Genomic DNA, 576,716 nt, shown 5'->3' on the forward strand with positions numbered 1-576,716 from the left:
TTATTACAGTGCTCTGCACACAGTAAGCACTCAATAAATACTATTGAATGAATGCTTGGCACATAATAAGCGCTCAATAAATATCAAACTGAATGAATGAATGAATGCCTTGCACATAGTAAGCACTCAATAAATGCTATTGAATGAATGAATCAATACCTTGCACATAGCACTCAATAAATCTGGGGAAGCAGCGTGGCTCAGTGGAAAGAGCCTGGGCTTCGGAGTCAGAGGTCATGAGTTCGACTCCCGGCTCTGCCACTTGTCAGCTGTGGGACTCTGGGCAAGTCACTTAACTTCTCTGTGCCTCAGTTACCTCATCTGTAAAATGGGGATTTACTGTGAGCCTCACATGGGACAACCTGATTACCCTGTATCTACCCCAACGCTTAGAACAGTGCTCTGCACATAATAAGTGCTTAACAAATACCAACATTATTATGAATGAATGAATGTGTTGCACACAGTCAGCGCTCAATAAATCCTATTGAATGAATGAATGCCTTGTACACAGTCAGTGCTCAATAAATACCATTGACTGAATGAATGTGTTGCACACAGTCAGCGCTGAGTAAATAGCATTGACTGAATGAATGCATTGCACATAGTCAGCGCTCAATAAATCCTATTGAATGAATGAATGTGTTGCACACAGTCAGCGCTCAATAGATACCAATGAATGAATGAATGCGTTGCACATAGTCAGCGCTCAAGAAATACTATTATGAATGAATGAATGTGTTGCACACAGTCAGTGCTCAGTAAATCCTACTGAATGAATGAATGCATTGCACATAGTTAGCGCTCAATAAATACCATTGAATGAATGAATGCATTGCACATAGCGCTCAAGAAATACTATTGAATGGATGAATGCTTTGCACACAGTCAGCACTCAATCAATCCTATTAAATGAATGAATGCTTCGCACACAGTCAGCGCTCAGTAAATCCTATTGAGTGAATGAATGACTTGCACATAGTCAGCGCTCAATAAATACCATTGAATGAATGCCTTGCACAGAGCACTCAATAAATACCATTGAATGAATGAATGCCTCTCACACAGTCAGCGCTCAGTAAATCCTATTGAGTGAATGAATGCCTTGCACATAGCCAGCACTCAATAAATACCATTGAATGAATGTGCTGCACAGAGCGCTCAATAAATACCACTGAATGCATGAATGCGTTGCACAGAGTGCTCAATAAATATCATTGAATGAATGAATGCGTTGCACATAGCCAGCGCTCAAGAAATCCTATTGAGTGAATGAATGCGTTGCACAGAGCGCTCAAGAAATCCTACTGAGTGAATGAATGCCTTGCACAGAGCACTCAATAAACACCACTGAATGAATGTGTTGCACAGAGCGCTCAATAAATACCATTGAATGAATGAATGTGTTGCACAGAGCCAGCGCTCAAGAAATCCTATTGAGTGAATGAATACGTTGCACAGAGCGCTCAATAAATACCACTGAATGAATGAATGCGTTGCACATAGCCAGCGCTCAAGAAATCCTATTGAGTGAATGAATGCGTTGCACAGAGTGCTCTATAAATCCTACTGAGTGAATGAATGCCTTGCACAGAGCACTCAATAAATACCACTGAATGCATGAATGCGTTGCACAGAGTGCTCAATAAATACCATTGAATGAATGAATGCGTTGCACAGAGCACTCAATAAATACCACTGAATGAATGAATGCGTTGCACAGAGCCAGCACTCAAGAAATCCTATTGAGTGAATGAATGCGTTGCACAGAGTGCTCAATAAATACCATTGAGTGAATGAATGCCTTGAACAGAGTGCTCAATAAATACCACTGAATGCATGAATGCGTTGCACAGAGTGCTCAATAAATACCATTGAATGAATGAATGCGTTGCACAGAGCACTCAATAAATACCACTGAATGAATGAATGCGTTGCACAGAGCCAGCGCTCAAGAAATCCTATTGAGTGAATGAATGCGTTGCACAGAGTGCTCAATAAATACCATAGAGTGAATGAATGCGTTGCACAGAACGCTCAATAAATACCACTGAGTGAATGAATGCGTTGCACGGAGCGCTCAATAAATACCATTGAATGAGTGTGTTGCACAGAGCCGACGCTCAAGAAACCCTATTGAGTGAATGAATGCGTTGCACAGAGCCGACGCTCAAGAAATACCCCTGAATGCCTGAATGCGTTGCACAGAGTCAGCAGGCAAGAAACCCTCCTGAGTGAATGCATGAATGAAGGCGTCGCACGCAAAAGCGAGAAGCAGCGTGGCTCACTGGAAAGAGCCCGGGCTTTGGAGTCGGAGGTCATGGGTTCGAACCCCGGCTCTACCACTTGTCGGCTGGGTGACTTTGGGCGAGTCACTTCACTTCTCGGTGCCTCGGTTCCCTCATCTGTCAAATGGGGATGAAGACGGGGAGCCCCACGGGGGACCACCTGACTCCCCTGGGTCTACCCCAGCGCTTAGAACAGTGCTCGGCGCACAGAGTAAGCGCTTAACAAATACCAACATTATTATTATTATTAAATACCAACATTATTATTACGCAAAAGCCCCGCCCGAGCTGCCGAACGCCCGCGGGAGGGGGCGGCGGAGTCCCGCGCATGCGCCTGAGCGGCGGCCGGGAAGGCGGGGGGGAGGAGGGAGGGAGAGAGAGAGAGAGAGAGAGAGAGAGAGAGAGAGAGAGAGAGAGAGAGAGAGAGAGAGAGAGAGAGAGAGAGAGAGAGAGAGAGAGAGAGAGAGAGAGAGAGAGAGAGAGAGAGAGAGGCGGGGCGGCGCGTGCGCAGTGCGGGCCCGGCGTGCGGCGCCTGCGCGGAGGGAGGGGGCGCGCGCCCGCGGCGCGTGCCCGTGCGGGGTGTGAGCGGGGGCGCGCGAGGCGCGTCGGGGATGGTGAGCCGGGCCCCGCTGCCGCGCCTCCTCACCGCCCTCAACCGCCGCAGGATGAAGCTGCTCCTCGCCATCGCCCTCGTCGCCTACGTGGCCTGTGAGTCCTCCCCGGGGGACCCGACCCCCCCCCTCCCCCCCCCCCCGGCCCTCTCCTCCCCCGAGCGCTCAGCGCAGGGCTCCGCACCCGGGGCGGAAGGGCCAACCCGGACGGTCGAGGCCACGCTGGGGAGGGCCGGGGGGGAGGGAGCTCGCCCCGGCGCTTAGGGCAGTGCCTTGCACCCGGTGAGCGCTCAGTCCATCGACTGAAAGCCATCGGTGGGATCGATTAGGTGCATGCATCCACCCTGGTGGAGGGCGCTCCTCCGAGCGATTGGGATGGTGCCTTGCACCCAGTAAGTGCACAATCAGTCGATTGAAAGCCATCGATGGGATCGATTAGGTGCATGCATCCACTCTGGTGGAGGGCGCCCCTCCGAGCGATTGGGACGGTGCCTTGCACCCTGTAAGTGCTCAGTCCATCGATTGAAAGCCATCGATGGGATCGATTAGGTGCATGCATCCACTCTGGTGGAGGGCACAATCAGTCGATTGAAAGCCATCGATAGGATCGATCAGGTGCATGCATCCACCCTGGTGGAGGGCGCTCCTCCCAGCGTTTGGGACAGTGCCTTGCACCCTGTAAGTGCTCAGTCCATCGACTGAAAGCCATCGATGGGATCGATTAGGTGCATGCATCCACCCTGGTGGAGGGCGCTCCTCCGAGCGATTGGGACGGTGCCTTGCACCCTGTAAGCGCTCAGTCCATCGATTGAAAGCCATCGGTGGGATCGATTAGGTGCATGCATCCACCCTGGTGGAGGGCGCCCCTCCGAGCGATTGGGACGGTGCCTTGCACCCGGTGAGCGCTCAGTCCATCGACTGAAAGCCATCGGTGGGATCGATTAGGTGCATGCATCCACCCTGGTGGAGGGCGCTCCTCCCAGCGTTTGGGGGCACAATCAGTCGATTGAAAGCCATCGATAGGATCGATCAGGTGCATGCATCCACCCTGGTGGAGGGCGCTCCTCCGAGCGATTGGGACGGTGCCTTGTACCCTGTAAGTGCTCAGTCCATCGATTGAAAGCCATCGATGGGATCGATTAGGTGCATGCATCCACTCTGGTGGAGGGCGCTCCTCCGAGCGCTTAGGACAGTGCCTTGCACCCAGTAAGTGCACAGTCAGTCGATTGAAAGCCATCGATAGGATCGATTAGGTGCATGCATCCACTCTGGTGGAGGGCGCTCGCCTGAGCTCTTAAGAACAGTGCCTTGCACACAGGGAGCACTCGATAGATGTGATTTGAATGCAACCGATACGACTGAGGGGACGAATTAACCCACTCTGGTGGAGGGCGCTCGCCTGAGCGCTTAGAACAGTGCCTTGCACACAGTAAGCGCTCAATAAGTGCGATTTGAATGCAACCGATACGATCGAGGGGACGAATTAAACCATTCTGGTGGAGGGCGCAAGCCCGAGCGTTTAGGACAGTGCCTTGCACACAGTGAGCGCTCGGTCAGTCGATTGAAGGCCATCAATTCATTCAGTAGTATTTGTTGAGCGCTTACTATGTGCAGAGCACTGTACTAAGCGCTTGGAATGGACAAATTGTCAACAGATAGAGACAGTCCCTGCCCATTCACGGGCTTACAGTCTAATCGATGTGATCGATTAGGTGCATGAATCCACTCTGGTGGAGGGCGCTCCTCCAAGCGCTTAGAACAGTGCCTTGCACGCAGTGAGCGCTCAGTAAATGTAATTTGAGTGCAACCGATACGATCAAACGGGACGAATTAATCCCCTCTGGTGGAGGGCGCTCACCTGAGCGCTTAGAACAGTGCCTTGCACCCAGTGAGCGCTCAATGAATCGTTTGAAGGCCATCAATAGGATCGAGTAGATGAGCGAATCAATTCTGGTGGAGGGCGCTCGCCCAAGTGCTTAGGACAGTGCCTGGCACACAGGAAGTGCTCAATAAATGCGATTTGAATGCAACCAATACGATCGAATGGATGAACGAATCAGCTCTGGCGGAGGGCGCTCACCCAAGCGTTTAGGACACAGTAAGCGCTCAGTAAATACGATCGAATGCAGTCAGTGAGATGGAGTGGATGAATTAATCCGCTCTGGTGGAGGGCACTCGCCCAAGCGTTTAGGACAGTGCCTTGCACACAGTAAGCACTCAGTAAATGCAATTTGAATGAAACCGATACGATCAAATGGACGAATGAGTCAGTGCTGGTGGAGGGCGCTCGCCCGAGCGCTTTGGACAGTGCCTTGCACACAGTAAGCGCTCAATACATCGCACGGGGCTGATTAGTTCCAGCCTGACACACCTGTCCCGTTCCCGAGGGGCTCAAGACACGGGAGGGCCGATCGAACCCCAGCCTCGCCCTCGACCAGTCTCACTTTCAGTCAGTGGCATTTACTGAGCGCTTACTACGTGCAGAACAGTGTACTGAGCCCTTCGGAGGGTACAGTTCAACAGAATTAGCAGGCGCGTTGCCTCCCCACAGCGAGCTCACAGTCTAATTCCGCTGTATCGTCCGCTCTTCTCCCAAGCACTTAGTACAGCGCTCTGCACAGAGTAAAAGCTCGGTAATTACGATTGAATGCAATGACTGAACTCCTTGGAGAGCGCTCTCCCAAGCACTTAGTACAGTGCCCTGTGTACGGTAAGCGTTCAGCACATAGCACAGGTTGAATGATTCCAGCCCAACGTTCCCGAGGGGCTCAGGGCAACCTCCCCAGGAGGGCCGACGGCAGCCCTTCCTCCGCCTTCAAAGGAGACAGGGAGGCCAGTCTCAATGAGTGCTATTTATTGAGCACTTACTACCTGCAGAGTAATAGTAATGTTGGTATCTGTTAAGCGATTACTACGTGCAGAGCACTGTTCTCAGTGCTGGGGGAGGTACAGGGTCATCAGGCTGTCCCACCTGAGGCTCATAGTCTTCATCCCCATTTTCCAGATGAGAGAACTGAGGCACAGAGAAGTGAAGTGACTTGCCCACAGTCAAACGGGTGGCAAGAGGCAGAGTCGGGATTCGAACCCATGACCTCTGACTCTCAAGCCCGTGCTCTTAAGCGCTTGGGAGGACAGTTCAACAGAATTAGACTGTAAGCTCGCTGCAGGCAGGGAACGTATCAGCTAATTCTGCCGCACCGTCCCTTCTCGAGCACTTCGTACAGTAGCACCGTGGCTCAGTGGAAAGACCTTTTTTTAGAACAATTCTTTGCACATAGCATTAAAAAATGCCATCGTTATTATAGTAAGGGCTCGATGAATACCATTCATTGATTGATAGGAGGACAAGCTGATTCAATAGTATTCATTGAGCGCTTACTATGTGCAGAGCACTGTACTAAGCGCTTGGAATGGACAAATCGGCAACAGATAGAGACGGTCCGTTGATTTGGGGGCTGGGGGAGGGTGCAGACCGTGGGGGTCGGTTAGGGCAGATCAGCTGGATCCGACCCATCCGGGGCTCCCGGACCCAGGTCCCCGCACCGTCCAGGCCCCCAAGTCGCACCACCGGCCGCCGTGTTTATTCAAGCCCGTGAAAAAAAAATACGGGACGGCTGGCGGAGGGAAATGAGTTGAATGTTTAGTTGTCAGGAAAATTACTCAGCATTTAACTATTTGGTGGGGAAGGAGAGGTTGCCGGCTGCTAGCACCTCAAAAAATCGATGGATATTGAACGAGCTGAATCAGGGACCGTCAGAGTCGAACCTGAGACCGCGGGGCCGCCCCCCGGAAACGCCCAATAAAGTCCCCGGCATATTCTGTCCTCTTAAATAGATCGAGGGAAATTTCAGACGAGGGTGAACCGGAGAGGTGAGCGAGCAGGAAAAAGGGAGGGAGTTCTGGCCGTTGGTCCAGAGAAGTGGGGGAATAATAATAATAATGTTGGTATTTGTTAAGCGCTTACTATGTGCCGAGCACTGTTCTAAGCGCTGGGGTAGACAGAGGGGAATCAGGTTGTCCCACGTGGGGCTCACAGTCTTCATCCCCATTTTACAGATGAGGTCACTGAGGCACCGAGAAGTTAAGTGACTTGCCCAAAGTCACACAAGGGGAGGGAGGGTCAGTCTCCCCCTCTAGACTGTGAGTCCGTATTTTTTTTAATGGTATTTAAGTACTTACTATGTGCCAGGCACTGTGCTGAGCGCTGGGATAGAGGGAAACTAAGCAGGTTGTAGTAAGCAGTGTGGCTCAGTGGAAAGAGCACGGGCTTGGTAGTCAGAGGACGTGGTTTCTAATCCCTGCTCCGCCACTTGCGTGCGGTGCGTGATCTAGGGCAAGCCGCTTAACTTCTCTGTGCCTCAGTTACCTCATCTGTAAAATGGGGATTAAGACTGCGAGCCCCACGTGGGACAACCTGATTACCCTGTATCTACCCCAATGCTTAGAACAGTGTGTGTGGCACATAGTAAGCGCTTAGCAAATACCATAATTATTACTATGATCGTTATTATTAGGCAGTCCCTGTCCCGCGTGAGGCTCATATCCCCATTTTACAGTTGAGGGAACAGAGGCACAGAGAAGTGAAGTGACTTGACCAAGATCATACAACAGTCAAGTGGCTGATGGGGATTAGAACTCAGATCCTTGTGACATCTAGACCCGCACTCTGTCCACAACGTCGTGCTGCTTCAGGGAACGTGTCTACCAACTCTGTTATATTGTACTCTCCCAAGGACCTAGTACAGTGCTCTGCACACAGTAAGCACTCAGTAAATGCAATTGATGGATTGCTTGATCAGAGGGTGTGGGATGAAAATTCCCAGCCCTGGGCCCACTTTATTCCATGGGGTTGTCGCTCAGTCAGCACAGCCAGGTAGGAAGCAGCACGGACCTGGGGAGTCAGAAGGTCATGCGTTCTAATCCTGCCTCTGCCACTGGTCTACTGTGTGACTTCGGGAAAGTCACTTCACATCTCTGTGCCTCAGTTATCTCATCTGTAAAATGGGGATTGAGACTGTGAGCCCCACGTGGGATAGGGACTGTGTCTGACTTGATTTGCTTGTCTCCACCCCAGCGCTTAGTACGGTGCCTGGCACATAACAAGCGCAAAACAGACACCATCATTATTAGTAAGCTCTGAGGTGAGCCTCTTTGAGAGGAGACGGTTTCAAAAGGAAGGAAGCAAAGGCCGGGAACATCCACTGAATCCCGAGTGTAATGGTGGGGTCCGTGTCTGCCCCTCGTCTAAAGGGGGGGAAAGGGGAGTGACATGAGACAGTATGCTGCCTGTCACAGGGAACCCGGCCTTAAAAACTTTTTTTTTTTTTTGCGAGCCAGAGAGATCATTCCTTTGCTGTCACTAGCAGAAATGGAATGTGAGTGAAATAATTACCAATGTCAGGAACCAGACAGATGCACACACATACCCAAACCAGGAGTTAAATCATTTGATGAGCATATCCAATTTGACTGCATCCCTTTCCAGAAAAAATAAATCTCCGGCGGCTTCTAGCGCGTCTCACCCAGTGCATTAGCTTCAGAGTTCTCCATAAGCCATCTCTCCTTTTCTTATCTGCTCTCTCCTCCCGCAACACCTCAGCTTACTGTTCTTCACTCACCCAAGTCAATCGCCTTACTATCTCGCCTGACTTTCTTCTGTTCCCGACCTCTGCTTCCCACCAACCTCCACCTCAGCTTTTAAAAAGAGCCCCCCAAGAGATAGTCCCCGATTAATCCCCTTCTAGCTTTCTAGGCCTCCCACCTCTCAGCGTTCTTATATACTTACTGATTTATTCCCCTGATTTTATCATTTCTGTCTATTACGTTTTAATTGATCGTATATTACGTTGGCTTGTTTTCCTCCCTCTAGGCTGGATGGTACTTGTGGGCATGGAATGTGTCTACCAACCGTACTCTCCCAAGTGCTTAATAAGTGCTCGATACATACCAACGATCGATTCCTTATGGGGAGCCACCGTGGCTTAGTGGAAAGCTTGGCGCTGGGAGTCAGAGGATGTGATTTCTCGTGTGTGACCTTGAACAAGGCACTTAAGTTCTCTGTACCTTAGTTACCTTATCCATCAAATGGGGATTAAAACTGTGAACCCCATGTGGGAGTTGGATTGTGCCCAGTCTGAATACCGTGCCTGGTGTGTCAAAAAGCACTGCACAAATACCATAAAAAAAGGGGGGACACTAATTTAAATTTGACTGGAGGAAGAAATAAAGTATATATGCACATAAGTGCCACGGGGCTGTGAGTTCTTAAGTGCTTAGTTGGCAAGGAAGTGCCAAGGTGCCAGTAGCTAAAGGGACTATTAGTAATTAAATTGGGAAAGTTTTCTGGGGCAGGTGTGATTTGAGAAGGGCTCTGAGGGTGCTAGAACGGTCGGAAATGAATAAGCATTCAGTGGATATGATCGATTGATGTGCAGAATGACATTTTAGAAGAGTGATCCGGGGAGCAGGGGAGGGAAGAAGCTGAAGGGAGGAAGGTCAGCAAGGAGGCTGATGGCAGTAGTCAGGCCGGATTGTGACATTTGCTTGGAAAGGTGTGGTGGCCATCTGGATGGAGAGGAAGAGAGGATCTCTTTTATTGAGTAATCTTCATCAGTGGTATTTATTTTACCATATATCAATGGTATTTCCATCCTTCTGAGACCGTCTGTGTGCATAGTTCTGTATTAAGTAAGAACTTGGGAAAGTCCAATGCAACAGAGTTGGCAGAAACTTTTCCTGCCCGTAAGATACTTACAGTCAGTCTAGAGTCCACAGTTAGTCACACTCAATCTTTGCTCTCCAGGAGTTCATAATTGTAAGTTGATCTGATTGCAGAGGAAAGCAGTGGACTTACCTGGTTTCTGTTCTTTATTTGTTCTTATTCCCAGGAATAAGACTGATAAAGGGCAGCTTCCTTTCCTTGGAGTACAATGCTTTGGAATTGATTTTTTGACCACTTTCTGGATCCTGGAGGAATTAGAACCATTTCTTGAAACATTGCAAAGTGTCATGGTTTTGCTAGTTTTTGGAGTGGGGCCGCTAAACGCTCTGGGCATGTCGCTCCCCTCCTCAAAAACCTCCAGTGTTTGCCTATCGACCTTCACATGAAGCAAAATCTCCTCACTTTTGGCTTCAAAGCTCTCCATCACCTTGCCCCCTCCTAACTCACCTCCTTTCTCTTCTTCTACTGCCCACCCCGCACACTCCTCTCCTCTGCCGCTCACCTCCTCACGGTCCCCCGTTCTCGCCTATCCCGCCGTCGACGGCTGGCCCACGTCCTCCCGCTGTCCTGGAATGCCCTCCCTCCTCACCTCCGCCAAACTAATTCTCTTCCCCTCTTCAAAGCCCTACTGAGAGCTCACCTCCTCCAGGAGGCCTTCCCAGACTGAGCCCCCCCTTCCCTCTGCTCCTCCTCCCCTCCCCTCTCCCCTTACTCCCTCCCTCTGCTCCACCCCCTTCCCCTCCCCACAGCACTTGTGTATATTTGTATATATTATTTATTATTCTATTTTAGTACTGATGTGTCTATATCTATGATTCTATTTATCTATTTTGATGATCCTGATGCCTGACTACTTGTTTTGTTTTGCTGTCCGTCTCCCCCTTTAAGACTGTGAGCCCGCTGTTGGGCAGGGATCGTCTCTGTTGCCGAATTGAACATTCCAAGCGCTCAGTACAGTGCTCTGCGCTCAGTAAATACAATTGAATGAAAGAATAGGAGCTGAAGACATCAAACTCGGGTATACTTGCTCTCCTTTCCAAAGGAGTTTCCCTCACCTCCCTCCATCTAGAAGGAGAGCTCTCTTATAGGCCATACGGTGGCCAGAGGCAGCCGAGAACAGTCAGATAGCCTTGTGTCAGGCTTCTGCCCGACAGTGAATGTGTTATTAAGAATTTTTGAGCGCGCTGAAAGAGGAACTCACCAGAGGTCCACACAAGCCAAAAGCCCAGTGTGTATTCTGAGCTGAAACAGAACCCATTATGCCTGGGCTGTGAACCCAGAAGGACCTGGGTTCTAATGCCGGCTCTGCCCCCTGTCTGCTGTGTGACCTTGGGCAAGACACTTCCCTTGTCTAAGCTTCAGGTACCTCATCTGTAAAATGGGGATTAGGATTGAGGCCCCATGTGGGACATCGACTGTGTCCAACCTGATTTCCCTGTATGAACCCCAACACCAAAATTAGTTACCTATTTTGTAGGGGTTTTTTAAATCACCTTTTTTTTTCCCCTCCCTATTGCAATCGTTTACACATTTCACTGCTCCTTATTACTTTTTTTTTTTTACCAGAAAATGGGCAAAAAGAGGAAAGAAGAGAGTGAGGCCAGTTTGCCCTGGTGGGAGGGTAAATAAGAGGGGAGAAAAAAGGTCATTTTAAAATCACCTACAACCATCTACAAACCTAGAGAAAGTTGGTAGGGGGAGGGCATGGAACTACAGTCTTGAGATTTGGGGATGAATTGTGAATCTGTTAGCTCTTCTGTCCCCGATCCTATGGATTTGTCTAGAACTGACATTTCTTTTGGTGGATCTGGTGGAAATGCTTGTTCCCCCTTCAAATCTATTATTCATTAATTCATTCAATAGCATTTATTGAGCGCTTACTATGTGCAGAGCACTGTACTAAGCGTTTGGAATGTACAAATCGGTAACAGAGACAGTCCCTGCCCATTGATGGGCTTACAGTCTAATCGATGCATAAGAGCCCTTAATAGTACTTGATTTGGGGAAGCATCAAAATCAGAGACTTGGCTATATAGTATTCCTAGGAAAAGACACCTAATGGAAGCTTGTAGTCACCCCTGTACAATTTCATATTTTACTATGAAGCCTTTGTGCGGAAGTCTTTTGAGCGCTTAGTACAGTGTGCTGTACACAGTACAGAGAAGCACTCAAGAAATACCATTGATTGATTGAGCCTTTTGTTTACTTGATTTACAATTTGGTATCTTACATCTGTTTTGGAATCCTTTTCTTTGTATCATTGTTTACCTTTTTGCCTTTTGCCTGAAATACCCCGCTGATGTACTGAAAGGTTTTTGGTCTCTTTTCAACCATGGCAAAGTGCCTAAACCTATTAGAATCTAATATTTTAAAGAACCCCAGAGGTGCCATGGGTTAGGGTTACTCACTGGGTCACAGGAGTTTCAAGAGCTTAGTACAATGCTCTGCACAACCTAGGTGCTCAATAAATACCACGAATTGATTGACTTAGGAGTCATCCTAAACTTCAGGAGGGGGATGGGGGAAAGGAATAGATGGATTTTGTGTCCAAGCCCCACGAGAAACAGCGTGGCCTAGTGCATTGAGCCACAGGCCTGAGAATCAGAAGGACCTGGGTTCTAATCCCGGATCTACCGCTTGTCTCCTTTATGACCTTGGGCAAGTCACTTCACTTCTTTGGGCCTCAGTCCCCACTTCTGTGAAATGGGGATCAAGACTGCTAGCCCTGAATCAGTGTGGCTCGGTGGAAAGAGCCCGGGCTTGGGAGTCAGAGGTCATGGGTTTGAATTCCGGCTCTGCCACTTGTCAGCTGTGTGACTGTGGGCAAGTCACTTCACTTCTTTGTGCCTCAGTTACCTCATCTGTAAAATGGGGATTAACTGTAAGCCGCATGTGGGGCAACCTGATGACCCCGTATCTACCCCCGCGCTTACAACAGTGCTCTGCACATAGTAAGCGCTTAACAAATACCAACATTATTATTATTACATGGGACAGGGATTGTGCCCAACCTGATTATCTTATATATCTACCCCAGCTCTTAGGACAGTGCCTGGCGCATAGAAAGCACTTAACAAATGCCATAAGTATTATCATTTTTATTATTGTATGGTCATGCTATTTTCCACTTCTGGTCTTACCTCCACTTCATTTTCTGCCTCAATTTTCATTTCCAGATTGGAAAGAATAATATCAAAATAATAAGCAGCCCGGGGCCTTTCAGAGTCCGAGTAAGGATTAGTGAAAGAGGAGATGGGACGATAGACCCCTCTAGACTGTAAGCCCCTTGTGGGCAGCGATCATGTCCACTAACTCCATTGTATTGTACTTTCTCAAGCGCTTAGTACAGTGTTCTGCACCCGGTAAATACGGTTGATTGACAAGCTCGGTCTAGGTCCCAGTGCATTCTGAAACTTGTACAGCAGGTGGTTTGGAATGCTGTAGGGGGACGTGGCGGGGTCAGCCATAGGATGGGGGTCTGCTTACCCACGTATGTGCTCACCCCCCTAAGCCAGACCACGGGGGTCTAGGACCTGCCCGTTTGTGGCACGAAAGTGATGCCAAGCAACAATATCCAGGAAAGTCCAGTTATTATCTCCCCTGATTAGACTGCAAGCCCGTCAGTAGGCAGGGACTGTCTCTATCTGTTGCCGATTTGTACATTCCAATCACTTAGTACAGCGCTCTGCACAAAGTAAGGGCTCAATAAATACTATTGAATGAATGGTTCCCCCTCTCCCACAGTTTTTGAGGCTGTGCTAGTCTGAAGATACAAGTTCCTCCTTTCTTACCGCCACCCCCCTAAGAAACCCTCAGTTTCTTAGGGGTTCCAAGCTTTAAGGCATTATATGCGGGCTGCAACTGCACTGTTTTTGGATCCTTCCTTTTTTTTTTTTCCTCCAGAGCCCTTGGCTCCAGTATCTATCTGCTTTACCACTGACTGCCCTGCTGTCATTTTTCTAGCTTCCTCCATTTCAGGTTTCAAAGTGTTGGCAAAAGAGTGCCTCATTTTTTAAAACATTTACATTTTAGGTTTGGGCACTTGCATTTAAAATGAGCATTTTGAAGCCTAGCCTGACACATTTCCAAGCGCTTAGTTCAGTGCTCTGCACACAGTAAGCACTCAATAAATACGATTGAATGAATTTCATTCAGGGTCAGGGATTGGGGAGTTTTTGCATCTGCCTCTGTTTCCCCCCAAAGTGGAAGGTCTCGGGGAAGAGGAATGTACCCAGATAGCAAACTGTGAGCAATTACATTTTGTAAAGGGAAGGAAAAATGAAGTCTGTCTCTCTTCGATTTGGTAGGCTATGAGCCCCTTGTGGGACAGGAATCAATCAATTGTGTGTATTGAGCGCTTCTTCTGTGCGGAGCACTCTACTAAGCGCTTGGGATAGTATAATACAACGGCATTAGAAACTGCCTGATCAGTTTCTCTCTTTTTATACAAAATGGTATTTTCTTACTACCTGCCAGGCACTGTACTGATCGCTGGGATAGATGTGCACTAAGCGCGTTGAACACAGTCCATGTCCCACATGGGATTTACAGTCATAATCCCCATTTTAAAGATAAGGAAACTGAGGCAACAGAGAAGTTAAGTGACTTGACCAAGGTCATACAGCAAACAAGAGGCAGAGCCGGGTTAGAACCCCAGGCCCCTGCTCTGTCCATTAGGCTACACCGCTTCTCTTCTGTCTACTCCAGGGCTTAATATGGTGCTTGGATCTTAGTAAGAACTTAACAGATACCGCAGATATTATTGTTATTATTGGTACCCTGAATTCCCAAGCTCTGTAGCAGTCCATGCCTGAATCGGTATAGTAGATTGCAAAGATTACCTAATGTAAAGTAATAATGATTACACCGTAATTACACTGATTACACCTCTTATTGCTGTATAAATGAAAGAAAAAATCCTCCCAAATTTGTTAGTTTTAGGGGAAGTGTTGTTTTGGGTACCATTTAATAGGAAATGTTTATGCATCTAAAAATTTTTTCTGCTACGTTAAACTTGAGATGCTTCATATCTAAGAATCTCCTTGCCTCTCTGCTTCATGGTACTTGCCTTCTATTTTGGTTTGCTTTGTATTCAGGAGAGACTATTTCTGGGAAATTAGTACTGGCAAAATAAAATGCCAGAATGCATGTTTTTAAATTTATTTTTAGCCACTTTTTTTTCCTCCTCCATGGGATAAATTTTATCCTGTGAGATTTTGTGTTTTGACTAAGGTTTTTTTAATAGGTTTGTTTTATGGTTGAAAATGAATGTTGTTGACTCCTTGGAGTGATAGATATGAAACTGGAATGTGTTGACCAAATTTTTTGTCCTGCTGTGACTGCATAAACTGTGTGGTGTTCCTATGTGGTTTGCTCTCACAAGATGTCGCGTGTCCGGCCACTTGAGAGAGACAGTGGGTGGATTTTGTTTATTTTGGGGTAGATCTCTTGCCGAGATCCTGACACAGGTAGGGGACCTGTGATTTTTGGAATAGCTCTCTGAATAGTTTAGCACAATGCTGGGCTCATTCTAAGTGCCTAATAAGTACTGTCATTATTAAATCATCATTACCATTCAAAGAGTCAGTTGATTTTGAAAGATATATAATCCTTTTTGGAGATTCATTTTTCACCCATAGAAGGTCCAGTTTCTTTGGCTTTGTGGAAATCGTTACTTTTCAATTGGTAATAATCCTTTTCCGAACAACTTGTCAATTGCCTTATTATATTAAGAAAAAATAATAATATAGAAAATGATATCGCTTTCCCTCCCCCAAAGTTCTGTCACATCAGTTATTTTCTCTTCATAATATTCCTGTGAATTAGTGAGAGGTAGATATTATTATCCCCCATTATATAGGAGAGGGAGTGGCGGCTGCAAAAAGTTAAGTGATTTAGCTAAGGTCCCACAGCAGGCCAGAGACAAATCTGGGATCAGAACACGAGTTTCCTGGATTTTGAGAAACAGCAAGCCCTAGTGGAAAGATCCCGGGCCTCGGAGTCCAAGAACCTCAGTTCTAATCCCATCTCTTTCACTTGCCTCCTGTGTGACCCTGGGCAGTTCAGTAGACTTCTCTGTGCCTCAGTTTCTTCATCTTTAAAAAAAAATGGGGATTGAGTCCTATTCCCACCCATTTAAACTGTGAGCCTCATGTGGGACAGGGACTGTCTGATCTGCATATTCTATATCTACCTTAGCGTTTAGTACAATGCTCAGAACTTAGTAAGCATTTAATAATGATAATTATTATTATTAGTTCCTGACTCTCAGACCCCTGATCTTTCCAGTAGGCCATGCTGCCTGGAGAATTTATGTTCCTCCTGCTAGCTCTGAACCTTGGCTCACCGCTGGATGAGTCTGGAGTGATAGCCCTTGAGCTACTGAGGCAGTTAGGCCCCAGGAAAAGGAAGGAGGGACTGCTTTTTGGAATTATCGTGGCTGTCTGTCAGCAGGCCTGGAGCCTGAAAGGCAGCATGGCTTGGTTGGAAGGAGCATATTCATTCATTCAATCATATTTATTGAACGCTTACTGTATGCAGAGCACTGTATTAAGCGCTTGGAAAGTACAATTCAGCAACAGAGACAATCCCTGCCCACTCCAGGCTTACAGTCTGGAGTTAGAGGCTGTGCCTTGTGTCTACTGTGTGACCGTGGGCAAGTTACTTAATTTCAATGCCTCAGTTTCTTCATCTGTTAAAAAAAAAAAATGGGGATTAAATCCTACTCCCTCCTACTTAGACTGTGAGCCCCATGTGAGACAGGGACTGTGTCCAAACCTGGTTATCTCATATCTACCTCAGCACTTAGTACAGTGCTTGGCACATAATAAACGATTAATAAATGCCATTTAAAAAATTTATGGTGTTTATTGAGCATTTACTAGGCTTAGAGTTGTATTAGCCAATTAGGAGAATACAGTATAATAGTTGGTAGACACCGTCTCTGTCCACAAGGAGCTTGCCATCGTAAGCCTTCTCTACCTAGCAATACCCTGAGTTTTCATAACTGAGAACCACTTAGATATTTTACACTCATTCTCATCACTAATATGTGGATGTATCTTCCACGGCACATTTTTTTCCGTTATTCTTCCTCCTGCCCTCACTCCATTGTAAAACATTGTGGTCTTCCTGTCTCCCCCAGTTAAATCGTAAGTTCCTGGAGTTCACTTCTGTTGCATTTTCCCAGTACGGTACCTTGCACTCAGTAGGTGCTCAAAAAATTCCATCCAGAATTGAGCGGCTTCTCATCCGGGTTTGAAGATTGGTCGTAAATGGAGTGGGAAGCAGCATGATCTAGTGGGTAGAGCACGGGTCTGGGAGTCAGATTCCGCCTCTGCCACTTGTCTGCTGTTTGGTCTTGGGCAAGTCACTGCACTTCCCTGTGCCTCAGTTATCTCATCTGTAAAATGGGGAATAAGTCTGTGAGCCCCATTTGTTTGTATCCACTCCTGCGCTTAGTACAGGGCCTGGCGCATAGTAAGCACTTAGCAAATTACCATAATAATAATAATTACTATTATTATTATTATTATTCAAAGCCCCAGCAAAGGCAGCTCAGAGTTCCCTCTCCCTGCCCCCCGTCTGCTTTCAGGGGAACCGGTTTCTGGGAAACAAACACCGTTTTTTGCCTCTCCACGGTGGGAGGTGCAAAAATTCAGTCAAGCAATTCATTCATTCATTCACTTGTATTTATTGAGCGCTTACTGTGTGCAGAGCACTGTACTAAGTGCATGGAATGTACACTTAAGCAACAGAGACAGTCCCTGCCCACCAACGGGCGCACAGTCTAAATGGGGGAGACAGACAACAAAACAAAACAGTCAGGCATCAATGCCATCAAGATGAACAGAATCATAGATATAAACGCATCGTTAATAAAATAGAGTAATAAAGTATACAAATATGCACAAGTGCTGTGGGGAGGGCAAGGGGAAAGAGCAGAGGGAGAGAGTAGGGGGAATGGGGAGGGGAGGAGGGGCAGAGGGAAGGGGAGGAGGGGCAGAGGGAAAGGGAGGGCTCAGTCTGGGAAAGCCTCCTGGAGGAGTTGAGCTGAGTGCCTACAGTGTGTACTAAACATTTGGGGGAGTACACGACAACATAAATAGACATATTCCCTGCCCACAACGAGCTTACAGTCTAGAGAAGCAGCATGGCTTGGTGGAAAGAGCCACTGAGTCAGAGGTCATGGGTTCGAATCCCATCTCTGCCACTTGTCAGCAGTGTGATTGTGGGTAAGTCACTTCACTTCTCGGTGCCTCAGTGACTTCAACTGTAAAATGGGGATGAAGGCTGTGAGCCCCAAGTGGGACAACCTGATTACTCTGTATCTGCCCCAGCACTTAGAACAGTGCTCAGCACAGAGTAAAGTGCTTAACAAATACCAACATTATTATTATTTTAGAGGATGAGTTTTCAGCAGCAAGAGTGTATGTGCCTAGGAAGAAGGCCCCTCCAAAGACTGCCTTAATAATAAGTCTTGCAAGTTGGGGGAAAGGTAGCAAGCAGCTGCTTAGCAGAGAGAAGGAACTGTAGCGACATTTAGCCAGCTTGATATCTAAATAAGGGAGATGTTTTCCTTTCTGTGTAGAAACTGTCCAGCACAGCAAATTTAGTTCTCCTATGTGTATTATGTTTAGGGGAGGTGTTTTAACTTTTCCCCTGTAGGATGGCCCGGGAACCTCCTCCTAATAGGGGAGGCTAAACAAACAAACAAAAAAATCTCTGTGATTGTCCAATAAATGTCATCAGAGCAGATCCCTAGGGTAGGGAAAAGATAAGTGGAGAAGAGGAGGATTTTTAAAGAGCTACACTGCTCCTGGCGCCTTGAATCAGCTATTCAGAGCCCCTCAGCTCTCATCTCCAGCCTTTGAGCAGTTTAGCCCAACTTCAGGCCAAAATCCCTGTCTCATACTGCCAGCTTCTGTGCACACAAGCAATTCTGTGAAGGCTTTGTGTGGATGTAGACATAGCAGTGGTATTTATGAAGCACGTACTGTTTGCAGAGCATTGTATTAAGTGCTGGGAAAGACTATCTGGAGGAGAAATTAGGCTTGGTTCTCGGCCCTCAAGGTGGCTCACAGTCTAAAAATTAGGGAGCGGAGGGGATGAGTGTCAGACACATTAGAAAGAGGGAAATACAAAAACAACATAAAAGACAAGGAGAGCGATCTATAGAAGAAGGACAGGCATTGTGGCTGGAAGGGCCGAGTTTCGGGCTCCTCTCAGCTTAGAGTCTAACGGGCCCAGCTGCCACTTCCCCCCCACAGCGGTCTCAGAGTTGAGGCGGCCTCAGGATGCCTCTGCCTCCCCAGCCTCCAGGCGGGAGGAGAAGGAGATGATGGGAGTCCCGGGAAAGTGAAGGAGGAGGCTCTCTCTGATGCAGCAGACCCCTGGGGACCAGGGCCAGAGGACTGCTGAGTGCCCCAGGATCCCGGCCGGAGGAGGAGGAAGAAGAGGAGAAGAGGACTTTGGGAGTCTCTATGTTGCGGCAGGTTAGGAACCCTCTCTTCCACAGCCTACGGGAAGAACGCTGGCTGAGGGTTATGAAGAGTCCAAGCAGGGTTTTTTTTTAAGATTGTATATTTTTTCCGTAAAGTAAATACCCTGGTAAGGAGAAACAAGGGTTAGACAGGAGCTCCAAAACTTATATCTATTTAGTGGGCCGTCATCCTCTAGAAAATATGTTATTTAAGCCCTTACTCTTGCCAGGCATTTTACTAAGTGCTGAAGTAGATACACGATCATCAGGTTGAACATCATCCATGTCCCACATGGGGCTCACGGTCTTAATCTCTATTTTACAGACGAGGTAACTGAGACATGAAGGAGATAAATGACTTGCCCAATGTCATGGTTAGATGGCAAATTAATAGGAAGCAGGTCGGTTGGGAAGGACAGTTTTGTTGATGCTTGGTCTGGCTTTTGGCAGTTATAAGTTATTTTTGTTAAATTGCATCTCCCCCTCTTGACTACAAGGTCATTATAAGCAAGGAAAGTGTCCACTAATTCTGTTGTATTTCCCCAAGTGCTTAGTACAGTGCTCTGCATTTATAAGTGCTCAATAAATACCATTGATTCACTAATTGATTAGTTGCATGGGCCCTACTGTGATTGCATCTAGGAGCAGGAAATGTTGTCCTTTAGTTGTATCCCCACCACATTCAGTTGCATTGCTTGGTGATTGGAAGGGAGTATTTTAGGGCTACATAAGTCCCCAGTTGATATGATGTGAGAAGCAGCATGGCGTAGTGGATAAAGCACGGGCTTGGAAGCCACAAGGACCTGGATTCTAATCCCGGCCCCGCCATTTGCCTGCTGTGTGACCTTGAGCAAGTCACTTCACTTCTCTGGGCCTCAGTTACCTTATCTGTAAAATGGGGATTAAGACTGTGAGCTTCATTGGGACAGGGACTGCATCCAACCTGATTACCTTGTACCTACCTAGCACTTAGAACAGTATTTGGCACATAGTAATTGCTTAACAAATGCCATCATTATTATTATTATTATTATTATTATCAAATGCCATCATCATATAAAGCCCATTAAAGCCTGTTATAACAAAACCTTTCTGTTGATCCCAGCAACCCACTGCATAATTTAACACTACACTCTATGAGGCCTCCGGTCAAAGAACTTCCCTAGAATGCAGTTCCCTCTCCCCAGTTGGTCTCTTCAGTTTCTTTACAAAGAGTTTTATTAGCATGTGACTAAAAACATAGCAAGTGACTAAAACACCACTGATTCATTCATTCATTCAATAGTATTTATCAAGCACCACTGTACTAGGCTCTTGGAATGTACAAAGCGGCAACAGATAGAGACAATCCCTGCCCATTGACGGGCTTACAGTCTAATCGGGAGAGACGGACAAAAACAAGACAACTTGATGTTGATCCATATAGAAGATCTCCTTCACAACCTCCTGCGCCCTCTCAGAGCCTAGGTTGGCTTCTGAGCCTTTGCTGGGCATTTAGAAAATATTTCCAAAAAGTGGCAGCATACAGCCTAAAGCAATGTCAGGCTGAGTGCCAAACCCAGGTTAGATCAGTGGTCCGAGTGGTCCAACCAAGGGCTGTCCCTCCAGACTCTAAACTCAGTGTGGGCAGAATACATGTCTACCGACCCTGATGTAGTGCATTCTCCCAAGTACTTAATGCAGTGGATTGATTGGTCCAGCCCTGAATTCTGTCTCCTAGGGACATTTGTTTGCTATATGACCTCGGGTAAGTCACTTTACTTTTCTGGGCCTCAGTTACCTCATCTGTAGAATGGAGATTGAGATTGTGAGCCCCGCATGGGACAGGGACTTTGTCCAACCTGATTTTCTTGTATACACCCCAGCGCTTAGTACAGTGCCTGGCACATAGTAAGAGCTTAACAAATACCATCAGTATTAGTAGTAGTAAAAGTATAATGGGTCTTATGTCATCCTTCCACTCCTAACTTTCCCCTCCTAGTAACATACTGTGGATCGCATGCCCATGAACTTAACCAGAATTTACTGATATTTTCTGCCTGTATAACTTGCTAGAAAAGTGATTTCCATAGGCTTACCACCTGCAGGCTGAAGTGTTTTGTTTTTGTGGTTATCAGCTTGCCACCCTCACGCCTCAACAGGTGCCACTCTGTCCTGGTAGTGGAAGGTTTGGAAAACAGCAGTTGAGGTTTACCCTGTCTGCACTTTTTATGATTTTATGAGATGGTTCACAACATGATAATTAATAACTTTATAATAATAATTGTGGTACTTTTTAAGCACCTACCAATGCGCCAAGCACTGTGCTAGATCCATTATATGCAGTCAGGATACAGTCCGTCCTTACGTGGAATTCATAGGCTAAGCTGGAGGGAAATGGGTAGTAAATCTCCACTTTACAGATGAAACAAAGATTAAGCGACTTGTCCAAGGTCAGACAGCAGGCAGGTGGTGGAGCTGGGTTTAGAACCCAGGTCCTCTGACTCCCAGGTCTTTGCTCTTTCCCCTAAGCCAAGCTGCTCTCCTATTCTTGGCTCACTAAATCTCATTGCTTAAAGTACTAGTACATTGATCCAGTGTGAACTAGCCTCAGTGGCAGAAGCTTCTAAAGAGCAGCTTGGCTCAGTGGAAAGAGTCAGAGGTCATGGGTTCTAATCCCAGCTCTGCCGCTTGTCAGCTATGTGACTTTGAGCAAGTCCCTTCACTTCTCTGTGCCTCAGTTCCCTCAACTGTAAAATGGGGATGAAGACTGTGAGCCCCAGGTGGGACAGCCTGATCACCTTATATCCTCCCCAGCACTTAGAACAGTGCTTAAAACATAGTAAGTGCTTAACGAATGCCAAGATTATTATTATTATTATTATTAAAGAGAAGGGTATGAGGCAGTAGAATGGGCAGGTGTGAAACTGGTTAGCTTGCAAGGAAGGAGTTTAATAAATATTTGAAGTGCAACTCATCATAATTGAATCCAGGTCACAGTTCTCCAGACTATCGGTGTTCACGGCCAACAGGGGCATTACTGTATTGCCGATAAAGTAAAGCCCGAGGGAGCGTTTTGCCAGCCGGAGTGTGATTCTACAGGCTCTTGGTTTAATCTGTTCCCGAACCTCTGTCTTATTCCTCTACTCTATAAATGCCAAGTGTCTATAAACATTTCTCCTGAATAACAAGAAAGGTGACGCACTTACAAGCTTCTGTTCTTCCCCAACATTCCAGGACAGAGGGTATGGGCAGCTCTTGAAAGAGCCACATCCTTATAAACTCTGCCCTGGGTTTAGATGGTTTAGATTAGGCTGGTTAACAGGCCCTGTCATCTCTCCGCTCTGGCTTATCTCTTTTCACCCAAGGGTTTCGGAATCCCAGAAGCAGGTTAATAATGCGAGTGGGTGGGGACTGATTAGCGTTTGTAAAAGCACCTCTGCCAGCGAACGAAACACGTTAAACCGGAGTTATGTGATCATATCAGAACTTTGGGGATGGGCAAATTGGTGGTGCTTTTTTTAAGATAATGGGATCAAATAAAAGATTTGGTAACTGCGGACAAGTACTGACATATTTTGACTGGTTTATTTATGTACTGTATTAAGCACTAAGGTAATACGAGGTAATCAGGTTGGAAAGAATCCATGCCCCATGTCGGGCTCACAGTCTTCATCCCCATTTTACAGATGAGATAACTGGGGCACAGCGAAGTGAAGTGACTTGCTCAAGGTCACACAGCAGACAAGTGGATTAAAATCCAGGACCTTCTGATTCTCAGGCCCATGCTCTATCCACTAGGCCATGCTGCTTCTCTGACTATCTCAATTAGTGGAGTTGAGAACCACAGTTTGGCTTGTTGAATCATGAATTCTGGGGTAGAAAGTCAGTTTGGCACGTTCTCTTCCAGGTCAATTAATGAGAATGTGATCCGGGACACCTGAGTGTGCCAAGTAGGAAAAAAACAACAGTGATAAAACTAAGCTCGTACTGTATTGGAAGAAGTCCTGTCTAACAGATGGTACTCTTCAGTCAGTCAGTCATCAATATGATTGAGTGCCCGCTGTGTGCTGTGCACTCTACTATGCTTTTAGTACTCTTCCTGGCAGTGCTCAGTTACTTGGAGGGGTGGGGGTTGTGTAAAATCTATGCCAAAGCTAGCGATTTATTCATTCAGTCGTATTTATTGAGTGCTTCTTGTGTACAGGGTACGGTACTAAGTGCTTGGGAAGTACAATCCTGAAGTGGTTTAGACCAAGGCCTGAGGTTATAACTTGCTTGGGAAGCAAATTACCTTTTGAAGTGGTGGAAGCAAGTGTCATGTGCATGTTTTTTCTCCCCTGAAAATTGTAGTTGAGGCTGTCCGCAGGGCCCTCCTGTCTCTCTCCTCTCCCAAACTCCCCCCTGCTGTGAAGGAGACTCTGCTCTCTTGATTCTTCACATGTTTGGGCCCTTTCTGCTGTTGAAAAGAGTAGACTTCTTTGTCTGAGGACAGTCTTGGGGAGAGTTTTGTCTTCCAGACTCAGTTTGTCTTAATCCAGAAGCGACTCCTTGCTCAGCCTCACTGGGTACCAGGATCGGTTCCTCATGAGGCATATTTGAGTTTCATTAAGGTAGGATGATTGATAATTATTGAGGAACCACAGTTTGGTCTCCGATCAGGGTGAGCAATTATTTTGCCTCGGAGTGTGAGGAAGTTCCTCGTTTTTGGCAGGCAACGTGAGCTCTCTGGGATGCCGGGGAAAGGAGATGGGGAGAGAGAGAAAAGCAGAAGTTGGGGTATGTGTGTAAGTATGCATGCACATGTATGTTAAAAGGCAGAGGTTTAGTCTCCTACATCCAGACTGTAAGTTCGGTATGGGCAAGGAACGTGACTGTTAACTCTGTTGTACTCTCCCAAGCACTTAGTACAATGCTTAACATATAGTGAGCGCTCAGTGACTACTATTGATTGAATGATACATGACTCCAAACCTGCTGCAGGGCAAGAGGAACCAACAATCTGACAGGTTGAGTCATTACTGGAAGAAGAGCAGTCGTTTTCACCCATTGGTGATTGCCCAGATCAGGCCCAGGCAACCCTATTTTTGGTTCTCTCATCAATCTTCCTGCTTAGTCGTCACGATGAAATAGAAAACTGATTTAGGAGAGACAGAAGAAGCAGGAGGGGCCATGAATAGAAAACACTCAGCACAGGGTTGAGCAGTCTGGGTTTTGTCGTGCCCTCCCCGTCCCCGGCAGACCTGAGGGTTAAATGGTTTGGGAGTTGGTGAAAGAGAAGCAAGAAAGGGAGAGGAAGAAGAAGAGCAGGAAAGAGTGAGACAGCATTTTTTTTTCCCCTCACAAAATAGTATTATGGCCTATCCATCTCTTACCAAGTGACTCTTCCAAGAGTAAAGGGTTCAGTCAATCCCCTTAGCTCCTCCGTTAGGCTCAAGTTCTTCAAGTAAAACAGGAATTTTGCATTTTACTTCTGGGTGCTCTCCAAATCCCCAGCACAATGCCCAGGCTCCATTCAGGAGGGATTATTGGCGGCCTCAGGGCAAGGGTTCATTCCTGGAAGGGAGAATATTCAAGAAGTATCTAAAGGAGAGCCAAACAGGCGACTGGCAGGTTTGATGATAGGTCCAGGAAAAAAAAATTGAGAAGGAAATGGGAATTTTTTAATTATTAATAATAATAATAGTAATGGTATTAAGTGCTTACTGTGTGCCAGGCACTGTACTAAGCACTGGGTTGATTACAAATTGGGTAGGGCACAGTCCCTGTCCCACGTGGGGCTCACAGTCTCAATCTCCATTTTACAGATGAGATAACTGAATCACAGAGAAGTGAAATGAGTTGCTCAAGGTCACATAGCAGACAAGTGGTGGAGCCAGGATTAGAAGCCATGACTTTCTGAGTCACAGCCCGTGCTCTATCCACTACGCCATGCTGCTACATGAGCAAAGGTTGGTGGGTGTATTCAATAGTATTTATTTATTGAGCGCTTACTATGTGCAGAGCACTGTACTAAGCGCTTGGAATGAACAAGTCGGCAACAGATAGAGACAGTCCCTGCCGTTTGACGGGTTTACAGTCTAATCGGGGGAGACGGACAGACGAGAACGATGGCAATAAATAGAGTCGAGGGGAAGAACATCTCGTAAAAACAATGGCAACTAAACAGAATCAAGGCGATGTACATTTCATTAACAAAATAAATAGGGTGATGAAAATATATACGGTTGAGCGGACGAGTACAGTGCTGAGGGGATGGGAAGGGAGAGGGGGAGGAGCAGAGGGAGATGGGGGGAAAAGAGGGTTTAGCTGCGGAGAGGTGAAGGGGGGTTGGTAGAGGGAGTAGAGGGAGAAGAGGAGCTCAGTCTGGGAAGGCCTCTTGGAGGAGGTGAGTTTTAAGTAAGGTTTTGAAGAGGGGAAGAGAATCAGTTTGGCGGAGGTGAGGAGGGAGGGAGTTCCAGGACCGCGGGAGGACTTGGCCCAGGGGTCGATGGCGGGATAGACGAGACTGAGGGACGGTGAGGAGGTGGGCGGCAGAGGAGCGGAGCGTGTGGGGTGGGCGGTAGAAAGAGAGAAGGGAGGAGAGGTAGGAAGGGGCAAGGTGATATTAGAGCCTTGATCTGAATGCTGAGATGGCTCACTGAGTCTGGACCTAGGAGAGTGGACTTGAACACCAGCAGGAAGAATTAAGTTTGAACCCCATAGGGCATTAAGCATCAAAATGGGTTGCTGATGGGTAATGTGGATTCCTTCTCTTGGTCAAGTATTTGGAATCCTGGAAGAAACCCATCCTGCTCGGATAGTTTAGATGTGGTCCCGGGACTGCACGGCCATTCAGAAATCCTTTTCCAACATGACTTTTGGCGTTTCTGCACACCACACTCCGTAATAGCTTATGAAATGGTCATGGGCACAGCACTGCTGTTGAAGGCTCGGAGCTGTTATGTTCCGGGACTGGAGGCTGCACCTGTTCTGTCACGCTGTGAGAGCACGCGCTGTTCTCACAGCGCGTGCCACTGAACCGAGGGGCACCGGCTGGCAGGACAGTGGATCAGCAAAACCCAACTCCAACGCATGACCTCCGCCCCACCCTCCGTGGGAAGGAAAACCTTTCCCCATAACCATTGGTGTCTGAACAGTGCTCACCTGAATGGCCAGGTGGCGAAAGAAGGGGCTCTGCTGTGTTTTTGGTGGACAGAGTGTGCCTCTCAGTCTCAGTGAGATTGCCTCTCAATGACCCTGTCTCACCCTTGGCAACGTCGTCGTCACTGAAGTGAAGGACAAATGGCTGCTGGGAAGCAGCGTGGCCTAATGGGAAGAACACAGGCTTGGGAGTCAGAAGCACCTGGATTCTAATCCTGGCTTCACCACTTGTCTGCTGCTCTGTGACCTTGGGCAAGTCACTTCACTTCTCTGTGCCTCAGTTACCTCATCTGTAAAATGGGCATTAAGATTGTGAGCCCCATGTGGGACAGGGACCGTGTCCAACCCAATTTGCTTGTATCCACCCCAGCACTTAGTACAGTCCCTGGCACAAAGTAAGCACTTAAATACCATAACTGTTATTAGGAATTATTGCCAACCCTGATATACAACACTCTCCCAAGCGCTTAGTACTGTGCTCTGCATACAGTGAGTGTTCAAATACAATCGATTAACTGATTAGCTTGTATCTACTCCAGTACTTAAATACAGTGCCTGACACATAGTAAGCACTTAATAAATGACATTTTTAAAAAAAGAAAAAAACAGTGGCACTAATATAGTATTTACTGAGTACGCTGAGCAGAAATGCTGACAGTAGGGTTGAAAAGAGATTTTGAATGGTCCTGCATTCAGTCCCTCCCCTTGTCTTGTGGCCAGACCACATGTAAGCTCCTAGTAGGACTGGTTTCTTCCAGCTACTGGATACCAAAGAATTTACTGAAGAATTATGTGCTTATTGTGTCTCAGAGCAGTATGCCAAGTGCTGGAAATGGATAGACAGGTTTGAGTGAGACATGGTCCCTGTCAATCAATCAGTGGTATTGAGCACTTAATGTGTGCAAAGCACTATGCTAAGCATTTGGGAGAATACAGCAGAGTTGGTAGATATGTTCCCTGCCCAAAAGGAGCTTGATGGTTTTCTGGAGGATAAAGTAAGGATCTAGAGGAGAAAAGTTGAGGATGTTACATGGCCCCCCTCCACCCCTGAGGATATGAATACCCTCGATGATGAAGATGGATGACCAGAAAAGCAACCATCAGAATTGATAGCCCTTCTTCTGGTGCCACTGGATGAAGCATTGTCTGAACCTGAATGGCAGTGCTTAATCCTTTGCTAATATGTTCCCATTGTTTTGGGTGGTTGGAAACACTGTGTTTTTCAAACAATGCATAGAAGCTAAGAGCCTAAATATGTATATATGTATATATATATATATATGTAGAGAGAGAGAGAGAGAGAGAGAGAGAGAGAGAGAGATCTATATATAGCTTTGACCCTGGAAAATCCCATTTTACATTTGTCTCTTCTGTTGTGTAAGTGTAGTGAAGAGCACCATTGATAGCTATAGACTTGGTAAGAATTTTATTCTTATTTTTCTTATTAAGTGCCATGTAGTCGTTTCCAATTCATAGTGACTCTATGGATAGATTTTCTCTACTGTCTTCTGCCATAATCCATAATATTTCTAATGGTTCTTCCTTATCGTTGTTAGGTCCCTATCCATCTAGCTCCTGGTCTACCTCTTTTACATTTTCCCTGGACTTTTCGTAACATTAGTGTCTTCTCCAGAGAATTAGTCTTCCTGATTTTGTGTCCAAAATATGCTAATCTAAGTCGTCATTTGGCTTTCCTAAGACCACTTTGGCTTAATTTGCTCCAAAATCCATTTGTTTGATTTTCAGGCAGTCCATGGTATTCGCAAAAGCCTTCTCCAACATCACATTTCAAAAGAATCGATGTTCTTACTGTCATGTTTTTTCACTGTCAAACCCCAAAACAGAGAGGTGGCTTAGAAGCGACATTTAAATAATAATAATAATAATAACTGTAATACTGGGTTTTAATTAGGTCACCCCTGCAACTTCCTGTTCCCTCACAAAGCCTAGATTGGCCTGAAAGCCTTTACTGGGCATTTAGGTCAGTCCTGGATTTTTGCAGACTTCACTGGGCAATGTTTGAAAGAATCTACAAGTGTCCCAGAATTGCCACAGTGACTTCCACAGCTGTATGGTAGCTTTCCACAGCTGCTCATGTTCTTCCTGTCGTGGCAGTGGTGCAAAGCATCAGAGGATCAGGGCCCCGGGTTGACAGGAAGGGACCCTGTCCCTGGCCCTGAAAGGCCTCAAACAAGCTTCAGGAGTGGGCTCCCTCCTCTGCTCCCCTTCCATCCGACCTCTGGGGCCAACTGTGTGGGAGAGAAGCCGCCCAACTCCCGTGGCCCCAGAACACCCACCGGTCAGCGTGGCTCAGTGGAAAGAGCACGGGCTTAGGAGTCAGAGGTCATGGGTTCTAATCCCACCTCCGCCACTTGTCAGCTGTGTGATTGTGAGCAAGTCACAACTTCTCGTTGCCTCAGTGACCTCATCTGTAAAATGAGGATTAAGACTGTGAGCCTTACGCGGGACGTCCTGATTACCCTGTATCTCTCCAGCACTTAGAACAGTGCTCTGCACATAGTAAGTGCTTAACAAATACCAACATTATTCTTGTTATTGTCTCTTTTCTGATCCCTGAAAGATTCCCCCAGGGGCAGCAGGTGGCCCTATCAACTCTGAGAACCTTGGCAGCAAGCTGAGACTCTGGGGCCTCTCAGTCAGAGCTGTGAGGAGCCTGAAACCCAGCTGCTCCTGTTGTAGTTTTGTTTCCTCTTTGCTTCAGTGTCCATCACCAACTTCCTGCCCCACCTCACTGTCAGTTGTTGAGGCCTCTGGGGGGGGTCAGGGATTGGGCCTATCTCATCCCAAACACTTCGTACAGTGTTTTTCACACAGTAAGCACCCAATAAATACAATCGAATGAATCAATGAATCAATGCAATTTTATTTTTCAGGACTTAATAAAATGCTTGGCACACAATACGCCCTGAATAAATACTGTTATTGCTCACCTCTTCGCTTCCTTCCCTATGTCTTTCCTCTCCTCTCCTTCCCTCTGCCCTCAGTTTACAGGAGGGAAGAGATAAGGGGACAAACTCGACAAAGTAATTTGCTGTTTTGTTTTTCAATCAAAATACTTTGGCCATTCAGTTGTAATGGAACTACGGCTTCTGAGATGCATATGGCATATACAGAGGACGGATGTGTAAATAGTGATCCATCCTCTGTATATAGTAATGTATGGACAGTACAGTGGGACATGTGCTATTTGCATTTAGGGAGGAAGAGACCTGTTCAAATAGGATGACCTCATTTGAGGAGAATCTCTTTGATTCAGGAGGGACCTGTGTCATGCAGTATCCTCTGTTAGAATGCCACTTGTTAAGTTTTCTCAAGAGCAGCATGTAATTTCAGGAAGTGGTCAGTACAGGCCATTTTTAGCAGAAGAAATGAAGACACTCCCATGTAATACAACGGTGGTTTCCTCTCCCAAGCCTCTTGTTTAAAAACTGGTTTTTGGATCAGTAAATGTTTTGGTTTTGACCCCTAGGAATCGACCATATCTGACTGCAAATAACATATATCAGATTCCCATTTCAGATTCATTCATTCATTCAGTCGTATTTATTGACTGCTTACTGTGTGCAGAGCAGCAGAAAAGCACAGAAGAACAGAAAAGCACAGCAAGGAACAGAGAAGTCGCGTGGCTCAGCGGAAAGAGCCCGGGCTTGGGAGTCAGAGGTCATGGGTTCTAATCCCAGCTCCACCACTTGTCAGCTGTGTGACTTTGGGCAAGTCACTTGACTTCTCTGGGCCTGTTACCTCATCTGAAAACGGGGATGATGACTGTGAGCCCCATGAGGGACAACGTGATCACCTTGTATCCCCTCAGCGCTTAGAACAGTGCTTTGCACATAGTAAGCATTTAACCAATACCGACATTATTATTATTAAGCACTTGGGAGAATACAACAGAGCTGATAAATACGTTGGTATATACGTTCCTGCCCACAAGGAACTTACAGTCTAGAGGGGTAGGCAGGCATTAATATAAGTAATCATGCCACAGAGACAAAACAGGTTATGAAAACTTGCCAGTAGTATTACAGGATGCCGTACCTGAAATAATATTAATTTAACTCTGAAGCCCTGCCTCAGAGTAAGTGTAAGCTCCTTATGGGTGAGGAATGTATTACTTTGTTCTTGGTATAGTACCTGGGGCCAAGTGTGCGCTCGGTAAATGCTACCGCCCACTCTCCATTAGTCTGATCAGAGCCAAGCCTGCCAATTCTCCCACAGTAGCAACTCCCAGGTCTGCCTAGTCCCCCCCATTTCCCCACCCCCACCTCCTCACGGCTGGCTTTTGACAACAGCCTCCTTGCTGGCCTCCTCCAGACCAGCCTCATTCTGGAGGGTGAATAGTCTCCTATAAGGCCTGACCTAATCAATCCATTAGTGGTATTTATTGAGAGCTTACTATGTGCAAAGTATCCGTTCATTCAATAGTATTTATTGAACACTAACTTTGTGCAGAGCACTGTACTAAGCGCTTGAAATGGACAAATCGGCAACAGATAAAGACAGTCCCTGCCCTTTGACGGGCTTACAGTCTAATCGGGGGAGACAGGTAGACAAGAACAATGGCAATAAATAGAGTCAAGGGGAAGAACATCTCATTAAAACAGTGGCAAATAGAATCAGGGTGATGTACATCTAATTAAACAAAATAAATAGGGTGATGAAGATATAGACAGTTGAGCGGACGAGTACAGTGCTGATGGGATGGGAGAGGGGGAGGAGCAGAGGGAAAGGGGGGAGAAGAGGGTTTAGCTGCAGAGAGGTGAAGGGGGTGGGTAGAGAGAGCAGAGGGAAAAGGGGGGAGCCCAGTCTGGGAAGGCCTCTTGGAGTACTGTCCTGAGCGCTTGGGAGAGTACAGTGCGAGAGAAATTAGCGGACAAGTTCCTTGCCCATGGTGAGCTTGCAGTCTAGAGGGACTTAATGGTGCTGGAGGGGTTCGCATAGGCCTCTTGAATCAGCTATCGGGCTGCCTTTCTCAGGGCCTCATGGCTCTACCGGTTCCCATCCATCCTCTTCACCTATCTGTGCTCATTTCCCCCTGCACACCCGTTCACTGGCTCTCGCTCTCTCCGGGCCCTCCGGCTCACCACCCACGCTCCAGCCTCGTGCCGGAGGCGTTGCCCGTATCCCGTCCTGGCTCTGGAATGCTCTCACCCCTGACCTGCGTCAGTCAGATCGACCCTCCCCTCCTTCAGACCTCTGTTTAAGGCCCTTGTCCTCCAAGACCTGCCCAGACTCCCTCCCTCAGATGAAGCATTCCAGTCATTCTGGCTGCCGCCCAGCTCGTGTCTGCTCCTGTGAACGAGAAATGCGGGCTCCTGGCCACAGGCTCCAGTGTCCTTTATGTTCTGGCCCGCTGTTTTACCATCAGCCTACTGCGCATTCCAGATCCGTGCTGATCCCATCCTCTGTTAGATTGTAAACACCTTGCGAACCGGTGCTATTTGTGTGCGATTCAGACCAGTGGTTTTAAATCAAGGCTTTGTTTTGATGCTAAGAATTGGAGAGGGGAAAAAAATGATTTCAGAACAATCCAGAACTATGCACGCGGTCTGTTTTAGTTTGTGAGGAACAGTTTATTCTTATGGCCATAGTTGTTCATTTCACTTGTGCTTCTTAACTAAGACTTTTTAAAACCCTCCTCAGCGTGGCTCAGTGGAAAGAGCCCGGGCTTGGGAGTCGGAGGTCATGGGTTCGAATCCCAGCTCTGCCACTTGTCAGCTGTGTGACTGTGGGCAAGTCACTTCACTTCTCTGGGCCCCAGTCCCCTCATCTGGAAAATGGGGATGAAGACTGTGAGCCTCACATGGGACAACCTGATTACCTTGTTTCCAACCCAGCGCTTAGAACAGTGCTCTGCACATAGTAAGCGCTACAAATACGAACATTATTATTATTATTAGTTCTCCTTTCCAGCATTTGCTGGGCCTTCATGGTGGGTAGGCACTTGTAGTAGGCATTTCTGACAGCTCGGGAGGGGACAGGGAATGTGTCTACTTACTGTTCTGTCATCCTCTCCCAAGCACTTAGTACAGAACAGTGCTTGGCACATAGTGAGCGCTTAACAAATACTATCATTATTAATATGTGTTAAACACTTACTGTATACAGAGCACTGTAGTAAGGCTGGGAGAACATACACCGTGGGAAAACATCATCCCTCGAGGGGCTCACAATCCGATAGAGGAGTTTACAGTTCTCCTAGTCAGACATTTCAGTTTTCAGCTTCACCATCATCTGCTAAAGTACTTAGCCATACTAATCCACGAATGGAAAGAGCACAGGCTTGGGAGTCAGAGGACGTGACTTCTAATCCCGACTCACCACTTGTCTGCTCTGTGACCTTAGGCAAGCCCCTCAACATCTCTGTGCCTCAGTTACCTCATCTGTAAAATGGAGATTAAGACTGAGAGTCCCACGTTGGACAACCTAATTAACTTGTAACTACTCTAGTGCTTAGAACAGTGCTTGACACATAGTGAGCACTTAACAAATACCATAATTTTTATTAGGATCTCATTGTCATTTGTGTCATCAGTAAATACAAAAGCCAGCTGTATATGTGCACATATCCAATGGCTACTTCCTTCCAACTGCACATTTTTGTTTGGTTTTATAGAGGGGAAAAAAGAATTGGAATTTGGGGCAGTATGTTCCAGGTTTCTTGCCACATGCCAGAGTATTTCGCACCCTGGTGGGGTTCAGAAAATTCTCTCAATCGGTATTCTTTTTACTTAGCACTTAATAGAGTGTTCAGCACAAAGTAGGCCTTCATTACTGTTGAATGAATCAATGAATGAATGAATGCCGGCCAGCCGGCAGAATGGGAGAGGCTTGGCCATGAAGGGATCACAGTAATGGGGGCCGAAGATGGGAAAAATGATTCTGCCACTTGGACCACATACTACATTGGATGAAATCCCCCTGCTCCCCCTCCCCTCCCTACCCACCCTCTGCTTCTCCTCCTCCCCCTTCCTAAGCACTGTCCTCATTTGTATAATTTGTTACCCTATTTGTTCTGTTAATGAGATGTACACCCCCTTGATTCTTTTTATTGTGTTATTGTTGTCTTGTTTTTATTTTGTTCTGTTTTGCTTTGCTGTCTGTCTCCCCCAATTAGTCTGTGAGCCCATCATTGGGCAGGGATCTGTTGCCGAATTGTACATTCCAAGCACTTAGTACAGTGCTCTGCACATAGTAAGTGCTCAATAAATACTATTGAATGAGTGAATGAGATGAACCTAATCTCAAGCAGTTCTTTTTTTTAGCGACCCTTAACATCTCCTTGTAAGGAACCAGCCTGGTGGGAGACAGAGTGGGAATCCAAATAATACTTGGATTATTTATTTTTTGAATTAAATTCCTTGCCCCTTTCCTTTGGCTTTTATGCTGCTGCTCTCATTGTCATTATTGTTGTATCTTTGAACTTGTATACATTTTATTTTCCCAAAGTACTTTTGCATCGATTCCCTCATTTTATCCTTGCCAGAGTCCTTGAGATAGGGGAGGGCAGGTGGTAATCTTCCCATTATATAGAGGAGGAAACTGAGGGCTGCAAGAGTTAGTAGTGGAGCTGAAGTAGAGCAGAGAGGTGGGTGGCCAAGCTGAGACCAGGATGGAGGTCTCCTGAATCCCAGGTCCATGTTCTTTCACTGAGGCTTCGTGTTCCCTCCCCCCAGGATGCATTCCTTGGTTGTTTCCCTTTTAACAAACTCTGAGTTTTTCTTCCTCCCCTTCATTATGCCTTGGCAAAAACTTCCATTCCTTCCTGGGAGGAAATGCCGTTAAGGTAACAACTGAAATTTCTTCACACCTTCATTTAGCAATAGAAAGGCCATATTCATGTTTAAGATGAGGAGAGGAAGGTGGTGATTGGGTTGGGGTGGGAAAGGAGCGGGTGGCCATGCTAGAGGAAATAGTCCTTAAACCTCTCCGAAGTGCTTAGTACAATGTTCTTTACACCGTAAGTGTTCAATAAATACCACTGATGAATTGAACCTCACCTCTCTCTTGTTGAAAGGTTGGGCACTTTACTATCAATCCAATATCTAAGCTGAGGAGGCTGTTAAAAAAAAAATGTATAGCTTATTCTCTTTCTGTTTTTAAAAGACATTTAAATCAATGAGAATTGCAGTGCTTTGGAGAGATAATTATGGTCCAAGATGGCTAATCAATAAATACTTGCTAGATGAAGCTTTTCTACAGTTTCCCATAAGCAGTTAGCATTTCTATCACATTTTTCTATCACATTTTAGGAAACGGTAGCCTTTTTAATTAGCCAAAGGGGACTCTTGCATTTGTTAATCTGAAAATCTGTTTTGCAGAAACTAGTTTTTTTGGGTTTTGCAGGTTTTTTTAATGCTTGTTAAGCATTTACTACGTGCCAAGCACCGTTCTAAGCTCTGGGGCAGGTACAAGTTAATGAGGTTGGACACAGTCCCTGTCCCACATGGGGCTCACAGACTCAAGTGGAGGGAGGATTTAATCCCCATTTTACAGATGAGGTAACTGAAGCACAGAGAAGTTAAGTGACTTGCCCAAGGTCACACACAGCAGACAAGTGGTGGTGCCGGAATTAGAACCTTAGCCTTCCGACATCGTCCTCGATTCACTAAGCCACACTGCTTTTCCTTCTCTTGGGTAAATTTGGACAAATGCTTCAGCACCCCTGGGCCTCAGTTTCCTTACCTGTTAAATGGGGATAGTATCTGTCTCTTACCTTTCAGGGATGTTATGATGCTCAGTTGAGATTTTGGATGTGAAAATGCATTGAAAAAATGAAAGCCCTGAAGAATTTCCAGGCCCATCTAGTTCTCCTAAAATCCGGGGCTATGTTCTTGCAAAACTCCACCTGAGGGGAAACTCACATTATATTGCTCACCGTCTCCCCAGTACATTCACGGACGCACGTTCACAGATGCTCCTTCAGATGCCATGTTGCACTATGCGTCCAAGGAGCGTTTTCTCGTCTTGCCATTGCATTCTAGCCAGAACATGCAGTGAAAACATCCATTGTAGCAGAACCGAATGGGGTGTTGTTATTGTCTGCCCTCCCCCCGAAGCCACTCTGTTTTCCTGGGATACCGATTTTTCCATCAACCTCCAGGAAATCCCCCCAAGCATCTCCCCCCGGGCCCCCACGAGAGGCCTATGGAGCCATTCGTGGCATTAGGAAAGTAGGAGTGAACTTTCAGGCTTGTGGACTTGTTGGTGTGGGAGCTCTAGTGAGATTATTATTATTATTATTATTACTATGGTACTTCTTAAAGCACTTAAATGTGTCAAGCATTGTTCTAAGCACTGAGGTAGATAAGAGTTAATCAGGTTGGATGCAGTCCATGTCTCTCATAGGGTGCACAGTCGTAATGCTCATTTTGCAGATGAGGTAACTGAGGCACAGATGTGAAATGACTTGCCCGTGGTCACACAGCAGACAAGTGGCAGAGCCCGTATTAGATCCTAAGTCCTTCTGATTCCCAGTCCTGTGCTCTTTCTAGTAGGCATTACTGCTTTTCATGGGAGAGGGAAGAAAAGGGCGGGTAGGAAAGAAGGCTTGTGCTGGCTTTCCCTCAGTCAGTCAATCGTATTTATTGAGTGTTTTTTGTGTGCAGAGAACTGTGCTAAATGCTTTGGAGAGTAAAATATAATAGATGCATTCCCTGCCCATAATGAACATATAGTCTGGAGGTGTATTTAGGTTCATTTAGGTGCCAGGACTTCTGGCTTCCGTCATACAAGTTTATACTCAGCGAACTTGCATGCATGCTTGCTATTGAGGCTGAGTGTTCAGACTGGGAAAACATTGGTGGACTCTTGATTTCTCAGTGAATTAGTAAATTACACTTAAAATGATAAAATTTAGACTGTAAGCCCATCATACGGCAGGGACTGTCTCTATCTGTTACCGTTTTGTTCATTCCAAGCTCTCAGTACAGTGCTCTGCACATAGTAAGTGCTCAATAAATACTATTGAATGAATGAATGAATAAAATCTACAAGTTGCACTTTCATTTTTGCAGGGTCAAATTAGGCTACTTGTGACTATGCAAGCATTAAACTAGGTTTTATACTTACTAATATGTTTCTCTGTCCTTTTCTTTCCCCCTTTCAGCTGTCTGGGGCAATTTTGTGAACATGAGGTAAGTCATTCCCTTTTAAAGTTCCCCTTATCTAGAAAGTTTTATTTCTGTCACCTTTGCAGAGTCAAAACACAGCTATGGGTTAAGATTCTGTCAGGGAAGAAAGTTCAGTAGAATGTTGGCTGTTGAAACCATCTCATAAATTAAAACGCCTTTCTTCGCAGGAGTTTGGAGCGAGTGGAGAGTTAATCCCCAGATCCATTTAAACAAACTTGTAGATGCGGTGTAGAGACACCGTTTATAGCCCAGAGCGGAGGATGATTCCTGGTGAATATGTTTGGAAGGCAGCAGAGATTTCTTCTCTAATAATAATAATGATAATAATTATGGTATTTGTTAAGCACTTACTATGTACTAGGCACTGTATTAAGCGCTGAAGTGGTTACAAGCAAATCGGGTTGAACACAGTCCCTGTCCCTCATGGAGCTTGCAGTCTCATTCCCCACTTTATAGATGAGGTAACTGAGGCACATAGAAGTGAAGTCACTTGACCAAGGTGCCACAACAGACAAGTGGTGGAGGCAGGATTAGAACCCTTGACCTTCTGATGCCCAGGCCTGTTCTCTATCAACTACACCATGCTACTTTAAAGCCCTCTCCATTCAAGAACAGAGGGAGTGGTTGCATTTCTATGTGTTTATGTTGAAGAACATTCGTTTGATAAAAGTTTTACACTAAGCAAGAGTTTTTTGTTAGCCCATTGACCTCCCTGGGGGCAGGGAATATGTCTACTGACTCTATGTTGAATTTTCCCAAGGGCTTAGGAATGTGTGGCTCTGCACACATTAAGCGCTCTGTAAATACCATCTATTGACCAGTCCAGGGGTGGTCAGCACAGGGTTAGTATTGTGGTAGTGCCGTTCACAGTCATTGCTGGAAGCTCAGAAACAGACTTCCTCCAGACCCAGCGCCCCCTTCACCACACCTTTCTGCTCATAGAATCCAAGAGCTTTGCTGGGTGAGTGGGGGAAGTGTTGATGTGATCGCTACCACTGTGGTATATGTATACGACTCATCAACAAAGAACCTTCTGTATCACTTGGTGTGGTGTGTGTGTACAGGGGCCGTGTAGCAGGAGCCTTTATAGCAATTTTCATTTGAAAGAGCTCCATGTGTGTTAGGTGGCCAAGAAACCCTAAAAGGCAAGAGTGTGCTTCTGGAAAATTCAATGACTGGGCTTCCACGACAGACCGTCTTTGCCAAGTTCAACTGTCCCCGGGTACCTTGATCTCGTCCATGTTGACTCCGACCCCTCACCCACGTCCTGCCTCTGGCCTGGGACTCCCTCCCCCTTCCTGTCTGACAGACCTTCTCTCTCCCTACCTTCAAAACTTTACTAAAATCACATCTCCAAGAGGCTTTCCCTGACTAAACCCTCATTTCCCCTACCCTCTCTCCCTTCTGCGTCACCTTTGCGCTTGATTTGTGCCCTATATTCACCCCAAACTCACTCCCATGGCATATATGTAAGTATTCGTAATTGATTTTGATGTCTGTCTCCCCCTCTAGACTCCTTAAATCAATCATTCATATGTACTGAGCGCTTACCATGTGTGGAGCACTGTACTAAGTGCTTGGGAGAGTGCAGTATAACGGAGTTGGTAGGCACGTTCCCTGCCCACAAGCTCACAGTTTAGAGGGAGAGACAGACGTTAATATAGATTAATAAATTACAGACATGTACGTAAGTGCTGAGGGGCTGAAGGAGGAGTGAAAAAAGGGCGTAAATCCAAGGACAAGGGTGATGCAGAAGGGAATGGGAGAGGAGGAAATGAGGGCTTAGGGAAGGCTCCCTGGAGGAGATGTGCCTTTGAAGGTGAGAAGAGTAGTTGTCCGCTAGATGTGAAGGGAGCAGGCATTCCAGGCCAGTGGCAGGATGTGGGCCAGAGGTTGGTGGCGAGATAGATGAGATGGAGGTTTAGAGAGTATGTTGGTATCAGAGGAGTGAAATGTGCAGACTGGGTTCTAGTGGGAGAGTAGCAAGGCAAGGTGAGTGACTTCTTGTTAAGGGCAGGAAACATATCTACCAACTCTGTTGTATTGTACTCTCGTGAGTGTTTAGCACAGTGTGCTGCCCAAGGTAAGCACTCAATAAATAGGATTGATCCCAAAAGATTTCTGGGACTGGGGAGAGAGTGGAGGGTGAATTGAGTCAGGTAAAAGGCAGCACTGTAGATTAGCAGCCGGTTTATGGACAAATAGGTTTAACTACATTTTTCTCAGGTTGGGTCATCTTCTCCCTTTGTGTATGCTACTACTCCCTTTACATGGATAGTTTATATGTTTGAGGCACATGGGGGTATTGCATATGAGTTATTTTGAGATTGTCCCAAAGTTCTTTCATGAGCTTTATGTCCGATCTTATTAAATTACGGAACGGAAATCGTGAAGCTTTTTTGCTGATCTCAAATTTTGTAGTTTTCTACTCAACAGGTCTATCCAGGAAAATGGAGAGCAGAAAATGGAAAATAAGATTGAAGAGGTTGGTTCACTTTTCCCATTTTCTCCTGTTGTTTCGATTTCACAACTCCCGGGTTAGTCGTCTTGGATTTGAATGTGTATGTGTGCCAGCAGTACAGTTTTCACTGTGGTGGAGGCTAGAGGCTCGTGCTGGCCAGGACTTATTTTCTGAGTCGTGTGCGTATCGCGTGCCATTAATACTGCCGTCGCTTTCTTATCGGGTCAGTGACCTGGGGTGACCCAGCAGAAGACCAGCCTTGTAGCTCATCCAACAGTGATTTGATTATTTTTCCCCCTTCCCCATTCATCCATATATGTTTCAGAAGGTTAAATTGTCATAGATCTAATCCTTTTCACCAGAGTAGACTTTCTGGTTTTACAAGTTATTCTAGGAATGAAGTCTTTCTGCCCATTTTTTTTTGTGTGTGTGTGTGGGTTCTGAGAAGGCATTTTGATCTTCATCTCAAATAGGGTCATCAGTTGCTGACTGGTTTTAACTCATCCTCTCTTGCCATTGAGGTGAATATTTTGCCGTTTTGCCGATTGGTAACGGGAGACAGGGGTAGAATGGATAAAGGCCTTCCACAGATAATCCCCAACTCCCATTTTTCAGTGATCATTTTGAATTTCCTCTCCTGCCAAGACATTTTACCAGAGCAAAAATGAACCCCTGCTTTTCTTGGCTAACCGTATAGTAGAAGAGTTGTGGAGCAGGGAAGGAGCCTAAAGGGAGAGAGCGCGGAAGAAGGGGGATGGAGCGGAGAGGGAAAGCCTAGCCACTGGATAATCCCCAGATTTGTCATTAGCCGCCAAAGTGTGGGGCTTGATCGTATCAGCCGTTTGCTTTGCTCGTTTTCCTATCTGTACTTTCTATTACCTTCTGGCTTAACGTGTTAGAAATTTTTTTTTCCTTGACCAAACTGAATCAAAGTCCTCTGCCCGAGGTAGTGAGAGATGAGCACAGATAGACCGTGGTGCTCATGGCTCTCCAGTTTGGGTTTTCTTGCTTCACCACCTCAGTAAATAGCTCCCAGGACATCGCAGGGTTTGTCTCCAGTTACCATCTCTCGGGCCTCTGCTGACTGGGGCCAAGTCCTGGGGCCACATGTCCTTGGGCAAGTCATTTAACTTGTTTGAACCATAGTTTCCTCATCTGTATAGTGGGGTTAATACTGTAAGCTCCATATGGGACCTGGAGTGCATCCAACCTGATTATCTTATATCTCTACCCCAGACCTTAGTTAAATGCTTAACACAGTCCATTTAAAAGGGGAAAAAAATGGGATGGGATTTTTTTCCTTGTTCCCGGAAGGTTCTTCCTCATCCGTGACTGGAGCTTCTCCAGCCAGCCGACCCCTCTTCTCTCTGATCACTGTTGAAGACCTGGCTCCAACTCTCTGCTTTTACCTTCTCTCTAAACCTCTTTGGAGCCCTCTGCCTGGGAGAGAAAGGGAAGCCTGATTGATCTTCCCCACTCCTCTCCTGCCTGGCACAGAGCTAAAAGAGGGAAAGAAGCTGGTAGGAGAGAGGAGAGAATTTATCCTCTGGGCAAGAACTCTCTTCTACCCATCCCCAACCCTCTCCTCACTCTCAGGACCCTCAGGCAATATAGAGCAGGAGGTGTCTTTGCTTTCTTATTCTATGGCTCATGGTAATGGTGAGTCAGTCAATCAATCAGTTGAACTTACTGAACACTTACTTTGTGTTTAAAATTTATAGTAAATTTAAGTTCCTTAGCTCAGTCTCCTCACTGTTACTGGAAATCAATCAGTGGTATTTAATGAGCGGTTACTATAATAATGTTGGTATTTGTTAAGCGCTTACTATGTGCTAAGCGCTGGGGTAGACACAGGGGAATCAGGATGTCCCACGTGGGGCTCACAGTCTTAATCCCCATTTTACAGATGAGGTAACTGAGGCACAGAGAAGTTAAGTGACTTGCCCACAGTCACACAGGTGGCAGAGCTGGGATTCGAACTCATGACCTCTGACTCCCAAGCCTGTGCTCTTTCCACTGTGCCAAGATATGCAGAGCACTGTACTAACCAGGTAGGAGATTCCTATACAGAGAAGCAGCATGGCCTAGTGGATAGAGCATGGACCTGGGAGTTAGAAGGACCTGGATTCTAATCCCGGTGCCGCCGCTTGTCCGCTGCTTGACCTTTGGTGAGTCATTTCACTTCTCTCTTCTCAGTTCCTTCATCTGTAAAATGGGGATTAAGACCGTGAGCCCCATGTGGGACAGGAATCCTGTCCACCCTGATTTCCTTTTATCTACCCCAGTGCTTAGTAGAGTGCCTGGCGTGTAGAAAGCGTTTAATACCACAATTATTAATATAGCAGACATCGCCTGCCCATAACAGGCTTTTAGTCTAGAGGGCACAGTGTCTTGTAGTTATTGCTGTGGTCTTTATCTCACCCCAGCTCCCTTCCTGGGACAGGAAGACAGTTCCCAGCATCTGCTGCCTACAAGATACCTATTCAGCAAACGTGGGGAACTCACTGGTGTTAAAGTAGGGTCAAGTGACTCATTATTCATGTTTTGTGAAAGCAAGCATTATCCCACCAAAGGCAAGAGTGTGCCTGTGTAGACCTCACAGTGGCCCAGGGCAGGGAGGGGTTTAAAGATTTGATGGGAATTGTGAGGATTCACTGTAGCATCCAAGAACAAGGATGCATGGCTTCTGTTCAAACACCTTATCAGTGCCCTTTGGGGAAGGCGTCAAAGTATTCTGGCCTCCTCAGTCTGTACGCTCAGAACTTGGGTGGTTTTCCTGGAGAAGCCAGATTTGCCCATAATAGTGATAATTCCTTGTATTTGTTGGAGCACTTTTGTTTTTTGCCAAAGCGCCTTCCAACCGAAGATATCGTTTTATGCTTTCAACATCCTTGGAAAGTCGGGAAAGGCAGGATGATTCTCCTTGTTGTTCAAATGAAAAAAACTGAGGTCCAGAGAGGTTAAATGACTTGCCTACCATCACACAGGCCAGTGGCAGAGCTGGGACTAGAACCCAGATCTCTTGGCTCCCAGACCCTTCCCGTTTCTTGTACAACTCGCTGTGAGCGAGCTGCAGTCCCAGACCGTTAAAGTTAAGGAGAAGGTAACCACTGATTCCTGTTTGCATTCCCTTGCCCCATCCCAAACTCCATAATAGTGGGTGAGGAGAAACATGCCATAACCTGGAAAACCAGCACGGGCAACCCGTCTTCCCTCATCATCTCTAAAATGCAGGCCTGGCTTATTTGGATTTCAAAATGTCAATGTGCCGTTGATGGAATGTGTATGCCCAGTACTACAAAGCTCTTTCTGTCATTCCTGTTGTAGGTTATTGCACCACTAAGAGAGAAAATCAGAGACTTGGAAAAAAGGTAGGTCTGCTTTTCCGGTGGTTTGGGTGGAGGAGGAGAGAGTTGATTCTGCCCCCGCCCTCAGGTCCGTGGCGGGCCTCCAGAGTTAGCTCATGGATTCGGCCGTTCTCTGGGGCTGAGAATCACCGAGCAGACACGGAAAGCCTTTCACTGCGCTTATGTTTATTTAACTGCTGCAGAGCTCAGGAGCGAGTCCCCACCTATCTGGCAACTAACTAATTAGAAGAGCCCTTTCACGAAGAGATGGAAAGGATTATTTTATAGGGGATGCTGTCAAACTGTGAGGAGATTTATTTCCCTTTATAGAGTTAGCGTAGCATAGGGACGAGTTAAAATCGCCCAAATTCCAGAGTCCAGGGCCCGTGTTTCCATTCTGTGTTTGGGACAGCAACCGGAGCCCGAGGCTCCACCGAGGCATCTGGTCTTGACTTCTCCACCTGGTGAGGCCCTGGCAACTGGCTGGGCTGAGCCGGTGTGAGGTTGGCAGTTTTCCCCTTCTCCCACACCCACCCCCAGTTCTGTGAAGGGCAGCTGGTACCAGTATGACCTTGTGGTTGTGGACTTGACCCAGGGCAGCTGTGTATCACCCCATCAGGTATGTGTCCCCGGTTTGGGTCCAGGCTGTCGTGTGGGGTTGGGTCTGCCAGGCCCTGTTTGTCCTGAGCCACTTGGGGGTGGGTGGTCCCATATATTAACGGGGGCTTCAGATCACCGTGCCGTCCCGCCCTCCATCCCGCACCCCGTTCTGCTTGGTACCGCCCAGACACCTGCCAGTTTGAGAATCTCACTTCCAGAAGCAAACTGGTGAAGGGAGGTGGGGTGGAGTGCTTCCACAGAGGTAGAAGCACCTGGGTGCTTCCTGGTGATGATTTAAGGTTGCCCCTGACTTTTTAAAATGGGGTAGCCAAAAAAAAATGTGACACCCCTTTCACTGACTCAATCTTCCAACCTCTCCCCGTCCCCCTCCCCAACCCCTTTAGAAGGGGATTGGGAGGTCCGGATGGAAGGGAACCAACAGACCACCATCAACTCAGCTTCCCATGGAGTCATGACCCAAAGACCTGGCAATGTGGAAGAAATGAGTTCGGCCCGTGTCCCCTTCTAGACTGTAAGCTCGATGTGGGCAAGGACCCTATCTACTAACTCTCTTGTGTTGTACTCCCTCAAGCATTTAGCACAAGTGCTCTTCCCAGAGTAAGTGCTCAATAAATACCATCGATGATGGTGATTTACCTGTTTGATTTTCTGCTGGTTTAGCAGACTTTCTAATTGTGAAATACCCTCTGTCAGAACCTGGGACAGAAGAGAACAAACCGCCACTCTTCACTGTCTGTGCAGCTCGTGACCAAAAGCTACATATTGTGTGCATTCTTGTTTCACCACTGCAACCCTCAGTGACTATGTCTAGTATTGTATCCACCCCAGCACTTAGTTCCGTGCTTGACACATAGTAAAAGCTTAACCTGTGCTATTATGATTATTATTCCTATTATCTTGAGTCCCTTTCCTCTTGTCCTCAATTATGTCTGACTTTTAGCCAAAGCCAAACATTCTCCCTGGAACTCATCTATCGGGGCTTATTTTTGAGATCAGGAGCCTGAACATAACAGCACGTCACCCGCTTGGTGGGATAGAACAGGGAAGAATGATTGATCCTGCACTCATTTAGTCTGAAACAAAGATCGTAGCCCAAAATTGGACTTGGCAGATTGCGACTTGCCATTGAGAGATTTCCAGAGTGACTGTATGTTGTTTCCTTGCTGCTAGCAAGAAACCAGACTAGTAAACATTTCTACCCGACAGGTGAGAGCCTAGCCTCAAAAATAAATATTTAGCTAGGGAAAATAAGCAAAAATTCAGTTGAATGGATAATAATAATTATGGTGTTTGTTAAGCTCTTACTGTGTGCCAAGCACCATTCTAAGCAGTGAAGTAGATACAGGGTAATCAGGTTGGACATAGTCCCCGACCCATATGGCGCTCACAGCTCAATCCCCATTTTACAGATGAGATAACCGAGGCACAGAGAGGTTAAGTGACTACCTCTAGGAAGCACACAGCAAAGTGGTGGAGCTGGGGTTAGAACCCCCTACTCTCTGACACCCAGGCCTGTGCTCTTGCCACCAGGCCATGCTGCTTCAACTTTTGGAAAGCAGTCCCTTTAATTGGAGAGAAAAATACTAAGTGCCCCCAAATATTAGAGGAATCTGCTTTAGCTGTGTCAATGTGTCTGCTAGTTCTGATATATTGTACTTTCTGTTATATTGTACTCTCCCAAGCACTTGGAACAGTGCTCTGCACATAGTAAGCATGCAATAAATACCACTGATTGATTTACTGATAGCCATGCTTTGAAATCTGGGGGATTTAAAGTTTTATTAGGTAGTCAGTCTTGTCTAGAAATGAGTTCAGTTCTAAAATCAGGGAGCCACTTGAATCGGTAGCATGCTGTGGGAGCTGTGTGGAGCTGCTGTGGCCATCAAAAGGCAAAATTAAACAGTGACTTTTGGGAGCAACTGTGACCTGTTCCATTTTTATTGCCTCTGCCTGTGGTGTTTCTTCAGTGAGCTGAGAAAACTCACCATTGTTGTGTGGACTCTTAGAGGGAATCGGTCTGCCCCAGGAAAGTCCTACAAATGAAGAGCCAGGTTTATCTGGAAAGGATAAACTAGAAACTGCCTATCTACCTGTCTGCCCTCTCCCTTTATGCCCTCCCTCGGCCCCCATCCTTTCTCCCCAGGCCCACCTTGCTTTCTGAAGGATATTTGTTTCATCTCTTAATCTCTGGAGAGATGGCAGATAGTAAAAAGAAAAAAAAAAGAAGCAGTTAATTACTTTAATCATGAAATTGCTCTCCTTCCTAGTTCTGCCAGCCTATGGTTTCAGAGATGAGGCGGGAAAATAGGAGGAGGAAAGAAGAAGGATTTTAGCAGGCGGGAGAGAACAGGGGAAATTGCAGAATGAGAAAATGTGTCCAGTTGCTAGGACTGCCTCCTCTGGGGGTGGGAGGGAGGGAGGGCAAAGAGGTGATCATGCAGGTGAGGGGAATTGTAGGGCTTTACTCTACCCCACCTGATTTCTAATTCCCAACTGTTTTCATGGTAGCAGTGCCCCCACCTACCGAAATTGAATTTTTTTAAAATTTGGTTGGGTTTTTTTATAACATTTTCACCGCCAGTGTCAACATATTGATTCTAGGAATCCATCATATTTCTCTCTCAGCTGACAAGTCACTTTAGAGTGTTATGTGGTGAATTTTTCAGAAGGTGAAAAGCTTGATCACGTCGAAGTGGCATTTTTCCCCCACCCCAGTGATTTCCATTCTCTCCTCTGTACAAGCATCTGGAATTTCCTTGGGTAAATGACACCTGGCCAGGTATTGCTTATCTCTTATATATGTTAAAGTTTATCCATAGCCCGGAGTCTTTACTTCCTGGCCACATTGTTACCAGGTGCAGTACCAAGGTCCAGATGTGAAGTAGCGTGGTATGGTGGATAGAGCATGGGCCTGAGAGTCAGAAGGTCGGCGGTTCTAATTCCGGCCCTACCACTTGTCTGCTGGGTGACCTTGGGCAAGTCGCTTCACTTCTCTGAGCCTCAGTTATCTCATCTGTAAAATGGGGATTGAGATTGTGAGCCCCACATGGGACGGGGACTGTGTCCAACCCAATTTGTTTGTATCCACCCCAGCGCTCAGTGCCGGGCACATAGTAAGCGCTTAACAAGTGCTGTAATTATTATTACTATTATATTGTTAAATTTGGGGTTGATTTGGGAGTTTGGTGTCCTAAATGAAGCAAGGTTACCTTCAAACTGCTCTATATGGCAACAGGAGCAATGACTTCAAGTGTTTGTTGATCCATTGGCAGGCAAAAGAAAAGAGAAATAAGACCCAAGAAATAGTGTGGCCTAATGGAAAGAGCACCAGCCTGGGAGTCAAAGGACCTGGGTTCTGATCCTGGCTCTGCCACTTGTATGCTGGGTGACCTTGGGCAAGTTACTTCACTTCTCTGTGCCTCAGTGACCTCATCTGTAAAATGGGGATTAAGACTGTGAGCCTTATGTGGGACAGGAACTGCATTCAACCTCATTAATTTATATTTGCCCCACGGCTTTAGTACAGTGTCTGGCACCTAGTAGGCACTTAAAAATACCATTTAAAAAATTCCACAATAGGTTTTGCACAGAGGAAGCCACTGAGCATTCCCTTGCTTGGTAACCCATACTGGCCATTCATTCATTCACTTGTATTTATTGAGCGCTTACTGGGAGCAAAGCACCGTAATAAGCACTTGGGTGAATACAGTAGAACATATAGCCCATGTAGGATTTGATCGAGACAGGTGGAAGAAATTACTGCTTGGGCTTTTTGGGTGGACTGGCTTTGGCTGTCTCATTATCTGATAACCAAACCCTCAAAGGGTCGTGGCTGTATTTTAGGCTTGAGTTTTTAAAAAATTATTATGATTACCCAAAGCAGACTACATTTAATTATTTAGCAGCTAAGAATTTTGCTTGGTTTAGAGGATAGAGCCTGGGAGGCAGAAAGATCTGGGTTCTAATTCCAGCTCTGTCACATGTCTGCTGTGTGACCTTGGGCAAGGCACTTAACATCTCTGGGCCTCAGTTACCTCATGTGTAAAATGGGGATTAAGAGTGTGAGCCCCATGTGGGACAGGGATTGTGTCGAACCTGATTACCTTGTATCTACTGAAGTGCTTAGAAAAGTGCTTGGCACATAGTAAGCACTTAGCAAGTGTCGTAATTATTACTATTATTATTATTAGCTTCTGGATTGAGATCTGGGGATTTGGAGGCGGGGAGGGCAGTTGCCTTTTGTGTGTGTTTGTATGTCACAGTACTCCAAGTTTTTGATGCGAGTCCAAGCTCTCCTTTTGCCCAGCGATTGGAGTAATTGTAGGTGTGTGCGGGAGACAGTCCTGTTTTGCAATTAAGTCTAACTATGGTGGAATAGGACAATATGCTGATTTTTCTAATTATACCTCTTGTCATAGAAGTTTTAAGTAGAGGTGATTGAGGAACATAAGTTTTTAGTGGTTAATTTTTTTACAGGCTAGAATACGTTCTCAAAGTCCTCATTAAGCTTTAAAGCCGATACAAATTAGATGTTTGTGTTTGAATTATAAGAGCTTTTTAAAATATCAGCTCTTTACAAAAATAAGTACTGCGTAGGGCAAAATTAGCTGGAGGCAGGTGTGAGGCCAAGAACATGCTGATGGTCATGTTACTGGAATACCTCGAATATATAGAGAAGCAGCGTGGCTCAGTGGAAAGAGCACGGGCTTGGGGGAGTCAGAGGTCATGGGTTCCAATCCCAGCTCTGCCACTTATCAACTCTGTGACTTTGGGCTAGTCACTGAACTTCTCTGTGCCTCAGTTACCTCTTCTGTAAAATGGGGATCAAGACTGTGAGCCCCACGTGGGACAACCTCATCACCTTGTATCCCTCCCTAGTTCTTAGAACAATGCTTTGCACATAGTAAGCGCTTAACAAATACCATCATTATTATTATTATTGTGTGGCACTTTGAAGTTTTTCCACAGAGCTTTCCATCAGATACACAGCAGGAGAGGTGAAGGTTAGATCTAGGAACTTCCAGTAATACTATTAGTAGTATTTGCTAAGTACTTTGTGCCAAGCACTATTCCTCTTGCTTTGGGTTAGAGATAATCAGTTCACACACAGTCCCTGTCTCACGTGCAGCTCACAGTCTGAGTAGGAGGGAAAAACAGGTATTGAATTCCCTGTATTCCAGATGAGAAAACCAAGGCATGGAAAAGTGAAGTGACTTGCCTCAGGTCACACAGCAGGCAAGTGGCAGGGCCGGGATTAGAACCCTGGTTCTCTGACTCTGAGTGAGACCTGTTCTCTTTCCACTAGACCACACCACTTATTGTAGGTTCTGGGAGAATTGGGTTCATCGACTTCTGATTTGGTCTGGACACATCCCGAGTGGATGGAGCTGAAAAAGAAGGAGAATTATTATTGTGATGTGGTGTTGAGGGAGGAATAATATAATGAGACTTCTGATTCTGTTTTCCCCTCTGAATATATTCTTTAGTTTCACTCAGAAGTATCCACCTGTGAAATTTTTATCGGAGAAGGACCGTAAAAGAATTTTGGTAAGTTGTGACTGATGATGCTTTTACTTTTTTAAAAAAGCATTTTTGTCTGTGAACTTCGTTGTCTTCTGAATGCAAACGTTTCCCTCAAGTAATCCCCAGGGTTGATGTTCAGCTCGAAGCGGTGTCTTCTTTTTGGGGGTCTCAAGAAGCGGCCGGTGTCAAAAATCAAAACCCTTGTTTTTGCATCAACTTATATTAGCTGGCTAACCAGTTTATGGGAACCACTAAAATAAAAGCATTTTTTTCAAGAGTCATAATCCTTCAAACCGTAATAATCAGTAACCATACCAGAGCTGAAATAAATCTTTTGCCTTTTCAGCTAGAGCTTTACTGTCCTGTAAAGTCTCAATTCAACTTTCTTGGCTCAGACTTCTGTCCAGAAATGTCCTTAGAGGGCCAGTGAAAGGGCAGAGTGCACAGAAGGTTTTTTGCAACATTTTCCACCAATGAGACAAATTGCCTGATTCTCTGAGCATCACTAAAGAATTCTGCATAAGGGACTAACCATTAGTGCCAAGATGTATTGGAGTGAGCAGGTTGTGAGTGTTAAGCACAATAGGCAGCCTTTCATTTTTACCAATAACAGTGAAAGTAGATTTATTGCATCTGGCTCCACTCTCTTATGGAGGATAATCTTCCCCAAAGATTGATAGGTTGCTTGATTTTTGTATGTTGGTTGGTGGGTAGCTGTTGGTTTTGGGGGGCCAAGTGCTGAGTTGGAAGGTTATGAATCTGTAATGGGCTTGCTTGTGTTCAAGATCCGTTAACACAAGTAGATCTTGAGGCCTTTGCAGTAATTTACTAAGGTACTAATGCAAATGAAAGCTCTGCTAACCTAAAAAAATCTAAGTGATTTTGGCCAAACGGGTGAGCAGGCACAAATCAAATGCTGAAGCATCCAAGGGTAAATTTTGCCAAATTAAGACGTATGCATCACCAGTGAGAGCTTAGAAACCAGAGCACATTACTCTGCAAAACCCTGTCCACATCCCTCAGGGAACTTCTTGTAATCAAATTTTCAGGGTTCGATGTAGCATCCGTTTTTTCCTACCTCCTTTGTGGTAAATTTACTGAGGAAATCAGCACCCAAGCCTTCTACATAGATTGTATTGGGTGTGTGAGGGGGCTGGGGGTGTTTTTGCAGAAGCCTGAGTGATTAGCCTCAGTTGGTAGTACTTCTTCTAGGAATGTTTGTTTAATGAGCCAAATCTGAAAAGGGGAAAAAAAAAATCAACTTAATTGCCTGGATAAGCCCCATAAAGCTCTGACTACTACAGAGACAGGGGAATTCTACAAAAACAACTTGTGTGTCAGAAAAGACTTAGGCAGCCCTAATCAGTTTAATGCCACTGCTTGAATGAAATGCAGAAGGTGGCTATGGGTACTTTTACATCTGTTGGGTTTCTTCAAGTTGTAGCTTGTCAGTTATGGGCGGTTGGATGTGAAGATGAATTTCTAGTGCTCACAGATTAATGATGCCTTTTTGCAATGCCAGTTTGCCTTTTTGAACTTATATAATGGAACATAAGCGTGGCTATTTGTGGGTCGGGCCAATTATCCCTCTTGTCCAGAATTGTGTCGCCACAGTGGCAAGAGATCCTTGGAGGAAGTGTGTATTGGCTCCCGGTTTTGACATCCAACCTCTTAGATGGCCCTTCCCCCCCCCCCCCCAACACCCCTAAGTTTTCCCCTCCAATAACTTCTTGGAGTTCTGTCACCCATGAGTTTATCCAGAGTGTCTGTGCATGCCAAGATCGAACTGTTCTTTCTTCTTAATGAGGGTGAAGAATAAAAGTGACAGTTCAGAAGTTTTATACTTCTCTTTTTTTGCCAATGGAGTTTAAAGTGCTTCCTATGTGCCGGACACTACTAAGTGATGATGATGATGGCATTTAAGTGCTTACTTTGCGCAACGCACTATTCTAAAGCGCTGGGGAGGATACAAGGTGATCAGGTTGTCCCACGTGGGGCTCACAGTCTTAATGCCCATTTTACAGTTGAGGTAACAGGCACAGAGAAGTTACGTGACTTGCCCAAAATCACACAGATAAGTGGTGGAGCTGGAATTTGAACCCATGATCTCTGCCTCTCCTGCCCGTGCTCTTTCCACTGAGCTACGCTGCTTTTCTGTAGATACAAGATCATTGGGGTGGACACAGTCCCTGCTCTACATGGGGCTCATAGTTGAAATTGGAGGGAAGAATTAATCCCCATTTCACCCATGAAGGAATTAAGGCACAAGAAGTTAATAGATTTGCCCAAAGTCACACTGCAGACAAGTGACAGAGCCAGGATTTAAAACACAGGTCCTCTGACTCCTAGTTCCATGCTCTTTCCACCAGTCCAGGCTTCTTCTATGAGACCATTTTGCTCCAATTCATTTTTCTAATTAATTAATTAATGTTGGTATTTGTTAAGCGCTTACTATGTGCAGAGCACTGTTCAACGCACTGGGGTAGATACAGGGTGATCAGGTTGTCCCATGTGGGGCTCACAGTTTTATTCCCCATTTTACAGATGAGGTAACTGAGGCACAGAGAAGTTAAGTAAGTGACTTGCCCACAGTCACACAGCTGACAAGTGACAGAGCCGGGAGTCGAACCCATGACCTCTGACTTCCAAGCCCGTGCTCTTTCCATTGAGCCACGCTGCTTCTGTAATGTTTTCTAGTGTTGACAGAAGCCAGAGGATGTTATCATGCTTGTTTATAAATAAAAAATAAATCCAGCAGGCCATATGTTCTTTGTGGGCAGAGAATGTCACTGTTTATTGTTTTTTTGTCCTTTCCCAGGCTCTTCCTACAGTGCTTTACACACAGTAAACACTCAGTGAATACAATTGAATGAGTGAATATGTTTTTCCCATGAACTTGGGAAGTTTATTATGAGTACTAGCCTCCAAAACTTGAGTAAACTTTAGAAAAGGAATAATTTAGGGAATTAAGCCCTTTCTCCATTCAGGAGACAGTGGAGAGGTATTTCTGATGTCTTGTTCTTTTGTTTTTAGAAAGGAGAGATCTGTAAGTTCCATGTGGGCAGGGACCACATCTCTTGTATTGTGCTCTCTCAAGTGCTTAGTACAGTGTCTGCCTACAGTGAGCACTGAATAAATACCACTGATTGATTGCTGGAGCCAGGAAAGAAGAAATTTGATTGTGGAAAGGGTGTCTTAAAAAAAACTTTTGTCTCAGTAAATTGGAAAATTAAATTCTGTATGCTGAAACTGCTTTTTCTTATGTTCCCACCAACTGGTTTTTAGATACTGGAATACATTTCTTGTCCTCAGATTATGATTTTAATAATACCTTTTAATGAGGGCATTTAGAATAGACTCTATGTTTCCCTTAATATTTCTGGCAGCTTTAAATTTTATATGAGACCAGTTAACTGAGAAAAGTAGTGTCATAGCAGAATAACTACATAATTGTATCACTGGGTTAACAGCGAATTGTAGCTAACAGTCTACATAAGAATTACCTTACTGCTAATCAGGCAGTAGCCTTTAATTCTGTAGAGCTTCAGGCAGCGAATGAACGCTACTTCTTGCTTTTAATAACTTGTTCCTAAAAATGACTTCCTTTTGAAGTCTGGATAATGAATCTCAAAATCACCAACGTAAACACCCAACATCTACCTGCCAACTTGCTGATTTTGATACCTTTTGAAAAACTTATTTCATAATTAGTATCATCAGAGTCTTTCCCAATCCCAGATGAGCACCTTCTGAGCGGTATTTGACGTGAAGCCTATAAATGGCAAATGATGTTAGAGAAAACAATTTTAAATCTTCAGCCAATGTTCTCTAATCAATATTTGTAATGCGCCTTTAGCTAGAAAATGTTTATGCTTTGTTTATGCTTGTAAGATCCTACTTCAGAAAGCCCTTCCGGAGAGTAGGAGAAGACCATCGCCTTCTCCTCCTCTCTTTTTTCCCTTCTCCCCCGATCCCTTGCCCTCTCGCCCTAACCCCCGACCCCAGCAGTTAGCTCATTTGTGAACGCTGTTGTCATCTTGTTTTTTTGGTGTTTTCTGTAAATATTTCATACACACTGTCCTAATGCAGATAACTGGAGGAGCAGGGTTTGTGGGTTCTCATCTTACTGACAAACTAATGATGGATGGCCATGAGGTTACAGTTGTGGACAACTTCTTTACGGGCAGGAAACGAAACGTGGAGCACTGGATTGGCCACGAGAACTTTGAGCTGATCAATCACGATGTTGTAGAACCCCTGTATATTGAAGGTGAGTGCGGCAGCAACGCAGCCGGGCATCTGGTTGGTTGCGCCTTGTAGCCGTCGGTGTCGGCGTCGACAGGGTTGACCGCCTGCCTCCTTAGGCAGGGAAGAGCACTGTACTAGCCACTTGGCTGGCAGAATGGCTTAGAGGAGAGCACGGGTCTTAGAGTCAGTAGACCTGAAGGCTAGTCCTGGCTCGGAGACTATACTGCTAGGTCAAAGACCACATGATGTCTAGGTGCCATCGATCAATCAATCACTATACCAAGCACTTGGGAAAATTCCATAAAAGGCAATCATCAAATCACTCTGTGAAAAGTGGGGAGGTTATCATCTGCTTCAATCACTTCTCAGAGAAACTCGGGGGCGAAAATGGGATAATTGACTTGGAAGCCCTTTGGAATAATAAAAATGCTGTAGAAATTCAAGATATTATTATTGTTATAATCATCATTATTATTGTATTCCTGTGGGGAGCCTAGCAATCAGATTAAACAGGATGGCCAATTTCAGAGCAACAGATATGCCTAAACATGACTAACATGGCTGTTACAGGAACATTTTTCACTTTGGAAACAATTCAGGATTATTTTGTTGTTCAACTGATTAGGTTAGTAAGGGGTAATTTTGTCACCTCGGGGCAGAACTCATCTTATTTTCCACCGATCTTCCTCAGCTAAGCACCAGTTCAAGGCTATCGTATAGAAACAAAGACTCCTCCTAGACCGATTCTTCTTCCCTCTGAGTTTTCTCATGTAGAACTGGGGCTTATGTTTCCATTTTTCTCTGGACTGTGTGAGCCCCATGTGGGACGTGGACTGTGTCCAACCTGATTAGCTTGTATCTACCCCAGTGCTTAGAACAGTGCCTGGCACATAGTAAACACTTGACAAGTACCATTAAAAAAAAAAAACCAAAAAACTAGGCCAAGTTGCTTCTCTAATTTTAATCCTCCCTCTCCTGTTTCTCTCCATCCCCTTTACAGTACAGAAATGAAAACTGACCTTGGCCCTCTCATCAAGTGTTTACATTGAGCAAACAGATTGTTCTAACAAATCCCATTTCCTGGTTAACTCTTAAAATACAGCACCTCCTAGCTGACTCCTAGTTTCTTCTTAGATTTTGAGCCCCCCCCCCCCCCCCCCGACAAGGGACAGGAACCATGTCTAGTTCCCATCTGTCAATTCTCTCCAAGTGCTTAACATAGTGCTTTGTGCACACAGTAAGCTCTTAATAAATCATGTTACTGCTACTATTTTGTGGCCAGTGGTGCTGTACTTTTTTCTTTCTGCTTAGCTGTACTTTTTTTTTATTTCACGTCCAAGAACCTTGTCATTTCCGTTTAACTTGGTAGGTTGGAGATGGATGAAACGCTGGAGTCATCCGTAGATTGGGGAAAATTGGGAAAGGATTGCGGTGTGGCAGGGAAGATCCATCAGCTGTATCTTTGCTGTGTTGAACCTGGGAAAGTGATAGGTTAAAATCCAAAGTGGGACGTGTGATTAGAGCAAAGGCAGCAGAGTGGCCAAGGAAGATAAGAATGAGAAACTGTTCCTTTCCTCTCATCCTGCCCCGGTGCTTCTGAAAAAGCTTTGGCGAGGGTGTTTGGGAAGAAGGGGTAGACAAGGAGCTGAAGAAGCTTAACATAAGAAGGTGAAGGAGAACTTGAAAGGTGGACTAGAGAGAGAAGGAGAGCCTAAGTTGGAGTGGCAATTCTTGGCATTAAATACTTGACACCGCCAGAGGCGTGTCAATCAATCAACGATATTGATTGTGTGCCTTCTGAGAGCAAATCACTATAAGAGAGGATGATAGAAGGGAGAATTAGTTCCCTTCTCTTAAGGAGCTTGCAATCTAATGGGGAGCGGAAGATAAAACATTTTTACATTTCTCGCTTTGCCCTGAGGGTAATAATGGGTGATTTGCAATCTGGCAGTCAATCACAACAACTTGAAGTGCTTCTGTTTCAACTTGGGAAGCTTCAGCAAAGCAGAGATGTTATCAGCTCTCTACAAACTCTGAGGAAGGAGCATGGTGTAATGCACTGAGCTCGGCCCTGGGAATCAGAGGACCTGGGTTCTAATTCCTACTCCACCAGGTACCTGCTTGGGTGTAGATGGGGCAAGTCATTTAACTTCTCTGTGCTTCAGTTTCCTCATCTTACCTGTTCGCCCTCCTACTTAGTCCATGAGCCCAATGAGGGACGGAGACTGTATCCATGCTGATTAGCACAGGGCTTAGCATAGTGCCTGACAAATTACAAATACCATTATTATTATTATTATTGTCATCGTCATTGTAATTATTATCCAGTAGTTTAAGCATCTGTCCCCAATTGCTCCTGTACAGATCCAGGGAGCAGAACTCATATGAAGGGAAATCATCTCCACTGGTTAGGTCATGTTATTCTCAGGAATTAATTCCAGTGGCCAGCAGCGGGGGGTGGGGGGTTGACTTTATCCACCCTTGTGGCGTTCAGGAACATGGCTGCAGGGGAGGAATTTTACTAGAGGCCTCGAGCACTTGGCTGGGGCTGGCAAGTTCCCCCAAAGGAATCAGAGCCGGGGGTGTCAATTAAGAGACGTGGGAGTCCATTTTGAGGCATCCTCTCTTCAGTTGAAGCAGCATTTGTGTTCCCTCCTGGGTGTTCCAAATGGTAGTTCCATTGGAATGCCCTGAGAACTTCCTTATTTGTATAGTTTTCCTTTTGGACCCTTCATACGTGTGTGCGTGTTTGTATTGGCGGGGCTGCGGCAAGGTAGAGGGCATCCTTGAAGAAACAGCATATAAACATCATCCCATACAAGGTTAGGCGTTCTTCTCTTTGGGTTCATCTGTAGCGATGCCGAGCGGCTAGCCTCCCCACAGCTGCGGAAAACCAGAGCAGTCTCTAATAATAATAATAATAACTATGATACTTTTTAAATGCTTACTATGTGCCAAGCCATCTTCTAAGTGCTGGAGTGGATACAAGTTAGCCAGGTTGGACACAGTCCCTGTCTCACATGGGGCTCACACTCTCAATCCCCATTTTACTTTACAGATGAGGTCGCTGAGGTCCAGAGAAGTGAAGTGCCTTGCACAGAGTCACGCAGCAGACATGTGGCAGAGCCAGGATTGGGTCCCATGACCTTCTGAGTCCCAGGCCCATGCCCTATTCAGAAAGCCACGCTGCTTCTCTGTAAAAAGATGCTTCCTTGACCAGGAATCGAACCCAGGGTGCGGCGGTGAGAGCACCAAATCCTAACCACTAGACCACCAGGATACCTGGACTCTAGACTGTAAGCTCTTTGTGAGCAGGGAATTTGTCTGTTATTACTCTCCCCAGCACTTAATAAAGTGCTGTGCATATAGTAAGCTCTCAAATACAATCGACTGATTGACTACTTGCCTACCGGCCTTGCCTGTCTAAAAATACCCACTCATGCGCATGTTCTTGTAGACACCCTGAGATCTTCTGAGCTATTTTGGGCAGACATATGGTGATGAAAGGTAGTGTGGATTAAATGTGTTCTCCCTGTTGGAAAGCTCATTTAAAGTCCTTCAGGCTCATTTCTTGCAGATTGCTTTTTATTTTATTTATTTATTTTGCCACTCAAGAAGTTTGATGGTTGGCTGGTGGAAAGTTCATGTGATGGTTAAGGAAATGCTGGGGTAGATACAAGAGAATCAGGTGAGACATAGTCCATGTCTTATATGGGGCTTACAGTTTAGACTCTAGGAAAGTGTTGAATCGAACCCCCATTTTACAGATGAGGAGAGAGTGGCACAGAGAAGTTAAGCAACTTGCCTAAGGTCACACAAGCAAGGTGGTGGAACTGGGATAAGAACTCAGGTCCTCTGAGTCCCAGTCCCATGCCCCTTCCACTAGGTCACCTATTTCCCTAAGGTTAAGGGAAGGCATCCTGCAAGTGAGTGGTACATGACTTGTCCTTTCTCCACTCAGCCACTTAATATATTCTGAAGCATTAGCACCTGCCATTGTATTGAACCACTCCTGATTCCACCACAGGGGATCAGGTTCAATGCAGCCCTGGATACATTCCATTTTTTGTGGCTGTTCAGAACACTCTACATTTCCATAGCACACCCCTCCTGCCATCCTGGAGCCTGTCATTGCATTTCCCGCTCTGGGGAACATCATCCATTTGAGCGGTTTTGACCCTCTCTGTTGACACCCCACTTGATCTCCAACCACTGCTGCTGCTCCCCAGTTGTGGACGAGAAGCAGCATGGCCTAGTGGCTAGAGCATGGCCCTACATGTCAGAAGGGCCTGGGTTCTAATCCCAGCTCCACCACTTGTTAGCTGTGTGATCTTGGGCAAGTCAGTTCATATCTCTGTGCCTCAGTGCCCTCATCTGTAAAATGGGGTTTAAGTCAGTGAGCCCTCTGTGGAACAGAGACTGTGTGCAACCTGATTGTCTTGTTTCTAGAACAGTCCATGGCATAGAGTGAGAACTCAACAAATACCACAATTATTATTACTATTACTGTTGTTATTATAATCATTTCTTCCTCCCTTCAGAACATCACCACCTCATACTTAGAATTTTAAAAAGTATTCATCGTCCTTCTTATGTCCTCTTCTTCCATTTCCCTCCAATTTACCCATTGCTCTCCCCACCTGCTAATCCATCTGGCCCCTCATGCAGTGATTCAATCATCTCCTCATCCCATTTTGGCACCAAGTCCAGTTCATTCTTCTGTATGGTTTCAGATTTCAGGAGGAACACTTCTTTTCCCCTCCCTCCTCTCCCGCCCCCCAACACCCACAACCCACTGTTTTCATTCTAAATTTAGGAAACCCATCATTGTTTTCCATATAATTCATGTGGGCCCTTCCATCTATTCTTCAGCATTTAGCCATAGTTTATTAGCATGCCATTAAGAGATAATGGTCCCATTATTTTAGTGAGCTTTTCCTTCTGTGATATTGACTTCCATCTGCCTGTGGGATTTTGTATAACCCACAAGAGTGCCCCTAGCAGGCACCTTAGACTTTATGGATATTAGAAATGGAGGGAACAGATCATGAAAGTGTCCTTCATCTCTCACCTTGATGGTCTCCCTGTCATATCTTACTCTCTCTCACCCTTTCTCTCCCTCCTTTTCTCCCATTCTCCCCTTCTCCCCTTCCCTTTCTCAAAGGAAAAAAATTGTGTTGGAACCTCATCCCAACAGGGACATGCAGTACCGAAGGGCCTTTTAGAATCTTTTTGGCCCCCTTTCCTTTTTTTAGACTGAGCTTCCAGCTTAAGAAACTCTGGGCACTGAAATCCCCTTTAAATATTATAATCAATAAGGTAAATTGAGAAGAAGCCCTGGAATCATGGACAACAATTATGGACCATTGCATCTGTCCAGATGTTGCATTTTCACTTAGGCAGATGGTGTGTGATTAGCACAGCTGGCTGGGTAGCATGTTGGAGATAAATGTCACAAGAAACAATGGGTTAGAAAATTGATTTCAGATGGGGAGACCTTTTCTGGGCAATAACACAGCAGCACCATTAGTATTTTCAAATGTTTATCACTGCTGCCATATCAGTCCGTCACTTTTGAGTGTTTACTGTGTGCAGAGCACTATAATAATAATGATATTTATTAAACGTTTACTACATGCCAAGCACTGTTCTAAGCACTGAGGTGTGTATAAGATAATCAGGTTGTCCCATGCGGGTCTCACAGGCTTAATGCCCATTTTACAGATGAGGTAACTGAGGCACAGAAAAGTTAAACGGCTTGCCCACAGTCACACAGCAGACAAGTGACAGAACTGGCATTAGAACCCAAGTCCTCTGATTCCCAAGCCCCGGTGCTTTCCACTAAGCCATGCTAATCTAAAAGGGAGGGTGAAAGGTATTTTCCCTGTTCTACAAATAACATACTGAAACAGAGAGAAGTTATATGATTCACTGATTATATGCCTTGTCCAAAGTCCCATAGCAGGGAAATAGAGGCGCTGATGCAAGAACTTGGGTTCTGGGCACTATTAAGCACTTGGAAAAATACAGTTGGAATAGAGAGTTTTCTCCACAGAGATGTGTTTCTTGCTCTTGGAGGGTAGGTATCTGTGCAGTGGGTGAGGTGATGAGACACAGTGCATCCGCAAAGGCAAAATAGGTCAGGTGAAGAGTGGTTTAGGCCTCCATAGCTTCCATCACCCTTTGTGGTTTATCCCTACCATTTGAGTGTTTGCTCCCTGTGAGCAGAGAATGAGTCACTTTGTTATCCTGTAAGGGGAGAAGCACTAAAGGAGTAAAGACCTGGAAAAGATAGGCAACAGGCCACGACCTGTAGGAGGAGTGGAGACTCTAAGCTCATTGTGAGCAGGGCATGTCTGTTAAATTGAACTCTCCCAAGTACTTAGTACAGTGCTCTGCACACAGCACCCAATAGATACCGTTGATTGACGGACTGTAGACAGTAAGCTGGTTGTGTGCAGGAATTGTGTCTACCAACTCTATTGTCCTTGTTGTATTGTTGGTTTTTTTATGGTATTTAAGTGTTTACTATATGCCAGCCACCATTCCAAGCATTGGGGTAGGTACAGGCTAATCAATTTGGACACAGTCCATGTTCCACATGGGGCTCACAGTCTTCATCCCCGTTTTAAAGATGAGTTAACTGAGGTCTAGCGAAGTGAAGTTACTTGCCCAGGGTCACACAGCAAAGTGGTGGAGCCGGGATTAGAACCCAGATCTTTCTAGACTCCCAGGCCTGTGCTCTCTATCCAGTAGGCCACACTGCTTCCCCATAGAGTCTTCCTTGATGGGTGCAGAAGGCAAACTGCCAACCTTTCCATCCCTGCCTACATGTCAGATTGCTATCACACCTGAAAACATGTTATCTGGAACTCCAAGATCATCTTACCCTCAGTCCCCTCCATAACTAAATGTCCAATTTTAGAAGAAAAAAAGTCCTACTTCTTTGGTTCAGTGAATGTCTTCTTTTGTTCTAAATAATCAATGCTTTTATTTTAAAATGTCTCAGATTGTATACAGGGTTACTTCTGCAGGAAAAGGCCCTTGTTCGCAAAGTCGGATACTCCTTGTCGACGTTTGTAAAATTTCACCTAAGTGACTTTCTTCTTTTGCTCTCTCTTAGTGGACCAGATATACCATCTAGCATCTCCAGCTTCTCCTCCAAACTACATGTATAATCCTATCAAGACATTAAAGACCAACACGATAGGGACATTAAATATGCTGGGTAAGTTATAATTTCAGATTTTATTTTTTAATTCTCTTTACAGTTCTTCTGACCATTAAAGTGAGAACTGGAGTAGCCTAGTGAATAGAGCATGGTCCTGGGAGTCACAGGACCTGGGTTCTAATAGTGGCTCTACCACTTATCTGCTTTGTGACCTTGGGCAAGTCACTTAACTTCTCTGGGCCTCAGTTCCTTCCACTGTAAAATGGGAATTCAGTATCCGTTCTCGCTTCTATTTAGACTGAGCTCCAAGTGAGATCTGGTTATCTTGTACCTACAGTCCTTAGCATGCAGTAAGTGCTTAAACACCACAATTATTATTATTATTATTAATATTAAATTGAAGGCTATGATCTTTTTCCTGTACCAGAGTATAACAGGAGGGAAGGGTTCTGTAGAGCAAAATGCACATCTAATATATGGTGCCCTGGCATAATAAGTGGCTTGTAATGTTTGGAATCAGATTATTTAGAACGAGAGTTAACCAATTAGTTGTACATATGCTACATGTGAATGTTTAAGGATAATTCAGCATGAGGTTCTTACCCGGTAGCAAGCTTCAGAAACAAAGATTTCCCAATGAAATAGCTTCGAAGAGGGAGACTCGAACCACACCCCTGTTTTTCTCCTAGGGGTAAGACCTTATGAGTCTATTGAAAGTTGAAATGCAAATTGAGTTCAGAAGGCACTAAAATTAGATTTAAGGGAAGGCAGGAGGGGTGGGAGGAAAAATAACCAGGAATATTAGTTGGCGGGGGACTTAGTTGAAATTCAGGGGTGTGTTTCCCACATAACTTTCTGGTAACTAGTCAGAGCTTTCTGTAGTCAGAACTGATTGCATCTGACAAGCCGTCCAGGGAAAGAATACCTATACCCTGGTTATCTTGCAAATTTTATTTGCTAGAATGTAGTCTTGAAAGTTGTCTCTTTTCAACCCCATCTTTACTCTTAAATAGGGGAACCAGAGCTTGCAGAGCAAGACTGTAAAGGATTTAAATCAGGTTGCAATTAGTCAACTCTCTGACCTGAAGTAGAAAGGAAGCAGAACAGCACATTGAGCACTTAACTGATGGATCAGTGGTATGATTGAGCACTTACTGCGTGCAGAGCATTCATTCAATCATATTTATTGAGCGCTTACTGTGTGCAGAGCACTATACTAAGTGCTTGGGAGAATACAATACAACATAGTTGATGGACATGTTCCCTGCCCACAAGAGGGTTCTAATCCCAGCTCTCCCGCTTGTCTGCTGTGTGACCATGGGCAAGTCACTTGTCTGCCTCAGTTACCGCATCTGAAAAATGGGGATTAAGACCGAGCTCTGTGTGGGACAGGAACCGTGTCCAACCCGATTATCTTGTATCTACCCCTGTGCTTAGTGCAGAACCTGAAGCACAGTAAGCGCTCAACAAATACCAATTTTTAAAAAAAGAGCAACCGATGTATGATCAGCCCATCTTATTTGTGGTTAAGGAATTTGAATGTGTATTGATCTTTCGAATCTCAAATGTGATATGCAGAAGGTGGTGGCGTCTGATGGGGAAGTCTGGGCCCCTGTTCCACCTCTGCCTTTGGCCCATGTGACCCCAAACAAGTCACTTCACCTTCTCCGCCTCAGTCTACTCAGCTGTAATATGAGAGGTGATAACACCAGCCACTAAGTCGCAGAGCTATTGTGAGGATAAAAATGAGATAACTGATATGAAAGCCCTTGGGAAAAGTCAAAGTGGCATTCAAATCCAAGATAGTAGTGTTATTTTTCAAGGTTTACATGTGAGCCAAAATCTGAAGAAAAGAACGTTTCTTTCATGCACCCTCGTGGGATAAGATAGACAACTGGCAGAAAGTTGTTTCCATTGTAATGCTAATGGATGGTAACCTGAGTGACATTTTTCTGTGATTATTTCATTATGAAATTTTAAGATCAGAAGGGAGACAGACCTATCCTCTTGGCTGTAGTGGGATTCACTTTGCGCTACACTGGCAAATAGAAACTTCAAACAGAATGTCAGCTTTGAAGGTTCAGCCCTGCATTTTCCTTTGTGGGAGAAAAAGCATTTGTAAGGAAGGGGAGGCAGTGAACCATCCAGAATCTGTTACCTGGAAGCAGCATGGCCTAGTGGGAAGAGCTCGGGCTTGGAAGGCAGAGGACCTGGGTTCTAATTCCGGCTCCTACACGTGTATACTGTATGACCTTGAGCAAGTCATTTTATATATTTGTAGCTCAGTTACCTCATCCATAAAATGGGGATTAAAACTCAGGACAGGGACTGTGTCCAATCCTATTATCTCGTATCTACCCCAGCCCTTAGTACAGTGCCTGAAACCTAGTAAATACTTAACAAATACCACAATTATTATTATTATTTTATGGTTGTTGTTAGCCTGAAGAGCAGGCAGGAAATCCAGCCTGATTAACTTGTACCCAACCCAGCACTTTAAAACAGTGCTTATAGAACAATGCTTGACACATAGTAAGCACTTAAGAAGAACCATTAAAAAAAAAATCCCATCTCACATTTTTGGGGTCAGGGCTTCCATCTTGACACCCACATTGTTCTTTCTTGTGTTTACCCTTTCAGGGTTGGCAAAACGGGTTGGAGCGCGCCTTCTGCTGGCTTCCACCTCCGAAGTGTATGGAGGTAAGTGATAAGCCGAGTGTGGAAATGGGAAGACAGAGGCCAGAACCAAGAGCCTGCTAGCTAGTGGACCCTGGGCTTGCAACTCAAAAAATGGGATCCAAACCCAGTGTGGGAACCAGAGCCCCAGCCACCCCAGACACTCGCACGTTGTCATGGGGGTGCTGTTGTGTTGTCCGTTGGTGAGGCCTGGCCCGGTTTCTGCTGTGGTCTCACCATCTCCCTGAAGCTTTGGCTCAAGAAGAGCGACTCTGTTGTGGACTGCAGCGCAACAGGCTGGCCTGCCTGCTTCAGGGACTTCGTTTTCGGCCGAGGGGCAAATTTTTTGGAGACTTTGGCTTTGCTGTGTCCGTATAAGTTGTGCCATCACCCTTCCATGTTCTTTCTTTCTCTTTCTCTCTCACATACATACATATCACTTCAACCTGACTTGCCCAGTACAAATTCCTGTAGCCACAGCACTCACCTCTCCCCCTCATCTTTGCCCAAGCACTGCATGTGCCACTAGGGAGATGGGGGAAAAGTTCACGTGACCACCCTTTAAATCCCGGAAAGCAGTCAGTCTGTTAATGATATTTACTGAGCGCTTACTGTATGCAGAGCACCATACTAGGTGCTTGAGAGAGCCCAGTGTAACACTTAGACACATTCCCTGCCAACAGTGAGTAGTTTCACCTGAAAACCAATTTGGCTGATTGTTTTACCGCATTTCCCCGGCTGCCAAGCAGCTCTTTCCAAGATATCTCAAATATAAAGGCACCTGAGCTGGTCGAACAGTGACAAAGATATCCCCCATCCACCCTGTCTGTACCATCAGCCCCATAATCAGAAATGCATTTGCCAGCTTGGGTTTCAGCTTTGCTGTTGAAGAAATCAGAAACTAACTATATGATACAAATCGTGTGATTCAACACCCATGAGAAGCAATGTGACCTAGTGGAAAGAGCATAGGCCTGGGAGTCAGAGGACCTGGGTTCTAACTCTGGTTCTGCCACTTTTCTGCTGTGTGATGTTGGGCAGGTCACTTTACTTCTCTCTGCCTCAGTTATCTCATCTGCAAAAGGGGAATTAGGACTGTGAACCCCATATTGAAGTCCTCCTGAGAGCTCACCTCCTGTAGGCGGCCTTTCCAGACTGAGCCTTCCCTTTCCCTCTGTCCCTCCTCCCCTCCCCATTCCCCCTCCTCCCTCCCTCTGCTCTACTTCCTTCCCCTCCCCACAGCACTTGTTTATATTTGTATAGATTATTATTCTATTTATTTTATTAATGATGTATATATATATCTCTGATTTTATATATCTATTTTGATGGTGTTGATGCATGACTTCTTGTTTTGTTTTGCTGTCTTATCTCCCCCTTTTAGACTGTGTGCCCATTGTTGGGCAGGGATTGTCTCTATCTGTTGCTGAATTGTACATTCCAAGAGCTTAGTACAGTGCCCTTCACACAGTAAGCGCTCAATAAATACAATTGAATGAATGAATGAATATGGTACAGGGATTGTGTCCAACTAGATTAGCTCATATCTTCCCCCGTTTAGACTGTGTGCACGTTGTTGGACAGAGATTGTCTCTATCTGTTACCAAATTGAACACTCCAAGCTCTTAGTCCAGTTCTCTGCACATAGTAAGTGCTCAATAAATAAATATTGAATGAATACCCCAGTGCTTAATATAGTGCCTGGCACATAGCGTGTAAATGCCATTTTAAAAAAATCATATTTATTGAGTACTTACTGTGTGCAGAGCACTGTACTAGCCACTTGGGAGAGTACAATATAACAATATGAGACACATTTTCTGCCCACAGTGAACTTACAGTGTAGAGGAAGGTGGGGGGTTCTGACTGTGGGCCCTTAAGAGAAATATCTTGATATCTGGGTATATCTTATGGTGTACTTTTTCTTGGGTCTCTGCTGCTGGAAGGAGAAAACATCCTGAGTGATTTAGTGTGTGGGGAAAAGCTATTGGATGTCATCCATCAGCCTCCAGATTCTACCTTACATGGGACCAGTGGAAGTAATAACTCATCTAAATTAACCTGTAGAACCGGGAGCTAGGAATCATGTGAATCCAGGTGACTTTCTTCTGAATGGTTCCATTTCCCGACACAGCTGAGATGGGATTAGATAGCTTCTCTAACTCCATCTAGCTAGGTGTCCTCTGGAAGTGATGAGTTCCTGAATCACCACTTGGCCTTTCTTCCTTTGGTCTAGAGGAAAGAGCACAGGTTTGTGAGTCAGGAAACCTGGGTTCAAGTCCTGGCTTTGCCACTCGCCTTGCTGTGTGACCTTGGGCAAGTCACTTAACTTCTCGCTCCCTCAGTTCCTGCACTTATAAAATGGAGGTTCAAGACCTGTTCTCTTTCCTCAGACTGCGAGTTTTATAGGGAAGGGGGACTGTATCTACTCCAGGACTTAATACAGCGCTTGGCAGAACTTTGAGTCCTATGTGGAACAGGGTCTGTGCCTGACCTGATTGTCTCAAATCTACCCCAGAGCCTAGTACAGAGTTTGGCACATAGTAAGTGCTTAACAAATGCCATATTCATCATTTATTAGCCCTTGATTCTGTGGGTTCCATGAGTAGTCTCCTTCCCTCAGTTTTTCACCCGAGGAGATTTCTATTAGCTGGGGAGAGGAGCTCATCTGTAACCAAAGTTTGAGAACTTTCCATCTTCAGTCACAAGTCTGGGAAGAAAAGACAAAAACCCACCCCGCTCTTTCTTTTTTTTCTCCCAGACCCTGAAGTCCACCCTCAGAACGAAGATTACTGGGGCCACGTGAATCCCATAGGGCCCAGGGCCTGTTATGATGAAGGCAAGCGAGTGGCAGAGACGATGTGTTATGCCTACATGAAACAGGTAAGAAATCAGGATTGGGAATTCCCTGGATGGGGATTATGCTTTCTCTCTTTGGACAGAGAACAGGAGGTTTGGGAAGGGGCAGGAAAGGTGCTTTCTCATATTGCCTGCTCTTAAGACTCTGACTAATTTTGAGCAGTTGATTTTTCTCCTTAAAGCTAGTAGTCTGGTGGGTTGGGTTCAATGCTGTTGATGCCTGTCTACTTGGTTTGTTTTATTTTGTTGTCCGCCTCCCCCCTTCTAGACCTTGAGCCCGTTTATTGGGTAGGGAATGTCTCTATGTGTTGCCGAAGTGTACTTTCCAAGTGCTTAGTACAGTTCTCTGCACACAGTAAGCGCTCAATAAATATGATTGAATGAATGATTGAATTTAATGTCCTGACTTGGCAAAAAGTTGAAGAAAGTGAGATGTAAATCTGTTCTGGATCATGGGATCGTTTTAACAAAGGCGACCAACATTAAGAGGTGAATAAAGGGCAGGGAATAGGTCTTTTTACTGTTGTATTTTACTCTCCCAAGAGTTTGGTACAGTGCTCTGCACACAGTAAGTACTCAGTAAATACAATTGAATGAAATCAGTCTAGTCATGGAATTCCAGAATGAGAGCCAGATTCGGATAAAAAATGTTGATTTCTCTCTGCTTTTCCTCACCAAAGCATGACCGGTACCACTGGCACAGTCAGCAAAGGACTATCACAATGTCAAGCTAATGCTCTGTTGTGTCTAACAATATAGTTATATAAAATGGTTTGAATTCCACTGTACTGATTTTGTAAGTGAAAACTTTGAATTGACATGCAAAGGTCAGTAGTTACCGTGGGAGTCACCCGTATCGTCAAGGATGGGCACGTGGTAGACGTATGGAAGAAAATCTATTCAGCCCGCCTTTGACAAACTGATAATCTGAAAGAGATCTTCTATTAGCAACGCAGGAGAAGTAAAAGAAAAAAAAATCTTAGATTGATGTATCATCTGTAAGTGGAGATCAGGAAAGTTGAAAAGAATTGATAGTTTTGCTATTGTATTTTCATCATTTCATGGGAAGCATCATGGCCTACTGACAGGCCTGGGAGTCAGAAGAAGCTGGGACAGAGACTATGTCCCATTATTAACTTGTTTCTACCCCAGGGCTTAGAACAGTGGTTGACACATAGTAAGCACTTATTATTATTCTTATCTGCAAGGCTAGCCTAACTCTACAAACCCGTTTAGCTGGAGCCCAGCCTCATATCCATCATATTCTTAATGATGGCTCGTTGTTATCTCAGACATGTTCGTGGCATCTCACCAGCCCTGTTAGGGCTGCCCTGCCTTTCTTTCTCCTGTTGTTGTTGGGCTAGAAGTGGTGTTCCCCCAGCTTCCCTTCCCTGCAGCGTCTGTCTGTGGCTGTTTGGCAGGGTCACTGCATGTCAGCAAGCGGCAGGCCAGAACCCGGCACTTGTTTCCCCAAGCGGGAGCGTGCCAGGCCTCTATCCGGGTGGCCCGGACAGGTTCAGGGAAGGAAGGGCCAGCGCAGCGGGGTGCTCCAAAGAAAACCCGTCGGAAAGAATTAGCGTGATCGTAGTTCAGCATGGCAGAGAGCATAATTTTCAAGCCAGTCTTCGGAAAGTGCTATTATATTCCTGGAAGCTGGCTGCCTATCAAGATGTTTTTTTCCAAAACATTTCCCTCACAATCTCAGCTTCGCCAGGGTTAGAGGGATCGAGTAGCAGTGACTCCAGAGAGCACCCAGGCAGCATGAAGTCAGGTGCTGGAGCTGTGTCCCCGGGTGGTACGTTGGCACCCTTGATTCTCTGCTGGACCCAGTGGCGCCGTTGAAAATGAGCGAGCCCTGCCCAGCAGACTATCCTCCCAACTTTGAAAACATTTCCAGAGTTTATGGGCTAGCCAGCACTCCTCAGACTTCTTTTAAGCGCCCTCCTAGTCCCCCGTAAAACCTTCTCGGGACAAGTGACTCATCCCCAACACCATGTGGGTTGAAACCGCAGGACACAAAAGCGAAAGCCGATCATTTAATATTAGAGAATGACTCAGCCATTCACTTAGTTGGCTGAATTGCCACCTTGTATTTCGAGGCCCAGCGTTTCAATTTAAGTCAATGAAGGGTACTTGAATTCCCCAGCCTTGTCTTCATCTGTGACTTCTTTTCTCCGAGACAGTCCCAGGTCATGGGGTTAAAACTTTTAAATTAGCTGGAAATGTTTAAAATGTACTTACCTTGGTTTGCTATTGCTTGAGAGGTACACTGCTTTCGTCATTAAAAATGTGCTGAGAAATATTTACTTTTTGAGCATAAAATAGGTATGAGTCCATTTCTAGGCCCTTCCCCATTAGTAAAATCAATGCATTTATGGGTACAGCTCAGAGAGAAAAGTCCATGAATAAAATTGGAATATTCTAAGCCCAGAGTAGAGCTTTATCTCGTCAAGGATTTTGTCTCAGACAGGGGCAACGGGGGATGTTTGGGTTCACGGTGTGATGGTGGGTGTATCCTGGACATCTTTGAGTTCTCTTCTGGGAAAAAATTAGTTGTATCACTCAATCATCGTTGGTATTTATTGGGTGCTTACTGTCTGCAGAGCACTGTAAAAACCCTTGGAAGAGTACAGTAAGCAGGCACATTCCCCGCCCAGTGGGTCACAGTAAATACCAGTCATTCAGATGGCAGTGTTCGCTCTTGGCAGAGCAGTGAATTGGGTCCTCTAGACTGTAAGCTCATTGTGGGCAGGGAATGTGTCTATCAAACTGTTATGTTTTGCTCTCCCAAGCTCTTAGTACAGTATTCTGCACTGAGCGCTCAATAAATGTGATTGATTTCCATGGGGACCGTCACAGGAAGTAAAAGCCAAGTCCTGCTCTCGAGAAGTTCATAATCTTGTGTGGGAAATGGTATGAACGCAAACACACATAAACCCAGGTGGTTGTATGTGCCAACAGATAACTGGTGTGTTCCCATGCAGATATGTTTAATAATAAATGTCATGGTTGCAATAAGACATTTTTATTCTTTGGAAACTTGGACAAGTACTGGAATTGTGCTCTATTCCACAGGACACTTTTCAGGTCCTCTCCTTGGTATGGAACTGTTGTTTAGTGTGTTTCCGCATTACTTCTTACTCTTTTCCCCTCTGCCGCTGTTGAGGTATAGAAGTCCTCCTTTGATTTGACCTATTTTTCCAGGTCAGTAAAGAGGGGTTTTGCACGCCCACCTGCCTTTTTGAACCTGAGGGTTACTGGAGTGTCTACAGTACCTGATTTGATCTCTCAACTTGGTCACTCAGAGGTTTGAAAGGATCATGTTAATTCCACTCCGCAAACTTCTTTCTGTGAAATTAGACCAAGCCCCCATGAGTAGGCTCTCTCCTCATCAAGGTAAAATAAGCATTTTCCACAAGACACTCTGGAGAGCTAAATATAGACATCTGCTAGGTCAGATGCTGAAGATGAAGATCAGAATTTTGGAGAAGCAGGGAATGTTGCTTAAATTTGGCGTGAATTCAGATACTCCATTTGAAAGATCAGTTAAGATATTGGGGTGCCTTAAGCATCAAGCAGATAATTATAATAATTTCTCCAATAAAGCAGTGCAGTAGTTTGATTTTTCCCCACATTCGATTGATTAATAATAATTATTATGGTACTTGTTAAGTGCTTACTATGTGCCAAACACTGTTCTAAGCACTAGAGTAGATAAAAATTAATTAAGTTGGACACAGTCCGTATCCCACATTGGGCTCACAGTCTCAATCCCCATTTTTTACAGATGATGAGGTGGCTAAGGCCCAGAGAAGTTAAGTGACTTGCCCAAGGTCACATAGCAGACAAGCCGTGGAGCCAGAATTAAAACCCATGACCTTCTGACACCCAGGCCCATGCTCTATCCACCACATCATGCTGAGTCTCCCTTGGCAGGGATAGCTTGAATTTCAAACCGGTTACAACCATTAAGTTCACTGTTAAAACGAATTGTTGCCCCACAGTCACGACCTAGATTTTGAAGTGACAGGCTATCCAAGTATCAGCTTTCAATCAATTAATCAGTGGTTTTTACTGAGCACTTAACTTTGTGCAGAGCACTGTACGAAGCGCTTGGGAGAATGAAGTACAGTAGAGATGAGAGGCACGATCCCTGCCCACAAAGAGTTTACAGTCTAGAAGGGGACAGACATTCAATAGATTACAGATAGGGGCAGTGGCAGTCTCAGGAGACGTCTCAATGGAAAGAGCACGGGCTTGGGAGTCAGAGGTCGTGGGTTCTAATCCTGGCTCCACTGCTTGTTAGCTGTGTGACTTTGGGCAAGTCACTTCACTGTCCCTCAGTTACCTCATCTGTAAAATGGGGATTTAGACTGTGAACCCCACATGGGACAAGCTGATCACCCTGTATCCCCCCCAGCGCTTAGAACAATGCTTTGCACATAGCGCTTAACAAATACCATCATTATTATTATTAAGGGAGTGGGAGAAGAGGAAAGTAGGGCTTAGTCTGGGAAGGCCTCTTGGAGGAGATGTGCCTTCAATAAGCCTTCGAAGGGAAGGAGAGTAATTGTTGGATTTGAGAAAGGAGGGCCTTCCAGTCCAGAGACAGGAAATGGGTGAGCGCAGAGCACTTTTTTAAGCACTCGGGAGAGTATAATACCACAGAGTTGGTAGATACGTTCCCTCCCCACAAGAAGTTTAGTACAGTGAAACCTGAGTGACGTGGAAGCTGTGTGATTCTGGATATAAGGTGCTAAGTCATCTAGGTTTCTAAACAACCCAGGCATTCAGCTCTTCCATAGCCTGTGTTTTCACTACCCACCTTGGGTAAGACACCATTAGGGACTTGGGAAGTGTTCCTCTCCTGACACACAAACCTCTGTATACAATGCGAGTGCAGTATCGGGAGGAATGATTGTGTACTCATGGGTACCTATAGTGGCCCACACATTATAGCAACAAGTTTTCCTTAACAGGGTTGTGTCGGGAATGTAGCCCACGCATCCTAGGAGAGCTGATTCTACTTTTTGATTGTGTAACTGTTGGCACTAAAGTATTGCGTTCTTCAGGGAGAAAAAAATTCTGTAATCCCAAAGAGCATCAAAGTGAATCTGTCCTAAATGCTGTGCTTGTCCCCCCTCTGTGTATTTCAGGAAGGGGTTGAAGTCCGAGTCGCTAGGATCTTTAATACTTTTGGACCTCGGATGCACATGAATGACGGCAGAGTTGTGAGCAACTTCATTCTGCAGGCCCTCCAGGGCGAACCTCTAACAGTAAGTACCTGTTGCGGCATTTTTAACTTTGCCCTGGACTTGGGATGGAATTTCAATGATGGGATATCAGCAAGACATATTCATGACTTTTGACTTTTCCCCCACGGAGTTTTTAATTTATGAGGTTCACACCCTGAAAGTATAAAGTGCTAGGACGTATACATATGTACGTTGATTGGCATCCATTTTTGGCTTGGGCCACAGAGGGCATCGCTTTCTGAGCGCCCCTTCGGTTGACTCTTCTGCCTGCCTTCACAGGCCTCTCTAAGGCAGTTCTCGGGGATTGAACTGAAGCATTCACTGACTAAAAAGTATGTATAGTGTGTTTGTGGGTGTTTATATATTTTTACACTTTCAACCAGTCATATTGAGTGCTTATTGTGTGCGGAACACTATTCTGAGCATGTGGAATCAATCAACAGTATCTATTGAGCGCTATGTGTGGAGCACTCTAGTAAGTGCTGGGGAGTCTACAGTATAACAGAGTTGGTAGGCATGTCTCCTGCCCTCTAGACTGAAAGCTTAGTGTGGGCAGGGAATGTGTCTGTTATTATATTGTATTCTCTCAAGCACTTAGTACATGCTCTGCACACAGTATGCTCTCAATAAATATGATTAACTGTCAGACTGTCCACAAGAAGCTTACAGTCTAACATTCTTACTTATTTCCCTTAGAATGCTTTTATTTTCTCCAAAGCACTTTAACAGCAGGGATCTCTTTATATCCTCGCAAGATTAATATGAGGAAAAGAGAGGCCGGGACAAGTATTAATCTCCTCAGTTTCCAGTGAGCAAACTGGAGCCTACAGAGGTTACTCACCTTACTCAAGGGCCAAGAGAAGGCCATTGGCTGACTCACAAAAGACCGGTTCTTTCCACTGCACCACCCAACTCAATTCCTGACTCTGGGTTGTAAAGGTGGGAAGAGAAATGGCTGAAGTGTTTCAGCGTTGGTAGACATGGTTTCTGCTCACAAGGAGGTTACAGTCTGGAGGGGGAGGTAGAAATGAACATAAATAAGCACACTGGAGAGAGCAAAATGTTTTTAAAGATTCCTTCGATGGGAAACATGCTGTCTCCACATTGAAAGTTTTTCGACACACACAGTTTTTCAGTGTTAATGGTGGTATTTGTTAAGCGCTTACGGTGTTCCAGGGCACTATATTAAGACCTGGGGTGGATACAAGCAAATTGAGTTGGACACAGTCCCTGTCGCTCGTGGGGCTCACAGTCTCAATCCCCATTTTACAGATGAGGTAACTGAGGAGTATTACCAGGCATCAAGAAGCATGTACCGTAAACTCCCTGACAATTGGTCTGAACCCATACTATTTCTCATCTTGTTGGTTTTGTCAAGAAGCAGGCCACTCTGGGCAGTTCAGCTGTTGGTTTTCTCTGAGCTCAGGAGAGCTCCATGGTTTTCTATTGTAAGAAACTCAGTTCTAAATCTCGACATCTTGCCCTTCCCTCAACCCCTATGAACCTGCAAAGTAGGGTTTCCAGTATTTCAGGAACTAGGGTCCTGTGAAGGAAATCCCAGGAGAGGAGCAATCAGAACACCTAAAGGATCAAACCTAAATTCCCTACCCTTTTCTTCCCCACTGACACTCCCCCATATTTGGTTGCCGCCCTACGGTTGCTGTTCTGCCCTTTCAGGCGTTGGCTCTTCCCTTTAGGCTGTGAGATCAGAGCCATTCTTCACCCCTGGCACAAACGTTGAGAAATCTCTCCACAGATTTGTCCTTGGCTACTGGCAGGGAGTGCAGCAAATCCATAAGCCCTTGGGGGAGGTCGGGGGGAGCGAGTGGAGGCTGGCAAGATGGTCTTCTTGTGGGGCCCCAGGGGGCAGACGTCTTGTGGTGGTAATAACTCAAGTGGTGCCTCTGTGCCGGCAGCTTCCACAGCCGGTGTGGGCGGAAGGAAGGGGAGGCAGTTGGGCACTAAGTGCTTTCGCTCAATAATTTAGTCTGGAAGCGTGAAAGAAAGTGTCAGTGTGAAGTTAGTCAGATGGCCCCCTCTAGGGAACGGCCTTGGGTTGGTTTGCTTTTCTTCTTTTGGGGTGTTTTGGTTTTTTTCAATTACTTTATCCACATTTATTTCAGGGGCCGGTGGATTAGATTCAGTTTTTCCCTCAATCCTCCCCCCACCCCATTTTGTTTTCTTTTTTTCAAATGTGAGAAGCAGCCTGGCATAGTGGATAGAGCACCGGCCTGGGAGTCACAAGGTCATGGATCCTAATCCCAGCTCTGCCACTTGTCTGCTGTGTGACTTCGGGCAAGTCACTTCACTTCTCTGTGCCTCAGTTACTTCATCTGTAAAATGGGGATTGAGACTGTGAGCCCTACATGGGACAGGGAATGTCCAATTTGCTCGTATCCACCCCAGCGCTTAGTATAGTGCGTGGCATGTAGTAAGCGCTTAACAAATTCCAATAATTAATACTCTGATTATCAGTGGAGTCTGAGGATCTTTCCTTTTTTGTGGGTCGGAGACGCACTCCCTCTTCCCTCCCCCTCCCAACTAGTTAAAATGAAAGCACAAAAACCCACAGAGTGTTCAGTCAGTTTCAGGTTTGGCGGTCTGACCCTGGAACCCCCATCCGATGTATCGGGGGGACTGGTTCCTAGAGAAGAAAGAAGGGCCCTTAACATCCCCTCTCTTACAGGGAGTATGTGAAGGATACAAAGTCACTGTCAAACCTGGGGAACGCTGGAGGGAGATTTCTTTGCCTAATTTGGAATAGGATCTGGAAAGAGAGCCCATTTACTAAAGAAAAGAAATTGTTTCCCATATTAGGCTATCCTCTTCTCCCACATATTCTAGCATACGAAACCCGCAGCTAGGAAAACTTCACTTTATCGTTTGGACCTCCCGAGCCTGTCTTTCAGGTTGTCTGAAACTGGATGTAGCACATTGCATGGAGGATGTCCCTTTTTTTTTTTCTTTTATCTCACTGAGCAGGTGTGAGCTTGCTTTCCAGTTTATTGGCTTGGCAGGATTCTGATTCTTGACAGAGACCCCCTCCTTAACTCCCCGCTCCCTGTAAAAAACATTAATGATATCTGGTCGGCATCTAAGCAAGCAACTGCACGTTCTGATCTAAATGCACATGCCACCCTTTACAACTCCACTCAGCAGGCTGAACTGTCTCTTGGGAAGATTCAGCCTTTCAAGCCGTCAACGTCAAAACGGGTCTGTTGCCCCTCCTCTGCTTCTCCTCCCGCTAAGATGCCCAGCCCGAGGTGATAGCAGCAAGCTCTGTGGGAGGCTGCACCCCTGCAGCCCCACAGCCCTTGTCCAGGTACCCACATGGGATCTTTGACCCCCTTCGCCACCCGTGGTATGCTCATCTTCATCAGCAGCAGCTGCATCGATGGGGCACCTCTGGGTAAAGAGCACTGTGTAATGGGCACCAGCTCGGGGCAGTCCTGTGAACTGAACTTTTATTGTCTGAAGAGCAGAGTTTATCTGCAGAACACTGTATCGGCGCCTGGTTTGTGCAAAGGCACAGAACTAGGCATTTGGGAATGCCCCTTGCCTACAGTCCAGTCGGGGAACGAGGGAGATATAAATTGCCAAAAAACATAATGGGTTAAAAAAAAAAGAATCCAGACAAAAGTAGACCATTAAATAGATGAATATGCAGGCATACCCATATACCTACAGATTTTTTCTAAGCCACCAAGGGCTGCCATGGGTTGCGACAGTGCTACCATCCTCTAGACTGTAAGGTCGTTATGACCAGGAAACATGTCTGCTAATTCAGTTGTACTGCACTCTCCCAAGTGTTTAGTAGAGTGCTCTGCACACAGTATGTGCTCAAGAAATGCCATCGATGAATTGCTCTGCCTATAGTAAGCACTCAATAAATGCCATCGATTGATCCTTAACATAAGAGAAGAACATGGCAAAGTTGTTTACTGGAAATATCCCAATTCATTTTGTCATTCTTATTGTTAGTAAGACCCCTAGCAGAGTCTTTCTGGATTTGAAGAATGGGAATTAAGACCGTGAGCCCCATGTGGGACAAGAGCTGAGTCCAACCTGGTTGCCTTGTATCTGCCCCGGCGTGTAGAACAGTGCCTGGCTCATAGAAAGCACTTAACAAATACCAACATTATTGGGAAGCAGCTTGGCTCAGTGGAAAGAGCCCAGGCTTGGGAGTCAGAGATCATGGGTTCGAATCCCAGCTCCGCCACTTGTCAGCTGTGTGACTGTGGGCAGGTGACTTAACTTCTCTGGGCCTAAATTCCCTCATCTGTAAAATGGGGATTAACTGTGAGCCTCATGTGGGACAACTTGACTACCCTGTATCTACCTCAGTGCTTAGAATAGTGCTCTGCACATAGTAAGCGCTTAACAAATATTATTATTTTAGAAAGTGCTTAAAAGACACCCAAAAAAAACCAACCTCCTTGTATCACAATGTAGTCCCAGGAGCATAATCTTTACTGTGTGTCATATACAGAAAGCATGCCTGGAAGGATATATGTCCTGTCCACTAGTTAGAGAACTCATAAAAGCATTTGACACCGTTCCTATTCTTGATTCTGGCAGCTACTAAATGAGATTGGCAACCCTCAGAAATTGATCAAGATTACTGGGCGATTCCATGATAATATCACCTGGCACGTCACTTGCCCTATCACCAATGGAGTGGCACAAGGTTGGGAGCGGGCCATGTCTTGTTAAGCTTTTTCTCCCCAGCTGTGCTTCAAATTCACAATATGGGATCTGGAAGATGGAGTTAAAGAGTTTTCCAGAGTGGAGCTATCTTCTAACTCGGCAAGGCTATAAGCCTAATTGAAAGTCTGGAAATCAGTCAGAGAAGGAGTTGCTTTATGCTGTGACTAAGCTCTGGAGCCTCTTCAGTAGTAGTAGTTGTTGTTAAGGTAACAACGTTCATTGTTTACCCACTCAGTAAAGAATACTCTACTAAGTGCTCGGGAAGAAGTGCAAAACAACCCATTCCCTGCCTGCCCACAGAGGGCTTATACTCTTTGCGACACTAAGCTCTTGTAGAAACAGCATGTGTTATGCACTGTAGAGGGATGTCCACTTGGGAAGAAGATCATCTTTGGACTGCTCTAGGAGAGTGGCCCTTCTGAAATCATATCTCCTCCAGGAGGGCTTCCCTGATTAATTTCTCATTTCTCCACCATATATCACTAATTGGTGCTTTTGTACTTCTGCCTTAACTAAGTACTTAGGCATGCACACACACACACACACACACGTCATTTACCTACATATCTATATACTCTGTTGATTTTCCCTGCCTATGTTTATTTTAGTATCTGTCTCCCCCATCGAATTGTAAGCTCCTTGAGTTCTCTACTGAGTACTACTCTCCCAAGCACTTGGTAGAGTGCTTTGCATAGAGTAAGTGCTCAATAAAATACTGTTGATGGAAAAGTGAAAACCCTCCCCTGTTTTTCTAAGTAAACAGACTTAGCCTTTAGCGCTGTTAACAGGAGCCAGTTTCTTGGCTCACATTACTTTCCTCTGACCCTTATTATACAGGGTCTCCACAACTCTTTTGTACAGAGACCCCACACACACACACCACCACCACCAAGCAGAAAACTCCTAAAGAGAGTTTGGAAATCAGCATGACTAATGGAAAGAGCACAGGCCTGGGAGATGGAAGGACCTGGGTTCTAATCCTGACTCCGCCACATGTCTGCTGTGTGACCTTGGGCCAGTCACTTAACTTCTTTGGACCTCAGTTACCTCATCTGTAAAATGGGGATTCAGACTGTGAGCCCCATGGGGGTTAGGGACTGTGTCCAACCTGATTAACTCATTTCTACCCCAGCACGCTGACACCTAGTAAGTGCATAACAAATACCATAAAAAATAGACGGGGTCCAGGTTTGTTTCCTTTTAATGGTATATAAGTGCTTACTATGTGCCAGCAACTGTACTAAGTGCTGGAGTAGATACAAGGCTATCCGGTTGGACACGGTCTCTGTTCCACACGGGGCTCCCAATCTAGAATGAGGTTTGTCTTGCCTTATGCTGTTTAGTTGTCTCCAACCCATAGAGACACCGAGGACACATCTCTTTCAGAACGCCCGTCTCCATCTGCAATCGTTCTGGTAGTGTCTCCATAGAGTTTTCTTGGTAAAAATACGGAAGTGGTTTACCATTGCCTCCTTCCTCACAGTAAACTTGAGTCTCCGCCCTCGACTCTCTCCCATGCCGCTGCTGCCCGGCACAGGAGAGTTTTGCCTTGTAGCAGATTACCTTTCACTCACTAACCACTGCCCAAGATAGGAATGGAATGGGTAGGCCTCTGCTCAACTCTTCTACCCACAGATGAGATTGGATGAGTACTGGAAACTCCCCAGGTGGGATCCTGAGATGGGTGCTCATGTTTACTAGGTGCTTTTCTCCCAGAACCGTACTTGCATTTTTAGCTGCAACAGTATATTGATGATTCATATTAAATCTAACCCACAGTCAACATGAGAGCCCAGAAATTGGAAATGGGATACCTCGTCTGTACTCTAGGTTTACAGGTTTAAGCTGTAAGCTCTTAAAAATAAAGTGCTAAATGCCACTGCTAGGTTAGGACATTAAAATAAGAAATGTGGTGAGCCCAAGGTGCAAAGATTGAAAGCTGAGAATTGGGCAGGAGGGTTATCGAGGGTTCAGTGTCTGCTGAGTGACCCAGAGTACCTCCTTTGCGCGGATCTTGGAGTCAAATGCTTAGTACAGTGTTTTGCAAATAGTAGTCGCTCAAGTAAATGTGATGGAATGAATGAAGCAGAGAATCATCCACTGTGGAAATCTACCATGAATCAGAAAGTGCATGCTGTGAAATTTGTCATCCAAGCCCATGGGAGCCAAGCTTAATGAAGACCTTCATCAACCATGTGGCTCATACAGTAACTTGAAGTGACTATGGCCTAGTGGAAAGAGCACAGGCCTGGGAATCAGAAGATGTGGGTTCTAATCCTGGCCCTGCAACATGTCTGCTGTGTCACCTTGGGCAACTCACTTCACTTCTCTGGGCCTAAATTACTTCATCTGTAAAATAGGGATTATGGTAGTGATCCCCATATGGGACAGGCATTGTGTCCAACCTCATTAGCTTGAATCTCCCTCAGCTCTCAGAACAGTGCTTGACACATAGCGTTTAACAAATACCACAGTTATCATTATTATTATTATTATTATCAGAGGAATTTGGATTAATTTAAGTAGCTCGGGAAGATTTTTAGGGTGCCTTTTGGTATAAAGACCAGCCGAGTTTACCTGAGAAGACAGTAATCTCTGGTCCAGGCAAAAGATTGAGCAATGGGGACTCCAGGCCTTTGCACTCTTTCCCCTGTCTGTAATTTATTTCTAATGCCTGTCTCCTAGACTACCAGCTGCTTGTGCCCACCAATTGGATCCTTCATTCAATAGTATTTATTGAGCACTTACTATGTGCAGAGCACTGTACTAAGCGCTTGGAATGTACAAATCGGCAACGGATAGAGATAATCCCTGCCCATTGATGGGTTTACAGTCCCAAACGCTTAGTACAGTGCTCTCCACTCAATAAATACCATACAGCCATGCACACACCCCTTCCCACTTGGAGATAGTCTGCAGAGCACATGACTGACAGGAATTGTGGGTCATCGCACTGTTGGGGTTGAGACATTTGTAGCTAGCCCAGCTGCACCGTCGGAACCAGACAGCACACCAGATGGAGTTCCTTAGGTAACAAGAGAGGGCTATGGTCCATCCCGTCCCAGCACCACCTCCTTCTCCCAAAATGCGTTTCCATCACCAGGGGCAACTTGCAGAGCTTAGAAGAGGGACCTGTACAATGGGCACAAATACATTTCTGTACCTCTCCTCAAGGTTTTTCTGTTTGCAGTGGGAGAGAGGGCCAGATAGATGTTTGATTATGGAAACGAGGCTTAAGCAGTTCTTTGTCTTGTGGGCTATCTCAATTGCAAAGGAAGAGGAAGAATCAAACACTTACCCCTTCTGTGGGGCACTTTCCTTAATGTGCAGCATTGATTTAGAACTGTGTGTTGGTTGCACTCCTGGATACCTGTTCTCATGGTTAGGTAGCTCCAAGCTATAATAATAATAAAAATTGTGGTATTTCTTAAGCGCTTACTATATCCCAGGAAGTGTACTAAGATCTGGTGTAGATACAAATTAATCAGATTGGACACAGTCCCTGTCCCATTTAGGGATCAGATTATCCCACATGGTGCTTACAGTCTTAATCCCCATTTTACAGATGAGGGAACTGATGCACAAAGAAGTGAAGTGACCTGCCCAGAGTCACACAGCAGACAAGTGCTGGAGTCAGGATTAGAACCCAGGTCCTTCTGACTCTCAGGCCCGTGCTCTATCCACTATACCACGTTTCTTCCCTGTGTCCTCCCCTCCTTCCCCTTCAGACAGCTCTCTCTCTCTCTCTCTCTCCTCTGCCTTACCTTGTTGATTTCCTGCCACAACCCAGTCAGCAAACCAATTTACCCTCTCAACCTCGAGCTCCTCTTTTTCGCTGCTGACCCCTTGCTCACGTCCTCACTCTGGCCTGGAACTCTCTCCCTCTTCATATTCATCAGACCACTGTGCTCTCCTGCTAAAATCACATCCCCTCTAGACTGTGAGCTTGTTGCGAGCAGGGATTGTCTCACTTTATTGTTGTATTGTACTATCCTGAGCCCTTAGTACAGTGCTCTGCACATAGTTAGTGCTCAGTAAATACAAATGAATGAATGAATCACCTCCAAGAGGCCTTCCCTGACGAAGTCCTCATTTCCCTTACCCACCACCCACTCTGAGTCACCGTGTGTTTGGTTTTGTAGCCCTTGAACCCTTTGCTCTTCACCCCAGCCCCTCATCACTTACATACGTATCCTTATACTCTACCCTATCTGTAATTCATTTTAATGCCCGTCTCCCCACATAGACTGTAAAATGTCTTATGGGCAAGAATCATGTTGGCTAATTTATTGTAGTGTACTTTCCCAAATGCTTTGCACAGTGTTTTGCCTACAGTAAGCACTCGATTAAAAACCATTGATTGGTTGACAGACCATACAGCTCTCCCCATCTTCAAAGCTCTTCTGAGAGCACATCTCCTCCAGGTTGCCTTCCCTGAGAAATATCTAATATTCTCACTTTGTATCTCCCAGCTGTCGCATCAACCTTTCCCCTCCTTCTAAGCACTTTTATTATTTTAGGGTATTTTTTAAGTGCTTACTATGTGCAGGCACTGTTCTAAGCACTGTGGTAGATACAAAGTAATCAGGTTGAATGCAGTTCATGTCCCACAAGGGTGGCTCAGTGGAAAGAGCACGGGCTTTGGAGTCAGAGGTCGTGGGTTCGAATCTCGGCTCTGCCACTTGTCAGCTGTGTGACTGTGGGCAAGTCACTTCACTTCTCTGTGCCTCAGTTACCTCATCTGTAAAATGGGGATTAAGACTGTGAGCCCCACATGGGACAACCTGATTCCCCTGTGTCTACCCCAGCGCTTAGAACAGTGCTCTGCACATAGTAAGCGCTTAACAAATACCAGCTCTAACAAGGGGCTCACAGTCTTAATCCTCGTTTTACAGATGAGGTAACTGAGACCCAGAGAAGTGAAGTGACCTGCCTAAGGTCACACAGCAGACAAGTGTCAGAGTCGGGATCAGAGCCAAGATCCTTCTGATTCCCAAGGCCGTGTTCTAACCATTAGACCATATTGCTTCTTCACTTGTTACCACAAACCCCATAGCCCTTCTGTGATTTAATGTCTGTCTCCCTTACTAGAAGGTAAATCTGAGGGCAGGAATCATGTATTCTAACTCTTTTGCACTCTTCTAATGGCCTTTTTTTTTTTTTAAAGGCATTTGTTAAGTGCTTACAATTGTGCCCAGACACTGTACTAAGTTGTGGGGTAGAATCAAGCTAATCAGGCTGAGCACGGTCCAGGTCCCACATGGGGTTCACAGTCCTAATCCTTATTTTAGGAAACTGAGGTAACTGAGGTGCAGAGAAGTTGTGACTTACGTAAGTTCACACAGCATTCAAGTGGCAAAATGGAATTAGAACCCATGTCCTTCTGAGCCGAAGGCCCTTGCTCTCTCCATTAGGTCATGTTGCATCTCATCACTGTTCTTGCTTAGTACGGTGCTTTGCATAGAGGCCCTCAATCTCTGCTACTGCCTATTATGGACTCATGTATGAGTTTGTCTAAATTTTCTTTAACTTACTGATATGTTTAGCCACACTGATCCCTGTGAGCATGAGTTCCAATTTCTGAAAGTTTTGGTTTGTCTTTGCAATGTGGGCAGAGAGGCAAGGCAGCTGTACCTAGTCACCTCCACATTAACTTCTTTATTTGGGAGTTGACATTTTATTAGGTCTATAGTACTCTGGATTTACCCAACTTTATCTTGCTTTGTGTTCCTAGGTGTATGGTTCGGGCTCCCAGACCAGGGCGTTCCAGTATGTCAGGTAAGCACCGCACCCCCCTTTCCACACTCAAACTTTGCTTATCGACATGTGGCTGGGACTCAGCTGGAAAGGGCAGGGACTGTCTCTATCTTTTGCCGACTTGTACATTCCAAGCGCTTAGTACAGTGCTCTGCACATAGTAAGCGCTCACTAAATACTGTTGAATGAATGAAGGAATGAATCTGGTAGCCATTGCTGGGGCCTGGGGTCTCCCCAGTAAGTCGTCTTATCCACAGGATAAGATGAGCTAGGGTAAGATAGGATATTCTCTTTTTAGTTGGAAAATTAGTTGGTTTCCTTCCGTTTCAAATCTCTGCCGTTTAGTCTCGCTCTCAGCTGGATGAAACCAATCCTGAAAATCTTTTGAGCAAGTCTGCTCAGAATAAGTGGCTTCCAAAGACCGTAGTTTTATCCACTGCTGCCACCTTGTGCTTCGTAGATATTATGGCAAAGCTCTGGTAGGGTTCCCTAGACAAATTCATTCATTCCTTCAGTCGTATTTATAATAATGTTGGTATTTGTTAAGCGCTTACTATGTGCCGAGCACTGTTCTAAGTGCTGGGGTAGACCCGGGAATCAGGTTGTCCCACGTGGGGCTCACAGTCTTAATCCCCATTTTCCAGATGAGGTAACTGAGGCACCGAGAAGTTAAGTGACTTGCCCAAAGTCACACAGCTGACAAGTGGCCAAGCTGGGATTCGAACCCATGACCTCTGACTCCAAATCCCATGCTCTTTCCACTGAGCCTTGCTGATTGAGCGCTTACTGTGTGCAGAGCGCTGTACTAAGTCCTTGGAATGTACATTTGGTAACAGAGACAATCGCTGCCCAGCAACGGTTTCACAGTCTAAAAGGGGGAGACAGACAACAAAACAAGTAGAAAGGCATCATTACCATCAAAATAGATAAATAGAATCATAGATATATACACATCATTAATAAAGTAATAACATATACAAATATACACAAGTACTGTGGGGAGGGGAAGGGAGTAGAACAGAGGGAGAGAGTAGGGGCGATGGGGAGGGGAAGAGGGGCAGAAGGAAAGGGAGGGCTCAGTCTGGGAAGAGCTCCCAATTCCAATAATCAATCAGTGGTATTTATTGAGTGCTTACTGTGGTGCAGAGCCAGTGATGGATTGGCAGCTTGGATTGTCCAAAATTGGGTCCTCTTTCCCTGAGAATAAGCATCTGTAGTCAGCCGGATGTACCAAGGGGTCCGTGGGGACATGCCTAATAAGAAGACTGATTGTGGTATTTAAGAATTTACTATGTGCCAGGCACTGTACTAAACGCTGGGATAGATACAAGGTAAGTAGTGTGGCTTAGTGGAAAGAGCAGAGGTTTGGGAGTTGGAGGACTCTAATCCCAGCTCCACCATTTGTCTACTATGTGACCTTGGGTAAGCCGCTTAACTTCTCTGTGCCTCACTGACCTCATCTGTAAAATGGGGATTAAAATTGTGAACCCCATGTGGGACAACCTGATTATCTTGTATCTATCCCAGCACTTAGAACAATGCTTGGCACGTAGTAAGAGTTTAACAAATACCCTAAAAATAATAATAATAAAGTAATCAGGTCGGTTACAGTCCCTGTCTCACCTGGGGCTCAAGGTCTTAATCCCCATTTTACAGATGAGGAAACTGAGGCCCAGAGAAGTCAAGTGATTTGCCCAAGATCACACAGCAGACAAGTGGCAGAGCCAGGATTAGAACCCAGGTCCTTCTGCTTCCTAAGCCCTGCTCTATCCACTAGGCCATGCTGCTGAGATGCCACTCTTACTGCCCTAGGAACAAGTAAGCTTTTCTCCTCCATGATGGAGAGAGCAGCCAGGGCCAGTAGTTGTCGGTTTTGAAGAGACGCTTTCTGACCTGATATGAGAATGAAAGCACATTAATGCAAAAACACCCATTTCTCAAAGAAGCGAGTTTCAGAGAAGCCAGATTGCTTTCTATCCAAAGAGAGATTCTTTTTCTTTAAAAAAAAAAATCAAAATTGTCACTAAGTAACTGCTCCAACTTTAAATGTAAGCCCCAGCAGTAAACACTATGGAAATTTTAATGTGACTTTTTAATAGCTTCTTTCTTGGTGGAAGTGATCTATGAAGCCAGAGGGAAGCACTTTTAATCTATGAATCAGCGGGCTAGGAAGTGCGGAAAGCAGCAAAAAAAAAAAAACCTCTTGCCTCATTCCCTGACTAAATCTAGGCCCTGGGAAAATGCCACAGTGTCATTTTCCCAAGGCTTTGGAAAATGACCATCTAATTGTTGGAGAAGAAGCATTCAAATGTTGGAGAAGCAGCATGGCCTAGTAGAGCACAGGCCTGGGAATCAGAAGAACCTGAGTTCTAATCCAAGCTCCATCACTTGTCTGCTGTGTGACCTAGGTCAAGTCACTTCACTTCTCTGTGCCTCAGTTATCTTAGCTGTAAAATGGGCATTAAGACTGGTAGCCCCATGTGGGACAGGGACTGTATCCAACCTTTCATTCATTCATTCAATAGTATTTATTGAGCGCTTACTATGTGCAGAGCACTGTACTAAGCGCTTGGGATGAACAAGTCGGCAACAGATAGAGACAGTCCCTGCCGTTTGACGGGCTTACAGTCTAATCAGGGGAGACGGACAGACGAGAACAATGGCAATAAACAGAGTCAAGGGGAAGAACATCTCCACTTAGAACGGTGCTTGACACTCAGCAAGCGCTTAAATACTGTAATATAAAAGTTTGCTTTCTCTTGCTTAACTTCTTAGCCCAGCTAGACAACATTCATCCTTGGGACCTCAGTAGGGTGCGTGGTTCAGGGAAGCCCCAAACTAGGGGACTCCACGCCCCCCAGTAACAGGGTCTGAATCCAGCTTTGCCCATGTTTCCAGTTTGGCCCATCCTCTGTGCTGGGGGCGGTGCAGGAGTTGCCCTCGGTCTTGGAGTTACGAGAGTCCCCAAATGATCTGGCTTCAAGGTGGGCCACTCTCAAACTGGTCTTTCCCTTTTCGGCAGTGACTTGGTGAATGGACTGGTGGCCTTGATGAACAGCAACGTCAGCAGCCCCGTCAATCTGGTGAGTCTGTTGTCATCATCATCCTCCCCTTCCTTTCCGTCCAACCCACACACCCCCATACCCCCAAGGAACAGGGATCATGTCTACTTCCCAACTGGCTATTCTCTCCTAGCGCTTTACACAGAGCTTGGCTCACAGCAAGTGCTCAATAAATACAATTACTGCTACAGCTCTCTCCTAACCCAGGGCCTCCACTCACCTAAGGAGTATAATTAGCTGAGAGCGCAACAAGCCAGAAGTAGTTTCGTGAAGGGATTCATACTGACCTTGGAGTCTAAACCACTGTAACCTCCCTCTGCCTTGCCCATGTCCTGTTTGCCTCCCCGCTTTTATGAGGTCCTGACTGCCCATGATGCCATGCTGTGCCCAGGTGGCTGAGGTTTGGTGTTAGTTTAGAATCAACTCTGGCCTCGAGAAACCACACAGCTGAATATGGCAAATGTGGAATCAGCAATAGAGAAATAATAATAGTAATTGTGATATTTGTTAAGCGCTTACTAGGTGTCAGGCACTGTACTAAGCCCTGGGGTGTTACAAGCAAATTGGGTTGGGTACAGACCCTGTCCCACGTGGGGCTCACAGTCTCAATCCCCATTTTAAAGATAAGGTACCTGAGGCACAGAGAAGTTAAGTGACTTGCCCAGGGTCACACAGCAGACAATTGATGGAGCCAGGATTAGAACCCATGATGTTCTGACTCCCAGGGCCATGCTCTATCCACTAGGCCATGCTGCTTCTCTACAGGGTATGTCCCTGAGGGGATGAGAAGTGGGGAGGACCAAAAGGAAGTCATGGGACCTATATGCTTAGACAGGTGAGTGTGGAATCAGTCAATCGGTAGTATTTACTGATCATTTAATGTGTGCCAAGCACTGTAGTAAGCACTTGGGAGAGTTGGTGGATAATACTGCCTGACCACAACGAGCTAACAGTGTAGAGGAAACCACCCCACCCTGTTTCCAGAAGCCAGGTCTCTGGGGGATGGCAGCCACAAGCCTCGAGATCCAATATGTATGGCCAGGGCAGGTTGACCAGCCAGCACCCCTGCCATCTTGTGAGGAGCAGACGTGGCCAGGGAGGCAGGGAAGCATCAGGAAAAAATTCCCCAAACCGAAGCAGATGGCACCTGGCAGCCATCATTGAATCTGATGGTGAAATAAAGCAACATTAATAATAATAATGATAGTACTTGTTAAGCGCTTACTATGTGCCAAGTACTGTTCTGAGCACTGGGGTAGATGCAAGGTAATCAGGTTGTCCCATGAGGGGCTCACAGTCTTATTCCTCATTTTACAGATGAGGTAACTGAGGCACAGAGAAGTTGTGACTTGCCCAAAGTAACACAGCTGACAAGTGGCAGAGCCAGGATTAGAACCCATAACCTGACTCCCACACCCAGGCTCTTTCCAATAAGCCACGCTGCCTGTGTGACAGAAGTTTCTGCAGCCTAACGAGGGTACAGAGTGCTGTCAACCCCATCAGCATAGCTCAAAAAGATCCAGATGTCAGCACTCTAACAACTGCTCCACCACTTACCTGCTTTGTGATCTTGGACAAGTCGCCTCACTTCAGTGCCTCAGTTCATCTATAAAATGGGGATTAAGACTGTGTGACAGGGATAGGGACTGTGTCCAACCCAGCTATCCTTTATCTGCCTCAGCGCTTAGTACGGTGCCTGGCACATAGTAAGTGCTAACATTTAAAAAAACACTGCTATTCTTATTCAGTTTATGTGAGAGGGATGCTATGGAGAGTGAAGTGAGATTTTTACCCAGTTTCTAATAGAAGCACTAATAATAATAGCTTGGATTTCTAGTGCTTGTGTCTTCTTCCCAAGCTTTTTTGCCTGCAGGAATAATTTCATTTCAGCCTCATGACTTCCCAGTGAGACATGGAGAGGCAGATATAATAATAATTATGGTACTTGTTAAGCATTTACTAAATGCCAGGCACTGAGCAGGTTGTCCACAGTCTCTGTCCCAGATTGGGCTCACCCTCTTAATCCCCACTCTTTACAGAGGAAGTAACTGAGGCACAGAGAAGTAAAGTGACTTGCCTAAGGTCACACAGCAGACAAGTGGTGGAGCCAGGATTCGTACCCATGACCTTCTGACTCCCAGGCCCATGCTTTATCCCGGCTCTGCCTCTTGTCAGCTGTGTGACTGTGGGCAAGTCACTTAACTTCTCTGTGCCTCAGGTACCTCATCTGCAAAATGGGGATGAAGACTGTGAGCCCCATGTGGGACAACCTGCTTACCCTGTATCTACTCCAGCGCTTAGAACAGTGCTCTGCACATAGCAAGCACTTAACAAATACCAACATTATTAATGTTTATCCACTACACCATGCTGATTCTGTAGTCAAGCCCATTTTACAGCTGAGGAGACTGAGGTCCCATGACAGTCTGAGTCAGAACTGGGTCTCATATGCTCTTCGCAGGTCTCGTTGCCTCTACCAAGGGAGCAAAGTTGCATTTGAGCTGTCTTTAAAGTGTCAGGTCTTTCCACAGATGGAGTCCAGGAGATTCTCTGTCTCGCCCACAGACCCTCTTGTCCAGTACAGAGTAGCAGTTATTCTTTGGCCTACTTGCTTAGCCCCGATTTCCCAGAGATAGCCTGTTCAGTCACTAGGGGGACAATCAGAAGGAGCACACTTCCCCGGATTCTTGCGCAGCTGCAAGTCTCCCTGTACTTTTTGCCTCAAGTTCTCTCGCAGTCAATTTTCAGACCACCATATTTTTTTTGTTGGGATCAGCAAAGGAGCGAGGTGGATGGGCTGACATCTTAGCTGCCGTTGGTGAAAAGGGGGCTGGAGATATTCAGTGACTTGCCCAAGCACACCTCGGTGCCTGGAACCCTGTCCGTGCTAATCATTAGCTTATTCTGAGGAGTTTACCTTCTCATTTCCCTAAGTGAACTAGTGTGGTCTGGTGGATAGAACACAGGCCTGCGTGTCAGAAGGACCTGGGTTTAAATCTCCACTTAAGCAAGTCACTTAACTTCTTCCTGCTTTAGCTACCTCATCTGTAAAATGGAAAATAAGACTGTTAGCCCCGTGTGGGACATGAACTTTGTCCAACCTTATTAGCTTGGTACCTTCCTTCCTCAGCCCTTGGTACAGTTCCTGACACACACACTGTGTGCTTACCAAATACCATTAGAAAAAAATGGAAGCCATACATGCAGGGCTTCCAAAGAGAAGATGTGTCAATGGGTTATGAAGAAACAGTAGTTCAGTAGGTATGGAGAATTAGAAATTCATTTTGGGGGGTAATGGGTAAATATGCCTAGAGGACTCTGAGCTGTGGGGCTAGTATATTTTAAGATTCAGGGTTTAGCTGCCAGTGAAGAGGAGCTCTTTTGAACCCCCACTAAAGAGCTACAAACCAATTTTGTAGCTCTCCTTTTGGGTTTGCAGTGTGTAGTGCCTCTTGCAAGTGGATTTCTTAGGTCAGGGCTAATCTCGACATCCCACATGAGAAAGGACCCACTGGTTAATTAATCAATCATATTTATTGAGCATTTACTGTGTGAAGAGCACCATACTGAATGCTTGGGAGAGAATAACATGAAAGACTTGGTAGACATGTTCCCTTACCACATCAAGCTTACAGTCTAGAGGGGGACACAGACATTAATATAAATGAATAAATTATGGATGCATACATAAGTGCTGTGGGGCTGAGGGAAGGGTGAATATAAGGCGCAAATCCAAGTTCGAGGGACGACCTGGGAGTGGGAGAAGAGGGAATGAGGGCTTAATCAGGGAAGGCCTCTTGGAGGAGATGGAAGGCTTTAAAGGTGGGGAGAGTAATTGTCTCTTCTGCAGTCCTTCCTCTCTTTTACCCCTTCTCCTCCCCTGTAACTTCTCTTCCTCCTCAACCCCAAACCTAGACTGAAATTTCCCTGTCACCTGTGTTTATTGGAAATAGGTCGGGAGAGTGAGATTGAATGTGTTTGTGTGTGTGTGACAGGGAGAGAGAATGGACTGAAAGATTATGAATGCCTACTCACACACAGTAACCTGAAACCTTTTCCACTGTTACTTTCTGAATGTTACAAAATGAGCCTGAAAATATCTTTGAAACAGTGAGCATGCTTTTTTTAAAAATTGTGATGCCACCTCCTTTCCTTTCCCTAACTAGAATCCTTTTTCTGCCCTAGGGAAACCCAGAGGAACATACCATTCTCGAATTTGCTCAAATGATTAAAAATCTGGTTGGTAAGTAGGATAAATCATTTCCCTGGTGAAATTTATGGTGCATGTGCGCTAACAGCTGATGGTTCCTTGATTAGAAACTGTTATTAATAGGCTAATTGAGTTGGATTTTTTGTGTTCCTCAACGGATGCTTTTGTCAGGAACCTTTACTTGTCCTCTGATTAACGGCTGCCAGGATAAAAGACTTGTTTTGTTTGAAATCATAACTGGGAGGCCGATAGAGAATATATAGATTATCTGGTTTGAGATTAAATTTTTTGTATGTTCCCAAGCAGTGCAACCTACTGGAAAGAACATGGGTTTGGGGGTCAGAGGACCTGGGTTCTAATCTAATCTAAGCCCTGCCACTTGCCTGTTGTGTGATGTTGGGCAAGTTACTTCACTTTTCTGGGCCTCGCTTTCCTCATCTGTAAAATGGGAATTAAACACCTGTTCTTCCTGCTTCCACTGTGAGCCAAATAAGGGGCAAGGTCTGACTGACCTGATTATCACATATCTACCCCAGTGCTAAGTTAATAATAATAATAATAATAATAATATAATAATAATTGTCCTGTTTGTTAAGTGTTACTGTTTACCAAGCAATGTTATACAGGCTGAGGTAGAAACAAGTTAATCAGGTTGGACATAGTCCCTGTCCCAAATGGCGTTTTCAGCCTTAATCCCCATTTTGCAGATGAGGGAACTGAGGCACAGACAAGTTAAGTGACTTGCCCAAGGACAAACAACAGACATGTGGCATAGCCGGTTTTGATTGATTCATTGTCGTATTTGTGGAGTGCTTACTGTATGCAAAGCAATGTACAAAGCACTGGGGAGAGTACAATATAACAACCAACAGACACATTCCTGCCCACAATGAGATCACAGTCTGGAGGGTTTAGAACCCACATCCTCTGACTTCCAGGCCCTTGCCCTTTCCATGCTACTTTCTAAGACCTTGATCCAAAGTGATTGCTTAACAAATACCATCTACTACCATGCTCTCACACAGAAGTCCAGTATAGTGCTCTGCATTTAACAGGTTCTCGGTATAGAACTCTGTCTGCACCAAGTAGGCTCCTAGTAGAGGGCTCTGCACACAGGAAGTTCTCAGTAACTGGGGCTGCTGATGGTGATTTTGCTGGAAATCATCATCCTGCGTCATTGTTGATGGGCAGAGGATTCATTTGATCCCTTTGTATTTGTTTCCCACACTGTGTCACAATTGCAATGCTGAGTTTTCAAAGAATGTGGGGAGAGGGTAAAAGGGCCTGGCACTAGCTGTCGGTCTCGCTTGCAGAATGTCAACAGTCCATCCTGAGTGCATTGTCCGTTCTTGTTACCGTTGCTATACAATTCAATAGTATTTATTGAGCGCTTACTGTGTGCAGAGCACTGTACTAAGCACTTGGAATGTACAATTCGGCAACAGATGGAGACAATCACTGCCCAATACCAGGCTCACAGTCTAAATGATGCCGGGGACCTGCAGAAATCAGGGACTTGTGTGTCAGTGGTATAGCGGTCGTGGGGAGGAGGAGGGAGTAAGCTGAGGAAATGAAATATGCACGTGAAATATAAACAGTGACTCTCAATTCATTTGTGAATTATGTGCGCTGTGCTGAGTCAGCTGAGATTCAGGCCCCTTGCCCGGGCTAGCCAGCCCAGGAATTGTTAGGCCTAAGAGCAGCCTTGTAGGATCACGCATCAGATGCTACGGCCCCACCGTTCTGCCCCCGTCTGCCACTGGATCTTCTTCAGGGGAAGGGTCGATGGGCCCGCTGGAGGGAAAAGTAGGAGAGTGTGCTTATTTATGTGCAGCAAGAGACTGAGTGACATGATAATAATAATAACTAATAGCATCTAGCTTATTGCTGTGGCACTTGTTTGTTGCGGGCACAGGTAGCGGAAGCGAAATCCAGTTTCTCTCAGAGGCCCAGGATGACCCGCAGAAAAGGAAACCGGACATCCAGAAAGCCAAGCTGCTCTTGGGCTGGGAGCCTGTGGTAAGTGCAGTGGTAGAGAGGTCTAGGGGTCCACACAGTGGGCAGTCCTCACCGAGGAGAGTCGCTCTTTGAGGAGCCAGGGTGAAGGGAGTTGGGGAGAGGCCCAAAAGACTCAGGCACCAAACCCTGGCCCCAGAGGAGATAGAAACGTTCCCATGTGTTCCCCTAGCTTTTTCTGACAGAATTTCTCCCTTTCTGTGTGGAGGGGGGTGGGTTTGTGTGTGTGTGTGGACGTGCCACCCCAAGTTTTCACCCTACCAGATGCAGAGGAAAAATATGAATTTCCTTTTTCCCATTACTGCTCTTCCTGGGCACCATTTGAGTCCCCTTCTGTTGCCACAGCAATGACCTCAGGGTTTTGGGCCTTCATTGCAATGACATGCTGTACCCCAGATTTCCCCTTTCACTTACCCTTGTGGGATTAGAAGCAGGGACCCTTAGATGGGGAGAATTACTGACTTGGAAACTAGAAACCAAATCTTCAACAGCGCAAGTTCAGCTCTTGGCTATAAATCACAAAGGCCGCAAAAACAAAACATTTAGTACTAAAATCTCAAAAGAACACCGCACCTTTGAAGGTTAGAGCTGGGTTAGGCACAAGCCAACCGTGATAGGGGAGAGCACCGAATAAAAGAAAATGAGCTTGCCCGGCCTGTTAGATACCACTCTTTACATAGAAAATGCAGGCCTCACATCCAGATTCATTCATCCGTTCACATCCTCACATGCTGAGACATCACCTAGTTACTGGGGAGAAAAATTTCATGCCACAACAACCTGTTGGGGAAGTTATTTGGTGGGGGGAGTTTCTTTGGGAAGAAGCCCTTCAAATGAGAATAATCAATCGTATTGATTGAGCGCTTACCGTGTGCGGACCAATGTACCAAGCGCATGGGAGAATACATTATAACAGTATAACAGTCACATTCCTTGCCCAAAGCGAGCTTACAGTTTAGAGACGGAGACAGGCATTGATGTAAATAAATTACGGATATGTACATAAGTGCGGTGGGGCTAGGAGGAAGGATGAATAAAAGGAGCAAGTCAGGGTGACACAGAAGGAAGTGGAAAAAAAGGAAAAGAGGACTTAGGGAAGACCTAACTAAGAATAAACCAAGAACATTAGGGAACTGATGGGGCCAATATTATTGAACAATAATAATAATGGTGGTATTTGCATTATGTGCCAAGCACTGTACTAAACTCTGGGGTAGGTATGAGATAATCAGGTCAGACATAGTCCCGATCCCACATAGGGCTAATAGTCTAAGCGAAACAGAGAATAGGTATTGAATCCCCCATTTTATGGATCAGAAAAATGAAGTTCAGAGACATGCTCAAGGTCACACAGCAGACAAGTGGCAGAGCAGCCGGGATTAGAGCTCCTGTCCTCGGATTCCCAAGTCTTTCCAATGGCCTTCGCTGCTTCAGAATTATGAAGGGTAGGCAGGGAGAAAACCTGATCAGTTTGTATCTGCCCCAGTGCTTAGTACAGTACCTGGCACATAGTGCTTAACAAATACCATTAAAAAAATTAATAAACAGAATTGTCTTCCCCACATCCCACAAAGACTAGGGCCGGGGCAGTTGCTCATTGGCGCTTGAGGATGAATGGTGGAAGGTAAATGGAAGGAAATGCTTCTTCCTCCAGCGGTTGATCAGGCTGTGGAGTTCCTGAAGCAGTGTTACCTGAAAATACCAGTAGGGTCAAGAAGGATTTGGACAAATTCATGGACAGATGATCCATTGTGGGTTACCAGAGGATAAAGTCAGGGAGGATAGTTTGGAATTTGGGATGGTCCAAACCAAACTATGAGGATGGGCGCCTCACGGTTCCTCCCAGCAGATAGGGGTCAGTCTTGGAATAACCTTGCATGTGGGCTCCCATTCTTATGCCCTGCCCTGGTGGAATGTGTCTGTTTATTGTTGCGTCGTCCTCTCCTAAGCACTCAGTGCAGTGGCCTGCACACAGTAAGCGCTCGGCAAATACTGTCCCATTCAGGTCAATGGGAATACGGAAGCCAGACAAGCTTCCTTATCTCTCTGAACCCTCTCAGGACTCTAAGGTCCACTGCCGGCTTGCCTCGTGACAGAGGAAGAGATTTGATCAGAAACAACGCTAGCTTCCTTTTCAGTTGCCTGCTACTGTCCTTCCTCTGCTAACTTCCTCAATCAAACAGTGGTATTCATTGAGCGCTTATAGTCTCCAGAGCACTGTATTGAGCTTGGGAGAATGCAGTACGGCAGAGTTGGTGGACACATTCCTCGCCCACGACGAGAGTACAATCTAGTCGGGGAGTCAGACGTTAAAATAAAATAAAGGTAGGGCTAGGAGCAGACTGGGCACATTATCCTAAAGAGCCAAGAAATGTTTGGGCATTTTTTTTTAAAAAGACGAAGGAGTATACAAGCAGGAGGGTTGATGAGGCCGTTACTGGGATCAAAATTATAGGTCCCCGGTGCAGATCCCTGAAGGGTTTTCAGAAGATCCACTTCTTTGACCCCAAATATCGGGGAGCCAACTGGGGAAAAGAGGCTGGAACCGCCCAGTATTTAGTGGTTTTTGAGATATTTCACATTGTTGTAATCCTGTGACCAGTGTGTGGTGCTGTGAGCACTCAGCAGGAGAGGCGTTATTTGAAAGCAACACATTTGCCCAGGGCCGGCGGTTAAGGCAGACCCTGAGACTGCAGTCAATTAAAAACTGGCATCATTGTGCCCTTCCCCTCCTCACCCCATTTCTCCTTCTCTTGTTAACAGGTCCCTTTGGAAGAAGGCTTAAACAAAGCGATTCATTACTTCCGCAAAGAACTCGAATATCAAGCAAATAACCAATACATCCCCAAACCCAAACCCGCCAGAATAAAAAAAGGCAGAACAAGACACAACTGAAGACCCATGCTTCTGCCCAGGAGGGCCCTTATTTTCCGTTTGACAGGATGTATTTTTTTCATTTTCTTCTTTTTTTAAAAAAGAAAGACTTAAAACAGGTGTCATGAAGAACAAACTGGAATTTCATTCTGAAGCTTGCTTTAAAGAAATGATGTGCCTATAAGATTCTCCCTTTCCCTCCCCCCCCAAAAAAAAACAAAAACTGCAATTCTTGCCTTGCACTTTTTAAATCTGTCTTTTTATGTAAAGTAGAGTAGAAACATCTTCAGATATCTTCAAGTTTTTTTTTATCTTGCCGTGAGATCATTTGTTGTGACTGTCTCTGACAGTTTTATTTACTGGTTTCTTTGTGAAGCTGAAGAGGAACATAAACGGGAGGGGAAATGCCAAGTTTATTTATGAAATATGGGTACTATAAATGAGACGTTATACTATGCATAAAGGAAAAAAAAGCTAGCCGGATTGTCAGGGAAGTGGAACACTGGCATTTAGTCAATAGGAGTGGAATATAAAAGGATTCTGGTTGGGCGTTTATACCTTTCCTTCGATTTGGAATTTTTCCAACGTTTAGATTTAGTTGCACACTTGAATTTGAAATATTTTCATTGATTATCATGGATAAGATTTTAAATCACTACTGTGTTGTGTTGCATTCTCTGGGAAAAAAGTTAATGTATTATTGGTTAACAGTGGTTGAATATGCTATTTTAATAAAATATTGAAACAACTGGGCAGGGCTTCTTCCATTTCTAATGAATGGTTTGGGACTTGGTCCTGCATCGAGAGCCAAAGAAGTGAGAGAATCTCTAGGGTATAGTGATAATTGTTTGGAGATGAGAAGGTCAGTCACCGGCCTCTTGCTATATGTCCAGTTATACAAGTCCCAGAGAAGAGAAAGAGTAACGGTTGTGTGTTCCAATCTAATTTACAGGATTTGCCCAAAGACATGGATCTTGATCCACTGACTTTGGATAAAATCATCTAAAAGTGGGTTTTTTGCCTCATTAGGGGCCTGGGGCAGTTGAGATCATCTGATGTTTGGGGAACCGAACCCTAAAGGAGGGAGGGCCCCTGATTGTGTGAGAGGGAGGTTTGATCCTTTTAGTGGCTCACCTCATTTGATTATCTGAGGTTTGGATAATCTTTGTTCTGTGAGATATGTAAGATTGTACTATTACAAACAAACAACACGAGAAGACAAGATAAGCAAGAAATCGATGGCATTTATTGGCACTAACTGTGTGCAGAGCATTGTACAAAGCACTTGCCAATGAGTGCTGCAGACCATTGTAAAGCAGCCTGGCCTAGTGGAAAGAACACAGGACTGGGAGTCAAGTGACCTGGGTTGTCATTCTGACTCCTTCACTTGCCTGCTGTGTGACCTTGGGTGACACATTTCCCATGGCCTCAGTTTCCTCCTCTGTAAAATATCTGTTCTCCCTCCTTTTTAGACTGGGAGCCCCATTTTGGGCAGGGACCGTGTCTTATCTGGCTGTATCATAGTTACCCCAGTGCTTGGCATATAAGTGCTTAAAACACTTATTGTTGTTATTGCCAAAGGAAGAGAGTTTCATTCAGCCTCTTCATATTAATGTCTGTCTTCCTCTCTAGACCATAAGCAGCACAGCTTAGTGGATGAAGCGTGGGCCTGGGAGTCAGAAGGTCATGGGTTCTAATTTTGGCTCCGCCACTTGTCTGCTGTGTGACCTTGGGCAAGTCACTTCACTTCTCAGGGCCTCCGTTACCTCATCTGTAAATTGGGAATAAAGACTGTGGGCCCCATGCGAGACAGGGAGTGTGTCCAACCCGATTTGCTTGTATCCACCCCAGTTATTATTATTATTAAGCTCATTCTATTGTACTGTCCCAAGCACTTAGTACAGTGCTCTGCCCATAGTAAGTGCTCAGTAAGTATGATTGATTGGTTGAGTCACTGCTCAGGCAGGGCTGCTAGAATCCAACAGTCCCAACACCCATAGCCTTAGCCTTCCCAGTGTTCAAAATGATGGGGGCTCACACTTGTCAATGTTTCCATTTCTTCCCGCCCTGTGCCAGTGAGGCAGGACAAGAGCCGCAGATGACACTGGGGGGGCTCTCCGCTGGCCAATGTACCCCACCCTAACAGTGATGGAGGTGCAGCTAAAACCATGCAGCTGGATGTCCCTGTGGGTTCTGTTTTCTTGGTGCGTTTGTGGAATCAGAACCCTTTACCGGGCTGGTGTTGGCAACCTCTGAGGCTGTCCAGTTTGCAAGCTAGAAAAAATCAATCAGCCTCTTCATCAGGAGCATGTATTCCACTGTAAAAAAAAAAAAGTGCTGAACAATTCCTGGTGTGATTTCTGCCAGGAAAGTGGTTGGAAGAAAGAGCCTGTTTTCCTTACTGCCTCCACCCTCCGGACTATCGATCAGTTGTAGGTTGGGCATTGTAGAAGGCAATTCTGCGTTTTTGGTGTAGTGGGCAGTTGAAGATGTCCTCAAGGTCAGATGGTCAAATTTGAAAAGCTCACTAGTTCCTGGGCACCTAGTGACCTGTTCCATCTTCTCCCTCTCCCTATCCTTCACTCAACCTGCGGGACGCAACTTTGTGCAGCTCCCTTTCCCCACTGTTGTACCTAAAGAGGTCAAGCTAGTTGCAGTCCGTGGCCAGAAAGCGCCTTCTGAATACCAGGTCTTCCTTTGGCTCAAGGTCTTGAGAATTGGCAGCAGAATGTGTCCGTTCAGCTAAATTTGTTTCCAGCAGAAAGAGGACACCAGCTAGCGAGAAGGAGAGAGAGTCTTCTCTCTCAGCACTCAGAGTCAACCATTTCCAATGGCATTAGGGATCCTCAGTAAGCTTCCCCTCGTGATAACAGCCTTGAGTCTTGGGAGTAGTAGTAGCCTTTGAATCAAAGGAATTTATTAAATGCTTGGAGAGCACAAACGTATTCTCAGCCTTCAAGGAGTTTGCACTCTGAAGAGAAGGTAGCTATAAAAGTATTGAACCGAATAGACATATATAAGTGCAGAGGATGGATATAAGCACATGAGTTCTAGAGCTGGATGATGGGTAATGACGACTTAAGGCATGTTGGAGGAAGCGGGCTTCCACGAGGGCTATCGAATTTGGGAAGGGAGGGAGTTCCAAACTGATGGAGCAGTATCAATCTAATGAGTGGTATCTATTGAAATCTGAATATGTGCCGATCACTGTACTAAGCATTTTGGGGGATACAGTAAACAGAATAGATAGATAAGATCCCTGCTCACAAGGAGCTTACAGACTAGAGGGGTAGAGAGACATTAAAGGAAGATACAGATGAATATGTAAATGTTGTAGGGGTGGGTTGAAAATCAAAGTGTTTAAGGGGCATAAGGGATGCAGAAAGGAAGACAAACGGGAAATGAGGGCCTAGTCAGGGAAGGCCTTTTGGAGGAGTTGTGATTTTAGTAGGGCTTTGAAGATGGGGTGAGAAGTGGTCAGGTATGAATAGGGAGGGCGTTGCAGGCCCAAGGGAAGATGTGGGCAAGGGGTTGGTGGCAAGACATGAGATCAAGGGACAGTGAGTCATTTGGCATTAGAGGAGCAAAGCATGCCATCTTCTACCAGAGAGGCAGCTGACTGGATGGAAAGAAAAGGGTGGATCTTGATGATGTATGGAAAGAATTGGCAGGTTGGGGCAGTAGAATGAATGGGAGAATTGGATGAAAACAAGAAGTTGAGTTCAAACCAAGACTGCAGGCTTCTGGGATGGAGAGGATAGTAGTGTCACTAAGGTAGGAGTCTTAGGAGGAGGAGTAGATTTAGAAGGGAAGATGAGTACTTCCATTTTAGATGTTAAATTTGAGGTGCTGATGAGCCCTCAAAGTGGAGATGTCCTGAAGGCACGAGGAAATGTGAGATTCCAGGTTAGGTTAGAAGTCAAGTCTAGAGGGAGATTGTTAGTCTGGAGATGGTAGCTGAAGCATGTGAACAAGTGGGCAGAGTGAGAAGAGTGGAGTATCTTGCTGGACACCCAGAGTTAAGGGGTGAGAGGCAGAAGAGGAGCCAGGGAATTAGAGCGGTCAGAGGGATAGGAGAACCAGGTTAGTATCGAGGCCTGAAAGAGTTTCGGAAAGGAGGGGAGGGTCCACGGTCCTGCTCGGTAAACCACTCCCCATGGACCACTCTGGGGGCACAGGCTCCTGCCAGGGGAGACTCCCCACACTCATGTTTAGCCAGGGCCCTCGGGGTGGCGTGAGGAGTCGGGTCCTTCCTCTGGGGCTGACCCCAGCAGAGAAGACCGGAGGCAGAGGTCACCTGGGGAACCCACCCAAGCTGGCTTTGTGTGGCAGACCCTCCACCTCACCTAAGATCAGTTCCCAGAAGCAAGGACATTCCTCCTTCAGGCAGGAGGGATGTGAATAGTGAATAGAAACAGTAAATAGTCAATAGAAAGGAGAAAGTTGCTTTATAAAACACACCCATACCTCCTTGCAGGACCAGAAGAGAGAGCATGTGTAAGGGAGGGAGAGAAATTTGTCTTGGTTTTGGGTTTTGGTGTTTTTGGTGTTTTTTTGCTTTTTGGTTTTGTTTTGGTTTGTGTCATCAGCATGGTGATGAAAGTGTAAGTATCGCTAGCCAATTTCAAGCTCATATCCTGTTCTCTGCCTTCTCTGCCCAAATTTCCAAGAGCAGCAGGATGGTTTTTCAGTTTAATGGGGACAGAGGGAGAGGCTTCAAAGGAGCAGAAAGGAGATTGAGGAGCTCATAACACACCAAAGGAAGACATCAGGATGGGAGAAGCTCATAACATGTCAAGGGAAGACCTCAAGATGGGAGAAGCTCAAATCAGGTGGAGAGAAGACTGCAAGATGGGAGACAGCATCAGGCACGGAATGCGTGAGTCAAAAAGGGGAAGAGAAGAAGAATGGCCTTAGAAACCAAATGAATATGAAATTTAGATTTTCCACATACTTTCCTCGTTATCAAAATGCCTATGTTTGATTGTGACTCAGGAAGTCTGGATTTGAGAGTGATGGTAGAGAAGAGCAGTGTGCCCTAACGGAAATAGCGTGGGCTTGGAGTCAGAGGACCTGGATTCTAATCCCGGCTCAGCGTCTTGTCTGCTCTGTGACCTTGGGTAAGTTACTTAACTTCTTTGTGCCTCAGTCACCTCATCTGTAAAATAAGGATTAAGAGAGTAAGCCCTATGTGGGACAGGAACTGTGTCCAACCCAATTATCCCTGTGCTTAGTACAGTGCCTGATGCATAGAAAGCACTTAACAAATGCCATTTTTTAAAAAGAGAATTACCACTGCTTTAAAAAGGTGAATAGAGGGTCTCCCATATCATGATGTGGATTGTTTAAATCCAGGAGCCTTGGGCACATTTCTTCTGGGATTTGGGCACATCCTAGGTAGAGCGCAGGAACTAAGTGCATGGGTATAGAATAAATGCAGCTTGCCATTCTATATGGGCATTTCTTCATCATCAATGGTATTTATTAAATGCTGAGTACAAAGCACTGTACTGTTGGTGTTGGCATTTCTTATGCTACGCAGTCACAGTGATTTTAGTTATTCCTAGTGTACACCAAGCCTCTATCTGGTTCCCAGGGTGCCTTACTGGATAAGGACTAGAAAACCTGTTCCTCCCTATCTTTCAGTCGTGGTCTGAGGCAACCGAAGCTCCTTAAATAACTTTCATCCATCTATTCTGAAGTTAATGGTTTCTAACGATCAAATTGAACAATCTTAAATCAAAGACTTTATTTCTAATCTCAAATGTATTATATTCAATATGTACCTGTTCCGAGACATACCCAAAGATAATGAGAATCCTCTGCCACTTATTTATATAAAATACATGGTTGTAAAAGAAAAAAACATTTTATAAATGATAAAAAGGTCCTTCTTCGTTTAAGGCAATCCAGACCTGTGATTATGCAAGGTATAAAACATCAATCAAGAGATATGGCTGGCCTGTTTCCCCTGCTAATAGAAATGAGGTTCAATAGTCATCGTAGTTGACGCTTGCCCCGTGCCGGAAGGTGTGTGGATTCTGAGGCCCTATAGCCGCGTCTTCGTCGTAATGGCGTTGGTAGAAACCACCGTAGTAGTCATGGCTGTCTCTTCCGCGGTTTGTCCAGTAGGTGACATCATCTTCAAATTTCTAAAACCAAAGAGATGGTTTTTGGATATGGAGCTGGTTTAATAGCTAAACAAACCCACAGTTCAACAGCGAATTAAAAGGATTCACCTTTTCACAAATTCAATTTCTTCTTGTGAGTGTATTTTAATGAAAAGGATAGATGAAATTACAGTATGTGGTAGACTGCGGAATTTGTGATGAACTCTCTGGCTATAAACTCAGAGGAGTGAAATTCAGGGAATTGAAATTAAGTACTAAAATGTTAGAACATATTTTTGGGCTACTAAAGTTGAAACAAGAGCTGTTTTTGCCCCTTCTTTTTCCCTCCCAAAGGCCTCCGACTGTTCATTACTACTCCCCTTGCCCAAATGACTGTGTAACCGGAGCAGAGCTGGAGGTGGCGGCCCCAGGAGCACGAGCCTGGATCCTCATCTTGTGTTGTCTGGTCTCACCACCTGTTCGTTAGTCTTGTAGGAGGCTTTACACCCTGGGTTGTACCACCTTCACAAATGATGATGACTATGGCATTTGTTAAGCACTTACTCTGTGCCAAGCACTGTTTTAAGCACTGGGGTAGGTACAAGGTTATCAGGTTGTCCCACGTGGGGCTCACAGTCTTAATCACCATTTTCCAGATGAGGTGAGGGCACAGAGAAGTTGAGTGACTTGCCCAAAGTCACACAGCTGACAAGGGGAAGAGCTGGGATTAGAACTCACGACCTCTGACTCCCAAGCCCGTGCTCTTTCCATTAAGCCATGCTGCTTCTTGGCAGAGAGGGCTTCGAACATATGTACCACTCTAATCAACTGTCCTGGTTCTCAAGAACAAGGGGCTGTGGAGTAGGGCCGCCCCAGCTCTTCAGAGAAGTAGCCTTGTTTAGGGGGAAAAACCCAGGTCTGGGAGCCAGAGGACCTGGGTTCTAATTCCCACTCTGCCACTGTCGGCTCTGTGACCCAGGGCAAATCACAACCTCTCTGTGCCCTAGCTTTCTCACTGATAAAATGGGGATAAAATCTCTTTTCCTCTCCTCTTTAGACTGTAGGCTCATTATGGGCAGGGAATGTGTCTGCTAATTCTGTTGTATTGTACTCTCCCAAGTGATTAGTATAGTGCTCTGCACTCTGTAAGCACTCAATAAATATGATTGATTGATTCCTCTTAGACCATGACCCATATGTGGGACAGGAAATTGTGTCCCATCTTATATGTTTTCTACCCCAGCGCTGGGTACAGTGCTTTGAATGTACTAAGTGCTCAACAAATTCCATCACCATTAATGATGATAGAAATAATAATAACAATAAACTGGGCTATAAAGAAGGAGAGTTTCTGTGCCCACATGAGGGTATTACAGGAAGCTGAAAAGTGTCCAGCAGGCCAGCTTTGTGACAAGTGGTCAGCTCTCCTGCATCAGCCTGCCCTTTCCTGTTTGCATTCTCAGCACTGCCCTGACTTTTCCTGGGTGGGGGATGAAGGAATGGGAGAAGCAACTTGAAATGACACCTGGGTAAAAGCAAGTTAATTTTTTATGGTATTTGTTAAGCGCTTACTATGTTCCAAGCACCGTTCTAAGCACTGAGGTAGATACAAGGTAATTAGGTTGGACACCACCAATGTCCCATATAGGGCTCAGAGTCTCAATCTCCATTTTACAGATGAGGTAATCGAGTCACAGTAAAGGGAAGTGACTTGCCCAAGGTCACACAGCAGACATGCGTGAAGCAGTGTGGGCTAGTGGAAAGAGCATGGATCTGGGAGCCAGAGGACATGGGTTCTAATCCCAGCTCTGACACCTGTCTGCTCTGTGCCCTTGGGCAAGTCGCTTCACTTCTCTGTGCCTCAGTTACCTCATCTGTAAAATGGGGATCAAGAATGTGAGCCCCGTGTGGGACACGGATTGTGTCCAACCTGATGACCTTGTATCTATCCCAGTGCTTAGAAAAGTGCTTAGCACATAGTAAGCACTTAACAAATACCACGATTATTATTAGAGAAGCAGCATGGCTCAGTGGAGAGTACGGGCTTGGGAGTCAGAGGTCATGAGTTCGAATACCGGCTCTGCCATGTGTCAGCTGTGTGACCGTGGGCAAATCACTTCACTTCTCAGTGCCTCAGTTACCTCATCTGTAAAATGAGGATTAAGACTGTGAGCCTCATGTGGGACAACCTGATTACCCCATATCTACCCCAGCACTTGGAACAGTGCTCTGCACATAGTAAACGCTTAACAAATACCAACATTATTATGTGGCAGAGTTGGGATTAGAACCCAGGTCCTTCTGACTCCCAGAAGGACTATTCACTAGGCCACACTGCTGAGGTAGGAATAGGGAGTGGGGAGCAGCTTTTTTGCAGAACCCTTCCCACCTCAGCCATCTCCCCTAAACCGAGGCCTGCCCCATTCCCCCAACCTGATCTTGGCTCTTCCTCCTCTCCCCCGCAACTCGCATGTGATTATAACTGTGGTATTTGTTAAGCGCTTACTATGTGTCGGACACTGTACTAAATGCCGCAGTAGATATAAACTAATCAGGTTGGAAACAGTCCCTATTGCACATAGGGCTCCCACTCTCACGTCCCATTTCACAGATGAAGTAACTCGGGCACAGAGAAGTGAAGTAACTTGGCCAAGGACACACAGCCGTCAAGTGGAGAAGCAGCGTGGCTCAGTGGAAAGAGCACGGGCTTTGGAGTCAGGGCTCATGAGTTCGAATCCCAGCTCCGCCACTTGTCGGCTGTGTGACTGTGGGCAAGTCACTTAACTTCTCTGTGCCTCAGTTCCCTCATCTGTAAAATGGGGATTAAGACTGTGAGCCCCACGTGGGACAACCTGATTCCCCTGTGTCTACCCCAGCGCTTAGAACAGTGCTCGGCACATAGTAAGCGCTTAACAAATACCAACATTATTATTATTATTATTAAGTGGTAGACCGGAGATTAGAACCCAGAGCCTTCTGACTCCCAGGCCCATACTCTATCCATTAGGCCACGCTGCTTTTCCCTCCCCCTGCCCTTAGGGGCCCTCTGTCCCTGGAATTGTTTATCAAAGCTTCCAGGTCTTGTCAGAGGCCTGGGGTGAGCATGGCAAGGAGTTCGATCCAAACAGCCGGTAAGGAATTATTGCCTTTGCCCCCACAACAGACCAGCTGTGGGGGTCTTGTTCCCATGGCAGTGGCGCCTGTGCTGCCTTCCCCATCTCAGTGCCTGACCTGAGGGCCTCAACTCCGACTCCCACCCCAGTCAGAGGTCTTCTGCCAACCCCTTCTCTCACTCCCTGCTTCACAGCTGACTGACTGACTGACAGGCAGACAGAAATAGAGGACATAATGTCTCTTGCTTCCTTCCCTTGGCATAATGTCCTTACCACCAGCCCCAACAGTGAGATTCACCAAGTGCCCACCAAATGCCTCGCGTGGCTAAGCTCAAAGTGGCCGGGATCCTGCCTTGGGCCCTCGGCTTGCTGGAGAGGGTTTTCTCTCTAGCGAGTGGCACACACAGCTTTGTGTTTTTGTTTTGTTTTTAATAGTATACGTTAAATTCTTATTATATTCAGGTCACTGTTCCAAATATTGGGGTAGGTACAAGATAATCGGGTTGGACACATTCCCTATCCCACCTGGGGCTCACAGTTTTAATCCCCATTTTGCAGGCGGTGGAACTGAGGCACAGAGAAGTGAATTAACTTGCCCGAGGTTCCGAAGGAGACAAGTGACAGATTGGGGATTAGAACCCAGATCCTTCTGACTCCCAGGCCCGTGCTCTGTCCACTAGGCAGCACTGCTTTTCCAGTGACTGTAGGATTTCTCTATGCCAATTGGTTTTCCACCAAAATACTCCTGAAGACAGCAGAAGCCACGAGTTTTTCCGTGACTGCCCATCTACCTTTCCCTTGAAGAAATAGGCCAAAGCCAGGGAGATTTCAAACTTCAATTTTTTTTTTTTAACTTCAGGAAGCTTTTTTATGGCTCTTGGGAGGGTGCCTACCACTGGAAGTCCTGCTTTTTCACTAGAGTTGCTGCTAAATGACTATTCATGCTGGAAACACTTATAAAGAGAGATCTGTCTTTTAAAAAAACACCTCTTCAGTGATTTCACCCACCCACCTCCACCCTCTCCCCCATCTCTCACTTTATTGTCTGTGGACATTCTTGGAATGAAATGGGAACATTTTGTGCCCAAGAAATCCAAGGCTTCATGCAGATGGAGACAAAATAGGGGCAGGGGAGTTGAAACTTATCCCCAGTGAACTATACCCTTTATGGGTCTCCCTTCCACCTGCTTCCACCCCCAAACTGTGTGGCTTCTAGTCCTTCTCTTCCAAGCTGGCCAATTTGATGGAAGAAGATTAATCTCTAGACTAAGCTTCGTTGCTGAGTGACTCACACCCCCAGCTGATATTCCTATTAAAGGCAAGACCCTTAAACCTGTCTTGGGTCTCAGGTTCATTCATTCATTTATTCAATTGTATTTATTGAGGATTTAGAGTGTGCAGAACACCAGAACACTGTAATAAGTGCTCAGGAGAGTACAGTATAAAAAGAAATAGACACTCCCTACCCACAATGAGTTTACAGTCTAGAGGTACTTCACGTCCTTCCCTCCCTTTCCCTTGGCCACCTGGTGCCCCAGCCTGGTTGGCTAGTACTCTAGCATTTAGTACAGGGCCTGGCCCAGACTGTAAGCTTGTTGTGGGCAGGGAATGTGTCTGTTTATTGTTGTACTCTCCCAAGTGCTTAGGACAGTGCTTTGCACACAGTAAGCACTCAATAAATATTGTTGAATAAATGAAAGGCACAGTGAGTAGGCTGGCTTGAGAGGAGGGAAGAGTCCAAACTGGGATGCAGTGGAAGAAGAGAGTGGATAAGTAGGAGAAAGCCCTCCTTGTGCCCCTCAAGCCTGTGCCCTGTGCTCTCCTGCCACACCAATCTGCCAGTGCTGAGCAGGGTCAAGGCAGTGGCAGGGTTGGAGGAAGCTCCCCGACAACTGCCCCTGCCAAAAAACCTTCATTTTATGGTGAGCCCCCATCTATAAAATTGAAGAACCAGCACCCACCGCCTCATCAAAGCCCAGGTAGAGGAATTGCTGATACCACTGTTGCACATCTGGCTGAGTCCGGTCCCACAACTGGCGTTTCTGGCGCTTCAGGCTGCTGAGGAATTCCTTCGCTTGGCTCTCTCCCACCGACACCTCCGTCTTCGCTGGAGCAGAAGCTGAAACGATCATGGCCCCCGGACCTTAAAGTGTGGAGACTGTTTGATATCATTTTTTCCTACTGGAAGGAATCAACCCCCACAAAAAACAGTCTCTCTCTTCATTTATTTTTGGTTGTTTTTTATGGTATTGTTTAAGGGCTTACTAGGTACCAGACAGTGTACTAAGCTCTGGAGTAGACCCGCATTCATCAGGTCGGGCACAGTCCCTGTCTCTCATGGGGCTTACAGCCTTAATCCCCATTTTACAGATGAGATAACTGAGGCACAGAGAAGTTAGGTGACTTGCCCAAGGTCACATGCAGATAAATGGCAGAGCTGAGTTTAGAACCACGGTCCTACTGACTCCCAGGATCATCCTCTTTCCACTAGGACATGCTGCTTCTCCCATTGACTCAAGGATCAATCAATCATAGTATTTATTGAGCATTTAATGTGTGATGAGCACTATACTGAGTACTTGATATCAAACAATAGAGTTGGTAGACATGACCTCTACCTGCCAGGAGCTTGCGGTCTGGTGATGGGGGGAGACGCAAGCCACAAAATGTTTCAGGGCTACAGACCCAAGTGCAGAGGTGAAATGGAGGGCAAATATGGCAGGGAAATAGGTTAGTCAAGGAAAGCCACCTGGAGGAGATATCAAGCAAACAATTGTACTTACTGAGCACTTAGTGTCTGCAGAGCACTGTGCTAAGCGCTTATACTAAGGATCTCGAGTTGGGATGGAGGGTCCCTGGAAATGGGGATTTAAGGGGTATAGCAGAAGTCCCCCTGGTTACTGGAGGCCATTCCCAAGGACATTTGGGGATGAAGCCTCAAGCCCTATAATCCTTCAGAGGTACGCCATCCATTCAGCTCTCTCCTTCCTACTTATCCACTCTCTCCTTCCACTACACCCCAGTTTGGACTCTTAATAATGTTGGTATTTGTTAAGCGCTTATTATGTGCAGAGCACTGTTCTAAGCGCTGGGGTAGACACAGGGGAATCAGGTTGTCCCACATGGGGCTCACAGTCTTCATCCCCATTTTACAGATGTACTCTTCCCCCCACTCAAGCCAACCTACTCACTGTGCCTTTCATTCATTCATTCAATCATATGTATTGAATACTTACTGTGTGCAAAGCACTATGCTAAGCACTTGGGCGAGTACAACAAGCTTACAGTTGGCGAGTACAACAAGCTTACAGTCTGTGCCAGGCACCGTACTAAGCTCTAGGATAAATATAAGCTAATCCGGTTGGACATAGTCCATGTGCCACATGGGGATCCCAGTAGAGAAGCAGCGTGGCTCAGTGGAAAGAGCCCGGGCTTGGAAGTCAGAGGTCATGGGTTCGAATCCCAACTCCGCTACTTGTCAGCTGTGTGACTGTGGGCAAGTCACAACTTTTCTGTGCCTCAGTTACCTCATCTGTAAAATGGGGATTAAGACTGTGAGCCTCACGTGGGACAAGCTGATTACCCTGTATCTACCCCAGCGCTTAGAACAGTGCTCTGCACATAGTAAGCGCTTTAACAAATACCAACATTATCACTATTATTATTATAAGTCCCCACTTTACAGATAAAGTAACTGAGGTATACAGAAGTTAAGAGACTTGCCCGAGGTCACACAACAGACAAGTGGTTGAGCTGGTGTTTGAACACAGGTCCTTCTAACTCCCAGACCTATGTTCTATCCGCTAGGCCATGCAGTGTTTACAGAGCACTTTATTAAGCAGGTAGACATGTTCCCTGCCCACAGTGAGCTTACAGTCCAGAGTGTAAGACTGACTTTAATATAAATAAATGAATTATAGATCTGTACAAAAGTGCTCTGCACACAATAGGCATTTAATAAATACTTTTCACTGAATGATTTAGACAAATGTTCATCTCCCATTGGATTGTAAACTCATTGACCACTATGCACATCTCCAATATCATGAATCGGTCAATTGATTAACTGTTTATGGCAAGACTTCTAAATTAGCAAGACTTCTAAATTAACATCATCTCCAACTCTCTGAAAGGAAAGCTTTCTCACAGACCAAACTTTTGAAGCAAAACACTTGGGATTTTCAAAAATTCCAGGGAAACCACTCCTGACCTAGCTTTGATCTCCTGCCCTTTTGGTTCCAGCCAGCCAAGACCATAAACCCTGCAAAGTCTCTTAGTTTACCTTCACGCTTTTGAAGCAGCAGCTTGAGTGTATTTCCTTCTGAACCACCTAAAGCCAAATGAGACAAGAAGATTAGTGTCAGTATTGAAGGTGACACTCGAAAGCATTCAGCCATCAAACGATCAGAATTTGGAGCAGGTGGGAGGCCGTTGGGGGAAGGGAAAGGGTCATTACGCCCCCCTGGTTCCATCCTTTGGTTTAGGCAGATTTCGATCCAATTCGGTGGGCATCTAAGATTATGGTTTAGTAGAGGAAATGGGTTCGGGGGGCAGGAATGGGGATACCAACTACATGGCCATGGGGAGAAGGCAGTGGTGCCACCCCAGGTGCCCAGCATGGACTCATCCCAGCTCTGCCACTTGTCAGCTGTGTGACTGTGGGCAAGTCACTTAACTTCTCTGTGCCTCATCTGTAAAATGGGGATGAGACTTTGAGCCTCACGTGGGACAACCTGATTACCCTGTATCTACCCCAACGCTTAGAACAGTGCTCGGCACAGAGTAAGCGCTTAACAAATACCAACGTTATTATCCCAGGTCTCCATCCCAAGCCTATCGCTTTCCAGGAGGGTTGTTCATTCATTCAATCTTATTTATTGGGTGCTTACTGTGTGCAGAGCACTGTGCTAAGCGCTTGGAAGAGTACACTATTGTAAACGGCTGCTGTGAAGAGAGGGCCTGCAAGACCCCGCCAGGACCATCCAAGAGGTTATCGCCCCCCATCCAGCCCCCGGACCCCGCTCGGACCGTCCAAAAGGGTGTACCGTCCACCAACTAGTCCCCGGACCCTGCCCATCCCGTCCTGTCCAGCGGGGTGTAACGCCCCCCATCCAGCCCCCGGACCCCTCCAGGACCGTCCAAAAGGGTGTACGGTCCACCACCCAGTCCCCGGACCCTGCCCATCCTGTCCAGCGGGGAATAACGCCCCCCCCCACGCAGCCCCCGGACCTCTCCAGGACTGTCCAAGGGGGAGTAACGCCCCCCACCCAGCCCCCGGAGCCCACCCGGACCGTCCAGCGGGGTGCAAAGCCCCTTCCCCAAGCCCCCGGACCCTGCCCATCCCGTCCCGCCCAGGAGAGTCTAACGCCCCCCACCCAGTCCCCAGACCACAACCTCCCGACCGTCTAGTGGGGTGTAGCGTCCCCTCCCTCAGCCCCCAGAGCCCCCGACCCCCGCCCGGACCGTGGGGTCGGGTGGGTTCAGGTCCAGCTGGGTTTAGGTCCCGGCTTGGTCTGATCCCGTCCCGTCCCGGTCCTGCACTCACTGGGTCCCAGGCAGAGCAGCAGCAGGACCAGCAGCAGTGGAGATGGAGATGATGGAGATGGAGAAGGGGCCGGGGACCGTCCCGGGGCCACCCAGGGGCCCAACGTCAGAGGGACCATGGCTGGAGCGAGCCGGGGCAGGCCACCGCTGGACACGGCCTCTAGGAGTACACACACACACACACACACACACACACTCTGACACACAATGCTCACACCCAGGCCGAGGTCCGGGCCGGACTGCAGAAGTGCCCCGAGGAGGAGGGAGGAGGAAGGGCTCGGCCAAGGCTCCCAGTGACACCGACAGAGGGGCTCCTGTCCAGCTCAGTCTTTGGCTCCTCTCCCAGCTGGCCCTGCCTTGTGGCCAGCCCCCCTCCCCACTGCAGCCAGCAGAAACCAAAACCTGGGCCAAAGGCACGCTCATCTGGTTTTCTCTATCCTCTCTTCTCCCCTCCCTCCCTGCATATCCCAGCCTTTCTTTCTCCTAATGATTCCCCCTTTCCATCTCTTCTTCTAAGGTTTCTCCACAGACCCTGCTTCGTTCCCTCCTTTTTCCAGTAACGTTGCCTTGGAATTTCCCCCTCTGCAGAGTCCTTTCAAGCCTGGAGACTCTGTTCAGATATCTCTGGAACACCTCAGTCAATCCACCAGTGGTATTTACTGAGCACCTACTATGTGCAGAGCACTGTACTAAGTGCTTGGGAGAATGTAGTATAACAGAGTTGATAGACACATTGAATGCCCACGATGACTCTACAATCTAGAGAGAGAGCAAGCCTCTTCCTTCAAAGAGATTTGACTGACCTCCAAAATAAAATCCCATGAGACGCTTTCAGATTTATTTATTTCATCTTTCTCTCTCCCTCCCTCTCTCGAAATACTTTTTGCCCAGGTGCATCTGGCCAGGGCTCTCCCTGATTCTGGATTCTCTTGCCAGCCCTCCGCCCAGAAGGTTCTTGGGATGGACTTTTCAGATCCCTCCTGCAGTCGGCTGATGCCCCTTATTCAATTTTCCTCTCCCAAGCATTCGTCGCAGCTCTCTGCACACAGTAGGTGTTCAGTATCCAGTGACTACTGATTGATTTTGATTGAATGATATTGGAAAGAAATTCCTCACTTGGGCACAGGAGTTCTTAATAAGCAAAACACATGCTACTGCATTGACATAGTAGATTAATGTCTCTCTGATTCATTGTCATAAACAAAACACATTGATTTTGGCACATTTATCTGTTCTCTTCTCCCATGACACCCCAGCTCACACTCTTCACTTCTCCTAAATTAAATTCTCAACTGATCCTTGCTCTCTCCAATCCCACTTGCAGCCTATGGCTCCCACCCTTCTGTGTATGGAAATCCCTCCTTCAGCAGCTTTACCATACCAGATCCCTTACCCTACCCCTGATCTGGAAACCCTTCTCCACTCAAATCTACCAATCTCTCTCCTCTCTTTTAAAGCCCTCCATTTTTAAAAAACCACCTCTTCCAGGAGGCCTTCCCTGGTTATTCCCTCCCCTGCATAGGAGGCACTACGTTGATGGTAATGATGATTGCTTCTATGGTCAATTCAGTAGAATTAGATCAACACTGAGGATCAGCAACAGAAATGCCCAACTACTGGGTAGTTGGAGGACACACAGATAAAATATAAGATTTGATTATCAGGCATTTACATTTAATGGATTAGACAAAATAACCTTAATGGACAAAACATATAATACCTTAGTGGGGACAACCGCCTCCACTTCCTCTCTTCCAACTTCCTCCATGATCTTCTACAATCTGATTTTCTCGCTGCTCACTCCACTGACTTCTCCAAAGTCATCACTGACCTCCTTGTCAAATCTAATGGCCTCTGCCTTAATCCTTCACAACCTTCACTTCTCTCTGCCTCAGTTAACTCATCTGCAAAATGGGGATTAAGATCGTGAGCCTCCTGTGGGACATGGACTAGGTCCAATCTGTGTAACTTGTGTCTACCTTAGTATTTAGTACAGTGCCTGTCACATAGTAAGTTCTTAATACTATTACAAAAAACAAACAAAAATAAACCTCTTGGCAGCCTTCCCTACTCTTAGAAACACTATCTAACCTCGGTTTTCCTGACACAGTTTTCTCCTGGTTCTCCTCTTACCACTTTCCAAACCTCCTCAGTCTCTTTCACCAACTCTCCCTCTGTCTCTCACTCGCTAACTGTGGATGAACATCAGGGCTCTGCTCTGGATCCCCTTCCCTGCTCATAGTTTACATTTAGGAGCTCATCCAATCTTTTCTCCACGTGAATGATCCACAAATCTACCTCATTAGTCTTGACCTTTCCCATTTTCTGCAATCCCACATTTCCTCCTGCCTCCAGGATGTCTCTATATGGGTATCCTGCCACCACGTCAAGTACCACAAGTCCAAAGCAAAGTTCCTAAATCCTCTCCTCCAGCTAACTTGTTCATCACAGTTTTTAACATGAACATCCTCCTAGTCTCTCAAACTCATATCCTTTTGATTTCTCCTTCACTTTCAGTTGTCTAATCCTTATCCACAACATTTCCAGAATCTGTCCCTTTCTCCCTTTCCAAACAGCCACTACATGATTCAGGTACTTGTCTTAATGGTATTTGCTGAGCAATTATTATGTGTTAAGCACTGAACCAAGTGCTGGGGTAGGCACAAGACAACATGGTTGGACACACCAGAATCTAAGTGGGAAGGAGAAGAGCTATGGAATCCCGATTTTACAGATGAAAAAACTGAGGCAAGGAGAAGCTAAGTTCATTCATTCATTCATTCATTCATATTTATTAAGCACCTACTGTGTGCAGAGCACTGTACTAAGCACTTGGAAAGTACAGTTCAGCAATAAATAGAGACAATCCCTACACTGCCCATGGTCATCCAACAGACAACTTGCAGAGCCATAATTAGAACACAGGTCCTGTGACTCCCAACGCTGTGCTCTTTTCACTAAGCCTCCCTGCTTCTCACAACTAAGCTTACTATACTGGCCTCTTCACTGATCTCTTCCCTCTCCAGTCCTCAATTCATTCTTTGGCCTGGATCATTTTTCTAAAGGATTCTCTACATATCTTCCCACTCCTCAGAGACCTCCAATCAATGTCCAGTCCTCTCTGTGTCAAGAAGTACCTCCTGACCATTGACTTGAAAGCACTTGATTAGTTCTCTCCTTCCTAATTATCTATTTTCTTCTCCCCATTCTCATCTTCTCTGCTGCTGACTTCTTGCTCACATCCTGAACTCCCTCCTCCTTCACAATCTGCAGATCATTGCTCTCCCCAGTTTCAGAGCCAGTCAGTCAGTCGTATTTATTGAGCACTCATTATGCAAAAAGTATTGTATAAGAGTTTGGGAGAGTACAGTATAATAATAAACAGATACATTCCCTGCCCAGAGTCTTATTAGTTCTTCTGATAATACTACAAGCAGCCTTCCCCAGTTGATTTCTAATATTCCCCCCTTATCTTACCAACTGCCATTTTAGTACTTCTGTGCCACTTAAGCATGTACTTAAGTTCATTCTCTATTATTTAGCCTATCTTATTTCAGTGTCAATCTCTCCAAATAGATTGTATGCTCCCTAAGGACAGGGACTATGCCTACTAATCCTGTTGTACTCTCTCAAGTGCTCTCTACATTGCTTGGCATACAGTAGGCACTCAATAAATAATATTTGTTAAGCCTTTACAATGTGCCAAGCACTGTTCTAAGCCCTGGGGTAGATACAAGCCTTTCAGGTTGGACACAGTTTCTGTCCCTCATGGGGCTCACATGTAGAAGAGGATTGAATTCTCATTTTACAAATGAAGAAACTGAGGCAGAGAAAAGTTGTCATTTGTTCAAGGTCACACAGCAGACAAGTGGTAGAACCAGGATTAGAACCCAGGTTCTCTGGACTCCCAGACCTGTGCTCTTTCCACTAGGCTACATTTCTTCTCTAAAATGGGAAATTACCAATATTATCGATTGGTTGATTGATAGCAACCATACCTGTTCTACTCTCCCACAACCCATCATCATCATCATCGGTGTTACTTATTGAATGCTTACTATGAGCAGACCACTGTACTAAGTGCTTGGGAGAGTACCATCCTGGTTTTCACAGTAGATTTAAAAGGCTAGCTCAGCCTCTCTAAAACTTTTCACTTCTTAGCTTATTCTTTCTCTAGTTACATGAAATACTATCTGTTGTTTGATTTGAAAGATAAGGAAGAGAGGGAAAAGGAAAAAAATGCATTTACAAGCCCACTCACTACCCCCTTTCTACCTCCTCCTTATTTTCCTACTGTCTTGCAGGAAGTATCTCCTGCTCTTTGAGCTTGTTTCTTCCTTATTTTGAAGGGAGAGCAATCTATCAATCAGTCTTATTTATAGAGTGCTTACTGCGTGCAGAGCACTGCACTAAATGCTGGCAGGTACAGTAGAACAGAGTTGGTAGATGTGATCCCTGCCCACAAGACTTACAATTTACAGGGGGAATAAACAAGAATACATTGAGGGGAATGTGGCAAAACGTTTATTACATCGGAAGTCAGCAGTGATGTATGCATGTTTATACTTCTTTCCTTCATGAAATCCCACAAATGGAAATTATGGCACCTTTAAACACAAAGGAGACTAAAGTAATTATCTAGGTAACCAATCAAGCAATGATATTTGAGTGCCTACTTTGTGTAAAGCCCTGAACCAAATGCCAGGGAGAGAACACCAGAAGAAAAAGTCAGGGGCCCTGATCTCAAGGGGCTCACACTCTAATGATAATGTTAAGAGAAGTAGTTAGAAACATCATCAAAACTATATTCACGTGAAATCTCCTATTACAAATCTGGCCTATAATGAGGGCAGAAAAAATAAAACAGATGGGACCTGGTAAAAAGATCTGGAAGTACAGAATGAGGCAGAGGATTGGGTAATGAACTACAAGACAGGAATCTGGTATAGCCGAGCTCTGTAGCTGTGAACCTTGGGAATCCAAGTCTGGGTTCCCTCAGAAAACTTAGAGAGAATAATTCTCTCCCCCACATGTCTATAAAGTGTCTGACTATCTCCGGAAATGACATCACTATTATTAAAGTCACTGTGGTGTATGTTTCTGTTTGTTCACCACATTCACTATTGGAAGAAAACAGGAAGCTTATGTGTTCTGTTTACCTCAGGTTTCATTTGGAAATAAACATCCCAGTTGCCATTTTCATTTCTCTCCCTGCACCCAGCCACAGCTGCCTTGAATTAAACAGCATTCCAGTGACACTTTCTCATGAAACTGGAGTTCAAGGTGCTGGTCTGATCTTACTTATTTTTTCCAGTAAGGCCATGATAGGATTTGCTGGGCCATTTTCCATTTCCCCCTTCATGTATGCTTATTTTTGGTAGCCCCAGATGTAAAATTCTCCCTCTCTTTGGACTCTAAACCCCTTTATTTTATAGCTTAAAACATATGGTAGCCCTTTTAAAAACATTTTCACATGTGAAGAGGGAAAAAAGCACACTATCAGCTTTCAACATTTCATGTAGGATTACGTTTGAGTTATACTGGAGCTAAAAAAAAAAAAGAACTCTGGTTGGCAGGTGTGTTGCATTTTTCTATATTTAAAGAATTCCCAGGATTTAGTGATACTGTTTAGTATTCTAGGCCAACCCAAATTTGATGTAGCTGGTGTTTTGCACATTTGGTGGAGTGTCTCATCTGTGCTCTCAACCCTAAATTTTTAGATTTCTGAAGTTGGTCTGTTGGGAAGTTTGTGTTGTTTTTCAATATCTCCTGATCCAGGTGTTCTAGTCCTCAGGAGAGAGATGGTTAGCTTGGCCCACTGGAGTTTTATTTAAAATGCTGCTGTGCTCCAATGGAAACCAGATGGAATGCTGTGGGATTAGAGCATAGATAACAGTGGAAAATGACTCCAGTGTATGGAACACTGCTCTAGTGGCCTAGGGAGAGTAGTCTATAGGCAGCACGGAAGCAGCATGGCCTAGTGGATAGAGCACAGGCCTGGGAGTTAGAAGATCTGGGTTCAGCTCCCAGCTCTGCCATTTGTCTGTGGTATGACTTTGGGCAAGTCACTTCACTTCTTTGTGCCTCAGTTCCCTCATCTGTAAAATGGGGGTTAAGACTGAGAGCCCTAATGGGACAGAGACTGTGTTCAACCTGATTAATTTGCATCTAGAACAATGCTTGACACATAGTAAGGGCAGGGACTGTCTCTATCTGTTGCTGATTTGTATATTCCAAGCACTTAGTACAGTGCTCTGCACATAGTAAGTGCTCAATAAATACTATTGAATGAATGAATAGTAAGAGTTTAACAGTTATTATTATTACAAATGACCATGGCAGAGGAGGCTGGGTGTTAGAAGCTGATTCATCTTGTCAAGAAGCAACTTGGCCTAGTGGAAAGAGCCCAGGTCTGGGAGTCAGAGGACCTGGGTGCTAAATTCAGCTCCTCCACTCGTCTGCTGTGTGATCTTGGGTAAATCACTTAACTTCTCTGTACCTTTGTTTCCTTATCTGTAAAATGGAGAGGCCATCCCTGTTCTCCCCCTACTTAGATTGTGAGCCACATGTGTGGCCTGATTATCTTGTACCTACTCCAGCGCTTAGTACAGTGCTTGGCATATAGTAAGTGCTTAACGAATATCACAATTATTGTACATCTGGGCCAAGAGCTAGTAAGAGAGACAGAACTACTGAGAGAGCTAGACTAAATATGGGTGGATAATAATAATAATAATGGTATTTGTTAAGCACTTACTATGTGCCAGGCACTGTTCTAAGCACTGGAGTAGATACAAGGTTATCAGATTGTTCCATGTGGGGCTCATAGTCTTCATCCCCATTTTACAGATGAGATAATTTAGGCACAGAGAAGTTAAATGACTTGCCTAAAGTCACACAGCTAACAAGTGGCGGGAGCTCGGATTAGAATTTATGACCTCTGACTCCCAAGTTCGGGCTCTTTCCACAAAGCCATGCTGAGCTGGTGCTGGTTTATGACCCTACAGGAATGGGGAGTTGAGTTTTATCTCCTAATCCATCTTTAGTTCACTTCTGGGTCACAGTAAAATGACAACTTTTCCTGGCCTTATTTTACCCTGTTTCCACTATTTTAGAATCAGTGAGGGATTCTTCTTAGGAGTTTTCCTTTTTAAGAGAAAGCCAATGAATAAACATATCACCAGTTTCAAGATGTAAACTTATAGCACATTTCGCTCCTTTAATGCTAATCATCTCAATGTCCCTTGATCTCGTCTATCTCACGACCCCTCACTCATGCCTCTGGCCTGGAATGCCCTCCTTCCTCAAATCTGACAATTATTCTCCCCCTCTTCAAAGGCTTATTGAAGGCAGAGATTCTCCAAGAGGCCTTCCCTGATGAAACCCAGCTTTCTCTTCTACCACCCCCCCATGTCAACCTGACTTGCTCCCTTTGTTCTTCCTCCCTCCCAACCCCACAGCACTTATGCACATATCTGTATTCTATTTATTTATATTAATGTCTGTCTCCCCCGCACTCTAGAATGTAAGCTTGTTGTGGGCAGGGAATGTGTCTGTTCATTGTTGTACCCTCCCAAACTCTTAGTACAGTGCTCTGCAAATAGTAAGTGTTCAATAAACACGACTGAATGAATATAGATGTATATACATACCTAAATATATATATATATATATATATATTCATTCAATAGTATTTATTGAGCGCTTACTATGTGCAGAGCACTGTACTAAGCGCTTGGGATGAACAAGTCGGCAACAGATAGAGACAGTCCCTGCCGTTTGACGGGCTTACAGTCTAATCGGGGGAGACGGACAGACAAGAACAATGGCACTAAACAGCGTCAAGGGGAAGAACATCTCGTAAAAACAATGGCGACTAAATAGAATCAAGGCGATGTACAAGTCATTAACAAAATAAATAGGGTAACGAAAATATATACAGTTGAGCGGACGGGTACAGTGCTGTGGGGATGGGAAGGGAGAGGTGGAGGAGCAGAGGGAAAAGGGGAAAATGAGGCTTTAGCTGCGGAGAGGTAAAGGGGGGATGGCAGAGGGAGTAGAGGGGGAAGAGGAGCTCAGTCTGGGAACGCCTCTTGGAGGAGGTGATTTTTAAGTAAGGTTTTGAAGAGGGAAAGAGAATCAGTTTGGCGGAGGTGAGGAGGGAGGGCGTTCCAGGACCGCGGGAGGACGTGACCCAGGGGTCGACGGCGGGATAGGCGAGACCGAGGGACGGCGAGGAGGTGGGCGGCAGAGGAGCGGAGCGTGCGGGGTGGGCGGTAGAAAGAGAGAAGGGAGGAGAGGTAGGAAGGGGCAAGGTGATGGAGAGCCTTGAAGCCTAGAGTGAGGAGTTTTTGTTTGGAGCGGAGGTCGATAGGCAACCACTGGAGTTGTTTAAGAAGGGGAGTGACATGCCCAGATCATTTCTGCAGGAAGATGAGCCGGGCAGCGGAGTGAAGAATAGACCGGAGCGGGGCGAGAGAGGAGGAAGGGAGGTCAGAGAGAAGGCTGACACAGTAGTCTAGCCGGGATATAACGAGAGCCCGTAATAGTAAGGTAGCCGTTTGGGTGGGGAGGAAAGGGCGGATCTTGGCGATATTGTAGAGGTGAAACCGGCAGGTCTTGGTAACGGATAGGATGTGTGGGGTGAACGAGAGGGACGAGTCAAGGATGACACCGAGATTGCAGGCCTGCGGGACGGGAAGGATGGTCGTGCCATCCACGGTGATGGAGAAGTCTGGGAGCGGACCGGGCTTGGGAGGGAAGATGAGGAGCTCAGTCTTGCTCATGTTGAGTTTTAGGTGGCGGGCCGACATCCAGGTGGAGACGTCCCGGAGGCAGGAGGAGATGCGAGCCTGAAGGGAGGGGGAGAGGACAGGGGCGGAGATGTAGATCTGCGTGTCATCTGCGTAGAGATGGTAGTCAAAGCCGTGAGAGCGGATGAGTTCACCGAGGGAGTGAGTGTAAATGGAGAACAGAAGAGGGCCAAGAACTGACCCTTGAGGAACTCCAACAGTTAAAGGATGGGAGGGGGAGGAGGCTCCAGCGTAGGAGACCGAGAATGATCGGCCAGAGAGGTAAGAGGAGAACCAGGAGAGGACAGAGTCCGTGAAGCCAAGGTGAGATAAGGTATGGAGGAGGAGGGGATGGTCGACAGTGTCAAAGGCAGCAGAGAGGTCAAGGAGGATCAGAATGGAGTAGGAGCCATTGGATTTGGCAAGAAGGAGGTCACGGGTGACCTTAGAGAGAGCAGTCTCGGTAGAGTGGAGGGGACGGAAGCCAGATTGGAGGGGGTCTAGGAGAGAATGGGAGTTAAGGAATTCTAGGCATCGATTGTAGACGACTCGTTCTAAGATTTTGGAAAGGAAGGGTAGTAGGGAGATAGGACGATAACTGGAGGGGGAAGTGGGGTCAAGAGCGGGTTTTTTTTAGGATGGGGGAGACGTGGGCGTGTTTGAAGGCAGAGGGGAAGGAGCCCTTGGAGATTGAGTGGTTAAAAATAGAAGTTAAGGAAGGGAGGAGGGCAGGGGCGATGGTTTTAAGAAGGTGAGAGGGAATGGGGTCCGAGGCGCAGGTGGAGGGGGTGGCACTTGCTAGGAGGGAGGAGATCTCCTCTGAGGATACTGCAGGGAAGGATGGGAAAGTAGGGGAGGGGGTTGTTGGGGGGGAGGGGAGAGGCAGAGGGGTGACTTTGGGGAGCTCAGACCTGATCGTGTTGATTTTCGTGAGGAAATAGGTGGCCAGATCATTAGGGGTGAGAGATGGGGGAGGGGGAGGAACAGGGGGCCTAAGGAGAGAGTTAAAGGTCCGGAACAATTGGCGGGGGTGACGGGCATGGGTGTCGATGAGGGAGAAGAAGAAGCTTTGCCTGGCGGAGGAGAGGGCAGAGTTAAGGCAGGAAAGGATAAATTTGAAGTGTGTGAGGTCGGCTTGGTGCTTGGACTTTCGCCAGCAGCGCTCAGCAGCTCGAGCATAGGAGCGTAGGAGGCGGACGGAGGAGGTGATCCAGGGCTGTGGGTTAGTGGAGCGAGAGCGGCGGAGGGAAAGGGGGGCGAGAGAGTCGAGATGAGTAGAGAGGGTGGAGTTGAGAGCGGAGACCTGATCGTCGAGAGTGGGAAGAGAGGACAGGGCGGCAAGGTGAGGCGAGATGCTATTGGAAAGACGGATGGGATCGAGAGAGCGGAGGTCTCTGTGGGGCAGTAGCGAAGATTTGCAGGGGGAGGGAGTGTGAGAGATGAGGCAGGTGAGAAGGTTATGGTCAGAGAGAGGGATTTCAGAGTTGGTGAGTGAGGAGATAGTGCAGCGGTAGGAGATGACGAGATCGAGGGTGTGACCGAGTCGGTGAGTGGGCGCGGTATGGTGGAGGAGGAGGTCGGCAGAGTCGAGGAGGGATAGCAGGCGGGCGGCAGAGGAGTCGTCGGGTACATCCGTATGGATGTTGAAGTCTCCAAGGATCAGAGTGGGCAGAGAGAAGGAGAGGAGGAAGGTGAGAAAGGGGTCAAGGTGGTTGAAGAAGTCGGAGGTGGGACCGGGAGGGCGGTAGATGACGGCGACAAGTAACTGGAGTGGGTGGTAGAGGCGAATGATATGGGCTTCGAAGGAGGGGAAGGAGAGGGAGGGGGGAGGAGGGATAGTGCGGAAGCGGCATCGGGGCGAGAGGAGGAAGCCGACGCCTCCTCCCTTACCGGTGAGTCTGAGGGAGTGGGAGAAGGAGAGGCCTCCGCCGGAGAGAGCGGCGGCGGAGACCGTGTCTTCGGGAGAGAGCCACGTTTCCGAAAGGGCGAGGAGGAGGAGAGAGCGGGAGAGGAAAAGGTCATGGATGAAAGGTAGCTTGCCTGTAATAGAGCGGGGGTTCCAGAGGCCACACTTGAAAGTAGCTGTGGGTGCAAGGGGAGGAGGGGGGGAAGGGCGGGGGGAGGGGAGGGTTTGGATGGGAAGGAGGTGGCGGGGCCCTGGACGAGGAGAGGGGGATGAGGGGTGGCGGTGGGACAAGAGGACTGGGATGGGGCATGGGTGGGGAAGAGAGAAGGGGGGAGGGGGTGAAGAGGGGGTTTGGTGGGGGGAAGAGTAGGGGGAGGGGGAAGAGGAGTAGCGCTGGTAAAGTGGGGTTCTAGAGCGGGAGAGAGGAGGGGGGGAGGAGACAGAGGAGAGAGCGGGAAAGAGCTGAGCGAGACAGGGGAAGGGGAAGGGGAAGGGGAGGATAGGAAGGGGCGGGAGGGGGGACGGGGGGAGGAGGGACATGGCGAGGCCAGAGAGGTGGGTGGCAGCACTGACAACAATAAACAGTAATAAACGAAATCGGTAATATAGCAACATGATACAGTATGATACAATACAGTGGTGCTAATATAGCAACATGATACAGTATGATACAATATAGTCGTGTTAATAAAAGGGGTGATGACCAGGGTTGGGGGTAGACTCGATTAAGGGGCGACCTGACCAAATTCAAAATCTGACGACAATAAACAATAAAAGCGAGATCGCAAATATAGCAACATGCTACAGTAAGGCACACTACAATAGTGTTAATAAGCAGGCGATGACCAGGGTCGGGGGACGAGCCGACCCTACCCGATCAGACTCAAAGTCAAGCGGCCAGCGGCCGAGAGAGTCCCAGAGCTCATGACCAAATAACCCTGTGGCGGCGGGGGGGGGCCTGAGGTTGTCCGGGGTGGGTGGCGGCCGTAGGCGGCGGCTAAGGCAAGGTAACATGGTGAGAACAAGGACGTCGTCGCCCGGGGCGGGGGCGGGAGGGATGAATCACCTCAAGAGGGAAGAGGGAGTGAGGCCTTCCCAAAATGGCCGCCTCAGGCAGAGTGGGGGCTTCCTAAAATGGCCGCCTCGGGCGGAGTGGGGGAGCGGTTGGGGAGCACAATGTCCCCGGGCCCGAGCAGGGGGACACAATGTCCCCCGAGAACACAATGTCCTTGGGGCCGAGAAGGGGAGCACAATGTCCCCAGGATATATACACACAAACATGTATTTATGGATCTGTTAAGCACTTTGTTCCAGGCACTGTACTAAGCCACAGAGTAATCCAGAACAGACTTTCCAGTTTGAAATGTATCCAGGCCACTTGTTTCTTTATTTTTTCTCCCCAGTGGGCTGCTTTAGGGCCAGTTCGCTGCCCCTGAACATCCTTTCCCAAAAGCTGAGCTGGGAAATAAGGGAGAGATGAGGCCACAATAGACACTGATTACAGGGACCTGGAACTGACTAATGCTTTTGGGCCATTTTAAGCAGATGCACTCTCTCTCAGGCTCTACCCACTCCCTGGGAGAACTCACTCACATGGCTTCAACTACGACCTCTACTCAATCAGATGATTACCAAATCTACATCTCCAGCTCTGATCTCTCTCTCTGGAACACTCTCCTTCCTCAAATCCTACAATTACTCTCCCCCTCTTCAAAGCCTTATTGAAGGCGTGTCTCCTCCAAGAGGCCTTCCCTGACTGAACTCACCTTTCTGTTCTCTCACTCCCTTCTTCACTCTGACTTGTTCCCTTTGTTCTTCCTCCCTCCCAACCCCACAGCACTTATATACATATCTGTGATTTATTTATTTATATTAATGTCTGCCTCCTTCCCCCCCACTAGACTGTAAGCTTGTTGTGGACAGGGAATGTGTCTGTTCATTGTTGTATTGCACTCTCATTCAATCGTATTTATTGAGCACTTACTGTGTGCAGAACACTGTAAGCTCTCCCAAACTCTTAGTACAGTGCCCTGCACACAGTATGTGCTCAATAAATGTGATTGAATGAATATATGTATATACTTACCTAAATACACACACACACACACACACACACACAAATGTCCCACATTTCCTCCTGCCTTCAAGACATTTCTACTTGGATATCCTTCCACTACCTCAAACTTAATATGTCTAAAACAGAACATCTTATCTTCCCACCCAAACCCTGACCTCCCCTTGACTTTCCCATCGCTGTAGATGGCACCATCATCCTTCTGGTCTTACAAGCCTGTAACCTTGATGTTATTCTTGACTCCTATCTCTCATTCAACCCATATATTCAATCCATCACTAAATCCTGTTGGTTCCACCTTCACAGCTTCACTAAAATCCACCCTTTCCTCTCCAACCAAACTGCTACCACATTAATAATAATAATGATGGTATTTGTTAAGCCCTTACTATGTGTCAAGCACTGTTCTAAGAGCTGGGGGAGATACAAGGTCATCAGGTTGTCCCACGTGGGGCTCACAGTCTTAATCCCCATTTTACAGATGAGATAACTGAGGCACAGAGAAGTTGACTGACTTGCTCAAAGTCACACAGCTGACAAGTAGCGGAGCTAGGATTCAAAGCCACAATCTCTGACTCCCCTATTCTGCCCTGATTACTATAGCAACTTCCTTACTGATCTCTCTGCCTCCTGTCTCTCCCCACTCCAGTCCATACTTTGCTCTGCTTCTTGGATCATTTTTCTACAAAATCATTCAGGCCTTGTTTCCCCACTTCTCAAGAAACTCCAGTGGTTGCCTGCCCATCCACCTCCGCATCAAACAAAAACTCATCATTGGCTTTAAAGCACTCCACCCCTTTGCTCCCTCCCTCATCTCGCTACTGTCCTACTACATCCTAGCTCAGATAGTTCACTCCTTTAATGCGAACCTTCTCATTGTATCTCAATCTCATCTATTTGCTGCCTACGTCTCACCTAAATCCTGTCTCTATTCTAGAACTTTCTCTTTCCTTATATCCCACAGACAATTACTCTCCCCCCCTTCAAATCCTTACTGAAGGCTCATCGCCTCAAGACTTTGCCTGATTAAGCCTGCTTTTCCTTTTCTTCAGCTCCCTTCTGTCACCTAACTTGCTCCCTTTACTCATCCCCTTCCCTGCCCGAGCCCCAGCTCCACAGCACTTCTGTACATATCTGTAATTCATTTATTTATATTAATATCTGTCTTCCCCTCTAGACTGTAAGCTCACTGTGGGCAGGGAATGTGTCTGTCATATTGTACTGCCCCAAGCTCTTAGTATAGTGCTCTACACACAGTGAGTGCTCAGTAAATGCAACTGATTGACTGTCTCTGTCTTGGTCTTTCTCTGCCTCTCTCCCTTTCCCTCCCTGCCTCTCCAATACACCAATACTCCACCATTTTCTCAGCAACCAGTCATGCGCAGAGTCTCAAAGCTGGATTTGATTTTCAAATAATCTGAAAGCCTTCTCCCTGGCTGTCAGGGCACAGTGGCACAGTTCTTTTGAAAAGGAGAATGGCACTGATCCAGTAGATGAGGCTGCCACTTTAGAATTATGCCTAATAAGCATTCAGAAAATCTCCAGAATTAAGCCAGGAGGAATTGTTCTATTCAACCTAGGAGGAATTGTTCTATTCAACCACATTGAAGTCCTTATTGTGCTTATTAAAGCAAGAATCAGGGGTCAAATCCATCCATTTTACTATGTTACTCTGGCAAACAGAGGTGTGGGAAGGAGTTTGAAGCTTTTGACTCTTGAGGTTTTTGCCTATTCTGTGAAATTCCAGCTAGGGCTAAATCTAGCTCACCATACCTGTCCACACTCTTTGAATGGGATTCATAGACCCACTGCCTTCACTTTTTTTTTTCCATCAGCCCTCTGATTTTCACCCCTTTCACTCTACAGAAATTGTCCTCACCCAGGTCACCTGTGACCTCCTCTTAGCCAACACCTCCTGCCCTCTTGGGCTCTGGCTATTCTGTTCTTCTTGAAAGGCTACCCAACCCAGTTCTCACTAAGATGAAACCCACAGGTTCTCCTATTTCTTTGGCTACTCCTTCCTAGTCTCCTTTGCTGGCTCTGCTCAGCTTCTTTTACTGTAACTGTGAACATCTTGCAGAGCTCCCTTGTTGATCTCTTACTCTATCTACACTTTATTCTCTCATCCATTCACATGACTTCAGCTTCTACTCTCTGCACTGTCTCCAAATCTTCTTCACTAGCCCCAACATTTTGCTGCCTTGCAATCTCACATTTCCTCCTGCCTCCAGGCTTGTCCCCAACTGGCTAGTAATAATAATAATGGTACTTGTTAAGCACTTACTATGTGCCAAACACTGTTCTAAACACTTGGGTAGATACAGGTTAATCAGGCTGGACACAGTCCCTGTCATTCATTCATTCATTCAATAGTATTTATTGAGCGCTTACTATGTACAGAGCACAGTACTAAGTGCTTGGAATGTACAAATTGGTAACAGATAGAGACAGTCCCTGCCCTTTGACGGGCTTGGGGCTTACAGTCTTAATCCCCATTTTACAGATGAGGGAACCGAGGCCCAGAGAAGTAAAGCGACTTGCCCAAGGTCACACAGCAGACGTGGCCGAGCCGGGATTAAAACCCAGGTCTTTCTGGCTCCCAGACCCATGCTGTACCCAGCAGCATCTTAAACTCAATATGGCAAATACTGAACTTCCCATCTTCTCTTTCAAACCCACTTCTCCTAAATTTCCTATGATGGTCAATAACATCACCATTCCCCCATCCCAGAAGCTTGGCTCCATGATGTCATCTTTGAACCTCCTCTGTTGTTGATCACCCCATTCAGTCCTTCTCTATATCTGGCTATGTTTTCCTCCACAATATTTTTCAGATCTGTTCCTTCCTCTCCAACCCGACGGGTACCCACTAATCCAAGCTCTCATTCCCTAGATGACTGTATCCGCCTCCTCGCTGGTCTCCCTGCCTCCAACCTTTCCCTTCTTTAGACCTTACTCTCCATTCTCCCAAAACAGTCAATGGAATTTATTGTGCACTTATTGTGTGCAGAGCACTGTACTAAGCGCTGGAGAGGGTACAATATGCCAGACTTGGAGCAGCATGGCTCGGGGGAAGCAGCATGGCTCAGTGGAAAGAGCCTGGGCTCCGGAGTCAGAGGTCATGGGTTTGACTCCCGGCTCTGCCACTTGTCAGCTATGTGACTGTGGGCAAGTCACTTAACTTCTCTGTGCCTCAGTTACCTCATCTATAAAATGGGGATTAACTGTGAGCCTCACGTGGGACAACCTGATTACCCTGTATCTACCCCAGCGCTTAGAACAGTGCTCTGCACATAGTAAACACTTAAATACCAACATATTCCCTGCCCTCAGTGAGCTTACAGTCTAGAGGGGCTTACACTTTAGAGGGGCTACACGAAGTTTACATTCGTGCAAAACTTCACTTTGAGGAACACTTGCACTGCAGGATTTATGGTGAACAGTGCTGAGTCTATGCGCACAAGTTCGGACCCCATAGTGTCTTGTTTTCAAACTGGTTCACTTAGTTTAGTATACCTGTGAACCACTGAAACACTATGATACTCAACCTTGACCCCCAGCACTTATGTCTGTATGCTTACACTCTACTATCTGTTAAGTTATATTGTACTCTCTCAAATGCTTAGTACAGTGCTCAGCACACAGTAAGCACTCAATAAATCAATTGACTGAAAGACTGACTATTGGTAATTATTTTCAGTGTCTGTCTCCCCCTGTAAACTAAGTTCCTTGTGGGCAGGGATTGCATCTACCAATTCTATTATATTGTGCTATCCCCAAGCACTTAGTACAGTGCTCTACACACAGTAAGCTCTCAATAAATACCATTGATTGATTACATCCAGTTCTAGTCAAAATAAGGAGTGAAAACTCACTTTCTGGAAGAAATGAGTGCTCTACATTCTGCTGCCCAGATTACCTTTCCAACTCATCATTCAGAGTACATTATTCAGCTCCAATAGTTCTCCATTTCTGTTGGCATCAAGTAGAAACTCCTGACTAATGGTCTCAAGGAACTCCTCACACATCTGTCCAAAAAAGCCCAGCTGCACCCTTTACTCCTCCCAACCTAACCTAATTACTGTACCTCAATCTCTTTATGATTGTTTCTTGATCTCAACTTTACTCTGTACAAACCACTCTTTACATCCTTCTCCCTTCCTGAAAGGTTTTCCCTGCTCAAATTCAAACACTCCTCTGGACGTAAATTCACTGTGGGTAGAGAACGTGTCTACCAACTCTGTTGTACTGTGCTCTCCAAGCAAGGGCTCTGTATAAAATAAGTGCTCAATAAACACAATCAATTGTTTGAAATAATGTTGGCATTTGTTAAGCGCTTACTATGTGCAGAGCACTGTTCTAAGCACTGGGGTAGATACAAGGTAATCAGATATTTCCAAGTGAGGCTCCAGTCTTAATCCCCATTTTACAGATGAGTGACTGAGGCACAGAGAAGTGAAGTGACTTGCCCACAGTCACACAGCTGACAAGTGGCAGAGGTGGGATTCAAACCCATGACCTTTGATTCCCAAGCCCGGGCTCTTTCCACTGAGCCACGCTGCTTCCCATACACCAAGTCACCAAAAATACATGAAGGTGGAAATACACCAAGTCACAGTCCCCTCTTCATTTTCAATATCCTTCCTGAAATTCCACCTCCTCTAGAAGGCATTCTTTAATTTCCACCACTCCTGATCATGACTCAGTAACCACCCTGAGTACTCGGGCAAGTCTACGTACACACTCCATTGTGTTATTCATTCAATTGGTCACATTCCTTCTGGCCTAAACTGTCAGGTCCTATTTTTTTTTAATGGAACTCGTTAAGTGCTTACTACCTGTTAAACACTAAGTGCTGGGGGAGATACAAGTGAATTAGGTTGGACAGAGTCCCTGTCCTATATGGGGCTCACAGTTTAAGTAGGAGAAAGAACTGAGACACAGAGAAGTGAAATGTCTTGGCCAAGGTCACAAAGCAACCATATGGCAGAGCTGGGATTAGAACCCAAGTCCTCCGACTAGGATTAGAAGCCAGGTCCTCTGACTCTCAGGCCCATGATCTTTCCTCTAGGCTATGCTGCTTCTCCTTGTGGGCAAGGAACATGTCTACCAACTCTGTTACATTATACTCTCCCAAGTGCTTAGTACAGTGTTCTGCACACAGTAAACACTCAATAAATACCATGGATTCATTCATTCATTCATTTTCCATGCTATCGCTGTTACCAGCTGCATCATTGCTTTTCCTTCTGCTCCTGCTATTGGTATACTACTTAGGTCTGCCTGCCTCTCCTATTAGATTGTAAGTACCTCTGGGATAGGAACTGTTTTTGACATTTATTGTACTCTCCTAAGTGATGATGATGATGATAATTGTATTTGTTAAGCACTTACTCTGAGCCAAGCACTGTACCAGGTGCTGGGGTAGATACAAGATAATCAAGTCAGACACAGCCCCTGTCCCACATGTGGCTCACAGTCTAAGTGGGAGGGAGAACAGCAGTGGAAACCCCATTTCATAGATGAAGAAACTGAGGCACAGAGAAGTAGAGTGATTTGCCCAAGGTCATACAGCAGGCAAGTGGCAGACTGGAATTAGAACCAAGGTCATCTGACTCCCAGGCCTGTATTCTTTCCACTAGGTCACCCTGCTGGTGCCTAATACAATGTTCTGCACATAGTAGATGTCTAAGAAAATTCAAGAAAATTCTTTCCTCATACCATGGTACTACAGTTAACACTTTCTGAACCCATTAAGTTGAACCTGGAAACCCTAGACTGTAAGCTCATTGTGGGCAGCGAATGTGACTATTTATATTGTACTCTCTAAGTGCTTAGTACAGTGCTCTGCAGACAGTAAGTGCTTGATAAATACAACTGAATGAATGAATGAACCCAGTGTCATCAGAAGGTGGCCACCTCTCTTTCCTTGACTCCTAAGTTCCATATGAATTCTAGTTTTGCTGCCCTTCTAGACAGAAGTAGCACTTTTCCAAACTTCAAGGGGACCCAAGGAGACCCTAGGGCCTCAGACTCAAAGAGCAGTCACTGGATACTCTTTAGACCTATGGGGCAGCCACCTCAGGGTTAACGTTCCCAGCCAAGTGGCAGACGCCCTCCGGATTCTCTTCCTGTTTACTAAAGCAAGTTTCCATGTCGGAGTTTCAACAGCTTGTGCCATGTGTAATAAGTGCTGAAATGAGAAATTTTAAAAAAAAATGCTTCAAGCTTTCCTCTCCGCTGAAAGCATAAATGAGACTCACAAAGTCCTCATTCACCTCAGCGGGTAGGGCATACTGATATCTTCTGTGCTCACAGCTCCCAAGGGGCACCTGAGAAATCACCCACACAGATTCTGTACACTTGACAATCATCCAATAGACTGTCCAATCTTCTGCTGGGCAAAAGAAAGGCTCACTGCAGCGGCTTCTCATTAAAAATTAATCTAAAGCACCTCTGGAATATCCTCAAAATCCTCAAAGTTCCAATACAATTGGTCTCAAAACTATCACCTGGTGCCTGCTCTGTGCTTCTAACCCTCAAATAAAAAAATAGTAATGAGTGACACAGATAGGATAAAACACATTTGCAATTTAGAATGAGGAAAAGTATCATTTTTTTATAAAAATGTTCAGACCATGTTTTCCCACTCCTCAAGAAACTCCAGTAGTTGCCCATCCACCTCGATATCAAACAAAAACTCCTCAATATTGACTTCAAAGCACTCATTCTCCTCCTACAACTCACTCCATACATTTCATTCCTCTAATGCTAACCTTCTCACTGTGCCTTGAGATCCCTGGCCCACGTCCTGCCTCCAGGCTGGAATGCCTTCCCTCCTCATATCCGAGAAACAATTACTCTTCCCCTCTTCAAAGCCTTATTGAAGGCATATCTCCTTCTTCATCCCCCTGGCCCAGCCCCACAGCACTTTTGTGCATAACTCTAATTTATTTATATTAATGTCTGTCTCCCCATCTAGATTGTAAGCTCATTATAGGCATAGAATGTGTCTTATTGTTATAGTGTACTCTCCCAACTGCTTAATACAGTGCTCTGCATACACTATAAGTGCTCAATAAATACGAATGAATGAATGAATGAATGAATGGTAGAGAGAGGAGGAGAAGGATGAAAACATGTAGGTTTTCTTTCTTTTTTTAATGGTCTTTGTAAAGAGCTTACTAACTACAAAGCATTGTACTAAGCGTTAGGGTAGATAAAAGATAATCAGGTGGAACAGGTCCCTGTCACACATGGAGCTCACAGACTAAGTAGGAGGGAGGAGGATTCAATCCCCAAATTGCAGAAGAGGTAGCTGAAGCACAGAGACTAAAGTGACTTACCCAAGGTCACACAACAGACAAACGGCAGGGAGGGATTTGAATCCAAGGCTCTCCTCTGACTCCCAGGCCTCTACTAGGCCATACTTTGTCTATGTCTCTCTCTCCTCTCTCTTTTACCCTCTCCCTCTCTTCCTCCTGCTTCTCTTTTTCTCTTTTCTCTCTTCTGTAAGTCACATTAGGAACTGACAATATAAGAGTATTATCCTTAAATGATTCTTAATATTATTTTTATAATTGTTGTTATTAATATGACAAATTAAGTTTGAATTGTACAATTCACTCTGCACAGCACACTGTTCAAAGATTTCATTTTGGGGCCTCTGCACACAAAGTTTGTTGAATCCTATTCTAGTAGAAAAACCATTCTCGTGGAAAAAGTGGGCAAATCATTTCAGTTTGTAAATTCTGAGGAAAAGCTACTATAGTACAGTACCTAGTGTCCTCTTGGAGATATAATTTTGAAAAAATCCTTTTGGCACTGCTCAATGTTTACGATATTTCCTTGAGAGCCTTAGCGCTTTGAAAATATTCATTCAATCATATTTATTGAGTGCTTACTGTGTGCAGAGCACCTGTACTAAGCACTTGAGAAAGCACAATACAAGAATAAACAGACACAATCCCTGCCCCTAACAAGCTTACAATCTAGAGGAGGAGAGACAGACATCAGTACAGATAAAGAAATTACAGATATGTACATAAGTGCTGTGGGTCTAGGAGAGGGGAAGAGCAAAGGGAGCAAGTCAGGGAGATGCAGAAGAGAGTGGGAGATGAGGAAAAGTGGGGCTTAGTCTGGGAAGGTCTCTTGGAGCAGATGTGCCTTCAATAAGGCTTTGAAGGAGGGGAAAGTAATTGTCTGTCGGAATTGAAGAGGGGCGGTCCAGGCCAGAGGCAAGACGTGGTCTAGGGGTCAGGAGTGAGACAGGTGAGATCAAGGCAGAGTGAGAAGGCTAGCACAAGAAGAGCAAAGTGTGTGGATTAGTTTGAAGAAGGAGAAAAGTGAAGTGAGGTAGGAGGGGTCAAGGTGCTTTAAAGCCAATGGTGAGGAGTTTTTGTTTGATGCTGAGGTGAATGGGCAGCCACTGAAGGTTTTTGAGGAGCAGAGTGATATGTCCTGAACGTTTTTGTAGAAAAATGGATCCAGGCAGCAGAATGAAGTATGGATGGGAGTGACAAGAGACAAGGGGCTGGGAGATCAGCAAGGAGGCTGATGCAGTAATCCAGACAGGATAAGATGAGTGATTGTATTAATGTGATAGAAGTGTGGATGTAGGGGAAAGGGTGGATTCTAGCAATGTTGTGAAGGTGAAACTGACAGGATTTGGTGAGGGACTGAATATGTGGGTTGAATGACAGAGAGGAGTCAAGGATAACACCTAGGTTACAAGCTTGGGATACAGAAAGGATGTTGTTGCCATCTAAAGTGATGGGAAAGTGGTGGGGAGGTCAGGGTTTGGGTGGGAAGATAAGGGGCTTTGTTTTCGACATGTTAAGTTTGAGGTGATGGGAGGACATCAAAGTAGAGATGTCTTGAAAGCAGGAAACTAGAAATGCAGGAAAGCAGGAAATGCGAGACTGGAGAGAGGGAGAGAGATCAGAGCTGGAGATGTAGATTTAGGTATCACCCACATAGAGGTGGTAGTTTAAGCCATGGGTGTGAATGAGTTCTCCAAGGGAGTGGGTGTAGATGGAGAATAGAAGGGAACCGAGAACTGAAACTTGAGGGACCCCCATAGATGGGGGTGGGAAGAAAAGGAGAAGCCCACAAAGGAGACGAATGGCCAGAGAGATTAGAGGGGAACCAGGAGAGGACAGAGTCAGTGAAGCCAACGTTGGATAACGTTTCCGGGAGAAGAAGGTGGCTCGAAGGCAGCTGAGAGGTTGAGGAGGATTAGGATGGAGTAGAGGCCACTGGATTTGGCAAGAAAGAGATCACTGGTGACCTTTGAGAGGGCGGTTTCTGTGATGGGGACAGAATCCAGATTGGAGAGGGTCAAGGAGAGAATTGGAGGAGAAGAATTTGAGACAGCAGGTGTAGACAGCATGTTGAAGGAGTTTGGAGAGGAACGGTAGGAAGGAGATGGGGCTTAACTGGAGGGAACCATGGGACCAAGGAAGGAATTTTTTAGGATAAAGGAGACATGGGCATGTCTGAAAGCAGTGGGGAAGAAGCCACTGGGGAGTGAATGGTTGAAGATGGCTGTTAGGGAGAGAAGAAGAGGGGAGTGAGAGTTTTGACAAGTTGAGAAGAAATGGGGCCAGAAGCGCAGGTGGAGGGTGCGGCTTTTGAGAGGAGGCACAAGATATCCTCTAGAGATACTGCTAGGAAGGATGAGAGAATTGAAGAGGGGAACGGAAGAGGGAGGGACTGAGAAGGGGAGGGGGGTGATTTTAGGGAGCTCAACACCTGTTGGTGTCAATTTTCTTAATAAGTAGTTGGCCAGGTCACTGGGGGCAAGGGATGCAAGAGGCAGGGGTACGGGGGCCTGAAGAGGGAGTTAAATGTCTGGAACAACAGGTGAGGGTGATGGGTACGGGTGTCATTAAGGATGGAGAAATAGTTTTGCCAGTCAGAGAAGAGGGCAGAGTTAAAGCATGCAAGGATAAACCTGAAGTGGACAAAGTCAGCCCGATATTTAGATTTCCATCAACAGTAATCTGCGGCTCATGCACAAGAGCGAAGAAGGTGAACTGTGCAGGTGATCCAGAACTGTGGGTTAGTGGTATGAGATAGACAAAGGGATGAGATAGAGAGGGTGGTGAGGGTGACAGAGTCTATATGGTCATCAAAGGAGGGTAGTTTGGGTATGGAGGTTAAGTGGGGCATGATGAGTAGAGAAAATTGGATGGGGTCCAAAGATCAGAGGTCTCTGTGGGAGGAAAAATACAGATATACAGGGAGGAGGTCTGTGGGAGAGGAGACGAGTGAGGAGCTTGTGGTCAGATAGTGGGATTTCAGAGTTGGTGAAGGTAGAGATTGTGCAGTGGCTAGAGATGGTGAGACCTAATGTGTGTCCAAGTTGGTGAGTGGGGAAGGTCGAGTGGAGGTCAGCAGATTTGAGGAATGATAGGAGACAGGCAGCAGAAGGGTCATCAGGAATATCTATGTAGATAATGAAATCTCCAAGGATGAAAGTAGGCATGGAGAAAGAGAGAAGGAATGTGAGAAAAGGATTAACATGATTTAAGAAGTTGGAGGTGGGACCTGGAGGGTGGGAAATGACAACTACTAGAATCTGGAGTGGGTGGTAGAAGCAGATGATACGGGCATCAAAGGAAGGGAAAAAAAGGGAGGGGGAATAGGAGTGGTGTAATAGCAGTGCAAGAAGGAAGTCAACACCTCCTACTTTCCCAGTGAGTCTGGGGGAGTGGGAGAAGATGAGGTCCCCTCTGAAGAGAGCAACATTCATTCATTCATTCATTCAATAGTATTTATTGAGCGCTTACTATGTGCAGAGCACTGTACTAAGCGCTTGGGATGAACAAGTCGGCAACAGATAGAGACAGTCCCTGCCGTTTGACGGGCTTACAGTCTAATCGGGGGAGACGGACAGACAAGAACGATGGCACTAAACAGCGTCAAGGGGAAGAACATCTCGTAAAAACCGATGGCAACTAAATAGAATCAAGGCGATGTACAATTCATTAACAAAATAAATAGGGTAACGAAAATATATACAGTTGAGCGGACGAGTACAGTGCTGTGGGGATGGGAAGGGAGAGGTGGAGGAGCAGAGGGAAAAGGGAAAAATGAGGCTTTAGCTGCGGAGAGGTAAAGGGGGGATGGCAGAGGGAGTAGAGGGGGAAGAGGAGCTCAGTCTGGGAACGCCTCTTGGAGGAGGTGATTTTTAAGTAAGGTTTTGAAGAGGGAAAGAGAATCAGTTTGGCGGAGGTGAGGAGGGAGGGCATTCCAGGACCGCGGGAGGACGTGACCCAGGGGTCGACGGCGGGATAGGCGAGACCGAGGGACGGCGAGGAGGTGGGCGGCAGAGGAGCGGAGCGCGCGGGGAGACTATGTCATCTGGGGAGATCCAAGTTTCAGTGATGGTGAGGAGGAGGAGGGATTGTCTCCCCCGATTAGACTGTAAGCCTGTCAAATGGCAGGGACTGTCTCTGTTGCCCACTTGTTCATTCCAAGCGCTCAGTACAGTGCTCTGCACATAGTAAGCGCTCCATAAATACTATTGAATGAATGAATGAATGAATGAATGAGGAGGAGGGACTGAGACAGGAACAGGTCAAGAATGAAGGGAAGCTTCCCCAAGATGGAGCAGGGGTTCCATGGGCCAACCTTGGCTGAAACTGTGGAGAGGGTGGTGGAGGAAGCGACAGCCCAAGAGCTGGGGAGGATTTGGATGGGAGTGAGTTGATGAGGGTTGGAGTGGGGGGAGGGAAAGGGGGATGGTGCAAGGGGAGATGGGGAGTTGGGTGGTGGAGGGGTGGGGGAGGTAAGGTGGGAGGAGATGACTGAAATGGGTTTACAAGAGGTGGGGGGAGTGAAGGATCATGAAGGGGGGCTAAGTGAGGTAAAGGACAACAATAACAACTTAATCTGGAGATACGCAGAGGAGAGGATTGAATTCTCCTTGGACCATTCATCTCCTTGGGCCATTCAATGTGAAAAGGCCAGTGACCAGGGGAGCCCTGGGGTGCCAGTCAAATTGTCCTTGGGGTGTGGAGAGTGAAGAGTCCAGTGTTCAAAGGAATCCTTAGGAGATGGTAGAATTATCCTACGGGGCTTGGGAGTGAAGAGGCCAGAGAATAGGAGTAAATAGTCTAGGTTGGGCAGACATATGAGTCTTTATGTTTCACTAAAGTAAATACTCCTGCTGCTCCCCTTCCTCAATCCTGGAACTTTTAAAGCTCTTTAGAGCAGCAGTCATGTTTTTTTAAACTAGTGTTAAATATTTCCTTCTTGCCAGAACAGTTCTCTGCCTATAGCAGGCCCTCAATAAAGGCCGGTGTTGGTGAGGGAGAAGATTCTTTTTCCCGCCCACTTCTTTTTGGCTTCCCTTCACCATCTACATTCAGGTTTCATTTTTTTTCTTTGAGAGGTGCCAGTATAAATATCTTTTGTCCTTTATGGCAGCTGGGTGCAGACATAGCAATAACAATAATAGGTGTATTGATTTTCTTAGGAGGTGCATTCAATAGCCTTACTTTCTCTGGTCTAAGGCAATCTAAGAATTCCCTGTAGCCTCCTACATGCTCTATGAACTCAGCATGTCTTTCCAAAGCTTCCAGCACTATATTCTTTTCTTAAGTGATGTCAAAGCCATGTCTTGGAAATATTGTTTAAAATAGTATGGCATAGACAGAAGTAGAAAGGCCTGTGCCTACTTGGGGCAGTTGGGATTAATTAAAAAAAAGACCCTCGCTTTAAGAAATGGAAGCAGAAATACCTTACCAATGGGTTCAAGCTTTTCCCCAGTTTTTCCCATCTTGCATTTGAGCTGTCATCACCACCTACACCCCAGCCTGCACCCAAATTCGTTGCTCCCAAATTCACCTTCTAATTACACCCTGCTCCTGACTCTCCTGATTCTGGTGACTTGCTCTCATTGTTCCCCTGCCTAGGATCCTCCCTTCAAACCCACCAGATCATCACCCTCTCCACCTACAGAGCCCGCGTAGAAAACCACTTGCCCCCAGGAAGCCTTCCCTGATAAACTCCCACCAGCCCCAGTTGCAACATGCAAGGGCAGTGTGGATTTGTACTGATACTCAGCACTTAGGTGAATTCTGGGTCACCTTTTGTAATCGTGTATCTATACCATGACCCAATATTTAGGTGCATAGCAGTACTTAAATCATTGTCATCATTTATGAATATCATACTCTGTTGTTACATTAAAAGCTCACTGAGGGCAGGGACTACATCTTTTAATTCTATGGTACCCTCCAGAGGTCTTGGTAAAATAACAATAATAATAATGGTATTTTTTAAACACTATGTTCCAAGTGCTGAACTGAACACTGCGGTAAATTCAAGACAATCAGGTCACACACAGTTTCTATACTACATGGGGCTTACAGTCTAAGAGGGAAGGGAGATCAGGTATATACCTCCCCATTTTACAGTTGAGGTAACAGAGGCATAGAGAAATGAAGTGATTTTCCCAAGGTCACATAGCAGACAAGGGCAGAGATGGGATTGGAACCCAGGTCCCCTGACTCCCAGGCCTGCACCAGAAGAAAAGGTAGTGCATAGGTGGACAACATCTGATAACAAGTTTCCTTAATGCAGAATTTCAGTAGGAATGTAACCCCTGCTTTATAAGAGGCCTGACTAACTACGTTCGTATATGTGTATTCATTTGCTTGTTGAGATATATTAGAATAAGATGGTTTTATTGTCCAATTGGAAAGTCTACTGCTTGTGATTGCTTGATGGTGAATCCTATGGACAAAGGGAAATTCAGTAGCATGTCATGGCCACAAAATACTGAATTTAGCATGATGGGTCCTTAACATGTCAGTGTCCTTTGGCCTTTATGCCAAGAACCTCAACAACTCACCAGGGCTGTCTTTTGCCCCTAGCAATTGCACTTGGTGACTGGAAACAGAACTACAGCTTGGCTTAGTGGATGGAGTCTGAGCATAGGAGTCAGAAGGGCATGGGTTCTAATTCCAGCTCCACCACTTGTCTGTGGTGTGACCTTGGGCAAATCACTTCACTTCTCTGTGCCTCAGACATCTCATCTGTAAGATGAGGATTAAGATTGTGAGCATCATGTGGGACAGGGACTGTGTCCACCCCAATTTGCTTGTAAGCACTCCAGTGCTTAGTAGAGGTCCGGCACCTAGTAAACACTTACATTTTTATTATTATTATTACTCAAAATAGTGACCAATTCTATTCTAGGGATATTTTTGTCCTGCTCCTTGCAAACAAAATTGCAAACAAAATTGCAGGTCTGTTGTAGTTTTCAACATGCTGAAGAGCTCAATAAAAACCTATCAATCAATAGTATTCATTAAGCAATGTAGGAAGCAGCAAGGCTTATTTGAAAGAGAACAAGACTGGGATCAGAGGATCTGCGTTCTAAATCCAGCTCTGCCACTTAGCCTGCTTTGTGACCTTGGGCAAGTCATTTACTTCTCTGTGCCTCAGTTCCCACATCTGCAAAATGGGGATTCAATACGCTTTCTCCTTCCTACTTAGATTGTGAGCCCCATATGGGACCTGATTATGTATCTAACCACAATGCTTAGTACAGGGCTTGGCATATAGTCAGCATTTAACAAATAGTAAAATTATTATTGAGCACTTACTGTGTGCAGAATGTATTGCACTTTCCCAAGTGCTTAGTGACAGCACTGGGCATGCAATAAGCATTCAAATACCACTGATGGATTGATTATTGATGGAAAAAATGCCACTGACTGATTGACATATCCTCTCAGGGTCACACCTGGAGAGTTTCCAGTACTCTACCAGTCTTGACTACAGGAGGAAGAGTCAAGCAGAGGCCTACAGATTCCATTCCTAGCTTGGGCAGTAGCTAGTGAGTGGAAGGCCATCTGCTACAAGTCAAAACTCACCCATGTTGGGCAGCAGCGGCATCGGAGAGAGGCGAGGGCGGAGACTAGAGTTAACTGCGTGGAAGCCGTCAATGGTAAATCAGTTTCGTACTTTTACCAAGAAAATTCTACGGATACACTGCTGGAACGATTGCAGATGGAGGTGGGGCATTCTGGGAGAGATGTGTCTATCGTGTAGCTATGGGTCGGAGACGACTCAACAGAATAAGACATGACAAGGTTGATATATGAGGTCTAGGTACTTACAGTCTCTAGGCTGTAAGCTCATTGTGGGTAGGAAACATACGTATATACTGTATAGAGTTGTACAGTTGTCCCAAGTACTTCGTACAGTGCTTGCACTCAGCAATAAATATGATCGACTCAATAAATATGATTGAGTGACTGATTGAGCATTCTGAGCCCTCTTAGATACAGTTGAAATGTACCTACGGTTCAAAGATGGAACTACACAGGATTTATGTACATGTGAGTGATTTATTTATATTGTCTGACTCCCCCTCTAGACTATTAGGCAGGGAACGTGTCTCCCAACTATATTATAAGGTACTCACCCAAATGCTTAGAACAGGAACTCTCTAGACTCGACTTTCCTACCTCCTTCAGGGTCCCATACTGTGTCTGACCTGATTTTCTTGTATCTACCCCAGTATTTGCAGCACATATAGTACATGCTCAACAAATATAATAATAATAATAATATCATTATTATTGTCATAGTATCTTGCACTGATACCTACTACGTCTGCCATGGCCTCAAATGCTACGTGGGCCTCTTTCTAATTGTCCTCACAGTTGATAATGCAATCACTCCTGTGTGAATCATCTTTGACCCTTGGGACTCACCCTCTCTCCACACTCAGTCTATCACCAAAATTGCAGTGATGTGGCCTCTACTCCTGTCCCCGCCTGCCTTTTTCTAATGGTATTTATTCAGTTTTTGCTATATGCCAGGTACTGTACTAAACACTGGAGTAGATGAAAGATAATCAGGTTGGATACAGACCACGTGTCTCATGTGGGACTCAGAGTCTTAAACCCCATTTTTCAGATGAAGTGACGGAGGCACAGAGAAGTTAAGTGATTTGCCCAAGGTCACAAGCAGACTTTTATAGTATTTGTTAAGCACTTACTATGTGTCGAACACTTTTCTAAGCACCAGGGTAGGTTCAAATTGATTAGGTCAGATACAGTCCCTGTCCTGCATGGGGCTCACAGGCTAAGTAGGTGGAAATAAAGGCATTCCACCCCCACACAGTTCCTGTCCCAAATGGGGCTCACATTCTTAATCCCTACCTTAAAGATGAGATAAATGAGGCCTAGAGAAGTTAAGTGACTTGTCCAAGGTCTCACAATACCATGTGGCAGAGCTGGAATTAGAACCCAGGTCCTCTGACTCCCAGGCCTGTGCTCTATCCACTAAGCAACACAGCTTCTCATTTGGACAGAAACTATGTGCAACCTAATTATCTCGCATTTACCCCAGCGCTTAGTACAGTGCTTGGCACACAGTAAGTGCTTATCAAAATACCACCATTATCATGATTACTAACTGATGAATTCCAAGACTTCAGACTCTTAAGACAAATTGAACTCATCCTGTTAATGCTAAATTGGCCTCTAAAGGGAGAGTTGTCCTAGGCAGATTATCCAAAACAGATGGTTGATTCCCCACTGGATTTAACCTTAATTCCTGGCAGCCCCAAACCCAGGGGGATCAGTAGATGTTACTGATGCTGACAAGAAGAGCAGTGTGGCCTAATGGAAAAAGCATAGGTCTGGGAGTCAGAGGACCTAGGTTCTAATCCCAGCTCAGTTTCTTGCTGTATGAGCTAGAGCAAGTCACTTAGCTTCTCTGTGCCTCTGTTTCCTCTTCTGTAAAATGGAGATTGAGACTGTGAGCCCCATATGGGACGGACTGTGTCCAACTTGATTTGCTTGTATATTCCCCAGGGTTAAGTACAGTGCCTGGCACATAGTAAGTGCTTACCAAAAACCTTATTATTAGAATCCTGAAGTTCCAAGGGCCCCTTCTGAATAGAACCAAAGGTCTAATTGTAGCACAGCCCTATTTTAGAAGCTCTAGGGGCTTTCCCATCACTCATAGCTTTCCTATTTCCCCTGATAACATGTCCACACAAGCATGACCAAGCTACAAGCCTTGATGTGTGTTTCTAGATTACAGGCTCATCTAAGCCCACACATGCTATCAGCTCAGATATTTTTGTTTCTTGCATTACACCTTTTAGATCTGTAAGCAAGTCCTATCTAGCACAGGGTGAAAAAAGGCTCAGTGCACTCAGCTCCTCAGTAAGAAATCAGTCTAGCAGTAAAAATTTCCCCCCCCTTCTTGGGCTGAAAGAAAGTTAAAATAAATACTACCTGATGGAATTTTAAAAGCATGTTTGCTCAAATCTGCTTTTGAGAGGAACCAACTCCAGCTGCGTAGAAGTCTAATACCTAAATCAACAGTATGTGAAATGAGGGGTGAATTGCTAAATATTTTGATGGAAAAGGGTGTTTGATTAAACAATGCTTCTGAGTAAATTTTGTGAGAAAAGGATAACTTTCTAAAAGTCTTCCTACAAACATTTTTTTCCTGGTTAGGCTTTTTGTTTATAGCTGACTCTTAGGCAAGGGCAAAAAGCAAGGCTACCTCAGTCTTACACATCATGGTAATTCCCATCCAATTATGACAGACTGCAAGGCAAAGCTCTTCAATTTCCTCCAGTACTGTATGTTAGAAGTTCAAATCGCTGAGAGATTATTTGAACATCAATTACTAAAGCTGGAAATGTAAAGGAACGCAAAGGCCTGCCTCTTTCCTTTTGGGAAAGAAATAATTTGGAGCTTGTTTAATTGATGTAATCTACTGTAGTCAAAAGAGTTTGGCAATATGCTCAGAATTTGAAAATCAGAGCTTCCATGGTGCTACTGTTAAATTCAGAAATTTCGTTGAAGTTTCTCATCAACCATTTGTTAGGTTGTCTTTGCCTTGGTAGAAATCATGTGCTTCATTATGGGGTGGAATGAGCTGCAGGAGAGATAGAGGTCGTGAAGCTGGGATGAGGCAAGGGAAATTGGGAGATTGGTGAATACAGGAGTGGCAATTATTTGATAGTTGTGGTATTTGCTAAATGCTTACTACATGTCAAGCACTGTACTAAGCACTCATGGCTTTCCTATTTCCCCTGATAACATGTCCACACAAGCATGACCAAGCTACAAGCTACTTTCAGATCTGAAAGTGAGGCCGTGGGGAATTGAAGCAGTACAGAACCTAAGCACTATAAGACCCTCCTCTAGACTATAAACTCACTGTGGGTGGGAAATGTGTCTGTTTATTATTGTACTGTACTCTCCCAAGCACTTAATACCGTACTCTGTATAGAGTAAGTGCTCAAAAAATACAATTGATTGATTGATAAAAATGCCAAAATTGAGTAGGGAGACATGGAGAGTGGCAAAGAAATTCAGAAAAGGAGTGAAAAGTCTCAGGGTTGTAGACTTGCTCAGTGGATCTCAGAGAGGGACCACATAAAATGTTGATAGTCCATTTTCCATCCCTACCGTAATTCCTAATGAAATCCTAGGAGAATTCCTCTAAAAAGTTTATCAACACTACAAGGGTAACCCTCAGTGGTAGTGCCAATCAAGTCAGGCCTGAAGGTGCCCTGCTGGCTCCCTTTCTCCATCATCTTCTCACTGAACCCGGGCTGACTGACAGGTCCATCCCTGTTCACTCCATTCTCTGCTTCTATATTCGGGGAGGCAACAGGGAACCTGGGAAACTCCTCCAACTCAACAGGCCATAGAATGTCATCGAAAATCTCAGACAGTCTTCAATCAATTAATCAGTGGTATTTATTTGTCTCCCCCCACCGCCCCAAATCAGGTTGTAAGCTCCTCATGGGCAGGGAATATCCATTTATTATTATATTGTACTCTCCCAAGCTCTCAGTACAGTGCTCTGCACATAGTAAGTGCTCAGAACTCCTTATCTTCCCACCCAAACTCTGTCTTCCCCTTGACTTTCCCATCACTGTAGATGAGACCAACATCTTTCTTGTCTCACAAGCCCGTAACCTTGGTGTTATTCTTGACTCTTCTCTCTCATTCAACTCACGTTTTCTAGCCATTACTAAATCCTGTCGGTCCCACCTTCACAACAGCACTAAAATCTGCCCTTTCTTCTCCATCCAAACTGCTACCACGTTAAAGCAATCACTCATCCTATCCCTCTTGGATTATTGCATCAGCCTCCTTGCTGACCTCCTTGCTTCCTCTCTCTGCCCACTCCTGTTCACACTTCACTCTGCTGCCTAGATCATTTTTCACAAAAACATTCAGGACATGTCACTCTGCTCCTCAAAAAAACTCCTTTGATTGCCCATCCATCTCTGCATTAAACAGAAACTCCTCAACACTGGCTTTAAAGCACTCAACCTTGCCCCTCCTACCTCTCCTTGTTACTCTCCTACTACAACCCAGCCTGCACACTTTGCTCCTCTATTGCTAACCTTCTCACTATACCTCTATCTCATCGCTGCCAACCCCTAGCTCACATCCTGCCTCTGGCCTGGAACGCCCTCCCTTTTCAAATCTGACAATTACTTTCCCCCTCTTCAAAGGCTTATTGAAGGCACATCTCCTCCAAGAGGTCTTCCCAGACTAAGCCCCCTCTTTCCTCTTCTCCCACTCCCTTCTGCATTGCCCTGACCTGCTCCCTTTGTTCTTCCTCCCGCCCAGCCCCATAGCGCTTATGTCCATAGTTGTAATTTATTTATTTGTATTAATGTCTGTCTCCCCCGCTCTAAACTATAAGCTCATTGCATCCAGGGAATGTGTCTGTTTATTGTTGTATTGCATTCTCCCGAGCACTTAATACAGTGCCCTGCAAGCAGTAAATGCTCAATAAATACGATTGAATGATGAATGAAACAATATGACTGACTGATTTATGGGGCACTTATTATGTGCAGAACACTCTAAGTACTTGGGAGAGTACAATACAATGGTAGTACCCACAGTGAATTTACAGTCAATCGTTTGCATTCACTGAACACTTACTGTGTGTGGAATACTGTACTAAGCTCTTCTTGAGTTGGCACACACATTCTCTGCCTACAATGAGCTTACAATCAGTTAATCATTCGTATTTATTGAACACTTACTGTGTGTGGAATACTGTACTAAGCTCTTCTTGAGTTGGCAGACACATTCTCTGCCTACAGTGAGCTTACAATCACTTAATCATTCGTGTTTATTGAACACTTACTGTGTGGAGAACACTGTAGCAAACTCCTAGGACAGTACAATAGAACAGAGTTGGCAGACATGTTCCCTGCCCACAATGAGCTTACAGTCAATCACTCAATCATTGGTATTTATTGAGGACTTACTGTGTGCAGAGCACTGTACTAAGTGCTTGGGAGAGTACAATAGAACCGAGTTTGCAATAGAACCGAGTTTGCAGACACATTCCCTGCCCATAACGAGCTTTAAGAAACTGTTGTAAACCTATGACTGTGCTCTTGGGACACTAGCATATGAAACTATGAAGGTGATTTTGAATTGTTTAGCAGACCTGTTGCAGCATACCGGAGGGCCATAAAACTGAAACAAAACGAGGTTTTAGGTCAGTCTACCCTTGCAAAGCCCTAAAGGCAACCAAAGGTTTTTAAAGGACGTGGGCACATTGAAGTAACATAGGCCTGAGAGTCAGAGGACCTGGGTTCTAATCTTGGCTCTGCCAAATGTTTGCTGTGTGACCTTGGACAAATCACTTCACTTTTCCCTGCTCAAGTTACCTCATCTATGAAATGAGGATTAAATCCTTCTCTCAACAATTTAGTCTGTGAGGCTTATGTGGGACAGGGACTATGACCATCCTGACAGACTTGTATCTACCACAGTGCTTATAAGAGTGCTTGATACTTGGTAAGTGCTTAATGAATTACATTAAAATAAAAAGAGAGAGAACAGATATTAGCAGGATATACAACCAGCTACTCTATGGGGTGCTTTAAGGTGAAGTGGAATGAGGCACACAAAGTGAAGAGGACCCCCTAAATATTTTTAAAAGTACAGGGAAGCTTGGCCTCAATGTGCTATGAAGAAAAGGAGGAGGAGAAGGGGAAGGAAGAGGAAGAGAAAAAGGACAAGAAGGAGGAGGAGGGGGAGGAGAAGGAGAAGAAGGAAGAAAGAAGAAAGAAGGATTTCTTAAGTGCTGACCTTGTGCCAAGCACTTTCCTAAGCTCTGGTAGATATAAGATAATTAGGTCCCACAGTCTAAATAGGAGGAAGTACAGGTATTGAATTTCCATTTTGCAGATGAGGAAACTGAGCCACAGACTTGTATGAGGTCACCCAGCAGACAAGTGGCAAAGACTGGATTCGAACCCAGGTCCTACGACTCACAGGCCCAGGTTTTTTTCCACTAGGCCATGCTGTTCCTCTATAGTCATGGACTGTTGGAAGACTACAGTCCAGAGAAGTCAACTGGGTAACTCTAACCATCACTGGGTGATTTGTCTGGAAACAATGATCGGAGTTGCAAATGGCCAATTAGCCACAAAATAAAATAATAAATAACGATGGTATTTAAGTGCTTACTATGTGCACAGCACTGTTCTAAGCACTGGGGAAATACAAGGTGATCAGGTTGTCCCACGTGGGGCTCACAGTCTTAATCCCCATTTTACAGATGAGGGAACTGAGGCACAGAGGCAAATCAAGTTTAGTGATGTGCCCAAAGTCACACAGCTGACAAGGGGTGGAGCCGGAATTCGAACCCATGATCTCTGACTCCCAAGCCCGTGCTCTTTCCACTGAGCCACGCTGCTTCACAACCAGAATAATGCTGTGTGCTCTTTCTGTGTGGTGTAATGTCGGTCACATATTCATCTTTTTGGTTGCAGTCTCACACACGGAGGGGAGCTCACCTGCAGTACTATCCATGGGGGAAAGTAAAAAAAAAAATCTAAAGAGCACATTGTTGCGGAAAGTGAGAGGGCCTGGTTTGGGGAGATAGTTCGGGGAGCATGCTGGATAAACCAGGCCCAGAGCCCAGGGTCTGAGGACGGTGGGAGGTGGGAGGTGCAGAACAGAGGCCATGGTGACCTAAACACGGCAGGGTCGGGGTGCAATCAGGCACCACAGCCTGTCCCCAAGGGCCAGGATGGGCATGTGCTCCACCCCTTCCACCATATAACACAATGATTTTCATACTGGAACAGCCATTCTGGGACTTCTTTTACCCCCACAGCTGTCTGGGCCACACTCTCTTCCTCACTCATTCCCGGTATCCATCAGAACCTGAGGGCTTCCAAAGCAGAGTTGTAAAGACCCCACTTTGAGTCTTTTAGCTGTTTGAAGTCTATTTGCTTCTCAAACAATCAATCAGCCAAGCTATGGTATCCTAATAATTGTGGTATTTGGTAAGTGCATACTGTGTTCCAGGCACTGTACTAACTGCTGGAGTGGATACGGGCAAATCGGGTTGGACATAGTCCCTATCCCACATCGGGCTCACGGTCTCAATAATAATGGTACTTGTTAAGAGTTTACTACGTGCCAAGCATTGTATATTGAGCACTTATTGTGTCCAGATCACTGTTCTAAGCACTTGGGAGGGTACACTATAACAGAGTTGGTAGACATGGCAGACTTCCTCCTCCTCTTCTTCATTCTCTTCCTTCTCATCCTTCAGTAAGTGCTCAACAAATATGATTGAATTCCTCCTCCTCCTTCTCCTTTCTTTCTCTTCCTCCTCTTCCTTGTCTTTCTCCTCCTCATCCTCCTCTTCCTCACCCTCATTCTTCTCTTCCTCCTCCTTTTTATGCATCTTGTTGATTATGAATATTCATGTTTTTCAAATGCTAGATTCTCTCTCTCGATCTATCCCAGAGATCTACTATTTTTAGCCTATGTTGGATAGTGCTTCAGTGGCTTGAGTCTAACAAAGACCCTTTCCAGGTTGCTGTACCTTGGGAATCATTGAAGTTTAAAAAGACAAAAGAAATGCATATCTTATCTAACTCCAGCCACAAACTTTTCCTTTCAGTTCACTGTTCAGTGATTTAGAGGAAGTAAGTGCCACTTCTTGGAAGCTGCCCTTGTTATATCTCCAATAACCTTTCCTCTCATTGTATCCTCTTTCAGAGAAATCCAAAACATACACTCTCTATTCTGCAGAGCCTGACCTGCCTGTCAGTCAGAAGAGGACACATTGAGCTTGAGGTGCCTGGTAAAGAGAGAACATTCATTCATTAAATTGTATCTATTGAGTGCTTACTGTGTGCAGAGCACTGTACTAAACACTTGGAAAGTACACTACTGCAATAAAGGAGATGATCCCTACCCACATCCTTGCCTCCCAAGGGCCTCCTTCTAGGTGAGAGACAGGTCATTCAGACATACAGTCAACTCACACAGGCATAAACAATGCAGCAGTTGGCAAAAATGAGTGAATAAGAAGTCCTGAGCCACAACCAGTAAACTGGAGAAAGAGGGAGTTAATCAGAAAAAGCTTCTCAGAGGAGTGTTAAAGAGGGGAAGGAGGAGGCATAATAATAATGTTGGTATTTGTTAAGCGCTTACTATGTGCAGAGCACTGTTCTAAGCGCTGGGGTAAACACAGGGGAATCAGGTTGTCCCACGTGGGGCTCACAGTCTTAATCCCCATTTTACAGATGAGGGAACTGAGGCACAGAGAAGTTAAGTGACTTGCCCACAGTCACACAGCTGACAAGTGGCAGAGCTGGGATTCGAACTCATGAGCTCTGACTCCAAAGCCCGTGCTCTATGTCAAGTAGAATCAGAGAAAGTGCTTCAGTTCTTAAATTGCTCTTTGAAGGGTCTTATTAATGGACAATGCATTTTTCCCTAAAGCCACTCACGCCTCAGTGGCTTGAAATTTTGAGGCAAACTCTGTTTTTTTATCAAACAAAACAGTTCACTTTCCAATGACTTCTTCACTGCTTTCAAACATGCTCATGTGTCCCCCATCATAAATAAACCATCCCTTGACCATATAGTTCACTCCATTTATCAGCCCAACTCCATCCTACCATTCTTCTCCAACTCTTTAAGTTGCCTACACTCACTGCTTCCACTTCCTCTCCTCCCATTCTCTCCTTGACCCCTTCTAATTTGGCTTCCACCCCCTTTACTCCACAGAAACACCCCTTTCTAAGGTCAGTGATGATCTCCTTTTAGGCACATCTAATGGCCTCTACTCCATCTTAATCTTCCTTGACCCATCAGTTGCCTTTGTCACTGTGGGCCACTCCCTTCCCATGGGAACATGATCTAACCATGGCTTTTCTGACACTGTCCTCTTCTGGTTCTCCTGTCTTCCTGATCACTCCTTCTCAGGCTCTTTGGCAGGCTCTTCCTCTGCCTCCCACCCTCTAACTGTGGGAGCCCTCAAGGCTCAATTCTGGGTCCCCTTTTATTAACACCCACTTCCTTGGGGAACTCAGTCACTTCCATGGCTTTAACTATAATCACCAGCACTGACCTCTCTCCCTCTCCGCAGTCCCACATTTTCACCTCGCTTCAGGACATTTCTATTTGAATGTCCCACTGAACCCTCTAACATAACATGTCCAATACAAAACTCCTCATCTTCCTACACAAAACCTGTCCTCTCTTGTTTTTCCCATCACTATAGATAACACCATCATCCTCCCTGTCTCACAAGCCTGTAACCATGGCATTATCCCCCACTAATGTCTCTTATTCAACCCTCAGATTGAATCTGTCACCAAATCCTGTCAGTGCTATCTAGACAACATTGATAAAATCCAAGCCTTCCTCTTCACCCGAACTGCTCCAACGTTGATGCAAGCACTTGTCATTTCCTGCCTCGACTACTTTTTCGGCCTCCTCACTGACGTCCTTGTCTTCCATAGAAAGTCTCTCAAAAAAAAAAAAAAGCCTCCACATCTCTCCACTCTTCAAGAACCTCCCGTGATTGCCCAACCACTTTTACATCAAACAGAAACTCTTTACCATTGGCTTTAACACACACAGTCAGCTTGCCCCATCCTATCTTATCTCACCGATTTCCTACTACAACCTAGCCCACACACTTCGCTCCTCTACTGCCAACCTATTCACTGTACCTTGAACTGGCCTATCTCACCTCTGAACCCTTGCCTCTGGCCCGGCACTCTCTCCTCCCCTATGTACAACAGTCTACATCTCTTCTCACTTTCAAAGCCCTACTAAAATCATATCTCCTCCAAGAGGCCTTCCCCAACTAATCCCTCACTTCCTTTACTCCCTCTCCTTTCTAACTCACCTATGCCCATGGATCAATCATTTAGTCGATCAATAATATTTATTGAGCTCATACTGTGTGCAGTACACTCTACTAAGCACTTGTGAGAGTACAATATAACAGAGTTGGTAGACATGTTCCCTGCCCACAGTGAGCTTACAGTCTAGAGGGGGAGACAGATATTAAGTATCCCAGCTCTGCCACTTGTCAGCTGTGTGACTGTGGGCAAGTCACTTAACTTCTCTGTGCCTCAATTACCTCATCTGTAAAATGGGGATTAACTGTGAGCTTCACGTGGCACAACCTGATTACCCTGTATCTACCCCAACGCTTAGAACAGTGCTCTGCACATAGTAAGCACTTAACAAATACCAACATAATTATTATATTAGTATAAGTACACAAATTATGGATATATAAATCAGCCCTGAATCTCTCCAGTGAATCGATGCCTTATCACGGCAGGAGAGTTTGCGTATGCTGATGAAGCTTAGAGCTATACAGGGCTGCCCATAATGGACAGACCTAAACTGAAGCATCAAAGTTGATTCACCTGTGCTGGGCAGCAGCAGCATGGGAAAGAGTCAAAGGAGGATGATCAGTGATCAAAATGTTGATCAAAGACAATGGCAGAGGCTCAAGATTTTACTGTGTGCAAGACGACAGTGTTAAACCACTTCCATATCTTTACCAAGAAAAGTCTATGGATACACATACCAGAACAATTTTGCAGCCAAAGATGGCACGTTCTGAAGAGGTTGTGTCCATGGAGTCGCTATGGGTCAGAAACAACTCGAAGGCATTTGAAGAAGAAATCTGCCGTGAAGCTGAGGGTCGGGCAAATAAAGGGTGCAAATCCAAGTACAAGGGTGGTGCAGAAGAAAAAAGGAGCTGGGGAAATGGGGCCTTATTCAGGCAGTGAAAAAGGGATAAAGGTCTCGTGGGGGGCGGGGGGAAAGGAGCGAAGTGGGACGGAATTGGGAGCTAGCAGAGAAGCTTTAAAAGGCTTCCGGTCCAGAAAGGCCCAATTTGTGTCTTTATAAGCTGGGGTCTCAACTGAGGACAGAAGCTGTCAGATGTTGTTGGAGTCCAGGGTGAGCAAAGGTGGGAACCCAGCAGCCCAGAGAAGGCTAAGGTCAAGAAAACAAATGACTTCACCCCCAAAGCCAGGAAGCTGTGGGGGCAACAGCCCCATGGAGTTGGTGACTTTGTACTGGCTTCACTGAAGTCCAGTAGAGACTAATTAAAAACATGAGCACTAGTTTTCCTTCGATTTTAAAAGGCACAGACGAGGGGCAAAGTGGAATTCAGGAACAGAACTAGGGACAAGCACAAGACCAGGAGAGTAACTCACTGCAGGTTTTCATTCATTAATTCATTAATTCATTTGTATTTATTGAGCTTTACTCAGTTGGTCATTCAAAAAATATTTGAAGGGTCTGCGGGAATGTCTCACTTTATATTCATATATGATGGGTCACTCTGGCAAAATTGAAAGAAGTAAAAATAGCTCCTTAATTCTGCAAGGTAAGGAATTGATTTAACATATGTTGAGGGGAGTTTAAGTCCTAGCCACCAAAAGGTTAAGTGCAAGTTGGTTTCTTTGTTGTTTCTCCAAGACGACTGAGGAAGGGTATGTGTGATTTCTATGGTCTTCGTCAGATTGTTCCTAGAAAATAATTTTCCTTCCTCTCCGCCAATGTGTGAGAAATACAGCGGCTAGTGCAAGCTTTGAAATGGCTTCATCCAGGGGTCTGTAGCAAATCAACACTAATGCTGCTATCATTCTTGAGGTAGGTGGGCTGACAAATGTTTTACACTTATTTACAAGGATAGGCTAACATTTTACCCAAGTTTTCCTTCTACACAGTAAGCTTTTAGAGGACAGGGGTCTTGTCTACCAACTCCATTGACAATCCCAAACTCATAGCTCAGTAAGTATCATTGATTAGTAATGAGGTCAATCAATCAATCAGTGGTATTTATTGAGTGCTTACTATGTGTAGACCGCCGTACTAACTTCTTGGAAGAATATAGTATGACAGAGTTAGCAGATACGCTCCCTGCCCACACTGAACTGACAGTCTAGGGGAGGAGACAGACATTGCTATAAACAAATAATTAATAATCTATAATTTAAAGGTATGTTCAAGTGCTGTGGTGTGGTCAAAAACTTTCAGGGAAAATAAGGAATATTTATCCCCTCCTTTTGGAGTATTCCGTGTTCTAATCACCTCTGTGATCTCAGTCACACCTGCAAGTCAGGACCGATCACAATCATTCCACTCTCAATCTTCCTCCCCAAGGTATGTCGTGGCATCATTTAAGGTCCATTCCTGAGAATCCTATTTTGTTATATGAGCATCATTTTACACTTTTAGCTCTATGCTGTAAGTACCATATGTTATTTAGCTCCTAATCCCTCCATGATCAAACTTTCAACTGTAGGAAGCTCTCAGTTTCCATCTTCACACAGGCTTTGAATTGTTTCCCTGCCCCGGGGATTCGAGGAAGGAGGAGAAATGTGACCCGTGATTGGTTTTGCAGCTTTTGCCCTTTTGCAGTGCAATGCGGCCCATCGACTGTGCCTTGGAGGAAGAAGCTATTTTAAATTTTTCCTAGCAGGCAAGGTATTTTTAAAGAATCTCAGTGGCCTGGTGTAAAGAGTATGGGTCAGGGATTCTGAGGTCCTGAGTCCTAACCCTGGCTCTGCAACTTGTTTGCTGGACGACCTTGGACAAGTCACTAAAGTTCTCTGTGCCTCAGCTTTCTCATTTGCAAAAGGGGAATTCAATACCTCTTCTCTTTCCTACTTAAATGGTGAGCGTCATGAGGGACAGGAACTCTGTCTGACCTGATTATCATGTATGTACTCCTGTGCTTAGAACAGTATTTGGCCTATAGGAAGCATTAATGCCATAATTATTATTACTATTATCATTCCTAGGTTCTGGTCTGGTGGATAGAGGCAAGGCCGGGGAGTCGGAAGGACCTGGGTTCTGATCCCAGTTCCGCCACTTGTCTTCTTTGTGATCTTGGGCAAGTCACTTAATTTCTCTGTACCTCAGTTTATCTTATCTGTAAAATGGGATGAAGATTGTGAGCCCCATGTGGGACATGGAAACTGTCCAATCTGATTAGCTTGTATCTACCCCAGCGCTTACTACAGTGCCTGGCACCTGGTATATATTTAACAAATATCATTAAAAAATAGTCAGTGAGCAAGCAGACCAGTTTCCTCTAAGCAGAGAAAATTCTTGTTTGCCTATTATGAGCTCCAGAATAACTGAAGATGAGACTGCTCAGCTCCCCATCCCCCACTGTGACTTTCAGAACCTCAGACATTTTCCTAATAACAATAAAAATAATAGTATTTTATGGCACTGGTTATTTGCTAAGTGCTTACTATGTGCCAGGCACTGTACTAAGTGCTGGAGTAGTTACAAGATCATCAGGTTAGATACAGACTGCGTCCCACATGGGGCTCACAGTCTTAATCCTCATTTAGCAGAAGAGGTAACTGAGGTCCAGAGAAGTGAAGTGCTTGCCCAGAGTCACATAGCAGACAAGTGACATAGGATTAGAACTCAGGTCTTTCTGATTCCCAGATCTGTGCTCTAACCACTAGGCAACATTTGCTTACTCTAATAATTTACTCTATATGCAAGCACTGTACTGAACATTGGGGTGGAGAAATACAATCAGGTCAGACACAGATTCTGTTCCACAGGAAGAGGGAAGGAGAGCCAGTATTTTATCCCCATTTTTAATGATGAGGAACTGAGATGCAGGGAATCACTCAATCAGTCTTATTTATTGAGCACTGACCATGTGCAGTGAGCATTGTACTAAGCACTTGAGAGCATACAATATAACAGAGTTGATAGGCTTTTTCCCCACCCACAAGAAATTTACCATGCAGAGGAGGATCTTACAGTCTAGAGGGAAGTGAAATGACTTGACCAAGGTCACACAGCAGTCAAGTGGGGCGGAGCTGGAATGAGAATTCAGGTCCTCTGACTCGCAGGCCCCGGATCATTTGTTCTCACTAGGCCACGCTCCTTCTCTTTGCTTCTGGTGAATCTAAAACAACTGAATGTGTGCCACATCTACGGCCTGGTTCCTTCATTAAGCAAATCTCCAACCAGTTTACCTTTGAAAATAACTGGCCAGAGCCAGACTGGCAGAAATGGCGTTCTCTGCTCCAGAACAAATCGCTCTTTATTCAACAACTCCTTGACCAAAGTAGGAAAACCAAAGACTAACCCACAGAGGAAAAGAATTCCAAGCCCCAACCCTCCCCGGGGTCTGACGCTGGAGTCATATGAAAGGCACTTTTAACTAAGCTTCGCCATCCTGAACAGAGTTTTCGCAGAAAACGTCTGGCAAAGCCTCCTGCGGCCCAGAGCGAGGAGTGTCAGATTTCTGCTCCTCATAGAGGAGAGGGTGATTGCAAGCAGCTGTCCATGGCATTCCCGTGAGAGGGGTTTCGTTTTTGACGCAGGAGGAATGATGAACAACAGATTAGTGGAGTGGGGGCATGCAAAGAGTCAAAAAGAAAGTAAATGTTCTCAGTAAACTAAGCCCTCCTGTGGCCCCGTGTTGGTGTGTGCGCTCGGGTCTTGGAATCATTATAGCAGAGGGTCGGTTTATAATTTTTCCATTGAAACTTTCACTCCCTCGCCCAATTTCTCCCTTGCTACGGGACACTTGTTTCTGCATTTGGGCAACACATGTGGCTTATGGTCTGAGTTATTCCAGGGAGCACTCTGGTTTCTTTGAGTCAAGGTGGGTAAACAAAACTTCTAAACTCAGAGGCTCAGGAAGCTTGCAAGGGATTAATGATTGTACTTCGAGGTGCGGGCTCTAGGATGGGAGATATTTATCTGGACATTTTTCAGCTGGTCCACCACCACCCAGTGAAGAAGGGATGCCCAGTATTAGTGAATGTTTTCTAGTCTTTGTGGGCAGGACAAGTGTCTACCGACTCTGTTATGCTGTACTCTCCCAAGTGTTTAGTGCTCTCGACGCAATAAGCGCTCAATAAATACGACTGAATGACTGCAGCAGAGCAGGAGACCAAGGAAAGAAACATTCCTTTATGTGATTATGAACGGGAAACTGGACTCCTGCCTTGGGGGAAGGTTGCTGCCACCTCGTGGCTAATATCAGCCCTCAGCAGATCACTTTAAGGGTCCTCTGATTTGCACTTCCTGCCCCACTCCAAAATCAATCGTTCAATTAGAACTTACTGTGTGCAGAGCACTGTACTAAGCACTTAGGAGAATACAATATAACAGAATAGGTAGACATGTTCCCTAGCATGGGCCTGGAAGTCAGAAGGAGCTGGGTTCTAATCCCTGCTCTGCCGCTCGTCTGCTGTGGGACCGCGAGAAGTCACTTCATTTCTCTGTGCCTCAGTTCCCGCATCTGCAAAATGGGGATTAAGACTCTGAGCCCCTTGTGGGACATGGATGGTGTCCAACCTGATTAACTTGTATCTGCCCCAGTGCTGATTACAGTGCCTGTCACATAGTAAGTGCTTAACAAATGCCATTTAAAAAAAGACCTTAGAGTCTAGAGAAAGAGACAAGACATTAAAATCTAAGACATGAAATATTCCTCATTTCTAATTTTCAGGCAACTACCAGGTAATGCAAATACTACATCCATTTCAGCACAATGGGTGAAGCAAGGGTTTGAAAGGGAAATATACTCTTTCTATTTCCTGCAATTTTTTTTGTGTGGTATTTAAGTGCTTACTATGTACCATGTACTGTACTAAGTGCTGGGGTAGATACAAGATCATCAGGTTGAACACAGTCCTTATTCATTCATTCTATTATATTTAGTGAGTGCTTACTATGTGCAGAATACTGCACTAAGCATTTGGGAGAGTACAATACAACAATAAACAGAAACAGTCCCTGCCCACAATGAGCTTACAGTCTAAGGGGTGAGGGGGAACAGACATTAATATAAATAAATAAATTACAGATATGTATATAAGTGCTGTGGGGTTGGGGGAGGGCAAGAACAAACATGGCAAGTCAGGGTGTCACAGAAGCGAGTGGGAGAAGAGGAAAAGGGGCTTAGTCAGGAAAGGTCTTTCGGAGGCGATGTGCCTTTACTAAGGCTTTGAGGAGGGAGGGCGTTCCAGACGAGAGGCAGGATGTGGGCGAGGGGTTGGTGGTGAGATCGAGGCACGGTGAGAAGGTTAGCATTACAGGAGCGAAGTGTGTGGGCTGGGTTGTAGTAGAAGAGTAGCGAGGTGAGGTAAGAGGGAGCAAGGGGATTGAGTGCTTTAACTCCAAAGGTGAGGAGTTTTTGTTTGATGTGGTGGTGGATGGGCAACTACCAGAGGTTTTTTTGAGGAGTGGGAAAATATGTCCTACACATTTTTGTAGAAAAATAGTATGGGCAGCGGTACGGAGTGAAGTAGGAAGAGATTGAATATGATTGAATATGTGGGTTGAATAAGAGAGATGAGTCAAGGATAACACCAAGTTTACAGACTTGTGAGACAGGAAGGATGGTGGTGCTGTCTACTGTGACAGGAAAATCAGGGGGAGGACAGGGTTTGGGTTGGAAGATAAGGAGTTCTGTTTTTGACATGCTAAGTTTTACGTGATGGGAGGACATCCAAATAGAGATGTCTTGAAGGCAGGAGGAGATGTGAGACTGCAGAGAGAGAGAGAGATTAAGACTGGAGAAGTAGAATTGAGAATCATCTATATAGTGATGGTAGTTGAAGCCATGGGAGAGAATTAGTTCTCAGAGGGAGTGGGTGTAAATGAAGAATAGAACTGAGCCTTGAGAGACTTCCACAGTTAGTGCATAGGAGCCAGAGAAGAAGCCCACAAAAAAGACTAAAAGCGAACATCCAGAGAGATAGGAGGAGAATCAGCATGGCCTACTGGATATAACATGGGTCTGGAATTCGGAAGGACCTGGATTCTAATCCCAGCTCCACTACTTGTCTGCTCTGTGACCTTGGGCAAGTCTCTTCTCTTTGCCTCACTAACCTCATCTGTAAAATGGAGATTAAAACTGAGAGTCCCACAGGGACTGCGTTCAACCTGACAACCTTATATCTACCTCAATGCTTTGTACAGTGCCTGGCAAGTAGTAAGCGATTAAAAAACACAATTTAAAAAAAGCAGGAGAGAATAGTGTCAGTGAAACCAACTGCCATTGTTCTTGTCTGTCTCCCCCGATTAGACTGAAGCCCGTCAAATGGCAGGGACTGTCTCTATCTGTTGCCAAATTGTTCATTCCAAGCGCTTAGTACAGTGCTCTGCACATAGTAAGCACTCAATAAATACTATTGAATGAATGAATAATATTTCTAGGAGAAGGGGGTGGTTGACAGTGTCGAAGTTTGACTCAGCAGTCCAGGAAGATTAGGATGGGGTATAGGCCATTGGATTTGGCAAGAAGGAGATCATTTATGACGGTAAATGACTTGCCCAAGGTCACACAGCAGACAACTGGCAGGGCTGGAATTAGAACCCACATTCTCTGACTCCCAGACCCACTTCTCTGGGAGTCTACTGTAGAAAGAAAAGCCTGTTCAACCACTCTCCCCTCTCCCACTTTCCATTCATTAACTGCAAGCCTCTTGTGGCTTGGTGGGGAGTGGGGAGTCTTTGATCACAGCTGGAAATGTCCTCGGGCTACAGCGACTTGATTGATGAATCCTGACAGGCAGTTAACCACAGGTCACAGAACCACTGTCAGGGGGCACTCAGAGCCCAATAAAATGTCCAGAGAGAGTCCATGACAAGGGGCAGACCCAAAATGGCTTGTGGTCATTTGGGACTAAAAAGAGAGTCCATAGGAGGGAGGGGGGTTGGGGAATCCCAACTGGAAGCTGCTAACATTTTCATAGAGAAGCAGTGTAACCTAGTGTTTAGAGCACAGGCCTGGGAGTCAGAAGGACCTGGGTTCTAACCCCAGCTCTGCCACTTGTCTGCTTGTGTGGCCTTAGGCAAGTCACTTCACTTCTCTGTTACCTCATCCATAAAATGGGGATTGAGACTGTGAGCCCCATGTGGGACTGGGACTGGGTCCAAAGTGATTTGCTTAGTAGAGTGCCTGGCACAGAGAACTTAAATGCCACAATTATCATAATAATCATCATTTTCTGCCCCCTTCCTGTTGGAAGAGGTGATGGTAGCACATGGTGGGAGTGGGAGCCTTGCAAGTTCCTGGTTTAAAAGCAAAACAAAAATACCGGGCAGGTGAGTAATATAGGTATCCTTGTTTGGGGTAGATGGGAATCAAGCAAATCTCGAAATAGTGGAGGAGAAGGGATGAGGGGAGGAAGGGTGGTCTCATGGATACAGCATAGGTTTGAGAGTCAGAACCTGGGTTCTAATCCCTGCTTTGCCAGTTGTCTTCTGTGGGACTTCAGGAAATCACTTCATTTCTCTGTGCCTCATTTACTTCATCTGCAAAATGGGGAATAAGATCATGAGCCCCATATGGGACAGGGACTCTGTCCAACCTGTTTAATTTGTATCTTCCCCAGTGCTTAGAACAGTGCCTGGCACATAGTAAGTGTTTAAAAAATACTGTTGAAAAGAAAAAATGAGCTACCTATAATATACTTTTCAATCATGGGAAAAGATCTGGCCACAAGTCAGGATTGGCTCTGGAACAGGATACCAGCAAATTAAATTCTATGAGAAAACATTTTACAATATGATGATGGTTCACATCCATGTTTTTGAGAAACATTATTGCATACATATCCTGGGATAAGACTAAATTACATCAGTGCTGAGAATTGATATAAATGCAATAAATACTAAGACTGGCTATTGGGTGGACACAGCTTGGGGTTTGGGGAATTGGGGAAGACTTCCTCAAGGTGGTGGGATTCCAGGAGAGCTGGGAAGGTGAGAGGGACTCTGATCTGGCAGATTTGAAAGGACAGGGAATTCCAGGGTACGGGGACCATGTGGGTAAAGAGTTGGTTGAGGGGCAGTCAGGAGTAGCATATAGCAAGAAGGTAAGCTGGGGAAGAGAGAAAAATGAGTTTCGGGGAGAAGCCAGTGAAGACAGATGATAATCAAGATGTGGAAAGGCTGGTGAAGAGTCAGAGACAACGCTCAAGAGTTTTTGCTTGATGTGGCAGGAAATGAGGAGTCACTGGAGATTTTTGAGAGTTCAATCAGTCAATCAATCCTATTTATTGAGCCCTTACCATGTGCAGAGCACTGTATTAAATGCTGGGGAGAGTACACTGTAACCGAGTTGGTAGACATGCTCCCTGCCCATAATGAGCTTACAGTCGAGAGAGAGAGGCATTAATATAAAAGGTGCAAATCCAACTAGCAGGGTGACGCAGAAGGGAGTGGAAGAAGAGGAAATGAGGGCTTAGTTGGGGAAGGCTTCTTGGAGGAGCTGTGCCTTCAGTAAGGGAAAGTGATCAACTGGCAGGTATGAAGAGGGAGGGCATTCCAAGCCAGTGACACGTCATGGGTGAGGGAGATCCATGGCAAAATAGACAAGAATGAGGTACCGTGAGTAGGTTGGAATTGGAGGAGCAAATTGCATGGGCTGGGTTGTAGTAGGAAGTATGATAGGAGGAAGCAAAGTGATTGAGTGTTTTAAAGTCTATGATAAGGAGTTTCTGTTTGATTTGGAGGTGGAAGGGAAACCCCTGGTGGTTCTTGAGGAATGGGGAAACAAGAACTGAACCATTTTGTAGAAAAATGATATGAACAGCAGAGTGAAGTATTGATTAAAGTTGGGGAGAAACAGGAGTCAAGGAGGTCAGCAGAGAGGCTGATACCGTAATCAAGGAGGGATAGAATAATTGTTTGGATTTATGTGGTAGCAATTTGGATGGAGAGAAAAGGTTGATTTAAATGACGATGTGAAGGTTGAACAGACAGGATTTGGTGAGAGATTGAATAAATGAGTTGAATGAGAGATGAATAGAGGATATTGTCATGGTTACAGGCTTGTGAGACAGGGAGGATGGTGGTGGTGTCTATAGTGATGGAAAAGTCATGAGGAGGCTAGGATTTGGGTGGGAAGATGAGGAGTTCTGTTTTGGACATGTTAAATTTGAGGTGTCAGTGGGACATTAAAGTCAGTGGGTTGCAGAGGCTGGATCACAGGGAAGCTGCCTGACCTTGTAGAAACAGCCCTAACCTGGAAGTCATGAGAACTGGATTCTAAACCTAGCTCCTCCATTTATCTATTGTCTGCCCTAGGACAAGTCACTTAACTTCTCTGTGGCTCAATTTCCTCATTTGTAAAATGGGGACTAAATGTCTGTTATATTGTATTTGCTTATATTGCATTTTCCCTAGAGATTGACACCTAGTAGGTGCTTAACAAATACCACTGTTATAATTATTATTACTGAAGGCTAGGAGATATGGCACCTACCCCAGCACTTAGTACAGAGTTTGGTACATAGCAAGTGCTTACACAAATCCACAGTTATTATTACTATGGAGGTTGGAGGCTAGGAGATATTGTATCTATTCCACTACTTAGTCCAGAGCGTAGCACATAGTGCTAGCAAATATCACAACTATTAATATTTTTTGCCTATGGTGTGCCAGGCACTAAATTAAGTGCTGGGGTAGGTGCAAGATAATCAGGTTGGACACACTCCCTATCCCACATGGGACTCACTGTCTTAATCCCCATTCTACAGATGAGGTAATTGAAGCACAGAAGAGTTAAATGACTTACCCAAGGTCACACAGCAGGCAAGTGGCAGAGCTGTCATTAAAACCCAGGTCCTTTCACTCCTAAGCCCAATCTTCATCCACTAGGCCATGCTGTTCCTCAATCATGCTGTTCCTGAATGCTTTCTATGTGCACATCTTCTCCAGGAGGACTTTCCTGACTAAGCCCCCCAACCCTTTCCGCTTCTCCCACGCCCTTCTCCGTCTCCCTGACTTGCTCCCTCTGTTCTTCTCCCCTCCCAGGCTCACAGCACTAATGTACAGATCTGTAACATTTATTTTAACTTTTGCCTCCCCCCACTCTAGACTGTTAGCTCACTGTGGGCAGGGAATATGTCTATTTGTTGTATTGTACTCTCTCAAGTTCAGTGCACACAGTAAGAGCAATAACTATAATTGAATGAATGGAGGACATTGAACTAAGACCTTGGGAGAGTACAATACAACAGAATTAGCGGGCATGTTCCTTGCCCATTCCCATTATTGTTATGGAGGCTGGAGGCTGGGAAACACATGAGGAGGCTAATTCGGTAGTCTAATCATGATACGAAGAAAGCCTGAATGAGAGCACTGACTGTTCAGGAGGAGAGGCAGGGGTGCGCACAGGAAATGTTGTGGAGGAAGAATTAGCAGAATTTAGCAATTGATCGGATGTTATTGCTGTAGGGCAGCAAGTAGTTGATGATGACACCAAGGTTTCAGGTTTCTGGGACAGGGAGGATGGCGATGTTGCCAACAGAGATGGGCAAGTTGGAAGGTAAAATGAGAAGTTGAGATTTAGACGTGTTGAGTTTGAAGGGCAGGTGGGGCAATCAATCAGTTATTATAACTGTACTATTTGATTAGTACTAATGACTACCAAGCACTGAGGTAGATACAAGATAAGCAGGCTGGACATGCATGGCCTAGGGGCAAGTGCCTGGACTTGGAAGTCAGAGGACATGGGTTCTAATCCCAGATCTTCCACTTGTTTAATTTGCATGAACTTGGGCAACTCAGTTAACTTCTCTGTGCTTCAAGTACCTCATCTGTAAAATGGGGATTAAGACTGTGAGCCCCATGTAGGGCAGGGACTGAGTCCTACCTAATTATATCTACCCCAGCGCTTAGAACTGTGCTTGACATATAGTAAGCACTTAAATACCATAATTATTATTATTATTATCCCTCATGGAGCTCACAGTATAAATAAGTAGGAGAAAAGATATTTTATCCTCATTTGACAGATCAACAAATGGAAGCATGGAGAAATAAAGTGTCTTACCCAAGGTCACACAGCAGGAAAATGGCAGAGTCGGGATTAAAACTCAGGTTCTTCTCTCACTCCCTTCTGAGTCACCTTGACTTGCTTCCTTTATTCATCCTCCCTCCCAGCCCCATAGCACTATGTACATATCTGTAATTCATTTATATTAATGTCTGTCTCCCCTCTAGACTATAGGCTCATTGTGGGCAGGGAATGTGTTTGTTTATTGTTATATTGTACTCTCCCAAGTGCTTAGTACAGTTCTCTGCACATCAAAAATGCTCAGTAAATTCAATTGACTGACAGGTTCTCTGACTCCTAGATCATCTTTGCATGTGAAGGGGGAGTGAGTTCCAGGCAAAAGGCAGGAAATGAGCAAAGGGTCAAAGGCAAGATAGATGAGATGAAGGTACAGTGACTAGGCTGGTTTTAGAGGAACCAAGTGAGCATGCTGGTTGTAGGAGGAAACCAGTGAGGTCTCATAGAAAGGAGTAAGGTGATTATGTGTTTAAATTAACCATGGCAGAGGAGTCCCCTAGACTGTAAACTTCTTGAGGGTAGGGATCGTTTCTATACCTTTATTGTACTCTCCTAAGCCTTACTACAGTACTCGGCACATAATAAGTGCTCATAAAATACCATTATCGTGACTGAGTCAGAAGAAGTAGGTGTTCCCTGGCTATGCCAAGAGATTCTGTGTCATGATGGGGCAGATCACTTAACCCATTTGGTCACTCAGTTTCCCCAGGCAATTAATGGTATTTATGGAGCACTCACTGTGTGCAGAGTCAGTCAGTCAATCATATTTATTGAGCACTACTGTGTGCAGAGCACTGTACTAGACCTTGGGAGAGTACATTGCAGTTGTAAACATGATAATAATAATAATAATGTTGGTATTTGTTAAGCGCTTACTATGTGCCGAGCACTGTTCTAAGCGCTGGGGTAGACATAGGGGAATCAGGTTGTCCCACGTGGGGCTCACAGTCTTGATCCCCATTTTACAGATGAGGGAACTGAGGCACAGAGAATTTAAGTGACTTGCCCACAGTCACACAGCCGACAAGTGGCAGAGCTGGGATTCGAACTCGTGAGCCCTGACTCCAAAGCCCATGCTCTTTCCACTGAGCCACGCTGCTTCTCCAATCCCTGCCCTCAAGGAGCTTACATTCTAGTTGGGGAGACAGACACTAAATCAAACTATAGCTAAGGGAAGCAACAGAGAGTGAACTCGTGATGGGCAGGGACTGTGACTACCAATATAGTAAGTGCTCAATAAATACCACTGATTTGTTAACATCCACAAATCAATATACACTCTGACACTGAGGAAAGATTTAAATTCTGTCTCTTTTCTGCATTTCCAAAAAGTATCCTTTATTAAATATACAGGCAACACATCTTCCTATTTGAGGAGAGTACTTCCTGTGACCCAGCAGCCTCTATCTCTTTTGGCTCCCGCAGCTTCTGCTTTGTAATCCTGGCCTGGGTTTGTTTACACAGCTGAATTTCAAAGTGCTTAATTTGTAATGAAAGTGGTGCTGGCCTCCTACAAGTCCATGATTTTAAAATTCTAATTAGTAGTTAAATTTAATTCAAATGTTTAGTTCACTGTTCTGCATACAATAGGCCCTTAGTAAATATCATTGATTGACTAATAGTAGTAACTTTGCAAAAGAATTATTGTCATTAAAAGAATGATAATGCCATCCCATTTTCAGACCCAGCAAGTTCACTTGAAAGAACAGCCTTTTAGTAGAGAACTGTCACGGTGTTGAAGTGTTTATAGACTGGCAAAAAATAGAATTCAGAGGAACCAGGGCTCTGAATTGCTAATTTCAGGGAGGCTAGGCCTGGCATAAAGCAAGCCCGGAATTTCCATAGGCAGAAAGGCAAACCCGGCTGACGGCGGAGGTGAAAGGAAGCCAGGGGACTCCGCAACACTGCACCAGTAAAATAGATCCATCATGGGGTGGTATTTATTGAGTGCTTAATCTGTTCTGGCATGAATTGTTTTTTGGTTTTTTCCTTTGGGAGCAAATCTAGTACTGCTCTGGGCAGGGCATGGTGGGGCAGGGGGGTAAGAATGGGGAGGGCGGGTTTCATGCCAAGTCAGCCCTCAGTGTAGGGGTCAGGGGAAAGCTGATACATGCCTCTGCTGCTTCAGGTCTTTCAGCAGACAGGATGCGGGCTCCAGCCTGTCTCGGCTGCCTGTGTGACTACCATCTGTCTCAGTGGTAGCGAGGCTCTTAAAAAAAAATAAAAATACGTTAAGCACTTACTATGTGCCAGGCACTTTACTAGGCACTGGGGTAGATATGGGTTGATTAGGTTGGACGCAGTCTCTTTCCCACATAGGGCTCACAGTCTTGTTCTCCATTTTACAGATGAGGTAACTGAGGCCCAGAGATGTTAAGTGATTGTCCCAAGGTCACCCAGCCAACAAGTGGCAGAGATGAGATTAGAACCCAGGTCCTTTTGACTCCCAGGCCTGTGCTCTATCTACTGGCCATGCTGCTTCTCTGGGCTCTTACCTCTCTGCCACCTTCACGTCCATCCAGTGTCACCCCATGGCCTCAGCCCTGGCAGTAAGCATTGACTCGCCCATCTCTACTATTAGGAGGCACTTTTAAGAGCCTGGCAATTCAGAAAAGCCACCGTAGGTAAACTAAGAAAAAAATTCCAACAACTCTCTCCCAACTTATTTTGGTCAATGCTTCCCTGGGTGGAGGCCCTTGATCAGGGAAATATCGATCACTATCCTTTGGTCTTATAACTGTGGTGTGTTGCTCTTGCTTCTTATAGCTGCTCATACATCCACCCCAAAATATTTTGTTTGTTTTTATGGTGTTTGTTATATGCTTACTACACATCAAGCACTGTTCTAAGTGCTGGGGTCTTGTTTCATGCTGTCGAGTCGTCTCTGACCCATAGCGACTCCTTGGACACCTCACTCTCCATCTGCAATCGTTCTGGTAGTGTCTCCATAGAGTTTTCTTGGTAAAAATGCAGAAGTGGTTTACCATGGCCTCCTTCCACACAGTAAACTTGAGTCTCTGCCCTCGACTCTCTCCCGTCCCACTGCTGCCTAGCATTGGGGAGTTTTGATTTGTATCAGATTGTCTTCCACTCTCTAGCCACGGCCCAAGTTAGGAATGGAAGGGGTATGCCTCCGCTTCACTCTCCCTCTCATAGACAAGACTGGTAAAGTACTGGAAACGCTCCACGTGCATTCCTAAGAGGGGAGTGCTAGGGTAGATACAACTTAATCAGGTTAGACACAGTCTCTATCCCATATGGGACTCACAATCTAAGCACATTGTTTCCAGAAACCACTCAATCAATGGTACTTGAGTGCTCACTGTATGCACAGCACTGGAACTGAGGTCTTGGGAGAGTGCAGTACAGTAGAGTTGGTAGATACAAGCCCTGCCCACAAGGAGCTTACAGCCTAGTTGGAGAAACAAAGTAAAATAAATTAGAGAGGAAGCATCAGACTATACTGATATGTGCCTATCTACTAGTGGGCTAGGATGAGCACCTAAGTGCTTAACTTGGCCTAGTGGAGAGAGCACAAGCCTGGGAGTTAGAGGACCTAGGTTTTAATCCCAGCTCCACCACTTATCTGCTGTGTGTTATACTGAACAAGTCACTTAACTTCTCTGTGCCTCAGTTCCCTCATCTTCAAATTGCTCTCCCTCCTTAGACAGTGAGCCCCATGTGGGACCTGATTCATTTTGTATCTACCCCAGCACTTAGTACAGTGCTTGGTATATAGTAAGTGCTTAACAAATATCACAGTTATTAGACCTAAATGCATAGCTGCAGACACAAGAGAAGAAACAACCCAAGTGTTCACCAAAAGCCACTTAGCTCAGCACCCTTCTCTCTGCCCCGGGGGCTACCTTGCTCAAAGCTCATGGCCCCGGCATTTGCCCTTTGGCATTTCTCTGGCTCACAGCTTCTTCAGGGTGTTTGACTACTTTGAATAACGTTTTCTCAGTACATCTAAACCATACAGCCTGTGAGACTTGCCTGTGGAGGTAATGGATAACAGGCCATAAACCCCTACTCGGTAAATGATTCAACGGAAGGGAGAGGCTTTTTTGAATTCCCTTTCTCAACCCGGAATCTACAGGATCTGATGAGAGATCAGACCCTTTCAAAAATCTGTGGCTTGAAGAAAATGGTGTCCAGACAGTTAATAAGCTATAACAACTTGAGGGGAAGATGGGGTCCAGTCTTACAAATTTCCAAAGGCCAAATGAGAAGTGTCGGCCAAGACACAGGCAGATGTAAGGACCAGGTGCTCTGTTTACTGTAGATTCAAATTTGTCACCATTTCTCTGATTTCAGAGAAATCACAGGTTTCTACCCCACAACACTTATAATTGTGGTATTTGTTCAGCGCTTAATTTGAGCCAGTCACTTTTCTGAGGAATGAAGTAGATACAAGATAATCAGGCCCCACATGGGGCTCACAGTCTAAGTAGGAGGGAGAACCACTTACAGATGAGGAAACTGAATCACAACTTAACTGGGAGATTTTGCAGATGAAGGACTGAGGAACAGTGAAGTTATGTCGTGAGCCCACGATTACACAGCAGGCAAGTGGCGAAGCTGGGATTAGAACCCAGGTTCTCTGACTCCCAGGCTCATCTTCTTTCCACTAGGCTAGACTGCTTTTGTAAAAATGTTTATACTCTACTATTTCTCTTATCACCAATCTAATTAAATGTCCATCTCCCCCTGTAGACTGAAAGCTCCTTGTGGGCAGGGAATATGTATTGTACTTTTCTGGTTGCTTAATATAGTACTCACACAATAAAAACTCAATAAATACCACTGATTGATTGAGAACATTTAAAAGTACTGAGGAACAAGTCTGAGTAACCTTTCCCCTCTGATGGTAAAATGGAATCTTATTCACATTAATTTCTGTCTACCCCGCTAAACTGAAGCTCGTTGTGGGCAGGGAAGATGTCTACCAACTCTCTCTCTCATAGTACATTGCTCTATACACAATAAGCCCTCAATAAATACTTTTGATTGATTAAATAGAGGCCATGCTCAAAATGAACAGCAGTTGAGAGGAGGTAGTCGGGGGCAGGGAGGGAGAGGAAGAAGCAGCATAGCCTACTGAGAAGCAGAGTGGTCTGGTGGATTGATTTTGGACCAGGAGCCAGGGGACCTAGGTTCTAATTCTGAGTCCACCATTTGCCTGGACCTTGGGCAAATCACTTAACTTCTCTATAATGCAGTTTCCTCATCTGTAAAATGGGCTTTAAACACTGTTCCCCCTCCCCTTAGACTGTGAAGCCCCAGGTGGGACAGGGACCTGATTATCTTGTAGCTATCCCAGTGCTTAGCACATAATAAGCATTTAACAAATACCACCAGAGAAAGAGGATGAGAAGAGAGAAAGAAAGGAATTTTAAAAACAGGCAAGATTTGTAGGGAATATGGACCAAAATATAAATGGAGAAAATAAAGTAAAAAATATTTATCATGCTGGGCAGAAGTTGCAAAACATTTTCCTGAGAAACTTAAGAAATGAAAAGTAGAAGAGGAAAGAGTTAAATAAAATGGACACTCTAAGGTAGGCCACAAAGTGGCTAAGGAATAAAACACAGAGGAAAGAGAACCAAATTTTGTCCTGTCTACTTTAACTCTTTCAGGTCCCAACAAATTCAAAGCCACTCAGGTTTCAATCTGGGAAAAATTCTGCTCATTCTTATGTTCCCAATCTCATTCCTCAACTGAGAAATAGCTAGCCTCCACTTATATTTCTGTCTCAGCTGAATAAATTTCCTTTTCAGTTTGCAAAAATGACCTACTGCTTCACTGGGTTCCCATCTAGGCGAGGATAGAATAAGTGAGCGCTCCAGGCCACAGACATCCGGCTCAAATGAACAGGCAGAGAATTAATTAGGAGGCCATTTTTCCCTATCTTATCTTGTGCTCCGGGCAGGGAACTGCAGCTCAGTTTTCCAGAAGACCAGTGACTTCCCCACCCTACTGGCAGTTTTGTGGGGTAGGAGGTGGAGGAGAATCGTGAGAGAGAAGGCCTGGGCTCCAAGCAGTGACCAGACCCTACCTTCTGTGGGGTAGCTGTCAGAAAACGGGGCAAGCAGCCGGGATGGACAGTCACGAAGCTCTCTCTCTGCCCAAGTGATTCTCTCTTAGGAGACTTTTGGGTTCTAAGACTTTCAGGTCCTAGGAATGCTCACTGGCAATGATTGTAAGCTCCCTCTAAGACTGTAAGCACGTTGTGGACAGGGAATGTGGCAGCTCAGTCTGTTGTACTGTATTCTCCCGAGCACTCAGTATGGTGCTCTGCACATGGTAAGAGTTCAATAAATGCCACTGATTGATCGATTGATTGGAAAGAGGTGGTGAGATGGCAAAAAAGCAGCGTTGTGTAGGAAAAGGGAGTTAGTACCTCACCTCCTGAGAGAATGGAAGATCAGGTGATCCCTTTGGGAAAGACTCAGGGTGTCAGGGTCAGGAATGAAGAGGCAGCGAATCAAGAATGGGTCGAGGATGACGAAGGGAACTTAGTCCTCTGTGGAGAGGGTGTTCCCCAGGCTGTTTTGATAGGGAGTTGGTGGAGGGAGGTAAGGAGGGGATAGAGCACTGGGGACAGGAAGGGTAGGAAGGCGTTGACAGTGTTGAGGGGTGGAGGAATTGAGACATTTCAGAGAACAGAGATGTGAGGAGCAGAGAGTGAGAACAAAGTAAAATCCCACATTCCCAGAGAAGCAGCATGGCTTCGTAGATAAAGCCGGGGCCTAGGAGTCAGAGGACCTGGGTCTTAATCTCATCTCTGCCATTTGCCTGCTGTGTGACCTTGGGCAAGTCACTTCACTTCTCTGTGCCTCAATTCCCTCATCTGTAAAATGGGGGTTTAAGACTGTGAGCCCCATGGAATACATGGAGCTTAACCAACCTGATTAGCTTGTACCTACACCAGTACTTAGTACAGTGCCTGGTACATAGTAAGAGCTTAATAAATACCATTAAAAGAAAAAAAAAAAAGGAGGATAAGAGCTTCCAGTCCCAAGTGACCAGGCCCCAGTCCTGGGCGAATGCAATTTCCTAATTTGCTAAAGGTTGTCTGTTTCCTGCTGATGTGGTGGTTTCTGAGCCAAAGTCAGTATCTACATGAGCAGCAGGCTGGGAGATGCCTCAGAACACCTCTGGAAAGATGACTTTTTCTCCCAGAGTGGATTTCCTAGGATGCTGTGGTTGTTTCTAGGCTGGGCATAATGTCTTCTTCCACCAGCACCATTAATGTTAGCCATATTGCTTCCTTCCCAAACAACACTGTGACTATCGCCACCTCCATCATACCCACTCCGTGATAGTACTAGAACAAAGATAATTGTTATATTTGTTAAGTGCTATCTGCCCAGAACTGTACTGCAGTACTAAACACTGCAGTAGAGACAAGATCATCAGGTTGGACGCAATCCTTGTCCCACACGGGGCTCACCAAGTAGGAGGGAGAATGGTTTTTGAATCCCCATTTTACAGATTAGAAAACTGAGACACAGAGAAGAGAAGTGACTTGCCCAAAGTCACACAGTATGTATGATAGAGCCAAGATTAAAATCCAGGACCCCTGACGCCCAAGTTCCTGTTCCACGAGGTCATGCTGCCTCTCACATTTATTGTGGTCCCTATCATCAACAACATCATTCCCCTCCTGCCATCATCGTCGCTAATACACCTGCCACTCTCACCACGAAGTATTCGCTAAGCACTATTCATTATTAGATCTGTAATTAATTATATCCATAATTTTCAATACCCATAAATAATTTATTTCTATTAATGTCTGTCTCCCCCTCTAGACTATCAGCTTGTTCTGAACAAGGAACGTGCCTCCCAGCTCTGTTGTACTCTTCCAAGTGCTTAGTAGAGTGCTCTGCACACAGTAAGAGCTCAATAAGTATGATTGATTGAGTAAAGTACCTCTGTACCACTGGCTCTGTACTGGATGACTGGTTCCTGAAGACTCACATTTCTAGGTTTCTCTATCCTAATAATAATAATAATGGTATTTGTTAAGCACTTACTATGCGCCAAACACTGTTCTAAGTGCTGGGGTAAAATAAAAGGTATTCAGGTTGTCCTGTGTTGGGCTCACAGTCTTAATCCCCATTTTACAGATGAGGTAACAGGCATAGAGAAGTTAAGTGACTTGCCCAAAGTCACACAGCTGATAGTAGCAGAGCCATGATTAGAACCCACAACCTCTGACTCCCAAACCCTTACTCCTTCCACTAAGCCATGCTGCTTCTCTGTGAGAGACACATCCAGTCCCTTCGACTGAACCGGATTCCCTTCCCTAGGTGGATGGCTGAAATAGTAGAATGAAAGTAAGAAAGAGATACATAAGAACCTTGTTCCATTTGAGAGCAAATGGGAAAAGAGCTTTGTCATACATTATAGGGAATAGGATGACCCAGGATTAATCAGGCAATCAACCAAATTCATTGAGTAGTTACTGTGTGCAGGGCACTGTACAAATCCCTTAGGAGAATTCAGTGTAAGAGTTGGTAGACACATTCCTAGCCCACAAAGAGCTTACAGTCTAGAGGGGGAGACAGACATTAATAGAAATAAATTAGGGATATGTACCTAAGTGGTCTGAGACTGTGGGTGAGTTGGTTATCCCCAGCTAATAAAATCCTCCATGGCTTCAACTACCATTTATATGCAGATGATTCCCAAATCTACATCTCCAGCCCTGATCTCTCTCCTCTGCAGTCTCGTATTTTCTCTTCAGGACAGCACTATTTGAATATCAAACCAACACCTCAAACTTAACATGTCCAAAACAAAACTTCTAATCTTCCCACCCATACCCTGTCCTCCTGTGACTTTCCTATTACTCTAGACAACACCACTATCCCCACTATCTCACGAGCTTTTAGCCTTGGTGTTGTCCACGACTCATCTCTCTCATTCAATCCACATATTCAATCTGTCACCAAATCTTGTCAAATCTTCACAACATTGCTAAAATCCTCCCTCTCTCTGCACAGACTGCTATCATGCTGATCCACACACTTATCCTATCCTGATTTGACTACTGCATCTGCCTCCCGTCGACTTCCCTGCCTCCTTTCTCTTTCCCCACTCCAATCTATACTTCCTTAAGCTGCTCAGATGAATTTTTTTTTTTAAAGTTCAATCCATGTCTCCCCATTCCTCAGGAATCTCCAGTGGCTGTCATCCATCTCCACATCAAATGGAAACTCCTCACTATTGGCTTCAAAGGACTCAATCAGCTTGCCTACTCCTACCTTACCACTGATCTCCTACTACAGCCCAGCCTACACACTTTGCTCCTCTAGTGCCATTTTACTGTCTGTGCCCTGATCTCATCTGTCTCACTGCTGACCCCTTTTCCAAGTCCTCCCCTTAGCCTGGAACCCCCTCCCCATCCACATAAGATAGACCACAACTCTCCCTACCTTCAAAGCATTAAAGCCACAACTCCTCCAAAAGACTTTCCCCGATTAAGCCCTTCTACCCTCTCTCCCTTCTATGCTGTCTATGCACTTGATTCTATGACCTTTGGACACTTGATATTTGCCCCATCCTCAACCCCACAACACTTCTGAACATATCTTTAAATTTTATATAATATAAAACATTTATATTAATATCTATACTGTAAGACTCTAGACTGTAAGCTTGTTTTACGTGGGGAACATGACTGTCAACTCAGTTTATTTTACTCTTCCAAGTGCTTAGTTCAGGGCTCTCATTCATTCAATTGCATCTATTGAGCACTTACTGTGTGCAGAGCACTGTACTAAGTGCTTGGAAAGTACAATTCAGCAACAGAGAATCTCTGCCCACAACAGGCTCAGATTCTTGAAGGGGGAGATGGACATCAAAACAAGTAAACAGGCATCAATAGCATCAATATAAATAGAATTATAGATATACACATCATTAAATAGAATTATAAATATGTACGCATATACATAAGTGCTCTGGGGGCACAGAGGGGGTTAGAGCAGAGGGAGGGAATGGGGGTGATGGGGAGGGGTGGGGGAGCAGAGGAAAAGGGGGGCTTAATCAGGGAATGCCTCTTGGAAGAGGTGAGCTTTTGGTAGGGCTTTGAAGGGGAAAAGTGTGCTAGTTTGGTGGATTTGAGGAGGGAGGGCATTCCAGGCCAGAGGTAAGGTGTGGGCCAGGGGTCAACGGCTGGACAGGGGAGAATGAGGCACAGTGAGAAGGTTAGGACAAGGAGCAGCAGAATGTGCAGGCTAGGCTGTAGAAGTTAGAAGGTAATGTGTGGTAGGAGGGGGCAAGGTGATGAAGAGCTTTGAAGCCAATAGTGAGGAGTTTCTGCTCTGCACATAAGCCCTCAATAAGTACCATTGGGGATGATGATGAAATTAAATAGCATTTTGGATCCCACCTCTCAGATATTACTATGCATGAAGTACACTTCAGCCAAAAGCATTTTACTCCACAGATCTTCCTCTCAAGCACATAGAACTTCTCCTTAGCACAATCAAGTCTTCAAGAGACACATTTCCTGTGTGTGGTTCATCAAAATGGGTTATCATCACCACACCATTAATTTCCACTCACAGCTGCTGGAAGATTTCTCCTTGCCAGTGCTACACATTCATCTTCATCTAATTCACATTTTATTGCCTTTGTCTCACACTAGTGCCATTCCCAAATCTGTAAAGGTGGTTAAGTCCAGAAGCTTTGCTGGCTCTCTCTCTTCCCTGTCCCCCGTGCCCTCCCCCCACCCACTCCCCTGCCGTGGCTGGGGGATGAGCTTCCAACATTCATTTCCAATCTATTGTATCATGCATAATCAGCCCATTTGGGGGTCAGGGTCAGATTAAAGCCGGGGCTCATGGTGTTTATGTTCCGGCTAGGAATCCAGAAGCCCCCTCCCGACAATAGACATTAATAATAATAATGGTATTTGTTAAGTGCTTACTGAGCACCAAGCACTGTTCTAAGCAATGGGGTAGATACAAGCTTATCAGTTTGTCCCACGTGGGGCTCACAGTCCTAATCTCCATTTAACAGATGAAGTAACTGAGGCACAGAGAAGTTAAGTGACTTGCTCAAAGTCACACAGCTGACAAGTGGCAGAGGCAGGATTAGAACCCATATCCTGACTCCCAAGCCCATGCTCTTTCCACTAAGCCACACTGTTTCTCAGTACTTCATTCAATCATATTTACTGAGTGCTTACTGTGTGCAGAGGACTGTACTGTTTGGGACAGTTCAATATAACAATCAACCAACACAATAAGTTTACATACAGTAAGTTAGTACGATAAAGACTGCCACATGAGTAGCCACAACCACCCATGCTTTAATCACTCAATCGATCGATGGTAGTTACTGAGCGCTTTCCGTGCACAGAACACTGTACTAAGTGTTCGATGGTAGTTACTGAGCGCTTTCCGTGCACAGAACACCATACTAAGTGTTTGGGACAGTCCAGTACCGAAGCTGACAGTCACGATCCCTGCCCTCATAAGGTTCCACCGCCACCTACCTACCTGCTCTCACCTTTGCTTTCCACTCCAAACCATGGCCTGGTAGGCGCTTGCTGCTGCAAATGTCGCCATCTTCCACCCACCCTCCCGAGCCATGGTGGCTCGGAGTCAGTGGTTTCCAGCCGCACACTGGAAGGCATTTCCTCAGACACAAACACATACCCAATACTACCACTGCTAAAATACCTGGAGCCATGGAGCAGTGTGGACTAGAGTCTGGGTCCGCGAATCAGAAGGACCTGGGTTCTATTCCCAGCTCCGCCACCTATCTGCTGTGTGATCTTGGGCAAGTCACTTCAAGCAGCGTGGCTTAGTGGAAACAGCACGGGCTTGGGAGTCCAAGGTCATGGGTTCGAATTTCACCTCTGCCACTTGTCAGCTGTGTGACTGTGGGCAAGTCACTTAACTTCTCTGTGCCTCAGTTACCTCATATGTAAAATGGGGATTAAGACTGTGAGCCTCAAGTGGGACAACCTGATTACCCTGTATCTCCCCCAGCACTTAGAACAGTGCTCTGCACACAGTAAGCGCTTAACAAATACCAACATTATCATCATTCTTTAGGCCACAGTTACCTCATCTGTAAAATGGAGATTAAGACTTTGAGTCCCACTTAGTACAACCTTATTACCTTGTATCTCCCCCAGTGCTTAGAAGAGTGGCACATAGTAAGCGCTTCACAAATATCATCATTATTATAGTAAGTGTTTAACAAATACCATAAAAAAGGAGGGGGGGGTGTGTGTATGTTTTCATTCATTCGACTGTATTTATGTGTATGTATGTTTTTCAGAGGGCTTTGAAGCTGTGGAGTGCTGTAGTCTAGGGGATTAGAAGAGAGAAGGGGTTTCAGTCTGAGTGGAGAGGCACTGAATGGTGTGGATGATGCACTTAGGTCACACACTGTGTGAAGTCTTAGACCAAGCGGTGCACGCAGTATCATCTGTGTTTCACTTCTAATGAGGGTCTCACAAAACAAAAAGCCCTGGGTCTGAACTTCTGTAAACACAGCCCTGGTTGAGAAAAAGCATGTCGCCCCCCCACACCCCACCCGGGTAGCTTCTGACTGACCCAGAAGGAAGCACATAGTGAAACTGGCTCTCATGAGAAACCACTAAGGCCTCTGGAATTTTCTGTGCTCATTTTAGACACTGGGACATTAAACTATCAAAACTACATGTACTGATGACTAACTGAATCCCTTCCCACAGACAGAATGGTCAGCAAACCTAGAAAATCTACTTACTTTGGGGCAGTGCTCAGTCTATTGACTGAGACTTCACCAAGAACCCTATGTTAATTCCCAAGAATTCTATCAGTCACCCAGGAGGATGGCCTGAGTGCCTATTGTGCCCAGACCTCTGTACTGAGCACTTATTGCATGCCAAACATTGCACTGGCCACTTGGGGAGCATTAAGGGGAAACAAAACATGAAATCCCTGCTCCCAAGGAATTTACACTCTAATAGAACAGCCAAGCAGACATAAATGGGCATCATAATAGTTAAATGAGTGAGAGCTGAGTCCCTATTTTGAGTTCCTATTTTGCAGATAAGGAAACTGAGGCACAGAAAATAATAATTATGGTACTTGTTAAGTGCTTACTATGTGCCAAGTACTGTACTAAGCTCTGGGGTAGATACAAGATCATCAGGTCCCACATGGGCCTCAAAGCCTAAGTAGGAGGGAGAATGGGTATTGAATCCCTATTTTTCAGATGAGGGACCTGAGGCAGACAGGTAAGTGACTTGCCCTAGGTCACATGGCAGGCAGGGGATGGACCAGGACTAGAACTCAGGTCCTCTGAGTCCCGGATCCTGCTTTTTCCGCTAATTCACATGGGGAGATTTGAAATTAATCGAGGAAGGCCTCCTGAAGGAGATGTGATTTCAGAAGGTTCTAAAGATGAGGGGGGATCTTTGGTCTGCCAAATATTGAGGACAGCTAGGTATGCGGAAGCCAGCTAATGGATATCTTAAAATCACTCGTCAGTAGTTATTGCATAAGGTAAGAGACAATGAGAGTTTCTGGTGGGGAAGGCATTTGTAGAACAATCAGGAGTGCAAACCTTCTCTTTCTGTGTGTAACTCCTAGAGCAACACAGTAATAATAATGGTATTTGTTAAGTGCTCTGCATTATATTAAGTACTGGGGTAGATATAAGATAATCAGGTCCCACATGGGGCTCACAGTCTAACAGATAGTGAATCCCCATTTTGAAAATGAGGGAACTGAGGCACAGAGAAGTAAAAGAGACTTGCCCACACTCTCACAGCAGACAAGTGGCTAGGTTCTCTGACTCCCAGGACTGTGGTCTTTCCATTAGGCAACGCTGCTTCTCTAGTAGCAAGAAAATCAGTGGGATGGGATTGGGGATGGGAAATGGAGCAAAAGGGTGTTTGTTTAGCTCAGGTATTGCCCTGAAGAGACTAGCAGGGAACTCAACAGCTCCTATTGATAAAGCCAAGATATATGTAATACATGGAATCTGTCACCTTCTAAATACTGTAGTTTGTGATATCATGAAGAAAACCCATCCAAAATGAACAACAAGAAGGATCAGAACTAAATAACAAATATTCTTAGAATAAGTCTTCCCTTACAAAATTATCCAGTTTGTCTCAGACTTGAGGGCACTTCTTCCTTAACTCTCTGTATTTGAACAGTTTAGTGTACAAGAAAGATGATATACTTTGAACGACTTTCCCTTCTTCCTGGTTTATTTCATTCTGATGAGATCGCAATCTTCTCTTCCACACTGGAGCCTTTAACTTTCACTAGTGAGAAGACAAAGGATGATGTTCTTATAGGTTTGACTTTGTTCTTTCTGGAGGTCAATTTCTATACCCTTTCATTTTCCATAAATACCTCTGCTAAAGACAATTTCACAGAAGCATACTCTGGCAGGTTATCAGTCAGTGGCCTCTGTTTGCCCATTCTCTCTTACCTGAAACAATCCTTGGGTCTTTGTGGCATCATAACTGCTCCCAGAAGAATCAATCCTCAGACCACCAACAGAGGTTCAAATCTCCAGTTAAGGAGTAAGCAGCTGGGGTAGATGAAGACCTATAAACGGGGACCTCATTTTCACACACCTGTCCTAGTCTGGGAGAGACTTCCCCGATCTGCCTCTAGAAATTTCCTCCAGCTGTAAACTGGCCTTTCATTCCCTCCAGCTGAAGAACTTTGTGTTTTTCCATTCCTGTTGTCCAGCATGCAATGGACCAGGGGTTTCCGTAGGAATGAGGTGAAGGAGAGACTCATACAAAACTACTTCGAGCTAAATTTTAAACTTCCACTTCCAGGCCAAGGCTAGCATTTTTCCTCAAGGTAAAGGAGTTTTCTGGTGGTTGTTGTTTTTTCATTCCTACTAAAAGCAATTTTACTGATTCTGTTTATTCTTTTTCCACTAGGTGGAATCTGTCACCCTGTTCTTTCCTCAGCTTTTGGGTGCAGCAAAAGTGATTACATAATGCTAACCTGATGGAAATTCAGTCCAATTTTTCTCTCTCTCTCTCCCTCTCCCCCCCACGCACCAAATCACAAATGCACCCACTCCCAAATACTTATTCCCAATCACTTGTGCACATACAAACCCAACACACACATTTTATCTTTGGGAGCTTTGACCCAATTCACACAAAAACACATGTGCTCAGACAAATATGAAATCACACATGTACATGCACCAGCACCCACATATATGCCCTCACACCCACCCACATACACAACATTCACACATGTATATGCAACACATGCATATATACACACAAGGTCACTTTCTCTTGTGACTGTCCATTCTTTGGTAACAATATTTCTCCTCTTGACATCTCATTTTATTTTCAAATATTCTATGTATGCTGGGCCTAATGGAAAGAGCACAGGCCTAGGAGTCAAAAGATCTGGATTCTGATTCTGGCTCTGCCACTAATCTGTTGTGTGACCTTAGGCAAGTCCCTTTACTTCTCTGGGTCTCAGATCCTTTATCTGCAAAATGGGGATTAAAACTGTGAATGCCATGTGGGACATGAACTGTGTCCAACCTGATTATCTCATATCTACTCCAGCATTTAGTAGTAAATCAGTTAATCATATTTATTGAGAACTTACTATGTGCACTAAGGACTTGGAAGAGTACAATGTAACAATGTGACTCCCTGGTTGGAGAAGCAGTGTGGCTTCGTGGAAAGAGCATGGGCTCAGGAGTCAGGGGATGTGGGTTCTAATTCTGCTCTGCCACTTGTCAGGTATGTGACCTTGGGCAAGCCATTTAACTTCTTTGTGCCTCAGTTGCCTCATCTGTAAAATGGAGATTAAGACTGTGAGCCCCACATGGGAAAACCTGATTACCTAAGCAGTATGGTCTAGTAGATAGAGAATGGGCCTGGAGTCAGAAGGTCATGGGTTCTAATTCTGACTGCCACTTGTCTGCTGTGTGATCTTGGGCAAGTCACTTGACTTCTCTGGGCCTCTATTACCTCATCTTTAAAATGGGGGTTAAGACTGTGAGCCCCACATGGGACAAACTGTTTACTTTGTATCTACCCCAGTGCTTAGAACAGTGCCTGGCACATACTATTTAACAAATGCCATAATAATAATTTATTATTATTGTATCTACCCAGTGCTTAGAAAAGTGTTTGGCTCATAGTAAGCACTTAAGGAATATTATTATTATTATTACTACAACAGGTACATTCCCTGCCCAAAACAAGCTTATAGTTCAAAGGGGGAGACATAAGACAAATGATGCAGAACCACAGGAAGTTCCTCAGTTGTCCCTTCCACTCCAGAGTCCCTCCTGGGCCTCCCCTTTTCCCATCTGCCAAGCCTCACCCAGCCTCCTCCTGCTCCCCTTGGTTTCCTCCCAGATCCTTCCCCAAACCCCTCAGCTGGCCCTAGGCCCACAGTGTCTTGCACATAATAAGCACTTTAACAAATTCTATTTTCAAAAAGTAATAACTAAATAGAATTATACCCAATTCTCAATATCATCCTGAACAGTCATCTAGGACAGGGAATGTAAGAACATGTGATGTCAACCTGGGTCAAAACAGTGGTCCATCCAGTCCAGGATTCTTTTTCCCAGAGTCTCACTTGGACAGTTGGAGGAATCATGTTCCTGCTAGACTCTAAGCTCCGTGAGGGCAAGGTTCACTTCTGTTAACTCTTTTGTACTCTCCCAGGTGCTTAGTACAGTGAACTGCACACAGTAAGTGCTCAATAAATCCCACAGATTGATGGATTGACGGTTACTCTTCTGGACATGGTGTGAAATGGGGATTTGGACCAAGTGCCTGGCCTTCACACACCAATGATTCCCAAACCTCCAGCTGTTTAGACTGTTCATCCAAATTCAAACAACTGTATCAAGAATTCTTTGCAGATCTATATTATTGGCTTAAGTTTGAAAACCCCATCTGATCCTAGAAAGAAAGGAAAAGAATAATAAGTCTGAGAAGCAGTGTGGCTTAGTGGATAGAGCACAGGCATGGAAGTCAGACGGACTTGGGTTCTAATCCCTGCTGTGCTACTTGCCTGATCTGTGACCTTGGGCAATTCACTTAAATTATCTGGGCCTCAGTTACCTCATCTGTAAAATGCATATGAAGATGTGACCCTCACAAGGACCGGGCCTCTGTCCAACCTGATTAGCTTGCATCTACCCCAGGGCTTAGTACAGTGCCTGGAACAATAGTAAAGCTCTTAACAAATACCATAAAAATACCCTCAAGATGAAAGCTCTTCCTCTAGACTGTGAGCTCACTGTGGGCAGGGTTTGTGTCTACTAACTTCATTGTATTGTACTTTCCCAAACATGTAATATTCATTCATTCAATAGTATTTATTGAGCACTTACTATGTGCAGAGCACTGTACTAAGCACTTGGAATGAATAAGTCGGCAACAGATAGAGACAGTCCCTGCCGTTTGATGGGCTTACAGTCTAATCGGGGGAGACAGACAGACGAGAACAATGGCAATAAATAGAGTCAAGGGGAAGAACATCTCGTAACAACAATGGCAACTAAATAGAATCAAGGCGATGTACATTTCATTAACAAAATAAATAGGGTAATGAAAATATATACAGTTGAGTGGGCGAGTACAGTGCTGAGGGGATGGGAAGGGAGAGGGGGAGGAGCAGAGGGAAATGGGGGGAAAAGAGGGTTAAGCTGCGGAGAGGTGAAGGGGGGGCGGTAGAGGGAGTAGAGGGAGAAGGGGAGCTCAGTCTGGGAAGGCCTCTTGGAGGAGGTGAGTTTTAAGTAGGGTTTTGAAGAGGGGAAGAGAATCAGTTTGGCGGAGGTGAGGAGGGAGGGCATTCCAAGACCGCGGGAGGACGTGGCCCAGGGGTCAACGGCGGGATAGGCGAGACCAAGGGACGGTGAGGAGGTGGGCGGCAGAGGAGCGGAGCGTGCGGGGTGGGCAGTAGAAAGAGAGAAGGGAGGAGAGGTAGGAAGGGGCAAGGTGATGGAGAGCCTTGAAGCCTAGAGTGAGGAGTTTTTGTTTGGAGCGGAGGTTGATAGGCAACCACTGGAGTTGTTTAAGAAGGGGAGTGACATGCCCAGGTCGTTTCTGCAGGCAGATGAGCTGGGCAGCGGAGTGAAGAATAGACTGGAGCGGGGCGAGAGAGGAGGAAGGGAGGTCAGAGAGAAGGCTGACACAGTAGTCTAGCCGGGACATAATAATAATAATGTTGGTATTTGTTAAGTGCTTACTATGTGCCGAGCACTGTTCTAAGCGCTGGGGTAGACACAAGGGAATCAGGTTGTCCCACGTGGGGCTCACGGTCTTCAACCCCATTTTATAGATGAGGTAACTGAGGCACCGAGAAGTTAAGTGACTTGCCCAAAGTCACACAGCTGACAAGTGGCCGAGCCGGGATTCGAACCCATGACCTCTGACTCCAAAGCCCATGCTCTTTCCACTGAGCCACGCTGCTTCTCTAATATTGGGATATGACGAGAGCCCGTAGCAGTAAGGTAGCCGTTTGGATGGAGAGGAAAGGGCGGATCTTGGCGATATTGTAAAGGTGAAACCAGCAGGTCTCGGTAACGGATAGGATGCGTGGGGTGAACGAGAGAGACGAGTCAAGGATGACACCGAGATTGCGGACCTGAGAGACGGGAAGGATGGTCGTGCCATCCACGGCGATAGGGAAGTCTGGGAGAGGACTGGGTTTGGGAGGGAAGATGAGGAGCTCAGTCTTGCTCATGTTGAGTTTTAGGTGACGGCCGACATCCAGGTGGAGACATCCCGGAGGCAGGAGGAGATGCGAGCCTGAAGGGAGGGGGAGAGGATGGGGCAGAGATGTAAATCTGCGTGTCATCTGCATAGAGATGGTAGTCAAAGCCGTGAGAGCGAATGAGTTCACCGAGGGATTTAATACAGTGCTCTACACACAGTAAGTTCTCAGTAAATACCACTGATTGATTAAAACCCCTGAACTGCTATAACACATTTAAATTTTTCCAAAGCACTTTCACATCAGTGATCTCATGATCCTGAATGCTAATTTCCCAGGAGGGTGCCGGCTATTCAAATTACAAGCTGGGCTCCACTCTGATGCATTCATCCTGTCTCTGAAGCCTTTTTCTCCACTTACCACTTCTTACCCCATTCTGAGTTCTTCCCATCTGTTCAGGCTTTCCTCTACTATAAAGAGTAGATATTTTCTAGAGCTCAAAGAGAGTCAGAAGACAAGACTTCTGGAGGAGAGTCTTAGGGACCAAACATAGAGGGAGAAAGAGAGAAACCAGAAAGGGAGATGGAACTGAGATGAACATAGAAAGACAAACTGACAGAATCAAAGATTGTAGGGGAAAGAAAGGGAGAGAGGGAGATGGTGGGGAGAGAGAGGGAAACAGAGAGAGGAGGGGGAAATGGAAAGGGAGAGAGTGGGAGAGGGAGAGAGAGGAAGAGGAAGAGGAAAAGAGAGCAGCATGAAAAGTAGTCTGGCCTAGTGGGTAGAGTATGAGCCTGGAAGTCAGAGAAACTGAGTTCTAATTCCTCTGACTTTCAGGCTAATGCTCTACCCACTTGTCTGCTGTGTGACTTTGGGCAAATCACTCAACTTCTCTGGGCCTCAATGACCTAATCGGTAAAATGGGGATAAAAACTGTGAGCCCTATGTAGGACAGGGACTGTGTCCAACTTGATCGCCTTGTATCTGCCCCAGAGCTCAGTACTGTGCCTGGCACATAGTAAGTGCTGAACAAACTCTGTAAAAAAAAAAAAGAGAGAGATAAAAAGATAAAGGGTAAAGAAATGGAGAAAGGGGGAAATGAAATATATATCACACATACTAAGCACTTGGGAGAGTATAATACAGCAGAGTTGGGAGACATGTTCTCTGCCCACAAAGAACTTTGAAGTCTCAAGACGTTTAAAGGCACCCAAGAAATAGAGCGTTTTAACCTATGTAATCATGGGGAGTTTATGTTCTTTGCAAAAGTATTTTAGGTTCAATTTGTATTGCTGATGGAGTTTTTGATGATTGTCAAGGCTTAAAATGTGTGGCAAATATATATATATATATATATATATATATAATAGAGAGACAGAGAAAGAGAGAAGTACATTGATAAAGGCCACGTGACCACACCCTTTCACAAACACATACATTGGAGGAGCAGCGTGGCTTAGGGAATAGAACATAGGCCTGGAAGTCACAAGCCCCTGGATTCTAATTCCAGCTCCGCCACATCTCTCTATGTCACCTTGGGCAAGTCACTTCACTTCTCTGGGCCTCAGTTACCTCATCTGTAGAAGGGGGATTAAAAGTGTGAGCCCTCTGTGGGACAAGAACTGTGCCCAAACAGATTGCCTCGTGTCTACCCCAGTACTTAGAACAGTGTTTGCCACACAGTAAGCGTTTAACAAGTACCATAATTATTATTTTTCCAGTGTTTGTAGAAATCCCTTCCTTGGGCAGATGGAAGCAGTTAGGACTAAGAGTCCCCAGGTGGCCATGAGCACCCGCCCTGCCCATGGTTCCTGTGGCCATCCCACTACCGGTAGTCTGTAGGGGCTCTCAGAGACAGAACCTAAGTGGTCCCAGGACAGAGACGATGGTGGTGGCGGTGGCAGAAGCTGTGTGTGGGCTCCGGTCTCTTTGCTCCCAGTGAGCAGATTGCGGCTGGCAGAGAGCAGTGGGAGGAATGGAACCGTGAACACGACTGTCTGTCCTAATGCAGACGGGGCCTCTGTGAGGTAACGTAATCTAGTGGGGAAGGCAGTGTGACATAGTGGAAATATCAGGGTCTGGAGCTCCTCGTTCAAGTCCTGCTTGCTCACTGTGTCTCCTAACTCTATTATACTGTTAATAATAATTAATAATAACTATAGTACTTATTAAGTGCTTGCTATGTGCCAAGCATTGTTCTAAGTGCTGGGGTAGATACAAGTTGATCATGTTGAACTCAGGGCCTGTCCCATTTAAGGCTCACACTTTTAATCCCCATTTTACAGAAGAGGTGACTGAGACACAGAGAAGTGAAGTGACTTGCCCAAGGTCAAACAGCAGACAAGTGGGGCAGCCGGAGTGAGAACCCAGGTCCTTCTGACTTTCCAGGCCGGTGCTCTAGCCACTATGCTATGCTGCTCAGTGGAAATATCAGGGTCTGGAGCCACAGTTCCTCAGTTCAAATCCTGCTTGCTCATTGTGGGCAGTGAATGTATCTCCCAACCCTATGATATTGTTATATTGTACTTTCTGAAACACTTAGTACAGTACTCTGCACACATTAAGCACTCAATAAATACCACTGAATGGTGGGGCCTCTTGCCCGATGCAGGATTGCAGGCAATAGTAGTGTACATTGAGTACCTACTGTGTGCAGGCACTATATTAAGCACTTGAGAGAATACAATTGAGATGATAATAGCAACAGTGATAATAATGACAACAATAATAATATAACATAATATTTGTTAAACACTTATTATGGGCCAGGAACTGTACTAAGTGCTAGAGTCTGGTTAGGCACAGTTCCTATCCCCCACAGTGCTTGCAGTCTTAGGGGAAGGAGATGAGACATTGAATCCCCATTTTACAGATGAGGAAACTGAGGTACAACAAAGTTAAGTATCTTGCCCAAGGTCGCAGAGCAGGCAGGTGGCTGAGCCGGGACTGGAGCCAGGCCTCCTGACTCCCGGGCCTGTATTCTTTCTGCTAGGCCACTTTGCTTCTGGGACCCAAAAGGTAAAAGACACAATCCCTTCTTTGAAAAGATTACAATCTGAATGGGGAGCTTCTCTTAAAATTATTTGCAATTACAAGGGAAAAAAATGGATAGTTGGATAAGTGAATAAGTGCTTAAATTGCACAGAAGATAAATCAATAATGCACATAAGTGCTCCTTTGGGCTATGATAACATAAGTGCTGAGGAGGGAGTTGGGAAGAAAACTTGACCTCTTGGGGCTGCAGTTTCCCATCTGTAAAATTGGGATGATAATGCCTGCCTCTCACTACCTTCACAAGAGGTTGTGGGGAGAAGAAAAGGGGAGCAGTGTGGCCAAGTGGAAAGACTCTGGCTTGGTAGCCATAGGACCTGGGTTCTCATCCTGGCTACTCCATTTGCCTGCTGGGTGATATTGGCTAAATCACTTTAACTTCTCTGTACCTCTACACTGTAAACTGGGAGTGGACATGGAACATGTCTACCTTCCCTATTATACTGTATTCTCCCAAGTGCTTACTAACATGCTATGCACACAGTAAGCACTCAATAAATATGATGATGATAATAATAATAGTGGCATTTAAGTGCTTATTATATATCAAACACTGGTCTAAGCACTGGAGAACAGCATGGCTTAGTGAAAAGAGCATAGATTTAGGAGTCAGAGGTCATGGGTTCTAATCCCAGCTCCACCACTTGTCAGCTGTGTGACTTTGGGCAAGTCACTTAACTTCTCTGTGCCTCAGTTACCTCATCTGTAAAATGGGGATGAAGACTGCGAGCTCCTCATGGGACCACCTGATTACCTTGTATCTACCCCAGTGCTTAGAACGGTGCTTGGGCACACAGTAAGCATTTAACAAATACCATCATTATTATTATTATTATTATTATTATTACAAGATTACCAGGTTGAACAGTCTCTGTCCTAAACAGGGCTCATAGTCCAATTCATTCAATCATATTTATTGACCGCTTACTGTGTGCAGAGCACTGGACTAAGCTCTTGGAATGTACAGTTTGGCAACAGATAGAGACAATCCCTGACCAACAACAGACTCACAGTCTAAAAGGGAGAGACAAACAAAAAAACAAGTAGTCAGGCATCAATATCATCAAGATAAATAGAATCGTAGACATATATACACATCATTAATAAAATAGAGTAATAAATAATATATATAAATATGCACAGTGTGGGGCGGGGAAGGGGGAAGAGCAGAAGGAGGGAGTGGGGGAATGGAGAGAGGAGGAGGGGCAGAGGGAAAGGGAGGGCTCAGTCTGGGAAGGCCTCCTGGAGGAGGTGAGCTCTCAGTAGGGCTTTGAAAAGGGGAAGAGAGTTAGTTGGGCAGATGTGAGGAGGGAGGGCATTTCAGGACAGTGGTAGGACCTGGGCCAGGGGTCTACAGTGGAACAAGCGAGAACAAGGAACCATGAGGAGGTGAGCGGTGGAGGAGCGGAGTTTACGGGGTGGGCTGTAGAAGGAGAGAAGGTGAGGTGGGGTAGGAGGGGACAAGGTGATGGAGAGCTTTGAAGCCAAGAGTGAGGAGTTTTTGTTTCATGCGAAGGCTGATAGGCAACCACTGGAGGTTTTTGCAGAGGAGAGTGACTTGCCCAGAGCATTTCTGTAGAAAGATAATCTGGGCAGCAGAATGAAGTATAGACTGGAGTGGGGAGAAACAGAAGGATAGGACATCAGAGAGGAAGGAGTAAGTAGGAAGGAGAACAAATATTTAATCCTTATTTTACAGATGAGGAAACTGAGGTGCTGAGAAGTGTAGTGACTTGCCAAAGGTCACACAGCAGGCACGTGGCAGAACGAGGATTGGAACATAGGTCCTCTGCGTCCCAGGCTTGTGGTGCTTCTAATAAGCCATGCTGCTCCTCAGCAACTGTACAATATGGATTTAATAACTGTTCTCTCTCCCATTTAGTGTGTGCCCCCATACTGGGTAGGGACTGTGTCTGATCTTCATATTGGGAAGCAGCGTGGCTCAGTGGAAAGAGCCTGGGCTTCGGAGTCAGAGGTCATGGGTTCGACTCCTGGCTCTGCCACTTGTCAGCTGTGTGACTGTGGGCAAGTCACTTCCCTTCTCTGTGCCTCAGTTACCTCATCTGTAAAACGGGGATTAAGACTGTGAGCCCCACGTGGGACAACCTGATTACCCTCTATCTACCACAGTGCTTAGAACAGTGCTCTGCACATAGTAAGCACTTAACAAATACCAACATTATATCAACCCCAGTATTTGCAGAGTGCTTGCCACCTGGTAAGCACTTTACAGACATCACTATCATTATTATTATTATTATTGTTAAAGGGAGGAATGATCCCTCACTCTTTTTTAAAAAAAAATGCCATTTGTTAAGCACTTACCATGTGCCAGGTGCTGTACTAGGTGTTCTACTAAGCCACATGGGGCTTACATTCTTCATCCTATTTTATTGATGAGGTAATTGAGGCTCAGAAAAATTGTGACTAGCCCAAGATCACAGAACGGGACAAGTGGCCGAGCTGGGATTTAAACCCAGGTCCTTCTGACTTCCAGGCTGTGCTCTATCCACTAAGCCAAAGGACAGTGAGGATAGCAGGGCTTTCTTTCTCCCCCTATTTCACTGTCAAGAGGACCAAGGGATTCAGAAAAGCTTCTTCACCTGATTTTCTCTTCTAGGTCCTGCCTTGGACAGAACAAAGAGAAGTGACAAGATGAACCCGGCACGTTAAAAATAAAATGAAGGGATGCAGTGCATATGGTAAGGGGATTGCTTAATTTTTGTGTTGAAATATCCTTTTGCTATGTAACACTTCCAGCTCCCTTAATATATTAGTCATAGAGGAAACAGGGCCAATTAAAACAGATCGACTTCCAGGCCATTTACCAAGACAGTTTGCTTCTGAGCTGTCTGCCTGCCTCATGCCATTTGAGCAAAAGATTTGTAGGCAGTAAGCAGAGACAGCAATGTAGATTTTTATAGGAAGGGAAGAAATGATTCCTTGCTCTCAGTGTTTCATTTCCAGTGTCTCTTTCTTGGAGTTGGGGTTGGGGGGCTACTCCCTCTTGTTGAACTTGTAGGAAGCCTATTTATCAATGTTATTTATTGAGCTCCAACTGTGTGCAGAGCACTCTACTAAGTGCCTGGGAAAGTACAATACAATAGAATTGGTAGACATGATTGTAAGCCCGTCAATGGGCAGGGACTGTCTCTATCTGTTGCTGATTTGTACATTCCAAGCGCTTAATACAGTGCTCTGCACACAGTAAGTGCTCAATAAATACTATTGAATGAATGAATGATCCCTGCCCACATGGAACTTACAGTCTAGAAAGACAAAGAGATATTAAAATAAATTACTGATGGGAGAAAGTAGGGATATGTGCCTTCTTGGGGTTGCACCTGGAGAGTTTCCAGTACTCTACCAGTCTCTACTACAGGCGGGAGAGTCAAGCAGAGGCCTACCCATCCCATTCCTGGCTTGGCCAGTGGCTAGTTAGTGGAAGGCAATCTGCTCCAAGTCAAAACTCACCTGTGTTGGGCAGCAGCAGCATGGGAGAGAGTCAAAGGCAGAGATTAATTTGCTGCATGGAAGGAGGCAATGGTAAACCACTTCCATATTTTTACCAAGAAAACTCTATGGATATGCTACCAGAAAGATTGCAGGTGGAAGTGGGGCATTCTGTGAGAGATGTGTCTGTGGCATCGCTATGGGATGGACGTGACTCGACGTCATAAGATGACAACAGCAACTTGGATGTGTGCATCTTAACATCTCTCCTAAATCACTGAGTTCTCTGAACAGGGATTTTTCTACTCCCTGAATTCTGATGCTCCATAAACACTTCCCCTTTCTTATTTATTGGTGAGGATTGAGAAGCAGCGTGGCTCAGTGGAGAGAGCATGGCTTAGGAGTCAGAGGTCATGGGTTCTAATCCCCTCTCAGCTGCCTGTCAGCTGTGTGACTTTGGGCAAGTTACTTAACTTCTCTGTGCCTCAGTTACCTCATATGTAAAATGGGGATTAAGACTGTGAGCCCCACGTGGGACACCTGATCACCTTGTATCCCTGCCCCCCCAGTGCTTAAAACAGTGCTTTGCACATAGTCAGTGCTTAACAAATACGATCATTATTATTATTATTATTATTATTATTATTATTACTGAGGCTCTGATCCTCCCATCCCCAGAACACCCCCTACAAGAACCAGCTTTTGGGATCAAAGTCATTATAAGCCCCTTGAAGGGGATTCTTAATTCATCACTCGATCAATTGGGGGATAATTAATTAGCCTTATTTGGTGCCTGAGAACTGTTGCCTAGACATACATTCACACATGATCTATCACAATCAATCAGTGATATTTATTGAGCACTTACTGAGTGCAGAGCACTGTACTAAGCACTTGGGAGAGTATAATAAATATAACAGTATAACAGAATTGGTAGACCTGTTCCCTGCCCACAGCAAACTTACAATCTAGAGATCTTACATACACCTATGTGCATATACACTCTCCCACACTCCTCCATGAACACTTACTTCTGGTGGACAAAACCCCAGAGCATGAGCATTCTGCCCGATCAGGATATCCGGTTACCTCATTTAGTTATGGTGTTTATTAAGCTCTTACTGTGTGCCAAACTCTCAGCTAAGCCACTGGGTAACAGCAAAAATATCAAAATAGAGAGTGTGGCTTAGTGGAAAGAGCCCAGGCTTGGAAGTCAGAGGACGCAGGTCCTAATCCCGGCTCCACTACTTGTCTGCTGTGTGACCTTGAGCAAGCCACTTGATTCTCTATGCCTCAGTTTCCTCATCTGAAAAATAGGGATTAAGACGGTGAGCCCCACGTGGACAACCTGATTACTTTGTATCTACCCCAGTGCTTAGAACAGTGCTTGGCACATAGTAAGCACTTAACAAATACCATAATTATTATAATTACCATTGTCCCATGACTCTCCAGATTCCAGGGCATCATTCCTCTTAGGAAAATCCAGAAGGATTGATTGACCTCTGAAGTACCAATGGGCAACTGCATGTTGTGTTTGTGGCCGGGGGGAGGTCAGTGTTTCTAATATTTTAAATGTATTTGTTAAGTTCTTATTATATGCCAGGCACTTTATTATGTGCTGGGGTGGAAACAAGAAAATCGATTTGGACACAGTCCCTGTCCCACATAGGGCTAACAGTCTTAATCCCCATTTTACAGATGAGGAAACTGAAGCATAGAGAAGTGAAGTGACTTTTCCAAGGTCACCCAGCAGTCAAGTGGCAGAACCGGAATTAGAACCCAGGTCCTCTGACTACCAGGTCTGACATCTTTCCACTGGGCCACACTGCTTCTCTGGTAGCTAATGGCTAAAATGAGCACTGATGTTTCCTTCTCAGGCAGCAGCAAGGAGAGTATTCTGCTGATTTTGCATGTGGGAAATTTTAGGGGTCACTTTCTACACTGGTGTATTTCAAAGGTGGCATAAACTGAGCAATAGATTGTGCTGTAGCAACATTCTTCATCTATCCCACCACTAATCCCTTGCCCAGGGAATTCCCTCCCCCTTCATATCTAACAGTCCACCACTCTCCCCACCTTTCAAAATCTTCCCAAAATCACATCTTCTCCAAGAGATCTTCCTTGTCTAAGCCCTCATTTCCCTATCCACCCTCCCCTCAACATCACCTATGTTCTTGGCTGATCTTTTAAGCACTCTGATGCTCACATCAGTCCCAAAGAACTTATGTACATAACCTTACACTATACTATTTCCCCTAGCTGTAATTTATATTACTCTGTCTACCCCTGTAGACTATAAGCTCCTCCTACGCAGGGATAACATCTGCCACCTCTGTTATATTGTATTTTCCCAAACACTTAGCACAGTGCTCTGCACACAGTAAGTGCTCAATAAATACCATTGATTGTTTGATTAATTGACTAAGGCTTGGGGCCTTTCCCACCCATCCAGATTCTCCTTTGCCAAGACAACAGCATGGGGCATGATTTTGCAGCCTAACTCCGTTGAGGCTTTTTGACTTTCTACTTCCCACCTTCATTTGTGGCGATCTAGAAAATGCCCTCAATAGCACCATTTCCACTGACATCTTCCAAATCAAAGAATTCAGTTTACCATTGTAGAAGGATACCAGTGATCAAGTGCAAGACTGAAAGGATGTGTGAAATCAGTCACAGCCCTGGTGCCACATCCACAAAACCTTGGGAAAAACTGGGGCAACTGCTGCTGCTGGAGTAGTCACCGTGGCCGTGGCCATGGTCGTGACTGTGGACTCTAAACCACGAGGAGCCTGACATTCTGCTTCTCTAACATGGCACCTTACTGAGTTGTGTTTTTTGTCTTTTTGTTGTCTCAGCATTTTGTTTTTACCACTCCTTGTGTATCAGTTGCCAGTCCCCTCTCCCTCCTTTTATGACTATGAGCCTCCTGAAAGATAGGGAAAGTGACCAGTTCTTATCAGTGTATTCTTTCCCTGCACCTAGTACAGTGCTCTGCACAGAGTAAGTGTTTAACAAATACTATTATTACTGCTATTCATAACAATAATTATATTTTTAAATGCTTACTATGTACTAAGAGCTGGTGTAGATACAAGATAAAGAGGTCCCACAAGGAGCTCGCAGTCTAAGTAGGAGGAAGAAAGAATATTAAATCCTCACAATTCAGATGAGGGGACTAAAGCATAGAGAAGTGAAGTGACTTGCCCATGTTCCCACCCAGCAGGTAAGTGGCAGAGCCTGAATTAGAACCCAGGTCCTCTGACTGTACTGCTACAGTTTTCCCAACCTCTCCTCCTTAAAGACTCATCCATACAGAACATCAGGTAGGGTCTTTGCCTTGTGTCCTGTGAGATTTTGGGACTGTACAGAAGGCCAACAGATGACTTACTCTTCTCCAAGAAAAAGCATTTCTTCCCGTTCCTCAAAAGAGCCAGAGGCCGGCCACCAAATGATACTCTCTCCCTCTCTCCCCTGCAGATTTTTGAAGGTTTGAGGCCATTTCCCAAGTTCTTAGACCATGATCTACCCGATCTCCATCATAGATTTTTTACTAATGTCTGTCTTCTAAAGAGCTCAAAGTATTCTCCCATGTATGATGTCATTTGTTGACAAATCTGGGAGAAACAAAGTGGGTGTGAGTGTGGGGGCAAAGTGATTGAGTGCTTCAGACCCAGTGGTGAAGACTTTTTGTTTGATGCAGACATGGATGGGCAACCACTGGATATTTTTGAGGAGTGGGGTGATATGTCCTGAACATTTCTGGAGAAAAATGAACTGCGGGCTGCGGAGTGAAGTATGGACTGGGATGGGGAGAGGAGGCCGGGATGTCAGCAAGGAGGCTGATGCAGTAATCTAGGTGGAATAGGATGAGTGATAATATTAATGTAGTAACAGTTTGGATGGAGAAGAAAGGGCAGATTTTACCAGTGTGGTGAAGGTGCGTCAGACAGGATTTAGGGATAGACTGAATATGTGGAGTGAATGAGAGAGAGGAATCAAGGATAGTGCCAAGGTTATGGGCTTGTGAGATAGGAAGTATGGTGCTGTCTACAGTGATGGGAAAGTCAGGGGGAGGAGAGGGTTTGGGTGGGATGATAAGGAGCTCTGTTTTGGACATGTTAAGTTTGACGCGACAGGAAGACATTCAAGTATGAGGTCTCGAAGGCAGGAGGAAATGCGAGACTGGAGAAAGAGAGAGAGAGTTCGGGACTGGAGATGTAGATTGGTGTCATCTGCATAGAGGTGGTAGTTGAAGTCATGGGAGTGAATGAATTCTCCAAGGGAGTGGGTGTAGATGGAGAATAGAAGGGGACCCACAACTGAACCCCCTACTTCCCCCACACCTTACCTCTAATGACCTGGCCACCTATTTTATTGAGAAAATTGACACTATCAGGCATGATCTCCCTAAAATCTCCCCTGCCCTTCCTCAGCCCCTCCCACTTCCTGCCCCTTCTTCAACTATACCATCTTTCCCAGCAGTATTTCTATAGGAATGATCCTACCTTTTCTCAAAAATCCACTCCCTCTATCTGTGCATCTGACCAAATTTCTTTTCATTTTGTCAAAACACTTGCCCCCTCCCTTGTTCCCTCTCTAACTGCTCTCTTCAACTGTTTGCTATCCAATGGCTCTTTCCCCTGCTTTCAAACCTGCTCATGTCTCCCCTATCCTTAAAATAACCCTCGCTTGACCCCATGGCTCTCTCCAGTTATCTCCCCATCTTCCTCCTACCATCTCTCTACAAACTTCTTGAGCGAGTTGTCTACACCCACTGTTTCAAATTCCTCTCCTACTATTCTCTCCTTGATCCCCTCCAACCTGGCATCCATCTCCTTCACTCCACTGAAGACATCTCTATTTGAATGACTTTGCGTCACCTCAAACTCAACATGTCCAAAACATGTCATCTTCCTGCTCAAACCCTGTCCACCCCATGACTTTCCCATCACTGTAGATGGCTCCACCTTCTTACCTGTTTCATAAACCCATAATCTTGGTGTTATCCTTGACACTCTTCTCTCATTCAATCCACATATTCAATGCATCACTAAATCCCGTCAATTCCACCTTCATAACACCGTTAAAATCCACCCTCTAAACTCCATCCAAACTGCTACTACCTTAATCTAATCACTTGTCCTATCCAGTCTGAATTACTGTATCAGCCTCCTTGCTGATCTCCTTGCCTCCCATCTCTCCCTATTCTAGCCCATACTTCACTCTGTTGCCCAGATCATTTTTCTACATAAACATTCAGGACATGTTTCCCCACTTCTCAAGAGACTCCAGTGTTTCTGCATCATCCTCACCACTAGCTTTAAAGCACTCATTCACCTTGCCCCCTCCTACCTCACCTTGCTACTTTCCTACTACAGCGCAGCCTGCACACTTTGCTCCTCTAATACTAACCTTCTCACTGTAGCTTGATCTCATCTGTCTCACCACTGGCCTCTCGCTCAAGTCCTGCCTCTGGCCTGGGTCACCCTCCCCGCTCATATCCAGCAGACAATTACTTTCCCCTGGCTTCAAATCACATCTCCTCCAAGAGGACATCCCTGACTAAGCCCCCTTTTCCTTTTCTTCAATTCCCTTCTGCATCACCCAACTTGCCACCTTTATTCAGCCCCCTCCCATCCCCACAGCATTTATATACATACCTGTGTTTTGTTTATTTCTATTAATGTCTGTCTCCCCCTCTAGACTATAAGCTTACTGATTGTTATAATGTACTCTCCCAAGCACTTAATATGGTGCAATGCACACAGTAAGCACTCAGTAAATGCAATTGACTGACTGATTAGGCCATGCTGCTTCTCTTAGTTGGTAGACATGGTACCTGCCCTCAAGGAGGTTACATTCTAGTTAGCAGTTTATAATCTAGGAGCATATATCTCTAAGGAGATATAGACATGATCTTATCCATTCTCACACTACACTTTTAAGGTGGAGAAAGGGAGAGACATAGGTTTCAAGTGACATGCTCAATAATTGCAACAAGCCCCTGTTGAGGCTGGGACTAGCCCAAACCTTTAGAATCCTAGCATAGACAATTCTATGCCTGGATTCTTCAAATGTAACAACCCGCCAGCATAAAGTTACTATTCATTACTGCAATTCTAATTGATCGTGGCACTGATATAGATTGCCAAAGACCATTAGTTAATTCATGTATTGATCCCACCCAAAGCTGTTATATTTAGATAAGCTTTTCACTGAAGTGAATTTCACCTTCCCCCAGAAGAAAGGACTTACATTAGATGATACGAGGTGATTTGATTTCCTTCTGCTAGGAAGACTAAGGCCTCCCTGTGTCCCAAAACAGTTAAGCAGAGTGAGTTGGGTAGCAAAGTACTGCTTCTTCTCAAGCTGACAGAGAGACTCATTATGCCCAAACTGCTTCAAGCAATGCCAAATTTAGAAGTTTCTCTAAGCCTGGGTTGAGTCAGACGTTGTTACTGGTGATGACCACGCTGACCCCCTCGCTTTAGGAATCCATGGGGTCGAAGGGTGAATAACCCATTGGACCCTGGTTTGACTGACCTACTTATACCCTGGTCCTGGGGGACTCCGCTTCTTCTCCCCCCTCCCCTCCCATAGTGTTTCAGTCATTGGGACATTGGGACTAGTCATTGGGATGGGATTAGTAAGCAGCACTGTAATGGACACTAAAGCAGATCACTCAGGCCTTTAGCGGGAACAGTGAATCTATGAAACCCCATTGAGCAGGGTGCCTTTTGGGGTGAGGAGCCCCTGTGGAGACCCTACAGAGAAGCTTAACATGGAAAGAGAAATGATCAGAGATCAGAGATCTGGATTCAGGGAAGGAGGATGGTCAGTGACTGAACTGGACTGGATTGAACAGGACTAATAATAATAATAATGTTGGTATTTGTTAGGCAATTACTATGTGCCAAGCACTGTTCTAAGTGCTGGGATATATACAGGGTAATCAGGTTGTCCCATGTAGGGTTCACAGTTTTCACCCCCATTTTACAGATGAGGTAACTGAGGCACACAGAAGTTAAGTGACTTGCCCCAGGTCAGACAGCTAACAAGTGGCTGATCAGGATTAGAACCCATGACATCTGACTCCCAAGCCCTTGTTCTTTCCAGTAAGCCATGCTGCTTCTACTAAACTCACAAGCCCATCTTGTGCTTAAGGAGAAGTCCCTTAATAATGATAATAATAATAACTGTGGTATTTGTTAAGTATTTACTATGTGCCAACCAGTGTACTAAGCTCCAGGGTAGATACAAGATAATCATGTCAGCCAGTCAATTGTATTTATTGAGCACTTAGTGTGCAGGGCACTGAACTAAGCTTTTGGGAGTGTACAATATAACAAAAAACAGACACATTCCCTGGTCGAAATGAGCTTACAGCTTGTAAGGTTTTGGTGGGCAGAGAACATGTTTACCAACTCTGATGTATTGTACTCTCCCAAATGCTTAGTACAGTGCTCTGCTCACAGCAAGTGTTCAACATATGCTCATTGATTAACTCACCATCGGGGTCTGAAAATTGCTCACCTGAATGGCAGAAAAGTTACCAGTCAATTCAGAATGACGTCTCACTGCCAGCAAGGACAATTGTTCAAACCAAAGGACAACTCTTCTGTAGCAGAAAGAAGGACTCGGTATGATATTTAGCTGAGATCATGAAAGGAAAAAATGTTTCTGCCCAGCTTCTGGATTAAGCATTACATAAAAATGCACTTGTGCCTCAATCACTGAAGACTTATCCAGTTAGGGCTTCCATGTCTGTATCCCCTTGTGACCTCGATCATGGATGCTTCACTTCAAAATACAATCAAATAGACACATAAAGATGGAAACCGTATTGAACAATAAGGATAGAGCCCAGGCCTGGGAGTTAGAAAGACTTGGGTTCTAATCCCCGCTACACCCTTTGTCTGCTTTGTGACTTTGGGCAAGTCACATAACTTCTCCATTCCTCAGTACCTCATCTGTAAAATGGAGATTGACTTTGAGCCCCATATGGGACTGTGTCCAACCTGATTATCTTGTATCTATCCCAGTACTTAGTACCTGGCAAATAATAATCACATAATAACAATAACAATAATAATAATAATAACTGTGGTACACTTACTATGTGCCAGGCACTGTACTAAGTACTGGGTGGGCAGGGGAGGGATACAAGCAAATCAGATGGGACACAGTCCCTATCCCACATCAGGCTCATAATATTAATCCCCATTTTGCAGATGAGGTAACTGAACCACAGAGTAATAAAGTGACTTGACCAAGGTCACACAGCAGACAAGAGGTGGAGACAAATACCATTAAAAAAATAAACAGTTGATTGCAAAAGACAGCTTCCCAGGTTGTTATTGGGCTACTGATAGCGGGCTGTTTGTTGTTGCTGAATTGTACTTTCCAAGTACTTAGTAGAGTGGTCTGCACACAGTGAGCACTCAATAAATACGATTGAATGAATGAATGAATGACAAAGTGGGTTTGGTTTCTCCGTAGAAGGGGGTGGTGCTTTGGGACACTTCCTTCTAGCTCAGGCACACTGCCAGCTTCTGAATCCCCACACAATGACCCTATTTCCTCCGCTCACCACTCTTATAGCATAATGGCCTAGGGCAGGATTCAGCCGACCATCAGGCCTTTATCATCAAGCTGCTTATTGGGAAACTGAAGTGCTGTTTCCACCCCCAAACTTGTCGTCTTTCCAAAGTGAACAATTTCCTCATCGAAAGAGTTCCAGACCCCATGCAGAAGCGGATCTCCTCCAGGCAACACTGGCTCAGCTCCAGCCTGCTTCCAAGCGCAAACTTTCACGTGTTCTTTCTTGACAGGCATGAAAGTGAGGTTGTGCTTCAAGACCTCATAACCCCAGGGTTACACTTCACCATGTATTTTCTATAAAAAAAAAATCTTAATCCTCTGTGAGCAGTTGCTGTTGGGAAAGCAGAGTACTAATTAGTGTGGCTGTAATGCTACCCTCTTTTGCCAGAAATCATCTTTTAATGATGGAAGGGGAAGTGAGTTACAGAGGCTAAGGAAAAATAATTGGAGGAAGGTTAAACGGTGATCCCAAAGGGATGTCGATGGAAAATCTATGTCCTGACAGTAATAATGATAGTGGTATTTGTTTGATAATAATAGTGATGGTATTTGTTAAGTGCTTTTTATGTGCTAGGTACTGTACTAAGCATAGGGATGGATATGTGCAAATAGAGTTGCACACATTCGCTGTCTTATGGGGGATCACGGTCTTAATCCTCATTTTACAGATGAGGTAACTGAGGCACAGAGAAGTGAAGTGATTCGCCCAAGATCACACAGCAGACAAGTGGCAGAGCCAAGATTAGAATCCATGACCTTCTGACTCCCAGGCCCATACTCATCCCACTACACCATGATGCTTCAATAACATAAAGACTTACATACATATTTTACTATGTATATACAAGCACACACATACACACACAATCATATATTTACATATGTATATACAAAAACACACACACACACAGACCCTATCCCACATCGGGCTCACACTGTTTTAGGTCACTCCATTGGTTCCCTAAAGTACTGATATAATAGAGTCTTGTCTTATGAAGTCGAGTCATCTCCGACCCATAGCAACGTCATGGACACATCTCTCCCAGAACACCCCACCTCTATCTGCAATTGTTCTGGTAGTGTATCCATAGAGATTTCTTGGTAAAAATACCAAAGTGGTTTACATGAGACTCCACCATCAATTCTCTCCCGAGCCTCTGCTGCCCAGGAGGGGTGCATTTTGACTTGTAGCAGATTGTCTTCCACTCTCTAGCCACTGTCCAAGCTAGGAATGGAATGGGTAGGCCTCTACTTGACTCTCCCTCCCATAGTTGAGACTGATAGAGTACTGGAAACTCTCCAGGTAGAACCCTGAGAGGGATAGAATGGAGTAGAGAGAAGGAAATCCCAGTTTCATGTCACTTGAAAGGTTAGCAAAAACAAGTATGAAATTAGATGATCTCCCAATTTAAACTGCACCTGCTCATTTATTTCACTTAGCCTAGGTACATTTAAATTCCTTTTATGAAAAAAATTCTAATCAGAAGTAAGGAACTGCTGTTAAAAAGCCAAATACTTGCTACAAAGTGACAGGGATTTGTGGGACGGGGTCTGTATTGAAGCTATATCGCAGCACAAAGAACAGTACTTTTTTAAAGTATCTGTTAAGTACTTTCTATGTGCCAGGCACTGTACTAAAGTCTGAGGTCAATACAAGCTAATCCCTTTGGATACAGTCCTTGTCCCACATAGGGCTCACAGTCTTAGCCCCCGTTTTAGAGATGAGGAAACGGAGGCACAGAGAAGTGAAGTGATTTGCCCAAAGTCACACAATACACTAGTAAAGGAGCAGCGAATTAGAATTAAATCCTCTGGCTCCAAGGCCCATGCTCTTTCCACTAGGCCACACTGCCTAGCACATAGTAAGAGCCTAGTAAATATAATAATAATAATAACAATAATTTAAGTACTTACTAGTGCTAAGCACTGTACAGAGCACTGGGGTAGATACAATACAATCAGTGCCAATATACTGCTATACTATGTGTATTTGAGATACATAGAGGAAGGAGCCTCTCTGAAGAAAAAAAGATACGATTTATTGGTTCTCATTGCCTGTACCTTTAAACCCAGTTTACAAGATTTCTGAAAAGAGCAATTTTGATCTTTAATCTAATACATAAGGTCAGTGACTTTTAGACAAGAGGTCTTCTAGCAGGTTAACACGCTTGCAAAATGTGCATGCGATTAGAGAGCCATTTTCTGTCATAGCCCCATTGAATTTCATGGGGTCAAGACCAATTTTTATGGAATCCTATGTGATTTATAAATAGCTAAGGAGCTGTCCCTTGAAAATCAATAGAGTTGCTCATAGCAGTGTGCCATTTTTTATAGTATTGGAGGCATTTTTTTTGCTTTTTTATGGTATTTAGTACTTTCTATGTGTCAATCACTGTTTTAATTACTGGGGTAGGTACAAGTTAATTAGATCAGACCTTGTTCTTGTACTGCATAGGGCTCACAGTCTGAATAGGAGGGAGAAGAGGTATCTCCATTTTACAGTTGAGGAAATAGGCATAGAGAAGTGACATGACTTGCTCAAGGTCACACAGTAAGGCTTTGGCAGACCTGGGATTAGAACCCAAGTCCTTCTGATTCCTTGGCCTGTGCGCTTGCCACTAGGTCACGCTGCTTTTCCCAAGCTATGCATCAGGAACCGTTCTAAGCACTAAGATTGATACATATCAATTAGGTGTCCCACATTGGGCTTAAAGTGTAAGTAGGAGGGAGAATTGGTATTTGAGTCCTCATTTTACATGTGAAACTGAAACACAGAGAAGTAGAGCAGCAGCATGGCTAGAGAAGCAGCGTGGCTCAGTAGAGAAGCAGTGTGACTCAGTGGAAAGACCCCAGACTTGGGAATCAGAGGTCATGGGTTGGAGTCCCGGCTCTGCCACTTGTCAGCTGTGTGACTGTAGGCAAGTCACTTAACTTCTCTGTGCCTCAGTTACCTCATCTGTAAAATGGGGATTAACTGTGAGCCTCACATGGGACAACCTGATTACCCTATATCTACCCCAGAGCTTAGAACAGTGCTCTGCACATAGTAAGCGCTTTCATTCATTCATTCATTCAATAGTATTTATTGAGTGCTTACTATGTGCAGAGCACTGTACTAAGCGCTTGGGATGAACAAGTCGGCAACAGATAGAGACAGTCCCTGCCGTTTGACGGGCTTACAGTCTAATCGGGGGAGACGGACAGACAAGAACAATGGCGATAAACAGAGTCAAGGGGAAGAACATCTCGTAAGAACAATGGCAACTAAATAGAATCGAGGCGATGTACAATTCATTAACAAAATAAATAGGGTAACGAAAATATATACAGTTGAGCGGACGAGTACAGTGCTGTGGGGATGGGAAGGGAGAGGTGGAGGAGCAGAGGGAAAAGGGGAAAATGAGGCTTTAGCTGCGGAGAGGTAAAGGGGGGATGGCAGAGGGAGTAGAGGGGGAAGAGGAGCTCAGTCTGGGAACGCCTCTTGGAGGAGGTGATTTTTAAGTAGGGTTTTGAAGAGGGAAAGAGAATCAGTTTGGCGGAGGTGAGGAGGGAGGGCGTTCCAGGACCGCGGGAGGACGTGACCCGGGGGTCGACGGCGGGATAGGCGAGACCGAGGGACGGCGAGGAGGTGGGCGGCAGAGGAGCGGAGCGTGCGGGGTGGGCGGTAGAAAGAGAGAAGGGAGGAGAGGTAGGAAGGGGCAAGGTGATGGAGAGCCTTGAAGCCTAGAGTGAGGAGTTTTTGTTTGGAGCGGAGGTCAATAGGCAACCACTGGAGTTGTTTAAGAAGGGGAGTGACATGCCCAGATCGTTTCTGCAGGAAGATGAGCCGGGCAGCAGAGTGAAGAATAGACCGGAGCAGGGCGAGAGAGGAGGAAGGGAGGTCAGAGAGAAGGCTGACACAGTAGTCTAGCCGGGATATAACGAGAGCCCATACCAACATTATTATTATTAAGCTCACTGGGGGCAGGAAATGTGTCTGTTTATTATTATATTATACTCTCTCAAGAATTTAGTATAGTGCTTTGCACAAAGTAAGACCTCAATAAATACAACTGAATGAATGAATGAAAGTTAAGTGACTTGCCCAAGGTCACCGAGCAGGTATGTGGCAGAGCGCAGATTGGAACTCAGGTCCTCACACGTGCAGGCTCATGCTTTTTTCACTAAGCCATGCTGTTTTTCAACTGAATAGGATAGTTTGGAAAAAACATTGTACCAGAAAATCAATTTTGATTTTTTGAACAACCACGCTGTAGGCTGTTCTCGTTAAGAAACCCTCTAAAGGACTCTTCAAGCAACCGTCACGTCTTTATGAACTTTCATCAACATCAGCTCTCCCTTTTTGAAATAGGTGGAGTTCTCTCGTTTCCCTCCCTCCAATCTTTTTGCATTTCTCTACAGAGTTCAATGTTTGAGAGGTTGAGTTGCAAAACCCACTAGAAGACATAAGACTTAAAAAGTCTGGAAAAGTCAAGTTCATGCCAAAAGATCAGAATAATCTTTCAAAAAATAGATTTTGTCCTAGTGGAAAAGCATAAGTCTGGGAGACCCACCTTCTAATCCTAGCCCTGACAGTGACCCACGGTGTGTCCTTGAGCAAATTGCTTAACCTTTCTGTTCCCCAGCTTTCTTATCTGTAAAATATGGTTGTAATAGTTGTTCTCTATTTCTTAATTTATGAACCTGGTGTGAGACAGGGATTGTGTCTGCTCTGCTTATCTTACATCCAACTATCTATCACAAGGTTCAGCAGAGTGCTTGGCATATAAGCCCTTAATGAATGCCATTAAAACAAAAGACAGGGTCAGAAACTTTGCAATATTAAAAAAAAGCCCTGCTTCTCCTTATTAAAAAAGGACAGAATAATTTTGAGACCATATTCACTGAGGAAAATTCATGCCAAATGCATTTATTGTGGTCCTATTTTATGGGTTTTTTTAAAACTTGTCCTTGTTCTTTTATTGCTTTGCCTTTCATTAGGTGTCTGTTGCCAGTTGCATCTTATTCTTAGATTGCAAGGCTCCTTGAGTTTACTCTATGAGTTTGCCCATTTACTCTATGTAGAGCACTGTCCTAAGCACTTGGTAAAGTACAGTATAACAGAGTAGACATGTACCCTGCCCACACTGGGTTTATAGTCTAGAGGAGGTATAGAGAAGTCTATAGATATCTAAATAGATATCTACATATGCCTATAGATAGCTATCCATCTATTTATCTATAAATCTGTATAGATACACATCTATCCTTCAGTTCAAATATGAGCTATTGCTGAGATCCTAACAGTGTGTAATTGTCCAGCGTTTCATGTCTTGCACAAATAATACATTTTCCCTGCTACATTACTGAATTTGCTAACTTCAGTGTCTAGAGCCAAGTTTGGAGAAGATGCCATGTGAAGCGGGCCACTCTGATGCTAGAGAACCATCACATTCTAGGGGGCTCATTGCTGGTGATTCTGCCTAGCCTTTTGCTTACTATGGCACGTAGGGTGCATTGGTGGAATTGATTTGAACGTGAGATGAGCTCAGAGTCAAACAGCAAGCTTTGTAACTGTTGCAAAGAAGCTATGAGTCAGTTATGGGGCAAGGTAATTTACTGCACCATGTCTTTGAGCTCATTTAACCATAGCCAGCTGGTTTCCATCAATAATTTATCCTGTGGAACAATGGACCCTGTGTTGCTGGCTCCAGCCATCTGATCGAATCCTCAAGAATCAATCAATCAATCAGTGGTATTTACTGAGGATTTATTCCATGCAGAGTACTGTACTAAGGTCCTAGGAGAGTACAGAGAAGCAGCATGGCATAATAGATAGAGCACAGGCCTAGGAGTCTGAAAAAGTCATGGGTTCTAGTTCCGGCTCCGCCACTTGTCTGAATGTGACCATGGGCAAGTCACTTCACTTTTCTATGCCTTATTTTCCTCCTCTGTAAAAATGGGGAATGAGACTGTGAGCCTCTTGTGGGACAGAGACTGTGTTCAACCCAGTTTGCTTATATCCAGAGAAGCACTGTGGCTCAATGGAAAGAGCCCGGGCTTGGGAGTCAGAGATCATGTGTTCAAATCCTGGCTCTGCCACTTGTCAGCTATGTGACTGTGGGCAAGTCACTTAACTTCTCTGTGCCTCAGTTACCTCATCTGTAAAATGGGGATTAACTGTGAGCCTCACGTGGGACACCCTGATTACCCTGTACCTACCCCAGCACTTAGAACGGTGCTCTGCACATAGTAAGCGCTTAACAAATGCCAACATTATTATATCCAATCCAGCGCTTAGTACAGAGCCCGGCACGCAGTAAGCGTTTAACAAATATCATTATTGTTATTTACTGTTATAGTTACAACACAACAGAGGTGGCAGACATGTTTCCTGTCTATAAGGAGCTCACAGTACTAGAAGCCTGTAAACTCTGCCCCTGTCTAGAAGAATCTCAGACAAGTCTTTAAGTGGGGTGCTTAGCTGGGTGCAAATCCCTAAATCGGGTTCCCTGATTCTGCCCATCATCTGGACAGATGGCTAGTCAGGAGTAGCCTAGAGGTTGAAGGACGTGGGTTCTAATCCCGCCTCTGCTATTTGTCTGTTGTGTGACCTTGGACAAGTTACTTAACTTCTCTGGATCTCCATTCCCTCATCTGCAAAATGGGGATTAAGACTATGAGCCCTACATGGGACTATATCCACCCTGATTATCTTGTATCTACCCCAGATCTTAGATCCAAGCCTGGCACAAAGTAAGCCCTTAACAAATACCACCATTATAGTTATTACTATAATAGAGATTGGAGAATGGGCGACTAAGCTGAGATTGGAAACTAGAGCCCAGACTGTTGAGAGTTGGTTGGTGTGACTTGGACATATCATCGTGAGGCACTTTTCCAATGACAAGATCCTTTCTCCTTCTCTCAAGGTTATCTCTCAAGGTTACCCAAGCACCTACATTCTGAAGACTCTAACAGAAGGGAAATTTTTCCTGATGGGATTCAGACATTTTCTGGCACCATTTCTGACAATGCCATTTACCTGGGATGTGCCCAAGCCTCCAGCTGAAAAACCTCACAGAGAGGCATTTTGGAGACACAGAATAATCACAGGATGAGTGGAAACTAAGCACAGGTGAGAACAGTGGACCAGTATCAACAATATTCCAAAAAAGATAAAATTTAGATTAGTAGCCTGACTGCCAAAGAATGTGAATCATTCCTGACTGAAGCAAAGCACTTTATGGACTTCAGGCAATTTCATATAAAAAAAAGCTTTATATTATTATTATCATTATTATGAATACTAATGATAATAATAATTGTGGTAGTTGTTAAGCATTTACTATGTATCAAGCACTGTACTTAGCCCTGAGTAGACGTAAGATGTTCAAGTACCACTTGGAGCTCACAGTCTAATTAGGAGGGAGAACAGGTATTGAATACCCATTTTTCAGAAGAGGGAACAAAAGCACAGAGAAGTTAAGTGTCTTGCCCAAGGTCACACAACAGACAAGTGAAGGATAGGAAATTAGAACCCAGGTCCTCTGACTCCCAAGCCTGGGCTCTTTCTCTTTCCACCACATCACGCTGCTTATGGGGATAAAAGCCTCTAACCCTTCCCCATTTCTTTCCTCTCCCTCTCCCTTTGAATTAACAAGGGTTTTTTTTTTTCTGCTTCTTCTCTAGTCCCACTAAAGATTGAGATCCTTTAAAGCAAACTCAATGTAAGTGTGGTGACTTCTGCTCTCCAGGCTTCATGTGGGAGTCATTGAAACAAAAAGAAGGAAGTTTCCTGCTCTGCTGCTCTGAGAACAATGGTGAGATAATAAGAAGACATCCCCTTAGTCACCAAGTCGTTATTATTATTTGCATGTGTAGAGCACCATTCTTCCCAAGGGCTCAAGACTCTTAATTTATTAGTCTGGTAATCCAATGTGAATTCTAGGGGGCAGGAACCTGGTCTCTTGAGTCACTCTGAATAGCAACTATGTTGAGTGCATAGACGCAGATGAGTGTCTGATGCAGATTATTTGGAAATTTACCTCTCTAAAACACACACACACATCCAAGCTGAGGATGGAGCAGTGTAGGACAGGTTTCCCACCTGCTTTACGGTGTGAGGCTAACGTCAGGTACTGCCAGCTCCTTCTACCTCACTGTGCCAGTGAAGGACAGGAGAAATCCAAGGTAGTGGATCAATCTATTTTTAAGCACTTACTGTGCAGAGCTTAGTGGTAACCCCAAGCGAAATACCACTGAAGGACACCGGTGTCAGGTGGAAAGTCGGCATGAGGCATCATCCAATCGGATGGGTCTCTGTTTTGAGGGGGTCGATCCAGCTACCAGTAGGCAGGGAGTCAGTGGGCAGGGAGTCAATTTGGGGGCTTCAATCGAAAGGATGTCAGTGGATGTGGCATCAGCGGATGGGGTTCCAGTGGGTGGGGTGGCAAGCGGGTGGGGAGTCAGTGGGGTGGACCAACCACGGATGGGGTCAGCAGAGGCGGCATCAGCAGTTAGGGTGTCAGTGGGCGAGACGAAGTGAGTGGAGTGTCAGTAGATGGGGCATCAGTAGGTGGGGTGTCAGTGGGCAGGAATCCTGCTCTTTGTTTTGAGTGCAAGGGCAAATTTGGGGTGGGGCTCTAAGGGGGCTGGAGTTAAGAAAAAAAATGTATGTAAATCCATAGGTCCAGTGAATGACCACAATGACACACACTGGCAGATATAGCTAAGAACACACACACACACCAGGCAGGGAATATTCACAAAGAAACAGAGTAATGATACAAAGACAGACACACAAGCACACACACATGAACACGCACAAACACAAAGTAGGCAGGACTTTTGGGGGTTTAGTCCCTCTTGAGGCAGTGGTTCTACATCACTTTCTCCATTATGGGTGTGGCCGGGAGTCCTGTAGTAGCTCCAGTTTCTGTCCTGCCCATTAAATTCATACCCTAAGGGATGGGGTAGTCGATCCCAAAAGCCCCCTCCTCTTCACCCCCACAAACTCACTTCCACTAGTGTGACAGCCCCACTGCCCTCCTGTAGGAGGTGTCCCATGCTCCATGCCCTACCTTATGAGCATGCTGGGAGGGTGGAACTCTCTTAACATTTCTGCTCCTGCTCTCCTCCAATTCATGTTTGTTTTCTGGTATTTGTTAAGCTCTTATTATGGGTCAAACACTGTTCGAAGCGCTGAGGGGTAGATGCAAGTCAATTAGGTTGGAAACAGTCCCTGTCCTGCATGGGGATCACAGTCTAAGTAGGAGGGAGAGCAGAAGAACCGAGGCACAGAGACATCAAGTGACTCACCCAAGGTCACACAGCAAGCATTTGTCAGAGCTGGGATTAGAACCCAAGTCCCCTGACTCCCAGGCTGGTGCTGTTTCCACTAAACCATGCTGCTTTTCTGGCAGTTGGAAGGATCCTTCATCCAGGGCAAAGTCGCATCTGTGAAAAAGATTCCTTCCCAGATCATCCCCAAATTCCTTTTTCCTTTTGAAACCTCTCTCACCCCTGATTACCTGGAAAAAATTCTACTCTGCTATAAAAAAATTGAACTGGGGAGAACTGGGGTAGGTTAAATGAGAAATGGGCTGGTGCAAGTCAGGGGATGCTGGGGAACATTGTGGGAAGAGACAGGGCAGGAGAAACAAGGACTGCGAGGGAGGGGAGTCGAGAGAGAGGGCCTCGGGATTTGCAGCAGCTCCAGTGCCAGGGGCTTCAAAGCCATCTTAACTTATTCCCTACTGAGGAGCCATCTGTGGTGTAACTGCTGTTCAGGAAAATAGTCACAGCTGCGGCTTCTTCCTACTCCGCCCACCAGTCACCCCTGCTTTGAGGGGTTTCTCCCAGAACCCCAGTCCATCCAGGGGGCAGGGCTCCTGCGTCAGTCCCTGCTCTCTTCCTCAGGAGGAAGACGATGACAATCTCTTCCCTGCAGCGTGGCGTATGGATAGAGCACAAGTCTGGGAGTCATAAGGTCACGGGTCCTAATCCCAGCTCCATCGCTTGTCTGCTGTGTGACCTTGGGCAAGTCATTTCATTTTTATTGTGTCTCAGTTACCTCATCTATAAAGTGGGGATTGAGACTGCTGACACATTCCAGATTTGCTTGTATCCACCCCAGTGCTCAGTACAGTGCCCGGCCCATAGTAAGCATTTAATAAATATCCTAATTATTATTATCATACAGCCACACACCCCAGTGGAGTCCGATGACAACCTGCCCCACTCACTCATCTAGGAGAAAATGCACGGGCTGTTCTGACCATCGCTGGTGTGTGTCTGCCCCCATTTCCTCATCTCTAAGAAAAGGATTGAGGATCCTGGTCTCAATCAGCTACCAGAGGACACACACTAGGCAGCTTGCCCTTCAGATGCAAAGGTGATCCTCTGCAATTTTATCCACTCGATTGGAGATGTCATCATTTATGCTGGATGAGGAATACAAGTGCTGATTTTGTTTTCTTTACTATTAGTAATTTTCCAGGGAGCAGGATAGGATGGGAACTGACATTAGTGATTTGGGGAAAGTTGTAAATGGACCTGGAGAAGAAATGTGGCCTAGTGGAAAAAGCATAGACCTGAGAGTCAGAGGACCAGAGTTCTAATCCTGACCCTGTCAATTTGCCTGCTGTGTGACCTTGGACATGTCACTTCATTTCTAAGTGCTCAGTTACCTCCTCTGGGGCTCATTTCTCAGTGCTTCAGTTACCTCCTCTGTGCCTTCTTCCCTACTGCTTTCAAACATACGATGTCTCCGCGTCCTATAAAAACCCTCCATTGACCCCATGGCTCCCTCCAGTTATTGCCCCATCTCCCTTCTACCATTCCTCTCCAAACTCCTTGAGCGAGTTGTCTACACCCATTGTCTCAAATTTCTCTTCTCCAGTTCTCTCCAATCCCCCCCAATATGGCTTCCATCCCCTTCACTCCACAAAAACCAACCTCTCAAAGATCAGCAATCATCTCCTTCTTGCCAAATCCAATGGCCTCTACTCCATCCTAATCCTCCTCGACCTCTCAGCTGCCTTTGACACTGTGACCACCCCCCTTCTCCTGGAAACGTTATTCAACCCTGACTTCACTGACTCTGTCTTCTCCTCTTAGCTCTGGCATGTTCATTCTCAGTTTCCTCTGTGGACTCCTCCTCTGCCTCCAACCTTCTACTTGTGGGGGTCCCTCAGGGTTCACTTCTGGCTCCCTTCCATTCTCCGTCTACACATTACAACAATAAACCGACACATTCCCTGCCCACAGTGAGCTACAGTCTAAAGGTGATTCATGTGTCCCCTTGAGTTGTGTAGGAACAGCATTCCTCTTCTGGTGGTCCACACATCTGGAAGGTTTGAAAACCCCACCCCGCAGCACTGACCACTCAGAGCCCCAATTCATTTGTTTGTCTTGTTTCAGACTTTTATGTCTAGAGGAGTGACAATGCCTTGTGGCTTGTGACCTTTTCACAAAGGCAACTTGTTGACCTACATGGCTGAGGATCTCAGAGAAGCAAGACTGGGAAGTTAAACATGTTGGCAGGCAGGGGATTTTTAAGCATTGTCCTAAGCCCTGAGGTAAATGTAAGATAATCAGGTCAGACACATGGGGCTAGGGGTTCAAGTGGGAAGGAGAGCATATAGTGATTTCCCATTTTTTTTTCTTTTTATGGTATTTGTTAAGCCCTTACCATGTGCCAGGCACTGTACTAAGTGCTGGTATAAGCCACTTCATCAGTGGTATTTACTGAATGCTTACTATTTCGGCAGAGAATATATCTACCAGTCTGTTATATTTTACTCTCCCAAGAGCTTAGTACAGTATTCTGTACACAGTAAGCATTAAATAAATACAAATGATTTCAATCATTTGTGTTGGATACAAAATAATCAGGTTGGACACAGTCCCTGTCCCACAATGTTTTAATCCCTGTTTTACAGATGAGGTAACTGGGGCACGGAGAAGTAAAGACTTAAATACTATTATTATAATTCTGCAACCAAGCTTAATGGACAGAGATCGAGCCTGGGAGTCTGAAGGACTTGGGTTTTATTCCTGGCTCTACCACCTGTTGGCTGTGTGACCAGGGGAAGTCACTTTGCTTCTCTGGGCCTCAGTTATCTCAACTGGAAAATAGGGTTGAAGACTGTGAGCCCCATATGGGACAGGGACTGTGTCCAACCTGATTGACTTATATCTACCCCAGCACATAAAACAGTGCTTGACACATAGTAAGTGCCTAACAAGTACATTAACATTATTATTAATATTATTATTACTGTTGTCCCTCCAGACCTTGCCTAAGGTTGATGGAGTAAGCTCGTTGTGGTCAGGGAACGAATCTGTTTATTGTTGTATGTCCTCTTCCAAGAGCTTAGAATAGTGCTCTGCACACAGAAAGTGCTCAATGAATATAACTGAATGAATGGATGAATGACTGATCCAAGGTCACACAGCAGACAAGGAGCAGAGTGGGATTAGAACTCCGGTCCTCTGACTCCCAGGCCCATGCTCACTCTACTAGATCATGCTGCTTCTCATTTTTCAGATGAGTAAACTGAGCCTCAGAGAAGTAAAGTGACTTGCCCAAGGTTGCACAACAGGCAAATTGGCAGAGCCACAGAGATGGTGAATCTGTGAGTCAGTGAGGCAAACAACCCCACATAGCAGAAAAGCTTTACCATTTTGCAGTGCGGCTGCAGCTGTGATTTTCAAGGCTGGGTTAAATCAATCAGTGCTCAATTAGAAAAGGGAGTTTTATAGATGAAGTGTGCTTATTTGATGCTTAATTCTTTGGATAATGTCTCTGACCAATGTAAAGTTCCTGATTTAAACAGATAGCTGGATCTAGTTGCCTATGGAGATAAATGATTAAAAACAAAGATCCAAGTTGGATGATTTCCAGTTTTATGTTGTCAGACCTCATCATTCTGCCTCTCCCTGGCCTTCTGAGGAAGATATCACTGGCCTGAGCTGGTGAAGACCTAGAGCCGAGACCAGATGTTATCAGGCTTTGTAATGGACGAACAGTCAGAGCTGCATTTATCGATGCTGGGAAAGAAGACTTGTTTTTGCCACATTTTGAGAGATGACTATAAGGCCAGCCCAAAGGTGTTTTCAAATTTTTCCTTTGGACAAACTGGCTTGTTCTATTTCCACTAGATTCCTTGAGATCAGGAATCGTGTCAATCAATCAATCATCAATTCAATCAAACATCAATCAGTGGTATTTTTTGAGCATTTACCATACTGAGCACTTGGGTGTCTGTTTATTGTTGTAGTCACTCATTCATTCATTCAATTTTATTTATTGAGTGCTTACTGTGTGCAGAGCACTCTACTAAGGGCTTAGAAAGTACAATACAGCAATAAAGAGAAAGAATCCCTGCCCACAACAACCTCAGAGTCTTGGGGGCAGGCGGGGGAAGCAGATATCAGTACAAGTAAACAGGCATCAATATAAATAAATAGAATTATAGATATATACAAATATATGAGTGCTGAGATGCAGGGTTGGCGGGAAGAGCAAAGGGAATGAGTCAGGGTGATGTGGAAGGGAGGAGGAGCAGAAGAAAAGTGGGGCTTAGTCTTGGAAGGCCTCTTGGAGAAAGTGTGCCTTCAGTAGGGTTTCTGCATACAGTAAGCGATCAGTAAATACACTTGATTGATTTTCAATCTGGATGTTGTTTATTTTAATTCAAAATTTTCTGGTTCTCCTTTAAATTTATCCTGGGAAAGTAAACTTTAGTGGATATCTTGTATTAATAATAATAGTAATAGTAACCATAGTATTGGTAGTAATAGAGTATTCATTAAGGGCTCACAATGTGTGGAACACTATAGTAGATTCTGGGAGAGAATATATAGGCGGGAATAAGAAACAGTATGACCTAGTGGAAAGAGCATTGGCTGGGAATCAGAGGACCTGGGTTTGAATTCAGTCTCCAACACTTGTCTTCTGCCTGACCTCTGGGAAATCACTTCACTTCTCTGTGCCTCAGTTACCTCAACTGTAAAATGGTGATTAAGACTGTGAGCTCTGTGTGGGACATGGACTGTCCAATCTGATTAGCTTGTACCAACCCTAGCACTTAGTACAGTGTTTGGCACTTAGACTACGCTTAACCTATGCCATAAAAAAGAATTAGCCTTTGGGGGCTGATAATCTAAGAGTGTATAGTCTGCAGAGTATCCCAGGTTCTGAATACTCACAGAACTAAGAAGGGTCTCATTTGGCATGCTTTGGAAATAGTCACAAGGTTGGCTGTGAGCCATTCTGGTATTCCCACAGAACTTGAGATGCCGGAAGTTTTCTCAAGCACACTCCCTTATGGTGATACCAGCACGTCTCTTAGTATGTGAGAACATTCTTGGAAGGCACAGCCTGATCTAAAATTGCAGGAATGAGAGCGAGAGACGATGTCATTTGCAAAAACCACATATATTTGAGTCATTTTCCATGGAGGACAGGATTCTCACCCAATCTCACTAAACCCTGAGACCATGTCCCATCCGACCATCTTTTATCTACCCGGGCACTAAGTGGAGTGTTTGGCACATAGTAAGTGCTTAATACTATTATTCTTCTTATTATTAATAATGTTGTTAATAATAATAATAACTTAGTGGATAGAGCACGGGCCTGGGAGTCAGAAGGTCATGAGTTCTGATCCCAGCTCTGCCACTTGTCTGCTGTGTGACCTTGGGCAAGTTATTTCACTTCTCTGGACCTCAATTACCTCATCTGTAAAATAAGGATTGAGACAGTGAGCCCCATATGGGACAGAGACTGAGTCCGACTCAATTTGCTTGTATCCACCTCAGTGCTTAATACATTGCCTGGCACTGAGTAAGTGCTTAATAAGCACCATCATTATGATTAATATTATTATTAATGATAAGCCTCAAGATTTGGTTGAATACTCTTCAAAAACCTTAATCAATCAATGGTATCTAACAAATGCCATCATTATGATTAATATTATTATTAATAATAAGCCTCAAGATTTGGTTGAATACTCCCCAAAAACCTTAATCAATCGATGGTATCTGTAAAGTGCGTACTATGTGCACAACACTGTTCTAAGCACTAAGAGGGAATCCAGGATTTTTTAGCCTGAAGTCTAAGGGTTTAGTCAGATGAAAGGCTCTCACAGCTAGCTCTCTGTCCAGGCCCCCTGGGGAAAGGCCACAAGCAGCAGCGGAACTGATGAGGAGGGAAATATGGCCTGCTGTCTCTTGCCATGACCACCCTCCATCCCCCCAACCCCTTTTAGATTCTGTGACTCTGGGGGCCTGAGGCCATTTCCTCTTGTGCTCCCGGGGCACGGACTCCCTGAAGCTGGTGATGGTGGTAATGATAGTGATAGCAATGTTAATAATTATGGTATTTGTTAAGGGCTTACTATGTAGCAAGTACTGTACTAAGTTCTGGGAGAGATACAAGTTAAGCAGGTTGGACACAGTTCCTGTCCCACATGGGGTTCAGTCTAAGTTGGAGGTAGAACAGGGATTGCATCCCCATTTTCAGTTGAGGAAACTGAGGCAGAGAGAAGTAAAGTAACTTACCCAAGGTCACACAGCAAAGTCAAGAGCTGAGATTAGAATCCCGGTCCTCTGAACTCCAGGCCCGTGCTCTTTCCAGTAGGCCACGCTGGCAGCAGCAAGAAGCAGCATCTCTCCTTCTTCCTGTGCTTTCTGAGGGAGGGCCATGAGAGTGAGCCCTGCTGATGCTATAAGTACCCCTAGAGAAACCTGAAAACCTCTGACAAGCTATCGCTGGTGAGACAGTAAACGAGCATGTCTCTGCTACGAAGACAGGACAGGATGTGAAGGTCTTTTTTGAGCAGGCTTTTAATCAGGAAAAGGCCCTGAGTCCCTTTAAATAGCATGAGGATACTGAAGTGCTGACACTTTCACTCACCAGAGACTCATCAACACACCAAGTGCTGCTTAAGGTTCTGCCTCACTGGTTCATGTCCTTCCAATCTCTTTAGCTGAAAGAACCTCCCCGCCCTGCCTGCTTCTTGCTGTAGCTGTCAGGGCCAATAAAAGGCAAAGAGAATTGGAGAGACAGGCCCAGGACTTGCTTTAAGGGGGCAATTTCCCCCCTGTACAACCTCTCCCTATGGCTCTCCTGCTCACATTGCTACTTACTGCTCTTCTCCGGATCCTCTTCCCCAAATCCCCAGCCCCAGGGGATTCAGATGCGGTCTTCCTCCTCTACTCTACCTTTCCTTCACATCCCCTTTTCTCCACAGACCGATGAAGTGGTGTGGTTTAGTGGATAGAGCACGGGCCTGGGAGACAGAAGGACCTGGGTTCTAATCCCGCTGCAACACATGTCTACCGTGTGACCTTGGGCAAATCAATCACCTTCTCTGGTACTCAGTTACCTCATCTATAACTCAGTTTTACAGGTTGTGGGGAGGAACTTGGACACCTTGATGCAAGAAGAAGCGAGCTGTAGGTCTGAGAGAAGAGGACAGGGGAAAAGCTTGTTCTATGGACGCTGATGGACACAGGACACAGAGAGGGATCGGAGAGGATCCCTAAGGGTTTGGAGTTTGGAAGCCAAGACTTTGGAGGAGTTCTGGGAGTCAGAAAGACCTAGGTTCTAATCCTGGTTCCACCACGTTTCTGCTATTTGACCTTAGGCAAGTCACTTAACTTCTCTGGGCCTAGTGACCTCATCTGTAAAATGGGGATTAAGAGTGTGAGCCCCATGGGAGACAGAGACTATGTCCAACCTGATTAACTTGTATCTACCCCACCACTTAAAACAGGGTTTGGCATAAAGTAAGTGCTTTTCGACTACTTTTATGTTTCATTCAATCATATTCATTGAGTGCCTACTGACAAAGCACTGTACTAAGCGCTTGGGCTCTGTACTAATTATTATTATTATTATTCTCCCCTCCTCGCCACCCTCAGTGTTTATGATGTAGTGAGGAGAAGCAGAGGCGATAATGTGAGTTTCTCACCTTTTGTTACATGATACAAGGTCATTGTGTTATTGTCACTGAGGAATCAGATTGGCCCTAGCTTGCCGAGTAGCTTGCCGAGAAGTCAGATTGGTGTCTCACAATATTCTGTGTTGGATGAAATGAGCTCCATGCTTGGGTAGAGAAGGTCAGGTCTAAGGCCAACTTTGGCTGAGAAAAGTCTTTGAAATTACCACTGCACCCCATCTGATTGAACACGGGTGGTTAGGAGTCGGAAGGGGAGTTTATTGTGGTGTGACAGCTTCAATTTTGGTCATTGTTGATTAATTATTGTTCATGATGCTTATGATGTTCCCAGGGGGTTTCAGTCCTAAATCCTGGCCAAAAGAGCCCCCAGAGTCTCTTTAGGAGAGCTCAGATCCTGGTCAGTGTCCACTGAATCCTAAAGCCCTCCAGTTCTCCTATTCCTCTTGCACAGGTTTGGGGGCATCCTACTCACTGCTCCCCAAATCTCTGTCCCCCTTCTGATGCCACCACTCTATGGCTAAAGCCCAAGTGTCTCCCCAAAGACATAGAGATCACTGGAGATTAGCCTCCCTGGGGTTGGTTGCAGGTAGCATGTGGACAAAAGACGGTCACATGTCTTCCTGGCACCAAAGATTCACCCCAGCTCCTCCCTCAGTCAGATACCCAGATCTGAGATCTTTACTATATTTTATATGTTCTCAATAAGGTAGCAACCAAAACAAATCAAGTTTAAACTCCCTCCAGAATCCTCCATACTTCTCTGTAATAATAATGATGGCGTTTGTTAAGCTATTACTATGTGTCAAGCACTGATCTAAGAGCTGGAGTAGATACAAGATAATCAGATTTGATGCAGTTAATGTCCTAGATGGGGCTCGCAGTCTTAATTCCCACTTTACAGATGAGGTAACTGAGGCACAGAGAAGTTAAGTGACCTGTCACACAGCAGCACCCTGAAGGGGTTCTGGGGCTCATATTCTTCTTCCCTACAGGGATGGGAGCCTTGCTCCTCCAGAGTCCTGCCTGCCAAACTCCAGACTCCCACGGATCCTCTCCAATCTTTCCCTTTGTCCCATGTCCATCTAAGGACCACAGCCCAAGCTTTTTCCCTGACCTGCTGTCTTGGGCCTACAGCTCGTTTCTTCTTGCATCAAAGATGTCCAAGTTCCTCCCCACAACCTACACTTCCTCCCTAATCCTTCTCTCTGATTGGTTTGGCTTACTCTTCAGGAAGGGGCACTCCCGGCTTCCTCTTTCTTCTCCTCAGTGTGGGGGCGAGTGGGATAGCGCATCATAATGGCTCATTTATTTGACGGATCATTTATCTTTTTGATCTTCATCAACTTAATAATAATGGTATTTGTTAAGCGCTTACTATGTGCCAAGCACTGTTCTAAGCACTAGGATAGATACAAGGTAATCAGGTTGTCCCCATGGGGCTCACAGTCTTAATCCCCATTTTACAAATGAGGGAACTGAGGCACGGAGAAGTTAAGTGACTTGCCCAAAGTCACACAGCTGACAAGTGGTGGAACCCATGACCTCTGACTTCCAAGCCTGTGTACTTTCCACTAAGCCAGGACACTTGTTCCTCTCTTCTGAATAGCCAAAGACTAGATACTTGACCCTAGGGCTCTCCTGCCTGTCCAACTCCACCCAGTTGTCAGTACTTAAAGAGATGAGCTCATACATTCCTAGCTCCTGGCAAGCCTGAGTGCCTATCCGAAAGTTTGGTCTCCAAGTTAAAGGTATTGTCTCTCAAAGCCTGGTACTTATTCAGCACATTTTAGTGGTTTCTGAGGTAACGGCCTGCATTCCCAAGACTCATGTTTACTGAACAGATGAGGTCATGTTCTGCTGGGTGCTGCATCTTGAAAAATGCAGCAGTCGCACCAGAGAAATGATCACTTCTGTTTGGGATTTTTAAATGCACCCTGTGCTCAGAATGAACATAGGAAAAAAGATTTGCATTTGGATGGTTTTGTTTAAATATTTGCTTAGAACATAAATTACCTACTCTTCGTTTTTAATTTGACAGAGGTACTATCAATTCTCTATGGAAATGGAGGACAGGGATAACATGGAAAAGAAAAGTCTATGGAGACACAAAAACAACTCAGTCATTATTTTTAATGGAGGAACGACAAATTGCTTAAACCAAATGCACAGAATCCAAGTGTTAGTATTTACAAAATGGAAATTAACCCATCAGTCACTGTGAGTTGGGGTTAAGGTAAGGTCCTGGGTTAGAATTAGGTCTAGGCTTAGTGTAGGGGCTAGGGCTTAGAGTAGGGATTGAGAATCTATGGCTGGCAAGCTACGTATGACTCTTCTTAGACTCTAATGTGGCTCTCAAGTAAAGCCTTCCATCCGTGGATTCAGCTCCATGAAAGCGATACCGTTATCTTTGCCTCATCAGCAAAAGTCTATGCAGGGAAGCTAGGCAGAAAGCAGGTAGGTCACTCAGACCTTTTGAGCTGGAAAGGGATAGGAGGGTGAGCTGAAGCTATTCTGGTCCCCCCCAACCTCCCCTCAGGAAGTGACAAAAGCACCAAGGCAGGCTGGATATAAAAGGGTCCACAGCTCTTGGTCCCTGTGTACCAGGAGGCTGGGTGCTGGGTACCACACACATTTATAGCATCCAGGATTGGTTAAGTCCAGGACAGGAAAGCATTAAGAGAAAGGCTCAAGTTCAGTTTCTGTGCTGGACACCACACGCAACTTATCATGGGCTGCTGCCACGTACACCAGGTCTGGCAGCAGCCAAGTTCAGCAGCTGTGGAGCCAGAAGATAGTGGAGAATTGACGATAGCATTAAGGGCAGGAGCAAGTCTTCGTAGAAGGTGAGAGGAGATGGCAGGTGAAGGGGCTAGATTTTAAGAGGCAGTGGGCAACCCCTTCTTGAGAGGCAACTGAGGATGAAGACATTGTGGGGAGATTATGGGTATGGCGGAGAAGAGGAAGACCCTTGGAGAAGTTCATTTTTGTTTATCCCTATCTTGTCAAGAACTAGCAGGCAAGGTCACTGGGCAATAATTTATTATAGATGTAATTTATTTATTTATATTAATGTCCATCTCTCTCTAGACTCTAAGCTCATTGTAAACAGGGAATGTACCTACCAACTCTGTTACATTGTTATATTGTTCTCTTCCAAGTGCTTAGTACAGTGTTCTGCACATAGCAAGTGCTCAATAAATACGACTGATTGATAGAGAAGGGAGTGGAGATACTGGGAGTCTTAGGAAAGAGTTGGAGGTCTAGAGTACTGTGGATATGAGACAGTGAGAGAGGTATAATAGCTTTGTTGAGAGATGAAAGGGCATCATACATGTATACATGTGCAGTGGCAGAGGTCAGTATTGTTTCTGGACTTCTGCCAGCAAATCTCAGCTACAAGAGTTTGGGAGTAGAGATGGCAAATTGTGGTGGGTAGCCAGGACTGGGGGTTGGTAGCACAAAAGCAGCAGAGGGACAATGAGCAATGGAGCAGCAGAGTTAAATTTAGAAGAGAAGGTAATGTTGAGGGTACTTTGCATCTAAGAATGGGAGTGTTGTTAGGGAGTCCAAGAGAAGCCTCACTGTCCTGGATAATGATGGTAATAATAATGTGGTATTTGTTAAGCACTTACTATAATTGGTTTGGACACAGTTCCTGACAACAAAGAGCTCACAGTCTTAATCCTACTTTACAGGTGAGAGAACTGAAAGACAGAGAAGTTAACTGACTTTCCCAAGGTCACACAGCAGATGAGTGGTGGGGCTAGAATTAGAAATCCGGTCCTTCCGACTCCCAGGCCCATGCTCTATCCACTAGGCCCCTCTGCTTCTCCAGGAGGTCTAGAGAACAGAGATGGGGAATAGAGGTGGAGTTTTATGGGGTGAGGTGGTGGGGGCTGTCATGTAAGACAGCCCTGTTCACGCCTGTCCCGCTATCAACCCCGGCCCCTGTCCTACCGCTGTCCTGGAATGCCCTCCCTCCTCACATCTGCCAAAGTAACTGTCTTCTCCTCTTTAAAGCCCTACTGAGAGCTCACCTCCTCCAGGAGGCCTTCCCAGACTGAGCCCCCTCTCCCTCTGCTCCTACCCTCCTCCCCTTCCCCCTCTTTCCCACCCTCTTCTCTTCCCCCTTCCCCTCCCCTCAGCCCTGTGCATATTTGTATTTATCATGTATTACCCTATTTCGTTTGCTAGAGGTATATATCTACATGATGCTATTTATCTTGATGTTGTCTTGCTTTGTTTTGTTCTGTTTTGCTTTGCTGTCTGTCTCCCCCGTTTAGACTGCGAGCCTGTTATTGGGCAGGGATTGTCTCTGTTGCCGAATTGTAACAATAATAATAATAATGTTGGAATTTGTTAATGCTTACTGTGTGCAGAGCACTCTTCTAAGCGCTGGGATAGATACAGGGTAATCAGGTTGTCCCATGTAGGGGTCACAGGCTTAATCCCCATTTTACAGATGAGGTAACTGAGGCACAGAGAAGTTAAGTGACTTACCTATAGTCACATAGCTAAGTGGCAGAACTGGGATTCGAACCCATGACCTTTGACTCCCAAGCCCGGCCTCTTTCCACTGACCTATGCTGCTACCCAAGCACTTAGTACAGTGCTCTGCACATAGTAAGCGCTCAATAAATACTATTGAATAAATGAATCTAGGAGTGGTAATTCAGATTTGGCAAACAAAGGAAGTTCAGTATCTGGTGGTCATAAGGCCCAGGGTGTGTCCAGGAGGGTATGTAGTAGTTGTAGGGTGGAATTAGGGATGGCAGAGTAGAGTGGAGTGTAGGAAACAGGCAGGAAATGGTCAAACAGGATCACCGATGTAGGATCAGGGTAGCTGGAAGTGATGGGACTGAGAGAAAGAAGGGGAGAGAAGCATTGAATGCTTTTAGAAAAATGCAGATGTAATAATAGTTGTGGGGTCCCCTTATAATAATTGTGGTATTTGTTAAGTGCTTTCTTGTGCCAGGCACTTTGCCAAAACTGGATTAGATACAAGATAATCGGGTTGGACACAGTTCCTTTTCCACATAGGGATCACAATCTTAACCTCCATTTTACAGATGAGAGAAACGAAGCACAGAGAAGTGAAGTGATTTGCCCAAGGTCACACAGCCGACAAGTGGCAGAGCTGAGATTAGAACATATGTGTATATGTCTATAATTCTATTTATTTATATTGATGCTATTGATGCCTGCTTACTTGTTTTGATGTCTGTCTCCCCGCTTCTAGACTATAAGCCCGTTGTGGACAGGGATTGTTTCTATTGCTGAATTGTACTTTACAAACACAATACAGTTCTAGGCACACAGTAAGCACTCAATAAATACAATTGAATGAATGAATGAATGGTAGAGACCCATGAGGTGAAACGTGAATTACATGAAGGTAAGCTTTCGGGGAGGCGAGAAAGTGGATTTGAGACACGGGGGTTAAAGAGTTTTGCCAACTCCTCCACCTTCACCCATGAGCTGGGAGGTGGAGGGGTGATGGGGTCACCTGGGAAAAGAGTGCTGGGCACCTGGTCCTGTAAGAAGAGAGTCAAGCCCTGGTCTTGGCTGGGGACAGGAAGGGTTAAATGCTAGTTGCTGTTGCCCTCCCACGGTCTTCTCTGTCCACGGCAAGAAGCTTCTGCTGATGACCCTACACTTAGTACAGTGCCCACGCTTAGTATAGTGCCAACCACATAGTACGCGCTTAATGAATATCGTAATTATTATTATTAACCTGGTCAACAGTCATTTACATGAATGTCCTTCTTTCTGTTTTAAGAAAAGACTTTCAATTATTTATACTTGCATCCACACCCTTTGGGCAACTGGTATTCACCCCACCCTCAGCCCCACAGCAGTTGTGTCCCTATCTGTAATGTATTCATTTAGATTAATGTCCGTCTACCCCTCCAAACAGTAAGCTCATTGTGGGCAGGGAATGTGCCTACCGTCTCTGTTGTACTGTACTCTCCCAAGCAGTTAGTTCAGCGCTTTGCACACAGTAGGCACTTACTAAATACCATTGATTAATTGATTGGTTGATTTGTTCCTCCTCTACTTTAGCAATTCCTTTTTTTGGTTTGCCTTTCCAGTAACTTGGCCGATTCCCACTTTTCCCATGCCTCACAGGCTAGTGCTTTTCTTGTTGTCTCATGGCTTCCTTGGGAAGAACCTCCTTCTGGTTCTTTCCTGCACCCTCTAAACACTCTCCAGTTGGGTCCTGAGGAGCAGCCAGCAGGTCTCCAAGAATGACCCCCCCCCCCCATAGTCCTCTGAATTGGGCCGTAACCCCTACAAGCCCCAGTTTCAGCTCATTTACTATTTCCTGAAGATAATAACCCAAGTCTGAAAACAAAAGGGCAATTCAGGTCTTCGGAGAACCTGCCAGATTTTCACTCAGCAGTTTTTTCCCTTTTGGAATTGTGTGTATGTGTGTGTGTGTGTGTGTGTGTGTGTAATTCACAGTGCATTTGCAGAGTGATGTACTCAAAAGGAAATGAGTAATCACTGCTTACCCAGAGCTATTAATCCCTGTAAGAACACTCCTGCGAGAATCTATTAATTCTCATTTCCTAACTTTTCAGATTTAAAATAAATGTTTGATGCAATGTGCAGTACTATTTTAATTGAACAACCTTCACAGCTTAGTCTGGTGGAGTGTGTCATCCATCAATAGCATATTCAATCCTTCCAGGAAAAAGTTTTCAGGTTTGCAGACTTTATAGGGAACAACAGAAGCATCATGGCCTAGTGGAAAGAGCCCGGGCCTGGGAATCAGAGGGCCTGAGTTGTAAGCCCGGCTCTTCCAGTTGTCTGCTGTGTGATCTTGGGCCAGTCACTTTGCTTCCCTGTGCTTCAGTTAACTCATCTTTAAATGGGGATCACTGTACTTTCAGACAGACATCGGTGCCAAGTCAAAGGAGGGTACTCAGGGAAGTGGATAGTTGTAGGGGCCATAACCGTAGGCACCTGTCACCCTGTGGCCCTCCATGAGCGCTCTGCTGTAGGAGTAGGAGCAGAGGGAGATACATGTTTATCATGGCGAGAGAATCTTCAGAGTGTTAGTGACCCAGGTCTGGAAGGAAGTGGAAAAGCAGCAGGGAGATCAAATGCTACCCCACTGAACCCCAAGCTGATGAAACAGGATACGTGTCTTTAGGCAGATTGGCCCAGTATACCACCCTCTGCCCTGCATGCCACGAGTTGCTGACATTGATGTGGAAGCTCGTGGCTCAACTTACATGCATCTTATGATTCGAAGGAGGAAAAACAGCCAACCCTCCCCCAAGAGAGCATGATTTCTGAAAAGTTGTACTCTTCTCCTCCCTTATCTTGCTTACCAATTTTTGCTTTGATGGTTGATCATGGAGGAGGAGAAAGGAAAGATCAGCAAAGAGGGTGATGGGAGAGGGAGAGAGATGTGTTTGTGTGTGTGTGTGTGTGTGTGTGTGTGAGAGAGAGAGAGAGAGAAAGATGAGAGAGAAGAAGAGGAGAGAGAGGGTAGAGGACAAGAGACTGCAGCCAGGAGAAATGAGTGGGAACAGCAAAGGAGGGAATGAGATGGGGGAGGAGGAAAAAGGGGAAAAGGCTCAAGTGGGATATTCTTCCACCATGTCAAATGTGTTCAAATCTTTGAGCAAGTTGTTTGCTCTTGAAAGAATTGTTTACTTCCTCTCCTCAAATTCCCTTCTTGACCCCTGCTATCTGGCTTCCTCCCACTCCACTCCACTGAAACTGCTTACTCCAAAGTCATCAGTGCCCTTCTCCTTGCCAAATCCAACAAACTATGCCATGTTAATGCTCCTTGACCTCTCAGCTGCCTGTGACCCGAGGACTATCCTCTTCTCTTGATTCTATTTAGTTGCCATTGTTTTTACGAGATGTTCTTCCCCTTGACTCTATTTATTGCCATTGTTCTTGTCTGTCCGTCTCCCCCGATTAGACTGTAAGCCCGTCAAACGGCAGGGACTGTCTCTATCTGTTGCCGACTTGTTCATCCCAAGCGCTTAGTACAGTGCTCTGCACATAGTAAGTGCTCAATAAATACTATTGAATGAATGAATTCTCTTGGAAATACTATTGAACCTTGATTTCACTGACTCTGTCCTCTCCTGATTCTCCTCTTCTTTGGTGATTCATTCTCAGTCTCTTTCCCTGGCTCCTCCTCTGCTTCCTACCCCCTTGAGGATCAGTGGGGTACCCTTCTATTCTCTATCCACACCCACTTCCATGGCTACAACTACCACCTTTACTCAGATGACTCCCAAATCTACCTCTCCAGCCCTGACCACTCTTCTCTCCAATCTTGTATTTCCTCCTGCCTTCAGGATCAATCAATTGTATTTATTCAGAACTCACTTTGTTCTAAGTGCTCGGATGAATATAGTATAACAGAGTTGGTAGGTACACTCATTTCCCACAACACGATTACAGTTTAGAAAGGGAGACAGACATTAATATAAATAAATGAATTACAGATATAAATAAATAAATGACAGATAGGTACATAGGTACTGTGGGGCTGAGAGGGGGGTGAATGAAGGGTGCAGGTCTAAGGACAACACAGAAGAGAGTGGGAGAATATATCTCTATCTGGACATTATTGCCTCAAATATAGTATGTCTAAAACTGAATTCTTCTTCATGTTGACTAAACTCTCTCCTCAACACAACTTTTCTATCACCATTGACAAAATCTCTACCCTTTCTTTTTCATGAGCCTCCAACCTTAGCATTTTTCTGGACTGATTTCTCTCCTTCAACCCACATATTCAATCAGTCACTGAATCATGTCATTTTTCTACCTCCATAACATCTCTCTTCCCCTTCCCCTCCATACCGGTACAAACACTAGTCATATCCTGTCTTGACTACAGCACAGCCTCTTCACTGACCTCCCTGCCTCTGGCCTCTGCCTTTCCAATCCATACGTCACTCAATGCCCAGATGATTTTTCTAAAAAATAGTTCAGTGCTCATCTCCACTCAAACAGAAACTCTACACCATCATCTTTAAGACACTCAATCCTCTGTCTCTCCCCTACTTATCCTTACTCCTCTTCAGCTGCAATCCAGTTTACACACTTCATTTCTCTAACACCAACCTATTCATTGTGCTTCGGTCTCATCTTTCTTGCCACTTATGCCATGCTCATGTTCACTCTCTTGCCTGGAACTCCCTCCCCTTTTATAGCCAACAGACAGACCACCACTCTTCCCATCTTCAAATCCCTACTAAAATCGTATCACCTTCAGTAAACTCTTATCCCCATAAATTATTCATTTTCTTTCCCTTCTGTGTCAATCCCAACTCCTAAACACTTAGGTCCTCACCTTATTATTATTATGGCATTTGTTAAGTGCTTACTATGTGCCAAGCACTGTACTAAGTGCTGGGGTGGATAGAAGCAAGTTGGGCTGGACATAGTCCCTGTCCCACATGGGATTACAGTCTCAATCCCCATTTTCCAGAGATGAGGGAACTGAGGCCCAGAGAAGCAAAGTGACTTGCCCAAGGTCACAGAGCAGAGAGGTGGAGGAGCTGAGATTAGACTCCATGAGCTTCTGAATTCTAGGCCCACGCTCTATCCATTAGATGATGCTGCCCTCTCTCATCCCCACCTCAACAGCACTTATGTACATAACTTAATATCTGATTGCTCCCTTTACCTGTAATTTCTTTTAATATCTGCTTCCCTGCTAGACTCTAATAAGCTCCCAAGCCCTTAGTATAGTGCTATGGAATCAATTTATTGAGCATTTCCTGTGTTCAGAGCACTGTACTGAGCACTTGAGAGAATGCAATATAACATATTTGGTAGATGGGCTTGGGAGTCAGAAGGACCTGTGTTCTAATCCCCAGGTCCACCACTTGTCTACTCTGTGACCTTGGGCAAATCACTTAACTTCTCTGTGTGTCAGTTACCTCATATGTAAAATGGGGATTAAGACTGTGAGCCCCATGTGGGACAGAGACTGTGTCCAACCTGATTACCTTGCATCTACCCCAGTGTTTAGAACAGTCCCTGGAAGATAGTAAGTTCTCAACAAGCATTGTAAAAAAATTAAATTAGAGTGGGAGAGAGACATTCAAATTAATTATGGATATGTACATAAGTGCTGTACAAATAAACAATAAATACTACTGATTGATAGATTTGAAATTTGCAAAAAGGAGGCAGCATCTCAGAAGGGGGTGGTAAGAAAATTAACAAGACATTTCCATGATATTCTGCTTCCAATCTTCTCCCTCTTCTCTTATAAAAGGAAGTTTCCAGCTATTGAAAATACAATTTAGATTTGTGGAAATGATCTCTTCAAATTTACACTCACTCCCTCGGTGAACTCATTCGCTCTCACGGTTTTGACTACCATCTCTACGCAGATGACACGCAGATCTACATCTCTGCCCCTGTCCTCTCCCCCTCCCTTCAGGCTCGCATCTCCTCCTGCCTCCGAGACGTCTCCACCTGGATGTCGGCCCGCCACCTAAAACTCAACATGAGCAAGACTGAGCTCCTCATCTTCCCTCCCAAACCCGGTCCTCTCCCAGACTTCTCTATCACCGTGGATGGCACGACCATCCTTCCCGTCTCTCGGGCCCGCAATCTCGGTGTCATCCTTGACTCGTCTCTCTCGTTCACCCCACACATCCTATCCGTTACCGAGACCTGCCGGTTTCACCTCTACAATATCGCCAAGATCCGCCCTTTCCTCTCCACCCAAACGGCTACCTTACTGCTACGGGCTCTCGTTATATCCCGGCTAGACTACTGTGTCAGCCTTCTCTCTGACCTCCCTTCCTCCTCTCTCGCCCCGCTCCAGTCTATTCTTCACTCCGCTGCCCGGCTCATCTTCCTGCAGAAACGATCTGGGCATGTCACTCCCCTTCTTAAACAACTCCAGTGGTTGCCTATCAACCTCCGCTCCAAACAAAAACTCCTCACTCTAGGCTTCAAGGCTCTATATCACCTTGCCCCTTCCTACCTCTCCTCCCTTCTCTCTTTCTACCACCCACCCTGCACGCTCCGCTCCTCTGCCGCCCACCTCCTCACCGTCCCTCGGTCTCGCCCATCCCGCCGTCGACCCCTGGGCCACGTCCTCCCGTGGTCCCGGAACGCCCTCCCTCCTCACCTCCGCCAAACTGATTCTCTTTCCCTCTTCAAAACCCTACTTAAAACTCACCTCCTCCAAGAGGCCTTCCCAGACTGAGCTCCTCTTCTCCCTCTACTCCCTCTGCCACCCCCACTTTACCTCTCCGCAGCTAAACCCTCTTTTCCCCCTTTCCCTCTGCTCCTCCCCCTCTCCCTTCCCCTCCCCACAGCACTGTACTCGTCCACTCAACTGTATATATTTCCATTGCCCTATTTATTTTGTTAATGAATTGTACATCGCTTTGATTCTATTTAGTTGCCATTGTTTTTACAAGATGTTCTTCCCCTTGACTCTATTTATTGCCATTGTTCTTGTCTGTCCATCTCCCCCAATTAGACTGTAAGCCCGTCAAACGGCAGGGACTGTCTCTATCTGTTGCCCACTTGTTCATCCCAAGCGCTTAGTACAGTGCTCTGCACATAGTAAGCGCTCAATAAATACTATTGAATGAATGAAGGTTCCTACTTCAGAAAAGAGGAGTTCCAGAGACACACCTGTATAAACACTCTTCATGTGGTCCATCTAGCCCAGGGCTCTGGCTTTGACAAGGGCACCAAAATGCTTGGAACAACTGAAAGATGGTCTCCCCCCGCCCCACCAGGCACCCGCCTTCCTGGCATAGTGGATAGAGCACAGGCCTAGGAGTTGGAAGGTTGTGGATTCTAAACCCTGCTCCGCCACTTGTCTGTTATGTGATTTTGAGCAAGCCACTTCATTTCTCACTTCATTTCATTTTTACAGATGAAGTAAAATGGGAATTGAGACTATGAGCCCCAGGTGGGACAGGGACTGTGTCCAACCTGGTATAGTTCTATCCACCCCAGTGCTTAGTACAGTGCCTGGCACATAGTAAACACTTAACAAATACCGTAATTATTATTGTGGTTAAGGATGGACCATCCAACATCCCTAATTCTCTCCTCCCCATCACTGACTTCCCTCTCATAAACGTACTGTGGACTGTTTGTTCATGAATTTAATCCAATCCCTTCTTGGACCCACTGCATGACTACATGACTTCCTGTGCTAATGAATTCCATGTGCTTGCTACTCTCTGGATGAGAAAGCAGAGGGCTATTTTTGAGCTCGTGGCAGGATGACATTTCTTTAGTTCTCCCTCTGACCCCATATTTATTTTAAGAGCCTTTTTCTCCCAACCAGAACCTCCCTGGATACCTAGCCTGTTCCGGCCAACCCCTCTGCTGTCCCCTCTGAAGGTTCCAAGGCCTCATTTTCCCCAGGGCAGTTGATCACAGCTGCTACCCAGGCAGAATCTATTACCCATGTGCACTGAGTGCCACCTTGCTGCCCCTTTCCTCTCAGGTCCCTCCTTCAGCCCTCATAGTGTAGAATGCTTGCTCCAGAAAGTAGGGGTGCCTCAGAATGGATGTGAGTATGGTACAGTGCTTTCCACACCTTAAGCACTAAGTAAATACGATTGAATAAAAGAATGTGAGGATCCTGGGCTCTTTCCCAGGACTTAGACTCTCCAAGCCTGGGCAGAATAATTCAACATGGCAGCTGGATGTTAAGATGATGATGATGATGGCATTTGTTAAGTGCTTACTATGTGTCAAGCAGTGTCCTAAGCACTGGGGTAGATACAAGTTCATCAGGTTGGACATTATCCATGACCCAAATGGGGCCTCAAAGTCTCACTCCCCATTTTACAGATGAGGTAACTGAGGCTCAGAGGAGTTGAGTGACTTGCCCAAGGTTACACAGCAGACAAATGGAGGAGCTGGAATTAGAACCCAGGGATTTCTGACTCCGAAGCCAGTACTCTATCCATCAGGCCATACAGTTACCTGACTTAATGGCTGGCACATCAGAGAACTGACCATGACAAAAGCTTGGGAACCTTTACTCTAGGGTCATTTTAATGGCTCACTACCTCTAAGGAGACAAAGAAATAGAGGGACAGATTCTCAGGGGTCTTAGGGCTCTTCCACAATTTCAGAGCTCCCACTGACTCATGCACCATTGGTTTGAAGAAGACTGAAATTCCATAATATTGCCAAGATCCACCCTTTCCTCTCCATCCAAACAGCTATCTTACTGATACAAGCTCTCATAATATCCCGACTGGATTATTGTGTCAGCCTTCTCTCTGATCTCCCTTCCTCCTGTCTCTCCCTGCTCTAGTCTATTCTTCATTCTGCTGCCTGGATCATCTTTCTGCATGTCACTCCCCTCCTTAAAATCCTCCAGTGGTTGCCTATCAACCTCCACACGAAACAAAAACTTCTCACTCTGGGCTTCAAAGCTCTCCATCACCTTGCCCCCTCCTACCTCACCTCCCTTCTCTCTTTCTACTGCCCACCTTGCACACTCCACTCCTCTGCCACTCCCCTCCTCACCATCCCCCATTCATGCGTATCCCACCATCGACCTCTGGCCCACATCCTACTACTGTCTTGGAATACCCTCCCTCCTCACCTCTGTCAAACTAACTCTCTTCCCCTCTTCAAAGCCCTACTGAGAGCTCACCTCCTCCAAGAGGCCTTCCCAGACTGAGCTTCCCCTTTTCCCTCTGCTCCCTTTCTGCTCCCCCTTCACCTCCCCTCAGCTAAGCCCTCTTTCCCCCCTTTTCCTCTGCTCCTCCCCCTCTTCCCTCCCCTCCACACTGTGTTCATTTATATATATATATATATTTTATTACCCTATTTATTTTATTAATGAGGTGTACATCCCCTTGATTCTATTTATCGTGATTAAGTAGTCTTGTTTTTTTGTCTGTCTGTCTCCCCCGATTAGAATGTAAGCCCATCAATGGGCAGGGATTGTCTCTAACTGTTGCCAAATTGTACATTCCAAGTACTTAGTACAGTGCTCTGTACATAGTAAGGGCTCAATAAATACTACTGAATGAATAGCAAGCATCCTGTACTTATAAGTATTACTATTATAACAAAAATATTCATTCATTCAATTGTTTTTATTGAGCCCTTACTGTGTGCAGAACGCTGTGTTAAGTCCCTGGGAGAGTACAATACAACAATAAACAGACATATTGCCTGCCCACAATGAATTTACTTTCTAGAGTGGGGGAGGCAAACATTAATATAAATTACAGATATGTACATGAGTGCTGTCAGGCGGAGGCAGGGAGGTGAACAAAGGGAACAAGTCAGGCAGGGCTGTGCAGAAAGAAGTGGCAGAAGAGGAAAGGGGAGATTATTCAGGGAAGGTCCCTTGGAGGAGATGTGCCTTCAAAAAGGCTTTGAAGGGAGGCGGGGGAGAGTAATCATCTGTTGGATTTGAGGAGGGAGGACATTCCAGGCCAGAAGCAGGACATGGGTGAGGGGTCAGTGGTGAGATAAGATTGAGGCACAGTGAGAAAAAAGGTTAGGGGTTAGAGGAATAAAGTGTGTGGGCTGTGTTGGAATAGAAGAGTTGTGAGGTGAGGTAGGAGGGGGCAAAGTGATTGAGTACTTTAAAGCCGGTGGTGACGAGTTTCTCTTTGATGCAGAGGTGGATGGGCAGCCACTGGAGTTTTTTTTGAGGAGGAGGGAAACATGTCCTGAATATTTTAGTAGAAAAATGATCTGGGCAGCAGAATGAAGTATGGACTGGATTGGAAAGAGACAGGAGGCTGGGAGGTCAGCAAGGAGGCTGATGCAGTAATCCAGGCAGGATAGGATGAGTCATTCTATTAACCTGGAAGTGTTTGAGTGGAGAGAAAAGTGAAGATTTTAGCAATGTTGTGAAGGTGGGACCAACAGGATTTAGTGATTGATTGATTATGTGAATTGAATGAGAGAGAGAGGAGTCAAGGATAACATCAAGGTTACGGGCTTGTGAGACAGGAAGGATGGTGGTGCCATCTGCAGTGATGGGAAAGTCAGGGGGAAGACAGGGTTTGGGTGGAAATATAAGAAGTTCTGTTTTGAACATGTTAAGCTAGAGGGGACAGGAAGACATCCTAATAGAGATGTCTTGAAGGCAGGAGGAAAATGCGAGACTGCAGAGAGGGAGAGAGATCAGGGCTGGAGATGTAGATTTGGGTATCATCTGCATAGAGGTGGTAGAGAAGCCATTGGAGAGAAGGGGTTCTCCAAGGGAGTGGGTGTAGATGGAGAACAGAAGGGGACCCAGAACTGAACCTTGAGGGACCCCCACAGTTAGGGAGTGGGAATCAGAGGAGAAGCCTGCGAAGAATACTGCTAATACTAATATCACTAATGATAACTGTTAATACTACTAATGGTGTTTGTTCAGCATGAAATAATGTGTCAAGAACTCTTCTAAGTACTGGAGTAGATAGATACAAGTTAACCAGGTCGGACATAGACCTTGTCCCATATGGGAAGCATAGTCTTAGAAGGCGGGAGAACAGGTATTAAATCCCCATTTTACAGTTGAGGAAACCAAGGGACTGGGAAGTTAAGTGACTCACCTGAGGTCAGAGCAGAGATTAGAACCCAGGTCCCCTGACTCCCACGCCTGTGCTGTATCCACTAGACCATGCTGCTTCTCTATATGGTTGCATCCAATAAATTCCACAAGCAAAAACAGATTTCCTTCAGTGACACAGAACTGAAAGGTCTCACTGAATTGTGCTACTTTGGCTGCCCTGTGGCCCTTGAATAATGAGACTGAATTGCCCACATATCTCTGAGACAGATTTGGGGTTAGGGGGTAGGCAAATGCCAATTTTTCCAGAGTCCCACCACAGGGAAATGGCTGAGGGATTAGATGTCCGGTCAGGCCTGATTTAGAAGGAGCTGGTGAGTGACAGTCAGGAACCAAAGCAGCCATTGCCGTGTAAAGTGGATTGGCAGACTGTCCTTCCCCAAGGAAAGGATGGGGTGGAGGGAGTTTGGGAAGTGGGGAAATTCATGTGTGGCTCCTGCTGATCTAGAAGCAATGACAGCTGTGAGGTTAGTAATCCTCCGGGAGGGAAAACTCTAGAGGCGAACAGGAAATGTTAGAGGAGCCAGGAAAGAAAGTAGCACAGAGCAGGTGATAGGCTCCCTTACATAGAGTTTAATCCGATAAGTGAACTAGCCATCCGCCGCCTCATTAGGGGTGCAGTGACTCTGTCAAGTATGAGTGAAGGCATCCAACAGCCGCTGCTGTGATTTCTTTTTCCTCCACCGTCTTTCTTTCCTGTCCCATCCCCGGGGTGACAGGGCCTCCTGCTTCCAGGGGCTGAAGCAACAGATTGTTCCCTAAAGGTCTCTACTTCCTCTGGGAAGACAACAAGTCTCTGGACTGTAAAATCAATGAGGACAGGGAATGTGTCTGTTCATCACTGTACTGTAGTCTCCCAATCGCTTAGTACAGTGTTTGGCACACAATAACCACTCAATAAATACGACTGAATAAATGAAAGAACAAAGAAAAAGTTTCACAATGCCCCTATGAATAAATTATAAGTTGACTTATCAGATTCTAGCACAGAAAGACACAATAAGACACAGAAGCACAGAAAGAAAGGGCCCAGTGGATAGGATCTCTTCAGGAGGCAGAGGAATTTTTAAAATGTGTATATAATAGTAATAATTATGGTATTTGTTAAACACTTACTATGTGCCAAGCATTGTTCTAAGCTCTGGGATATATAAGCCGTGTTAAAAATAATATCTCTATAATTGTCCTTTGTATTTGAAGAAGACACCACTGATGGTGAAAATCACCTATAAGTGTGTGTGTGTGTGTGACAATACTTGTCCCATCCCAAACTTCTCAGCACTTATATAACTATCCCTTTACTCTGGCATTTCCTCTATCTGTAATTTATTTGAATGCCGGTCTGACCTCACTAGGCTGCAAAATCCTTGTTACCCAACTCTTTTGTGTTGTACAGTGCTCTGCACCCAGTACGTGCTTAATAGTACTGCTGATTGATTGATTGACCAGTGACCAAAGGACACAGTCCCGGCCACATTACGCAACCCAGAAGTCAGTCTTTTTATTGTGTTTTCATGTTTAATGTTCTCAGTGTCTAGCACTGTTTTCTCTCTTGCCTGTCTCTCATTCCTTACCAAGGTTTTGCTCAAAGAGAGTCACTCCTTTCCTGGTAGCAGTGTGCCCTGCTGCTCTATACTTGGCAATGGGTTCCCACTGTGGAAGTTGGAATGCTCCTTGTGTGAAGCTTTGTTTCACCATGTCCTTAAAACATTTCTTTTGCCTTCCTTGCTTTTGGTTTCTCATTTTCAGCTTTCCACACGGAACAAACACTGTAAAATGCTTTCAACTGTTCTGCCTTTGGGCACCTGTTTGAGGAGCCTTTCGACAAGAAACAGTTTATTGGTGCCAAGATCTCTCCCCGGGTTGAAGTTCAGCTGCATCTACCCTTTCCGAAGTAATACTTAGCCTGGGATATTTAGAGAGGATGAGCTTTCAATAATGCTTACTGCTTGACTTGCTCTCCAATGTTCCTCTGGTCAGGGCAATATTTCCCCTCTGGTAAACCTACGGACAATGGTGTCGGTAAGGGGTAGGAACTTGAAAAGATAGACTAGAGTAAATAAGGCAGACCTCAGTTAAATGGGGACAAGTCCTTGGACCTTCCGTGATAAGGGATTTCAAGTTTTACAAGAGGAAGAAGGTTCATTTTGGCCCACAGTTAAGAAGATTTTAATTATTTGGAAATTTGGATAGATCTGCTTTCCTCGTTAGAAGAATCAGCATTACCTAGTGGAAAGAGCAGGGGTCTCTGAATCAGAGGACCTGGGTTCTAATCCTGACTCTGCCGATTGCTTATGGTGTAAGTTTCGGGAAGTCATTTAATTTCTCTGGGCTACGGTTTCCTCAAGTGCAAAATGGGGATTAAATCCTACTTCCTTCTACTTAGATCGTGAGCCCCATGTAGGACAGGGACTGTGTCCAACCTGATTAACTTGTATCTACCCCAGTGCTTAAAACAGTACTTGAGATGTGCTTACAAACAATAATAATAATTGACTATAGGTACCTCAAGGACAGGGATTTCAGTTTTTCTTGTCTATGCTCCCCAATCATTTAGTATAGAGCTCTACCCTCAGCAGTTGCTCCATATAGTGCTTAGTACATAGAAAGCATAGAATCAGTGCCACAGCTACTGTTGCTGCTGCTGAAGCAGCATGGCCTAATGGAAAGACTTCAGGCCTTGGAGTCAGATAAAAGGTATTTATTGAGCACTTATCGTGTGCAGAGCACTCTACTAAGCACTTAGAGAATTGGTAGACACATTGTCTTCTCACAAGAAGTCGAATGTCATTTATATTATTGTCTCTTGCCCCCTCAAGACTGTAAATTAGTTATAGGTAGGGACTGTGTCTGTTTATTACTGTATTGTACCCTCCCATGTCTTTTGAAATGTGGTGCTGGAGAAGGCTTTTGTGAATACCATGGACTGCACGAAAAACAAACAAATGGATTTTGGAGCAAATTTAAGCAAATTGGTCTTTGGAAGGCCAAATGACTCAGATTAGCATATTTTGGAATTATAATCAAGGGGACTAATTCTCTGGAGAAGAAACTAATGGCAGGAAAAGTCCAGGGAAAACATGGAAGAGACAGACCAGCAGCTAGATGGATAGGAACCATAACAGCGATAACGGAAGAACCATTAGAAAGTTTGCAGACAATGGCAGAGGACAGGATGTTCTGAAGAAAGTATACCCACGGAGTTGCTATGAATCGGAAATGACCTGACAGCACTTAATAATAATAACTCCCAAGTGGTTGGTACAGTGCTCTGCATCCAGTAAGCACTTAATACGATTGAAAGAATAAAGGATATGAATATAAATTCTGAGGGGCTGAAAGTATGGCGAATATTGCGTGCTCAAGTCGGATATCCTGAGTTCTCATCCCGGCTCCGCCATTTGCTTGCTAAATACCATTATTATTATTATTTTAAGTGCTTACTATGTGCCAAGCACTGTTCTAAGTAGTATCTTGTATCTTGTAGATACAAGGTAATCAGGTTGTCCCACTTGGGGCTCACAGTCTCAGTCCCCATTGTACAGGCCCAGAGAAGTTAAGTGACTTGCTCAAAGTCACACAGCTGACAAGTGGCAGAGGTGGGATTAGAGCCCAAGACCTCTGACTCTCAAGCCCATGCTCTTTTCACTAAGGCATGTTGCTTGTTGTGTGTTTGGGCAACTCACTTGGTATCTTTGTGCCTCCATTTCTTCATTTGTAAAGTGAGGCTTCAGTACCAGTTCTCCCTCCTATTAATCTGTGAGCCTGATGAGATGTTTAGTACAGTCCTTGGTACATAGTAAATGCTTAACAAATGCCACCATTATTATTAACAGCTTTGGCTTTGGGGATGGTGGGTCTTGACATGCCTCCAAAGAGGTGAGTCATTTCATTTCTCTGTGCCTCAGATCCCTCATCTGTAAAATGGGGATTATGACTGGAGCCCCATGAGGGACAGGAACTGTGTCCAACCTGAGTTTAGAATAGTGCCTGGCACATAGTGTTTAACAAATGTTAAAAAAAAAAGATTATGATGATGATGGTGGCACCCAGAGATTCTTCTGTTTGCTCTTGTTTTTAAATTCAACTGATCAAAGGGACAGCTTCTGGAGATATGTTTTACTTTGATAGATTAAGGGTTATTTATTTATGGGTTTTTTTTCTGAATTAGTCAGAGAGGTCCAATCCAGCCTTTGATCCGGGGACTATTTCCACAGTGGTCTCACTCAACCCCCTAGTGACCCTCTCACAATGGAACCATTGTTCCCCTGGTATTGCTCCATCCAGGGCCACACCTACCCTTTCTGGCCAGGCCTGAGCATCAAACAAAAACCCAACCCTCTCCTAGAGGCTCTTCCCAACAAGATTCCAGGTGGAACTAGGCCCCAAGGAGGACAGCTCCACTTTCCAAACAAAGAACAGAGCGGATGGCTCTGAGTTAACTCACAGAACCCCAATTCATCCCACTCCATTCCTGGGAACAAGGTTTTTGTATGAACTACTGAAGCTTTAGAAGACTCTGGCAGTAAGGCAGTCAGTCAATCCTGTTTATTGAGTGCTTACTGTGTGCAAGGCACTGTACTAAGCACTTGGGATAGTACAATATAAAAATAGACACATTCGCTGCCCACGATGAGCTTACAATCTAGAGGGACTTGGCAAAGAGAAGTGTCAGAAGCAAATGGCTATTTACCAATGTGCAAATCATTTAAGTTTGAACACCTACATAGAAGATACTAGACTTCAAGGATAACATTCATTCTGAGGTAAGACTGCACCTGCTTAGGTTGCAAATCCCCTGAGGGACAAGGACAGTATCCAGTTCCCATCTGAGTATTCTTTCCCAACTCTTAGTGCAGAGTTCTGCCCACAGTATGTGCTTAATAAATTACTATGACTACTCTCCACATACACTGTAATACAGGTTTGGTGATACTTTTGAAAGAAAGCCCTCATTATCTACTTTTCCTGGGATTCCTGAAAATTTCCAGCTAAAGTGACACGTTTTCCATCTATTACCATTTTTGGGGATTTTAAGAAGCAGCAAGGGTAATGCAAGAAGTATGGGCCTGGGAGGTCATGGGTTTAATCCGGGCTCCATCACTTGCCTGCTGTGTGACCTTGGAAGAGGTGTTTAACCTCTCTCTGCCTCAGCTTCTTCAGCTCCTTGTGGACAGGGATCATATTTATAAACAATACTGTACTGTACTTTCCCAAATGCTTAGTACAGTGCTCTGTACACAGTAAACACTCAATTATGATCACTGACTGATTGATAAATCTGTAAAAGGAGGATTAAATACCTGTACTTCCTCCCCTTTAGACTGTGAGCCCCATAGGGAACAGGGACTGTGTCTGATCTTCATATATTTTATCTAGGCCTGCACGTCATAGAGTGGTCAATGCAGAGTTAACACTTAAATATCACATTGATTATTATTTTAATTATCCTTATTATTTTCTTAAGTAAGGTACATTTTGTTGCAAAATTAGGGATGAAGTTGCATTATATTACAATTGTATTATATTACAGATAATGGGATTTTATATGGTTAAGTGCTCACTAGGTGTTAGGCACTGTTCTAAGCACTGGGTAGATAGGAGGTGATCACGGACACAGTCCATGTCCAACGTGGGGCTCACACTCAACCCTCGTTTCTCGGATGAGGTATCTAAAGGCCCAGAGAAGTTAAGTGACTCACCCAAGGCAGGGAAGTGGAAGAGCCAGGATTAGCACCCAAGTCCTTCTGACTCCCAGGCCCATGCTGTATCCACTAGGCCATGCTGCTTCTCATGCTGCTTTCTGAAAGTTCTTTCTCCTTGTTACCTGAAAAAAAGGTCTAAAAAAACACCTGCTTCTCAGACTATCATTTATCCGCATACAGACTGCATAAAGGCCCTCTGTCTTAACAGGCTTAAAGTAACCGTTCATCATTTACATTTAGCAGAACCCTAGGAGATAAGTTAATTAAAGCGTGTTTTGGAGGTGGGGTGGAGGAAGGACTGAGAAGATAATATGAACAAAGAGCAATTGTGTGTTTCCCCACCGATTATTTCCTTTCCCCACACCTTCCCGATCCTTTGTGGTGTCTTCTCAACCACCTACCACATCTCCACACCTCCCTCGCCACCCACTCATCCAAACTACTGTCCCACCTGTGAATGACATCAGTGCTCGTTAATTCCTGCCGGGAAGGAGTAGGGCGTGAGGACCGAGTCCTGTGAACACTCCTAGAGAGGCAACAGGCTGAATCTCCAGATGGGAAAAGACAGCAAGAGGTGGCAGGCTCGTATCCCACTTCCGGCTCATGAACAGCAGGCAGAGGCAGGGTGCGCTGAGAAAAGCAACCTCCCAATATGTGGTTGAAAATGAAAAGCTTTTATTTCTTCATCCTAAATTCAGCAGAAGTCAGGTCTATTGAGCTCAGGCATAGTGAAAAACACGACTTTGGTATCGTTCACTGCTTGATCTCAGCAAATTTTCCTTAGGGTGTGGGATTCTATTTCCACTGGCACTAATGTACTCTGCTCCACGGTCTGTCACAATTCTCTGGGACTGAAAAATAATAATAGTATTTGTTAAGTGCTTCCTCTGTGTCAAGCACTGTCAAGTGCAGGGATAGATACAAACTAACCAGGTTGGACACAGTACCTGTCCCATATGGGGCTCACAGTCATAACTCCCATTTTACACATGAGGACACTGAGGCACAGAGAAGATAAATGACTTGTCAAAGGTCACACAACATTCATTCAATTGTATTCATCGAGCTCTTACTGAGTACAAAGCACTGCACCAAGCACTTGGGAGAGTACAATAAGAGAGGAAGACAGGCATAGAGACCCAGGCAATGGCATAAGGGATTAGATGAGGTTCCGTCATGGGAGGACTGAGCTAGCTTCCACTTCCCAAGGCTACCCCACCCTCTATCTTTCTAGTGCCAGCTTTGTTTCAGTGGGCAACGGAATGGAAGCAAACTGTTGAACAAAAACAATTCAAGAAGCACTGTGGTCCTATGGAGAGAACATAGGCCTAGAATCAAAAGGACCCGGGTCCTAGTCCTGGTTCTACCAACTGCTTGTTGTGTGACCTTGGGCAAGTCATTTAACTTCTCTGTGCTTCAGTTTCCTCAACTGTAAAAAGGGGATTAAATGCCTGTTCTCCCTTCTGCTTATTCTGCGAGCCCCGTGCGGGACAGGGACCATGTCCAACCTAATTTACTTGTATTTACGCCAGTGCTTAGAGTAGAGTTTGACTGCATGTTATTGTATTTGTTAAGTGCTTACTATGTGTCAAGCACTGTTTTAAAAGTTGGGGTAGACACAGGGTGGACACAGTTCCATGTCCTACATGGGGCTGATAGTCTAAAAGGGAGGGAGAACAGGTATCGAATCACCGTTCTACTGATGAGGAAACTGAGGCATGGAGAACATAAGAGATTTGACCAAGGTCACACAGCGGGCAAGTATAAGAGTAGAAGTAGTGAAGGGCAAGAGAAGCAGCGTGGTTCAGTGGAAAGAGTCTGGGCGTGGGAGTCACACAGAGCCTCATGTGGGACAACCTGATTACCCTGTATCTCCCCCAGCGCTTAAAACAGTGCTCTGCACATAGTAAGCGCTTAACAAATACCAACATTATTATTAAGAGTCAGGATTAGAACCCAGGTCTTTTGACTCTCAAACTCATGCTCTTTCCCCTAGGCCAGGCTGCTCCTCACCATCGTGATTATTTTTTATTATATAATCTCCTCCCCAGGGTTTCTTGTTGGCCATAGGAACAATTGGAGAATGTCCACATTATTTAAATGGCTTGTATGTGGGGAGACACTGTCCGGATGGAATTTGAGAACTGTTTGGTTTGGCAGGGCACTACCAACAAGCCCCAAGTCTTTGTCGAAACTTCAAACCCATGTTTCCCATTCCCTGGAAACCTCGTTTCCTTCCAATTTCCCTAGGATCCACTGTGTGTGGGCAGAGAGGAGAGAGGCCCTGTCCAGCAGCAGCAGCAATCCCTGGCCTCACACCCTCATCCTGGGCCTTCTCCAGGCCCACGGGGGAGGTAGCCGGCCTCCTGGAAGAACTGGATCCTGGCCCGGTCTCTGGCTCTAACCATGCTAACCGCTGCTGCTGGTTGCCTGGCTGGGAGAAGACATGGGCTGAAAGCCCACCACCCTCTCCCCCAGACTCCCCCACAACCTCCCCCTCTAAGTGGAGAGATAAGTGATAACTAATAATAATACTATAATAATAATGGTATTATTTGGGCAAGTCACTTAACTTCTCTGTGCCTCAATTACCTCATCTGTGAAATGTGGATTTATTTATTTATTGCTATTGTTCTTGCCTGTCCGTCTCCCCCGATTAGACTGTAAGCCCATCAAAGGGCAGGGGCTGTCTCTGTCACCAATTTGTACATTCCAAGCGCTTAGTACAGTGCTCTGCATATAGTAAGCGCTCAATAAATACTATTGAATGAATGAATGAACTTACTATATGTCAGGCATTGTTCGAAACACTAGGGTAGATACACAATAATCAGATTGGACACAGTCCCCGTCCCACATAAGGCTCAAAGAGTTAATCCCCATTTTATAGATAAAGGAACTGAGGCATAGAGAAGTTGTGACTTTCCCAAGGTCACCCAGCAGACAAGTGGCAGAGGTAGGATTAAAACCCATGACCTTCTCACTCCCAGGCTCTATAAAGTCTTGAGGACTTGTGGTCTCCCTCCAGGCAGGTCCAACAGTAATTCCCCTTTTCAGTTCCTCATGGGTCTCACTTTCCAATCGTTTATCCTCCTCTGGGAATGTGTCTTTCATATTGTTATAGTGCACTCACCCAAGTGTTTAGAACGGTGTTCTGCACACAGTAAGTGCTCAAGAAATACCATTGAATGCTTTTCTCTGGGCACTCTCCCACAACTCCAAATCATTTTTACCCATGATATGAAGGCCCCTGAGACCTATGGGAAGGGGTGTTGAAGGGACATGGGAACCCTACTGCCACTTGGAAAGGAGAAATATGTTTAATCTATACTCTGAGGCCCAGAGGACAAGAACAGGATTTCAAGAGGCAGTAGGTACCAAACTCTTGTCCATAACCAGCTAAAAAGGTCTCATATTGAACACGCTCCCAATAAAGCTCTCTTTACATGAGGAGCAGTGTGGCCCAGTGGAAAGAGATAAGGCCTGGGAGTCCGAAGACTTGGGTTCTAATCCCCACTCTGCGCCTGCTGTGAGATCAGATGAGTCACTTAACTTCTCCATCCTGCACTTTTCTCAACAGGGTTCAATACCTGTTCTCCCTCCTACTTAGACTGTGAGCCCCATGTCAGGCAAGGACTATGTCCAACATGATTAACTTGAAGCTACCCAAGCTTTTGTAACAGTGCTGCATTTGTAACAGTGCTTGATACTTAGGAAATGCTAAACAAATACCATAATGATTAAGGTTCCAGGCTCTATCTGGCTTGGCACGCAGGTTCTCTTGGCCAGTGAACAATCGAGTCTGTGGATTTTTTTAATGGTATTTGTTAAGCGCTTACTACGTGCTAGGTACTGTTCTAAGCGTGGGGGTAGAAACAAGTTAATTGGGTGGGACCCAGTCCCTGTCCCTCATGAGGCTCACAGTCCTAATTCCTATTTTACATATGAGGTAACTGAAGCACAGAGAAGTGAAGTGATTTGCCCAAGGGCTTACAGCGGACAAGTGGTAGAGACGGGGTTAGAACCCAAGTCCTTAGAACCCAGGTCCTTCTGACTCCCAGATCTATGCTCTATCCACCAGGCCAAGCTGTTTCACTGCTTCTCTGTTGATCTCAGACTGGGGAACCTGACATTTTTTCTTGACATGTCGCCAGGTCACTGAATGCTTACAAAACCACATCTAATTGACCTTGACCATCTCAGACGGGTCCACGACCAAGCTCGTTCATCTCGATGTAATCTCGATTCCAAGGAAAGGACATGTTGTGTAGCCGGCATTCAGATTTCCCCTGCACATTGTAGGTTCTTCAATATCATCCATAGCTCAAAGGCTATAGCTTCCTTTAGGAGAAAGGACCCACTTAGTTACACAAGCAACAGCAATTGCAGAGTCAAGGGATTTTGCCATTAGAGTAACTGTGAGAAACAAAGTTGTTGAATTAGAGATGCAGATTAGATAAAAAGCTAAGGAAGTGTTTTTGTGGTAATATCAAACACTTACTGTGTGCCAAGCACTGTAAAGAAGCAGTGTGGCTCAGTGGAAAGAGTGTGGGCTTGGGAGTCAGAGGTCATGGGTTTTAATCCCACTCAGCCACTTCTCAGCTGTGTGACTTTGGGCAAGTCACAACTTCTCTGTGCCTCAGTTACCTCATCTGTAAAATGGGGATTAAGACTCTGAGCCCCACGAGGGACAACCTGATCACCTTGTATCCTCCCCAGCGCTTAGAACAGTGCTTTGTGTATAGTAAGTGCTTAACAAATGCCATCATTATTACTACTAAATGCTAGGGAAGATACAAAGTAATCATATTGTATATGCGTTGGTCAGGGAATGTGTCAACTCTGCTGTACTGCATTCTCCTAAATGCTCACTGCAGTGCTCTGCACGTAGTAAGCACTTAATAAATACCCCTGATCGATAGTCCCTCAGTGGGCTAAGAGGAGAACAGATATTTAATCCTCAATTTACAGATGAGGTAAGTGAGGCACTGAGAAGCTAAGTGACTTGCCCAAGATCATACAGCAGGAAAGTGGTGGACCTGGGATTAGAACTCAGGTCTTCTGACTCCCAGTCCGTGCGCTTGCTACTAGGCCGTGCTGCACAGGTAAGGGATTACAGATGAGAAAACTGATGCAAGAGAAACTAGGTGACTTGCCCAAGGTCACACAGCCAGCAAGTGGCGGAAGCAGGATTAGAACCCAGGCCTTCTGACTCCCAGGTACTTGCTCTTTCCACACTGCACTGTTTAGGAGTTACAGATGAAGCGACTGAAGCATGAGAAGTAAAGTGACTTGCCTAAAGTCACAGCAGGCAAGTGACGGAATCAGGATTGGAACCCTGGTCTTCTGACTTCCAGGCCTGTGCTGTTTGCACTAGGCCACGTTGTGCTGTTTAAGGGAAATTTAGTGAGTCAATGATGAAAGCACAGTGAACAGTTCAGTTGAGATCGTCATCGTTCACCTGGAATTTCCCCATTGTTCAGCATCCTCTCCAACAGCAAGTTATTTTAATGTCTTCAAAGTTCTCTAATTTCTCCTCATTTCCACTATGTCCTCTGCAAAAATTCATTTCAGACTAAGACTGTATGTAAGCTTACTGTCACACAGCCCAGTGACAATAATGGAGGTCTTCTGAAGTATAGCACAGATGCGTAAGCTGGGAGCCTAGAACCCTGTGGAAACTATGGATAGGTTCATATTACTGAAAGAATTAAAGGAAGAATACATGAATTAAGCCTTTTGCTATTTGCATTATAACACAGATAGGTGAGTCTTCTGTTACGTTTTTGCTCTTGAGAACTGTAAGCAGATCCTGAAATTCCTTTAGAAGACTGCAGTGATCAAACAGAAAAGTGCTTGGCACATAGTATGCACTTAAATATCATTATTATTATTATCAATCAGCGGTATGTATTGAGCTTGGCACTAAATGCTTGGGAGAGTACAGTGCAACAGAGTTGGTAGACATGTTCACTGACCACAAGGAATTTACAGTCCAGGAGGATAGACAGATATTAATACAAGTACATTACAAACATATGCTGTAGAGCTGAAGGTGGGGTGAATATCAAGTACTTAAATCTACTTTAAAAAAGGTCTTGTTTTCTAAAATATCCACCCTGATCATACCAGTGAATCTTGATCTATACCAGGCCTTGTGCTACATCTATTCTATTCATATTGAATAGTACAAAGTTCAATCCGGGGAATCCACTTTAATCTATCAAAAAAGTCTTCCGTGACCCTGGCCTCGGTTATTTCAGAAATCATTTACCTTACTGAACTGCCTTGCCTGTCCACATGGTCCAGGGTGGAATACAGTATTTCAACATCCAGCTAGATGAACAGACTGTGCAACTGCCTCAGTATAGGATTTACATTTGCATTAGCAGTCATATTTTGGTGTTTCTCTTTGTGAATTCATCAGTGGGGAGAAAAAAGTTTATAAGTGGAAGTGGCAAGATGGAAATAGACTGGATTGAGAGGCTCTGGTAAATATGCCAGGGCTCCTGATAACCGCAACGACATTGCTGAGTTAATATAGTAAAGTATTTAACAGTGGGCCATGGGTGATGGTGTTATATTTCAAGGATGTAAGACAAAATGCTAAATGTATGAGAGAATATTTACCACTACAGCTTTAACCTTATTCTTCTGGTATTGGCACCTACTCTGTGCTAAGCATTGTACTAAACTCCTGGAGAGATACAAGATAGTCAGGTCCCACATGGGGCTTACAGCCTAGAAAGGGGAACAGGTATTGAATCCCATTTTGCCAGAAAGGAAACAGACACAGGGAAGTGAAGGGACTTGCCTAAGGTCGCACAGCAGGCAAGTGAGGGAGCCAGGATGAGACCCCGGGTCCTCTGACTCTCAGGCCTGTGCTCTCTCCACTAGACCATGCTGCTTTAATTATTTATATGGCACTGATGTGTTTTGCTTTTTACAATAATCTTCACATTCGTTGCTACTGAAGCAAACAAATGTTTCGCATAAGAACCAAGGTTTCTGCAAAATTCTTTCAAAAATTATATTGGTCCCAAAACATGAGTCCGACATGCCATTTTTCAGAAATACTCTCAGGAGATTAGTTTTCTTCATTCAATATATTTTCTTCTCATCCTCTTGGCTATTACTCATAACCTGATATTAAATTATACGTATCATTATATAACAATTGTGCAGAAGTGGGAACAAGATTCATCTCTTCAGCGACCTCATTTCCCGTTATTTCTTTTTCTTTGTATCAGTATTTGACTTATTTCACCTTTCTTTCAGATTTTAAAAAAACAAGCTTAAAATAATAGCCATATTATTTGTTAAACGCTATGTGTCAGGTACTGAACAAAACTCTGGGGTAGATGCCAGATAATCAGGTCCCACACGAGAAGCAGCGTGGCTCAGTGGAAAGAGCACGGGATTTGGAGTCAGGGCTCATGAGTTCGAATCCCAGCTCTGCCACTTGTCGGCTGTGTGACTGTGGGCAAGTCACTTAACTTCTCTGTGCCTCAGTTCCCTCATCTGTAAAATGGGGATTAAGACTGTGAGCCCCACGTGGGACAACCTGATTCCCCTATGTCTACCCCAGCGCTTAGAACAGTGCTCGGCACATAGTAAGCGCTTAACAAATACCAACATTATTATTATTATTACATGGACATACAGATTAAGTAGGAGGAAGAACCAGTATTGAATGCCCATTTTGCAGATGAGAGTACTGAGGCACAGAGGAGGTAAGTGGTCACACAGCGGACAAGTGGTCGAGGCAGGATTGGAACCCAGGTCCTCTGACTCCCAGGCCTTTGTTCTTTCCACTAGGCCATGTTGCTTCTCAAAATGGCAATGTTGTGGAAAGCATCCATTTTACAACAAAAAAATATATAAATTACAGCGTCATCTTCCATCATTCCATCCACACTTTACATTCCAGTTATGCTTGATTTCTGACCCTCTATCAGACCTCCAAACTTGGACCTAAACTGTCCCTTCCCTGTTCTCATCCACTGTAGTATCAGCTTCTCCTCTTGTCAGACCACACAGTCCAGTTCTAGGAAGTTTTCTCAGTGAACCCCACTCCTTTCACTAGTACAATCCATTACCAATTCTTCCCTTTTGAAATAATTATTTCTATTTTTGTTCCTATTTGCATATATTTAGGGAGATTTTATGCTTGCTACCAGATAAACTCTTTGAGGGAAGACATCAAGTTTATTCTAACAGAGTCAGGAAAATAATAATAGAAATTGTTAATTGTTAACCACTTACTATGTGCCAAGCACTGTTCTAAGCATTAGATAAATACAACTTAATCAGATTGGACACAATCCACATGGGACTCACACTCAATCATATTGGGCTCACGCAGCAGGTACTCAAAAAATTATTTCCTTACTTTAGAATTTGCTACCTTTGATTTAGTCTATTGCCAAATCCTGTTGATTCTTCCACAAGTTTCCAGACTGTGCCCTTTTCTCTCCAACCAAAATGTAATTTCACTGGTCCCAGCAACTGAAAGCTCCTTGAGGGCAGGAATCACACCTACTAATTTTGTACTCTTCCACATGCTTACTACAGTGCTCTGCACACTCTAAACTCAATTCATCTCTTTCATTCAATCCACATATTCAGTGTTACCAAATCCTGTTGGTTCAATCTTTGGCTAAAATTGGCCCTTTTCCCTCCATCCGAACTAATATCACATGAATACAAGCATTTATAATAATAATGCTGGTATTTGTTAAGCGCTTACTATGTGCGAGCACTGTTCTATCAGGTTGTCTCACATGAGGCTCACAGTTAATGCCCATTTTACAGATGAGGTAACTGAGGCACAGAGAAGTTGAGTGACTTGCCCACAGTGACACAGCTGACAAGTGCCAGAGCCGGGATTCAAACTCATGACCTCTGACTCCCAAGCCCGTGCTCTTTCCACTGAGCCACGCTGCTTCTCTAATAAATATGATTGAATGAATGAATGAATGGCTGTGAGCTACCAAACACTGCTATCAGTGGAGAGCAATTTAGGGGTGGCCTTCAGTCCCCTTTAAGAACTTGATATTCACTCTACTTCAGCTCCACAGCACTTATTTACATATCTGTTTTTCATTTTAATGACTGTCTTCCCTTGTAGACTGTAGGATCCTTACGGGCAGGAAATGAGTCTTCCAACTCTACTGTACTGCACTCTTCCAAGCTCATGGGGCAGTGCTATGCACAGACTAAGAGCTCAATAAATACCACTAATTGATTTTCCTCTGATTAACTCCAAACTAAACTCTGGTGATGAGTTCTCCAAAGCTGATTGTTTTAGGAATCGGGGAGGAGCAGCGTGGCTCAGTGGAAAGAGCCTGGGCTTTGGAGTCAGAGCTCATGAGTTCGAATCCCAGCTCTGCCACCTGTCAGCTGTGTGACTGTGGGCAAGTCACTTAACTTCTCTGTGCCTCAGTTACCTCATCTGTAAAATGAGGATGAAGACTGTGAGCCCCACGTGGGACAACCTGATTCCCCTGTGTCTACCCCAGTGCTTAGAACAGTGCTCTGCACATAGTAAGCGCTTTACAAATACCAATATTATTATTATTATTATTTTTTTTTTTCCCCATGGTATTTGTTAAGCACTTACTCTGTGCCAGGTAGTAAACCTAAGCAACTGGGGTAGCTACACACTAATCAAGTTGGACACAGTCCATGTCCTGCATGGGGCTCACAGCCACTCCCAGATGAGGTAACTGAGGCACAGAGAAGCTTTTGTCATTCATTCATAGCAGGTGACCACACCTGCCCTCTGCTAATTATTCACACCATCCAAGGGATCTTTCAGTAGTGCAGGACCTAGGTTTACAGGATGCAGATCGTGTCATTGTATGCCAGCTATGCAACTCAGACAGTCCAGATGGAACTGTTCTAGTTATACATGCCATCTGGATAAAGCTTTGTAGCTGGTAAGGGTGTTAAGTTGACAACAGCCTGGTAGACACTGGTCACTGTTTTTAGCTTAGCTCCTTTTTCTTCCCTGAGATAATGATCCACCTTTCCAGAACTGCGCTGTTCATGCCATGGCAGCTTGAGATTTCATCATCGGCAGCAGCTAGTGAGAGTCTGTAGCCCAGATACTTGAAGCAGCATGGCTTAGTGGATAGAGCACGGGGCTGAGAGTCAGAAGAATTTGGGTTCTAATCCCAACTCTGCCACTTGCCAGCTGGGAGGTCTTGGTCAAGGCATTTTAACTTCTCTATATCTCAGTTACTTCATCTGTAAAATGGGGAGGAAGACTGTGAGCTCCCCATGGGACAGGGACTGTGTCCAACCCAGTCTGTTTGTATCCATCCCAGTGCTTAGTAGAGTACTTGGCACATAATAAGTTCATTCAATAGTATTTATTGAGCGCTTACTATGTGCAGAGCACTGTACTAAGCACTTGGGATGAACAAGTCGGCAACAGATAAGTTAAGTGCTTAGCAAATATCACAGTTATTATTATTATTATTGTTAACCATTCTTCAGCTATAGATTGTAAGCTCATTGTGGGCAGGGGACCTGTCTACCACCCTGTGATATTGTACTCTCCCAAGTGCTTAGTACAGTAGTCTGCACACAGTTAAGTGCTCAATAAATGAATGATGAATTGATCTCTAAGCCACATATTATCAATGGATCTATCAATCAATAGTATTTATTGATCACCTATTGGGCACAGATATCATTGGAAGAGGGGATCTGGAACTGGGCTTTGGCTGAAGTACAACTTTTGCAGATGATCGTCTGCAACTGAAAGCATTCAAGCAGCTGGCACAAAGCATTCAGCTAGGGAGCAGCATGGTCTAATGGATAAAGCACAGGCCTGGGAGCTAGAAGACCTAGGTTCTAATTTCATCTCTGACTGCTGTGTGACCTTGGGTAAGTCATTTAACTTCTCTGTGCCTCAGTTTCCTCAACAGCAAAATGGGAACTCATTAATTATCCTCCCTCCTACTTAGAATATGAGCCCCATGTGGGACAGGTACTCTATCTGGTCTGATTAACTTGCATCCACTCCAATGCTTAGAACAATGATCGACACAAAGTAAGCACTTAACACATATCGTTAAGGAAAAAAAACAACAAAGAGTTGCACACTTCTTGAAGAGTTGGCCAGTAGTGTGCGATCATCCACAAATTGTAGCTCAAGGATGAGAATCCTGCCACCTTTGTTTTTGCACAAAGTTGTTAAAAATTGTCTAGTTGATGGCATGTTTAGACAAAATGCCTTGAACATGTCTGTCAGCAAGGCCATGAAGCTTATGGTGAAAAGTACCAGTGCATGAACAAGCAGACGTGAGTCAGAAGGACCTGAGTTCTAATCCCCGCTCTGCCACTTATCTTGCTGTGTGACCTTGGGCAAGTCACTTCATTTTTCTGTGCCTCAGTTACCTCACTTTAAAATAGAGATTAAGACTGCGAGCCCTATGTGGAACAGACACTGCATTCCCCCTGATTAACTTGTATCTCTCCCAGCACTTAATTCAGTGCCTGGCATGCTTAATAAATACCATTTAAAAAAGAAGCATAGAGTATATATTGGAACGTAGCCTTGACCCAGAAATTTTGACAGTTATTCCATTGTGAAGTGACCTTGTGATGCTAACAAACATTTCCGGACAGCCAAATAGCACAGCATTGTAAAGAGGCAGAAGTCATCCGCTAGTTTTACAAAAATGACTGACCCAGGAACTGAACCGCATCTGTGGCTCTGCTGAGAATATTCCACAATGGAATGCAGAGTCTCTCAGGGACTCTTTAATACAAATATGGTCATTAATCTATGTTTATTCACTACTGACATCTATTAGTTAACAGTTCATTCTATTAACCCACTTTTTCCTTCTTGTCGCCTCATTTTACAAGCTACTCAATCATTTCCATCACTGAGCAATATCGTTCACCTTTGAAATGAAATAACTCTGAAGTTAGAATTACTGGTCTGAAAACAAGGTAGTTCTTAAATGGTCACCGAACAAATCTTTTATAGGTCACTATCTAAAACCTCAGTTCATATAATAGTAGTCATTCAATCATTCAATCGTATTTATTGAGGACTTACCATGTGCAGAGCACTGTAGCTAGAAAATAAGCAACTGGTTTCCAAAACCAAAATAAAATTTTGCTGTGTGATGTAATGAAGATTCTATAGTGTAGATTTTTTAAAAAAGAACTTTCCAATCATTCATTTCTAATTAGAAGATGTAGTCTACTTCAAATTGGATTTCCTTGCTGTGATTTCAGATCTATGGTATTTAGTTTCTGCCCACCCCCATCAAAAAAAATAAAGCATTCTTACAAACATTGCTTATGATGAATGATGAAGCACAATAAAACATTTAAAAACAAGTTGGAGGGGAAGAAGCAAAGAGATAAAACCTCTTTCTAGAAAAATAAAGATCTGATTCAATGTGCCACAAGTAATTGCTGAAAAGACTCTCCTCCTGCCTCCGGGACGTCTCCACCTGGATGTCGGCCCGCCACCTAAAACTCAACATGAGCAAGACTGAGCTCCTCATCTTCCCTCCCAAGCCCGGTCCGCTCCCAGACTTCTCCATCACCGTGGATGGCACGACCATCCTTCCCGTCTCTCGGGCCCGCAATCTCGGTGTCATCCTTGACTCGTCCCTCTCGTTCACCCCACACATCCTATCCGTTACCAAGACCTGCCGGTTTCACCTCTACAATATCGCCAAGATCCGCCCTTTCCTCTCCACCCAAACGGCTACCTTACTGCTACGGGCTCTCGTTATATCCCGGCTAGACTACTGTGTCAGCCTTCTCTCTGACCTCCCTTCCTCCTCTCTCGCCCCGCTCCAGTCTATTCTTCACTCCGCTGCCCGGCTCATCTTCCTGCAGAAACGATCTGGGCATGTCACTCCCCTTCTTAAACAACTCCAGTGGTTGCCTATCAACCTCCGCTCCAAACAAAAACTCCTCACTCTAGGCTTCAAGGCTCTCCATCACCTTGCCCCTTCCTACCTCTCCTCCCTTCTCTCTTTCTACCGCCCACCCCGCACGCTCCGCTCCTCTGCCGCCCACCTCCTCGCCGTCCCTCGGTCTCGCCTATCCCGCCGTCGACCCCTGGGTCACGTCCTCCCGCGGTCCTGGAACGCCCTCCCTCCTCACCTCCGCCAAACTGATTCTCTTTCCCTCTTCAAAACCTTACTTAAAAATCACCTCCTCCAAGAGGCGTTCCCAGACTGAGCTCCTCTTCCCCCTCTACTCCCTCTGCCATCCCCCCTTTACCTCTCCGCAGCTAAAGCCTCATTTTCCCCTTTTCCCTCTGCTCCTCCACCTCTCCCTTCCCATCCCCACAGCACTGTACTCGTCCGCTCAACTGTATATATTTTCATTACCCTATTTATTTTGTTAATGAATTGTACATCGCCTTGATTCTATTTAGTTGCCATTGTTTTTACGAGATGTTCTTCCCCTTGACGCTGTTTAGTGCCATTGTTCTTGTCTGTCCGTCTCCCCCGATTAGACTGTAAGCCCGTCAAACGGCAGGGACTGTCTCTATCTGTTGCCGACTTGTTCATCCCAAGCGCTTAGTACAGTGCTCTGCACATAGTAAGCGCTCAATAAATACTATTGAATGAATGAATAACTTCCAAGGATGATCTGAAAGGGTAGAAATAAGTAAAATAATAGTTCCAGGAATTGGACAGTTCAGACAAGGGAGCCATTGAACAGGGACAGTTTCAGTGGATGGTTTCAAGCAGGGACTTTAGTGGATGAAGTTCAGAATCCTGGATTCAGCTTCAGGAATCCAGGTAGAGTGCCCACACCTGCAAAGAGGAAAGAAAAGGGACAGCAGAGACCTCACTAGCTTGTTGTGTCAAACAGAAATTCCTTACCATTGGCTTTAAAGCTCTTAATCATCTCCCCCGACCTTAGCTCAGATCACTTATCTCCTAGCACACTCCCTGTTGCCTGATCTCATCTATCTCGTCAATGACTCCTTTCCCAAGTCCTCTCCCTAGCCTGGAATGCCTTCCCTCTCCATATATGCAAGACCACCACCCTCTCCACCTTCAAAACCTGATTGGGATTACATCTCCTCCAAGAGGCCTTCCCTGGATTAAACCCTCTTTTCCCTGGTTTGCCATCCCTTTTGTGTCATCTATGCACTTGGATCTGTGACCTCTGAACATTTAATTCATTCAATCATATTTATTGAGCACTTATGGTGTGTAGAACACTGTACTAAGCACTTGGAAAGTACAATTCAGCAATAAAAGAGACAATCCCTGCTCATACCGGGTTTATAGTCTACAAGGGAGGGACACAGACATCAAAACAAGTAAACAGGCATATTTGCCCCCACCCCCCCAACCCCACAGTGCTTATCTTTAAATTATATATTATAAATTGTTTATTCAAATTAATGTACATTTCCTCCTCTAGGCTGTAGGTTTGTTACAGACAAGGAACGTGTGTGCCAGTTTGGCTGTGCTACTGAGTGCTTAGTATAGTCCTCTGCTCATAGTAAGCTTTCAATAAATAGTATTGCTTGCTCTCACCTTCCCTTGCCATGCTCCCACACCCTGGGTTTCAGTGGAAGTAAATTAGTTAATGCTAGTGGTCAAGCAATTAGGCAGTATTAATGGGGGGAGCTCATATACAGCATGGCATGATATCCATCATGCATCTCTTGGAGGAGTGAGGCAATCCAGCCCTGATTTTTGGTAGTCCTAATCCTAGTTCTAAAGAGCAGTGGGTGGAATAGTATGTGATATTCCTGGAGGGCTGTGAAATACCCTCAGTCAATCTGTGCTGATCAATCCATGGTATTTACTGAGTGCTTAGCATACACAGAACACTGTATTAAGTGCTTGGGAGAATACAATGTCACAAACCCCCAGCTGATCACCAAGGTTACTGTGGAAAGTTTTTACTTAGTTTTACCCACATGCAAGAGAGTGACACATACATACACACTCACTCCACCACCCAGAGGTCTAATACCAGTCTGTGGTCGAAGGAGCCCATTCTGCCAATGCTTCTTCTTTCTGCTTCCAAGTGCTGCTACAGGTGGTTCCCTCTGCTTCTCTATGTGCCTCGGTGGTACCTCCAGGTGCCCTTTTTATCTGCCTTACACATTACAGCTGTGGTTCTACGTAGCAGTCATTGATTGGTCCAGGCCCATTATCAGGTAGAACAGGGAGAGAAAGCCCCACCTCCCTCCGTGCCCCACCCCCACAGGCCAGCAATCACCTGTCTCAGGTAGAGCCCATCAGTGGCTTCACAAAGTCTGGTCCTAGTTGTCGTTTACAGGATCACAGTCTCTAACAAGGCAACTTGTTGGGGGCTCACCAAATACAATATTACAGAGCTGGAAGATGCTTACACTGCCCACAATGCAGGGTATATTCGGAGAGCTGTGGGACAGGATGTGAGGATCCAGTTAATAATCAACCCCACCCCCTTGAGAAGCAGTGTGGTTTAATGGAAAGAGCATGGGCTTGGGAGTCAGAGGGCGTGGGTTCTAATCCCCGCTCTGCCACTTATCATCTGTGTGATTTTGGGCAAGTCGCTTAACTTCTCTGTGACTCAGTAACTTCATCTGTAAAGTGGGAATTAAGACTATGAGCTCCACATGGGACAACCTCATTACCTTATATCTAGCCCAGTGCTTATAACAGTGCTTGTCACATGAGTGCTTAACAAATACCATTGTTATTATTAGTCTAGGCTGTAAGCCCAGTGTGGGCAGGGATCATCTCTCTTTATTGCTGAATTGTAATAATAATAATGATGATGATGGTATTTGTTAAGCACTTACTATGTGCCAAGCACTGTTCGAATTATACTTCCAAGCACTTAGTACAGTCCTCTGCACACAATAAGTCCTCAATAAGCATTACTGAATGAATGAATTAATGGCATCAGTGGGAATCACGGAGCCCTGGTATGTAAATCCAATTCCAAGACTGCCTTGGGAACCACATGGAGGTTTCAGCCTTCTAGGAGTGGACACAGGGCCACTGGATTCAACTGGGACCAGCATCATCCATGCACTTGAAAATTTTGGAGAGATCTTGGAACTGATCCCCCTCTAGACTGTAAGCTCACTGTGGTCAGGGAATGGGTCTGTTACGTTGTGTTGTATTCTCCCAAGTTCTTAGTACAGTGCTCTGCACGCAGTAAGCACTCAATAAATATTGTTGACTGACTAACCCATCTGTCCAAACCACTCCATTTCCAACAGCCAGGCTAGGTTAGAAGGGTGCTCCAGGGCAGCACCCTTGGGCTTCCAAGTTGTTCTGGGGATTAAGGAGACAGGCCAGACTCCCATAGCAGCGTGAAAAGCAGTGTGGTTTAATGGCAAGATCACGGGCTTGGGAGTCAAAGGTTGTGGATTACTATCCCGGCTCCGCAACTCATCAGCTGTGTGACTTTGGGCAAGTCACTACACTTCTCTGGACCTCAACTGCCTCATCTGTAAAATGGGGATTTAGACTGTGAGCCCCACCTGGGACAATCTGATTATCTTGTATATACCCCAGTGCTTAGAACAGTGCTAGGCACATAGTAAGCGCCTAACAAACACCATTATTATAATAGCACAGATTGACTATTTGTCATTCATACTGATGTGTGGGGGCCCTTCTTGGCTCTCCCTCTAGACTGCAAGCTTGCTGTGGGCAGGGAATGTGGCCGTTTCTTGTTATACTGTACTCTCCCAAGCACTTAGTAAAGTGCTGTGCACACAGTAATAATAATAATAATGTTGGTATTTGTTAAGCGCTTACTATGTGCAGAGCACTGTTCTAAGCATTGGGGTAGATACAGGGTAATCAGGTTGTCCCACGTGAGGCTCACAGTTAATCCCCATTTTACAGATGAGGTAACTGAGGCACAGAGAAGTGAAGTGACTTGCCCACAGTCACACAGCTGACAAGTGGCAGAGCCGGGAGTCGAACCCATGACTTCTGACTCCGAAGCCCAGGCTCTTTCCACTGAGCCACGCTGCTTCCCCAAAGACAAGTTTCCCTGACCGGGAATTGAACCTGGGCTGCGGCAGTGAGAGCGCCGAATCCTAACCACTAGACCACCAGGGAAAACGATGTTCAATAAATACGATTGAATGAATAGCTCTGCTATTCTTCAGCCCTCACAAGCGATGTAAACTCCTCGAGGACAGGGATTGGGTCTGATTAATCTAGTGTACTCTCCCACGTGCTTAGTACCATAGTCTGCACAAAGTAATGGCTCGATAAATACTATTGATTGAAGCTATTTGTGCTCTCCCTAAGAGATACCATCCATCAACTCTGAATCATCATCTGACTGAGCAATGGCTTACTGGAATTAGCCAGTGGGTTTGAGTTTACGCAAAAGGTCGAAGCGAGCAAAATGTCAGGAAGGTTTGAGAGAGAGAGCAACGATGTCCATTTATCACGACTAATGATGCCAAATGGGGAACTTATCACATAGTTTCTTCTGGGCATCATGTTGCTATTATTTGAAGTAAAATTATGGCTGGATGGACCCTTGTTCTTGTTTATTTTCATATGTCCTTAAGGTTCCCATATTCCTATTCATTTTTCCTTCCTTCTCCTTCTTAGGTCCATGTATATGGAAGACACTGCACTACCTCTGTTGAACATAGAGAATAAGCCCATTTTCTAGAAGGATTTCAGAATGGGCAAACTGCCCACGTGTTCTTTTCACCACAAAGACCTCCTCTCCCTGAGATGTTCTGAAAATATAAATACACTTATTACCAGGAATCCTCAAGGTATCACAACTACCAACTGCAGTGAGACCTTCAGATGTTCCATCTTACTACTGTAGGAACCAAGGAACTCCAAAATAAAGAAGCCTCAAAAAGAAAAATAAAGCAGATCATATCAATTTCCCTGAAATGATTTCACTGATTCACACAGATCCAGTAGCAGCAAGTGGTCAGTTCACCTGTGATTATGTTTCTGACAGGGTGTCTCCCAGTTACTTTTAGAAGGATTCTATTATCTTGAAGTCTAATGATCCCGGAACAATGATGATTCACAGAACATCATAGCCTAGTGGATAAAGCACAGGCCTAGGAGTCAGAAGGACCTGTGTTCTAAACTCAGCTCTGCCTCTTGTCTGCTGTGTAACTGTGGGCAAGTCACAACTTCTCTGTGCTTTGGGGATTTCCACTATGAGCCCCACGTGGGACATGGGCTGAGTCTGACCTGATTAGCTTGTAACTTCCCCAGTGCTTAGTACAGTGCCTGGCACACAGCTGGCACTTAACAAATGCCATTAAAAACAACAACAACAATGACAACAACAACAAAAAAACCAGAAAAAAGATGACGAAAGGGCCATGTTCTAATTTTTACCAGAGGTGTAAACACTAAATGTGAAATTAATTCAATCTAAAAGATGGAGATCGGCTAATAAGAACATATAACAACCATCTGGCAAAAGGTCCAAAGCCAGGGTAGTTAAAAAGGTGAGGACAGGTTTAAAGGAAGCCCTGAGGCAGAAAACTCATTTCCTATTTTCACTAATTGGATACTATTTTCATAGGACAATATAATCAAGATAAATCAAGAAGGACCTAAGTTTTCAAATGTTTTCTCTAGCCGAGGGGAGGGGAATTTTGGCCCCCTCTTGGGGGAGGGATAATAATAATGTTGGTATTTGTTAAGCGCTTACTATGTGCAGAGTACTGTTCTAAGCACTGGGGTAGATACAGGGTCATCAGGTTGTCCCACGTGAGGCTTACAGTTAATCCCCATTTTACAGATGAGGTAACTGAGGCACAGAGAAGTTAAGTGACTTGCCCACAGTCACAAGTTCCTGGTTCCTTTAGGGGCTTCTGCTTGGGTCCACAACCTCTCTGATTTACCATCTACTCCAAAACTTCCTTGATGGCCCAGCTAGAAGATGCTGGAGCTGGACTTGCAGGCAGAGGTGAGTTGGGTTTAACGTATATGCTTTCGGGAACCATGACTCCATGAATGCCACTTTACTGTGGAACCCAAAACCCCATAGAGAAAAACACAAACTCCATATTGACATAATACTTTTTTTATTACAATGTCCAAAAAAATGGGTATGCAAGTATAGGGGAATCTCAAGACCCCTTCTTCAATCTCAGGAATGTGCCATCTCAAGACTGTATATTTAAACTATAAAGAGTTTAAATGTAAAGAGAAAATGCATTTTTCTTCATAAACATTCTGTGTCTTACTACCAATCACATCATCTTTTTGTAAACCCTGAAGATTTTTCCCTGTAAAGCAAATAATATATGTACATATGTATATATATTTATATATATATACACATACACACACACACATATATATGCATATATATATATATATATATATAGTGTCGGTAGCTCCCCTCCCCAAAAGATCAGTTTTTATTAATCATCTGTATTAGTGTCAACAATCAGCTACAGATACATATTATTTTGAGAATTCAATACATAATTGTTAAATTCATCAAGCAGAAGGGCAAGAGGAAAAAAGCATTATGTGGATGGCACATTCGGTTGAAGATTACCAAAACATTCGGTCTTTATAAATCACTGACTCTCTCTCTCTCTCTCACACACAACTTAGCAAATCAGCCTTTAAAGAAATTCTCCCTGTTGCAATCACAGACCAGGATTCGCTAGGATAATTTCCTCTTACTACAATCTTACCAGAGTGGTTTAAAGTACTCTTACAAAAATGCCTTTCTTAGTGGACCCTATAGAAGAGACAGAGAATCAGTGTAATAGCAGAAGATAGTGTAGGGAGTGCTTCTAGAACCTAGGTACCTTTGTCATACACCACCCGGTAAGCAAAATGCTACAGAACTCACGGCCACAACTGTTTCTCATCTCTTATATTTCATCTCAGCGAGGGCAGCTTCAGTCCGTTCAAACTGTGGCTGATAACTCTTAATTAAGAGTTCTGTCAGCTGGAACAACCGAAACAGAATTGCACTGTGTTGAATAGAAAACCAAACAAAACTATCAAACCCGGCTTCCCCCATTTCTCCAAATTTTGTAAACGGGCAGGGGGCGGGCTTGGAATCCAGGCATGAGAGTGAGTGCTGACCACGTTCACTGAAGCCAAGTGTGCAACCTGAGGAAAGGCAGACTGAAATGGACAGAAAAAAAAAGAGAAACTCAGCAAAGGAATGAGATAAAAGAGAAAGACATCCAACAGAGCCAACCCTGTTTAGGAAGAGCCCTGGGTTTAAGACTATTTTGGGGAGAACTGTTGTGCTCTGCCAAAGCAAGTGCTGAACCTAAGGCCTGAAATTGCAAGAGGATTTGGTGGTTGGGGCACAGAGGGAGGGGGGTTAGCCCATCTTCGATGTCACTGAAGTGCTTTTACGAGATACAGTTTTTCCCCGTGTTCACTGGTGAAGATAGGTGCCTTTTTGTAATGTTCCACCAATTCATCCATAGTGTGAAATCGACGCTGTCCAATACAGTAGACATTGTCCTCAAGCTGCACCTTGAAATGTTTATTCTTTCCTGATGCTTTGAGAGATACCGAGAAGTCACTAGGCTGAAAAAAAAATAAAAAGAACATGATATAACATTTAAAAGAGAGATTTAGGCCAAACAAAGACCAGCCACCCTGAAGCAACAAGACTCTCCAAGCCTGATGTGGGGATGGAAATGGTTTCTTCTGAGCATGTATCTGCTTTGATGTTCTACTGTGGTCCACTAATATATACCTGGCAGGTTCTGCAATTGCCTTCCCTCTCAACTGATTCAACTCCTGCCTGAAATGCTGCCATCAGTGAGCTACTTCTTCTATGTCTCTAGTTCTGCAACGTGGGAAATATAGGAGGATTAGGGTGCGTAATGGCAAAACTCACATTTGTCCCAGCATCAGGCACCTCTAGCTCTGCAAAATCATCGGTCCCAGGTATGTGCTAAAAGTAAAAGAACTCAAATACTGATTTCATGTGCGGCTCTGCCTAAGATTTCTTATTGTAATATGGAGGAGATAAGGAAAATGAAAAATGATTTGCAAAATTACTTTCAGAAGTATAGCCACTAGAGGGCTTTTTTAAAGGGAAAAATCCATGTATAGAAAATATAACTTCATTCCTAAACCAGGGGGCCAAGTTCCCATTCTGAGCAAAGAGATTAATTTGGGGATGGGATATTACGAGTGGTACTTTGAGGGGGTGGGGAACTTGGGTGGGGGGACTTCGAGGGGCAGAGGAGGAAAGGAAGAGAGCAGGGAGGAAAAGTAAGAGGGAAGAGTGCCAGGGAAGGAGTGTCAAGAAAGGGGAAAGAAGAGGAAGGAAAAGATTCTCATCTATGGAATCTTCTCCTCCTTCACTTTCTCCACCTCCTCCTCCTCTTTGGCCATCACCAAGCGCTAGGGCTGGGCATGAGAGATTCCTCTCACACCAGCCCCAAAGCCGAATGTGGAGGAGGCATCTACCTCACCTACCTCACCTTTGCCAAATCTGCCAGACGGCTTGTGGTAAACCACCGAGGGCATGAACGGAGCTAGAGATGTCAGAGGTCACTGAAATGGCAGAAGCCTCGTGGGCCCACAGAGTTGGGCTGCTTTCTGCTCAGGACCTGCTGGCCATGGCTGTACTAAGGGAGCTGTGGCTATGGCTTTTCCTGGCTGGAAAAGTGGCCTTCCCAGTGAGCCCCCTGAATGCATCCTGGATATGGCAGAAGCTCTGGAATTCTGACCACTGCCTGGGCTCCCAGTGGATTCCCCAGGCTGCCAGGATATATGGGGTGGGCTCACTACTCCTTCTCTCAGAGCCTGAGGGACAAGAAGCAAGAGGCGGAGGACCTCACTCTGATCCCTTTAGGCTGTAGAGGGCTCAAAAGAAAAATCTATGGGGATGGAGCTTTGTTCCATTAGTAGCAACGCCACTGGGACAACAGACTCTCTCACCTTCACAGACTTGCCCCTATATGCCCACTCCCAATTTCTAGAAGCTAAAAATTACAGGACCCCAGAAATGCATATCTCACTCCAACAAAATTATCCACAGGCCTGGAAGTCAGAACCGGCTTTTAAAAGAATGGTATTTGTTAAGTACTACTCTGTGCCAGGCACCGTTCTTCACGATGGGCTAGATATAAAGCTAATAAGGTTGGACACAGTCCCTGTCCCACATGGGGCTCACAGTCTAAATCCCCATTTTACAGATGAGGGAACTGAGGAAGAGAAGTTAAGTGACTTGTCCAAGGTCATATAACAGTCCTGTGGCAGAGCTGGGATTAGACTCCCAGACCTGTGCTCCTTCCACTATGATACAACAGAGTTGGTAGACTTGATCCCTGCCCACAAGGAGCCTACAGTCTAAAGTCTACACCACAAGCTTAGACCACAGCTCTTCCCATTTCACCCTTCTGAAATCACTTCTGTTTCTCGATCAATTTCTCTTTCCTGACTCATAGTAAGTGCTTAGCAAATACCACAATTATTATTGCTACTAATAATGATAATGAGATAAGTGTCTGAACCTGGTTAGTGGCCATTTAGATGGAGAGAAGGGGGCAATTTGTGTCTACCAACTGTGGTGTAATTGTATTCTCCCAAGCACCTAGTATAGTGCTCAGCACTCAGTAAGTGCTCAATAAATACCACCGATGATGATGATGGAGGAGGAAAAAAAAAACCAACTGACTGAGCACAGTCTGAATTTGCAAGTTAATGTTGGTATTTGTTAAGCGCTTACTATGTGCCGAGCACTGTTCTAAGCGCTGGGGTAGACACAGGGGAATCAGGTTGTCCCACATGGGGCTCACAGTCTTCATCCCCATTTTACAGATGAGGGAACTGAGGCACCGAGAAGTTAAGTGACTTGCCCAAAGTCACACAGCTGATTAGTGGCTGAGCCGGGATTCGAACCCATGACCTCTGACTCCAAAGCCCGTGCTCTTTCCACTGAGCCACGCTGCTTCTCAAGTTGGAAGATTAGAGGGAAACAAGGTTAGGTGCCAGAGTTATGGGCTTCTGCCACAGGGAGGTTTGTGGTGCTATCAATTGTGATAGGAAAGTTAAAAGGAGAGGATTTGGAAGGGAATCAATCAATGGTATTTGAGAGCCTACTAGGGGCAGAACACTGTACACAGCAGAGGAGGAGTTCAGTTTTGGACATATTGATTTTGAGATGCTGGCAGTACAGCCACGTGGAGATGTCTTCAAAGGAGGTGGAAATGTCAAATTGTAAAGAGGGTAGCTGAAGCCTTGGGAGTGGATGACGGAGAGGAAAAGAGGGAAAAGAGATCGAGAAGGACTGGATAGAGATATAGGAGGAGAACTAGGACAAAACTATCCAGTAGAAACAAGATTGGATTGTGGGCTACTCCCTCCTCCCAGAAACACTGTGTTAAAGGTAGCCAAGAAGAATAGTGGAATTAGGCTACAGTAGAATTGGTTAGATTTGGCAAGAAGGAGGTAATTGGTGACCTTGCAAGTTTACAGTCTTAACAGAGTTAAAAGGACAAAAACTGGATCGTAGATGGTCAAGAAATGAGTTAGACCCCTCTGCATCTTTCCGCTATCTCCTTGTTTACATCTCCATTCAAACTCATCATCAGTAGTATTTACTGAGCACTTACTCGGTGCAGAGCACTTGGGAGACACTGGAAGCTCTTTGTGAGGGAACATATCTACCAACTCTGTTATTACAGTGCTTTGCACACAGTGAGCGCTTAATACTATGGACTGATTGGGAGCATGGAGATGGAGGCAATAGTTGGGGGATGCAGTGGGAGTCAGAGAAGGTTTCTGTGCTTTGCTTTATTTTTTTGCATATGGGAAACATGAGCATGATGAATAGCCCCAGGAAACCATTCTGCTATTTGCAGGTGAGAGATTAAAAGCCAGGTCTTCTGATTCCCAGAGCACAGCACAGCTTTTTCCATGCAGCCTCTTAGACTCCGAGGCCCCGTTTAAGATGGGAACTCTATCTGACCTGATTATATCATATTCGCGGTGCTTAACACAGTGGTTGGCATGAAGTATTTAATAAATACCGTCACCCAAAAGCAGTGTGACTGACTTTCCTATACGGCTACAAAAATACCACAATAAACGTAAACAGTCTGCAGAAAGTTCCCTATTCAGTTTATTGGGTTAACTATCTTGCCTGACAGTTTTTATTATCATTGTTATTATTATATTTGTTAAGCACTTTCCATGTGTGTCAAGCACTGTTCTAAGCACTGGGGTGCATAAAGATGATCAGGTCAGACAGTACCCCTCCCACATGGAGTTCACTAAGTTTGAGAGGGAACAGGCATTGAATCCCCATTTTACAGATGAAGAAACTGAGGCACAGAGAAGTGAAGTGACGTGCCCATAGTCACACAGCAGGCAAGTGGCAGAGCTGGGATTAGAAAACAAGCCCTCTGACTCCCAGGCCTTTGCTCTTTCCATCAAGTCATGCTGCTCCTCCTTGTTCTCCTAAGAACTATTCACAAGTTTTTGCAGGAGCCTGTGATCCTTTGATCAAACGATTGAGACACTTAATATATCAGTTAATCGGCAATTACTTTTAGGAACTGTAACGAACAGTTATAATGCTTATAGACCCAGCTTCCAGGAGGAAGCCCACAATGGGAAAGGGATCCCCACATTAGGCAGATGATGTCACATAAAGCAATTAAAAGCACCCATACAATAATGGCTCTGCAAAGATGTATGCCCTTGGGGCAATGGGCGTTCCTCTAAACAAATATATTAGAAAGTTAAAAATCAAGGCTGCCCAATAGGTATTGCATAATTCCAGAGGGTTTGAGTAAAATTCCTGAAGGGACAAAAATATTTACTGATCAGATTTGGAGATAACTTGTAGCTGGAGTTCCCCATTGAAGAATTAAAGTTGTTTCCTAATTAGATTAGATTAGAAGAAGGTTCACGCATACCCTGGAGGGGAAGGCAGGGAGAAGCTGGGTTGACTAGTGAATAGAGCAAGGGCATGGGAGTCAGAAGGACCTGGGTTCTAATCCCAGCCCCCGCCATTTGTCTACTCTGTGACACAGGGTAAGTCACTTCGTTTCTCGGAGCCTCAGTCCCACCATCTGTAAAATGGGGATTAAGACTGTGAGCTCTCTGTTAGGAGGTGCACTGTATCCACTTCAATTATTTTGTATGTACCCCAGTACCTAGTGGAGCGCCTGGCAAAAAGTAAATGCTTAAGAAAGAAAAGAGGGAAGACTCAAAGTACTAAAGCCAGTACTTCCACCGAGGGATCCATGACCAGGTTTGCTCACTCAGGGGGCCAGGTCTCATCCAGTAACAAAGCTTCACTGAATTCATTCACTCACACAATCATATTTACTGAGTGCTTACTGTGTGCAGAGCACAGTACTAAGCACTTGGGAAAGTACAATACAGCAATAGACAGTCGCATTCCCTGCCCACAAAGGGCTTATATAACACTGGTGGTTCTTTCGGGGTTCAAAGAAACTACTGGTGGTGAACTATATGGATAGGGCCAGAAGGAATGGTAGCTCCTTTCTGACTGAACGTGTGCAATCAACTGATCAATCAGTCAGTGGTATTTATTGAATACTTACTGTGTGCAGAGCACTATGCTAAGCACTTGGGGGAGAGTATAATACTATCGAGTTGGGAGAAGCAATCCGTGCCCACAAGGAGCTTACAGTCTATGGGGGGGAAACGGACATTTAAATAACTTACAGAAAAAGAAAATAGTAGAGCACAAGGACATATACACATGTGCTAGGGGCTGGGGTATCAAAGTGCTTAAGGGGTATAGAGCCAATTCATGCAAAGATTATCTTGCTAGGTTATTGCATTTGGAACACTCGGTGTTATTTTCAATTCTGCTTCAAGATGAAAACTTTCAGAGTCTTCAACTTCACTGAGCCTGCCAATTCCTGATTACACTCAAATCCAAAATATTATCGACATGTCCAAGCACAAACTTTCAATAAATCGCATTTGACAAGCACTCATTGTATGCAGAACACTGTACATAGAGATTCGGAGAGTACAATACAACAGAATTCCTACACGCGTTTCCTGCCCACAGCTGATTTATTGTCATAATTTTTTGTGATTATTAAGGAGGGAATAAAGAGGGTAAAATGGGGGAGCAGAACAAACAGTTGCCAACTTTAAACTTAAAATCCAAACCTCTGTAATTTGAATCTTACAAATTTGGAAATTGTAATTATTTGGATAGGATATATCATTTGATCCACTAGTGAAATATATTTCTTCCCTCTCTCCCCTTTACCTGCCCCACAAGATCTGCCATCAGAGTGCCCTGTAAGTGGACAAATAAAAGTGAAGCTTTACTTCCTCCCTGTTCCCTTTTGAGTCCCAGCCTCCCTGTTACAAAATAAATAAAATTTTGACTGGCAGAGTTCTCTCCCCTTTGGGCAACATCCTCTCAACTCTCCATTAGGAAGAAGCATACTGTCTTGAGACTAATGGCCAAAATGCCATCCCTCGTCATAAAGTTCCTTATTACTTCAGGATCCTGGCACAGGCTACTCTGTCTTTCACACATTCTTGTATGGAGTGTGGGCAGAACTAAAAGTTAGTTCAGGAATGTGCTTGTGTAATGTAGCAGCCTCTTAAATTGTGGCTACTTATTAATGATGCTTCCTTCACCCTGGTAATGGGCAGAGTGCTAATTCCTGAGACCAAAGAAGCAGCGAAGGACAGAGGAGGTAGAACCGAAAGGAGGGTAGGTTTGACATGCAGGAGTCCAAGTAGTAAAAGAAGAAGCACTTAGTAGAGTGTCTGAACAAAGTAAGCACTAAGAGAAACAGCATGGCTTAGTGGATAATAATAATGATATTCGTTAAGCACTTGCTACATGCCAGGTACGGTAGTAAACGCTGGGGTAGATACAAGCAAATTGGGTTGAACTTAGTCTCTGTCCCACATGGGGCTCACAACCTTAATCCACACTTCACAGATGAGGTAACTGAGGCACAGAGAAATTAAGTGACTTGCCCAAGGCCCCACAGCAGACAAGTGGCAGGGTGGGGATTAGAACCTGGGTCCTTCTGGCTCCCAGGACCATGCTCTCTCCACTAGGCCATGCTGCTTCTCCCCGGGCCAGGGAGTCAGAAGAATCTAGGTTCTAATCCTGGTTCTACCACTTGTCTGCTTTGTGACCTCAGACAAGGTCCTTCACTTCTTTGTGCCTCAGTTATCTCATCTGTAAAATGACGATTAAGACTGTGAGCCCCATGTGCGGTATGAATGGTGTCAACCTGACTAGCTTCTATCTATCCCAGGCGCTTAGTACTTTGTCTGGTACATAGTAAGCCCTTAACAAATATCCTAAAAGAAAATGAATACCACTGATTCATTGATTGAGATCATGGGACTTGGGAGAAAACAGGAAGGAATTTCATAATAATAATAATAATGTTGGTATCTGTTAAGCATTTACTATGTGCAGAGCACTGTTCTAAGCGCTGGGGTAGATACAGGGTAATCAGGTTGTCCCATGTGAGGCTCACAGTCTTAATCCCCATTTTACAGATGAGGTAACTGAGGCCCAGAGAAGTGAAGTGACTTGCCCACAGTCACACAGCTGACAAGTGGCAAAGCCAGAATTCAAACCCATGACCGCTGACTCCCAAGCCCATGCTCTTTCCACTGAGCCACGCTGCTTCTCTAATTTAGCTCTGCTGCTGAGCACTCCTCATGGGTCATTCTCTGAGGGAAGAAGAAAGGACAATTGCCTTAGATAAATCAGCCAACAGCACCAGCTACTAGGCTGAGATGAAAGTACCAACAGAGGACCAGAAACCAAAGTGAGAAAATATTTATGATTGAGTAGTCCTTATAGCTCAGGAGGTTCTTAAAAGTAATACAAGTATATTTAAAACAATATTCTACAATTCGTACCTATCACTAATTCGGATAAGATTTTTTTCTCCCGCATCAGTATTCTGACCTACTTGGAGCACCCGGTGATGGTTCCCTCTTGCAACTCATTTGGACGCCTCATCCATAACTTTATCCAAACCCCTCTGGAGGCTATTGATATTTTCAGCCTGCACAATTTCCTGTGGTAATGAGTTCCATATGCTTACCCCTTGCTGAGAGAAGAAGGTCTCCTTTTGTTTGTTGTGTATCTAACGGGCCTCAGTGCTGCCTCCTTCACCAAAGTTGAGAAGTTTGGTAACAGTAATTCCATGCTTTCCCAGTCTATACCCTACAGCATTTTGCCTCCTCTCAGAACTTTGTCTTCCTTGATCTTTTCAGTCTATCCTCATGTGGAAGCTTCTCTATTTGACCAGTAGTATTTATTGAACAGCTGTTGCAAAGAAAAGCTTGCAAACAAAGCATTCCAATTTAAGTGTTCTCTAAGAAGGTCAAATGCCTTTAGCTGAAATAGAATCACTGAGGAATCAACCAAATGGGGTGCAAGAGGCAGAATGGCAGAAGATAATAATAATGATGATAATGATAATATGTTAAGGGCTTACTAACTGCCAAACACTGTATTAAGCACTGGGTTAGATTCAACATAATCAGTAGGACACAATCCCTGCTCAACAGAGGGATCACAGTCTGAGGGATAGCAGGTATTCCCTATTTTGCAAATGAGGAAACCGAGGCACAGGAAAGTTAAGTGACTTGCCCAAGGTCACACAGCAGGCCCATGGCAGAGTTGAGAGTAGAACCCAGGTCTCCTGACTCCCAGGTCCATGTTCTCTTGACTTCCTACCCTTTGGTCAGTCATTCACTCAATCATATTTATTGAGCGCTTACTGTGTGCAGAGCACTGTACTAAGTGCTTGGAAAGGACAATTCAGCAACAAAGACAATCCCTGCCCACTATTGGCTCATAGTCTAGAAGTGGGGAGACAGGCATCAAAACAAGTAAACAGGCATCTCTAGCATCAATATAAGTAGAATTATAGATATAAACACATCATTAATATACATAAATAGAATTATAAATATGTACATACATATACAAGTGCTGCGAGGGGCACGGAGGGAGAGCAAAGGGAGTGAGTCAGGACGATGGGGAGGGGAGGGGGAGCAGAGGAAAAGGGGGGCTTAGTCTGGGTAGGTCTCCTGGAGGAGTTGAGCCTTCAGTAGGGTCCCCTCAGGAAAATTAAAAAAAATTTCTGAAATTTCTGAAACAAATTTAGGTAAGTCAAAACATACATATACACACTCATCAAACATATTCTAGAATAATACTGCTATGCTTAAAAAGTGATAGTCTAAATTTAGATTTGTCAAATTGCCATAACATATTTGTTCTTGAGTCTTTTGCAGTGAGTAAAAGGCCCAAAACAAAGCCTGAAGTGCCTAATCTACAATCCCTTCTCCCCTTTTATATTAGACTGGGAGCTCCTTGAAGGCCTAAAACCGTGTTTAATTCCCAGTGCTTTGTACAGTGCTCTGCACACACTAAGCGCTTAATACATACTATTACTACTGCTGATACACCAAAGGCTCGTCATAGCCTTTTCTGATTTCCAATGCTATTTACCTGGAATAACATTTCAAGTCACATGGGAATTGTGTTTTCAGCAACAGCTGTTGAAGCTCTTCTGACTGCAGATGATGGCTCCCCTAAGTATTTAAAATAAGCTTTCCACATACTGAGAACTTCAGTACTATTGGCAAGGATACAACAACTCTACAAAGCAAAATTGCCCAGAGATACTTTCAAAGCCCAAAATGAATTAGCAATTTTGAGATGAGGAGAAATGAAATGCAGATCCTCTAGGGCCTAACATTTCAATAACAGGCCAGAATGAACCGGCGTAAAGAAACTCCGGGCACTCAAGCATTGTGGTTCCTGAGAGCTTACATTACTTTTACATCTTGATTTCCTGCACTTACATGGCTAATCTTATATAAGTTAAAGTATAAGCATCACTTTCATTTTATTAAGATTAGACTGCTGGTCAAGTCATCATCGGTCCGGATACCCGATGGACAGGCTGATTTTCAATTTACTGGGTGTCTTTACAACCAGTATCCTGAATTTCAGGATCCAGCCTCCCTCCACTAATGGCTCCTGTTGTTGAGTTTCATGGATGGGATACATTACCCACATTCCCCCGGTCTGGGAGGGGAATTCAACTGTAAGCTCCTTGAGGCAGGGAACATGTCCTTTTATTGTTTAATTGGACTGTGCCAAGCGCTTAGTACAGTGCTCAAAAAATACCACTGAATGAATGAATGGTTGAATGCAAGGGCTCTGAAGCAATGGATGAGGAGAGGATATACTAGAGAAACTCTTCAGGGTCCGGCCAATTATGAACTAATTGAGCAGACACTCTGCAAAATGGTGGCTGTCTGACATCACTGCTATAGAGCATGTGCTTGGGAGACAGAGGGACCTGGGTTCTGAACCCGACTCTGCCGCTTGTCTGCTGCTGTGTGACTTTGGGGAAGATACTTCATTTCTCTGTGCTTCTGTTACCTCATAATAATAATAAAATTGATATTTGTTAAGCAACTACTATGTGCCATTCACTTTCTAAGTGCTGGGTTAGATACAAGGATATCAGGTTATCCCACAGGGGGCTCACAGTCTTAATCCTCATTTTATAGATGACGTAAAGAAGGCACAGAGAAGTTAAATGACTTCCCTAAGGTCACGCAGCAGACAAGTGCGGAGCCAGGATTAGAACCCACGTCCTCTGATTCCCAAACCAGTGCTCTTGCCACTAGGTCATGCTGCTTCTCATCTGTAAAATGGGGGTTAAGACCTAAGCCCTATGTGGGGCAGGCACTGTGTCCAACCTGATTGACTTGTAATTACCCCAGCACTTAGTGCCTGGAACATAAGTAACCAATACTATATATAAAAAAAATGTGTGCGCTGGAGTTACATATGTGGCATAGGATGCATCTAGAAGTCTGTTTTATTCCAGTGCCTTTGTTTCCTATCCCACAGGCCACCACTCTTCCCATCTTCAAAGCTCAGTAAAAATCAGATCTCCTTCAAGAAGTCTTCTCTGTCTAGCCTCTTTTCCCCTCCCCATTTACCCTCCTTTACGCATCACTTACGCATGTGGGTCTGTACCCCTGAAGCATTTTCTTACCCCTCTCCCAACCCCAGAAGTTCTTATGTACATACCTCTTACACTCTGCTACTTCCTCTATCTGTGCCTCACTGTGGGCAGGGAATGTGTCTGTTTATTGTTACACTGTACTCTCCCAATCGCTTAGTACAGTGCTCTGCACACAGTAAGTGCTTAATAAATATGACTATTCAAATTTAATATCTGTGTCCTCCTCTCTCCTGTAAGCTCTTTGAGGGCAAGAATCTTGACTACCAATGCTTCCCAGGTACTTAGTACAGTGCTCAGTAAATACCACTGATTGACTGACTGCTGTTCAGCATTGTGGCAGTGAAGCCCAGACCCTACTGAATGGAGGGCAGGGAAAGAAAGGGTTGAAACCATAATAAAACTGTAAAGTTTGGTGAATTTCTGTTAACTGGGGTTAACTGGGACAGAGAAATAAAGGAGAAAGACATCAATAATAATAATTACGATGTTTGTTAAGCACTTACTATGTACCAAGCCCTGTACAAGTGCTGGAGTAGATACAAGGCAATCGGGTTGGACACAATCCCTGTCCCACGTATGTCTCTCAGTCTTAATCCCCATTTTACAGAAGAGGTAACTAAGGCCCAGAGAGGTAATGTGATTTGCCCAACATCACACAGAACACAAGTGATGGATCCAGGATTAGAATCCAGGTCCTTCTGAATTCCACCATGCTGGGAATGGTATTTATTGAGTGCTTATGATATGCAGAGCACTGTACTAAGGGCATGTTCCTTGCTCACAGCGAGTTTACAATCCAGAGCAGGAGACAGATATTAATATAAATACAAATTTTATAATATATAATTTAAAGATATATACATAAGTGCTGTGGGGCTGAGGGTGGGGCTAATATCAAATGCCCAAAGGTCACCGATCCAAATGCAGAGATCATGGATAAAGGAGAGAGCACCAGAAAAAGAAGGGCTTAATTGTGGAAGGCCTCTTGGAGGACCATTATAATACTTTGAAGGTGGGGAGAGTGTCGGTCTGGTGTATACGGAGGGGGAGGAAGTTCCAGGCTAGGGGAAGGACGGAGGGGGAGGGAGTTCCAGGCTAGGGGAAGGACGGGGGAAAGGGGTCAGTGGCGAGACAGATGAGATTGGGGCACAGTGGGCGTTAGTGGAGCCAAGTAAGTGGGCTGACTCATTGTGCTCACTGGGCTCAGAGGATCATTTTGTTTCTCTCAGCACTCTTCCTGGCCAGGACATTTTTTTAAAAAATAAATCTTTATGTGTTTGCTTTTCTTTTTAGTTTGTGGGTCAGATTGTCTTTCATAATATATGTACCCAAATACCTACTACACCCCCACCCACATAGTAAGCTCTCAAAACATTCTTTTTATGTCCCTCTCTGGTCTTTAAGCTCTTCTAGGCAGGGAAAAAAAAAATCCACGAACCCTGTTATATTGTATTCTCCCAAGCACTTAGTACAGTATTCTGCACACAGAAAGTGCTCAGTAATAACAATAACAATGTTGGTATTTGTTAAGGGCTTACTATGTGCAGAGCACTGTTCCAAGCGCAGGGGTAGATACAGGGTAATCAGGTTGTCCCACGTGAGGCTCACAGTCTTCATTCCCATTTTACAGATGAGGGAATTGAGGCCCGGAGAAGTTAAGTGACTTGCCCAGAGTCACACAGCTGACAAGTGGCAGAGCTGGGATTCGAACCCATGACCTCTGACTCCCAAGCCCGGGCTCTTTCCACTGAGCCACGCTGCTTCTCTTGAGCCACGCTGAGAAGCATCATAGTAGACAAAGCATGGGCCTGGGAGTCAGAAGGTTAAGGGTTCTAATCCCAGCTCTACTACTTTCATTCATTCAATTGTATTTATTGAGCGCTTACTGTGTGCAGAGCACTGTCTGCTGTGTGACCTTGGGCAAGTCACTTTACTTCTCTAGGCCTCAGTTCCCTCATCTGTAAAATGGGGATTGAGACTGTGACTGCAACGTGGGACAGACACTGTGTCCAACCCTATTTGCTTGTATCTACCCCAATGCTTAGTACAGGCCTGGCACATAGTAAGCACTTAACAAATGCCATCAATATTATTATGACTGATGTTGAAGATAAAAACTGGGGCTTCAACAATACTGCTCAGCTAATTGCATTCAGGAAATCCACAATTATTAATTCTCTGCAAATCTAACAAACTGGTAGTAAGTAAAAGGTAAGGCACAGTTACCTGCAGCTCTGTCTATTCCTCCCTCCTCCAAGAGGCCTTCCCTAAGCCCTCATTTCCTCTTCTCTCATTCCCTTCTGCATCACCCTGATTTGCTCCCTTTATTCACCCTTCCCTCAGCCCCACAGCACTTATGTACATACTTGTAATGTATTTATTTATATTACAGTCTATCTCCCCCTTCAGACTGTAAGCTTGTTGTGGGTAGAGAACGTGTCTACCAACTCTGTCACATTGTATTCTTCCAAGTGCTTAGTATAGTGCTCAGTATACAGTAAGTGCTCAATAAATACAATTGATTGATTACTGTTCTCTTTCTGGCCCATCATCTGGATTTACACTAATGTCCATGGCAGACGAATGCATTTTCTAAGCTCTTAATACCACTAACATTCAGATTTGTTTTAACAAACTAAGGAATGAACTTTGGTTCATCCCCTTCAACTCCGTTTCCACTCTTTCTTCCCCAGGCAGACTGCTTACATGCCTAAACCCTCCAAGGAATGAACAGAAGCAGCTCTCCCTACAGTCCCTAAAAATAGCTCTGTGTTTGCTCTTAGAATTTCACATCATCTAAATGCCCTTTCTCCACTCTCTCATTAAAGTTACCATCTTCCCACTCCTTGGGTGGCCCTGATTCCTCATCCTGCCCCACCATTTTCTTTCCATCCATGCCAGACGTTTCCACCAGGCACTTCACACTCTCTGTTGGTGGCCAGGGTTGCCTATATTTCACCTCTTAAATATTTCGTTTGACCATCTTGTGACTAACCCCACCCACTGCACTCTCCTGGCCTATTTTTTCCCCAAATCCCCTCACTCTTCCATCACTATCAAATCAGAAACAGCTTTATCTCATCATCCATGTGTTACTCATTCTTAAAGCCAACCTGCTTTTAGACCACCTTTTTACCTAAATGACTTTCTCCTCCAATTCTCCCCAGTTTTTTTTTTTTGCTCTAAACTTCATCAACATTTTCTTCATGGAAAGAAAGGAGACTGTTTACTGGTTCCCACTTCTTTTTTTGTTATTGTTCAGTTCCAGAAGAAAAAAGCCAGGTTCCCCAAGTCTCCCTCACCCTTTGTTCACTCCCAGAATAAAAAGTATCAGGTTCCTTTGCCTTTACAAAGATTTTCAATCCACTAATCCTAATTATCTCCAAAAGTTTTCTCCATACCACCAAGCCAGCAACAAATTTTCTTCTCTTCATTTATCCTTTTCATCTTCAAATGAAATTACCTTTCTAATTCAGACTCCTTCTGGGGACTTGATCAACTCTTACTGCACTCAATAGCACAGTATGGGACTCTCCCGGTGGATGTTAAATGGTAATGTCTCATTTTATGCCATGCCCCATGCATGATGCCATATACTTTCTTTTTCTACATGTTTAGGAACAAACTTGAATCCTTTGCTACAGGTCTGAGCTCCTATTCTAGATCATTCACGAAAGGCTTTATGCGTATATCAATTTTGGTGTCTTATCAATCGAAATACACTAGTTATTGATTAATCAAATTCATCTTCCATAGTCCTGCTACTATATCAGAGAAGCAGCGTGGCGCAGTGGAAAGAGCACGGGCTTTGGAGTCAGGGCTCATGAGTTCGAATCCCAACTCTGCCACTTGTCAGCTGTGTGACTGTGGGCAAGTCACTTAACTTCTCTGTGCCTCAGTTCCCTCATCTGTAAAATGGGGATTAAGACTGTGAGCCCCACGTGGGACAACCTGATTCCCCTGTGTCTACCCCAGCGCTTAGAACAGTGCTCTGCACATAGTAAGCGCTTAAGAAATACCAAAAAAAAAATATCAGAGAATAATAATTGTGGTATTTAAGTGCTTACTATATGACAAGTATTGCAGTAAGGTCTGGGGTAGATACAAAGTAATCGGATCAGACAATCCCTATCACACACACAGTTCACAGTACAAAGGGAGAGGGAGAACAGGTATTGAATCCCCATTTCACAGATGAGGAAACTAAGACATAGAGAAGTTGAGTGACTTTCCCAAAGCTACACAGCAGAAAAATGGTGGATCTGGTATTAGAACCCAAGTCCTCGGTCTCCTAAACCTATACTCTTTTCACAGCCACACTACTTCCCATATTTGTTAAAAAAAAAAAAATGTCTCCTTTCCCATTAGATTCAAGTTTGAGTGCAGTGACCATTCATTTTGCTTCTGTGTACTCAACCAACCACTTAATATAGTGCGTTACATGCAGTTGTAGCACAAAAATGACACTGAGTTATTGATTCTAATTGAGAATGCCTGAGTACAAAAACTACATACAAGCAGCCCTTGATATCTCTAATAGTTAAATACATCTTGAGAACTGATTGCCACCTGACAGGCAAGTATATTTTATCAGGGAAGCAGCATAGCCTAGTAGAAAGAGCATGAGCCTGGGAGAAAGAGGTCCTGGGTTCTTGTCCCGGCTCCAACCCTTGTCTGCTGTGTGGCCTTGGGCAAATCACTTCACTTCTCAGTACCCGGGTTACCTCATCTGTAAAATGGGGATGAAGACTGTGAGCTCCTCTAGGGACATGAGCTGTGACCAAACTGATTAACTTGTATCTACGTCAGCACTTGGTACAGTGCCTGGCACGTAGTAAGCACTTAAATATATATAAAAAAAAATATCAAACTGCAGAACTGCATTTTCTACTTCAGAGTGCAAACTTCACAGGGTGTAAGCCTTGCTTTCCTTTGTTTTTTTACAGTTACCAAGACAAACAGTAAATTAAAATAAACATTTAAAATCAGAAATTCACCAGTTTACATGATCTGGCTCAAAACAGTTTGGCCCATTTTGGTATTTCAGGATGTTTGAAGAAAACTGTGAATTCCCACTCTCTTCTGTGTTGCCCTGACTTGCTCCCTTCATTCACCCCAACCCCAAAGCACTTATGCACCTATCTGCAATTTATTTACTTATATTAATGTCTGTTACCCCTGAGAAGGTAAGTTCATTGTGGGCAGGGAATGCTTCTGCTATATTGTTGTACTGTACTCTCCCAAGCACTCAGTACAGTGCTTTACAGACAATAAGAGATCAATAAATACTACTGATTGATTGGTCTTCTCATACTATTCAGTGAACGATCTTAGTTTGAGTCAGTAATTGTTTTCAGAGCCTGATATAAAATAGAGAAAATGAAAGGGAAAGAAGAAAAGAAATGAAATAAGACAGAACCATGAGATTAAGAAATATGTGAAGGCAGGAGAAGGCACGGACTTAATCAACTTGCTTTAAACTTCCTGTTCAGTTACATATTATAAACAGTCACCAAATCTCTGATTTTATGTTACCTAACCTAGGGCAGGAACCATTTAGTCACTCTGTTCTGGAGCTAATTTTTTATGGTATTTGTTAAGTGCTTACTTTGTGTCAGGCGCTGTACAAAGAGCTAGGGTAGATTCAAGCTATGCAGTCCCTGTCCTACATGGGGCTCACGGTCTTAATCCCCACTTGACAGATGGGGTAACTGAGGTAACTGAGAAGTGAAGTGACTTTCGCAGGGTCGGTCATACAGCAGACAAGTGGCAGAGATGGGTTTAGACCCAGGTCCTTTTGACTCCCAGGCCCATGCTCTATCCACTAGGCCATGCTGCATCTCTTCTCTGCTTCAGCATTTCACTCTGTGGCACTCAGGGCCATGAGAACACCCTGAGGACTCTCAACAGATCAAAACTAGAAATTAGTACTATTTCATTTGCAATCACCTTCCCTCTAAAGCGCTACTCCCCTACTACAACCCAGCTCATATATTTCACTCTTCTAATGCTAACCTTCTCACTGTATCTCGATCTCATCTATCTTGCCACCAACCTCTAGCCCACGTCCTGCCTCTGGTCTGGAATGCCCTCTCTCCTCATATCTGACAGACAATTACTCTCCCCCACTTCAAGGCCTTATTGAAGGCACATCTCCTCCAAAAATCCTTCCTTGACTAAGCCCTCTTTTCCTTCTCTTCAACTCCCTTCTGCATTGCCCTATCATGCTCCCTTTATTCATCCACCCCCATCCCAGCCCCACAGCACTTATGTGCATATCTGCCATATATTTATATTAATGCCTGTTTTCCCCTCTAGACTGTAAGCTCGTTTTGGGCAGGGAATATGCCTGTTACATTGTTCTCTTCCAAGTACTTAGTACTGTGGTCTGCATGAAGTAAGCACTGAATAAATACAATTGACTGACTATCGTTGTTTAACACTTTTGCTGAAATCCCTCCAGGGTGTTCATCACTGGTTACTATTTTATATAAATACTTTCTTTGGAGTGAACAAGGCGCTAATGTTTTTGGAGGTAGTGAGGAAGGAGTAAATTACTAAAATTTTGGAAAAGGAGAAGGTGGGGAGGCAAATTGACTTTTTAAAGTTTTTTTTTTTTACTTAAAAAATTTCTCCTGGGTTACTTGACTTCAACTACTGTGTATCTGGGTCCACACAATTACTTTAGCAACAACTGCAGCATCTGCTAAAGAAATCAGAACTTTTGGCAAGCTGACTGTGCTGTGTCAAAGGATGTATGCCATGCTGCTTTCCTGAGCTATATTTTAATAATTTTCCCAGGTCAGGACAGGGTTCCCCAGCACTGCAACCGTTTACTGTGCCCTCAGACAATATCATCAAAGGGTGCACTTAATTCTAATCCCAGCTCCACCACCTGTCTGCTGTGTGACCTTGGGCAAGTCACTTCATTTCTATGGGCCTCAGTTACCACATCTGTAAAACAGGGATTGAGACTGGGAGCCCGATGTGGGACAGAGACCGTGCCCAACCCGATTTGCCTGTATCCATCCCAGTGCTTAGTACAGTAATTGGCATATAGTAAGTGTTTAAATACCATAATTATTATTATTGTACTCTCCCAAGCGCTTAGTACAGTGCTTTGCACACAGTAAGCACTCAACAAATATGATCGAATGAATAATGAATGTCAATGTAGTGAGGCCTAAGTGTTAATGCCCCCGTTGGGTTTCAACATATTCCGAGTCATGAAAAGAGTAGTTGTGAAAATGAATGAAACCTGCACTCTTTATTACTCGCCCAGCATGAAGTCACTTCACTTCTCTGGGCCTCAGTTCCCTCACCTGGAAAATGGGGATTGAGACTGTGAGCCCCACGTGGGTCAGGGAATGTGTCCAACCCGATTTGCTGGTATCCATCCCGGTGCTTAGTACAGTGCCTGGCACATAGTAAGTGCTTAACAAATAACAGAATTATAATTATTATTATAAAGCAGTACTTATCCCAGGCAAACATTCTTTGGCCACCTCACCATTCTTTCTTAAAAGAAAATTAACAAATTTTCATGTTGATTCCTAATATACCAAGTGCTCTAATGTTCTTGGAATATATTGGGCTAAAGTTCAGATACTTGGAGGTTTGGGAAGATTCCATTCTGCAAAAAGGCTAAAGTTAGAGAAAAGGACCTCAGGGTCAGATAAGGTCAACAATAGGACCATTTGAGAGCGGTACAGGGTGGAGCTGCTCACCTCAAATGGCCCAAGGTTTGTGTAGCATCTATGTTTAATTTCGCCCATCTGTACTTCTAAGATGGGACCTGTTGGGACATCATGACCCCTCCAGATCTAGTGAGCATACCAAATAAAACTGCCTTGTTCCAATATTTAGGCTCTACAAGTCTGAGTAAATAGGTTTTTAAGGATATAGAGTTTCTAATTCCTCAGGGGGCTATGGCTTTAAAAAAGGGAAACAGCATGGCCTAATAGATAATACACAGGTCTGGGAGTCAGAGGACCTGGGTTCTAATCCCTAGTCTGCCACTTGTCTGCTGTGTGACCTTGGGCGAGTCACTTCACTTCTATGGGCCCCACTTTCCTTCTCTGTAAAATGGGGGTTGATACTGCGAGCCCCATATGGGACAGGGACTGGGTCGAACCCAATTTGCTTGTATCCACCCCATCGCTTAGTACAGTGCCTGGCACATAGCTTAACAAATACCATAATAATAATAATTTTTATTCTCCATGCCTCAGTTCCCTCATCTGCAAAATGGGGATTCAATACCTGTTCTCCCTCCTGTTTGACTGCGACCCCATTGTTGGAAAGGGACTGTATGCAGCCTGAGTGACTTGTATCTACCCCAGCACTTAAAACAGTGCTGGATACATAGTAAGCGCTTAACACACACCATGAAAAGAAAACACAGGTAGCATCTTCGTGCCTATGGGGGAAAAGAGGTAAACTCGTTGGAAGGAATAGGCAGGTTGGCTTGAGTTTTGTTCTGCTCACAGGAGTTAAAGACTCTGTTCTATGGAATTTTGGGAAAACCTTAAACTCTAAAGGGGTAATTTACGGTGGGATGATAATTATGCAGCACCCATAGAGGGCAATATTCAGTACTAAACACCTGGTAAGCCTATAGGCTCTACTTAGTAAGCACATATGTGAGGATACCTTCGGGTAAGGCCCTCGCAAACAATTACTTTATGGGCTTGTTATAAATTGGCAGACTTAGACATTTCACTACTAGGTGAAGCTAGCTTTTACAAGGAAAGAGGAGCAGCATGAGCTGGTGGAAAGAGCACAGGCCTGGGACCCAGAGGAAGTAGGTTCTAATCCCGGCTCTGCCACCGGTCTGCTGTGGGACCGTGGGCAAGTCAATTCACTTCTCTGTGCTTGAGTCTCCTCGTCTGTAAAATGGGAAGCCAATCACTGTTCTCCCTCCTATTTAGACTGTGAGCTCCATGTGGGGCAGAGCCTGTGCCAACATGGTTTCCTTCTGTCTACCCCAATACTTGAACAGTGGTTGACACATAGTAAGTGCTTAACAAATACCATAATTATGACTATTATTGTTAGAAATAATAACGATAAAGTCTCAGATCCTGAATAATCCGTGATAGCACAAATCTTTTTTCCACCAAGAGCTGCTGCAATGGCTTAATTTAGTAAACCTACAGTTTCAATACCTTTCGTAGTCAGAGAAATTTGTGTTCAAGGCATTTGAAATTTCAACTGCACATTTCATTGCCTTTCTAGGCAGTTGTGAAGATTAACATGTATAAAGGAAGGTGTGAAAAGTAAACACTAGTAATGTGTTTTTCATTTTAAGAATCTCTGAATGAGAATCACTGATCCATTACACTATTCTCTTTCATTCAGAATTTTCTTTGGGCTCACTATATGGGGTGAATCCATCTACTTTTGAAACATCCACAAGATTAGTGAAGTCATTAACACTGTGAACAAGCCATAGCTCTTTTTTCACAGTCTGACCTCTTTCTTTGCAATTTCATGGTTTTTACCAGTATAGCCTAGTGGATAAGAGCACAGGCCTGGGAGTCAGAAGTTTCTAATCCCTTCTCCGCCACTTGTCTGCTGTGGGAACTTGGGCAAGTCAGTTCATTTTTCTTTGCCTCAGTTCTCTCATCTGTAAAATAGGGATTGAGACTGTGAGCCTCACGTGGGATAGGGACTGTGTCCAACCCAATTTGCTTGTATCCATCCCAGCTCTTTGTAGAGTGCCTGGCTCACAGTAAGCGTTTAACACATACCACATTATTATTATTATTATTATTAACACCATCACAGAACAGAAATGCTGAATTACCAAAAAAACCTCTCCTAAAGCTGAAAGTCATCCTGTACCAACCCTGGTTGGCAAAATTTAGTTTCTAGAATGAGATCGCTCTAGATTGTAAGCTTGCTGTAGGCAGGGAATGTTTCTGTCAACAGAATTGTTGTACTGTACTCTCCCAAGAACTAACTGTAGTGTTCTGCACATAGTAAGAGCTCAGTAAATACAGTTGATGATGATGACATATACTGGTCAATTGGACTTTGTCAGGTCTGTTCAAAAGCGCTGAAAATATTTCAAAAAGGAATGAGTACACCACCACCAACAAGGATGTATTCACAGGGATGATGAAATACCAAATTAAAACAAAAAACATTTCAAAAAGAAAACATTCATGACTAGCACCACACCCCAGGGGCAAGAGGGTAGAACTGGAGTGAGGAGGCCCAAGCTTTGATCCCAGTTTTGCCACTGGTCTACCATGTGACCATGGGCAAGCCACTTAACCTCTCTTGTGTTTCAAATTTTCATGGATAAAATGTTCTCCTTACCTATTTGACTGTGAGTTCCATGTGGGAAAGTGACTGGGTCTCTTATGCTTATCTTAATGCTTAGCACATAGTAGCATTTAATAAATACCACAGCTACTTGGACAAAGAGATGTTCTTATTGATTATTCCTTTACTGCTGGCATCAATACCAATTCATCTGAGAGCTAGCAGAATGGAAATTACTGATAAGGAGAACCATAATAATAATAATAATTATAGTATTTGTTAAGCACTTATAATTTGCCAGGCACTGTACTAAGCGCTGGGTTGGATACAAGCAAATCGGATTGGACACAGTCCCTGGCCCACATGGGGCTCTCAGTCTCATTCCCCATTCTCCGGATGAGGTAACTGAGGCACAGAGAAGTGAAGTGACTTGCCCAAGGTCACACAGCAGACAAATGGCAGAGCCGGAATTAGAACCTATGACCTTAAAACCATCAAAGGCTAGGGGTCCCCAAGATGTCTGAACAAACAGGACAGTCTTTTCAGGGGAGTGGGAGGGAGAGTTGGGGAGAGAGTTCATGAAAGCAACTGGTTGGGGTAGTATGGAGGGATTAAGGGAAAGGAAGAGAGGACATGTGTTTCCAGACATCCATGTTAATAAGTACTAAATCAATCAATGGCAGTTAATGAGCACTTACTCTGTGCAGAACACTGTACTAAGCAGTTGGGGGAATACAATCTAACAATATTACCAACACGTTCCCTGCCCACAACGAGCTCCCACGTCTTTTTCTTTCACCAACTGTCCAGAAGGTACATGAAGAGAAAACAATAACTGGTTAAAGTCAGGATGACTCACTGTGGTTGCCAGTTCCACTGGCCCCCACATTTAGGAGAGGGAGGAGGGAGGAGGGAGAGTCAGTCCTTGGTGGCCCTCCCTGACGGAAGCTGAGCCAATCGGAGAGAAGGACTGGGTAGGAAGTTGGTGGGCCAGATTGTTGGAGGAGGAAACCCTCGGCCCTCTTGGTGGTGAGAGGTTGTGAGCCGTGTGCCTGTGTGCCTGGAAGGCTAAGATTGGGGCCCTCTGGGGGTCCGGGTTCCAGAGTTAGGACCCTAGAAGGTGACTAAAGAGACCCCGCTTCCCAACGACTAGAAGGGAATGACACCGGTAGTACCCAGGAAGCCCCAAGAGAAGAAGGAAAAACATCAGAAGAACAGGAGCCCTGGGATGCCTATAGAGAAGTAAAGATGGTTCTGGGAAAGTATGAGATCCAGAGGAAGGTGGTTTGAACTGAAACAGTTTTCATTGCTACCGAATTAAGACTCATTGGAACGCTCTCCCTCCTCTAGTCCGACAGATAACCACTCTCCCCAGCTTCAAAGCCTTATCGAAGGCACATCTCCTCCAAGCAGCCTTCCCAGACGAATCTCCTCTTTTCCTCATCTCTTACTCCCTTCTGGAACATCTGTCTAGTTAGCTTTGGTGCTTATAATAATAATAATGTTGGTATTTGTTAAGCGCTTACTATGTGCCGAGCACGGTTCTAAGCGCTGGGGTAGACATAGGGGAATCAGGTTGTCCCACGTGGGGCTCACAGTCTTAATCCCCATTTTACAGATGAGGGAACTGAGGCACCGAGAAGTTAAGTGACTTGCCCAAAGTCACACAGCTGGCAAGTGGCAGAGCTGGGGTTCGAACCCATGACCTCTGACTCCAAAGCCCGTGCTCTTTCCAGTGAGCCACGTTATAAAATGCTACTATGTGCCAAGCATTAAGATAAGCATATGAGACCCTGAGTTACTCCCTTTGCTCTTCCCCACTCCCAGCTCCACAGCATTTATGTACGTATCTGTAATTTTATTTATTTGTATTGATGACTGTCTCTTTGATGTCTCCCCCTCTAGACTGTAAGCTCCTTGTGGGCACAGAATGTCACTGTTTATTGTTGTATTGTACTTTTCCAAGCACTTAATATAATGCTCTGCACTCAGTAAGTGCTCAATAAATACGACAATGAATGAGCTACTGCTGATATCTCAGATTTTGGTGTCTGTTTGTGGGAGGCACTGGAGAAGTTCATTCCTGAAGAGTTTTATCATTGAAGTTTGTGTAGCCAACCCAGGGTGAGGTGGTGTGGTCGGGGGAGGGAGAGAAAAGAGGGGTTGGCTACTCCTTTTAGACCCCTTCACCTGTGGGGAGATACCTGAGTTTCAGTCAAAGGCGGGTGGGAGCAACAGGGTGGAGGGACTTGGGGTTCACTGACCAGAACCCCAATCCTCTAGGCTGTAAACCTCTTGTGGGCAGGGAGCGTGCCTGTTTATTCTTGTGTTGTACTCTCCCAAGAGCTTAGTACAGTGTTCTGCACACATTTAGTGTTCAATAAATAGGACTGAATGAATGAGTGGATGAGAAAAGGTCCCCAAACCTGTGTTAGAACACATGGTGTGTTTTAGGACCCAGGATTTAGGGCTAAGAATGCCAGTACTATCACACTGTTTAGCACAAACTGTATCTCATCTTGGACAAGTACTAGGCTGTTTTCAAAGTCACTGTTAGGATTAGGACTACTGCAAATTCCCTTCTCCCCATCCTCTAAAGCAAGAGCTAGATGGTAAACTAACTCTTATTGTTCTAAACTCTCCCAAGTGTTTAGTACAGTATTCTTGCTCACAGTTAGCACTCAATAAATATGATGTATACTTTTTTTTTTAACTAGAGAACTGATTGGAAAAATGAAATAAAATTCTAGTTCACTAAATACAATTTAAAATTTGCAGTGTACAGTTAACCAAAATGTCCTTTGAAGGGACTACAATTCCATTTCTGCATTTGTAAAGGAGGCTGCATTTTGGAAGTTACAAAAGGGATCCCCATCTATTTTTGGCTGACTCTTCTGGAGGAAATAAACCCAAAAAAGATATATTATCCGCAAGCAGGATTTCTGCTGTCCCTCACCAAGAAAATTCGGGAAATGGAAAGTACGTACCGAAGATTCACTATCTCTAACAAGGAAGTCACCTTCAACACCCCTTTCATTGAGGGCACATTCGGCTTGGTGTCGAGTTACATTCCCATAATACCATTCTCTTCCAGCAAATCGTCCTGTAGAAGACGGTCCTGTGTAGCTTATCTGAGGGGCCTGGGAGGGGTTCATGGCAGGTCCGTCACTTAGGATCACTACGTAGTTTTTAGGGACTAGGCCAATTTGCCCCCGGGAATTTTTACATTTCCACCATTCCGGGTCATTTTCCGGTTTCTCGATGACCTCCATGGTTTCTCCCTTCTCAAAGTTCAGTTCTTCCTCCGTAACAGAGCTGAATGGATACAGTGTCTGGACCACATGAAGGATCTTCAGGCTCTGCCCGTTACTTATCGACGCGCCCTTCCGCAAACTTAGAAAACTCGGCGAATCGGCAGTCGCCTCCTCGACCTCCTCGACGACATAGTTGGACGGAAACCAGCCGATCTGCCCGTTGTAGCTCCCTCGCCACCAACCGTCACTGCATTTTTCCATAACGACGACCCGCGATCCCTTCACCAGAGACAGCTCGTCCTCCCGCTCAGCCACATAGGCGAATTTAACGTAGGCGGGAATGTTGAGGTCGTAAATCCGGTCGGCACCGCTGCTGCCGTTGGATGGATACTCCGCATCCGTGCTAGGAGTTGGGGAGGCATCTCGGGCACTGGTCTTTCTTTTGGTTTTACCCAGCCCTGTGAAAATAAAAAGGAAGAGCCTGATGGGCATAGAGTTTCACAACGGTTTCACAACCGTTGGAAAATTTAACCTGAGCTTAAAGTTGAAGAAACACTTAGATGACCCCCACCAGCAAAACTCATTAACCACTAAAAACAGGCTTTAATTCGCCTTTTATAAGAATACCCTGAGATACGAGGGCTCCTTGACACAATCTGCCTGGGGATACGGAAGTCTGTATTACCTCATGCACATGTTGGGATGAAAGATGTTTCAGTGAGCCCTGTGGATATGTAAACGCCTCTCCTTCCCTCCCACCTGGGCTGAGATGAAGTAATCACAGCAAATGACTCTGGAGGAAGTTCTGCTCACATGATCAACACGATCAGGTCTGAGCTCCCCAAAGTCACCCCTCCGCCTCTCCCCTCCCCCCCAACAACCCCCTCCCCTACTTTCCCATCCTTCCCTGCAGTATCCTCAGAGGAGATCTCCTCCCTCCTCGCAAGTGCCACCCCCTCCACCTGCGCCTCGGACCCCATTCCCTCTCACCTTCTTAAAACCATCGCCCCTGCCCTCCTCCCTTCCTTAACTTCTATTTTTAACCACTCAATCTCCAAGGGCTCCTTCCCCTCTGCCTTCAAACATGCCCACGTCTCCCCCATCCTAAAAAAAACCCCTCTTGACCCCACTTCCCCCTCCAGTTATCGTCCTATCTCCCTACTACCCTTCCTTTCCAAAATCTTAGAACGAGTCGTCTACAATCGATGCCTAGAATTCCTTAACTCCCATTCTCTCCTAGACCCCCTCCAATCTGGCTTCCGTCCCCTCCACTCTACCGAGACTGCTCTCTCTAAGGTCACCCGTGACCTCCTTCTTGCCAAATCCAATGGCTCCTACTCCATTCTGATCCTCCTTGACCTCTCTGCTGCCTTTGACACTGTCGACCATCCCCTCCTCCTCCATACCTTATCTCACCTTGGCTTCACGGACTCTGTCCTCTCCTGGTTCTCCTCTTACCTCTCTGGCCGATCATTCTCGGTCTCCTACGCTGGAGCCTCCTCCCCCTCCCATCCTTTAACTGTTGGAGTTCCTCAAGGGTCAGTTCTTGGCCCTCTTCTGTTCTCCATTTACACTCACTCCCTCGGTGAACTCATCCGCTCTCACGGCTTTGACTACCATCTCTACGCAGATGACACGCAGATCTACATCTCCGCCCCTGTCCTCTCCCCCTCCCTTCAGGCTCGCATCTCCTCCTGCCTCCGGGACGTCTCCACCTGGATGTCGGCCCGCCACCTAAAACTCAACATGAGCAAGACTGAGCTCCTCATCTTCCCTCCCAAGCCCGGTCCGCTCCCAGACTTCTCCATCACCGTGGATGGCACGACCATCCTTCCCGTCCCGCAGGCCCGCAATCTCGGTGTCATCCTTGACTCGTCCCTCTCGTTCACCCCACACATCCTATCCGTTACCAAGACCTGCCGGTTTCACCTCTACAATATCGCCAAGATCCGCCCTTTCCTCTCCACCCAAACGGCTACCTTACTATTACGGGCTCTCGTTATATCCCGGCTAGACTACTGTGTCAGCCTTCTCTCTGACCTCCCTTCCTCCTCTCTCGCCCCGCTCCGGTCTATTCTTCACTCCGCTGCCCGGCTCATCTTCCTGCAGAAACGATCTGGGCATGTCACTCCCCTTCTTAAACAACTCCAGTGGTTGCCTGTCGACCTCCGCTCCAAACAAAAACTCCTCACTCTAGGCTTCAAGGCTCTCCATCACCTCGCCCCTTCCTACCTCTCCTCCCTTCTCTCTTTCTACCGCCCACCCCGCACGCTCCGCTCCTCTGCCGCCCACCTCCTCGCCGTCCCTCGGTCTCGCCTATCCCGCCGTCGACCCCTGGGTCACGTCCTCCCGCGGTCCTGGAACGCCCTCCCTCCTCACCTCCGCCAAACTGATTCTCTTTCCCTCTTCAAAACCTTACTTAAAAATCACCTCCTCCAAGAGGCCTTCCCAGACTGAGCTCCTCTTCCCCCTCTACTCCCTCTGCCATCCCCCCTTTACCTCTCCGCAGCTAAAGCCTCATTTTCCCCTTTTCCCTCTGCTCCTCCACCTCTCCCTTCCCATCCCCACAGCACTGTACTCGTCCGCTCAACTGTATATATTTTCATTACCCTATTTATTTTGTTAATGAATTGTACATCGCCTTGATTCTATTTAGTTGCCATTGTTTTTACGAGATGTTCTTCCCCTTGACGCTGTTTAGTGCCATTGTTCTTGTCTGTCCGTCTCCCCCGATTAGACTGTAAGCCCGTCAAACGGCAGGGACTGTCTCTATCTGTTGCCGACTTGTTCATCCCAAGCGCTTAGTACAGTGCTCTGCACATAGTAAGCGCTCAATAAATACTATTGAATGAATGAAATGATCCTGCTGGGCAGGGAACATGTCTACCAACTCTCTAAAGTTCCCTGTACAGAGCAAGCACTAAATGAATATGATTGATTGATTTTGCCTCTTCTTCTTTCACCTTCCTGTAGATTGTAAGCTCACCAGGGGCAGAGAACGTGTCTACCAACTCTGTTGAATTGTACTCTCCCAAGGGCTTAGTGCCGTGTTCTGCATGCAGTAAATTCTCAATAAACACCTCTGATTGATTGATCTTGACTCAGATTTTTAAGGCAATGAAGAGTCACCTGAGCAGTTAACCAAAGAGGTTGTTACACGGGAGAAGCAACACTATTTATAAATGGGTACTGTTGATACCGATAAATTAACTGCATCCCATTAACTGAGAAAAATTACTGTCCAACAAGAACTTCACTGAAATACGACATCCAATGCATCAAGTAAGTTGATTAAACCAATGAAGGAGGTATGGTTTCTCCACCACCTAAGATACTAGGATTTAAAAGTCATGCATCAATTTTTGAGGAAGTAAATTAATGCATATTAATCAATCAACGGTATTTATTAAGTGCTTAATACGTGCAGAGCACGTATTACAAAGTACAATACAATCCTGTTGGTAGACAGGATCCCTGTCCCTAAGGATCTTTAAGACGGCAAGCTTAATTGGAGAGAGGAGTTCAGAGGTGTTCAGAAGGAATTAACCAGTCACAAGGTGTTTTAAGATGACCTAAATTGAACAAGTTCTTCATTAGACTTCAAAAACCACATCCATATCAGGAGAATAAGATTCTACTCCTGTAGTTGTCTACTCCATCAATCAATAATATTTATTCAGTGCTTAATGTATGCAGAGTACTGTACTAGCACTTGAGAGAGTACAACAGAGTTGGTAGACGCGTTGCTTCCCTGCCTACACTAACCATATAGTTTTATCATACTCTGCATTCAACCTCCTATTTCTTTCATGATATTGTAAAGTTTTTATATGAATTACTTTAGCCAAAATTAAATAGTTTTGCCACACTTGAAAATAATAGTAGTAATAAAATAGCATTTACTAAGTACTTAATATGTCCCAAGCATTGACTTAACTGCTGGAGCTGAAACAAGATAATCAGGTCAGACATAGTCCCTGAACCCCAGTATGTAACATGAAAAGAAATTTGATATTATTTTTAATTAATTATGGTATTAAGTGCTTACTATGTGCTGAGCACTGTGCTAAGTGCTGACATAGATACAAGATCCACATAGGGCTTAAAGTCCTAAGTAGGAGGGAGAACAGGTATTGCATCTCCACTTTACAGGCAAGGGAACAGAAGCACAGAGAAGTTAAGTGATTGCTTAAGGTCATACAGCAGAAAGGTGACAGAGCTGGGATTAGCACCCAGGTCCTCTGAATCCCAGGCCTGTGCTCTTTTTACTAAGTCATCCTGCTTTCAGAGGCTACGGGAAACTGTATCTCATGATACAACAAATCATGATAACCTAGGCCACGCTGCTTCCAGGCTATGGGAAAATGTACCTCATGATACAACAAACCATGACAACCTCTAGACTGTCAGCTCGATGTGGGCAGGAAATGTGTCTACCAACTCTAGTTTACTGTACTCGCCCAAGTGATCAGTACAGTGCTCTGCATACAGTAAGCACTCAATAAATACAATTGATCAACATATCCAGTTCCATCTATGCAAAGATACTAAAGGGTTAATATGGGGCATGAAATCTAATATAAGGGTGGAAGGGTCGGTAGAGACTCCACACCTTCAATACTTTCCTCTCATAACAGTAATGATTATTATTATTGTGGTATTTGTTAAGTACTTTACAATGTGCCACCCCCTGACCTAAACGCTGGGATAGACAAGAAATCAAATCAGAAACAGTCCCCGGTCCACATGAGGCTCACAGGCTAAGTACGAGAGTGTCTTGTCTTATGCTGTCGAGCCGTCTCGGACCCATAGCGACACCATGGATGCATCTCTCCCAGAATGTTCCACCTCCATCGCAATCATTCTGGTAGTGTATATTGAATCCCCATTTTACACATGAGGAAAGTAAGGCACAGAGAAGTGAAGTGAATTGCCGCTGTCACCCAACAGATGAATAAGAGATGAAGCTTGGATTTGAACCCCGGTCCTTTGATTCCCAGGCCCATGCGCTTTCCATGACTGGATGCTGTTTCTCTCTCCCAGTTGACATTCTACAGTGCTTTCCTTCTAAGAAAAACTAGTTACATCACAATCACTCTAAACTCTTTGTACTGGACCCATGTTACAGATGAAAAGGATAGAGAAAGACAGGTTAAAACCGATTTGTTCTAGATCATAGAGCAAGCATATTAGGCTGCACATCATATCCTTGAGACAAAAATCCTAGTCTTTAGTTTTTGTATAATTAAGAATCATATTTACCACTTACCTCCCTATTAAAATATTTAATTTTTATTTATATTGGCTACTAAGTGGTCATGTTTTTGTCTGTCTCCCCCGATTAAACTGTAAGCCCGTCATGGGCAGGGATTGTCTCTATCTGTTGCCGAATTGTACATTCCAAGTGCTTAGTACAGTGCTCTGCACATAGAAAGCGCTCAATTAATACTATTGAATGAATGAATGAATATCCATTTGGTCTGTTTTTTCACATGACTGATGTTCTCAAAATTCAATAGCAATTCCATCATCTAGATGATCTTAATTTCTTTGCTTTCCATTATTACTTGAATATTTATGGGAACTCATGGTTTGGATTTGTTCAGGAATTCCATCAAATCATCTTGTCTATCCCACTAAATTATAAGCTCCTCCCACTAGATTGTTAATGCCTTGAGAGTAGGGATAAGGTCTACCAACTCATATAGAGAATCAACATGGCCTAGAGGAAAAGGCATGGGTCTGGTAGTCAGGGGACCTGAGTTCTAATCCCTACTCTGCCATTCACCTGCACTGTGACCTTGAACAAATCACTTAACTTCTCTGCAATTCAGTTACCTCATCTGTACAATGGGGAGAAAATAACTGTTTTCCCTCTCTGTGAGCCCCAGACATAATAAGTACTGTGTCTGACCTGATTATCTTGTATCAACCCAGCTCCTAGTACGGTGCTTGGCATACAGTAAGGACTAAAAAAACCCCACAATTATTGTTATTGTACCTTTCCCAATGTAGGACAAGCCTCTGACCAGAGTAAACATTCAGTAAATACCATGGATTGATTTAGGCTTTGCCTGAAGACAATCTTCTATATTTCATTCTTTCAATTCATTCACTCATTCAATCACATTTATTGAGTGCTTACCGTGTGTGGAGCACTGTACTAAGCATTTGGGAGAGTACAATACAACAATAAACAAACACATTCCTCTTCCCTCAAGCTTAGAGTCTAGAGGGGGAGAGAGACATCAATATAAATAATTAAATCATTATATTGCTATTTATATTATTTATATGATCTCAATAGTTGCTCATCAAAATGGTCAGCTATGAAATCTCAAAGGGGCTAACTGGATTTTACATTAGGAATAAGAAGTGCATTTGCCGCAGAGGGAGTAGAGAAAAAAAAAGAGAAATATTCTGCCCACCAAAAGGTATCACTATATCTAACTTGAAGGCCAGGTTATTATTTCTTGTGGAGGAGGGAAAAGAGAATTCAGTTACTGTCCTATATTGCTCAACCTCTCCTGCTTGTGCTTTCTCTCTCTCTCTGGCACAATCACCCTGAATATCAAGCCGAAAGAAACCAGTTGTGAGTTAGCTGAAGGTCATCTTGGGCTGTCAGACTTGGGATAAGGAGGTTGTTTGAAAAGGTGTGGGGTGCTGCAATGTGGAAATTTATTTCCCCTCTAGTCTGCATGTTCCCTGTGTGCAGGGAAAGTCTCTTCCAAATGTGTTATACTGTACACTCCCAAGCACTTAGTAATCATATTTACTAAATGCTTACTGAGTACAGACCACTGTACTAAGCATATGGGAGAGTACAACACAACAAAATTGAGAGACACATTCCCTGACCACAAGGAGCTTACATTCTAGTACATTGTTCTGCCCCTAAGTGCTCAATAAATATGATTAATTGAGGTCCACTTGATTCTCTTCCCCAGCCCCTAATTTCACCCCAAACTGGAGGTAGAGGATGGGCTGGGAGCTGGAGATGGAAGGGAGCAAAGAGAAGTAGAAGCAGTCAATCAGTCGTATTTACTGAGTGCTTATTGTGTGCAGAGTAAACAAGAACCCAGGTCTGCCTAACTACCAGACCCTACCTCTATACACTAGGCCACACTACTTCTCAGCTGCTTCTCAGGTTGCATGGGTTGGAGTGGAGGGTGCTGGAAAAGGCTTAGTGGAAAGAACATGGGCTTGTGAGTCAGAGGTCATGGGTTCTAATCCCCGCTCCGCCACTTGTCAGCTGTGTGACTTTGGGCATTTGAACCATTTAGTTTTCCAATTGCTCCAGATGCCAGTTTGATTTACAAAAATACTCCAATTCATTTCATCTTTAATAGCTTAAACCTAGGATTTTCATATTAGGATATCCTCTTAGTTTTTGAGAGATATCTAAATTGCAAAACTTGGCTCATATTTACTAATTAGCAGCAAGACAATGCTGCCTGCTTCAAGTGCTTTTAGCATGCAAACCTAAGTCACTTAACTTCTCTGGGCCTCAGTTACCTCATCTGTAAAATGGGGATTAACTGTGAGCCTCACGTGGGACACCCTGATTACCTTGTATCTACCCCAGCGATTAGAACAGTGCTCTGCACATAGTAAGCGCTTAACAAATACCAACATTATTACACCTATAAAAACCTTTTGATGCTTTTAAAATTGGGGTGTTATAATTTCAAGACTGCTAAAAGATAAATTAACATATTTTGGCATAATATCAATGACTAGTTCTAGGGTAGCCCTGACAGGTTAAAATGGTAAAGGCAACATTTGTGAATACACATTAACTTCACTTCAACTCTTCTTCATTGGAACGGACTGAAATCAGATGGGCATCAACCGGGGGAGTGAACTTCTTGCCCACAGAGGGTTTTTAGTTTTGTGTTGCTCCAAGAAGGGCAAGTTGATTCAAAGGGCATTTGTAACTCACCATAGGCAGCGTAAATGTCCAATTCACAATGTTAAAAGGCATGAAATGAAGCACTTATTATATCCTCATACAATCAAAACTGTTTTCTACTTTCCATAATCAAATTTTGCTAGTTCTATTAATGTGCCGTAAGTGAAGCTTTTCAGTCATCTCGCCTTTTTAATGAGATGAAACCAATACACCTCTACCAAAACTATCAGAGCCAGCAAACACATTTCTAATAAACTTTAGCTTAATTTTATTTCTGGAGTAATTGATTCACCCTGAATTTTGAGAATTTCCTTAAACCTCAGATTATCTTCATCCAAACTCATTTGAATGAACACATTTCTAAACTCTTGGATCCATTTGAATTTATCTTTGAACTCTTCAGGGTACCAACTAAAAATATATACATTTTAAAATAGTTCCTTAAAGCACCACTTTCAAAAGGAGGCTATAAAAAGTCTTTGCTCAAAAATGACAGGAAAACAGTGAAACATCAATGGTGCATTCATATTGAAGCTTCTATTGGAAGTAGGATTTTAATGCATGCAATTTTATTCGAAACCGAGTTACAATGTGCTTGTCATCAACTAAAGAATAATTTGAAATAAAGAACCTAATGGCTAGATTTCAGAAATTGTCACTGAGGTGAAGGAAGTGAAAATAACTAGTTTCCCCTTAAATAAATTAAAAGTGTTTTCTACTTAAAATGATGCTACCAGTCATAGATAAAGAATGATCACTTTTGATACTGTCCCCCAATTATTTTTATTTAAGAGAAAATACAACTCATTTCACAACCTGTGATGGTTTTATGCTACAACAGTGAAGACTGCCTTGAAACCAAATCTCAATTTCAATCTCATTCCTGCAAATGGGCTAAAGATTGACCCAACACATTATAGGCTGAAAATGTATATGACTTTTCATGAAAAGGCATTTCAATTGACCTTTAGTGATCATTTCATACACATCCTCTTACAACAACAGATAACTATAAATCATTTTAGAGATATACTGGGCAGAGAGCATGTAAAAGAGTTTAATTATGGCAGATATATGTCAGATAGTCTAGTTGTGTTTCTGGCAGAAGAGAGGCAAGGAAGTCACATCTGATCAATCAATCAATCAGTGGCATTTATGGAGCAGTTACTGTGTGCAGAGCACTATACTAAGCACTTAGGAGAGTACAACAGAGTTGGCGACATGTTCTCTGCCCACATGGAGCTTACAGTCTAGAAGAGGAGTTTACAGTCTAGCGGGGGTGTGCCTGTAATTCTATGCTTCCTTTGTTAGCATCTACATTGATTTTGAAGTGCAAGTTTTTCCTTGCGCTTTGTGAGTTACATTATTTGCGTGCCTTCATTTGTATTGTTTTAATGATCTAGACATCATTAATCTCAGTTGTTGCATCTTGTAGCATAAGTGCTTGCATGGCATCACAGTAACCTATTCCTGATTTGCTGAATGTAATTTCAGGTTTTTAAAAAATATCCACTCCCTATGCCTAAAATACATATGATGGTTAAAAAAAAGCAAATGATCTTACTACACCCTTCACATTTCCAGCTCAACACATGAAAATGCAGAATTAGCCATACACAGTACTAGTAATATGAAGATGTAAATTCATGCCATCAGAATAATGAAAGCATACTATTTTTTTCAGTCCATTATTTACATTTTCACTGAACTAAGTCAAACATTACTGGTTTAGCCAATTTCAAAGTACCAAATGCTATTTGATAGAGAAGCAGGGTGGCCTAGTGGATAGAGTATGGGCCTGGGAATCAGAAGGACCTGGGTTCTAATCCTCATTCTGCCACTTCTCTATTGTACGTGACCTTGGGCAAATCACTTAACTGGTCTGTGCCTCAGTTACTTCATCTGAATAATGGGGATTGAGACTTTGAGCCGCATGTGGGACAGGGACCGTGTTCAACTCAGTTCGCTTGTATCCACTCCAGCTCTTAGTACAGTGTCTGACACAGAGTAAGCACTTAGCAAATGACACAGTTATTACCATTATTATAACAAATACCTATCACTACTACTCTATGCCTTAAGAATTATTTACAGTAAACACTGAGCTTTTATGCTGGGTTTCGTATAAGCTTTATAAAGCCTATAAGCACCCTGTGGGCAAGGAATGTGACTGACAATTCTGTTGTATTGTACTCTCCGAAGCACTTAGTTCAGTGCTCTGCACATAGTCCCATGCTCAAAGAATACCACTGACTGATAATTAGTCTGCACTCCTTTCCAAAATGTCACAAATGACATCTCTCCTAATAAACTCGGGCAGTTTGTCAATACCACATGACTGAAACAGAGAGAAATCTTTTCAGTCACAAATACACCCTACCGCTTTACAGAATATATTTGAGAAGAAAAGAGACCGAGTTGATCTGCTCCAACTCTGCCTTCAGGCCGTGGAATGACTAAAATAATCTAAACTTTCCATTTTTTTCTTCAAGTGCTCTAGACTGCAGACTCCACCATCTTTGGTAGCCATTTCCTGAGTTTTTTTAATCACCTTGACAAATCACATGTCTCAAGCTTTAATTTCAGCCCAATTTCTCTGGTCTGGTTGTCAACTGACATAAAGAGCAACTAAACCACAATCACTTCATAACACCCCCCGCCCCCCAACACCTTTCACATGCTGTAGACAGTTAATAATTATGGCATTTATTATAACAATAATTATGGTATCTGCTGAGCACTTACTGTGTGCCAGGCAGTTTACTAAGCATTGGGGTGGATACAAGCAAATCAGTCCCTGTACAACATGGGCCTCACTATCTCAATCTCTATTTTACAGATGAGGTAACTGAGGCTTGCCCAAAGTCACAACAGCAGACAAGTAGCAGATCTGGGATCAGAACCCAGGTCCTTCTGACTCCTTGGCCCATGTGCTATCCAAGCACTGGTGGGGAAAGTACAAAGTGCTTGGCGCATAGTTAGTGCTTAACAAATACCATAATTATTACTATCACAAAAGACTTTGTTGTTATGATTCTTGCTTTAAAGGAGCTTGCTGCAGTCCAATGGTGGAGACAGATGAAACAAAAAAACACTGCTGTATTGTACTTCCCCAAGCACTTTAGTACAGTGTTCTGCACACAGTAAGTGCTCAACAAATACGACTGAATGAATGAAAAGGGATTATGTGTATGTTTAAGTAGTGCTGAGGTCACACTTAAGTAGTCCTACAGGAATTTGTGAGTGCACAAGGGTTCAAGAGTCAAGGAAATGCTGAAGTGGCAGTGGGAGTAATATAAAATAGGGAGATTAGATATTAATTCAGGAGGAGATGTAATTTACTGAGGGCTTTTAATACTGAAGAGAGCTTTGACCTGGTGGACACAAAGAGGGAAGGAGATCAAGGCAGAAGGAAGCAACCAGATGGTGGTGAGAAGGACAAGAATAAGGCAGAATATGTTCCTTCCATTTATTTAATTAAATATGTGCATATATTTATAATTCTATTTATTTATAATGCTGCTTTTGATGGCTGTTTACTTGTTTTGAAGTCTGTCTCCCCCCTTCTGGACTGTGAGCCCATTGTTGGGCGGGGATTGTCTCTTATCTGTTGCCTAATTGTACTTTCCAAGTGCTTAGTACAGTGGTCTGCCACAGTAAGTGCTCAATAAATACGACTGAATGAATGAATAGAGCAGTAACATATTTGATTTTTCAGTGAAGGCAGTCTACTGCTGATATTGCTTCAGTTTACTGTCTTCTAGACATGCCCTATGCTTTTTTTTTTGTTTTTTTTTAAGTGTATTTGTGCTAGTCAATTGTTTCCCTTCCCATATTGCTGCTGTCAGTTTTTGTTTCTCTAGTGTTATTATATTGCACTTAAACTATTGTTTCATTCTGCTTATGTAGACTATTTTTCTAATTCAGTAATGTTGGAATTTTAGTCCCATTTTTCTAAGTGTTAGGGGACTGCATGCCTATCCTGATTATCTTGTATCTACTCCCAGTGCTTAGTATGGTGCTCAGCACATAGTAAGGCACTTTATGAATACATCGTCATTAATAATAATAATAATAATAATCACAATAATTTAGTATTATTTAGAAATTTGATTATACAGATTTATAATTTTTTCTTGCATTTTAGGAAACATGAAAATATCAAACTCTATAAAAAATGAAAGGATTATAATCTTTATATCACATAATGAAAAATGGGCCAACAATGATTAGAAGCACAGGCAGGGATTGTCTCTCTATATTGTTGCATTGTACTTTCCCAAGTGCTTAGTACAGGGCTCTGCACAGAGTAAGCGCTCAATAAATACAACTGAATGAAAATAATCATAGCATTATAATGATTACTATGGCACTTATAAACCGTAATTACCTTTCAACTCACTTCTTGGGTATTACTCTCATGCTTCTCCTTTCTCTAAATCAATGTAATTTCTCTCTTAGCATAAAAGAAACAAGACTAGTAAATAATATACATATATATGTGTATATAGATGGTTCACCATTTTCTAATTCTCTAGTCTTGTTTGCCTTACGTATATGTACCACTGGAATAAAACTCCCAAGATATTCTTTCAAGAGAGACATACTTTCAGATGGCCCTAATTCAAAGTACAATCATGGACAATCATGCAGCAATTCCACTGAGATCCTGGGATTTAAGAAATCATGGTGTGGCCTTGCTCATCAACATTCTTCCAAGAGTTGGAAGAATTCAGGGTTAGTTTCCTAGTTTCTTCTAGTTTTTCCATAGTTTATTTATCTGCATTAATGGCTGTCTCCTCCTCTATACTGAAAGTTCCTTCTGGGGAGAGAATTCTGTCATACTGTACTCTCCCAAGCACTTACTACAGCGCTCTGTATACAGTAAGTGCTCAATAAATACCAATAGATTTTTTTCCTTCCTGTTCTATTAAAATTGAATATCATTAGTTCTCTTGATTTCCTCTTTGATTATCCTTCCACTACTCTGTTGTGATTTGTTTTACATTTTAGGTTCCAAATACTTGCACAGTGTATGATATACAAAAAGTAATCCAAGATTATTTTGGGTAGCTGGCAGTGTAATTATTGTAAAAGTTCCCGTGATGATGTAGGCAGTACAAGCTGGCAGTTTCAGTTGGGAAAATAAAGACCAGGCTATAATTATATAAGACATGCACGTCTTAACTATATATATATACATATTCATGTGAGTGGCTTTATATATACCCACACAATATTTAGAGAGGACACCATGTCTGCTAACAAGTGTGGATGAATAGGATACCCCAACAGCTGCTGAATGGTGAAATGATGTGGGGAAACCATTTTCAAGGATAAGGATAATGAAATATTTTAGTCATGAAGAAACAGGGTGGTCCAGTGGAAAGAGCACAGGTCTGGGAGTCAGAAGGTCTGGGGTTTATTTTTTATATAGCTCTGCTGCTTTCCTGCTGTGTGATTTGGGGCAAGTCACTTAACTTCTCTGTGCCTCAGTTACCTCATCTGTAAAATGGGGATGAAGACTGTGAGTCCTGTGTGGACAGGTATACGTCCAACCCGATTGTCTTGTATTATCATTGTCTTGTCGTATGCCGTGAGTTGTTTCTGACCCACAGCAACACCACGGAAACATTTCTCCCAGAATGCCCTGCTCTCTATCTGCAATCATTCTGGAAGTGTAACCAGAGAGTTTTCTTGGTAAAAATATAGAAGTGATTTACCATTGCCTCCCTCCCCACAGTAAACTTGAGTCTCCACCCTCGACTCTCTCCCGTGCCCCTGATGGCCAGCACAGGTGGGTTTTGACTTGCATATATATACATATATCTGATGATGTGACCCAGCTTTGGCCAACTTGGAGACAACAGCAATAGAAAGCCCAGGGAGGCTTGGAATAATTAGTAACGAGTTCCCTTAGGGCAGAGAAATGAGGAAAGGTTGTATCACTAAGTCGCAGTTTTGAAAACAGTGCACCACCGGTAGCAAATGTGTTAAGCTAAGTCAGTCAATTGTATTTACTGAGCACTTACAGTGTGCAGAGCACCGTACTAAGTGCTTGGGAAAGTATTCATCAAAGTGGGGAGAGAAAGCAATCAGTCGATGGTTACAAGAGGAGAAAACAGCAGGTGCAGAAGCAACAGAAGTAGCATGAATTTTGGGGACAGCAAGGAATGGGGAATGGAGCGGTACAACATCTTAATCTGGGAATGGTTGTTACCACCGCTACATGACAGATAGATATTTTAGGTTAAATAAAACCTGTGACCTCGAAAAAATGACTGTTAAAAAAAACAAAACACACCACAAGAGTTGGGCCAAATCCAGAACTTCAAAAATCTATTAATGGAAAGGAAATTGAAGTTGTCCAGGCTGCTCACTGAGAAAATTCAGATCGGGTCATAGGTTCCATTTCACAGATGCAGATATACAAACAGCTTTCCATGGAAGCGACAAAGCACATGATTGTAAACTGACAAATGGAGGACAGTTATGTTCCTCTGTCCAGCTGGCACCGAGACCTTCTGACCCCTGTAGAGAGCCTACTTAAATGATCAGCCTGGGTGCACCGGAAGGTCAAACTGGAGCCTGTTTTATATTAACCGTTGAGGAAGTAAAACTGAGAGATGGGTGCCAGAAGGCAGGACTAAAAAAAATATTATAGTTTGGTGAGAAATCATCAGTTATTATGACAACACAATCTGAAAGCGTTTTCTTCACCCTTATCGGGTGGGGCCTGATGCTCCACTTGGTAGCTTCTCGGTACAGAAGGGGGTACTCCTGATAGTGGCAGAGAGGAGATAATAGTTAAGCGCTTACCATGTACCAAGCACTGCACTAAGCACCAGGGTGGTTATGAGAAATCAGATTCGAGACAGTCTCTGAACTGCATGGGGCTCAGAGTCTTAATCCCCATTTTACAGAAAAGGAGTCTGAGGCACAAGAGAAGTGAAGTGACTTGCCCAAGGTCATGGAACATACAACTGGAAGGAGATCAAGTCCCTCCTGTCCTGTTGCAGGAAGAGAATGGCTGCTGAGCATTCATTCATTTAATTGTATTTACTGAGCACTTACTGGGTGCAGAGCACTGTACTAAGCACTTGTAGGCTCTCCTCCTCCACTCTGAAAGTCCAAGAGAGCCACATTCAGGAGTGGAAATATGGGCTACTAGGATGGCATCAGGCAGGTCTCTGGCACAGTAGTTGCCTAGGCCCCAACCAGGTCTGACCACATATTATTCTCAATACAAAGGTGCTGGCTTATCTGTCCATAGGGGAGAGACTGTCAGAACCATTTTAGACACATGAAGAACTCCTCTTGAACAAATTTTAATTCTGAGCAGTTTCCTATTCCAGTGATTGGAACCAGCTGTGAAGCAGCAGCCTGTGGGAACTTTTTAGGTCTAAACAAGTATTCAACTTACTTGGCAGGCATTCCCAAACCATGTCAAAACAAATACACACTCATTTGGAGTCATCCTAGAACTTTCTTAAATTGCTATCCCACTGAACACAATCCCTTTTTAATACCCTTAATTGAACTGGACCTTAATGTTTCAAATAATCTATTAGGAATACTGAAGAGCCATTATAAAAGTAATATAAAATTCCCATGGTAATTCAAAAATTCATCTGGCAAACACATGGACAGATTTGCTCAGCAAATTATTTTAGAGATTTAAAAGTATCTTAAAACAGCTAATGACTCATCACAATGATTTTCACACCTTTAAATCTTAAACATCTGACAGAAGAGCAAGACATTAAGATATATCTGAGATTTCCACATTTCTTTATTTTTTAATGATATTTGTTAAGTGCTTACTATGTGTCAAACACTGTTGTATGTTCTGGGGTAGTTGCAAGATAGGTTGGACACAGTCCCTGTCCCACATAGGGCTCACAAACTAAGTCAGCATGTTTTGGGGAAGATAAATCTTTGCTCAGAAGAATACTTATTAATTACTGGCTTTTAATCTACAAATTCATGCCTCTTTTCTTATAGCATCATTGAAAGCTTGAATGGCATCCCAGCCAAAGTTTCACAGCTCTTAATTTAAAAATGCTATAAATGCATATTTGTTGTAATAATAATGATAATAATTGTGGTATTTGTTAAGCACTTACTGTTTGCCAGGCACTGTACTAAGTGCTGGGGTGGATACAAGCAAATTGGGTTGGACACAGTTTCTGTCCCACATGGGGCTCACAGTCTCAAGCCCCATTTTACAGGTGAGGTAACTGAGGCATAGATTATGAAGTGACTTGCCCAGGGTCACACAGCAGACAAGTGGCAGAGGCAGGACAGAGCCCACAACCTTCTGACTCCCAGGCCCATGCTCTATCCAATAGGCCATGCTGCTTGTACAGTATCGGAAAGCTGAAAAGGAGATTCTCGCTTTTTCAGAACAATTGGAGGAAAATAGGCAGAGTGTTCTTTGTATTCAAAGCCATCACCAACGATGAAATTCACCTAACGATGCAAATGTGGCTCAAAATGCCAATACTGGAGCAAATAACATAACCTCGTTGGGTAGGCATCAAGATTCTCCTTTATTGTGCTGTCACGGCTATTGTTTGCAACTCCTGATGATGTTTTAACTTTTGTCTCTTGTCTCCTGATCTTCTTCAAAGCCTCTGCACAAGTACAGAATCCCTCTGGTTTGGATTGCAGTTCACCTAAAGTCTGTCTTCCAATTTCTTGCTACAATGCAATTGTCTGTGGCTTCATTTTACTGTATCCTGACCGTGTTCCCTCTCTACCCTTTGCTTCAGCTCATTTCAGCTCATCGTATAGCAGAGTCTGGAATAAAAACACGGCAAACCTACCCACACTTTCATATTTTGATATAGTTGTGGGTGGTAAGTAGCATTACTGAGTAGGCTTCTGTTTTTCAGATTAGTACAAGTGTGTGGCCTATTGGAAAGAGCACAGGCCTGGGAGTAAGAAGATGTGGGTTCTAACCCCAGCTCTGCCACTTATCTGCTGGGTGACCTTGGGCAAGTCACTTAGCTTCTATATGCCTGTTACCTCAGCTGTAAAATGGGAATTAATACTGTGAAACCCATGGGGGACATGGATTCTTTCCCATCTAGTTGGTTTGTATCTATCCACCCTAGTGCTCAGTACAGCGCCTGACATACGACGCTTAACAAATACCCTTAAAAAAAGTTTGAGAAATCATCCACCTTCTCATCCTCCATTTAACTGCACTCTTACTGGTTCAACTACTATGTCGACATGATTGACTCCCAGATCTACCATGCTAGTCCTGACCACTCGCCTCTGCAATTTTTTACCTTCCTCCTCCAGGTCATCTCTACCTGGATGCTCTCCTGGCACCTTAAGCTAACCATATTCAAAACTGAACTCATCATCTCTCCCAAATACTCTAATCCACCTAATCAGTATTATTTATGGCAAGCATACCAAACCTCCAGGACAAAATAAAACATTCTTCATTTTGAAAGCAATGAAAGAAGCAGCATGGGCTCATGGAGCAAGCATGGGCCTGGGAGTCAGAGGACTTGGCTTCTAATTCTGGCTCTGCTATATGCCTGCTGTGTGGTCTTGGGCAAATATAAGCTTCTCTGTGGCTCAGTTCCCTCACCTGCAAAATGGGGATTCAATATCTGTTCTAGCTCCTCATTAGACTGTGAGTCCCATGAGGGAGCTGATTATCTTGAGTCTACCCCACCGATTAGTAAAGAGCTTGGCAGTAGTAAGCCTTAATAAATACCATAATTATTATTACCAGAGCAAGCATAAGCACAGAATGGATGAAGATGACCTTCAAGGTGATCCAGAGCAGAAGGCTGGTGTGCAAGATTACTGGAGGCATGGGGTGGAGGGGGAGAAGGGAGGGGGGAGGAAGGTTGACCAAATTGGTGGAGTTCATTCAATCACATTTACTGAGTGTTTACTGAATGCAGAGCACCAGAATAATAATAATAATTCTGTTGCCGAATTGTACATTCCAAGCGCTTAGTACAGTGCTCTGCACATAGTAAGCACTCAATAAATACGATTGAATGAATTGAATGAATAATAAGCACTTGGAAAAGTACAATGTAACAATAAACAGTAACAATCGCTGCCAACAACGAGTTCACAGTCTAGACTTGAAGGGGTGGATCTGCTCTAGAGCTGATAATGGGGCTTCACTAAGGCAATCTTAGAGTTCTAGTCCCGTGGAGACCTAATCTACTCTTGCTCCTCTTGAATCAATCTAAGTACTATCCTGGGCTTCCAGAATCAGTCAAATTAGATCTCCTCCAAGAGGCATTCCCTGACTCTGCCCTCACTGACCCTATTTGCCCTCTCTTCTGTTTCACCTATGTATTTAGGTCTGCACTCCTTGAGTACTTTGATTTTCACCCTGCCCCCACTGTCCATACATGTATGTGGATCTCCACTGGTTGCCTGGTATCAAACTCCTCACTAGTGGCTTTAAAGCTCTCCATCACCTTGTCCCCTCCTACCTCACCTCACTACTCTCCTTCTACAACCCAGCCTGCACACTTCACTCCTCTGGTGCTAACCTTCTCACTGTGCCTCCATCTCGCCTGTCTCATCACTGACCCCTAACCCACATCCTTCCTCAGGCCTGCAACTCCCTCCCTCTCCAAATCCACCAATCACTCTCCCATACTTCAAAGTCCCGATGAAGGGGCATCTCCTCCAGAAGGCCTTCCCAGACTAAGTCCCACTTTTCCTCCTCTAATCATAATGTTGGTATTTGTTAAGCGCTTACTATGTGCCGAGCACTGTTCTAAGCGCTGGGGTAGACACAGGGGAATCAGGTTGTCCCACTTGGGGCTCACAGTCTTAATCCTCATTTTACAGATGAGGTAACTGAGGCACCGAGAGGTTAAGTGACTTGCCCAAAGTCACACAGCTGATAAGTGGCTGAGCCGGCATTCGAACCCATGATCTCTGACTCCAAAGTCCGTGCTCTTTCCACTGAGCCACGCTGCTTCTTTGTCAGCTGTGTGACTGTGGGCAAGTCACTTAACTTCTCTGTGCCTCAGTTACCTCATCTGTAAAATGGGGATGAAGATTGTGAGCCTCACGTAGGACAACCTGACGACCCTCTATCTCCCCCAGCGCTTAGAACAGTGCTATGCACAGAGTAAGCGCTTAACAAATACCAACATTATTATTATTATTATCATCTCCCACTCCCTTCCGCATCACCCTCGGTCCCTTTGCTCTTGCCCCCTCCCCTCCCCACAGCACTTATATATCTATAATTTTATTTATTTATATCGATGCCTGTTTACCTGTATTGATGTCTGTCTTCACCCCTCTCTAGACTGTGAGCTCGTTGTGGTCAGGGATTGTCTCTATTGCTAAATTGTACTTTCCCAAGTGTGTAGTACAGTGCTCCACACACAGAAAGCACTCCATAAATATGATTGAATGAATGAATATATACTTACACGTCCATCGGTAATTTATTTTAATGCATGTTTTCCACTGTAGTCTGTGAGCTCCTGGTGGGCAGGGATCATGCCTGCTTATTCTGTTGCATTGTACTCTCCCAAGCACTTAGTAGAGTGCTCTGCATATAGTAAGCATTCGCTGAATACCATCAATTGGCGAGGCATCTCGAGGTCACATTGACCAGATTTACTCATTCATGGATTCATTGCGCCCCCCCCCCCCCCCCCCCCCGATTTATAAGAGCATTTTAAGGGGTGAATGGGAACCAGAGCAGCATTTATGGGTGGAGAATAGAGGCCGTCCTGACATCAGTTTATCACAAAGCATTCTGAATCTTCTCAGTGATTATCATTATGGCCAATTCAGGCCCAGGGAACCCTTTGCTAATAAAACACTGTGCAAGAGGTGATCCTGACGCTTGTAAATTACTGGGCCAAACCCTTTTAGCATTCCCTTTGTGTCTCTTTGGCATTTTGAGAGATTCATTAATTCTGAGGCCAAGAGGTACAATTAGCACACTGGCTCAGTATTTACATAATGTCTTGGTGGCTTGAAACAGCTGGGAGAAGCTTTTACATCTTAAATATTCCAACCAAATGTTTTAAAAATCTATATGTTAGACTTTAACCACAAGTTACAATACTCTAAGTTTTAATTATTTAACCTGTAGAACCTTTCTCGGAATGAAAAGGTCTGTATGAATCCCAAATAAGATTTATTCAATCATATTTATTGAGCGCTTACTGTGTGCAGAGCCCTGTACTAAGTACTTGGGAGGGTACAATGCAAGAATAAAGAGTCACATTCCCTGCCCACAATGAACTTACAGTCTAGGGGGGGAAGATAGATATTAATATAAAAAAATTACGGATATGTACATAACTGCTGTGGGGCTGGGATTGGGGAAGAATGGAGGGAGCAATTCAGGGAGATACTAAAGGGAGTGGGAGAAGAGGAAAGGAGGGCTTAGTCAGGGAAGGCCTCCTGGAGGAGATGGACCTTCAATATGGCTTTGAAGTGGGGGGAAGTAATTGTCAGAATTGAGGAGGGAGGGCCTTCCAGGTCAGAGGCAGGATGTGAGCGAGGTAGGCAAGATACAGAGGCACAGTGAGATGTTTAGCATTAGAGGACCAAAGTGTGCGGGCTGGGTTGTAGAGGATAGTAGCAAGGTGAGGTAGAAGGGGGCAAGGTGGTAGAGTACTTTAAATGATAATAATAATTATAGTATTTATTATGTGCTTATTATGTGGTGAGCATGGTTCTAAGCACCGGGGTAGATACAAGGTAATCAAGTTGTCCCACGTGGGGTTCAGTCTTAATCCTCATTTTACAGATGAGGTAACTGAGGCACAGAGAAGTTAAATGACTTGCCCAAGGTCACAGAGCAGATAAGTGGTGGAGCCGGAATTAGATCCATGTCCTTTGACTCCCAAGTCCATGCTCCTTCCACAGAGCTACGAATCTTCTCTGGAGCTTTTTGATTGATGCAGAGGTGGATGGGCAACCACTGCATTTTTTTGGAGGACCAGCAAAGTACTATATTCATTCTACAACTGAAAATTCTAATAGTCAAGGTATCTAGTTCTTTTAATACAAATTATAGATGCATTTATGCAGACTTTCATCCCCGAGAAAATTATACAGCATATTTCATTTGATTAAATTATAAAATATTAATGGAATGACATAAAGCTAACCCTTTCGTATCCCAGGAAAGATTATTGCAAAGGATAGAAAATAATTTGGCATTAATCTAAATAGGTCTGTGGTATGGAATTTGAAAAATTATGGACTATACAAATTCTTATACTTAGGCAATTTGGAGTTCTGGTGCAATACAACTGTATCAAGAATTGTGCATGAACAAAATCTACCTTTATTTAGTTACCATCTTTATTCATATAAACCCCAAGTTCAGTGCTCAAGTCCAACCTAGGTTCCAGGTTTGCATATAAAGCACAATAATCATTTAAGGAAATGGCATAATTCAATCAATCCATCATATTTGAGTGCTTACTGTGTGCACAGCACTGTACTAAGTGCTTGGGAGAGTTCAGTATAACAATAAAACAGACAAATCCACTGCCCACACCAAGTTTACAGACTAGAGGGGGATATAGAGATTAATATAAATAATTGCGGATGGTGCTTTGGGGCTGGGAGGGGCGATAATTAAAGGGAGCCATTGAGGGCAATGAAGATGGGAGTGGAAGAAAAGGAAAAGGAGGCTTAGGCAGGGAAGCCCTCTTGGAGGACATGTTCTTTGAAGAAGGGAAGAGTATTTGTCTCAGATATGAAAAAGGAGGGCGCTCCAGGTCAGAGGCGGGAGGTGGGTGAGAGGTCAGCATTATGTACCCATCTATAATTTATTGATATTAACATCTGTCTCCCACCTCTAAACTGGAAGCTCCCTGTGGGCAGGGAATGTGCCTACCAACTCTGCTGTGCCGTATTATATTCTCCTATGCACTTGGTACAGTGCTCTGCATGCCGTAAGCGCTTGATAAATACCGTTGATTGACTGAAATTCACCCCACCCCCAACCCCACAGCACTAGTGTACATATCTTTAACTTATATATTATAAATTACTTATTTATTCATATTAATGTCTGTCTCCCTCTCCAGACTGTAAGCTCACTGTGGTCAGGGAATGCACCTGTTATATTGTACCTTCCCAAATGCTACTAAAGTGTTCTGCACATAGTAAGCACTCCATAAATACCACTGTTTGACCGACTGAATTAATGTATGCATGAGACTCCAGCATGACTGCTATGATTGCTTTTGTTTGCAAAATAAGAGCAATTGCAAAATCTGTGGTGTTGGAGGCAACATGATGATGTTGGTATTTGTTTGTTAAGCGCTTACTATGTGCAGAGCACTGTTCTAAGTGCTGGGGTAGACACAGGTGAATCAGGTTGTCCCACGTGGAGCTCACAGTCTTAATCCACATTTTACAGATGAGGGAACTGAGGCACAGAGAAGTGAAGTGACTTGCCCACAGTCACACAGCTGACAAGTGGCAGAGCGGGGATTCGAACCCATGACCTCTGACTCCAAAGCCCGTGCTCTTTCCACTGAGCCACGCTGCTTCATGGGATGCATGGGATGCAGAAGATTCTCTAAGAGAATGACTTAAACCCTAATTTATGTTACACCTTTAGGAAGGTGAGAAATTTCATGGCAGTTGTTGTGGCTGAGTTCAAAGAGGCAACAGAGAATCCATGCTGAGTTGATGAGGGTTTCTTTTTACTTAATGGAACAAAGACTTTTATGCAAAAGTAAACTTAGTGAAGAATGGTCATTAAGCAGCACAGAAGAATGTGTTGACTCTCAACCACAATCTAGACACGGCTGATAGGTTTTAAGCCCTGCATTGTTACTCAAAGGTTTTTATTCTGATCTCAAAAACAATGGTGAGTTGTAATTACAATCCATGATAGTGCACTTTCTGGAAGTGAGTGAATTTGTTTCTAGTCATCTGAACACATCAAGAGTGAAATGGAGCATAGTGCAATCTAGATAAAGACCAGTGATGATTGTAATTTGTGACTGATGCCTTTTCTTTTCTTCTTCTGCAAATTCCAGAAAGTCCACAGCCAACTGGCAATTACTCAGGAACAATTTATTCAATTGGGAAATTTTAAACCTTAATACCAATAATAATTATGATAGTATTTGTTAAGCGCTTACTATGTGCCATGCACTGTATTAAGCAGTTTGGTGGATAAAAGCAAATCGGGTTGGGCACCGTCCCTGTCCCACGTGGGGCTCACAGTATCAATCCCCATTTTCCAGATGAGGTATATGAGGCCCAGAAAATGAAGTGACTTATCCAAGATGACACAGCAGTCAAGTGGTGGAGCCGGGATTAGAACCCATGACCTTTCGACTCCCAGGCCCATGCTCTATCCACTAAATGATACTACTTCCCACTTTGTGGGCATTTCATTATTTATTTACACCACTGTGGAGGGGAAGGGAATGTAGTTTCAAGTGAAATGAGTCAGCTTTGTTGTTAGGTTTGAGAGCGGGAAGGGTAGCAGTAATTCAGTCTAATGGAATTCTGGAGAAAAGCACATCAGAAAACAAATTTTAACAGTTCCTAGCTGTATTGTGCCTCATTTCACCTTATTAGTCCAATGGTTCGAAGAAAAATAAATGAAATGCTCAAATTAACATACTCAGTTCTTCCCACTGTCAACCTCCAGCTCACAACTTCCCTTGTCTTGGAATTCCCACCTGCTTATCAGACAGATCAGCGTTCTCTCAGGCTTCAAAGTCATTTTGAAATCACACCTCCTCCTGGAGGCCTTCCCCAATTAATTTACATCCCCTACCTAATCGTCAGCAACTGCCACATCAGTACTTTCAGTCCGGGACAACCATCCACCCCCACTATACTTATGGACATTCATTCATTCAATCATATTTACTGAGCGCTTACTGTATGCATAGCACTGTACTAAGTGCTTGGAAAGTACAATTCAGCAACAGATAGAGACAATCCCTCCCCAACAACGGGCTCACATATTTTTATGCTATTTTGCTTCCTGTCTTTATTTTAGTGTCTGTCCTATTGCTGGAATGAAAGCTCCTTGAAGGCAAGTATCAATGAATCAATAGTATTTATTGAGCACTTACTCTGTGCAGAGCACTGTACTAAGCACTTGGGAGAGTACAGTACAACAGAATTGGTAGACAGAGGTACTTAGAGTCTGGTGGGGGAGACAGACATGAAAATAAATTACAGATCTGTACAGAAGTCCTGGGGAGAAGTGGTTCAGTGGAAAGAGTACGGGCTTGGGAGTCAGAGGACAAGGGTTCACATCCCAGCTCCACCACTTGTCAGCTGTGTGACTTTGGGCAGGTCACTTAACTTCTCTGTGCCTCAGTTACCTCATGTGTAAATTGGGGATTAAGACTGTGTGCCCCACGTGGGACAACCTAATTACCTCGCATCCTCCCCAGCGCTTAGAACAGTGCTTTGCACATAGTAAGTGCTTAACAAGTACCATCATTTTTTTTAAAGGGTGCAAATCCAAATGCATAAATGAACAGAGGGGAGACGGAGGAGGGGAGATGAGACCCCTCTCTTTAATTCCCTCCCAAACAACCATCTTCAACTGTTCACTCTCCAGGGGCTTCTTCCCCACTGCTTTCAAACACGCCCATGTCTCCCCTTCCTAAAAAAACCTACAGTCTAGAGGGGGATATACACACACTAATCCATATAAATTATGGATATGTACATAATTGCTGTGGAGCTGAGGAAGGGGTGAATAAGCGTGCAAATCCAAGAACGAGGTTAACACAGAAGAGTGGAAGAGAAAATGAGGATTTAGTCATGGAAGACTTCTTGGAGGAGATGTGATTTTAATAAGACTTTGAAGGTGGAGAGAGTCTGTCCGATATGAAGAGGGAAGGCATTCCAGGTCAGAGGCCGGATGTGGGCAAGAGGTCAGCTGCGACATAGTTGAGATTGAGATACACAGAATTTGTTGGCATTAGAGGAGTGAAGTTTGTGGGCTGGGTTGTAATAGGAAATTAGGGATGTAAGGTAGGAGGGGGCAAGGTGATTGAGTGCTTTAAAACCAATGATAAGGAGTTTCTTTTTGATGCAGAGGCGGATGGGCAAACACTGGAGGTTCTTGAGGAGTGAGAAAACATGGACCAAATGATTTTTTAGAAAAACCCGGTCATCAGAGTGAAGTAGGGACTCGAGTGGGGAGAGACAGGAGGTACAGAGGTCAGCGAGGTCGGCAGGAGGTCGAGTTGGGACAGAATAAGTGCTTTGATCAGCATAATAATAATAATAATAATGTTGGTATTTGTTAAGCGCTTACTATGTGCCGAGCACTGTTCTAAGCGCTGGAGTAGACATAGGGGAATCAGGTTGTCCCACGTGGGGCTCACAGTCTTAATCCCCATTTTACAGATGAGGGAACTGAGGCACAGAGAAGTTAAGTGACTTGCCCACAGTCACACAGCCAACAAGTGGCAGAGCTGGGATTCGAACTCATGAGCCCTGACTCCAAAGCCCATGCTCTTTCCACTGAGCCACACTGCCACAGATTGCATGGAACAAAGAGGGCGGATGGTAGCGCGATGTTGTGAAGGTTGAACCAACAGGATTTCGTGACAGACTGAATATTTGGGTTGAAAGAGAGATGAGTCGAGAATAATGACAAGGTTACGGGCTTCGGAGACAGGGAGGATGGTGGTGCTATCTACAGTGATGGAAAATCAATTAATCAATGGCATTTTCTGACTTACTATGTGCACAGCATTGTACCAAACACTTGGGAGAGTACAACACAACAGAATTGGTAGATCTGTTCCCTGCCTGTAACAAGCTTAAAGTCTAGAAGGGGGAGATAGACATTATGAAAAAATAATTGATAATATAAAATTTAGAGACATGTATGTAAATGTTGTAGAGAAAAGTCGGGGAGGACAGGGTTTAGGTGGGAAGATAGGGAGTTCTGTTTAGAACATAGTAAGTTTGAGGAGTGAGCAGGACATCCAAGTAGAGATGTCTGGCACATAGTAAATACTTAAATACCATGAAAAAACAAAACCAGTGGTAAGGAGCTTCTGTTTGATGTGGAGGTGGACGGACAACCACTGAAGGTTCATGGAGTGGGGAAACGTGGCCTGAATGTTTTTACAGAAAAATGATCTGGGCAGCAAAGAAAAGTGAAGACTGTGAGACAGGAGGCAGGGAGGTCAGCGAGGAGGCTGACGTAGTGATCAAAGTGGGATAAGTGCTTGCTTGGATCAGCATAATAGCAGTTCGGATGGAGAAGAAAGGGTGGACCTTAGCAACGCTGTCAAGGTAGAACCGACAGGAATTAGTGACAGAATGAACATGTGGGTTGAATGAGAGAGATGAGTTGAGAATAAAGACAAAGTTATGGGCTAGTGAACAGAGAGAATTGTTGTGTGGTCTACAGTGATGGGAAAAACATGAGGAGGACAGGGTTTGGGTGGGAAGATGAGGAGCTCTGTTTTGGACATGTTAAGTTTAAGATGATGGCAGGGACATCCAAGTAGAGATGTCCTGAAGGCAGGAGGAAATCAACCTTACCCCCATTGATTTCTTACTACAATCCAGCCCACACGCTTTGCAACTCTAAGACCAACATACCCACTGTACCTCAGTCTTTCCTATCTTGCTGCCAACGCTTTGCCTACATCCGCCCTCTGGCCTGGAACTACCATACTTTAACTCTAACCACCATCTTCCCACCTTCAAATCATTATTACTATCACATCTCCTCCAAGAGGTCTATCCTAACTAATCCTTCATTTTCCCTACTCCAGTGTGGCTTAGTGGAAAGAGCCCGGGGTTTGGAGTCAGAGGTCATGGGTTCGAATCCCAGGCTCTGCCACTTGTCAGCTGTGTGACTGTGGCAAGTCACTTAACTTCTCGGTGCCTCAGTTACCTCATCTGTAAAATGGGGATTAACTGTGAGCCTCATGTGGGACAACCTGATTACCCTGTATCTACCCCAGCGTTTAGAACAGTGCTCTGCACATAGTAGGAGCTTAACAAATACCAACATTATTATTATTATTACCCTTTAAGCACTTGATAAACCAACACTCAGCCCCACGAGATTTATGTACATAGCTGTAATTTATTTTAATGTCTGTCTCTCCTCTAGACTGTAAGCTTCTTGTGGGCAAAATCCGAGCCTACCAACTGTGTGTTGAACTCTCTCAAGTGCTTGGTACACTGCCCTGCACACAGTGAATGCTTACTTAATACCACTGATTGACTGAACTGTCTTCAACTCCACAAAATTCAGCCACTTTAGATCTCATTTAACTAAAAGGCATTCATTATACATAAGAAGCAGTAGTCTTAAAAGCCCAAAGGAATTACTTTACAACGCTTAGTCATCTACAGCAGAAACTGCTTTAAGTTATCACATTAAGACCTTGGTTATCCAAGGAGCCTTGACCAAGAGTAATACTGTGAGCCCCAAGTGTGACATGTACTGTGTCCCACCTCATTATCTTGTATCTACTTCTGCGCTTAGTACAGTACCTGACACATAGTAAACACTTCAGAAATACCATAGGAAGGAAAAAAAAATCACAAAGGTAAATGCGGGTACTGGGAATCTTTGATAGAGTGCTGGTAGGCAACAAGACAAGAAAGGGCCAAGGGAACAGAGAAGATATAGCTTAGAGCCTTTCACTGCTCATACAGTACAACTGTTTCACTACATAGATTACACGGATCCCAAGCAGCGTGGCTAAGTGGAAAGAGCCCGGGTTTGGGAGCCAGAGGTCATGGGTTTGAATCCTGGCTCTGCCACTCGTCAGCTGTGTGACCGTGGGCAAGTCACTTAACTTCTCTGTACCTCAGTTACCTCATCTGTATCCTCATATGGGGATTAACTGTGAGCCTCATATGGGACAACCTGATTACCCTGTATCTACCCCAGCACTTACAACAGTGCTCTGCACATAGTAAGCGCTTAACAAATACTAACATTATTATTAAAGGCCAAGCCCCTACTAGGCAGCAAGGAGTAGATAGTACAATATATACTGAATATATTGTACAGAAGCAGCATGGCATAGTGGAGAGAGCATAGGCCTGGGCAACAGAAGGTCACGGGTTGTAATCCCACCTCTGCCACTTGTCTGTTGTGTAACCTTGGGCAAGTAACTTCACTTCTCTGTGCCTCAGTTATCTCATCTGTAAAATGGGGATTGAGAACTGCGAGTCCCTGTGTCCAACCCAAATTACTTGTGACCACCCCAGTGCTTAGTACAGTACCTGACACATAATATGCGCTTAAATGCCATCATTATTATTACAATTATAAAAATATCCTTCTCCCTAGTCCAATTTATTAAGGAGGGGAAAAAGACACAGGCTCTCACGCCTTTGATTTCCACTATCACGAAGGCCAAGTGTTTTGAATTTTGCAGGAGAGAGACATACCTTCTGACAGATTCTTGAGGGAAAAAAAGCCCCTATGGAAAGATCCTGGCAAGAGTTTGAGAATTTTCTGTGGTGGTAATTCCACCCTTGAATTTTGATTAGCGGCAAAAAACATGTGCAGTAGCCCACAACATACTGAAGTGACAAATTATACAAGACCATACAGTTTCCATTCTCTCTGAATTGATCCAATTCATGTTTTTCACATTGTTCTTCATAATTGTATACAAGATGCCAGGAAAAAAAGGAACTGAAAGGATATTTTGACTTTTCATTCAGCTTGGGTCTTAATACAAAAGTGTCCAAATCCCCAGAAAAGTGTGTGAGTCAGGGGAAGGGATTTAATTATGGAAAATAGGAAACGTTTCGATTCTTCATTTGGAGCCTTGATGACCACACACACTTACCTAATGTGTCTTTCAGGTTTTTAACCAAAGAGCCTTTCTTCAAACTGTTCTTTCTCTCCACATAATTGGATGGCACATATCCTGTTCTGTTGGCTGCATTTCTTACCCTCCACCACGTTTTGGAATCATCTAGCAACCACAGCCGTTCATTCTTCTTGATGTCAAGTTCTTGATCTTGCTGCGCAGTGTAATCCCACTTGGCTATAACAATAACTTCTTCTGTCATCTTTCATGGAGTCCCTCTGGCAACAAAACATAGAAGGTTCTCATTAGATAACTACACGGATGCCTCATCCATTACCTCATTTTAAAAGCTTGAACATTTATAGCCTTTAAATACACTTTTGTGAAGGATTTTCTTCCAGGTTTTATAATTAAATATCTGAAAACTCAAAATGACCTCAGTTGGCATCATTATCACATTTAGACTATATGAAAGGGCACTTTATATATTAGCCATTTGTGTATTTTTCTATTGCAATATGTTCTTTGTTAGGGTTTTTCCAATAAATATAAACCAAGTTTAATTCATTTAGAGTGTTCATTTCACAAACAGCTTCCTCTTTTAAGTTTTACAGCGGTACTTCATTTTCTTACCCCTTATATTCTAGCATACTTGAACACTTGTGGTACTTATTAAGGCTCTTAATTTGTGCAAAGTGCTGGGGGTAGATACAAGAGAATCACATCAGACACAGGGAAGGAAAACAGGCATTTAATCTCTGTTTTACAGATGAGAAAACTGAGGCTGGAGAGGTGAAGCGACTTACTTAAAGTCACACAGCAGGCAAGTGAAGGAGTTAAAGTTAGAACCCTGGTCTCCTGACACCCAGTCCTGTGTTCTTTCCACTAGGACACACTGCTTCTTTAATTGCTTCTATCACAAATGATCTAAGATTATTGATTTAAATTTATGCAGGCCAGTCTATTGCTCCTCAGTAGGTCAAAATAATTTTTTTAATGGTATTCGTTAAGCACTTTGTGCCGGGTACTGTTCTAGGCAGTGGGGTAGATAGAAGCTAAAAAAGTGGGACACAGTCTATGTCCCATGTGGGGCTCAGAATCTCAATCCCCATTTTACAGGATGTAAGAGGAAGCACAGAAAAGTTTGACATGATGTCTTCTCCTACATTAATTTTTAATCTCATTTTATACCTCCCCCACCCCCAGCTGCCACTTAACAACTTCCAGGTCACTTTTAGCACTTTAGTTGTCCTAAAAGTATTTACTGAACACCTTCTGAGTGCAATACCCTGTATTAAGCGCTAATAAAGTACAAAGCATAGAAGTGACCTACTACCTGCCCACAAAAAGCTTCCACCCTTCCAGTAACTTTGTAATCTGTAGAGCACCTCAGTGAGAAAGAAAATTTCTCCTCCTTGTCTTCTCTCTTCTGGAACAGGAAGTTTCATTTGCTATTTCTTTGGAGCATTGTGATGGTTTTCAGGGTCAAGTTGGAGGAAGTATTTCCTTTTTGATGTCTTAGCAGCACATAATTGTTGTCCAAGTTAACCATCACAAAAATGCCAAACACCTCACTCTCTCACACCACTCTCACACCAGGACAAATGATTAATATGCAGCTTGGCTTAGTGGAAAGGGCTTGGGAGTCAGACGGTGAGGGTTCTAATCCTGGCTCTGCAACTTGTCTGCTGTGTGACCCTGAGCCAGATTTAACTTCTCTGTGCCTGTTACCTCATCTGTAAAATGGGGATGAACACCCTGATCTGTACGTGGGACAACCTGAATCTTGAATCATGTCAAAAGGCCTTTAAAGATGGGAAGAGCCATTGTGAAGGAGGAAGGAGTTCTGCAGATAAGGGGAGGGAGGGAGCAAAAGAGAGAAGTAGAGAAGGGTCAGCAGAGAAGAGAATTAGATGCAAGGAGCACAAGGCTTTTGTTGATGGGATTTTAAGGAGGCAGTAGGCAAAGAATAAGTCTGGGAAACAGGAGATGACTCAGCTCTACCCCTGGCTTCTGGGTGACCTTGGGCAAGCCACTTAATCTCTTTGTGTTTGTATTTTCATCTCAAAAATGAGCACGATAGCATCTGTCGCAAAGGGATACTCTGAGGGTAAAATGAGATCATCAGTGTTAAAGTGCTTCAGGAAAAATTAAAATTGGCTAACAAATTTAGGGCAATATTGCTTTCACTAGTCATGTCTGCATGTAACGTTTATGTTTTTTGAGAGGGTATTTCCATTTTTTTACCAGAATCTGTGTAAGACACACCAAATGTCAAGCACCAAACAACTGCAGGAATTAGCCCAGAAAGATGAAGGGAATGCTTTTGGAGACATGTACATTAGCTTAGCATGGAAATAGCCATCGTAGAGGATTGAAACAAAGGCTATTTTAAAAATATTTAGAGAATGCTTTTATCACCACCATCCTTAGGGAAGGTCAAGATTGACAAGTTGCCTTTCCCAACTGATCTATGCCACCCAGGTGAAGGATGACGGGGAGAGGCAGATTTAAAAATGGGTCCCAAATGAAGCAACTACTGTGGGGGCGCTGGGGGAGAGATTGCTAAGGAAATATAATTTGATGATGTAAGACTGAGTGGGAATACCATTTTCAATACCATTTAAAAGCCTGTACTCACAGTTGCATTGATTTTAACTTAATTTCCTTCCTAAAAAATATACACTTTATTTTTTTCACTCTTTTTGGTCACTCTCCCACACTAACGTTGGTATTTGTTAAGCGCTTACTATGTGCCGAGCACTGTTCTAAGCGTTGGGGTAGACACAAGGGAATCAGGTTGTCCCACGTGGGGCTCACAGTCTTAATCCCCATTTTACAGATGAGGGAACTGAGGCACCGAGAAGTTAAGTGACTCGCCCAAAGTCACACAGCTGACAAATGGCCGAGCCGGGATTTGAACCCATGACCTCTGACTCCAAAGCCCGTGCTCTTTCCACTGAGCCACGCTGCTTCTCTACTGCCTCAATAGCACTCCATTCATTCTAGCTCCTAATAACTGCACAAAGCCAGAGCCGATTCATAAATGTTTAATTTTTAAAGGAGCAGATTTAGGATTTAATTTTCAAACCTACTTTTTTTTTTCCTTCGGCTAACATACAAAAATCTCTACGTAATCACCTCTGCATTTCAGAGCAGGGGCAACAAATAAGAAAAGCAGTTTTGTGGGTTCTTTTATCACTAAGATTTTCTTTGGCTAATATGAAAGTGCACCACTACCAATAACAACCATTTTGTTATACATTTTTATGTCTGTACTGTATTTAATGTAGCTAATTTTTTTTTTAAATGGCATTTATTAAGTGCTTAGTATGTGCCAGGCACTGTTCAAGATACAAACTAATCAAGTGGACACAGTCCATGTCCCACATGGCGCTCACAGTCTTAATCCTCATTTTACACAAGAGATAACTAAAGTAGGTAAGGAGAAAAGACTTGCTCAGATTCCCAAAGCAGAGAAGTGGAGGAATTGAGATTAAAAACCAGGTCCTCTATCTCCCAGGCCCATGCTCTTTCCATTAGGCAATACTTGTGTCCCTGCAAGACAGAACCTCATATTGAAAGGCACATACAGTTTGATTAAAGAACAGATAATAATAATAATAATAATAATGATGGTATTTGTTAAGTACTTACTATGTACCAACCACTGTTCGAAGCACTGGGGTAGATACAAGGGAATCAGGTTGTCCCACATTGGGGTCACAGTCTTAATCCCCATTTTACAGATGAGATAACTTCTCTGTGCCTAAATTAAGTGACTTGCCCAAAGTCACACAGCTGACAAGTGGTGGATCCGGGATTAGAACCTCTGACTCCCAAGCCCGTGCTCTTTCCACTAAACCACAATGCTTCTCAAAGACAGAATATATAGTCAGTGCCAAATCATAACCAGAATATTATTTACGTTGGATTTTCAGGAAGCTTTCTTTAATCAATCAGTGGTCTATATTGAGTACTTACTGTGTGCAAAGCTCTGATCTAAGTGCTTGGGAGAGTAGTTGTTTCATTCATTTATTGTATACCCAGTGACCAAATTAAAAAATCATTCAAATAATGTTATTCTATGGACTGGTTTAATTATGCACCTGCCTAGAAGCAGGGAATTGAACCAGATGTTCTCTTGATCCCTTCTGGTTCTTAAATTATTTGATTTTTGGTCCAAAGTCCTTGATGCAAACTGCCCTCAGTGTTATATGAAGTAACATACCAGTTAACTTAGCTTCAAAAAGAGGCCTACCAACAGCATTGTGGCAGAAGAATAGAGAAGCAGCGTGGCTCAGTGGAAAGAGCCCGGGCTTGGGAGTCAGAGGTCATGGGTTCGAATCCTGGCTCTGCTACTTGTCAGCTGTGTGACTGTGGGCAAGTCACTCACTTCTCTGTGCCTCAGTTCCCTCATCTGTAAAATGGGGATGAAGACTGTGAGCCTCACGTGGGACAACCTGATGACCCTGTATCTACCCCAGCACTTAGAACAGTGCTCTGCACACAGTAAGCGCTTAACAAATACCAACATTATTATTATTTTTTTTTAGGACACTCTAAATCTAAACATATATTGAGATTTCTATGGAATGCTAATTCAAGCATTCAATGAAATGGAAATCAGAAAAAATGGTTAACCCAAATAAAGTTTATACTAGATCTACCTTAGACACCCAACAGTCACTAGATGTGTCAAAGTTGCAATGCACCTTGAAAATGTTTTCTCACTCCTGTGGATAGAATCTCACCAAGCTCTATTTCCTTCAACAAATTTTCAAGCACCTGCACTCACCAAACCAACTTTCACAGGTGCATGAGTCAAGAGATCAGTCAAATCTGTTTTAAAGATAAGTTAAAAAAATAACTTGGCCTCCGTTCACTCACAAAATGTTTCTAACGGCCCTAACCCTTCATAGTTACACATTTTTTTTTCTTACTGTGCTTTCACTCATTTCTTTGAACACTTTTCTTTGTTGAAAATATATAAATTGCCTAATCCATACAAAGTTTCAAGAAAAATTATGAAAAGTGTGCTAGAAAAGGTGCTCTGCTGCCTGATTTCTAGGAGGCTAATTGTGAAAGACCATGAATTATTCTAACAAGCTTTTTGCAGGATGACAGACTAGTACCTTCATTTTGGGGGTGGGGGGGTGTGGATGTGTGTGTGTGTTTTGGAAGGGCTGTCTTTGGGGTTCAAGGCTCTTGAGGGTGAGAACCCCAACTAAGTCCTCATTTCCCCTAATCCCTCTCCTTTCTGCATCATCTTTGCTCTTGGATCTGTACCCTTAAGCACATGATAGTCACGCCACCCTCAGCCCCACAGCACATATTCATTCTCTCATTCAATCGTATTTATTGAGCCCTTACTGTGTGCAGAGCATTGTACTAAGCACTTGGAAAGTACAATTAAGCAACAAATAGAGACAATCCCTACCTAACAAGGGGCTCACAGTCTGAAAGGGGGGAGACCGACATCAAAACAAGTAAATAAGCATCAATATAAATACAATTATAGATATATACACATCATTAATAAAAAATAGAATAGTAAATATGTACATATAAACACAAGTGCTGTGCGGGGGGAAAGGGGGTAGAGCAGAGGGAGGGAGTCGAGGTGACAGGGAGGGGACTAGGAGCAGGAGGATAAGGGGGGCTTCGTCTGGGAAGGCCTCCTGGAGGAGATGAGCTTTCAGTAGGGCTTTGAAGGGGGGGAAATGTGCTAGTTTGGCAGATGTAAGGAGGGAGGGCATTCCAGGACAGAGGTAGGAAATAGGTCAGGGGTCAAGTGCCAGACAGGTGAGAACGAGGCACAGTGAAAAGTTTAGCACCAAAGGAGCGAAGTGTATGGGCTGGGCTATAGAAGGAGAGAAGGGAAGTGAGGTAGGAGGGGGCAAGATGATGGAGAGCTTTGAAGTCAATAGTGAGGGGTTTTTGTTTCATGTGAAGGTTGATAGGCAAATGTCTGTCTCCGCCAACTGAACTGTAAGCTCCTTCAGGGAAAGAGTATCTACCAACTCTTTTGTTTTGTACTGTTCCAGGTATTCAGTACAGCGCTCTGCACACAGTAAGCACTCAATAAACATCACCGTCTGACCTGTGTAAATGGATGAGGTTTTGAAGGTGGCTGATGACAATCGTTCAATAACTTATTCATGCCAAGATTGAACTTTACTGTGCTGTTGCATTTAACAATAATAGTAATTGTGGGGTTTTTTTAGCACTTCCTACATACCAAACACTCCATTTAACACGGGGATATGCATAATACAATCAGATCAGACACCATCTCTATACCACACAGAGCTCACAGTCTAAGATAGTGAGACACTCAGGTATTGAGTCCCCATTTTATAGATAACTGAGGCACAGATAAATTAGGTGACTTGCCCAAGGTCACACAACGACCAAGTGGCAGAGTTCACATGCCTGGTCCGATGCCATTTCTCACATTCGCGGTTGCAGTCCCCACAGTGTTTCTGCTCTAGGAGTCACCTGTTTTTCATTTCTAATTACTATGCACCAGGCTACGCATGCTGGTCTGTCCTGCTTCTTCTGCTCTCCTATGTGATGAGGCAAAGCTGTTGACACCTCAGCTATGCCACGTCATCGTGTCATTAACTGTCTTCTTTTGACCTTGTTTACACTGCTTCCAGAACAGCCACTGGGTATCAGCTTTACTAATCTCCTCACACATGTTCAGCCAAAATTAAAGTGGGAGAAGCCATAAACTGAAGACAGCACTAACTCCATGAACACACTTACTATTCCGGATGGAATTAAATTTTGACATCACCTAGCAGACAAGGAAGCAAAAGGAAAAATAGGGCAAAGCACTGCAAACCTCAAATGTTACAACACAGGTAGATATAACCTTTTGCTGTGCACATTAGGGTGGAAACTGGCTTGCATATTCACCGATAGGTGAATTTCATAGGCAGTGGTGTAGTTTCCAGACACAAAGGAGAAATGTACGCATATACACACACAAATTTGACATGGCCATAAAATTGAACACCAGGTTTCACTTACTACCAAAATGTATGAAACAATGCATACCATTATGTTTTAAAAGATAAAATAATGCATGCCTTTTGATATCAGAATGTATTTTTGTAATTCAGCTACTAGGAAAACTCAAGATTGGCAGATTAGAAGAAAAGGAGTGAGAGAGAAATTTGAAATGAATGTTAACAAATAATCCTTCAGAAAGCCATTCGCTCTTACGCTTGCTCCTACCCTTCCTTTTCCCTTTCTTCATGGAACACTGAACTGGCAAAGTTGTTAAAATCCACCTTTCTTTTCCATCCAAACTGCCACCCCATTAATCCAGTACTTATCCTATTTTGCCTTGATTACTCTACCAGCCTCCTTGCTGAGCTCCCTGCCTCTGTTCTCTCCCAATTAACTCTGCTGTCCAGATCATTTTTCTACTAAACCATTCAGTCCATGTTTCCCTACTCCTCAAGAAGCTCCAGTGGTTCCCCATCCCCCTCTGTATCCAACAGAAACTCCTTACCATAGGCTTTAAAACACTCAAATACTTTGCCCCCTCCTACCTTACCTCCCTGATTTCCTAATACAACCCTGCCTCTAATGCCACTCTAATTCACTCCTCTAATGCCAACCTCCTCATGATACATCAGTTTTTTCTAGCTGTCGACCCCTCTCAGATCTTGCCTCCGGCCTGGAACTCCCCCGCCCCCCCTTCATATTCCCCACCTTCAAAACCTTATTAAAAGCACATCTCCAAGAGGTCTTCCCCAAAGAAGCTCTGATTTCCTCTTCTCCCACTCCCTTCTACGCTGCCTTTGCACTTGGATTTGTAACCTTTTATTCACCCCACCATCAGCCCCACTGCACTGAAGTATATAACCTGGATCCCTGCTGTATTATACTGTCCCACATGCTCAGTACAGTGCTCTGCACACAGTAATAGCTCAATGAATATGCTTGATTGATTGATTAAGAAAAGAGAGCCGTAATAAACTTCAAAAAGAAATATAATTGGAGAGACATATCCTCCCTACCATTCCCTTGATGCACCTCAGCAGATGGAGAAATCTTTCACACGAGTAAGGGAAATGGGAGGAGCAGGCAAGGTAGGGATTTTGGATATAAATCCTCAAGGGTTTGAGAAGAGTGTGGCATAAGGAACTGAGAAGCATCTGGGTCGGGGGGAAAGGTACTTACCTCCTCCCTTCCCAGTACCTCCCTTTAGGGGGAGGCAGGAGAAGCAGCAGGGCCTAGTTGAAATAGAACACACCTGGGAGTCAGCTGACCTGAATCCTAATCCCAGTTTGCCTGCTGTATGGTCTTGGGCAAGTTCTTTTCTGTGCCTTAATATCCTCATCTGTAAAATGGGGATTCAATACCTGTTCTTCCTCCTTTCTGATTGCAAGCCCCATGTGGGACCATGTCCAATCTGATCATCTTGTATCTACTCCAGTGTTTAGGACAGTTCTTGGCATACAGTAAGGAATTATTATTACCATTATTATTATTATTACTAGGACAAAGCTCACTGTGGGCAGGAAAAGTGTCTGTTTATTGTTGTATTTTCCCAAGCGCTTAGTACAGTGCTCTATACACAGTAAGTGCTCACTAAATACAATTGATTGAATGAATGAGTGAAAGAAAGCAAAGGGTATCCTCATGCATCACCCTGCTTCTGTCCCACATAAGCTGGGGTACTGGGGAAAGTGTAAGAAGAGTGTGGGGAGAGGACGGTGATGGATAATGGTCTATCCCCCATTCTCTGCCTCCTCTCTCAGGAATCCAGTATATCCCCCATTCTCTGCCTCCTCTCTCAGGCTGGGGGATCACTGGCCTCCCCAGACGGGCAGTCCAAGGGCAAGGCATAGGCTCAGAACAGGGCAGGCATGTGAGGGCAGTGTTTTGGAAAGCATGTGTTGGAATTCTCCACAGCTGAGGACTGCAAGAGAGGATGGAAGGAAGGGGAAAAGAAGTAACCCATTATTTATCCATATCTTTCTTTGAAATGGAGGATTTTGGCACAATCCCCAAGTTTCTACCCCCTAAATACCAATCTCACCTAAACATGCTTCTCACCTCTTCACCTTGTGGGCTTCTTCTTTCAAAAGCAAAGATGGATGCAGAGAAAGGAGTGGAAGGGAGAGGCATGATGGGGAATCCTCCTCCTCCTTCCAATGATAGTGACACCCCATTAGTAAACACATCCACATTGCAGGCAACTGCCTCTTCTACCCATCAAACGTGTTTCCCCTTTCTATTTACTATCTGTTTATTGACCTCTCCCAATCAAAGAATCAACAAGATTCTTGGGGAGATCTTAAGAGCTAAGCTTAAGTGGTGGTTAAGTACAGGTGACTAGCACATATTACAGTAATCATAACCCCCTTCCAATCCTCACCATCCCTCAAACTAACTAAGAAGAAGGCACAGGAGTCTGAGGCAGGGAGGACCTTAAGAGAAGCCACGTTGCCTAGTGGTAAGAGCATGGGCCTGGGAGTCAGAGGACCTGGGTTCTACTCACAGCTCTGCCCCTTGTCTGCTGGGTGATCTTGGGCAAGTCGCTTAGCTTTCTGTGCCTCAGTTTTCTCAACTGTAAAATGGGGATTTAATATCTCCCTTCTACTTAGGCTGTGAGCACTATTTGGGACCTGATTATCTTGTATCTACCACAGCATTTAGTACAGTATTTGGCACAAAGTAAGCACTTAAACAAATATCACAGTTATGAAGGGGAGCTTCTGGGGAGGATGGGCTCCTCTCCCCATTTGGGTCTAGGCAAGTGTTGCCTTGGGGCAGCTGCTTTAAAAATAACACTGCCTCCATTCCATAATGACTACATTAGTAAAATCCTCTAGGCTGTAAGCTCCTTAGGGCAGGGGACTTGTCTGCATTGCACTCCCCCCAGGCGCTTAACACAGTGGTCTGCTCATAATAAGTGATATGTAAGTGGTATAATCAATACCACTGACTGAATGAGAGGAGTCTCAATTCTGCTAGTTAGCCAAACCCCCTGTAAACCTGGGGCCCTGGGTTTTAGCGCTTTGAGCCTCTGCATTTATCTGCTCTACCTCCCAGTTCTACAAGTTGCATCTTCAGCTATTGAACTTTGACAAAAAAGAATGCTGTGAAGATACAACCGCTCATGGAATAGTGTCCATGATAAACTTTAACTATGTAATCATACAGTGTTTTACTCTAATTTTATAATATATAATTTTCTCATTTTCCTCCTCAGTAAAATCAAAATTAAACACCTGTTCTCCCTCCTATTTAGACTGATAGACCCATGAGACAAGGACTATGTCTTACCTGCTATCTTGTATCTTAAATACCTCAGCGCTTAGTACAATGCTTGGCAGACAGTAAATGCTTTATAACTATCATTATTATTGTTGCTCTGAATTTTAAACAATAGGCTTACACTCAGTAAGAGATCTGGGAGATATGTGTAGAAAGCACATGCATTAATTTTCAAATGAAGCTGAACTTGCTTTTCCCTTAAATTGCATACTTTATTAAGCATTAATATGCATGCCTAATGAGTTACTCAATATTGATGCATATCATATGATGTATCAAATACCATCTTCATATATAAGAGTTTACTAAAGTTTCATTTTTCAATGAAGATTTGGTAATATTTTTAAATGAAATGTAAAAAATATATTTGTATTGCAAGTGACGAGATTTAGAAGCTTTGAAAAAGCAAATTATTCCAAGCCTGACATTTCCCTACCTTACTTTGAATCTTATGGAACAGGCTAGAAACAAAGAAATAACAAAAAATAAACTTCATTCTTAAAAGGCCGGAGTATTTGAAAAAAGTATAGATCTGAGAGGGCAAGGATAGGCATCCATTGCATTTCTATATTCAGTGTCCACGTTTTTATTGTATTTATTAAGTTTTTACTTTTTGCCAGGCACAGTACTAAGCACTGAGATAGATTTGTTCTTCCCACTCTCAGCCCCACAGCGTTTATGCCCAGATCTGTAATTTTTTTTTTTATATTAATGTCTGTCTTCCAGCCTCCAGACTGTAAACTTGCTGTGGATAGGGAATGTGTCTGTTTACTGTTTTATTGTACTCTCCCAAGCACTTATTACAGTGCTCTGCACACAGGAAGCACTGAATAAATACAATTGAATGATTACAAATTAATCAGGTTGGATTTAATCCACGTTTCACATGGGGCTCACAGTCTTAATCCCCATTTTGCAGAAGAGGTAACTGAGGGACAGAGAAGTGAAATGACCTACCCAAGGTCACCCAGGACCTTCTAACTTCCAGGCTCATGCTCTATCCATTAGGCTAATGCTCTATCCACTATGACACACTGCTTCTGTCTACTGCCATACATACACAATCATAAATGCTTTGGATATTGGGGAAATAAACTCATTACGAATGGATGTTTTTGTGATGAAGCAAATCAAAATTTGACACATTTTGGGGGTGCCAAAAACAATTAGGCCTGATTGTTACTGTGGTTCCATGCATAACATGGGTATGTAACAAAACCTTGATGCTACTGATGAGGATGATTTTTATTCCTTTAAAGGGTGAGACCAGACATGCATTATATGGCCATAGCTACTTAAAAGGGAAATGAAATGGGTACGACCTCTGCCCTTTCAGATGTTTAATTCATTAATTAATTTATACTAATGTTCATTTCCCCCTCTAGACTGTATGCTTGTTGTGGGCAGGGAATATGTCTATCAACTCTATTGTGTTGTACACTCCCAAGTGCTTAATTCAGTGTTCTGCACACGGTAAGCACTTAATATCAATCAATTATTTTTATTGAGTGATTTTATTGAGCACTTACTGTGGGTAGAGCACTGTACTAAGCACTTCAGAGAGTACAATATCCACAATAAGCTTACAGTCTAGGAAGTAGACAAACATTAATAAAAATAAATATTGAATAATTCATATAATCTGATACTTGTCTGTTGTGTGACCTTGGTCAAGTCACTTCACTCCTCTGAACCTCAGTTACCTCATCTGTAAAATGGGGATTAAGCATGTGAGCCCCAAGTGGGACAGGGACTGTGTCCAATCTGATTTGCTTGCATTCATCCGATGCTTAGTACAGTGCCTTGCACATAGTAAGTGCTAAACGAATACCACAATTTTTAATGATTGACTGGATTGATTGACGTAGAGAATGCTTTCTTGTGTAGCATGTTCAGAGAAACGGGAGGTGCTGGGAAAGTTTCAGATGCTGCAAAACCCTTCCCTACCGCTCCAAGGTCATGCAAACCGGTGATCATGGTGATATGGCAGCAGGGACAGTGTAGGTTGTGCTATCACAGGCAAATAAATGACTAGAATTAGACTGTAGGGGAACACAGCAAAAGGAAGGGGTGAAGGTGTCAAAAAGTCAGCAAAATTATTTGACTGAATGAAGAATGAATAATGGTGGAGGTTAAAATTATTTTGAGCTTTCTACCTTGTAAGGTTCAAGATAGCTGGCATAGAGGAAGATGTGAGCCTCTCTTCACTGCCAAATTAAAATCCGCAAGTCTATTTTTGCATGCAATATATACAGGAAATTCCATGTATTTGCATTAACAAGTTTCTGCCTCACCTGTTCTAGGGAGATTCTGACAATGGAACTAAGATTTTAATGGTTTCATATTTCTGGAGTTCTGTAGCAGAGAGCATTTCCAATTCGTGCACTCTTCAAAGACATTTGTGCGCTAAAGATTGCTAGTATACTTCAAATTAATCACACCCCAGTCTGGATTCCTGAATATAAATGAACTATATGAGTTGCTTCATTTTTAGTAATAATCTTTCCTCATTATGTACATATTACTTTACTCATAATAGGGTTGCCATTTCTTTAGATCACAGTGGTTGGGAAGAGGTCCAGTGAAATCTCAAAATTATGTGCAGCAAGAAGGGGAAAGCACATTCATTCAATCATTCATTCAATAGTATTTATTGAGCGCTTACTATGTGCAGAGCACTGTACTAAGCTCTTGGAATGAACAAGTCGGCAACAGATAGAGACAGTCCCTGCCGTTTGAGGGGCTTACAGTCTAATCGGGGGAGACGGACAGACGAGAACAATGGCAGAAAATAGAGTCAAGGGGAAGAACATCTCGTAAAAACAATGGCAACTAAATAGAATCAAGGCGATGTACATTTCATTAAGAAAAAATAGGGTAATGGAAATATATACAGTTGAGCGGACAAGTACAGTGCCGAGGGGATGGGAAGGGAGAGGGGGAGGAGCAGAGGGAAAGGGGGAAAAGAGGGTTTAGCTGCGGAGAGGTGAAGGGGGGTGGTAGAGGGAGTAGAGGGAGAAGGGGAGCTCAGTCTGGGAAGGCCTCTTGGAGGAGGTGAGTTTTAAGTAGGGTTTTGAAGAGGGGAAGAGAATCAGTTTGGCGGAGGTGAGGAGGGAGGGCGTTCCAGGACCGCGGGAGGACGTGGCCCAGGGGTCGACGGCGGGACGGGCGAGACCGAGGGACGGTGAGGAGGTGGGCGGCAGAGAAGCGGAGCGTGCGGGGTGGGCGGTAGAAAGAGAGAAGGGAGGAGAGGTAGGAAGGGGCAAGGTGATGGAGAGCCTCGAAGCCTAGAGTGAGGAGTTTTTGTTTGGAGCGGAGGTCGATAGGCAACCACTGGAGGTGTTTAAGAAGGGGAGTGACATGCCCAGATCATTTCTGCAGGAAGATGAGCCGGGCAGCGGAGTGAAGAGTAGACTGGAGCGGGGCGAGAGAGGAGGAAGGGAGGTCAGAGAGAAGGCTGACACAGTAGTCTAGCCGGGATATAACGAGAGCCCGTAGCAGTAAGGTAGCCGTTTGGGTGGAGAGGAAAGGATGGATCTTGGCGATATTGTAAAGGTGAAACCAGCAGATCTCGGTAATGGATAGGATGCGTGGGGTGAACGAGAGAGACGAGTCAAGGATGACACCGAGATTGCGGGCCTGAGAGATGGGAAGGATGGTCGTGCCATCCACGGTGATAGGGAAGTCTGGGAGAGGACCGGGTTTGGGAGGGAAGATGAGGAGCTCAGTCTTGCTCATGTTGAGTTTTAGGTGGCGGCCGACAACCAGGTGGAGACATCCTGGAGGCAGGAGGAGATGCGAGCCTGAAGGGAGGGGGAGAGGACGGGGCAGAGATGTAGATCTGCGTGTCATCTGCATAGAGATGGTAGTCAAAGCCGTGAGAGCGAATGAGTTCACCGAGGGAGTGAGTGTAAATGGAGAACAGAAGAGGGCCAAGAACTGACCCTTGAGGAACTCCAACAGTTAAAGGATGGGAGGGGGAGGAGGCGCCAGCGAAGGAGACCGAGAATGACCGGCCAGAGAGGTAAGAGGAGAACCGGGAGAGGACGGAGTCCGTGAAGCCAAGGTGAGATAAGGTATGGAGGAGGAGGGGATGGTCGACAGTGTCAAAGGCAGCAGAGAGGTCAAGGAGGATTAGAATGGAGTAGGAGCCATTGGATTTGGCAAGAAGGAGGTCATGGGTGACTTTAGAGAGAGCAGTCTCGGTAGAGTGGAGGGGACGGAAGCCAGATTGGAGGGGGTCTAGGAGAGAATGGGAGTTAAGGAATTCTAGGCATCGATTGTAGACGACTCGTTCTAGGATTTTGGAAAGGAAGGGTAGTAGGGAGATAGGGCGATAACTGGAGGGGGAAGTGGGGTCAAGGGCGGGTTTTTTTTAGGATGGGGGAGACGTGGGCATGTTTGAAGGCAGCGGGGAAGGAGCCATTGGAGATTGAGTGGTTAAAAATAGAAGTTAAGGAAGGGAAGAGGGCAGGGGCGATGGTTTTAATAAGGTGAGAGGGAATGGGGTCTGAGGCGCAGGTGGAGGGGGTGGCACTTGCGAGGAGGGAGGAGATCTCCTCTGAGTAGATACTGCAGGGAAGGATGGGAAAGTAGGGGAGAGGGTTGGTGGCGGGGAGGGGAGAGGTGGAGGGGTGACTTTGGGGAGCTCAGACCTGATTGTGTTGATTTTCGTGAGGAAATAGGTGGCCAGATCATTGGGGGTGAGAGATGGGGGAGGGGGAGGAACAGGGGGCCTAAGGAGAGAGTTAAAGGTCCGGAACAATCGGCGGGGATGATGGGCATGGGTGTCGATGAGGGAGGAGAAGAAGTTTTGCCTGGCAGAGGAGAGGGCAGAGTTAAGGCAGGAAAGGATAAATTTGAAGTGTGTGAGGTCGGCTTGGTGCTTGGACTTTTGCCAGCAGCGCTCGGCAGCTCGAGCATAGGAGCGTAGGAGGCGGACAGAGGAGGTGATCCAGGGCTGTGGGTTAGTGGAGCGCGAGCGGCGGAGGGAAAGGGGGGCGAGAGAGTCGAGATGAGTAGAGAGGGTGGAATTGAGAGCGGGGACCTGATCATCGAGAGTGGGAAGTGCGGACCGGGCTATTAATATTAATCAAAAGCCAATCAATACCAAACACAAAATCTTCCATCTCCACAGAACAAATGGGACAGGGACTGTGTCCAACCTGATTTGCTTGTATCCACCCCAGTGCTTAGTGCAGAACTCGGCATATAGTAAGCGCTCAACAAATATCACTATTATTATTATTAAGAGAATTATATGGAGATTCTAAAGCTACCTCACAATGGTATGGAGGCCATTTGGTAATTGAAGTGGTGTGAGAAGCACTATGGAATACTGAAAAAAGCATGTGCCTGGGAATCAGAGGAGATGGATTCTAATATCAACTCTGCCACTTGTCCACTGTATGACAATTGGTAAATCACTTAACTTCTCTGTGCCTCAGTTACCTCATGGGGATTAAGACTGTGAGCTTCATATGAGAGAGGGACTGTGTGCACCCTAATTGGCTTGTCTCTACGCCAGCTAGGCACTGGTCTAGCACATAAAAAGAGTTTAACAAATACCATAAATATAACTGAAGGGTGCTTATCAAAATTCTAAAGATACTTCATGATAATTTGGAGGATATGCCCTTTAATTCTAATGTGATCACCACACAGTCACTAGGTGGCCGGAGGATTCTGAGACCGTTATCAGAACAGTCAAGTTTAAGTAAATTTGATGATGCCCAGAACTACTGATAGGGTCAAAGGCCCAGAACTGAGAGAGCCTTAGATAATCCTTTTTTCATCAAAAAGAATTTTGTAATAAGTCAAATTTGGTTCTACTTCTCCTGTATAACCCCTCTTGAGAGCATAATGAGGTGTTAGAATACAATTTTTGGTGTCTGGAAACCCTACAAATGTACATATGAGCACCATCAAAAATCTTTGATTCAGGGATAATCAATTAATCAATCATTAGTATTTTGAGGCACATGTGGTTGCTTCATGGGGTACACCAGTATTTTCTTGGGAAAACTGGAACACAAGGTGGACAATTCAGCTCTAATTGAATGTCTATAAAACAACTGCAGGATCCAAACTTCTCTAACCTGAAATATCTGGAATTGGAGAGCAATTCCACCAGCAGCACTCAGGTGCCGTACAATGCTTTACATCAAATGGCAAAACCAGATACATACTCTAGTGTTAAGCACGGGCCTGGGTTCGAATCCCAGCTCTGCCACTAGACTGCTGTGTGACCTTGAGCAAGTCCCAGCTTCTCTGGGCTTTAGTTTCCTCATTGGTAAGATGGAGGTTAAATCCTACTCCCCTCTACTTAGTAAATCGTATTTACTGAGCTCTTACTATGTGCAGAGCACTGTACTAAGAACTTGGGAGAGTACAGTATAACAATAGAGAGACATATTCCTTGCCCATAATGAGCTTACAGGCTTTTCATTCATTCAACTTATTTACTGAGTGCTTACTGGGTGCAAAGCACACAAATTCTATAGAGGGGGAGACAGACATTAACATAATGACAGTTTTTAAGTGCTTTGGGGATAAGGGTGGGAGATAAATAAAGGGATCAAGTCGGGGAGAGGCAGAGGAAGTAGGAGAAGAGGAAAGGAGGGCTTACTCAGGAAAGGCCTCTAGGATGAGATATGCCTTCAATAAGGCTTTGAAGGCAGGGAGAGTTATTGTCTATTGGATATTCATTCAAAAGTATTTATTGAGTGCCTACGTGCAGAGCACTATACTAAGCGCTTGGAATGAACAATCTGGCAACATGTAGAGACAATCCCTGCCCAGTGACGGGCTTACAGTCTAATCGGGGGAGACAGACCGACAAAAATAATAGCAATAAATAGAATCAAGGGGAGGTACATCTCATTAACAGAATAAATAGGGTAATAAAAATATATACAAATGAGCAGACGAGCACAGTGTTGAGGGGAAGGGAGAGGGGGAGGAGCAGAGGGAAAGTGGGGGAAAGGGGCTTAGCTGAGGGGAGGTGAAGGGGGGGACAGAGAGGCAGCAGAGGGAGCAGAGGGAAAAGGGGAAGCTCAGTCTGGGAAGGCCTCTTGGAGGAGGTGAGCTCTCAGTAGGGCTTTGAAGAGGGCAAGAGAGTTAGTTTGGCGGAGGTGAGGAGGGAGGGCATTCCAGGACAGTGGGAGGAGATGGCCGAGGGGTAGACAGCGGGATAGGCAAGAACGGGGGACGGTTAGGAGGTGGGCGGCAGAGGAGCGGAGCGTGCGGGGTGGGCAGTAGAAAGAGAGAAGGGAGGAGAGGTAGGAGAGGGCAAGATGATGGAGAGCCTTGAAGCCTAGAGTGAGAAGGTTTTGTTTTGTGCGGAGGTTGGTAGGCAACCACTGGAGGTTTTTAAGAAGGGGAGTGACATGCCCAGAGTATTTCTGCAGGAAGATGAGCCGGGCAGCGGAATGAAGAATAGCCTAGAGCAGGGAGAGACAGGAGAAAGGGAGATCAGAGAGAAGGCTGACACAATAATCCAGCCGGGATATTATGAGAGCCTGTAACAGTAAGATAGCCGTTTGGATGGAGAGGAAAGGGTGGATCTTGGCGATATTAGGGCTTTCCAGGCCAAAGGCAGGATGCGGGCATCAGAGAGATAGATAAAATCGAGGTACAGTGAGAAGGTTGGCATTAGAGAAGCCAAGTGGGCAGGCTGGGCTGTAGGAGGAGAATAGCAAGGTGAGGTAGGTGGGGGCACTGTGAGCCCCATGTGTCACAGGGACTGAGTCCAACTTGATTATGTTGTATATACCCCAGGATTTAGGACAGTTCTTGACTTTAATAAGTGTTTTAAAAACACTCTAATTAAACTAATCATTAATAATCCAACCTTGGAATGCAGTCAATCTACCAGCACTGAAACAACGATTGAAGCAGTGCATGCAAAAGCTGAGGGGAAGGGACACCATAAAAAGGAGAACTGAAGAAACATTTTAACAACTCAGTCATCTCTCCTATACCACAGTGATTGTGTTCTTGAACTCTGTCCACAGAAAACTTGCAGTGGAGTATTCGTGCCTTGACCGGCAGGCAGAGCATGGGCCTAGGAGTCAGAAGGGCCTGAATTCTAATCCCGGTTCTGCCCCATGTCTGTTGTGTGACCTTGGGCAAATCACTTCACTTCTCGGTGCCTCAGTCATCTCATCTGTAAAATGGGGATGAGTATGAGCCCCATGTGGGACGGGGCTGTGACCAACCTCATTATCTCATATCATCCCCAGGGCTTAGAACAGTGATTGGCACATAGTAAGTGCTTAACAAGTACTATTATTATTATTATTACTATGGAGCATAACTGCTTTTTCCAACATCCCATAGCACTTGACCACAACAGGCACCTGCTGTCCGGGGATCACCCCTGATTTTCCCAGCAGTGTTCTAGTCAATATGCACAGTGAAAAAACACCTTATGGAACTGTACAATGAAATAAAACTCTGGCAGTGTGATGGAGTTTATGGATAGGTGGAAGACCATAAGAGTAATAATAATAATGTTGGTATTTGTTAAGCGCTTACTATGTGCAAAGCACTGTTCTAAGCACTGGGGTAGATAGGCACAGAGAAGTTAAGTGACTTGCCCAAAGTCACCCAGCTGACAAGTGGCAGAGCCGGGAGTCGAACTCATGACCTCTGACTCCGAAGCCCAGGCTCTTTCCACTGAGCCACGCTGCTTCCCCAGACCAGCCAAGCATGCTATGATCAGGAACGGGGATGACTCGCTTAGGGAAGTGGCTTTGATAAGCCTGGAAAACCATGGGACAGAATTATAAATGGTGCTAAACACAGTGGGTAGTAGAAATTTCAGCACAGTAAGGGACAAACTTAAGTGATACGGTTGGCTGGTCAGCCATTCACACATGGCTAAAATGTCACAGTAATCTTCGATTCCAAAGGGCACTGTGTGTTAGTATTCTTCATAATGGCAGTCATAAAATTAGTATACGCTAACTCTATTCTACATGGCAAGCTCGTCGTGGGCAGGGAACGTGTCTACCGACTCTGTTACACTGCACTTTTCCAAGCACCTAGTACAGTGCTCTGCAAACAGTAAGTGCTCAGTAATTGCCTGATTGATTGATTTTGCGTTCCAAGTCGAATTAAAATATTTCGTGAGGCAAAGCAAATGTTCCTTTTATCTATATTTTATATATTTAGAAAGATGTTTACTACTGTGCTAGCCACAGAAAGCTAAGGTTATTTCTTGCTTCGACTTTCAGAAACCCACTCTGGATAAGCACACCCAAAAATAAAAATGCTCGTGCATTTTAATCAGTACCTCAAATTTGATAGAAATTATACTCTTTTGGCTCTCGAAAGGAGTATGCTCATTTTCACATTTCATTATAAATTAAAATGATTCTTATTAAATACACAAGCTTAATAGCTAACCCGGGCCTCTACTCTTGTTCAAAAGAAATTAAACACTTAAGAGACAAGTGCTTGATCAAATAAGCTGTCCTTTGGTCTTTCGCTAGAATGGGAGGCAGATTTTCTGATCTGAAAGAACAAAATGTCACCAGGACTATAGTTGACAAAGCTGAAGACACATCATTGCATTAAATAAAAGTACACATGAGATTTCCTTCCTTAACTACCTCCTTCTATTTGACCTTAAAAACAATGCTCGGGGAGTAACCTTGTTTACTTCCTGGAACAAAGCTTTTTTAGTGACACTTTTCCCATATTTTGGAGGGGAGAGAAGAGAAAGCTGTCCATCTCAAAAGCACCAAGGCTTTAAATAAGATTTTCCATTAGGAAAATTAAGATGGCAGAAGCAAAATGGGGGAGGAGAAAGAAGGAAAAAAATAAATGGTATAATTTCAAGATTTGGTTTGATGAGTCTCTCTCAGTGTTAACTGTCCATACTAAATACAGGGAATGTGTCTACTAATTCTGCTGTATTGTATTCTACCAAGAGCTTAATACAGTGCTCTGCACAGAGTAAGCGCTCAACGAACACCATTTATTGACTAACTTAACATTTTTCTCCTGGTGGGTCTGGTGATGCTCCTGAGCCTCCAGAGATGCTCTCCTTGGCAAGAGATCTAGACTGCAAGCTCCTTGAGGGCAGGGATTGTGTCCACCAATGCTATTGCACTATACTCCCCACTAAGAACAGTGGTCTGCACATAGTAAGTGCTTAATAAATGCCATTGATTGACTGAGTTATTTTTTCCCAGGGGAGAAGACCTCCAGGACATGCCTCCGCTGAATTAGTTCTGGCCTGAAATATAAAGGTTTTTTGCTGAAAGTAGGCTAGCTTCAACAGGACAGTAAGTTGAACAATTAATCTTTGGGAAGAGAGGTAGATGAACCAGAGTAGTGGACTCCATAAAAGGAAATTCTTTATGCCCTCAGGTCCAAGACAGTGGCTAAGGGGACTCTCCATATTGTTTCTTCCACTCTGAGGTTTCCCGTAACGCAGTTCCCACCAACGCCTTCCAGTTCCCTGATAAATCACGGTGCTATGGGCAGGCATCAAATCGACCTACTCTATCATACTGTACTTTCCCAACAGCTTAGTAGAGTGCTCTGCCCACAGTGAGTGCTCAATGAATACCATCGATGGATTGTTCATCGGGGATTTAGAGAGGCCTCCATTTAGATGTAGTGCCAGTGGCATTTACTGGGGGTAATCCATTAGCGGTTTCCAAAATGCCATGCTCTTACACTAATATAATTTGTGTATAATACATACACCCACTTTCATTTCTCTTCCTCTCCCCTATTCTCTCTCTTCCTCTCTCCTATTCTCTCCCTCTCTCTATCTCTCTCCCTTGCTTATTCTCTCACTCTCTCCCATTCTTTCTCTCTCCCTCCCTGCCTCCCCATTCTCTCTCTTCCTCCTCTATTCTCTCTCTCTCTCTCTCTCTCTCTCTCTGTGTCACACACACACAAAACAGGAGTTTTTTCTCTGTCATCCCTGAATATTCTGAATATTGATTTGCTGGATGGGCCACCTGACAGGCCAGAGAAGGGGAAAGGAGGAGGAAGAGCAGTGGGGAAAGAGGAATCGGGGGTGGGGAAGAGAAAATCAGTCAATCAATGGTATTTATTGAGCCTTTACTATGTACACAGCACTGTACTAAGCTGAGAGAGTACAACAGAATTAGCATACACATTCCCTGCCCATGAGGAGCTTAGAGTCTGAGGGGAAGACAAACATTAATATGAGTAACTAATTCATATTATATAAAGACATGGACAGTCTGAGGGGATACAGACATTAATATGAATAAGTAATATATAACATATAAAAACCTGGACAGAAAAGAATGGAATCTGAGAGCTCGGGGCTTTCAAAACAGCCAGGGAGAGCAGAATGGCAAAGATGGTTCCGGAAAAATGTTTAGGGGCTCAGGAAGCAAGGGCAGGGCAAATTTATTTGGGTTCATATGGGATATTTCTGCTACTCAAATTTATAGTTGGAGGGATTTTAAAGTAGGTTCAGCTGGGATGGGGGATGGCAAGAAAAGGAGATTGTCTCTCTATACTGTAAATCTGCTATGGACAGGGAAATGTGCCTGCTAATTCCGTTGTATTCTCCCAAGCACTTAGTACAGTGCTCTGCACATAGTAAGCAATCAGTAATACCTTTGTTCCACTGAGAAGGGAAAGGGGAGAGAGAAGCTATAAACAGAAATCAGTAAAATGGTGACATAACTAGTATGCAGCTTTTTTTTTGTAATGGTAAGAGATTACTATCTGTCAGGCACTGTACTAAGCCTGGCACATAGTACTAGACACAAGCTAATCAGTTTGAACACAGTCCATGTCCCACATGGGGCTCACAGTCTTAATCCTCCCCCTCTAAACTGTGAGCCCACTGTTGGGCAGGAACTGTCTCTGTTGCCAAATTGTACTTTCCAAACGCTTAGTACAGTGACCTACACACAGTAAGCATTCAATAAATATGACTAAATGAATGAATGGGCAGGGACTGTCTCTCTTTATTGCTGTATTGTACTTTCCCGAGTGCTTAGTATAGTGCTCTGCTCACAATAAACACTCAATAAAGATGACTGAATGAATGAATGAATCTCCATTTTACAGATGAGGGATCTGAGGCCCGGAAATGTTAAGTGACCTGCCCAAGGTCACCCAGCAGATAAGTGGCGGAGCCAGGGTTAGAACCAATGTCCTTCTGACTCTCAGGCCCGAGATCTCTCCACTAGGCCATGCTGCTTCTCTGGTTTCGTCAGTACGACTACAACTGCGAAGCATCTAGTAAATGAGAGTATTATATAAATGCTTATAAAGAATAACATTTCTTTCCTCTCCTCAGAGGGTAAATGCTTGATTAAACAAAGCTGCTGCTGTCTCCAGAGTAGAATGTGAATGTATTATAATTGTATGACGTTATTAACCGTTATGGTCCGGATATGCCCATTAACAATTGAAGTGTTGTTTGTCAAAGAAAAGTCTAATTTACTTTACTCTTCCTATAAAGTTCTTGCTATCTAATTCATAATCTTTCCTCCCACCCAAAAATCTCATACTGCTTCCCACACCCATCATCCACTACACTCTCCGTAGCCGACACTACTTACATCCATCATTCTTCATATACTATCAACCTCAAATAGATCCATGTTTAAATGTCCATGGATAAATCAATACTGTTCATCAAGAGCTGAGTTTCTGGGGCTCTAAATAATTATTTGTGCCACAAAACAATAGAAGAAAAGATTTTTAACCCTATGTTGTGATACTTTGAAGTCAACAGCTGATTATGCATGTTTTTTAAAATACAGACAATTATAACCCTGTAGGTATTATAGCAAGAAAATGCAATGGGACATAGAACCTATGATTGACTATTTATACCATATACCCTGTTTACTTGAATATTTTCATCCTCTCTGACAAATAATGCTTTATAAATAACCCGACTCTAATGAAATGTTTTGTGATGTGCTGTGGAATTACAAACAATAAGGAAACTAAATTCTTCAAAATATAGAAAATGGCACATAAAAATAACATTAATATGTGCTCACACAAACAAGGGCTGAGGTTCAAAAATCTGACTGTATCCTAAACATACTTATATTTTTAAAGGTATTTTTGTACAGGTGACCACAAATTTGCTTCTTATAGGAACAATTTTATATTATCTTTGAAGATAAAAATGTTTGCAGAAGACAAACACACAAATGTTCATTTTAAAATATCTAATTTTCCCCCTGGTCCTCTCTAGAATTCTTTCCAAAACAAGAATATAAATGGCTAAGAAATACTTCAGAAATGCAATGGTTGTGGATGTTTATTAAATCCAGACAGAGACTCTTTGGGTAAAATTGTCTTCTTCAGAAACTGAGTAACTTGCAATTTTAAATTCTGTATTTACTTTTAATCTTGTCAAAATCTGTGGCTCTTCTTTGACAACTGGATAACTGGCAAGTCTTGATTAGTACACTCTATACATGCCCCATAAATGATAAACAGTTTCTAAAATTTTTATTTAGTAGTAATGTAAAATTATTCTGCCATGGAAAAATATTCCATAAGTATATTTTCATTGAAACGTGAGACTATGTGACCAAGACACGTGTCTCTGTTTTAACTGTATTCCAAAGTTAATGCTCGTTTTCAAGATTACGCCCCTATCATTTTAAAACCCAGACATGCTGCCAGCACCATTTTGGAAAAATAACACAGCACCCTCAAATGATTTCCACTGTAGCATACTTAAAAGGTTGTGTTGCCCCGAGACAACTTGAGCTCAAAAACAAAAACATTTCTCTCAGTTCTAAAAATGTGTATATTAAGTAACTGAGGTAAGGTCTAAATAATACAACTATTTTTATAATCTAGAACATGTGATGCATGGGGAAGGAGGGTTCTCCCTCCCCCACCCCTACACACACACACACACACACACACACACACACACACTTCTCCTCACCCCAACCCCCGTACAGGCAGGTGGCCCTTGTGGCAGCAATTTTGCTTTCAAATATAATTAGGGGTAAACAGATTATATTCACTACCCAGACAAAGCAATCACTCAATCAATGGCATTTATTGAGCGCTTACTATGTGCAGAGCACTGTACTAAGCATTTGTGAGAGTAAGGTAGAGCAAAAGTAGCAGTCGCATTTCCTGTACTCTTGCAGTCTAGAGGGATACTCTCTAAAACCCAAGGGCCATACTCTATTCAGAGATAAACTTTGAGGCAGCAATCTCTATGGACAAAGGGAGAGCACAAGATAAAATAAGTTGTATTTCCATTTCTCATGAATAGCTAATTCAGTGTTTTTTTTTCCATAGAATAAAAGGAGTTCCACTGAGCTCAACACTGAGCTCAAAGGCCACAGATATCAACAAAGCTTTGCAGGGATCAGGGCAGTGACCACCATTTTTTTATTTTCTCTACTAATTGGGCAGTATGAAACCAATTATTGATTTTTAAATTAGATCCTGTGAATTTAGAAAGATTGTACAACTATATTTTAATTAGTTGAGCCATTTGGATGAAGAATGCCTATTTGCCAGGTAGTAAAAATCTACCAACGGTACTTGGGGACAGAGCAGATAATCATTTGGCCCCACAGTGCAACACTGTATGCTAAAAACCAAACAACTCACCTTTGGCTCACAGTTATGAGAGTTGATTGATGAAATGTAGAAATCTCCAGTAAGAATTTTGGAGGGCGTTAATTCTCGAAAGTCATAAATTCTCACCAAGCCATAGAGATTTTCTTCAATTTCTACTTCCAGCACAGTATTTAGTAGAGGTGGCTCATCTGGGTAATTCACATTAAACTGCATAAAAGCAGCATGTGGAAATCTCTAAAGAAATAAAGAGAGACCCATATGTCAGAACTGATTCAACTGTCACAGCTTGTTGTTATAATTACTTCTTCATGGATCTGTTAACATCAAAAAACAGCTTTCACAATCAGTGAGCAAACTAACAACTTAGTTGAATAAAAATGGGACTGTCAAAAAATAAACTCATTATCATCAACAAACATGATATTTATGCATATTCAGGATGCTGTCTGAGGGGTACTTTGCTTAACCATACCCAAGGTGGGGGAAAAAAATGAACTACTAAGGTATGGAACGCAAGCCAAGAAGAAACATTACTTTCTTCCTCCCTTTATGACCCTACCATTTTCAGATCTGATTAGTAAATTAATAAATTAATAAATTAATAAATTACAGATATGTACAGAAGTAATGTGGGGCTGGGATGGGGGAAGAACAAAGGGAGCAAGTCAGGGTGATGCACCGCAAAAGGGAGTGGGAGAAGAGAAAAGGAGGGGCTTAGTCTGGGAAGGCTTCTTGGAAGAGATGTGCCTTCAATGTGTCTTTGATGCAGGGGAGAGTCACTGTCTGTCAGATATGAGCACATTCCAGGCCAGAGGCAGGACATGATCTAGGGGTCGGTGCCAGACTGAGCTACAGTGAAAAGGTTGACATTAAAGGGGCGAAGTGTGCAGGCTGGGTTGTATAAGGAGAGAATCGGGGTGACGTAGGAGGGAGCAAGGTTGTGGAGGGCTTTAAAGCCAGTGGTGAAGAGTTTTTGTTGGATGCCGTTGGCGTGGTGTCCCCAGACAATGGGGCAGCCTCACTCTCAGTCTCTTTTGGTTTGTCTTGGTACTCTCCGCCTTGGCGCTCCTATGTCCTTGCTGCTGAAATGGAGCTGAGAAGGGGGAGGAAAGGGAAGGTTACTGCCGGGGGAGTAGAGGCCATCCGATCGGGCCCAGGGTATGCATATTCAGCTGTTTATTGTGGTACTGTACTCTCCCAAGCGCTTAGTACAGTGCTCTTCAGAGACAAAGCAGTCAAATACGATTGAATGAATGAAAGTACTTGTTATATGCTTGCTAAGTGCCAAGTACTGTTTTAAGTACTTGGGTAGATAGACTGTAGGTTCCATCTGGGGCAGGGACTGTGTCGATCCTGATTAACTTCTAAGCAGGAGGGAGTGGGATTTAATCGTCATTTTACAGATAGGGCAACTGAGGCACAGAAGTTAAGCGACTTGCCCAAGGACACACAGCAGACATGTGGCAGAATCGGCTTTAGAAGCCAGGTCCTCTGACTTCCAGTCCCATGCTCTTTCCACTAAGCCATGAGTTGCTTCCCACAATTTCCAATGGTCGCTTGTTTTTTCTTGCAGATTCCACCCTAGGCCTTTCTACTTTCACTCATGTACTCTTCTGGTCGGATGACAGCCAGGGTGGGCTGTGAATGTTATGGGCACAATGACGATGGGAGAGTGAGAGAGAGGAAATGATCAAATGAGACAAAAGAGCCGCTTTTTCTTTTCTACCCCAAGAGGATGGAGTTTCCTGCACTGGCAGCAGAAAATCTTCAGGGAAAGTGGAGGCTGGAATGGGAGTATACAAAGACCTCTGTATAAGAGGAGGCCGCTCCCAAAATTCAGCCCCCCAATTTACATTTTCTAAGACTATAATATTGCTGTGTGTGTGTGTGAAAGAGTATAGATGACATTTATTATTGATGTACAGTATATGCATTTCTCTGTTCCACGAAAACAGCTCCCACTGGAACAAAATCTAAGGAACATTCCAAGGTAACCACAGAGCCAAAGAGGATTCAAATTTGACCACGCTTGATTGGCAGTTCTCTCATCTTTAAGTGCCCTATTTCTACACATGTGCAATATTTTAGAAAAGTCCATCAGGGGCTTGTCGTTCATTGAGATCTTTTATTACATTTCAAACCCAAGAGGATATTTTGAGAACTCATTCGGTGCAAATTCAGAACTCATCACAAGGATTATTGTGCTCCAGAAAAATTATGCAAGTTTTAGCTCATAAAAATGACCATTTAAAATAGAGAACTATTTACGATTTTCTGAAATCTGGTTACTTTAGAGTATCTTTGTCCAGTGTGGGAGCCTCCCAACCCTTTTCACCACCAAAGAAGAAAAATTTGGGTCTTTAATTTTATTAATTTTATTTATTTTAGTCAGTCATACTGTCTGTCTCCCTCTCTAGACTGTAAGCTCATTATGGGCAAATAATGTGTCCCTTAATTGTTGTATTATATTATGCCAAGCACTTAGTATAGTGCTTTGCACAAAGTAAGCACTCAATAAATATGATTGAATGAATGAAAGGGTCAGAAAACCAAGGTGCAAACAGTAGAAAAATGGTCTAGGTTGTTGCACTGTTCATTCTGCAATTTCTCTTCAAAAGAAGATTTTTTTTCCCCAGCACTTGCTGGCTGATTTTTCTCATTCTCTCACTGCTGGTTGACTTACTGTGTCTCTGACTTCCGCCTCTGGTTGTAAAGCAATTTCCTGGAGCGACTCTGTGTCACTAGCCCTTCACACCAATTTAAGGGCCCCTCGCTACACATATTTCATTCAAGCTGCTGTTACAAATAAAACAACATGTCGTCACTTTTCCGGGCTGAGGGAAAACATTGCAAACGAGGGAATTGGGACATGAAGTAACAGATAATTAATCAGGATCCTGCTTATCCTCAACAAGATGAGGAACAAGAAGAGGAGAAGTGACAGAAACCAAAGAGTGGAAAAGAAAGTACTGCCAGGAACACATTATGTTTCCACTTCCACCCCTAGAGATGCAGTAGGAATCAAAAAGGCCAACTCTGACCATGTCTTGTCTTTATTGGATCATTCATTCAATTGTATTTATAGAGAAGCAGCGTGGCTTAGTGGAAAGAGCAAGGGCTTGGGAGTCAGAGGTCATGGGTTCTAAATCCCTTATCTGCTTTGTGACTTTGGGCAAGTTCCTTAACTTCTCTGTGCTTCAGTTACCTCATCTGTAAAATGGGGATTAAGACTGTGGGCCCCACATGGGACAACCTGATTACCTTGTATCTACTCCAGTGCTTAGAACAGTGTTTGATACATAGTAAGTGCTTAGCAAATACCATCATTATCATTATTATTATTATTACTGAGAGCTTACTGTGTGCAGAGCACTACATTAAACACTTGGAAAATACAATTCAGCAATAAAGAGAGACAATCCCCTCCCACAATGGGCTTACAGTCTAGGAGGGAGACAGACATCAAAACAAACAAACAGGCATCAATAGTATCAATATAAGTAGAATTATAGATATGTAAACATCAGAACAAGTAAACAGGCATTAATGTAAATAAATAGAATTATAAATATGTACATATACCCCACAAGTGCTGTGGGGTGGGAAGGGGGGTAGAGCAAACGGAGCGAGTCAGAGTGATGTTGGGGGGGGTGGCTGAGGAAAAGGGGGGCTTATTCTGGAACCATCTCCTTGTTCCTGCCTCCCCTACTAAAGCTAGGCCTGCCACTTTGTCCCAGTCAACTGTGTGTCCTTGCACTTGGCTTTTTCAATCAATCAGTGTCATTCAATTAGTGCTTATTGTGTGCAGAGCACTGTGCTAAGTGATCGGGAGAGTGCAATTCTACAGAGTTGCTAGACACACTCAAATCCACACCTATGCTCTGGTTACTCAAAACACATCTGAACCACTTCTTTCTCATCCCTACCTGCCTTTAATTGCTGTTCCAAGCCTCCCTTGAGAAACAGCAGGGCTTAAGGAAAGAGTAGGGGCCTGAGAGTCAAAGGACTTAAGTGACTTGCTTGAAGTCACACAAAAGGCAAGTGGCAAAGCTGAGACTAAAACCTAAGTCCTTTGACTTGCTTAACTTCTCTGGGCCTCAGGTTCCTCTTCTGTAAAATAGGGATTTAGTACCTGATCTCCCTCCCACTTATTCTGTGAGCCCATGTGGGACAGAGACTGGGTGAGACCCATTTATCTTGTATCTTGGCATATGGTAAGCACCTAACAAACAACACAATTATTATTATTTTGTATTACCACCTCCAGGAAGCTCTCCTTGATTAACAATAACCATCCTTCAACCCACAAGAACGACATCTAATCCAACCCTCACTATAAAACATTCCTAACTTTTATAATTATCTGTCCATATTCATGGTGACTGCACATTTTTCTAACTTGTCTCGGTATTAAATTGCATGTTCCTTGTGGGCAAGAACCATGTCTACATTTATTCGAGCACCTAGTACAATAATGTGGACTTTGGGGATCAAGTAAATAATTACTGATGTACTGATAGAATAAATATGTGTTTGAATATGGCTGGAAGCTGATTTTTTTTCAAATATATTCACTCTATGGTGATGTCATTTTTTTTAGTACATCTAATAAAACATAAACTTGGGAATAACCTGTTTATTGGTTTTATACATGCTCTTATGGAAGATAATTTTTTCTTTTTCCAATAATCATAAAAACAATTATAGGATGAGGCTGCATGTAATTCTGACTAAAGAAGAAATTTTAATCAGATCATTTCCTGTGGGAAAAGATAATTTATGTGAAAACTAAAAACTGAACCCTATCACAAACTCTGCAAGGAAGAATCTTTTGTTTCCATTAAAATATGTAAAGAAACCATACCAGCTACTTTTTTGGAAAATTGTCATCAACACATCACTCAACACTGTATATTTGAACACACTTGTGTTTAAGAAAAAGCTGTTCTTTCTATGTCTTTGGAAAGCATAATACAAGTAAAATACAAGATACAATCTTCTGTACAGCTTACAAGACAGGCCACCACATATTACTGACAATGGATCGTGAGAAAAAATGTTTCAGTCAACTAGTTACAGCAAGATTACCTACTAATCCTATTGTATTTTATGCTCCCAAGCAGTTAGTACTGTGTCCGCTCCTGAGGAGTTAAATACACGTGAACATTAAAATGTTATCCTGCTTCTATAGTAAATAGGAAAAGTCTCTGGTTCTCTCACCCTCCAGGTGAGCAGGATTGAATGATCACTTTCAAGGCAAATCCAAATAACTAGGTGACATTCAAAAGATAAAGAGGACATGGAAAGCAGCTCAGCTCCTAGCCAGACAGCAATTCACACAGCCTCTCTCACCAGATTCAGGTACATATGGACTGCAATTAAGAAAGGATAAGAAAATTATATACTATTTTGATATGTTAAAAGTCCTATACTTAATTACAAATAATTTTGCAATTAGTAAATTATTATTTTTAAAGCCTACAATTATAATGAAACCAGTACCATGGCCATTTCATTTCAACAGAAATCTGATGACTGAAATGTCTTAGTCCAATGTTTGCCAGCCAGTTGAAAGCTGTTTCCAAAGTTTGAAAGAAAGCAACGATTGCAGTCCCGCAGTGTAGCTTAATGGAAACAGCACAAGCTTTGGAGTCAGAGGACCTGGGTTCTAATCCCAGTTCCGGCAGTTGCCTACTGTGTGACCTTGGGCAAGTTACTCAGCTTCCCTGTGCCTCTGTTCACTCATCTGCAAAATGGAGGTTCAGAATTCATTCAATAGTATTTATTGAGCGCTTACTATGTGCAGAGCACTGTACTAAGCGCTTGGGATGAACAAGTCGGCAACAGATACAGTCCCTGCCGTTTGAGGGGCTTACAGTCTAATCGGGGGAGACGGACAGACAAGAACGATGGCAATAAATAGAGTCAAGGGGAAGAACATCTCGTAAAAACAATGGCAAATAAATAGAATCAAGGCGATGTACAATTCATTAACAAAATAAATAGGGTAATGGAAATATATACAGTTGAGCAGACGAGTACAGTGCTGTGGGGAGGGGAAGGGAGAGGTGGAGGAGCAGAGGGAAAGGGGGAAAAGAGGGTTTAGCTGCGGAGAGGTGAAGGGGGGGTGGTAGAGGGAGTAGAGGGAGAAGGGAGCTCAGTCTGGGAAGGCCTCTTGGAGGAGGTGAGTTTTAAGTAGGGTTTTGAAGAGGGGAAGAGAATCAGTTTGGCGGAGGTGAGGAGGGAGGGCGTTCCAGGACCGCGGGAGGACGTGGCCCAGGGGTCGACGGCGGGATAGGCGAGACCGAGGGACGGTGAGGAGGTGGGCGGCGGAGGAGCGGAGTGTGCGGGGTGGGTGGTAGAAAGAGAGAAGGGAGGAGAGGTAGGAAGGGGCAAGGTGATGGAGAGCCTTGAAGCCTAAAGTGAGGAGTTTTTGTTTGGAGTGGAGGTCGATAGGCAACCACTGGAGTTGTTTAAGAAGGGGAGTGACATGCCCAGATCGTTTCTGCAGGAAGATGAGCCGGGCAGCGGAGTGAAGAATAGACCGGAGCGGGGCGAGAGAGGAGGAAGGGAGGTCAGAGAGAAGGCTGACACAGTAGTCTAGCCGGGATATAACGAGAGCCCGTAGCAGTAAGGTAGCCGTTTGGGTGGAGAGGAAAGGGCGGATCTTGGCGATATTGTAGAGGTGAAACCGGCAGGTCTTAGTAACGGATAGGATGCGTGGGGTGAACGAGAGAGACGAGTCAAGGATGACACCGAGATCGCGGGCCTGAGAGACGGGAAGGATGGTCGTGCCATCCACGGTGATAGAGAAGTCGGGGAGAGGACCAGGTTTGGGAGGGAAGATGAGGAGCTCAGTCTTGCTCATGTTGAAACCTCTTCTCCCTCTGGCCCAGTGGAAAGAACACGGGCCTGGGAGACAGGGGACCTGGGTTCTAATCCTGACTCCATAACGTGACTGCTGTGTGACCATGGGCAAATCACTTAACTTCTCTGTGCATCAGTTCCCTCATCTGAAAAATGGGGATTCAATACCTGTTCTTCCCATCTACTTTTTTTTAATGATATTAAGTTGCCTGACTGCTGGGTGACCTTGGGTAAATCATTTAACTGCTCTGTGCATCAGTTCCCTTATCTGCAAAATGGGGATTTGATACCTATTCTTCCCATCTATGTTTTTTTTAATGCTATTTGTTAAGTGCTCACTATATGCCAGACACTGTATTAAAGCAGTGGGGTAGTTAAAAGCTCATTGGGTTAGACACAGTCCATGTCCCAAACAGGGTTCACAATCTTAATCCCCATTTGACAGATGAGGTAACTGAGGAACAGAGAATTTAAGTGGCTTGCCCAAAGTCACACAGCAAACAAGTGGCAGAGTCAGGATTAGACTCCAAGTCCTTCTGACTCACAGACTTGACCTCTTTCTACTCTGGTACACAGACTGAGAGCCTCTTGAGGGACTTGATTATCTTGAATCTACCCCAGCATTTAGTACAATGTTTGTTACATATTGAGTGCTTAGCAAATACCAATCTTAGTAGTAGTAGTGTTAAATGACAATGTTTGCTTCTGGCTTATTTCTTTAAAACTTTATCTCTTTCAGTGGATAAGGAACTAAACTAATTTTTATAATGATCAAATTTACCCATACATTGCTAGTAAGACAGGAACACAACATGTATTTTTTCCACTGAAGAAGCCAAATGATTTAATGAAATAAAGCAAATGAGTGCTGGTGCTGGGTAAAAAAAAATCCAATACTAATCATAGACTTATAACTAGTTCAGTCTTCTGTGGGATGAGATGGTAAGGCTATAAAAGCTAAGGTATAAAAAAAAATTCTCAGTCTATATACCCAGACTACTCACAATGAAATCATATTCTTTCACCTATGGGAGCTTAATCCAAAGAGTCACCAGTGGCAATCTGGGGAACAAGGGATGAAAGCACATTTTTACTGGGGGGGGTTTCTAAGACGAGGGACATACTTGCAGTTTGCCCATCCATTTTACCAGCAATCTGGCTAAAAGAATCTTATGGAAATTCATAATTTAAGAATCAGAGTACTTCCTATTTATTTTCCTTTTAAATGAGATAAACACACTGTGCAGGTTTAGTTGGAGGCTAATATCACTCTCTAAAACTCTGCTAAAGATCGATACTTCAAGCTAGGTTTGGTATGTTCTCTTGATTACTCAGAAAAGCATTTTCCTGAGGGAAACTACCAACAGAAAGTAACAAGACAAATATTCAAATCAACACCAGAGTCACTGGAACTCAGATGACCCCAGAACAGGCAAGAATATACTGAATAAGTGTACTTTATTGCCTGATAAAACTTGACCCCACCAGCTCTTTATACACACCCCCTTACAGAATTAAAGGGGCTAGAGGAAATATTATATTACAGATTATACATTTTTACCAATTTAATTCAAAACAGAAGCATATTCACAGTAAATCCTGAGGAATAACTACATTCTACTTATATCCTGCTGTGTAAATAAGGATATCTTTTCTAGAAAGTCAAGAGTGAAGAGATGCTAAATTGGAATTACCACAAAAATCTAATTAGTCTTTCTAAACAGACTATATCCAATATATTGAACAGCAACAGCCTTGAGACCTCTGTTATCTAGATTTACCTGTCAACTGGTGCCTACTTTAGTTTTTAAAATTGATGTGGGAATCTAATTGCAATAACTTGAATCCGGTACTGAGCACAGAGAGGTGGTATATAATCTCCTTGGACAGATTCATGAATAACATATCAAATCTTTATTTAAAATATTTTTTTTTCCTACCTGAAGTGCTAGTATACCATAAATGTATTACTAAAAGGTAATACTAAACATAGTCTCTGCTCTTCGTACACCATTTATGTGATTAAATGTGGGAGAAAAATATGGTGAAAAAGTGGATCTTAATATCGTCTCCCAGGTCTCAAAAAAAAAAAGTGGTCAAATCATTTAGTGTTTCCTCCTTAAATCCTCCCTGTGCCATAATGTCTCTACATAACTTCCCCATACAGAGCCACTTCGGCCAGGACAACTTGGGGTCCAAAAGTAGGGAAAAGGAGGGGGGCTGGAATAATGAAATAATGATTATAATGCTCATTAGGCATTTACTACATACCAAGTATTCTACCAAGCACTGGGGTGGATAAAAGATAATCAGATCAGACCCAATCCCTGTCCCCTATGGGATTCACAGTTTAAGAGAGAGAACAGATATTGAATCCCCATTTTACAGATGAGGATGCTAAACAACTTGTCTTAGATATGTACAGAAGTGCTGGGAGAAAGGGTAGAGTGAACATCGGGTGCTTAAAGGGTACAGATTCAAAAGCTTATATGAGACAGAAGGAAGAGGGAGGAGGGGAGATGAGGGTCCCCTCCTTTATTCCCTCCCTAACCTTCAACTGTTCGCTTTCCAATGGCTTCTTCCCCACTGCTTTCAAACACACCTATGAGTCCCTATCCTAAAAAAACCCCTCCCTTGACCCACCGGCTCCTTTCAGCACCGCTCCCTCCAGTTTTCGCTCCATCTCCCTCCTACCATTCCTCTCCAAACTGCTTGAGCGAACTGTCTATATCCACGGTCTCAAGTTCCTCTCCTCGATCCCCTCTAATCTGGCTTCCATCCCTTTCACTCCATGGAAACTACCTTCTCAAGGGTCACCAATGATCTCCTTCTTCCCAAATCTAATGGCCTCTTTTCCATCCTAATCCTCCTTGATCTCTCAGCTGCCTCTTTCTCTGGCCCCATCTCCAATTTTCTTTGCTTTTTTGACACTTTACTCACCTTTCTTCTCCCCTTTTCCTCCACTTCATTGATCCTCAGGGGCTTGAATATCTTTGTGGACATCTGTGATGAACTCCAGAGCCTGCTGCCTCCCACTTCTCAACCCTGAGATTCTCCTGCTGTGTCCCACCTCATCCACTGACCAAATTGGACACACCCTGGATCTTGGCACTACTAATCAGTGACACCCTCCAGACTGTAAACTCACTGTGAGCAGGGAACTTGTCTACCAACTCTACTGTTTTGTACTCAGCGCTCAGTAGAGTGTTCTGCACACAATAAGTGCTCAATATACCGCTAATTGATTGATCATTGCTTACCTCAACACTGAAATCCCACTCTCCAACCATAGCCTGTTCACCTGCCTCCGCCCGGGGATCATTTATGTCAAGTTATGAAAAGGAAAGGACAAATAAATTCTAGGTTCTTATAGAAATGGTAGTAAAGAACAAGCATACAGTAATCTAGGTGCTCAGCCATTTATTATAGGCTGGAATGGTTTTCTAAGGGACCGCAGGGTAGGTGACTTTCTTCTGGAAACAGAGCTGAGCAATAGAAAAAGCAAAAACTGGTATACATGCTGAGCCGCTTCTTTCTTGTGGCATGAATTCCCCGTCGGGGAGTTTGGTCAGCATTCATTGAACGCTGCTCACCTGAAACTCAAAACATCCCTATATCTAGTGTCAATGCTTAGAATTTTTCCAAAGGGCTTTTAACTACAGATTTGGTAAAGAATGCTCTGAATTGAAACACCCAAGTGCACATGACAATTTTGGTCACCAACAAAGTAGAAAGTGGTCTGAAAAGATTTAAGATTAAAGTTAATCTTAAACAACCAACAGCTTCCTTTCAATGTTGTTTTTTAAAAATAAACATAATGGGAAAAATTCCAATGGCCTTTACAGAACTGTCCTTCATTTCCAAAGATGATGCTTCTGTCATATGTTACTCTACCAAATATTTAGTACCATACTTTGCACATAGGAAGGGCTCAATAAATGGGAAGCAACACGACACAGCAGAGCACGGGCCTGGGAGTCAGAAGGTCATGGGTTCTAATCCTGGCTCCACCATTTTTCTGCTGTGTGACAGTGGGCAAGTCATTTTGCTTCTCTGTGCCTCAATGATCACATCTGTAAAATGGGGGTTGAGACTGTGAGCCCCAAATGGGACGGGGACTGTGTCCAACTGTAATTGCTTGGATCCACCCCAGAGCTTAGTACAAGTGCCTGGCACAGAGTAAGTGCTTAACAAACACCATTATTGTTATTACTACTAATAATAACACTGATTATTTTCCCGTACTGAAAAGGCCAGTATGGGACTGACACCCCCCTACCTTGGTTACAATTTAGGATGGATCTTTATTGCAGCTGCAGCTCAGTGGAAAGAGCTCGGGCTTGGGAGTCAGACGTTATGGGTTCGAATCCCGGCTCCACCCCTTGTCAGCTGTGTGACTGTGGGCAAGTCACTTAACTTCTCTGTGCCACAGTTACCTCATCTGTAAAATGGGGGTTAACTGTGAGCCTCACGTGGGACAACCTGATTACCCTGTATCTACCCAGAGCTTAGAACAGTGCTCTGCACATAGTAAGTGCTTAATACCAACATTATTATTATTTTCATTTTCAATCCTGCCTCCTTATTCTTGATCTTCACGAAGCCTTTTCAATCAATCAATCAATGGTATTTATTGAGCATTTATTGAGCAGAGAGCACTGGACTAGGAGCTTGGGAGAGTACACCGTAACAGAGTTGGTAGAGACGTTCTCTGCCCACAAAGAGTTTACAGTCTAGACGGTGAGGTTACCATCTAGAGGATGAGTTTACAGTCTAGGAGAGGAACACCTCTCCCGATCTCTGCTCGCTAAGCTTCTCTGTCTGTTTCAGTGGTCTCCCAGCAGTCCAAACTCGCATGGTACCACTGGAGGATGTGTGTTTTAAAAATGCTTTTTCTGCCCTCCAGGCCTTTTTTTCTTTTTGTAACATTCGTTAAGTGCTTACTATGTGCCAGGCACCAAAATAAGCACTGGAGTAGATACAAGCAAATCAGGTTGGATACAGTCCATGTCCCACGTGGGGCTCACAATCTCAATCCCCATTTTACAGATAAGGTAACTAAGGCACAGAGAAGTGAAATGACTTGTTCAAGGTCGCACAGAAGACAAGCGGCGGAGCCGGGATTAGAACCCATGACCTTCGGCTCTCAAGCCCGTAATCTCGCCACTAGGAATGAAAGCCCCATGTGGGAATGGAGACTGTGTCTGACCTAATTATCTTGTATTTACCCCAGTGTTAGAACTTTGGTTGACACCAAGCTAGTGCTTAACAAGGGCTATAATCATTATTTTCACTGGCCTAACCAGAAAGCAGGGTGAACTGTAGCTGCTTGCACCCCATTTCCCACCCCCACACTCCAAGGACAACCCATTCCTTCCCCCAGTGGAGAGTTAGCCCGTTAGGTAAGCCATTCACCCATCCTCTGGTGCCAACAGAAGCAGTAGCAGGACCAAGGCTGATCAGCAACAGGAGACAAGGAAAGGAACTGCTCGTTCCCCATGGTAGGAAAGGTTGGGGGCAAGAGCAGCCCAGTGTCAGCTCCCTATACAGACGGCTATTCCGTGGACCCTGAAGAGATGGGTTTGGCCCACACTAAGTAGTGGGGCAGGAGGAGCATGGCAAGTAGTGAGGGAGTGATGAGCCCACAACAAGTTCCCTTATGTGGCTCAGTGGAAAGAGCACGGGCTTTGGAGTCAGAGGTCATGGGTTCGAATCCCGGCTCTGCCACTTGTCAGCTGAGTGACTGTGGGCAAGTCACTTAACTTCTCTGCACCTCAGTTACCTCATCTGTAAAATGGGGATTAAGACTGTGAGCCTCACGTGGGACAACCTGATTACCCTGTATCTACCCCAGCGCTTAGAACAGTGCTCTGCACACAGTAAGCACTTAACAAATACCAACATTATTATTAGTGACTGTTTGTGATCCCGCCAATAACAAGAAGGAAGAGACTGGCATTGGCACTGAGGGGTTCTACTTGAGGGCAGGTGATTGCTGGCCTGTGGGAGCGGAACACGGAGGGAGGCATGGCTTTCTCTCCCTGTTCCACCCAATAATGGGCCTGGACCAATCAATGACTGCCACTTAGAACCCCAGCTGCGACACCTAAAACAGATAAAAGGCGGTCATTTTGAATTATGAGGAGGCATGCAGAGAAGCAGAATGGAAGCACACAGAGAAGGAGAAGAAAGCAGTAGCACTTGGAAGCAGAAGCATTGGCAGAATGGGCTCCTTTAAACCCAAGCTGGTATTAGATCCTTGGTGGAGTGAGAGAGAGTGTGTGTATGTTTCCCTTACTCCCTTACACGCTGGTAAAATTAAGTACAAACATTCCCCAGTAACCTTGGTGATCACAGATGCAGTCTGACTTTACTACGGGTCAATGAGGCTCCCCCAGTTCAGATTGATAAGAACCGGGGGCTCGGGACAGTATTGCTATTGTTCTTGTCTGTTCATCTCCCCCAATTAGACTGTAAGCCCGTCAAAGGGCAGCGCCTCTCTCTGTCACTGATTTGTACATTCCAAGTGCTCTGCACATAGTAAGCGCTCAATAAATACTACTGAATGAAAAAGTATGCGCCCGGGAGTCAGAGAACCTGGGTTCTAATCCCAGATCTGCCACTTGCCCACTGTGTGACCTGGACAAGTCACTTGACTTTTTGTTCCTCTGTTTCCTCATGTGTATAATCGGCATTAAATACCAGCTCTCTCTCCTATTTACACCGTGAGCCCCATGTGGGACAGAGATGATGTCAAACCTGATTATCTTATATCTACCTCGGTGTTTGACCCAATTAATGTTGAATAAATTCCACAGTTTTTATTATTTGTTGCTTGAATTTATCAAGTGTTTACTGTGTGTAGTGCACTGTACTAAGCACTTGGGAGAGTACAAAAGAGTTGACTGACACATTACCTGCCCACGGCAAACTTACAGTCTAGAGAAGCAGCATGGTCTAGTGAGAAGAACATGGGCCTGGGTTCTAGTCCTGGCTCTGCCACCTGCTTGCTGAGTGACCTTGGACAAGTCATTTAACTTTTCTTTGCTTCAGTTCTCTTCTATCCTTAGATTGTGAGCCTCATGTGGGACAGAGATTATGTCCATTTTAATTAACTTGTATCTACCCCAGGGCTTAAAACAGTGACTCATAGTAAGCACTTAAATACCTTAAAGCCGAAAGATGGGAAGACAGACTTTAATATAAATAACTTAAGAATATGTACATAAGCTGTGGGGCAGAGGAAGGGGTGAATGAAAGATGCAAATCCAAGTGCAGGGTGCGGCAGAAGGGAGGGAGAGAAGAGGAAATGAGGGCTTAGACAGGGAAGGCCTCTTGGAAATGTGCTTTTAATAAGGCTTTGACAGTGGGGAGAATTATCACCTATTGGATATGAAAGGGGAGGGAGTTCCAAGCCAGAAGCAGGTCGTGGATGAGGGGATGGCAACAACACAGATGAGATCGAGGAATAGGGAATAGGTTGGCATAAGAGAAGCAAAGTGAGGAAATAGAATAGGTACCACTCCCCATCCCCATGCTGCTTAGGAAGCATGTTCTGTACACAATAAACACTCAGTGAATACCACTAATTGATTGAAGGAGGCATTCAATTGCAAGCAGTCACTCTCCCTCTCCCCAACCATTTACAATCAGACCTACTTTATGAATACCACTAATTGATTGAAGGAGGCATTCAATTGCAAGCAGTCGCTCTCCCCCTCCCCAACCATTTACAATCAGACCTACTTTAATGTGTTTTACACCTGCTGTGTCCCTCTATATCCACCAAGCGGTATGTCTAAGTGGATAGAGCAAGGGCCTGAGAGTCAGAAGGGCCTGGGTTCTAATCCTGGCTCCTCCATGTGTCTGCCGTGTGACCTTGGGCAAGTCACTTAACTTCTCTGTGCCTCAGTCACCTCATCTGTAAAATGGGGATGATTTATTCAATCATTTATTTAGCACTTACTGTGTGCAGAGCACTGTACTAAGCCTTGGGAAAGTACGATACAATAATAAACAGTGACATTCCCTGCCCACAATGAACTCACAGTCTAGAGCGAGGGAGACAAACATCAATGCAAATAAATAAAATTACGGATATGTACTTCGGGGCTGAGGGGGGGAGAGTAAAGGGATAAATAAAAGACAGATATGTATATAAGTGCTGTGGGGCTGGGAGGGGAGAAGAGCAAAGGGAGCAAGTCAGGGTGATGCAGAAGGGAGTGGAAGATGAGGAAACGTGGGGCTTAGTTTGGGAAAGCCTATTGGAAGAGATGTGCCTTCAATAAGGCTTTGAAGGAAGGGAAGAGTAGTTGTCTGTCAGATTAGAGGAAGGAAGGTATTCCAGGCCACTGGCAGGACATGGGCCAGGGGTCGGCAGTGACACAGGCGAGACAGAGGTACAGGTTACCACTAGAGGAGTGAAGTGTGCGGGCTGGGTTGTAGAAGGAGAGAAGCAAATTGAGGTAGGAGGGGACAAGGTGAAGGAGTACTTTAAAGCCAATGGAGAGGAGTTTTTTGTTTGATACGGAAGTGGATGGGCAATGACTGGAGGTTTTTGAGGAGCAGGGAGACGCATCCAGAATGTTGTTGTAGCAGTGTGAGCCCCATGTGGGACAGGGACTGTGTCCAACTTAATTACCGTGTATCTACCCCAGAATTTAGAACAGTGCTTGGCACATAGTAAGCACTTAACAAGTTCCTTAATTAATTAATCCTCCATCCTCTACCCCTTCAGCTGAGAGCTGACAAAGATATGACCTCTACAGCGTGAATCAAGATTAATACAGAACACTTTTTAACAAGTATAATTAATGTCTGAACATGGGACTTTGCAACAACGGACATCCCTATCCTGCCCCTTGAGAGGAAAGGAGACGAGTAGCTAGTCTTTCTCTCTCTCTCCTCCCCTCCCTTTCTCTGAGGATGATGACAATGATAATAATAATGTCTGTGAACGACTATGTGGCAAGCATTGTTCTAATTGCTGGGGTACATTAAAGTTAATCCAGTTGGATGCAGTCCCCGTCCCATGGGGGGGATTCACAAGATAAGTAGGAGGGAAAACAGAATTGATGCTGAATCCCCATTTTGCAGATGATGTAACTGAGGCCCAGAGAAGTTAGATGATTTGATCAAAATCCCTCACCGGACAAGTGGTCGAGTCGTCTCTGACCCATAGCGACACCGTGGACACATCTCTCCGTGAATGCCCCCCCTCCCTCTACAAGGGAAGCAGCAGCGTGGCACAGTGGAAAGAGCACGGGCTTTGGAGTCAGGGCTCATGAGTTCGAATCCCAGCTCTGCCACTTGTCAGCTGTGTGACTGTGGGCAAGTCACTTAACTTCTCTGTGCCTCAGTTACCTCATCTGTAAAATGGGGATTAAGACTGTGAGCCCCACGTGGGACAACCTGATTCCCCTGTGTCTACCCCAGCGCTTAGAACAGTGCTCTGCACATAGTAAGCGCTTAACAAATGCCAACATTTTAGAGAAGCAGCGTGGCTCAGTGGAAAAAGCATGGGCTTTGGAGTCAGGGCTCATGAGTTCGAATCCCAGCTCTGCCACTTGTCGGCTGTGTGACTGTGGGCAAGTCACTTAACTTCTCTGTGCCTCAGTTCCCTCATCTGTAAAATGGGGATCAAGACTGTGAGCCCCACGTGGGACAACCTGATTCCCCTATGTCTACCCCAGTGCTTAGAACAGTGCTCGGCACATAGTAAGCGCTTAACAAATACCAACATTATTATTATTATTATTATTACAATCTTTCTGGTAGTGTCTCCATAGAGTTTTCTTGGTAAAAATACAGAAGCGGTTTATCATTGCTTCCTTCTGTGCAGTAAACTCAAGTCTCCACCCTTGACTCTCTCCCATGCCACTGCTGCCCAGCAAAGGGGAGTTTTGACTTGTAGCAGATTGCCTTCCACTTGCTAGCCACTGGCCAAGCTAGGAATGGAATGGGGAGGCCTCTGCTTGACTCTCTCTCCCATAGTCAAGATTGGTAGCGTAGTGGAAACTCTATAGGTGAGACCCTGAGAGGGGTAGATAAGAGGTTGAGCTGGGATGATAACCCAGGTTCTCAGACCCCAAACCTTGGCTCTGTCCATGATGACACACTATGTCTCTATATCCCTTTCTCTGACATTATTTCATTAAACACCTGCAATGTAGTATGCTATATTTCAATTTAATTTACAGCGTGTTTCATTTGTACGATTGGCTCTCTGCAAACCAACTGCTCAACGCTTTAATTTTCTTGGTGGTTCAGTACAAAAAGGTTTCAGACTCCTGCACTAGACTCATGGCAAAAAATGAACAGAGATCAATTTCCACTTCCAGAAACCCTCTAAAACACACAGAAGACTGACTATGGAAGCAATCATATCAGTTGCATTCCTGAAGTCATTCAAATATAATGCTGGGCACAAATTCAATTATGCCATCTCAGTCTGAATATTCCAAAGGAGACTCCTGCTGGGTTTAGAATGGAAAAATCTTAAATGGCATGTTAGCTGAATGAACAAATCCAAAACTGAAACCAGAACATGGACACTGAAATCTGTATTCCTTTTATCTGAGTAATCAGAGGGGAAAATGTATTTCAGTAGGCATCTGGCAAAAATTCAAAACTAATTACCCTGTCCGACTTGTCTTCTCAAATAATCCTTACTGGGTGTAAATTTCAAAGAAGTATATCAGCCCATTCACTTATACTTTATTACAAAAGCATGAAGTGCTTTGCTAGAAAGCAATTTCATGTATCAGGAGACAGTCCAAATGTGGATACTAAAAATTTCAAATTTCCACAGAAAGTATCTGATTTGATAAAGCACCTTCAAATCTTGTATACTTTTTGTCAATTTGACTTCTATTAATGTCAAATTCCTGGGTTAAAACTAAATACACCATGTAAGTGCATCCCTTAAACTGCATGACAAAGAATCAAAAGAAGTTTTATCTGCTGCCTATATATGCAGGTCTCACCCAAGATATAAAAGATATCACATCCAGAGAAAATCAAGAAAAAATTTGATCGATACTGTGGTTGGTCCATTAGGGAAACCCGCCCCTGTCCTCCCCCCTCCCTCCAGGCTCGCATCTCCTGCCTCCAGGACGTCTCCACCTGGATGTCGGCCCGCCACCTAAAACTCAACATGAGCAAGACTGAGCTCCTCATCTTCCCTCCCAAATCCGGTCCTCTCCCAGACTTCCCTATCACCGTGGATGGCACGACCATCCTTCCCGTCTCTCGGGCCCGCAATCTCGGTGTCCTCCTTGACTCGTCTCTCTCGTTCACCCCACACATCCTATCCGTTACCGAGACCTGTCGGTTTCACCTTTACAATATTGCCAAGATCCATCCTTTCCTCTCCACCCAGACGGCTACCTTACTGCTACGGGCTCTCGTTATATCCCGGCTAGACTACTGTGTCAGCCTTCTCTCTGACCTCCCTTCCTCCTCTCTCGCCCCGCTCCGGTCTACTCTTCACTCCGCTGCCCGGCTCATCTTCCTGCAGAAACGATCTGGGCATGTCACTCCCCTTCTTAAACACCTCCAGTGGTTGCCTATCAACGTCCGCTCCAAACAAAAACTCCTCACTCTAGGCTTCGAGGCTCTCCATCACCTTGCCCCTTCCTACCTCTCCTCCCTTCTCTCTTTCTACCGCCCACCCCGCACGCTCCGCTCCTCTGCCGCCCACCTCCTCACCGTCCCTTGGTCTCGCCTGTCCCGCCGTCGACCCCCGGGCCACGTCCTCCCGCGGTCCCGGAACGCCCTCCCTCCTCACCTCCGCCAAACTGATTCTCTTCCCCTCTTCAAAACCCTACTTAAAACTCGCCTCCTCCAAGAGGCCTTCCCAGACTGAGCTCCCCTTCTCCCTCTACTCCCTCTACCACCCCCCTTCACCTCTCCGCAGCTAAACCCTCTTTTCCCCCTTTCCCTCTGCTCCTCCCCCTCTCCCTTCCCATCCCCTCAGCACTGTACTCGTCCGCTCAACTGTATATATTTCCATTACCCTATTTATTTTGTTAATGAATTGTACATTGCCTTGATTCTATTTAGTTGCCATTGTTTTTACGAGATGTTCTTCCCCTTGACTCTATTTATTGCCATTGTTCTTGTCTGTCCGTCTCCCCCGATTAGACTGTAAGCCCGTCAAACGGCAGGGACTGTCTCTATCTGTTGCCGACTTGTTCATTCCAAGCGCTTAGTACAGTGCTCTGCACATAGTAAGTGCTCAAATACTATTCAATGAATATAATACCACACTGTTGGTTCAGTAATTTGCCTTCATTTGGATTAGCCCCATTTTTAAATATACCCTACCAAATATTTCAAGATGTGGGTGTTCCTCTCCTATCGCAGAGCTATTATCCTAATACATGCCTTATAAGATCTCTCCAATGACAATTAGAAATATATCAACTTCAAAGGTTTTCCACTACTGGCTCTTTCAAAACTACTTGTCTTCCTCTCCCTTCGCCCAATCGATCGTATTTATTGAGAGCTTACTGTGTGCAGAGCACTGGAAAGTGCTTGGGAGAGTACGATATAACAGAGCTGGTAGAGACATTTCCTGCCCTCAGCAAGCTTACAGTCTACAATCTAGAAGCTTGCACAAGTAAGCCTCATCAGCGCTCCACACATTCAATTCTCCTACTTCCAAACAACTTCTCATTGTCTTCATCCTACTTCACCAAACCATGTCCTTCCTGTTTGTTTTTTGGGGTTTTTTTGTAAAATGGGGTTTAAGCATTTACTATGTGTCAAGACTGTTCTAAAGACTGAGGTAGATATAGGTTTATTAAGTTGGACACTGTCCCTGTCCCACATGGGGATCTTAGTCTAGAGAAGGATTTAATCTCCATTTTACAGATGATCAATCATATTTATTGAATACTTACTTAGTGCAGGGCACTGTACTAAGTGGTTGGCAGAGTATAACAACAATATAACACAAACATCCCCTACCCACAAGGAGCTTACAGTCTAAGGTGGGAGACAGAAATTAATATAAATAAATTACAGATATTTACATCATTACTGTGGGGCTGGGTGACATAGAAGGGAGTGGGAAAACATAACTGAGGCACAGAAAAGTTAAGTCACACAGTAATTATCCAAGCCAGGATTAGAACCCAGGTCCTCTGACTCCCAGGCTCATGCTGTTTACACTAAGCCACACTGCTCTCCTTAAAAGCCATAAATAAAAACCTCAGCCACCACTCTACTCCACAGAGAAAGTATGAGCATCTACTGGCCTTTCTCCACCAGATCTCGGTTGATTGCCCAGGAGAAGGGAGGTTGTGTGGCATAGTAGAAAGAACATGGGCTTGGGGTCCAGAGGACCTAGGTTTTAATCCTGGTCCTGCCACTTGTCTCCTGAGGGACCTTGGGCAAGTCACTTAAATTCTCCATCCCTCAGTTTCATTAAGTGCAAAATGCGATTCAATACCTGTTCTCCCTCCTACCTGACTGTGAGCCCCATGAAGGGCAGGGACTGTGTACGGCCTGAATAACATGTATTTTCCTCAGTGCTTGGCACATAAGTGCTTAACAAATATAAGAGTGTGTGCGTGTGTGTGTGTGTGTGTGTGAGAGAGAGACAGAGAGAGAGAGACAGAGAGAGTGAGAGAGACAGAGAGAGACAGAGAGATATGCTTCTCCCATACAATTGGGACTTTGTTCTGCTCCATCTCATCAGGAAGAAAAAACAACAGAAAAAGCTCTGCCTTCAACTTTTAGAATATTCCTGTACTGTAGACAGAAAGGTCCTTGTGGACAGGAATCGGGTCTACCAACTCTGTTAATATTGTACTCTCCCAAGTGTTCTGATGCTCACCTCGACCTCTCAGTACTTCTGTAAATATCCATATGCTTTATCTGTAATTTAATACTTGTGCCACCTATAGATTGTAAGCTCCTTGTGGGCAGAGATCGCATTTATCAATCCTATTACACTGTACTTTGAGAGCTTGACAAAGTGCTCTGCACATGATAAGAACTTAGTAAATTCCACTGATTAAGTAGGTTGGTGTTAGGGAGCAAGGTGCAGACTGGGTTATAATAGGAGAAAAGTGATATATCTGCCTACCGAAATACACTCAAGTAACAAGACCAAACACGAAAGCCAGACTTAACTGAAGGAGGTCCTTGAGTTGGGCAATCCCGCCATCGCATATGAAGAGTCCCAGGTGTGAGACAGCACATGGGGGTTTCTCTCTCATGGCCCCAGGACCGATGATCCCCTCCCAAACAGCCATCCAAGGTGCACTTGGAGGGAACATGTCCCAGTCAGAAGCTGCTTCCCAGGATGTGTGTGGAACCCAATTGGGAGCTACCAACTGATTTTGGGTGACACTCACACTTATCCACATGGTGACATGGACCACTTCTGCAATCAATCATGTTTATTGGGCACTTACTACGTACAGGGCACTGTACTACGCACTTGGGAGAGTACAACACAACAACATAACCGACACATTCCCTGCCTGCAATGAGCAGGTGGTGGGATAAGAGGGGCAGCCTGTTGGAGACATAGGCACTCATGTGCCATCTCTCCTGGACCCACAGATCTGACCGGTGTGATGGGGACACCCCCACTGTGATTCCGATTGGGGCTCGAGAGGGGTCACCAGGGTTCAATCAATCAATCAGTAGTATTTATTTACTGAACGCTTATTGTGTGCCCTGTACTAAGTGCTTGGGAGAGTACAACACAACACTATATTATACACATTCCCTGCCCACAATGAGTTTGCCTGTTCACAGCAGTGACTAATGGCTAGCTAGCTAGCACTAGGGAAGTAAATCCTCAGAACACCTGTGGGGTTTTTTTTATGGTATTTAAGGCCTTATTATGTGCCAGTAATTGTATTAAACACTAGGATATGTACAAGGTAATCAGCTTGAACTCTTGTCCCACCTGGGGCTCACAGTCTTAATCCCCATTTTACAGATGAGTTAACTGAGGTACAGAGAAGTTAAGTGACTTGCCCAAGATCACATAACAGATAAGTGGCAGAGCCTGTACTGGAACCCAGTTCCTTCTGACTCCCAGGCCCGTGCTCTAACCATTAGGGCACGCTGCTTCTCCATTAAATAGACTCTTGGTTATGAAATTTACTGGCTTGTGTCTCCGTCTGTCTCCCTCTGACTTTCTGTGGCCCCTAGGATCTTGAAGGAGCTCATGAGTCCCAGCTTCATCCCACATGGACCAAGACAAGTCAGAATAGATTGGAGGGAGAAAGCTGAATGAGTGCCTTATAAAAATAATAATAATTATTATTATTAAATAATTGATCATTTTGTTGAGCACTTACTATGTGCCAAGCACTGTTCTAAGTGTTGGGGTAGATAAAAAGTAATCAGTTTGGACACAGTCCCTGTCCCACATGGACTCACAGTCTCAAACCCCATTTTACAGATGAGATAAGTGAGGTGCAGAGAAATTAAGTGACTTGCCCAAGGTCACACAGCAGACAAGTGGCGGAGCTGGGATTAGAACCCATGACTTCTGACTTCCAAGCCCCTGCTCTTGCCACGAGGCCATGTCTCTCTCCTCCTGTAGATTTTTAAGTTTTTTATGGGCAGGGAACATGTCTGCTAATTACTTTCCCAAGCACTAGTACAGTGATCTGCACATAGCACTCAAATATGATTGACTGATTAAAGCCAGTGGTGAGGGGTTTCTGCTTGATGTGGATATGAATGAGCAAAGATTATGGCTTTTTGAGAAGTGGGGAGATGTGCATCAATTTATTATTATTTTTTTAAGAAAAACGATCCTAGAAGCAGAGTAATAAATGGACTGGAAAGGAGAGAACCCGAAAAAAGTGGTAGTCGAGATGAGATATGGCAAGTACTTGACCAGCTCGATGGTAGTTTGGCTGAAGAGGAAGGGCGAATGACAACTATGTGGTTAAAGGAAAGACCTGTGTCAAGGATATTGCAAAGGTTGTGGGGTTGTGAGTCAGGGAGGATGGCAGTGATTGCAGCAGTGATGGGAAAGGTGGGGAAAGGATCAATTTTGGGAGGGAAGATGAGATATTCCACTGTAGATATGTTGAGAGTCCCCCGTACCTCAGTGGAGTTGGAGATGGCCTTTGGGGCCACATCCATCGCAAGGTCAGGGTTGCGGAAAACATGGAGATCCTGGAAAATGTCTAGTGATGAGGTAGCATTCATTCATTCATTCAATAGTATTTACTGAGCACTTACTAGGGACAGAGCACTGTACTAAGTTCTTGGAATGTACAATTCGGCAACAGATAGACACAATCCCTGCCCAGTGACGGGCTCACAGTCTAAACGGGGGAGACAGACAGCAAAGCAAAGCAGAACAAAACAAAAACAAGACAACATCATCAAGATAAATAGAATCAAGGGGATGTACACCTAATTAAGAAAATAAATAGGGTAATAAATAATACATACAAATGAGCACAGTGCTGAGAGGAGGGGAAGGGGTAGGAGCAGAGGGTGGGGGAGAGGGGGAGTAGAGGGAAGGGGGGCTCAGTCTGGGAAGGCCTCTTAGAGGAGGTGAGCTCCTCCAAGGAAGGCAACATTCAGAGAGGTCCCCTTGGATCACTGCAGCCCGCTTCTCAGCGTTGCAGAGAAGGGGGTTATTTTTGGCACCACCCCCCATCCACTATAGGCAATGTCAGCTTCCTTGAGCTTCAGCCCAGGGACAGAAACCAGAAAAAGAAATTCTGCTTTGAGTGGAAGGTCTTCTCATGGCATGTTCAAAATAGCGTTGTAACCACGGGAGTTCACAAAATTATGAACTATTACCCCTCAAACCAGGTATTAGATGAGGCAGTGTTCTGAACGATCCTGTTTTTTGTCAGTACGATGTAAATCCAGCTATTTCTCTATTTCACATAAATCCCTTTTAGCACAGGAGAAAACAATAAAATGAAGGCACACTGTTTTCACATCAATCTTGAAGGTCGCTATAGCTAATAAAAAACTTAATGAATCACTGTGGTCTTGCTGCCTTTTGTCTCACAGAAGGCTCGATTAGCCCTCTCTCATACACCAATCCGGCATAGTTGCCATTCCTGCCTAGTGACTTTCATTTAAGAAAGACTTGGAACAATTGTTCACCAAACAATTTAGAACCTTATGTTTTTGTTATTTATTTAAAAAATCATCAGGCGAGCCTATTTTCACTGAAATAACTCTACGGGCTTATTTTTACTGCTATCTAAGGAAAATTTGCAAAGAACTGCTGCATAAGAATCAAGCTGTAATCAGCTGTGATCCCTAAATGTTGGCTTTGGTAATTTTTTAGATACAGAAGGCTTGAAAAACACTCCCTTAAGGAGGCTTGTTTTATCATTAAAAACCCTGCAGGGGGTCTTGTTTTTAAAGTGACTCTCCTGTAAATACACCGATTCATAACAAAACTGAAATATACTATAAAATAAAACTCATTTTGGTGGTCATAGTTATGGTCAAATTACGGGTCTTGATTCTTGACGTCTTCTAATGATGTCCTGTTAACCTTTTCACTGGGTTATCTATGGTGCTGTCTAAAAAAAAGAGTAATCAACTCACTGTACCTTTAGGGTTTAATTTACATCAATTATATCCTTATAATTGAATGGCTTTCTAATTTACCCATTTACAGTTACCAAGAAGTGAGAGACAGAAGAAGAGAAACAGTGAAAAAAGAAGATATATGAGTAGCATAAAAGGTAGTTAAGGAAAATCAACTGTACTAAAATGACAATAAAGGCTTAAATGTAGTCTCACTCCAAGAGCTTTCTTTTACTTACTCGGTTGAACATGTTTGGATAATTTTCCTAACATGGTTAAACAACTGTAACTCCAATTTATATTTTAAATAATCCAGTTAAGTATATTTCAGACAATGACTATAATACCATATCTGATTGCAAACTATAATTCATGTTTTCCCAACAGTTACACTAACATAATATTTGCTTTTCAACAACTACACACTTTCATGTGTGACTTACATTAGAGGAAAATATTGGATATATCTTAAGTGCTGAATTATAGCCCTCCTTGTGCAATTCTGAGCATACTGAATTAAAAGCCAATGATAATGGTTTCTTCCTAAAACCATTTCATTTTGAATATATGATGTCTCCCTAGAGATCTGGGTATAAAATACAAATTTACTATTAAGCAGAATAATAATATGAATTTGGGAAAATGAAGAAAAGCAAGTTATCTTTACAGTTGCATTTCAAATGCTTTAAGGTATTTCATTTCGTGGTTCAAGATGAATGTAAAGAGAAATATTGCTTCGTATGCTTTCTAGCTAAAATAAGGGTATACTTTTTTCCCCACAAAGGTTAACATTCTGAAAGTTATTTGAATATAAGATATATTGTTCTCTAGATGAGTTTTATAAGTAAGAATTCTCTACGAATTTTTCCTCATTGTATAAGTATTATATATCAAAACCTAACTGCTAGGCACATGTCATTTGTAATCAGGAAGACTATAATTCTTACCCACAATTGTTAGAATATGGGACTGCCTATAAAACATTTCTGAAATTTAATCTAAAAAATGCTCCTTTATTTCTACAGTAATATCTCGATTATCCAAAGCATAATGGGCCTCAGACAATGGACAAATTTAGTTAAGCAGGAACCTACTCTGGTTTATTTCCATCTTGAACTAGTCACAGAGGAAATGGAGGCATGGACTTTAGCAGGAGAAGAAAGAAGGTTGTGGATCTAAAGGATTATCCGTGAATACAGAGGACACCGTTCAGCTTTTTTAAAGAGGCACCAAAAGGGCAAATGAAGTGAATTTGGAAATGCATAATTAACTCAGAAGAAGCAGAAACAATAAGGCATGGATGTGGAAACAGAACAGAATGGGCCCGGGCGGGGGGAGGTTACAGGACCTGGGTTCCAATTCTAGCTCGGGCACTTGACTGCTGTGTGACCCTAGGCAAGTCACTTTTAGTGTATAAATTACTTCATCTATAAAATAGGGATTAAGACTGTGGAACTGATTATCTCGTATCGACCACAACGATTAGTATGGTGCCTGACACATTGTAAGTGCTTAACAAATACCATGAAAATAAAACATATCACATCTGAATTATAAGATCAGTATACCAAGAATAATATAGAATTTTTTAATGATCTACAGGCCTATTCATTACGATGTCACACACTAGCAGAGACTTCTCTCCTTCTACAGCCCAACCCACACGCTCCATTCCTCTGCTGCTAACCTCCTCACTGTGCCTCATTCTCACCTGTCCCAATGTCAACCTCTGGCCTGGAATGCCCTCCCTCCTCACATCTACCAAACTAGCACACTTCAAAGCACTACTGAAAGCTCACCTCCTCCAGGAGGCCTTCCCAGTCTGAGTCCCCCTTTTCCTCTGCTCCCATCACTCCGAGTCCCCCCCTCTGCTCTACCCCCCTCCTCGCCTGACAGTATTTGTGTATATACACACATACTTATTATTCTATTTATTTTATTAATGATGTGTATACATCTATAATTCTATTTATATTGATGCTATTGATGCCTGTCTACTTGTTTTGTTGTCTGTCCCCTCCCTTCTAGACTGTGAGCCCTTTGTTGGATAGGGAGTGTCTCTGTTGCTGAATTGTACTTTCCAAGCGCTTAGTACAATATTCTGCACTCAGTAAGTTCTCAATAAATACAATTGAATGAATGAATGATGGTAAACATCGGTTCCTCACTTATTTATCCATATATGATATATATCCATGTATATGTCACATCCTTTCCAAAAGGCCTTCCCTGATTAAGCTCTTTTTCCCAACTCCCTCTCCCTTCAGTATCACCTATGAACTTGCTTTTGGGCATTGAGTATTCACTCCATGCTCAGCACCACAGCATTTATGAACATAGCCATAAATTATTCATTATTGCCTAACTGTAAGCTCCTTAAGGGCAGGAAATGTGTCTACCAACTCTGTTGTATTGTACTCTCTCAAGAGTTTAGTACAGTTCTGCACACAGTAAGTGTTCTATAAATACAACACAAACACACACACACATTTATATATATTTTAAAGAGAGAGAGAGGGAGGGAGGGGCATGGGCAGGGAAAATAAACACATCTGAGAATAACTTTTCTATCAATAATATTTATTGAGTGCTTACTCTGTGCAGAGCACTGTATTAAGCACTCAGGAGAGTACAACACAACACTATAACAAATTCCCTGCTCACAATGACCTTACAGAGGAAGATACATTAATATGAATAAATAAATTAAAGATCTGTACATAAGTTCTGTGGGGCTGGAAACGGGAATGAATAAAGGGAGTGAGTCAGGGCAACGCAGAGGGAATGGGAGAAAAGGAAATAAGGGCTTAATCGGGGAAGGTTTGTTGGAGGAGATGTGCCTTCCATAAATCTTTGAATGTGGGGAGAGTATTGTCTGTCGGATATGAAGAGGGAGTGCATTCTAGGCCAGAGGCAAGGGGATGGGGGCAAGAGGTTGGAGGCGAGATAGACGAGACTGAGGCACAGTGAGTAGGTTGGCATTAGAGGAGCAAAGTGGGCTATGTTGTAGTAGGAGAGAAGTACGGTGAGGTAAGAGGGGGCCAGGTGATTGAGTGCTTTAAAGGGGACAGTAAGGAGTTTCTCTGATGATTTACCTTTGTTTCAGTCTTTTATGAATCTCTCTCCATGTTATCATCAGGTTCTGTCCTGGTTGGTGGGAAGGAGGATCTTCCATATTGGGCCTGATAGGGTCAGTGTGCCCTCTAGCCTTCCTACTTAAAAACCTTAACTGTCAAAACAAGCCAATTCTATTAAGCAAAAATACACACATCTCCTAAAATGTTTAAGAAGAATTTCACCAACTAAAATCCAGAGTCAGTCCACAGGGCTAGGGATTATATAAGCACTGGATGAGGGCATTCTGTCAACATAATTTTCCTCAATTTATGGGGAAAATGGTATTAGAAACATCGATATATGGTTGTCAAGTGCTAGGACATTGTTTCTATGCATCTTGAAGTGTGAGTTGGAGCAGACGGACCAAGGACTCAATGGCTCAAGACATAATCTGGTCCAAGTCCTGGCTACAGGACCCTCATTGTAATGATCAACAGCAGGTTGCATTTTATCTGCACCTGCTACTTCTTTTCTTGCTGGACTCCTACTGGAAATAAGGATTCCAGAGAGTCCAGCAAAAGGTGAAGCAACAGGTGATGGATCAGGAACAGGTAATCAATCAAACAATGGTATTTAGTGAGCACATACTGTGTGCATAGCACTTTACTGAGTGCTTGGGAGAGTACAATACAACAGAGTTGCATTGAGAAGCAGCATGGCCTATCAGAAATACCATGGGCCTGGGAGTCAGAGTACCTGGATTCTACTCTCAGTTCCGCCACTTACCTGCTGTGTGACCTTGGGCAAATCACTTAACTTCTTTGTGTCTCAGTTCTCTTATCTGCAAAATGGAGATTCAATACCTGTTCTCCTTCCAACTTGGACCATGAGCCCCATGAGGGATCTGATTATTATGTACCTACCTCAGTGCTTACTACAGTTCCTGACACATATATAGCACTTAAATAGCCCTGTTATTATTAGTGTTGGAAAATAAACCAGCTGCCACTGCCCACCCACCACAATTACAACCTTAATAGTATATTAAGCTTTTCTCCACGGCAGCCATGATGGCTTGGACAGCAATGGCAATAGGTCTCAATCCTTATCGAATCTCACTGTTACTATTTCTCATCATAGGAGAAGCAGCGTAGCTTAGCAGAAAGAGCTCGGACTTGAACCCAGAGGTCGTGGGTTCTAATCCCAGTTCCTCCTGTCAGCTGTGTGACTTTGGGCAAGCCACTTAATTTCTCTGTGCCTCAGTTTCCTCATCTGTAAAATGGGGATTAAGACTGTGAGCCCCATGTGGGACGGCATGATTGCCTTGCATCTGTCCCAGTGCTTGGAACAGTGGTTGGCACATAGTAAGCGCTTAACAGATACTATCATTATTATATCAAAGACCACACCTTGGGTGAGCATATATCAATCAATAATATTTATTGAGCACTTACTATGTGCAGAACACTATACTAGGCACTTGGGAGAGCACAATATAGCAGGCAGACATGCTCTCAGCCTACAAGGATTTTACAATCTAGATTACAGTCTATATGTCCTTGTTTCCCCAATTCCTCCCTTCCCCGGTAATGCCCCTAACCTCCTCCCTTTCCTTGCCTTAGGCAATGCATGTAACAATTCCTCTCACACTTCATTTCAAAAATCAAATTTGGAGACCAGTTCCATGGATACCAGCTCCACCATCAGCTCAATGGAAGATTCCAAGATTCCAAATTATATACCATGTGCCTAAAGGGTGATGAAAGGAGAAAAAGATGATAAAGAGAGATGGAGAAATAACTTGACAAAACAAAAAAGACAGGAGAAACATTTCAAAGGTCCCCTGAAGCAGAATGGGAATCAGTCAACGTGACAGCTCTCAACAGCTGAAAAATGATACCAATGGGAAAAAGTGGATTACCAGAAAAAGAAATACTCCGTTTCAACACAAAATTTCCATAATATCCCAAAGGTAATGTCAAATTGCAGCACACCCTGCCAGCAACAGCCATGAGCAATCACCAAAGAATGGATTATGTGTGCAAATATAGTAAAGGAAGAAATGCACGTCACAAACAGGTGCCTTCTAGTCTCAACAGAAATATAATTGACAACTTTACCAAGTGATGTCATGATCTCTGAAACAGGTCTCGACCATGAGACATTTCTTTCTTGGAGTAAAGCTCTTAGTTCACTTGGATTTGTACCCTTTAACCACTTAGTATTCATCCCATGCACAGCCCCACAGCACTTATGTACATATCAATCATTTATTTTAATGTTGCTCTCCCGCTCTGGACTGTAAGCTCCTTGTAGGCAGCCAACGTGACTACCAGTTCTGTTGTACTGTACTCTCCTAAGCATTTAGTACAGTGCTCTGCCCCCGGTGGCATTCAATAAATACCACTGATGAATGACTGTCACCTAGTCCCTTCCTTGCAAAAGGTTCTAAGAACCAATGCTAGTTCAAAGCTGTGTCAAGGAAAAACCTTATATTGGCCCTGAAAAGTCACGATAAATATGTCCCTCCCTCCATCACACAGATACCCCTAATAAAGCATGGTCCTGGGAGTCAGAAGGTCATGGGTTCTAATCCCAACTTCGCCACTTGTCTACTGGGTGACCTTGAGCAAGTCCTTCACTTCTCGGGGCCTCTTTTATCTCATCTGTAAAATGGGGATTGAGATTTTCAGCCCCAAAGGGGACAGGAACTGTGTCCAACCCGAATTGCTTGTATCCACCCCAGCACTCAGTACAGTGCCTGGCACATAGTAAGCACTTAACAAATACCATCATTATTATCATTATTATTTTTAATAACAATCTTAACATAATGCTTTCATCAGATACAATTCAGACTTCTGTTTTTTAGAAAGCAGAATGTGGCTCTCTATGGGATTATACCTGAGTCTCTATGTCAATACAATGCTTTCATCGGAAACAACTCAGACTCTTGTTTTTAAAAAGCAGAGTTCGGATCTCCATGGAATTGTTTCTCCTTATTGCTGTATTGTACTTTCCCAAGCGCTTAGTGCAGAGCTCTGAACACAGTAAGTGCTAAACAAATATGATTGAATGAATGAAAATCTGAATCATATTCCCTTATTCAACAGAAAATAGCTTTTAATACATAAGCAAAATGGAGAGGATAAGGAGCCACACAATACGGAAAGATTTTTGCTTGTTTACAATCTGGGGCCAAAATTAAATCTTCTTCCCATTCCTGAGCCTAGTCAACTATCGGTTAGTCAAATCTGATGTAGTCTCTGCTTTTCAAGAAAGATCACAGGGAATAAACACACCTCCAATTGAAGACAAGCAGACTCACATCACATCATTGCTCTAGACAGGTAGAAAAACAGCACAAACATCATTCAGTACAATTAAGGATGCAGAATCTTCCATGCCTCTAGACAGTTAGAAAAACAGCACGAACATCATTCAATACAATTAAGGTCGCAGAATCTTCCATGCCAAATCAAGGTGAATCACCGATAAAAACAACTTTGTGCTCAGTCACCTAATAACAATAGTATTTGTTAAGCACTTACTATGTGCAAGGGACAATATTAAGCACTGGGGTGGATCTGAGCAAATCAGGTTGGACACAATCCCTGTCCCATATGGGGCTCGGAGTCTTAATCTCAATTTTACAAAGATGAGGTAACTGGGGCACATTCATTCATTCAGTCATATTTATTGCAGAGCACTGTACTAAGCATTTGGAAAGTGCAATTCGGCAACAAGTAGAGACACTTCCTACTCAACAGTGGGCTCACAGTCTAGGGGCGGGGGGAGACAGACAACAAAACAAGTAGACAGGCATCAATAGCATCAATACAAATTAATAGAATTATAGCTATATACATATCATTACTAAAATAAATAGAATAATATGTACATATATACACACATGCTGTGGGGCAGGGAGGGGGATAGAACAGAGGGAAGGACAGAGAAGTGACTTGCCCAAAGTCACCCAGAAAACAAATGGCAGAGCCGGGAATAGAACCCACATCCTTCTGACTCCGAGGCTAGTGTTGTTTCTAATCACCCACCTTCAGGAGTTTCAAACTGCCAAATGTGAGCTCTGACCACAGTCACAAGAAAAAATGAAGACATTAAAGGGTTTTTCCTTCCTAGCAAATATTTCCCAGGGGGACAGCTGAGTGAGTCTTTACTTGTAAACTGTCAGTGTCATTCCAGTCACCGAACAGAAAAGCGGTTTCACCCAGCACACTAAATTTTAACATAAGCTAAATGAAAAGGGGAGTTTTCAGTTTAAAGACACAGCCAAAATAGAATTCATTTTAAAAATTCAAACTGCCCTTTCTTTCTCTGATTTTTTAGTTCCTGGGTATAAATGAGAATGGGGTGGATGACTGTCAGTCATTTCCTGTCACTCGAGTTTAGTGGCAAAGTGAAAATTAGGGGAATTTTGATACCTGCATCACAGCTAGGCCCTACTGTGGAGAATCTTCTTCACTGGTTTCAATGGCTGAACAGGATCTTGTGCTTTTATTTTCTCAATAAACAGAAAGGAATCAATTTCAGGTGGATCCAGGAAAAGAGAGGGGAAAAATCCCTTGTTTAAAAATATAATGAAGACAGAAAAGATGGGCTAATGGAAAGAGGATAGGACTGGGAATCAGAAGATGCAGGTTCTAGTCACTCTGCCACTGACCTATTGTGTCACCTTGTGACACCTTGTGTCACCTAACCTCTCCGTGACGTAGTCTACCCATTTGAAGATTGGGGATGTTACTCTGCTTCTTAGATTGTAAGACCCCAGACTGTAAGCTCCTTAAGGGCAGGGTTTGTATCTACCAATTCTACTGAACCGTATTTCCCAAGTGCTTAGTACAGTGCTCAGCACATAGTGAGCATTCAATAAATTGTCTGTCTCCCCCGATTAGACTGTAAGCCCGTCAAAGGGCAGGGATTGTCTCCATCTGTTACCGATTTGTACATTGCAAGCGCTTAGTACAGTGCTCTGCACATAGTAAGCACTCAATAAATGCTATTAAATGAATAAATACCACTGATTAACTGACAAGGTCTGAATCTGGTTAATTATATAGTTTCTACCAAAGTGTTTCACACGGGGTTGGGCACATAATGAGCAAATAATATAATTAGATGGTGAAAGTTGATATTAAGTGATTTTTATCTGTCAATGAGAGCACTTAATTTTATGCTTTTTGTTCATAAAGTACACATGGGCGTGAATGTGAAAAGGGTGAAGATTAGAACAAAAGAAGTGTTTGAAGTATGTGCATGGGAAAACAAAGGAGTGTAAAGGGGAAAGTCTGGATGAATATTTTTCAGTCTTTCCAAAATGTCACATGCTGTACAAAAAAAGAGATCATATTCAGTCTTACAAAGAACACTGCAATGACAAAACTCTCAAACTCATTCTGATACATTCTTTTTAGAGAGAAAAATTAAGCATGACTCTAGGCATTTCATCCTCAACAACACCCAAGGGCTCCACTACCCCAATTTTCTATACTAAAAGCTCCATTTGTGGGGAGGAAGAAATTTCTATGGGAAACAGAAGCTGCAGTGCCAAACATTAGGTTTGGGTGAAGCAACCACCAGACTTGATTTTTTTTTGGGGGGGTGGGGGGAGGCAGTGAAGGGGAATCAGCACAGACAGGTAAAAAAACATCAGAAGACCTGGATTCTAATCCCAGTACCACCACCTGCCTGTGACTTTGGACAAATTAATTTTTCTAGGCCTCGTTTTCCTGATCTTTAAAATGGTGATTCGAACCTCGACTCCCCTCTACTTAGAAGTAATAGTATTTATTAAACACGTATTGTATGCAGGGTACTGTAATAAGATATTGCTTTTGGAAGGCTCTTTGTCCAGCCTGATTCTCTTAAATCTATCCCAGGGCTCACCTTAGAGCTTGGCACATAGTAAGTGCTTAAGAAATATATAGACATAAGGTCCACTGAAGAAGCAGGGTCCCGTGTCTCCACTCTATATAACTCAGAAATACGCATGTTGGGGAATGGAAAGAAAGATAAGAGAGTGAACAGTGCCTGGAGAGAAGAGAACCTTAGGACCTGATTCAAAGTTTTAATGAAAGCTTCCATTCAGATCAGTGCTTGACACATAATTAGCACTTAAATGCCAGAATTACAGTTATAGTTATTATTATTTTCAACAGGGAAAGTGTCTGTTAATTCTGTTGCATTCTCCTACGCGCTTAGTACAGTGCTCCGCACTCACTAAATGCTGAATAAATATCATTGATTGAGTGATTCAGTATTACCCTGAAAAGAAAACTAGGATCAAGAATTGAGGAAGGTACTGTCTGAATAAAAAAGGCAATTTAGAATATTAAAATTTCTACCCAAAAAAATACCCCAGGTCTTAAATTTTCAGAGTTACAAAGACTCCAATTAAAGTATGGATAACAATACATTCTCTGCTTTAAGAGTTAAGGCTTAAGGCTTTAAACCTCTACTATGTACCTGCTGTGTGACCATGGACTAGTCATTTAACTTCTCTGTGCCTCAGTTCCCTCATTTGCAAAATGGGGATTCAATACCTGTTCTCCCCCCTACTTACTCTGTGAGCCCCTTGTGGGTCCTGATTATCTTGTATCTACCCGGGTGAGGGGCACAGTAAATGCTTAACAAATTCCACAGTTTTAATAGCTTATCTGGCCAAAAACTAACTCTATCATCAAAGCACCCACAGAATGAAGAATGAAATCAATGACAACACTACAGGTGAGACGGCATCTCCCCAGAAATTGTTTATCTTTGGAAGGAAGAAGTAAAAAAAACCATTTGACTCAAAATTACCTTGAACTCCTGGAAGTGCTAAGAGCTACAAAAGGCCATTCTAAATAAGGAGTTTTCTTCAATGTGACTATTTGCTCAAAGTAAGAAGTAAAAAGCAATTTCCTTTTGGAGCATTCACCTGATGGGCTTGAGATTACCAATTTAAGCAATCTTTTAAGTGTCTGAAACTAAGATAATTTTCATTAGAAATCATTACAATCGTACCCTACCACTTGTCCTGCGCCAAAAATTAAACCCTGTAGAGGAAGGAAGGGCCAAGTTCTTTAGAGGACCAATTTTATTTCTGACAGAGCATCTTCTTGCTGACCCGGACTCTTCCACATTACCAAAAGGACAACACATGATGGGGGAAAAAAAAAATTCAAACAATGATATTTGTTGAAAGTTTACTTTGTGCAGAGGCCCTTGGTGAGTGCTTGGTTGATCCCTACTCTCTTTTAAGTTATTAAAAAAAAAAAAGAAACTGACGATCACTGAAAACACTATCCAAAAAGTGGGGAAAACTCTCAGTGAGCTTACAAACTAATTTTGCAAAGCAACACGTGCCCCAAAGTTTAATCATTTTCTAACGATGTAAAAGATGAAACAACAGGTGGAATCTCATTTTTTTTTTACAAGGTCTCTCTTCATTAGTTGTACTGAAGCCTATACAATCATCTTGATTGCTCAAATCACCACCACTGTTCCTCCAACTTTCACCCCCCCACACACACACACCCCACCCCCCACACACACTTACTCACCCTCTCAGAGTCACTCAGTACTGGAGCCTCACAGCCACATTCACACAATTACTATTACACCTCAGCTTAGCCTCACAGGTATATTTTTACAGTAATAATGGCAAACCACCTTTAAAATCCTCAGCAAAAGTGATGGAAGAAATGGGGTAGGGGAAAACAGAACCAGGAAATACGACTTTCCAAACATACTTTCGTCTTGTGGGTGACACTAGAGTTCAACCCTCCCAGAAGTGATCAAAGCAGGCAATGAGGCTCATGGGGCACTGATCAAGTGGAAGTAACAAGGCAACTGTTCGGGGAAGGAGCAGAAGAGCATCTCTGTAGCATACAGCTGAATGTCCAACGCCTTTTCACAGGGCCGGGCCCTTTCTAGGAGTACTGGACACCCAAAGATAGATCCATAAGGAATGTGGATTTCAAGATGCCTCTGGACTACTATGATATTGAACTAGACCTTTGAGAGACTTCTAAGACTACCTTAGATCAACAGTATTTGATTATGATGGTATTTGTTAAGCGCTTACTATGTGCCAAGCACTAATCTAAGTGTTGGAATAGATACAATAATAATGTTGGTATTTGTTAAGTGCTTACTATGTGCCGAGCACTGTTGTAAGCGCTGGGGTAGACACAGGGGAATCAGGTTGTCCCACGTGGGGCTCACAGTCTTAATCCCCATTTTACAGATGAGGGAACTGAGGCACAGAGAAGTGAAGTGACTTGCCCACAGTCACACAGCTGACAAGTGGCAGAGCTGGGATTCGAACTCATGAGCCCTGACTCCAAAGCCCGTGCTCTTTCCACTGAGCCACGCTGCTTCTCTAGATACAAAGTTATCAGGTTGTCCCACATGGGGCTCACAGTCTTAATCCCCATTTTATAGATGAAGTAACTGAGGCTCAGAGAAGTTAAGTGACTTGCCTAAAGTCACACAGCAGACAAGTGGCGGCGCCAGGATTAAAACCCACGACTTCTGACTCCCAAGACCTTGCTCTTTCCACTAAGCCACACTGCTTCAAATGGTATTTGAACAGTTACTTGTGTACAGAGCACTGTGATAACAGCTTGGGAGAGTACAATACAAGAGAGTTGGTAGACACGTCCCCTGCCCACAAAGAACTTAACTATCCTCTCCCCATTCCCAAAGTACACTCTCCAGATAATCTCCCACCTCTTAATCTTGTGATGTTCAATTGTTAATCCCACTTTTTGGGAAGTGTTTAAAGTGTGTGTGTCAGTTTATTTTTGTTTTTGTTTTTTTAATTTAAAACCCCAATTAAAAAGTTCTCTGTTCTGGATCTTGATCTCTAAAGCACCTAAAAATTCCCATTTCTTCTGAAAACTAACACTTTGGTTTATTTATTTTCATTAATGGGTCCCCAAAGAAAGATTTTCTGACCTTATCATCAGACCTGAGAAGATTTTTAAAGGAGAACGGAAAATGAAAAATCACATAGGATGCCTCAATCATCCAAGTGGACAGATCCAAGAGCAACTAGTAAAAGGACAGATGTTAAAGGGAAAAAAAGTTGGAATATACTATATAAATACCAAAATTACAAAACTGATAGCTATTGCAAATACAATTTTTCTGAATTTACCAGTCAGCAATCTTTGAGAATACAAATTTTGGATGTCAATATTAAAATTAGCTTTATTCTGGCATTCTTTTAGAGCCTACACTTTTAATGATTTTTCTTTTAATCTCTCAACTGTGTAAGACACTGAAGTCAACATTCAATTCTCTGAAGAAAACCAGATGTCACTATAGATTATAGATCACAGCTATAAATCACTTTGCTGTCAAGAGATTATTCAACAAAGTCTCAGGAACTTTCTTCTACCTAGTGTTGTGTGATTAGAATGATAATAGCTCACTATTGGGAAATGTGCCTTTAAGACTCAGCTGAAAATATTCTTTATTTCAACCTTTTTTTAAATTTTAATCACCTTGGGCCAATTTGAAATACATGCCAAAAAGTGAGAAGCCACTTAGATTTGTGACCTTTGGATATTTGATATTCTCCCCACCCCCAATCCCACTTATGTACACATCTTTAAATTACATATTATAAATTATGTATTTATTCATACCACCATCTGTCTTCCACTCTCGACTGCACGCTCATTATAGGCAGGGAATGTGTCTGCTAATTTGTTTGTACTGTACTCTCCCTACCGCTTAGTACAGTACCCTGCATTAGTCAGCGCTCAAAAAATACCACCGATTGATTGATTTACTATTTTTTAACCACTAAAAATCAAAGGCACCTGACAGGTCCCCCTCTAGACTGTGAGCTTGTTGTGGGCAGGGAATGTGTCTGTTAATTGTTGTATTGTACTCTCCCAAACATTTAGTGCAGTGCTTTGCATACAGGAAGCGCTCAATAAATATGACAATGAATGAATGAATGTCTGAAGGAAACGTAGGTCAAAAGATAGATGAGCAGTGGCCGTCACCTTTATACATGTGGGCCTTCAGGTTCAGATCAGTGTTAAATCTCCTTCAGTCGCTCTTGGTTCGAGTTGTCCTGGAATCATTCAGTGGTATTTACTGAATGTTTGCTTACTGTGTCGGTTCCAAAAAAACTTGCATTATGCCTGTGATTCTGAATCTTCTTGCACTGATGCTTCTTTCACAGTGTGTGCCTCTCGTGTTACAGCCCTTTTGCACCTTTAAATCACCCTACCTTCAGTCCCACAGCACTTAAATTAGATGGTCGGGGTTCTAATCCCAGCTCTGCCAAATGGCTGCTGTGTGACCTTGGTCAAGCCAATTAACTTTCTCTGGACCTCAGTTACCTCATCTATAAAATGGGGATTAAGGAAGTGAGCCCTATGTGGGACAGGGATTGTGTCCAACCTAACTTGTATCTACCTCAAAGCTTAGAACAATGCTTGGCACATAGTAAGTACTTAACCAGTACCATAATTATTATAATTATTATGTACGCATCCAGAATTTGTTTATTTATATTGTCTGTCTGTTTAGACTTTAAGTTTCTTGTGGACAAAGAATGTGTCTTCCAACTACTGTACTCTCCCAAGCACTTAGTACAGTCCTCTGAACTCAGTAAGTGCTCAATTAATACAATTGATTGACTAGGCACATTTCCTCCAATAAGCCTTCCCTGACTAAACCCTCCTTTCCTTTTCTTCCACTCCCTTCTGCATCATCCTGACTTGCTCCCTTTATTCATTCCCCCTCAAAGCCCCACAGCATTAATGTACATATCTGTAACTTTGTGTACATTGTCTTTCTTCCCCTCTAGACTGTAAACTCATTGTGGGCAGGGAATGTGCCTGTTCTAATTGTTATATTGCACTCTCCCAAGCGCTTAATATAGTCCCCTGCATACAGTGAGTGCTCAATAAATATGATTGACTGTCTGAATGAATAAAACTGACTGATTGGACAGTTTTTGCATTGATCCCCACTGAGGGAGAAATTTAATTCAAGATAATTTTTCAAGTTTTCCTGTGTTACCAGAACTTTTGGAGAAAGAAGTCAATCCCTGAGCTGAAGAAAAACGTGTCAAAAAAGTAGGCCCTCGGCTCTGAACTGGATTCTCTTGAGATGTCTGCTAAGTAAAGCCTATGGTAGCTTCCTCTTTCAACTAGCTTGGCCTTGTGGAGGGAGTATGAGCCTGGGAGTCAGAAGGACCTGGGTTCTAATCCCAGCTCTGCCAATTACTTGCTGTGTGACCTTGAGCAAGTCACAACTTCTCAGTGCCTCAGTTTCTTCAACTTAAAATGGGGATACCTGTTCTCCCTCCTACCAAGACTGTGAACTCCATGTGGGGCGGGGATTGTGTCCAACCTAATTAACTTGTACCTACCCCTGCACTTAAAACAGGGTTTGACACATAGTAAATACTTAACAGATACCATTTTAAAAAAAGTCAACAACACAAGTTGGTCACACTACAGTCTGGATATCTCTGAATACTCACAGCAGGAGGGAATTCAGTCTAAGAATATGTAATCGTTGACTTATAATTGGATTGATTCCTTCAAAATGTACAGTGGCTCTAATCACAAATGTTAATCAGACCTAATAAGACATATGGATGTTGCTCTGAATTTACCTGTCTGTGGTCTGCATCCAAGTGAACTGTTATCCAATTTAAATATTAGAAGTGGATGATAATCACATTTTCTGCTACATCACTATCTAATATTTCTCTATGACTGTTTTTCTTAACAGAAATATATTCGACTAAAAAAGGCTGCCTGTTTCCAGTTGTTACTAGGGACATATTCAAAGAACCATTTATAGAATGAACTTTTTCCTACAAAGCCATTTCCATTTTTATTAGTATGTCTTGTCAGTATTCTGAAACTCTCTAAGACTTTTCTAAATTTTCAGAGACAGTCTTCTCCGAGTCAAATAAAGCTCATGAAATGAGTCATGTCAAAGGAGTTTTCTTCAGGGAAGCTTACAATTTTGATTATTTATTACCATATACGGAGTGAAAAAGAACTCACAAAAAGAAAATGTTAGAAATGTGTTAATGCACACATAAATATTTTGTAGAACCATCCATATTGAAGGATTCTTGACATATTACTGGAGACTAAAATGCAGTTTTAATTTTTCTAGCCATCACCAAAAATTAGCATTCCTAGCACAGGGGAAAATTTGATCTCTCAATTCCACAAAGTGATAAGAGTTCTCTTTTGACTGATCATGCAGATACCATTGTTGTCATTATGTTTCAAGACTAGAAAGGGAACAGCCTAGATGATCCCTAAATAAATGAATGGCATTTACTGAATGCTTGCTCTGTGCAAAGCACTGTACTCAGCACTCGGGAGAATATAACAGAAGCTCCCTGTACTAAGTTTAATAAATTGACTCATAACCTAAATTTGATTTCTATAAAATGGACACACAAAACATGCTACTTTATATTTGGATCTGGTTCACTTTCAAATGCAATTGCTTTTGCTTTATCTCTTCGGTTCTGAAAAAGTCAGTTACTCAAATATGAAATGTGGTAAATTTGAATGATCCAAGTTAATAATCAAATTTCCATTTATTAAGATTACTTGACCCAAATTAGAATATAAGCAGTTACAATTATACCCTGACTAGAGATTAGGCAAAGTAATAATCAATTGATATTTAGCATAAAACTCCTTTTAAATCTAAGCAGTGTTAAACTGAGTTAATATGATGGAACTTTGCCTAATGTGGTGACTGGAAAACAGTTTTCCAATGCTAATGCCACCATGTTAATCCAAGCATGTATCCCATCCTGCTTTGATTACTTTATCAGCCTCTCTGCTGACCTCCCAGCCTCCTGTCTCTCTCCAGTCCAGTCCACTCTTCACTCAGCTACCTGGATCATTTTTCTACAAAAACGTTCAGCCACCACTCCACAAGAACCTCCAGTGATTGCCCATTTACTTCAGCACACAGAAACTCCTCACCATTGGCTTTAAAGCACTGAATCACCTTGCCCCTTACCTAACCTTGCTACTCCTCTTCTACAACCCAGCCCGCCCACTAGGCTCCTCTAATGCCAACCTACTCAGTGTACCTCTATCTTGTCTATCTTGCCACCGACCCCTCGTCCATGTCCTGCCTCTGGCCTGGAATGCCCTCCCTCTTCATATCTAACAGACAATTACTCTCTCCCCCTTCAAGGTCTTATTGAAGGCACATCTCCTGCAAGAGGCCCTCATTTCCTCTTTTCCCACTACCTTCTGCATTGTCCTGAATTGCTCCCTTTATTCATTATTCACCGTACATATCCATAATATTTATTTTTTATATTACTGTCTGTCTCCCCGTCTAGACTATAGGCTTTCTATGGGCAGGGAATGTGTCAGTTATATCGTTGTGCTGTATTCTCCCAAGTGCCTAGTACAGTATCCTGCAGAAAGTAAGCACTCAATACATACGACTGATTGATTGATTAATGATCAGGCAAGAAGGTGAAGCGAAACTAAATGTGAAAAATCTAAGCAGAGGCCAATTTCTCTTTATTAAACACACTATTATTGAATTCCCATGAAAATCATTTAACACTGAACATTTTCCTCCCTATGATCTACATCATTTCATAGATCAGTGATCAATCTTACTAGAAAAGGCTGAAGATTTCTACCCATAATGGAAAAAAAAACAATCATTAAAAGAGCTTTTTTCTACAACAAATTTTAAGTCATCCAAGAAATCTATATGAAAATAACCTTAAATACAGCATCAAATTTAAAATTACAAGTAAATGTTGCATAGAGTGGGGAGTTACATGACTTTGCTATCTATGATAAGTACTCTAAGAGATATACTATTTCTGAAAACAGCACTGTAACAAACCATAGATAACAAACCATAGAAATTCACATTCCCAGAAACCCGAATTCATTCTGGACCCTTCTTCAATGTTCTATATGCCAAAATTTTTCCCCCAGAACTTGATTTTTCCAATTGCCACCACACCCTAACAGTAAAAACTCCCAATATAAACATAAAAATAGGTCTTTTCACCACATTTTTCTTGTAGAGTCTCTACGATTTCTGCTACGCTGTACTTTATAGAAATAGTCTAAACGCAAAATAAATGGTAATTGTAATTCCACTAGGCCACTAGAAGCAACATGGCCTAGTGGAAAGAGCACGGGCCGAGGGGGGTCAGAGGACTTGGGTTCTAATCCTTGCTTCACCACTTGTCTACTGTGTGACCTTAGGCAAGTCACTTTATTTCTCTGTGCCTCAATTACCTAATCTGTAAAATGAGGTAAAAAGCTGTGAACCTCATGCGGGACATGGATTGAATCCAACTTGATCATCTTGTATCGATTCCAGTGCTTAGTAGTCTGCCACATAGAATGCATTTAAACACCATAAAAAATTCTGAAAGGTTGAAAAAAAAAGCTTGATAAATTTATGGAAAGGCCTTTGCATTATAAGCAAGAAAAAGTGGCAATTCATGGATTAATAAACATTAAATATTAAAGACACAATGAATAAATCTTAAGCAGAATTGAACAAAGTGAAAAAACCCAAAGGAAAACAAGATGGTGGTTAAAGAAGCTACTACAAATTAGTTAGAAGGAATCTTGTAAAACTAATCAAAACATCCACATACTGCAGGAATTCTAGGCTGTACATTTTTCTTAAGAATGATTGTCATACTTGTCATGCATTCGCTGTTGACAAAGTTCTGAGGTAGATATAAGGTAATGATATCACATTAAGCTTCTGCCCCACACAAGGCTCACAGGTTAAACAGGAGGGGTTAGAGGTACTGAATCCCTATTTATAGAGACAAAAAAATTGAGGCAGAAAGAAATGAAGTAACTTGACTACAGCCACACAGCAAACAAGTGACAGAGTCAGGAGTAGAAACAAGGTCCTCTGACTCCCAGGACTGTGCTCTATCAACCATGACATACAGCTTCGATTTCTCCAATCAATGGTATTTATTGAGAACTTATTATTTACAGATATTGCACTAAACACTCATTCATTCAAATCATTCAATCATTTTTATTGAGTGCTTACTGTATGCAGAGCACTGTACTAAGTGCTTGGAAAATACAGTCCAGAAAAAAATAGAGACAATCCCTGCCCACAGTAGCCTCAGTCTCAAAGCTAGCACAGTCTAAACCGCTGGGAGGGTAAAATACAATAGAGGTGATAAACACTGCCCTGCCCGCTGGATTTCCATAACATGGAAAAAAATGGAAAGGGAAATTAGAAACTGAAATGTCATGGCTACTTTAGGAATGAACTGCCATTTGCTGAAAACATCAGGGTAGCCAAGAGAGGAGTGCCAAATTTTTCTTCTGTACATTCTGAGTTTACAATTGGATTAAGTAATGGCATGGACTTTCTCTGTCCCCTTCGCTTTTTTACAAAGTAGCTATTAAACAGAATATGGGATATGAATATGAATATGGAATATGAGAGGACTCTTCCTCTCTCCTGAAGACCTAAACTCAGACAGAACTATCCGCAGACCCCGAACCAGGAGTGTTTGGCTTGATGCAACTGGTTTTCTTCACTCAGAATTATGACGAAAATGGATACTGTAATACCCTGCTCAGCATAGAGTAAACACTCAGTAAATACCATTGGCTGATTATAAGGTGTGAAAGGATGAGCTCAGGGATTCGGTCATAGGCAGCTGATTTCAAAAGCAGGCATGAAATCTCCTCAAAAGAAGGCCTGGAAAGATGAATGTGAGAGAGGTAAGAGGCAGTTGGAGAGATGAGGGAAATTCATGTCTGATGGTTTTGATTTTGTCAGCAATCTAATTGGCAGGGTTAGCGTTAACTCACCCCTACCCCCATCTGGTATCCTGATCTTTGGAGGTGAATTACTAGAGCAGCAAGACATTTTAAACGCACATGTGGCTGAGGGCTAGACTCAGAGGGCTAGGGATTTGTATTCCTTCCTTGATACCATTTGATCAACACCACAGCACATCTCCTATGATCCTGCTAGAAAATAACCTTCTTGCAGAGCCACAGCATACTATGTCCAATTCACAACCATGTTATGGCGAAGCAATCTGCACTCAAATACCGCATTCTGTAGAAATCTTTATATCATTTTTTATGGAAAGCTTGTATTACACATTTGGTCTTCTATATACATATTAAATTCTATATTTACAATTAATCAATGGTAGGTCTCCCTGCAGTTATCAGCCCATCTCCCTCCTACCATGCCTCTCCAAACTCCACAAACCTGCTGCCTCCACTTCCTCTCCTCCAATTGTCTCCTCACCTCCTCCAATCTAGCTTCCTATAATGTTGTCTTGTTTTTGTTTTGTTCTGTTTTGCTCTGCTGTCTGTCTCCCTCGATTAGACTGTGAGCCCGTCATTGGGCAGGGATTGTCTCTATCTGTTGCCAAATTGTACATTCCAAGTGCTTAGTACAGTGCTCTGCACATAGTAAGTGCTCAATAAATACTACTGAATGAATGAATGAATCTCCTTCACTCCAGGGAAAATGCCCTCTCAAGGGTCATTAATGATCTCCTTCTTGCCAAATCCGATGGCCTCAACACCATCCTAATCCTCTCCAACCTCTCAACTGACTCTGGCAGTGTCGACCACTCCTTTCTGGAAATGTTATTCAACCTTGGCTCCACTGACACTACCTTTTCCTGGTGGTACTATCTCTCTGCCTGCTCATTCTTAGTCTTCTTCATGGATTCCCCCTCTGCCTCCCACCTCCTAAATGTGGGAGTCCCTCAAGGGTCAGTCTGGGTCCCCTTTTATTTTCCATCTACACCCACTCCCTTGGAGAACTCATTCGCTCCCTTGGCTTCAACTATCATCTTTGCACAGATGATTTCCAAATCTACATCTCCAGCTCGGTCCTCTCCCCTTCTCTATAGTCTCATATTTCCTCCTGCCTTCAAGACAGCTCTACTTGGATGTCAAGCCATCATCTCAAAGGTATCATGTCTAAAACAGAACTCCTCATCTTCCCACCCAAAGCCTGTCCACTCCCTGACTTTTCTATCACTGTAGACAGCACCACCAACCTTCCTGTCTCACAAGTCCATAAGCCCGTCATTATCCTTGACTCCTCTCTCTCATTCAACCCACATATTAAATCTATCACTAAACCCTGTTGGTTTAACTTTCACAACATCACTAAAATCCACCTTTTCCTCTCCATCCAAACTGCTACCACCTTAATCCAGGCATTTATCCTATCCCACCCTCACTAATGCATCAGCCTCTTTGCTGACCTACCGGCCTCTCCCCACTCCAGTTCTTACTTCACTCTGCTGTCAGACTTAAAAAAAAAAAAATGTACAGTTTATGCCTACCCACTCCTTAAGAACCTTTAGGAGTTGTCCATTCAACCCCTCAAAAACAAACTCATCATCAGCTTTAGAGCCATCACCTTGCCCCCTCCTAGCTTGTCTCACTGCTTTCCTACTACAAGCCAGCCCTTTGCTCCTCTAATGCTAACATCACTGTATCTCATCTAGTACACCACCAATCTCTCACCCACGTCCTGTCTCTGACCTGGAACTCCCTCTCCGCCTTCATATCCAACAGACCACTATTCTCCCCACTGTCATTTTATTAAAAAATCACATTTCCTCCATGAGGCCTTCCCATCTAAGCCCTCATTTCCCCTTCTCCCTCTCCCTTCTGCATCACCCTTCCACTTAGATTTGTACCCTTTATTTATCCCACCCTCAGTCCTAACACTCACAAATGTATCTGTAATTTAATGTCTGTCTCCACCTCTAGACTATAAGATCTTGTTGGGCAAGGAACATATCTATTGACTTGGTTATATCGTACTGTCCCAAGCACTTAAGTGCTCAAAAATTAAGACTGTTCGATTGGTATTTATTAAGCACTTACTATGTGCAGAGCCCTGTTCTAAGTGTATGGGAAAATATGACTTGTTAACCATGATCTCTAACCTCAAGGAGCTTACAGTCTATTGTTTACAGTTAAGTTTGAATAGGCAAAACTAACTCAAAGGCAAAGATTACCTTTCAAAATTACCAGTTACCCATATGGTGGTCTTTTGCAACAGAAGAGTTTTTAATGGAAAAGTTAAAGTTAAGGAAAAGTTGCATCTTACAAGTCATGCAATCTAGATTCTTAAAATTGGTGTTGAATTAATTTATCCACTGTAGAGTTTACTTTGGAAGTCCTAATACCGATTTCTGATCAAGAAAAAAAAAAAGCAATGTTGTTACAGTTTGAATGCAGCATGAAAGTGAAATAAAAGGTATGTGCTTTGGAGTATAAATAGTATGTGCTATCAATAAATGACACTAAATTCCATAAATAGTATTTATTGAGTGCTTACTGTGTGCAGAGCACTGTACTAAGCACTTGGCAGAGTACAATACAACAGAGTTGGTACATACATTCCTGGCTCCCATTGTAATAGTCAAGATAGTCAAATCTTCATTTCTAGCTACGCAATACTGACATTTTATAATCCCAAAACAGACATTTAAATAAATTAATATATGGGCTGTGTTACGAATACCACATAAAAATTAAGAAATATCTAAATCCAAAGATAGAATTACTATACATAATGCTTAAATTGCACATGAGGCCAGAGGTTCTCTTCATTGGGGACATTTATAAAATACATATAGGGGACATTAGAAGCAAACATTTCAGCTGTGGAATCCTAAATCTCCTTTATCAGCTCCACCGCTCTTGACACAGGGCTCTGTACACGATGTGATATCCCCTGGATAAACTCTACTGTTTCAATCTTAAAAGAAATGACTATACAGTCATTCTCAGTAACGGCAGAAAATAAGATCACACTGCATCATGCTCAATAAGTAATTTGCTTGAATCCACAAGTGACAAGAAATATTGGTTTACTAGCATTCTTTTTAGAGGATTTATTCAAGAGATCAGGACATCATTCTGTGCACCTGCTACCTCCAAATGCAGTCAAGTCCCAGAAAGAAGCAGAGAAAAAAGTATTGGAGCTGTTGTTTCTTTGGGCATCACAAAAAAAAGGGGGAAATAGAAAACAGAATCAAGAGCAGCACTCCTTGGGGAAGAAATGTGCATTTTCTCCTGCCCCAGACATGTACTTGGATGACCCACCAGTACCTTGCTCAGTTCATCCAAAGGTGAACTCATCTTCCTCTCATTCTCCACTTATGTGTTCCACCATAGTTGACTGCATCAACATCATCATCCACACCATCTCTCAAGCCCATAAAGTTTGGCATTATCCTTGACTCCTCCCACTCTTTCAACCCCCATATTCAGTCTTCTGCCAAATCCCATCAGTTCTTTCTTTCTCCACAGCAGTGCCAGGATCTGTCCTATCCCTCTCCAACAAAATGGTCATCATGCTGACCCAGGCACTTGTCATATCCCCATATCCCCTGCATAGACCTCCTCTCTTATTTCAGACTCTCCCCTTTACTAAAGATTCACACTTCACTCTGCTACTCAGATCACTTCCCTAAAATACCATTTTGTGCATATCGATCCACTCCTCACAAAACTCCAATGGCTGCCCATTCCTCTCTGCATCAAGCAGACTCCTGACCATTGGCTTTGAACACTCAACCCCCCTCTCCCCTACTTAACCTCCCTTTTTTTCCATTATACTCCAGCTCAGCTTCTTTGCTTTTTTTTTTTTAATGGTATTTGTTAAGCGCTTACTATGCACCAGGCAATGTTCTAAGCACTGGGGGTAGATACAGGGTGATTAGGTTGGATTCAGCTCCTGTCTCACAAGGGGCTCACAGTCTTAATCCCCATTTTACAGATGAGGAAACTGAGGCATAGAAAAGTGAAGTCACTTGCCCAAGGTCACACAGCAGACAAATGGCAGGGCAGGGATTAGAATCCAAATCCTTCTGACTCACAGGCCTGTGCTCCACATGCCATGCTGCTTCCTTCCTCTACTGCCAGCTCACTCACAGTGCCTTGTTCCGTCTCTCTCTCTCCGCCAACCTCTCACACCCACCCTTCTGCCTAGAAGTCCTTCCTGCTTAAAATCCAGATTATTGCTCAACCCATCATCAAGGCCTTACCCAAATTACATTTCCTCCAGGAGGTCTTTCCTGATTAATCTCTCACCTTTCCTCCCTGTTTTCCCATCATCATCTATACCCTACCATACAGTATTGTATTTCCCAAGCACTTAGAACAGTAAGCACTCAACCACTGAGCAATTGATTCTGGGTCATCCAAGCACTTGGCTACTCACCACCTGACCTCCACCCACGGCACTATTATATACCTTCAACCTCTATTGCTTCCAAATATATTCATATACATAAGAAAAATCTCTTCAAGAATATTCTTCAGAAACTACCCGTTGCCCTACAGGAGCAAGCTCTGGCAGAGACCCAAGTGGCACGGATTGATTCAGGGGCTCACGGGGCTGAAGTGCTTAGTACAGTGCTTTGCACGCAGTAAGCACTCGATAAATACGATTGAATGAATGAAGCCCCCAGGCCCGAGGAACTCCCACTGTGACCTCCAGTTGCATAGGTTGCCATCACCACAGTTATTCCCCACACCCACCCAAAGCCAGATAGAATTCCCCCCACGACCGCTCCTTCTCGGAACTCCCTCTCCACTCTGCAGCTCTGGTCTGTTGCCAAGGACCGTGTGCAGGAGGCATGGGAGTGGGATAGTGTGTCCTAATGGATAGAGCACAGGCCTGGCAATCAGAAGAGCCTGGGTTCTAATCCTGGCTCCGCCACTTATCTGCTGTGTGACCTTGGGCAAACCACTTCATTTCTCTGTGCCTCAGTTCCCTCGTCTGTAAAATGAGGATTGATTGTGAGCCCTATGTGGGATAGAGACTGTGTCCAACCTAGTTAGCTTATATCTACCCCAGTGATTAGTACAGTGCCTGGTATTTGCATTTGCTTAACAAGTACCATTAAAAAAAAAAAAGAAGGTATGATCCCCTGCCATAAGAGAACCAAAACCCCCTCAAAAGACCTCAGCTCAGCTTCGGTAGCTGAGAGGGCACCCTGACCTACAGGGATAGAAGTCACCTGACCACCACCTGTCATGCTTACTGTGTGCTAAGCATTGGGATAGGTATGAGATAGAAAGAATACCCTTTAGCCATGAGGGAACCACATCCTCTCCATCTGAGAGAGCACTAGCATCAAACAGCAAATTGATGGGGGTTTAGTGAGAGTTATAAGAGCATTGCATGTCTCATAGTTGCAAGTGGTCAGTCCTCACCAGGTTGGGAAGGTTCCAAGAACTTCCTGTATTCAAGGCACCTTTTAAAAAAAACAAACAACATCTCCACCAGGAAGTCTTCCCTGATTTCTCTCTCATTTCCATAAGCTATTTCAACCTCAGTTTCACTTCAGCACTTCCCTGTCTTCCAAGCAGTTAGCAGTCCCGCCCCTCTGTACCAGCAGTAAAGAAGCAGCGTGGCGCAGTGGAAAAAGCACAGGCTTTGGAGTCAGGGCTCATGAGTTCGAATCCCAGCTCTGCCACTTGTCAGCTGTGTGACTGTGGGCAGGTCACTTCACTTCTCTGTGCCTCAGTTCCCTCATCTGTAAAATAGGGATTAAGACTGTGAGCCCCACGTGGGACAACCTGATTCCCCTGTGTCTACCCCAGCGCTTAGAACAGTGCTCTGCACATAGTAAGCGCTTAAATACTAACATTATTATTATTATTATTACCACTTATTTAGATATCTTTGTGTCCTATTACTTCCCTTTACCTGTAATTCATTCATTTTAGTGCTTAGTACAGTGCTCTGCATAGTAAGCACTCAGTAAATACATCTGATTGACTAAACGCCTTGAACTCTACAAATTCTCCTGTACCCTACTAACTCTACTGCACTCATCCAAGCATTTAGGGCAGTGCTCTGCAGAAAAAGCCCTCTGCTTGAGATGTCTCTGATGTCTTCAATAGCAGCGTGACAGTGACAACTCAGGTCACATGGGAAGGGTTGTGAAATCTATTATTCAATGGCAACTCATAAAACCCATTCCTGAGGAGTGTCTGTGCAGAAGACTGAGTAAAATGAGTAACCTAACTCAGTCTATGGAAAAACAAACATTCTTTAAACTCCAAGATTGGATGTACAATCACTTTAGCAAAAATAATTTCCCCTGAACTGAGTGATATCAAATTCCTTCTGAATGGATTCCATTCTTCTGCTAGGTGTACCCTTGCTATATGTTGTGGATGCCACAGAGATCCTATATTCTGCATGACAAGATCCAGAATTAGTGATTCGTCTCATTAGGTATTTTTTATAGTATTTGGAGAAGTAGCTTGATGTAGTGGATAAAGCACAAACCTGGGAGTCAGAAGGTCACGTGTTCTAATCCCGGCTCCACCACATGTCTGTTGTGTGACCTTGCTCAAGTCACTTCACTTCTCTGGGCCTCAGTTCACATCTGTAAAATGGGTATTAAGCATGTGAGCCCTATGTGGGACAGGTACTGTGTCCAACCTGACTGATTTGTACCTACCCCAGTGCTTAAAACAGTGCTTGGTACATAGTAAGCACTTAACAAATACTATAATTATTATATTTGTTAAGTGCTTATTATGTGCCAGGCACGTACTAAGTGCTGAGATAGATACAACATAATCAGGTTGGACACCGTCCCTGTCCTGATTTCACAGAAGAGGTAATTGAGGCATAGAAAAGCTAAGTGACTTGACCAAGATCACCCAGCACACAAGTGGCATAGCTGGGATTAGAACCTGGGTCGTTCTGACTCCCAGGCCTATGTTCTATCCAGTAGGCCACATGGTGTGGTAAAGCGGTAGGAGGCCATAATAGAAGCTGGAGAAACCGGGTTTGAGTCCGATCCGTTCCGTTAGTCTGCCGTGTGACCGTGGGAGAGTCACTTCACTTCTCTGTACCTCAGTTTCTCCATCTGTAAAATGGGGATAATAATACCTGCCTTGTTTCTCCTACCTCACAGGGGTGTTGTGAAGGTTCAAAATGAACTAATTAATGTGAGAGCGCTTTAGCAATAAAAGCACTATAACAAATTTTTGGAGAAGCAGCATCCCTTAGTGGTAAGAGCACGGGCTCGGGAGTCAGAGAACGTGGGTTCTAATCCCGCCCCTGCCACTTGTCCGCTGTGTGACTTGGGCAAGCCACTTTGCTTCTCTGTACCTCTGTGACCTCATCTTTAAAACTGGGGTGAAGACTGTGAGGCCCACATGGGACAACCTGATTACCTTGTATCCGTCCCAGCGCTTAGAACAGTTTTTGGCAATAGTAAGCGCTTAGCAAATACCATTATCATTATTATTATTTTACTGAGAGAGATACTTGTAAGGATGACTGTGGATACGTACCCTGTGAATGTGCTCCCTTAGTTTGTGTCAGTGAGTGTGTGGAAGGATGAGGTTAACAGAGATGATCACTGAAGAAATTAATAGAATCTGGTGAAGATGTGTGCAAGAAATGATGCAAGATTTTAGCTACATACTAAAGTATATTAACATGCTATTTTTTTGAAAAAACTCTTGACATGTTTTGCTCTGCAAAAGCTTTGCTTCATTTTTAGGAAGCAGCATGGCATACTGGAAAGAGCACAGGCTTGGGAGTCAGAACTCCCTGGGGTTCTAATCTCAGGTCCACCACAAGGCTGCTGTGTGACCTTGGGCAAATCGCTTAACTCCTCTGGGCCTCAATCACCTCATCTGTAGAATGGGGATTAAGACTGTGAGCCCCATGTGGGAAAGGAACTGTGTCCAGTCCTATTAGCTTGCTGATTACGCCAGCGCTGAGTACAGTGCTCACCACAAACCATCATCATCATGATTATTAGATACACCCAGCTCTGTAACACAGAACACATGGAAGTAAGGAAATGTGCTGTACTACCCTCCTCCAAATCCACACTCAAGCAAGCAACAGTTCCTTCTAACATCGTGTTATGCCACATCTAAACCAATTGGTCAATCAATTGAATTTGAGGGCTTACTGCGTGCAGAACGCTGTAGTAAGAGCAGGAGAGAGTACAGTACAAGAATACTGTACAATACAATGCAGGTTCCTTGCCCACAACAAGCTAACAGTCTATAATGGGAGACAGACATTAATATAAATAATTTAAACCAGCTTGCACTGTTGAAAAAACATTCCTTAATTCCCTTAGAGTCCAAGAGCCAAAATGTGTACAGCAAACAAATCAAGAAAAGGCACATCCTTGTGGAAAGAATACAGGCCTGGCAGTCAGAGGGCCTGGGATCAAATCTCTGCTCCATCATTTGTGTGCTGTGTGGCCTTGGGCAAGTCATTTAATTTATCTGTGCCTCAGTTACCTTATCTATACAACAGGGATTAAGACTTTGAGGCCCATATGGAACATGGACTGTGTCCAACCTGATTATCTTGTATCTCCTCCAGTGTTTAGTATAGTAACTGAAACATAGTAAGTGCTTAACAAATGTCATTAAAACATAAAACTTCCTATTATGACAGGACTGAGGATATCAGATTTTTAGTGAGTCACCTTGAATCTACAATCATTTGGTTTGGGTACAATATGGTAGGAAAACTCCTGCATGAACTGAAGTGTTAAGGGAAATAAAATGACTCTTTAGCTATCTCCATTGGGGGAAATGTACCAATTTAGAATTGATAGTTCGTTCCTTCTTCATTTCCAACTATCTGAACAGGAAGAGCAGGGGAGATAAGCGGCTATGAACAGAAATGGGAGAGCTACATAGCCAGAAGTTATAGAAACAAAAAGGATTAAGATAAAGCCAAGGAGAGTTTTAGCTTACATTTTACTTTAGTAAGCCATTTTTTTTAAAACAAAATGATACTTCTAAAGTGTTCACGTGAATTGCCAAGAACATTCATTTTCCAAATCAATGAGAGTAAATAGGAACCCCAACCGTTATCTAACAAAAAGTCACATAATAAGAAGCAACATGGCATAGTGGATAGGCCTTAAGCCTGGGAGTCAGGTCATGGGTTCTGATCCGAGCTATGCCACTTGTGCGCTGGGTGACCTTAGGCAAGTTGCTTAACTTGCCTGTGCCTCAGTTCGCTCATTTGTAAAATGGGGGTTAAGACTGTGAGCCCCATGTGGGACTGGGACTGTGTCTACCCGATTATCTTGTACCTACCCCAGTGCTCAGAACACTGCCTGACACTAGTGCTTAACTAGTACCATAATTATTATTAAGTCACATTCAAGTTGTAATTTGCTCTTTCCTCTTTAGTAGCATCTAATTTGTGGCTTTTCTTTTTCACTGTCTTACAAACATTTTAATTTGGACCAGTGCAAATGAAGAAGTTGACTGTTTGAACCTTTATTGTATCTGGGCTAGTCTCCAAAATTGCTAGGATGAGCTGGAACGAGGATCAACATTCCCAAATATGCAGAAACTGCCTGTGTTGTTACAGGCTCTATGGATATGGGCTCCGATCAAAATGAAATGTGGCAGAAAAGTGATTCTCTATAAAAGTAAGCCACAAATCATGTCTTATACATTACCTCTGAGTGGATAGCGAGATGGGAGTATGTGTCAGTTTAACAGCAACAGGAAAAACACCCTGAGACTTCCATATACAGAACATTACTTCAATCAGTTCCCTCTAGACTGTAAGCTCACGAGGACAGGGAAAGTATCTGCTAATTCTGTAATACTGCACTCTCCCAAGTACTGAGTACAGTGCCCTGCATGGAGTAAGTGCTCAATAAATACAACTGATTGAGTGATTGACCTATTGAAAATCGATAGTAGTTGAGTGCTTACTGTGTGCAAAACACTATAGTAAACACTTGGGAGAGTACAATTCAACAGTGTTAGTACACATAATTCCTGACCTTTAGTGGCTTCTGATCTAGTGGGAGATACGGGCATTAAAATAAACTACAACCAGAGGAAAGCAGCAGGGTACAATTTCTCATACATGTTACATTTAGGAAAACTCTACAATCCAGACACTGGTTTCATACCAAAATTCATGACTGTCAGCTTAAAAAAAAGGTTCTGTCTTGTCTTTTTCTTATGAATAAAAGTGCCAAGTCTATAAATTGTACAATTGTGACTCCAGTGGTCCACGGTACCTAAATTTGTCAAAGCACAAAACTAGCAAATTTAATCTCTGCTTCCTTGGTGTTCGAAAGAGCAGGAGGCAAGACGTAGCTGGACATAAAGAGGGGTAAACGCAGGCATCAGGGCCTTTTCTCCTGCAGGTCAGAGACTTGGGCCACGGGAAGAAGTAGGCTGGGCCTATAGAAGCTTTTCCCCCAAGGATCACAGCTGCTGCCATGGAAGCAACAGCAGCTGAAAGGTCAGAAAAGTAGCAGCATGACTTTAGAGAAGCAGTGGATAGAATGGATAGAGCGGGGGGCCTGATATGAGACGGACCTGGGTTCTAATTCCAGCTCCACCACTTGTCTGTTGTGTGAGCCTGGGTAAGTCCCTTCACTTCTCTGTGCCTCAGATACTTCATCTGTAAAATGGGGATAAACACGGTGACTCTGTCTAACCTGATTTGCTTGTTTCCACCCCAGCACTTAGTACAGTGTCTGGTACATAGTACGTGCTTAAAAAATATCACTATCATTATTATTATTATAATTAGTGGGGGGGGGGGGTGAAAGAGGGAAGGAAGGTGAGAGACTAATCTGGGAAGGCTTTCTGGGAGAAATGTAATTTATGTAAGGCTCTGAAGATTGGGCAAGCAGTGGTTTGCTTGATGTGAAGCAGGAGGGAGTTCCAGGCAGAGGCAAAAAGTGAGAAAGAGGTCAGGGTCAAGAGTCGAAAACAAGGCATAGTGAGTAACTAGGCATAGTGAGTAACTTGCCTAGAGAGGAGTGAAGTGGGTGGAATGGAGGGTAATGGTAAAGAAGGAAAGATTAAGTAGTGGGGAGAGACCTGAATGAGTGGTTAAAGCCAATGGCTGTGAGTTTCTGCTTGATGTAGAAAGTAATGGGCAGCCATAAGAGTTTTGTGAGGAGTGGACGAATGTGCGAAAGAATGGATGTTTTAGGAAAATGATCTGGGCAGTTGAAAGAAACATGGGCTAAAAAGGGAAAAGAATGGCAACAGAGAGGCCAGACACAATTCAACATCATGCATTTAACAGGGAACTATCTTTTTTAATCAAGCAATCGTATTTATCGAGTGCTTACTGCATGCAGGGCATTATACTAAGTGATCGGGAGAGTACAAGCCAACAATATCAGACACATTCCCTGCCCACATTGTCACTATGGGCAGGAAATGGGTCTATAAATTGCTATGTTGTACTCTCCCAAGAGCTTAGTATGGTGCTCTGCACACAGTAAGTGCTCACTAAATAAGACTGATTGACTGATTTCAGCTGAATCTATCTAGGTGGCTTTCCCAGACATTAGAGAAGATATGAGAAACCACAAACATCAGTCCCTCTCTAGTGCACTTGAAGAACATGATGCATATGGGCATGATATGACAATTTTTTTTTTAAACTGCAATTCTGATTAAACAAAACTGTTCAGGCATGAATCCTCCTCAGCATTTGAATTTGTGGTATTAAAGGGTAAAATGGTTCAAGTTTGAAACCAGTGACACAATGACGAGTTTCTGTGGTGGATTTCAGGATATAGATTTCTTATTGGGAAAAATTGGTAATGTCCACAATTCATATTGAATGGAACAAGTTCTTTGAAGGACAAGTAATTATTTTCAGAGGGTACATTACCAGAAATTCAAATTGAAACTTTAATCTGGGACTTCGGGATTTTTTTCTTAATTCATCTTTAACACTTTCTCAAAAGGAATATTTAGAAAAGCGTTTTCACTGTAAATTTTGAAATTGCCTTGGATTACCAAGACGAGGCAAATAGAGATATATGACTTTGGGTAGCAGGACACCCACAACTAGTAAGCTACTTTTTTCTTCCCCTGAGCCAGTAAAGCATTATTGGACCACCTGAAAAGTCAGTGAAAGGAAAATCCTGCTTTCTTGTCTAAAACCAAGAGTAAAAAGCTCATTTTACCTATTAGAATACAAGTTTGTTGTCAAACACCGGTTGAGAATAATATGGTTTTCAAACCGTACATTTGATTTTTCTTTTGTGTTTGTTTGATTAAAGAGAATACTGAAATCCTAAAGGTTATACACAGAAACTGTGACCATTTTGTCTTATCAGTGGTATTGGGTGCTTACCTCGTGAAGAACACTGCACTAAGCCTTGAGAGTACAATACAACAGAGCTGGTCCTTCAGGAGCTTAGAATCTAGTGGATTGAAAATCTAAAATTATATATTATAAATTATTTATTTTTATTAACATCTATCTCTCTCTCTAGACTATAAGCCTGTTGTGGGCAGAGAAAGTATATACCAACTTTGTTGTAGTTTACTCTCCCAAGAGCGTACTACAGTGCTCTCCACACAGTAGGCACTTAATAAATACTGTTGCATACACTCTATCAAACAATATGGAAAAAAGACCCAGGAGAAATTTGAGGAATCTTTTAAGGGAGGAGGAAGCGTGTTCTTGACAAATGGGAGGGTGGTGTTCTGAGTTTACAGAGAAGCAGCGTGGCTCAGTGCAAAGAGCACGGTCTTAGGAGTCAGAGGTCATGGGTTCTAATCCTGGCCCCGCCACCTGTCGGCTGTGTGACTTTGGGCAAGTCAATTGACTTCTTGGTGCCTCAGTTACCTCATCTGTAAAATGGGGATTAAGATTGTGAGCCTCAAGTGGGACAACTGGATTATCCTGTATCTACCCCAGTGCTTAGAACAGTGCTTGGCACATAGTAAGCACTTAACAAATACCAACATTATTATTATTATAAACAATTTTAAGCTCAAGACAGGGATCACGCTTCAAGCTTGAACCGCATTCTCCCGAGGGCTAGCACAGTGCTCTGCACAGAGTAGGTTACAAGGTTTACAAGAAGCAGGGAGGAGACAGACAGATGGAATAGGACACGAGAAGTGTAAACGAACGATGGAAAATAGAAAGACTCCAGAAGAGTGCTGCTGGTGAGAAGGAACATCGAAGAGCCATATAGAAACTGGCCTGAAAAATAAGGGGTGGTGTCAGGGACAGGGCGAGAGAAGAAATAGGAGAACGGGTCAGCTCTGGCCACGTGCCATGCCAAACCACACTGCCCTGTGGGTGGCCCCTGCCACTGGAACTCTACGCTGTGGACCATCCAGAGCGGGACCCCAGGCCATCTGGGAATATCGGGCAGGAGCAGGGTAGGCGGATGGTTTCTCTTCACGGGGCTTTTGGGCCCGGGGAGAGGAACCACTCACGCCCTGTCCCAGTGTTTGGGAGGACCCAAAATGGTGGTGGTGGCGGCATTCTCTTCCTCATCCTGCCCTTGCTAGCAGTGAAGGGGCAATACAGTGTCGCCGTCTTGCCTACACTTCTGGTTCCTTTCTGGTCTGAGGGGTGGGAGGAGCTAGCTATGCCCAAAAATCTGCAGAAACAAAGTCAATGGCTTCACCCCTTAGCTCCAACCCCTTGGGGCAATCACCCCTTTTACCTCGATGATGTTGAGGCCTATAGGCATAGGTGAGCTTGCTTGCTTACGGATGATATGCATCATACATCTGTGAAAGATTTTTTTTTTTTTAAGGTTGTGCATCCATATTCGGGAATCTTTCCAGTTAGACTTGTTTTCTCTGAAACATTTTTTTTTCTTTTCTATTTTCCTCCTTACCTACCCATTCTTATTGAACTAGTTCTCCAAAACTGGCAGAGATGGAGGTGGAGGCTGGATGCAGGGGAGATAGTGAGAACTTCCCAAAATGTGTGCCGGGCCACAGACGAATCATCAGGACTCAAAAGGTCAAACGTATGGTATGAAACCTGATTAAACAGTAATTGATGGATATTGCAATTCCCTGATATTAATAAAATGTACATTTAGGTTTTTAAAGCCACATCTTTAAAAGGCCCCTTGAAAAATGCACTCTCATGTCTTCCGGCAATAACAAGGTATCAAATTTATATTGCTCTAGAAAGGCAAGAGGGGATTAGTAGCCATGGCCAAAAAATAAAGCTCTAGAAAGGCAAGAGGGGATAAATAATTAGTAGCCATGGCCAAAAAATAAATATCAGCCCTGACATTGACCTCTAACCCTAACAAATTAATTTTGTGAAGAGAATCCACAACCACTTGCATTGCTTACAAATGATTTCCTGTGCTTACAGAACATGTAGCAATTCTACTGCAAATCCCTAGATCAAACCTACTAAGTTCAGGGAATCAACAAACAATACACAAACATTTCCCTGAACTGTACGTTCATCCACTAGACTACAAACTCGTGGTGGGCAGGAAATGAGTCTTATTGTTATATTGTACTCTCCCAAGGGCTTAGTACAGAGCTCTGCACACAGGAAGCACTAAATATGATTGATCGATTAGCCTTATTATCCTCTATCTGCCCCAGTGCTTAGTTCAGTGCTTGACACATAATAAGCTCTTAACAAATGCCACAGATATGACCCATATCGACATCTGGAACAGTTCAATATTAGCAAGGTGTATCAGGTTTTATAAAACCTACAAATGGTTAAATTTTAAAGTAATGTAATGAATAATCCAACTGTCCAGTAATTTTTAAAGTGGTGTTCCCGGTACACTGCTATTGTCTGGAGAACAATGGTGTGTAAATGAGCTCATCTATGAGAAGAAAATATATTTAACAGACACATTAAATGTCACAGTTTGAATGCACTGAAAAATATATATTTTTTCATTATTGCATATGAAAATGAGGACATTTTTCATATCCCAGATTACAAACAATCCTTTCCAGATGCCCAACATGCCCTCGAACCACTTCTGGCTTGAAAATCGCTAGCTCTGGCCAATTGTGGCTTTCCAGATTGAGAGTTTTGCTCATTCGGGTGACCTGTTTAACAGAGCAGCAGAAACAAACCACAAACCCTCAGGCATCGAAGAATTCACCCTCTTGTAAAAATAGGGTTAGGTTCTGGAATTCTCAGACTTGGTGGGCTGGGGGGTGGGGAAAGGTCTTCTCTCATTCATTCATTCACATTTATTGAGCGCTTACTGTGTGCATAGCACTGTAGTAAACTCTCCCCCTTGAGTACAATATAACAATAAAGAGACCCATTCCCTGCCCACAACTAACTTACAGTCTAGAGGGAAGACACACATTAATATAAATAAATTACAGATATTTACATTAGTGCTGTGGGGCTGGAGGCAGTGAATAAAGGGAGCAAGTTGGGGTGACACAGAAGGAAGTGGGAGAAAAGGAAAGGAGGGCTTAGTCAGGGAAGGCCTCCTGGAGGAGATGGGCCTTCAATAAAGTTTTGAGTGCAGGGAGCAGGGACTCTCTATTGCAGACAGGATCTTGAATCCCTTGATGGGCCTTTAAAAGACAATGACCTTGGCAGTGGCAGGGAGACACAGAGCTGCAAATTCAATAATAATAATAGTAAATATAAGAATAATTACTAAATGTCAAGCACTGTTCTAAGCACTAGTGTAGATAGAAGCTAATCGGGTTGGACACAGTCCCTGTCCCATATAGGACTCAGTCTTAATCCCCACTTTACAGATGAGGTAACTGAGGCACAGAGAAATAAAGTGACCTGCCCAAGGTTCATTCATTCAGTTGTATTAATTGAGCACTTACTGTGTGCAGAGCACCGTGTACTAAGTGCTTGGGAGAGTATAATATAACAGTAAACAGACACATTCCCTACAACGACAAGCTTAGTCTAGAGACAAGCTTACAGTCTAGGTCACACTGCAGGCAAGTGGCGGAGCCAGAATTAGAACCCAGGTCCTTCTGACTGCCAGAACCATGCCTTATCCACTAGGCCACGCTGCTTCGAGGGGGGGTTGAAACTACTTGTGGTTCCTCATTTTGCAATGTATATCAAGACCAGAAGCTGCTGGGGCACGAGGGCCCGTATCTACCTTGCGGGCTTTGCTGGGCGTCAGTACCTTAATAACCATTACTGAGCAGTTCCTTCACGTACTGTGAATACTTAAATCAGAATTGAATTCAGACATTTTATTTTATGATGAAATGGTAGAGTAAAAGGCAAAGGTCTGCGTCATGGGCCACAAACTGAACCGAATTCCCTAAAAGGCTCATTCCTTTCACTGGGAGCCATGCATTACTTAAGGCTTGAGCCACCGAGAACAATAATAATAATAATAAAGTTTCTGCTAAGCATTTACTAGGTGCCAAGGATGGTATGAAATGCTGGGGTAGATACAAGATATTCATGTATTCGGACACGGGGTGGGGGGATAAGGAGGCAGGAGCTGCGAGAAGTTTTCACAACTGGATGCAGGCTGGGCATTCGGCATCATCAAAAAGGCAATGTCAAAGCCTAATCCTCAATCAATCAATTGCATTTACTGAGTGCTCCTGTGTGCAGTCACTGTACAAGCTCTTGGAAAAGTACAATATAACAGAGTTGGTTGTCACGTTCCCTGCCCGCGGTGAGTTTGCAGTTGCCATTTAGGAGGCATTCAACCTAGCCCCTGTCCCCCTCAACATTTGCGTATTTAGCAGTCAAATCTAACAATAACTTCTGCTAGTCAGATCTGCCAACACAGATTTAATAGCTCACTAGGCAACTAACCTTCTGAAAGTATGAACTGAGTAAAAGTGATCATTCCTGAAAAATGCTTATTCCAGCCCCAGTTTGTAAAAAACATTTAATTAGCCACAAGTTCTCAGAGCGGGCTTCATATCATCACTTCCAGAAACAGTGTCCCCTAATAATAATAATAATAATAATGATGATGGCATTTGTTAAACACTTACTATATGTCAAACACAGTTCTAAGCGCTGGGGTAGATATACAAAAATCAGGTTGGACACAGTCCCTGTCCCACATGGGGCTCACAGTCTTAATTCCCATTTTATAGATGAGGTAACTGAAGCACAGAGAAGATGAGTGACTTTCCTGCGGTCATACAGCAAACAAGCGGCAGAGTCAGGACTAGAACCCAGGTCCTTCTGACTCCCAGGCCCATGCTCTATACACTTGGTCATACTGTTTCCCTAATTTTATGCAGTGTCAGTGTTGAACCAACTTCCATATGTGTCTTTTTTTTGTTATGCTATTTGTTAAGCGCTATGTGCCAGACCCTGTTCTTAGCACAGGGGTAGAAACAGGCTAATCAAGTTGGACAAAGTCCCTCTTGGGGCTCATGGGAAAGTCACTTAGCTAATCTGTACCTCAGTTCCCTCATCTGCAAAATGGAGCCTGTTCTCCCTCCTACTTAGAATGTGAACCCCATGTGGGTCATGATCATCTCCTGTCTACCCTTATTGTGTTAAACAGTACTTGGCACATAGTAAGTGCTTAAATACCTCAATTATTATTACTTAATTTCTTTGTGCCTCAGTTTCCTCAAATGTAACATGGGAATTTGATGCCTGTCCTCCCTCCCCTTTTAAATAAAAATAAATAAATGTTGGTATTTGTTAAGCGCTTACTATGTGCAAAGCACTGTTCTAAGTGCTGGGGGGATACAAGATGATCAGGTTGTCCCACGTGGGGCTCCCAGTTTTAATCCCCATTTTACAGATGAGGGAACTGAGGCACAGAGAAGTTAAGTGACTTGCCTAAAGTCACACAGCTGGCAAGTGGCAGAGCCGGGATTAGAACCCATGACCTCTGACTCCCAAGCCCGGGCTCTTTCCACTGAGCCACGCTGCTTCTCAAGCCTCAAACCTGCCCATACCAAGGTCACAGGTTAAGGGCCCTATGTGACCAAGGAGCGAAACTGGCCTTGTAAATACATACAAAAGTTTAACAATCCCATACCATGTTTTCATTTGCTTACCTTCTCCCAAAGGGGTACATTAATAATTAAACAGAACTGAATTAAATCAACATTCCTTCCTAGTTGACATTTTTACTCATCCTCAGAAAGGTGAGTAATCCTGAGCAAAGTGAGTTATTAGATTGCAAATTCCTCCATTGGACTTTAAGCTCCTTGAGGGCAAGGATCATGTCTACCAACTCTATTCAATTAATAAATCAATTTTATTTATTTAGCATTTAGTGTGGGCAGGGGACTGTACTAAGCATTTGGAAGACTACAATATAATGAAGTTGGTAGACACGATTCCTGACCACAGGGAATTTACAGTCTAGAAGGGAAGAATGAAATGTTAATGAAATGTACATCGCCTTGATTCTATTCATTTGCTATTGTTTTAATGAGATGTTCATCCCCTTGATTCTATTTATGGCTATTGTTCTTGTCTGGCCGTCTCCCCCGATTAGACAGTAAGCCCGTCAAAGGGCAGGGACTGTCTCTATCTGTTACGGATTTGTACATTCCAAGCGCTTAGTCCAGTGCTCTGCACATAGTAAGCGCTCAATAAATACTATTGAATGAATGAAGACAGATATTAAAATATATTACAGGCAGAGTAAATGGGAGAACACAGAGATACGGACATAAAAGCTAACCTCTCACCTGGAGAGTTTCCAGTACCCTACCAGTCTCGACTACAGGAGGAAGACTCAAGCGGAGGCACATCCATTCCATTCCTACCTTGGCCAGTGGCTAGTGAGTGGAAGGCAATCTGCTGCAAGTCAAAATTCACCAGTGCTGGGCAGCAGTAGCATGGGAGTCAAGGGCAGAGATTTGTTTACTGCACGGAAGGAGGCAATGGTAAACCACTTCTGTGTTTTTACCAAAAAACTCTCTGGATACACTAGAGAAACAGTGTGGCTCAATGGAAAGAGCCCGGGCTTGGGAGTCAGAGGTCATGGGTTCGAATCCCAGCTCTGCCACTTGTCAGCTGTGTGACTGTGGGCGAGTCACTTCACTTCTCTGTGCCTCAGTTACCTCATCTGTAACCTGATCACCTTATATCTACCCCAGTGCTTAGAACGGTGCTCTTCACATAGTAAGCACTTAACAAATACCTATATATATATATAATGATTGCAGATGGAGGTGGGGCACTCTGGGAGAGATGTGTCCATGGTGTCGCTATGGGTCGGCACACAGCTCGACAGCAAAAGACAACACCACCAACATAAATGCTGTAGGACTGTGAGTGAGATACATATAAAGTGATACAGCTCCATCTCTCAAGCACTGGGATCTGCACACAGCAAGCACTCAATAAATACAATTGATTGATTCTGAGGCAGGCGTAATGCTGGGTCATTCTTAACTCAACTAAAGTGATCCTGATAACTGTCTGCATTACAACCAACATTAATGGATAGAGCATGGACCTGGGTTCCAATCCTGACTCCGCCACTTGTCTGCTGTGTGATCTTGGGCAAGTCACTTAACTTCTCTGTGCCTCAGTTACCTCATTTGCAAAGTGTCCCAGAAATGCTGCCACTATCATAGAATAATTGTGGTATTTTTTTAAGTGCTTACTATGTGCCAGGCACTATACTAAGCACTGGGGCAGATACAAAATAATCGGGTTGGACACAGTCCCTGTCCCACATAGGACTCACGGTCTTAATCCCCATTTTACAGATGAAGTAACTGAAGTCCAGAGAAGCCAAGTGACTTGTCCAAGGTCACACAGCAGACAAATGGAGGAACTGGGATTAGATCCAGGTCCTCTGACTCCCAAGCCCGCGCTCTTTCCACTAGGTCATGCTGTTTCTGTACTCTCTCACCATATGTTATAAATGTTCTTCAGATGCTTGAATGTTGCCAAACCATTACTTCCTGCACGTGCTAAATACGGCTAAAGGCAAATCCCAGGCTGACAAGGGGAAGGGAAATGATGGAAAAGAGGGAGGGGAAACAAGACACTAATTTGCAATAGCTCACTGGGAATCTACCTCAGATGCTTCAATTGCATCAACTCAACTGCCCCCACTGAGCATATATATGCTTTTATATATAGATATAGATACAGATATATTTTATATGAGAAGCAGCATGGCGTAATGGATAGAGCAAGGGCCTGGAGTCAGAAAGACCAGGGTTCCAATCCCAGCTCCACCATTTGTCTGCTGGGTGACCGTGGGCAAGTCATTTCACTTCTCTGGACCTCAGTCCCCTCATCTGTAAAATGGAGATTAAGAATGTAAGCCCCACATGGGACAGGGACCGTGTCCAACCCGATTTGCTTGTTTCCACCTCAGCGCTTAGTATAGTGTTGGCACATAGTAAGCGTTTATAACAAACACCACCATCATCATATATATTTACATATATATACACACACACAAACCCACACTTAGGTTAACTGAGTTCTACACTGGACTGTTTTGCAATTTTTTTGACATTGAAGCTACTACCTACTATATAGCCCTGCAGTTCATCATCATCAATGGTATCGACTGAGTGCAAATCACTCTACTAAGTGCTCGGGAGAGTACAATTCAGCAGAGCTGGTAGACACCATCCCTGTCCACAAGGAGCTTCCAGTCTAGAAGAACTAGTGGCGAGGGCTCCGCTCTGGGAATCTGGAGACTGGGTTCTAGCCCCAGTTAGCCGGATGAGATTAGGCCAGTAATGGCGAAGGCCTCTGATCCAAGAACCAGTTACGGCGGTCCATGAAATGGACCAGCAGAGCAGAGGTCCTGAAAGATAACCGGCTAATGGGGGTGGCAAAGGGCACAGTGATTACCGAGGCAACTTCCTGTTTGTCTTTTCAAACCAAGCGTCCAGCGCTTAGAACAGTTCTTGGCACGCAGTGAGCGCTTAATAAGTGGCATCATTATTATAAAGGGATCCTGTATGCACAAAAATCTTTGCATCCACTTTACGCTGTGCTGCACACCAATTCATTCATTAATAATAATAATAATAATGTTGGTATTTGTTAAGCACTTACTATGTGCTGAGCACTGTTCTAAGCGCTGGGGGAGATACAGGGTAATCAGGTTGTCCCACGGGAGGCTCACAGTTAATCACTCTTGTGCCCCAAGGGGAGTCAGACTGGCCAAGAAGGGGACCAGCTCTCCAGGCAGTGTGGCCTCGTGGAGAAAGCCCGGGTCTGGGAGTCGGAGGACCTGGGTTCTAATCCCAGCTCCGCCACCCATCAGCTGTGTGACCTTGGGCCAGTCACTTCCCTTCCTCCGTGCCTCCGTTTCTCATCTGGAAAGTTGGGATTAAATCCTATTCCCTCCTATTTAGACTGTGAGCCTCGTGTGAGACCGGCATTATGTCCGGTTTAATTATCTTGTATCTACACCAGCGTTTAGTAGAGTGCTTAGCCAAGAATAAGCGATTGAGAAGTACCATTATTATTAGTTCTCAGTCCTTAAATCTCAAGGCTGTCATGTTAGCTGTCATGTCATGTTTAGCTGTCATTCTCATCAGGACACCCCTTTTTTTTTTTTTAACTGATTATATCCTTGTTGTCCTTTCTGCTCCCACTCTTAGCAAATAGTTTCTGTGTCTTCGATTAGCCTGGAAACTCCTTGAGGGCAGGGACCCTGCCTTTGGCTTCAATTGTTCTCTCTCAAACCTTCAGACTTTGCACACAGTTGGCGCACTATAAATACCACTGACAGATTTCACCTAACTAGAAATAGCAGTGATAAAAGGGATCCAGAATCAATTTTCAAAAAGCATTATAAAAGGCTCAAAGCCTGGTGTGCAACTATATCTATGCACAGCATCTCTGAAAATTTAGGGTTTACAGAGTAGAGGAAATCAAAGGTTTCTGCCAGAAGAAAGAGCTTTTATTTTCAAAACTGTTTACAAAGTATGATTTTTAAAAAAAAAGGCTCAAAGGTTTCTGTGGTGGGTAGTAACCCTTTCTGTTCAGCTGGTCATGGCATACCATACAGAGAGAAAGAGAACGCAGGTCTTTTGGGTTCTAATCGCAGGTGCACCAATTTGCCTGTTGTGCAACCACGGACAAGTCACTTAACTCTGTAATCCATCAAAGGTAACTACTAAATATTTAGTGCACACAGAGCGCCCTACTGAGCGTTTGGGAATAACAGAGTCAGTAGATGCAGTCCCTAACCATAAGGAACTTAAACTCTACAGATGGAGACAGACATTAAAATAAATAATAACAATAATAATCATGGTATCTGTTCAGCACTTACGACGTGCCCAGCAATGTACTAATCACTGGGGTGGACACAAGATAATTGGGTTGGACACAGTCCCTGTTCCATGTAGGGCTCACAGTCTTAATGCCCATTTTACAGGTGAGGTAACTGAGGCGCAAAGAAGTGAAGTGACTTGCCCAAGGTCACAGGGTGACAAGTTTGCAGCGTGGCTCACTGGAAAGAGCACGGGCTTTGGAGTCAGAGGTCATGGGTTCGAACCCTGGCTCTGCCACTTGCCAGCTGTGTGACTTTGGGCAAGTCACTTAACTTCTCGGTGCCTCAGTTCCCTCATCTGTAAAATGGGGATTAAGACTGTGAGCCCCACGTGGGACAACCTGATTCCCCTGTGTCTACCCCAGCGCTTAGAACAGTGCTCGGCACATAGTAAGCGCTTAACAAATACCAACATTATTATTATTATTATTAAGTTTGCGGAGCCGGGATTAGAACCCAGGTCCTTCTGACTCACGGGCCTGTACTCCATTCACTAGGCCATGTTGCTTCTCCAGGGGGCAGGGAATGTATCTACTGTTGTATTCTTCCAAGCGTTCAGTACAGTGTTCTGCACACAGGAAGTGCTCCATAAATATGACTGAATGAAATTTACCATTGGGGGAACAGTAGAGTAAAAGGCCATGCACATAAATGCCGTGGGGCTAGGTGAGTATCAAAGTGCTTCAGGAGTAGAGAGTCCAGTACCTAGTCCAAAGTTCCCTCATCTATAAATCTATGGGGATTCAAGGTCTACTTAGCCTGGGAGCCTCATCTGCAGCTTGGCTCAGTGGAAAGAGCACGGGCTTGGGAGTCAGAGGTCATGGGTTCGAATCCCTGCTCTGCCACTTGTCAGCCGTGTGACTGTGGGTAAGTCACTTCACTTCTCTGTGCCTCCGTTACCTCATCTGTAAAATGGGGATTAAGACCACGTGGGACAACCTGATTACCCTGTATCTACCCCAGCGCTTAGAACAGTGTTCTGCACATAGTAAGCTCTTAACAGATATCAACATTATTATCTGGGACAGGGTCTGTGTCTGACCTGCTTAGCTTGTACCTACCCCAGCGCTTAGTACAACGCTTGGCAAACAGTAAGCCCTCAGCTCCCCCAAATACTAGATCCACCCTCAGAGCAGATCCACATTATCCGTGTTTGGAGCTGTAGCTACTGCAGCCCCAGGGTTTTGATCACAGATGGCACCGCCTCTGCCGCTCATCTGGCCACTGCCACCCACCCCCAGAATGGAAAGAGAGAACAGTGAGAAAGAACTGCTTTCTCAGTTTCTCTAGTAGAGAGAGGGCAGCCCTATTCACCTGGCCCTCTCCTACCTCGCCTCGCTGCTCTCCAACTACAACCCAACGCGCACACTTTGCTCCTCTAATGCTACCTCCTCACCGTACCTTGATCTCGTCCATCTCGCCGGCCAACCTCTCGCCCACGTCTGGCCTTTGGCCTGGAATGCCCTCCCTCACCATAACCAACAGGTAATTACTCTCCTCCTTTTAAAGCCTTATTGAGGGCACACCTCCTTCAAGACAGCTTCCCCCACTGGTCCTCTTTTCCTTTTCTTCAACTCCCTTCTGCGTCACCCTAACTTGCTCCCTTTACTCATCTCCCGCCCCAACCCAGGCCCACGGTACTTATGTATATATCTGTAATTTATTTAAATCAACGTCTGCCTCCCCCTCTAGACTGTGAGCTCGCTGTGGGCAGGCAATGTGTCTGTTGTGTTGTGGTATTGCACTCCCCCAAGCTCTTAGTAAAGTGCTCTGCACCTCTCAAGAGCTTAGGACAGTGTTCTTCACACAGGAAGTGCTCAATAAATGTGATTAACCAACTGACTGACCCTATTTAGTCTTTGAAAGCAGTATCCTCTCTTCACCAGGAAAATGGGGGAAAGAGAAGAAGTTAAGTGAGGGAAGTCAACAGCGTAGGGCTGTGGGCTAGGATCCTGCCAGATCAGGCCAGGTTAGATTGACACCATTCAAAATTTGCCCTGGACAGTGGTTTTCCCTCCCTCGACAGTTCTGGGGTCTCAGCTGGCAGTGGGGGGATTCCAGTAATGTGCCTGGGGTGCCAGGGTACATGAACGGTCATTCCACAGGTACACAGCTGTCAGTAAGACTGATGCCGGGACTACAATTCTCAGAAGTCTGGGGGGGCGGGGGAAGGTGAGAAGTATCATCGCCTAGTGAATAGAGCATGGGCCTGGGAGTCAGAAGGACCTGGGTTCTAATCTGAGCTCTGCCACTTGTCCGCAGGGTGTCCCCGGGCAAGTCACTTCACTTCTCTGCACCTCACTTCCCTCGTCTTTAAATGGGGATTAAGACTGTGAGCCCCTTGTGGGATGGGGCCGTGCCCAACCTGATTAGTCTGGATCTACCCCAGAGTTTAGAACAGTGCTTGATACGTAGAAAGCGCTTAAGAAATACCTTTATTATCGTTATTCCCATTTACACAGTAGCACCCTCCAAAAGAAGTCCAGAGCACTTCCTCTTAGGACCTAATCTATTTACATTTCAGTCCCAACATTGGGACATTAGGAGCTGGAGCCAGTACCAAATTGGGTGGGGAGAGAATGGGACTGGCCAGTGTAGGCCTGATCCCAGATTCTGCTCCATGCATGGCTCTCTACTGGGGACAACCATGCGCTGTAGAACAATCCTACACGTGATCTGTTGCGCTGGACTACCACAAAATGTCCGGCACCAATGTTATTTTTATCATCACAGCCTACTTAACGCAGATCATAGTCTACTTAACACAGACTAATCCGAACAACATTTTTCCCACTGGGCTAGAGGAAATATTTGTGATGAACCAAATATTAGAGATTTGGGGAAATGGAAAACTAGAAGGCCTACATTCCTCAAGTTCAAATCTAGATCAGATAGTTATCATTTGACAGGCGGTCTAGATGTTATGATTTGTTCGTATTTTGGTTATATAACAATGGTGGTATCTGTTAAGCGCTATGTGCAAAGCACTGTTCTAAGCACTGGGGGGGGGAGATACAAGGTGATCAGGTTGTCCCACGAAGGGCTCACAGTTTTTCATCCCCATTTTACAGAGGAGGTAACTGAGGCACAGAGAAGTTAAGTGACTTGCCCACAGTCACACGGCTGGCAAGTGGCGGAGCCGGGATTAGAACCCCTCACCTCTGACTCCACGCTGATGGAGAAGCAGCGTGGCTTAGTGGAAAGAGTCCGGGCTTGGGAGTCAGAGGTCCTGGCTTCTAAATTTCTGCTCCGCCACTTGTCAGCCGTGTGACTTTGGGCAAGTCACTTTTAACTTCTCTATGCCTCAGTTACCTCCTCTGTAAAACGGGGAATAAGACTGTGAGCCCAACGTGGGACAACTTGATTATCGTGTACCTACAGCAGAGCTTAGAACAGTGCTTGTCACATAGTAAGCGCTTAACAAATGCCATGATGATTATTATACAGATGCCTTTCGAGAGCATGTGCCTGGAAGTCAGAAGGACCTGGGTTCTAATCCAGCTCCACCATTTGTCTGCATTCTGACCTTGGGCAAGTCACCTAATTTCTCTGTCACTCAGTTACCTCATCTGAAAATGGGCATTAAGACCATGAGTACTACTTGGGGCATGGACTATGTCCAACTCGACTATCTCATATTTACTCTAGTGGCTTAATACAGTGTGTGGCACATAGTAAGCGCATAAATACCATCAGTTAAAAAAAAATAATAACCAGCACAATTTGGCTCAGAACAAGACCTGAAGAAGTATGGAGACTATTAAAATTACTTTGCAATTTCTTTTTTACCATTTATTCAACACCACTATGGTTTTTGTTTTTTATGCTATTTGTTGAGCACTGTTCTTGCGCCAGCTACTGTACTAAGCCCTAGGACTGTACTAAGCTAATCAGATTGGACGCGGTCCATGTTCCACCTGGGGCTCACGGTCTTAATCTTCCTTTTACAGATGAGATAACTGAAGCAAGGAGAAGTGAAGTGACTTGCCCAAGGTCACAGAGCAGATAGATAAGTGGGAGAGTTGGAATTAGAACCCGAGTCCTCTAACTCCAGGCCCCGTGCACTTTCCACGAGGTCATTCTGCTTCTCATGTTGACAATAGAAGATAATCCTTCACCCTGGCATCATCCCCATCTTTATCAAATGATTGCTCCATGGGGCCACAAAGGCAGAAAACACCCTGGGAACTGGAAATTGCCTTTAGCTCACATTCTTGGCCTTTATCATGTCGGCTGGAAACTGAAGATTTGAGTTTCCACACGCTGGTTTCGACCTCTTTCCTAAAAAGCTCGTTAAAGTCATCTCATTACGCTTGGAGAAAGTTTTACATTTATTACTAGTCCAAAAATATGTCATCTATTTCTTATCTGTGTAGGCAAAAGTGGGCTCTAATAGACATGTAAATGCCCATTTGCTCACAAGCACAGCATACTACTGTTCATCGCACTGGGGTAATTAAGCTTTCAGAGATGTACGCTGCCAATTCAATCAAGAAAGTCAAAAGTAAAAGGCACTAGCAGGCTAAAGACACGTTTAAACAAAAAAGTCAATTATTGTTAAAAGACAGTAATAATAATTAAAAAATGATAATAATCATGGTCATTTTTAAGCGCTATGTGCCAAGCTCTGTTATAAGCGCGGGGGTAGATACAAAGTTATCAGGGTGGACACAGTACCTGTCCCACATGGGGCTCACAATCTTCATCCCTGAATCACAAACAAGGTAAGTGAGGGCCAGAAAAGTGAAGTGACATGCCCAAGGTCATATATCAGATAAATGGTGGAGCTGGGATAAGAACCCCGGTCCTTCTGACTCCCAGGACTATACTTTATCCACCGGGCCACGCTAGGGCAAATATTCTGACCCAACTGCATACTCCAGACACTTAAACGGTCTGTCTTGTTTCACTTTTGAGTTGTCCTGATTCTTGCATTCAAATTGCAAAGCAGGTTACAGTAGCATTTGGAACTATGGCCCTTTAAAAACAAAACAAAACACTTTGAAGGCTTCCAAAACTTGCATTTAGAGAAGAAAGCGGGTAGCCCCTCTTGAACTCTAGCCAAAGAAATACAGGAAGTTTCTTTATCAGCAAGGTGTTTTGTTCAGGGTGTAGAGGATTTTTTTTTTTATGATGCTTGTTAAGTGCTTACTATATCCCACATACTGTTTTAAGCGGTGAGGTAGATGCAAACTAATCAGGTTGGACACACTCCAGGTCCCACGTGGTGCTCACGGTCTTAATCTCCATTTTACAGATGAGGTAACTGAAGCACAGAGAAGTGAAGTGACTTACCCAAGGTCACACAGCAGACAAGCGGTGGGGCCGGGATCAGAACTTTTACAATACCTTCACAATATCGCCAAGATCCGCCCTTTCCTTTCCACCCAAAGTGCTATCATGCTGGTACAAGCTCTCATAATATCCCGAATGGATTATTGTGTCAGCCTCCTCTCGGATCTCCCTTCCTCCTGTCTCTCCCCACTCCAGCCTATTCTTCATTCCACTGCTCGGATCATCTTCCTACAGAAACGCTCTGAGCAGGTCATTCCCCTCTTAAAAACCTCCAGTGGTTGCCCATCAACTTTCGCACGAAACAAAAACTCCTCACTCCTGGCTTCAAAGCTCTCCATCCCCTTGCCCCCTCCTACCTCACCTCCCTTCTCTCTTTCTACCGCCCACCCCGCACGCTCCGCTCCTCTGCCGCTCACCTCCTCACTGTCCCCCTTTCACGCCTACGCCGCCGTCGACCCCTGGGCCACGTCCTCCCGCGGTCCTGGAACGCCCTCCCTCCTCACGTCCGCCAAACTAACTCTCTTCCCCTCTTCAAAGCCCTACTGAGAGCTCATGTCCTGCAGGAGGCCTTCCCAGACTGAGCCCCCCTTTCCCTTTGCTCCCCTTCCCCTCCCCTCAGCACTGCGCTCATTTGTATATATTATTTATTCCCCTATTAATTTTTTTAATGAGGGGTACATCTCCTTGATTCTATTTATCTTGATGATGTTGTCTTGTTTTTGTTTTGTTCTGTTTTGCTTTGCTGTCTCCCTCGTTTATACTGGGAGCCCGTCATTGGGCAGAAATTGTCTCTATCTGTTGCCAATTTGTACATTCCAAGGACTTAGTACAGTGTTCTGCACATAGTAAGCGCTCAACAAATACTACTGAGTGAATGAATGAATAGAACCCAGGTCCTTCTGACTCCCAGGCCCATGCTCTCTCCACTAGGCCATACTGCTTCTCTAAGGGTTTCTAGTTTCTTTGAGCCAATTTCTCCCTACCAAGACAGCAGAAAACCTTGAGCTGGTAGGTTATTAAGCCCCTTCTCAAAGTCTTGAAGCTATTTCCATTCCATAAGGCTCATTTCTCCTTTTATTGGGCAAAGGTGCCATTAGTAAAGGATGAAGCATTGTGACCTGCCACAGTAAAAACAGTGGAACGACAAGCTGGGGTAAAATAAGTGAATTCAAAAGAAAAGATGAAAAAAACCAAAAAGGCTTCCAGATCATCGTTGTAGGGTGGAATGAGAACCAATGTCTCCAAGAGGAATCAAAACTTCATATGCCCCGTACTTACACACGGCACGCCGCTTGCTAGAAAGATCACAGCAGCGGTATCCACTGAAATATGGGATTTGGGACGGGAGCTGGTGAATGAAAGGTGCCGGACCTTCTGTGGGACTTAAACGGTGCAAAACTACAAAAAGGTGAAAAGGAGGAGCTGAGCCACAGAACAAATAAAAAGTATCATGACAGAGAGTGGAAAACAAGAGGCTGGAGCAATGGTAACTAAGTTGGAATATATTAGGTGATAGAAAAGAGTGCCCATCTAAGGCCCACTTTGGGTCTTTCGATTTACACTTTAACCTCTGGCTCCTAAGAAGGGAGAGAAGAATCAGTTGACGCCCTCTGTACGATTCCGCTGCTCATGCCTCATCTTGATCAGAGACCCGGGAGTACATCCCCTTGATTCTACTTACTGTTACTGTTCTTGTCTGTCCGTCTCCCCCGATTAGACCGTAAGCCCGTCAGAGGGCAGGGACTGTCTCTATCTGTTACCCATTTGTACATTCCAAGCGCTTAGTACAGTGCTCTGCACATAGTAAGAGCTCAATAAATACTATTGAATGAATGAACGAATATAAGGATTTTTGCCTCTCCCCTAGGGTGGTCTCTAAGGAAGGACCACTGGGATCATAATCTAAATAATGTATGGCTATTAATAATAATCACAATAATGTTGGTATTTGTTAAGCGCTTACTATGTGCCGAGCACCGTTCTAAGCGCTGGGGCAGACACAGGGGAATCAGGTTGTCCCACGTGGGGCTCACAGTCTTCATCCCCATTTTACAGATGAGGTCACTGCGGCACCGAGAAGTTAAGCGACTTGCCCAAAGTCACACAGCTGACAAGTGGCAGAGCAGGGATTCGAACCCATGACCTCTGACTCCAAAGCCCTTGCTCTTTCCACTGAGCCACGCTGCTCCTCACTGTCTGCTTCTAGAAGCTTGCTGTGGGTAGGGAATGCATCTACCAGCTACGTCGCACGGTACCCTCCCAAGCGCTCTGCATGCGGCAAACGCTCAGTGAGTACCACTGATTGACGGATGGATGGATGGATGGACGGACAGGCAGACTAGGCCCTATGCCCCAGCCCTCAGGGGCGGGTCACTGATGAGCTAATGCTCCAGGATGAAGTAGAGGAAGGCGCAAGCATCTTCATCAACAGGATCCCTGTGTTTCTCCCCTCCCGCCGCCTTCCCCGACGAGGACTGCTCTTCAGAGTCCCGTGGCCAGCGGGTGAGAGGCTCCTCGATCGATCGACCGATCGACGGTTATTTCCTGAGCCCTTACCGCGTGCAGAGCACGGAACTAAGTGCCAGGGAGAGTGCGACGCGATACAGGATGTCAGCCCAGAAGGGTAAACTCTCCCCGCCCCACACACAGACTCCGCCGCGGCCCCCCTAGCCTTCCAGACGGCATTTCAGGGGGCTGAGCCCAGAAGCAGCTCACACCTCCCTTAGAGATGGCCCCGTCATCCCCTAAACCCTCCGAGAGAGGACAATCTCTGGAGAAGAAGAGTCTTCCCCCTTCCTTGGGAACTCATTTCCGTCAGGAACGAACCAGTCTGCCTCAAACACCTCATACGCATCACCTGCAAAATGGGGACTCCATACCCGTTCTCCCTCCTACTTAGTCTGTAAGCCCCAGGTGGGACCTGATGGCCTTGTAGTATCTAACCCAGCGCTTAGTACCGGGTAAGCACTCAAATACCGCACTCGTTTACGTGGCCGTGCAAGGGTAGCTCTTTTCGGTCCTTGGGATCGATCCCTGTCTTCCGTATCAGAGCCTTTCATTTTCTTCTATCAACCTGCTTATTGTTGCCTCACAGTCTCTCACCAAAGGAGAGGTCAGAGCTTCAACGGCCTAGGCTCAACGGTTTCCTCAGGGAGCAGGCAAGACAGAAGTCTGGGCTCTGCAACTCAACTTACTGTTACTTCAATTCACGATCAGATAATACGGCTTGTGCTTTGTTGTGTTCCAGGGCATCCGTGAAACGCTCACTACGGGCCAGGCACTCTACTAAGTCGCCGGGGTGGATCCAAGCTAATCAGGTTGGGCACAGTCTACGTCCCACACGGGTCTCACGGTCTTAATCCCCGTTTTACCGATGAGGTCACCGAGGCCCAGGGCAGTGAAGTGACTTCCCCAAGGTCACCCGGCAGGCAAGGGGCAGGGGCGGAATTAGGACCCAGGTCCTTCTGACTCCCAAACCTGCGCTCTATCCACTAGGTCAGGGTTTTATAAGAGTATCGGAAATTTAATTCTCTGTGGTGGGCAGCCTGCTTTTGTAACCACGCGGTTTCACAGCCACCACTCAACAGGCCGGTCATTCATTCAATCAGTCGTATTTACTGAGCGCTTCCCGTGTGCAGGGCACTGTATTAAGTGCCTGGAGAGTACGATTCGGCAACAAAGAGAGGCGATCCCTCCCCAACAATGGGCTCGCCCTTTTCGTGGCCAGAACCTGAGCCGCTCTTTCGGCTCAAAGGCCTCAAGCGCTTAGTCCGGGGCTCTGCACACCGCCAGCGCTCCATAGATACGACTGAACGGAATCGGTGGCAGAAATCTCGAGGAGGTGCGAAAGGAGGGAAAGTGGCGACCGGAATCCCTCTGAGCTGCTTTGTTCCGACCGACCGTGGGGGCTACGGGACTTTCTGGCTTTAGGAGGGCCGGGCTTCTCACAGTTGGCAATAAATACTCAGCCATTCCTGTGCTTTCCAAACCCGCTTTTTAGTCTATACAGACAAAACCCTTGCACAGAGCAAGTCCTAGAAACATCGTGAATAAATAAACAGGACATGATTAGGATCGGCGTGTGCTCCGTTGGCGTTTCGGGGGGCGGGGGGTAATTCTTCCCAGGCAATCTGACGTTTTGAAGGCGGAAGAAGGAAAGAAGGAAAGAAGAAGGGAAGAAGAAGAAAGAAGGAAAGAAGAAGAAAGAAGAAGAAAGGAAGAAAGAAGGAAAGAAGAAGAAAGGAAGAAGGATAGAAAGAAGGACAGAAGAAAGGAAAGGAAAGGAAAAGAAGAAAGAAGGAAAGAAGAAAGGACAGAAGGAAAGAAGAAAGGAAAGAGAAAGAAGAAGAAAGAAGAACAGAAGAAAGGAAAGAGAAAAGAAAGAAGAAAGGTCAGAAGAAAGAAGGAAAAAAGGACAGAAGAAAGAAGGAAAGAGAAAGGAGAAAAGGAAAAAAGGAAAGAAGGAAGAGGGAAAGAAGGAAGAAGGAAAGAAAGAAGGAAAGAGAAAAGATAAGAAAGAAGAAAGGACAGAAGAAAGAAGGAAAGAGAAAGAAGAAAAGGAAAAAAGGAAAGAAGGCAGAGGGAAAGAAGAAAGGCGGCAAGAAGGACGGACGGACGGAATGGAGAAGAAAAGAGAAAGAAGAAGGAGGGAAAAAGGCAAGAAGAAAAAGCAGCAGCAACTTTGATCCTGCAAGTTTAGTCGGGGAGCAAGTGGGAGGAAGGCAGCGGGCCCGGGCAGGAGGGCAGGAGGGCAGGAGGGCAGGAGGGCAGGAGGGCAGGGGGCTCTTTGGGGTGTCTGCTTTGTCCGAGCGTGGGCTGGGGCTGGGGCTGGGGGGGGGGAACCCCAATCCCAGGGTTTTCTGGTGTCCTGACCCCGCCGGGCCGGGCTCCCCCTCCCCCCGCTTGGCACCTAGTAAGCGCTCAACAAATACCACCGACCTCCTCCTCAATAGTATCATTATTCTTATTATGAGCCAGCCGGTTGGGTGGGCCTCCTCATTTCCCTTTTTGGCTCCCGACCCTCGGCCCGGGCCCGGGCCCCGCGCCCAGCTTCGGGAAGGGCTTTTTGCCCCCCTTTCCCCGGGACCCCCGGGACCCCCGGGAGCGGGGCGGGAGCGGGGCGGGAGCGGGGCAGGAGCGGGAAGAATTCATTCGTTAGTATGGAGTGAGCGCTGACTAGGTGCGGAGCGCTGGGATTCAGCCGGGGAGAGGAGAGCGAAGGTGCCCCCTCCTCCTCCCCCACCAAGCCCCTCCAGGCAGTCCAGGTCCTCCCAAGTTTCTCCCCCCTCCCCATCCCCTACACACACACACACACACACACACACACACACACGGACACACACAGAGAGAAACAGAGACACACACAGACACACACACAGACACACACACACAGACACACACAGACACACACACACACACACACACACACACAGGGACACAGAGACACACACACAGGAACACAGACACACAGAGACACACAGACAGAGACACACACAGAGACAAACAAAAAGACACACAAAAAGACACACACAGACAAACAAAAAGACACACAAAAAGACACACAGGGACACACACAGAGACACAGAGACACACACACAGGGACACAGGGACACAGAGACACACAGAGACACACAGGGACACAGACACACAGAAACACCCAGAGAGATACAGAGACACACACACAGGGACACAGACACACAGAGACACCCAGAGAGACACAGAGACACACACACAGGGACACAGAGACACACACACAGGGACACAGACACACAGAGACACCCAGAGAGACACAGAGACACACACAGGGACAGAGACAACACAGAGACACAGACACAAAGAGGGACACAGGCACACACAGAGACACACAGAGACACACACAGAGAGAAAGAGAGACAGCCAGAGCCACCGAGAGCCACGCAGAGGCAGAGAGCGCGCGAGGCCTCCCTCCCCCCCCCCCTCCCCTTTTTTTTTTTCCCCTCCCCTTTTTCTTCCCTTCCCCTCCCCTCCCCCCTTGGCGGGCCCGGGAGCGGGCGGTACCTGTGGGCCGGCGGTCCGGGTGGAGGGCGAGGAGGGCGTGCGGGGGGCGGGGGCGGCGGGGGGGGGGGGGGGGGGAGTCTCCCCGGCCGCGGGAGGCTCCGCTCTTTGTCTCGGCCGCCTCCCTCCCTCCCTCCCCGCGGAGGCGGCTGCTGCTGCTGCTGCTGCTGCTGCTGCTGCTGCTGCTGCTGCTGCTGCTGCTGCTGCTGCTGCAGCCGAGGCTCGGCCGCCGCCGCCGCCTCCCGCTGGGGGTGTCGCCTTCCAGGCCCCGCCGCCGCCGCCGCCGCCCGTGGCCGCCCTGGCCGTCGTCGTCCTCCCTGTGGCCGCTTCTCTCCGCCCGGCGGCCCCCTGGGGCCGGGCCCCGCCCCCGGACACGCCCCCTGGACGGCCATTGGTCGGCGCCGCCGCCACGCCCCCTTTCTAGCCGCCCCCCGCGCGGGCCCCGCCCCCTCGCCGGCCATTGGCCCCGTCCGCGGCCGCGCCCCCTTTCCGTCTCCTCCCGGCACGGGCCACGCCCCCTTTCTATCCGCTCCCGCCCCCGGCCACGCCCCCTCGCCGGCCATTGGTCCGCGCCGCCGCCACGCCCCCTTTCTAGCCGCCCCCCGCGCGGGCCACGCCCCCTTCCTAATCTGCCCCCGGCCCAGACCACGCCCCCTTCCTGACTGCCCCCCCCACATAGGCCACGCCCCCTCGCCGGCCATTGGCCCGCTCCGCCGCCACGCTTCCTTTCTAGCAGCCCCCCGGCACAGGCCACGCCCCCTCGCCGGCCATTGGCCCGGTGCACGACCACGCCCCCTTTCCACCTCCCCCTGCCCAGGCCACGCCCCCTTTCCTTCTGCCCCCCGGCACAGACCACGCCCCTTTCTGGCTGCCCTCCTGTCCCGGCCACGCCCCCTCCCCGGCCATTGGCCCAGTCCACGACCACGCCCCCTTTCTCTCTCCCCCGATACAGGCCACGCCCCCTCGCCTGCCATTGGCCCAGTCCATCACCACGCCCCCTTCCTATCTGCCCCAGCACCGACCACGCCCCCTTTCCTCCTGCCCCCGGCACGGCCACGCCCCCTCCCTATCTGCCCCCCCCCGCGTCGGCCACGCCCCCTCTCCATCTGCCCCGGCGCAGGCCTCGCCCCTTTCGAATCCACCCCTGCACAGACCCCTCCCCCTCTCCTGCCATTGGCCCTGCCCCTTTTCTCTGAGAATAATATTGGTATTTGTTAAGCGCTCACTCGGTGCAGGGCGCTGTTCTAAGCGCTGGGGGAGAGCCAGGGTCATCGGGTTGTCTTCATCGTGGCTCAGTGGAAAGAGCCCGGGCTTGGGAGTCAGGGCTCATGAGTTCGAATCCCAGCTCTGCCACTTGTCGGCTGTGTGACTGTGGGCAAGTTACTTAACTTCTCTGTGCCTCAGTTCCCTCATCTGTCAAATGGGGATTAAGACTGTGAGCCCCACGTGGGACAACCTGATTCCCCTATGTCTACCCCAGCGCTTAAAACAGTGCTTGGCACATAGTAAGCGCTTAACAAATTCCGACCAATACATTCTTATCCCCATTTTGCAGATGAGGGAACTGAGGCCCAGAGAAGCGAAGTGACCTGTCCACCGTCACACAGCTGACGAGGGGCAGAGGCGGGATTCGAACCCGTGACCTCCGACTCCCAAGCCCGGGCTCTCGCCACTGAGCCACGCGGCTTTTTCTCTGCCCCCGACCCAGGCCACGCCCCCTCTCTGGCCCCTGACCGCGTCCACTGCCGCGCCCCCTCCCTGCCCCTGGCCCCACCCCTGTCTCTTTGCCCCCCGGCCCCGCCCCCTCTCTGCCCCTGGCCCCAACCCCTGTCTTTTTGCCCCCGGCCCCTCCCCTTCTCTATCCCAGGCCCCGCCCCCGTCTCTTTGCCCCCCGGCCTCGCCCCCTTGTCCCTGCCCCCTTCCTCTCTGTCCCCAGGTCCCGTCCCCCTCCGCCCTGGCTTCGCCCTTGTCTTTTGCCCCCCCCCGGCCCGTCCCCCTCTCCGTCCCCAGGGCCCACCCCCCGTCTCTCTGCCCCCTCGTCCCCACCCCCTGTCTCTTTATGCCCCCTGGCCCCGGCCCCAGGACCCCTTTCCCCCTCCCCGATCTGACCGGTCCCCCTGGCTGGGCTTGGGGTGTGGCCGCCCCTTTCATGGGGATCCCGGGGTCGCCCACCCTGCCCTGGGCCAGGGAGGCGGGGACAGGAGCCCCCGCCCCCGCCTCCGGACAAAGAGCGGAGCTTCTCTCCCCCCACCCCCCCCGCCCCGCGCTGGCCCCTGCCCCTGCCCTAAGCCCCGCCCCTGCCCTAAGCCCCTGCCCCTGCCCTAAGCTCCTGCCCCAAGCCCCTGCCCCATGCCCCATGCTCCTGTCCCAAGTCCCTGCCCTAAGCCCCTGCCCCAAGTCCCAGCCCCTGCCTTAAGCCCCTGCCCCTGCCCTATGCCCCTGCCCCAAGCCCCTGCCCCAAGTCCCAGCCCCTGCCTTAAGCCCCTGCCCCTGCCCTATGCCCCTGCCCCAAGCCCCTGCCCCAAGCCCCTGCCCCTGCCCTATGCCCCTGCCCCAAGCCCCAGCCCTAAGCCCCACCCAGCCCCTGCCCAAGCCCCTGCCCCAAGCCCCAGCCCCTGCCCCAAGCCCCAGCCCTAAGCCCCACCCAGCCCCTGCCCCAAGCCCCTGCCCCAAGCCCCTGCCCCATGCCCCATGCTCCTGTCCCAAGTCCCTGCCCTAAGCCCCTGCCCCAAGTCCCAGCCCCTGCCTTAAGCCCCTGCCCCTGCCCTATGCCCCTGCCCCAAGCCCCAGCCCCTGCTCTAAGCCCCTGCCCCAAGCCCCTGCCCCAAGGCTCTGCCCCTGCCCTATGCCCCTGCCCCAAGCCCCAGCCCTAAGCCCCACCCAGCCCCTGCCCAAGCCCCTGCCCCAAGCTCCTGCCCTAAGCCCCGCCCCAAGCCCCAGCCCCTGACCTAAGCCCCTACCCCTTTGCTATGCCCCTGCCCCTGTGCTATGCCCCTGCCCCAAGCCCCTGCCCCGAGCCCCTGCCCCTAGCCCCAGCCCCTGCTCCTTTGCTCCTGCGTTGGGGTAGATTAACTGTGAGCCTCACGTGGGACAACCTGATGACCCTGTATCTCCCCCAGCGCTTAGAACAGTGCTCTGCACATAGTAAGCGCTTAACAAATACCAACATTATTATACAAGGCAATCAGGTTGGACACAGCCCCTGTCCCGCATGGGGCTCACAGTCTCAATCCTCATTTTACAGATGACGGACCTGAGGTACCGAGAAGGGAAGTGACTTGACCAAGGTCACACCACAGACAAGTGGTGGAGCCGGCCTCAAAACCCGCGACCTTTTTGACTCCCAGGCGTGTGCTCCCTCTCCCCTTCACGGTGCTAGACTGTAAGCCCGTCAAACGGCAGGGACCCTCTCTATCTGTTGCCGACTTGTTCATTCCAAGCGCTTAGTACAGTGCTCTCCACATAGTAAGCGCTCAATAAATCCTATTGAATGAATTCTCCTAAGTACTAGGGAGAGCACGGTATGATAGAGTTGATGGACACGATCCCGGCTCTCAAGGAGTTTCCTGTTTCCTGAGTTTATAATTAGTATTATCACTGTGGTATTTGCTAAGGGCTTACGTTGTGCCATGCACTGTTCTAAGCAGTGGGTTAGGTGCGGAGTAATCAAGTTGAACCCAGTCTCTGTCCTCCCCCTGGGGCTCAGATTCTGAATTCCCATTTTACTGATGAGGTGACCGAGACCCAAAGAAGTTGGGAAGCGGAGAAGCAGCGTGGCTCGGTGGAAAGAGCGCGGGCTTGGGAGTCAGAGGTCACGGGTTCTAATCCCGGCTCCGCCTCCAGTCAGCTGTGTGACCTTGGGCAAGTCGCTTGACTTCTCTGTGCCTCAGTTACCTCATCCGTCAAATGGGGATGAAAAAATTGTTAGCCCCACGTGGGACAACCTGATCACCTTGTATCTCCCAGCGCTTAGAACAGTACTTTGCATAGAGTAAGCGCTTAACACAAACCACGATTTATTTATTTCATTTTAGTTAACTGACTTGCACAAGGTCACACACCAGACAGTAGCGGAGCCGGGATTAGAACCCACATCCTCTGACTCCCAGAGCCTATGGTCTTGCCTCGAGGCCATCTGGAGAGGGCAGAAACCAGGTCGCAGTCTGCTTCCCGTGCTCGGGTCCTGGCTGGATCACTCCGGGGGTTCTGACACCTCATAATCTCCCACCCTCATAACCTGCTCGCCCTTTGGAGCAGGAAGAGACCCAAAGTTCGAAAACATCCTGCTCAGGTGACAAAGGAAGAGAGGGAGCCTGAGGTTTCAGCCCGCAGAGTCACACGTGTGAGCGTACACATGAAAGCCACGCTTAGGCACGACACTGAAGACACCTCCGATGGGGACACGGGTGCATACAGCCGCCCAGGACTCCTACGCAGCCACCTGAGACAGAGAGATGCCAGGCCTACCTGGTCAGAGGCAGCAAGGGTTAGAGGGGATGCCGGAAGAAAAACGGAGAGGAGAAGGGAAAACGGAAAGGGTGATGAAAACAAGAACTCGAGCATAGACACAAGAGAGGAATTTCGGCTAGTTTTTCTGAAGGCAACTCTTTTAACAGCAGAGCACTAATTCGCAGTTTCAGCATGTATGGAAGGATGGCTCCGAACAATGATGGGCTGGCCTCTGTGATTTTCATCTATTTTTCAAGCCTTACTAATATCTGCTACCGATTTGTACATTCCAAGCGCTCAGTACAGTGCTCTGCACATAGTAAGCGCTCAACAAATACTATTGAATGGAAGTTATCGAACGCTGACCGTGTGCAGAGCACCGTACTAAACGCTTGGGAGAGGACAATGAAACCGGGTAGGTAGACACGTTCCCTGCCCACGAGGAGCTGACAGTCTAGAGCGGGGAGACTAGAAGCCCTGAGTGAACCCAACCTGTCCTCCCTTACGCCCCATTGGCCAGGCAATGAGGTCCTGATTGACAAATCTACTGGTCTCCGGGAGATAAAGAACTGTTTAACTGTTTGTTAGATCCCAGAAGGAATGAGCATCTGTGGTACCGATGAGTGGAAGGAGACCCCACTTAAACTAGGTAAAAATTTCCCTTACAAATAAATGATGAAAATGAAGGCGGTAGGCATGGGGTAAATTTAAAAAGTGTTCCTTTTAACAGGGACCAGATGTCTTTTCTTTAGTTTCTCTCCTTTATGACTCCCAACAGGAAAATATAAAAGGATCCTACTATTTAAATAATGCTGCTCTCTTGGCACAGAAACCCGCTTCCACGTCAGGGAGTTACTCTTCTGAGTCCTTGCTTTCGTTACAATTGCTAAGGGGGGGGCACCTTAACAGAGCAAGGAGGACCCAGAGGACAGGATACTAAGTAAAGAACCATAATAATAATTATTGAAACGGTGGTATTTGTTAAATGCCAAGCACTGAACTGAATACTGGGGTAGATGCAAAATGATCCGGTCAGAAACAGTACTCGTCTGACACGGGGCTCTCACAATCTCTAAGAGGGAGCGAGAACGGGAATTTACTCCTTATTTTACAGACGAGAAAACCGAGGCACAGAAAAGTTATGTGATTTGCCCCAAGTCGCACAGTAGGCCGGTGGTGGAACCGGGATTAGAATCTAGATCCTCCGGACTTTCCATCAGACCAAGTTGCTTCCTAACTATGCATTTAAGTGACTCTGCTTCATTTTAGGCTGGTCATTTTTTTTTAAATGGTATTTGTTAAGTGCTTACTATATGCCAGGCACCGTACTAAGCACTGGGGTAGAGACAAACTAATCAGGTTGGACACGGTCCCTGTCCCATGTAGAGCTCACAGTCTAAATCTCCATTTTACAGATGGGGAAACTGAGGCCCGGAGAAGTTAGGTTAGGTGACTTGCCCAAGGTCACACAGCAGGCAAGTGGTGGAGGAGGGATTAAAACCTAGGTCCTCTAACTCCCAGGCCCATGCTCTTTCCACTAGGCCACACTGCTTCCCTACTTAAACCCTACTTAAAACTCACCTCCTCCAAGAGGCGTTCCCAGACTGAGCTCCTCTTCCCCCTCTACTCCCTCTGCCATCCCCCCTTTACCTCTCCGCAGCTAAAGCCTCATTTTCCCCTTTTTCCCTCTGCTCCTCCACCTCTCCCTTCCCATCCCCACAGCACTGTACTCGTCCGCTCAGCTGTATATATTTCCGTTACCCTATTTATTTTGTTAATGAATTGTACATCGCCTCGATTCTATTTAGTTGCCATCGGTTTTTACGAGATGTTCTTCCCCTTGACTCTGTTTATTGCCATTGTTCTTGTCTGTCCGTCTCCCCCCGATTAGACCGTAAGCCCGTCAAACGGCAGGGACCGTCTCTATCTGTTGCCGACTTGTTCGTCCCAAGCGCTTAGTACAGTGCTCTGCACATAGTAAGCGCTCAATAAATACTATTGAATGAATGAATGAATGCTTCCTTCCGCTCCGAATCCTGCTTTCATCTCTCTCTCCATGTGGTCCCAGCTCCACCGCTTGTCAGCTGTGTGACCTTGGGCAAGTCACTTAACTTCTCTGGTCCTCAGTTCCCTCATCGGTAAAATGGGGATGAAGACTGTGAGCCGTAGGTGGGACAATCTGATTATCTTGTATCTACCCCAGCGCTTAGAACAGTGCTTGGCACATAGTAAGCACTTAACAAATACCAATATTATTATTATTATTATAGGAAAAAGCACAGGCTAGGGAGTCAGAGGACCTGGGTTCCTATCACCGCTCTGCCATCTGCCTACTGCCTGACCTTGGGCAAGTCACTGAATTGTCTCAGTTTCCCCATCTGAAAATGGAGATTTAATACCTAGTCTTCCTTCGACTTAACAACAACAACAATGTTGGCATTTGTGAAGCTCTTACTATGTGCCAAGCACTGTTCTAAGCGCTGGGGTAGATACAGGGTCATCAGGTTGTCCAACATAGGGCTCACAGTCTTCATCCTCATTTTACCGATGAGGTAACTGAGGCCCAGAGAAGTAAAGTGACTTGCCCGAGGTCACACAGCTGACAAGCGTCGGAGCCGGGATTAGAACCCATGACCTCTGACTCCCAAGCCAGCGCTCTTTCCTCTAAGCCACGGACTTAGCTTGCGAGCCCCTTGTGAGACGGGGACTGAGTCCGACCTAATTATCTTCTATCTACTTTAGCGCTTAGTACAGTATGTGGCATAGAGTAAACTCTTCAAATGGCACTTTAAATATTATTCTTACATCATGGTTTAAATGCACCCGTACTTGGATGAAGGAAAATGAATTTCCTTTCATAATTTTGCCCCGAATCATTTTAGAGAAACGACATCATGTATTTCAGTTTACCCATTTGCAAAATAAGTATTAGAAATACTCTTTGAGAATTAATGAGATTGGGCATAAAGTCCTTTGGATTTCTCTTGAGGGGAAAAGAAAGAATTGGTCAAGTCACCGCGTGCTGGACTCAGAGGGGGCAAACACCCCAGAAAAGCTAGCAAGAAAAAAGAGCCGCTTCAACCTCAACAAGTGCAAAAGGGACCAGCTCTCAGCTGCTGGGGCCCCCAGTCTCCCTGGATTTCATGCCTTTGATGGGAATTTAGCAAGAAGCAGCTCCACAGTCCCAGAGAAATGAGTTCCTGGAAGCCAACTGTGGAGGCGATTGCACAAGCAGGTTTTCTTGTCACCTGCTTTGGCTACTGCTGCTCGATTCCATTAGCTCCAGCGAGTAATCATTTCTCTGGACGTGAGAGGCCAAGTGAGTGTCTATGAGGGAGGACTTGGGGTACAAAACAAAAGGTATGTGGGGGGGGGTGCCACTTGTGTGACTTTAGGCAAGTCACTTAGCTTTTCTGTGCCCCAGTTACCTCATCTGTAAAATGGGGATTAAGTCTGTGAGTCCCATGGGGGGCAACCTGATTACCTTGTGTCTACCCCAGTGCTTAGAACAGTGCTTGGCACATGGCAAGCGCTTAACAAATACTATTATTGTTATTATTAAGACCACAGGGGAAAAAATTCTTAAAAAGACTGTAAAGCCCCAACCTAGAACTAGAGGTTCATCGTCAACCCAAGATGGAAATCTGACTCGACTTCTGCAACCTTGGTAATACTCTGCCAAGGGATACCTGGGTAAACAGAGATCAAAAACTGAATCATTTTCCTTTGGGAAATGGAACTAGAGCTTGGTACTATTACATGACATCAAAATGAAAATCTTGAGAGAAATGATGCGTTTGACTTCCTCTACTTACCAAAGACACCACATAAAAATTCTTCAATAGTTCCATCAGCGCTACCTGTGTGTCAGACTTAACTTCACATGCCAAGACAAAAATGAGGTCTTGGAATGCAGTCAGTCCAAGAGCAACGAAGCGATACTCGTTGCATCACATCTTACCCGAACAGATTACGGGAGGAAAATGGATGAGACAATATGCCAACGGCTGTTGCGCAGAGAAAGGAAGTAAGAAGACCAGACCTCTAAGAGAGTGAGCTCACTGTGGGCAGGGGACATGTCTGCCAACTCTGCTTTATAATATACTCTCTTAACCACTTAGTACAGTGCTCTCTACAGAGTAAGCGCTCAGTAAATACCATTAATTGATTGGCCATACACAGAAACACACAAAAAAAATAGCCTAAGGGTACACAGAAACAAAATCTCAAACAATATGGTCTAGCCATAGACAGATCCAATGAAGCAAAGACAAGACGGTCTAGCTGGGAGATAGAAACTGAGAGACAGACCAGTCTGGAGTGGAGCGATTAATACTAATAATAATAATAATAATGTTGGTATTTGTTAAGCGCTTACTATGTGCAGAACACTGTTCTAAGCGCTGGGGTAGATACAGGGTAATCAGGTTGTCCCACGTGAGGCTCACAGTTAATCCCCATTTTACAGATGAGGTAACTGAGGCACAGAGAAGTGAAGTGACTTGCCCACAGTCACACAGCTGACAAGTGGCAGAGCCGGGATTCAAACAGAGCCGGGATTAGAACAGAGTGGCTCTTCCAGCTGAGCCACCAGGAAGATCTTGACACCAAGAGGAAGAAATGAAAATGGCCGTCAGGACCACGGGTGAAGAAGCGGCATGGCCTAGTGTGGAAAGGGAGAGTCGTTGTAGTCAGGGGTCCTGGGTTCTAATCCCGGCTCTGCCGCTTGCCTTCTGTGTCCTTGGACAATTAATCAATCCACTGTATTTACTGAGCACTTACTGGGCAGAGAGCACTGTGCCCTTGGGAGAGTACAGTATAATAGAATTCCTAGCCTGTTGTCTGCCTACAGGAGCTCACAGTCCAGAGGGGAGTCATTTAATTTCTTTTAGGCTGTAAGCTCTATAGGCAGGTAAAATCGTATTGCATTCTCCCTAGTGCTTAGTATAAAGCTCTGCACACGGTAAGCCCCAAATAATTGCCCTTGATTTATTGATTGTTGGCTTTTCTGCACCTCAGTTACCTCATCTAGACTGTAAGCTCATTGTGGACAGGGAATGTATCTATTTATTGTTATACTGGACCCTTTGGAGCACTTAATTCAGTGTTTTGCACACAGTAAGCTCTCAATAAATACAAATGACAATGAATACGATTGACTGACTGACATCTGTAAAATGGGGATTATAACCCACTCCCTTCTTTCTCATTCAATCGTATTTATTGAGCACTTACTGTAGGCAGAGCACTGTACTAAGCGCTTGGGCGAATACAGTACAACAATAAACAGACACGTTCCCTGCTCAAACTATGAGCCCCACTTGGGACAAGGACGGTGTCCAACATGATTATCATGTATCGACCCCAGGTCTTGGTACAGTGTTTGGCACAAAGTGCTTAACAAGTGCACTGATTATTATTAATCACTATAGGTGCCAAGGCAATGGTTGCCTTGGAGACATTTGCCCCCCGCCCCCCGATTTTTAAGTACTACTCCCATCTTACGCATCCAGTGTGCTTCAATTAATGTGGCAGATTCACAGCCAAGACTTTAAAATAAGCAGCAACTCAGTCCTATTTTTTTTCTTTTTTTGTACTTTTTCTTGGTGGGTGAAGAGATAAAGGGCAAGGAAACGAACCCCTAACTCACCAAAAGCACGTCTCCCTCCTTAGTTGTGACCCCAGTTTTGGTAGCACTCACTCCTGCGTAAACCTGGGCAAGTCACTTCATTTCTCTGTGCCTCAGTTTCCTCACCTGCAAATGGAGTTTCAATATCTGTTCTCTCTTCTACTAGGACTCTGAGTCCTTTTTGAGAAAGGGACTATATCCAGCCTGATGATCTTGTAACCAGCCCGGTGCTTCGTGTGGCGCTTAGCACATAGTAAGTGCTTAACAAATACTGCTAACTACCACTTCCACATCAAATAGAACCTTCTTACCATAGGCGTTAAAGCACTCCATCACTTTGCCCACTTCCGCCGCTCTTCTACTACAACCCAGCCCATACACTCCCCCTCCTCTACCGCCAGCCTGCTCGCTGTACCTCCATCTCATCCATCTCACTGCCGACCTCTCGCTCATGTCCTGCTTCTAGCCTGGAAGCCCCTCCCTCTTCATATCTGACAGACAATTACTCTTCTCATCTTCAAAATTTTATTGAAGGCATATCTCCTCCATGAGGCCTTCCCTGACTAAGCCCCTTCCTCTTTTCCTACTCCCTTCTGCATTGCCCTGACTTGTTCCCTTGCTTCACCACCCACCCAACTTTGACCCCACAGCACTTATCCATAATATGCATATTATCCATAATTTACTTGTTTATATTAATGCCTGCCTCCCACTCACACTGTAAATTTGTTGTGTCCACCAACTCCGTCATATTGTTAGTCTCCCAAGCCATTAGTACAGCGCTCCGTGCACGGTAAGCACTCAATAAATCCCACTGATTGATTAGCATTATTATTATTGCAATAAATTCAAAAACCTTGCCTAAAGATAGATCAAGGAGATAACATTAAAAGAGTTAAAACTCACACACACAAAGGTAAGAATATGATGAGCGCACACAGATCAGGCGAAGGACCCGGTCATCACAGGTCAGAAGAAGTCTGCCCAGGATCTCGGAGTAAGGATCGTCTCCTCGGTCCCTCCCTGGAGTCAGCACGTGCTATTCAAGAAACTCTTCAGGGAAGACCCTGGTGGTGAAGAGATTTTGCCCACCTTGGAGTGCTTCCTTCTTTCTCAAAGGAAAATGAGACGTCTCTGGCAGAGTGTGGAATGTTTGGGGTGGAAAATTACATGTGCCATATGTAATGAGGCTATTAAAAAGTTAGTCAATCAAGCAATTTTATTTATTGAGTACTTACTGTACTTAGCGCTGCTCGTCGTTTATTGTGCATGTACTAGTAAATTTTAGAAACATTTTTGTCATAACTATGAGGTTTATTTTTTTCAAACTTGTTGACAGCAACATTCTTTGAAGAATTAAAACTGGGCCAAATCTGACTTCTTTTTTTTTCCTTTAAATCAACTCTTTGAACTACTTTCCAGCGAAAGGAATTATTTTTAGATTAGGAGAATGACTCTGAAAAAATTCCCATAAGTTTAAAAGAGCTAAATGGATTGTACTCAGATTTTCCAGAATGAATTTCACCTTTAGGTTAAACCCAAACATAAAATGTTAAAGCCTTAAAAAGGGATATTTTCAGAAAGAATAGGGTTTTAAATTTGAAAACACTTTGCAAAAATGCTAGTATTGGTGACTGGTCTAGGTCATCTTTTGTTAGTCAGGTTCTGTCCATCTTCATTATGATTGCTTTGAAAGGAATGACTTTCTGATGAAAGGATTTTTACAACTGTAATACTGGAATCTTCTGCCAGATTCTTTTACAGATCGGGCATTGGCAATCGCTAGTAATAACAATAATAATACTATCTATTATGCTTTCCCTCTGTGCCAAGTATTTGGGTAGATACAATACAATTAAATCAGACACAACCTAAGGCCCTCTTGGATCTCACAGACTAATGAAGAGGAAGAACAAGTATTGCATCCCCATTTTACAGATGAGGAAACTGAGGCACAGAGAAATGAATTAACTTGCCCAGGGCCACACGGCTTCTGGCTGAAATTCACCTGCTTGTATCTGCACTGCCATGTCTGGTGTATTGCTATTTTCCTGCCAGCAGTTCTATATTATTAATAATGTTGGTATTTGTTAAGCGCTTACTATGTGCCGAGCACTGTTCTAAGCGCTGGGGTAGACACAGGGGAATCAGGTTGCCCCACGTGGGGCTCACAGTCTTCATCCCCATTTTACAGACGAGGTAAATGAGGCACCGAGAAGTCAAGTGACTTGCCCAAAGTCACACATCTGACAAGTGGCCGAGCCGGGATTCGAACCCATGACCTCTGATTCCAAAGCCCGTGCTCTTTCCACTGAGCCACACTGCTTCTCATCCCTGAAGTTCCTTCCTACCTCTCTCCTCTGTCTTTTCTTCAAACTGTTATTCACATGAATGCTCTCTCCATCAGGACTGTAAGCTCCTTGTGCTCAGGAAACGTGTCTACCAACTCTGTCGTACTGTGCTCTCCCAAGTGCTTAGTACAGAGCTCCACACACAGCGAGTGCTCCATAAATCCCATTGTTGGATTGATTGCTAAGGGCAGAGGATAGGAGGTCAGGAACAGGGGGGTAGGGTTTAGCCAGGAAAAAGTATCTCTCGGAGGCATCAGGAGGACTTTGATGGAAGGAAGGGATGAGGTTTGGCAGATTGGAACATTGGAAAAGGTCCCGGGGAGCTCAATGGGTCAGAGGCAAAGAAATTGAGAGAGAGAGAGAGAGAGAGAGAGAGAGAGGGGTAGTTGAAGGGATAGCAGGGAATATGACTATCAATTCTGTTCTATTGTACTCTTCCAAATGCTTAATGCAGTTCTACATAATACATACATACATACTTAATGCTTAATTTCTACATAAATATGATTAATTCATTGATTGATACTTAGAAGATAAGATGGGGAGCTGCTGCGTGGCAGAGAGGAGTCAGGAAAGAGCCAGCTGGTGAAGTGCTACCTTTCATATAATAATAATAACAATAATAATAATGGTATTTGCTAAGCATTTACTCTGTGTCAAGTGCTGTTCTAAGCGCTGGGGTAGATAAAAGATAATCAGGTTGTACATCGTCCCTGTCGCACACGGGGCTCACCTTCTTAATCCCCATTTTACAAATGAGGAAACTGAGGCACACTGAAGTTAAGTGATTTCCACAAAGTCACAGAACAGACACATGACAGATGCAGATTAGAACCCATGTCCTCTGACTCCCAAGCCCGTGACCTTGCCACGAGGCCATGCTGTTTCTTTAATCCAACAGTTAGGAGTTTCTGTTAGGAAAGAAATGGGTAACAAATGGAAATTGTTGAGGTGTGGAATGATGTGCTTTAAAAAACATCATCAGAAAATGATCCAGGAAGCTGTAAGAATGAAAAGGATAAAGGCTTGAGAGAGGGAGAACAGAAAGGATGTAGGTACAATAAGTACTGACTTGGGTCTCCTCAAGGGCTGTGCCAGTAAAGGGGAAAAATTACAGTAGTTACAGGAAAAAAAAATGAAGAGGAATAAACGTTGAATTCTGCTGTCATGAACTAACTGCCCATGGTGCTCCTTCTTTCCAAATCTTTTATCTTGTTTATTGGAAAAGCCAATAAACTTTGGGAGGGGCTCACCATTTCCTTTCTTCCTTCTTCCAAGGTGACTGACTCTCTATTGATCCTTAATCGTACTCTCTAAGCTCCTTGTGGGAGGAGAACATGGCTCCCCCAACTCTGTTAGACTGTACTCTCCCAAGTGCTTAGTACAGTGTTCTGCACACAGGAAGCGCTTAATAAATATGATTGATTAGTAATAAGATGACTCAGCTATTCGTTTTAGAGGCATATACTTACAAATACCACAGCTGTAGGCATTTTATTTTCTGATTCTAAGATATGAGTGGCCACCACCTATTCCTTCAGCACAGATTGCTCCCTATTGTAAAGAAAACGGGCAGTTCAAAAATGGTATTAGACCCTGCCCCTCCACAAAAAGGTGTAGCTATTTTGAGCTAAAACTTGATAAGCTTTTCATTTCCTGGACCTCTGCAACTGAAAATCTGTTCTTCATTTATTCAACACTCTCCCTTCCCCCTCATCATTCTTCTTAGTTCTTTTCTGGTCTTTTTTTTTTTTTTTTTGCTCAGAGCAAATGGAATTTGGAGCTTGAAATATAAATTAGGTAATTAACACATTACGCGCCAAAGGCATGGTTGCTGCTCAAGAATGTTCTAAAACTGGAATAGCAAGGATGTGTATTGGTAGTCAGTCAGTCAAATGTATTTATTGGGCACTTACTAAGTGCAGACCACTGTACTAAGCGCTTAAGGGTGTACAATACAACGATAAACAAATGACTTCCCTGCCCACAATGAGCTTGAAGTCTAGAGGGGATCACAGACATTAATTTATCAAGAAATTGCTAAAATAAATTAGTAGAAATCTTCTTCTAGGCAGATCCCCCACTTGATTTATGCTTGCCATTATAAGGAAGACACCAAGCTCTGCAGGTCAATCAGTCGATCAGTCAATTGTATTTATTGAGTGCTTACTGGATGCAGAGCATGACACTAAATGTGTGAGAGAGTGCAGTATAATAATAATATTAATAGTGGCATTTATTAAGCACTTACTATGTGCCAAGCACTGTTCTAAGCACTGGGGCAGATACGTGGTAATGAAGTTGGTAGACTTCATTAGAATAAATTATGTACATAAGTGCTGGGGGAAAGGGTGGGGTGAATAGCAAGTGTTTAAAGGGTAGAGATTCAAGTGCATAGACAGCATAGAAGGAAAAGGGAGTAGGGAAAATGAGAGCTTTATCAGGAACTCTTCTTGGAGGAGATGTGATTTTAATAAGGCTTTGAAGGTGGGGAGAGTGATCGTCTGTCATTTATGAAGGGTGAAGGAATTCCAGGCCAGAAGGAGCACGTGGGGAATGGGTGGGTGGAGGAATGGGTGGGTGGCGAGACAGACGAGATTGAGGTATAGAGAGTAGGTTGGCATTAGAGGAGTGAGGTGTGCAGGCTGGGTTGAGGTAGGAAATCAGTGAGATCCCTAATACACACCCAGGATACTTGATGTTCCTGATAGGCTTGCTGGAATCTGGAATATGAATAAAATTAGGCTACCATATTATTATCTGATCAAATCTTCAAGGTATTTTTACAGACTGAGGAGGTCATTTGAAGTATCAGCAAGACACGCTACCCTTTTGGGATAAGAAAGAGATCCATCACTAGACTAGGGTCAAATCCCACCTTCAGGCAGTCAAAAGCAATCTCTTTCACCTAAATCAGGAAATGAGAGATTTCAACAGTGATAATTCCAATGGCATTTGCTAAGATCCTACTATGTGCCAAGCTGTGTACTATGCACTGATGGATATACAAGATAATCAGATCAGACACATTCCTTGACCCATATAGGACTCACAGTCAAAGGGGAAGGGAGAACAGGTATTTAAACAGATATTTAATCCTCATTTTACATACACGAGTCACTAGTGGCTGAGTACCCCCGTTGACTATCATACTAATTAATCTATCAATCAGTTCATTTATTGAGCATTTAATCTGGGCAGAATACTGTACTAAACCCTTAGAAGAGTACAATAAAACTAGTAGACACTTCCCCTACCCTCAAGGATCTTAGAGTTTAGCAAAGGAAATATATTCTGGGAAGCATGATAATTTAGAGCCATGTGTTGCACTAAAATGTAAGCTCATCCCTAGGCTGTAAGCTCACTGTGGGCATGGAACGTGTCTACCATCTCTGTTATATTGTACTCCCCCAAGCGCTAAATACAGTGCTTTGCACACAATAAGTGCTCAATAAATGTGATTGCTTGATTGAGCCTCTCCATCTCCCAAGACCTCATCCCTGAAAGTATGATTCTGTTAATATTTGCCTGAAGATTTCTTCTGAAAGATGTTGAAGTGATATCTTAGCCGTGGGCAATGTATAATAATCCTGTCTTCTCTATCCCAGTTATAATGTTCAGCTTCCCCACAAAGGTATGTTCCAATAAAAGTTCATGAGATGATAATGCATCAAAAGCACTGATGCATTTCTCTGCCAAATTGACCTAAAAATCAGATGTCTATTCTATACATTAGTGCTGAGGCTTTTGAGGAGATATCATGGCTCCAGTCCTCTGCGTTACTTGACTTGATACCCTTCCCTTCTATTAAAACATCCAGCCACCCTCCAATTATCCCAGATATTTGACTCCCTTCTGGACCAAGTATTTTTTTCATGATGATGATGATGATGATGGAACTTGTGAAGCACTTTTTATGTGTCAAGCACTATTCTAAGTGCTGGGGTAGAAACCCCTAAGTTAATCAAGTCAGACCCAGACCCCTGTCCCACATGGAGCTGACAATCAGAGTAGGAAGGAGAACAGGTATCAAATCCCTAATTTACAGTGGAGGAAAATGAGGCAAAGAGAGTGAAATGACTTGCCTAAAGTCACACGGCAGGCAGATGGCGGACCTGGGATTCTAACCCAGGTCCTATGATTCCTAGGCCTGTGCTCTTTCCATTAGGCCACATTACTTCCCACAAGCCACGCTGCTTTTTGTTTTGGTAGAGCTAAACCATATTTAGATTGGGAGCCCGTCATTGGGCAGGGATTATCTCTATCTGTTGCTGAATTGCACGTTCCAAGCGCTTAGTAAAGTGGTCTGGACATAGTAAGCGCTCAATAAATACTACTGAATGAATGAATCTCAAGGAGAGAGCTATTTTGATTCAACCAAACTGATAACTCTGTTCCCTCAGCTAAATTCACATCCCGCATGTCTTGTCTTGTCTTATGCTATCGAGTCGTTTCCGACCCGTAGCAACACCACAGACACATCTCTCCCCGACCTTCCTGCTTTCCATGTGCAATCGTTTCAGTAGTATATCCAGAGAGTTTTCTTGGTAAAAATGCAGAAATGGCTTACCATTGCCGCCTTTCTCACAGTAAACTCGAATCCCTGTCCTCGACTCTCTCCCATGCCCTGCTGCCCAGCATGGGTGCATTTTAACTTGTAGCAGATTGTCTTCCGCTTGCTTGCCACTGGCCAAGCTAGAAATGGAATGGGCAGGCCTCTGCTTGACTTTCCCTCCCGTAGCCAAGACTGGTAGAGTACTGGAAACTCTCCAGTGCGACCCAGAAAAGGACCCTCCTGTCTACCAACTCTATTATATTGTACTCTTCCAAGTGATTAGCAAAGTACTCTGCGTACATTTAGCCACTCAAAAAATACCAGTGATTGATAGATTGCTCTGCACATAGTAGGCGTTCAATAGCTACTACTGAGTGATTGACCCTAGTCAACCCCAAAAATATCATGGTCCAACAGGGTCCAGGAGAAGTGGTGAAGAGGCTCTGTCTTCCCTCAATAATAATAAATGTGGCATTTGTTGGGTGCTTACTATGTGCCAGGAACTATACAAAGCTCTGGGGTGGATACAAGAAAATTGGGTTGGACACGGTCCCTGTCCCACACATTAACAGTCACAGTGTTAATCCTCATTTTACACATGAGGTAACTAAGGCACAGAGAAGTTAAGTGATTCTTTCAAGGTCATCCTGCAGACAAGTGGCAGTGCCGAGATTAGAACCAAAGTCCTTCTGACTCCCAGGCCAGTGCTGTATCCACTAGGTCACACTGGTTCTCTTAATATTACTTAGTCCCTTCAGGGCACTGCCTAGAACATGGTAATGGAGGGAGAGAATGGCCTAGTGGACAGAGAATGGGCCTGGGAGCCAGAAGGATCAGGGTTCTAATCCCAGCTCTGCCACTTGTCTGCTGTGTGATTTTGAGAAAGTCATTTCGCTTCTGTGAACCTCTGTTCCCTCATCTATAAAATGGGGATTAAGACTGTGAATCTCATGTGGGACAGTATCTACCCAGGGCTTAGTAGAGTGCCTAGTACTTAGTAATAACAACTACCATAAAGATAAAAAAAGGATGGGATAAGCCAATTAGCTCATTTCTTCCAGCCACCTGGGTATCAATGGGTCCCTTTGCATCCAACCTGTCTCACTGCAACATTTTGGCCGAGGGGGCCGAATTTCACCAAAAAAGGTTTCCCACCACTTACTGTCTCTGGAGAGCTACACAGTGGGTAGATTCTCCTCTGCCAGAGGCAATTATTTTTTCTAGAATTAGAATTAAACTCAATCCATACATTTAGCATAGCTGTCAAAGAATCCAGGCTCTGCCACTTGCCTGCTGTATGACTTTGGGCTAGTCACTTCACCTCTCCGTGCCTCACACCTCCTTTGTAAAGTGGGAATTAAGATGTGTGCCCCATGTAGGATTGTGTTCAAACTGATTAGCTTGTGTCTACCCCAGCACTTAGTATAGTGCCTGGAACAAAGTGAGTGATAAAAAAAAATACCATTTTAAAAAAAAGAGAGAAGGGAGCAAAACTTCAACTCTGAAAAGCTCTCACTTGTCCAACCACCGGACACATTCATTCATTCATTTATTCAATTGTATTTATTGAGTGCTTACTGTGTGCAAAGCACTGTACTAAGCACTTGACACAGAACCTTTGAGAACTGTATTTGGAATGCCCATAGAAGGTTCCAAAGCCACCAGAGTTACACTGGGAGATATTAGGAGAGGCAGCACTCCCAAAAACCTGCCAACTGAGGAAACCCTTACCTGCTGGGTGATGGATCAGAATCCTAGCAGTTTCCTTCCCAGAAACAGAGAAGAGAAGCAGCGTGGCCTAGTGGAAAGAGCACGGGCCTGGGAATCAGAGGATTTAGGTTCTCATCCTGATTCTACCATTTGTCTGTTTTGGGAGCTTGGGTAAGTCACTTAACTGCTCTGTGCTTCAATTTCCTCATCTATAAAATGGCGATTAAATCCTATTTAGACCATGAGCCCCACATGGACAGGGACCGTTTCTGACCTGACTACCCTCTATCTACCCCAGTGCTTAGTACAATGCTTGGCACGCAAAAATAGTTAATCGAATTTAATGAGCGCTTACTGATTGCAAAGTGCTGTATTAAATGTTGGAGAGAGTACAATATAACAATATCACAGACACATTCCCTGACCACAATGAGCTTAAGGTCTAGAGAAACAAGTACCATTTATTAGAAACAAATACCAGAGTTCTCATTTTTACCAATATAGCACTGGGGTCTCTTCTGCTCACATGATCGATCTTGCCAATCCTTGGCCATTTGGTCAATAACGGTTTCAGAAGAGAGAAAATGAAAATGAAATATCTTCCCTTTGCAGGCAAATGAACTGCCTAGTTAGATTGTGTATGGGCATAGATAACATTCTGATACCATCCTTCTTTTATATACTTGGGAGATATTTCCCAGTTCCTTCTCCAAGTCTGCTCCTTTTGTTTTGGCATTGTGGGTTTATCACCTTGAGAAACTAATTGAGCCTGTAAGATCGACTATTGCAATTTAATTCATTTCTCTCTTTGAGCCACGCAAAGCACCATGAGAATAATCTATCCGTACAGAACAAAAGCAGTTCATTGACATGGTAAGAGAGCAGTATTGCATGATTTGGTTAGTAATAAATCAGACTGGTAAACCAAGTGTTCTTTTGATCACAGAAAGTGTCAGCAAAGAATTACAGTAATCATAGAACCCTAAACTCTCAAGTTGGTGAGCAAAACTGTTCTCATTAAAGGAACACTGGAATTCTATTCTCATCTTTATCAGCGACCTTTAACGACCACACTCAATACTAAAGGTAAATTTAAATTACAGACATTTCTGCTGCTGAGATATTTGTTTATATTTAGCTTCTAAAGATAGTTTCTTGGTAGAACAACTACCTTCTCTTCTGCTGTTTAAATTCAAATACTTCCAATTTTTAACAGCCTTCTGTAAATTTATAAATGACCCAGTTACTAGTAGCAAATTGACCTGTGATGGAGGCAGAAATTTTCTCCGGAATAAAATCTAGAATTTAACAGGTAAAAGACTGGCCAACCAATGAGCTGAATTCTTCCCATAATTGTTGTGGTGTTTGTTAAGCACTTAACATTTGCCAAACACTTTAGTAAGCACTGGGGGAGATACAAGATAGTCATCTCTGACACAGTCCCCGTACCATATGGGGCTCAGAGTCTAAGGGAGAGGAAGAGAGCTATTTCCTCTCCATTTTACGAATGAGGTAACAGGCACAGAGAAGCTAAATGACTTGCCAAAGGTCACACAACTGGCGAGTGGCAGAGCCAGGATTAGAAGTCAGCTCCTCCGTCTCCCAGGCCCACACTCTTCCATAGAGTCTAAGATAGAGCTAGGGATTCTTCCTGAATGCAGAGAAATGGCTCCCCTCCCCTTCTTGTATATATCAGTCAGTCAGTATTTACTACCGACTATTCGCTTGGCATTCCCTCTGTGCCAAGCACTGTACTGAGCACTTGAGAAAGTACAATAGTTCCTTGACAAGATCCCTGTCCTTGAGAAGCAGCATTGCTCAGTGGAAAGAGTACGGGCTTTGGAGTCAGGGCTCATGAGTTCAAATCCCAGCTCTGCCACTTGTCGGCTGTGTGACTGTGGGCAAGTCACTTAACTTCTCTGTGCCTCAGTTCCCTCATCTGTAAAATGGGGATTAAGACTGTGAGCCCCACGTGGGACAACCTGATTCCCCTGTGTCTACCCCAGCGCTTAGAACAGTGCTCTGCACATAGTAAGCGCTTAACAAATACCAACATTATTATTATTATTATTATTAGGAACTTACTATCTATTCATTCAATAGTATTTATTAAGCACTTACTATGTACTAAGCGCTTGGAATGAACAAGTCGGCAACAGATAGAGACAGTCCCTGCCATTTGACGGGCTTACAGTCTAATCGGGGGAGACGGACAGACAAGAACAATGGATAGGGCTTTCCCTGGGCTGGAAGTAATGAACTGCCAGCAGTTAACTGGCAGCAGGTGTGCCCACTTCAGTGCCCACTTCAGTCTCTGTGATACTCTGGGACACAGAGACTGGAGCGATTGTGCACAAGACAGAATCGCTATCCAAATTCGGGCACCAGCTCCTCTCTTCTCTGCCAGGCTTATTTTGGGGCACATTTCAACCCAGCCACGCTGAGGAGGTATAATCCAGTCCTCGCCCAGCAGTAAATGGAGGGGCGCTGTCACAGAAGGATTGCATGGCAAGAGGCAAAACCTCAATCAATCAATCAATCAACACCAGACGCTGCGATAAGGAAATGATTGTAGTGCTGTGCACAGTTTTGTAGGAACTGTCAATTCTGCACCTAGGTAATGACATCCTCTTCAAATAATAATAATAATTGTGGTATTTGTTAAGTGCTTACTATGTGCCAAGCACTGTAGTCAGTGCCGGGGTAGATACAAGATAATCCCCATTTTGCAGATGAGGGAATTGAGGCAAAGTCAGTAAGTCGATAGTATTTACTGAGCAACTACTGTGTGTATAGCACTCTACTAAGCGCTTGGGAGAGTGCGGTATAACCATAACATAACCATAACAGAAACATTTCCTGCCTACAATGAGCTTACAGTCCTGAGGGGACAGGGAAGTTAATTATTTACCCAAGCTCACACAGCAGGTACACTGTGGAGTCGGATTAGAACCCAGGACAAGCTGTTCCTCATAGAGGAAGAAATATAAAGGAAAACTATATAAAACTATATATACATTTTAAGGGGTGAAGCCCACCCCTTTGCCAACTTCATGCCTTCTCAGAGGTGGAGAAGAGCCTGGTACAATACACGCAATTAACCCCATTTTGAAGGATATGGAAGTTTCAGTCCAGGGAAGTGTATGGGGAAATGGCACCAGTCTGTTCTCTTTACCAAAACTTTGGTCCTCACAACTTCACATCTCTGAATTTACAGGTTGCTCAAAATGCAGTCCCTCTAGACTGTGAGCTCACTGTGAGCAGGGATTGCCACAGTGAATTGCTCTGTTGTACTTTCCGAAGCGCGTGGCTCAATGGAAAGAGCACGGGCTGGGGTGTCATTCATTCATTCAATAGTATTTATTGAGCGCTTACTATGTGCAGAGCACTGTACTAAGCACTTGGAATGAACAAGTCGGCAACAGATAGAGAGAGTCCATGCCGTTTGACAGGCTTACAGTCTAATCGAGTCAGAGGTCATGGGTTCGAATCCCAGCTCGGCCACTTGTCAGCTGTGTGACTGTGGGCAAGTCATTTAACTTCTCCGTGCCTCAGTTACCTCATCTGTAAAATGGGGATTAAGACTGTGAGCCTCACGTGGGACAACCTGATTACCCTGTATCTACCCCAGCGCTTAGAACGGTGCTCTGCACATAGTAAGTGCTTAACAAATACCGACATTATTATTACTCTGTACACAGCGCTTAACAAATACGGTTGAATGAATGAATACAGAATAACCTATCTATATATGTGCTTTGGTTTATACTCTCTCTCTTAGGGCTTAACATTTATTTTTTTAATTGAGTAGAGATAGATCCACATCAAAGGAGACTGTTTCCTAAACACTCATTTATGTAGTCACGGCTGAATCAACCCACATGCAAGGGTTTGCATAGGGATCTCGCTTCTGCGATTCTTCTTCCTTCCCATGAGGCGGCCTGGCTCCCAGAAACAACTCCAACTAGCTTCATCCTCTGAGTCAGATGACACTCAAATTGGGTACCATCTTCTGAGTTCATCATGGCCAGTGGAGTTCACATTTCCCCTAATAATGAGGCCTTCTGAACCAGAGGTGAGAAGCACTCCTTCTGTTTCCTTCCATCTCCCTCCTCAACCCCCAAGAGGTGGATTATTTGGTTGCAGTTAGAGTCAGCAGGCTGTGTTCACCACAACAAGAAGTCTTTGGATGTACCTCAGCTGGTGGGAGAGCTCTTATGTGCATAATGAGAAGCAGCATGGAGTGGGGGTTAGAGCCAGGACCTGAGATTCAAAAGGCCGTAGGTTCTAATCCCAGCTCCACCTCTTGCCTCCCGTGTGACCCTGGGAAAGTCACTTCATCTCTCTGTGCCTCAGTTGCCTCATCTGTAAAATGGGGATTGAGACTCTGAGCCCCACATGGGGCAGGGACTGTGTCCAACCTGATTTGCTTGAATCCACCCCAGCGCTTAGTACAGTACTTAGCACATAGTAAGCACTTAACAAATACCACTGGTATTATTATTTCGGTACAGACCAGAAAAGTCATATATAGAGGATCAGGAAGGAGGAAAACCATGTCTCGGGAAAGACTGGCTTAAACATCTTCTCTGATCTGATCTCTGGCCAGGTCTGCATGTCCAGGATTGCTACTTGAGGCCGGGGGAACTCAGTATCACTCTCTTGTGGAGAGGGCCAGATACCCTTCCCCCTGCTTGGGGAAGCATACTCACTGCCTAATCCAAGTCACTTCTTGTCACTTTGGGCTCTGAGTCAGAACAGGCCAGATGACAAGTAGATAATGTATATCTATCAGCAGACAAGGTTCATGATGTTCAGTTCAGTTACTGCTTCTGTCAGGTACTGGGTTGCAATGCACTTTGGTGAGGAGTGTCTTCTGATCTTTCAGGTTTCAAAATGTCAAATGTTTTTGCTCTGCTGAGACGGGAATGACCGAAAATGGCCTCTCGGATCTTGTTCAAACCTCAGAGTCGACTTCGTTATTGTTTTGGGGATTCCAGCCAGTGTTGACAATCTGCAACTGCTTGCTTTAACATAAATCTTCTGTATCCATCACACCTTTGATTCTGAGTTCTCCTAAAGAACTACTCACATAAATGCATAATAGAAATAGAAAATGAATAGTCCAAATGTCCCGGCGTTTCACCTTTAATATCTAGCCAGTAAATGCTAGGTACCCATGGAAACTCTTAAAGCAGGAAGTGACTTGTAACCATTTGAAATTGCTGGGGTGAAGGATAATTATTCACATTAAAATCTGGGCCAGGGTTAACACCCTTCCACTTGTGAATTGCACAGTAAATTCCTAAAAAAGCTCTAGGAGATCTATGATGTCTCATCAGTGACTCTTGTAACAGAGTACCCCTGAAATACAGCACTGGTATATACATTCCAGGGACTTCCCTGCCCAATATACTACTAAATAAAGGGAAGGGAGAGGGAAAGGCTACTGTAATGGAAATATATCAGAATCCCAAGTGCTTAGTACAGTTCTCTGTGCACAGTAAGCACTCAATAAATATCATTCATTCAATATTTATTATTAATAATAATAATAATTGTGGTACTTGAACACTTATTGTGTGCCAGCCACTGTACTAAGTGCTGGGGTGGGTACAAGGATATTGGGTTGGATACAGTCCTTGTCCCACATGGGGTTTACAGTCTAGTACTTACTGTGTGCAGAGCACTACTCTAAGCACTCGGGAGAAACAGACACATTTCCTGCCACAAGGAGCATACAGTCTTGAGTGACTGAAACTAGTTTGGTTTGTTAGTTTTCTGGGATTCGAGTCAGAGCTAATAAAAATAATGATAATAGTGGTATTTGTTAGCCACTTACTATGCGCCAAGCACTATTCTAATCACTGGGGTAGATACAAGGTAATCAGTTTCCCTCATGGGGCTCACAGTCATAATTTCCATATTACAGATGAGGTAACTGAGGCACAGAGAAGAGAAGTGACTTGCCCAAAGTCACACAGTGATAAGTGGCAGAGCTGGGATTAGAACTCATAACCTCTGACTCCCAAGCCCATGCTCTTCCCACTAAGCCACACTGCTTCTCTAAGAGCTGTAGCTAGTGATACCAGAAGGATTGGAGAAGGAGCTAAACACTTAGTAGCTTTGCACAGTAAGTGCTCCGTAAATAAGACTGAATAAATGGAAGAGATAAATGTGTCTATCAGAATTTAGCTCACCCATCTTAGACCAAGTATCTGTATTTTTTTTTTAATGCCTGTCTCTCCCATTAGGTTGTAAGCTCCTTGGGGGCAGGGATCATGTCTACCAAGTCTCTTGTATTGCACTTTCCCAGTTGCTAATCTAGTGATTGATTGAGAAAGACAGAGACACCCACACATCCTTAGCTAAAGCAAAAAAGACAGAAAGCTTGAAACGTAGTGCTTCCTTGAGAGGCACCAAGAGTTTAAGATTCATCACCTGCCAGTTTATTGCCCGTTTACTTCTTTTGCTTTGTTTTGTTGTCTGTCTCCCCCCTTCTAGACTGTGAACTCATTGTCGGGTAGGAATTGCCTCTATTTGTTGGTGAATTGTACTTTCCAAGCGCTTAGTACAGTGCTCTGCTCACAGTAAACGCTTAGTGAATACGATTGAATGAATCACCTGAGAGCCACTATACTAGCGCATTCTGCTCCTCAGACTCTCTTTCATTTTCTACCTAGGATGACTAAACGAGGCAGAGTTTATAATTTCCTTTTCATTGCCATTTCCCCTATAATGCACTGATCCCTTTTCTCCACCACTTTCCCAGGCAGCATGTACGTATCCAGTAACAAATCTGTTCTTGATGGCCTTCGTTTGTTGTGATTGAGTGGATTTGAGAGTTAAGATTTCGTGACTTGCTGGTGGGGGGAGCAACCTCCTCTCACTCCGGGGATTTCCACTGGCTAGAGGCACTGCATATCCAGTGAGCCCTAGAAAGGAAGTCAGGCCCCAGAACACCTCAAAAAATTTGTCTGTAGCAAGGAGTGGGTTGCATTTGTTTCCTGTGGCAAAGTTTCCCTCTTCATCTGTTATCGGTGTACTTCAGCTTCCGTTTGATGATAATGGTATTTGTTAAGTGCTTACTATGTGCCAAGCACTGTTCTAAGAGCTGGGGTAGATTCATGGTAATTAGGTTGTCCCACATGGGGCTCATAATCTTAATCCCCATTTTACAGATAAAGTAACTGAGGAACAGAGAAGTTAAGTGACTTGCCCAAAGTCACACAGTGATAAGTGACAGAGCCTGGATTAGAACCCACAACCTCTGACTCCCAAGCCTGGGCTCCTTCCACTAAGCCATGCTGTTTCCCTTTGGTGACATAATAATGATAATTAATAAGTGCTTCTTCTGTGCTAAGCCCTGAGGTGGACACAAGATAATCAGATCAGAAACAGTCCCAATCAGAGTAGGTTTCTTACACCCATTTTATAGATGAGAAAACTGAGGCCTCTAGACGGTGAACTCATTGTAGGTAGGGATTGTGTCTGTTTCTTGTTGTATGATACTCTCCCAAGCGCTTTGCACATAGTACGTGCTCAATAAATACAATCAAATTAATGAATCAATGAATGAGGCCCAGATAGGTTAAGACTTGCCTAAAGTCAAAAATTTGGGATTAGAAATCCGGTCTTTGGACTCTAAGTCCTCTGCTCTTTCCACTAGGCCGTGCTTTTTTGATCTGAAAATATCTCAGTATAACGTCTCTCTTAACTGTAAGTCTGTTGTGGACAGGGAATGCGTGTTACACCGTACAATCCCAAGTGTTTAGTACAGTGCTCTGCACACAGTAAGAGCTCAATAAATACCACCGATTGATTGAATGGCATCCTGTTTGTTGCAAAACTTACCACTGGCACCTCCAGCAATTCAGAGACCCAAGCATTGGATGAGATGATAGCGAGCCTTTCTTATTTAGACATGGCTCATTTCACACCAGAAAATTCCTACTCTTTAACAGGTACCCATGGCATATGGGAAAAGGGGTGTGGGCCTGTAGCCAGTTCCTAATGTCCCCGAGTGCTGCTCATAGCCTAGCTTTCACATATGGTATTTGCAGAGAGCTCTCTAATGCTGTGTGATGGCACCGGGCCAACAGGCCTGCTTGTAAACCTCTGGGGTTTGAAGTGATATTTGGGGGCGGCACCAACATCGCTTTTGACACTGTACATGAGTAAAACTAGGTTTAAGTGATTTAAAGTAGAAGTTATCTAGAATGGTCATCTTTGGAATTCACAGGTGCCTGAAAGAGTAAAACAACTCTAATTGTGGCTTAGCACTTGTGAGGTTTTGGTGGTTGAAACATTTTTTAACCTCTGCTGAAAACTGCTTAAGGGAAAAAGATTTTGTTATTAGGTTTCTGGAGCCTTTTGAACTAAAGGCTGTAGACTGTGAGGTCACCCTCTAGACTGTAAACTTCTCATAGACAGGGAACATGTCTACCAACTCTGCTCTATTGTTCACTTTCAAGTGCTTAGTATAGTGCTCTGAACACTATAAGCACTCAACAAATATCATTGATGGATTAAATGAGAAGGAGCATGGCCTAGAGGTAAGACCACGGGTCTCGGAGTCAGAAGGGCCTGGGTTCTAATCCAGTTCTGGGTTCTAATCCAGACTCTGTCACTTGTCTGCTGTGTGAATTTGGGCAAATCATTTTACTTCTTTGTGCCTCAGTTAGCTCATCTTTAAAATGGGGATTAAGACTCTGAGCTCCTCATAGGACAGGAAATGTGTCCAACCTGATTTGCTCCCCACCTTGCCTCCCTATCCTCTCTTCCCACTCTCGATGATCAGGTTACCGCTCTCAACTCCACCCTCTCTACTCATCTCAACTCACTCGCCCCCATTTCCCTCCACTGCTCTCGCTCCACTAACCCATGGCCCTGGATCTCTGCCTCTGTCCGCCTCCTTCGCTCTTATGGTTGAGCTGCCGAGCGCTGCTGGCGAAGGTCCAAGCACCAAGCCAACCTTATTCATTTCAAATTTATCCCTTCCTGCCTTAACTCTGCCCTCTCCTCCGGCAGGCAAAACTACTTCTCTTCCCTCATTGACGTCCATGCCCTCACCCCCGCCAATTTTTCCAGATTTTTAACTCTCTCCTCAGGCTCCCTGTTCCTCTCCCTCCCCCATCCCTCACCCTCAACGATCTGGCCACCTACTTCATCACGAAAATGAACACAATCAGGTCTGAGTTCCCCAAAGTCACCCCTCCCCCTCTGCCTCCCCCCAACCCCAATCAACCCTTTCCCCTAGTTTCCCATTTTTCCCTGCAGTATCCTCAGAGGAGATCTCCTCGCAAGTGCCGCTCCCTCCACCTGTGCTTCGGACCCCATTCCCGCTCACCTTAGAAAAACCATCGCCCCTTCTCTCCTCCCCTCCTTAACTTCTATCTTTAACCACTCACTCTCCAATGGCTTCTTCCCCTCTGCCTTCAAACATGCCCATATCTCCCCCATCCTAAAAAACCCCTCTCTCGACCCCACTTCCCCTTCCAGTTATCGCCCTATCTCCCTCCTACCCTTCCTTTCCAAACTCCTAGAACGAGTCGTCTACACTCGCTGCCTAGAATTCCTTAACTCCAACTATCTCTTGGACCCCCTCCAATCTGGCTTCCATCCCCTCCACTCTACTGAGACTGCTCTCTCAAAGGTCACCCATGACCTCCTTCTTGCCAAATCCAATGGCTCCTACTCTATCCTAATCCTCCTCGACCTCTCAGCTGCCTTTGACACTGTCGACCATCCCCTTCTCCTCCATACCTTATCTCACCTTGGCTTCACGGACTCTGTCCTCTCCTGGTTCTCCCCTTATCTTTCTGGCAGTTCATTCTCGGTCTCCTTCACGGGCTCTTCCTCCCCCTCCCATCCTCTAACTGTAGGGGTTCCTCAAGGGTCAGGTCTTGGCCCTCTTCTGTTCTCCATCTACACTCACTCCCTTGGTGAACTTATTCACTCCCATGGCTTCAACTATCATCTCTATGCAGATGACACACAAATCTGCATCTCCTCCCCTGTCCTCTCCCCCTCCCTTCAGGCTCGTATCTCCTCCTGGCTCCAGGATGTCTCCACCTAGATGTCTGCCCGCCACCTAAAACTCAACATGTCCAAAACTGAGCTCCTTATCTTCCCTCCCAAACCCTGTCCTCTTCCTGACTTCCCTGTCACTGTGGACAGCACGACCATTCTTCCCGTCTCACAGGCCTGCAACCTTGATGTCATCCTTGATTCAGCTCTCTCATTCACCCCACACATCCAATCCGTCACCAACGCCTGCCGGTCTCACCTTTACAATATCGCCAAGAAGCGCCCTTTCCTCTCTGGCCAAACAGCTATCGTGCTGGTTCGAGCTCTCATAATATCCCGGGTGGATTACTGTGTCAGCCTTCTCTCTGATCTCCCTTCCTCCTGTCTCTCCCCACTCCAGTCTATTCTTCATTCTACTGCCTGGATCATCTTCCTGCAGAAACGCTCTGGGCATCTCACTCCCCTCCTTAAAAACCTCCAGTGGTTGCCTAAAATCCTCCACACGAAACAACAACTCCTCACTCTTGGCTCCATCACCTTGTCCCCTCCTACCTCACCTCCTTTCTCTCTTTCTACAGCCCACACCACATGCTCCGGTCCTCTGCCGCTCACCTCACTGTCCCCCGTTCATGCCTATCCGGCCGTCAAACTCTGGCCCATGTCCTACCGCTGTCCTGGAATGCCCTCCCTCCTCACCTCCACCAAACTAACTCTCTTCCCCTCTTCAAAGCCCTTCTGAGAGCTCACCTCCTCCAAGAGGCCTTCCCAGACTGAGCTACCCCTTTTCCCTCTGCTCCCTCTGCTCCATCTCTGCTCCCCCTCTGCCCTCTGCTCCTCCCCCTTCCCCCCTTCACCTCCCCTCAGCTAAGCCCCCTTTCCCTCTCCTCCTCTCCCTCCTCTTTCCCCTCCCCTCAGCACTCTGCTCATTTGTATATATATATATTTTAATACCCTATTTATTTTGTTTAGGAGGTGTACATCCCCTTGATTCTATTTATTGTGATTATGTTGTCTTGTTTTTGTCTGTCTGTCTCCCCCGATTAGACTGTGAGCCCGTTATGGGGCAGGGATGGTCTCTATCTGTGGCCAAATTGTACATTTCAGAGCTCCGCACATAGTAAGCACTGAATAAATACTATTGAATGAATGAATTGAATGAATAGAGGTAGTTGACACTATGGGAGGAAATGATTTCTCTGTGGGAGCATTTGTTAAGAACTTACTATGTTCCAGGCACTGTACTTACTACTGGGGTAGATACAAGCTAAGCAGGTTGGACACAGTTCGAGTCCCACGTGGGCTCACAGTCTTCATCCCCATTTTACAGATGAGGTAACTGAGGCATAGAGAAGATAAGTGACTGGCCCAAGGTCACACAGCAGACATGGGGAAGGGCAGAGCTGGGATTAGAACTGTGGCTGTAAGAATGCAGAATAGAGCCTTGAGGGACTCTGCCAATTTTGGGGGGGGGGGTGGAGACAAAGGAGGATACAAAGAAAAAGACTGAGAGGAGCAACCAGAGAGATAGGAGGAAAACCAAGAGAGGACAGTATCAGTGAATCCAAGGTCAGATAACGTTTTGAACAGAAGAGGGTCATCCACTGTGTCAAAGTCAGCTGAGAGGTGGAGAAAGATTAGGATGAAGTAGTATTTGGCAAGAAGGAGGTCACTGGCAACCATAGAGAGAGCAGTTTCTGTGAACTAAAATGGACGACAGCCAAATTTGGTAGGGGTCAAGGAAAATTGGAGGAGAGGAAATGAATATAGAACACTCACTCAAGGAATTTGAGAAGAATGGTAGGAGGGAGATGGGGCAATCACTGGAGTTTCTGTTTTTTTTAGGATAAGGGGATACATGCATATATTTGAAAGCAGTGGGGGAAAAATCCTTGGAAAGTGAAAGATTAAAAATGGCAATCAGAGAGGGAGTAAGTGTTCTGATAAATTGTCAAGAAATAGGGTCAGAGGCACAGGTGGAGGAGGTAGATTTGGAGTGGAAGTGAGAGATTTCCTCTGGAGAGACTGCTGGGGAAGTTGAAGAAGGGGAAGGAGGTAGGGGAAAGGATTAGGGGAGAGGATCAGGGGATGTTTTAAAAGGAGAGTGCAGCTGATGGTCTCAATTTTCTCAATAATGTATGTGGCCAGATCATTAGGGGCAAGAGATGGTGGCGGCAGGGCAGGGGATGCAGCTAATAATGAGATTGGCAGAGGAACAGGGGAATCTTAACTGTACATGATTATTTTGAATGAAATTCCTTATTTGCCTTTGTGAGGGCAAACCCTCAGTTACCAGAAACCAAACAGTAACTTCAGTTTGTGGTTTATGCTTACCCATTGTTTGAATAAATGATTAAAAACTGCTTTTGCCTTTCCCCATCACATGCAAGACATTAAAACTCTGAGTACATACATAACACATTTCACTTTCAAAATACCATTAAAGGACCTGCTGATGTTAACATTTAAATGCTTGCTACCATGACTGATATGTCAATATTCCTGATATGACTGAAAATAACTTGGAATATTAAAACCTAACAGGGTAGCGAGAGCCTAACATTAGAAGCTGCTATTACGATTGACATAAAATGGCTGTCAAAGCAGTGTGGCTTTGTCTATTTTGGGACACTGGATTTACTTAAAAAATATTTGCTAAATATTTGACTTGCTTGTGAATCTGCAATGGCCTTAACAGTGGTACAGCTACAAGACTAATAACTGCTTAATCCCAATCTGTTTATCTTGTATCTGTTCCAGCACTTAATACAGTGCAGTAAGAGTTTAATGACTTTTTTAAATTATTATAATTATTATCATCCCAATTTTGATTTCAGCAGTCTGCTACTCTGCCACTGCCCTGGGTCCATCAGAGCTCTAAGTGGCCCTACCTGGTGGGCTTTAGATGGAAGGTGAGCCAGAATAAGTTATCCCACCCTTTACCTTCCTGAAACCTCTAGCTTTTATACATGACATGACTTAAATGTTTCACACAAGGACAATCCACCCAGAAAGAACGGCCTGAATGTTTTCTAAATTAGACTTTCAGTAAGTCCCATCACTTTGATTATCCTTAGCTCTTTGCATCCTTTTTCTTCTGCTATCCAGGGTACGAATGCTAGACTAGGAGCTTTATTCTCCCTTCTGCAAGGAGCTGCACCTCCTGACTTGGAGGAAGGAAAAAAGAGCCTCATTCAACTCCTATCTAAGCTTGAACTTCGGAAGAAGCTAGGCTTGTGTTCCTGGGTCAGTGATTTCTGGTAGCTGGAATCCCACGCCCTCTAACCCATAACATGTGAGTAAGAATAAAGAAGGCCAATCACCCCCTGGGGAATTCAGGACTCAGGTGAACCCATCCCTGGTTCAACAGCTCTGAGGAGACTTCTGTTTGGCATTAGAAGCAGCGTGGTCTCGTGGAAATAGCAAGGGCCTGGGAGTGAGAGGATGTAGGTTCTAAACCTAGCTCCGCCACGCATCTGCTGAATTGTCCACGGTCATTTCACTTGGGGGAAGCAGCATGGCTCAGTGGAAAGAGTCTGGGCTTCAGAGTCAGAGGTCATGGGTTTGACTCCTGGCTCTGCCACTTGTCAGCTGTGAGACTGTGGACAAGTCACTTAACTTCTCTGTGACTGTTACCTCATCTGTAAAATGGGGATTAACTGTGGGCCTCACGTGGGACAACTTGATTACCTTGTATCTGCCCCAGCGCTTAGAACAGTGCTCTACACATAGTAAGCACTTAATACCAACATTATTATTTCACTTCTCTCTACCTCAGTTAAGTCATCTGTGAAAGGGGGATTCAATACTACTCCCTCTTGCTTAGACTGTGAGCCTCACTTGGGATATGAACTGTGTTCAACCTGATTAACTTGTGTCTACCCCAGCACTTAGAACCCTGGTTGGTACAAAGTAAGTACTTGAAAGGACCATAATTATCATTAATAATAATGAATAATTGAGGCATTTATTAAGTGCTTACTATGTGCCAAGCACTGTGCTAGGCCCTGGGGTGGATTCATTCATTCATTCACTTGTACTTATTGAGCAATTAATGAGTGCAGGGCACTGTACTAAGCTCTCAGAAAGTACAATTCAATTTGGATACAAACAAATCAGGTTGGACACAGTCTCTGTCCCACATGCGGCTCACAGTCTCAATTCCCATTTTACAGATGAGGTAACTGAGGCAGAGTGAAGCGATTTGCCCTAGACCACACAGCAGACAAGTGGTGGAGCTGGGATTAGAACCCATGACCTTCTGACTCCCAGGGCCCTGGTCTAACCACTACGTCCTGCTGCTTCTCTTATTTTTATTACTAGCAACTGAGAAGTAAGAGGGAATTGGAATCCACTACCCTGTTCTCTCTATTAAATAATAATTACCTGGAGAGAGGAGGAGGAGAAGCAGCGTGGCTCAGTGGAAAGAGCAAGGGCTTTGGAGTCAGAGGTCATGGGTTCGAATCCCGGCTCGGTCACTTGTCAGCTGTGTGACTTTGGGCAAGTCACTTAACTTCTCGGTGCCTCAGTTACCTCATCTGTAAAATGGGGATGCAGACTGTGAGCCCCACGTGGGACAACCTGATTCCCGTGTCTACCCCAGCGCTTAGAACAGTGCTCGGCACATAGTAAGCGCTTAACAAATACCAACATTATTATTATTATTATTATTATTCACTGCTAGCTCTATTTCTGCCTCAGAGAAATAAAAACAATCCTAGGAATAATAAATTCCTAGTCATTAGAATGAAGAGTTGGAATCTAAGAAATGAGAATTTTTGATAGAGAGAACTGAGTAACCATAAATTAGTATTTGTGTCTATTGATTCTCATTTATAACACTTAATTTAATTTTCAACTGAAACCAAAGAACTGAATAAAACAATCATGTTTTACAGCATGATTATAGAATTGATTTTTTTCCCACTTTTAAGGGATCTGTATTTATGCTCAGGAGCTGATGTAAATAATGGTACAGACCTAGTACTTTTAAATCAAACCAACCCAACTACCATCAGCTTGGTAATAGCTCTTTACTAACAGAGTAGAACTCACAGGTTGAAAGTGGGAAATAAGAATCAGGACTCACTAGCAATTTCTTGTTATTCTGATGAGTCACTGTGAGATACTGTTCCAGCCTTAGCCTTAATTTATTAAGGGGCAATAAAGACCCAAAGAACAAATGGGTTTTTTTTGTTATTATTGTTATTTTAAATGGTACATGCTAATCTCTTACTATGTTCCAGGCATAAACGGGGGGACCTAGGGTAGCTATCGATAATCAGATTGGACACAGCCCATGCTCCACATGGAGCTCACAGTCCAAGTTGGAGGGAGGAAGATTTTATAAATGAGGCAACTGAGGCACAGAGAAGTTAAGTGACTTGCCCAAGGTCACATAGCAGACAAGTGGCAGAGCCAGAATTAGAACTCAGGACCTCTAATCAATCAATCAATCATATTTTCTTCATTCAATCATATTTATTGAGCGCTTACTGTGTGCAGAGTACTGAACTAAGCACTTGGGAGAGTACAATACAACAACAGATACGAGTTTATAGTCACCATTGGTACTTACTGAGTGTTTACATTGTGCAGAGTGCTGTAGTAAGTGCTTGGAAGAATCTAATATAAGAGTTGGTAGATATGTTCCCTGCCCACAGGGTGCCACTCCTAGGCCCAAGCTCTTTCCACTTAGCTTCCCTGCTTCCCTTGTTACCAATATTTGGGTTGAGTGTCAAGATACACGGAACTAATATCAACAGCAACTTTAAGAATACTTAAATTTACTTCATTTGAAAGCAAAATGTGTCTTACCAGGTGCACTTGTCACTTGACCACAAGCATATCTATTATTATAAATAGATAATATTTATCTATTGTCAAAATGTTTTAGAAAGCACATCAGTGTTCCTGATAAATTAATAATTTAGAAGAAGATATCTAATGTTTAGAATGAGGGCCTCCCGCTGACCCCCACCCCACCCCCCGGCCCGCTAGACCATAAGCTCACTGTGGGCAGGGAATGTGTCTATTTCTTGTTGTATTGTACTCTACCAGGTGCTTAGTACAGTGCTCTGCACATAGTAAGGGCTCAATAAATATAACTGAATGAGTGAATTGAATGGGAATTCATGAAACATACTATCTTTAACATCTACCTCAGATTTACAGTGAGATCATCTTTGAGTATGGAAGCAGCATAGCCTAGTGGATAGAGCAGAAGCTGGGAGTCAGAAGGACCTGAGCTCTAATCCCAGCTCTGCCACTTGTCTGCTGTGTGACCTTGGGTAAATCACTTCACTTCTCTGTGCCTGAGTTTTACCTCATCTGTAAAATGGGGATCAAGACTGTAAGCCCCATGTGGAACAGGGACTGTATACAACATGTTTAGCTTGTATCTACCCCAGTGCTTAGAACAGTGCCTGGCATGTTGAAGCATGGATCAGTGGAAAGAGCCCGGGCTTGGGAGTCAGAGGTCATGGGTTCAAATCCCACTCCGCTGCTTGCCAGCTGTGTGATTTTGAGCAAGTCACTTCACTTCTCTGTGCCTCAGCTACCTCATCTGTAAAATGGGGATTAAGAACTGCGAGCTCTACATGGGACAACCTGATCTCTATCTGTTGCTGACTTGTTCATTCCAAGCGCTTAGTACAGTGCTCTGCACATAGTAAGTGCTCAATAAATACTATTGAATGAATGAATGAATCACCTTGTATCCCCCCCCAGTGCTTAGAACAGTGCTTTGCACACAGTAAGCACTTAACAAATACCACCATTATTATGATGTTGTTGTAAGCGCTTAACAAATACCATCATTATTATTACAGTTATGGGATGCCTCAGTTTCTCAGTCTAAAAAATGGGTCAACAACTTCAAACACATAAAGGCGCTCATTGTAACATTCAGCTTAAGTAGGTGCTACACCCCATCCCCTAAATCATTTAAGGGTTAATAGGGACATTCTAGAAAAACTTATACACCAAGGTGGCTGTATGTACAGCAGATGTAAATGCAACCTGAAATAAGTCCAAGAGCTGTTATTCTCAGGGATAAAAATAAAAATTCATGCTTACTGGAATAAGCCCCAGTTGCATAGAATTTTTGTACATATCAGTAATTTTTTAATGTATATTGATATCTGTCTCGGCCTCTAGACTGTGAGCTCCTTGTTGGGAGGGAAGGTGTCTGTTTATTGTTATAGTGTGTTCCCCCAACGCTTAGTACGGTGCTCAGCACACAGAACTCAATGAATACGATTCAGTGAAAGAAAAAGAAAGAAAAGAACTTCTCACCTCAAGCTTGTTCCCTTATCCTGCTGCTGACCTGGAAATCTCTGACAAAACAAAGGCTTCATTAAATTGATAATGTAAACAGAGTTACTTGGAGAGCTGTTTGTTTTCAACCCTATTGTCAAGGGTGTTTGGCTTCTGTTTATTAAAACAGTGGGAGAGAGAAGAATGACCACCATAAAAAGAGACTGTGGGAGGGTGGATAAAGAAAACCTGCTATAGCTAGTTGCTTTGATTACCCCTGACAGATAAGTCATTGCAAAATAGCATCCACCAAGATACTTTAGCTTTTAGGAGATCATAAATGAGATCTGGTTAGGCTTCTCCATAACACAGTTGGGCTGAATCAGGGGCAAAGCAAGAAGAAAAAAGTAATTTATTTGAATGCCTGTCTCCCCTTCTTGAGGTGACTACCAACTCTGTGCTATTGTACTTTCGTTCTTTAAGTAGTATTTATTGAGCATTTAGTGTGTGCAAAGCCCTGAACTAAGGGCTTGGAAGAGTACAGTATAACAACAAACAGACACAGTAAGCACTCAATATATGCCATTGATCGATCCATTTAAAAAGTCAGGAGGATCCATAACAACATTACGGAAAGTGAAAAACTGGCCTGCAGTGCTTCAGAAAGATGGAATTCATCTGGTTCTTAAAATCGATGTTCTGAACCAAGTGCAGCTCTTTTCTCATTAGAATGAAAATGAGGTTGCTTCCATGGAAGTTCAACATTTTTTGCCACACAGACACAGGTTTGAATTTTTGCTCAACCAATCAATCAATATTTTCTGAGCTGCCTACTCTGTGCAGAGCACTGTACAAAGTACTTGGAAAAGTATAATGTAACAGAGTTGGTAGACATGTTCCCTTCCCACAAGGAGCTTACACACTCAACAAATCCCTCTCAAACTGATTAACTGCTAGGGACTCAGGGATCAGTAGAAAAGCTACACACCACTGGAAAGCTTTCTTCATCCTCCTCCATTTCTATGTTAGAGACGCAGTGTGGCCTAGTGGATAGAGCATAGGTCTAGGAGTCAGAAAGACCGGTGTTCTAATCCAGGCTCCACCACTGGTCTGCTGTGTGACCTTGGGCAAGTCACTTCACTTCTCTGGGCCTAGCTGTAAAATGGGGATTAAGCATATTAGCCCCTAGTGGGACATGGACTGAATTCAACCTGATTAACTTTGATCTACCCCAGCACTTAGAACAGTGCTTGGCACTTATTAAGTGCTTAACAAATATCATTATTATTATTATTATTATTGTTGTATTTTCCAGTAGAGAAGTGAAAAATTGGACCTGCTTGAGGTTTTTTTTTCCATGAAAATACTCTCAGAATAAAAACAGTTTCTCACATTTTCCCAGCTAAACTGATTTCATTACATCAGACAATTCTGAAAAGATTGACATTTTATTTAAGTATTCCCCATGCCAAAATTAATTTATGCAAACAAGAAGATATTCAGAAAGGACTTTTGAAATTTCTCAGACAGATTTTCAAAGATACTGCTGAATATGGAAAGGATTTTAACCTGCCTCTAGGCCTGCTGGTTCAATGGGAAAATCCTGGCTCATTTTTCACCTTGAACCTACCCAAAAGACTTCCTTAAATAAAGATGGTTCTGAATGAATGTTCTTATTGTATGAAGATCTGATGAATAGGACAAATAAAATTACTTAGCTTCTTTTGCTCCAATAATTGCCCATGGGGAATGGAGGACATAACCATGCTGAGAGAATGGATAGATATTCTATAAAAATGTAGAAAATGAAATGTACTCTATTTCTGGAAACATCTGATTGATCAAAAAGTAATTGTACTTCAAATCCATGGATATAGGGACCCATCTACAAGCTGATAACATCCACTGCAACAGAGAAGCTTGGCTCCCAGAGTGAAAGAATAAGATCATGATTGAAGAGCACTGAGGAAATCATAAAGAATCAGGGAAATGGAGAAAAATAGATTGTTTTATATTCTGGCATAGCTTAATTTAAAATAAAATGAACAATAATAAAGGTACTTTTGATTTTCTTTTTCATGGTATTTATTAGGTGATTATTATGTATCGAGCACTGTCTTTAGCCCTGGGGTAGATACAGTTAATCATGTCTGAAGTAGTTCCTGTCCCACACAGCTCTCATGGTCTAAATGGGAGGGAGAACAAGTACTTAACCTTTCTCTCCTTCTACAGCCCAGCCCACACACTCCTCTCCTCTGCCGCTAACCTCTTCACTGTGCCTTTTTTTCACCTGTTCTGCCGTCAACCCCTGGCCCACATCCTATCTCTGGCCTGGAATGCTCTCCCTCCCCACATCTGCCAAACTAGCTCTCTTCCCCCCTAAGCCCTACCAAGCGCTCACCTCCTCCAGGAAGCCTTCCTGGACTGAGCCCTCCCTTTCCTCTCCTCCTCCTCCCCTCCCCATAGCCCCTACTCCCTCCCTCTGTTCTAGCCCCTTCCCCTTCCCCTTCCGACAGAACTTGTGTATATTAATACATATTTATTATTCCATTTATTTTATTAATGATGTATATATATCTATAATTCTTTTTCTCTATTTTGATGCTATTGATGCCTATCTACTTGTTTGGTTTTGTTGTCTGTCTCCCCTTTCTAGGCTGTGAGCCCATTGTTGGGTAGGGATTGTCTCTATCTGTTGCCAAATTGTACTTTCCAAGTGCTTAGTACAGTGCTCTGCACACAGTAAGCGCTCAGTAAATATGATTTAATGAATGAATGAATTTTACAGTTGAGGAAACTGAAACACAGAGAAATTAAGCGACTTGCCCAAGATCACCCAGCAGGCAAGTGGCGGGGTCTGAAATAGAATACAGAGTCTCTGACCCCCCGGACCATGCTATTTCCACCTGGCCATGCTGCTTCCCAACAAATCCTGATGAGGAGCAATTTCCTAGCCTAAAACAGTTGGTTTTACATAATTATTTGCAGATAGACAAATGTGGTTTTCATTAGAAATTAATGTCTTCAAAGAAGATACATTTCCTTGAGTTCCTCAGAGTCCAAAATTAGGAAGTGTTAATAAAAGCAGCTTCTATGCTTTCCAGTCATACCTTCCTTTAAGTCATGTGATATTTATCTATTTTTAATTTGTTTTTGAATGAGTCTATTATTTATGTCTACTTATTCATTCCATTAGATTGCAAATTCCTAGAGAGCAGAGTTCACAACACCTCTTCTGTATTTACTTCAAGCAACTACTGCAGGTGGCGGTCAGTACTGTTGTTATTTTTGCAGTCACTTTAAGGAAGAGACATGCAAACACTGGGAAGAGAAATCATCTTACAGAAAGGAAAATTCTCAACTAGAAGATGATAGTCTGCAATCGCTCAAATTTATCCTAACCTTTCATTCTTACTGTCATTGTGAATCAATATCTATCTAGGTTTCAAGAGCTACAAAATTCTTGTCAGAAAGTTGGGGACACAGTTACTGATTGCTAAGGGTTAAATTTCAGGAGTTTGTTTTGGGATAATTAGGATTTGTTCAGAAGGAGAAGGTAAGAGGAAAGAGAAAGAGAAACAAGATAAAGTTGAAGTGAAAAAGCCAGGAACCAAGACCTAGACTCTGTTATTGCATCAATTTGTGTTAACTCAGGCAATTTACTCAACCTCTTTGGAATTAAGGGAGTTACAATTGCCTCCCTTCTGTTTAAGAAGTGTCCTGAGGATAAGCAAATAGTTTAGTATCTTGAAATCTCTTTCTAAAACAGACTTGTAATTAGTGGTTACTTACTTTCTCAGGGCAAGTAACAATTTAAATCAAGGAGGTAGTACCAATGAAAAAAGGTTATCTTTATTTGATTTTGTTATCTTCATACCTTTGTGAGAAATACAGTAGGGAAAAACAATTAGTGTGGGCTGCTATGTTTCACATTTACTTGCAAGGTTTATAAAAATGTTGCTACTAATTTAATTGTAAAGAGGGATTTGACCCTCAGGCACTGAATGCATTTTAAATAAATTGTTATGAAGAGAAAAATGAATACATTATTTGGTTTGCACCACTTCATAGGATCCATTCAGACTTTGAGGTGATGGAGCCTAAGCAACCACATTTGGAGAGACAATTATGATTTAACATTCTGAATCCATTTAACAGGGCCTCACAAGTGTTCAACTTTCTTAAGTCAAAAAACTGCCCTTCCGCAGCAGCGGAGCAGGAATCTAAGGTACTGAATTCCAAAACTTCAGTATCCTGAGACCTAGAGTGCCCTAGTGGAAAGAGTATGGGCCTGGGAGTCAGAAGACCTGGGTTCGAATCCCAAATCCATCACTGGTCTGTTGTGTAGCTTTGGGCAAATCACATCTTCTCAGTTTCTTCATCTGTAAAATGGGGATTAAATCCTACTCTCTCTTACCTAGACTGTAAACTCCATGCATTACAGAGATTGTGTCCAACCAGATAACTTTGTATCTATCCCAGAGCTTAGAACAGAGTTTATAAATGTTTAACAAGTACCATTAAAAAAAAAAATTCTCTCCTTACTTTACATTTCTGAAAATTTCCAATGTCTTCTGTATGAAGAAAAGCAGTGGTTTAACTGGATAAAACTGGATAGAGTGCTTGCCAGGTTAGCTCACTCCAACCGACTTCCCACCTTCATTTTTCTAAGAGATGTAGACATGAGATTTCATTTTATTTTTTAAAATTACCACCAAACAAATCTGAAAAACAAACTAGTAAAGGTCTAGTGTCCAGCATTGATGAACTGGAAACCAAAATATGAAGATGAAGGTTACCTATGTATCCTTGACCACTACAAAATAATGAGGCAGGTTTGGATGTGAGAGATCAGGAGAGGTGGTGCCTACGTGCCTCATTTTACAGATGGGTGAAGGAGACCCAGAGAGGTTAAGTGACTTGCCCAAGATCACACAGCAGGCAGGACAGAGATGAAGCTCCATTCTGCATCTCCGGGCTCCCACATACATTTCTTGAGACAAGATAGTAGTATTAGTATTTATTAAGCATCTTCTGTGTGCATAGCAATGTAGCAGAGAATATGTCTGCTAATTGTTATATTGTACTCTCCCAAGCGCTTAGTACAGTGTTCTGCACACAGGAAGTGCTCAATAAATACAGCTGACTGAATGACCACTTAGTGTTGGAAGTAAAGACACAGAGTAGAATTAGATATGGCCCCTCCCCTCAGGGGGCTTATAATCTTAGAACCCCACAGAAGCATGCCACACTGAAGAAGTAGAGGGAAGGAGAATGGAGTTGAGCAATTATATTTTCCAGGCTATTTTTAATTATTTCATAGGCTATCATTCCTGTATAAATATTCTTTTGTTCTCCTGACAGGAGCAGATACCTGCCTGCCCTCTTATCAATCAGTGGTATTTACTGAACACTTGCTGCATGCAGAACACTTATTAAATGCTTGGCAGAGTACAATATAACAGAGTTGATAGACACATTCCCTGCCCACAACAAGCTTACAGTCTAGAGGTTGCAGCCGTTACAGGTAGGAGTAAGCTCGCTGTGGTCAGGGAATGTCACTGTTTATTGTTGTATTGTACTTTCCCAAGCACTTCGTACAGTGCTCTGCACATAGTAAGTGCTCAGTAAATACGATTGAATGATACTAAAACTAAGCCCCCACCTTTTCCTCTACTCCACCTCCCCTCCCCCTCCCCCGACTCCCTTTCTCTGCTCTACCCCTCTCACCGCCCCACATCAGTTGTGTATATAAGTACAGATTTATTATTCTATTTATTTTATTTATATATATATATCTACACTTCTATTTATTTATATTGATGCTAGTGATGCCTGTTTACTTGTTTTGATGTCTGTCTCCCCCTTCTAGACTATGAACCCACTATTAGATAGGGATTGTCTCTGTTGCTGAATTCTACTTTCCAAGCCCTTAGTACAGTGCTCTGCACATAGCAAGCGCTCAATAAATATGATTAAATGAATGAATGAATGAACTTTGCTCTTATACATCAGGGATCGATCGGTCTTCCCACAACAAAGCAAGAAGGTTTGCTAGTCAATGGGGTGCTTATCTTCTTCTTTATTAATAGTGACAGAGTCACTGATTGAGAAAGGCAGGTAAACCTCAATCCAATCATGAAAACTTGGTAACTGGCAACCTGCCTGATGGAATCATTTCTAGTGCTAGTGGCTTCTGCAGACTATGAGCCCCATACGGGACAGGGCCTGTGTCCTACCTAATTAACTTGTACGTGCCCCAGAGCTTAGAAGCTAAGTGCTTGGGAGAATGCAAGAGAGTTGGTGGACATATTCGCTGCCCACAGTGAGATTACAGCTAGGTGGGAACTGCCACTCGTATTCCATTTGGGGTGCAGGGTACACAACAAGCACATAGGAGGGCAAGTGTGCAGCACAATGTAAAGTGCATGTAATACCTTTAGAGTGACCCTAGCTAAATGAATTGAGAACACATGATGAGAGTAAAGGGGATTCAGTCACTGCCCTTATGGAGTTGCTGATTCAAATGGGGAAAATATATAAATACTAATTGCCAAATACTGGATAAGTAAATGAGCAAGAGAACGGATACAAATGGCTAAAAATTATGGAAATAGATGGGTTATACATAAGTGCTAAGGTAATTAATACTGTACTCACTCTTCCTCGATCTTGTCTATCTTGTCACCCATCCCTCCCCTCACCTTCAAAACCCTCCTAAAATCACATTTCCCCTAAAATGCCTTCCCTGACTAATCCCTCATTCTCCCATCCACCCTCCCCTCTGCAGCACCTATGTAAGCACTTCGATACTTACCCAAGCCCCACAGCATTAATTTATATCTCCTTATACTCTATTTTCCCTGTTTGTAATTTATTTTAATGTCTGTCTCTCCTTGTAGACCACAATATCATTGAATCTATCAATCAATCCATCAGTCGTATTTACTGAGTCCTTACAATATTCAGAGCGCCGTACTAGGCACTTGGAAGAGAACAATATAAAGTGATTGGTAGACTTCTTACCTGCTCATAAGGAAATTACAGTCTAGAGAGGGAGATGGATATTGAAATAAATTACAGATATGTAGTAAGTACTGGGGGGCTGAGAGCATACTCTGAGGTAAGTAGAGGGCATAAATTCAAGTATAAGGGCAACTCAAGGGAGAGGGAATAGAGGAAATGAGGGCTTAGTAGGAGATGACTTATTGGAGGAGATGTGATTTTAATAAGGTTTTGAAGATGGGGAGAGTGGTGGTTTGTCGGATATGAAAGGGGTGGGAGGCAAGAGGTAGGTGAGAGGTCCGTAGCAAGGTAGAGGAGATCGAGGTAAAAGTGAGTAGATTGGAATTTAGAGGAGTGAAGCGAGTGTGCTGGGTAGTAGTAGAAAATCAGCGAGGTAAAATAGGAGGAGGCCAAAGTGATGGAGTGCCTTAAAATCAATGGTAAGGAGTTTCTGTTTGATGTGGAGGTCGATTTGCAACCAATGGACATTCTTGAGAAGTGGGCAAACAAGGACTGGACATTTTCTTAGAAAAATGATCTGGGCAGCAGAGAGAAATATGGACTGGAGTGGGGAGAGACAGGAGACAGGGAGGTCAGCAAGAAGTCTGAGGCAGTAGTCAAGACAGGATAGAATTGAATCAGCATAGTAGTATTTTGGACAGAGAGGTAATGACAGAGTCTAGAGATGTTGTCAAGGTAGAACTGATTTGGTGATAGATTGAATATTTGGGTTGAGTGAGAGAGATGAGTCGGGGATAATGTTAGGGTTACAGGCTTGTGAGACAGGGAGGATGAATGGTGCTTTCTACTGTGATGGGAAAGTCACAGGGAGGACAGGGTTTAGATGAAAAGACAAGAAATTCTGACATGGGAAGTTTGAGGTGTCAGCAGAATACCTTATGGGTAGGGATCATCTCTATCAGCTCTGTTGCCTTGTCCTTTCCCAAGTGCTGAGGATAATGCTCTTCACACTGTACACTCTCAAAAAATACCATTTATTGACGTGGGGAGGCAGTTTCAGGCAGGGGTAAAGGCATGAGCAATGGGTAAGAGGCAGGATAGTTGATAGAGTTATTAGTTTGGGAGTTAGCTGAGGAAGAGCGAAGAAAGCAAGCAGGGGTGTAGCTAGAGAAGTGAGTTAATGAGGTGTATATCTCCTTGATTCTGTTTATCTTGATGATGTTGTCTTGTTTTGTTTTGTTCTGTTTTGCTTTGCTGTCTGTCTCCCCCGTTTAGACTGTGAGCCCATCACTGGGCAGGGATTGTCTGTATTTGTTGCCAAATTGTACATTCCAAGCACTTAGGACAGTGCTCTGCACATAGTAAGCGCTCAATAAATATTATTGAATGAATGAATGAGGAAGAACACCAAGAAACAGCATGGCCTAGTGGATAGAGCACAGACCCAGGTGTCAGAAGGACCTGGTTCTAATCCTGGCTCTTGTCTGCTGTGTGACCTTGGGCAAGTCATTTAATTTCTCTGTGCCTCAGTTACCTCATCTGTAAAAAATAGGGATTAAGACTGTGAGCCCCACATGGGACATGGACTTTGTCTAACCTGATTAGCTTGTAGTTACCCCAGTGCTTAGAATAGCACCTGGCACATAGTAAGCACTTAAAACATACCATAAAAAAAGAAAAATAAAAGAAACCAACTGATAGGCAGGAGTAAAGCTGAATGGTGCCGGCAAAGAGTCCTGTGGGAGTTTTTAGACTCACTGCAACGGTCTGATTAACGTCTACCTTCTTGTTTCAGTCTTTGAAGCTAACCTGAGGGTAGTACCAAAGTAATCTATTCCCGGACCACCGAAGTTGAGTCTATAAAGACCTGATATTAAACCCCCTACAGCCTCTCCTGCTGCCAGGAAATTAGGAGTTGAAGGCAGATCTATTTGAGATGCCTGCTGAAACAAAGGCAGTGAGGAAGGGACACCATCTTTTAGGGATTATTTCAAATGCACTAGCTAGGGTAAATGAATGTAATTTTCTCCATATCTCAGCTAATTGTGGTATAATTAGGCAACAGCATTTTATCACGATTACTACCTTGGCTTGTAAACATGAAAGTCTTGCCAAATTTTGACTCAATGGAAAAAGTTCTAAGTTTTGCTTACAGTACGCTAGGGGATTTAAATAATGAAAATACTCTAGCTGTTATGGCCCGAATGAGGAGAGAAATAGTAGCATTAAAAGAATAAAAACTTTTGATGTAATCTCTTCCTTCAGAAACCAAGACAACCCAGGAAGTCATTTTATCTGTAACATCAAAAGAATTTCTTGAGCATATCTTTAAATCTCTTCCAGTAGAGTGTAGCATTTTAAAAGTTATCTTTGCTCAGTGCAAGGCACTGAACAAAGGAAGTCTTTAACAAATGAAACAAATAATGACAGTGACAACAGAGAGAGAATCACAACAGTCAGCCACTCCATTTTATTATCTAAAATCCATAATTTGGGCATCCTCCCAGAATTATTAAAAGGCTACCGATAGTTTAAGAATCTACCATTTTAGGCTGAATGTGTCATAAAAAGACCCCCCCAAAAAATAATCAGATGACCAAACAGAAACCCTATTTGCTTAACTGAAGAGGTAAAAATTAGAGGGATAAGTTCGTCTTCTTCTCTGGTAGGCCTAGAGGAAAGAATACAGGTCTGAAAGTCAAGAGCTAGTCCCAACTCTGACCTTGGCCAAGACATTTAAGACCCCTGAGCCTCAGTTTCCTCATCCTTGCTCACCCTTCATGGTAGACTGTGACCCCCCCGAGTCAGACTGTGTCCGATCTGATAGCTTTGTATTGCCACCAGTGCTTGAAACATGATAAGGACTTAATAGATAACTTAATTATTATTATTTCATTCGCTCCCATGGCTTCAATTACCAATTATTTCCTTAGTATTTGTTAAGCACTTACTATGTTCCAGGCACTGTACTATATGCTAGGTTACATACAAGCTAATCAGGTTGGACATAGTCCAAATCTCACATGGGGCTCACAGTCTTAATCCATTTTTCAGATGTGGTAACTGAGGCACATAAAACTTGCCCAAGGTTCCACAGCAGACAACTGGGGTAGCTGGGATTAGAACCCAGGTCCTTCGGACTCCCAGGCCCATGTTCTATCCACTAGGCCATGCTGCTCATTTCTTTGAGGATGATTCACTAATCTACATCTTCAGCCCTGATCTCTGTAGTCTTTTTTTCCTCCTGTCTTCAAGACATCTCTACTTGGGTGTCCCACTGACACCCTTTCCTCTCCATCTAAATTGCTACCATCATATCTCACCTTACTTATTGCATCACTCTCCTTGCTGACTTCCCTTCCTTGCACAGAGAAGTAAAATGACTTGCCCAAGGTAGCACAGAAAACAAATGGCAGAGGTCCTTTGACTCCCAATCCCATGTTCTTTCTACTAGGCCGCACTGTTTCTTCTCAATTTCTCTCAGCCGTTTTAAAGGAGCCAAGGGAATCTCAGTTTAACCACTCCCAGGATAACCTGCTTGTCTTTTGGGGACAGGTCATTTACCTTCTCTGGGCCTCAGTTTCTTTACTTATAAACTGGGGATAAAGTACTTGTCTTCCCTCAGACTGTGAGTTCCCTGTGGGACGGGGATTGTGTCTATAGAAAACTAAATAAAAGGCAGGGATTGTGTCTATAGAAAACTAAAAAAATACTGCAATTCTCCTCCTTCTTCTCCTTTTCCTCCTGCTTCTCCTTCTCTTCCTCGTTCTTTTCCATCTTCTCCTTCTCCCTTTCCTCCTTCTCCTTCTTCATAAAGGGCAACTCAGAAAGATGGAAAAGTCTGGATTTGAGGACAGAATGGAAGAGCTAATATTCTTCAGGTGAAAAGGTAAAGACTGAGTTAGGACACTATTGAATTCACTCCAATCAATCAGTGGTATTTATTGAGTGTGTACCATCTGCGGAACACTACACTGAGTGCTTGGGAAAATACACCACAAAAAAGTAGATATAGATTATCCCTGATTGCAAGGAGCTTATAGGCCAGGTGGGGAGTGGGACATTAAAATAAATCAGAGGTGGATATGTCTGTAAGTGCTGTGGGGTCGGGGCCGGGGGAATACCAGTGTGCTTTATGTGGAAGAAAGCCTAGTCCACAGGGCAACTCTAGAAGCAGCCCTATCCTCTCTATCCAAACTGCTGCCCCGCTGATCCAAGAACTCATCATTTCCCAACTTTACTACTGTATCAGTCTCCTTGTGGGCTCCCTGCCTCCTGTCTCTCCCTCTCTAGTTCATTATTCACTCTACTACTTGGACTATTTTTCTGAAAACTGTCCCCGTCTCCCCATCCTCAAAACCTTCGAATGGTCGTCCATTCATCTCCACATCAAACAGAAAGTCCTTACCATTGGCCTTCAGGCACTAATTCAGCTCTCTTTCTTGCCTACATAACCTTGTTGATCTACTACTACAACCCAGGCCATACGATTCACTCCTTTAATTCCATCCTTCTCTCTGTACTGTGATCTCAACCATCTTGCCATCGACCCCTTGCACACATTCTCTCTGGGACTTAGAACTCCTTCCCCCTTCATATCTAAGAGTCTTCCACTCTCTCCACCTTCCAAATCCTTCTAAAATCACACCTCCTCAAGAAGCCTTCACACACTATGCCCTTTATTTACCTTTTTGGTCCTCCCCTCTGTGCAGACTGTGAATGTAACTGTGTACTCCTTAAACACTTTGATATTTACCCCAGCCCCACAATACTTAACTATTCTTATACGGTACCATTTCCTCTACTAAATGCAGTTGTCAAGGCAGGATAGGTAAATGGGAAGCAGTGTGACCTAGTGGAAAAAGCAAGAGCCTTGGAATCAGAGCGCCTAGATTCTAATTCATTCATTCATTCATTCAATAGTATTTTTTGAATGCTTACTATGTGCAGAGCACTGTACTAAGCTCTTGGCAACAAAGACAATCCCTGCCCATTGACGGGCTTACAGTCTAATTGGGGGAGACAGACAGACAAAAACAATAGCAATAAATAGAATCAAGGGGATGTACATCTCATTAACAAAATAAATAGGGAAATAAAAATATATACAAATGAGCAAATGAGCACAATGCTGGGGGGGAGGGGAAGGGAGGGGGGAGAAGCAGAGGGAAAGGGGGGAAAGGGGGCCTAGCTGAGAGGAGGTGAAGGGGGGGCAGAGAGGCAGCAGAGGGAGCAGAGGGAAAAGGGGAAGCTCAGTCTGGGAAGGCCTCTTGGAGGAGGTGAGCTCTCATTAGGGCTTTGAAGAGGGGAAGAGAGTTAGTTTGGCGGAGGTGAGGAAGACTCTGCCACTTACCTGCTGGGTGGCCTTGAGCAAGTCACTTAACTTCTCTGTGCCTCAGTTCCCTCACCTCAAAAATGGGAATTCAATATCTGTTTTCCCGCCTACTCAGACTGTGAACCCCATAAGGGACCTGATTAACTTGTATCTAACTCAGGGCTGAGAACAGTGTTTGGCACATAGCAGTTACTTAACAAATGCTGCTATTTTTATTACTATTATCGTATACTTGAATCAGCATAATAGCGGTTTGGATGGAGAGGAAAAGCTAGATTTTAGTGACATTTTGAAGAAACAACTGACAAGTTAGTGGCAGATTGAATAGTTGTGTTAAATGAGATAGCTGAGTAGAAGATAATGCCAAAGTTACTGCATTGTGGGGCAGGAAGGATAGAGGTGTAAATCCTACACTCTCCTACTGAAACTGTGAGCCTGTGTCCAATCTGATAGGCTGCAATCAACTTCAGTGGTCAGAAAAGTGCTTGACACAAAGTGCTTTAAAAAATACCATTAAAAAATATAGTAAAAAATAATTAAAAGACAAGGTTTGGGTGGACAGACAGAGTTCTATTTTGCACATGTTAAATTTGAGGAGTCTGTGAGCCTGAGGTAGGAGGAAATGAAAGACTTCAAAGGAGAGAGGTCAGGCTTGGAGAAGCAGATTTGGGAATCATCCACGTAGAGATGGTAGTTAAAGCCATGGGAGCGAAGTTGCTCTCCGAGCAAGTGGGTATACAAGATATGATGGAGAACAGAAGAGGATCCAGAACTGAGCCTTGAGGGACTTCCACAACTGGAGGGTGGGAAGCAGAAGAGAAGTCTACAACAGAGACAGAAAATGAGCAGCCTGAGAGATAAGAAGAGAACCATTAGAGGACAGTGTCACTGAAGCCAAAGGTGGATAATATTTCAAGGAGAATGGGGTGGACCGTAGTGTTGAAGGCAGCTGAGAAGTTGAGAATTAGGATGAACAAGAGTCTTCTGAATTTGGCAAGAAGGAGATCACTGCCACCTTAGAGAGGGCAGTTTCTATGAAGTGAAGGGGCAGAAGCCAGATTTGAGAGAGTGGAAAAAGATCAAGGAGAGACTGTCCCTTGTTGGGTTATAATGTTTGATGTTTGCAGCACCTGAATTTGTTTTCACTTTGCATCTTTGTGTCTTGTTTGTTTTTGAAGGTTTCATTCAAACAGAGCTGCTTGTTTGTAGTAAATCACTTTGATCCACCCTCAGCAATCTACTCCCAATTTTTAGCTGTGGTGCTGTATTGTCTGAGGATTTGTTTTACAATGTCCTTAAAATGTTTTCCCTGCCCTTCTAGTTTTCACTTTTCAATAAAGGATTTATTTGGGTATCCTGCTGTTGTTCATTCTCCTCACCTCTCCCACCCTCTATAACTGTGCTGGTACCCATAGGTGTAAATTGCCTAAGGAATGTTTGATTGGATTAAGATCCCTGGGTGTCCACGTCTAATGGCCCTCCACTTATATGAAGGGGCTGATTTATGGCCTGCTCATTAGCCACATTCTCTGATTGGTCCCTGCAGACAGGCTCTGATTGATGGGAACATTTGCCACTCACAGTCTGTTCATCTGGGATCAAATTTTTTGTCTCCCATTGCTGCTTGTCAGACATCTCAAGGAGAAGAAACAGAAGGACAGAAAAAACTTCCAGCTGGTGGGAAGACATTTCAGTCCAGAGAATTTTATTTGCTATATATAGAATGCCAACCTTTTTCTCATGAGAATTCCAGAGAAATTAATTTGCATCAAATGCAAATGTAAACTTGCCCCTGTGAGCCACACAGCACCCTTCTGCATTATTCCTTAGGGGGAAGCAGGGGGTTGTGTCAGGATGGGCATGTTGCTTTCTCCCCAGACAGAGAGAAGCAACGTGGCGTAGTGGATAGAGCAGGAGCCTGAGAGTTACAAGGTCATGGGTTCTAATCCCAGCTCTGCTACTTGTCTGCTGTGTGACCTTGGACAAATCACTTCACTTCTCTGTGCCTCAGTTATCTCATCGGTAAAATGGGGATTGATTCTGTGAGCCCCATGTGGGACAGGAACTGTGTTCAACCAATTTGCTGGTATTCACCCCAGGACTTAGTGCAGCAGTGCCTGGCATAGAGTAAGTTCTCAACAAATATCATTAAAAAATGCTTAATACCATAATTATTATCATTAGTATTATTAGAGAGAAAGCAGAGGAAAGACTGAGGAGGCTCTGTCTCAGCTCCTTAAGAGTGATCGGGGCCTACCGGAGAATCTGCACTCGCCCCTCCCTCTGCCACCCCCACCGTCCCATCCCCCCGAGAACCCCTCACCGTGCAGCCTCTCTGGAGGACAGAGAGGGGATGAAGAGGGGCCCTGGGAAGGGTGGTGATGGTGAAGGGGGACAGAAGGATCACTCTGGGAGGAATAGAGCTGTGGTCACCAGAACATCCAAACCTCCCTCCTGCCCAACTCTGTCCCCTTGTAGTTCAAAACGCTTGGACAGGAGATGAGGTGGTGGGATTCTGAGGCAGTTTCTCAGATCATTCTGGAGGACTTTTCCAAATAAGAAGGTCGTTGTTCACAGAGATAATAATTCTTTGGGGAATCCCCAGGCTGCCACCACATTCTTTTTGGCAGTTTCCCAAAGGACAGAGTGGCCTTCTCGATTCGTTTTTCCACTCTCTTGTCTGTCTTTGTATCATTATCCAATGTGCTGCCAAGGTAACAGAGTTTAGCTCTTTGTTGCCAATAAAAATGTTTTGCTATGAGAATCAGTCAATAAATCAGTGTAAGCTCATTGTGGGCAGGGAATGTTTCAGTTTATTGTTATACAGTATTCTCCCAAGTGCTTACTCTTTGCACACAGTAAGTGCTCAATAAATACGATTGAATGCATAAATAGTATTTACTGAGTGCTTTATGTGTACAGAGAGCACTGTACTGAGTGTTTGAGAGAGCACAATATAATAGAGTTGATAGACACATTTCCTCCCAATCAGAAGCTTAGGTTCAAGAGGGGGAGATGGACGTCAAAATCAATTATGGATGTGTACTTAAGTTCTATGAGGCTGAGGTTAGGGTGACTATTAATAATAATAGTAATAATAATGTTGGTATTTGTTAAGCACTTACTATGTGCAGAGCACTGTTCTAAGTGCTGGGGTAGATACAGGGTAACCAGGTTGTCCGACATGAGGCTCACATTCTTCATCCCCATTTTACAATTGAGGTAACTGAGGCACAGAGAAGTTAAGTGACTTGCCCACAGTCACACAGCTGACAAGTGGCAGAGTCAGAAATCGAACCCCTGACCTCTGACTCCCAAGCCCGTGCTCTTTCCACTGACCCATACTGCTTAAGTGCTGAAAGAATTCAGATCCAAGTATGGCTTCCATGGTGCAGGTTGATACATCACCGTGGTTTGCTTTAGATTTATCACCAGCCCATAATGCCCAGCTAAGTCAATGAAGTGGTTTCCAATTGTTGACATGTCTTCCAGGGTATGTGATTCTAGCGTGCAGCCATCTGCATACACCGATTCTTGAATAACTTTGAGGGATGCTCAAAGTCAGCATGGCTTTGTGGATTAAGCCGCGGGCCTGGGAGTCAGAAAGACCTGGGTTCTAATCCTGGCTCTTCCAGTTGTCTGCTGTGTGACCTTGGGCAAGTCACTTAACTTCTCTGGGCCTCAGTTCCCACAACCATAAAATGAGGATTAAGACTATGAGCCCTACATGGGACAGGGGCTGTGTCCAATCCCATTATTTTGTATCTACCCCAGAGCTTAGTACAGTGCCTAGTATGTAGTAAGTACTTTATAAGTACCATTATTATTATTATTATTACTGCACTGAATGAGTTTCCCAGAATTGTGGAAATGTATTCTAATAGCCGTAATTCATGTCTCTGGTGCCATGATTGAGAAGCAGCATGGCCTAGTGAATAGACCATGGGTCTAGGAGACAGAAGGACCTGGGTTCTGATCCTGTTTCCACCACTTGTCTGCTGTGTAACCTTGGTCAAGTCGCTTCACTTCTTTGTGCCTCAGTTACCTCATCTATAAAATGGGGATTAAGACTGTGAGCTCCATAGGGAACATGGATTGTGTTCTACCTGATTAGCTTGTATCTACTCCAGGGCTTAATGCAGTGCCTGGCACATGGTAAGTACTCAACAAATGCCATTTAAAAAATGCTGATTGATGACGATTTCCAGCCACATGTAGTATCCTGATGTTCCATGAAGTGACAGTTATTTGTTTAATACAAGTCTTTTCTCTGTTTGTTTCGGCACTACAGATACCGAACTCGCCAGCTGCAGACTACTGGTGTGCAGACCAGAGTTTGAATGAGGCAAGCAGTGCTTAGACTCAGTCGGTCAGTAAGTCAGTCAGTTATTTGTATTTACTGAGTGCTTATTGTATGTAGAGCACTGTACTAAGTACTTGGGAGAGTACGATATAACAGACACATTCCCTGCCTACAATGGGCTTACAGTCTTGAGTTTACAGTCACCTTTTCCATTTGGGTTGAATAGCACTCTCCTAATTAGGGCTGCTCAAACCAAGCAACCAGTATCCTGGATTATTTACTCACTTGGACTCAACTTTTCTCACCTTCTCTCTCCACCCAGACCACAAACCTGACTCTATCACTTGTCTGTTGTGTGACCTTGGGCAAGACACTTCACTTCTCTGTACCTCAGTTACTTCATAGGTCATATGAGAAGCAGCATGGTGTAGTGGATAGAGCACGGGCCTGGGAGTCAGAAGGTCATGGGTCCTAATTCCAGCTCTGCCACTCATCTGCTGTGTGACCTTGGGCAAGTCACTTCACTTCTCTGGGCCTCAGTTACCTCATCTGTAAAATGGGGATTGAGACTGTGAGTGCCTGTGGGACAGGGACTGTGTCCAACCTGATTACCTTGTAGCCACCCCAGCGCTTAGTACAGTACCTGGTACCCAGTAAGCGCTTAACAAATACCATTATTATTATTATTATATGTAAATTGGGGATTAAGGCAGTCCATGGGACATGGACTGTGTCCAACCTGACTAGTTTGTATCTACCCGAGTGTTTAGTACAGTTCCTGTCACATATCACAGTTATCAATATTATTATCATTATTATTATTACATGGGAGAGGAACCGCGCCCAACATAACGACCCCAGAATCAACCCAGAAGCCAGCACAGTGACCGAGACAAAGTCAACCAATGAAAAAATGGTATTTATTGACCATTTACTTTGTGCAGAAAGCTGTACTGTACAGTTGGTAGACATAACATCTGCCCTCAAAGAGTTATAACAGTCTAAGTATGAGCTTAGGTAGGAGCAAAATTCTAAATCAGCCAGGAAGGGAGCTGGCCAGAATGTCACTGGACTCATTCATGATTGAGGCTGGAATCCCTTCTAGATGGTAAACTCACTGTGGGCAGGCAATTTGCCCATTGTATTGATGCACTGTAACAATAATAATAATAATGTTGGTATTTGTTAAGCGCTTACTATGTGCCAAGCACTGTTCTAAGCGCTGGGGTAGATACAGGGTAATCAGGTTGTCCCACGTGAGGCTCACAGGTAACCCCCATTTTACAGATGAGGTAACTGAGGCACAGAGAAGTTAAGTGACTTGCCCACAGTCACACAGCTGACAAGTGGCAGACAGGAGTCGAACCTATGACCTCTGACTCCAAAGCCCAGGCTCTTTCCACTGAGCCACGTTGCTTCACTACCAAACTCTAAGTACAGTGCTCTGCACACAGTAAGCACTCAATAAATATGATTGATTGATTGTTTGAATCCAGCAAATGGATATATTCATTCATTCATTCAATTGTATTCATTGAGCACTTACTGTATGCAGAGTTCTTGGGAATACTAAGCACTTGGGAGAGTACAATACAACAATAAACAGACACATTCCTTCCCCAAAAAGAGCTTACAGTCTATAGGGTGGGGAGACAGACATTAATATACATAAATAAATCAGAGACATGTACATAAGTGCTGAGGGGCTGGGAGGGAGGAAGAATAAAGGGAGCAAGTCAGGATAACACAGGAGGGAGTGGGAGAAGAGGAAAGGAGGGCTTAATCAGGGAAGGCCTCTTGCAGGAGATGTGCATTCAATAAAGCTTTAAAGTGGGGGAGAGTAATTATTTGTCAGATATGAGGAGGGATGGTGTTCCAGGCCAGAGGCAGGACGTGGGAGATGAGTCGGTAGGGAGATAGACAAGATCGAGACACATTGAGGAGGTTAGCATTAGAGGATCGAAATATGCAGACTGGGTTGTAGTAGGCGAGTAACAAGGTGAGGTAGGAGGGGGCAAGATGATTGAGTGCTTTGAAGTCAAAAGTGAGGAGTTTTTGTTTGTTAAGAAGGTGGATGGGCAACTACTGGAGTTTTCTGAGGACTGGAGAAACGTGTCCTGAACGTTTCTGTAGAAAAAAAATCTGGGCAGCAGAATGAAGTATGGACTGGAGCAGGGAGAGACAGGAGGCCAAGAGGTCAGGAAGGAGGCTGATGCAATAATCCAGAGGGATAGGATGAGTGATCGTATTAATGTGAAAGCAGTTTGGATGGAGAGAGAAGAGCAGATTTTGGCAGTTATGAAGGTGGGACCAACAGTATTCAGTGATAGATTCAACATGTGGACCGAATGAGAGAGAGGAGTCAAGGATAACACCAAGTTTACGGGCTTGTGAGACAGGAAGCATGGTGATGCCGTCTACAGTGATGGGAAAGTCATGGGAAGACAGGTTTTGGGTGGGAAGTTAAGTTCTGTTTTGGACACATTTTGCTTGAGGTGATGGGAGGATATTCAAGTAGAGATGTCTTGAAAGCAGGAGGAAATGAGAGACTGCAGAGAGGGAGAGAGAACAGGGCTGGAGATGTAGATTTGGGGATCGTCCATACAGAGGTGATAGTTGAAGCCATGGGAGCAAATGAGTTGTCTAAGGGATGTAGGAGGTGCAGGCAGTGGGCCCAGCTTCAGTCTGAAAAGAATGGTCATAGCATAATGTTCAGTAATAATGTTGGTATTTGTTTAGCGCTTACTATGTGCAGAGCACTGTTCTAAGCGCTGGGGTAAACACAGGGGAATCAGGTTGTCCCACGTGGGGCTCACAGTCTTAATCCCCATTTTACAGATGAGGGAACTGAGGCACAGAGAAGTTAAGTGACTTGCCCACAGTCACACAGCTGACAAGTGGCAGAGCTGGGATTCGAACCCATGAGCCCTGACTCCAAAGCCCGTGCTCTTTCCACTGCGCCACAAAGCAACTGGTACAGTGGTTTAGGCAGACCAGGTGCTCAGAAACTTCCGATGATGATGATTAAGAGTAGAGCAGCATTTCTCAATCAGGAGGGCAAGGATTAAGGAGTGAAAATTCATTCAGTGGAAAAAATGGAAGCGCTGAGAGATAGAGAAACCAGCTGGCAACACCTGCCCTGGAGACCTGGGAGAATTAGATAAGTTTTGTCGTTATGTTTCCCAAAGAACCTCGGGTTTTTACCAGCCATTCCCACCCTAGTGATAAAGCGATAAGAATTGTGGTATTTAAGTGCTTACTGAGTGCCAGGCACGGTACTAAGGGCTGGGGTGGATACAAGCAAATCACGTTGGACACAGCAATAAGCGATAATAACGCATTTGATCCCTGAGGATAACCGTAGCTGGAAGTAAATCAGAGCTAGAGCTTCGGACCACATATTCCATCTTTTTAATAATAAATAATATTGATGGCATTTGTTAAGTGCTTACTATGTGCCAAGCACTGTTCTTACCTGCATGCAGTCTGATTCATCTGATTCAACTTAGACCTGTTTTGTTTTTTTCCTTTGAGGCCTAGGCCTGGGGGTTCATGCACGTTTAAACATGGTTCCAGGTTGGTTGAGGGAGTTCTGCCAGGACCCAGGGGCCTGGACTAGATGAACTCTGAAGGACTCTCCCAGGGCTAAATAATAATAATGTTGGTATTTGTTAAGCGCTTACTATGTGCAGAGCACTGTTCTAAGCGGTGGGGTAGATACAGGGTTAATCAGGTTGTCCCACATGAGGCTCACAGTTAATCCCCATTTTACAGATGAGGTCACTGAGGCCCAGAGAAGTTAAGAGACTTGCCCACAGTCACACAGCTGACAAGTGGCAGAGCCGAGATTCGAACCTATGACCTCTGACTCCCAAGCCCGGGCTCTTTGCACTGAGCCACGCTGCTTCATCGCAACACTAAGTTGTAATGGAAAAGTTCAGTACAGTCTTGATTGGCTTAAAAACAAAATGCTTGGATAGAGCCAAGCTAATCAGGTTGGAAACAGTCCATACCCCACAGTCTTAATCCCCATTTCACAGATGGAATAATTGAGGCACAGAGAAGTTACGTGATTAGTGATTACAAGATGTTCTTCCCCTTGACTCTATTTATTGCCATTGTTCTTGTCTGTCCCTCTCCCCCTGATTAGACTGTAAGCCCATCAAACGGCAGGGACTGTCTCTATCTGTTGCCGACTTGTTCATTCCAAGCGCTTAGTACAGTGCTCTGCACATAGTAAGCGCTCAGTAAATACTATTGAATGAATGAATGAATGAATGAAGTGGCAGAGCCAGGATTAGAATCCAGGTCCTCTGATTCCCAGGCCCATGCTCTTTCCATTAGGCCATGCTGCTTCTCCTATTATACATATTTTCATGACATATAAGCTCTTTGAAGGCAGGGAATATATCTACCTACTCTGTTTTTGTACTCCCAAAAGCATTTTTTACAGTGCTCTTGCTCAAGCAAGACACCTGACTGATTGAAAGCTCTTTTGCAATTAGGAACATTGCCCTGGAAATGCTTTGTCTATTGGAATACAACACAATATGATGTTGGAAAATATGCTGTATGCCCATACATGATGATGGGCAAGGTAGAACATGACTTTCCCTTACTGTGGAGTGATTTGAGAATGTTATCCTTGGGGTATAGGACGACAGACTGTATTTTTCTCCTGTCCAATGAATCTATGTCTTCCCGATCTTTTAATGGGTCTTAATCTTATTCAGAGTGTAAAAATCACTGGACAGCACTGGATTTTCTCTGGTTCTACATTAGTCTAACAGGCTGGGGTATTCTAGTAAGTGTTAAGCAATGACCTAAGGGAGAAATCAGCTTTTACCTTGCTCAGCCTTCAAATGAAAATTGTAATCCTGTGCTTCTGACATCGTAGTCTGTAGAGACAGAACCAGCAATGATTCAGGGTTATGCCTCCAGGAAGATGACTTCACTGGAGGGATGGAAAGAGAAAATGAACCACAGAGGGTAAAAGCTGTAATTTAAAAGACAAATGTCTTTGAACGTTAGCGAGAGGCAAAGCAACATGAGAAACGGTAAAAATGGAGCCCGTTTGGATTATGATCTATATTACAGGGCCCTCTTGCATGAAATTCCCATCTTTGGAGTCACCGAACATCACAGGCGGAAAACCCACTCCACCACAGTACATTAATTTGCTGCTCTCTGAAGATGCCCAAGTGCCCATATCAGTGCAACAGCAAGCATTAATATACAATTGTGGCAGCCTTCTCGCTTCCGTCTAGAGCAAGCCACAAAAATTCTAAGTAGAGGGAGGAATTCCCATTTTAATAGTCTGAAGGAGTATAACACATATCAGGACAAAACTAAGCAACTTCTAATGCAGTACCTCCAAGGTCATTACAGACACGCATGAACTCTGAATTTAACATTTCCCTTGAGGTGGGTGTTTTGTGTATGTGCTTTTGTTGTTTGTTTTTTTAAATGGCATTTGTTAAATGCTTATTACATGCCAGGCACTAAGAGGTACTAAGAGCTGGGGTTTTACTATTATTAAGTGCTGTCGAGTCATTTCCGATTTATAGCGACTCGATGGATATACTTTCTCCAGAACGTCCTGTCCTCTGCCATAATCCGCAACCTTTCTAATGGTTCTTCCGTTATCGTTGTTATGGCTTAGATCCATTTACCTGCTGGTCTGCCTCTTCCACGTTTTTGCTGGACTTTTCCTAGCATTAGTGTCTTTTCCAGAGAATCAGTCCTCTTGATTATGTGTCCAAAATATGCTAATCTAAATGGAGTTATTTGGCCTTCCAAAGACCACTTTGATACAAGATAATCAGGTCCCCTGCCCAGCAAAGGGCTCAAAGTCTTAATCTCCATTTTACAGATAAAGTAAGTGAGGCATTAAGAGGTTAAGTGACTTGCCCAAGGCCACACAGCAAAGAAGTGGCCTAGTGAAAAGAGCACATTTTCATTCATTCATTCATTATCTTGTTTATCGAGCGCTTACTGTGTGCAGAGCACTGTACTAGGTGCTTGGAAAGTACAATTTGGTAACAGATAGAGACAAAAGCTGCAGAAATTGAATTTCCCACAGAATTTCCTCTTGAATTATATAAACTTTCCTTAAACAAAACACTTAGGCATCAAACGTTTCTCAAAGGCAATAGAAGATGAATAGCTCCTGCTTATATGGTGAGACAGAAACCTAACACTAACCCCCAAATATTTGCATCTAATTTGCATCCTCCTCACCCGTCTCTGCTACTGAAACATAACTAAAAGAGAGGAGGGCAGCTTCGGGAAATTCTAAGAAATCAGAACCAAGTCAACTTCATGTACCATTAGTTTTTCAAACAATTAATTAAGAAACTCTCTTCTCTACCATCACCCCTACTGGGTTGATCTTTCATAATAATGACGGTATTTGTGAAGCTCTCACTATGCACCAAGCACTGTTCTAAGTGCTGGGGTAGATGGAAGGTAATTAGGTTGTCCCCTGTGGGGTTCACAGTCTTCATCCCCGTCTTACAGATGAGGAAACCGAGGCACAGAGAAGTTAAGTGGCTTGCCCAAGGTCACACAGCAGACAAGAGGCAGAGCCAAGATTAGTACTCATGTTCTCTGACTCCCAAGTCAGTGCTCTAGCCACTAAGCCACGCTGCTTCTCTTTCATAATACCCTTCTCTTGGGGGACTCAAAGGCCAGAATATTATTATATTATATTATTATAGATTATTATATATCAATTATAGATATTATTAATAATAATGGTATTTATTAAACATTTACTATGTACTAAGCCCTATGGCAGATATAAGATAATCGGGACAGACACAGTCTCTGTCCCACTTGGGAATAAAGTAATCTAGTACTCAGTTCTTCCATAACATGCATTTTCATTATGTGCTTTAGAAGATCAGGGAGCAACCAAAAAAGTGAATGTGTTTAGATACATGTTGGCATAGTTTTGGAAGTACTACCTTGTGAGTTTCTCTTTAACATGGGATTTTGCCAGAATGCAACTGCCATGTTACAATGCAAGGGGGTGAACTCCTGCTGAGAAGGATATTTTCTTTTTTGAATTTTAAATCTACCCCCTAAAAGTATCTGCATGCAAAATGCATTTAAAAGACATATAGTAAGGAAATAAGAAAGGCAGTTTAGCTTCTATACAGAATTTTTGCCCTTCAGAAATTAAAACTGCATCCTTACTATCTCAGATTCTTTACTCATTTCCCCATCTCTCTCTATATTTATATCTTCTTGGCTTTAACTCCCTTCAGATGGATAAAACATTTAATTCTTGGGGGCATGTGTGATTAATTAACATAACAATATGCTGTTTCTCCGGGTACTGTAATGTAAAAATGTAAAGATATTCACAGAAAACTATTATTAACAGTAAAAAGAAAAAGTTCATTAAAAGGAACTTTGGTTTATGTGCAGTTCTGGCAGACCGAGAGTCGAGAATCCTATTCTCAGCTCCAAAACTGTCACGTTTGAGATCTTGCACAAGTCATAGCAATGTCCATTTCTCAAACTGTTCAGTGCTCCAGTCTTATCAGCCTGCCCTAGTGGAAAGAGCATGGACCTGGGAGGCAGAGGATCTGGGTTCTAATCCCAGCTCTGCCAAATGCTTGCTGTGTGACCGTGGGCAAGTCACCTCACTTCTCTGTGCCTAAGTTTCCTCAACTATAAAACGAGGCCTAAAAAGTGCTCCTCCTCCTCATTAGACTGTGCGCCCCATGTCGGTCATGGATGGTGTCCAAACTGATTAACTAGGATTTACTCCAGTGCTTAGAACTGGGCTTGATGTACTGTAATTACTTCACAAATATCTTAATCATTGTCTCAGGTGAAAAATTCTGAGGAAGTGCCAACATAATATGGTCAGGAGTAGAAGTAATAATATTAGAAGTAACAGTAGTTGTAGTAGTATTTATTCATTCATTCAATCATATTTATCGAGCGCTTACTATGTGCAGAGCAGTGTACTAAGCGCTTGGAATGTACAATTCGGCAACAGATAGACACCATCCCTGCCCAATGACGGGCTCAACTAAGTACCTACTGTACAGAAGACACGGTATTAAATGCTCGCAAAACATACATGGGTGAAAATTAAACACAATTTCTGACCCCTCAATGGGCTCGCAATCTAAGAATAAGTTGGGTGTTGGGGACAGTCACATGAGAAAAAACGAAATAATAAAAAAACACAAAAAACCACATAAAAGAAAAAGCTGATGAAAATGCCACAAGAGCAATAGGCCACTGGGACAGAAGAGCAGGATTCAACTCCTCAATTATTTTATGGTACATGTTTAACTGCTTACTATGTGACAGGCACTGTCCTTAGTGTCAGGGTAGATTCGATATAGTCAGGTTGGACACAGTCCCACCTAGGACTCTGCGACTTCATTCCCATTTTACAGATGAGGTAACTGAGGCACAGAAAAGTGAAGGGATTTGCCCAAGATTACACAAGGTAAGTGGCAGAGCTGGGGTGAGTACCCAGGTCCTCTGGTTCCCAGGCCCACGCTCTTTCCACTAAGCCACGCTGCTTCTCGACCTTCTCCATGTGGAGTCCGACATTCGTAGCCCTAACCACCGCTAAATTCCCACTGATCCCAGTACTGAAAAAATTCAGAAGGTCTCACACTGCTCCTGATTCCTCACCTGGAAGCAGAGGCTAAAGGGAAGTCCAGATAGTGCAGGGGGCCAGGAAGGTTCTCTCCTAGACTGCCAGCTTTGTAGTCACTCTGGTGAACTGGTATTTTATCCCCCCTTCTATTTTACAGGTGAGGAAACTGAGGAACAGAGTAGTTAAATGACTTACCTAAAATCTCACAGGAGTCCCAACTTCTACCACACTTCTACTTCTACCATGCACACATTCTGCAAGTTTTTCCTTAACCTTTCTGGGCTGGATAGTGGGCGAGAAGGAAGAAAGTGCACCTATATCTGTGTATGTGAGGAGGGCAGAGGGAAGTTGTGGTTGTTAAATGAAGGAAACACGAAGAGGAAGCAGAGATTAGGGAAGAAAAGCTGGTAAAATAGTCCCAAATTTTCTCTTCCCACATTCATTTTAAGTCCTATATCAGTCAGTTGCTAGTATTTACTGAATGCTTACTATGTGAGCACAGCACTATACTAAGCGCTTAGGAGAATATAGTACAACAGACTTGGTAAGCACGATCCTGGCCCACAGTGACCTAACAGTCAAACACTTGTCTAAAATGATCTTTAAAATAAATTCTGAAAAGTCAGAGACCTCAAAATCCTAATCTCCTATATCCTACTGATTTGGCTATTCAAAAGATGTGACTTTATTTGACAGCGTTTTCCAAGTACTTTGTATAACTACACTGCTCTTTGAATGTTGGACTCCAAACCATGAGAAGCTTGAATCTCTACTCCTCTGCCACATCATCACCCATATCTTTTAAATGTTTTGTGTGTTTTTGATTATTTTACCTTTTCTTTTTGTCTGCCGCCAGCACAATCCCCAATTTATTTGGGAAAATAATCTAGGTGAATGCTACCTCTCGTGTACCTATGGGTGCTTTGCAGCAATAGAAGCAGAGAAGAGAAACACAGAGAGTTGGAAGGATGTCTACTGTGTGATTTTAGGCAAATCACTTCACTTCTCTGTGCCTCAGTTAACTCATCTGTAAAATGAGAGTTAAGACTGTGAGCCCCATGTGGGACATGGACTGCATCCAGCCTGATTTACTTGTATCTTCCCCAGTGCTCAGTACAGTGACTGCCACATAGTAAGTGCTTAACAAATTTCATTAAAAATAAAAATTAAAAAACCCAAAACAGTCATTGAATGTACAGTGAGAGAGGGAGTCCAGGACCACTTAGAAGTGATAGAGGCTTGTTTTTCTCTGGGCAGTAAAAAGTAATGACCCTGAGGAGAGTGTGCAGAAGGAAAAGGAGAGAAGGAGACAGGGAATAATAATTATGGCATTTGTTAAGCGCCTGCTATAAGCCAGGCACCAAACTAAGCACTGGAGAAAGGGGGGAGGAGTACAGACACGCAGGAAAGGTGTCAGAATACCAGTTAGGTTAAAAATAAACCCTACTTAAGAAGGAACAAAAAGAAGTGTTCCAAATTTGATGTTGTTTCTGAGCTCATTGGTCTCAATTCATTAGGCCCGGAGTTGAAAAGTTGAGACTCTTTCAGACTCATGAATATAGTGGAGCAGTGGGGTCTTGTAGAGTCTTTATTACTGTGTGACTTTAAGCGAGTCACTTAACCTTTCTGTTTTTCAGTCGCCTTGCCTGAAAAATAGGAAATGGGTATTAAATACCTGTTCTCCCGCTTAGTGTGTGAGCCCAGCGGGGGGCAGAATCCATGACTGGTTTGTATACATTGATAATAATAATAACAGTGGTAATTACTATTATTATTATTTTGTATTTATCCCAGCACTTAGCATAGCACTTAACACACATTATTAATATAGTAAATAAGAGGAAAAGACTTTTCTTTAAACTGTATATTCCATTTATTTCATTTTACTACCTTGTGGCAGGCCTTTTAAAAAGTGCTTTGCAAGGAGAAATTGGCAGGAAACCTAAGAAGCCATTTACTTCGAGAAGCAGCGTGGCTTAGTGGAAAGAGCCTGGACTTGGGAGTCAGAGGTCGTGGGTTCTAATCCCGGCTCCACCACTTGTCTGTTGTGTGACCTTGGGTAAGTCACTCAACTTCTCTGGGCCTCAGCTACCTCATCTGGAAAAATGGGGATTAAAAAATGTGAGCCCCACGTGGGACAATCTGATTACCCTCTATCAACTCCAGAGCTTAGAACAGTGCTCAGCAAATAGTAAGCGCTTAACAAATACCATCATTAATATTATTATTATTATTTACTCTATTCATTCGGAATATTCTACTGAATCACAGGTATTTCCAAATGTGGCTGCCCACAGAACCATCTCAAAACTCACTATACTTTTTGACGGTTCTCATTCATTTTTCTAATAAGGAACGTGGCATAATATGAAACACATTTCAATTTTTTAAACATTTAGTCACTACATAATCCACCAGAATAAAGAAGACTCCAACTGAACCCCAAAATGGCAGAGAAGATCCCAGTGGAGAAAAGGGAAGACTGGGGAGGAGGAGGAGAAGGAGGAGAAGAGTCTTCCCACAGCCACATATTCCAAAGTAATGGAAAAATCTATGACAGAATTCCTCATTTAGCCACAGAAAAAAGCAAAGGCACTTTTCCCTTTGATCATACAATTACAAAGGCTTCCTCCCATACTGGGATTTACAAACAGAGATGAACTGGCAAGGAACAGCCTGTAGAATATGGTCAAGATGACACATGGACCGTTTGTCAACATAAAACTCTTTAGACCTACCAGCCTCCTCTGGGAAAGCACTTTATACATTTCCCCCACTGCTTTATTCCCTGCTGAACAGGGGACTAATCTATCCCAGACTATTTCCCAGCTTGGAGTCTTTTGGAATTAGCCTTTAAGTACAGGCTTGGCTTCATGATACATTTCCTTTTGAAATCATGAGGAAGATCTACAAACACATTCCCTATAAAAGTCCCAACAAGTAAACAGCATCTCTCCCCACAAATAATGCCTAAAATCTATAGCTCAAACTCTGTGATTTCTCAAGCCAAACAATGAAAGTTTATTAGCCAATTATGCCTAATCCTAAAAAGGAAGAAACGGGTATCTCCTTTGCCTTGCTATTAAGAAAATCTGTTGATTTCAATCTCATTTTATTTTAGATTGAAAGCTCCATTGCCCTTCAGAACTAGACAGGCCATTTAGAAAATTTTCATTTCATTTTCCTTCACTGAAGATGATCTGTCAAGATAGACTATAAGCTTCCCCGCCCTAGGCAACCACAAGATCATTATTCCACCTGACACCTCTTATGTTTTCACGCTTTGGCCTGAAGGAAGGGGGAAAAAAAAATCTCTCTTGCTCCAGCTGGGAATCTGGCCTCAATTTCAGAAGAGGATTGCCAGGAATGGATGACAATAGTTTTGACTCTTTTTAAGCTCTACATATACAGCCATGACCAGAAATGTTTATTGTCCTAGTTAAAGAGTTCCTCTTAAAAATCAGTCCCTAAAACAGGTACCGTACCTAAAAAATTTATTTTTAAACACCCAAATTCCTGCACACCAAGGAGAATTCACAGATGAAAGGTTTAAAGTAAAAAAAGAAATTTGTTTTAATTGGAAGGAATCGTGGCTGTACGTATTGTGTACATCACCTACATTAGAGAAGTTTATAGCTGCTGATTCTGCTACTAATACCCAGGAAAGTCAACGATGCCCCCTAGAGGATGCCTAGGCAGCGACTACCCTGACAACCAGACTCTAGGCTATGGTACTATGGCACAGCATTGGCACTGTGATGTTTTGGCACAACATTGGCACTATACTGGCCTCACATCCTGGCCCTAAATGGACTTTGTAGGTGAAATTCTCACACTGACCTTTGCAATGTGCTTCACCCATGCCAACACACTTGCTTTTCGCACCCACTGCGCTGGTGGGAACATGACCAACAGAGAAGCCGACCTCTTGCCCACATCCCTCCTCATATCTGACAGACAATTAGCCTCCCCTCCTTCAAAGCTTTATTGAAGGCACATGTCCTCCAAGAGACTTTCCCTGACTAAGCCCTCCTTTCCTTTTCTCCCTATCCCTTCTGCATCATCCTGACTTTCTCCCTTTATTCATCCTTCATCACCAGCCTCTCAGCACGTATCTCTTGTAATTTATTTATTTGTATTAATGTCTGTCTCTCCCGTTACAGTGCAAGCTAGCTGTGGGCAGGGAAAGTGTTGTATTCACCCAAGCACTTAGTACAGTGCCCTGCACACAGTGAGCACTCAATAAATACATCTGATTAACTGACTAGAGGTTTGGTGCAAACCACTCAAACGTCAATCTGTTCTTTTGCCCAGATTCTCAGTCCCCTAGTCTTTCAGATAAATGACTTCAGGAGTTACCATCAAATTAATGTATGTGGTGAAACTTGAATTTACAGTAAATATGGACTGATTGAATTATTTCTGTGTGCTTCCAGAAGATTCTCCTTGTTTTGTAAATTTGAAAGGTTTTTAAACTTTGATTTAAGCACCAGTGGAGCACCTTGGAGAGATTTACATTTTGGGATCAGATTTAGTGGTCTTTGACTGTGTCCTGGGGAAACTGTGTCATCTGTACCCTGCTCCAGCCGGGGAAGGGTGAGAAAGCAGTGTGAGGTCCCTGATGGTTTCCTTTACCACTGGATCAATCAATTAATCATATTTATTGAGCACTTACTATGTATAGGTCCCTGTACTAAGCACTTGGGAGAGGACAACACAACAATATAACAGACATGTTCCCTGCCCAAAATGAACTCACAGTCTAGAGGGGGAGACAGACATTAATATAAATAAACTACAGATATGTACATAAGTGCTATAAAGCTGGGGGTTGGGGTGATGAATAAAGGGAGCAAGTCAGGGTGACACAGAGGGTTTGAGAAAAGAGGACACGAAGCCTTAGTCAGGGAAGGCCTCTTGAAGGAAGTGTGCCTTCAATAAGGTTTTGAAGATTGGGAAAGTAAATGCCTGTTGGATGTGAAGAGGGAAGGCATTCCAGGCCAGAGGCAGGATGTGGGCAAGAGGTCAGAGGTGAGATTGAGGAGATGGATGTACAGGGAGTAGGTTGGCATGAGAGGAACAAAGTGTGTGGGCTTGGTTGTAGTAGAAGAGCAGCGAGATGAGATAAAAGGGGGCAAAGTGATTTCAGTGCTTTAAAGCTGATGGTGAGGAGTTTCTGTTTGATGCAAAGGTAGATGGGCAACCACAGGAGGTTTTTGAAGAGTGGGCAAACATGAACTGAATGTTTTTGTAGAAAAGTGATCCAGGTAGCAGAGTGAAGTATGGCCTGGAGAGGGGAGAGACAGAAGGCAGGGAGGTCAACAAGGAGGCTGATAAAGTAATCAAAGCTAGTAGGATAAATGCTTGGATTAACATGGTAGGAGTTTGGATGGAGAAGAAAGGATGGATTTTAGTGACGTTGGGTTGAACTGACAGGATTCAGTGATAGATTGTATATGTGGGTTGAGTGAGAGGGAGGAATCCAGGATAAGGCCAAGGTTATGGGCTTGTGAGACAAGAGGGATGGTGGTCCTGCCTACAGTGATGAGAAAGTCAGGGGGAGGACAGGACAGGGTGGGAAGAGGAGTTCTGTTTTAGACATGTTCAGTTAGAGGTGACAGCAGGATATCCAAGTAGAGATGTCTTGAAGGCAGGAGGAAATGTAAGACTACAGAAAGGGCTGGAGATGTAGATTTGGGAATCATCTGCATAAAGGTGGTAGTTGAAGCCTTGGGAGCAAATGAATTCTCCAACGGAGTGGGTGTAGAGGGAGAATAGAAGGGGACCCAGAACTGAACCCTGAGGGACACCCACAGTTAGGGGGTTAGAAGCAGAGGAGGAGCTCAAGAAACAGACTGAGAATGAGCAGTCAGAGAGAAAGAAGGAAAACCAGGAGAGGACAGTGTCAGTGAAGCCGAGGTTGGATAAAACTTCCAGGAAAAAGGGATGGATGGCAGTGTCGAAGGATTAGGATGGAGTAGAGGCCATTGGATTTAGCAAGAAGGAGATCATTTGTGACCTTTGAGAGGATGTTTTCTTTGGAGTGAAGGAGGTGGAAGCCAGGTTGGAGGGAGTCAAAGAGGGAATTGGAGGAGAGGGACTTAAGGCAGCAGGTGTAGATAACTCCCTCTTGGACTTGGAGAGGAATTGTAGGAGGGAGATGGAATGATAACTGGAGGGAGCCGTGGATTCAAGGGAGGTATTTTTTTAGGATAGGGGAGACATGAGCATGTTTGAAAGCGTGGGGAAGAAGCCATTTGAGAGCAAAGAGTTGAAGATGACTGTCAGAAAAGAAAGAAGGGAGGGGCCAAATTTGGGAAGGTGGGAAGGTGTAATGGGGTTAGTTGCGCAGGTGGAAGGGGTGGGCATTGAGAGAAGGCAAAAATCTCCTCTGGATCACGAATCAATCAATCAATCCATAACATTTATTGATCATTTACTGTATGCAGAGCACTGTAATAATAATTGTGGTATTTGTTTAGCACTTAAAAGGTACCAAGCATTGTACAAAGCCCTGGGGGAGATACATGATAAATGAGGCAGGCACAGTCCTTGTCTCAATTGGGCCTAAAGATCCAAGGGGGAGAGAGAAGAGGGATTTAATACTCATTTTACAGATGAGGAAACTGAGACACAGTGAAGCTGGGTACCTTGCCCAAGGTCACACACCAGGCATGAGACCAAGTTAGGATTAGAACCCAGATCCTTTGTTTCCCAGACTCATGCTCTTTCCATGAGGTAGTGCAATGGGATTATGAGGAATGATCCCTGCCTTCATGGATCTTACAGTGTAGTGGGGGAGAAAGACAGTAAAATAAATTCCAGATATGAAAAAGAAGGAAAAGAGCAATTAGCACTGAAATATCAACAATCAACCAATGGTATTTATTGAGTGCTTATTTTGTGCAGAGCACTGTACTAAGCACTTGGGAGCATACAATATAACAGAGTTGGTAGACACTTTTCCTTCCCACAGTGAGTTAATCACAACGCCAGCAGTTTGGGAGAAAAGCTGCCCTGGTCCTGCACCACTGAGATGTCGATCAATCAATCAGTTGTATTTATTAAGCACTGTCTGTGTGCAGACACTGTACTAAGTTTTTGGGGGAGTGCAACAAAACACTATGACAGACACATTCCCTGCCCACAACGAGTTTCGAGTCTAGAGAACTTCCATTGATCTCTTCCATTCATCTCTGCTCCACTTGGGAAGCACTAGAAATTGATGACAGCATGAGACTTTCTCAACTTTCTCAACTTTGGAAAGGCTGTGGCTGGGACTGTGGCTAAAGCTGTTCCTGCTTTGACTGTCCAAATCTGAGCTCCATGAGATAGAAACTCTGTCCTTCTAGTCACAGTACCCAACTGCTCTGTTGCAGTTATCATTATATAGATACATATTATATATAATGGATATATTATATATATGTGTAAATAAACATATATATCCTTATCTTTTGTGTTAGGATTATGGCTTTATTGTTTCATCTTCCCTTATAGTTCAATCAGTCCATGGTATTTATTGAGCGTTAAGTGCAGAGCACAGTACTAAGCGCTTGGGAGAGAACGATATAACAGAGTTTGTAGATATGATCCCTGCCCACAAGGCACTTACTCTATAGGGGAAGAAAGACATTAAAATAAATTATGGATATGTAGATAAATGCTGACCCCTCTCGGGATCACACCCGGAGAGTTCCCAGTACTCTACCAGTCTTGGCTACAAGAGGAAGAGTCTAATAGAGGCCTATCCATTCCATTCCTAGCTTGGACAATGGCTAGCAAGTGGAAGGCAATCTGCTGCAAGTCAAAACTCGCCTGTGCTGGGCAGCAGCGGCCTAGGAGAAAATCAAAGGCAGAAACTCAAGTTTACTGCACAGAAGAAGGCAATGGTAAACCACTTCTGTATTTTTTACCAGGAAAACTCTGTGAATACACTACCAGAATGATTGCAGAAGGAGGCGAGGCATACTGGGAGAGATGTATCCATGGAATCACTATGAGTTGGAGATGACTTGAAGGAATAAGGCAAACCAAGACATAAGTGCTAAGGGGCCAAAGGTGGAGTGAATAAAGGGTTCAAATACAAGTATAAGTGTAATATACAAGGAGCAGTAGGAAGGAAAATGAGGGGAGGGCCTCTTGGAGGAGACGTGATTTTAATAAGGCTTTGAAGGTGGAGAGAGTGATCGTCTGTTGGATGTGAAGGGGGAGGGAGTTCCAGGCAAGAGACAGGACATGGACGATGGGTTGACATTGAGATAGATGAGACTGAGGTACAGTGAGTAGGTTGGCAATGGACGAGCAAAGCGTACAGGCTGAGTTGTAGTAGAAAATCAGAGTGGTAAGGTAGGAGGGGACAAGGTGATCGAACGCTTTAAAGCTAATTGTAAGGAATTTCAGTTTTCTGAGGAGGTGGATGGGCAACCACTGGAGGTTCTAGAGGAGTGGGGAAACATGAATTGAATTTTTTTTTTAAATAATCTGGGTAACAGAGTGAAGTCAGACCTAGAATGGGGAGAGCCAGGAGGGAGGTGAGCAAGAAACCTGATGCAGTAGTCAAGGTGGGATATATGCCTCCAAAAGGACCTGGTTTGGGTTGGGCAACTTCCCAGTTTGAGGGTCCACCACTGAAGGGCTCAGATGTGAGTCAGGGTTTACAGTTTGGGGATTGCCCCTCCTCACTGGGACCATCCAACCTGAAAATTGGCCTGGATTACCCTCCCCTCAATCAACACCCTTCTGTCCCGGTTGGATTTACCGTTGTCTACTCAATCTACCAAAATCTTATCTTTCTTTCCGTCAACACGTTACTTACAACTTCCCTTCTATCTGGAACTCCCTCACCCTTTATATAGTAAAAATAATCATTATTATCATGATAAAGATGCTTGTTAAACACTTATCATGTGCCAAGAATTGTACTACATGCTGGGGTAGATACAAGATAATCGGGTTGAACATCTTCCCTGCCCCACATGAGGCTCAAAGTATAAATAGAAGGGAGTAGGATTTAATCCCCATTTTACAGAAGAGGAAAATAAGGCACAGAGTTACTTAATTTGTCCAAGGTCACACAGTAGACGTGTCAGTCCTGTGCTCTTTCCCCTAGGCCATACTGCTTCCCACTACGTCACCTTGACAGACCACCATTCTCCCCATCTTCAAAGTTCAAATAAAATCCCATCTCCTCCAGAAAGACTTCTCTGACTAACCTCTCATTACAACACCCTATTTCCCCTTTTTATGTTAACTATACACCTGAGTCCTTACCTCCTAAGCACTTAGCTCCTCATCTCACCCCCACAGCATTTACAGACAACTTTAAATACTGTTTCTTTTATTATACTCTCCTAAGCACTTAGTACAGTGGTCTGCACACAAGTGCTCAATAAATCCCATTGATTCATTGATTCCCCTCTCTGTAATTTATTTTAATGTCTCTCTGCTCCACTGGATTCTAAGCTCATTGAAGGCAGAGATTGTCTACTAACTTTATTGTATTCTCCCAAGTGCTTTGAACAGTGCTCTGCACACAGTAAGTGCTCAATAAATATCACTGATTGATTTCATTCATTCATTCAATCATATTTATTGAGTGCTTACTGTGTGCAGAGCACTGTACTAGCCTCTTGGAAAGTACAATTTGGCAACAGAGACAATCCCTACGCAACAATGGGCTCACAGTCTAGAAGGGGGGAGACAGACAACAAAACAAGTAGACAGGCATCAATAGCATCAAAATAAATAAATAGAATTATAGATATATATATATACATTAATTAAATAGAATAATAAATATGTACAAATATACACAAGTGCTGTGGGGTGGGGAAGGGGGTAGAACAAAGAGAAAGAGTAGGTGTTATGGGGAGGGGATGAGGAGTAGAGGAAAAGGGGGGCTCAGGCTGGGAAGGCTTCCTGGAGGAAGTAAGCTCTCAGTAGGGCTTTGCAGAGGGGAAGAGAGCTTGTTTGGTGGATGTGAGGAGGGAGGGCATTCCAGGCCAGAGGTTGGACGTGGGCCAGGGGTCAACGGTGGGTCAGGCGAGAACAAGGCAAAGTGAGGACGTTAGTAGCAGAGGAGATTTGTGTGCTGAGACTTTGGTAGTTATCGCTGCAACTACTAACATTGAAGGAGGTAGTTTATAAGCATCTTTTAAAAACAGGTCCAAATGACTCCACTAAATAATTTAGAAAAAGCTTTCCAAAATCCAGTGGAACAGAACTCAAAGAGGTAGAATAAATACCTATAAAATAAATACTCAAACCTTACATTCTTGGGCAGTGCTTGAGGAACATTTTTCCTGTGATTGACAAGAGAAAAGCAGGTAGACAAAACAAAACAAAATATAGGTTAGGCATTTTGGGAGTAGAAATTTGAGCTCTTTGATACTTAAAATGAGTCATTTTCATGGCTAGAGGAAACAAACATGTTTATGTACAAAAGCTCGGTAATCTTATTTTCCATTATGGCTCCACCAGTGACTCACTGTTTACCCATGGCAAGAAGTAGACACTTTCTGTATCCTATAACAAACCCGGGTTCATACGCCACACACTAACTCACAGACTCACCTACCCACATAGACAGCACTGTCTATGGCTCATCATGCCATCTCAGGAGAGAGAGAAAAAAATTATTTTCCGATTCCCTTAAACACAGATCCACATCACATGTCTCCAGAATGGTAACTCCCTAAAATGTACGTTTTGTATTCATTTTAATTACAAAATAGAAGACACACTAAACAGATGGAAAGGTAACAACATGGGCAAAGATGCTACTAAATTGCCACTAGTTCAAGTTACCAATTTATATCCAAACAAGTGGAAGATAATGCTGATTTGGCAGCATTCTAATCAATTCATTCATTCATTCAATTGTATTTATCAAGCACTTACCATGTGCAGAGCACTATTTTAAGTGCTTAGTAGAGTATAAAATGACAATAAACAGAAACATTCCCTGCCCACAACGAGCTTACAGTCTAGAGGAGGAGACATACATTAATATGAATAAATAAATTACATGTATGTATATAAATGTCATGGGGCCGAGGGGGTGATAAATAAAGGGAGCAAGTCAGGGTGACTCAGAAGGGAGTGGGAGAAGAGGAAAGGAGGGCTCAGTGAGGGAAGGCCTCTTGGAGGAGATGTGCCTTCAATAAGATTTTGAAATGGGGGAGAGTAATTGTCTGTCAGATTTGAGGAGGGAGGACATTTCAGGCCAGAGGCAGGATGTGGGCAAGGGGTCGGCAGAGAGATAGACGAGATTTAGGTATGGTGAGAAGGTTATCATTCGAGTAGCGAAGTATGCGGGCTAGGTTGCAGTAGGAGAGTAGTGAGGTGAGGTTGGAGGGCCCTAGGCAATTAAGTGCTTTGAGCCAATGATGAGGGGTTTTTGTTTGATGCAGAAGTGGATGGGCTACCACTGGAGGTTCTTGAGGAGTGGGGAAACGTCCTGAATGTTTCTGTAGAAAAATGATCTGGGCAGCAGAGTGAAGTATGGTCTGGAGTTCCGAGAGACAGGGGACAGGGAAGTCAGCAAGAAGGTTGATACATTAATCAAGGTGGGATAGGATAAGTGTCTGTATTAACATGGTAGTAGTTTGGATGGAGAGGAAGGGGTGGATCTTTGCGATATTGTGAATCTTTGCACAGATTTTCAGTCCTGTAGTCTCAAAAAGTGACTGATCAATTGTTATCATCATCTTCGTACTGGGAAGCAAAGTAACCTTAAGTGTCTGTTAATAATGCTATATTGAACTCTTCTAAACCCTTAGTACAGTCCTCTACACACAGTAAGTGCTCAATAAATAAGAGTGATTGATTGATTGATAGTGGAAAGAACATAGGCGAGGGAGTCAGAGGTCCTGGGTTCTAACGCAGGCTCCAGCACTTCCCTGTTGCAATCTTCACCAAGTCACTTCTCTTCACTGTGCCTTAGTTCCCTCATCTGAAAAATTAATCAAACAACGGCATTTATTGAGCACTAACAGATAGCACTGTACTAAGCGCTTGAGAGAACACAGTACAGCAGAATTAGCCATCACATTCCCTGCCCATAACATGCCAAAATGGGAATTCAATAGCTGATCTCCCTCCTACGTAATGCTGTGAATACCATTTGGGACCTGTACTTATCCCAGCACTTGGAACAGTGCTGGATACATAGGAAGTGCTTAATAAATATCACAGTTATTGTTATCATCATCACTTATACTTTCTAGAGAAAGGGCAGGCTCATAAATGTGGGCAAGTAAAATGAATGGCATATTTGTAAAGTGGATGTAAAGTGAGAATAGATTAAAATAAGAAGGAGAAGAATTTATCCCATTTCATTATTAATAATAATAATTATAGTATTTGTTAACCATTATTATGTGCCAGGCACTGTAAATAGCTCTGGGGTGGATGCAAGCAAATCAGGTTGGACACAGTCCCTGTCCCACGTGGGGCTCACAGTCTCAATCCCAATTTTACAGATGAGGTAACTGAGGCACAGAGAAGTGAAGTGACTTGCCCAGGGCCACACAGCTGATAAGTGGCAGAATCAGGATTAGAACCCATGACCTCCTGACTCCCAAGCCCAGGCTCTACCCACTACATCATGCGTTTTCTTGTGTTCCTCTTCATATCCGACAAACAATTACTCTTTCCACCGTCAAAGCAGTATTGAAGGCACATCTCCTCCAAGAGGTCTTCCCTGACTAAGCCCTCATTTCCTCTTCTGCCACTCCTTTCTGCAGGGCCCTTGCATCTGGATTTGCTCCCTTTACTCACCCCTCCCTTAGCCCCACTGCAGCGATGTACATATCCCTAATTTATTTATTTATATTAATGCCTGTCTCCCCTTCTAGACTGTAAGCTCATTGTGGGTAGGGAATGTATCAACCAAGTCTGTTATATTGTATTCTCCCAAGTGCTTAGTACAGTGCTCTGCACACAGTAAGCACTCAATAAATATGATTGATTATCTCTCATTAGTTTTCAATAATCCAGGATAGGGCAACTTTCACATGACTAGGATAATTTTTCTTTGTGTCAATCAATCAGTGGTATTTTTGATCACTTAATACTTAATAGTGTGTAGGTTACAACAGAGCAAAAAGATATGATCCATGATCTCGAGGTGTTTTATGATATGTATACATAGATCCTGTCATGGTAAAATGAGTAAGTGCTTGGGGACACAGTAGAGAGGGAAATGAGATGGGGACAGAAGAGATTAGTGAGGGAAGGCTTAGTGGGGAGGTGGGGGGAGGGATATAATTTTTGTAGGACTTTGAAGTTGGGAAAGCTGATGGTCTATGAGATAAGAAAGGGGAGGAAATTCCAGGCAGTGTGGGAGGGTGTGAACTAGGGATGGGCAGTGAGAGAGATGGGAGCAAGTCACAGTGACTAAGTTGTAATTGTAACTGTGATATTTGTTATGTTTACCATGTGTCAAGAACCTTAGTAAGGCCCGGAGTAAATCCAAGATAATCAGATCCCACATGGGACTCACAGTCTAAGTAGGAGGGAGACCAGGTATTGAATCTCCTTTTTGCAGATGAGGAAACTGAGGCACAGTGAAGGAAGTGACTTGCCCAATGTCACACAGCAGATAAGCTTATTGTGGGCAGGTAATATATATTATCTTATTGTACTATACTCTCCCAAGTGCTTAGTATAGCGCTCTGCCCTCAGTAAGCGCTCAATAAAAATGATTGACTGACTAAGATAAGTGGCAGAGTCAGACTAGAACTCAGGGCCACCGACTGCCAGGCCTCCACATATTCTTTCCACTGGATCACACTGCTGGTTGTGTTAGTGGAGCAAAGTGTGTGGACTGGGTTGTAATGGAGAAGGGCAGTGGCATTACCTAGTGGATAAAGGATGGGCCTGGAACCTGAGTTCTAATCCCATATCAGCCATTTGTCTGCTGGGTGACCTTGGGCAAGTCCCTTAACTTTTCTGTGCCTCAGTTACCTCATCTGTAAAATGGAGATTGACTGTGAGCCCCACATGGCAGACGGACTGTGTCCAACCTGATTTTGCATGATCTACCTCAGCACTTAGTACAGTGTCTGACACATAGTAAGCGCTTAACAAATACCATTAAAAAAAGAGCAAGAATGTGTAGTGGAAAGTTGATTGACTCCCTTGAGGCTAATGGTAAAGAGTCCCTTTTTGATGTGGGGTTGGGTAGGTAATCATTGGAAGTTCTTGAGGAGTGGGAAGACAGGTGAAGGACAACATGCTTGATAAACGATCTGATCAGCAGAATGAAGTACGGACTGTAGGGGGAGAGGCTGGAGACAGGAAGGTCAGCAAGGAGGCTGATGCAGTAGTAAAGGCAAGAAATAAGTACTTGGAACAGTGTGCTGGAAGTCTGTTTGGAGAGGTAGGACTGGATTCTGGAGATGCTGTGAAGACTGAATGAAAGGACTTGGTGTCAAGCCAGAGGACCATTATTATAACTTCTTTTATACCAATAATAGCTCCCAGTCCCTTGGCACTTAGGTATATTTCTGTAATTTTATTTATTTATATTAATATCTGTCGCCCCCTCTAGGCCGAACCTCATTGTGGGCAGGGAATGCACCTGCTTATTATTTTGTACTCTCCCAAGCACTTAGTACAGTGATCTGCACACAGTAAGTGCTCAATCAATACAAATGACTGCCTGACAGCATTTGAGCATTGTTTTCTTCACACCAACCCTGACAGGTATGCTGAGCTACTTCAGCTGGCCCAGAACAACAAATGTCGGAACAACTGCCTACTGTCTTCCCTCCAGGACACAGATAATAATAATAATAATAATGATAATAATAATGTTGGTATTTGTTAAGTGCTTACTATTTGCAGAGCACTATTCTAAGTACTGGGGTAGATACAGGGTAATCAGGTTGTCCCACGTGAGGCTCACAGTTAATCTCCATTTTTACAGATGAGGTAACTGAGGCACAGAGAAGTTAAGTGACTTGTCCACAGTCACACAGCTGACAAGTGGCAGAGCAGGGATTCGAACCCTTGACATCTGACTCCTAAACCTGTGCTCTTTCCACTGAGCCACCCTGCTTCTCTAAGGTTAGGATAATTGCTTGGATCATTATAATAACAGTTGGGTGGAGAGGAAAGGGCAGATTTTAGCAATGTTTAGAAGGTAGAACTGACAGGATTTGGTGACAGACTGAATACCCTCACCAACTCTGAAATCCCTTTATGCGATCACAACTTCCTCACCTGCCTCTCTCCCCCCCCAAAATCTGCCCCGTTCCCTCACAGAGAACTCCAATCTTTTGACCTCATCCAGTTTTCTCAAGTCAACATGCCCCATTTAGTCTCCATACCCAAACTTGATGACAAAATTGACACTCGACACCACCCTCTCTGCAGAACTCAACTCACTCTCTCCCCAGTACCTTCGCTAATCTCATACCACTGACTCACAGCTCTGGACCATCTCCACATTTGTCTTTCTTCTCTCCTGTGCAAGAGCCACAAAAAGCTCTTGGCAGAAATCCAGATATCAGGCTGGCCTAGTCCACTAGAAGTTCATCATTGCCTGCTTTAACTCTGCCTAGCAACATTATTTCTCCATTCTTCTTGACTCTTATGACCATTGCCTCACCAATTATTTCAGACACTTAATTCCTATCTCTACTCCCATCTCCCCACCTTCCTCATCTCCTGCCCCTAATGACCTGTCTATATACTTTATCAAGAAAATGGAAACCATAAAATGTGATCTCCCTAAAAGCTTCCCTGTTCCTCTCCAGGGCCTCCCTCCTCCTGCCCCTACTTCTACTCTCCCATCTTTTCCAGCAGTATCTCAAGAGTTGATCTGCTGTCTTCTCTCAAAATCCACTTCTTCCACCTGTGTCTCCGACTCTATCTCTTCACACATTACCAAAGCACTTTTCCCCTTCCTGACTGTCATCTTCAACTATTCACTTTCCACTGGCTTTTTACCATGTTTTCAATAATACTCATGCCTCCCCCACCCTAAAAAAAAACGCTCCCTCAACCCCAAGGCTCCACACAGTTATCAACCCATCTCCCTTCTGTTTCTCTCCAAACTCCTTGAGCAAATTGTCTACTTCCATTGTCTTCAGTTCCTCTCCAATTCTCTCCTTGCCCAACTCATTCTGGCTTCTGCCCCCTTCACACCAAAAAGAACTGCCTTTTCAAAGGTCTCCAGTGATCTCTGACAGCCTCTACTCTATCCCAATCCTCCATGACCCCTCAGCTGCCTTCAACACTGCCGACTACCCCCTTCTCCTGGAAACATTATTCAACCTTGGCTTCGCTGACATTGTTCTCTCCTGTTTCTCCTTCTATCTCTCTGGCCGCTCATTCTTAATCTCTTTCATGGGCTCCTCCTCTGACTCCCAATCTATGTGGATGTTCCCCAAGGCTCAATTTTGAGTCCCCTTCTCTTCTTCATCTACATACACTCTCTTGTGGAGAATTTATTCCCTCTTATGACTTCAACCTCCACCTCCTTTATGCAGATGCTTTCCAACTCCATATCTCCAGCCCTGATCTTTTTTCTTCTCTGCAGTCTTGCATTTCCTCCTGCCTTCGGGATATCTACTTGGATGTGGCACCGACACCTCAAATTTAAACCATGTCTGAAGCAGAACCTTTCATCTTCCTGCCCAAACACTATCCTCCCTCCGACTTTCCCATCACCGCAGACAGCACCACAATCTCACTGTCTCACAAGTCCTTAACCTCAGTGATGTCCTCGACTCTTCCCTCTCATTCAATCCACATATTCAATCTGTCACCAAATCCTGTTGGTTCAACCTTCACAACACTGCTAAAATCTGCCCTTTCCTCTCTATCCAAACTGCTTCTACTTTAACCCATTTACCCTACTCTTCCTTGATTACAGTAGCAGCTTCCATGTTGACCTCCCTGCCTCTTTTCTCTCCCAACTCCAATCCATATTTCACTCTGCTGTCCAAATCATTTTTCTACAAAAATATTCACGTTTCCCCGCTCATCAAGACCCTTCAGTTTTTGCCTAGCCGCCTCCATATCAAACAGAAACTCCTTACTATAGACTTGAAAGCACTCACTCCTCTTGCCCCGTCCTACCTTGTTACCCTGCTTTCCCTATTACAATCCAGCCCACACACTTTGCTCCTCTAATGCCACCTTACTCACCTGCCTCCGCCTCTGGCCTGGAATACCCTCTCTCTTCACATCCAACAGACGATCACTCTCTCCAACTTTAAAGCCCTATTAAAAGCACATCTCCAAGAGTCCTTCCTAACTATGCCCTCATTTCCTCTTCTTCCACTCCCTTCTGCACTCCTTGCAGTTGGATTTGCACACTTTATTCACCCTTCCCTCAGCTCCACAGCACTTACATATATATCCATAATTTATTCATATTAATGTCTGTCTCCCCCTTTAGACTATAAACTCATTGTGGGCAGGGAAGATGTCTAGCTCTGTTATATTGTACTCTCTTTCATTCATTCATTAAATAGTATTTATTGAGCGCTTACTATGTGCAGAGCACTGTACTAAGCGCTTGGGATGAACAAGTCGGCAACAGATAGAGACAGTCCCTGCCATTTGACGGGCTTACAGTCTAATCGGGGGAGACGGACAGACAAGAACAATGGCAATAAACAGAGTCAAGGGGAAGAACATCTCGTAAAAACAATGGCAACTAAATAGAATGAAGGCGATGTACAATTCATTAACAAAATAAATAGGGTAACAAAAATATATACAGTTGAGCGGACGAGTACAGTGCTGTGGGGATGGGAAGGGAGAGGTGGAGGAGCAGAGGGAAAAGGGGAAAATGAGGCTTTAGCTGCGGAGAGGTAAAGGGGGGATGGCAGAGGGAGTAGAGGGAGAAGAGGAGCTCAGTCTGGGAACGCCTCTTGGAGGAGGTGAGTTTTAAGTAGGGTTTTGAAGAGGGAAAGAGAATCAGTTTGGCGGAGGTGAGGAGGGAGGGCGTTCCAGGACTGCGGGAGGACGTGACCCAGGGGTCGAAGGCAGGATAGGCGAGACCGAGGGACGGCGAGGAGGTGGGCGGCGGAGGAGCGGAGCGTGCGGGGTGGGCGATAGAAAGAGAGAAGGGAGGAGAGGTAGGAAGGGGCAAGGTGATGGAGAGCCTCGAAGCCTAGAGTGAGGAGTTTTTGTTTGGAGCGGAGGTTGATAGGCAACCACTGGAGTTGTTTAAGAAGGGGAGTGACATGCCCAGATCGTTTCTGCAGGAAGATGAGCCGGGCAGCGGAGTGAAGAGTAGACCGGAGCGGGGCGAGAGAGGAGGAAGGGAGGTCAGAGAGAAGGCTGACACAGTAGTCTAGCCGGGATATAACAAGAGCCTGTAGCAGTAAGGTAGCCGTTTGGGTGGAGAGGAAAGGGCGGATCTTGGCAATATTGTAGAGGTGAAACCGGCAGGTCTTGGTAATGGATAGGATGTGTGGGGTGAACGAGAGAGACGAGTCAAGGATGACACTGAGATTGCGGGCCCGAGAGACGGGAAGGATGGTCGTGCCATCCACGGTGATAGAGAAGTCTGGGAGAGGACCGGGTTTGGGAGGGAAGATGAGGAGCTCAGTCTTGCTCATCAATCACTTAGTACAGTTTTTGGCACACAGTACTTTTCTTCCTCAATAAATACAACTGATCATATGAAGAGGTAGATTCTATTCTTCCCATTTCACAGATAAATAAATTGGGTCAGAATGGTTCAATCTGAAGCATCACAGGAAGCCAAACACCGAGCTGGTTGGGATTAGTAGTAATGATGGTATCTGTTAAGCGCTTACTATGTGCCAAGCACCATTCTAAGTATTGATCACTGTTCTAAGCACTGATCTTCTGATTCCAAGACTTACGCTCTTTCTATAAGACCATAAAATGTAAATAAAACCTTTTCCTAGGCAGAAATTCTGGCAATACAAGGAATGTTCCTTGGAAAAGCCTGGAGTCAAACCTTCCACAGTCTCCAGGCATGCTTCCCACCAGGATCCTCCTTCCCCCCACCAGGAACATTTCTGCTTAGGCTTTGGGAGTCTGCCTAGTAGTTTGTGCTTCAGTTGGGGTCTGAGATGGGCAGAGAGAGTGGAATTAACTTCCCTCCTCCAATTTACACCACCTTTGGAAAGCCCAACAGCTGTTTCCAATAATTAACTCTAATCTCACCCGACCCCCACAGAACATCTGGAAGAATTCTCCCTGACTTCTATTCTATGGTTCAAATACTTTTCTTCTTAAATTCAATGCTTCCTCAGAGGTGCTCAAAGTAGTTTACAAAGCTATACATTACAGTGCATCTGAGAGACATTAGTTTCTCTATCCTCGTTCTAGAGTGAGGAAAACCGAGGTCCTGAGAGTCTAGCCAACATTTAAAATCAGGGGCAGAGCCAGCATTCTCACAGAACCTAGCCCTTTGTTGATCCTATGCCAGAAAGTCCGCCGGAGATTAATAGCCAAGGAACTACAATAAATGAAAGCCTCATTTGTTCCCAATAAATCAATAATGTTCTTCAGGATAACAGAGTTCTTCTAGACAGACAAGACACAGATCACTGCCAGGACTCATTTCAATCAAGCTGGAGGGTTATTCCTACCCCATCTTAAACATTACACTTTTTTATCCATCATCCAAGCTGCAAAGATCAATGATTTCATATGAGTGGAAAGATATAAGAGTTCACTGCTGGCTCTTAATGGGATGGCTTGAAGATAAAAAATTTATCGTGGCATTTGTCATTGCATTGATCTGTTTATATACCTGTTGCCAGTCTGGGAGCGTCTCCCAAGGCAGGGCAAATATTAACTTTTTTACGTGAAGGGGAAAGCAAACATTCTTCATTTTACATAATCAATCAGGTGGGACCAAAGCCTGATGAGGCAGCCACCTACTAATGGAGTCTTAAAAATAGATTCTTGGAAACATGGTAGAACTGTAGTCCTAGTAATGACATTTATTAAGGGCTGACAGTGTTCCAAATACTGTATTGAATGCTGGAGAGAGAAACAAGGATATTGACTCAAATACCTCTCCTAGTCTCCAAGGGAGCTCACAACCTCTTTTGGGGGAAATGGGCAAAGGGAGAGAAATTATTTTCCCTCCCCTGACTTACAACCCCTTTGGAAAGCCAAACAGCTGTTTCCAATAGCCAGCTCATTTATTCATTCATCCATTCAATCCTATTTACTGAGCACTTACTGTTCTAAGTGCTTGAAGATTACAATAGAACAATGAACAGACACATTCCCTGCCCACAATGGGCTTACAGTCTAGAGGGGTAGACAGACCTTAATATAAATAAATTACAGATATGTCCATAAATGCTGTGGGAGTGGGAGCAGGGATGAAGCAAGGGAGCAAGTCAGGCCGATGCAGAATGGAGTGGGGGAAGAAGAAAGGAGGGCTTGGTCAGGGAAGGCCTCTCGGAGGAGACATCCCTTCAATAAGGCTTTGAATGGGGGGAGGATATGAGGAGGTAGGACTTTTCAGGCCACAGGCAGTGAATGAGTGAGAAGTAGGTGGAGAGATAGACAAGATAGAGGTATAATAGATGTGGAAGAGTGGGAGTCTTAATCTCCATTTTACATATGAGGTAACTGAGGCACAGAGAAGCAAAGTGACCTGCCCAAGGTCACACAATAGATAAGTGTCAGAGCTGGAACTAGAATAATAATGATGGCATTTTTAAGCGCTTACTATGTGCTTACTATGTGTACTATACTAAGGTCTGGGGTGGATACAAGCAAATCGGGTTGGACGCGGTCCCCCGTTCCACATGAGGCTCACAGTCTTAATCCCCATTTTACAGCTGAGATTACACAGAGAATTTAAGTGACTTGCCTGAGGTCACACAGCAGACAAGTGTCAGAGCTGGGATTGGAACCCAGGTCCTTCTGACTCCAGGCCTGTGCTCTATCCACTAGGCCATGCTGTTTCTGATGTCTGCTTCTCTGATTGACTGATTTCCAACTCAGAGCCTCACTGTGAAGATGTACAGCATCTGAATTCCCAGTATATAACACAACCAGAAACCTGGTCAACTCAGGCAGGATGAGGTCAAAGCATGTGGGACAGGAGTGGGAGATCTGAGGGGAAAGAGATATGTAATGGTGGGATGGGAAAGGGGAAGGGGAGGAATTGAGTGAAGGGGAAAGGCAGAATGAGGTGAAGGGGAGGGAAACAAAAGGGAAAGCGAGAAAGGAAATGTGGGAAATAAATCACTTATTCATTTATATTAATGTCTTTCTTCCCCTCTAGACTGAGAGCTAATAGTTGGAAGGGAATTTGGCTACCCACTCTGTTGTACTGTACTCTCCCAAGGACTTTGTATAGTGCTCTACACTCGGTAAGCACTCAATTAATACTAGTTAGTCAATTGGATTTATTGAGTTCTACTGACTGAGCAAGGAGAGAGGACATGGAGTTATGTAGAAGGGGAGGTGCAGCAGAAGATAACAAGGGGCAGCACTCAGTCCTCTGCTTCAGGCTGAGGTCCTGGCTGGAAAACAAGTCAGAGGAGTCCCCCACCCCCTTCTCTCTGGGGGTGGAGATAGTGGGCTATTCTCTGGGGACCGAGCCCCTCCTGGCCCACAGGACTGTAGGGAGCGCCGCCCAGAATTTCCAGTTCAAAGCTCCCAGACTTTGCTCATCACCCACCCCTGAACCCCAAACTCACACCTTTAGGAAGGCAGAGATCCAGGGCTGCACGTATTTCCCGCCTTATATGACCCCTCTCTAGCACTGTGTGAGCATCTTAGATGCTTAAGAATAGTGCTCTACGGGCACAAAGTGCTCAGTAAATAGATTGATTGACCGACTGAGCATCTCGACTACCTTGTTTCCTAAGGGCGAGTTGGAGAGTCTAAAGCAGGAGGAGGCACAAACTGTGAGATGTCAGAACTAGTTCTGCTCCCTTCTGCTTTGCTGATACACTTGGATCTGGCCCCTTGAAACATTTGATATTCAACCCACCCTCAACTCCTCAGCACTTATGTACATAGCCATAATTTATTTTATTGTCTGTATCGTATCCCCCTCTAGACTGTAAACTCCTTGTGAGCAGGGAACGTGTCTACCAACTCTTTTATACTGTAGACAAAGCTCTGCACACAATAGACAATAAATAGATTGATTCATGTATAAAGCACTGTTATAAGCGCTGGGGTAGATAGAGATTAATCAGGCTACAGTCCCTGAACCACACAGGGCTCACACTCCAAGTAGGAAGGGGTGCCAGTAATGAATCCTCAGTTTACAGATAATTAAGTGACTTGTCCAAAGTCACACAGTAGGCCAGAGGCCGAGCTGGGATTGGAACCCAGGTCTTCTGACCCTCAGGCCCTTGCTGTGTCCGCTAGGTCATAGTGCTCTAAGCAGGAACCTATGAGTACTTGGCTCAGCATGGTAGCTCCCACTTTGTGCTGCTTCACCCTGACGTGCTCCCTTTATTCATCCCCCATCCCAGCCACACAGCACTTCTGAACCTATCTGTAATTTGTTTATTTACATTAATGTCTGTCTCCCCCTCTAGGCTGTAACCTCACTGTGGGCAGGGAATGTGTCTGTTTATTGTTATAGTGTTAAATACAGCACCCTGTACACAGTTAGCGATCAATAAATATGACTGAATTGAATGAATGAATGAATGAACAACTTGATTAGCTTGTATCTACCCCAGCACTGAAAACAGTGTCTGGCATATAGTAAGTGCTTAACAAATACCACACACACAAAAAAATCAGTGGTATGTATTGAGCACTTACTGTGTCCAGACCACTGTACTACTAAACTCTTGTGAGATTACAATAAAGTAGTTAGACCAGATCCCTCTATCAGAAAACCTGGGGTGCTGCGTAGTCAGACCACGCTCCCTAGAGGTGGGCAGGAGGGGAGAAATTCAGGTTCTTTAAGGAACCACCCAGAGGAGAATTGAAGAAAAAAGTATTAGTAAATTCCTTCGGGAAAGGGATTGACTTTTCTATCTGGATTGTTGTTCCACCAGCCCATTACAGATTTTCAATTGCAGTGTTAAATAATGATAATGATAATAGCAACAATGCTGAAGAGACCAGGCAATTAGGTAATCATTCGGCATCCAAGAGAAAAGTGCCAACCCGCCAGCAAATACAAATCAAGTTCCAATAGTCAGTGCGCAGAACACTGAACAGCTAGGTTGCTTCTACATCCAACTTTCTAATGCCATCTCCTCCTCCGGCTGGTGAAGCCACTTCTATATAGTTGGCAAGCAGATTTAATTTCCCTACAATACTATTTGACATTTGTGGCTGAGTTCATTTTAAGTACATCTTCTTTCCCTGTTTCGAAGCTAAGAGATCCATCCTTCTCAGCTTTGCCTCTGGGCTCTGGAAAACTGAATCCTTGGCACACAACAGCTTCATTTGCAGATGCAGTAACATAGACACAAGGTTTTACTTATTTGCAATACGAGGAAATTACCCATTTCTCATGGACTCCAGAGATGTCAGTCTCCAAAGTCATTAATTTCCTCTCAAAGGAGTCAAGCATGTGGACCAAACAGTACAATAGAGCTCTCTCTTCCTGGAATCTGGACCTTTTAGAAAACTCAGTTTTGATTGTCACTGAAATAAATCACCACTGTATTGGGTTTTTGGATATATACAAACAAATGCATTGATATAAGGAGGAAAATGCCATTCTCCAGAAGTCTGGGGATTCTAAACTGTGCTTTTCAAGTCCTAACAAAGAAATGATCCTGGATCTAAATAATACCCTGTGTTTCTAGAACTAAAGACTAACACTGTTCAGAATCAGCTTTGAACTACCTAAGGTTCCAGGGTATCTATCTGGTCCAGGGTTGGGAGCTGGGAAACCTGGCTTCTAATCCCGGCTCCGCCACTTATCAGCTGTGTACCTAGGGCTAATCACTTAACCTCTCTGCGCCCCATCTGTAAAATGGGGTTTAAGACTGTGAGCCCCAAGTGGGACAGGGATAGTGTCCAACCTGATATCTCTTACTCGAATGCTTAGGACCATGTCTGGCACAAAGTCAGTGCTTAGAAAGTACCATTTAAAAAAAAATCTACCTTAGGTACATATTCTGGGGTGATGTTCTTTTGCAATCTACAGCTCTACAACTGACAATGATTAGCCAGTGTATTCTCCACTCTAGAAATCAATGAAAATGTTCTGTATAGTTTTCATCTGACTCTAATAATAATAATCTCGGTATTTGTTAAGTGCTTACTTTGTGCCAGTCACTGTTCTAAGCACTGGGGTGAATACAAGCAAATTGGGTTGGACACAGTCTCTATCCCACATGGGGCTCACAGTCTCAATCCCCATTTTACAGATGGAGTAACTGAGGTCCAGAGAAGTGAAGTGACTTGCCTAAGGTCACACAGCAGACAAGTAGCAGAATCGGGATTAGAACCCACAACCTTCGGTCTCCCAGACCCAAGCTTTATCCACTATGGCATGCTGCTTCTCTAAGAGCCACCATTTCATAACAGAGACTTTATTGGAGGGAGGGCCAGGAGAGGGGAAGGGGGACCATCACTCCATTTTAAAAATGAAAAAAAACCCCTACAATATTAATCATTTTTTTGTTTTCAAAGGAAAAAAAATTGGACACCAGCAGATGTTCTGAACTCATTTGACTCTCTAGAAGCCCACTGGAGAAAGAAGACTAATAACACACTGAATTTATAGAACACTTCACAACATATCTGAGAGGTAGAGAGAGGCAGATATTAACCTCACTGAAGAGCTGTGGCTTGTTCAAAGCTGCAAAGCAGACCACAGCTTAGAATAGAACTGGACCCATTCACTTTTCATGTGGTGACCTAATCTGACCAAAAAAGGGATTTCAGGAGCACTTACATAATCATTTCATTCACAGATGTAGCCATATTCATTCATTCATTCATTCAATTGTATTTATTGAGCACTTACTATGTGAAGATCACCCTACTAAGCGCTTGGAATGTACAATTCAGCAACAGATAGAGACAATCCCTGCCCAACAACGGACTCACAGTCTAAACGGGGGAGACAGACAACAAAACAAAACAAGTAGTCAGGCGTCAATACCATCAAGATAAATAGAATCATAAATATATACACATCATTAACAAAATAGAGTAATAAATAATATATACAAATATGCACAAGTGCTGTGGGAAGGGGAAGGGGAAGAGCAGAGGGAGGGAGTAGGGGGAATGGGGAGGGGAGGAGGAGCAGAGGGAAAGGGAGGGCTCAGTCTGGGAAGACCTCCTGGAGGAGGTGAGCTTTCAGTAAGGCTTTGAAGAGGGGAAGAGAGTTAGTTCGGCAGATGTGAGGAGGGAGGGCATTCCAGGTCAGTGGTAGGACATGGGCCAAGGGTCAACAGTGGGACAGGCGAGAACGAGGCAGCGTAAGGAGGTTAGCGGCAGAGGAGTGGAGTGTACAGGGTGGGCTGTAGAAGAAGAGAAGGGAAGTGAGATAAGAGAGGTCAAGGTGATGGAGAGCTTTGAATCCAAGAGTGAGAATTTTTGTTTCATTTGAAGGTTGATAGGCAACCACTGGAGATTTTTGAGGAGGGGAGTGACATGCCCAGAGCAATTCTGTAGAAAGATAATCCAGGCAGCGGAATGAGGAATAGACTGGAGCCGAGAGAGACAGGAGGATAGTACATACATCAATCAATCAATCAATCGTATTTATTGAGAACTTACTGTATACAGAGTACTAAGTACTTGGGAGAGTACAGTACAATTCAGTTGGCAGACAGGAATCCTGACCATAAGGAACTAACAGTCTAGAAGAGAAAACTGACACTAAAATAAATTACAGTTATGGGATATGGGAGAGTATAAGAATATGTACCTAAGTGCAGTAGGGCTGAGGGTGGGATGGCTATAAAGTGTTGAAGGGCTACAGCTGTAAGAGCAGAGGTGATGTTGAAGGGAGAACAAATAGGGGATCTAAAGAATTAGTCAGGGAAAGCCTTTTAGAGGAGATGTGATTTTAGAAGGGCTTTGAAGGTGAAGTGGGAGGTAGCTTGTTAGGTATGAAGAGGGAGTTCCAGGCCAGAGGGATAATGTGGGCAAGGAGTTGCTGGTAGATGAGAGTAGGCTGTTATTAAAGGAGTAAAGCATGCTGGCTGGGCTGTAGTAGGAGATCAGCAAGGCAAGTAGAAGTTAATTGAGTGCCTTAAAGATGATGGTAAATAGCTTCTATTTAATGCAGAGATGGATGGGAAACCACTGGAGTTTTCTCAGGAGTGGGGAAACATGGATTAAATTTTTTGTTTTTAAAGAAAAATGATCTAGGGAGCAGAGTGAAGTATGGACTGGAGTGGGAAGAGACAGAAGGCAGGGAGGTCAGCAGGAGGCTGATGCAGTAGTTATGGTGAAATATTAGTGCTTGGATCAAAGTGTTACCAGTTTGGAAGGAGAGAAAAGGTTGGATTTTAGGGACACTTTGAAGGTAGAACTGACAGAATTTGGTGACGGATTGAATATGTTAAGTTAAATGAGGGAGATGAGTCGAGGATAACGCCAGGGTTATAGACTTGAGAGACGGAGGATGGTTGCTGTTACAGTGTTGGGAAAATCAGGGGGAGGACAGGGTTTGGGTGAGAAGAGGATGAGTTCTTCTCAGTTGGACATCTGACCACCTTCACAACAGCGCTAAAATCCACCCTTTCCTCTCCATCCAAACTGCTACCATGTTACTACAATCACTCATCCTAACCTGCCTAGATTATTGCATCAGCCTCCTTGCTGACCTCCCAACCTCCTGTCTCTCCCTACTTCAGTCCATACTATACTCAGCTGCCCAGATCATCTTTCTACAAAAACGTTCAGGACATGTCACCACTCTCCTCAGAAATCTCCAGTGGTTGCCTATCCACCTCTGTAACAAAAAAAAAACTCCTCACCATTGGATTTAAACTACTCCATCACCTTGCCTCCTCCTACTTCCCTTCACTTCTCTCTATCTACAACCCAGCCTGCATACTTCATTTCTCTAGTACTAACCTTCTCATTGTGCCTTGATGTCTCCTGTGTCACCACCAACCCCTGCCCATATCCTACCTCTGGCCTGGAACGCCCTCCCTCCTCAAATCCAACATACAGTTACTCTCCCCCAACCTCTTCAAAGCCTTATTGAAGGCACATCTCTTCCAAGAGACCTTCCCAGACTAAGCCCCACTTTTCCTCGTCTCCCATGCCCTTCTGCATCATCCTGACTTGCTCCCTTTGCTCTCCCCACCCCCACCCCAACCCCATAGCACTTATGTATATATTTGTAATTTTATTCATTTGTATTGCTGTCTGTCTCCAGCACATCCCCAGACTGTGAGCTCATTGTGGGCAGGGATTGTCACTGTTTATAGTTCTATTGTATTTTCCTAAATGCTTAGTACAGTGTTCTGCATACATTAAGCACTTAAAAAATATGATTGAATGAATGAACAAATGATAGATGATAGTTGAAGCCATGGGAGTGCAAGAGTTTTCCAAGGGAATAGGTGTAGATGGAGAATAGAAGGGGACTCAACACTGAGCCTTGAAGGACCCCCAAAGTTAACAGATGGTAGGCAGAGGAGGAGTCTGCAAAATAGATTGAGAATGAGTCATTCGAGAGATGAGAAGAAACAGGAGAGGATAGTGTCAGTTCATCAATGAAGATTAGATAATGTTTCCAGAAGAAGGATGTGTTCCACGGTGTCGTAGGCAACTGAGGGGCCAAGGTGAATTAAGATGAATTAGGATTTGGTAAGAAGGAGGTCATCGGTGACCCCCCAAGAGGGCAGTTTCCATGAAGTGGAGGGAGCAAAAGCCAGATTAGAGTGTCATGGATAGACTTGTAGGAGAGGAAGTGGAGGCAGCAGATGTAGGCACAGCTCCAGGAGTTTGGAGAGGAATAGTAAGAGGGAGGTGGGGTGATAATTGGAGGCAGTGGTGGGGTCAAAGGAGGTTTTGTTTTTAGGTTATGGAATACGTTATAGAAAACCACTTGAAAGTGAATGGAGAGATGATGGGAGGTGGCAAGGAAAGGTGGTGGCAAGTGTTTTGATAAGGTGGAAGGAATGACGTCAGAGATACAAGGGGAGAGGGTAGATTAGGAGAGGACATGGGAGATCTAAACGGATGGGAGAATTGAGGGGGCAGGAGGAGGATGGAATGCACACATATGTATATAATATATATACAAATATATTCATTCATTTATCATCCTTTCAAGGTAGGCTTAGTATTTAAGGGGAGGCTAATCCTCAAGGTCCAGTGATAATCAAGCTGCAATCCCTCACTATTAGAACCGAGTTATTCAATCTGTATTCACGTGATCTTGTTCTTGCTCCTGTGAGAACCTGCACCTGACTCTCTCCCTGGATGTCTTCTCTACAGCTGGTCTTTCTCCCCAATCAGTCAACCATTCATTTGTATTTGTCAAGCTCTTAGGTTACTCTTTAATAATAATAATGTTGGCATTTGTTAAGTGCTTACTATGTGCCTAGCACTGTTCTAAGCACTGGGGTAGATACAGGATAATCAGGTTGTCCCACTTGGAGCTCACAGTCTTAATCCCCATTTTACAGATGAGGTAACTGAGGCACTGAGAAGTCAAGTGACTTGCCCAAAGTCACACAGCTGACAGGTGGTGGAGCCGGGATTAGAACCCACGACCTCTGACTCCTAAACACATACTCTTTCCACTTAGCCACGCTGCTTTACAGAGCACTGTACTAAGTATTTGGGAGAGTACTCTATAACAGAGTTCAGAGATACATCCCCTACTCACAAGAAGCTTTCAGTCTAGAGGGAGAGACAGACATTAATATAAATCAATAAATTACAGTTATGTACGTAAGTCCTGTGGAGCTGATAGTGGGGTGAATAAAAGGAGCAAATCCCTGTTAGTGTCACTAGGCTAGGGCTGAAGTGCTCATTTTACTTCTGACGGAAGCAAAATTCAGCTACCCTGTCGTGGAACTTCCCTGACATGAATGCATTAATATGGATTAACACACTACTATAGCTGTATTTCTCATCCATAATTGGGTACCCAATTCTGAGTAATCTTGGTAAAAATAGGGTATCTCGTTTAGACTGAGAGCCCGTTATTGGGCAGGGATTGTCTCTATCTGTTGCCAAACTGTATATTTCAAGCGCTTAGTACAGTGTTCTGCACATAGTAAGCGCTCAATAAATACTATTGAATGAATGATTTTCCCACAGGAACAAATATCCCATTTATAACATTGTTCCTAGGAATATCCACAACCCATTTATAAAGTTAGATATAATGTTTTCAGAAACCAATTGTGTACCATGTCTGAGGACTAACTAAGGGAAACAATGTTACAAATGAGGGATTGGTGCCTGAATCAAGGTTGGAAATACCCTTTTTGGCTGGTCCACCATGGCCTCTTACTCCGTATTTACTATTTTCTTCCAGTTATCAAAAAAACAGTGTGGCCTATTGTGAAGGTCTTAGTTCTTAGAGTCATCAGACCTGCATTTTTGTCCTGGCTCTGCCCCTAAAGTACTATATGTAATAAACTCTCTGTGACTTGATGTCCTCTTCTGTAAAATGGGGAGAATAATAATCCCTAGCTCAAAGGGTGCTGTGAGGATAAAATGATGCTATGTGAAATCACTGTGGGAATTAAAAGCTCTAGGCAAATTCAAGGTATTCATTGTGTAAAGTTTTAAACAGGGTTAGACATCCTTAAATCAACTTTTTGGCCCTTTTTAGATACCTAAATATGGCTATTTTACAACATGATCCAACTTTTTGGAAATGTTGATGTGTCTGAGTTTGTGGGGTATTCTACTTAGAGATGGAAGAGATCAAACAACTGACTTTTTAATGTTTATCTTATTTTCAGTATCAACAAACATTCCATTTGGTTTGATCAGATTTATGTTCTGTGAAGCTCAAAATTAAACATTAAATATCAAGTTCACTCATTCTGCATTCTTTGGTGATCCCAGCAAATGAATCAGAGAGTTGCATTTGAAAAATAAAAAGAAGGCAGAACAAGTGAACTTTAACCAATGAATTTATTTTTACAGGAATGAATGCTCAGCTGGCTTCTGTGTTGCTTAATTAAAAGTAAAATTAATTGTGAGTTGCAAAGATGAAACTTTTTAGTCATTTGACTTGCTGACATTTGAATGTTCATCTGAACTTTCTGATGAATTTCTTATTTTGGGTAAAATGGCAGGCACACTTCCATTTCAATCATGTCTCCAGAATCTGGTGGAAAAGAGGTCACGTCTAATTAAACCATTCAAAATATTTTTCCATTTATTGATTTTCTATCTGTTGTTCAGTTAGCTTTATAATGCCACGTAAATCTTTGGAAAATGAAATTAGTGAAGAAAAACCCTACTGGGACATAGAGCCCTTTCTATACTAGAGAAGACCAGGAACTGTGATATGATGCTTGAATGAAATATCTAAAACCTCAGCACCAACAAATTCCAATCACACAAATTATTCATTTTTATTAATGTCTGTCTCACACTCTAGACTGCAAATTCATGGTGGGTAGGGAATTTGTCTACTCTGTTGCATTGCATTCTCCCAAGTGCTTAATACAGGGCTCTGCACATGGTAAGCACTCAGTAATAATAATAATAATAATAATGTTGGTATTTGTTAAGTGCTTACTACGTGCAGAGCGCTGATCTAAGCACTGGGGTAGATACAGGGGAATGAGGTTGTCCCACATGAGGCTCACAGTCTTCATCCCCATTTTACAGATGAGGGAACTGAGGCACAGAGAAGTGAAGTGACTTGCCCACAGTCACACAGCTGACAAGGGGCAGAATCAGGATTCAAACCCATGACCTCTGACTCCTAAGCCCGTGCTCTTTCCACTGACTGACTGACATTTCCCCAATTGGAAGTCAATCAACTGATTCCAAATCGCTGAAAACTTCATTTAGAATAGAGTCGAGGACCAAGATCTAGAGTTAGGATAAGGGTCAAGGTTTAAGGATTTGTGTTAGGATTAAGTGTTGCTGACTTTATTATTGATTGCACTGTCAAAATCTGAATATTAAGGGATTGATTTTTTCCCAATTGAATTTTGGCATTAGGTTTTCAATAATTTGCGAGATGGCACTCCAGCATGAAAGTGGCTTATCCCTGGAGAAGTGGCATTTAAAAAAAATTTTTATAATTATTTTCAATTTTATGTACATATGTAATATGTATAACACACCAAAATAATATTCCTAGGGTTTATTAATAATACTCCTGTTTAATATTATAATTATTGTCATAATTATATTTGTTAAGCACTTACTATATGCGAGGTAGATACAAAATAATCAGGTTGGAAACACAGTCCCTGCCCCACATGAGGCTCACAGTCTAGATAGAAGAGAGTACCATTTAATCCCCATTTTAAAGATGAGGAAACTGAGGCCCAGAGAAGTTTAGTCACTTTCCCAAGGGCACCCAGGAAAGAAGTGTCAAAGCTAGTATTAGAACCCAGGTCCTTTCATCCCCAGGTCCACTCTATTTCCACTAGGCCGCTCTGCTTCTTTATAAAGACAAAACATAGTTGGATGATTATTTTAAATTTTAGCATTAAATCTGAGGGGTGGCAATAAATCAAGTGCCCAAGGGTGGCAAAAGGAAAATCCCTCCCCTGCTGATTCCCTTTCTCCCTCTTGGCATGATGAAGATGATGATGATATTTGTTAAATACTACTATGTGCTAAGAACTGTTCTAAACACTGGGATAGATACAAGGTCATCAGGTTTTCCCACGTGGGGCTCACAGTCTTCATCCCCATTTTGCAGAGGAGGTCACTGAGGCACAGAGAAGTTAAGTGAGTTGCCCAAGGTCACACAGCTGACAAATGGTGTAGATCCCAACCTCAAGACAGCCACTAAACTTCTCTGGGCCTCAGTTTCCTCATCTGTACAATGAGGAAGATATATCTGTCCTCCTTCCTCCTTAGACCATGGGCCCCAAATGATATGGGGACTGTGTCTGATTTGAATATCTTGAAACAGCCCCAAGGCTTATCACAGTCTTCAGCACATAGCCAGTGCTTAACAAATACCACAATTATTATTCTGACCTTTTTTACCTCTACCTCCCAAAGCTGTAATACGAAGGAGATCTCTCCCTCAGCACTTAGTACAGTGCCTGGCACATAGTAAGCACTTAACAAATACCATTATTTATTAATATTTCTGAACAATAAAAAAATGAGAAATATGCCGTAGGCTTCCTTTAGCTTCTGATTCAGGCAGAGTAAAAACACACTGGCATCCAAGAATCGGACAAATGATCAACCTTGACATACATTTGAGAAAAAGGACTGCTAAAACCTGTGCCCATTAGCCAGAGACAAATCAAGCCAAACTTCTGACAAGCACCATTTGACAAATATTGCCAACCTCCTAGTCTCCCTCACTAAATAGCCAGAGAGAATTATAGTCTTTATGTATTAAGAATGGGGTGTATTAAAAGTCTGTCCTCAAGGCAGATTTACTTTTATTGATTTTTGTTGTTTTGTTTTTTTTTTGAGATAATTGAATTAGGGCAAACATTCTAGAAAACATCAGAGAGGATTATACGCCTGAGTTGATATGTATATGCAAGTATAGCAGGCAATTTCAGCCTATATTACCACAAAGATCATTATGAATAGGAGAACAGACCAGTAACACAACCTGTACCCATGCATAGGGAACTGATTTTCCATTTTGAAAAGGACAATCTATCTCCAGATTCACTTCTTTATAAACAAGAACAAGAGAGGCAGTGTCCGGGGTTAGGGCAATGTATTAAAAGTCTGTCCTCAAGGCAGATTTACTTTCATTGGTTTTTTTTTTTTTAATAATTGAATTAGGGCAAACATTCTAGAAAACATCAGAGGGGATTACAGGCTTGAGTTGATATGTGTATGCTAGTATACAGTAGGCAATTTCGACCTATATTGCAGCAAAGATCATTATAGATAGGAGAACAAACCTTTAGCACATCCTGTACCCATGCATAGAGATCTGATTTTCCATTTTGAAAAAGACAATTTGTCACCAGATTCACTTCTTTACAAACAAGAACTAGAAAGGCAATGTCCAGGCTTAGGGCACGTGGGCTGGAATGAATCAATTATTCAGTTGTATTTATTGTGAATTTCCTGTGTGCAGAGCACTGTAACTAAGCACTTGGGATAAGAACAAAAGTGTTAGTGGACATGTTCCCTGACCACAGTGAGCTTCAGTCCAGAATAGTGCCTGACACATAGTAAGTGCTTAACAAATACCATTAAAAAAATGGTTGAGATGGAAAAGCACAGAAGTTGCTGCTTTTGTTTCTCATCTTACACAGTGGAGACCTCCCACATCGCTTTGTCAGCCCAGCTGCCCTGAACACCACCCCCCCCATATTCATTCATTCATTTGTATTTACTTAGCACTTACTGTATGCAGTGCACTGTACTAAGCCCTTGGGAGAGTATAAAACAACAATAAACAGACACATTCCTTGCCCACAACTAGCTTACAGTTTTATCTGGCAGCAGTGCCATTCCAAGGAGCAGGTAAATCCGGCACCTGGCCTCACTCAATCGATGGTATTTGTACATACCGTAATAATAATTATTATAGTATTTGTTAAGCACTTACTTTATGCCAGGCACCATACTAAGCACTGGGATGGATACAAGCAAATCGGGTTGGACATAGACCCTGTCCCACGTGGGGCTCACAGACTCAATCCCCATTTTAGAAATGAGGTAACTGAGGCACAGACAAATGAAGTAACTTACGGTACAGAGCACTGTACTAGGCACTTGGAAGTGTACAATATGAAGAACAGACAGACACGATCCTGGCCCACAGAAGCATAGGGGCTTCACAGCACCTGGTGAGCAAGACTGACTCTGGATACCTTTTGTTGCTAGGGTTGGAGGTAGAAAGCATTTACAGACCTGAGCCTTATTAGCCCACGTCCCTGCAGCCGCCTCTGTTCTGCACCTCTCGCTGCCTACAGAGGAAAAACTGGAGCTGCCTGGAGGGGCGGAGCTGCCTAGAGAGGGAAAACTGGAGCTTCCTGGAAGGGCAGAGCTGCCTAGAGAGGGAAAACTAAAACAGTCCATCACCTTAACCCCCTTCTACCTCACCTTGCTACTCTCCTACTACAACCCAGCCCACACACTTCATTCCTCTATTACTAACCTTCTCACTGTACCTTGATGTCGTGTCTCTCTCCTCTGACCTCTCGCCCACATCCTACCTCTGGCCTGGAATGCCCTCCCCACTCAAATCAGGCAGATAATTGCTCTTACCTACTTCAAAGCCTTATTTCCCTACTTCAAAGCCTTGGCCATCTCCTCCAAGAAGCCTTCCCTGAATAAGCCCTCCTCTCCTCTTCTCCCACTCCCTTCTGTGTTGCCCTCACTTGCGCCCTTCATTCATCCTCCCTCCCGTCCCCACAGCACATATATATATGTATATATCTGTAGTTTATTTACTTATGTATGTATGTACATTAATGTCTGTCTCCCCCTCTAGACTGTGAGCTCAATGTGAGCAGGGAATGTGTCTGTTGTTATACTGTAATACTGTAATAATAATGTTGGCATTTGTTAAGCGCTTACTATGTGTCAAGCACTGTTCTAAGCACTGGGTAGATACAGGGTAATCAGGTTGGCCCATGTGGGGCTCACAGTCTTAATCCCCATTTTATAGATGAGGAAACTGAGGCACAGAGAAGTTAAGTGACTTGCCCACAGTCACACAGCTGACAAGTGGCAGAGCCGGAATTCAAACCCATGACCTCTGACTCCCCAGCCCGTGCTCTTTCTACTGAGCCACACTGCTTCTCTAATCTCCCAAGTGCTTAGTACAGTGCTTTGCACATAGTAAGCGCTCAATACATATGATCGAATGAACAAATGAATGAGCTTCCTGGAGGAGCAGAGTTGCCTAGAGAGGGAAAACTGGAGCTCCCTGAAGGAGCAGAGCTGGAATAGTTCAGATGGCACTCATAAACGACATTCATCGGTGCCTGCTGTATACACTGCAATATTCTGAGAGACTACTTATTTATTTTTTATGGTATTTGTTAAGCACTTACTATGTGCCAGACACTATACTAAGCACTGGGGTAGATACAAGCTAGTCAGGTTGGACACAGTCTGCTGTGAGCACAATGCAGTCCTGGATCCCTAAGCACTAGGGTAGAGATAAAATAATTAGGTGGGACACAGTCCCTGTCCCACAAAGTGCTCATAGTCTTAATCTCCATTTTTCCTCTAGACTGTCAGTTTGTTGTGTTCAAAGAACGTGTCCATTATATTGTTATGTTGTACTCTCCCAGGTGATTAGAACAGTGCTCTGTACAAAATAAGTGCTCAATAAATATGATTGATTGATTGACAGAAGAGATAACAGGCACAGAGAAGTTAAGTGATTTATTTGCCCAAGTTCACACCACAGACAAGTGACACATCTAGGATAAAAAACCCAGGTCCTCTGATTCCCAGGCCCATGCTCTTGCCACTAGGCCATGCTGCTTCTATTTCTACAAAATAGTCTACTATGTGCCTTCTGTGTGCAAACCTACTATGTGCAAAATACTCAACTAGGTACTTGGAAGTAAAGTCCACAGTCTTTCCCTCAAAGAGCTTGCAATCTCGCTAGGGGATACTAACAGACACAAATTACCAAATACACAATAAGCAAAGCTCCTTGAGAGCATGGATCATGACTACCAACTCCATTGTACTGTACCCTCATTCACCGCACATATCCAATCCGTCACCAAAACCTGCCGGTCTCACCTTCACAACATCACCAAGATCCATTCTTTCCTCTCCATCCAAACCGCTACCTTGTTAGTACAATCACCCATCATATACCGACTGGATTACTCCATCAGCATTCTTTCCAATCTCCCAGCCTCCTGTCTCTCCCCGCTTCAGTCTATACTTAACTCTGCTGCCTGGATTATCTTTCCACAGAAACGCTCTGGGCATGTCACCCCCTTCCTCAAAAATCGCCAGTGGTTGCCTATCAACCTTCATATGAAGCAAAAACTCCTCACTGTTGTCTTCAAAGGTCTCCATCCCCTTGCCCCCTCCTACCTCACCTCCCTTCTCTCCTTCTACAGCCCAACCCACACACTCCAGTCCTCTGGTGCCAACCTCTTCACGGTGCCTCATTCTTGCCTGTCCTGCCATCCACCCCTGCTTCACGTCCTACCTCTGGCCTGGAATGCCCTCCCTCCTCAAATCCGCCAAACTAGCACACTTCCCCCCTTCAAAGCCCTACTGAAAGCTCACCTTCACCAGGAGACCTTCCCAGATTGAGCCCCTCTTTTCCTCTGCTCCTCCTCCCCTCCACATCGCCCCAACTCCCTCCCTCCGCTCTACCCCCTTCCCCACCCCATACCACATATATATTTGTACATATTTATTATTCTATTTATTTAGGTGTATATATCTATAATTCTATTTATTTATATTGATGCTACTGATGCCTGTCTATTTGTTTCATTTTGTTTTGTTGTCTATCTCCCCCACTCTTAGACTGTGAGCCCATCATTGGGTAGGGATTGTCTCTGTCGCCAAATTGCACTTTCCAAGTGCTTAGTACAGTGCTCTGCACACAGTAAGCACTCAATAAATACGATTGAATGAATGAATGAAAACCCTCCCAAGAGTTTAGTACAGTACCCTGCACAGAGTCAGCACTCAATAAATACAATTGATTGATTGATCGAGAGCTTAGATACAGATGACCAAAATAAAAGTAAACAATTTGACAAATAATGAAATGGGAAAGTGAATAAACAGAGATACACATGGACACTAAATTGGCTAATGGGATGGCATGACTAGGAAGGTGAAGATCAGTCAGGAAGGGTTCTCTGGAGGAGATAGTTTTTTTAAGAGGGTTTGAATGTAGAGAGGAACAAGGTAAAATGGGTTTGAGCTGGGGAGAGTGTGAGTAATGGGTCAGGACAAACAGGTGTAGTGGATAGAGCACAGGCCTGGGAGTCAGAAGATTTTAATCCAGGTTCTGTCACTTGTTTGCTGTGTGACCTTGGGAGAGTCACTTTACTGCTCTGGGCCTCAGTTACCGCATCTGTAAAATGGGGATTGATATTGTGAACCCCATGTGGGACAAGGACTGTGTCCAACCCAATTTGCTTGTATCCACCCCAGCACTTAATACAGCCCCAGAACATAGTAAGGACTTAACAAATACCACAATTATTATTGTTATTACTAAAACTCCAAGATGCTCCCATCTATAAATCAATAGTACTATTATTAGTACTATTATTAGTACTATTAGTAATTAGTATTAGTATATTATTATTAATATATTATTATTATAATAGTACTATCAGTAAATCAATTTACTGAGCACTTACTGTGTGTAGAGCATACACTAAGTGCTTGGGAGAGCACAGTATAAAAGAGTTGGTAGAAATCTCCCTCGGTGGGGTGCTATTAGCCTCCCCCTGATCTGCTAATGGAAGACCCTATGAAATAGACAAGAGCCCCCAATACATCAGGGGCCACCTCTCTATGCCAAGGATCCCTCCCATCCCCCGGCTGGGGATGCACGAGAGGGTGACGTTGGCGTGGCAGCCATCCGGATAAGCCTGGCATCGAATGCTGCCCATTTACTTGTCATCCGCTCCAGTGCCTCAGCTGCTTTTTTGCAAGCGTAATGAGATCCGTTACTAAACATTTTTATGCGCCGGTGGAAAACAGTCTGTTCAATTTGGGCCTCGGACTGCTGACACCTGGTGATTCTGTACACACCGAACATTAATGCAGAGGAGGGTCTGGAGTGAAGAGAAGCCCTCCAACTCTGTAATGACGCTTTGCTCCTGTTTTACTCTTGAATAGAAGGACCACAGTTATCTCCCAGGACTTCTTCTTAATGACTTTTCCATTATTACAATAGAGAGTTAAGGCTTTGGCTGGAGATAACCTCTCTCTGGGTTTGAGGTTTTCTTTAGACCAATGTGCACAAGCCACACTGCCTCTCTTTCCGAGCTGGACCCAGTCATCCCCCTCCTGTCAAGAGTTTGAGCCTTTACAGAGAACTTAGCAAGAAACAGCCCAGCCACAGGGGAGGCCGTCAATCAGTCAGGCAATTGTATTTATCGAGCACTTACTGTGTGCAGAGCACTGTAGTAAATGCTTGGGCGAGTACAATATTCCCTGCCCCCAACAAGTTTACAGTCTAGAGAGGGAGACAGACATTAACATAAATAAATAAATTACAGATATGTACAAAAGTGCTGTGGGGCTGGGGAGGGGAGATGAATAAAGGGAGCAAGTCAGGGCGACGCAGAAGGGAGTGGGAGTAGAGGAAAGGAGGGCTTAGTCAGAAAATGCCTCTTGGAGCCTTCAGGAAGGCTTTGAAGGCAGGAGAGAGTAACTGTCAGATTTGAGAAGGAAGGGCGTTCCGGGCCAGAGGAAGGACGTGGGCGAGAGGTGGAGGCCAGATAGGCGAGATGGAGGCGCAGTGAGAAGGTTAGCATTCGAGAAGAGAAGTGTGTGGGCTGGGGTTGTAGTAGGAAAGTAACGAGGTGAGGTAGGAGGGGTCGAGGCGATTGACCGCTTTTAAGCCAATGGCAGAAAACTCTGGGGGGCCGAGAGTGGCAGCCGTAGCAGCAGCGAGGGGCAGTTTGCCCTCTCCCCCTGCTTTGGTCGCTGCTGCTCCCATTCTTTCTAGTCTCCCTGGAATTCTTGCCTCCCAGGGGAATCTGGAAAGAAACAGCTTGGTAGCGGCAGGAGTAGCCAGAGTGGCTACTACTTTAATCGCATGCCCTTTATGGTTCTTTGAACTATCAGTCAATCAACCAATGGTATTCTTTTGGTGCCTACCTTGTGTAGAGCACTTGAAGGGTATAACAGAAGCAAACAGCATAGTCTCTGGCCTCAGGGGAAGGCGATATACAGACCTAAATTATCCACTGTTCTTCCAGACGAAAGATTGACAGTGCTATGTTTAGAGTGAGGCAACAGAATTGAGATCTGACTTGAGCCAGTGAGGGTTGTTGGAGGCAGAGCGATGGGGTGTCAGAAGACAGTGTAGTATCAGACATGAGATGAGTGGTAGAGCCTACATCAAATTATTTCTCGAACGCTTACAGATTTTTCCTAATCGTGGAATGCCACAAGAACTCAACCCCTGCAGTGTAGGAGAAGTGGATGCATTTCTAAATAGAGGGAGCAGAAGAAACAAAAAGGATATACTGTGACCTAGCAGAAGGAGCACGGGCCTGGAATTCAGAAGACCCAGGTTCTAATCCTGGTTCTGCCACCCATCTGCTGTGTGACCTTAGGCAAGTCCTTTCATTTTTCTGGTCTTCAATTTGTTTGTGTTTTGGTAGTTAAGTGTTTACTATGTGCCAGGCGCTATACTAAGCACTGGGGTAGACACAAGCTAAGCAGAGTGGACATAGTCCCTGTCTCACACAGGGCTCGCAGTCTTAATCCCCATTTAACAGATAACTGAGGCACGGAGAAGTCAAGTGACTTACCCAAGGTCACATAGCAGATAGGTGCTCTATCCACTAGGTCATGCTGCCTCTCACAGTTTCCTCATCTGTCAAATGAGGATTCATTGGCTGTTCTTCCTCCTATTTTGAATATGAGACCCATGCAGTCAAGGACTGTATCCAACCTGATGAATGGATATCTACCTCAGAGCTTAGTACAGGGCTTAGGAAATAGTAAGTGCTTAACAAATACCAGTTATTATTACTAGAGATAGTAGTACTAGTGGTATCAGGAGTATGTGAGGATGAAATAGCTGAATAAATCACTGAAAAAATGTAGGTGAGAAGCAGTGTGACCTAGTGGAAAGAGTATGGGTCTGGAAGTCAGAGGACATGGGTTCTAATCCCAGCACTGCCACTTGGCTGCTGTGTAATCTTGGGCAGATCACTTAAATTCTCTGTGCCTCAGTAACCTCACCTGTAGAATGGGGAATAAGACTGTGAGCCCCACGTGGGACAGGAACCGTGTCCATCCTGAGTATCTTGTATCTATCCCGAAACTCAGTATAGTGTCTGGCAAAAAGTAAGCACTTAACAAATACCACTGGACAAAAAAAACTTTGAAATAAAATAAAAAAAAATTCAATTTTTTAAATGTGTTCATTTAAAAAATCGTGGACATCATTTCCCCCTCCCAAGTGACCTATTTAAAGAAGCAGGGTAGTGATTAGGTTAGTTTAAAGTTTGTAGCTTGGTCCAGCACAAAATCCACCATGAAATAATTAGTTGAGTGAGCGATTCTGGAGCCCTCTTTAGCTCATTGGATGTTGGCTTCCATCCCAGCCACGTGGCAGCGTTACATGGTGATTGACATTCTAGGATTAATAAGCGATAAGTATGAAGCATCCTCTCTGGAAATCCAGACTAAGTATTTGACCAAGAGAATTCTCACTGACCCAGAATCTTTCCCCCAAATATTCCCAGTCAAGAATCTAGCAATCACCCAAAGTAAAGCCTTTCGGCTAGATTCATAATTAAACGAGACTATAGATGACAGCATAATTCAGTGCAGAGGCAATTTGCTACTAAGACGCCAAGCCGTGAGCAGCAACCACCCTGCCTAAAAGAAGAGTCATAACTGAAGGAGGTAATGAAGCTCATTTGCAAGGGAAATGCAACATTTGCAAAAACTAAGCTGATTGCCTCCCTTTAAGAAGGGAAAAAAGAAAGTTGTATTTTCAGCCCGAGAATCACTCTCTGAGCTTGATTGGGCTCCTCAGAGAAGGTGGAAACTCAGTTGAGATTAGAGGTAATTAAAAGGCCGTTCCTTTCAGGCATTAGAAGTCTGAAGAAGTGTGGCCTGATGGAAAGGGTACAGGTCTGAGAGAGCTGCCACTTACCTCCTTGTTGACCTTGGGCAAGTCACTTAAATTTTCTGTGCCTCAGTTTCCTCATCTGTAAAACAGGGATTAAATACCTGTTCTGTCATCTGCTTAGAATGTGAGCCCTATGTGGGACAGGGTCTGTGTCTAACAAGGTTATCATTGTGTATCTACCCCAATATTTAGTACAGTGCTTGGCACGTAGTAAGTGCTTAATAAATGAATGATATAATTACTATTAGTGTTGTAATTATGAGCAGAATGGCTAAAAGGTTGAGTCAGAAGGGCAGTCAAATGAGCTGCCCTATGTTGAGCTAAAGCAGATATACCAGTAAGGAGGATAGGTAGAGGATGTCACAATATATATTTTAATAGAATTGAAAAATGGTGCCCAGGTGTGGCAGAAAATAATAATAATAATGATGGTATTTGTAAAGTGCTTAATTTGTGCCAAGCACTGTTCTAAGTGCTGGGTTAGATATAAGGTTATCAGGTTGTTCCATGTGGGGCTCACAGGTTTCATCCCCATTTTACAGATGAGGTAACTGAGGCACAGAGAAGGTACGTGACTTGCCCAAAGTCACACAGTTGACAAGTGGCAGAACCAGGATTAGAACGCACGACCTCTGACTCTCAAGCCCAGGCTCTTTCCACTAAGCCACGCTGTTTCTCTGCAACAGATCTGCAAGGGCAATCTTAACATGCATATGATACGGAAGAGATCAGCTCTTTCAGTCAGCAATCAACTGATGGTATGTTTGTAGGTATTAATTTTATTTTTAATGGTATTTGTTAAGTACTTACTCTGAGCCAAACACTGTATTAAGCACTGGGAGAGACAAGCTAATCAGTTTGGACACAGTCTACGTTCTACGTGGGGCACCCAGGCTTAATCCCCATTTTACAAATGAGGTAACTGAGGCACAGAGCAGGTTAAGTGACTTAGCCAAGGTCACTTATTGAGCACTTACTGTGCATAGAGCACTGTACTAAGCACTAGGGAGACTAAAAGACAGCAGATTGCAACAGTCATATGGGAACACAGATGAAACAGTATCATGGTCAAATCTCTAAGTATGGCTTTATGAAACACTGAGAAAAAAAAGCAAAGCTGTAGAAATGAGAAGGTATAGGATGGAATCCAACACTGGGGGCTAGCCTATAACAGATCACTGTCCCAAGAGCTACCAGATTTCCATGTCTCTCAGGAATCGGTCCTTTCATCCCTGGTTCCAGCAGCATCATCAACAAAACAAGTTGAGTGTTCCCTGAGCCCCTGGGCCCCTTTTCCCAGAAAGACATCTGCTTATTGGGAAGTACCGAGCCTGTTGCTGCCCAAGCTGGTGCAATTTGTGGTTACTCTGTGTACTTACCTCTCCACTGCTGAATCATCGGACCAACAATACAACTTATTGATTTATGTGTATAAAAGCCTAAGTAAAGGCTTTTATTTAGTTTGGTGACATATATTTGGTGATCATGTTTTAATGATTCTTTATGTTCTGGAGTTCTCATTCCCACACTCTCTTTTCAACCAACCAATCAATCAATAGTATTTACTGAGCACTTATTATGTGCAGAGCACACAGCTTGGGAGAATACAATGCAACAGAATTAACAGGCACATTCCCTACCGTTGAAGGCAATCTCTGCCCGTTCATTGCTCTGCCCGGGCAATGAGAGTGTCAAAGCCTGGGTTGGTCTCAAAACTTCATTCTGCAGAATGGCCAAGCTTTCCCCATTTCTGGGTCCTAGCAAGACCCTGAGTAGAGTTTTACTTAGTCTTTTATACACATAAATGAACAAGTTGTACAGTTGGTCCGATGATTCAGCATAAGTACACAGAGTAACCACAAATTGCACCAGCCTGGGGAGCAACAGGCTCGGTACTTCCCAATAAGCAGATGTCTTTCCAGGAAAAGGGGCCCAGGGGCTCAGGGAATAATAATAATAATGTTGGTATTTGTTAAGCGCTTACTATGTGCCAAGCACTGTTCTAAGCGCTGGGGTAGATACAAGGGAATCAGGTTGTCCCACATGGGGCTCACAGTCTTAATCCCCATTTTACAGATGAGGTAACTGAGGCACCGAGAAGTTAAGTGACTTGCCCAGAGTCACACAGCTGACAAATGGCCGAGCCGGGATTTGAACCCATGACCTCTGACTCCAAAGCCCGTGCTCTTTCCACTGAGCCACGCTGCTTCTCTAGCCACGCTGCTTCCACAGGGGCTCAGAGTTGAGGCCCAGAGGCTCAGGGGCTCCGGGGATGTTTCTCTTATAGAAAGGGATAGCAAGATGGAGTTGCTTGTGCTAAGACAGATTCTAACACTACCCATAATGAGCTTACAGTCTAGGGGATTTTTGGTCCTGAAACGAAGAAATTGCTCAGGGTTGTCAATCTCAAAGATCCATTTTTTCTGAATGCTGGCCTTGAATACAATTAATTAATCAATCAATGGTATCTGGAACACTATAGTCAGTCCTTAAGAAAGTACAGTTGAGTCAGAAGACACTATCCCTGCCCTCAAGGAGCTTACAATCTAGTTGGGGAGACACACTGTCAAAATAAATTAAAGCTAGGGAAAGCAGCCGAGTATGGGGATATGTACGTAAGCACGATGGGGGTGAGATGAATAAAAAAGTGCTTAAGTGCATGGGTAGAGCAGAAAGGAAGGTGAATATGGTGTGGAAAAGAGAGGGTGGTCAGAAATGGCTTCTTGTAGGACATAGAAGCTCACTGTGGACAGGGTCTACCGACTCTATTATACTGCACTCTCCAAAGTGCTTAGTACAAAGCCTGCACACAGCAAGTGCTCAGTAAATACTATGGGTTTATTGATATGATTTTAGAATGGTTTTGCTAATGAAAAGAGTAGTGGCCTGTTGGATATGAAGGGGTTGAGAGTTCCAGACCAGAGGTAGAATGGGGATAGAGAGATGAGACTGAGGCAGAGTAAGTAGATTGGTTTGTTTTAAAGAATGAAGTGTTTAGGCTGGGTTGTAGTAAGGGACTAGCAAGGTAAGGTAGTCATTCAATCAATCAATCGTATTTATTGAGCCCTTACTATGTGCTCTGTACTAAGCACTTGGGAGAGATACTGCCGGGGAGGATGGGAGAGTTCCATATGGGGCAGATGGGGCAAATTAGGAATGTAGAGGAGCAGGGGAAGTGTTAGGGAGATTACAATCTATGGTTTCTATTTTATTGGTGAAATAGGTGGCAAAGTCACTGGGGCAAGAGATCAGAGAGGAGAGGGGATGGGAGTTTGAAGAGGGAATTACAAGTCTGAAACAGCTGTTTTGGGCCAAAAGTATGGGAATCAATAAGGATTGAAAAGTAATTTTTCTGAACAGAATTGTCCAGGTCAGATTGCTTGGGCAATCTTTAGCCTTGGTCAGACTAGCTTCGGTCAGATCTAACTCAGGTCATTTTTAATTCAGGTTATGGTAGATCTTCAACCTGGGCCAGATTAACCTCAGTCAGATTTAATCAGGGTCAGGTTAGCCTGGCTCAGATTTAACCTGAGCCAAGTGAGCCTAGGTCAGATTTAACCAAGGTTATATTAGCCTGGGTCACATTTAATCCAGGCTATCTTTAACCCCCTGCAGTTTATCCTAGGCCATCTCAACCCAAGTCTGATTAGCTGGGTTACATTTAACCCAGGTCAGAAACACCTAGGTGATATTAACTCAGGTCAGAAAAAACCACCCAGGTCAAATCAGTCAAGGACAGAATAGCCCATGCCAGACTAAACCAGTTCAGATTAACCCAGGCCCAATTGAACAAGGTCAGTTTTATCCCATAAACCCACATCAGATTAGCCTGGGTTAGAGTTAAACCTTGTCAGATTGACCCAGGCCTGATTAACCAGGGTCACTTTACCCTATGCCAGATTAAACCAATTCTGAGAGAGATTAACTCAAATCAGTTTAGCCCTATGTCAGATTATCTAAAGATTAACTAAAGTCATACTAGATTAAGAAAAAGAAGCAGCGTGGCTCAGTGGAAAGAGCCCGGGGTTTGGGAGTCAGAGGTCGTGGGTTCTAATCCCGGCTCTGCCACTTGTCAGCTGTGTGATTTTGGGCAAGTTACTTCACTTCTCTGTGCCTCAGTTCCCTCATCTGTAAAAGGGGGATTAAAACTGTGAGCTCCACGTGTGACAACCTGATTACCCTGTATCTACCCCAGTGTTGAGAACAGTGCTCTGCACATAGTAAGCATTTAACAAATACCAACATTATTATTATTATTATTCAATTAAATTAGATTAGATTAAACTACACCATGAGAATGCTATTCCTGGGTTAAAGTGTTCATCTTTCTAAAGCATTTAGTGAAAACTCCAAAAGAAAAGATCATCCACTAAGTAGTTGGCCAAATCAAGCAGATAGAATAAAATACACTGAACTAATGTCAGATACCAGAAATTGAAGTGCTCTCTATAAAACAGTAGATTTTGATAATTATCTTATTTTAACTTCCAAATTTGAGACTTTTTGGACAATAGCATGCAAATTTATGTGAAGTATCAGGCAACTGTCGGCAAAATGTAGTTGAATCCAGGCTACCTGTCTCCTGGTTCATGGGTTTGATAGATAACAGTTCCCGGGATTAAGGCTTCAGGAGCTGTACCTCCGTGCCACAGAAGGAGTACTCTACTTTCTTCCCTTCCACTTTTCCTACTCCCTGACATCAAGGAACTTCTCAAGCATGACCCACTGGGTCAGAAAACAACATGGCCTAATGGAAAGAGCATGGGCCAGGCAGGGAGTGAGAGGACCAGGGTCCAAATCCCGACTTCTCCCCTTGTCTGCTGTGTGATCTTGGGAAAGTCACTTCACTTCTCTGTGCCTCAGTTTCCTCATTGGTAAAATAGGCATTAAATCCTACTCAGCTATGGGTCCCATGATGAGGGAGGGACTAAGCCTAACCTGATTCTCTTGTATCTACCACAGTGCCTGACAAAGAGTAAGCAGTTAACAAGTACCACTTAAAAAAAGAGAGAAAGAGTTTTTACATGGAACAGAATCTGTATGTATGTTAGAAACCAGACAAAATTTGGTTATTTCCAAATTGGATTAAAGTTGTTTTGAGTTTTGTTTTTTAACAGTATTGTCGGTTCAACCTTCACAACATTGCTAAAATCCATCCTTTCCTTTCCGTCCAAAATGCTTCCATGTTAATCCAAGCATTTATCCTATCCCACCTTGATTTCTGAATCAGCCTTCCTGTCTCCCCTTTCTCCCCACTCCAGTCCATACTTCACTGTACTGCCTGGATCATTTTTCTAAAAAAACGTTCATTCCATCTTTTCCCACTCCTCAAGAAACTCCAGTGGTTGCCCATCCACGTCCATATCAAACAGAAAATGCTTATTTTTGGCTTTGAAGCACTCAATCACCATGTCCCCTCCTGCCTCACCTCACTACTCTCCTACCATAACCCAATCTGCACACTTTATTTCTCTAATGCTAATCTTCTTACTGTGCCTCAATCTCACCTATCTCATTGCCAACCTCTAACCCACGCCCTGCCTCTGACTTGGAACACCCTCTCTCTTCATATCTGACAGACAATTATTGTTTCCACGTTCAAAGCCTTATTGAAGACACATCTCTTCCAAGAGGCCTTCCCTGACTAAACCCTCATTTCCTTTCTTCTCAATCCCTTCTGCATCACCCTGTCATGCTCTCTTTATTCACCATGCCCGCTCCCAGCCCCATAGCGCATATCCTTAATTATTTATTTTAATGTCTGTCTCCCCTTCGTGACTGTAAGCTTGAGAATGTGTGGGAATGTGCCTGTTGTACTGTTGTGCTGCATCCTTCCAAGCACCTAGTATAGTGTCCTGCACACAGTAGACTCTCACTAAATACGATTGATCAATTGGTTAAATGCTTACTATGTGCCAGACTCCATACTGAGTGCTGAGATAGATACATTCTTGTCAGGTTGGATACAGTCCCTGTTTAACGGGGGGCTCACAGTCTCAATCCCCATTTTACAGATGAAGTAACTGACACACAGAAGTTATGTGACTTGCCCAAGGTCACATAACAGACAAGTGGCAGAGCTGGGGTTAGAACCACAGTCCTTCTAAATCCCAGGCTCGTGCTCTATCCATTAGGTCAGGGTGCTTCAGTACACAGTCATTAAACAGGATCAATCCTAGCCATCCTGCACTTCTAAAGATGGGAGAACAGCCATTAACCTAAAACTCTGTTTTAGGCCTCAGAGATTAATAATGAGTGACCTGCACCCACAGCCAGACAGAATGAACAAACAGAACTTAATGTCAAATGGGCAGAGGTACAACACTGAAATTTATACCAGGAAACCTCCCAAACAAATCATCGACCTCATTTTCCCTGGCCTAATGTCCTATCATCCTAATTAAGGGGCAATAAGCTTCCCAGGGTGGAGCCCATTCTGAAAAGGTGTTTTTCATTCATTTCATTCATCCAGTGTCAGGTGGGAAAAAGAGGGAATGCAAAATCCTTGGACATTTATCTGGTCACTCAGAATGGCCCCCTAAAGAGTCAAACCCCTTTGGTCCCCGGGTAATGTAGTTTTTCTCCTTTTCTTCCCAACAAGTATTCAACAGGATCATTTGGATGACCTTTTGGATGAATAATAACTAAACATATTACAGAACTGTCAACAATGAAGGTAGTAGAAATGGACTCTCTCTGAGTCATAGCTTTCAAACATCTAATAATAATAATAATAATGGTATTTGTTAAAAGCATTTACCAGGTGTCAGGCACTGTATTAGCTAATTCGGCCAGGTGGAGTTTGACTGACTGACGCCATTACTCGGTCAGATCACAATTCTTCCAGTCTGGTATTCTGTCTGTCAGTGTCACAGAGTGCTTGGAGGAAACTTGTGAGCTCTTCTAGGACAGGGAGGACTGAATCTTCTACCTTTACTCTGCAATTTTAAGCACCTAATCAGTGCTCTGCTCTCAATAAGTGCTCAGTAAATGTTGTAGCTTGGGGAAGGCCTTGGCTGTGACTCTTGGATTCTGGACAGCCCCAGAGAGTCAGAAGTCCATAAACGGTTCTTTCAGCTGCAATGTGCTGGTGCGCTTATTTTATTTTGCCTTCCCTTTGTGTTTTGCTTCTCCATATTAAATTCTTCCTCACATGCCCATTGCCAGCTTCTCAGCCCCCCTTTAAAATTCAAAGCCCCATTAAGACTGGAAACTGAGTCTTATTTATCCTTTTTTGATTATTCCCAGTGCTCAGTACAGTGCTTGCACATAGAAGCAGCATAACCTAGGGGATAAAGCATGGGCCTGGGAGTCAGAAGGACCTGGGTTCCAATTCTGCCTCCAACACCTGTCTGCTGGGTGACCTTGACACTTCTCCATTCCTCAGTTTCCTTATTTGTTAAATGAGGATTGAGTCTGTGAACCCCATGTTGGATTGGGACTCAGTCCAACCTATCTTGTATCTACCCTGGAGCTTAGTACAGAGACTGGCTCATTGCAAGTGCTTAACAAATACCATATAAAAATAGAAGGTGCTCCCCTTCTCAAAAATCTTCAGTGGTTGCCTATCAACTTTCACATGAAACAAAAACTCCTCACTCTTGGCTTCAAAGCTCTCCATCACCTGGACCCCTCCTCCCTCACCTCCCCTTCTCTCCTTCTACAGTCCACCCCGTACACTCCACTCCTCTACCGCCCACTTCCTCACGGTCCCCCGTTTGCACCTATCCCACCGTCAACCCCTGGCCCATGTCCTACCCCTGACCTGGAATGCCCTTCCTCCTCACAACCGCCAAACTAACTCTCTTCCCCTCTTCAAAGCCCTACTTAGGGCTCACCTCCTCCGGGAGGCCTTCCCAGATGGAGCCCTCCCTTTCCCTCTGCTCCTCCTCCCCTCTCCATTGCCCCTACTCCCTCCCTTTGCTCTACCCCCTTTCCCTCCCCACAGCACTTGTGTATACTTGTACATATTTATTGCTCTATTCATTGTATTAATGATATGTATATATCTATGATTCTATTTATCTATTTTGAAGATATTGATGCCTGTCTACTTGCTTTGCTTTGTTTTGTTGTCTGTCTCCCCCTTCTAGACTGTAAGCCCGTTGTTGGGTAGAGATTGTCTCTATCTGTTACCGAATTGTACTTTCCAAGCACTTAGTACAGTGCTCTGCTCACAGTTAAGCACTCAATAAATACGATTGAATGAATGAATGAATCAACCAATCAATAGCATTTATTGAGCACTTATTTTGTGCAGAAGTTTGTACAAAATGCTTGGAAGAATACAATAAAATAGAGTTGTAGACACCATCACTTTCCTCAATCAATCAATTGTATTTATTGAGCACTTATTTGTGCAGAGGGCTGTACTAAGTGCTTGAAAGAGTACAATAAAAAAGAATTGGTAGACACCATTGCTACCCTCAATCAATCAATAAGTTGTATTTATTGAGCACTTACTCTGTATAGAACACTGTACCAAATGGTTGGGAAATTGTAGTATAACAGAGTTGGCAGACACGTTCCCAGCCAACAGCAAGCTTACAATCTAGAGGAGGCACTTACCATCAAATGGTAAGTAAGCTTGGAGCAAGCAGTAACCTCCATCAGTGAAGCAGGGTGGCTTAGTGGAAAGAGTACGGGCTTGGGAGTCAGAGGACAAGGGTTCTAATCCTGCCTCCATCACTTGTCTGCTTGGGCAAGTCACTTAACTTCTCTGTGCCTCAGTTACCTCATCGGTAAAATGGGGATTAAAAGTGTGAGCCCCACATGGGACAACCTGATTACCCTGTATTTATTTCAACACTTAGAACAGTGCTTGGCACTTAGTAAGCACTTAACAAATACCATAATAATTATTATTATTAAGTGGTGTTTCCCATGGCAAACTATGCCTTTAGTTTTGTTTTCTAAACCATTCCTAATGAGATACAGTATTTAGTTGGCTTCAGTTTCAGTTAACACCTATGTGACTGCCAAATTTTACTCCTTAGCCCCAAGATGCTCACCAGTTTTACAATCACATATTTCCTTTTACTCCCCAAAAATCTTCTCCATATAGATATCCAGGCAATACCTTATACTTACTGGGACAAAATTGAATCCTCATTTCCCCTCCTTTTCCCTTCTAAACCTATTCCTTTTCTTAACTGTTTCATCACAGTCAACAATACCCCCTTCTTTCTTTTCCCAGAAGCTTGCATCTTTGTTGTCATCAGAATCCTTTCTGTCTTATACTTCCCATGTCCACTCTGTCTGTCATTCATCTAGATATTTCTTCCACAAAAATTCTCAGGTCTCCTATCCATACTTATGAGCAAACTGATTCAAGCTATCATCATCTCCCAACTAGTTTTGCATCAGCTTCCTCCCTGATCCCCCTGCTTCCAACCTATCTCCTCTGCAGTCTATCCTACTGGATCATCTTCTTGAAACATCATTTAGAACATATCACTCAGCTCCTTGAATCTTTCCAAAAGCTCCCCATTTTTCTCTGAATCAAACAGAAGAACCTGACCATTGGCTTCACATCTCCACACTAGTTTTCTCCTTATTTTTACCAGTTCTCTTCACCAGATATTCCATAGCTGACTCCTCCTAAGCTAGCTTCCTAACCAAGTCACAGCATAGCTTAGTAGATAGAGCATGGGTTTATGAGTCAGAAAGACCTGGGTTCTAATCCTGACTCTGCCTCAAGTCTGTTATATGACCTCAGGCAAGTCACTTCACTTCTCTGGGCCTCAGTTACCTCAACTATAAAATGGGGATTAAGAATGTAAACCCCACGTGAGACAGATTAACTTGGATCTACCCTAGTGCTTAGAACAGTGCTTGGCACATAGTGACCACTTAACAGGTAATGTAATTATTATTATTTTACCTCACTCTCCACTCTCCAGTCTCCAACCTATTTCCAATGTTCTTCTCTCACAGTAGAATTCCCTCCCTGCTCAAATCCACCTGACCATGTTTCTTTCAGTTAGAAAACCCACCTCCACAAAGAGTCAAGTCCTAACCAAAGTCTATAACTGCCTTAAACACGTCAACCCAAGAACTGTCTTTTGCATTTATGTATGAATAGATGTAAGTAAACTATTAAATTATTGATGTACTTCTTTCCTCATTTATTATTATCTTCAGTTTTTTTTTCCCATGCTTTTGCTATTATGGGTTGCGTCTTTTATCTTGCTCCCACTTGCCTCCTCCACTAGGTGATCCACTCCTTGGGTTACTCTTATTGTACTTTCTCAAGCACCTAGTGCAGTTCTCTACATAAATAGGTGTTCAAAAATACCATTAGTTATTTCATTTTGGCTGTCCACCAACAGATGGATGATTGATAAAACAGTTACCAATGATTCCAAGAGCTCTTTCCTTTGCTATGACTGATAGTTCTCCTCCCATCCTGTAACTAGAAATTGGATTATTTTTCCACAGGGGTTTGCACTTGCTCACACTGAAGCTAAGGATCTATTTATCAGCCCACTCACACAGCTTTATAAAGTCTGGAGTTTATCTCCATCGTCATGAAACCGTGCCACCCCTAAGAGCTTAGTGTCATCTGCAAACCTTGATATTTCACTGCACACCTCCTCTACCATATTATTTACATAGATGTTTAATGAAACTACTCCTCTAACAGATCTCTAGAGGTCCACACTATGTATACTTTTCCTTCCTAAAAAGTGGTGTTTATCTCAGCCCCCTTTCACGTCTATTTTCGCCAATTTTCAGTTCTTCGACGGAACATTCCCTCCTATCTTATGTTCCTCCCTTTGTGTCAAACAGAAATCAAGCGCTTTGGGATTTTTGTGTCACTTAAGCCTTGTTTTGTTCCGTGTGTTTCTATCAGTGGATGTTTAAAAACCATCGCTGATGGCCTGCCTGCCTGTCTGATTGCACAGAGGGGCCACTCCAGGCTGCATTAGTAAACTCAGAGGGAGTAACATGGCCTCAGTCTCCAGAAAAGGCAGTTTTAGGCCTCAGAACAGCCATTCTATAAATTTCTTGGGCATAGAAATCCCACAGGTGTGTGTCTATCTTAGTCTGAAGAGGAATCAATGAGGTGTGGGGGGGGTATATGTGGGTATGTGTTTGTATTTGTGTGTGTGTGTGTGTGTGTGCGCGCGCGCACCCCATGATGAGGGGTGGGGGGCGTGGGAAGGAAAACAAAGACAAATCACCAGAGCAAAAGACGGGAGGGGATTTAAAAGATAATTCCTGCTCGATAATTGAGTTAAAAGGACCCATACAGGCAGTGGTTCAACAGCTAGTAAGGAGAAATTCAGATACATGAAAGGACTAGAAGATAAATTCATGAGAGGAAAATCTGTCTTAAGCTGCCTGTCTTTTTTAGTGTTGAAAATATCACTAAGAGACTGCTATAAAAAAAGTCCATAATATTGACCTGGAATGTAGCTAAACATACTGAGTATATGGATTTGTCTGTTGCTGAATACTGCACTTAACTCTGCTCCAAGTATCTGACTATTTCATGCAAGCTGTCAACCTATAATATTGATTTGGAGTGAAATCAATAATATTTTCAATGTGGAGTTGTTAGTCCAGCTCTTGTTGCGTATAGAATGGACCATTTCTTTCACAGTTTCCTAAATTCTTCTGGCTTTGAGAGATACAAGTCATTTGCTTCAAATGTCAATTTTTCAACTGTCACACACTCAATTTCTTCTTGCTTATCACTATTTAAATCCCCTCTTTCACATTTTTCCTTCCTTCATTATCTGTCTTTCACCAGCTCCCTCTGAGAAGTAGTGCTGCATTAATAATAATAATGTTGGTATTTGTTAAGCGCTTACTATGTGCAGAGCACTGTTCTAAGCGCTGGGGTAGACACAGGGGAATCAGGTTGTCCCACGTGGGGCTCACAGTCTTAATCCCCATTTTACAGATGAGGGAACTGAGGCACAGAGAAGTTAAGTGACTTGCCCACAGTCACACAGCCGACAAGTGGCAGAGCTGGGATTCGAACTCATGAGCCCTGACTCCAAAGCCCGTGCTCTTTCCACTGCACCACTTATCCTCATATGGAAATACCCCACTGTCCTCTCATTTCTGAAACATTTCAAGTGTTTTCACCAGAGACCCCTGCTAGACTGCTACTCTGCAGAGCATCTTGCTCTGCACTTCAGTAAGCGCTGGATAAATACCATTGATTGATTGACTTAATAAATTCAACAATTATCTTGTGTCCCCATTTTTTAATTGCTTTTATAGGTGCTTTTTTTCCTTTCAGGCAGTGTGGTTTAATGCAAAAAGCATGGCTTGGGAGTCAGAAGGACCTGTGTTCTAATCACAGATCCATTACTTGTCTGCTGTGTGACCTTGGCCAAGTCACTTAACTTCTCTGTACCTCAGTTATCGTATCTGTAAAATGGGGATTAAGACTGAGCCCCACGGGGGACAGGGACTGTGTCCAACTTCATTATCTTGTATCTTCCCCTGCTCTATGTGCCTGGCACATATTAAGTGCTTAACAAATACCATTTTTTAAAAAAAATGAGGTCTCTAATTGTTCTTGTGCCTGAAAAGGTAGCCAGAGCAGTGAGATAGAGCACTTTCTGTCCAGTAAACTGCATTAATAGGAACTCAACAAATCCTGTTGATGATGATCTGCTTTGGCACTTAGCAAGTAGGCTAACCAGCTATGTCAAATAGACACCAGGTTATTACTGCTGATATCCCAGTGTCATTGCAATAGGTATTCAATCCTATTTAGTGGGAGGTATTTCCGTATCTACGCTTTATATATTGTAAATTATTTATTTAGTCTCCCCGTCAAGATTGTAAGCTCTTTGGGGGCAGAGAATGAGTCTACCAGCTCTGTTGTATTGTGCACTTCCAAGCCCTCAGTAAAGTGCTCTGAGCATAGTAAGCACTCAATAAAGACCATTGATAATGATGATGGTGATGAGGTAAAGAGTCCCCCAAAGATAACAGGTGGCCCAATGCTTGAGTGTAGAGAAGGCGAGGACGTGGGAAAGTAGAGGTTTTCTGGGATAGCTACCAAACAATGGCTCCAAGCTTCCTGGTGCCTTTACTGGAGTCAGAATACTGGATGGACCCTGGGTCTGACCCAAGAATGGTGCCGCTTCGAGAAACAGGAAGACACTTACTGCCACAAACTCACAATTGGCCCACTGCCACTGCTTGTTATGTGTCCGTTCATCTGGGCTGCGACTGTTTCAGCTGACTCTGAACTGCCCTGAATCCCAAGAGTGGACTATAAATTCATCCTCTAGACGTCAAACTCACTGTGGGCAGAGACCGTATCTACCCACTCTATCATATTAGGCTCTCCCAAGTGTTCGGGGCACTGCTCTGCACACAGTAAGCACTTGATGAATAGGATTGATCAATTGATTGGACTGGTGGTTCTTTCGAACAGAGTGGAGCCTTCTCCGGGTTTTGCTCTGCCATTACATCTAAGGCAGTCTGCAGGGTTGGACGTATTCAGTAGCACTGGACAAATAGCCGTGATCCACAGGTTTCCTTCCTCTTTTTCTGGGAGGGGTAAGAGGAGCTACTTAACCCCACCCCTCCCCTCCCTCTGAGGAATAACAAATGGACTGTTACAAAGCCCTAAAATCCCTCCCCACCACCACTCACCTCCTTTCTGAGGGCTGACAGATGGAATCTTCCAAAACCCCAGGAGAGAGTCGGTCCAGTGACTGAGCTGCAAGGAGAATCCATCTGGCCCGACAGAAGGATGGAGTCCAGCTCTGTCTGTCTGCTCACACCACTGGGACTTGCTTCTGTCTGGGCAAGTTAAAGCCCCAAAGGCAGTTAAACTCAGAGCAGTGACCTGAAACTGGATTTGGAATGACTGGCTTGCAGCTGATGCTGAGTTATGTTCCACAGGGATTCTGACTCTCAGACTTAGATCTGGGAAAGAATTTGAGCTAATGCTACTGTACTTTGAAACCAGAGATGACAATTGCCTAACTTTTCCTCCAAGCTGCAGGGCCAGTGGCTGAGTCAGAGGCTGGGCTCCTCCCCAAGCCTAATATACAAGCTGCTTGCTTTGGCGTATTAATGCTTAGGATTGTTTTCTAATCAATTAATAGATCATTTGTATTTATTAAGGGCTTACTATGTGGAGACCACTGCACTTAGAGTACACTATGAGAAGCAGTGGCCTTGTGGAAAGAGCACAGGCCTGGGAGTCGGAAGGACCTGGTTTCCAATCATGGCTCTGCCACTTGTCTGCTGTGACCTTGGGCAAATCACCTCACTTCTCTGTGCCTCAGTAACCTCATCTGTAAAATGGGGATTAAGACCGTGAACTCCAAGGGGCAGGGACTGGGCAAAACCTGATTGGCTTTCTCTACCGCAGTGCTTAAAACAGTGCTGGACACATAGAAAGCACTTCACAAATTCCATCATCATCAACAGAGTTGGTACACATGTTTCCTGCCCACATTGACCTTACAGTTTAGAGTCCAAATGACATATTTTGAATTGTAAATACAAAATCACTTTTATCCTTTCAAAGATTATGCTTCAAGAGGAAGCAAAAAACACTGTATTTTTTCCTCAGTGGAAAAAACAAACAAATATGAAATTGCAGGCCTCAGACAGATATCTTAAGAGATCCTTTTAAAAGTTGGCATTAGGATATTTCATGTAAAATTTGAGTGGATTTTCTCCAAAATGTTTCAGCTACTGATTTGGGGATGTTTTTGAAAAAAAAAAAAAGCCCAAACTAGGTACTTAAATTAGATCTTCAAAAAAAATTGTGTGAAAAAAATAATCTTTTTTCTCCAGACAGCTAGAGGCTAGAGGGTCTAGAGTTTCAAGTGGCCTTTAATACCTTCCTTTAATACCTTTAATGCCTCTGTAGCAGCATGAAGAGTAGCACTGGCGGGCATCAAATGATTTCTCCATTGGTGAGGTTTGATGTTTAGTCCTTTTTGATTCCTTCACCCTAATGTACTTAATCTCCTTTTCAACTCTAAATACATTTGGTTGCTGGTGTGTTAGTTACTCTTGCTCATGCTCTCTTTCCTGCCTGGATCTCTTCTTCCCTGACTTCATATTAGGAACCCCAGCACTGGCCCCATCTTTAAAGCCTTAATGAGATCACATTGCCTCCAGGAGGGTTTTTTTTACTTTGTGGTACTTGTTAAGTGCTTACTATGTGCCAGGCACTGACTAAATCCTGGGGTAAGTATAAGCTAATCAAGTTGGACAAAGTCCATATCCCACTTGGGACTCACAGTAATGACAAGCAATGTCTCAAGTTGAGACACAGAGAGGTCAAGTGACTTGCTCAAAGTCACACAACAGACAAGTGGCGGAGCCGGGATTAGAACCCAGATCCTTCTGACTCCCAGGTCCGAGCTACCCAATAGGCCACACTGCTTCTCTAAATACCGCTTCCCTGACTAATCTCTCAACTCCTCACTCCACTTCCCCTTTTACTGCAGCATCTCTGCACTGAAGTCCTCACCCCCTAAATATTTAGGAACTCCCCTTCCTCGCCTCCCACAGCACTTATCTTGAAGCTGAGACTTTCCCTACCTGAGAATTCAAGCTGAGAATTCCCTACCTAAAACGTACCTGTCTCCCTGACCACATAGTAGGCTCCTTATGGACAAGGTTCATTCCTACCACCTCTATTGTACCCTGCCAAGCATTTAGGACAGTGTTCTGTGGATTGATTAATTAGTTTAAGCTTATCAAGTTCTTAACTTGTTCTTCAGTGTTCAGATTAGTTTCCTCTCTTCTCATTTTCATTACTTCCCCAATATTTTAATTCCACCCACTTCTGTAAATAGAATTTATTTTTCTCAGAGAGTCCTTAAGCATTAACACTAGTGTTGGTTTCCTTTTCACATTATCCTCAGAATATTCATCAGAAGCTTTCTCCATCTCAGTCATTAAATCATCTCATATTTTGACTTTTGCCATTTCCCTCCCTTCAAACAATTTTCTCTCATCTCCCTTCTCCCACTGCCTAAAATTTCACCCTATATCACTACTCTTTTTAGCAGTAACACCATATTTATCTCTCTGCTTCTCCTTCGTAAATTCGTTCACTGTGTTAGGGAAAAGGCCTGATGACTTGAATGCTTTTTTTTCAAGCAAAATTATCCCAGGGACATCCAATTTAGCTGTAATGTACTTTTCATGAGACTCTCTGCAAGATTCCAGGCTCTTTGAAGAAGCTCAGATCCATGTGCCAAACCACAAAACTGTAAGTATGATCAGAGGAAAGAGCCCAGGCTTGGGAGTCAGAGGTCATGGGGTCTAATCCCGGCTTGACCATTTGTCAGATGTGTGACTTTGGAAAAGTCACTTAAATTCTCTGTGCCTCAGTTAACTCATCTGTAAAATAGGGATTAAGAGCCCCTCTTGGGACAACCTGATCATCTTTGATCATCCCCAGTGCTTAGAACAGTGCTTTGCACATAGTAAGCACTTAACAAATGCCATTATTATTATTATTATTATCTGTGTGGCATTTTTATGAAAGTTGGTTCTCAAGGGTTAATGGTGGAAAAAGCAGGGAAAAATTCGTGGGTGCTTCACCCACTTTCAAACTGTCATATAACAAATAACATTAGATGGTGGAATTTAAAGTTTAGTACAAAAGGAGAAGGAAAAAGAAAAAAAACAGCAAGTAAGCTCCTCGAGGGCAAGAATCATATCTACCACCTCTATTATACTCTCCCAAGTTCTTTTTAAAGTAGTGTTCTGTGTATGGTAAGCACTCCATAAATACCATCGATTGAATCAAATGCTTTCACTTCCCTAAATCTACAAGTTTCAAAAGATACACCAACTTTGCATATCACACAAATTTACCACCAGGAACATAGTTCTGTTCACTGGAGTGTAAACTCATTTTTGGGGAGGAAACGAGTCTGTTATATCACTGGGATGCACTCTCCCAAGAGCTTAGAACAGTGCTCTGCACACAGGAAGCGCTCGATAAATACAGTTGACTGATTGCCTGACCGACTGACAGACAGGTTTTCTTGAACCTGAGCCTATATATTCATGTTTCACCATATGGAGAGAGCTGGCAATGTGTCAAAGGCTGCAGAAGTAGAGCAACAGTAGAAAATCATCCTCTCTGAATTCTGAAGCTTGGCTCAGTTTTCTGATGATCTGATCCCATATTCTACCAGTCTTCCAGATGACTAGGAGATATAGTTCTAAACCATTACTACTATTTTTAACTATTTGGAAACTGTAGCTGCCAAATTATACTTTCCAAGCGCTTAGTACAGTGCTCTGCACACAGTAACTGCTCAATAAATATGACTGAATGAATGAATCAATGAATGAATGATGTAGTTCCCAGCAAGAAGAGGGCTATGGGAATACACTTTTTACTCCTTCAGTTTCTTTATCAATCAATCAATCAATCAATTATATTTATTGAGTGCATACTGTTTGCAGATCACTATATTAACTGCTTGGGAGAGTGGAATATTACAGAATTATTTTATTTAAATAGCATTTAAGTGCTTACTATGTGTCAGGGACTCTACTAAGTGCTGAGGTAGATACAATGTAATCAGGTGGGAAACGGTCCGTGTCCCACATGGGGCTGACAGTCTTAATCCTCATTTTACAGATGAGGTAGCCGAGCACAGAGAAGTGAAATGACTTGCCCATAGTCAAACAGGAGTTAGGTAGAGGAACCAAGATTAAAATTCTCATCCTTCCTCTGTCCCTTTGGCCATGCTGCTTCTCTTCAGGTGTTAGCCACTGGCTTGACTCCGAGCAAATTTCAGTTTCCAGCCTCTCTGCTCTCTAACATGAGTAAGGGAAAGAAAATGCTTTAAGTCATGCACATGCCACAGCCCCAGGAACTGAGGGGGAGGCAACAAGAGCAGGGAGGCAGTCACCGGGGAATGACACTGGGCAGTTGTAGAAACAAATAAATGTGACCCTGATTGGGTCAAACATATGTCAGGAACCGCTTCTTCTTTGCCCTCCTCTACACTCCTGATCCCAATGCTTTCATTTTGGATCCCCTTCCTGCAGGCCTCCCTTGTTGCCTGGCCACACAGGGTGAGCGAGAACTATAGGCGAATCTGGGTTAGAATCAATCTGTCACCAAATCCTGTTACCAAATCCTGCCGCTTCTATCTTCTCAGCATCTCTAGATTCCACCTTTTCCTTTCCATCCAAACTGCCACCATGCTGATCCAACCCTGATTATATCACTTGACTACCTTTCATCCATCTCACTGACCTCCCTACCTCCTCCATCTCCAATCCATACTCCACTCAGCTACATGGTTCATGCTTCCAAAAAAGTATTCTGCCCCCATGTCCCTACTACTTAAAAATTTCTAATGGCTACCCATACAACTCCACACAAAGCAAAAACACTTGTCATTGGTTTCAAAGCACTCAGTCGGCTCTCCTCCTACCTCACACTTCAATTCCCTAACATTAACCTTTTCACTGTATCTCGATTGACTTTCTCATCACCGATCCTTTGCTTACATTCTCCATCTGGCCCGGAGCTCTCTCCCCCTTCATATCCGACAGACAACCCCTCTCCCATCTTCAAAGCCTCCTAAAATCACATCTCCTCCAAAAGGCCTTCCCTATGTCCTCACTTTCTAGTCTAAGCCCTCCATCATCTTTGCATCCTCTTCTGCCATCACTGATGCATCTGGGACTTTTCCCTTTAAGCACTTTGGTATTTATCCCTCTCCCAACCACACAGCACTTAGGTACAGACTCATCTGTGATTTCTTTAAATACCTGCCTAGACCCCCACCCTCTAATTGCTAAAGTCCCAGAGGGTTGCTTAGTGGATAGAGCATGGGCCTGGGTGTCACACGTGATGGGTTCTAATCCCGGCTCTGCCACTTGTCTTCTGTGTAACCTTGGGTAAGTCACTTCGCGTGGCTCAGTGGAAAGAGCACGGGCTTTGAAGTCAGGGCTCATGAGTTCGAATCCCAGCTCTGCCACTTGTCAGCTGTGTGACTGTGGGCAAGTCACTTAACTTCTCTGTGCCTCAGTTCCCTCATCTGTAAAATGGGGATTAAGACTGTGAGACCCACGTGGGACAACCTGATTCCCCTGTGTCTACCCCAGTGCTTAGAACAGTGCTCGGCACATAGTAAGCGCTTAACAAATACCAACATTATTATTATTCTCTGGGTTTCAGTTTTATCATCTGTAAAATGGGGATTTGAGACTGTGAGCCCCATGTGGGGCAGGGACTATGATCAACCTGATTTACGTGTGTCCACCCCAGAGCTTAGTACAGTGCCTGGCACACAATAAGTGCTTAACAAATGCTGCAATTACTATTGTTATTATTATTATGCCTACTCTCTGGTAGTGTACAGTAAATGTTCATTGAATATCACTGATTAAGAGAGCTATGGGCTATAAGGGGAAGTTGCTGTTGCATGTAGACTGTCTGTCTCTCTCCTCATCTCTTGCCCTGTCTCTGTTATTGTCTTTATCTGATTGTGTCTCACTAAGCCAGTTTCTGTGACTGTGTCTATGTGAATTCCCTGATGAACGGTACCCTAATGGGAATTCTGCCTTCCTGAAGAGAACAGGAAAGTCAATAAGTCACTCAGTCAACTGTATTTATTGAGCACTTACTGTGTGCAGAGCACTGTACTATGTGTTAAGGAGAGTATGGTAGAACAATATAACTGACACATTTCCTGCCCACAACAAGTTTACAGTCTATAATCAGGAGGGACAGAGGCAAGGACAGAATCTCTCTTTTTTCAAAACATAAGTTTGCTTCTCGCTTTTTGATTTTTCCAAACGTGTAAGGAGATTTTTCCGCCAGGTGGCAGTTACATAAGGAATCATCCTGGAATTATCTTTAAGTGTAGAAAAATAAAAAATGATAGAAATCCACACTCCAACCCTTGTTGCCAAGACCTCTGCTGCCCAGAAGCATTGGAGTTTAGGATACAACTGTCTGTGTGACCTTCCTGTGCATCATGTGGTTCTGCATGACTGTGTGCCTCTCTTCCCTGATTACCCAATTCACCTAATTGGACCACTGGGAGGAAGGATGTCTGACTTTGGAGAGAAGAAAATCTGGTCATTTGCACTCTGGCCTCTTTCAGTTTTCTTCTTGGCATCCAGACACTGAAGGAAAAATAAATCTAGGCATGTTTCAGTCAAGCTCCCCCAGCCAGAAATTAAGCTGACTGGCCTAGTGGAAAGATACCATCCTGGGAGTCAGAAGGACCTGGGTTCTAATCTTGGCTTGTCTGCAGTGTGACTATGGGTAAGTCGCTTCATCTCTCCATGCCTCAGTTACTTCATCGTTATAGTGGGGATTAAGACTGTGAGTCCTAAATGGGACATGGATTGTCCAAATTGGATAGCTTGTATCTACCCTAGCACTGAGTACAGTGCCTGGAACAGAGTAAGCACTTAACAAATACCAAAAAAAGAGAAAAGAAACACAAATACAACGCTAGCATCAAACTGTAAAATGAGAGAAAGGGATTGGGAATCTCAGGGGCAGAGTTACTGATCAGACTCTCATGTGGATCAGCTCTTCATGCCTCATTCCCAACTCCATGTTCCCTAGGAATTAGAGTGGCAGTAGTAATAGTAGTTACTAAAGATTTCATGTGTTGGGGGAGAATAGACAAGTAGGAATTAAATACAATCCCTGTCCTTGATGGGGCTCACATTCTAAAAGTTTAAGTGGGGAGAAAGGATTAGAAACAGATATATCAGGAGGGATGAAACATTAAGACACAACATGAAGGGAAACAGTGTGGCCTAGTGGAGAGAGCATGAGCCTCGGAGTCAGAAGGACCTGGATCCTAATCCTGACTTTGCCATTTGTTTGCTGTGTGACCTCAGGCAAGTCGCTTAACTTCTCTGTGCCTCAGTTACCTCCTCTTCCTCCTCCAATAGAGAGGATACAATTCCTGCTCTCCCTCTTACTTAGACTGTGAGCCCCATGCAGGACAGGGACCGTGTCTGACCTAATTAACCTGTACCTATCCCAGCATTTAGAAGAGTGTTTGGCTCATAGTAAGTTCTTAACAAATACCACAGGAACACAAATGATAAACACACTAGGTTCAGAGTCTTGGTGGCAATGGAAGATTCCAAAAGAATGTGGGAGCAAGCTGGGAGCAGAGACCCTTTGTGAGAGGAAGGAAGGTGGCAGTTACCATGGTGCTCTTCTCAGCAGCACCAGTAAAGTCTGAGAATAATAATAATTATTATTTTATTTGCTAAGCACTTACTATATGCCAAGCACTGTTTTAAGCACTGGAGTAGATACAAGGTATTCAGGTTGGACACAATCCTTGTCCCACATAGCTTGTTCCACATAGGGCTCACAGTCTTAATTTCCATTTTACAGATGACGTAACTGAGACAGAGAAGTTAAATGTTTGTCCAAGATCACACAGCAGACAAGTGGCAGAGTCAGGATTAGAACCCACATCCTCTGGCTCCCAAGCCCATGCTCCTGTTAACTAAGGGAACATGCAGGAACAGCTTTTCTTCTCAGACCAGTGCCCTTGGAGCATGCTGGGAGTGGGGACCTTCAGTGGCAGGAGGGAAGGCACCCCTTACCACAGTGCTTTTCTCAGAGGTGATGGTAAACCACATCACTGAGAAGGGCTGGGGGCCTGAAGGCTGGGCAGCAGATGCCACGTAGATCCACCCAACTCAGCCTTCAGATCCTGACAACAGTGAGAAGGAGTCATTCCTGTTGGCAGAGAATAGGTGTTAGCAACGACCGACGAGCAACCGGCTGTTTTGAGGATATAAAGTTTAAAGTCATAACATCTCTGCACCTCAGTTTCCTCTTCTGTAAAATAGGTCCTAAATACCTCTTCTCCCTCCAACAGGGAGAACAGCCTTTATGTACAGATCTGTAACTTATTTATATTAACGTCTGTCTCCCCCTCTAGACTGTAAGCTCATTGTGGGCAGGGAATGTTTCTGTTATATTGTTATATTCTCCCAAGTGCTTAGTAGAATGCTCTACATACTGTAAGCGCTCAATAAATACACTCGACCGATTGACCGGGAAAGTGTATGTTATAGTATTCTACTGTACTCTCCCGAGAGCTTAGTGCAGTGCTCTGCACACAGTAATCAATCTAAAGATATGATTGATTGAACTTAACTTCACTGTGCCTCAGTTTCACTGGAAGGAGACCGGGCTTGGGAGTCAGAGATCATGGGTTCGAATCCCGGCTCCGCCACTTGTCAGCTGTGTAACTGTGGGCAGTTGACTTAACTTCTCTGTGCCTCAGTTCCCTCATCTTTAAAATGGGGATTAACTGTGAGCCTCATGTGGGACAACCTGATGACCCTGTATCTACCCGGGTGCTTGGAACAGTGCTCTGCACATAATAAGCACTTAACAAATACCAACATTATTATTATTATTCTTTAACTGTAGAATGGGGATTAAATACCTGTTTTCCCTCCTACTTAGCCTGTGAGCCCCATGTGTGATAGAGACTGTGTCCAACCTGATTAACTTCTATCCATCCCAGAACTTAATGCAATGCTTGGCACATAGAAAGCACTTAACAAGTATCCGTGAATCGATATTTCATATTTATCGAGTACTTATTGTTATTACTATTGCCTCCCTCATCTAACTGCTATTTTGTCTCTTCAGGTCTCCTGAATCTTGCTTCAAGAAGTATGGTGGTTTACTCCATTTCCTTCTTGGATTGATTGCCTTTCTTTCCAATAGAGAGACATTTTCAGGGGGTGAGATTTCTCTCCTCAGCATTTGATGTGATGTCTGAGTGTTTGCTTTCTGATAAGCAAGTACTTTGTTATTGTTATTCAGCGATTATGGATTGTTCTGCAACCTGTGTATCTGGCACAGATGCAGGCAGAGATTACATTTTTAGAAATAATGCAGTAAGCACCAAGGAATGCATTCTGCTCTGTATGCTAATTTTACCTGGCTATACAATGTGAGTTTAAAGAGATATGGATGTTGTTACAAAAAGCAATACCTTTAGCTTTATTGGGCTGCCCTTGCTAAGGGATCAGATGAATCAGCATGGCCTAATGGAAAGAGCACAGGCCTGGGAGTCAGAGGACCTGGGTTCTAATCCTGGTTCTGCCAAATGCTTGCTGTGTGATGTCAGGGAAGTCACTTCTCTGTGTCTCGATTCTCCTGTTCTCCCCCTGACCTAGACTATGAGCCCCATGCGGGGGCTCATGAGAAGCAGCACAGCCTAGTAGATAGATGGGCCTGGGAATCAGAAGGACCTGGGTTCTAATCCCAGCTCTGCCACTTGTCCCGCTGTGAGACTGCAAGACACTTCAGTTCTCTGTGCCTCAGTTACCTCATCTGTAAAACTGGTATTAAAACTGTGAGCTCCATGTGGGACAGGCACTCTGTCTAACCTGATTTGCCTGTATCTACTCCATTGCTTAGTACAGTGCTTGGCACATAGTAAGCTATTAAACTCTACAGTTATCATTATTATTATTATTATTATTATTTATTCAAGACAGGAACTGTGACCAGCCTAATTCACTTTTATCTACCCCAGCACTTAGTGCACTGTTGGACACATAGTAAGCGCTTAACAAATACCATTCAAAACAAAAAAATCCTAGAGGCATCCAAAATCTAGAGGCCAACCCAGTGTACATGTATATGGCTACAAAACGGAGTTCCAACTTTGTTTTTAAAGGTTGCTTTCTATTGAGGGCATTTTCCACATTTCTGATTAGCTGTCACTGACTCAGAGAGCTGGCAGGACCCATTAGGTCTAATCCTTTGCCTCTATATGGGTGATTCCGTTCCGGATCAGGTTCCCAGGCAAAAAAGCTCCCAATTGGTTGCCAACCGGCATGCCCATACAAGACACACCAGCGTTTGTTTTGGGGGAGAAAAAAATTAGAACACATCCTACTGTAAACACAAAACATTCGGGACAAGTCACCCCACTCCTCAAAGAACTCAAGTGGTTGCCCATCCACCTCGGCATCGAACAAAAACTCCTCACCATTGGCTTTAAAGCACTCCATCACCTTGCCCCCTCCTACCTACCTCACCTCATTCGTTCATTCATTCAATAGTATTTATTGAGTACTTACTATGTGCAGAGCACTGTACTAAGCGCTTGGAATGCACAATTCGGCAACAGCGCTACACTGCTACTACAACCAAACCCTTATGTTAATGCTAACCTTCTCACTGTGCCTCGATCTCGTCTATCTCATTGCCGACCCCTCGCCCATGCCCTTCTCTGACCTGGATCACCCTCCCTCCTCAAATCCGACAGATAATTGCTCTCCGTTGCTTCAAAGCCTTAATGAAGACACATCTCCTCCAAGAGGCCTTCCCTGACTAGGCCCTCCTTTCCTGTTCTCCCACTCCCTTCTGTGTTGCCCTGACTTGGTCCTTTGGTTCTTTCCCTCTCTTTGCTCCACAGTACTCATGTCTACATCAGTAATTCTTTTATTAGTGTCCATTTTCCCCACTAGACTGCAAGCTCACTGTTGGCAGGGAATGTGTCTATTTTTGTCTTATACTCTCCCAAACAATTAGTACAGTGCTCTGCATACAGTGTACAAAAATCAATAAATAATGTCTCAATAGATACGCTTGAATAAATGAATGAATTTTCAATCCATCCTGGGGAGCAATTCTCTGCTAGAGTTTTTGGCATGTAGCTAGCTATCCTCCAGGTTTAAATTTTAGTTTATGTACTGTATGTAAGCATAATCAATGAGACGAATGCATGGCTGACACTCATAAACAGCATCTGCAACATTTTTGAGCACCTACAATGTGCAGAGCACTGTACTTTGTGAAGAGCTCTTTCTGAGAATCTGACTGCAGAGTACTGTTCTGGGTCCCTACTGGGCAAAGAACATGCAGTGGGCATCTACTGTCCATAGAACACTGTAGTATCTGCCATGGACAAGTTACTGTATTAGATGCTTGAACTCCTACAATAAAAGCCTAATGGCTCAAGCAGGACGATTCTATACTGTGAGCCCGTTGTCGGGTGGGGATTGTCAGTATCTGTTGCCGGATTGTACTTTCCAAGCACTCAGTACAGTGCTCTGCACACAGTAAACACTCAGTAAATACAAGTCACTTAACTTCTCTGTGCCTCAGTTACCTCATCTGTAAAATGGGGATTAAGACTGTGAGCCCCACGTGGGACAACCTGATTCCCCTGTGTCTACCCCAGCGCTTAGAACAGTGCTCTGCACATAGTAAGCGCTTAACAAATACCAACATTATTACAATTGAATGAATGAATGAATGAATGAATGAATGAACGATTCTCCACCACCCACTCGGCCATTAGATTGTAAGTTCCTGAGGGACAGGGACATGTCTAATTCCCACGTGCGTATTCTCTCCTACCACTTAAGTCAGTAAGCACTTAATAAATAGAATTACTTCTAACCAACTTGGTCCTCCAAACTTTCAGTTCTCGGGAGGACTCTTAGTTCCAATACATTCAGGCTACTTATTGAGAAACAGTATGGCCTAGTGGAAGGAGAAGGGGTCTGGGAGTCAGAGGACATGGGTTCCAATCCCAGCTCCACCACTTTGCTGTGTGATCTTGGGCAAGTCACTTAACTTCTCGGTGCCTTGGTGTCCTCACCTGTAAAATGAAGATTAAATCCTACTCCTTCTACTTAGATGGTGAGTCCCATGTAGAATTGGAACAGTGTCCAACCTGATTACCTTGTATCTACCCCAGTGCTTAGTATTAGTGCTTGATGCATAGAAAACATTTAACAAGAGCAATCGTAATAATAACATTAATTGTCATCCTCCTGCTGATGTTTGGTGGAGAGAGGCGGTCTCCTAGGAAACCGCAAACTGAGGGAGAATAAGTAGATTTACTGATGGAAGGTTGAGCACTGCTTTGGGATGTGGGGAATGGAGCAGGACTCAGAGGGACAGCGAAGCAGTGCTACCAATACCAATTAGAGAAGCAGCGTGGCTCAGTGGAAAGAGCCCGGGCTTGGGAGTCAGAGGTCATGGGTTTAAATCCTAACTCTGCCCCTTGCCAGCTGTGTGACTGTGGGCAAATCACTTCACTTTTCTGGGCCTCAGTTCCCTCATCTGTAAAATGGGGATGAAGACTGTGAGCCTCACGTGGGACAACCTGGCTACCCTGTATCTACCCCAGCGCTTCCCAGACGGGAAGGCACGACCATCCTTCCCGTCTCTCAGGCCCGCAATCTCGGTGTCATCCTTGACTCATCTCTCTCGTTCACCCCACACATCCTATCCGTTACCGAGACCTGCCGGTTTCACCTTTACAATATCGCCAAGATCCGCCCTTTCCTCTCCACCCAAATGGCTACCTTACTGCTACGGGCTCTCGTTATATCCCAGCTAGTCTACTGTGTCAGCCTTCTCTCTGACCTCCCTTCCTCCTCTCTCGCCCCACTCCAGGCTATTCTTCACTCCGCTGCCCGGCTCATCTTCCTGCAGAAACGATCTGGGCCTGTCACTCCCCTTCTTAAACAACTCCAGTGGTTGCCTATCGACCTCCGCTCCAAACAAAAACTCCTCACTCTAGGCTTCAAGGCTCTCCGTCACCTTGCCCCTTCCTACCTCTCCTCCCTTCTCTCTTTCTACCGCCCACCCCGCACGCTCCGCTGCTCCGCCGCCCACCTCCTCACCGTCCCTCGGTCTCGCCTATCCCACCGTCGACCCCCGGGCCACGTCCTCCCCGCGGTCCTGGAACGCCCTCCCTCCTCACCTCCGCCAAACTGATTCTCTTCCCCTCTTCAAAACCCTACTTAAAACTCGCCTCCTCCAAGAGGCCTTCCCAGACTGAGCTCCTCTTCTCCCTCTACTCCCTCTACCACCCCCCTTCACCTCTCCGCAGCTAAACCCTCTTTTCCCTCTGCTCCTCCCCCTCTCCCTTCCCATCCCCTCGGCACTGTACTCGTCCGCTAAACTGTATATATTTCCATTACCCTATTTATTTTGTTAATGAAATGTACATCGCCTTGATTCTATTTAGTTGCCATTGTTTTTATGAGATGTTCTTCCCCTTGACTCTATTTATTGCCATTGTTCTTGTCTGTTCGTCTCCCCCGATTAGAATGTAAGCCCGTCAAACGGCAGGGACTGTCTCTATCTGTTGCCGACTTGTTCATCCCAAGCGCTTAGTACAGTGCTCTGCACATAGTAAGCGCTCAATAAATACTATTGAATGAATGAATGAATGAATGAATGAATGCTTAGAACAGTGCTCTGCATGTAGTAAGCGCTTAACAAATACCAACATTACCAATATGCTTTGGGGCGGGCAGGTCTTCTTAGGTGACTCCATTTGTCTCCTAAAACAGATGACAGCATGTCCCTCTAGGGGATTAAGACTATGAGTCCCATGTGGGACACAGACTGTGTCCAACCTGATTAGCTTGTTTCTGCCTCACCTCTTAGTACAGTGCTTGACACATAGGCACTTAACAAATAGCACAATTATTATCATTATTATTTTTCGGTTCCCTAGAGAACTCTCATATCCTTCATTTTATTTTATTTCTGCTTTAGGGGCATTTATTAAGCCAACCACAGTACTAAGTGTTGGGGTTGAATAAGATAATCAATTTGGACCTGGTTCCTGGCCCATATGGGGCTCACAGTGTAATTAGGAGGGAACAGAATTTATCCCCTAGTTTTCAGATAAGGAAACTGAAGCCCAGAGAAAAGTGACCCGCCTAAGGTCACGCACCAGGCAAGTGGCATAGCCAGGATGAGAACCCAGGTCCTCTGACTTCAGACCCGTGTTCTTTCCATTAGGCCAAGTTGCTTATCATATGTTCCCCACAACCACCCTTAGAGGCAGGGAACATTCTTCCTATAGGACTGACAAAGTCAAGACAGCAAGTCTAAAATCCAGGCCCCATAACTTCTAGAGTCTTGCTCTTTCCAATAGACCCCTCTATCTATGCAAAACCAAAAGAGTCAACAAGAAAGCTGATAAAGTATACCAAAAAATAAAAATATAAAATAAGGGCTAGGCAGGGAGTCTAAAGGAGCTGGGGTTCTTGAGGCTGGGAATTAAAGTCTTACGAATATTTACCAGATTTCAGGGATAATTAAAGGGTCTGAATGGGAGAAAGCAGCTGTTTGCAGTTTCCTCAGAGGACTGGCAGGAAGAAACAGGCTCAACCTGCTACAGGATAGTCATTCCAGAGTTATGGCTGTCACTGAAAACATGGAACTAGTGACGAGGGAAGATTGGGGAGTCATGAGAACCTAAGGCAACTCATAATGTCACTTTCAGGCCAGGTCCACAGCCTATCAGCCCTGGACCTTTCCAACAGGAGGGTCCATGTGCTCGTCATAGTTAGGGATGGACCATCCCCCATGATCTCCTAATTTTCCCCTTTCTCACCCACCTTTCCATTTAGGAACTCATTATAGAATTCTTGTCCATTAACATAACCACACTCTTCTTGAGCTTCTTGGTATGCTTCTTGTCTGCAGGGCCTCCTGTAGGAAAGAATCTCAAGTACTGGGAGATGGGAATAAAGTGCTTCTTTCTGTGGGCTGTGAATCTTCCACTTTCTATCAATAAATGAATGGTATTTCTTGAACATCTACTGTGTACAACACACTGTACTAAGTGCTTGGGAGAGTACTATATAACAGACTTGATAGTCACGTTCCCTGCCAACAAGGAGCTTCCAGTCCAGACTCAATGCTCAACTATATGAACTACTGTATTACAGTCTATTCTTTCAAATTTCAGTGGTTGCTCCCATGTCTAATATGGGATCTGTCAGGCAGATCTATGTTCATCCTGTCCACTCTTGGTGATATTATAGTGATCACCACCTCTGTCATGCCCAGGACTGTGGGAGGGGTGAGAACTTGGGGGGAGGGAAAGGGGGGCAGAGGGACACTAGGTCTGCATCAGATCGCATCATATGACTAGCCTAGGGAGGCAGCATCATATTGGGTTGTGGTTCAACCCTCTGTTTTGGGATTAGTAGTAATAATTATTATTAATTATTATTAGTAATGAATTACTAATTAGTAATAATTAATAATGTTGGGTAGGGATTGTCTCTATTTGTTGCCGAATTGTACTTTCCAAGAGCTTAGTACAGTGCTCTGCACACTAAGTGCTCAATCAATAGGATTGAACAAATGAATGAATAATAATCGTGGCATCTGTTAAGCGCCTACTATATGCCAAGCATTATACTAAGCACTGGGTAGATACAAGATAATCAGATTAGACACAGTCTTAGGGAATACAGACTAATTAGGAGGGAGAATAGGTATTGAATGCCTCTTTTTGAGATGAGAAAACTGGAGCCCAGAAAAGTTACATAATTTGTCCAAGGTCACGCATCAGGCAACGACAGAGCCAGGATCAGAGCCCAGGTTTTCGGACCCCTAAGTTTGGGCTCTCTTTAGTAAACTATACCGCTTCTCTATTCTTTCAAGTTCAATTAGTAATAGTATTTATTAAGTCCTTACAATGTGCAGAGCACTGCATTAAGCTATTGAGAGAGTACAATATCACAGTATAATAGAGCTGGTAGATACATTTCCAGCCCACACAGAGCCTACAGTCTAGAGGGGAAGACAGATATTAATATAAATAAATAAATTACAGAAATGTCTATAAGTGCTGTGGGGCTGAGGGAGTGGTGACTAAAAGGAGCAAATTAGGGTGATGTAGAAGGGAGTGGTAGAAGAGGAAATCAGGGCTTGGTCAGGGAAAGCCTCTTGGAGGAGATGTGCCTTCACTAAGGCTATGAAGATGGGGAGAGTAATTGTCTGTTGGATATGAAGAGGGAGGGCATTTCTGGCCAGAGGCAGGATGTGGGCAAGAGGTCAGCAAGGAGACAGATGAGCTCAAGGAACAGTGAGTAAGTCGGCACCAGGGGAGCGAAAAATCGAATCAAATCTCCCAGACATTAAGGTTGTGAATCCATCTGAATTTATCTTTCTAGAGTATCTGAGTGATCTTAGGTTGTTGAGTTCATATTAGTTGCTCTATTTCTGTTATTAAATACATAAGACACTCGGAAATTCTTTTCAGTCTCCCCCAGTAGTTATGGAAGATAAAACTATTTTACAGTTAAACAATAGCTACATTACTGAACATCTAGATAAAAACGGTTATAAGAAACAGGCACAGAAAAGCTGGGATTCAGGAACAATGTTGAAGAGTCTCTGTGAAAACATAAATCTTTGTGGTGATCCCTTAGGCTACACACAGAACTTTCCAACTCCTAGTCCAGCTTCACATGTAATGTCAACACTTCATTTTGTAATTCTCCAAATACCAGTAAGGAGGGGTCACTTTTCAGTAACAAATGCTAAGCCTTTAAAAGGGAAGTTATTCAGAATAATACGGGGGGTGGGTGTGAGAATCTGTACACACCAAATGCACAGATCTCCTGCTGAAACAACCCAGAACAACCCGATGAACACAGGACCCTGCCGACAGATTTAAAGAGGCAGTCGGAAAAGGGGTGGACCCTCAGAGATACCAAGAAAGTAAGGCAGAGTTCGACACCCAATCAATCCCTCTCCCATGATTAATCAATCAGTCAATTAATGGTATTGTCAGGGGAAGTGAAGGCAAAGTCGGGAAAGGCTGCTTGGAGGAGATGTGATTTTAATAAGTCTTTGAAGGTGGGGAGGGTGGTGATCTGGTGTACATAAAGGGGGAGAGAGTTCCAGACCTGTGGGAGAAAGTGGGCAAGAGGTTAGCAGTGAGGTAGATAACTAGAGCCAGTAGGTTGGAATGATGGTAGCCAAGTCTATGGGCTGAGTTGTAGTAAAAGATCAACAGGAAAAACAGAAGAGGGAAAGCTAATTGAGTACCTTAAAGCCAGTGCTAAGGAGTTCTGTTTGATGCAGAAAGGGATGAGCGACCACTGGAGGTTCTTGAGGAGTGGGGAAATGTGGACTGAACATTTTTTAGAAAAATGATCTGGTCAGCTAGCTTAGTGAAGTATGAACTGAAGTGAGGGCAGACAGAAGGCAGGGAGGTCAATAGGAGGCCGACGTATTAGTCAACATGGGGCTATGATAAGTAAGCCTGGTAGAAGTTTGGATGGAGAGGAAAGGATGTATTTCAGCAAAGGGAAATTAACATTTCATTATTTCAGAAAAGGGAAATTAACATTTCAACCTCTTGATTTATGGTATCATCCACTGCTCCAAAGTGGAGAAAAGTCATCTATAATAATAATAATGGTGGTATTTTTTAAGTGTTTACTATGTCAAGCACTATTCTAAGCACTGGGATAGATACAAGGTTATCAGGTTGTCCCACGTGGGGTTCACAGTCTTAATCCCCATTTTACAGCTGAGGTAACTGAGGTACAGAGAAGTGAAGTGACTAACCCAAAGTCACACAGCTGACAAGTGGCAGAGCCGGGATTAGAACTCACGACCTCTGACTCCCAGGCCCGTGCTCTTTCCACTAAGACACAATCCTTCTCTCTAGTGCTTAATACAGTGCTCTGCACACAGTAAGGACTCAATAAATACCACTGATGAGGATGATGATGATGTAGTACCTCTGCTGCTGTTTCTAAAATTTACCTTGTGGAAATATGGCCCTGAGCTCAAAATTCTAAACAGGAAATTTTTTTAATGAATCCAGATGCAAGCATTCAAGTAAAATTACCCCTTTTAATGCTGGAAATGAATGGTGGTGAACAGAAAGAGGTAGTGTCTGTGAGTGGGCATTGAGCACAAGGCCTAGTGGATAGAGGACGGGCCTGGGGGTCAGAAGGATCTGGGTTCTAATTCCCAGTTCTGCCACTTGTCTGCTGTGTGACCTTGGGTGTCACTTAACTTCTCTGCCTCAGTTACCATATCTGTAAAATGGAGATTAAGACTCTGAATCCCGTGCGAGACAGGGACTGTGACCAATCTGATTATCCTGTATCCTCCCAAAGTGTTCAGTACAGTGCCTGGCCCACAGAAGTGATTAAGAAATAGTATTAAAAAAAAGAAAAAAAAGGCAGGGGGATAACCAGCTGACAGGGAAAGGGCCTGGATTTCCCCCACAGGGGTTCCAATTCTAGGGAGGGAAGCTTCTCTGACTCCCCATGCAGCCTGGAGGATGATAAATGTAGGAAACTATTAACATGTGGAACATTGAAAGAAGCAAAAGATGTGGCCAAATGAAACCATCAGCTGTCTTGAATCTCAGGAATATCATCCTAAGAACCCCATTCAACAGGTTCATCACCCTAGGGCAATATTCTAGGTCCAGGGCCTGGAGCCAAATGGGTTAAACAATCAATCAATCAATCAATCAATTAATCATATGTATTGAGGGCTTACCAGGTATAGAGCACTATACTAGGTGTTTGGGAGTCTACAACACAGCTCTAAACTTTGGATATGTACTTAAGTGCCATGGGGCTGAAGGAGCGGGTGAAAAAAGGGAGCAAATCCAAGTGCAAGGGTGAATAATAACCACAATTGTGGTGTTTGTTAAGTGCTTACTATGTGCTCAACACTGTGTGTGTTAAGTTCTGGGGTAGATGCAAGATAATCAAATCAGATCAAACCCTGTGCCACATGAGCCTTGCAGGGTCAGGGAAAACAGGTATCTAATCCCCATTATAAAATAAGTAAACTGAGGCTCAGATAAGTCAAGTGTTATTCAGCAGGCAAGAGGCGGGGCCAGGACTAGAAACCAGGTCTTCTGTGCTCTTTCCACTAGGTCCTGCTGCTTCCCTTTTTCAGGCCTTCTCCTGGAATCCCAGTGCCAGAAGGACCTTGTAATGTTATATATTCAAGACCCCACCTCCAGCTACATTCCAAATAGAAAAGCCAGGAGACCAACCTTCCCACTATTCCAGATTGCTTACTTCAGAACCATTTTTACCAGCCACAGACATTAGTAGATTCCAATGAGTTTTGGGTAAATTCATGGATAAACAGTCTATACTGGACTACTAGTGGGAAAGTTAAGAAGAAGAGGGAACAGTTAGGGGTGTTGGATGATCCCACCCTATCCGGGAGGATGGGTCTCAAGGAGGCCACTATCATATGGTTCCTTCAAACCATGTCAGTGATTGTCAAAACAGAATACTGGATTGGAGGCACCCAACCCAGTTTGACCCAGAATGGTGTTGATTTATTAATTCATTCATTCGATCGTATTGATTGAGCACTTACGGTGTGTAGAGGACTGTACTCAGCACTTGGGAGAGTATACTACAACAATAAACAGTTACATTCCCTGCCCACAACAAGCTTACAATCTAGACAGGGAGACAGACATCAATACAAATAAATAAAATTACAGATATATACATAAATACTTATTGTGAATGGTCTCACAGTCTTGTGTCCTCTTGAGAAATATGGGGCTGATCAGAACTCCTGCTTGGAACTAGAGGCCACGGGAAGAAGCCCCCATCAGGAGCACCCCCAGACTAGACTAGACCAGAACCAAAAAAAAGAGTTCATCTGGAACCGATGAAGAAAGACTGAATCAACCTTGAATCGATCAGTGGTATTTATTCCTTCCCTAAGCCCTCACTTTCTCTTTTCCTACTCCCTTCTGCATCACCCTGATTTGCTCCCTTTATTCTTCCCCCCCCCCAACCTCCACCCCCAGCCCAAGCACTTGTGTCCATATTTGTCATTTATTAATTGATTTATATTAATGTCTATCTCCCCCTCTAGATTGTAAGCTTTTCATGGGCAGGGATTGTGTCTACCAACTCTGTTATATTGTTATAGTTCACTCACCAATAATTACCAATAACGTTGGTAATTTTTAAGCACTTACTATGTGCAGAGCACTGTTCTAAGCGCTGGGGTAGATACAGGGTAATCAGGTTGTCCCACATGAGGCTCACAGTCTTCATCCCCATTTTACAGATGAGGTAACTGAGGCACAGAGAAGTTAAGTAGCACAGTGTTCAATAGATATGAACTGTTCTAAGCAGCACTGTTCCAAGCGCTTGGGGAGCATTATACACTTGAGTTGGTAGATATGATCCCTGCCCACAAGCAGCTTACAGTCTAGAGGGTATAAGCAACACAGAAGCAGTCTAGAGTGTGGCTAGAGCATGGGCCTTGGAGTCAGAAGGACCTGGGTTCTAATCCCATCTCTGTCACTTGTCTGCTATGTGACCTTGGCCAAGTCACTTAATTTTTCTGTGCCTCAGTTCTCTCATCTGAAAATGGGGATGAAGACTGAGAAAGCCATGTGGGACAGGGACTATGTCCCACCTAATTAGCTTGTGTCTACCCAGAGCTTAGAACAGTCCTTGACAGATCATCATTCAATTGCATTTATTGAGTACTTACTGTGTGTAGAGCATTGTACTTAGTGCTTTGGTAAGTAACAATATAACAATAAACAAACATGCCCTGCCCACAATGAGCTTAAAGTCTAGAGTAAAGTGTTTAACAAATACCATCATTATTATTAAGCTCAGTGTGTCCTTGTAGAAGCTGACAGAGCGAGGAACCAGAATTCAAACTAACCTGAAGGTTCAGTGAGCAATTGTAGTGTACAACCTTCTTCATGCCCATAATTTATTTATATTAATGTCTGTCTCCCCCTCTAGGCTTAAGCTTGTTGTGGGCAGGGAATGTGATTATCATTATACTGTACTCTCCCAAGCATGTAGTACAGTGCCCTGCATGCAGTCAGTGCTCAGTCTGATTGATTGATTCTTTATGATGATGAGACCTCGACATTTTACAGATGAGAGTATTTTCAAGTGAAGCTATAATAAAGCGAGAGTGAATTTAAGAAACCATAAAAGTACAGTTGGGAATAAGGGGAAAACAATATCAAGAACTATGTATGACAGTTTCCTTAGTGCACTTATAACCTTTTATCTGAGAATCTCAAGCTATTTTGTACAAATGAACTCATCCTCCCCATGTGACTGTGAAGTAGGCGTCAGGTACAGATGAGAGCTGCAGGTGTTTTTATACTATTGTGAAGTCACTCAAGACTGTTAACTCATGATTTTATAATCTCCAAACAACTATCATGGCTTGGACAGGACTAACCTCGCCAAAGACAGGAAACATTTCCTCCAATTGATAATGATGGCATTTGTTAAGCACTTACTGTGTGTCAAATGCTGTTCTAAGCACTGGGGTAGACACAAACTGATCAGGCTGGACACAGTCCCTGTCCCATGTGGGGCTCAGAGACTTAATTCCCATTTTACAGGTGATGGAACTGAGGCACAGAGAAGTGAGGTGACTTGCCAGAGGTCACACAGCAGACAAGTGGCAGACAAGACAGAGAGGGATTAGAACCCAGGTCCTTCTGACTCCCAGGCCTGGGCTCTATCTACTAAACTATTCCCGCCAGACCTTTGTATCCTCAATAAATATTGACTGAAAAACTAATGCTATTTAGCATGCTGTTTCAGTTAATCAATCAATCCCATTTATGGAGCAATTACTGTGTGTAGAGCACTGTACTAAGTGATTGGGAGAGTACAGTATAAGAATACTCTGGAATACTCTGTCCCCCTCTAGACTGTAAGCTTATTGTGGGAAGGGAATGTGTCTACAAACTCCATTATACTGTATTCTCCCAAGATCGTAGTACAGTGCTCTGCACACAGTAGGTGCTCAATAAATACCACTGATTGATTGATACTAGCAACTTAGCATGAGGGCAGGCAACTCAACAGTGTTACCAAGAAAAGATGGAGAAGAAAACTATTCCTCTAGGAAAAAGGATATCTTCCTTTTTTCTCAAAATGTTTGAGCTTATTTACTCTAATAATGCCATGAGGATTAAGTGCCAGCACTTAGTACAGTGCATGCCCTTAGTACAGTGCTATGCACACAGTAAGCGCTCAATAAATATGATGGTATGAATGAATGAATCATAATAATATGTATTTATTAATCACTTACAATCTGTGGTTGCAGTTTTGTAAATACCATTTGCATATACTTCAATTTGAAGAAGTCTTCCTCTTTTTTGTAAATGATATTCTATCATTCTTGCCTGCTGGACTGTAAACTCTTTTGGGCAGAAATCATGTCTTCTAACTTTATTTTACTCTTCCAAAAACTTAGCATAGTGATCAGGACACAACAGGCACTCAATAAATACTTCTGATTGACTGAGCACTTACTGTGAACTAAATGCTGAGTTTGATACCAGTAAATATCAGAAACAGCCTCTGATCCAGATGGGATTCACAGTATAAAGAGGGAGGGTCATTCTGGTCATTCTAATATGGCGCAATATCAGGTTGGAGCAGAGATCTGATTCTGGTCATTACAGACCTGTAAGTATGACTAGACACATTGACCAGGTGAAATTCATAGTGCACGGTGGGAAAAATGGGGAAAACAATGCTTAATTAGTGTCAGATCTCATTTCTGGCACCTCTGGGCTTGGCAATTCAAAAACCTGCCACTTTAACAATTGCCATTTATAAAATCTCTCTATTTACTAAAGGTACTTGTTAAGCACTCACTGTGTACAAGGCACTATAACAAGTGCTGGGATAGATTCAAGATAATCAGGTTGGGGAAAACCTCTGACCCCCATAAGGGTCACCTTCTAAGTTGGAGGGGGGACGATTTAATTCCCATTTTACCGATGAGGTATAGAGAAGTTAAGTGACTTGCCCAAGATCACATAGCAGACAAGGGGCGCAGTCAGACATAGAACCCAAGTCCTCTGATTCCTAGGCTTCTGCTCTTTCTACTAAGCCACACTGCCTTTCTATTTTCTCTATAGAAGGCCTGTATTTTCTGTTTGTGACATCTTAGGTGTTATAGTTACCTAACAGACATTACCCCAGCCCTACAACTGGCACAAGAGTCAAATAGGTGTGTGATTTACCTGCAATGGAGTGGGACCAAGTGGAAAGACCCCAGGAGCAGGGTTCAGAAAATCTGGATTCTAGTCCCAACTCCCTCACTGTGCTTGGTGGGTGACATTAAGCAAGTCACATGACTTCTCCTCCTCTCAATTTCCTTATCTGTGAAATGGGGAAAGACTAGCTGATCTAATGCCCTCTTAGACTGAACCCCATGTGGGAGAGGGACTGTGTCCGAACTGATTGTTTTGTCTCTAGCCCAGTGCTTACTACAGTGCTTGGCACATAGTAAGCACTTAGAAACCACAGTTCTTATTTTCATTCAGTCATTCCACCCAAGTGACCCTCCGCTTTCCAGGCCTCTCAGAAAAGAGACTGTGCCTTCATGTGGCCACCATTCACCCCCAGAGAAGAGGAGGGCCACCTGGGCAAGCGGACAGACAGCATGGCGTAGCTGATTGAGCACGGGCCTGGGAGTCAGAAGGCCATGGGTTCTAATACCGGCTCTACCAGTCTGCTGTGTGACTCTGGGCAAGTCTCTTCACTTCTCTGTGCCTCTATTACCTGATCTGTAAAGTGGGAATGGAGACTGTGAGCCCCATGTGGAACAGGGACTGTGCCCAACTCGATTTGCTTTCATCCACCCCAAAGCTTAGTACAGTGCCCAGAACATAGTAAGTGCTTAACTAATACAAATACCATCATTATTATTCATTCATTCATTCATTCAATAGTATTTATTGAGCGCTTACTATGTGCAGAGCACTGTACTAAGCGCTTGGGATGAACAAGTCGGCAACAGATAGAGACAGTCCCTGCCGTTTGACGGGCTTACAGTCTAATCGGGGGAGACGGACGGACAAGAACAATGGCACTAAACAGCATCAAGGGGAAGAACATCTCATAAAAACAATGGCAACTAAATAGAATCAAGGCGATGTACAATTCATTAACAAAATAAATAGGGTAACGAAAATATATACAGTTGAGCGGACGGGTACAGTGCTGTGGGGATGGGAAGGGAGAGGTGGAGGAGCAGAGGGAAAAGGGGAAAATGAGGCTTTAGCTGCGGAGAGGTAAAGGGGGGATGGCAGAGGGAGTAGAGGGGGAAGAGGAGCTCAGTCTGGGAAGGCCTCTTGGAGGAGGTGATTTTTAAGTAAGGTTTTGAAGAGGGAAAGAGAATCAGTTTGGCGGAGGTGAGGAGGGAGGGCGTTCCAGGACCGCGGGAGGACGTGACCCGGGGGTCGACGGCGGGATAGGCGAGACCGAGGGACGGCGAGGAGGTGGGCGGCAGAGGAGCGGAGCGTGCGGGGTGGGCGGTAGAAAGAGAGAAGGGAGGAGAGGTAGGAAGGGGCAAGGTGATGGAGAGCCTTGAAGCCTAGAGTGAGGAGTTTTTGTTTGGAGCGGAGGTCGATAGGCAACCACTGGAGTTGTTTAAGAAGGGGAGTGACATGCCCAGATCGTTTCTGCAGGAAGATGAGCCGGGCAGCGGAGTGAAGAATAGACCGGAGCGGGGCGCGAGAGGAGGAAGGGAGGTCAGAGAGAAGGCTGACACAGTAGTCTAGCCGGGATATAACGAGAGCCCGTAATAGTAAGGTAGCCGTTTGGGTGGAGAGGAAAGGGCGGATCTTGGCGATATTGTAGAGGTGAAACCGGCAGGTCTTGGTAACGGATAGGATGTGTGGGGTGAACGAGAGGGACGAGTCAAGGATGACACCGAGATTGCGGGCCTGCGGGACGGGAAGGATGGTCGTGCCATCCACGGTGATGGAGAAGTCTGGGAGCGGACCGGGCTTGGGAGGGAAGATGAGGAGCTCAGTCTTGCTCATGTTGAGTTTTAGGTGGCGGGCCGACATCCAGGTGGAGACGTCCCGGAGGCAGGAGGAGATGCGAGCCTGAAGGGAGGGGGAGAGGACAGGGGCGGAGATGTAGATCTGCGTGTCATCTGCGTAGAGATGGTAGTCAAAGCCGTGAGAGCGGATGAGTTCACCGAGGGAGTGAGTGTAAATGGAGAACAGAAGAGGGCCAAGAACTGACCCTTGAGGAACTCCAACAGTTAAAGGATGGGAGGGGGAGGAGGCGCCAGCGTAGGAGACCGAGAATGATCGGCCAGAGAGGTAAGAGGAGAACCAGGAGAGGACAGAGTCCGTGAAGCCAAGGTGAGATAAGGTATGGAGGAGGAGGGGATGGTCGACAGTGTCAAAGGCAGCAGAGAGGTCAAGGAGGATCAGAATGGAGTAGGAGCCATTGGATTTAGCAAGAAGGAGGTCATGGGTGACCTTAGAGAGAGCAGTCTTGGTAGAGTGGAGGGGACGGAAGCCAGATTGGAGGGGGTCTAGGAGAGAATGGGAGTTAAGGAAATATTAAATAAGTCGACAAAAGGGAAGCTTAGCTTAGGGTTAGCTAAGGGAAGTCAGGCATCCACCTGGACCAAGCACAGAGATGGCAGACTGTCGAGAGTTCAGCCAATGTCCGTCTCTGTTCCCAGGGCCATCCTAGGCCTTGGGAATGTCATCTCTGCATAAATCTGCTTGTGATATTGAACCTGTGCATCTGTGCCTCTGTCACACCTAGATCCTTGTACCAACCCATACCTGAAGACGCTTCTTTGAAATTGAGAATCTCATTCATTCATTCAATCTTATTTATTGAGCGCTCACTGGGTACAGAGCACTGTACTAAGCACTTGGGAGAATACAATACAACAATAAACAGGCACGTTCCCTGCCCACAGTGAGCTTACATTCTCCAGGCTTGGATGCTGAAATAATAATAATGATTAAGGTACTTGTTAAGGGCCTACTGTGTGCCAAGCCCTGTTCTAAGTGCTGGAGTAGATACAAGTTAATCAGGTTGGACACAGTCCCATCCCAAATTGGGCTCACACTCTTAATCCCCATTTTTCACAGATTAGGTAACCAAGGCACAGAGAAGTGAAGTGACTTACCTATGGTTAAACCCTAGGCAAGTCGTAGAGCCAGGCTTAGAACCCATGACTTTCTAATTCCCAGGCCTGTGCTCTATAGCGTAGATCTTGTCCTGTACCTGTAGAACTTCTTTCCCCTCCCACCATGGCCTGAGCATGGTCCTAGCCGCTAGGGTCAAATTCAATAGTTGGCACATCTGGGCAGACAGCCACCATAACTACGTGGAAGAACCTGCCCTTGGAAAATGCTGACATTGTTGAGACTCTGTGGAAAAAATGGTCAAAAGTATACTGTTTAAGCTGGTTTTAGCTTGCAAAGTCACCATAAAAGGTCAAATAGTTTCTTTCCCTTTCTCCAGACATAAATAAACGTGGGAATTACTAGAAATTTTGGGGAATTTATGCACCGCCACTTGCTTTAGAAATTGCCTCAAGAATTCCAGAGTTCACTGCATTTTGCAATTAATGGCAAACTTCCTCTTCACTCACCCAGCAACTAAAATTTTGAGAAATAAACACCCTTCAATTCTAATACACATTAATCTCTATGATAAGATTCTCAATTAGCTTTTACACCCCTCAGATTAACCCTGTCATTTAGATCCACTACACTGAAGCATTCACCCATGAGTTTTAGTGGGAACGGATTCTAGCACATTTTTTAATGGTTTTTATTAAGCATTTACTATGTGCCAGGCACTGTACTAAGTACTGGGATACTTACAAGCTAATGAGATTGGATACAGTCTTTGTTCCACACAGGGCTCACACTGTTAATTCTCATTCAATAGATGAGATAACTGAGTCACAGAGAAATTAAGTGGAATTGCCCAAGGTCGCACAGCAGACAAGAGGAGGAGCCAGAATTAGAACCCAGGTCCTTCTGACTCCCAGGCTTGTGCTTTATCCACTAGGCCATGCTGCTTCTCATTGTCCAGTGCAAGCAAAGGACCCATTTCAATTAACTGATTGTATTTATTGAGTCCTTTATGAGCAGAGCATTGTATTAAGCTCTTGGGAGAGTATTGTACAATGGAGTGCATTCATTCATTCAGTCGTATTTATTGAACACTTAGTATGTGCATAGCACTTTACTAACAAATGGACACCTCCCTGCCCATAATGAGCTCACACTCTAGAAGGGGAGACAGACATTAATATAAATAAATAGACATGAACCCTGCCCCAAGGATCTTACAGGCCAGAGGGTGAGACAGACATTAAAATAATTTACCCATTTATGACTGAAGCGAGCGTGGCTTAGTGCTAACCACTTGTCTGCTACTTGTCTACTGTGTGACCTTAGGTAAGTCACTTCATTTCTCTGGCCCTCAGTTCCCTCATCTGTAAAATGGGGATTGAGATTGTGAGCCCCACGGGGGTCAGGCACTGTGTCCACCCCAATCTGCTGTATCCACCCCAGTGTTTAATACAGTGCCTGGCACATAGTTAAGCACTTACAAATACCATTATTATCATTATTATTATTAATAACCATGGGCCATAGCGCCAAGATTCAACCGAGAACTACTTTGGTAGTCAATGTAGCCTTCGCCATACACACTAGCCACCCATTTTTCAGGATTCCCCTGAGCTTGGTCACCTGTGGACAGCTGGTATTCATCTTCTTTCAGAGCAGGGACTACAAACCCCAACTCTGCCACTTGCCTGCTGTGTGACTTTGGACAAGTCATTCACCTTTGGGCCTCAGCTTTCTCATTTATAAAATGAAGGATAAATAATTGTTCTCCCATCCCTTAGACTGTGAGCTTCTTATGGGACAAGGACTACATCTGTTTTGATTGAATTATAGCACTTAGTAATAATAATTATTATTATTATGGTATTCATTCATTCAATCATATTTATTGAGCACTTACTGTGTGCAGAGCACAGTACTACAGTACAATATAACAATAAACAGATACTTTCCCTGAACACAAGCTTACCATCTAATCTGGTCTTAATGGTACTCATTAAGCACTTACCATGCCCTGTAAGCAAAAGGTTAGATACAAGATCATCAGTCCAGATGTTATGGACAGGGAATGTGTCTTCTAATTCTATTGTACTATACTCTCCTTACCACTTAATACAGTGCTCTAGTCATAGGAAGTGCTCAATAAATACCTTTGATTAATTGATCATCAGGTTCCACAAAGGGTTCACATTGTAAGCAGGAGGGAAAACAGGTATTGAATCCACATTTTACAGACGAGGGAACTGAGGCCCAGATAATTTAAGTGACTTCCCCAGATCACTCAGCAGTCAAGTGGCAGAGACGGGAGTTAGAATCACTCCCACGCCTGTACTCTTTCCACTAGGCCAAGCTGGCTCTCAGTAATCAAATACGTGTTCTCCCTCCCGCTTTGACTGTGAGGTCCCTGTAGGACAAGGACTGGGTGTACTGTAAGTGTACTGCATCTACCACAGCAGTTAGTACAGTGCTTGGCACATAGAAAGTGCTCAATGAAAACCAAAATTATTATTACAGAATCTCCTATTTCCTAGAGCTGTGCTCTTCCTACTAGACGAACAGCATAGCTTGAAACTCACTTACTCTAGTCACCTGAGGAATTCTTTATTACTAAAAGTGTTTTCTGCGATAAGATCCGAAATCCAGTTTAGCAGCTCCTCTGATCACTTTAGCCTATCTGCTGTCTGGAGCCAGAGACCATCACAAAATGCTTTGGGTCTATTTTGAGAAATGCTGCCCCGCTGAAAACATCAAACGACTTCCAACTACAATTAACTCTGTGTTCTTTTCACTTCACGTCTGTGACTCTCTGAGCTGTTTTTAGTTTTCTCTGATCAATACTTTTCAGTCACATTATCATTCACCTGCCGCACATGAAAGGTGGAAATCATTTCTGCATCCCTCGATGATGAAAGCAGTTGTTTGAACCTCAAAAGATGGAGGCCTAAAACCATTCTTTCCTTTGTCCCATTAGGGCAGAGGGGTACTAGTTTGCACACATCAAAAGTTTGTTTAGAATAATGAATATTACTGATAATAATTTTGTGGAATATTATTGATTATGGAGGAAGAAGGACAAAGAGAGAGAGAAGAGAAAGAGAAAAAAAGAGAGAACAGGAGAGTGAAAGGGAGGAGCCAAAGGGATTCATGGCTCCAGGTGAAGATAAATCACTGAGAACTTTCTACCATTCTGCCTATCATACAGGCCCCTGTTTCTGCAAGAAGGGCAGGACCTGGTTTCTGTAGAGTGGGCCTGTGGCTCAGAAATGGATTTTCTTTCACTGAACAAGCCCTTCATCAGAAGAATTTACTGAATCACAGGTGACATGTATTTTCCAGAGGCTGAAGGAGGAGGTCCTGAAATGACTTTTCAGCTGAGAATGATATGCAGGGTTCACCCAGGCCCGTCCCTGAAGAGTGAGATGTTAGAAGAAACAAACTGTATTTAACTTTCTGCTGGAGTTGATGAGGTTAGGAATTTCACTTCACAACCCACTCCAGGCTAAATCCAGTGCCCTTCAGCTTCCCTCTATCAATCCATCGATAGTATTATCTATTAATAAATCAATCATAGCACTTACTGTGCAAAGAGCACTGAACTAAGCACTTGGGAGGATATAATAGAACAATAAAACAGAGTTGGAAGACACATTCCCTGCCCACAATGAGCTTACAGTCTAGAGGGCGTATTTGCTACGTGCTGGGGTAGTCACAACATGATCAGGTCAGACAACATTCCTGTCCCACATGGGACTCACAGTCTAAGTAGAAGCGAGAACAGGAATTGAATCCCCATTATAGAGATGAGGAAACTGAGGCTCAGAGACGCAGGATTAGAATGCAGGTCCTCTGACTCCCAGGATCATGCTCTTTCCACTATATCAAGCTGTGATTATTGTGTACACAGCATTGTACTAAGTACAATACAATAGATAGACAAGATCCCTGACCTCTAGGAGCTTACAGACAAGGCAGGAAGACAGGCATTAAAGTAAATTACAGACAGATATGTACATAAAAGCTGTAGGAATGGGGTGAATATTGTAGGGCTTAAGGAGTACAGATCCAAGGTCATAGGCTATGCATGAGGGAGGGTAAACAGGACAAGTGAGGACCTAGTCAAAGAAGGCCTCTTATGCTCGAAGAGTTTTCAAAATGGAGAGAGGGGTAATCTGTTGGATACTAATGAGGGGAGGGTGGTCCAGTCAAGAGGGTGGTTGTGAGCAAGGGGTCAGCAGTGAGAAAGATGAGATAGGGATGCCCTGAGTAGACTGGTCTTCGAGGAGTGAAATGTGTGGGTCAGACTTTGTAGATCAGCCAGGTAAGATAGGAGGGGGGAGACCTGATTGAGTGTCTTAAAGCCAATGGTAAGGAGTTTCTGTTTGATGCTGAAGTGAGTGGGTGACAATTGGAGTTTTTTGAAGAGTGGGAAAACTGGGTCTAAATGGGTTTTTTTAGAGAATGGATACAAGTAGCAGACTGAAATATTAATTAGAGAAGGGAGATAGAGGAGGCAGGGCGATCAGTGAAGAGGCTGATGCAGTAATCAAGATGGGATATAAAGGCAAGCAGTGTGGACTGAGAGGGTTTTGGGCACATTCTAGATCTGATGATAGCACTCTAGATTCATTCATTACTATGTGCAGAGCACTGTACTAAGCGCTTGGAATGAACAAGTCGGCAACAGATAGAGACAGTCCCTGCCGTTTGACGGGCTTACATTCTAATCGGGGGAGACGGACAGACAAGAACATTGGCAACAAGAACATCTCGTAAAAACAATGGCAACTAAATAGAATCAAGGCGATGTACATTTCATTAACAAAATAAATAGGGTAATGAAAATATATACAGTTGAACAGACGAGTACAGTGCTGAGGGGATGGGAAGGGAGAGGGGGAAGAGCAGAGGGAAATGGGGGGAAAAGAGGGTTAAGCTGCGGAGAGGTGAAGGGGGTGCGGTAGAGGGAGTAGAGGGAGAAGGGGAGCTCAGTCTGGGAAGGCCTCTTGGAGGAGGTGAGTTTTAAGTAGGGTTTTGAAGAGGGGAAGATAATTAGTTTGGCGGAGGTGAGGAGGGAGGGCATTCCAGGACCGCGGGAGGACGTGGCCCAGGGGTCGACGGCGGGATAGGCGAGACCAAGGGACGGTGAGGAGGTGGGCGGCAGAGGAGCGGAGCGTGCGGGGTGGGCGGTAGAAAGAGAGAAGGGAGGAGAGGTAGGAAGGGGCAAGGTGACGTAGAGCCTTGAAGCCTAGAGTGAGGAGTTTTTGTTTGGAGCGATGGAGGAGTTTGTTTGGTCGATAGGCAACCACTGGAGGTGTTTAAGAAGGGGAGTGACATGCCCAGAGCGTTTTTGCAGGAAGATGAGCCGGGCAGCGGAGTGAAGAATAGACCGGAGCAGGGCGAGAGAGGAGGAAGGGAGGTCAGAGAGAAGGCTGACACAGTAGTCTAGCCGGGATATAACGAGAGCCCGTAGCAGTAAGGTAGCCGTTTGGGTGGAGAGGAAAGGGCGGATCTTGGCGATATTGTAAAGGTGAAACCGGCAGGTCTTGGTAACGGATAGGATGCGTGGGGTGAACGAGAGAGACGAGTCAAGGATGACACCGAGATTGCGGGCCCGAGAGACGGGAAGGATGGTCATGCCATCCAAGGTGATAGGGAAGTCTGGGAGAGGACCAGGCTTGGGAGGGAAGATAAGGAGCTCAGTCTTGCTCATGTTGAGTTTTAGGTGGCGGGCTGACATCCAGGTGGAGACATCCTGGAGGCGGGAGGAGATGCGAGCCTGAAGGGAGGGGGAGAGGACAGGGGCGGAGATGTAGATCTGTGTGTCATCTGCGTAGAGATGGTAGTCAAAGCCGTGAGAGCGAATGAGTTCACCAAGGGAGTGAGGGTAAATGGAGAACTGAAGAGGGCCAAGAACTGACCCTTGAAGAACTCCAACAGTTAAAGGATGGGAGGGGGAGGAGGAGCCTGCGAATGAGACCGAGAACCCAACATTCAGTACAGTGCTTGGCACAAAGTAAGGACTTAACAAACACCACTAAATTAAAGAGGCGGGAGATCTCCTTTTGACATACTCCCGGGAGAGTCAAAGTGGAGTAGAAGGGCGGGACTGGAGAGGAGCAGCTTTTTCAGGGTCTGAAAGGGACAGGACTTATTGTTTAAAATCAGCAGAGCTGATACAGCTTGCTTATGGATCTGTACCCTTAGCCACACAGCACTTCTGAACCTACCCATAATTTATTTTAATGTCTGTATTCCCCTCTAGATTATAAGCTCTTTGTGATCAGGGAACTTGTCTTACAGACTCTGTTATATTGTACTCTCCCAAGTGCTTAGTACAGTGCTCTGCACCCAGTAAGTGTTGAATAAATTTGATCGCGATTGATCACCCAGCAATGTTTTGGTTTCTTTTTAGAATGGAAATGAAATTGGACTTGCAAAGGGGTTTGAACATCAAGAAAATAAACTTCATTAAATTGGAATATCATTCTTATTACCATCATTATTAGGGGTAGAGCCATATCTTTAAAGAGGCCTGTTCCTAATTGTGTTACCTAATAGGTGGGTACATACTGAAAAAGTTCCTTCCTGTACTGACCAGAGATAAGAGGAGATTTGTAAGCCGAAAACCTTTTGGTTGAAAAGTGCAAACTGAACTTAGGGTACTACCATGAAACACAGATCCACATCATTGTTCAGAGGTTCTGTCAAAATGACACCTAGAATGTTTGGTTCTCTTTCTGTTTAGAGGGGGAGTCTAGACTGTAAGCTCATTGTAGACAGGGGACATATCTACCAACTCTGTTGTATTGTTCTCTCCCAAGTTCTTTAATTTCTTTTATGGCTTCTGGGTCCCATCTCCATTTTATCAATCCATGATATTTATTGAGAGCTTACTGTACTAAACACTTAGGAGACTATACTACAACAGAGTTAAGAGACACAATCCCTGTCCACAGCAAACTAAGACTCTAGAAGAGAGTTAAACTAAGCTCTGCCCCTTCTTCCCTGGAGTTTGTGATTTTTTTAATGGTATTTCTTAAGTGCTTATTATGTGCCTGATACTGTACTAAGCACACTGTAGTAGGAACAAGCAGATCAGGTAGGATACGTTCCATGTCCCAAATGGGGCTCATAGTCTTAATCCTCATTTTACAGGTGAAGTAACTGAGGCGCAGAGAAGTTAAGTTCATTCATTCAATTGTATTTATTGAGCGCTTACTATGTGCAGAGCACTGTACTAAGCGCTTAGAATGTGCAATTCAGCAACAGATAGAGACAATCCCTGTGGGCTCACCCAAGGACACACAGCTGGTATATGGCAGAGCCAGAATTAAAACCCAGGTCCTTCAGCCTCCCAGGCCTATGCTCTACCCACTAAGCCATGCTGATTGAAAGTGAAAGAAAATGCTGACGGATAAACATGTAGTGGGCATATTCTTTCAAACCCAGTGAGATCGATGACTCTTTTTGTAAATAAACTGCATAGTAGGGTAGAAGTTTAAATGAGAGTGATGGGATGGGTTGAATGGAGAGGAAAATTGGGGGTCATCAGAGCTAAATCTCTTCTGGGCAGTGAGGTTTAGAAATATGATTATGCATTCTCCAGACAGGATTGGCAAAGTAAGTCTCCAATGCAATTTTTCAAATTAGGACAAGCAACTCTTGCAGAGGAGAGGAGGGGGTGTTTCTCCAGGGGGAGAAGCTGAGCCTGGTGACTTTGAGGATCATTTCTGTTATTCCTTTCTGAAGTTCTCTTAAAGAATCATTTTCAGCTGACTTCACCAAAGAGCTACTTTCAGCCCTACTGGGGAGAACTAAAGAAAATTACAATATAACTTTTAGCAAGCAGGCAAAATAATGGCTCATGGACATTTAGAGCAGGTCATTGAAGCATGAAGCAGTAGAAATACTGATGAATGCTGAACAGCTGGGTTTGACCACGTTGATGAAAAACAAGTGGCTCTGCCACGTCTGCTGTTTGACTTTGGGCAAGTCACTTAACTTCTCTGAGCCTCAGTTTCCTCAACTGTAAAATGGGGATTAATTGCCTGTTCTCCCTTCTACTTAGACTGTGAGCCCCATGTCAGACATGTATGATCTTATTAACCTGTACCTATACCGGTTGTTAGAACCGGACTCTAGACCGTAAGCTCGTTGTGGGCAGGGAACGTGTCTTTTTATTGGGTACTGTACTCTCCCAAGCACTTAGTACAGTGTTCTGCACACAGTAAGTGCTCAATAAATATGATTGAATGAACGAATTGAATGAATGCCCATCTATAGAGAAGCATCAAGACCAGTGGAAAGAGCACAGGCCTAGGGGTCAGAGGACCTGGGTTCCAATCACGGCTCTGCAGCCTGCCTATTCTATGACCCTGGTCAAGTCACATCACTTCTCTGTGGCTCTGTTGCCTCATCTGCAAAATGAGGATTCAATACCTGTTCTCCCTGCTGCTAAGATTGTGAACCCCATGTGGGACAGAGACTGTGCCTGACCTAATTAACCTGTTCATACCCCAGCGCTTAGAACAGTAATGTACACATAATAAGCGCTTAACATATATTATTATTATAGGCTCAGGGCTCCCATCGGGATCATGGGAAACAGGTAGAGGACCGTGAATTCTGCTCCCAAAGTAAGTGCATGTAGCTGGTAGTCATATCCCTCTCCTCTCTCACCCTGCAGTTCACTCCTTACTCACAGAGCTCCAGAAAGAAAGGTTACAGTACTAAGGGCCCAACTCCCCCCAGCCTCCCACAACAGGACAGGAGAGAAGAGTCCATACAGCAGCATGGCTAAATGGATAGAGCATGGGCCTGGGAGTCAGAAGAACTCCCAGCTTTGCCACATGGCTGCTTTGTGACCTTGGGCAAATCACTTCAGTTCCTCTCCGTTTCAATTATCTCATCTGTAAAAAGGGGATAAGAGTCTGAGCTCCATGTGGGACGGAGACTGTGTCCAAGCTGATTAACCTAATCCCGGCTATGCCACTTGTCTGCTGTTTGACTTTGGGCAAGTCACTTAACTTCCTTGTGCTTCAGTTACCTCATCTGTAAAATGGGGATTAAGACTGTGAGCCCCACATGGGGCAACCTCATTACCTTGTATCTACCCCAGCGCTTAGAACAGCCTTGACACAGAGTAAGCGCTTAACAAATACTTTAATTATTATTATTATTGTATCTATCCCGGTGCTTTAGAACAGTGTAAGCGCTTAACAAATACTTTAATTATTATTATTATTGTATCTATCCCAGTGCTTTAGAACAGTGTTTGGTACATAGTAAGTGCTTAACAAGTACCATTATTATTATTATTATTGCGAGTCCAGTTAGACCCTCCCACATCCATCCCACCTACCCTCCCATTTCAATTGCCAACAATGTGGTGATGGTTTACCGAGCCTGGGGAAGGAGTCAAAAGCAGTTCCAGAGAGTCAGTGATTGGTGCAGCCACCTGTCACTTGGCTGGGATTGTCCAGGCCTATTACACTCAGTTCCAGCTAAAAACTTCCTGATGGTGAAGAACAGGTCCTTCCGCAGTGCTGCTGGATGGATAATATGACACCCTCTCAGCATTGATGATTAATATTAACAAAAATAATAATATTTGTTACGCACCTCCTATGTGCCTTGGACTGTCCTAAGCACTAGGGTAGATACAAGTTAATCATGTCAGATACTGTCCCTTTCCTAAATAAAGCTCACATTCTAAGTAGGAGGGAGAACAGTATTGAATCTCCATTTTACAATTGAAGAAACTGAGGCTCAGAAAAGATAAGAGACTTGCCCAAGGTCACGCAGCAGGCAAATGGCAGACTCTATTTAAACCAGAGGAGAAAGGGTAGGGAGGGAATACTAGAATTCTTCTGTTTTGGTCGTAGGTTCTCAGTGAGCCCAGAGGTACAACCACTGTTCTTCATGAATCCATGCAACTGGGAAGGTGCATGATCCCAGAACAAGTGTATTCCTTGATCCTCTTGAATTTTGGGGAAAAATCTAACATGGTGAGGACCAGGGTGGCCAGGGTCCTCTGGGGATGAACCTCCTAATTGGGATCCATGGTCTTGACCTACAGTGACCATTGGGGGACAAACCAACACAGTGGACACCCAAACCATTAGTCAGCTACACATCTTCAAGTCTTTATGTGCTGCTTTTAGGAGCAAAGGAAAAGCTTCATATCAAAGTCAGTTTTGACTCAAATCTCACTTTAGAAGGTCTCGGAATGACTCAATTCTCTGGATTCCTCTACTCCTTTCCCACCCCCAACACCAGACATACACTTCAAAACAATGAAGATGAAATGAGAGTTGCCATTTCATAATGAACAAACCTCGATCTGTTCACTTTTAATGTTTATTCATATGGTTTAAGTACTGAACAGGAAATCTTTTTAATGCCACAACCATATCTTCATTTTAGGCAACAAATAACATTTTCCTCCCTATGACTTTCCTTTTTAGGCTTCTTGGTAATCATAACTTTAGCTAAAAGTAATCTCCTGCCCTAGTGAGACTTGAAACAAGATGTCAGAACATCTCAAGATGACTGTGACAAAATCTGAACACCTACTCTTCTCCTCAAAATCCCCCTCTCTATCTGGCTTTCTGATCCTCAAAGTAGATCAATCAGTGACATCTACTGAGCATTTACTTTGTTCAGAGAACTGTACTAAGATCTTGGGAGAGAACAATACAGTAGAGTTGGTAGACATGATCCCTCCCCACAAAGAGCTTGGTGTGGTCCTAGTAATAATGATCATAATAATAGCGGTATGTATTAAGTGCTCACTATATGTCAAGCACTGCACTAAGCGTTGGGGTAGATAGAGGGTAATCAGATCCTACTTGGGGCTCACAGAGTAAGTAGGAAGGAGAACAACTGAAGCACAGAACAGTTAAATGGCCTGTCCAAGATCATACTGCAAGTGGTAGAGCCAAAACTACGACACTCTAAGCGTCTGATACAGTGCTTTGCACACAGTAAGTGCTCAATAAATAGAACTGAATGAATGATTAGAACCCAGAGCCTATGCCTTTTAGGACTGTGTTCTTTCCACTAGGCCGTGCTCTTCCCCGGCCCTAGTACAAAGGGCTGGGTTTAGGCATTATTTGTTTATTCATATTAATATCTCTCTCCCCGCTCTAGACAGTAAGCTAGTTATGGGCAAGGAATGTGTCCATTTATTGCTATAGCATACTCTTCCAAGCGCTTTATTACAGTGCTTTGCACACAGTTAGTGCTCAATAAATACAATTGAATGAATGAATGATTGTGACCATGTGTTCCAACCCTATCCAGTCTGCTGTGTGACCTTGTATTAATCTAATCTCTCTGGACTTCAGTCTCCTCATCTGTAAAATGGTAAGAATCATGTCTGGAAATAATGGTTGCTAAGACCAAATCAGATAAGCCAAGTGAAAGAGCTTTGGAAAACCAAATAATAATAATGGTATTTGTTAAGCACTTACTATGTGCCAAGCACTCTTCTAAGCACTGGGATAGATACAAGGTATTCAGGTTGTCCCACGTGGGGCTCACAGTCTTAATCCCTATTTTACAGATGAGGTAACTGAGGCACAGGGAAGTTAAGTGACTTTCCCAAAGTCACACAACTGACAAGTAGCAGAGCTGGGATTAGAACCCACGACCTCTGACTCCTAAGCCCACTCTTTCCACTAAGCCACACTGCTTCTCTGAGAGAAGGAAGAGTAAGTGTCATACCAATTTCAAGTGTTATTGGATGACATTTAATTCAATAGCTTTTCCTCTCCATCTGCAAGCCTCACATCCATCTTCCCATCAAACATGCTCTAAATGCCAAATCATATTCTTCTCCTGCCACTATGTCTAGTCTGGAGGCTTCTGTGAGCAGGGAGCATATCTACCAGCTCTACTGCATTTGTTCTCTCCCAAGGACTTAGTACAGTGCTCTGCACTCAGTAGACACTCAATAGATATCATGGATTGATTTAAAACAAAATTAAGCACATTTGCATTGTAAGAAAAATAGAGTGTTGTCTCTGAATGATCACCATAAACTATTCTTAAGAAGGAACAATTCAGTGAATAAATCCTTAGGCTTGAAAATAAAATGCTTATGAATATTGATTTCCTGGACACTGACCCAAACAATGGCCACATTAATTTTGAGGTGAGAGTGAAAAAACTTAACAGAATCTGAGGCAAAATAAGCAGTGGCCTAACCCCTGAATTCTATGAGGAACTTTGGTTTGGATATTGAAGAATGCCTGCTTGATTTCTGCAACTCTCCCCTGAAAGAGACTGGTTGTTAACCAGACAATCAAAGATTAAAGAGTTCAAACCTAAGTGATTAGTTCATTGTTAAATCATTTTATGAGAATGTCAGAGTATACTAAACACTTCTTTTTTTGTTTTGTTTTGTTTTTTTCTGAATGGTATCCTTTAAGCACTTACTATTTGCCAGGCACTGTCATAAGTGCTAGGGTAGATACAAGCTGATCAGGTTAAATGCAGTCCATGTCCCACTTTATAGATGAGGTAAATGAGGCACAAGGAAGTTAAGTGACTTGTCTAAGGTCATACAGCAGACAAGTGGTGGATCCCGCATTAAAACTCAGGTCCTCTGACTCCTAGGCCCTTCCAGGCCTATGTTTTAGCATTCTCCTGCTTGGAAGCAGGGCCAGATGGTCTTTAAGGGATCTACCTCTCACTCAAAATTGAAGACCACATCACTGCTTTATTTTCAGTGCTTAGAACAGTGCTTGGTATATAGTAAGTGCTCAACAAATAACCATTATTATTATTATTATTTGGGTTTGACAACTATTCTAAAAATAGTTGAGAAGCAGTGTGGCCTGTGGAAAGAGCACAGCCCTGGAAGTCAGAGGATCTATATTCTAATTCCTGCTCTGCCACTTCTCTGCTGAATGACCTTGGGAAAGTCACTTGACTTCTCTGTGACTCAGTTATCTCATCTGTAAAATGGGGATTCAAGTTGGGAGCCTCATATGGGACATGGATTGTGACCAAACTGATTATCTTGTATCTACACCAGTGTTTAGTAGAGTGCCTGGCACACAGTAAGCACTTAACAAATCACATAAAAAAGCCTTTCAAAATTATTGGTAAAATGTAATAATAACTGTAGTGTTTGTTAAGTGCTTACTATGTGCCAGGCACTATACTAAGTGTTGAGGTAGGTACAAGCAAATCGGGATGGACACAGGTCCTGTCCATGGAGCCCCCAATCTTAATCCCCATTTTCCAGATGAGGTAACTGAGTCACAGAGAACTAAAGTGACTTACCTGGAAACACAGCCAAGTGGAGGAGATGGGATTAGATCCAGGACCATGTTCTATCTACTAGGTGACGCTGCTGCACTGATTTCCTAGACAGAGGTCTGGGATGTTGAAATTTAGCAGCTCCAGAAAAGGAAAATTGAAGAAAAATATTTTCCATTAAAGGAATTTTAATCATGCCCTGAGCTCATACATCAGACAGTTTTAATTACGTGAAGATTGGAATAGTGGGCTTGGCATAGTCTAGAGACGTTTGATTAACTAGACACCCACACATATATTCAACAACCACTCCAAACACCCCATAGAGTCTTCAATTAAAACAAAACAAAACAAAAACCCTCCGAGTTCAGTTTGAAATAGAAGCTGAGGACTAAGCATTCCCATTTGTTCTTTCTTTGCAGCAGCCCTAATTGCTACTCGAGGGAACTGTGTCTAGAGCATGATTTAAAACAGGAGTTGGTTATCCCTCTTACCACTGCCGCTCCCTCAGCCTGCCCTGGCTCACTCCACTGCACTTACACGGCAGACATGATGCAAAGTTAGTGTGCACGAAGATTCCTCAGGGCCTCCATTTACCCTTTCCGACTAAAGGGCTCTCTTAAAAACTCCGGGATTTATTGTAACAGAATTCACTCTGTGCAGTCACCTTTGACCTGCCTCAACCGACTGCAGTATCTGACCATTTTCAGCAAAGCACAAGAAATTCAGGCTTTTTCTAGAGTGCAATAACTTTAGCACCATTAGTGGATGGGTATCCAAGAGGGCAGTCATTACTCTTTTTTTTTATGGTATTTGTTAATAGCCTATTGCGTTTCAGGCACTGTACTAACCCTGGGGTAGATACAAGCTAATCAGGATGGACCCAGTCCCTTTCCTGTGAACATAGGGTTCACAGTCTTAATCCCCATTTTACAGACGAGGTAACTGAGGCACAGGGAAGCTAATTGACTTGTTCAAGGTCCTACAGCAGACAAGTGGTGGAGTCAGATTAGATGGCAAGTCCTCCTGACTCCCAGGCCCACTCTCTATGACCGAGGCCATGTTGTTTCTCTTTACCTGTTTTATGGTTGCCTGTCCCTCCCAAACCTTGACCTGCTTGCTCTCCTTCCTCAAAGGAAGTGTCTCTCAAGTGAAGCCTTCCCCTCCTTCCTCCTGCAACTCAGTGATCTGATCCCTCTGGAGACAGATGAGAAGCAGGGTAGCCTAGTGGGAAAAGCATGGGCCTGGGAGTCAGAGGACCTGGGTTCTATTCCCTTCTTTGCCACTTGTCTGCTGTGTGACTTTGGGAAAGTCACTTCACTTCTCTGTGCCTGTTACAGGGCTGAAGATGGTGAGCTCTATGTGTGACGTAGACCATCCAACCTGATTAGCTTGTATCTACCCCAGCGCATAGTACAGAGCCTGCAACATAGTAAGCGCCGAACAAATACCCCCCACCAAAAAGGGTGATGCTGGGTCGACAGAACAGGTGGTGGGGGACTTGAAACCACCAGTGGGGGTGCTGGAATCGAGTCCAGGAATTTGAAGGAGAATGGTGTCAAGGACCACCAATAAACTGCTCCACTGCCTGACCCATCTCCCTCTTCTGACATTCTATTTCATCCCGCCCCCATGCATGACCCCTGGTGCCCCCTGATGCTGCCCGATGTCACCCTGCACCCCGCTGCTCTGGCCACAGCAGGAAAAGCTGCAATCCTCCCTCTTCCCAAGTTAACCCTCAATTGATCGATAGATCCTGTTTATCGAGCACTTATTGTGCACCGAGTACTGTGTCGACCATCACCTCCTCCTCCACACCTTATCTCACCTTGGCTTCACGGACTCCGTCCTCTCCTGGTTCTCCTCTTATCTCTCTGGCCGGTCATTCTCGGTCTCCTTCGCTGGAGCCTCCTCCCCCTCCCATCCTTTAACTGTTGGAGTTCCTCAAGGGTCAGTTCTTGGCCCTCTTCTATTCTCCATTTACACTCACTTCCTCGATGAACTCATTCGCTCTCACGGCTTTGACTACCATCTCTACGCAGATGACACGCAGATCTACATCTCCGCCCCTGTCCTCTCCCCCTCCCTTCAGGCTCGCATCTCCTCCTGCCTCCACGATGTCTCCACCTGGATGTCGGCCCGCCACCTAAAACTCAACATGAGCAAGACTGAGCTCCTCATCTTTCCTCCCAAGCCCGGTCCTCTCCCAGACTTCCCTATCACCGTGGATGGCACGACCATCCTTCACGTCTCTCAGGCCCGCAATCTCGGTGTCATCCTTGACTCATCTCTCTCGTTCACCCCACACATCCTATCCGTTACCAAGACCTGCCGGTTTCACCTTTACAATATCGCCAAGATCCGCCCTTTCCTCTCCACTCAAACGGGCTACCTTACTGCTACGGGCTCTCGTTATATCCCGGCTAGACTACTGTGTCAGCCTTCTCTCTGATCTCCCTTCCTCCTCTCTCGCCCCGCTCCAGTCTATTCTTCACTCCACTGCCCGGCTCATCTTCCTGCAGAAACGATCTGGGCATGTCACTCCCCTTCTTAAACACCTCCAGTGGTTGCCTATCGACCTCTGCTCCAAACAAAAACTCCTCACTCTAGGCTTCGAGGCTCTACGTCACCTTGCCCCTTCCTACCTCTCCTCCCTTCTCTCTTTCTACTGCCCACCCCGCACGCTCCGCTCCTCTGCCGCCCACCTTCTCATCGTCCCTCGGTCTCGCCTATCCCGCCGTCAACTCCTGGGCCACGTCCTCCCGCGGTCCTAGAATGCCCTCCCTCCTCACCTCCACCAGGCTAATTCTCTCCCCCTCTTCAAATCCCTACTTAAAGCTCATCTCCTCCAAGAAGCCTTCCCAGACTGAGCTCCCCCCTTTTTTCCCTCTGCTCCCTCTACCCCCCCCACCTCTCCGCAGCTAAACCCTCTTTTCCCCCCATTTCCCTCTGCTCCTCCCCCTCTCCCTTCCCATCCCCTCAGCACTGTACTCGTCTGTTCAACTTTATACTTTCATTACCCTATTTATTTTGTTAATGAAATGTACATCGCCTTGATTCTATTTAGTTACCATTGTTTTTACGAGATGTTCTTCCCCTTGACTCTATTTATTACCATTGTTCTTGTCTGTCTCCCCCGATTAGACTGTAAGCCCATCAAACGGCAGGTACTGTCTCTATCTGTTGCCGACTTGTTCACTTCAAGCGCTTAGTACAGTGCTCTGTACATAGTAAGCACTCAATAAATACTATTGAATGAATGAATGAATGAATACTAGGCACTTGGGAGAGTACAATATATTAGAGGTGGTAGACACATTCCCTGACAACAACAAGCTTACAATCTAGAGGGGGAGGTGGACATTAATAGAAATAAATTATGGACATGTATATAAGGAGCCCCCCTCTCGGGGTCTCACCTGGAGAGTCTCAGTACTCTACCAGGCTCGATTATGGGAGGGAGAGTCAAACAGAGGCATATCCATTCCATTCCTAGCTTAGGCTGTGGCTACAGAGTGGAAGGCAATCTGCTTCAAGTCAAAACTCACCTGTGCTGGGCAGCAGCGGCACGGGAGAGAGTCGAGGGTGGAGACTCAAGTTTACTGTGGGGAAGGAGGCAATGGTAAACCACTTCTATATTTTTACCAAGAAAACTCTCTGGATACAGTACCAGAGCGATTGCAGATGGAGGTAGGGCGTTCTGGGAGAGATGGTGTCACTATGGGTCGGACACAACTCGACAGCATAAAACAACAACAATACATAAGGAGCAGTGTGGCATAGTAGATAGAGTATTGGCCTGGGAATCAGAAGGTCATGGGTTCTAATCCCAGGTCTGCCATTTATCTACTGTGTGATCTTGGGCAAGTCACTTAACCTTTTTCTGTCTCAGTTCCCTCATCTGGAAAACGGTGATTAAAACTGTGAGCCCTGTGTGGGACACGCACTGCATCCAAGTTTGTATCTACCCCAGCACTTAGAACGGTGTTTGGGACATAGTAAGCACTTAAAAATACCATCATCATCATTATTATTATTATTACTACTACATGATATTTGTTAAGTGCTTCCTATGTGCCAGGCACTAGCTCCTTGTGAACAGGGACTGTGTCTGTCTATTGTTATTTTCTACACTCCCAAACGCTTAGTATAATGCTTTGCACACAGTTCAATAAAAACATGACTGAATAAATAAATGAATACTAAGCGCTGAGGTAGATATAAGCTTATCAGATAGGACACAGTCCATGTCCCACAAGGGGCTCACAGTCTTAATCCTCATTTCACGGATGAGATAACTGAGGCACAGAGAAGTTAATTAACTTGCTTGGGGCCACCCAGCAGGCAAGTGGCAGAGCCAGGATGAAAAGCCAGGTCCTTCTGACTCGCTGGCCCCTGCTCTATTCACTAGCTCATGCTGCTTCTCTGTTGTGGGGCTGAGGGTGGGGTTTGGTGAGTATCGAAGTGTTTAAGGGCCAGAATACCCGAGAGGGACTGTGGGAAATTTCTGAAGATTTGCAACCCTTGGAGTCTCACGTGACTTTCCACATCTCTAGCTCAAGACTGTCCACCAGCAGGATACTCGATAATTGCTTGTTGACCGACTGATTGCTCATCTCCTCTGGAAAATTGTTTTTTTCTCTCTCCTCCCCTCAGTTTTCTTCCTTCTTTAAAATCCAGAAAAGCAGAATGATAACTGTAGTATTTGTTCAGTGCTTGCTATGTGTCAGGCACTGTACTAAGCACTGAGGTGGATACAAGCAAATCGGTTTGGATACAGTCCCTGTCCCACGTGGAGCTGACAGTCTCAATCCCCATTTTACAGATGAGGTAACTGAGGACCAGAAAATGAAGGGACTTGCCCCAGGTCACACAGCACACAAGTGGCAGAGCCTGGATTAGAACTCATGACCTTCTGACTCTCAGGCCCGTGCTCTATCCACCACGCCATGGTTGACACAGGGAAGGCAGCTTCTTCCTGACACCCAGTCGGATGGAAGAGTCCCATCCTTGTCCAGTCAGGGCTCCAGCACTCCCGACACTGAAGCGTTCAGATGGTAGTGTGTGGGGAAATGATGGGGAAAACAAAAGGGCCCTAGCTCTGTCTGTCACCTTGGAACAGCCATTTTGTTTCTTAGTGAGGAGGGGGAGTGCTTTGATGAAGAATGAATCACCACACAAGCAGGAAAGTAGGTCAGTCACAGAAGCAGGCAGGTTCTTCCAAAGCAGGGAGTCCACTGGGAAGATTTGCTCTCAACACAGTCTTGGGGGCTGAAAGCCTCTCTTCCCAACTGGCTTTTTGAAGACCCCACAAGCCACCTCCTTAGCCCTCTGCCCCAAATCCCTCCACCCTGAGCCTGACACCCTGCAGTACCTTATCCTTTCCAGTAGCCTTCTTCCGCTCTTGCTGTTATTTCAGTCCTTTCGGGCAGCTCTTCAGGGAGAATCATTTAACATAGTTTAAGGTTTGGAAATTAATATGTATGAGCCAGCACCTCATCAAGAGAGCTTAATGAAGCCCTCCTATTTTCTCATTTCAACTTTGTCACTTTGTATTTAAACCTAAGAGGTTAGAGACCCTTAAAGAAGGAGCTAGTCCCTCCAAAATTTAAATGAGGCATCATAGACCAATCCTAACTTCCTTTAATATTGAAACCTGACTTCCTGAGGGCATGTTCGCTCTATGTGGTCCGGCCTTACCCAGAACTGACCTTCACGGTTGGAGAATGGAAAGCAGGAGGGGCAGAGTGGGAATAAGGAGAAGAGCAAGCAGTCCCTTGATGCTATCCGGGACATCCAGGAGAATTTCCTCACTGTAATGGTCCACCACAGAATGTGAGTAAGGATTTTAGTGCATTGTTTTGATGGCCTATGTTAAGCACTTACTACACCAAACGCTGGGGTAGCTACAACCTAATCAAGTTGGACAAAGACCATGTCCCACACGGGGCTCTCAATCTTAGTCCCCATTTTACAGATGAGGTAAATGAGGCACAAAGAAGCTAAGTGACTTGCCCAAGATCATACAGCACACTAGGGGCAGAGGCAGGATTTGAATCCATGTCCTTCTGACTACCAGACCTGTGTTCTAACCACTAGGTCACATTGCTTCTCAAGTACATTGCTCTTGTTACCAACCTAACTGCAAGTACTTGGTGGCTGGAGGTGGGGGAGGGGTTTAAGGAATAGACAACCTGCCCTTCTAGTTTGGTCCAGTGGATTGATCCCAGAAGCCTCTGCTCACTCCATCAAACAAAAACATTTGACCATTAGTTTTAAAGCACTCAATCAGCTCTCTCACTCCTGCTTAACTTCTTTCTTCTCCTAATACACCTCAGCTTGCTCTCTTAATTCCTCTCCAGCTGTTCTCCATTCTCGTCTCTACCAACACCCACTTCTTGCTCATCCATTCATTCATTCATTCATCCATTCAATTGTATTTATTCAGGCAATCGTATTTATCGAGCACTTACTGTGTGCAGATCACTGTACTAAGCACTTGGGAGAGTATAAAATAACAAAAAACAGACACAATCCCTGACCACAACTGAAACTCCCTTACCTTTTTTATTCAACAGCCCACAGCTCTCACCATCTTTAAGTTTCTCCCGAATTGGCATCTCCTCCCAGAGGGCTTCCCTGATTAATCTCTTATCTCTTGACTTTATATCCCCGAACACCCACTTCAACCATTTCATTCTACCTAAGCTCTTAAGTATTCACAATTCCTGTAGCACTTAAGTACAAACTTGATCCATTTCAGCATTTCCTTCTATTTGTTAGGTACTTGAGTGTCTCCCTCCCAATATTATAAGCACCTGGAGGTTAGGGGTAATTAATGTATGCCAATTTTATTGTACTTTTCTAAGTCTTGGATACACAGCTCCGCACACATCGGGTGCTCAAAAATTACTATTATTTGATTGATTAATTGATTGACCATTGGAGAGATGAGAATTAGGAGGGTTCATTTTTGAAGACTACTTCGGTTAACTCTAATGCAGCCACATATATAATTTCTTACATAAGGTCAGTTTGCAATTATACTCAAGTGGATTATCCATTTTATGTCTATTCTATCCACTCTAAAGAGGCAGCATAGTCTAGTGGAGAGAGCATGGGCCTGGGAGTCAAATGACCTGGGTTCTAATCACAGCCTGGTCACTTCCTTGCTGTGTAACCATGGTCAAGTCACTTAACTGCTCTTCTGCCTTAGTTCCCCCATCTGCAAAATAGGATTCCATACCCATTCCTCCTATGAGTTCCAGCGCTTAATACTGCATTTGCTACATAATAAATATTTAATAAATATTCATTCATTCATTCAATAGTATTTATTGAGCGCTTACTATGTGCAGAGCACTGTACTAAGCGCTTGGGATGAACAAGTCGGCAACAGATAGAGACAGTCCCTGCCGTTTGACGGGCTTACAGTCTAATCGGGGGAGACGGACAGACAAGAACAATGGCACTGAACAGCGTCAAGGGGAAGAACATCTCGTAAAAACAATGGCAAATAAATAGAATCAAGGCGATGTACAATTCATTAACAAAATAAATAGGGTAACGAAAATATATACAGTTGAGCAGATGAGTACAGTGCTGTGGGGATGGGAAGGGAGAGGTGGAGGAGCAGAGGGAAAAGGGGAAAATGAGGCTTTAGCTGCGGAGAGGTAAAGGGGGGATGGCAGAGGGAGTAGAGGGGGAAGAGGAGCTCAGTCTGGGAACGCCTCTAGGAGGAGGTGATTTTTAAGTAAGGTTTTGAAGAGGGAAAGAGAATCAGTTTGGCGGAGGTGAGGAGGGAGGGCGTTCCAGGACCGCGGGAGGACGTGACCCAGGGGTCACAGTTATCATTATTATTCTTAGAAGCAGTTATTGTAGTTTCCAAATGTGGAATGCTCTTGTATCTAAATTACAAAATCATTATTTTCATCTTTTAAAACTTAACATGGACAGACTCAGAGCCTTATTATGGAAGACCACCATACATAGAGCTCTGTACTAAACACCTAGGATACATAGGACACTAAACCTAACATCTAGTGTGAGCAAAGCACTGGATTAGGTATCCACTGGATGCAAAACAATGTGCTTGACTCCAGAACACATACCTTATGTAAATCTAGACTGTAAGCTCATTGTGGGCAGGGAATGTATTGCACTCCCCCGAGTGCTTAGTACAGTGCTCTGCACACAGTAAGCTCTCGATAAATGCGATTGAATAAGTGAATAAATGACATGTTCCCCGTGCTCTAGGACCTTTCAATCTAATAACAAAGACAAGTAGATACAAACAATCAATAAGTAATCAACCATATCAGTGGCATTTATTGAGCACTTCCTATGTGCAGAGCACCCTATTACACACTTGAAAGAGTGCAGTACAACAAGTCCCACAGTAGTGTGATTAGAACCCAGGTCTTCTGACTCCCAGGGCTGTGCTGATTTCACTAGGCCACTCTGCTTCTCTCCGAAGAAAGACTTTATCCTTTCCTTAGCGGACTAATCGAATGTGTTGGAGCTGTGTTTCCACATCAAGCAGAAACTCATAGGTTTCAAGGGTCTCCACCAGCTGCTCCCTTCCCTCACTCGAACTTGCACTCTTCCCTCCACCCAAGTTCACCCTCTAACTGCACTTTGCTCTGAACTCTCTTCCATCCGATTCCTTGTTCATGTGGCACACTCACCCTGGAACACCACTCCACCAAATCTAACAAGTCCCAGCTTTCCCCATCTTCAAAGTCCTCCCCAAATCCCACTTCCTCCAGGAAGCTTTCCATGATTCACAGCAGCCCAGTTGCCTAAACTCCAAATTCACCCTTAGCTAATAAGGTTGGTATTTAATAATGTTGGTATTTGTTAAGCGCTTACTATGTGCCGAGCACTGTTCTAAGCGCTGGGGTAGACACAAGGGAATCAGGTTGTCCCATGTGGGGCTCACAGTCTTAATCCCCATTTTACAGATGAGGTAACTGAGGCACCGAGAAGTTAAGTGACTTGCCCAAAGTCACACAGCTGACAAATGGCCGAGCCGGGCTTTGAACCCATGACCTCTGACTCCAAAGCCTGTGCTCTTTCCACTGAGCCACGCTGCTTCTCTTAGCTCTTTCTTGGACATTCTGTTCCTTTCCACATCACTTCATTCACTGATTGTTCAATCATATTAACACACACATTCCTGCCCACAACGAGCTCGCTTGTACATACATATATTCGTTATTGATTTATCTATCATATTATCAAATATATTATATATTATCTATTATATTTATCTTTTTTGTCATTTCATTCAACCAATCTCTTTTATTGCTCTGTGTGCAGAGCACTGTACTAAACACTTGAGAGAGTACAATATAATAGAGTTGATAGATGCATTCCCTGCCCACAATGAGCTTACAGTCTAGAGGGGGAGACAGACATGAATATAAATAAAGAAATTCCAGATATGTCCATTAGTGCTGGGGGGTGGAGGTTATTTGTTCAGTGTTCAGACTGGATGTGTCTGTACTGCTTCTTTCTTTGTCTCATTCTTCCTTCGTTTTCACTACTTGCATATCATTTTTGCCTTTCTCCCCCATTGAACTGTAAGCTCCTTGAGTGTCAGATATATGTATCTCGCTACTTCTACACTCTCTCAAGTGCTTAATACAGTGCCTCAATAAATGCCACTGATTGAGTGATTGATTATGAGACATTAAAATCTTGATCATGCCTTTAATGCCCCCAGAGTTTTTTTAAATGGTATTTGTTTAGAGCGTATTTATGTGTCACCCGAGTAGCTGTATGTTAATCGGGTCAGACACAGTCCCCGTCCCACATGTTTAAGTAGGAGGGAGAATAGATATTGAATACCCCTTTTATAGATGACAAAACTGAGGCACAGAGAAGCTAAGTGACTTGCCCAAGATCACACAGCAGGTTAGTAGAAGAACCAGGATTAGAATACAGGACCTCTGACTCTCCGGTCTGTTCTCTTTCTTCTAAGCCATGCTGCGGATCTGCGGATGTGATGAAGAACATAGGTAAAAACCGAAAGGTAATTTAATTTCATAAGGAAAATGTTATGTTCAATAGATGTGCGTGGGTGTAGGTGCTGGTGTTGGTTTGTCTAGTAGACAAATCTTATTATTTAATGCACTGAAAATGTTGCTGGTTTAGCTGTTCATTTCTTACGGTCTGGGTTTTTCATCAGGAGCGTAGATATGAGATTTATCCGGACTGCCCCCCTCAACCAGCTATATGCAAGCCAGTTACTCATAAATCGGATGATCAGACGATCGATCGATCGATCATATTTATTGAGTGAATACAGTAATCTGTATGCATAGCACTGCACTAAACGCTTGGCACTAAGCGCTCGGGAGAGAACAATACAGCAGAATTGGTAGACGTATTCCCTACCCATAACCGGCTTACAGCTTCCCAGCCATCCCCTTTACCTCTGACCCGAATTCACTCTTTAGTTCTGGTGTTGAAGGGCAGTTTTATGATCAGATTGCCCTTCCTCAAAGAAAGAAACTCACAGAATTCAGTTCGTGATTGGAATGCCCCTCTCCCCTTATCATCCTTACATTATTTCTATTATACAGCTGAAATATGAGTTTTCAAGGGGCCTTTGCTGACACCTAGTGACTGGATGCAGGCCTTTCTTGGCTTGGCGTAGTTAACCTGCCTCTCAAATCTACCCACCGATTTGTATTCATACCCTTTTGCTCCGGTTTAGGGCCAATAGAATGAGGTTCGGCGAACTTCGTGGTAAGCTGGGGGTAGGGGAGAGGAAACAAGGTGAAATGTGTCACTTGCCCCGATAGAGGCGACTCTGGAAAAGGGAAAATAAGAATAAGGTTTTGTCTTATTTTACAAAAACTTTACAGTAAAAACAGTTCACTCAGAACAAAATTACATTAAAAACACCTTAAAAAGAAAACAGTGTTTTCTTGTTTCCTCTTCCCTCTTTTTCAATGTGCCACTTCTGTCTTCATTATGTTGCGTACATTCTACAAGAAAGTAAGTCACTCTACGTATAAGCTCCTTTAGGTTAGGGATAGAGAGGCGTGGTCATTTTGAACCTAAATGAAGTAATGACCATGGCATACTCCAATATAGAAATGGCAGGGGCACATTACTAACCTTCCCACTGTGCCCCATTCTCGCCTGTCCCGCCGTCGACCCCTGGCCCACGTCCTACCTCTGGCCTGGAATGCCCTCCTTCCTCACATCCCCCAGACAATCACACTTCCCCCCTTCAAAGCCCTACTGAAAGTTCACCTCCTCCGGGAGGACTTTTCAGACTAAGCCTCATTTTTCCTCATCTCCCCCTCCTTCCCACATCGCCCTGACTCGCTCCCTTTGCTTTACCCTCCTCCCCACCAAACAGCACTTATGTATATATGTATATATCTATAATTCTATTTATTTATATTAATGCCTGCTTTACTTGTTCTGACATGTGTGTGTGTGTGTGTGTGTGTGTGAATACATATTTATATATCGGTGAGACCAGCAGGCTTTGGTGACGGATTGGGTTTGTGAGGTGAATAAGAAAGCAGAGTCAAGGATGACACCAAGGTTGAGGGCTTGTGAGATGAGAAGGATAGTTGTGCCGTCCACAGCGATGGGAAAATCGAGGAGCGGGTTTGGGAGGGAAGTTAAGGAGCTCTGTCTTGGACATGTTGAATTTTAAGTGGCGGGAGGACATCCAAGTAGAGATGTCCTGAAGGCAGGAGGCGATGTGAGCCTGGAGGGAGGGAGAGAGAACAAGGGAGGAGATATATATTATATATATATGTATATATATATATATAAAATTCTATTTATACTGATGCAATTGTTACCTATTTACTTGTTTTGATGTCTGTCTCCCCCTTCTAGACTGTGAGCCTGTTGTGGGCAGGGATTGTCTCTCTGTTGCTGAATTGTACTTTCCAAGTGCTTAGTACATGCTCTGCACACAGTAAGTGCTCAATAAGTACAATTGAATGAAGTCATGGCCATGGCTCATTAACATGAAGCCACGTCCACGGTGCACTAAAAAGGGATCATGTCCATGGCATACTAACATGGGGTAATGGCCATGATGTACTAACATGAAATTGTCACTGTTTATTGTCATATTGTATTTCCCAAATGCTTAGTACAGTGCTCAGCACAGAGTAAGCGCTTAATAAATACTATTGAATGAATGAATGAATAAATGAATCATGTCCATGGCACCACCTTGGAATTATGGCCTTGGTTAACCATCATGGAGTCATGGCCAGTGAGGAATCAAAATGAAGCAGAGTGGTCTAGTGGATAGGGCACAGACCTTGGGAATCAGAAGGACCTGGGTTCTAATCCCAGCTTGTCTGCTTTGAGACACTGGCCAAATCACTTGGCTTCTCTGGGCCTCATTTACATCATCTGTAAAATCTGTGAATCCTACGAGGGACAGGAACTATGTCCAACCTGTTTAGCTTGCATCACCCCAGCACTTAGAACAGTGCTTGACGTATAGTAAGCGCTTAACAAATACCATCGTCATCAAAATGGCCCCCCAAAAGAAATGAAAAGCCTTTGTTTTGAAACAATTATCATTGAAATGGCTAACTTCTTGTTTTACTGGTACTCTAATAAGGGGCTATTCCCGCATACGTCCATCTCTACCAGTAACATTTCTTTAGAGAATCAGCGTGGCTTAGTGGAAAGAGCACGGGCTTGGGAGTCAGAGGATTTGGGTTCTAATCCCGGCTCCGGCGCTTGTCTGCTGTGTGACCTTGGGCAAGACACTTAACTTCTCTTGGCCTCAGTTAGCTCATCTGTATTAGTCCCCATTTTACAGATGAGCTAACTGAGGCCAAGAGAAGTTAAGTGTGACTGTGAGCCCCATGTGGGACAACCTGATTACCTTGGATCTACCCCAGAACTTAGGACAGTGCTTGGCACATAGTAAGCGTTTAACAAATACCATCATTATTATGATTGATTAGAAGGACGGGTGAGGGAAAAGACCAGAGGCTTCCTTTTATTGACCACTAGATGGCACCAATGTCACAAGACCGTTTGCTTTGAGCTCGACAGCGAGCAGAAAACTAAGTTCTCTGGAGTACAGACCATCTTTTTTTTAAAAAAAAAAAGTATTTGTTAAGTAGTTTTGAATGCATTAAATCGAATTTTTTAATGTTTACTGTGAGCAAAGCACTGTACTAACCGCTTGGAATGTACAATTCGGCTAAACAGATAGAGTCAATCCCCGCCTAACAACGGGCTCACAGTCTAAAAGGGGGAGACAGACAACCAAACAAAACAAGTATTCAAGCATCAATACCATCAAAATTGATAAATAGAATGTACCAAGCACTGTACTAAGGTCTGGGGAAGACAGGAGATAATCAGGTCAGACACATTCCCTGTCCCACATGGGTCTTACCAGTCTAAATAGGAGAAGAGAACAGGTATTTAATGCCCATTTTAAAGATGAGGAAATGGAGGCACAGAAAAGTCAAGTGCCTTGTTCCAGATCACACAAAAGGCAAGTGGCACAGCCAGCATTAGAGCCCAGGTCCTCTGATTCTCAGGCCCATGCTCTTTTTTTTAGGCTTCACTGCTTCCCTGAAACTGCAAGAAAGGAAGGCAAGGAATGGAATTAAAAGTTGGGGCTTTCCACATAACTACCATTTTTTAAGGTACTTAACCTTCTTCTCTGTGCTTCCTTAGGTCTGAGAAGGTGCAATATTTCCTGGGAGAAATTTGTTTGGGGTAAACCTCATTCTTCGTTGGTGGACCCTAAGGCTACAGAGTGAGTATTGAGGGTGCTGGGATTTGAAGAAGGAAGAAAAACGAAGAGGGAAGAGAAAAAAATAGACTGTATGCTCATTGTGGTCAGGGAGTGTGTCTACTGTTATACTGCTGTCTCCCAAGCCCTTAGTACAGTGGTCTGCACACAGTAAACTCTCAATAAATACTATTGATGATTGACTGGGGAGAGAGGAAAAGTAGGAGGAAGAAGAGGAGGAGAAGGAGGAAAAGAAAAAAAGAGGAAGAAGAGGAAGAGGGAAAGGAGGAAGAGAAAGAAGAGGCAAGAGGAGGGAGAGGAAGATCAGGAGAAGGAGGAGAAAGAGGAAGAGAAGGGGTAAAATAAGAGTGGAGAAGGCAGAGGAAGCCAAGAGATCACTTAAGCCTGGCTTTTCTATCATATGCTTCCTAGTGCCGAGTCCTGTATGCTGCCACAGTAGGGAAAGCAATCATAGTCCAGAGGAAAGAACAAAGGTCTAGGAGTCAGAAAACCTGAGTTCTAAACCCAGCTCTACTACTTGCCTGCTGTGTGACTTTGAGCAATCACTTAATTTATCTGTGCCTCAATGTCCTCATCTGTAAAATGGGGATTAAATACAGATTAAGGTGTTTTCTTTCACCTTTAGACTGTGACCCACATATTCACCCTTCATATTCCATCCATCACTAAATTGTCAGCTGGACCTTCACAACATCACTAAAATCTATCCTTTCCTCTCCATCCAAACTGCTTCCATGTTAATCCAAGGATTTATCCTATCCCACCTTGATAACTTTATCAGCCTTCTTGCTGACCGCCCAGCTTCCTGTGTCTCCCCATTTCAGTCCATACTTCACTCTATTGCCCAGATCATTTTCCTACAGAAACATTCAGGGCATTTTTTCCCACTCCTCAAGAACCTCCATTACTTGCCCATCCACCGCTGTCAAAGAAAAACTCCTCACCATTGGCTTTAAAGCACTCAATTACCCTGCCCACTCCTACTTGAACTTGCTACTGTCCTATTACAACCCAACCTGCACACTTCGCTCTCTTAATGCGAACTTTCTCACTGTTCCTCAGTCTCATCAATCTCTCTGACAACCTCATCTCTCCGCCAACCACTCGCCCACGTTCTGCCTCTGACCTGGAATGCCCTCCCTCCTCATATCTGACAAACAATTACTAATTGAAAGCATATCTCCTCCAAGAGATCTTCTCTGACTAAGCCCTCCTTTCCTCTTCTTCCACTCCCTTCTGTATCACTCTGACTTGCTCCCTTTATTCAGCCACCCTCTCAGCCCCGTAGCATTTAAGTATATATCTGCAATTTTATTTGTTTTTATTAATGTCTACCTTCCTCCGCTCTAGACCGTAAGCTCACTGTGGTGAGGGAATATATCTGTTTATTGTTATATTGTACTCTCCCAAGCACTTAGTATAGTGCTCTGCACATAATAAGTGCTCAGTAAATACAATTGACTGACTGATCAACTGACCCCCACATGGGACAGCGACAGTAATCTGTTGCATTGTATCTACGTGCTTAATAATAATAATGGTATTTGTTAAGCGCTTGCTGTGTGCCAAGCACTGTTCAGAGCACTGAGGAAGATACAAGGTATTGTCCCACGTGAAGCTCACGATCTTAATCTCCATTTTTTAGATGAGGTAACTGAGGCCCAGACAAGTTAAGTGACTTGCCCAAAGGCACACAGATTGGCCCATAGATAAATAGATGTGCTTAATAAATGCCACAGTAAATAACACAATGAGTCAAAGTTGTCTTAACTCATGTTCCATGAGCCGCCAGAGAGCCAGGTACAGTCCGGGGGCTTCCAGGGCCAAGCAGAGTGTGGGTCTGGGTGACTAACATCACAGTGCTCATTGTGCAGGTAGGGACTTCCCTTGTCCCTTACCCAGGCACCCCTGTTGGCAGTGGCCCTGGGAAGATTCATCCAAAAAATTCAGCTTTCCACCAGCAACTATGCCTCTCCTCCCTCATCCGACCTGACCCCTCTGGAGGCCCTCTGCCACTTGAGGTGGACGGGGACTGACCCCAAGATGGGCTGTAACCTAGCTCCCAGCATTCCAGGGCACCATGGGACCTGGGATGTCCCGGTGCGGGTGGTCGGGGACGGGGTGTAGGGACTTATGGGTGGGAAAAGGGGGTGGCAGCAATGGGCTGGGAGGGTGAGTAGCAAACATAGGTGGCCCCCTCCCATGGCCACTGGAGTGGAGCATGATGGGGCCTGCTGGTTCAGCCCCACAGGTTGGTGAGGATGATGGGAACTCCACAAATCCCACGGTCAAGCTGGGGGTGTGTGGGTGGTGGGGGCTAGATCTTGCCTGCATGAGGCCAGATGTGCAGACATGCACCATGGCTAGAGAATGGGCCCGGGACTCAGGAGATCAGGGGATCTAATCCCGGCTCTGCCACTTGTCTACTGTGTGATCTTGGAAAAGTCAAATCACTTCTCTGTGCCTCATCTGGAAAATGAGGATTGAGACTGTGAGCCGGTTGTGTGGCAGGGACTGTGTCCAACCCAATTTGCTTGTATCCACCCAGCACTTAGCATAGTGCCTGGCACACAGTAAGCACTTAACAAATACCACAATTATTATTATAATTAGCTCCACCTCCCAACACTTTCCATCTCCAAGAGGAAGAGCAGGCTACCTAATGCTCCCCTCCTAGGACCAAGAAGCTAGGGGAGGAAAGCGACACCATGAGGAACCATTGGAGATGTTTGAGAAGCAGATTGTCATGTACAAAACAACATTTTTTGTGTGTGAACAGTGAAGAATGGACTGGAGAGAGGAGAGGCTGGAGGTAGGGAGACTAGTGAGGAGTCTGATACAGTAGTCTAGCTGGGCTAAGACAGTTGACTTGACTGGGGTCATCGCTGTTTGGATGGAGAAGAGGGAACAAATCTAGGAAATACTGTAAAGGAAGCCAGCAGGATATAGTGACAGACTGAATGTGACAGAGAAGAGTCAAAGATAATCCCAAGTTTGCAGGCTTCTAGGGAAGGGAAGGTGACTGCGATGATGATGATCATAACAATA

At 44.3% G+C, this 576,716-nt stretch overlaps 3 protein-coding genes, 2 long non-coding RNA genes and 5 other non-coding genes across 16 annotated transcripts; 5 read left to right on the forward strand and 5 right to left on the reverse strand.

Annotated features, from left to right (window-relative positions):
• Positions 1–2,855: 2,855 nt before the first annotated feature.
• On the forward strand, positions 2,856–93,916 carry UXS1 (UDP-glucuronate decarboxylase 1). 4 transcript variants are annotated; one of them, XM_029057877.2, is made up of 15 exons: positions 2,858–2,996; positions 36,353–36,380; positions 38,799–38,862; positions 42,166–42,209; positions 48,293–48,353; positions 52,419–52,599; positions 59,701–59,805; positions 62,389–62,448; positions 65,186–65,307; positions 70,440–70,559; positions 80,980–81,023; positions 84,025–84,085; positions 88,250–88,307; positions 90,190–90,293; positions 93,054–93,916. In XM_029057877.2, exons 1-15 carry the CDS (start codon positions 2,900–2,902, stop codon positions 93,183–93,185), a joined length of 1,281 nt encoding a protein of 426 aa, XP_028913710.1. In that variant the 5' UTR covers positions 2,858–2,899; the 3' UTR covers positions 93,186–93,916. The 4 variants fall into 4 exon arrangements, with proteins under 4 accessions (XP_039767125.1, XP_028913710.1, XP_028913711.1 ...); XM_029057878.2 differs by having other exon boundaries at positions 2,859–2,996; positions 38,814–38,862; XM_029057879.1 differs by having other exon boundaries at positions 2,882–2,996; positions 38,814–38,862; positions 52,517–52,599.
• LOC114809071 lies at positions 89,864–92,109 on the reverse strand. Its single transcript, XR_003756828.1, has 2 exons — positions 91,983–92,109; positions 89,864–90,068 (listed from the first exon to the last, which is right to left on the reverse strand). It is a non-coding gene; the product is annotated as an uncharacterized LOC114809071 (long non-coding RNA).
• A 4,972-nt stretch (positions 93,917–98,888) lies between the features above and the next one.
• ECRG4 (ECRG4 augurin precursor) lies at positions 98,889–108,190 on the reverse strand. 2 transcript variants are annotated; one of them, XM_029051297.2, is made up of 4 exons: positions 107,933–108,190; positions 106,670–106,717; positions 104,349–104,530; positions 98,889–99,316 (listed from the first exon to the last, which is right to left on the reverse strand). In XM_029051297.2, exons 1-4 carry the CDS (start codon positions 108,048–108,050, stop codon positions 99,155–99,157), a joined length of 510 nt encoding a protein of 169 aa, XP_028907130.1. In that variant the 5' UTR covers positions 108,051–108,190; the 3' UTR covers positions 98,889–99,154. The 2 variants fall into 2 exon arrangements, with proteins under 2 accessions (XP_028907130.1, XP_028907138.1); XM_029051305.2 differs by having other exon boundaries at positions 104,349–104,506; positions 107,933–108,186.
• Positions 108,191–135,446: 27,256 nt separating this feature from the next.
• LOC114809530 lies at positions 135,447–135,584 on the forward strand. The gene has a single exon (XR_003757309.1). It is a non-coding gene; the product is annotated as a small nucleolar RNA SNORA7 (small nucleolar RNA).
• Positions 135,585–182,960: 47,376 nt separating this feature from the next.
• LOC114809444 lies at positions 182,961–183,098 on the forward strand. The gene has a single exon (XR_003757228.1). It is a non-coding gene; the product is annotated as a small nucleolar RNA SNORA7 (small nucleolar RNA).
• Positions 183,099–192,874: 9,776 nt separating this feature from the next.
• On the reverse strand, positions 192,875–193,012 carry LOC114809591. Its single transcript, XR_003757367.1, has one exon. It is a non-coding gene; the product is annotated as a small nucleolar RNA SNORA7 (small nucleolar RNA).
• Positions 193,013–199,369: 6,357 nt separating this feature from the next.
• LOC114806517 lies at positions 199,370–247,799 on the forward strand. Its single transcript, XR_003754553.1, has 2 exons — positions 199,370–199,493; positions 247,511–247,799. It is a non-coding gene; the product is annotated as an uncharacterized LOC114806517 (long non-coding RNA).
• Positions 247,800–248,950: 1,151 nt separating this feature from the next.
• NCK2 (NCK adaptor protein 2) lies at positions 248,951–404,926 on the reverse strand. 3 transcript variants are annotated; one of them, XM_029058096.2, is made up of 5 exons: positions 404,872–404,926; positions 328,056–328,259; positions 303,177–303,418; positions 274,179–274,903; positions 248,951–250,450 (listed from the first exon to the last, which is right to left on the reverse strand). In XM_029058096.2, exons 3-5 carry the CDS (start codon positions 303,400–303,402, stop codon positions 250,256–250,258), a joined length of 1,146 nt encoding a protein of 381 aa, XP_028913929.1. In that variant the 5' UTR covers positions 303,403–303,418; positions 328,056–328,259; positions 404,872–404,926; the 3' UTR covers positions 248,951–250,255. The 3 variants fall into 3 exon arrangements, with proteins under 3 accessions (XP_028913929.1, XP_028913930.1, XP_028913931.1); XM_029058097.2 differs by lacking the exon at positions 404,872–404,926 and adding an exon at positions 355,535–355,599; XM_029058098.2 differs by lacking the exons at positions 328,056–328,259; positions 404,872–404,926 and adding an exon at positions 311,177–311,198.
• A 17,024-nt stretch (positions 404,927–421,950) lies between these two features.
• On the reverse strand, positions 421,951–422,087 carry LOC114809361. The gene has a single exon (XR_003757148.1). It is a non-coding gene; the product is annotated as a small nucleolar RNA SNORA7 (small nucleolar RNA).
• Positions 422,088–473,751: 51,664 nt separating this feature from the next.
• Positions 473,752–473,889, forward strand: LOC114809879. Its single transcript, XR_003757651.1, has one exon. It is a non-coding gene; the product is annotated as a small nucleolar RNA SNORA7 (small nucleolar RNA).
• The last annotated feature ends 102,827 nt before the right edge of the window (positions 473,890–576,716 follow it).

This window comes from Ornithorhynchus anatinus, chromosome 2 (genome assembly GCF_004115215.2).
Source record: "Ornithorhynchus anatinus isolate Pmale09 chromosome 2, mOrnAna1.pri.v4, whole genome shotgun sequence".
NCBI classification, from domain to species: Eukaryota; Metazoa; Chordata; class Mammalia; order Monotremata; family Ornithorhynchidae; genus Ornithorhynchus; species Ornithorhynchus anatinus.

Bases quoted from the DNA above. Each gene is read 5' to 3' on its own strand.
- UXS1 (XM_029057877.2), top strand. From the start codon at position 2,900: ATGGTGAGCCGGGCCCCGCTGCCGCGCCTCCTCACCGCCCTCAACCGC. The intron at 52,600-59,700 runs GTGAGTGCGGCA...GCTCTCTCTTAG, and splicing joins AGAACCCCTGTATATTGAAG to TGGACCAGATATACCATCTA. The intron at 90,294-93,053 runs GTAAGTGCAGTG...TCTTGTTAACAG, and splicing joins TCTTGGGCTGGGAGCCTGTG to GTCCCTTTGGAAGAAGGCTT.
- NCK2 (XM_029058096.2), bottom strand. From the start codon at position 303,402: ATGACAGAAGAAGTTATTGTTATAGCCAAGTGGGATTACACTGCGCAG. The intron at 274,904-303,176 runs GTAAGTGTGTGT...TTATTTTCACAG, and splicing joins AAACCTGAAAGACACATTAG to GGCTGGGTAAAACCAAAAGA. The intron at 250,451-274,178 runs GTACGTACTTTC...TTTTTTTTTCAG, and splicing joins TTAGAGATAGTGAATCTTCG to CCTAGTGACTTCTCGGTATC.
- ECRG4 (XM_029051297.2), bottom strand. From the start codon at position 108,050: ATGGTCCCTCTGACGTTGGGCCCCTGGGTGGCCCCGGGACGGTCCCCG. The intron at 104,531-106,669 runs GTAAACTAAGAG...CCACACTTTAAG, and splicing joins GCTGCTTCAAAAGCGTGAAG to GTCCGGGGGCCATGATCGTT. The intron at 99,317-104,348 runs GTGGGTGCTGGT...CTTTGGTTTTAG, and splicing joins ACCTGGGCTTTGATGAGGCG to AAATTTGAAGATGATGTCAC.